The sequence below is a fragment of the Ambystoma mexicanum genome, chromosome 2p (genome assembly GCF_040938575.1).
Source record: "Ambystoma mexicanum isolate Mex_15411 chromosome 2p, UKY_AmexF1_1, whole genome shotgun sequence".
In the NCBI taxonomy this organism is placed as follows: domain Eukaryota; kingdom Metazoa; phylum Chordata; class Amphibia; order Caudata; family Ambystomatidae; genus Ambystoma; species Ambystoma mexicanum.
In genome coordinates, this window is record NC_090923.1 from 150,868,939 (window position 1) to 151,356,525 (window position 487,587).

At 44.8% G+C, this 487,587-nt stretch overlaps 1 protein-coding gene across 1 annotated transcript; it reads left to right on the plus strand.

Moving 5' to 3' along the window:
• Nucleotides 1–223,156: 223,156 nt before the first annotated feature.
• Nucleotides 223,157–483,668, plus strand: CFAP100 (cilia and flagella associated protein 100). Its single transcript, XM_069643397.1, has 16 exons — nt 223,157–223,284; nt 224,246–224,472; nt 264,510–264,596; nt 271,104–271,207; nt 284,531–284,708; nt 285,579–285,646; nt 308,715–308,878; nt 310,009–310,089; nt 341,700–341,890; nt 372,156–372,261; nt 386,524–386,590; nt 398,056–398,207; nt 403,325–403,460; nt 406,021–406,223; nt 460,291–460,384; nt 483,414–483,668. Exons 2-16 carry the CDS (start codon nt 224,406–224,408, stop codon nt 483,525–483,527), a joined length of 1,812 nt encoding a protein of 603 aa, XP_069499498.1. The 5' UTR covers nt 223,157–223,284; nt 224,246–224,405; the 3' UTR covers nt 483,528–483,668.
• Nucleotides 483,669–487,587: the final 3,919 nt, after the last annotated feature.

A 487,587-nucleotide genomic window follows, 5' to 3' on the forward strand; every position in this document is an offset into this window, starting at 1 on the left:
CTCTGCACATTTTTGGGCTGTATTGTCTGTTCTAGATCACATTCTGTTTGTCTTATATGCCCCATTAATTTTTCATGACTCACTGTTCTCAAGGTCTGTCTTTAATTTGCACACTTCCTGGCATAGGGCATCTTTTTCCTGATACAGGGCGCCAATCTGTTCAGTCAGGTTATCTCTCTGTTGTTTTATAGCGCCCAACTTCGGGTGTTCCTGGTCAAGCTCTGGTAGGGAATGGACCTCTTTAATGATTCACTTGCTATTCTCCACTTCTAATTGCTTGATCTGATTTTGGAAAGTGCACATATCGTCTAAGCAGGGTCTATTGTATGTCACTTGTTGACTCAATTTTAGTTGACTCTCTTTCAGGGAATCAACGCTTTCTTGGCACTCCTCTTTTAGTGTAGATAATTGGGACTCCTGCTCTGAATTATTTTGTTGCTGTACTGCCAACTCCTCCTTTAGTTGCTTGATGAGGTTTCCTAATTCTGACTCAGAATTTTGTCTCTCTCGCAATTTCCTGCCTTAACTCACTCTGTGTTTGATTTAAAAGCTCAGACTGAATTTTTTCACAGAGCTTACACTTTCCTGGTACCTTTCTTCCATAACTATCATATGGAAGTATATGTATACAGTGAGTTGGACCATTTTAATTTGGTCATTTATCTTTGACATTCTGTGTCATATAGAAGTCAGTCAGGGCTTGATGCAACAGGCCACTGTCTTGCCACACATCCATATTTATAGGGGTCACCTCAGGCTTCAAGTTTTTGTTCTGCCCATTCCCCTTTAATGAACAATTTGGATAGGAGGTGCTGTCTAGCCATATTAATTTCCACAGTGCTCATTTTAAAAAGTGTTATTCCTTTGGTTATCCTTGGTTATCTATAAAAGGGCAAATCTCAACCCCGCTACTGCATAGTTTATGGTTACAATATTTTATTATGAGATACAGCCTGATACCTAGGGTACACTTTTTTGGATGGCGGCTTTACAATGCAACCCAGCTTCTCAGCCACTAAAAGTAACAATACCTTCAAGGGGTTAGTCTGCTGTGTTGCACTGTCACAGTTGAAAACTTTTATCTCAATCCCGGCACAGGCCCCCACTTTGTCACGGTTTTATTACACGTCACACTCCAGCCAGGGACTCCTTCCCTGTCAATGAATGTGGCGTACAACAAAGCGCTTTTATTTCTAATAAACCGCAGGTACTTTTTCTTTAAGTAGGCCTCCAATCCATCTCGCACCCAACCTCCACAAGCACCCCATGTCACAATGGGCCAGGAATCAGGCCGGTGTTTATTTATTAACCTAAATCTATTCATCCTGAATATGCTGAAAATGGAGGTGTTAAGGCAAAATACACTTATATATATCGCATTCATCGATCTGGCTCACGCCTTTGATGGGGTGGATAGAGAGATGTTGTGGAAAAAAATGAAAGGAAAAGGATGTCCATCAAGCTTGGTTGCTGCAACAACAGCTCTCTATTCGGAGACTTCTGTACAAATTTGCCTTGATCAGAAGGGGCACACTACCCCCACAATACCAACGACTCGTGGTGTCAAACAGGGCTGTCCATCAGGAGCCACACTCTTCAACTTTTTTTAGATCGGATGTGAGTGAAGCTCTGGCTAATGTAAACTCTTTCCCTCCCAAGATCAATGAAGAACATACTAATATGATCTTATATGCAGACGACATCGCAATCTTGGACTTAACGCCAATTGGACTCCAGAAGAAGATCAATGCATTAAAGGTCTATATTGAAGAAACAAGCTGGAGATCAATGTACAGAAAACTGAGATCCTTTTATTAAAGAACTTACGAGGAGCCCATAACCAAAAGGCCCGTCAAAAACATCAATGGAAGCTGGGCAATGATGTACTTAAAGTTGTTTCTCAGGCAAAATATCTGGGGATCACAAAAAGTTCAAGCATTTGTGATGAACCTGGTCAAAAAGCTGGTGTCGAAATGCAATCAATTTGCTGCCCAAGCCTCAAAACTTAATATAAAATATGGAAAATTCCCCATGCTCCCAGTTGTTCGCTTTTATAGAAATAAAATAATACCAGCACTTACATATGGAGCTGAAACCCTGTTTGGAATCGACCAAGAGTTTTGGTCAAGATGCAAACACGTGATATGGCGAAGAATTCTTAATTTGCCCAAAGGCTTTCCAACTGCTTGTATGAGGTACGAGTTAAGTCTATAGTCCATGAACGTGACTGTTATATGGAACTCACTAACCCTCTACAGAAAATTTGTGGGAGATGATAATATTCAACAATTTGACATCCTAAAAGAAATGAAAGAGCATGCGATGGATGGCCTTTTGAATGTCTGGAAAGCCTCCTGTGAAATTATCTTAAATCAGCTAAACACTAATAAGCAATCTCTGGTGCAGAATCCAAATGCAGTTAAAAAAAGACTCCTAATATAAGACTGGAAGAATTACCGGACGGAAGCAAGGAAATTAAATGAACTCCCCAAGTATTTGACTAAATTCCCATGCAAAAAGAGGAGAAGAATTTTTATGAACTTCAGACTAAATGAATGGGAAACAAAAGAAATCTTGTACCAGAGAGGAGAGCGATGCGTGGAAGAACTCGCATGTCGCCTCTGTGATAGTTCTGATGACTCATTGAAACATCTGGTGCTATTCTGTCCTACCTTGAGAGATGAGAGAACGAGATGTATGGGCTAAGAGTTGGACAAATACTCTACGTATACCGCAGAAGAATGGTGGAGTGTCTTGCACATTGGTGAAAATAACAAATTAACATTTGCAATGACAGCATTTTTGGATGCGATAGCAAGAAGTTTGAGAACTCATGGTGAGGTCGGAACCCATGAGAAATGCACTTATTCTTAGGTGGCTTAATAGCCTCTAAATGCGCATATAATGACCTTGTCTGAAAGCCTCGCGCGTCACTCAAAACTCTTGATATGAGACCGAAAGTTACATTTTGCCAACCTTTCTTGAACAGGGAAATATATGTACAGATGAATAGGAAATGTTTTGTTGTGTAATTTTAAAAGTTTGTAATAAACTAAGAACAAATAAAAAAATAAAATATATATTTATTAATATATCATTTAATGCAAAAGGAAAATAAAACAATTTCACAGCCACAATGTTGTGGAATCACAAATGCACTAATCTCTACAAAACAATTAGGTCAAGATATCCTGTTACAATGCGCACAATCTTTAATGGCAACAAAGAAAAATAACTATTTTATAAAGCGATAACACCAACGGTGTAGCACTCCCCCTCCAACACCCACCCCCAAACATCAGCTAACTTGATTTATTAGAATAGAAGGCAGTGGCGAGGAGTAGGAATAGAGAGAGAAAATCAGATTTGGGGTAAAACCCACCACCCCAAGATTGGAAGCTAACAAATAAAGTGAAAACCCGTTTTTGGAGCAAAATGGCAGAATGGGATTTTGATTATTACGCACAACGGCTAGAGGACAGAATGGCAGGAAATGTGTGTTGCTTACACTTGAGGAGGTAGGGAAGCTTAGATAATACTAATCAGCACACCAGGGCAAACTGGAAATTAAATGGGAAAGTCAGTTTTGGGAGAAAGCAAAAGAAAAATACAGTGGCAAATGGAAATTTGTTTACACTGGGTTTACAATGACTGGCAGGTCAGGGAAGGGGTTCAGAATAGGAAAATCAGTTTTCAATGACAAGGACAGAGGCACATAATAGACTGATTGGTAGGCAAAGGGATTGCTCTCAATGGGACTACTGTTTGGGGTTTTAATAGGACAGATCCAAATAAGAATTTGTGTGGTGATGCACACAATACACGGACAAATTTGGGTTTTAGTTAATAGGAAACCAAATCTTTTGAGGCAACACTTCAAAGAATATAATAATTAAAGAAAGACACCATGGACACGGTGGTTAATTTTGAATTTGATCCATCTTGTACTGTGCATTTCAAAGGGGGATTTAATTGATTTACTTAAAAATAGGCTTAGGATTTACACAGACACTAAGAGGTTTAACAAATGGAATATGCTAACATACACAGGCTAAACACAGATTCTTCTATGGGAAGGTGACTAAATTAACATAAGAATGTGGGGTTTTCGATGGTGGAACTATTGGATGCAATGTTACAAAGGGAAGGGCTTATACAACTTAGGGCTGGGGTTATTTGCTACTTACACAGTAAGCCTTGGTTTGGGATTCTGAAAAGCCAGCTGAATCTCAGGATACCCTGGACAGTAAGGCAAGGGGTCTTATCACTGCACTCTCTAAGATGGTAAGGTACAGCTACCTTCTTTCAGTCCTTCTTCTCCTATCTCCCCAGATTTTTTCTGTGTCTGTCCTCTGACTTAGTATAGTCCCCTTATATAGCACAAATGAAATCACTCACTTTACAGTCTAGGGAGAGTACTATGTAATTACCCCTATCGCTCAGATAGGACAGTTTACCATTCCTCTCTCCGTCCCCTGGCACTATTGGTTTAAGAGCAGAGAGGGCCATCTGTCTGTTTGCATTTATTACTATTCTTTGTTCTCTAGGCACATTTTTGACAAAAACCAGTAATGTCTCATAACTTCAGAATTCTATTAGCCCCTGCTATATTCATAGGATAAGTGGCTCTAATTGGTCATTGGGAATTAGGTAAGCCAATCACCAACTCTGTATGTTGTAGCATGGCCCAGTGGCACATTTTTGTCCTTTTCACAAAAAGTATAACAGTTATACATCTGAAACTGATCAAGCATGTTCATAATTCCATTTTCCATCTTTCCACCAATTGTCATATTAGTCCCATTTTTAGATCCGCCACAAAACTTTTCTAACTGCCCATTTCAGTCTCCAAAGCCCTAGAAAAATGCACTTTATCTCTTTAAAACTGCTTGGAAATTACATAAATACATAGCATAAAACAATATTATTTCTCATTCTAATTGCTGCGAAAATCCCTAAAAATGAAATCAGTCCTTTAATGCCAATTGGGAGGATATGTCCCCCTCTGTGGGAGGGGTGCTTCATCCACCACAGCGGGTGACTGGAGATTTGTATGCCCCCTTTGAAGGCATCCGTTTGTTCTTGGTAGTGGGTGCATGAAGGAGCTCACACCTCCTAGTCAAGCCTTAGCTACACTTGCTTTCTTTGAAATACCTGAGCCCCTGTCTTCAGGTCTGGCAGAGCAGGGAATTATCACATTACATCACAGTAACATCACATTTGACTATGGAATGGTTCACTGGTAGGTGTGACTTGCAGTTGGAAAGCAGGGCTGTCAATTGTGAAGTTTCCTGCCTTAGCCCAAACAGTTTTTTCCAGTATTCTGTGCCTCTGCAAAGGTGACTGAAGTCTTGTGGGTGGAACCATAATGTACATTGGTTTATTCAACCCCCCCACAGCATATTTCCCTGACATTTCTGTCCGTGCATTGCTATCTTTTCACTGTGGCCTTTTAAAGACATTTTTCTTTTTCAAGCGTGTGCAAGCTGTTTTTTTCATCTACTGTTTGAAATCCTGTCTTGTATGTCACAGAATTCTTTAATTTCTCCTTTTTGTGCAAGTTTGCATTTGCTGTTGGTCCATTGACAATGAAGGGTAGGCCCCCTTCCACATCGTTCTCTGATTTGACATGAACAACAGAAAAACCCAAGCCGTTTTTCATTTGCAGTATTTCAAGGGCTGCAGTTCAAGTGAAATGGAAAGCAAAAGCCGTGTCTGGTTGTGGTGTTGAAATTCTTGCCCCTCATGTGAATTAAAACAACACCGTTTTTTTTGCTACAGTGTATAACTTCTTGTCATTCAAGTGAAATAAAAGCAGGGCAGGGCTGCTTTTGAATGTGTTGCATAACTTCTTGTCATTTAGGTGAAATAAAAGCAAGGCAGGGTCGTTTTTGGATGCAGTGCATAACTTCTTGTCATTTAAGAGAAATAAAAGTAACGCAGAGCCATTTTTGGGTTACAGTGTTCAACTGCTTGCCACTCATGTGACAGGGAAAGCAAAGCACGGCCGTTTTTGGTGGCAGTGTTTAAATGCAGTTTTTCCGGTGAAAGGGATTTCTGCTTAGGGCCTTTAAATTCACCCCATATACTGGTGCCCCACAAGACAAGTCAATCCAAAGTGATCACACACAGTGCAAGACTCCCAGCCAAACAACACACAAGCAACAGCTAATGCCCTTCACTTACTTCATAGGGTACCCACCTGCCTTGCATATAATGCAACCCATCGGGAGACACTTCGCCTAAATGCAATGACATGCATAGTAACAACAGAAAGAACATGCACATCCATGACAACACATGAATGGATCCTGAAAATATGTAGCAAACACCCACTGCAGAAGCACCACAGGGTGCAAGAGGGTGACAGGACATAGAATGTGATCTGCCCATGAGTGCAGCGTAGCACAACAGAGAGAGGGAGAGAGAGTGACAGTTAGAGGGAAGGCCAAGTTAAACACACATCAAGGAGTACACTGCCTGGATTGGAGATGGCAAATGACATGCACTAAACCACAGTAGGTGCAGGCATAGATGAGTTGACTGTGTGAGGTAACACACTGGCATGAGTACTACTTAAAAAGCCATCCTGGCATGGTAGCATGCAAAGCACATAAGGAAACTTCCACATGTAGCAAACATGGGGAACAATGACGCATGCTCAACATGCAAGACAGTGCTCATGCTTACCCACTGACTGCGCCGTCATGGTGTGAAACATGCATCACCTTCACCAGGAACGGTGTCTTCAACTTAGTGACAGGAGGGTCAGTGTCTGGTGAAGGGCATGGGGAGCATAGACTTCAAAGGGTGCACTGTGTCTCCCGTTGGAGAGCAGTCACAGCCACATTACGGATTACTGAAATAACATGGGAGAAGACATTACAACAGGCATAGTGAAGTACTATTCACACATCACACATGTGCAAGGATACACTGAACCCATTGTTACCTGCACATGCCATCTTGCGCACCACCATGCAAACATGCAAGTTGAACTCACTATGCATGCTTGCATGTCCACCACTGCAAATGTCATTGCCTTGAGGAAAATCAAGGAAAAAAATAAATCAACAAAAGATAATTTAACCTGGAAAGGGCAACTCAAAAAATGACATGCCAACATCCGGGCCTGGGTTCTACAAAATGAACACAAAATTAAATAAAACAATAAAAAAATGTCAATCATGGACCGGGGGTGGTTCTACCCAGGAGGAGGGAGGGGCAGGGTGCAAAAGAAAGTATCCCCTCCATGGTCTCACGGACCGCACGGCTGCGATGGACCGAGAGGCATGTCTGTGCTGACACCCCCATCCAATGTTTAATTTGAAGGTTGAAGTGGTGCTGGAGGCTCACCATGCTGCGCTCTGGCCTGGTCCTCAGTGTAAGCTGCCATGTGTGACACTGATGAATTCACCAGCAGACTGAGGGCTTGGAGGTCACTATGCACAACCTCACGGGTTGCACAGACTTCCCCCGAGATTGTCTGCCTCAATGCCAACATCTCATGGCAGAACAGTCTTCTGGTGACTGCATGTTCCTCACGGAATGCAGCCCTGTGGGCCAACAACTCATGCCTCAGGGCTTCCCTTTGTGCCCGAACCTCTGCAAGCAGGGATGCCTGCAGACACTACAGATCTGCCCATCGGCCCTTGATGTTGGCCTCTATGCACAACCTGTGGGAGAGGATGTGGGCCGCATGACCTGCAACTGTTGCTCCACCTGTGTTGGGGGGGATCATGGACGTGTCCAATCTATTCATGCCCTCAGCCAAACTCTCAAAGGCAGCACCCTGTCGGTGTGTGGAATGCAACATCTGCTGCTACCACTCTGTCTGTCCAGCATGCACACATCCCCCACGTGTGCAGGGCCCACGCCTGCCTGATGCAAGGCAGTATGGCCCTTGCTGTGATGCCCTTGTGCTTTGCTGCAGGACTGCAACACTTCCTTGGACAACGTCCCAGGACCAGAATCCAATATTGGAGGGTGCCCTGGCAGCCGTAACCACCACAGATGGGCGTGCCACCACTGACGGCCTTGTGAAGGCACCTGACCCCCTGAAGACTCATTGGCCCCAACTGCTCCACCCATTGGTGCACTCACGTATGCCAGCATTGACTGCACATCTGGTTCAGCAGCAGAGCCAGTTGAGTCCAAAGAGTCAGAAGTGCCTGCTGCACGGCTCAATATGGCCTCTAGCACCAGTGAGTTCTCCCGGCCTGCCACAGGTTGTGCAGCACTGGTGGTCTGAAGCACCACAGACTCTTCTTCATCCTCCTCCTCTGCATCTGGTGCATTCTCACCAGCACATGGACAGAAAAATACATGTGGAATCATGTGTAACATGTCTACAGTAAACATGTGTATTACATTGCTGTCATGCAACAAAATGTAGAGCATGTCGCCATAAGAAATACAGCATCCACACACAATGGATAACAAGCTATCTGCGCATGGCATATGAAGACTGGCAACAAAAGTCCCTGATCAGGGCCATGCTGCCAGTGAACACATTGCCAACCAACAGGGTCATTGAGAAACACATTGTGGCCCATGGTTCCGTAAACTGTTGACTGATACCAATAACATGGGCATGGACATGTGGCTCTGTGACATGCAATTGCATCACATGGCAACAGGCAGTCACCCATATCCACATCCAAGTCCCGCATCCATCACATGCCACACCCATGTTGTCTTGGTACAGGGACTGTACACAATGGGAACATGCCGTAAATCTTGGGAAAAGGAAACAGTCCTGGTGATGTATGGCTGTAAGAGTACCACCTAGGCAAGGTCTGTGAAGTGGAGAGAGTAAGTCAATGGAGTTGTAGATATGAACAAGTTACAGTGACCCACAAGAGGGAGAGGGGCATGGACCCTTGGAGTGTGGGCTGAGTATGGGAGGGTGCCAGAGACCAGGTCTCACAATGATTTGCCTCAGGAGTCATTGCTATTGGGGCAGCTAGGATGTGCGCAGTCTGGATATATGCACTGTCACTCAGGGCATTCCATAAGGCGTGTTGGGTTTCATCTTGGATGTTCTATGTAGCATGGAAGTACATGTGTGAAAAGCGATTTCATACCCTGCAGGGCATGAAGTGTAACTTGGATTTCGGACACATGCACATGTCTAGCAGAGCAGAGTCACTCACATCAAGGATGCAGCAAACAACTGTGCACGTTGTGATATCTTGTCACAGATGTTGGGGGTATGCTAGCAGGGGATGAGTACTGTCACATGGACATGTTCAACTGATGTACAAGACATGGTTTGTATTCACTCTTGTTTACACGGGACATGAGTCAGGACACCACATGACCCAGGGCGGTCATTCCAGTGCAGCCAGATGTGCACCACAATTATACATCTTGGTGACGCTTTACTTCACGTATTCAGGATGCATAATGTTGGGCACTCACTGGACGTGTCCTCATAATTTTCCAGGCCTCCCACGCCTTGCACCTGCTCCAGTAGAATGAATTGGCTCATAGCCTCTTCATGCTCGGTCAGCTCCTCCTCTTCTGGTGACGCCCCTCCAGTTGTCAGAGCAGAGGCTAAGTTGGCACCCAGCTTGGACTTGGTGCGATGAGTCAGATAATTCCAGCGCTTCACTACCTGTGCAGCAGTGCGCTTCTCAAACCCTAAGGCGTTGATCTCATCCATGACATGCTGCCAATGCACCATATGCGTGCTCCACGGATGCTGGCACATGTCACAGTGGTTTATTGGTCATGTAGTCCAAGAGGATCTTGAGTTCTTCATCATGGAAGTTCTTCTTCCTCAACGTGCCAGTGTCCTGTGCTGTGTCATGGGGTTGAGCTTGTTCCTGCTGTGCAGGCTTTGAGTTCTTGCCACAAGGTGTTGGTGCCACCCCTGTGTGGCTGGGACCACTATGGGGTCCATAGGTCAGACCTCAAGTGGCCTGGGGCATGGCATTATCCCCTGGGGCGGGGGCTGCTTCTTCCACAGCACGTCCCTTACCCTTTTGGGCTGGTACAGCTGCTTCCACAGCACGTCCTTTACCCTTTTGGGCTGGGACAGCTGCTTCCACAGCACATCCTTTAACCATTGGGGCTTGGACAGGTGTTTCCACAGCACGTCCTGGAACCCTTGGGCTGGGAGAGCTGCTTCCACAGCACGTCCCGGAATCCTTGGGGTTGGGACAGCTGCTTCCACGGCAAGTTCCCTGACCCCGGCCCCGTCCGCCCCCTTTACTTCTTGGGGCCTTTCCACTCATGTTCCAGGTGTAACGGAAATATGGAAGGCACACCAAGTAATTGTACTGGGCAATTTGAGTGAGGGGGTGGTCTATGTCCTGGAAGACGCAGTTCTGTGGTCCAGCAAGGCTCAAATGTACCACAGGCCCCTCAAGATAAAAATAATTGCATGCGCAATACCAGGATAGCTTCCAAAATAAGAAAAAAGCGGTATGCGATACGCAGTGGCTCCCAGCAATGCTAAAAATGCGTTTGTGAACTCTGGAAAGCTACCAGAAAGGTAAGAATAGTGGAACACAATACACACGGGCACACAGAGTTGGAAAACATGCATACATGACTTACCGTTAGCCTTGCAAAAATAGATACACGTAGGTGCAGAGGCAAATCCCCCACCAAAATACGAAGTTTGTACGGTCCCTGAAGTGAACGGATTGCGTGGCACCACAAAATACGCAGTACTCCACTCGTCCATCTCCTCCCCTTCGCACATACATTCGGAGTTGCTTCTACATGAACTAATGTATCCCCAAATGTGGCGGCGTGCTCAACGCCGGCTCGCTGCACATGTCACGTACGTTTTTCGCTGAGGGCCTTTCCTCTGATTTCACGTGTCCACGCTAGTCTCATTTATTACATGCAAAGTCCCTTCAATCTGTTCACGGCTGCCATCATTGCGAGACACGGAAGACCCACCCTCCTGTGTCTGTGCCATTTTACCTGCCTCCACCTGCCCCGTGTTGCCTCCAACTTTGCCATCTGCTGCTGCCTGTACAGTGTGTGTGTCTGCTGGCCACCTGCACTGCTTTTGGTGTGCCTGCTGACCAGCCATTGTCTGTGCTCCTGTCTTTGTTAGGCCCTGTGACCAACTCAGCTGCTTCGTTGGACTCCCACCGTGCAATTACATACCCCTCTCCCCCGTTCCACATCCCAGCTCCAGGACCACATTGCCCACCTGCCCACCTACACCTGCCTCAGGGGTTGCCATGTCAGCACCATCATCCTCAGACCATAGCGGCAACCCCATGGCAGCGAGGCATAGGGCTATCAACTTCAGTGCCAGGGAAGTTGACATCCTGGTGGCAAAGGTCCTGGGGTATTATGATGCCCTCTTCAACCCTGTTATGCAATGTGGCAAGGAAGGAAATCAGCAGATCTGGGACGGAGCATGGATACCATCAACGTGGAGGGGGTGGCAGCCTGCTCCTTCAAGACCTTGCACAAGCGCTGGGAGGATCTTAAATCCAGGATACTCAGCAAGGTCATGCGATTCATCCAGGCCGGTCCTACCATGGAGGGGTAGCGTGTATGAAGATGCTGGATGTCAGTGATCCACATGCGGGGCCTGGAGAGGTTTTACCCAGTGCTGCACACACAGGTCTGCGAATTACGCCAACATCTGAAGTCGACTGGTGAGTAGCCATGTGGTGCACTGCTCTATGGCGCATGTGTGTTGTGCATGTACCAGCATGTTGGCAGTAACCCCCTTAGGCTTGGAACAAGTATGCTTCTGAGACAGATGCTTGCATTCATTCCCCAGACATTGCTCTCCATGTGAACATTGAGACATCTTTGGATTTAAAATGTGCTCTTACTTGCATTGTGAGTTGTAGTGCTGTCTTGCAGACCATACACATGCAATGTTACTTGTGTCTGCGATGTTCCAGGATGGTAAGTGTGCCAGTGGAGGTAGTGTTGCCCACATCATGCGCATGCATGATGCTCATGTATATGTGCCCAAAATGTAAAGGTGTGACTGTGCATCACTCACGCCCGGATGAAACACATGCATTTAGATGTCTGGCTTAGTCACATTGAGGCATTGAGTTCACGGGACTCTGATGTGATTGGTCATGGCACTGTTTGGTCCCTTTGAGTTGATGTGTGCACATGACATGTATACGTACTTGTTGCCATGGCATGCTCACATGTCTTTGCAATTGATGCATGTGTGTATAGCATACGCAATAGATTGGTTGTGACAGTGGCATGTAGTTTGATGTGATCGTGTGGAGTGATGGCCAGACAGGTGTCTGCATGGATGTGGATTGCATGTCCATGTGTGTGGGTGTGGAGGTTTATGGTTGTTCCGTTGAGAAGTCCTGTTCCTGTGAATGTTGGTGATACCACTCTGGCTTTGGTGCAGTACACTAATGTTGGTGTTCTGTTTCTCCTTTTCCACAGTTGCATCTGATGAAGAGGGCAGAATCAGTGCTGTGGAGCATGGATGCAGGGATGCCTCCACCAGGCAGAGGTGCAGGCCGCAGCCACACACCCATGACAGCTCATCTTCAGGGTGCGATGCGACTGAGACAGCACCAGTGACTTCGGGCATGGCTGCTAGGGGTCAGTCCAAGAAGGTGGAGGTCGGAGTGCACTCCTTAGCAGCGGTGGGGCCAGGTGATGCCACACAGCGGCCATCCATGGCGTAAGACACGCCAGAGTCATCCAGGTTGACGGGGGGAGGTGTAGGAGGTGGCCATTGCAGCCCAGTCCATGGGGTCAGGTGGGAGAGTTGAGGTGGGCGTGCATACTGCAGTCCTGTCCCATGGACATGAGCTTTGCAGGCCACTGTGGAGGTGCCTGTGAAGAGTCCTGTCCCTGGGCCATCGAATGCAGCAGTGTGCGCCTGCCGGGATACCTGCACCCAGACCCATCCCCCGGTGTCGGTTGGTGTGTCCACCCAGACCGACACCCTCTTGCCATCTGATGTAACACTTGAATAACCCGCTCTTGTCCAAATAGGGCTGTCGGGTTGATGAGGCAGAAAAGTGTAATTATTAATGATATGCAGGCTACTGATGTGCAGGCAACTCGTTGTCTGATTGCACATCATTTCAGTGAGCTATACCGCCTCGTGACCTGGCATGCAACATGCATGTTCTGTAGTGTACTCCCAATGCCGACCGGCCATCAGGAGGATAGGCAATGGAGGGACAGCAAGCACCTATGAGCAGTGCAGGTGCCGTACGCCCCCGGGGATCGTCATCAGCTCAGAGGGCGTACCAACGGAGCAGCCACCGCGCACTGGGCCAGCAGGTGTCAATGAGGAGGAGGCGATCCTTGGCAGGGCAGACCGCCCAAAGTAGGCAGGTGGGAAGAGTGAGGCAGGGCACACACATGGACATTCAGCACGGATTATCCTCCGTGTTTGAGCGTTATAAAAAGCAGATAATGGCAGACAGGCAGTGGGAACAAGATGCAGGAGTAGTGATAGCCAGAGCTGGGATTGCGCAGTAATCTGTAAAAACAAGATTTTCATGCAGTGGGATTTCCTGCGTTTCCTGCGTTGTGCCAGGAGGCAGGCTGACATCCTGAAGGCCACTTGCAGGGAAGCGCAAATGAAACAGGTATGGATGCTGGGCAACCTGTAAGGCCTCCAGGCAAGAACGGAGGCGCACCTGAGGGGGAGGGGACATGGCGTGGGACCCAGCCCTGGGGGAAAGGCTGATTGTGATTGTTGAGGAGGACTAGCCCACTTCCTTTGTAAATAGTTATTTAGATGTAGGTTTTGTTTTTCATTTATTATTTTCCCCCGCACTTAGCAGACTTTCCTTCCCAGTTTTTCATGTATATATTTAGGTAGGCGTAGTGTTTTTATTTCTTTTCTTATTTTCCCCTGGACTGCTTTGACCTTCATTCCCCCCTTTTACTTGTAAATATTTATGTGCACTACATATTTTATTTTGTTATATTCCACGCTTCATGCATTTCATATGTGTCGGCAACTTTAATAGTTCACTTTTCTGCAAGTTCATCTATCCATTGCAAGTCATGTGTGTTGTTGCTGTGATGGTTGTGGCTGCAACGATGCACACGTGCCTGACATGTGGGAGTGTGTCCATCAGACAGCTGGGTCTGCACTGTATGTTTTCATTTGCTTTTATCTGCGCAGCATCACTATGTATTTGCCATTAGTGTGGTTGGGGTGGAGGGAGGTGAGCTCACTGTGGAGATGTTCAATCGTCCTATTAATGGCACTTTTGTTTTCATTGCTGTGTTAAACCCATGTCATGCAGACACGCCCACCAGCATGTGCAGTCACACACTGCCTTCTCTCATGTGTTGCTCCACCTCGGGCACTGGAATGCAGTAGTGAGCCATGTTTGTTCTTACTGAGTGGCAGCACAATTCTCCAGTCTCTGTGACTCATGCACTCTCCGACTGCCCTCCCATCACCCATGCATGGCCCTGTCATGATATTGTTCCCTGTCGGGTAGTTTTACACCCCTTCCACCAGGTCATTGCTGCTCAGGCGGTGACGCGCCTGGCCATTGTTTGTGTATATTTCATATGTATTAGTAGGTTTATTTCTGTTGTGGGCACACATTCAGTTAGTGTGCCTTGATGCCTTTGCAATGTGCCATGGCCAACATGCACATGCACCTGCCATTGAACTTTTTTTATTTTTTTTTATTTTGTCACAATTTACACAGTTTACACAATTAACATATTTCTGCCTAGACTTCTAATTAACGCTCTGACATACATCATGATGATATGAACTGGAAATATGCGATTCAGAAGGATCTAGCAAAATGTTGTCCATAAAATGTATAACTCTGCATGTCAGTTGCTGATTTACACCTGAAATCAAGTAACTCCACCATTCCTCCATATTGTCATTCTTGGGCGCATATTGACCAATGTGTAACGTGCGTAAGGTAGAGATTGCTGTACAACTAGTCACCAGATGTTTCAAGGACTCCGCCGCGTGATTGCAAAAGCGGCATAGATTATCTGTTGTATTGCTGTCTCGCTTCAGGATCAATGTCTCTTTGGTTTTATAGAGGTTCAATCGCATTCTGATGAACTGATCTTAATGGTAATGGGAGGGAAATTTACACAGATATTTTGGAAGACACCGATTTCGTTGACAATCCAATTCCATCGAAGAATCTGTTTTTTTGCGATTTGTGGCATGTGTAATACTTGTTCTAAAGGTATGTCTGCTTCTTTTAGTATCTTTAATAACTTATTTTCAAGGTTCTAAGGAGATCATTCAAGATGTTCATTGGTTTCACTCTTAGAATCTCATAAGGTTTCACTGTGGGATCAATTCGCATCTTATGCAGAATCATTATAGATTTCCATAGGATTGCACCGTATAATGAATCAATACTTAACTCATGGCGGATGGCAATTATTGATACATTTTGAGGGAGCTTCAACGCTTTCCGCCAAGGCTTTGCTTCTAATAGGTCCCAAAATTGTGCATTGATGTTCCATCCATCCTACTTCACTGCCAAATGTTATTGCGGGGACCACTTTTTGCATATAGAATGCTAATACTGGAGACAGTGTGAATTTCCCGAACTTGGCATGGAGCCTGGCTCCTTGTAAGGCAAACATCTGAATTCTTGACAGCAGGTCTTGCTTCCAGCTCCATTCCCGTATTGAGGTATTAAAGATGACTCCTAGATAACGTATTCTGTCAGTTTGTTGCAGGGGTTCATTATTCACCTTCCAGATGAAGTTCTTGGATCACAGTTGTGGTTTTCGACCAAAAGATATTGGGCCTCATTACAAGTACTCCGGTCCGGAATTAACACTGCCGGTAAAACCATACCGGCACCGTTTCCATGTCCGCCCAATCATGACCCGCGGCCCTGGTAATAGCACCACCCTCAACCGCCACCGTGGAAATAGGGGTCCCGTTAAGTCAGTCTGCACGAAAACCCCTCCGTTACCCTCAACACGAAACACCGTGAGCATCACAACTAGCGCGGACACGTAAATACCGGCAAAAAAATGGCGTAAATACCGTGATCACGGTGGCGGAACCGCCGCCACCGCGAACATGGCGTTATACACTGCCTGCTGAACTGAATCAGGGCACAGGTGCACCAAATCAGCCCAGCTGGACCTAGCAGGCCACTGGGAGCCTACAAAAGGGCCACACCCAGCCCAATACAACACAGAACCATGCAGGCAGCAGGTCTAGTAGCACTGGGACTGGGCCTACTCAACCAACGGGCAGCACTGCACATGGTGGCAGTAATGGCGCAGAGGAGGAGGCGTAGGCGGAGGAGGCGCAGGCGGCAACCAGCCAACCCTGCAGCTATGGCAAACCCCATTGCCCAGCCAGCCCCACCCTGCCGCCAGCCAGCAATACCACGCATCAGGGCCTCATCCTGGAACCTCACCCCAGGACAGATCCACACACTATACCGGCTGGACCGTGCAACAATCCTGCACATCACCGCCATGATTGAGGACAACATCAGCAGCCAAATTGACACCCCCACCGCCACCCCCCCCCTCTTGAAGGTTGTCTCAGTACTGCATTTCCTTGGCACTGGCACCTATCAACACACGGTTGGTGAGCTGCACGGCATATCACAACCCTGTTTCTCAAAAATCCTGGTACAGGTACTGGATGCCCTGTTGCGCCATGTGTCGGAACACATAGCCCTAACCCGCACCCTCCCCGAGGTCATTGCTACCAAGTTGGCCTTCCATGCCATAGCAGGCATACCAAATTGCATAGGCGCAGTTGACTGCACCCACGTTGAGCTGACAGTACAACGTGCAATTGAGGCGGTGTTCCGCAATAGGAAACAGTATCACTCTTTGAATGTCCAGATGGTTTGTGATGCCATGCAACTGATTACACACTGCTGCGCACGTTTCCCAGGCTCATCACATGACTCAATGGTACTGCGGAATTCCACGTTGCCACGGTACATGGAACGCTATGCCGGACAAAGCACATGGCTATTGGGTGAGTGCAGCTGACGATGCTACAACCCTGTCGAAGTGGTGTGTGTGTGTCCAGGCCAATGAGCATTGTGAGTGTGCCGCTGTAACCGCACATGCATCACCCCCCTTCCATCTACCAAATACACAGCGGATGCCAAACATCATGAAGGAAGACATGACAGGGCACCACAATGTGCCCGTGCACACGCTGGCACAGCCAATCCTGTCACTGTCCCATGAACCTTGTGCCACTGCAGACACCCACCCTCAATTGAAACACTGCCTCAAAAGGCACGAGAGGCGTGTAAATGAGACAACGTGTATTTACTACTTCCGTACAGTGGAGTCACTCTGCCATGTGTGGAGAGCACTGCACTGTGACATGCACACAATCAAATGTCACCCGCAGGGCACAGTAAACATGCAAGTTAATGTGTAGGCCCATATCCAGTTAGCGACATACATCGTGATGCCCAAAACATACCTCCATACACTGCATGGTACATATGCATGAATGAATGATGATACAAGAATGCACAGCAGCAGATGAGGACATGATGCCACAAACACTGACATGTTCCCCCATCTACATCCCATGTAGGTGATGCGGGATATGCACTCACGCCATGGATGATGACACCTGTACGGAGACCAAGGAACAGGCATGAAGAGGCATACAATAGGGCACACATCCGCACACGTGGAATGATTGAGAGGACATTTGGACTGCTGAAGGCCCATTTCCGCTGTCTGAGCAGATCTGGCGGATGACTGCTGTACAGCCCAGTGAAGACGGGTATAATCACGCTCGTATGTGCCATGCTGCACAATATATGCCTGCGCAGGAACATCCCAATGCCACCAGACGCAGATGAGGAAGATGGGGATGGGGATGTGGATGGGGATGGGGATGGAGATGGGGATGGGGATGGAGATGGGGATGGGATGGCACCGCCTCTCCCTGGGGGTCCACATGATGGCCAGAGAGCACGGGATGCCCTGATCCGCATTTACTTTTGAGTCACAGCACATTCACACAAATGCACGAACATGGTGACGACAATGAATTAATAGTTGCCCTGCAAAATAAATGATCAATGTCCACACATGTATGTCTTGATTCGAAATGGTGAAGTATTGATGTAATAACAACAGGGAAGGAGGTGCATTGGTTAGGGAAGCTGTACACCCGGGGCCACCCACCACCCAAACGTGCCCACCCCCACCCAGGCCCCATTGTTCAAACCCCCAAAACTACCTACCCCACCACCCAAACATGCCCACCCCCACCCAGGCCCCATTGTTCAAACCCCCAAAACTATCTACCCCACCACCCAAACGTGCCCACCCCCACCCAGGCCCCATTGTTCAAACCCCCAAAACTACCTACCCCACCACCCAAACGTGCCCACCCCTCTCACACCCTTGTAGTCCACATGTGTCCTGCACTGCCTCACTCACATGCCATCACTTCCGTGTGCGCTTCTGTGCCTGTGCAACCTTGCCCGAGGGACCCGTTAGCCTACTCGAGTGCCTCCTTGGACTGGCAGTAGTGGAGCTGGATGGGGTGGTTGTGTTTGATTGCGCAGAATCTGGGATTGAGGGCATCCGTGCCAGATTTGCCTGTTGGCCAACCAACATGGCCTCTACAAGCCTGGAGGTGTGGTCGTTGCCCTCCCGCACATGGCGTGCAAGGGTTACGATAGTGCTCGCAAAGCGTCCGATGGACCTCGACAGGCGACGCACTGAGGCGCTGTAGCTCTCCCTCTGCAGCCTGGATTCCTCTAGCTGCCTCTCCACCAGCTGGGTGAGGGTAGCCTGCTGGTCCTCCATCCGCTGCATGCGGGCATTCAGTTCGGCCATGGATGGGGTGGGCGACCTCATGGGACTCCCCAGTGATGTGGGGCTTAACTCCAGCTCATGGAAGGAGCCCAGGTCTTCCAATGTGGGCATCTCCCCCTGTGGCCCCGTTTCCGAGTGCTCTTGCGGGGCACTGTTATCACTGCAGGCCGCCCCTCTGCAGTGCTGCTGCCTTCGGTGTTGTGTTGGGTGGCCATGATAGGTTCCCGTGGCACCTGTCTAGACTCAGGCAGTGTGGAGACGGTGGGGATGTCGGTGGTGGTGGTGGGCGGCACATCTGTAGTGGCTGGTAATGTGGCCAGAGGTGCAGAACTGCCGGCAGCATCCTCCTGTGTGGTGGCGGTGACTTGTGTACTTGCCGGTGCAGATTGGCTGGCCTGTTGTGCAGTATCACTGTCACTTGAAACGGCTGTGGGGACACAAAGGGTATGCAATTAGTGTTGTTGTGGTGGCAGATGGGTGCCTCACATGCGTCATTAAGATTGTACATTGAATAGTGTTAGTCACATGCATCTGATTGCTGGTGTATGCATTCTGTGATATTGGTTGCCATACGGATCATGATGGGTCCTTTGGCCCACACATGCACTGCCTGGGGTGGGGGGTTGTTAATGGGTCCTTTGGCCCACACATGCACTGCCTGGGGGGGGGGGGGGGGGGTTGTTAATGGGTCCTTTGGCCCAGTACTCACAACTGCATATTTTCATGTGGCATTCATGTTTGGGCACTTACCGGCATCTGCAGGTGGGCTCACTCCTGCCTCAGCCTCCCCGATCCCATGGATTCCCTCTAGGTGGAGGACGCTGCTGCAAAGCTCCTCCCATGCTTGCAGCCTCAGTGGGGAAGGGGGTCCTCCGCCTGTCCCACTGCTGCGTTGGAGGTGCGTGGAAATGAGGTTGCGTACCCTCAGCCTCAGGTCGTCCCACCGCTTGTGGCAGTCCTTCACGCTCCTCGCTGTCACGCCCACAGCGGTGCACTTGCGTGCAGCTTCGGCCCACACCTCCTTCCTCCACTGCTGTGTGGCATGCCGTTTGTTGGCGCTGAATAGCATCTCCGCATTGTCCACAATGTGCTCCACCAAGACGGTTAGCTCCGCCTCGCTGAGCAGGAATCCTGGCAGACATGCTGGTGGTCCCTTTTGGCTTCTCAGAGTTAGGATTGTGCTTGTGCTGACTCTGGATGGCAATGGATTGTGCTTTTATATGATGGCCGCCTCTCTGTTTCCTGTTTTGGCGATCATGGTATTTCCGGTTCCGTGTCCGTGGCGGTGGAGGCGGACTCGGGTTTTGCGCCATTTGTGGCTGCGTTATTTCCATTTCCGTGGGGTTTTCCGTGACGGCGGTAACAACGTTTCTGAGTCCGTGTTGTGCGCGCGACCGACAGCGTGTAATCGGACGGTTTTTCCGCAACCTTGCGGACACGGAAACGTTTTTACCGCCGTCACGGATTTTGCACGGTCCCGGACTGGCAGGTTGTAATGAGGCCCACTATCTTAGATTTTTGTACGTTTATTTCTAGATCGTTTTCCAACAGGTAGCATTGTAGGGCTGTGAGTAATCTTTGTAGGCCTATTTGTATTGTGTGATGTCGTCAGCATAGATCATCCAACTAATTTGCTCGCCATTGACTTTTGGAGGAAAGGTCCTAGGTAGCGTCAAGGCCTTAGGTAGATCTGAAATGAAGAGTTTAAACAGTCTGTATTTCTTCAGTAAGGTCTCCTTGTTTATTTAGCCTGTCTCTTATCAAAGTGTTTGAATATAGTGCCATTATTGGCTGCAGTATGTTATCCGGACATCCCCAGGCCGTCAGTTTATTCCATATAGTCTGCCTATTAATACAATCAAAGGCCTGTTTTAGGTCGATAAACGCAAGAAATAGTTGCTTGCGTTGGCAGAGACCACTCAGATAGAATATAAGGTGAGGGTCCTCTCGGATCACTCGCCCCTGGTTCTCGGGTGGCAATACTGCCCCCCGAGGGCTCGGATTCCGACGTGGCGCCTCCGAGCAGAGGCGCTCAAAGACCCAGTTTTTAGAGAAGATATAAGAGAAGTGATTACTAACTATTTCGAGTTGAATACCGGTAGTGTTGAGTCGGCGGGTACATTGCGGGAAGCCTTTAAGGTAGTGATGCGAGGGGTGGCCATTGCTAAATCAAAGGGCCTGCAGGGTGGAGTCATGGCGGACCTACAAAGAGCAGAAGAGGATCTGGAAAGAGCATTATAAAGTGGAAGTGTAGACATGGAGCTAGTACTTAAACTACAGCAGGAGTGCGCGGAACACTGGGAAAAACTCTGCAACCTCAATTACAAAAAGTATATAGAGAGACAGCATGCGGGAGGGGACAAAACAGGACGGCTTTTAGCGGGGCTATACAAGAGTGATACCCCCAGACCCCTGATCAGAACGATAACGGGGGAAGATGGTGAGGTAGCGGACACCCAAGAAGGAGTCAACAAGGAGTTTGCAGATTATTACAAGGTGCTATGCGAGGATAAGGAGGGAAGCAGCCACGAAGAGATAGCTGAAACACTAGAAGATATGGGACTGCCCAAGATAAGTGAAGAGGAAAGAGAGGAACTAGATGCACCAATCACTTTGGAGGAGTTAAAAGAAGTGGTGAGGCAGTTACCTACTAGTAAGACCCCGGGGGCAGATGGGTTCCCTAGTGAATTTTATAAAGTATATGGAGAAGAAGTGCTCCCCCCAATGTTAGAAATGCTTAATGATGCATTTGAGGTAGGGCAGCTGCCGGAATCGCTTAGAGAGGCGATCATAATATCGCTTCCCAGACCCAACAAACCGGGGCATAACTGTGGTTCCTATAGACCTTTGTCGATGCTGAACCAGGACAGTAAGATATTGACAGCTGTCCTGGCAAACAGATTGCGAAGAGTAATTAGCAAATTAATACACCCAGACCAAACTGGCTATGTCCCGAATAGGAACATAACTCATAACCACAGGCGGCTCCACCGGGTGGTCGAATGGGGTGGAAGGACTGAAGGCGAGATGGCGATTGTGTCTCTTGACGCAGTTAAAACTTTCAACTCGGTCAAGTGGCCATGGCTGTTGGCGGCTCTGGGAGGGTACGGAATGGGGCCTGGTTACATTAGGCGGGTGGAGATGCCTTATAGCGAGACGCTAGCCAGAGTTCGGACAGGATCAGTGATATCTGAGAGATGGCAACTGAGTAGAGGCACCAGGCAGGGGTCCCCTTGGTCCCCGATGCTTTACATTCTAGCCCTGGAGCCTCTGGCAATATACCTCAGGCAACAATATGATACGATAGGAATTGAGATAGGGGGGGAACGACACTTGATATCCTTGTATGCAGATGATCTGTTATTATACTTGAAATACCTGGAAGAAAATCTTCAGTATATCCTGGAAGTGATGGAGAGGTATGCGGGGCTGTCTGGGAAAGCGGTGAATCCTCAAAAATCTAGCATTTTCCCGCTGGGTAGCTATAGGGGAACCCCTGAGGGAAGATTACCGGTGCTACAAATACCATGGGCGGTTGGTACTTTCCGTTACCTTGGAATAGACGTGCACCACACGGCAGAAGAGGAACATAGGTATAACACTGAGGTAGCGATTGAGAAAATCAGGAAATGCATGTGGTTCTGGGAGAAGCTGCCGCTAGCAATGATGGGAAGGGGGGCAATGCCTAAAATGGTGGTCCTGCCTAGGCTTTTACATTATTTTAGTAATATTCCATACATGATATCCAAGAAGTTTTTTGTTAAATTGAACAGTATGTGGAGGGACTTCCTGTGGCATGGTACCCGAAACAGAGTGGCGCTATGGAAGTTGCAGATCTTCTATGAAAAGGGGGGGATCAAGCTGCCTAATTTCGAGGTCTATTATGTAGCGAGCCAGCTACAATATGTGGCCAAATGGCTCTCTGAGGAAGTGAGCCCTGAATTGAGGTTGTTTGGGCATGATTGTACCTCGTTTTACTTAAGGGAAATTATTTGGCTGCCTGAGTCTGAAATGAATGTGCGCCCTGGGATGATGTTGCTTGGGTGGAAAATGTGGCGCCGAGCATGCCGGATGATGGAGGACCCATGCCCATGCTCCCCGCAGGTACCACTGGTTGCATTGGCAGGGGGAGATAATCAGTTGAGGATGATTGTCAGGACCTACTAGGAATCGGTGGGGTTGGTAATGTTAGGGGACATTTGGCAAGAGGGGACCATTAAGGATTTCGAAGAACTTGGGAAAGAGGCAGGATTACACACGGGCCAATATGTTACGTATCATAGAATGGTATGGAAAATTCGGAAAACGTGGCCTGAAACAGTGCTGGCGGAAGAACCAGATGCTATCATTGGGGCAATATATGACATATCGGAAGGGGGGCACAAGATTTCTAGGCTGTATGAGATGATGATGACTAAGGTGGGAAAGGAGTTGACACAATTGAGACTAGATTGGGAAGCGGAAGTAGGAGCCCCGATAGAGGATGGGATGTGGGAACGTGCCCTTGGATACCACAAGAAGGTGTCAAGAAATGCTAGACTAAAACAAATACAGTTGTATATAACGCATAGAGCATACATGACTCCCTTGAGGATATCTAAGTTTAAAAATGCTGGGCGACAGGCGTGTCTCAAATGCGACAAAGAAAACGCTGATATGACACACATGTTTTGGTCATGCCCAGTAATTGAGCGTTTCTGGAGTGAGGTGGCACGAAAACTAGCGGAGAAAGAGGTAACGATCACCATAAACACGGCTTGGTCCTGCTTGCTGGGAGGGTTCCCCAGATCACGGAAACTTAAACATGTTGGGAAGTTGAAAGATTTGGCATATGTGCTTGCCAAACGAAGGATTGCCATGGGATGGAAGACGTGTCACAAGCCGCGGGTGGAGGTGTGGTGGAAGGAGTAGCAAAAATGGGCAGAGGCTGAAATGATGGTATGGCAAGAGGCGAGCAGCATAAGGGGGGAGGAGGAAGCGGGTACCCTGATGGCATGGAAGTTACTAATAGCAGAACTGTTCGGAACAATATCGGATCTGACAGAATCCAAGGGGAGTGAGACCCTGCCGCGGGCAGCAGATACGGAACGCGAGGAATAAGAGGCTCATAAAGGGGGATGGGAGAGGGGAAGCAGTGACCAGGATTAACGGGTGAATAATGGAACTGTTGTAAACTGCACTGCGTATTTGTTTGTATTGTTGTTTGGTTTCAAAATTAATAAAAAATGTATTTAAAAAAAAAGAAATAGTTGCTTGCTATTTTTCAGAGCTTCTAGTTTGGTTATGTTGAGCAGCGTCATGTTTAGCTTAACTCCTACTCCTTTCGTGAATCCTGTTTGACGATTATCTGTCACAGCTGCGACTTCAGCCCATCTTGCCAGTTTTTCTTGCAAAACTGTCGCAAACACTTTCCCCATGGTATCAAGAAGGGCGATCGGACGAATGTTTGCAGGATCGTCTCGATCGCCCTTCTTGAATATCGGTACAATCACTGCTTTTTTCCATGACTCAGGAAGTGATTTTGACCTTGTAATCTGATCAAACAATAACTTGATGAAAGAAGCCCATTGCAATTTATTCTGTTTGAGTGTCATATTTGAAATGCCATCAGGGCCTGGAGCTCGTGAGTTTTTAAATTTTTGGATGGCCTTTTCTATGGTGTCTTGGTTTCTATTACGGCCCAACTCGATGTTGACTGATGGTAAGATGGCATTTCTCTGGGTACTTTGGACGCGAAGACAGTCGAAAAGTGTTTGACCCAGTTTGCTGCATTTACTCCATTTGACATGGAAAAAGTTTGCTTTAGATGCCCATTATTTATTATTTCCCATATATGTCGACTGTCCTTTAACATGATCAATCGTAGCATTTTTTCAGCTTGATCTTGATCCTTAATCATGTTGAATGACTTGAGCCAGTTTCGATAACGGTGGCGTCGTTTTTTTGCCAGTTCTCTATGGTTTTTGGTTTTCTTAAAAATCGGAGATCACTAGATAGTTGTTTTTTTGGTTTCTGCTACAGTCGTGCTGTGGGGACATTTTGGTGCCAATATCACCATTTTATTGCCAGCAGTTCTTATTTTGAATTGATGCAGTAAAGGTTCGTAGTTCACTCCGAGACCGTTGTCATTGCTGCAAGCCATTTTAGATGTCAAATTTGTTATTTGGTTTGCATTTATTCGAAGTCTGTTATTTCTGTTGTTGATGGCCAAGGTAGAGTTGTATCCTACAAGATTGTCTTTGTTAGGCCACCACCAGGATAACAGTAATTGATCATGATCACTTTTCAGTGTTTTTACTGTTGTTATTTTGACGATTTTGATTAGCAAATTTCTCAAGGCCCAGATGTAATCAAGTGTCTTTGTAATGTCGCCTCTGATACAACTGTTAAGATGGATTTCTGAATTCGGACCTGGAGGGACAGAGGTTCAGAAGGCCAGCCTAGTTTCTTGGTACAGGGTAACCTCTGGACAAGCCAGACCAATCAGGGTAGCGATGGCGGCGGTCAAGTCTCAAGAGGGGTGAGGATGACGGAAAGACCTCAATGAGCATATAAAGCAAGGACACTTACAAGTTACTCCAGACAGGTGTTATATTAAAAATATAGACACATTTATTACAAGGCCTTTGTAACATCGACCATAGCAAAGAATCACAATAATGCTAAAGGAAACCAACACATCACAATCAATACAATATATATACAAGACCGAGGGGTCTAAGGAGTTAGGAGCACGTAATATGTCAACCACCTAGATGGGGAGGAAAACAGGCAGTGCAAGTAATCATTAGACCCAGTTCGACATCTGAAATACACCTAACTAGGAGGAAGTCCAAGCCCTACGAAGAGAGGAGCCTTATGCTCAAAAGTACCTGCACGTGCTGGTGCCAATGGACAAAAGAGGGCCTCTTCAAGGATATCAGGCAGTTCAGAAAGGTGAATGAAGCGATGCCGAACAAGTCCCCACTACTCAAGCAAGGCCTCCACTTGTGGGCAGAGGCAGGGTGAGAGTGTGGGATAGAGTAGCTATTTCGCAACAGTGGTAGAAAAGAAATGGGCTCCTGCACAAGGGGCCACCGGTTGGGGTATGGACTACTCACCGGTCCCCGACGCAGGCAGACCCAGACTTCTCCAGTTCAGTTCACGTTGCTGGCAGGTTCAGCTGCGATGATCAGGACGTCTGAACACCGTGTAGATTCTGTGTAGCAGGATGCAGGGTAGAGGGTGTCCCAAATGCAGCGGACGTGCACAGGTTGTTACCACAGCAGGGCAACCGCATTTACTCTGGTCCGGGCGCACTTGTCTCACTGCAGACCTGGGAATGCCAAGTGTACGAAATTCGGTGTGAGGATGCCGTGGACGCAGAGCAAACAGTAAACCAAGTTTCGAGGGCTTTCCCGAAATGGCGGCGGTGACAGAGCCTCATCTGCAGGTGGGATTCCCTGGCATGATACAACCAGTTATCTAGACATCGACATCGACACACTAACCCTTCAGTGTCTGTCCAGCCCTGATGAATGTGGCCCTTGCACAGTTCATAATAAGTCCAGTGAGAGTTTCTAGGGCCTTTGGAATGACTAGAGACCCAGGAGCATGGTAATGTAAGTTACGGTGCACTCTTGCTTCATGTTGTACAAAAGCTGCAACATGAGGAAAGGACTAAGGGAAACGAAGGGCCTCATTACACGGACGGCGGTGGACTAAGGTGCTATTAGAACCTTGGTCCATGCCGGTAAAATACCGGCACCGCCTTGGAGGAAAGGGGAATTACCACCCTATTCCAAAGTTGGTGGGGCGGTAATTCCCCCTTCCCCCATTGTCCTGCCCCATTCCCATTTTTGCCCCATAGGGCATAATGGGAATGGGGAAGGCGCTAATTACGGTGCCGCAAATTGCGGTACCGTAATTAGCACCCTGGTCCCTTTGCGGGTTGGTTTTTAACGCCTGCAAAAACCAGGCGTTAAAGTCTCCAACCCGCAAAGGGACCTCGTAGTAAGGCGGTAAGGGTTAACGGTCACCGGTACCATTAACGGTGACCGTTAACCCTTGCCGCTGTCCGTGTAATGAGGCCCGAAGTCTCCCAGTACTGACTGTTTTAAGGGCATGTCAGTTTCCCTATAAGAATTGAGCGAAAGCCCAGAGGAGTGCGGCGGAAGGCTGCGCTTCTCTGGCAAAGTATAGATCAGGGTGTAAAACAACAGCAAAAAGTTTGGGGTTGCCACATGGAGGGAAAATTATGCAATTATGAAATCTTTCCTAACAACAACCATTCAGCATTTCGCATTGTTGTAAGGCCATCTCTTCTAACCAACATTGTCCACGGTTTATCTGATTCTATGACTGATGGTAATCTCTTACAGTGATCAATTCATTTGCTTCATTAAACCATGAAAAGTTTAGGTCACCACATATTATGATAAATGGATCTTCAAATATCAATAATACATTATTATTTTGATTGGTTACTGGTGAGATAAATTTGTTTTGTGGGATCATTGCTGGTTTCCAATACAGGTTTATAATTATTAACGTTTTGGATTTGATAAGTTCAAGTTACTTTGTTCTAATATAGAAACTTATGTAAATAGGTTTGGATTAGAGGAACTTATCACTTTCCAGTTGTTATTGTGCTTAATCATGTTGATTAAGCCTGAGTATGGTCGCCCAAATAGATTTTTCCTTGCAACATTTTGGTAAATTGAGTAACCGTCGCGCGTTGGAATTGTTCGCAGCCATGTCTCTTGCAGGCAAATTATGAAGTGATCATTGTTTATCGGCAAGTCATCTTGATGCAAATGGTTGAATCCTCAGGTATTCCAAGACGTCAACAGGTGAGCAACCTTGAATCTTTCCTTTTAATACTAATTGTGACTTTGATGATCTTCCTTGTGTCGAGCGTGTTGAGAGTTTGACTGTTTTTGGTGCTGTTTTTCGGTTCCAAAATTCTTGTTGTTGTTCATGTAGGGTGTGTGTGGGCTGCTATCGCTGATCAGCTACTTGTGTTGACGAGGAGAGGAAATTACTGACGGGCCTATTGGTCAGTACTCGCCCTCGAAAACTAGTAATACAAGATAGCTGCACCATGCGAGGACAGAGTGCAGGATTCATATACTCCAGCAGGATTCAATAATCAGGACTCAGTAAATTGGCAAAGGGAAGTCCATTTAATGATACATACATCAGTTTATGGAAATCAGCAGCATCCCAAACACCTGCCTTACCCCGACTTCCTCGAACATTAGTCAAACAGCCTCTTTTATGGGCAAAATTCGTCATCATTGACGTCTAATTCTACAAAAAATCATCAAGCAAAACAATTGGTTGGGAAAGGTAACTTAAGTATAGGTGCTATATCTGTATATGGAAATAACGAAAGTGGATTGGATAACTCTTATCGGGTGGGCTTCTACGCCCATCCCTCTACAACACACGTGATTGACGTCACTACAAGTACGACGTCTCATTGGTTACAGTGTCTACAGGAGCCTAGATTACATGGTCCCTTGTGATTGGGCAAGTTACACCCCTGAACATAAATCTCCATTTTAATTAGCAGCATGCAGAGTAGACACCCAGGTGCCTAGTGTCCCAAGATCCACCCTTCCTCCCTTCCATCAATCAGTGTTTTAGGGCTATGTGTCAATTAGTTGGCTGGGTATGGCCTCAGATCTGTAGTCTCTTATCAGGAAAGGTTATGGCACCCTCTGGTTCTGGATGAGATCAGGCGGTGGTACATCTTCGCGCCTGTCTGGTAACATGTTGGTTCACCGTGAATCTGCTTCAGTTTCCAACCTTTTGTGCAGTTAATTCTGTGTGCGCTTGGCCACCTGCATGGGCCTCTCTTATCTTGACCTTCACGGGCGGGCTGGTATTCTCTGTAGTTGGAGTCTCGTGAGCTCATGTTCACCTCCCCTTCTCTGGTTGACCTCAATCTCCCCAGCATAAGCCTCTCTTTGTTGAGATTCGATTCTGCTCCTTCTCTGGTCTTTGCTGGGTTTCTAAACTCGGCCTGTCAGGCCTTTGGCCGCCTGGGTACATTTCTGCTTTCACAAAATGGAGTCGCACGTGTACATTGTGCAGTATTGAGGTAGATATATGGTTGGTGCTTGCCGCTCTCTCTCTTCTACTAGGCATCGCAAGCAGTATCGATTTCTAAGCCTCTTGCATTTCAAGCTTATTTACACACATTCAGCAGGGCGATTGCTTCCATCTTGCCTTATAGCACCATTCTCTTACGTTTTAACAGTGATTCTCCCCTGCATCCATTATCATTATCCTTGCAGTTACTAGTACTGGCATTCGTGCTTTCAGTAGCCAAGTCTGTTTGTTCTCGGGGCTGCGCGGGCCCTTGGTTTAGTTTCATTGGCCTTCCATTAAGGCTTTAGGGGTCTCCTCGTGGACCGTGTGCAGGTATTCCTCCTTTCGCATCAGTGGCTGGTATGGCTGTCTGATAGGGTATCGTGCTGCCCAGGGTTGTCGCGTTGTGGCTGCTTCAACCGGTATTGATCTCCTTACGTACAAGGGACAGAGTCCCAGTGCGGCTCTCTGTTGGTTCATTTGCTCCTCATACGTCACGTACCACGGCGAGTACCTTACTGGCAACTCGCAATGGGTGGCAGGGGTGCAGGTCAGATCTGGGACCTCCTCTACACTCCCCCCTCTGGTCGGTTCATCGACCACTCCTACTTCCTCCTTCATGTTCAGTTTCTTTGATTCCTCAGCTTCTTGCTCATCGTCTCCTGGGTTTACTCAAGAAGCCGTGAAAGTATGCAATTTTGGTGTCCATATCTTTATCACCACTTTCAAGCTTCCTGCTGTTCTCACATGCTCATCTTTGTTCCAGGTCATCAACTGGCATTGTCCATTTGGACTGCAGTAAATCCATTTGCCTTTGTACCTTCTTCGTTTCTTGGGATAAGTGAATTTTGTTCCTTCTGGTGCAAATTCACTGGCCTTCGCAAAGTCCTTTATCTCCTCATCTATCAGGTCTCTTGGCTTCCAGCCTGGCTCGACATCGACCATAATTTTCATCCCAGTGGCCTTCTTTGCTGTTTTCTGGCACTGTGTGATGATTATCTGGATAACACAGACTCCTAGCAGCACCATTGCTAGCAAAGCTCCTAGGAACTTGAATATAGCTGCCATCCATTGTGGGACCCATGAGAATAGGTTCCCAAACCAGCTATCGTTGTCCACTTCATCTGTCTCATCGGTCATCTGGTTTTTCAGGGTAGTTACAGGTCTATGGCCTCTGTGAGGGTTCCATTTTCTTCGTCGTGGGATGGTATAAATGTGAAACATGATTCTCCAATTTTTGCGCAAACACCTCCATCCATTGCAGTGATCATGTCAAGCACATATCTGTTCTGGAGTGTCATCAAGTTGACTGCCCTCAGTTCTTCCTTAATTGTGTTGAACCCTTTTATGGTGGTATTTATGGTCTGCAGTAACTCCCATCTCATTATCTGCAACCGCTTGGTATTTGCACCAACCTGGATGTGCGGCAAAAGTATTGTTGTAAATACGGATGAAGTTAGGCTAAACAGCCTGTGTTCGTGGGGAATGGCATAAAATGTGTCCTCTGATTTGACATTAGTTCCACAGACCACCTTTCCTCAGGTGAGCGTCTGCTTTCAGGAATTTTTTTGGATCACTAGTGCAGGAACGTGGATGTTTACCAGTGTGCATATGCCTCCCCAGTACCTCGGTAGTCTTATGTAGGCCTTGGATCCACATGCCCAATAGTGGCCCATCAAGACTGCAGTCCCTTGCAACATCCCTGGGGCTTCGTATATTCGCCCGCAGTTTTGATTCACCCCCATTTTCCTTGTGCCATTACTTCTAAAGCACAGTTTCAGGTTTTCCAACGGTACTATTTGCAGGGGGCCCCCTCTGTCTTCGACCCACGTTAACCGCTTTACCAATTTTGGCCAGAGTGGTTTACATAGTCTTTGAGAGTTTTCTATGGCTTCTTGGGAGGCTCCAAGGACCATCCAAGCTCGGCAGATTATAACTCCTTCTTCCCAAACGTCGGGGGGAAACAACTGATGCCCAGATCTGCATTTGGCCTGGGTTCTTCCATATTTGCGCTTCTTCTGCCGTTTTCCCTTGGACGTTCAGTCTTGAGTTTATTTCCCAGCTTATTCCTGATCCTTCGACGTCAGGGTTCTCATATCTAATCACATGATTCTTGGTGTGTGCCCTGTTTCTTGTTTTGATGTCCTGGACATATCCGTCTTCATCAGGGTAGTCTTTTTCGTTGGCCCATATCAACGAGGCGTCTCTCCCCATGAATTGTCCTCTGGTGTTACACATTGTCCCATGTGACATGCAGTGTGCTATGGGGACATCTATTTCTACAGCCACAAAGGTTTTGGACTTACCCATGCTGTAAGGCAGGAGTGCACAGACGAAACATTCTCCTTCTGATTGCCTTCGTCCAACTTCATGTGCTGGTACCATATGTTGTTTCCAAGATGGGCCGTGCTGTCCAAGTAATCGTTTAATTCGTTATCGGTTTCATATGGACTTCTCTTGATCCTTAGCGTTTTTCTGTGGTTGTCTATCACTATGTCTCTGAATGCGTCTGTACCGCTCTTTCGTTCAGGCAGACTCTCTGGCGTTATCCTAGGAGGGGCAGGTTTCATTTCCTGCCCTTTAGTAATAGGGGGAGGTTTTGCTCTTCTTTTCCTTCCCTCCTGCATTCTTTTGTAGACCTCCTCCCACCGCATGTTATTTATCATCCTTCCAACACGTGGCTGTGTCGTGGGCTCGGTAGTTACTTCTGGCGTTGGAGCTGGCGTGCTCGCTATCACAGTTGTGATGGTTGTCTTGCTCAGCTCCTCCTGTAGCTTCTTTGCTCTAAGTATGAGTGGAAACACATACTCAACTACCGCATGTGTTTTCTCAGTGAGTTCTTTCGTTGCTTCCTCTGTTCTATTGAGTGATTTTGCTATTTCACTTCGGTTCGGTTTCTCACGTTGCTCCCTGCTTTCTGGAGCTGCTTGTTCCACAGGTGACTTCTCTCTTTCTGTTAGTTTGGCCTGCGGTTTCATAGCCATTGACACTTGCCCTTGTTCGTGTGCACTCAGTGTATGGGTGCGTGCCGTGGACAATGCTATGCTATCTTTCATTCGGTGGTGACCCTGTCTCCAGCCTTTCTCACCATTCATTATTTCAAGTGTATATGTGTTACTGCTAATTACATTCAACTGTAAATTGTTTGCTTTATCATCAGTTTTACTTGGAACAGGGATGACAATATAAGGTCTGGGTGCTTTTGTGGGACCCAGACGTTCATTACCTGGTGGATGCACAGACATTGGGACGCTTCGTGCACCAATAAAAAATGCAGTTCTAATAGTTAATGATAAAAATACTACAATAATCACAATGCATATACATATGACGGCCTTGAAAGACAGTTTGCAGAATCTCCTTCCAGGGAACCGTGGGCGCATTCCACTGGTGGCACGACTAAGTTTCTGTTTTGGGCCCCCATTTCAAATACGGCCACAGTCAATAGTTTATTTTTCTTCTTATTCTGTTTTCGTCGTTCAAAGTTCAATAAACACTAAAGGGATAAGTGCAGTTCAATGTCCCCCCTCTTATGAGTGCTGGTGATGATAGTCTCTGAGTATGGAGTACAGTTCCTTTACTAGACTATGGAAAAAGGTTAGACTATTGTTTTTCAACACATCATAATTATCCTGTATTTGTATGGCCAGCGTATGCCCAGGGCACTCTTCCAACTCGCCTTGGCCCTGGGGACATACAGGACCTTGTTTGCTGTGACACCATGAAAGGATGGATTCGCTACAAATCATGAAAGATAACATTTTCAAAAAATTAAAATTAAAATAAAAATAGAAGTGAACATATGAGAAGGTAGGACAAAAATAAGAAAAAGGTTGAAAAAAGTAAACACGGCGGTGTAGTTTGTGTCTCTGTTCCTTTCACTTGGTCTTTCGAGGTCAATTTGTTGAACAGTCTCTCTCTCCCCCATTTACTCCACTACGGAATGATGATGCAAAAAATAGAAAAAATAAGAAAAATAGGAAAAGAAGTTCAAGGTGTCGTTGTCCTTGTTTCCGCCTTTTCGATCCATTCTACGTTGGAAGCATAAAGAACTGTGTCTTTGTTTCCTTGCTCTGTCCCCGGCTGGGGAATGATGGAAAGTTTTATCTTGGATCGCCCCCTTCTAAGGCTCTTCTTAGCAGTGGATGTCCATTATTGCTTCTTAGTTGTGATGCAATAGCCCTCAGGAGCCGATTCAATTGGGTATTTTTTGCTGGATCATTAAGAAAAGTGGGCACATCAATGTTGTGGGGTCTGCCCACTAGTTCTGGAAAGTTTTCAATGAGATGAAAGAAAACACGAAACGCATACCGACTGTCTTCGGGTGTTAATGACATTTGCTCCGACGCTTTGGCTCTTAGGTCACAGGCCTTTCATGCAGTGTGATCAGTTTTTGCCTCCTCGATCTGTTCCTCGTCGAATAGTCTCATAGGAATCTCCTTAGGAATTCTCGCTGGAAGTTGGACAGTTCCACTTGGAGTATAATCCCATGGAGAAGAGTCTTCATGTGTGAGAAATTGACTGGATCTCTAAGGAAGGTAGCAACATCGACATCAGCAGGCCTTCCCACCATTTCTGGATAGTCTGTGACTAGCTTAATCAGGACGTTCTGGGCTAGCTGCGTGTCAGCAGGGGAAAGAGACATTTGCTTTGTTTTGCTGGGCCCCGATCACAAGTCTTTTTGTTGTCGCGAACAGGTCTTGCACTTTCCTGCTGCGTGGTCTGCTACCACATTGTTCAGTTTACTCCATATTTGATTCAGGATGTGATTATTTCGGGGATCTCTGATGAAAGTCAAGGTATCTGTGGTTCTCCCGACAAGTTCTGGGCACTCCTTAACGATTTGAAAGTATAAGATGTAGGTAACTTCGTCAATAACTGCTTGAGGCAGGAGCCTTAGTCTTTTGTTCACTGTGTTCGGGCAACTCGGAGAAGACCTCTGCGATGACAGTCAGTAGTTGCCTGAATATCTTCTTATTTTCTGGATCCTGAATATATTCTGTGACACTTGTTTCTCTCCCTATGAGTGACGGATAGGACAGTACTACTAGCTGAAAATAGGTGAGCACATCCCACTTGAGACTTCTACTGGGGTGAACCATATGTCTGTGAACAGAGTCTTGATACTGGATGCTTCAGGATACCAGTTTTAGTTTACAAGAGTGTCCTGTTTTTACAGTTTATCAGAGTCTGAGAGTTTGTGTTCAATGCTTTGCGGCTCAACGTGATCAAGCTATCAGTGTCACTGCAGGTTCAGAGTGTGCAACTTTTTCCTTTACCCTGCGAGTTCAGCTGCACTTTGCGTTCATTTGAAGGTCTTGTACCTCATTCAGTGCCTGGAGGAGAAGTTCAGTGTACAGCCACAATTTTCACAGTGAGCTCCTTAGTTTGTGTTTTCTGCTCGTGCGTCTTTCTTCCTTGCCATAGACCTTGTCTGCACGTGCTGTGGTCCTTCCCCAGTAGTAGGTGTGCTCTCTCCTATATCGTTCAGGAAGATCCAGGCTCTTCTGCCTTTGAGCTTGACAGCTGACGGGGTGCAGTCCTCTACGATGAACCATGATACCGGGCCATTAAACCTCGGCTCGTCCCATCTCTTTCTCGCAAAGTTCTTTACCAGAACTCTGTCTCCAGGGAAGACAAGTGGTGCGCCAAGGCTGAGAGCTGCACCTGCATCAGCACTATCTGCAGTGGTTCGTGCTGTGCTGTCCCTTTCCCGCCGTCGCTGTAGCTGGCCTGCAATGACAGTGGCACTTGTTGTGAGACAATCCAGATAGGCTTTCATCTCCTCTCCTAGAACCTCCCTAGTTGACTGGGAATCACATCTAGCTCTGTCTCGGGGGTTAAGGGGAGTTCTCATTCTTCTCCCAGTAATTATTTTGTGTGGCGTAAGATGATGGTCGGAGCCTGGTTGGTTCTGAAGCGCATACAATGCCAGTAGTAGGCAGTGCATCTATCCCTTTCTTAATGTGAGCTTCAACTTGGCTATCCTTTCCTTATGCAAGCCGTTGATCCGTTCACATATCCCGTTTCCCTCTGGGTGATACGCCGATGAGAATGTGTGCTTTATACCAAGCAACAAGCTAATCAGTTCGAACACTGTGTTCACGAAATGAGGCCCATTGTCTCATCTCATAACCTCACACAAAACCCCCACCTAGGGAAAACCTCCCTCACCAGGAATTTGGCAGCACAGGCAGCGTCAGGGTGTGTACAGGGGCCTGCTTCTACCCATCTGGAAAAGGGACACACCACCACAAGTAAATACCTGCACCCATTACACACCTGAATCATATCGACATAATCAATATGTAGCTGCTGGAAAGGTCCATTTGGTCTGGGGATGAATCCTCTCACTACTTTTAATGTGTGCCCAGAAGTGAATTGCTGACAGACAATGCAGTTTACCACAAAGAATGCAACATGCTCAGCTAAATTCGGTATAAACCAGTCTTCCGCGAGCGTTGCAGCAAGATTTTCTTTTGACATATGAATGGGGTAGTGAAGCTGTTCTAGCGCTACTTTTAGAAGGGCGACAGGCATTACTGGTTTCCCAGTGCTGTCTTGCCTCCACAATCCGTCAGAGGAGTTTAAAGAACCCCCTTAACACTTCCATAAATGTTTCCCATCCTGAGGTGCCTCCCCCTGGAGCTCCATTAATTGAGACTGCCCCATATTGCTATAGGCTTCTGGAGTGGCTTGTGCTACCATCATTTGTTCATGGGTACGTGCCACCTCCATGTCCATGATTGTTTCAGTTTTGGATGCCATACGTTTGGCTTCTGTGTCCGCTTCATGATTTCCACGTGACACAAAATCTGTCCCTTTGGTTTGAGCGGCGCATTTTACGACCGCTTTGCCCACTGGGAGCTGTAGTGCTTTTATCAGCCTGTCCAACAAGACTGCGTGTTGCACTGGCGTGCTGTCTGCTCGGAGGTAGCCCCACTTTTCCAGCGCGCTAATCCTGCGTGCACTGTTGACGTCACATAGGCGGAGTCGCTGTACACTGTTACTTCCTGGTCTGCATGGTTCTCAATAGTGAGTATCAGTGCCAGTAGCTCTGCAGCCTGCGCCGAATAATGAGATGGTATTCGTGCACTGACAAGTACTTGGAACTCTCCATTCGCCATGTGTTTCACTACGGCCACGCCTGTATACCTTTGTCCGTCTTCTTGGTCGATTCTAGAAGACCCGTCAATAAAGACGATCTCTCCACTTGGCAGGGCATTTTCCTTGACCCTGGGGATCTCATCATAGTATTCTTCATAGTTCGCACAGTCATGCACAGGTTCTCCCTCTGTGACTGGCTCAGCAATAAACATAGCAGGATTCACCGTTTTGCTCTCTGAGAAGTCAGCGTGCCCTTTGGCTTCTCTAGTATGGTGAATAGCGAGTGTTCAACATATAATGTCATGGAACACCCCATCACAATTGATGATGCCTTCTCAATGGCGAACGCGGCAGCAGCTAGATTTTGTTCGCATGGGAAGTGGCCCTTCACAACCGGGACCAGACTCCCTCAGTAATAGGCTAGGGGTTTTAGCCCAGTGAGGTTTGCTGCGCTAGCACTGCCGTCATAAAATTGCCATTAGTATGAGGAAACAGATAGAATTCCTCAGCATAGTTAGGAATCCCAAGGACTGGGGCCTTACAAATTGCCACCTTGAGTTCTGTAAACCCTTTCTCCATCGCTTCATTCCATTCAATTTCTTCTCTCGTCGCCTGGGCCTTTTTAAGGGCCAGCAACAAGGGCTTGGTATACGAGCTGTAGTCAAAGATCCATGCTCTGACATAGTTGCACAGGCCTAGGAAGCTTTGCATTTGCTTTACTGTGCGCGGCTTGGCCATGTTCATGATAGCCTCAGCCCTTTCTGGGGTTACCTTTTTCCCCTCATGTGAGATCAGTTGCGCTATGTACAGCACCTCCTGTTGGCGGTATTGCAACTTGTCCTTGTCCACTTTGTTGCCCTTCTCAGCCAATATAGTCAATAGCTGGACATAGTCATGTCGGCATTGCTCTTCAGTGATGCTGCAGATTAGAATGTCCTCTACATACTGCAAAACAACACTGTCCACTGCAATATTGCTTAGGTCAATTTGCAGGACTCTGTTCAAAATAGATGGAGACTCGCAATACCCCTGTGGCAACCTTGTACTTTTCAGGCGCATTTGCCTAAAGGTAAATGACGTAAGGTCTTGTGAGTCACGGTGTAGTGGGATCGAGAAAAATGCATTTTTCAAATTGATCACCGTGAAGTATTTTGCCTCAGTGGGTATGTTGCACAAAATTGTGGATGGATTCGGGACTAGAGGGCACTCGGCTTCGACTATGTCATTTAGGGCTCGTAAATCCTGGATTAAACGCCAGGACCCTCCCTTTGATTTCTTGACAGGATAAATAACTGTGTTGCAAGGTGATTCTGACGTCACTAAGATGCCCTGCTCCATCATGGCAGAGATTGTCTTTGCAATCCCTTCATCCACTTCTCTGGACATGGGATATTGCCGTGCCTGCGGCAGGATTGCTCCTGGTTTCAATTTAATTTTTACTTCACCAGCCCCTTTCAGGAGACCTACGTCATAGGGCCCTGTAGTCCATACCTTGGCCAGCACCAGGGCCATGTCGTTATCAAATTATTCTGGACGTACTAATGCTAACATCATCCTCTGTGGTACCTTCCGCCTGATCATTTTGACCCAAAATATGAGACTCACTTCCACCCCCGTCTCTTCTAGGTCATGGTGTTCTTCGAACAGATCGTCATCGGTGACATCATTCACTCGATACCCTTCTTCTGTGACAATCGCACACCAGGGTCTGTCCTCATCGTCACATCCCTCAACCAATACCACTTATTCTCGCACTGCGGCAGATTGTATCATTAAGGGAAATACTTGTCCCTCCTCATCGTGCATGGGTATTCTTGGCCTGAATAGAAACTCATCCGGAGTTCTCATAGTTTTGTCTGCGAGGCCTGGCAACCTATCTGTCCATCTGGCATAGTTGGACTGCCCATTGGTGCGCTCTGGATACCACCTTGAACATTTTGAAAACCTCCTTGGTTACCTCTAAAGCCTCCCTGATTGCTCTGCCATCCTCTTCCTCTGAATCCCCTTCCTCTCGAGTAATAGCCCGCGTTACCCTGATTGGTCTGCGGCGGGTTCGTTGCATGTTGTGCACTTGATTCGGTTGGGCTTGTTAGCATGGCTCCCTCGAGAGCATACTTTCAGAGCTTCCTTTGCACTAGCTTTGCCTCCTCTCCCTTATGTGTTGCCTCTTTCTTCCGATTCTTTTCTTGCAACAATCTACAGTAATGGGCAATCGTCAACTGGATTTCGTCCCATGGTTTAGCTTCTACTCCTACCAATTTATTTAGCTGTTTTTGCACCGGGTCTGGTAACCCTTGGCACAATATATGGTAGAATACAGGGATAGATTTTGTCCAAGACTCATGCGTTTCGAGCACCCACGCGTCTTGAAAATTCTAGATATAAAGCAAAGGATCCTCTGACTCCTTCATTTTTGGAGTCATTATAGCTCCCATATCAGGTGTGTCTGGATATTACGTACGCAGCGCTTTCCACACTGCTGCTCTACAGTTGTTAAATGGCGCTCCGTCATGAGAGGTGTTAGTCATGGTTACCCTGGGGTATCCTGCTCTTTTCCACACATTGTCTGCTCTTTCACCAAGTATAGCAATTAGAAGACCTTTAATGTGCCCTATGGCTAGAGTGACGCCCCTGTCATTTTCTCTAGCGCATGTATCCACTTTCCAGCTCCCGAGGTCAGCATTGGAAGCTTATTTTTAAGATTCTCTCGGTCCATGTGTGGCCATGCAATATATTGCGGTCTTGCTCCCCCCTTTTCTAACAGTGGGAATTGGAAGGCGCAATCTTCCTTTTCCTTCTCTATCCCTCCTCGGTCTCTTGCCTGGGTGGCATTCCCGCCTTGCCTTCTACCTGGCAATGCCCTTAGCCTATCTGTATAGGCAGGTACCGACGCCCCCTCTGACCGTGGGGTGTCTCTTCATGTCGGCTGGACTGTCCAGCGGACTTCGGTGTCCTATCTATGGACCCGCTTGCATCTGACCATCGTATCTCTCGGTTCCCTGGGTGCTCTTTTTCGCACCACCTCCCTTCGTCATACGCCACTTCCAACCGCTTCTCCATCGGAGTCTGACTCTGAATACTCCCAGTTTACACAGCTTCTGGCATCAACTTCATTCTGCCCAACTTCTAGTCTATCTAGGGAACGTCCCCTACTCCCACTACTTTGGGTGACATCCTCAATGTGATATAGCTGAGTGCTCTCTAACCGCTCATCTTCCCTTCCCTCTTGGGAGATTCGTTCCAGTCCCATCTCATCATATATTTTATCAATCGCTTCCCTGATGCTTCTGGTGTTGAAGTCATCATCAACAATTGTCCCACTTGTACCTGGTACCGCATCGCTTGCAGGGAAGAACTCTTCTATGTCTTCCGAGTCTACAACAGGATTGGGTTTTTTCACTTCCCGTTGTAAATATTCTAAATCTCGCGCCCTTTGCCTGCGTTTACGTTCTGCTTCCTCATCCATTTCTCTTCGCTTCTTCGCTTCCTTTCTAGCCTTATCAACTTCCCTCATCCGTTCATCTCTACGTTCCTTTGTCCTTCTACTTTCCTCGTCTTCTCACTTTTTTACCTTTCTTTCGTGCACTCTCTTCTCTTCCTCTAACCTAAGCATGTTCTGCCTGTACTTTTCATAGGCTGCATATTGCGTGCGACTGAGCGGTACACCTTGCTCTTCGCGATATAGTTGTTCTTGCTTCAACCTATCCTTCTTTCTTGCCCTTTCGTTTCTTATGTCCACTTCTTTTTCCCTTCCCTTTCTTTGCGCCTCATCAGACAGTTCACTCGGCCTTGCACCATCACCTCCTTTTCCATCTAACTTCAACAGTATCTGCCCTCCCATCCATTCGTCCTTTGTACATGTTAACTCATTGGTTCCTTTCCGCTTCTTTCCCTCTCTCTCTCTATCTAGTGGTGCACTCCTTTGTGCCTGGTCCTTCCTTTCCTCACCTCGCCTCTCTTTTCCCCATGGGACTGTGGAGGCCGAGTCAATTTCCTGTTCCTTCTCTTTTGTCTCATTACTGCTACACGCAGGTGACTCATATGCAGAGTTGCTATAACCTGTGGATGCCTTGAGCTCGCTTAGTGGGTAAAGACCCTCCGACTTACTTCCCTCAACAACTGGTTCCGGTGGGGCAGGTGGCGGGGTAGGCGTCTCACCCGCCTCCGTACATACATTTAATATCCAGTCTGCGGGGGGTTCTTCTTCTTTTGCTTGTTCAAACATTTTCCAAAGCTCGAGAACAGCAAGGCGTTTATCGAGCTTCTTCCCACTATATGTGGCATGTAGGAAGGTGGTCATTTGCTGTAAAACAGCCTTTGACAATTACCCATTTTGGGGCCACGGCATAAACATTTTATTTGCGGTGCCCTTTACCCACACCTGGCTATATTTCTTCAATTTTGTTGCATGCTTTGGCAACTGCTTGCATAAGTGTGCAAGCGGGGTAACTTCCTCCATTCTTAGTTTCGTCCCCAACAATATACACACCGTTTTTAACTTTTTACTACTATGAGCGAGCACCACATATGCAAGCTCCAATCCAACTTTTCCGCCAAGCACTACACCAACAGTTTTGCTCAACACTTCTCAATTCAGTGGCGATACCCTCTCAATTACGGAATCGCATAAAACCAAATGCATTACAATTAATCATCAGTACAACAATTTCACATTTGACATATAAAGGACATAAGAGGACATATAGGACAGACGCTTGACAGACTAGACAGACGCCAGCTGGTCATACGTATACTTGCCTTCTAATTGTTACCCCCGTCGTGGGATTTGAACTAACCCCTTTATGACGTATTTAAACGGCATTGTAGCCTAAAGTCCCCACTCTGTGGGCTCTGGGTTCAAGTTCCTTCTGACCACTCTTTAAAGCGCAGGAACAAGGCGAATTTTACAGTTTTCTCTCGGGTGCCCCCCCCGGTATTCCTTACAGTTTTTATCTCGGGTGCCCCCCAGCATTCCTTACAGTTTTTTTTCTTGGGTGCCTCCCCGGTATTCCTTACAGTTTTTTTCTCGGGTGCCCCCCGGTATTCCTTACAATTTTTTTCTCGGGTGTCCCCCCGGTATTTTTCCCAATTGCTTCAGGTGCCCGGGTTTTTACCCTCTATATATCTACAGTCTTTCCTACTTTTAACTGCATTAATCTTCTCCACCACCCTCCGTTACCAGTCCCCTTCTTATAAGGCATTTGCCAAGGTAACGAGTTTCGTTGTTTTCACTCACCGATTGCCTCTTTTCCTCTCTGGAACTTCAGGATCACCGCCCCTTCCTCTTCCTGCTTTTACGGTTTTCGTCCGATTCGCTGCCCGTGGGAATGAGAAGGGTTATGCTTGGAAAGACGGGTTCCTTCAGACCCACTGCAGATTTTTTTGGGAATGATTACACTATCATTGTCCACGGGGAGCTTCTCAGCCTACTCAGCCGGAATAGCGAAAGGACTCGTGATGTAACCGAAGGCCCAGAGTTACTTTGTGCCGTCGGTCTAAAGGTGTCTTATACTATATCAATCGATGATCGATAATCGATGGCCAAAACCATCCTCTGCTACCAAGTGTTGACGAGTACGAGTATTTTCCAGGTTCCATTTTTGGAGTTTGATGTTTGTCTGGTCGCTGACTTTTTAGCTGTGTATTTTTCTTTTAACAATTGTCCTTTTGTTTGTCTTGGGTTTAGTTTTGAGGATATCTGGGGGCTCGTATACCTGACATCTTTTCTTGGTGGCGGAACTTGCTTTTTGCTGTGTCAGCTCTCTTCAGTATTCGATCTCTCAGGTTTGTTTGATGCCACTTCTTTAGAACATTATTTTGGTAATGTTTGTTGGAGTTACAAACGTTCGGTCTGTTTTTCCTGTGGGCCTTGTTATTTGCCTGTTGAATTTTCAATTTCCACCACAATTTCTTCATCTTCTTCTATGGAGTAAGTTGAAAATTTGCATAAGTCAATCAAGGCATCAGAGTTTGAAGCTTCTGGATCTTCAACTTCAAGTCTCTGTCTTTTATTGGGGTTTGGGATCACTTGGGACACAGGTGGCTCAATTTGTAATTGAGCTGGCTTGGTGGATATTTTCCTTGCTTTATCATTGCGATCAAATAGCCCAATCTTCGGCGGAGTTGTAAGATTCCTAATAAACTTTTTTGCATTACTTGTTCGGGCTCTTTTTACCACTGGTTTTCGGTTTGTTTTTGGGGTGGCTCACTGTGTTTGGCTTTTTCAGAAGATTTTGGATCAGCTAACTTTGATATCGATAGAGCAGCTCCAGTGAAGATTCCAAATAAGGCTTTATTTGATGTCATCTGATTTTCTTGCTTCAACGTGCCGGGTTTGACGTTTTCATTTCCAACGGAAATTGCGGTTTTCTGGACGTCGTTGCATGGCTTCATCTTAGTTGAGTCGGTGCCAGCTCCAGCATTCTCAGCAGAGGTTCCGCCAATCACACTTGCGTGTTCCTCTGAGACACGCGACTTCAACGGGACTTAATTTCCTTCATTTGGTGTTGCGGTTTCTTTGATGTTATGATCGATACCGTCTGGCAAGATTTTGCTGTCATCTTATTAGCCAAAAAAGGCAAATCATTCGTTGACAAGTTCGTTTTCACCACATCTCTTTGACAATTGCATACATAAGAGTTGCATGTTAGTCGTGTAGGTACATTGTGTCTAAGCAACTTGGTGCATTCGATCACTGCTTCAATTAAGTCGGTCTTTTCACAGGCTTCACGCTTTGTTAACTCATGTATTCGGGATTGCCATTGTCTGGATGTTTCGGTTTCATAATCTAGTCTATGCATGAGGTTTTCAGAGAACTGTTCTAAAGTCAACAGCTTGTTGTTGATCGTTACCAGAAGTAAGTTTTGGTCTTGAATTGAGTCATTTATTGTCTCATAGAGCTTCATGAAATGTAATAAGGCAATTGAGGTTGCTGCAAGTATGTTGTTGTGAATCTGCACACTCGCGGCTGTTGACAAATTTCCCTTCATATTTTTGCCTCTTTTTCCATTTGTCTTGTCGACAACAATGTTTGCTGTATTGCTGTTTTGATGATGTGTTTCCATTCACGTGAACTTCTGATGTCGTATTTAGAGGGCTTCGCTTTGTTTCAACTTCAGAATCCACTTGTGGTTTAGTTACTTGCGGTCTGAGGTTTGTGTATACTGAGGTTTGACCCTGCGGTTGCTCTCTAACCGGACATTGGGACATAAGTTCTCTTAGAGGTGGACAATTTAGTCGGGCTGTTCTCTCTTTGGTCCGTGGAGTATTGGCGTATTTCTGAGTGTAGCTGGCTTCTAAACGTTCGTGCATCCATAAGAAATCGGCTTTTAGCCGCTCAGTCAGTCGTGCTTCACATTCAGCTATATCAATTACAGCTGTACTTTTCAATTGTGAAGATAAAGTTTGTGTAGAGGTCACTATTGTTGCATTGTTTCCACTTGTTAACCGCTTCGTTGTATTTTTGGTTGTTTCGCATAGCCCTACGAACTCTGCGTCGTTTGGGTTATTATTTAGGAGTGAGTTTTGGAAATTTGGGCTTCGGTGCTCCAGTGAGCTGAGGCGGTACTCGCAATCCCTCTCCCGCGCTCCTCCAGTGTTCCGTAAGGCGTTTAATCCAATGTTAATTGCGTCATTAGCCGCATTCAAGCGATGCGGTTTGCTTTGCATCGGGGTCGAGTGTCTGACTTCTGCAATGTGATGATTAGTAGTTAGCTCCTTGGCATTGCTCTCATTCGGTGCAATATCTTGGACTCGGTTCTCGGAGACAGGACGCACACAAGGGTGCAGGGTACACCGATTAATGATTCTGCCTCAAACGGCAAGTGCAGTTTCAACAGATCTCGATCAGTAATTTCCGTAATATCGAAATCAAAGGGTGTTTCCTGAGCATCGACGTAGGCTGAGGAGGGAGGAGGGCCTTGAGGGAGCAGCGTGTCTACAGGCGAGACGGCGCTGTTCACATCGCTGTATGTCTCATCACTTATCACGTTTATGGTGCGGCTTGCTGGAACAGTGTTACTACGCCTTTCTTCGTGCTGGTTCGAAATTGATGACGCTAGGGAGGCTAACGAAGGAACCTGATAATCATTGTCAACAAGGTCTGTCTTTAAATTGTCAGTATCAATGTCAGCATCATTGTTAGACAAATGTATGCTTTCCTCCAGCGTTAAGTCGTTTTGGTTTTCAAGTCTTTGCCATTGTTGCAATAATTTGTGGCGTGTTTGAGGGCCCTGCGAGCAATGTAGGCCCCCCGACGCTTCATGGTGGGGAGTAATGCCGCTTCCTGTCCGCTTCCTGACGCGGACTGAAGCAGACTGAACTCTGCCATGAACTTGCCATTGAATTCACTTGTCACATGTGTATGGGGTGGGCTGGTCAAGGTCTTGAGGGGTGTGTCAGCAGATTCTCCAGTCCTGGATGGATCTCCGGTGCCTCCTGTTGAATGTGTTTGCAGTGGACATATTGGTGTTCCACTTCATGGTGCTGGCAGAGCACGGAGGTTCAAGTAAACTGCAGACATGCATTGCACTGGTATTGTGGGAGACTGTCAGGGGGCTGCCTGGGGGTGTCACGGGTGATGGGGGCTGTGAGGTGGTGCCTAGTCTGGAGTGGGCTGCTTGGAGAGGTGTCACAGGTGAGGGGGCTGGGTGGTGGTGTCCAGTCTGGAGCGGGCTACCTGGGGGGGTGTCACAGATGAGGGGGTGGTGGGGGGGTGGTGGCCAGTCTGGAGGGGGCTGCCTGGGGGGTGTCACAGGCAAGAGGGTAGGGAGTGGTGTCCAGTCTGGAGGGGGCTGCCTGCAGGGATATCACAGGTGAGAGGGCAGGGGGTGATGTCCAGTGTGGAGCGGTCTACCTGGGGGGTCCAGTCTGGAGAGGGCAGCCTGGGGGAGTGTCACAGGTGAGGGGGGCAGGGGGTGGTGTCCAGTCTGGAGAGGGCTGCAAGAGGGGTGTCCAGTCTGGAGGGGGCTGCTTGGGGGATGTCACAGGTGAGGGGGGCTAGGGGGTGGTGTCCTGTCTGGAGGGGTCTACCTTGGGGGGTTTCCAGTCTGGAGGGGGCTGCCTGGGGGGTGTCCAGCCTGGAGGAGGCTACCTGGGGGTGTCCAGTGTGGAGGGTGCTGCCTGGTGAGTCTCACAAGTGAGGGGTGCTGGGGGTGGTGTCCAGTCTTGAGGGGGCTGTCTGGGGGGGTGTCACAGGTGAGGGGGGCTGGGGGTGGTGTCCAGTCTGGAGGGGGCTGTCTGGAGAGGTGTCCAGTCTGGGAGGGCTAACTGGGGGGGTTTCACAGGTAAGGGGGTTAGGGGGTAGTGTCCAGTCTGGAGGGGGCTGCCTTGGGGGTGTCCAATCTGGAGAGACCTGTCTGGGGGGGTGTCACAGGTGAGGGGGGTTAGAGGGTGGTGTCCAGTCTGGAGGGGACTGCCTGGGGGTGTGTCCAGTCTGGAGGGGGCTGCCTGGTGGTGTCCAGTCTGGAGGGGGATGCCTGGGGGTGTGTCACAGGTGAGGGGGGGCTGGGAGGTGGTGTCCAGTCTAAAGGAGGCTGCCTGTAAGAGTTTTCACAGGTAATGGAGTTGGGGGGAGGGTCCAGTCTGGAAGTGGCTGTCTGGGGGTGTCCAGTATGGAGGGGGCTGCAGGTGAGGGGAGCTGAAGGGTGGTGTCCAGTCTGGAGGGGACTGCCTGGGGGTGTGTCCAGTCTGGAGGGGGCTGCATGGGGGTGTTCAGTCTTGAGGGGGCTGTCTGCAGGGTGTCACAGGTGAGGGGGTTGGGGGTGGTGTCCAGTCTGGAGAGGGCTGCCTGGGAGATGTTTAGTCTGGAGGGTGCTGCCTGGGGGAGTTTCACACGTAAGGGAGTTGTGGGGTGGTGTCCAGTCTGGAGGGGGCTGCCTTCCTTGGGGGTGTCCAGTCTGGATGGACCTGCCTCGGGGGGTGTCACAGGTGAGGTGGGCTGAGGGGTGGTGGCCAGTCTGGAGGGGTCTGCCTGGAAGTGTGTCCAGTCTGGAGGGGAATGCCTGGGGGGGTGTTGCAGGTGAGGGGGCTGGGAGGTGGTGTCCAGTCTGGAGGGGGCTGCCTGGAGGGTTTTCACAGGTAAGGGAGTTTGGGGAAGTTCCAGTCTGGAGGAGGCTGCCTGGGGGTGTCCAGTCTGGAGGGGGCAGCATGGGGGGTGTCCAGTCTGGAGGGGGCTGCCTGGGGGTGTATTCCAGAGGAGGGGGGCTGAAGGGTGGTGTCCCGTCTGGAGGGGTCTGAATGGAGGGTGTCCACCCTGAGGCGTGCTTCCTGGGGGTGTGTCACAGGTGGGGGGGGGCTGAAGGGTGGTGTCCAGTCTGGTGGGGTCTGTCTGGGTGTGTGTCCAGTCTGGAGGGAGCTGCCTGGGGATGTGTCACAGGTGCGGGGGGGTCTGGGGGTGGTGTCAAGTCTGGAGGGGGCTGCCTGGGGGGTGTCACAGGTGAGGGGGCTGTCAGGTGGTTTGAACTCTGGATGGGTCTGCCTGGGGGGTGTCCAGATGTCCAGTTGGAAGGGGGCTGCCTGTGGGATGTCCAGTCTGGAAGGCCTGCATTTTTTCGTTGGGGTGCAGCCTGGGCTTGCGAGGTGAGGTGCACGATTTTGCTGGGGTGCAGTCTGGCTTTGCGAGGGAGGACCTGTGTTTTCACAGGTGTGCAGCCTGGGCTTGTAAGGGAGGGCCTGCGTTTTCGGTGGGGTGCAGCCTGAGCTTGCGACGTGAGGTGCGCGATTTCGCTGAGGTGCAGTCTGGGTTTGCGAGGGAGGGCCCGCTTTTTCACTGTGGTACAGCCTTGGCTTGCGAGGTGAGGCGCGTGATTTCGCAGGGTTGCAGCATAGGTTTGCGGGGAGGGCGCGCCTTCTCGCAGGGGTACTGAATGGTGTTTCAGGGGTGGACGCAGAAGCTTGCACCTTATTTGGCCTTTAGCTTGCTTTTTGGTGTGTGTGGGGGCGTGTTGTGGGCATTCCTGCGCAGCTTGTTTTTACTTGCGCGATGGCTAGTAATGCGCCTTTGAATCCATGAATATGCGGGGAGCGCAATTTCTCATCTACGTCACAGCTCGCACAGGGTCCTTCTCGGAGCGTGCCCCTTGCGCCATTTATGTGTCCGATTCCATGAATCAGGCCCTATATAGCAGCCAGTCAAATTCATTGATATGGGATTGAGGGAGGGCAAATGCAACAATCAAGCAATTCTAGGTGGCCACATTAGGAGGCACTAACAGAGGAGCACCATTGTTCGGGAGCCTTTTTTATGTAGTGTGAATGTGATCACTTATAAGGACACTAATGTGTTCAGTTAAGTCTTAGTGAGATTGCATATTTTACTCAAGACTACACTCTTTGGTAAAACAGTATATTCGAGTTCAAATGCCAATTAATGATGGGAAAGGAAAGGTAGTGCCACCTCAATTGGCAAAACTGTATCGCTATTTATGTGTAACATATGATGAAACATCCAATACGCTGATATAAAAGCAAAGGATTATGGAAAGAAAAAAAAAAACAGAATGCCAGAGAAAATAGGGTAGCAGGAGACTGTGCTACCCTATTTTATGGCACATTCCCACTCAAAAACACTTTTGTAAATCAGGCCCTATGTTGCAACTATGCTAAAGCTTATACAATATTAACAACTAAAAACGCAGTGGTTGAAAACTGCCATAGCCCATTTAGCATAGAGGCCTTTAATGCACATGTCGAAAGACAAAAAGGACGCCGTAAATATAGACTGAGAAATACATGTGAGAGACACTAATTATACTAATTATAGCCTGAGAATTGTAGTATAAACTGTGACCTCATAAGGAATTATTTCTGAGGCACAACACAGGGACTAACTAAAAAACATGTTTGCTATATCCATAGTGGTCTAGTGATCCCTGTAAAGATCTAACGTGAGTTTGCAAAATGGAAGGAACAACATTGTTGCTCACACCTACAGCCCAAACCGCTGGACAGATTTGCACCAAACTTGCGTGAGGAACAACGGTTTAGTCCCGAAATCGTGCTTTTTGCAAATTTGTTGTAAATCCTTCTGGTAGATATGTTTACATGGACAAGAAGTAGGCAAAACATTATCTGTGATATCTGCATCCGGTCCGCAGACTCACTTCCTGATTCGGTGTCCGCGGATGCCTATGGGCCAATCACGACATTGCGTGACGCTTGCGGACATCGTATGAGTCCACTGATTGGTCAATTAAAGATGTGAGGTGCATCAAAACCTCTGTAGAGGACCCCACGTTTGACACTCAAACTGTGCCCATAGTCCACGAACATTGCAGTAAAAACCTATTATAAAACACAACATTACACTTGCAAAACTAATTAAACAATCTTTTTGGGAGGTGAGGGTCGAAGAGGATGTGATGGGATATGGCCATAAAGAACCAGAAATCTAATGTTTTTTCTTACACAAAGTTCACAAACATCTCAGAAGTTCAAGGATATTACTCGGACATTCGCGAACTTCAGAAAAAAAGTTTGCGTATATCCTTGCATATTTCTGCATTATAGGGTCGGTGAAAAGCAGTTTTTGGATGTCTTATAACTTTGTTGACATTCACTGAAAATGCATGGAATTTTGAAATATCTTAGACCCAACTTCGAATGGTTTTGCAGAGTTTGGTGCTGTTTTTCCAAGAGGAGGCAAAGTTAGAGGGGCGGGTGGGCAATATTTGAACGACTTGTACATTTGATACCATTGTATGAATTTGCGTACAAGTTTGCAAAAAGATTTTAGACCTAACCTTGAATATTTTTGCAACGTTTGGTGGGATTTTGTAAGGAGGAGGCAAAATTACAAGGGGGGAGGATCTGCTAGGAAAGATTTAATTCATGTGCAATGTCCCCTCCATTTATGGACCACCGAAACATTTTGCTTTTGTTTGGCTAGCCTAACCTGACTTTTTCCAGTGGAACCCAGCCTTGCTCACTTGTTATGGGGAATTTGACACATCCTTCAGACTGTCAGTACTGCGTTTCCCTTCGTCTTTGACTATATTACCTTTTCTTCGTAACTTTTTAGCAGTGCACAATGTACCTTCCAGTACCATGCGCTGGGGTCCCTTTTTGTTTTATGGCCCTAGACACCATCAAATTATGTTTTGGTGATTGTACGAGTGTGCCTGTTTTAGTTCTTTTTACTGAGTTAAACTCTGTTTACCACGTTTGGCTCAAGACTGTGGCCAGGTCCGAAAATGGCAGAGCCACAAACTTTTTTGTTCTGTCTCATGGCCATTTTGTCCCTTGCCTTCACCCAGGTCGAGCTACCCGTGTTTTCCTTATTTGGGCATGCAGCCTCCCACGAAAACCGATCTCTTTTGTGGGCTTCTGCTTGTCATGTATGTGTGCCCAAGAAAAGGGCTGGGACTGTCTAGTTCTAATCCACACTACTGGTGCCAGGATATATGGTGTGCCTGAATGACTGAGAGCACCATGGCCCGTGATTGGTCCACGTCTGGGATGCCTTTAAGAGAGCAGATCTTCTATCGGAAGTCCTCAATTTTGGCGCAAAGCTAATCTTGCATAAAGAAGGGTCTCTGCAGCCATAGCAGGTCAATCACCTGTGTTCTAACCAAACTACAGAAGGAGCTAAGTCTCCTGCATGAAGGAACAGACTTGTAAGACCACCAGAGATGCTTTGGAAGGTTTTGGCACCCTTCACCCTCTGCTGTCCCATTGGACCCCTGCTTTCTTCTTCGATCAAGAAGGCCTGCCAAGGCGCTTTGACCCTTTAGAGTAGTGGTAACAACTACCCTCAGTGCCCCCTGCTAACCCAGCGAACAAGCCCCTTTGGAAGTGTTCCTGGGCCATCCAGTGAACTTTCCAGATCTACCTCAGGGTACTTGGGACATTTTTTGTTTGTGGTCCCATGAATTCTCCCACCAAACTTCACAGGCCTAGCTTCTCTGGGTCCTGATTTAGGATAGTGCATAACGCTGCCTCCCTCCACGATTCCTGCATCACTACATGGTGGTGACGGTCGCTATAGTTCCCATGCTGTTCTGCTCTCTTGTGCCCTGAAGCCAGCTGTACCAGATTTTCTTCATACCTCCTTCAGAAGCTGAGAATAGACAACTGTCCTGTCACGGATGATCGATCTTACCCGCAGACGCTGAGAGTCGGAGTGCCACGAAACTGCAGGACTGAAACCTGCTAACGACCTCGACTAAACTGGCGAAGGTTGGTCTGGACTGTGCTGAGGGTCGGTGAGTACTTGGATAACTTACCAGTGGCCCGCTGGCACAGCCGATCGTTTTTACACACGAGTATCCCTTAAAGGTATTCAAACTTGGCAGGGTTAGCCTGGGTTAGCCTGCACTCCCTTGCTATTCCCCCCTTTTGAACACTGCTTTGCCACCAAGGGCAGGGCCTACTCAAATAGTGGGAACCAATTCCTCATCTCCTCCCCTTCCTGACTTGCTACAGCCCTTAGAATAAGACCCACTTTTTGTTTATCTGTGTTATTATGCACAACTGTACTGTTGAGCACTAGGCTTCCCACTTCTTAGGGTTGGACTCAAAAGTTAGGGAACTAGCTCTGAAGAATTACCTCATGCCATGTGTGTGTTAACCTAACCCTCTCTTCACAGTTTGTGGTTGTGTCTCATCCCTAAATTGCATTAGGAAATGTATTGTATATATATTTGTGTAAAGTAAGTATTTGCGGCCACCCACTAAACTGCTAAAACTCAGAACATCCTGACTTCTCTCTCTTCCTCCCCTTCTCCTGCTCCACCGCCCTCCTACCTCCCCTGGCTCTTCCTCCTCCCTCTTCCTCTTTCTCATCCTTCCCTACTATCACACCGGAAGAGATCACTAGAGTAGTCTGCTCTATGAAGGTCTCATCCAAACAGGTCTCTCCCTGTTCTTCCAGAACTATAAAGGCTAACATCTATTCCCTAGCTCCAGCACTCACTGATTTCTGAGACCACTCTCTTGCCATTCTATTCTTATAAAGCAGCTCCATCGCACCCTTGGCATCTCTGGCCGGGGGCTGCACTGGTTGACCACCTTTCTCACTGACCGTTCTTCCCAGTTGATCCTGGTTCCCTTTTCCTCCTCAAACACTATTTCTACCAGTAGTGTTCCCCAGGGCTCTATCCTATCACCCTGGCTCTTTAACATCTATCTCGATCCTCTTGCCCACCTGATCTCTACCTTTTCCCCAAACTTCCAGTGGTATGCAGATGCCACTCAAGTCTTCTTCATACTTCCTGCCACCTCTCTTCCTACTTCCTCTGTTATTCCTGCTTTTCTGCTATCCAATCATGGGGTACCGCCAATGATCTCTATCTCAATGCAAGCAAAACAGAGATCCTTCCCACAAGGACACCTGTCCCCCGCTGCCTCATTCACTCTGGCCGCACTCTATGGACCCTCTCCTTCCTCTGAAGCTAGAAACCTTGGTGTCATCTTTGACACCTCTCTCTCTCTTTTATTCCTCACATCTTGGACCTTGCCAAGAAGGCCATTTCCAACGTCACCTCCTTAGAGGCATTATCTCTTTCCTCACCTTTCCCCAGAAGCTCAATGTCTCCAGAACTCTGGTTCTCTCCAGGCTGGACTACTGCAACAGCCTCTTCCTTAATCTGCCTTCCTCCTCTCTCCGCTCCCACCAACTAATCCATAATAGGGCTGCAAGACTTATCATTGGCCTCAAGCACATGGACTGTATCTCTCCAGCCCTAAAATCTCTCCACTGGCTCCCGGTTGCTGCAAGGATCAAATTTAAATCCCTCTGCATCATCCACAAGGCTGTCTGGGGCCAGGGACCACGCTATCTGCAACTCACTATCACTAAATGCTCTCCTTCCAGATATCTCTGATCGTCTGGCTCCAACTCTCTGCTGGTCAAGCACTTCTCTAAGCAGAGAGCTGGTGGTCATCCCCTTTCCTCAGCTGGCTCCCTGCTTTAAAACAGCTTCCCTCTCTCTCTCCATCTTGATCTGGATCTCCTCAAGTTCCACAATCATCTCAAGACTTTAATTTCCTCCTCTTCCTTCCCTCTCCCCCTCCAGTGCTAGTCCATCTCAGTCACTGAGATTGGTGACCTAGGCAATCAAGAGTCTAATTGGGTCCTGTGACTATTAGTAAGGTGTAGAGGTGCACCCAATTTCGTTAGGTTTTTTTTACCAATTACTAACCAGGTTAGGTAATTAAGTAATTAAACTTGCAGGTGCTCCTTGTTAAATCCATGCTACCAGATATAGACAGTGAGAAAGAAGTAGGCACCTTGAGAGAACGAGGCACAAACAAGGGCAAACACTTCAACTAACAAGTTATATAAATTCTCAGATATTCAACATATAACTTTGTTTTTCATTAAAAGTATTTATATATACGATGACATATAGTAATTAACACAAAATAAATCCTTTTTCTTATACCACATTGGTTATTCAATAATTTTTCAAAATGCATAGCGATTCGTAACAGTACTCTTTGATGAACAAATCTCATAGTAATATTCAAAAGAAATGAATTCTCTTATCTATACATTTGATGTTTCAATAATATTCATATTTTAAGCAACAAAAATCCTGATATCTTTATAGGAGTTATACAAGGTTGTGAGGACTAGACGTCCACCTATTCGCTACCATGCGTTTCGGGCTCATTATCCCTTCTTCAGGTATAGATATCTGGAAAGCTTTAATTCTGTAGATTTAAGAGATAAATAATGTTTTAATGAAAGAAGTCTAGAAATATTCAATTACATCTTTGGAAAGGACTGATGGGTAGTTCTGCACTAACCTGTGAATGGGCCTGTCTACTGGCGTCGCCCTTCAATCTTCTAGTCAATTACAATCTCTGTGAATAGAAGAACTGATGTTAGATGTTGCATAAAACATGGTCTGCTGTGGGACACGTCGCTAAAAAAGCGCTGTGTCTCACTAGGAAGCCCCCACTACTCAAATAATCTCTTTCTGTGGCTATCTTTATTAATGCATGTCAACTCACCTAGCGTTTGCTGTGTGAGTCGAGTACGAGTAGGCTGGAGTATCCCTGGTGGCTTGAATGAGTCCCACGGGTCACTAGATGTGCTTTGGGATTTGCTGCAATGATATTAATTCAGACTGTTTTAGAGATTTACCGTGATTCTTGGGTAGTATAACCATAGTAACTTCAATGGTTTGAACAATATATTTTGTAACATACCTCTCAGTGTAGGTTTTGGTCACACAAATATCATGATTATCGTAGATCGTGTTGCTGTACTGTTGTTCTAATTCTTATGGGGATCCTAGGTTTGATAGTATGTTCATCTTTCAGGTAGAGAGCCTGTGATTGATAAACCAAATGCTTGAGTCAATGATCGAGCGGATGATATGGTTTCTCAATTTATGATGTCAACGTAAATATATTGTTCATAAGTCTCAGAGGCATCAAATCTTACCTCTAGTGGTATACGTACACCAGCATTCCTGGTGTTAGGGTTGGCCACTGTATTCCTCATTTCTTGGTGATGCAGCGTTTCTGCGAGTGCCTTATCTAGTGGTTTGTCTAGTACTGTATCTAGTGGTTTGTCTAGTAAGCTAAATCTCTCAATCTGACTGCTTTGAAGCTACGACTCGTAGGACCCCTTACTATTTTGATGTGAGAAATCAATAATACTATTTGTATTAAAGAGTTATTACTTACAGAAGTCGTGATGTGATCGCCTCTCATACAGCTCCTCTGTGTGATTGGGTCCTGGCCTTCCGCCCAATCGTCCACTGCACCCGACCCCCTCTGCATTTGCCTTCGGGCCCTTACTGGCCTGCTGTGTTCCGAAGGTCGGAGCTGTTACTTGAGTGGCAGCTGACCTCCCTGTCACCAGGTGATTTCTGCCTTGCACTTACCTGTTGCCTCTGCAATGCGCACTGTGGCACTTCCTCCCAATTCCCCTGGGGCACCCCTCTAGCACTTAACCCCTTACCCTCTCGCCTCTCTCCCTCTCACACTTGCACGCTCCAAATATCACAAGGTGTAGTAGGACTGCTGTTGTCATTTGCTTTTTCATTGTCATTCCCTTCACTGTTTGGTGTTTACTCCCTTGATCCTTTCCCTTTTGCCTTGTGACGCTTTGAAACACTAATCCAGATGTATAAGCACCTTATAAAAGAACAGAAAAATAAAATAAATAAATCTGATTTGACTCGTGGTCCTTTAACAGAGGTGGGCCGTGACTGCCCTCCCCCCCACATCCGGTATTGATTACAGGCAGCTTGCAGAAATTCTGCAAGGGGAGTGAAATGTACGACTATGTGAGGGAGGGGCAGTTCAGTAATCTGTGTGTTGATCCATTTTTTAGGGTAATCCCTTTTACATGCTAGTCTAATAAATCCATTTTGGAGGCAGACTCTAGCAAGTGCAGCCTTTAATAAATCACATGTGGGGTAATTAAAGGGCCCAACCAACTATGGTGTGCAAGCACCAAGCACCCCAGTATTCAAGCCCGTGTAAGACTCTGAAACACAGCCGTTCTCCAGATGTGTCATGGTGCTGATGTTCCGGAAATGCCTATGTTGATATTTTTTTTTCAGTACTTTGTAAGAATACGTACAGTCCTAAGAAAGCGTGTTATTTAATGTAGTACAGGTCTATCTTTCTTTGGACATTATTTCAAAAATCCATGACAAACCTGTGGTCTTTCCCAGGATTTGAGTGTTACTGCAAAATTATTTTCCCAAACCCTGCTTATCCTCTGTCGGTTTGGCTTGTGTCCAGTCTACATGCCCATAACCTGCTATTCCCTGTGTCGGCCTCCTGCTCCAACTGACACGCAATGTAACAGAGTCTCCCTTCCACCGCTCACCTCCCTCTTTTCACCCTCCTTCACCTGTCTTTGCTCTGTATATGCAGAGGAGAGCCCTGCACATTCCCCTCTCTTCTGAGACCTCACTACTACTTCTGCCCTCCTACTCCCTTCAGCAATTCACCCGCATGCCTTATCTGACCCAGGACTGGCACATACTTTACCCGCATGCTGCTACCATACTTCTGTAAGCACGCTCTCTTGGTGCTGCACTCTGCATGCACCAAAATTGACCACTTCTCATTCTGGGCAAAAGTGGCCTGCTGAGAAAATGCAGGCCGGATGGTGTAGCACAGCATTTAGTCACTTAGCACTGATAATACTCGACCTCTCCACTGTGCTCGACACAGTCAGCCACAAAATCCACATCAAGAGATTGGAAGAAATTGGGTTAATCGATATGTCGCTGCTCTGGATCAAATCTTTCTTATCTGAAAGAACAGAAACAGTATGGATAAAACCATTCAAATCCGCACCGTGGGACACCATCTGTGGAGCACCACAAAGATTCTCCCTATGCCCACTGCTCTTCAACATCTTTATGACTCCACCAATCAACCTCATCAAAAGGCATGGCTTCACCTCCTACAATTACGCAGATGACACCCAAATCATCTACAAAATCCAAGATGTGCAAGAGGAGAACACAACGCTGTCTCAAAGAACTCTATGAATGGATGAACACAAACAGCCTCAAAATCAACCCGGGCAAGACAGAAATCATGATTATATCCAAAAACCAGGGAAGCAACCAATACATCTCATGACCCACAGAACAAGGAACAGCACCCACGCCATCAAAATAGTAAAAATAGTTTTAAAAAACTTGGAATCCTAATGGAAAACGAGCTTAGCCTAGAGCCCAAAGTAAACGCAATAATCAAGAAAGGCTTCTTCCACCTGCACACAATCAAAAATATTCGACCAATTCTCTCCTTCAGGCACAAAACACTGGCCATCATCTCCATCATCATGTCCAGGATAGACTACGCCAACAGCATATATCGTGGAATGCCGGATTATCTACTGAAGAAACTGCAACGTATCCCCCTGGAAGCCCCAGGAACCTAAACCATACACAAGGGAATAACCTGGTGTATCAGCATTCTCTTGAATAGCCGATAAAATGCGGAACTCCCGAGAGAAATACGAAACATGAAGGACCAGCAAAAAATTCAGAAAACTCCTAAAAACCTGGCTCTTCAACTCAGAACCAGACAAAAACAAATAAGCAACACTCACACCCCACAGAATGAACACACAAGTGGTAAAACGGGGGACTAGCCCACACCACGACAAAGTGCAAGGAAGTAGAGAGATCTCCGAATGGGAGGGAGACCTGGGTGCAACCGTTCCAATAGAGGGCCTGACCAGAAAACGGAAAGTGATAGGATCATCCTAAATTGAACATCCAGAGGGCATTAGTATTGAAGGGAACGAGTGGTGACTGCACAGATAAACCACAAGGACGAGGGAGCTCCAAGCAACAGGGAAGAAATGCCCCCCCGCCAATGGGCCCAGGGAAGCAATGGTGGCTACACACCAGGATATGCCAGTGCAAAAAGCGATGTAGACATCCTTTACTCAAAACACGGTAGGTGGAGACATCACCACTAAACAGCTGTGCTAACAACCAACAATGGCATAGACTATCAGAGGGAGACCCCTTAGCACACCACAATGCATGACACTGGCAGGGACATGTGCCACAGGTGGCCAAAACTGCGGGGGTACGATAAAGCACCACCACTAACCAACCCCACTAAAAAAACATCCCTCTGCTCACACCTTTCAAACTGTAAACAAAACACAACCATACGTATACAGCACAACAAACGGCATGCACTTCACTAAACCGCAACAACGAAACACACCACACGTAGCCTGGCACAACAGCACATAACAGCTACCGATGGAAGAATCACGGTGTAAACCGAACTGAAGCTGCCAACAGCACATCACAGCTGTCTTGCGCTTTTTTCCCACTCAGTCCTACTAACTTATGTTACCCTTCTTGCTTTTCAGATCCCCCAGAGCACCAGGAGACCACTCAAGCAGTGATAGTGTGTGGTCCAAATACCCTTTAACATAACATAGCATGTAGTGGTCGTTCTGCAATCTTTCATTGCAAGGTGATGCTCATGCCCCATGATACGGCGTGGAAGTCCTGATGGGGGAAACGTCCAGTGGGAGGCTCGGGGGAATACATGAGCAGTGTAATTGGCTAGGCGGCCGAAGACAGCCGAGCAGGTGCTTGCCAGTGCTGCGTACCTCAGTTCGGGATCACTGAATTCCATAAAATGGAGAGAAGCCTAGGATAGTTGGTCCACTCCATAAAAGTATTACTCAGAAACGTTATTTACATAATAAATAAAGAAGAGAGATGGAGCAGGTTAAGGCAATTGGTCAATGCCTGAAAACAATGCTCAGAGACCTAAATTATGGGAAATAAACAGAGAATAATAAACTATAAGACTCTAGGTACGTGCTTTTGGGCTCATCAAGGTCAGGAAGAGGGATGCCCTTCCTCGCCAGCATTTTCTTTACTTCCCAGATCCATGTCAGTGGGACCAGTCATAATTGTATTTCCACATTATTACCAGATCTATGAATGTGGGACCTGTCCAATTTGGTGGCTGCCACCTTCTCTTGTGTGTTGTCGCAGCCCTCTGTCTGACCCGTGCTGCCATTGGCCCACGGCTCCAAGACAATGTTGTCTGTAATTTCTCACTCCATGTTGATCTTTGTTCCTTTCTTTAATATCCATGGGTGCCCCTGCACCAGGTGCGCACTACTTATTTTTCTTATATTTATAACTGCAGTGTGGGTAGGGTGGTAAAGGAATTTTGTCTTTGGGTGCCGTTGTGGTCATTGTTGTATGGACCCCTGTAGAGTCATGCGCACAGAGAGCCTCAAGCCCCCCATCCCCGGCCCCACAGGTGACACTAGGCAAACTGCTCTCTGACCGGTCTCTGCACGTGCTCTGGGGTACCACATGACACGCCCTGTTGGGGAGAACTCCCAGGTATGCTAGAGCGATGCTCAGAGTCTGTGGACTTGGAGGACCCTACACCCTCTCCAGGACAAATAGAGGATTCAGTCAACGGCAAGTACAAACTTTGGTTTATTGCAAATAAAACCAAGAGGGATCAGTACAAGCACACATGAAGATTCCAGCACAGCTCGACGCTCTGCATTGCCCCTTTACAAGTTGGCTGCCTTCTCAGGCACAACCACAATCCTAAGCATGCACCTTCTGCGCACCGCCAATTGTTCACCTCGTCTGCTAATCCAAGTTTCCAATGCTACCTCCTCACCGACTCATGCTCTCTGTGTCCTATGCAAAAACCTATGGGTGACGTCACCACTTTACTAACTGCATAGTGTTAAGAAATCAAATAACACGCGCACAATGCTACAACCCGTTTCTCCCAAAATGTACAAAACCCCAACACAAACCCCACAGCTGTCATCCTGCCACCAGGCAGAGTATACCAATATTCTATTGTGATCGAACTGTACCCGCTGCATCACCTTGCGTGCAAAATGTCTCACTTCAGGAGCCTTAATCAGTCGACACATCTTCCGCAATATAGGCCAGCTTTTCTTGCAAAACCTTACAGGAATAACGTGATTTCTGACCCGAGCTAAAACGCCAAACCCACAGGAAATCCACTATTTGCATAACTCCCTTCATCCGTGTCCTTGAGTCAATAGTCTAGGTTATACACCAGAACCGTTTACCTCTAAACTCAAATATGCCCCACCCAGCAATAATGACGTGTACCTCCGCTCCTGTCCCTACTAAGTATGACAATGCTAGACAATACTTTGACAATACTCGACGATAAATAATACTCCACAATACTCAATACACTCCCTCACACCCAAAGTTATGGTGTAACTGGGTCAATACTTACACTATGTGGTCTGCTAGGGCTGCTTGACTGCCGTTTCCCCAGAGACTGCCACTTCCCCGTCCTGACCTGTCTGGACTCCTCGCTGACATCGGGCAGGATATTTCCCAAGCTGGCTCATGACGCCCTCTCCACCGGTACACGTTCCCCGTCTTTCTCAAAATATGCAATGAAGCTGCAGCCTCTCAGGTTCTGCATGGAGCAGACGACTTTGTGCCGGGCTGACGCAGCAAACCATCCTTTGCTACCAACTTGTTGGGGAAAACTCCCAGGTATGCCAGAGCGATGCAAGGAGTCCGCGGACTTGGAGGGCCCAACACCCTCCCCAGGACAAATGGGGGACTCAGTCAACGGCAAGAACAAACTGCAGTTTAAAGCAAATAAAATAAACTGGCATACTGCAGAGTGACCAGCCTGCCAAGGTCTGCGGGCCTGCTGACCACTGGCCCTATGTTGCAGGCATTCTGTTCATACCACCTCACTTGTATTTCGTGATACTAGACTAACCATATGAATTATTTTCTGATAAAAAAAGTTGTAATTCCAAAATGGACAGTCTGGTACGCTCCTATTGTATTCTTTCAAAATACTGCTATGAAAATGTGGGAAGGGGACAAATAGCACCAATGAGTGTTCATGTCTGCTTTGCATTAAATCACAGAGCATTTCAGAAATATAACAGTGATCTCTATATTTTATGAACATGACTTTGATAAAAGGGTTGTATGTGTGAATCTCTAAATACAGAACAGACACATGGCTTGGTGTTCACATAGCTGTTCACAACACTCATCCTAACATTAAAGTGGGTGTAACCATGAACCATACATACTTATTCGAACAGCTTACATTTTTCGATGTGAGATTGAAATAGCAGCAACATCAGCTACTCAAATGGGGTACAGGGGCTCTTTTGCTTCTTGCTTCTGGAGAATTTTAGAGGACCAGAGGCTGGGTCTCAGTGTGAGCATGCCCAACCCCCAATACAAAAACATCTTTAGGGAAATATATCTATAGACAGGAAAGGATACCCTAAAAGAGACACCCAATAAACAATGCACAAAAAGAATATACAGAAAGGATTGTACCTCTTACAAACTTTAGCCTCACCAGTAATAAGCTGATGAAGCACTTTAAACAAAAACAGATTCTAACGTAAGGTTAAGGGTTCACAGTTCCTCAGCCACTACCACCTCACCATTATGCAGGCCTCAGGGGATATTTCTGCAAAAAAAGCAGGCCATGCTTTATCTAACAGAACTGGTATTAGCATCTTGTATTAGTGCTGGCCTTCAGCTAGTGAAAATCAAGGCATGGCAGTCTAGAAAGGGGCTTCGGCCTAGTGGATGTACAATTTGAGGCAACTTCTTTGCTTTATTTATTTAAGTGTGGGCACAATATGGCACGCTCGTCAGAGCCACGTACACAAGGCATTCCAGTGTGCTATTGTATGGACATGGGACATATCAGATAAAAACAGGCATATGTACTGTTACATAGAGGATCACCATATAGACGCCATTAACCAACAGGGTGGTGACTTGTGCAGCGCACAAATCATTGCTGGACACATATCATTGCACTGATTTGCTATGGACTACTGCATGGTGACACATAATGAACCCTGCTTTTCATATCAAGGTGCCAAGTCACATTGAGGTGCCATCTGGTGTGCGCTAGGCAGAGGTTGGCTTGCAATGAAAATGAAAAGACCTTTGAAGCTGAGTGGAGGCATTTAGTCCCAAAGCAGCCACTAGAATACTGAAAGCAAGAAAATGACAGTTAACGTTCTCTGGCATGTGCCATATGTAAATAAAAATATACCAAATAAACATTTTGGTGTGTCAAATCCAAAGAACATAGTTGAAAAACGTTTGTGTGTGTCACGTTAATTCTCTTGGAAGAATGCGTAGGTTTGATCAGCTAACTAATGCTTTGTCCTGCACTTCAGAATAAAAATGTCCCATGTTCGGTTCTTAACTCTGAAATGTTAAGAAATGTTAAGCAGATACTGAATAATAACAATGGCTTGTTAAATGAGCCATCACTTATCAATTGCCCCCACTTGAAAGGATGTCAACACAAAGCTGGAAAAGCTGGCCATCTCTCAGCTTAACCTTCATTCAGATTCTGTTGGTTGTCTCCAAGACCATCAGTCTCGCTTCAGAGCTGCCAGAAGTACGGAAACTGCTCTCCCGAATATCTGTGAAGACCTGCTCTCCAACCTTGATTCCAACACCCCCTGTGTCCTCATCTTACTTGATCTCCCTTCTGCCTTTGATATGGTCAACCATGCCATCCTGCTCAACCGTCTCTGTGATAACCTGGGTATCACTGATCGGGCCCTGGCTTGGCTGACTGCTTTCCTCTCCGATCTACCATCCCAGGTCCAAATGGGGTCCTTCCTATCATCTATCTTCCTCTCTAATGTGGGGCTTTCTGGGGCCTGGGTCCAAAATACCTGCAGGTATCCCTCCGCAAATACATCCCCTCTCAAGCTCTTGGTCCTCTACCTCTAACTCCCTCCGGGTCAATCGTTTTTCAAAGAAACGAGCTGGGAGTAGATCTCTATCTTCGGCTGGGGCCTCCCTCTGGAACAGCCTCCCTGCCAATCTAAAACTTGAGGTGAACCATCACCGGTTCCGGAAGAACCTCAAGACCTTCCTCTTTGCTTCCGCCTTCGCTCCCCCTCTCCCCTACTGATCTGCTCTCTCTTGGCACTGTGCACCTGGCCACCCTCTCTCCCCTTGGTCCAGGTACCTGCCCACCCTGCCAACCTCCTGCACTGCCCCCTGACCACTCCTTGCACTGGGGACTGTATCTGTACCCTTACAGTCTCCCCATTTTTCTTCTTTTTCTGCACTTTACAGACTTACCCAGTCTGCTGCCGTAAACATAGCACTTGCCACTTGCTGGCTGCACTATCACTGTTTATTGCCCCCATTTTCGATTTATTTTTATTTATTATTATTTATCTGCTCTCGTCTGGGCCGCACTTTCCACTCTCCCCCTTCCATGCACTTTTTCCCTATTCCCATTCCCATGCACTTGCGCATTCTCAATGTCACTGGGCCTAGTAAGATCATTGTTGTTGTTCCCCTCCCTTGCCTAGTCGCGCTCTGAAACAGTTGTGTGCGAGCGCGATACAAATAAAATATATCATAAAAAGTGCAGGGCAGAGGGTGTGTGTCTTCAGAGCATCTCAGAGCCTGGTTCAGAAAATGCATTCCTTTGTTTTTAACAAAGGGATGCTAAATGTTTTCTCCAGAGTGCTGCCCTGTCCCCAGAACCAAGGGCTTGCCCGCTGACACACACTGATCTGCATTGCAGCCACATTTTCGCACACACATGCTTCAACAAGCAAGTGGCATCTTCTGAAATCAGTCTGCTCGTTGACGCACAGGTTGCTTGTGCGTGTGATAACTTGCCTTCAGAACAGGATATCCTGACGCCAAGTCACCACATGCACGAGCAACCAACGTTTCAATCAGCAGACACTTTCAGAAGCCTCAGCATGGGAAATTGAATACAGAAACAGCCAAAACCACACATAGTTGCTGCAGCTGTCCAAACTGTTATGTATGTTCTGCAATGTACAGACATGTTTTTTCTTAGGGGGAGTAGTGTGACCAGTCAAAACTGCAAAGTCCATTATTCACTCAAAAAGGTTTCTTACGGAATCACTATAAGACATGTTTTACATTTAAAATTGGGAACAGTCTTGTATTCCCATAATGCTTTTTGCTTTTATGCAAATCTCCAGGATAGGGGTCTATGAAGTGTACTATGATACTGTATTGTGTAACCTGGCCTGAGGCCTCGCCCCTCGGCCTTGCACCCTCCAAGGGTGAGAGGGTTCCCCCAGTACATTTCTTTCCATTTCCAGCACTGGGAATACTGGCATGTATAGGTGTATGAGCAAGGTCCTGTATTGGCACAATCTTTTTTTTATTTTTATTTTTGATTGTTGGTTTGGTCAAGAAATTAATCTGACATTTCAACATAAATATACAAAAGGTAAAAACATTCTCATAAAATTAGGTTATATTTGCCTATACAATTACATTTAAATCAATTACATTTGACCTAATAAAAATATATCAAGCAAAATTAACCATTTTGTTACCAAAATCAGATTCCTCAATATTAACATTGACTTTGATCTTCAATTGATTTAAATAATTCACAACTGCATATCTCACACGCGTAGAATTCCCGGTATGCATTATTAGCCATAATTCATCAGGAAATAACAAATGATCAGCATCAAACAATTGCTTAAAATGAAAGATCCGTAGCGATAACAAGGCTTTACATTCAACCATCAGATGTTTCATGGTTTCAATCATTTGATTACAAAATCCGACATTCAATGTTGTCTTCAGAAATGTTTCCCCATTTATACATTATTTCTTTTGTTGGCCATATATTCAATCTGAATCTCATTAAATCAGAACGATGGGTCTGATTGGGTGATTGTTGTAAATATTTTTCCAACTTGACCATATGCTTTAAGTGCAAACGGATTCCGATTGAATTTTTGTATTTTCATACATGCAACTCTTGTCTTGATCCAATCGGATCTCCATAGCTTGATTTTGGCTTTATTTGGATTTTCTATTAGTAGCGATTGTGTTATATTTGCACCTGTCAAGATTTTCCTAGCAAAAGCACGCCACCTCATAGCAAACGATTCTTCAGATGTTAGTAAATAATTGGCACAATCAGTAGGAAAACGTTTTTATACTGGCAAATAGCAGGCAAAAACATTATGAAAATGCATTGAAAATTCTCCTGTGCATTGTTGGTGACTTCTCATCAATGGCTTGTAAACAATGTTGGTTTTTACTTAATATGTCACAGAAAGTGTACTGCAAAATGCACAATTTTAACCCATTATTTAAAAGAAATTCTCAGAGGGAAATCCCTGGCCCGAACTTCCTTTGATTGGTTCGGGCTCCCTCGCTATGCTTGATCGCTCCTTCTTGTTCGGCCGGGGGCAGCAGAAACCGCTTTCCCTTTGCAAGCGCCCCTTAGGGTGGGCCCTACCACATTAGGTCCAAGTCCCACTTGTTAGACAATCCTGTCTACGCCTCTGCTTCTCACAGGAGGCTCCGGAGTGTGAATGATGGAGTGAGGAGAAGTGGCCAGTCCAGATGTACATTGTGGTCCTGTGCTATGTGGAAAGTTCATTGTGTCAAAACCCAGCAGCCCATGCTGATGCAATGTGATGTCCAGCCGCCATTGTTAAGCATTGAAAGTGGAATGCATGATATAGTCCGGGATGCTGCTCGGAATATATGACTGGTCAGGTTGTTTTCCCTCAGTTAGGCAGGAGATGGTTAGGCAAGCAATTACAAGGGGGGGGGAGCACATGTGTGGCTCTGATTATTTATTTGGTGAGCTATCGTATTGTGAAAGCTATAAGCAGGTTTGGGGCTGTTGTACCCAGTCAATTAAAAGGATATGGAAATCACCATAGGCATGGAACACATTAGTGAGCAAACGAGCCCCATCTAAGGTGGAAGGAAGTCCAATTCACCTTTTACTAGATTTCACAGTTTAAAATGGAATGTATTCTTCCAATAGTTACAGTGTTTTATAAAATAGACAGCAGAAGCTTCCGAAATGAGTTGGGAATGATTGCATAAGAACTCATGGTATAGACCTGCCGCGCCCTGAGTACCAGACACAGTATGCAATGGGTTCTGAACGTACTCCGGGTACATACATAAATGCCTGGTCGCGTTACTTGATGCAGCATAAGCATTTGCCCATCTCCATATGCACCACAAAAGTCAGGCCACTGGAACTCATTGACAGAAAGGTTGTGTCAGCTTCTCTTGCGCCAGCACAGGGCATGCCATTACCCAACTGCTTGACGGCTCCATGTACTGTACATTGCCCCAGTGTTGCGCAGTCCCTGGCGCAATGGACTAGAAACCCTGAACGCAGCCCAATAGCTGGTAACTGTTTAACTGGCCTCATGGCTGGATTCCGCAGACTCACCTTTCCTCTTTCCAAACTGTTGGCAAAGAGACGATAGCCAACCTACTGGCGTTCCTTCACTTTCTCTTTTTTTGCCACTTCTGTCTTGTTTAGTTTGCGATGGCGCCACCTATAAGCCGAAACTATTGCATTAGAGTACAGATAGGTAGAAATGGCATATGAGGAGGGGGACACGGCTTGCATGTGTTGTTTGTTTATGTGCCCACCCATTGGCTGCCCATGGCCATTCTTATTCCAATGACCATTGTCCAACTCTTTCCATACCCTCGCCACCTAAAGCACCTCCTCATGGGAACTCTTTGAGCTCACTTTAATCAAGCTCTGCCATCAAACATTACACCTGAAGCAGTCTTCTGAGATTTAATGACTTAATTTGAGCTGTAAACCTACTATGAGTGTAATGGAAATTGGAGCTGTAAACTCACTACTGGTGTAATAAAAATGTCTTAACCAAATCTGCCTTCAGCCTCTCGATTTATAAGCACTTTGCATGTCATTCACTGAAGTCCTGTTCAAAACAAGCACTGGCAAATCCAACAGTTGTGTACATTAGGCATTAGCCAGGCACTGCTATTAAATGCCTAGGCACTCGCACAATTAAGCACTTGCTACAATCAATGGCCACACTGCGGCAGTGCCTGGCAAGTGCTTTTCCCATGCCTACACAAAATTGTTGGCATTGCCAATGCTTGTTTTAAAGTATTGTCTCATTCATTTCCTAGGCTACCTTTCAAAGCTGCAGCAGTGCTCAGAGGTCTCTGCATCAAAGCCAGATCCCCACTGTCAGTTAGAATGACCCAATACTTAGATACCAGGGCACTAGTTAATATGTGCAGGTCTATTGTTTACTTTCCTACTGCCCTCGTAAACTGCCTAATTTTGGGAAGACGTCTCACGTTAGGCCGTTCTGGCTGCCAGTGTACACTCTAGTGCCCCGCGCATTCATGTGCCTCATTCACCCGACAGGGGTTCTTTCAGCGGCTGCAGACAGCGTTAGCTGCCTCACAACCTTCAAAGGATACTTTGTTTCAATGCATACCTCTGGCGCGGCACATCCCCTATCTGGCCTTCGATTAAAGAGGCACTGCCTCTTCAAATGCATACCACCATAGTGAGCCTTCAAAATCTCTTCACTCAAGTTATTGCTATTTATTAGAGAGTGTATGTCTGCTGTATGCATGTGCATTGTGTAAGGCAGAGGTCTGCAGCCTTACTGGCGAGGTACTCTGGGAGTCGTAGTCCAAAATATCTGGAGAGCTGCAGGTTGTAGATCCCTGGTGTAAAGGCTGGGCTGCCAGCCATTAACCACACCCTCATGCAGAAATCCTTCAATTTCAAGTATTATCTTATCACAAGACAGGGATACACCATAGCTTCCTGCAGAAGACACCCCTGGGACCCTGCTGCTTTCATGGCATCCACTCAAGAGCTATATCAATTTTGCCAGAATGCTGGACTACACCATGACCTTAAACGTTGCAGAAAGTGCGCTCCTACGGGAATAATAATCATATTCCTTAACAAATAGACAACTCCTGCGATGCAATGGGTTGCAACCCTAGCTCTCAGTGACTAAGCTAACAGAACAACAAGCTGCATTTCAAATGCCACTTTTTTAAATAACCACGTGATTGTGGGATGGATATTGCTGCAGCAACTCTGCGTGCAGAATCATTAAACTATCTTCATGCAGCATTTGTGAGATGCTGCATTAGTTAAATATGTCATGGGCTCGTTCAAGATTGTTTGCCGGTCCTCTCATTGCAGGAAAGTTTTAATTTGAGCTTGTTGGGTGAATTTCTGTGCAAGAAGCATGTACCACCAGATTTGTTAAGCTTAGCGACCAGGTACACTGGTGTGCAACTTGTGACTGTTTTGTTGATGATACATGCAGCCTTGAACAGTATCCTGGCTGGATGGGATGCAAGTGTAGTTCGTCGTTCTAGGTCAAAAGGCCTTTAAAAAGAAAAAACAGATTGAAAAAACAAAAGATTTAGAAAGACTGTTCTGAGAACGCGCAGAGTGGTCTTTCTAAATAGGAACTGTCACGCATAGGGGCTGACAGCCGGAATGAGATGGGCAGGAAAAGACGAGTTACAGGTAAGTGTGTGATGTGTGATTGCATGCGTGTGTGTGTGTATGAAAGGGGACAGTGTTTGTGGTGGGAAGTGTGGTGGCCCGCCTCCGGTCACCGGGGCGGGCCACAGACGATGTCGGAACGCCGACCAAAGGCTCAGACGCTGCGGGCACACAACGTACAAAGGGCAGGGATCACCCTGCCGAGACCGGATCACTGGCTCCAGCAGTCACAACCGGGAGCACCCAGCTTAGGCCAGCCGTGGCGTGGGGGCACCCAGACCACAGCTGGCAGCCTAGGCCACGAGCATGTGGCAAGGCCTCCAACCAATAACTCAACACAGACACGAGTTGCTGCTTCCTGGGGCTCTGCTGCACTGCATTGTGCGTGCCAGCAGAGCCCCTTTTATTACAGAGGCGTCATGACGAGGTCATGACGCTCTCTGACAAAAAGAGCTAGACCAACGCACAACACGAAGGGGCATTGGGAATCAGTGTGTCTGCTTGTGTGTTTTTCTGAGTGTTTTGGTATGTAAGGGGCTGCTGGGGAAAAGGAGTGTTCTAATATGAGGCAGGATGGGGTGGGGGAGAGGTTGTAGGAGGATTTGGGGGTGAAACCCCAATTTTTTGTTTTGTTTACTGTTTCATTGGTTTTAAAAGAAAATCAAGAACAGGTACATGTTACGAGGTCTTATTAAATTAAAACCTTTAACATTACAACTCATCATCATCCTCCCGTTAACAATCAAGTTCTAAGTGATAAGAGGATCTCAAACTCCCTTCACCCATTCCCTTCGCTGACAACAGAAATTCCAGCATTTTCATTGTGGCAGTTACCATTCCATTTTGCTCACCTATAAATAACCATTTCCACCATTCTATAGGGCTCAAAGTGGTCATTTCTCCCATATGGCCATCCACAAAAAAAAGTTCTAATTTGGACTAGTGATTTGCACACCATTATCAAATGCATTGGACACTCCACCATTTCAGGTTGTTTACAAAATCCACACCATGGATTTAGGACCCCGGGCTGCTTCCGCCTCTACTTGACTTCTCTTGTATCCAAGATGTTTAAACAGCATCTTAGAAGGAGGTCACAGATCTTCGGGGAGGGACATTTCTGCAGGTAATTAGGGAGCATATTCATACCCTTTCCATCTTCAATCAACAAACGAACAAGCGTATCTTTCCCACAACGTTCTCTAGTATCAATCCAGTCCCAAGCTTTTCTTCACCCTACAGGGATTTGTCATTAGCTCTTCAATCACAATATCCCTCCCCTTCAAAATGTTCTCTACTTTCTCTTTCCAGCAACCCAGGTATTGATCACAGATCTCAAGATCCCCTTTCAGTAATTGAAAAGGGCAAGTAACAGGAGTTTCAGTGCAAACCCCAATTTCAAAGGGCAGATGGAGAGGTATTCAAGTGTTTTGAATGTTAAAGGCTGCTCAAAATCAACCGAAAGAAATCAGTCTTTTTTTGGTGCAGCCTTTAATATTCGAAATAAAGACATAGAATCATTTGTGCAGGATATAAGGAGGCGTGCTTGAGTGTGGTGGGCTGCTTTTATGGGAGCCAGGTGAGCAGCTGGGAGCTCCATCAGGAGGGCATTCACCAATCAATATGCAATACCACAAGGGCCTGCACTACGGTCCGGAATTCCTGCAGCAGGGTGAAGGGTTTGATTTTGCGAAGTGTGGAGATATGGAGCCAAGTCGTTTGGGACTTCTTGTTAACGCCTTTCTGGAATGAAAGGCTGCTGTCGATTGTGAAGCAGAAGGACCTTTCTGAATCCAAGAGCATTGGGTCAAATACTTCTAGGTGCATATCATTGCATATATTTCTAGGACTAGGACATTTCATAAGTAGTTGACGGGTTAATGTATCAGCAATCGTATAGGCATGACAGAGAAGCAAGCGCGGCTAAAAGGACAAAATAATTGCTGCGACGAAATCTGAACATGGTGAAATCAGCATGACTCATAATAACAGTTATTCATAATGTGTCAACAACAGAATGGCACGTTTACTGTTGCATGACAGGGGAGGGCAGGACAGCCGGAATTTGTGAAAATACAAAGCCCTTGAAATTTACAGACATCCTGGCGGAGATAACATGGGCTGTTTTATTTAATTAAGAAAAAAAAGGCGATATTTTTGTCCTCTCCTCCCCTCTACATACACATGTCATCATGCCGCCAGTTCACAGAGAGTGTGACGGTATGTTAACCGATAAGCATATGTCCTTTTCACTGCAGTAGTATGATATTCAAGCATGATCAGGTCTTACAATTTCTGCGATGTTTTATGAGTGGGACCTTAGACAGAGAGTTACCCAATCAGTAGGGTGGGACATATATATACTATATGTAGCTTAGCAATTAGGATCAATGAGCGGTGGAGATAGGTTTTTATAGCTCAGTTATTATGATGTCATCAGGTTAACTCATTTGCATTATATAAACTGTGTTTTCTGTTCAAACCTTGAGAAGGATTTGAGAGAGAGAGCTTTGCTGTTGATCTTGTTTTCTCCCCATTTTTGCATACTTCCAATAAAGCTGGGTTACCTTGCATTTGGCATACCACCATCCACTCTGTGTTGTCTCTTTATTGGCAAATACCAGGTAAAAGGCTATACTGCTTCTGGGCCTCTGATTTTCACTTTCAATCAGTTTTGCCTTATTAGAAGGCTCATGGACAAAGTTCATGTACCCCTTGAGTTGAGCTCAGACTTTTTCGATTTACGTTCGGAGAGTCAGGTGGTGTTTGCACCCAGTTGAGCCCTTCTTTCTTCAGAAACGTAGCCACTGTGAAGTGCTTATTGTCGTTCTCCTGGACCACCTGAAATGTGTGGGTGTCCTCAGGGATCTGTTGTATACAGCAGGAGTCATGACATTATAATAATTTCATTGAAAAAAGTAATGTTTATAACCCCCTCAAAAATAAACTCTGACGCTAGCCCTTTCTTGAGATGACGCCCCAAACATACATTTTTACAGGGTACTTTGCACATGGCTTACTGGAGTAATGTCCTTTCCTCATGAATGCCATTGAGCTAAATAGTCCATAAAAAGGATGTCCTTGAAGTCTTCCTTGTCTCCTTCAAGGCCTTAATATGGGCCTTAATATGGGCAACCCACTTTTGTTTGTTGACCTCGTGGATCACTTTGATGAATGTAATAGTATAAACAGAATTGACCCTTATTGCTGTAAAAATGAATACATCAAAATTAAAAAAACACTCGTTCTATTTGCAATAAGACTAATTCTGTTCTAGATCACGTTTTCTGTCTAAATCTCTAATTTCTTGTGTTATTAAGACATGGTTGTTTCCTCTTAATACTGCCTCAGTTGCTACTCTCTCTACTTCTCTCTCCTGTTTCTCTCATTCTTATTGTGTGGCAGGCTAATGAAAGGATGTGGGACGGGCATCTTGTATAATTCTTCTTGTACTCTCTTTCCTCAGCATTCTGATCTATTACTTTTTCCCACATCTGAGTATCTCCTTTGCTCTTTCAAATCGACCCACTTTTTAAATGTTCCTGTTATTTACCATCCCCAAGGCCTATTTCTTCTTATTGTAACAACATTGAGGCTTTGCTTAGTCACCTCCTTTCTCTCAATACCCCTTTCTTTCTTCAGGGAGATCTTTCTTCCATTCATAAATCGTCTCTCTTTCTTTCATTAATCGATTCGTATCACTTATATCAAGTCCCTACACCTCCCTCGGATAGTTCTGGCTCTTCTCTAGACTAAATAGTTTCCTTTTTATCTTCATTCTCCCCTCTCCAATCTACTCCAGCCTATTTCACAGACCATTCTCTTCTTTCAAGCACTGCCTCTTTTTCTGTTTCAGGCTTTCCCTCTCCATCATTGGGTACATTTCTGCACCTTGACCTTTGAGCATTTAATTCTTCTTCTTTTATCTCTTCGCTCTCATCCATGTTGCCTTCAATCTCTGATTTTTCTATTCTCTGCGCAGATACTGCAGTGTCCTCATTTTCTTCTGCTCTCTTAAATGCCTTAAATCACCTTTATCTTTGAACTCCCTTTTCCCCTACTCGGGGCCTCCTTAACGGTGGCTAACTCCCTATATTTGTCCTCTACATCATACACTCTGGCATATGGAGAGGCTGGCTTAAATCAAAATATCTTTCTGACTTATCAGAATATCAATACACTCCAGATATGACACCTTACTGCTGCACTCAAAAATGCCAGTACTATTCTGATTGTCTTTTAAAATATTCAGCCCGTCAACACCAGCTTTTCCGAGAATGTACTCATCTTCTCTCTCCTTCTGTGTCTGACCCATCAGAATCTTATGTCCTTACTACCACTGGCTTTGCTACCTACTTTACCTCAAAAGTGTCTAATCTTTGTGAGAAGGGGTGAGAAAAATCTTCGCTCTCAAAACGAATGGTGCAGAATCTCTGGATTTCGCTTCCGCCCGATCCGCGACATCAGCATTACATTTCCAATGCCACTGAAATTTCACCCGGTTTTGTGCAGTTTCGCAAAGAGTGTAGTGTTTCTCCCCATGTTCGTTTTGTGACGCGCAACAAGAAACTTCCCTGGGGTCTTTTCTTTTTATTTGTGCTAGTTTTGGGCAGCAACTCAGGAAACATGGTTTTTTGATTCGTGATCGGTATGCGCAGCAGGTCTTTTATCGATCTGTGCTAGGTTCGAGATACGAGAAACTTTGTGCAGGTCTTTTTTTGATTCATACTAGTTTCGTGCAGCGGCACGAGTAACTCCAGGTGGGTCTTTTTCAATACGTGTGAGTTTCATACAGTAGCACGAGAAACTCCACAAAAATTATTTGTTCAAAATCGTGGCAGGTTTGCGCAGCGGCATGTGAAACTTTGACATTTTTTCAAACCACGCTAGGTGCGCACGTGCAGTGACACGAGAAATGTAGCACATTTTTTTCAAAACTTGTTAAGTTCATGCAGTGGCATGAGAAACGTTGCACAGCATTTTTGTTTGATTCATGGTAGGTTCATATATAGCGGCACAAGATACTTTGTGCTGTTCTTTTTGATTTGTGTTAGCTTTGCACAGTGGCCCAAGGAACTTCGTGCAGCTTTTTGTTCGATTCTTATTAGGTTTACTCATTTTAAAAGTGCTTTCTGTGGAGAAGAACGTTCGTTTTTGCGCACCTGCCCAATCCTGCATTGCGAGCTGACAAGGGGCTCTTGCAGGGGAGTGAACGCTGTTTGTTGGAGGCGGGCCTTCCACTCGGCACGTGACCATCACGTGACTTGCCTCAGTGGTAAAGTGCACTGCCAGCCGCCCGAGCGGCGTGTGTTTTCTCATTTTAAAAGTGCTTTCTGTGGAGAAGAACGTTCGTTTTGGCGCACCTGCCCAATCCTGCATTGAGAGCTGACAAGGGGCTCTTGCAGGGGACTGAACGCTGTTTGTTGGAGGCGGGCCTTCCACTCGGCACGTGACCCATCACGTGACTTGCCTCAGTGTTAAAGTGCACTGCCAGCCACCCTTGCGGCGTTAAACCCAGCGGGGTAAAGGCCGCTAGCTGTGCTGTTGTGCGGCTGTTAGGCGCTGGTGACACTATACCGGTTTGGAGACTGTGGAGGCTTAATCTCTTTGATCCACTCCGGATACCAACATTTCACGTGTCCAATGGTATAAAGTTGAACTTTCTTTTTATCACAGGTAACTAAGTTATATGCCATTCTGATTTTGAAGAGTCAAGCTTATCTTTTCCATTTTCTGCTTACTTTCTGACTCCAAGGGACCGAAACTATGTATAATCTAACCGCAGGAATGCCATCTGTGATGGACAAGACTTTGTTTGACAATAATTCTTGCAGAACACCAACTGGTGCACTTGCAAATCATTCTTTGAATACTCCGATTATCGATCTGGTACCCAAATCTAGTGATAAGCCTAAAAGCCTTACACGAACTTAAAAAAAAAACATAACTTTAACACAAATCAAAAAAACACTGGTTTCAAATCATGACATTTTTACGAGAAGATTACGCGTGTCTCTAATCACAGTGATAACTCGACTTTAATATCTAAACTTACTGAACTCATTATTTCTCAAACACCCATTGTTGTGACACAGGAAGTAGCAGTGTCATCTTGTGCTTCCAATATTTCGAAACTAGGCATTACTATCTCTGATTCTACTATACTCACTATTGCACAGTCCCCTCAAAAAATGAAAAAAATGTCCACAACCTTTCCCAGTGGTAATAGAGGAATCCTTGACTGAAAATGCAATATCTAGTAATGAAATAGCTTTGAGTGATTCGATAATGGGTATAGAGAATGTTGAAATAATAGAAGTGGTGTCAGAGGAGGTCCCGTTACTAGATACATCAGTCCATGTAGATGGCTGTGAATTAGAAAGCTCGAGAGCATCAATCCAGACAGATTATAATCTACCTGGCTCTTTGGATTCAACAAGACATGGTGAGGATATATCCTTCTTACAACCAACACCGCGCAGATGTCAATCCACGAGGAAACCTCGTGAACATTCGGCTAATCCTGCTCTGATGGAGATTACCCTTGGAGCCATAAACACTACTATATCTAGTTTGTTTAAACTGTACGAGTCCTTAGATTGTAAAATCACTAGTCTTGCCTCTAAGCTAGATTTAATTGGAAATTACTTGAAACTTAGCTCTCACTTTGTCCCTAATACATTGACACTGGTAAAGATCATGCAAGGATTGTCCAGTTTAGAGACCTTCTGTTTGTCCAACCAAACTGATGAAACTCATGTTGGCTCAAGTATTGCACAGAGACTCCGAGCATTAGAGTCTCTTCGCAACCCACCCATCATGACAGACTCAGTTTTGCCTGCATTTACCCATATCATTCGTCCTGTAGAAAGTGCAGAGATCACCGCCAAAAGAAAAAATGATTCTTGGATAAGTGTCGATTCTCCTGAGAGAAACATCATCCAAGCCCAGTGGGGTGCTAAAACTGACAATAGAACTACACAAAAAACATAAAGTTTCTTTAAGAAACACAAATGCTTTACCTAAGCCCAATGCACAGCAAGAAAATGTCTCTGTAGTGAATCAGACAAATTCTGATTGCTTTATACCAGCGTCAATAGAGACATTTCGAGAACCTTTAACCAATAATGTCCACAGTCCCTTCAACCCAAACAGTACATTTTAGCAACAAACTGACTAATATCCCATTTAAAGATGCAAAAACGACAAACCCTAAGTCTTCCACAGGCTCTATAGTTGGTGGCTGCTCTGGGCCTAGGGCCATTCAAACTTCTAAAAACACTGACACTCAGAAAACAATCTCAAAAGTTCATGTGGGTGACAAAAGAGATTGTAATGCTCTGAGATTTAAAACTTATCATACTTTGATTTTGAAATGCCGTGATGGTGATTTCCCTAAATACGATCTATGTCGTGCTAGTGTGCTAAATATTTTTGGTGATGTTGAAGGATTGGAAGCAATTGCTTCGAGTGATATAGATCAAATTGAATTTCTTTGTGATAGGAATTTGTCTGTTGTTCGTTTATGGGTTAAATCAGGAGTAGTACGTAATCTATTATGGAATGCAAGAATGGAACTCTTTGATATGGGGTTTTTATTGGCTCAAGATCCGGCCCGACGGAACCATCTTAAGCCTGATAATGTAGAGATGCTTACAACTCCTGCAGTAGAGCCAGTTTGTGTATGTCATTTTTGTGTCAATGAAACCAGCCACAACTCAATATCATTACCAATGCATAACACTCATTCATAACCACGAACGAGAGTCATAAGTATTGAAATTTCACTTGCCAGTTGGAATACACGAGGTTCTTCTCATCTCCAGTGGACCAAAAATGATCACTTGAATAACTATGATATCGTAGTTTTGCAGGAAACATGGATGTTACATGCTCCCATATGGGACGACCATGATCTGGTCCTACTACCTGCGGAATTCTCTGGTAAAGGAAGACCAACCTCTGCCCTGCTAGTGGCAGTGAAATCTAGTAGAGGTTTTGGAATCTCGGCATGGAAATCTCCAAATAAGTTTATTCAGTTAGTCAGAATCACCATTGGCTCTGAAATATACGCCCTGATTAATCTTTATCGAAATCCAGTGGGTATTCTCGAAGAAATATTCTACAATACTCTGTCGAGTCTTTTTGAAATAATTGCTAGAGACAAAGAGATCTCTGGACTCTTGGTAATGGGTGATTTGAATCTCTCATGCCTTGGAACTAACAAAAAGAGTACAAATTCTAATAGTCAGAGATGGTTGCTATTTATGAATGAGCTTAATCTATGGATAGTGAATGGTGCTATTATTGGCGATATTCCTCCAATGAACACTTGGGAGAGAGGAAAATCCAAATCCACTATTGATTATATTTTTTTGAGTAATAATATTTTTATGAATACTACTAAATTTGCAGTTGTTAAACAGGTACAAAGTGACCATCATTTATTATCCCTCGGTTGGTCCATTGAAAATCAAATTGTGCCGACCACCAAACAATGGTATAGACAAACTCTTGTGGTCAACAATGGTAGAAATCGTTTTAGCTGGTCCTATGATAAACTATCAGCCTTAAACATTGCTATTTTGAACAGCCATGGAACGAACAATGTTGAATCATATGTTGATGTCTTAAATACTTTTAAGAATATTCACTTGGCGAAACATAAGACCTCTGTGATTCACACCCATGAATTTGACTTAGCACTTCATGCCCGCAAAAAGGCACATAGAAAAGAGATTAGAAGCCTCCGTAAACTACCCATGGCTGATCAAATAAAAGCTATTAAATCAGCTAACTGTCATTATCGTAATTGGGTTCAATCTAGGAAGGCTGCTCTTTTTCAAAGTGATAGTTAGAAATTTTTGACAGCGTGTTACAAAAAAAATTCTGCCCAGGTATGGAAATTACTAAACATTTGTAAGGCTGGTTCTCAAATGAGTTATCAAATTAATGCTGTGACAGAAGCACAATGGATTAATAATTTTACTAAACTGTATGCTGACAGTAAAATGTGCAATTACACTCACAATACGAGCATGGCTGTAAGGTGGCGTTTGGAGTGCTCTGTAGCAATAGTTGAGGACTTTATAAAAAAATCATCCTCCTCAAGGGCAGCAGGCCCAGATGGCCTTTCGAATTACATGTTTAAACAAAATGTAAATGAGTGGGCAAATATTCTAAATAATACCTTTCAATACATCATACAAAACAAAACCATTCCTAATTCATGGCGTTCATCTATAATTGTACCAATATATAAAAAGGGTGACCGTAAGGACCCCAAAAGCTATCGGCCGATAGCATTGCTAGATGCGCCAGGGAAAATCTTTTCAAGGATGGTTTTAAGGGAATTCAATGAATGGACAGACAATGCTGGACTCCGTGATCCTGCCCAAACCGGGTTTGTCGCGGGTTTGGGGACTGTGGTAAATCTTACCACCTTGAATGCCATCAGACATCAAGCCCAAACTAAGAGATTTCCACTTTATTTTGCATTTGTGGACTTACACTCCGCATTTGATTCTGTTTCTAGACCAAAACTTATGGCTAAACTAATTCATGCTGATTGTCCTCCAACCTTGATTGATATTATTTTTTTGCTTCTCTCCCAGACAAAGGTATTCATCAGATTAAATATGGAAGGGCTACTTTCCAGAGCTGTTGTTACAAATAGAGGCTTAAAACAAGGATGCATTTTGGCATCAGCATTGTTTAACTTCTTTATTAATGATGTGCAATGGATTTTCCCCAAGCTCGTAGCTGATGCTCCAAAATTAAATGGTGTGAAAATTAATGCTTTATGGTATGCAGACGATCTTGTTTTGGTATCAAAGACCCCAAGTGGATTAAATAATTTGTTAAATTCACTATGTTCATATTTTTGAGACAATGATTTAGTTGTTAATAGTACCAAGACCCAAATTGTTACATATGTACCCACGGGCATGCGAAGAAAGAGAATGATCTGGCGAATAGAAAATATTGCTTTACAAATAGTTCCAAATTACATTTATTTGAGTCTCATTTTTGATGGCCGTCCCTCCGACCATTCGCAACTACGTAAAATTGAACAAAAGCTATCTAGTGCCTTATACCAAACCAGAATAGTCCTTTACAAGTATGGCAAATTTACATTAAAACCCGCTATTATTTACTGGAGTCAGAACGTAGTTGCTACCTTATTATATGGTCTTGAGACATATTGTACAATTCCAATGACTTTTCTGAATTCATTAGAAACAAAATTTTGGCGTGTCATTTTACACTTACCACAATGTATTCCAGGAGTGCTTATTCGCTACGAACTTGGGTTAATCTCATTAACTGCAATGTATAACTGGCGTCTATGTGCCTTGTTACGGAAGTGTTTGATGTCTTTATGCAACAATACCACATTAGCTATAGGTACCAGCTATTTACTTAAAACCTCTGAAAGCTTTCCGAGACAGTGGTTAAATAACATCTTCTCTGTCATGCTTCATGCTGATATTTCTCTTGAGACCCTCCTATTTAATCCAGACCGGGCTAAATAAAAAATGTATCTGATGGATTGGATTGATACGAGGGATAGATGTCTCCAATATAAGGACTTTGATGCCTCAGTATTCAGTCCTAAATGCTATAGAGAAATGGCTTCCTACTTAAATCTAGCACCATCAGCTGCATCAAGATATGCCATATTACGTTTCCGATTTAATATCTGGCCTACCCGCGAAATCAAAGCCAGAAGGAAACTGATACCTTTTGATGAGAGATGGTGTCATTTTTGTAATGATAATAGTGTTGTTGAGACGCTGAAACATGTAATTATTGACTGTCCGGCACTTACAAATGTAAGGAGGATTTATTTTTCAAAACATCTAGCGTATTTTGCACAGATGAACCCTGAACACTCCTGGATAGCATTGGCCGCCTCTAAATCAATGAGTATTAATCTAGCCACCATTAATTTTTTGACAGCTTTGAAAATGGAATGAATGGCATTTTATTGACCTGCACAGATGCACCTTAAATTAACTTAAAATTAAAAATTGTAATTGTATATGTAAAAATTGTCTTTTATTAATTTTCTCTTGTAAAATTGAATGATTGATAAAATTGTATTGATTGAAAAAAGTTGATTAAATTCAACTATATTCAATAAATAAATAATAATTAGGTTTACTCAGTGGCTCGTGAAACTTCATGACGCTCTTTTTGATTCATATCAGGTGTGCACAGCGGCACACAAAACTTCACTTGGCTGTTTTCGATGCGCAGGGGCCTTGGAACAACGGATTTCGGTGAGATCAATCGAAATCCTTCCAATTTCACCACCGCGGCAGGCAGAATGGGATTTCACATTGTCGCCCGGCCGTATTCATGAGTTCTGTTCTCAGGATCTTTCTTGACCTCCTAGTGCACCCAATCATCTACCCAGACCTATTTTCTTTTCTTTTACCCAGGTTACTGACACTGAAACTGCTTTGTTTGTTCCCAGTGTTACACCCTATGTCAGCTCTATCTGACCCTCTCCCTTCTTCTCTTATTCCCCTCCTTTCCATCTCTTATTTCTTATCTACACTCCTCTTTAATTCTTCTTTATCCTCAGTGGTATTCTCTCTTGCTTTCTACACACTACTATTATACCTATCCTAAAGAAACCCTAAAGAAACCTTCACTAAATCCCTTAATCTTACCTAATTTCTTATCTAATTTCTGGCCTGCTTTCTTTATGCCGTTAAATTCTAAAATCCTTGATCAAATGTTCAGGTCACTTCCTTTCTGAATCAACACTCTCTTCTTCCTCCTGCTCTTCAGTGCGGTTGTCATCCCTTTAATTCGACAATGATGGCTTTGCTTTCTGTCACTGATTCTCTTCTCTCTGCTCGTTATGACAAACAATCATCTCCAAGTGTCCATTTAGAATTATCTGCAGCTTTTGACATAGTGGATCACACTATTCTTTACTCTCACCTTTTCTCTATAGGTCTTACAGGCTCTGCTCATGACTGGTTTCTTTCATATGTCTCTAGCCACCCCTATTCTGTCTCCTGGGCTGGCAACACATCGCCTTCTCACTCACTTTGTTATGGTGCCCCTTAGGGCTCTATTCTAGGGCCTCTTCACTCCATACTATAAACAATTCCTTTCTCGTTTATTATCTCCTTAAATTATTTCTCTTTCTTTCATTTTTGTCATTTTCGGAATCCCTGCATTCAATTCTTTTTGCTTGTCTATACGCCATCGAATCCGGGATGTCAGTCAACTTCTTACAATTAAATGCATCCAAAACTGAGATTTTATTTTTCCCATTTGTTTAATCTTCGTAAGGCCCGTTTTTTCTCTCACTTTTAATGCTACCATTTCTACTATTCCTCTATTTTGCTCAGATTGCCTGGTTCTCATCTTGCCCCTCTACAATCTATTTTTAGACTTTCCTGTTGTCAGTTGAATCCAATAAACACTGGAAAAACAGTCGTGCCTTGGTGGGAGCATGGATAGGTGAAGTTGGGGGTGAGGGAGAAGAGGTGGCTGACGAGGGAGCTTGACATACAATAGGAGAAGGGCCCTAGTGCCCCCCTGTATGCATGTTTGCTTTCTCCCATTGCGTCCTCTCCTGTTCCCTGACCTTATTAAAAAACACTGCACATTCTGTTGCATCATTTTTTTGTGAACAAAATAAAAAATCTGTATGCGTCAGTGGTCAGGGGTTATGTTGGGGAATTGCAGACAAATTTGAAAACACTTTTGGCCTAATTAACAGAAGCATTTTATAATGGCAAAACTCCATTGGATAACGCTCTGTCCCCTCCCTCGAGCGTATGGTTTGTCATTGAGGCTATTAACATATATGTAGTGTTAGAATAAGGCGCATGTATACAAACAATAGGTGTGCCCCAGTGTGCAGGGGTGGGCGGGGGCAATATGAACATTAAATACAAGGAACCTCAGAAAGGAACCCACGCACAAGACAGTCCTAAATTCTGTCAATGATTTTATGGTTGAATCTCCATCTTATTTATAAGGCATATGCTTTCAAGGAAAGTCACAGGAACAACAGAGCCAAAGAAAAAAACCTAAGGAGTACATGAAAATAGATTTATTATACAAAGAAACATATTCTTTAACGTATTTCAAAAATGTTTTTTACAAGTTTTTAAAAAAAACAACATAACAAAAGATGAAAAGGAGACATACAACAAAGCATATGTACATTATGATTTCAACAAATAATTGTAATAGAAAATAATGCAATGAGACAATTAGTAAAAAGAACAGAGAAAACCACAAAAAGGCAGTTATGCCTGTTGGGTTTTAAACAGGGTGTGTAAAACATTACCCTGGTTAGTACAGAATTGAATTATTCATAATCAACTAATGACATGTAGTTATTTTGCCATATCATTGACTGCCAGAATAAGGCGCATACAGGCACTGCAAAATCTTCCGTCAAATTTTTCAGTGTTTTCAAACTGATTTCAATATATTTGCAAACTAGGGCCCCCAGCAACGTCCTTTGTTAAACAGGCCCTCACACAATTCTGTACACAAAATTGCCTACATCGTTTTTAGGGAAGTGTCTGACATGTTTTGCCGGCTTTCTCAGTAGAAGCATGTTGGCTTCCTATTATGAGAGACTGTTCCTTCAATAACCTGTCCATTCAGAACATTCAATATCCCATTATATTCCTACTCCAAATTATGTATGTTAATAAAAGCATATATTTCTTTTACACTGGAAAAACTCTGCTGCGCTCCATTATTTTTCCCCAAAAATATATAATCTGGCAATCTGGATTCAGAGCGCAACATGGCACAGAGACTGCCATGCTTGACCTGAAATCGAACCTCTTACCATCATTGATCAAGGCCATAAGGGCCTTCTTATCTTGTTGGACTTCTCTGCTGCTTTTGACCTGGTCGGCCACGATCTCCTGGCAACCAGGTTAGAATCCTTGGTAGGATGTTCCAGGACAGCAACGCAGTGGGTGGCCTCCTTCCTGGACCTCTGTGCTGAAAGTGTTGCCATAGATGAAGCTTGCTCCTCACCCACATTAGTTTCTTGCGGGGTACCACAGGGTTCCTCCCTATCACCCACTTTATTTAACATGTACATCTTGCCACAGATAACAATTTTTTATAACCTGGGTCACACCAAGCAAGAGGTGCAGAGCCAGGAAGACAAAGTGGCAGACCACGGACCCTTTAAGTCCTAAATACGCGCCACAACAAGAGATCACGGATAGTGCCACACACGACAAGCAATCCTCAAAGGTACAGTGCCAAAAGAAAGGAGACAACAGCCTCCGGATTTCCAAACCAGCATACCAGACGTTTAGTCCCCAGACTCTGCCATACAGAAACGGCAAAAGGTGAAACCTTAACCTCAGGGACCCAAGCATATAACTGCGCACCCCCCAAATAACTACCGAAGAGCAAATAGAAAGACTATATTGGGAAATCTCCTGGGCAAGAGGCCCCCCATACAAGAGCTGCTATTGCCCCGGCTCTGAACTATTACCAACTCCAAGGCTTTCTGGACCACATGAGCGTAAAAGAGAAATTAGCCTCATTCGCCTACGCATCTTTACCCCCTGGAACCAGCGAACTCAATATGGCAAACACAGATTCGACAGCGAGTGAATTAGCTGCCACCAAAGGGGACATTGCAGCCTTGCTGGGAGAAATAAAGAACTTAGGAGCGAACATCGCATGTAAAATAGACAAAATCAAAAATCGCCTGGACAGCATGGAAGAAAGGCTGGAAGGAGTGGAGAGCAACCAAGCCTCCATAGACACACTGGAGGCACAGCTCGACCTGCGGATGATGGAACTAGAGAAGAGGGAAGAGGACTTTAAACTAAAGCTCGATGACTTGGAAAACCATGAAAGACGAAACAATATACGCATGTTTGGGATCCCGGAACGAGAAGGGGAGACGGAAGGTGACCTGAGAAACACTGTACATGACATCATCAAACTCCTGGTCGCTGAAGACGCCATTGGTGAACCCAAAACTGAAAGAATACACAGGGCCGGAGGCCCCCCGGGCGGGCCAAGATCTGTATTAGCACGATTCCACCGCTTCCAAGATAAGACCAGAGTCCTTGAGAGGAAAAGAAACTGCGATGGAATCACGATCGGAGGTGCTCAGATCTCAATAAATCAAGACTTATCATCAATGACTCTTGCACTCCGGAGAATGTGCGGATCCTTAACGTAGCACCTGAAAGAAAAGAATATCACGTACGGATGGGGGTACCCCTTCTCCCTCTCCTTCGAATACAAGGGCAACAAAATAAGGCTGAACTCGGATAGGGAAATTAAAACGTGCATATCCGACCTACTTGGACCCCGCTCAGAAGACGACAACCGAGAAGGGCCACAACGAGATGACAGAGGATGGCGCCTAAAGGGTCCCAGGACAAGACGCGTGAAGGGTTCGAGGAAATTCCGAAAAGGTAACACCTGTTCGGCGCATGGGAGGTGTAGCCTACTCCTATTGCGCGTAGCCTACTCCTATTGCGCCTGCTCCCTAAATGCTGCAAGGACCTTTGCTCACTGCCTGACGGACCCATACTACTATGGTAAACCCAGGGGCTTTTTTTTCCTTACATATCATAACAGGGGAACCATCAATTTGACATTTTGACATTGGTTACCTGCAAGCTTATGCTAATCTTTGCCCACTGTGCCTTGTGCAACTTAGTCACTGCCTATGCTTATCTATGCCCACTGTGCCTTGTGCAACTTAGTCATTGCCTATGCTTATCTATGCCCACTGTGCCCTGTGCAACTTAGTCATTGCCTATGCTTATCTATGCCCACTGTGCCCTGTGCAACTTAGTCATTGCCTATGCTTATCTATGCCCACTGTGCCCTGTGCAACTTAGTCATTGCCTATGCTTATCTATGCCCACTGTGCCCTGTGCAATTTAGTCATTGCCTATGCTTATCTATGCCCACTGTGCCCTGTGCAACTTAGTCATTGCCTATGCTTATCTATGGCCACTGTGCCCTGTGCAACTTAGTCATTGCCTATGTTAATCTATGCCCACTGTGCCCGGTGTATCCAGCTCCACATCATGAGTATCACACCTTGCAGCCTGCTATTGTACCTATCTGCAATTATCTTCCACCATAGAGAGGACAGTAGCCTCCCTACTATGCTCACAAGACCCCTAAATTCCACCATCACCACCGTCTCTACTGACACCAGTATGGAACACCCGGATCTGAATCCCCTATCCGAGTTTCCCAGCAACCCATGTAGTCTACTCTGTCGAAACTCTAGGCTCAGAGCTAGACTCTCGAAACTTTATGAGCCTCTGACCAGAACCCTACCTCCTAACAACAAAAGATCCAATACCCAGAAGGCCAACACCAACGTCCCCCCAAAAAACAGGAGACTTCCTCCCACTACCCAGACCAAAACTGTACCACCTCATCCGTCATACCACCTACTCAAAGGAGGACTAATAAATGCAAGATCCCTGATAGCACATGCCACAGATATCTGTGATCTGATAGTGCTCGACAATCTGGACTTCATCGCCATCACCGAGTCCTGGCTGCACAACGCAGCAGGACCCCTACTCTCCTTAGCCATCCCAGAAGACTTTACTATATTCAGGCAAGATAGAACCAACACGCGCGGCGGTGGCATTGCCATCATCGCAAAGACCAGCTTAGATATGAGAATCTCACCTACAATAGCAGCTGACTCATGTGAATCACTTACTATCAAACTTCCACTAGCTAGCTCCCAAACTTTGACGATCCACCTCATCTACAGACCACCTGGTCCCTTAGGGACCTTCGAGGAGGATCTACATAATTCACTCTCCAACAACCTTAAAACCTCTTCACAACTACTTGTCCTAGGGGACTTCAATCTGGGCTTCAACGACCCTTCAGATAAAAATGCCACCATCATTGCCAATTCCCTCTCAAATCTGGGCATGACGCAAAAACTCTTGAACCTACACATAATAAGGGAAGAATCCTTGATTGGCTAGTAGACTACAATTGCACTGCCAATATCAAAGCTATTATCCCTCAACCTTGGACAGACCACTTCTTCCTGTCATTTGAACTATCTACCTCCAGACCACCTTCACCAGCCTCCATCATGGCCCCGCCTTGCCCAACAAGAAACAAAAAGAGCATCACCAGAGACAAAGTGATCCCGGCCATTCTACCTACACTTAACGGATTAGCAGATCATCTAGACCCAGAAATACTAGTCAACGAGTATAACAAAATTATGCTAACTACCCTCGACAACATCGCACCCTTGAAACTCAGAAAAAGTAAACCCAAATCTCACCTAAATAAATGGTTTACCCCCGAAGTAAAGGATTTGCGACTACTTAAGAGGAGCTGCGAAACAGCTTGGAGGCTCACCCCTTCAGTAGACCATAAAATGAAACTAACAGAAATCTCCTCCCAATATAAAAAAGAAATCCATCTAGCCAAACAGAACTCCTTTAATAAGCGGATCTCCAACGCCAATTCAAACATGAGGGAACTATTCACCATCCTCAAAGAACTAGAGTCACCCATCCCCATTCCGGATACTTGCACCAAAGACAAAACTTGGTGCTCCAACATTCAGCTAGCCTTATCCAATAAAATCTCCCTACTCCAAACGAAAATAACCAAAAAGAAAGCCTCCCTTACTCATCATCCCAAGACTAACAACCTCATTACAGACCCTACCCCAAAGACCCAGGACACAGCCACACGGTTCATGTTTTCCAAAACATCGATTCTCGAGGTGGAGAAAGTCATCCTCTCTCTTAAGCCGTCTAACTGCCAGGGCGATTCTTGCCCTGCCCAGCTTATAAAAGACGCAGCTAGAGATCTCTCCCCGTTTATTGCCAAACTCGTCAACTCCTCATTCACGTCCGGCACGGTACCCACCAATTTAAAACAATCCTGGGTACTACCATTGCTCAAAAAGCAAACGCTAGACCCTCTTATACCCACAAACTACCGCCCCATTACAACAGTCCCCTTCCTGCTCAAAATCCTGGATAAAATCGCCTACAATCAAATCCAAAGTTTCCGGGAACAACATAAACTTTTAGGAGAGCGCCAATCAGGATTCCGTCCACAACATGGTACAGAGACTGCCCTTATCGACCTAAAGGTACAAATAGATGAAATAAGAGATAAAGGTAAAATGGCTCTACTCTTGCTGCTGGACCTCTCGGCGGCATTCGACCTTGTAGACCATGGAGTACTTTGTAGCCATTTAGACTCAGCCGCACATTTTTCCAAGGAGGCCATATCTTGGATTGAATCCTTCCTCAGTGATAGGACCATGAGGGTGTTCTCCCCTTCGGCAGCGCCGGACCCAATCCCCATCCGATGTGGAGTCCCTCAGGGCTCATGCGTCTCCCCGACTCTCTACAACATATTCACTAAGCCCCTTTTTGATGATCTGGACCATCTTGGTATCACCTACAGCAACTATGCAGATGATACCCAGATTCTTCTCCCACTTTCCGGGGACTACAACAAGGATTTGGCCTTGGTGAATAGGGTGTATATCATCGTCCAGGCATGGATGGCAACCCATGGTCTATGCCTGAACGATGACAAAACAGAGTTGCTCATCCTAGGGACACATTCTAACATACAGAAACTCAGTCAGGACTATACCTCATTTGAAATTGACGGGAACATTATCAAGGTTTCCAAAGATGTGAAGACACTTGGCTTCTATCTGGATGCCACCCTCTCTTTTGACAAGCAGGTGAAGTCATTGGCATCTGCCACCGCCTACACATGCAAGCTCATTAGAGCAGGCAAGCATTTTCTCTCCGATAACAACTGCCTTATCCTAGCGAGAGCATTAATCCTTTCGAGGCTTGATTATTGTAATGCCCTCTACATCGGAGCAAATAAATCCATTACCCACCGACTTCAAATTCTTCAAAACAATGCCCTACGAGCCGCCCTTGGTGTACCTAAAAGATCACATATTTCAAACATCAGGCGTCAAAACAACTGGTTGTCCTCCCAAAACAAAATCCACCTTAAAGTAGCATCCCTGGTTCATAAAGCCCTGAACAATGCAGCACCAAGCTATCTCCGCAATAAACTCACAAAAAGACATCACTCGCGCCCAGCCAGAACTGCAAATGCCAACAGCCTCATCATTCCGAGATTCAGGTTATCTAAGGCGGGGGGTAGTAGCTTCCCGGTGCAAGCAGCTCAATTATGGAACTCATTGCCTAATCCTCTACGCGAGGCACAGCCCTTCCCTAAATTCCGAAATAACTACATCAATCTGCTAAGGACTGCCAATGAATAGCCTATTGGCGCCCACTTATCCTTCACCCCACCCTAGAACATACATTTCATCATGATCTTATGGTCCCACCCACTTTGCCATCTGACCGATGAGCTTTCGCCCACACAGTACCTGTACATAGACTGTCTTGATCATATTTTGTATCTATTCTGCATGTAAACCGCAACTGCTGCCTTACTGTGATATTTTGCATTCTATATTAGTATTTTGTATTTGTACAGTGTATGTATCCCATGACCCCACCCTGCAACCTAAGCTTCGCATTTTCTGTACTGCTGCGCCCGGCTACCTTCGGGTCTGGTGCGCATTATAAGTGAATAAAACAAACAAACAAACAAACAAACATCCCTGGAGGCACCCAGCTAACCACCCACAAATTTTGGTAAAATGACATCTGTTTCAATGTGAAAGAGAGAGACTTGAGTGGACAAAAATAGGGGTGTGGAGGGAAGGGGAGAGAAAGGAAAAAGGAAAAAGGAAAATGAAAGAGGGGGAAAAAAAAGAAGAAAGAAAAAGGAACATTTCCTTCGTGCCTGATAATAAGGTCAAGATATAAACATGGGGGAGGGGCATAGGGGGCTCAATTGAAATTGAGATGATATACCAAGCAAGGGGACATGAAGTAACGGTCTCCATAGGTGGTTCGATGCTGGACCAAAGTTACCACTCGGGTTCAATCAAACGCCATCAACTCAGGAAGGGAGGGGAGGAGGAGGGAAGGGGAATAGAAACTTGGAAAAGGTTGTAGCAACATCTGAATTAAACCGAAATATCAAAAGTAATGTGGGACTTGGAGAGCGAATAACTGGCTGGTCACTAAATATGAGCAACTTCCCAATAAAAACCACCAATGGCATCGCCCGATGAACTGAAAGCGAGGGACTTTCTCAGAGTAGGGACCATAAATGTGAAGGGCCTGAACTCACCAACCAAGAGGTCACTGGTGTCTAGAGAATTTCGAAGATCTAACATCGCCATCCTTCTCCTCCAGGAGACAAAGTTTGCAAAGGGAGAAGAACGAAGTATCCTTGGAATGCGGGGAGGGCTTGAATTCTGGGGCTCTGGTCCACTCAGGAGGGGAGGTGTCGGAATCTTACTCAAAAAGGGAATTAAATTTGAAGTGGATAAAACATGGTCTGATGTGGGAGGACGTGCTCTCCTGATAACGGGGAAAATTGCGAAAGTAAAGGTAACAATTGCCACTGTATACTCACCCAACACCGGACAAGCCAAATTCCTTGAAAAAACGATCCCTAAAATAATGTTGGAAGCCTCAGGTCATATTATCCTGGGAGGCGACTTTAACCAGTGGGCAGACCCGACTAAAGACTGGAAACCAGGTAACCCCGAAACGAGAAGCCAGTATAAGGGTGACCACACTGAACTGTTAGATATAATGGATATATACGAAATGAAAGACGTGTGGAGAATTTTACACCCCAACGATAGAGGATACACTTTCTACACAAACCCCCGCAACACACTCACACGTATTGACTATGTATTTCTTACAGGCGATCTCACAAACACTGCACAACACTCAGATATCATCCCGATAACATGGTCAGACCATGACATGGTCCTCGTGGACATTAACTGGGTGAATCTACCTGTTATGGGAGGGAAATGGCGATGTAATGAGAGCCTCTGGAAAGATGCAATTTTCAAAACTGTAATGGAGACTGAAATTAGCGAGTACTTTAAAGTGAACGATAATGGGGAAGTATCTAAACAAACGATCTGGGAGGCCGGGAAGGCCACATGGAGAGGCATCCTAATACGAGAAGGGTCCTCCAAGAAAAGGGAGCGAAAAACACAGACTAAGAACCAAAATATGCCAATTAGAGGGAGAGATAACATAGGACCCTGAGGTAGATCTCGATAAAATGAATACAGCGCAACAAAAAAGGGAGGAATTCCGATTGTTGGAGCATGAACAAGTAGTACGTAAACTACGATTCCTTAAACAGAAATTTTATGAAATGGGTGACAAGGCCGATGCACTATTAGCCACCAGACTTAGAGAACAAAGAGCAGAGCGCAAGGTACAAGAAATAATAGAGGCCGACTCCTCTTCGACTCACACTACTCGCACCATCCCAGAGTGTTTTGCCAATTTCTATGAGACCTTATACACCTCAGAAATAACTACCGGCCAATTAGACACTAACTCCCACTTATCCCCAATCAATATGCCCATGATAACGTACGCAGAAGCCGAGCTGCTCGACTCTTCAATTGTTGAACAGGAAGTCCAAGATGCAATCAAAAGGTTAACCCTGGGCAAATCTCCAGGGGAAGATGGCTGCACTGCCGGCTTCTATAAAACCTTTAACAAGCAATTAACTCCTTTCCTCGCAGAATTATTTAACGAGATAATAGAGACAGGGGAAGCACCAGACTCCTTCAAAAGAGCATTGATAACGGTGATCCCCAAGGATTGGAGAAACCCTAAACACTGTGGATCATACCGCCCTATCTCCCTTCTCAATCTTGATGTCAAAATCGACGCGAGGGTGTTAACTGCAAGATTGGAAACATTAATTCCCCACCTAATACACCCTGACCAAGTTGGGTTTATAATGGGGAGGCAAGGGGCGGACACTATGCGCAAAACACTACACCTCGTTCACGCAGCACACCCCCTCCCCGGCGACCCTGCCCTTTTATCAATAGACGCAGAGAAGGCCTTCGATAGAGTTGAGTGGGAATTCCTAGGAGCGGTCCTGCAGAAGGTCGGAATAGGCCCGAGATTTAGAAATGGAATACAGGCAATATACACATCCCCCAAGGAGTCGATATTCGTGAATGGAGAATACTCCAGATGGTTCGAATTGAAACGAGGGACTCGACAGGGATGCCCCCTTTCTGCAATACTCTTTGCGCTCTCCTTAGAACCCATAGCACAAAAAATGAGAACTGACCCTAAGGTAGAGGGAATGCGACTAGAGGCAACGGAATATAAAGTAGCACTCTATGCAGACGATATTCTACTACACATAACTAAGCCTTCAGAATCCATCCCCCACACCCCCAAACTACTAGAAGAATATGGGCAATTCTCCGGGTTCAAAGTGAATAGGACTAAATCGATACTGTTCCCCCTCCAGGGATCCGTAGAAGAAAATAAAACCAGATTCCTTCCACTAGGCCTTAAGATTGAACATTCCACACTGCAATACTTGGGCATACAGATCACCAAAACCCTGACTGACTTATATGAAGCCAATTTCCCTCCCCTTCTTCAGTGATTCACAGCTGATCTAAATAAATGGAACAAACTCACAATTTCCTGGTTAGGGCAAATTAATGCTGTTAAAATGGTATGCCTCCCCTGATTCCTGTACCCCTTCCAAATGTTACCAGTGGAGATACCAAAGGGTTCTTTAATGAGGCTAAAAAGATCATGGTAAGATTTCTCTGGCAGGGGAAGATAGCGAGAATCCCATACAACACATTAACACTTCCCAAGGACAAAGGAGGAGTGGGGCTCACCGATCTACGAACTTACTACAAAGCCACGCAGCTACGCATTCTAATCCCACATCTCTGAGATCGTAAAAACCTCAAATGGGTGCAAATGGACAACCACTATCTATCTCCAGCTACGCTATCAGATTGGCTATGGACCCCACATAAAAGGTTACAACGGAGAATCAAAGGCCACCCAATATTGAGCACCATGTGGAGTATATAGCGAACAGGCAAAGAAATGCGTAGAATCACTGTCTGGCCATCCCCGCTCAGCCATGTATGGTCCCCTGGCATAAACGATCACATTCCCAACGTAGGAAGGTTACAATCATGGTATGAGGGGGGTCTGGAAAGGGTGGGGCAGTTGCAGAGAAAGACTTGTTCATCCCTCTTCCAGTACTAACTGAGGCCCTAGGAATAGGCACACTATCCACATTCCAGTACAATCAACTAAAAGGCGTTCTAACGAAACCTGAATGGAAGGACAAACTTAAAAGAGACCTTACCCCATTCGAAAAACTCTTAGACTCTAAATCCAAAATGAAAGGCCTCATATCCGCAATGTATCAAGAATTAATAGCGGCAGGAGATGGATCCATTGACCCTCTGAGGAATAGATGGGAAAAAGACATTGGGGAAGAGATACACCCTGACGAGTGGGAAATAATGTGAAGAGTGGCATCCAAAACGTCCATATCCAGTCAATACAAACTTCATGCCATCAAATTTTTACACAGGTGGCAATATGACCCACTCACACTCTCCAAAAGGTACCAAACAATGAACCCAAGATGCTGGAGAAAATGTGGAGAAATAGCCAATTACTGGCACATGTGGTGGAGTTGCCCGCGCATAAGGGTGTTCTGGGATGAGGTCCTGGGTTGGATCAAAGAAATAGATGGTATACAAAGAGTCGCCGACCCCTATTTGATTCTATTTGGGCTAGAAAGAAATGGAGATGACTGGATCAGAATTAAAGGACTGACCCCCCAACTATTACTGGCGGCTCGGGCCCTACTGGTGATCAAATGGAAATCCGCAATTGTTCCGGGGAAAAACGAATGGATCAATATAGCTTCAAATATCTAAACAATGGAAACGATTACAGCCTCCCTACATGACAAAGCCGCACAATGTGAAACTTTATGGATGGACTTCAAAAATAAATACCTTGCACCAACCTCCGATTCCCAATTTGATGAGCCCTCAGGGACCTGATGCAAGATGCAAGGAACAATAGATGATCACGGAAGAAAACTCAGATCTAGTAACGAGGAAGCAACCAAACAGTAGAACTATGTCCATCATGTTTTCTTATTTCCCACGCTACTACAACATTTGTATGATGTTTGCTAAACCAAGGGGGGTGAGTGGGGTGGGCTGGGGCAAAGTTTTTTTTCTTGTTATCACATGCTCTGCTTCTGTTATTTAACCATGAGCTAACAATGGTGTATTATATAATGTGAAATTTTCTGTTAAAAACCAATAAAAATCAACAAAACAAAAGAACCCCAAGTTCTAAGGTAATGCCCTCCTGCTTCGTTAGCATTATTTCCTCGTAATCAAACAAAGTACGGACATCACTCAGCCATTCATCCACAACCAGCTTTTTCCTTGACTTCCAAACGTTTATTATTTGTTTAGCCACTACCACTAATACCCTGTTTATCCATCCTGTTCTCACACAGACCATGTCCCCACTCTCTCGATTTTTGTTCTTTTTCTCTTTTGGCACACAGGATACATTCCCTCCCTCTCTCTATTACTTCTTTCTCTCTTTTTCGTTCGCGGCTAAGAATCATGCTCATCCAGCCAGGCTCCAACAGATCCGATTCCCCACTCCTGCGACCCTATCCTGTGCCCCACCCACATCTGATCAGCTTGCCTCATACATCAGCCGAACGGAGAAGATAGCTATTGTGGGCAAGAGAGCCACCAAGGTGGTAAAATAGCTCAGTGGGTTGCTGATGCGTTCTGCTTGTGGTCTGCAGGTTGTAGGTTCTAACCCTAACAAGGCCAACTCAGCCTTTCATCCTTCCAATGTCGATAAATGAGTAATAACTTCGGTTGGGTGATATTTTATGGAAATACGTTCTATGTAAAGTGCTTTGGCGAAAGCGCTATGACACACATCATTATCACCCACTAGTACCAGGTTTCGCTGGCAAGGGTTCACCAACGAAGACCTTAAAGTCGTGGTGGAGAGTGTAGTCAACGATGCACCATCCATCACAGGTCCCGGGCTCCACAAGGTTTTGGCCCACCAGCGCAATAGAATCTGGGAATCCATATGCACCCTGGAGAATGCCATTGCTCCCACCCGATGCACCCTGACCCATGGTGCTGAGCCAGAGTTAGTTGGGTGGACGCACATGTCCAGAGGTGCTGGCAGGACCTACAGAGCATGCCTGGACCCAGGAGACAGTGCAGTCCCCCCAGAGCTGCGGATATGGGAAAAATAAGCCATGACAGTGATTGACCTCAGTGACCTTGAGGTAATCAGAAGAGTTGAGTCTGGGGCCAAAGGTAAGCATACAGTATGAATGCAATTGTACATATGCAGACCTATGTAATGTGAATGTCAGTTGGAAATTCCCAAATAATAATTGCAAAATGGCTCTGTGGCGTACTGTGGCCCATTCCTGCAGTCACATGGATGAGGAATGACATGGACCATCATGCTGTGCTGACCTGCATCTCGGTGTCATATAACCCATCTTAATTACTCTACTGAGTCAGCATACATTTAGCACCTTCTAATTGTTAGGGATAATGCATAGAAATACTATAGCAAGTGGTGCCATCTCTGACATACAAAACAGATCACAAAATAGAAGAATGAAGACAGTTGACATGTTCAAATGACATAAATAAATGCAGAAGACGTAATGGGCGTTGCCATGTTTGCAGCATAGAATGATATCCAAAAAACAAACATTTGTGTCACTCGTGAGACATATCCTTCATCCATGGAACAGGTCAATGAACAAGGTCAAGCGCATGAAAGTACTTCCCATCACACCTCCAAGATGAGTTGGTCAGTCACAGGAATGGCAGGCCTTCATGGCACTCTGAATCTGCCATGCAGATGCACTATATAAACATATTGCCATGTGCAAGAGTGAGGCAGATGATGATACATGGAATCAGACAACTTCTACTAAGGGACAACATGCCATCTGCGGTGCAGGTACACAAGCACAGTAAAAGGCCCGCCCCCTCATATGCAAGCATGCATGCATGCCTCAAAACTCTTGCGCCAAACAACATACAAATGAAGTCACCACAGGTCCCTCAAACCAAGAGTGTGCATTCCATGGAGGGGTCGGTGCTGTTCCCAGGCGCACGGCATAGCTGCCCCTCGGTTGCATTACTCAGATGCCATGCCCAATGAAGTTATGAACATGTCAAAATAGGGCTCTACAAGTCTGCCCACTGCTCCATGCCACATAATTGGTCCCAGAGTGCACAGCTAGGAATGCCCATGTAACCTGCTGACCACCACCTGGTGACTATGGCTGTTGCATTGCTTGCTAATCCATTATTGCACCCCCAACATGCACATCTGGTGGCCTGAGCAATATTCAGACACATTTTACTTCTGGGGTAGGATGGGCACAATGATGTTGCATTGCTTGCTAACCCATTATTGCACCCTCAACATGCACATCTCGCCTGAGCAATATTCAGACACATGTCACTTCTGGGGTAGGATGCACACAAAGATGTTGCATTGCTTGCTAACCCATTATTGCACCCCCAACATGCACATCTGGGGGCCTGAGCAATATTCAGACACATTTTACTTCTGGGGTAGGAGGAGCACAATGATGTTGCATTGCTTGCTAACCCATTATTGCACCCTCAACATGCACATCTGGCCTGAGCAATATTCAGACACATGTCACTTCTGGGGTAGGATGCACACAAAGATGTTGCATTGCTTGCTAATCTATTATTGCACCCTCAACATACACATCTGGGGGCCTGAGCAATATTCAGACACATTTTACTTCTGGGGTAGGAGGAGCACAATGATGTTGCATTGCTTGCTAACCCATTATTGCACCCTCAACATGCACATCCCGCCTGAGCAATATTCAGACACATGTCACTTCTGGGGTAGGATGCACACAAAGATGTTGCATTGCTTGCTAACCCATTATTGCACCCTCAACATGCACATCTGGGGGCCTGAGCAATATTCAGACACATTTTACTTCTGGGGTAGGAGGAGCACAATGATGTTGCATTGCTTGCTAACCCATTGTTGCACCCTCAACATGCACATCTGGCCTGAGCAATATTCAGACACATGCCACTTCTGGGGTAGGATGAGCACAATGATGTTGCATTGCTTGCTAATCTATTATTGCACCCTCAACATGCACATCTGGCCTGAGCAATATTCAGACACATGTCACTTCTGGGGTAGGATGAGCACAATGATGTTGCATTGCTTGCTAATCTATTATTGCACCCTCAACATGCACATCTGGCCTGAGCAATATTCAGACACATGTCACTTCTGGGGTAGGATGAGCACAATGATGGTGCATTGCTTGCTAACCCATTATTGCACCCCCAACACGCACATCCCGCCTGAGCAATATTCAGACACATATTATTTCTGGGGTAGGAGGAGCACAACGATGTTGCATTGCTTGCTAACCCATTATTGCACCCTCAACATGCACATCTGGCCTGAGCAATATTCAGACACATGTCACTTCTGGGGTAGGATGCACACAAAGATGTTGCATTGCTTGCTAATCTATTATTGCACCCTCAACATGCACATCTGGCCTGAGCAATATTCAGACACATTTTACTTCTGGGGTAGGATGAGCACAATGATGTTGCATTGCTTGCTAACCCATTATTGCACCCTCAACATGCACATCTGGCCTGAGCAATATTCAGATACATGTCACTTCTGGGGTAGGATGAGCACAATGATGTTGCATTGCTTGCTAACCCATTATTGCACCCCCAACATGCACATCCCGCCTGAGCAATATTCAGACACATTTTACTTCTGGGGTAGGAGGAGCACAACGATGTTGCATTGCTTGCTAACCCATTATTGCACCCTCAACATGCACATCTGGCCTGAGCAATATTCAGACACATGTCACTTCTGGGGTAGGATGCACACAAAGATGTTGCATTGCTTGCTAATCTATTATTGCACCCTCAACATGCACATCTGCGGGCCTGAGCATTATTCAGACACATTTTACTTCTGGGGTAGGATGAGCACAATGATGTTGCATTGCTTGCTAACCCATTATTGCACCCTCAACATGCACATCTGGCCTGAGCAATATTCAGACACATGTCACTTCTGGGGTAGGATGAGCACAATGATGTTGCATTGCTTGCTAATCCATTATTGCACCCCCAACATGCACATCCCGCCTGAGCAATATTCAGACACATTTTACTTCTGGGGTAGGAGGAGCACAACGATGTTGCATTGCTTGCTAACCCATTATTGCACCCTCAACATGCACATCTGGCCTGAGCAATATTCAGACACATGTCACTTCTGGGGTAGGATGCACACAAAGATGTTGCATTGCTTGCTAATCTATTATTGCACCCTCAACATGCACATCTGGGGGCCTGAGCAATATTCAGACACATTTTACTTCTGGGGTAGGATGAGCACAATGATGTTGCATTGCTTGCTAACCCATTATTGCACCCTCAACATGCACATCTGGCCTGAGCAATATTCAGACACATGTCACTTCTGGGGTAGGATGAGCACAATGATGTTGCATTGCTTGCTAATCCATTATTGCACCCCCAACATGCACATCCCGCCTGAGCAATATTCAGACACATGTCACTTCTGAGGTAGGTTGAACACAAAGATGACACAATAAATACTAATAAGAAGACAACATGCCATGAGCTTAAATGGTCACATGCACAATAAGAAAACAATACTTTAACAATCTGTGTTTCACATTCCTACTGCAAATATGACACCCATCTGTCCATAAAAGGAACAGGTTTCTAGCAGATGCTTTGCCACAATTAACTGTAGCCTGGACTCGTGACCGGATGCCTTGCACAGCAACAGCAAACATGTACAGTGTGAATGAGATGATTACCCTGCAACGACATACTCCACTGATACATACCCCCTCTGTGATTGGGACGCCTGATTCACAGCAGTCAACAAGCAGCAGCTTGCCATTGTCCAGCCATCAGCATGTCTGCAGATATTCCTCACAATCCACTCAACTCTATTGCCTTTACCAAAATAACACCCTGATCGATGCAACAGAGCCTCAAGCGGGTGGGGGTGAGTGGGGAAGGGGAAATGCACCCCACGGGCAAAGCTGAAACATGCCTACAGAAACACATGGGGGGGAGGAAGAATAACACATCAGTATCATTCCCAACATGCCATGCCATCAGGTAGACATGTACAGGGTCATGTGAAAACGAGTGAGATGCCCAGACAACAAACCTAAGAGGCCAGCAGTTCTCTGTTATAGCCATTCATCACGTGCAATGACACTACATAGCTACAGTGCCAGGAAAACATACATATCAACTGTTCCTTCTCACCATCTTCTGACAATGGTTGGTTTTTCAATCCAACACATAATGTTGATGTAAAGTCCATGTTGAACACATAACAAATCGCACATGGGACTAACTGCCCCGCACAATATCATCAAATAGAACATTTCCACAGGTGCATATATGCATATGAGGACGCAAAGAGGGTGCAAGTTACTCAGAGATGTATGTGTCAGAACCCCCTGATTATCCAAAGGACAGTAGTTCACCATCTGGAAGCAGCATGGAGCCCAAGCACACATCCAGCAAAAGGAAGCAGCTTGACAGTCACAGTGTCCAGCACACCCACCGGCGAGTACCATCTGCAGAAGGCTATGTCACCGTGGCCCAACCAGTGACATACTGGCGGCAATGTAGGTCACCACCACTCCCTTGAAGTCCTCAAAACCTCTGACACATACATAGCAAAATGCACCTCCTCCAGGGACAGAGCCATCACCCTCCCTATTCCTCCATCCGTAGCTGTATCAGCAGCAGCCTGTGCTATGGCAAGGAAGATGCCTGACTGACCAATGAGCAGGCTGCTGCTGATGAGCTGTAGCTGTAGTTCCATCAGCAGCAGCCTGTGATGTCCTACTGGTCCAGGAGATGACCTACAGGATAGATAGCAGGCCTCCAGGTTCAGCCAATCTGCATGCTGCTTGCACTTCCTAGGCTCCTGGCGCATAGCAATGCAGGATTGTGGAGGCCAACCTATGGCATGCCCAGTCACAAATTGCATTGGCTGGGCTGATGGCCCACCAGGAGCATCCCCTTGCCCACATGCCGGAGTATGTGGGGACAGAATCATCCCTCACCTCAACCTCCACCCTAGCTTCCTCACCTTCCACCTCTGCACAGCAGTCTCCTACCCATCACAGGCTAGCACACCTTCCACAATCGGTATAATAGGTATGATCGCAGACCCAGAAACAAAGAAACTGGGTGCCCAAGTGAACACACATTATTATTATTTTGGTATTTATTGAGCGTGGACCTAGCTTCGGGAAGTAACTGACCCCTTTTCAGAGGTAACAACAGAACAGATATACAGCAGGCGGTAGGATGCAGAGGGGTAGAGAGGAGGGGTACAGCTGTAGAGGATGACAGGAAGGAGACGGCCAACGGCGTCTAGCAAGCCAGGTTGTGCGGGTGGCGATGTGATGGTTTAGGTGTTTAGGACGAGAGACTCCTTGAAGAGGTGGGTCTTGAGTTATTTTCTGAATTGTGGGAGTGTGGGGCGAGTCTGATACTGATGAGGAGGAGGTTCCATAGTCTTGTGGCGTGGTACAATCCCAGCCAATTACTGTTTGTTTGTTTACCTCTTGTTCCCTGGTAGGCTTTTATTGGAAGAAGTTGCCCAAAGGACTGTATCACCAATTAGGCCCTGGAGCCTCCCCATCATGGCTATGGCCACCAACACATGGATCACGTTCAACCCTCTCCTCCTTTCAGGTGGGCACATTCCAGAGATTGGAAATGGTGTGCAGCGTGGTGTACACACCCACAATGTGGCAGAACTTCTCCGGATGGTACATGAAGCCCCCACTTGTCCCCTTGAGGCACATGAAGCAGTTCTTCAGTAGGCCAAATGCCTTCTCAACGGTGCACCAGGTACAGTTGTGGGCAGCACGTACCGTTGCTGTCTGGGGTTAGTAGCGTTTCGTAGCACTGTCATCAGGCATGTACACATGAGGTATGCGTCATCTCCCGTGGGACACAAGGTACAGTATAGTCAGCATAATTCAGTTGCCCCTTGCACAAAGCCACATATAGCTAGCATGATTGTTCATGTTTAAATGCTGTGTCGATCACCACTTTAACAGGTCTGTGGTACATATGTGGTACGTATTGTCGGACAGTTTTGGCCACAGACATTGACATCAGTTGGTTGTCATACAGGGGACAGGCAAACTCAGCACATGTCTTCAGTTTGAGATATTGCATGTAGTTTTTAACATTTAAAGAGGTGGAGCATAGCAGAGTGTGACCAGCCAACATTGCCTATGCTGTACTGTTCTTTTTCAGAATTTTCTTTGTCGTTATGTATACAACGCATGCAAATCAAGCTTTGCTGGTGATGTTATACCACCGGCTCTATACAGTAGCGGTGGTATATGTCTGGTGATTATCACAGCTTTTTACGATATATTTTGTGCATAGTCGTTGTGACGTGTACACACAAAGTGGAGGAGGACGGAATGGTGCTGCTATTCACACCGTTGGGTGCCCTTCCTCCACCTCGTGTCAGCATGGACCTGGGCCACCACAAAGAATAGAGGCATTGTTTCTATACACATAGCATGGAAGCCTCTGTCTCTCCCTCTTCTTGTTGGATACCAGCTCACACAATGCATTGACACTTACATTATTATGGAGCACAATGTGTTACACCTGAATATTTTTTGTGGCCTGGCATGGGAATTGCTAATGGACGTTGTCTTGGCCAATGCAGGGTATATAACTAGGGACGTGCATGGGATAGCTGGGCCCGGATCACATGGAATGAACTACTACAGGGTTCAGGGCTAGAATGTAGTGTGGAATTGGAAATGGCATGTGTGCATTCCCTACTCTGACCATCTCTGTTACATCGATCATTCGTCTACATGCTTCAATTACACAGTGTGCTGTTTGATACAGCCTTTGGCACTGCTCACAGTGTGATGCCACACAGACTGCCCATATGTGGCAGGATGGGCATTCAGAGGACACACTGTACATGACACATGTCCATGCAGGTGGCAGTCAGACATGTGGGCTAGTGATCTCCTTAGGATACTGAGGTTTTCTTAGGTACTGGTGTGCACTAGCTGTCCAGTGGCATGTTTCTGGTTTGCCAGACCATGTGGTTTGGGGATGGTCTATCCTGCTTGCATGTCTCCTACATACCCCTGGTTACCAGACATGCGTGCATGTTGCATTGCATCAGCGATAACCATTTCCTGTAGACAAGGATGTTTGTCCCTTGGAGATTTAGTGCATTCCTTGCACATCTCTTGGTGGAAATTGGGGCCTCATTATCAGTTTGCCCGTCTGGAATTAAAGTGCTGGTAATTCCGATTACTGGCATGTTTCCGGACCGGCAAACTACAGGTTTGATGGTGGGGGACCTGATTTACCTCCAACTAAGAGCTAGAGGTAAATTAGGTACCCCAATGGCAAATAACAGCCTGTGTTACCGGCACTGGTACAACTGGTGCCGGTAATACTGGCAATGCACCATAAATGGGGATTTACCTACCTTTGCTGGAACCTGTAATATGCCAGTAATTCTGGCATATCAGGCGCTGGTAATGGTAGGTCCGCTTGCAGGTTTCCCACCGGAATTAGTGGCGGGATACTGGCAAACCTATGATGAGGGCCATTATATTTGTATTACTGCACGTGGGCACCATACTGCAGTTGTCCCTGGCATGCATATGCATTGTACATTCATTGGGCCTCATTACGAGATGGGCGCAAATGGATTACCTGCACCGGTAAGGACACTGGTGCCAGTAATCCCTTTGAGCCCTATTCCGAGTTCCCTTAGCGGGTCTCTTCTTTAACGCCTGGTCTGACCAGGTGTTAAGGACGTGACCCGTTGAGGGACTTTAGAGCTAATAACGGTACCGCAATTTGCGGTACCGTTATTAGCTACTTCCCCATTCCCATTGAGCCCTATGGGGGCTCAAGTGGGAATGGGGAATGGTTTGGTGAATGGGGACTTACCGGTCCCGCCAAGGTCGGACTGGACCGGTAAGTCCCCCTTTCACCAAACCGGAGTCGGTACTGGTATGGGAGGCAGTCATGGCACAAATAGCGTCATGACTACCTCCATACTCGGAATGAGGGCCATTAAATACATGGTTGTGTTCTAATAACCTTGGGTCATAGATGTTGGCATCACTCCATCCTGTCAGGCCCACAATAAACCCTGGAAATTGCTCTTCACTGTTCACTGGCTGACTAAGCTAAGCCTTAAATGTTCCTACAGCAACATTTTCTATCTTCTGGTGCTACTTTCACAATGAGCAATGGTGGTCCCTCTCCTCATGGCCCCACCCCTTATGGAACAAGACTGTGATGGTGCTCCCTCGCATCTGTTCCTGTCCTTCCTCTCCCTATTCCTTCAGTGTTGAAGGCCTTTATGCCACCCGCAACCCCAGGTCTGCCGCCCATTGCCTCCCCAAACTCTCACACAGGGGCTGCTGACCCCTCTTTTGGCTCTACAGACTACTCCTTCCTCCCTGATTTCTTGGTTTGTGACATGGCATCTTGTAAGCATATGGTTATCTGAGTGGGTTGTGTCCGGATTTTAGACCCAACTACAACTCCTTGCTTCCACATTATACATTCGCACTATCCTTCTTCTTGTATTGGTATTGAATAGTGAAAAGCAAGCACCTATCCCCTGGCAGGTCAGTCTTTGTGTTTGTGCAAATTGCCTTAGGGATTAGTAGCTCACTAATGATAATGCCTGCCACAGCACCTATCCACTGGTTCTCTTATCATGATGACCCTCTCATCTACTTCTAAAACCAGGATGGCCTCTTCACATAGTCAGGATGTCGATGTGGCCTTGTCTGCCACATTGACGAAGCCTTCAAAGTGAAATTGCAGGCCAGCAAGCACAAGGGAATTTTGGTAGCCTGTCCATCGCTTTCCGCCCATGAGAGCTGTCCCTATGGGTACATGTGATGTTTGGTCCCAAGGTACGTTTCTGTAATCCACATGTTCTCCTATGAGTCAAACAGGGATATGTGTGCCCAGTGGGTATGGTGGGATGGTGTTAGGCTAGCTGAAGTGTAGCAGTATGATGGCGTGCACTGAGTGCTGGGGGTTGTTCATTTACTTACCCATCAGCCATGCCTTGCTTTCTCCCTCCATGATGCTTGGCAGTTTGCTCTGGACCAGGATTATGGAATAATAGGTGGATCCCGGAAACCTGCCACACACATGTTTAAAATTGCCTTACAGGCGATCTGCACATTTTGGAATGTTGCATGCATGTGTTTCTGTAGACCTCCTCAGTTGCCCTGGGTTAGTAGAAGGGAAACATGTGTGCAGTCAATGGCACCCACTCCACTGGGGAAGCCTGCAAGGTATTAAAATGAGACCTGGTGTGGTTGAGGGCTCCTTGGTCGGGGGTAGGGAGACATGTGGTGGTTAATTTCATTCAGGACTTGTGTGAGGATGTGGAAGAAGCAAGGCTAAGTAATGGTATGCACCTGGGAGTGTTCTACAAGGTGTCTGTGACACAAATTGAGAACCGTCAACAGCAGCAGCAGTGGGCGATAGCCACTGCAGTCTGCCAGTCAGGCTGTACATAGCACTCCATGTCTGCCAGGAGGCAGTAGGTGTTCTGCATATTCAGGCGGTATGTGATAAGAACCTGCTGATCTTTGAGTGGTGGGACAGCCTGGGCATGTACATCCTTGGAGTGAAGGACTTGCAGGCTCCCCTACCCCTCCTCCTGGCCTGGCCCTGCTGTGGGGGTGGCTGGGGTATGACCCGATGTACTGCCTGAGGGGTGGGCTAGGTTACAGGCTGATGGGGATGACTCTGGGCTGGCTGGATTAGCGACTGATGGGCTTCCTGAGTGGGGGGTCGGGGCATAGCCTCATGAGGTACCTCTTGTGGTTGTGGGTGTCCGTTAGGTGCCTCTGCCAGTGGTGTGTGTAGCAAGGTCCTGCTCTCTCCGTTTTACTACAAACATGTTTTTATTTCATTCTTAAATGTGCTATTCATTCCCTTTTATTTAAGGTTTTTCACCTGTGTAGCCTTATGTTTTCAATTGGCAGGGCCTGGCAATGTGATTCAGGCCACTTCTTTTGAGGGCCACTTTTCTCCTTTAATTTGCACCTGCTCTGGAGCATATGTGTGCAACTTGAACGAGTAAAGTTGGGTGCAAACTTGGATGAAAGCCCATTCCATTATGGAAAGAGGCATAATTATGCAATGTACTTATGAGGCGTTATTATGAGGCGTACACCCAAGCCGATGTTTACACCTTGTGTTTATGCCATTTTTGAGGCATAAGGCTATGCAGTTTTGCACCTTCTACTATTATCGGGCAGAGCGTAAAAGCGATGCATGACTTGGTTTCACATCACTCTTTTATTTGTTTACATGTATTTGCTTATTTATGGTCATTTGTAATGCGCGTATACAGCCAATGGTGTTTCAAAGCGCAAAAAGAAAAACAGGGGTGCGCATAAGAGGAAAATAAATATTCCTACTAGACCTTGAGACATTCGGAACGTGCAAATGCTAAAACAAGAATACATCAAGATTAATAAAGTGGGGGAACAAGGGTGAGCGGAACAAACAGAAAACATTCCTACTAGGCCAAGGGACATTCGGTACGTGCAATTGCTGAACAAGAAAGCATTGGAAAGGGGGATTGGGGAAGTGCAAGTACAAGGAGGTAGTGATGTATTCAATGTCTCACCTCAAGATGCAGAGGGCTACATAATATGCAGGTTCAATTGGTAAATACACATGAAGCCAGACAAACAAATATGACAAGTAGGTATGGGTGAGTGCCAACTAGGAAAGCCTGGCTTCATGGCATAAGGGACTGCATCAGACATGCAGACAAGCAATAATACAAGTTGGTATGGGTGAGTGCAGACTGGGAAAGACTCACCTCATGGCAAGTGGGGCTACATCAGACATGCAGACAAGCAATAATACAAGTTGGTAAGGGTGAGTGCAGCCTGGGAAAGACTTGCCTCATGGCATGAGGGGCTGCATCAGACATGCAGAAAAGCAATAACACAAGTTGGTAAGGGTGAGTGCAGATTGGGAATGCCTCGCCTCATGGCATGAACGGCTACATCAAACAAGCAATAATACGAGTTGGTATGGGTGAGTGCAGACTGGAAAAGGCTGGCCTCATGGTATGCGGGGCTACATCAGACATGCAAACAAGCAATAACACAAGTTGGTAAGGGTGAGTGCAGACTGAAAAAGCCTTGCCTCATGGCATGAGGGGCTACATCAGACATGCAGACAAGCAATAATACAAGATGGTATGGGTGAGTGCAGACTGAAAAAGCCTTGCCTCATGGCATGAGGGGCTACATCAGACATGCAGACAAGCAATAATACAAGTTGGTATGGGTGAGTGCAGACTGGGAAAGACTCACCTCATGGCAAGTGGGGCCACATCAGGCATGCAGACAAGCAATTATACAAGTTGGTAAGGGTGAGTACAGCCTGGGAAAGACTTGCCTCATGGCATGAGGGGCTGCATCAGACATGCAGAAAAGCAATAACACAAGTTGGTAAGGGTGAGTGCAGATTGGGAATGCCTCGCCTCATGGCATGAACGGCTACATCAAACAAGCAATAATACGAGTTGGTATGGGTGAGTGCAGACTGGAAAAGGCTGGCCTCATGGTATGAGGGGCTACATCAGACATGCAAACAAGCAATAACACAAGTTGGTAAGGGTGAGTGCAGATTGAGAATGCCTCGCCTGACGGCATGAGGGGCTACATCAGACATGCAGACAAGCAATAATACAAGATGGTAAGGGTCAGTGCAGACTGGGAATGCCTCACCTCATGGCATGAGGGGCTAAGTCCGACATGCAGACAGGCAATAATACAAGTTGGTATGGGTGAGTGCAGACTGGAAAAGCCTGGCCTCATGGCATGAGGGGCTACCTCAGACATGGAGACAAGCAATAACACAAGATGGTAAGGGAGAGTGCAGACTGGAAAAGCCTGGCCTCATGGCATGAGGGGCTACCTCAGACATGGAGACAAGCAATAACACAAGATGGTAAGGGAGAGTGCAGACTGGGAATGCCTCGCCTCTTGGCATGAAGGTCTACATCAGACATGCAGACAGGCAATAATACAAGTTGGTATGGGTGAGTGCAGACTGGAAAAGCCTGGCCTCATGGCATGAGGGGCTACATCAGACATGCAGACAGGCAATAATACAAGTTGGTATGGGTGAGTGCAGACTGAAAAAGCCTGGCCTCATGGTATGAGGAGCTACCTCAGACATGGAGACCAGCAATAACACAAGTTGGTATGGGTGAGTGCAGGCTGGGAAAGCCTCACCTCCTGTCATGAGGGGCTACAGCAAGCATGCACACAGCTGTGAGATAGCAAGTGAGGGTCACAATAAGAAAGATAGAGGGCAGCATATGCCTGAGTGAAGACTCAAGAGCGGAAGTTACATGCAAGTAGGAGGCGAGGCAGCACAACATTAGAAATGATTAGAGTCAAAGATTGCGGCAGGAAGGACATTGTAGAGTGGGCTCGTGTGAGAAGAGGTAGGCAAAAAAGATGATGTTTGCCACGGGCTCCGAAAAACACTGGATGGGCCGGGTGGAGTAGAAGCGCCACAGAGCTGGTGCGGAGCAAGGCGCCGGGGCAGGCGCCCGTCATATGCAGCAGCATCAGTGAACGCGGCGGCCAAGACTCAGCAAGAGGACAGGAGGGAGTTCGTAAGAGGCGTGCGGCGTGACAACCAAGACGCAGTTCTGGGAGGTCCACGTGCAGCTGGAGCAGTGCTGGGAAGCACCCAGCGAGGTGTGCCCGACGTGAAGGAGGAATCCAGTGGCTGGTGGTATGCGCGTGAACGTCGAGGCGGAAGAGCAGCGAAAAAGAATGGCAGGGCACTTACAAAGTTACCCACAATGTGTAGCTAACATTTCCATTTCACAGAGACAACAAGAGCAGGAGAATTTTACATGTTCTGCCTCAGGCCTCCATCCCTCAAAGGTGCAGCATTTAAAGACATCCATACATAGACACATTGAGCCGAAGAACAACCCACTTGCCAGCTTAAAGTTAGTGTTATCAAGAGTTCTAACTCAGCCATCATTTTGTGTCACTTTAACCCTGAACGATACCCCTGGTATTGGATCGTAGCTTGCTAGAATATTTTTAAAGATGAAAATGAAAAGAAATATCAACGATAATACTGTGCTGTACTATATATGGAATGGAGTGAAACCCTACTGTACAGTGTATACTACAGTAAACTTGCCCAGCCACATATGCATGTCCTGTTATGGATGGAAAATGGCACTCTTATCTGTGTTGCATGACAGCTCTGCAAAGCACAATATACTTTACTGTCTGTCACAGCTAATACATAGGGGTTCTTGTTCGCTTCTGGCGCCACACCGTGGACAGAGTGGAGGGGTGCATGCCTTTTCGGTCTGTGATAGTAAAATAGAAGTAAATCAGCAGAGCACACGCGATAACAGTTCATGGCAAGGTGACCACAACATATCGGCCACAATTACAAATGTCAATGACAGCAACGAGATGAGACACAAAGTTCAATGTCCTATTTTTCATAGGATCAGAATGTATGTCAAGTGGTGTTAATTTTGGTACCTGAATTAGAGGAAATTAAATACAAGCTTATTAGTAGTCCGCGTGACCACTGGAAGGCCATGAGGGAAGCGCTCAGACGTGCAAAGATGCTGCTGAGCAGAGCATCCGTGAGAGAATGAACGATTGCTCAGTTTTCTATTAAAAAATGGAAAATGAAATTTGAAAGAGGCATTTTTCTTGCTCTGTATTGTTATTCTTATAGCTTTAGCATCGTCTTCAGAGGTCTTGTAAACCATCAAACCTCCCCCATTAGCTTCCGTACGGCATGGCGAAATGAGATGGGGACGAACACCCAGCCAAACATCCCTGCAATCCCTTCCCCTGATATGGGGGACAGTAGTCCATTTTAATCTCAATGGGAAGCCTCTCTTATCTTAACAGCATTTATAGAGCGCAAGGTACGCTCGAAGGCATCTTGGTGCTAGCTGAGTCAGGAGGGCAAGCAGAGAAAACTGAAATATATAAGATTTAAGAGCAGAGGAGTTGCTGGGGGTGGGTTCTGGGGGCTCTAGCCCCGGGTCTTTTGGCGGTATCCCCGGATAGAAGTTCAGGGGCTACAACCAAAAGGCTATAGCTAACCCCGAATCCTGCCAGTCCCGACATTAGCTTAGCCCCAGATCTTTTCCAGACCAAGCAACACCCCTGTTTAAGAGAACTCCTGAACGACAGACAATCAATCATCAACTGGGAAAGCTCTGCCGGTGGCATGATGGGCAGGAGGGAGAGAGTTCCACAATGAGGCGGCGTCCAGAGAGAAAGCCAGACCTCGAATCTGAGTCAGTTTCAATCGTGGAACCTCAACCAGACAAGCCGCAGCCGACCGTAAGCCTCCGCAAGGAACATACAATCTGAACTTCGCCTGTAGATAGGCAGCCCATGAACTAAGCAAAGTGTTTTAAACTCGTTGCGCTTCACGACTGGAAGCCGATGCAAGATGCGCAGCACTGGAGAAAAATGGGCGTAGCGAGGAGTGGAGGTAGCCACTCGAGCGGCTGAATTCTGCAAGATTTGCAGGCGCCGGATCAAATAGACTGCCTGCTCAAAAAATAAAAAATTACAGCAGTCTAAAGCAGACGCTACCAAAGAAGAAACCACAAGTGCACGCAGGTGAGAGGATAGAAAAGGAAAAACCTTACGCAGAACATTGAGTTTAAGATGCCCCGTCTGACAAACCACACCAATCTGGGCTGCCATAGAGAGGGTATTACCCAAATTGACCATTTACAATTGACCTTTTGCACAATTGACCTAATTATAGTGGTCCTATTTGACCTTTTGCACAATTGACCTTTATATTATTTTAGTTATTCTATATATGTATTGGGCTGGTTTTGGATTATAAATAATATAAGGGGATTGGTTGGGGGGTCGCAAGGGGTTTCCCCCACATATATGTCCTAATTGACCTTCTAAATTAGGTCCATTCTCCCGAGGTCAATTCTCCCAAGGTCAATTGTGAAAAGGTCAATTAGTATACAACCATAGAGAGAGATGACATGATTTTAGTCCACAGATCCTTAATCACAGGGACAGAGGTAGGGCAAGGACCCAGCGTAGAGGGCAGAAAAGAGGAGATCAAAGAGCGGCAGCAGCACAAGAACCCACCACCAGTACCTCCGTCTGTCCCCCATTCAGCTTAGGCAATTTGTTACACATCCATTCCGCCACGGCTGTGTAAAACTACTATGGACACAGTCGTGTGTACTACCTCAACCTCAGGTTTTTTGCTGCCAGTTTTGATTACATTTACAGTATTCGCTGTTTCTGTGATTGGAAGGGCCGGTTGCTTTCCCCCATGTTCCTCATTTGCCACATCCACTTCTACCAAGAAGCCAAACATTTTCGACTTTCAGCTTCGTTACTCCTTGGTACTGAGTATGTTCCAGTAGCCGCTACCCAATAATGCGTGTGCCATTTAGTAGGCATCGTTCACCCAAGACTAATGGACTGTAGCTTCTCTAACTAACCTGAGAGCATAAAACACCGTCTTTGCTCCTGCGGTGCAGCGCCAGTGGTTTTCCACTAGCTTCTTCCAATGCTTGCATGCAGAGAGCATGCATCGACTTTATGATTTCGGCCCTTTTGCTTTCTGTCATCAGCAGTACGCTGGTCAGTTGTCTCTGCTTCCCAGTACTCAACCAGCATGGTCGGCCTTGGATGTTTAGTCCACCAGGACTGTCAAACCGTGGTTAAAGCAGATATTCACATAGTTGAACATGCATGTCTGGGGGTTGTCTAAATAGCTTGTGTTTAAATAGGTTTGTCCAAACAGTGCCCCTACCTAAATCAACATCTAACTCCACCAGCAGGGGAATACATGTATATTATTATATGCAGGAGATAGATTCAAAATGTGAACTAATTATCTCATCAACCAAACTCAAGGACCCTGATTACCCGGCACACTAAGTCCTGAAAAAATAGACTGCATGCGTTGATACATTAAAAACTCATAGTGTACATTTATTCAAAAATATATCAAATGTTAAAACACATATTGACCCAAAAACAAAACACAGTGGATACAAAAAATAATACATCAAAAGTTCATCTAAAACAACCCATCACAATTAAACAGACACAAATGACAATACACTACTACATTCAACATTCTAAATGTGTCATGAAATGATTCCTGACATGTTTCTGTTTTTCAAATTCCTCAAAGGGTGAACATTCTTCAGGGGAAAGTCTGTAAAAACTGTAGACTGCTTCAACACTGTGTTAGGGGGCTCTTTTCAAGCATCACAAAAATGGATGCCAATACACCTTCACTGGAAATTCCCTCAATGGCATTTTCTTAATAGACGCTTCACCACATGTACCAATTCCTGGATACATATGCTTTTCACAAAGGCACAACAAGTTGCTGCAGTGTTCTAATGTAGCAGCTTTTCATGTGCCTGGATGGGGATACACGAATCAAGATTTAATAGGTTCCAAAGGTTTCGACACCTCGCTCAGTCTAGCGTCTGGTAAGTATAGACAACACCGCGAGCGAACTGCACGCCAAACAGAGAAGCTAATATAATGATATGGGTGTCTAAATAGCGCATGCTACTATAACAGGTCTGCCTGCATTTCTAACATTGTTTTGTTTGCAAGTATTAGTGTTGGGAGCCCCCTAAGGCAGCATGGCTGTAGTATACCTACGTCTGGCGTTTGGGAAGCATGGAAGGGTGGTGATACGGAGCTCTCTGCTCGTTGCTCTATTTGTGCAGCTGGATTTCTCATTACTTGGTCCTCACTTGTCTCATCTCAAACGTCTGGCCATGCATCTACATATGCACTGGGAGTTGGGGGGGGGCTGTGCTGGAGTTGTTCACCAAGATACATATTGCAGCCCTGTTGTTCTTTGCATATCTGTGTTATTTATACAGAGAAGGCTCAGGGAACGGTCACCTATATATCTACGTCAAGGTATCGAAATGCGTGGATCGGACGGTCTATCATTTATAGGAACTGACCTTAGAAATGCATAATTTCTTTTAAAAAAGGAAAACGCTTTTTTTGAAGGCCGCTTTGGGTGTTTGAACACAGCAACCGTTTCCATGTATTAAAATCGCGGCAAAAATTGCCGTTGTAATAAAATATCGCCATGGTTTTTGTGGCGCAATCCATGTAAAACATGCGGGGAAACACCTCCGCAACCTCTGGACCCATTATACCATTTAAGGGGAGCAGGGGACACCCCCGCCCCCCTTAAATGGTATAATGGGACACACTTTCACCAGGTCAAACCACAGCATTTTTGCCGCAATTTGTTTTTACCTCGACATTTTTGCTGCGGTTTTATTACCTGATACCCAGCAACCATAGTTGTCCACTTTCCTAGTACTAAGCTAAAAGGGGGGTGCTGGAGGGGGTTCATTTCACGTTTAAGCATCATTTATTTCCTTCGTACCACATGAGGGTTTAGATTTGTAAATGCAACCTACAGATTCGGTCCTATCCTGGGCTTGTTAACCTTGGTCTTTTTGATAGCTTTTGCCAAATGCTTGCCCATCCAACTATGGGCCTTTGTGCTGGACGGCCTATGAATGAGCTGCATCTGGGCACAATGGGTGACCACTCCTGGGTGATGTTTTAGCCTTTAGCTGCAGAGACCCATTGATTGGTGGGGATGTGGCCTATTTTGTCTTGGGGAGATATAAAGTGGGAAACCAAGGCTCAGAATGCCCAGTCCTTCACTATTCAGGGGGTGGGTAGATTACACATGTACCTTCAGCACCTATAGAGAATGATGGGCCATTGAAGTTGGCAAATGCCTCACATGTGATGTTTCAGGTGGCTCCAGAATCTTACAGAGTGCTCCGATCAAAGCGTTATACTGTCACATATTGCAAGAACACTAGAACTACTATCAAAGGACGGTTAGTCCTGGCCAAAGGGCATCTCACAAGGAAGGGCAGATATGCCCCATCCTGCAGGAAAGCAGCCCCTAGAACTCTCTTCCTGCACTCAACCTGGTTTTGAGTGACCAATTGGCCTTCAGGAAGTCCCCATCCATTAACTACATCTTTGTCTCTCTTCAGTGCCAAGTTACCTTAGAATAGTGCTATTCAAACATTCTTATTCTGAGACCCCACTTCAGTAAAAATGTTGTTATGAATCCCCTTCCCCCCTTTTGGAAGAGTCCCCCACTCTGGACATCCTTTTGCTACCCTAAGGGGACCAGCCCCACAATTTGAAGACCACTGCCTTGGGATTAACCATTCCTTTTGCAAATATTAAATACATTAAATAAATACATTTTTTATTTTTTTATTTATATTTTTTATTTAAGCATTTAGTATATACAAATACAAACTTTTTGCTTACTCTTTGTATGTCCTTTCACCAGCCCCCGTAAGCCAAGCAAGTGGTTCTCCTTCTTTTTCAATGTGTTTACTGTTTAGTCTTTAGTAGGTCCAGTGCGTAAAATGGCTTGGCTATGGGTGGATATCAAATCCGTTTTTCCATTGTCAGTCGCTGTTGTACGTTTTTTCAGCATCATTTCTAAGAAGATTCCCAGAGCCTTGATTGCTCTTTGGTTTGGGTCTTCATAAAAGGCTTTCCACCATAATTCAGAGTCCAAAACACAAAGTGATAGTAAAATTTTACTCAAAATGTTTCCTCTTTCTTCTTCTAGTTTTCGACAAACCATTAGTAGGTGTCTTAATGGTTCTTCTTGTTGATGATGGAGACGGCAGACGTTGTCCTTTGCCAAGCCATATTTCATCAGGTTTTGCTTTGTTCTCAAGATGTTTAATTTAAAGCTCAATATTAAGTCTCTATGCTTAGGATTGGTGCTTTTCTCCAGATGTTTAGGCTAAATGTGTTCTTGCATGCTATTTTTAGAAGCCCTATGTCAGGGTGCACTGCTGCCACAAAAATGATTGTTTAATTGAACTGCAGCCTCTCCCTGCGGCTGCTTTTGGCCACAGGTTCTCTTCCTGAGAGTGAGAAGGAGTCACGTATGAGCTTCCTTTCCAAGTAAAAGACAGGCTATGTGCATTACCCCTACCTTAACACCCCTGTTTTGTTCCAGGCCATCTTTGTGCTTTTTCGAGATGGAGTGGATTGTCATGTCCTCCGTACATGACCGCTCCACTAAGTGCAAACATAGCGCGTCATCGCCATGCAATGCACACATTTGTTTTCGAAATTAGCTCTTAATCTTCACCTTCATGTTCATCTTCATTAGAACCTCGGGAATGGATTGGTTGTTTGATGTTCTGGCATGGGGCGTTTGAGGTCAGGCCTTGGTCCTTGGGGATATGGAAGTGGTGGGGCCCGGGCACTGAAGTTCAGGTCATGGGCGAGGATCATGGTCCGATGAGGGCAGTGCAGGTCCTCTTCCGCTCCTCCTTCCTAAAGCATGGATCAGGCTGAAACATGGTAGCAGTGGGAAACATGAAAAGTTGGGGGGGGTCCTGCCATGGCCTCTTTAGGCAGAGGATGGGCCTTCCTGTTCCCTGGATAGTGTGAGGATTCAAAGAGTTTTGCTGACAAGGTGTTGCCACTGGGGAATTGAGGGCTGCTGCACCTTTTGGCTCAGGGCAATCCTTTCTTTTTGCCATGGTCCCAGATCACCACTGAAGTTCTGAAGATTGCTGGGGTGGTACAGCGGGTTAGTTGCTGCACAGGACTGCTCCACCTGGCCTGGGCTGATACTACCTGTCAGTTGCTGGTGTCTTCATCAGTGAAGGATTCATGATCAATCTCCAGGCAGGTGCCATCCCAAAGACATTAAAGGGGAAGTTTGCTCCAAAATTGGATTGGCCCAATCGATCGGGCATGTATTTTTGAGCATACATCAATCGATTGAAAAAAAATGTCCAAGGCATCTTACCTTCATTTTTCTCACATTTCCACATGCGAAAACTCCAGGTCGGGTACTGCCATCTTGTGCTAATCTTATCCATTGATCCATTGCCCTAAATTCAAGTGCCCTCGCGGCAGTAATTCAGATCATCCGCCCCTAAAGCTGACATCACTAGTCACAATTATATTCTCCACCTATTCTAACGTTTGTTGGGAGTGTAGCCAAGTGAACCCTTCCATCACCTATACCACCTAAGCTATAACAGTACCTAATGCAGAACCAGGAACATAAACACACACATCTACACACAATGCAAATTTTTTGTTTCTTTTCAAACAACAGAGTAAAGTATATTTTGAAGAAAACAGCAATAGTCGGGAATGTAACAAATACTTTTATTTTTGATATAACGCTCAAAATAAAAGATTATGTTTCCGAAAACATTGATGATAGCTTTTGCCAATAGAAAGTTATAGCTAGGAAACATCGCATGCTTCTCATTTTTTTGATCAGCGTCAACTGTGAGGGGTCCAAAAGGCAGAATGGACACAAAGGTATAGTTTTCTCAGTATTTGACATTTTATTAAATAAAAAGTTGTAGGATGAATGCCTGCCATTCCCTAACCTAACAAGGATGTCCCTATCTAGAAGACTCATGCAAAATAGAAAGGACCTAGTGTCCAAACAATATCTGGCCGTCACACTAATATATAAAACACAATGATACAAGGAAGAGTTGGCGATTTTCAATTCAACAAAACAATATACCAGTTTGAACTTTAAGGTTTCGAAAAGTACTCCTTGTGACCAGCATCAGGCTTCCTTCTCTGGACCTATTCAGGAATACCTTAAGCAAAATTCTGATTCTACAAAGCTCTGTTCAATGTAGCATACAAAAAGTATTCTCCATCTACCACGTCCTTCCACTTTGTAAAGTAAATGTTTCCTTCACAAATGTTGATTCACAATCCCAAAACAACTGTTGGTTCGCAACTCCACAAACAACGGTTGCTTTCTACAGTATCCTTTTTAGTGCGGTTAATGTCTCTCTCCCAAACACAAGTTCATAAACCAAAATTGTTGGTTTTTTCAGAGTGCCAAACAATTATCAGCATATAAGATTTTCTTCAAACCATACCATTTTGTCAGGATTGCACAGCAACTACTGTTGATGAGGCATAGTTTGTCAAAAGTCAGATAGTGTTAAGATCTTTCCAACACACCTTTTCACCAAATATACACTTCTTCAAGTGATCTTCTTTCCTGGTATTCTTGCCTGCCAAGACTAACTACTATGGTCCCTTTCCTGGTGTACTTGCCTGCCAGGAAGAAAGCTCCTACAACTACAATGACTTTTAGTGGCAATGCTTGTTCCAAGGTTCCCCACACCAGTATTTCCTGTGAGGAGGACTGAACAGTGGCTGCGTCTTCTTATATTTTCGTGATTCTTGGCAATATGGATTCCATTTTCCCCAAACTGGAAACTCAAGATAGGATATTTGTTCTCAAATAGTTTCTTTTCTACTTCTTGGTAGCCTTTTGGCTGCTGGAAATATGAGTTAAAATGTCCCCTTGTTGGTGTCCCATATAAAGAGAGTTGCACACTTGTTGCCTCTTTATGGTTTCTTCACAGCCGTTTGGCTGTTAGCAATGATGTTAGAGGGTTCCCCCAAATGGTATCCCACATATGCCGCAAAGGAAACTTATGTAATAAAATATTGGTTGAAATATGCCCAAAAAATCTTTCATCGTGTTACCTTTGCACACATTACTTCAATAGATTGAGTGATCATTTAGAAGACATACGTATAGAGGTCAATTGAGTACATAGGAACATACAGAAATATGTCAACATGCACTACTCACCTGTGTCAGCATGTGCTGAAATTCAGTTGGATCTGCCTAGGGAAGTAATGATTTTTTTCCAACATCTGGTTGGTTGAAAGATTTAGAGCTTGTCAAAATTACAAAGATACTTCAAAAGAAGTAATCGGTCGCACATTCTGAATGTTTCAAGACCTTTTAAGAATGTATTGTTTTTGTTGTATACCTTTCCCCCTCTCCCTATGCTAGCCTGTCTTGATATGCCTTGAAACACCATTTGTGCTGTACAGTGCGCATTACAAATAAACAAGAACATATAAATAATTGCAAAGGAGTCTGGGGCGATGCCTTTTAGTGTACTTTGATGGTTTGTACATACCTTCTGGCAAGTGCACGCTGCAGAAACAGAATTGATTTTTCATCATGTCATCCAAGACATCCCTGTCTCTGCTTTCAATCTCGGACACTGGAAATCCACAGTTCAACAGCCATGCTCTCATTAAATTGAAATCCTTTGGAAATAAATGCACCACTGTACCATGAGTTTGGACATGGCTGATATTAGGGCAACCAAGAACGATACATGAAGGCCTTGTTTGATTGTCAAGAAGACCTGTTAAAAAAATAGAAACAAATATTACAATGATTTCAGTATCACAGTGAGAAAATCAACCATCATATAGCTTTGATAGTACATTTTTTTGGGATTTAAAACAATGCCTTGTAACGGGGTCTAACCATCACAGCAATGAAATTAGTCAAAAATCATGGTCTACCAGAAGCAGAAACATATTACTCGTACATTGAACAAACTTTGAGCCACCTAAAGGAAACATGCGTTTAAAACATGGATTACAGAACATTACATTTGGAAACAATACTTTGTAATGTTATGTGCTAATTCCAGTGATACAAAGTACATAGAATGGTTGCTAATGGTGAAGCATTTGCGACAAATTAAAATGAGAATATGGTTTACATTGAATATAAAGCAATAGAGAGCTGAAAACGATGACACTCCAGAAAATAACAGTTAACTAATCCTTAATACGAAGAACAGATGAGCCAATTCAGCAAGCAAGGTAAAAAATGGTTATAGGACGATAACGCTTCTAGATTGCAGAGATGTTTTCTTGGTAACTTTCAAGGTGTTCATAAAGGCTTGGAAAAGAGGGTGTATATGTGTTTGTCTGACGTGTTCATTCGCACCCACCCAGCCTCTATGTTATGTTTGACATCCTCATTCCCACCAGAGCAGCCCCCTTTCGATAGCACAGCCACAGGTGCGCACTGCCATTGATACCGGAGGGGAGATGGATGTGGATGAGGGGAGCATAATAGGCTCGCAACATAGACAAAGAACACATACAATGTTGATTGCTGGGACGTGGCATTGAAAGGGGAGTCTGGAGACAGCAGTACTGGGGTGACCATGCAGAACCCTTTGAGATGTACATGGTATTCGGCACATTGTTTGTACCCTCCCAGTCAGCCCCCTTGCCAATGTACGGTCGCAGGTATGAACTGCCATTTATACCGGTTGGGGAATGGATGTGGATGAGGGGAGCATAATAGGCCTGCAACATAGTCAAAGGACACATACAAATGTTAATTTCTGGGACGTGGCCTTCAAAGGATAGCCTGGAGACAGCGGGTCTGGGTTGGCCATGTTGTCACGATTTATTGGGAAGTGACTCTCAACTTGGGGCAGCCAGGTGCCGCACAACAAAGCTCTTTGCAGATTCAGCTTTAGTGAGTCCTCCGACCTATATCGTATACTTCAGCAAATACCCTCTTTATCACAAATGAGCTAGGAACCAGGCTGGTGTGTAGTACAAATATATATTTATTTAAGGTTTGACAAGGAATAATAGAACCGTCACCAAAACATCAACCACCAACGGCATGGCACTAACAGTTAACATTTAGGGATGGGCAGTCATCACTTTACATCAGATTTCTTGACATTGCACCCATGGAACAATATAATTCACACAGTGATTGCTTAATTTATTATCAAGCTCTTTCCTGCCATCAACTCCCACCCCCAGGCATCTGTTATATATGACCCCTTATTTTGAAGGCGAGGTACACGGAGTGGGAATACAGTAGGAACATCATTTTGGCTTTTTATTAGAAAGGCAGGGTTAGGGAAATGAACTTTCTGGGAAAAATGATTTTTCAACACAATGCAAGGCATTGGGGATTCTGGTTCAAAAATAAATGGGAATAACTGAGAAATTAAATTTTGCACCACTCAAACAAGGGAAATGTAATGGTTTGTGATTCTGGTTTGAGTATAAATTGGAATAAGTGGGGAATTTCATTTTACACACTCTCAATTCAATTTAAAGGAAGAGTTTTAGGTTTACCTCTTAAGGATACCCCCATCTGTACCAAAATCAGGCGGTTGAGAAAACTAGTCACCCAAGTTCTTATTGTCTATACTAGCTCTAACACACTGGGCATGAGCTTTGTTAGTTTCGAACTCTAACAACACACATCCTGTTATTTGTCTATATGGGAATTCACTGATTTAACTTGTATTAAATGTGCTAATGGTCTACTCAGTTTCACCCTCCACAATTTAATGGAAAGGATTAAGGCAGGCGGTTCCCAACACAATTCAATTTAAATAGACAGGGTGGCTTTCTATGGGGGAATTAATGTGAGTTATATTTAATAAAATGAGCCACGGGTCTCCCAAGTTCTACCCCACCTATCCGCTATGCGAGATGGAGATTAAGGCTGGCAGATACTCCCCACACTTTTGTTGGCCTTTGGATTAATCTACTTACATGGGAGGCCTTGGTTATGGGGCATCCAGGGAGATAGCAGGGTTCCTCTGAGGACAGCACAGATCATGTCAAAGGCTTTGGTCTAGGATAGTCCCCAGCACCCAGCCCTGCTCTTGCTCCTCAAATGGCAGACCCAGCTAGCGTCTAGATTTCCCAGTCTCTGTCTCCCATGCAAGGTTTAACCCCTTTCCAGGTAACCAGCTTTTCTCCAGGCAAAGTTTACCCTGATGGCCTTGGCAGCTCTCCTTGCCTCTCTGCTAGTTGTCCCTCGCAGAAGAGTCCAGAAGTAGCCTACCTCCACGAATAGAGTGGAAAAGACAAGTAAAAAAAGTCCCTCTCATATAGAAAACTCATCTTTTATAGAGCTGGTGACACTCAATTATTATCATAATTCCCAAGATACGGATTGGCTAGCCCTCTCCCTCCACCTTCCCCCAAAATCAACACTGCCTACTGATAGGAAAATAAGTTGGGAGGTGTGGAGAAAGAATAATCATCCCAAAATGACAAGTGGGTTTAACTTTTCAGTGTTCCTAAAAATCTCACAATGTGCCAGGACCTTAATTTTTCAGATACTGCAGTCACATATATGTTACACAGCCACATTAGTGGCTGTGTAGTTATGGTTAAGTTGCTGTTTCCATAGGAAGAGCACTTTTTGGGCGGCCTATAACTCCACTCGCCCTGGACGAATCCTCTCCAAACTTTGGAAAAAAGTATATGGGCCACTCTGAATTTTTGTGCAAAGTTTGGTGATGTTTGATCCAGGGGGGGGAGTTATAGGGGGGTCCCAAAACGTCTTTTTTCCCATAGACTGAATGGGGGAAAACCTTTGCGCACAGGGGAAACCGCTGGACGGATTTTCACCAAATTTGCGGGAGGTACAGGGGCTTGGTCCAGAAAGCGTGCTTTTGTAAATTTGATGATCTTACCTGCAGTACTTTTCTTTGAAATGACCAAAAAGTATGTCTCAAAAAATTAGTGATATCTATGTCCGCTCCGCGGTCACACTTCCCTGTTCGCTCCACGGACAAGATACCGATTGGCTAAGGGGCTGGCGTCATGACCGCGGACACATGACGTCTCTGCCGATTGGCTGCAGCGAGACGTGTTCTGCGTCAGATTGTTTGGATGCGCCTGACATCTTGGATCCGCCGACAGCGGAGCGACAACCAGCAGCAACATGCTATTTCAAAAACTCTTTTGCTGTGTCATAGTGCTTTGGGAAAGGTTCAGACAGTAAGACATGGGTGATATGGTGTGGTAGTGCATCACGCAGGTGGCTGTGGGGAGGGGCTGCAGTCATGGGTGCATGCCCGAAGTCCATGCCCCCAAGAGCATATTTGTCCATAGTGTAGTTATACACCCCAATAGATGTCATATGGTGTGATAGTAGTGGCTAGGACGTAGAGTATTTCAACAAAGTAATAAGCAGTGCCATTGTAAGCACCCATGGATTTTATATACTGTATACCCATACATTGAAAAATCTATGGCCTCACACTCAAGTCTGTAGCCTTTGGCTACTAAGTACTGCGGCATATCACAGTTATAGGTACACTCGTACTATGCAACATCATTCAGATGGTTGTGGGGAGGATGTAGTGTATTGGGAGCATGGCCGAAGTAAAATTATTATTTAACATTGTTTCATTGAATTTAAAAAAGCTTGCAAGAGTTGGCATTAAGGCCATACAATTGACATTTTTGTACGCTAATTTTTCCATAACATCAGTCGCACAGGCATTATCACCATAAAGTGCATGAATGTGCCGGTTTTTCAATACTGCTTGTGCTTCTTGTGATAGTACACCAACTCTAATACTTTTTAAGATGTTGGCATAAGTGAGATCTGCAGATTGCCGCATGTTTTCTGTTAATTCTCTGTATTGGAAATGTTGCCAAAGGTTGACATTTCCTATGCTGCTAACAGTTTTACGGCACAGTTTGTATCCTAGGGTTTTAAAAATAGGTTCCCCTTTCACTGGTGTCAATTGCAGAAGATCTCCGAAAACGATAACGTGTTTCCCTGCAAAGAGTTCTTCGTAGTTACTTTTAAGTACTTCTTGCAATCTGAGGTGAATCAAAGCCAACATTAGGTTGGAGACCATGCTCACTTCATCTATTAGTAGCATTTTCATGTGTTTTAATACTCTGCGTAGTTCCATTGCAGCTTCTGCAGAAAGTTTGTAATAGACTAATCTATTTTGATGCTCTACTGGAAGGAGTAGTAATCGGTGTAAAGTGACACCGCCTATGTTGTAGGCAGCTAAACCTGTGGGGGCTGTTACAACAGCTGACAGTTTGTTGTTTGTCAATTGTTGAAGGAACTTGCTGATGATTTTGATTAGGAATGTTTTTCCTGATCCAGCTTCACCACTGACGTACACCAGTATAGGTTTGTAATTTTGGCAGCTACATTCTTTATTTTTGTGTTGTACACCATGCACAATTTGTTTTGTTGCGTCCTCAAAAATGGTAAGCTGATCTTTGTTAAGTTTCGCTTGTTGTACACTTAAGTCTTCTGTATCTTCTTGATTCTGATACATGGTGTTTTCTACTTCTGCCATAGCGACCTCTGCCTCATTTGCTATTAGTGGTTGTCCTGATGGTTCTTGACTTCCTGTTACAGAAGGTTGACTACTGTCGGAAGAGTCCTTATCTAATTGGGCCTGAAGTTCTTCTTCCTGTTGCTGCTCATTGTGTAACATTGTTTTGTACTGCGTAAAGTTCACATCGGTGATAACGCTTTCATTTGCTTTGAAAGCATCTTCATAGCAGTCATAGTTATCTAGTATGTCTTCCTCTTTTCTCCATGGTTTAAAAGGTTGGAGTAGAGACATGTAATATAGTTCTTTCTGTTGAGGAGTTTTTAATGACAATTTTACATGATTAATTAAGCTTTGTTTGGTAAGTTTCACTAAGCTGCCTTCACAATCGGTCACTCTATATCTAAGTTTGCTTTCATCGGTTTTATATTATTTTTGTATGCAAAGTTTTGAGCTATGTGGTATTGACATATGCTTTCCAAAGTGCTACTCCTGTTCGGATAGTATGTGTCCAGTAAATTGTTTTTTAAAATGTCTTGGCTGTTGGGATCCTTTCTGGCAATTGTTTCTATGTCCTCATATGATTTCAGAACTCTTTTTCTAGATTTAGCAGGACCAAGACTTAGCTATACTATATTGTCTGATTTTCCATACAAAGCGGTACTGGTTAAACAATCTGCTGCTTCATAGGTGCCACATTCTCTATGAGAGAGCATTTTTATGCCTAGGCTGCACAATTTCTATGATAGTGTTTTGTCTGATGCTAGGTCATCCCAGAGGTCTTGAAGCTCTGTTTTTTCTGCTTTTGTAAAGTAGGCTGTAACATATCGTGCAACAGCAGTAGAATTGTCTGCAATGTACTGCACATCCATGTTTGCATTCCATAAGAGGGCAATGATTGCATTGTAATCATTGATATATTTTGATTCTTCTGTTCTTTTAATGTACTGCGTGTTCTTAGGTGATTTACCTTTAACACTATGTCGAACTGAAGACATGAAGTTGTTTACTTCACCTGTTTCTGTAACTGGCCTAGGGAAACCAAAGTGGCACTTGGTGTAGTATTTACCTTTGTTTTTGTATTGGCAACGACAATATTTGCCACATTTGTGTCTTTGAAATTGTAAAATCTGCCCATGCAGCTCACTATGTGTCTGTTGTGAAGGGATTTCACAAGTGACATATTTTTGGATGAACTGCAAAACAGTGGCGTCACTGTCATGACCAAATTTAGGTGCACCTTTCGATCCATAAAAGCATGTGAATATGTGGTGCGCCTCTCGCTTGATATTCTTTTCTCCAAAAGAAGTGTTCCACTTCTCCAAGGGGAGGAACAGTTTTATTACAAATAAAGTGTAGCATGGCAATGAAACGATGATGGAAATATTGTGACACATTAACTGGATCTAGAGAGCAAAGTTCTCCAGGTGTTAATATATCTATGTTGTTTTTGTTGCTGTTTGCTATGCATAGGAACTCATGTAAATCTTCCCATGCATATTCTGCACAACTTAGTGTAACAAACCAAGTCGGTGGTCCAAGGTTTCTCATCATACAACGCACGTCTCTGTGCCGTCGGAACCAGTATTCTTTTGTACCACGCATGTTTGCAAACAAATTTGTTATACTTGATTGTAAAACCTCATCTTTTTCCTGTACTTTTTGTATGAACTGCGTAGCTGACATATTTTGAAAGTGAGTTCCAGATTTCAAAATGTGTGCAACTCCGTAACATAGCGTTGCTAATTCACTTTCATAGAGTAGGTGGAATATGTATTCCACATTTTGTCTAAATCTGGGATCTTGCGAATACATTCGCAATGAGCGGTATTCTGATGCCCCAATCTGAGTGGCTCTATCATCGTACCTTCCACCTTTGCCAGTAGCAAAAAGCAGTGGAAAAGCATGTGCTTCTATACTTTTTTTCATATACTCATTGGTGAAACTTTGGTCTTTCGCATTTGGTAAGTTTCTAGTGCATCATCTATGCTTCCATTGGAATGCAATGGATGAATTGTGTACTGGTCCAAAAGAGTGGATACTGCAGCAGGATCCAGAAGTTCGAATTTTCTATTTTCTGATGGCTCTTGAATTATTTCAGTTGTTTCCCTTAAGCTTTCTTCAATATTTATTTCCTTGTAGTACTCATTATTATCTTTTAGATATTGCAATGGTTCTCTAACTTTATGTAAGTCCACCAGTTGTTGCCAAATTTCTTTGTCTTTTGTTGGTACACCATTTACCAAGACTATTAAAGAATACTCTATTGAACGTTGCACTCCTAGAGTGTTTACATTTTCTGTTAGATCTAATGGCAAATAAACTACTTTGCCATGAATGCCTTTCCCCAATTCAGAGGGAGGTAATTTTGCTGTTTTTGGATGAAGGCGTATAATTGCTTGAAATGGGTGAACTGTTTGAATTATTGAGTTGTTGCAGGATTTTTGGTAATGGGAACAATTCCAAATTATTTGTAATAGCACGTGAAGGAGTGTGGTTGTTGTCCAATTTTGTAGTACAGTAACTGCAACATATAAGGCATTCAGTTACTTCATATTTGTTTTCTGCTAAAAGGTAGAGAGCTAATTCAAACCATTTGGAATCTTCATTGTCTTCTATTTTGTATGCTATGTCTATATTTTTTGTGTTCCTTTTGTAAAACGTTCTGCGGCAACACACATGCACACATGGTTTGGTACTTCAGCCGATGCCCTTTTAAATTTTAGTATTTATTTTCTGTATGTGTGTGATAGAAGGTTGCTATGTGCAGAATTGTTGCTACTCTGTTCTAAAACTATTGCATTTTGTAAGTGGCTTTCGCTTCCAAAATACTTTCTCTGGATACGGTCAATTTCTTCTTGTAGGTATTTGGGTGTACCATGCAGAAGAGTGTTATTTAAATTGCCTAATTGTGAACCTGGACTTTTTGCATAGTATATTTTATTCATTAGATTTCTTACATTTGAATTATGTATTGATATCCTTTTCATATCATGGTCCCGGGAGGATAGCACAGCGGCAGCGTGCGCGTCTTGGAGGCAGGACGACACGAAGCAACAACAGGTTCGATCCCCGGGTCCGCGCTTAAAAACCTCTGGGTGTTTAAGCGTATTATAAATACGCAACTAAGACAAAAAAAAAAAACACAATTACGCAACTAAGAAAAAACAAACAATCCCTGTAACAGCGCCTCGATGCCTGCGGGCTGTGTGAGCGCTTTATAAATGTTAAATAAATGGAAGGTGCTTTTGCAAATGGGTCCAGAAGTGCAGGCTAATGAATGTCCTTGTAGTCCTGTGTATTTGCACACTGGACAGATATCCATATTTTGCAGCACTTTAATTTTCATTTTGTCTTTACCTTTTACATACTGATTGAGGAACTGACGTAAAGATTTGAAACATTTATTTGGAATGGCACACATTGATGTGCACGGCCATTTGTATACTGGACGGTCTGGTTCTGTCGAATCGAGAGGTAATTCTGAGTTTTCAGGGGATACTTTTCAAAGCAGTCTTTCTTGTTCCATGATGGTACTATTGATTTTTTCATACCCTCGTCCACTGCTATGGATGACAATTGTGTTTGTTTGATTTTGTTTGTATGCTTCTTCATTAAAATATGGTTCTGTGGTTGTCGTGTGACTCCATTCACCTCCACAAATATTTAAGAAATTATTTTTGTTCACATTCCATTTATTGATGAGTTTGTTTTGTAGCTTGGTACTTAGTTTTGTTAGTGGTTTCATCCTATATAACACTAATATAAACAACTTACTTTTGAGAAGGATTGCACTGTCCACGAGAGCTTGTAGGATTAATTTTCTACGGTAGGTTTTAAGGGTTGAGGATGATTTCGGACCTCTTCTTATTAGATTCTGAAGGACTCTGTCGTGAAACATTTTTCCTAAAATACTTTTTTTACTATGGGTTCTTGTTACTATATCAGGATTATTAGGAGCATAGCTAGCTGCACTAGTAGCCGATTGTTTGCCAAGATTTTTGTGTTTTGTGACACATTTTGATGGAGGAGGTAAAGTTTCTGTAGTTGAAGCTTCCATTGTTTTGCTAAACAACTGTATTAGCTGTTTGCCATTCCGTTTACTATTAATGTTTTGTGACACATTTTGATGGAGGAGGTAAAGTTTCTGTAGTTGAAGCTTCCATTGTTTTGCTAAACAACTGTATTAGCTGTTTTGTGCCAACGTTCTCTACAAACTCTAGTACAGATACATTGCTTAGATTGGACACTTTTCTTTTTATTTGCTCTACTTCTGCGTTCCTTTCTATGGAATTGCTTTTTGGTGTCTGTTGAAAAGAAGAAGGCATGCTTTGGTCTGTTGTACAATGTATGTGTGTTGTGTGCATGCGTGCATGAGTTTGATGGGGAAGCTGTTTGTCGTGGTGTGTAAATGTGAATTGGACTCTTACAATGATTTGGGAAGGCTATTTTTCTGTTTATATAGTACTACAATGTGCTTCAAATGACAATACAGATGACGAGAAGCATTAATAGTAAACGGAATGGCATAAAATGGCATAAGTACTAGCATTCTAATGATTCTGTATGTTATTTGAGTTCCAAACACACAGGGATTTGTGAGCCATTCTGCCTGTTATTCTTTGTTTAACAAATGGGGATTTGTGAGTAGAATGGTGCAGAAATCAATGTTTGCTTTGGTGCCCAAAGTAAACAAATAACCCACACAGCCTCTTTGAGGAATAGGAGAGAAGGGTGGGTTGACAACACCTAGTTGGTTGGTGGTGCTGGCAAGGGGGTTGGTACCCCTTAGCTACTACACAAATCAGTCCGAAGATGTTTTTGTGTGTGCAGGCATATTTATTATGGATACATTGGTTGAAGGTGCATGCAGAAAGTTGCCGTCTATCTACAGATCTTGGATTTACTCATGTGGAAGTGCACTGGCATGGCGTGCATGGAATGAGATGGCTGGACTTAGTACCTCTCTGTGTTACTTTACTGACAGAGCGTCATCCTAATTTACTTATCATTAATTGCGGAGGAAACAGTTTAGACCACGTCTCTGGAATTTCTTTGCAATTTGCAATGAAGGAAGGACTTGCGCAGGTCATGGACATGTTCCCCAATTGCCACATAGTTTTTTGCCCGTATTGCACAAAGACAAATATGGCTGCGTTCTCGTCTTCTGCATTTGGTCCACAAATGGAGAAAGCGAGACGCAATGTGAATAAGCTGTTTGTGCTTTTCTAAGAGATGTTGGCATGTCCTCATTCCACAATGAAAACATTTTGTTTCGGAGCTCTTTCATTTTTCGCCGAGATGGCATCCATCTCACATATGCTGGCAACCAAATTTTTCTTCACAATGTACAAAATGCATTACGCCCTTTTTTGGAATCACACTAACCTATTTGCCATTCCATTTTTCCCAATGTACAGTTTTTGAAACACACACAACACCACCAAGGGCTCTTTTCAGAGCCACCACTTACTCGCAGCGTAAAGTCCATTGGTTTTACTCTGCGTGCACCCTCCATTTTTGTGTCCTAGGACTGTCCGCAGACTTTTTTCAAAAATGCACGGGCGCCTCCAACAGTCACTAGTTCTATCGTTAAACTGAGAAAGGCGGCTCTGAAAAGAGCCATTTTTAAAAAATTGTAATTTTTTTCCACTTTCCTGCTTTTGGGCACATGACACACTAGGAGAGGAGGGCAAAGGAGGGTAAGGAAGGGGCACCAACCAAGGGGAAAAGAAGGGGCAGGTGGAGAGAGAAAGCTATAGGGTGAGCTTTACTTGGGTAGGAAGCAGTTATTCTGATGCTCCGTGACCGTAGCCTCAAAAGCATTTAGAAAACTCTCCCCTCTACAGAGTACTGCGTCACAATACATACACACTATTGTTACCTTTGAAAGATAAGGGTCAATAGCATTTCGAATGGCTTGTGAGGCAGCTGGAGGGAGGCGCTCTCCCACAGGAGTGTCTCTTGTGGTGAGAGGATCGGACACGGAGGATGCTGTGGAGGAACTTAATCTACTATGTTCTTCACATGGCACCACCTTGCGAATGTCTGCACTGTGGAACAAAATTAGGTGGTGCTTCATGGTTGTAGTACCAAAGCTGTACACACCAGGTCTCCCACGACTCAGCACCAACTGGCACTGGTTAACACCTGACCCGGTTCGCACGTGCTTTTGGTACGTTCCCACAAACGGAAAACAACGCCACACCCGCGACTCCCGGCGAGTGCTTGTAGTGCACAGTTCCTCCACCTCATTCTCTTCTACCTCCTCTTCCTCGATCTCTACATCCTCACCCGTATATCCCTCTGCAGGCCCTTGTGGAGGTGGTGGTGGTGGAGGGTTTGGGGGTGTTGCTGAGGCTAATGAAGCGACAGTAGCCATGGATGCCATAACAATTAGTTTCCTATTGGTTGCAACAGCAGTAAAGGCAGCACAACTCAATCTGCTATAGCCATAAGTACAATGAAGATGCGCACGGGGGTGTGGCCATTTATAGGGGTGGAGGGGTGCGCCTCATGACCATCTTGATCACTCAAAAGCGTTCCAAAAATTTTAAACAATACTGTCAAGGATGGCACTCTATTAAGAGTGGCACAGAACACCCAGGAAGGATTTGGGTGGTCATGCCAAAGTAAAGTGGACAGATAAGTACACACAGCTGAAAGAAAAGAGAGCGAAGAGTAGGCAAGTGTAGTAAGGAAAAAGGTATAGAATGGATTCCCTCTTGGGGTGTATGCAGATATAGGAAAAGAGTATTCCACGAACCTTAGGAAAACTCTAGCCTTCTGCACAGTTTGCTATAACAGAGGCCCACGCTGTTTGCTCATGGCTTGGAACAACAGCTATGGGTGTCTGTAACGTAGAAACTAGACAAGGGAAGGGGCAGAGGTTGCCTGACGGAAACCAACAGACAAGCTCTGTACAAGGGGTCTACAAACAGTACAAGAGAAGACACTAACAGATAAATCCAGGGAAAAGGAAGTCGAATAGCAAACTAGCAGAAGGATAATGAAAAGAAAGCCGTATACAGGATTGGATAGGGAGAAAGAACTGAGGGTTGAAAACAAGGAAGAAAGCAAGGGAGCAGCAGTCAGGAAACAGAGGAACTGTAATAACTGAAAGTAAATAATGAAGGTAAACTGATGTGGATAGCAGACGGTAGGGTACAAGGTAGAAAGCTCAGAAAAGCAGGGAAGCAATGGGCAAGCGGAGTGAAGCAGGCTGCACGGCAAGGAGCCCAGAAGGGCCGGGCAGCAAGGTGTGAGCCCAGAGGAGTAGGGCCGCTGAGTGTAGAAGGGTGTAGGAGGACTGTAGAAGGCTGCTAGACTGGAAGCCCAGCGGACGAAGACTGTAGGTTGAAGGCAGTGGAGCGTGATCTGCTGAAAGGCAGGAGCCTGGGAGGCAATGGCGGAAGGTAGCAGCGCAGCATGATCGGCTGCTTGGCTGGAGCCTGGAAGGCAAGGACGGAAGGTAGCAGTGCAGCGTGATCGGCTGCAAGGCTGGACCCTGGAAGGCAAGGACGGAAGGTAGCAGAGGAGCGTGATCGGCTGCAAGGCTGGATCCTGGAAGGCAAGGACGGAAGGTAGCAGCGGAGCGTGATCGGCTGCTTGGCTGGAGCCTGGAAGGGAAGGACGAAAGGTAGCAGCGCAGCGTGATCGGCTGCAAGGCTGGACCCTGGAAGGCAATGGCGGAAGGTAGAAGCGGAGCGTGATCAGCTGCAAGGCTGAATCCTGGATGGCAATGGCGGAAGGTAGCAGCGGAGCGTGATCGGCTGCAAGGCTGGATCCTGGAAGGCAATGGCGGAAGGTAGCAGCGGAGCGTGATCGGCTGCAAGGCTGACTCCTGGAAGGCAAGGACGGAAGGTAGCAGCACAGCGTGATCGGCTGCTATGCAGAGGAACCGCATACAAAGATACCAAGCTCGAAGCAAAAAGGTGCTGGAAGGACTCTTAATGCAAGAGACTGAGCCCCTGCAGGCAGCAGCTTTTATACTGCCCAGCCCAGCACAGAGGCAGGCTAATTGGTCGCACCTGGCTAAGCACACCTGCAGACAATCGGCCCCCTCCCTCTCTGTTCCTGAGCTGGTGGAAGCAGAGCAAATCCCTAGGGCTTCTGGGGATTGTAGTTCCGATGATGATCAATAGGAATAGCCAGGAATAGATGGTTATAGCCAAGTGCATTGTGGTTATTGAAGTTTGTTGGAAGAAATAGAAAAGTACCAAAGGCTCGAAAATGGAAAATAAGGTCCATAATGATCGCCGATGTATGCACCCATGGCGCAGGCATGACAAATACATCCACCGGTACACCTATTGTATGGGGCATGTGAAATGGTTATTTTACACTGTGAAATAACTTCCCTTGTGTGTATAAGTTCTTTTGTAATGTCGCGGAAGCACACAAACAGCGCAAATTAGTCCACAAACTCAGCGTGGGTGCGGTCACATGATGACATCCTGAACACATCCACGAGGGAAATGGGTGCCCATTGGACAGCAAATGTACACTAACAAATGTACACATGCACGCAACTTTCCGACGGACAGTGTTCGGGTCCTCAAACTAACTACAAGTGCGCCACAAGTGAGACAGACAGTTAGGGACAGGCGCAATGTTTGTTGTACTTATGGGTGTACTGTGCATGTGCATACATCATCTGCTGACTGCATGGACAGGTGACTGTCCTTAGGAGCCTCCATTTTGTTTGCCAACGAACATGCCGCTCACCACGTTTGTTCTACTGACGGTTCCATCTTGGCTGCGGACGATACGGACAGGTGTACTGTCCTTAAGACACGCCCATTTTGCTCATTTACAGAAATCCTGGACACCTGGTGTGCTCTACAAACGTTCTATCTTGTTTGTAAGCAGTACAGAGAGGTATAATACCATTAGGGCACCCGTTTGTTTATTTACGCACACCTTGCACAGATGGTGCGTTCTAAGATCAGTTCCATCTTGGTTGATATTGGTACGGGTAAGTGTGTTGTCATTAGAACATTCCTATTCTATTGCTTAAGCGTAGCTTGAACAGGCGCGCTGTACGCGAACATTTTAAGTCTTTTTTATAAAAAAAAATGTTCCTCCACCTCTGCAACAACAACAAATATACAACAACTTTCCAAAAACTCACACACACTTCAGTCGAGAGAAATACAGGGGGAAGCAGATACTGACACGAATATAGGGGAATTAGGATTCAACACGGGCTGGTTATGAGGGGATGATTTGTGAGGGGAAGAAGGGATGGATGTTTCATCAAAACATCTATGTTCTTCTGGAAGGTTTGGGGATCGTTCACTAGGGAATGGAGAAGGGGGGCAGGTACAGGTGGAACAGTGATAACGTACTTTCCCTATCACAAAGTCCTCCACAAATTACCTTAAACTTTTAAAATTGTCATTCAGTGTCTCCAATTTCAGTTCAATCCTTTTCAGCATGTCTTCCTCTGTGTCGTTTATGGCCCTTTCTTCATTTCTTCCCTGCTCCATTGAAAATAAATATACATATGTTAAATGCCTATAAAATACTGATCATTATTTTGCTTATGCAGAGCAGTGTGTACCATTATTGTCGCTGTCTTCGGACATTTCCCCAAGCGGAAAATTCTCCTCCAACCACTCCAAAGTACTGGCCATTTCTGTGTCAAAACACCAGAAAGAAATTATTTTTTCTGCCCCACATACCAAAAAAAGTACACTCACATATAAGAAAAATGAAATTCCCTTACTATTTCGTTGTACTTTCCCTTCGTTGTAGTGCGTGCGTCTGCTGTCGGTCCTGGCTGCAGAGTTTCTGTACGGTACTTCCGTTGGAGGCATACCATTTTTTGATTATGTTATAATCCAATTCATTCTACATGGTCATTAAAGGCATGGTTTTAATTTCACACGTTTAGGTTTCCCTACTTCTTATTGGTACTTGTAATGTCTATATGTGTCCTTTTTCCTAGGTGCACATTTTTAGTGTAAGACAATGGTAACATTTCAGGTACCCCCTGCCTGTTTGGCCACTGTTGGCCTTCTCCGCGCCCGTCCACAAACAGGTGCTCAGTCCGTGCCTTTCAAATATCAATATCAATATATATACATGTAACATATGTTCTATGTTACATGTATATAAAGTAAGTAAATTATACTATATATCTTCCACGATCACATCATGATAATGTATATTCAACAAAAAAACGTTATTACCATGATCTTATGATTAAGTTCCGCTTCAAAAAAACTGTGAACTGCAGCAGTCAAAAAACTTTGTTAAAGGGATGTTATGGTTACGTTGCCCTAGTAAAAACCATTAAAATTCACAACAAAAAAAAACTTTGTTGAGGGGACGTTATGGTTAAGTTAACCTACCAAAAACCTGTCCACTTCACTAAAAAAACCTTTCTAACGTCCCATTATGGTTCAAAGTACAACCGAAAAACCCCTGAAATTCGTTAGTTATGGTAGGCTAAGCACCCATTCCTGCCATCAACCCCTGTGCACTGCTAACTCTACCACCCAGGACATGAAAGATGCCATCACAAATGTCATTGATGACATCACTGACGACATCACATGTTTAGCCCCTTTCTTTTTCTTCACTGCCACATACAGATATGTATATTCAGTGAAACAACTTTGTTAAAGGGACGTTATACTTCACAGTAAAACCGAAAAACACTTGCCATTCCCTAAATATGATACGCTAAACAACCATAACTCGCGCCACCTACGTGCATTGCTAAAACTAACACCCAGAACATCAAGGATGACATCAAAAATGTCATTGATGACATCACTGATGACACAAATGTCTAGCTGCCTCGATTTTTGGTCACTGACGTATTTCAGGGGTTTTTCGGTTGTAATTTGAACCATAATGGGACGTTAGAAAGGTTTTTTTTAGTGAAGTGGACAGGTTTTTGGTAGGGCAACTTAACCATATCATCCCCTCAACAAAGTTTTTTTACAGTGATATATATATATTTGAGTTCTTTATTTTATGGCGAGTTGGGAAATACTAATCCTATTTTGGCATGCCCTTCCTGGGAGGAGCTATTGTTTTTTTCAATTTGCTCCTGAGCCGAAATAGTTAAAAATCTGACCAGTCAAGATTCAAACCTTGAGTTCACAATTTAATACCACACCAACATTCCATTTCCTTAGAATTGTGAGAAGGCCAGAATCATACTTTTCTTCATAACTCAAATTGTATACATTACACCGAATTCATATTTACATGGTACCGACAGGCTTCCTATCCCCTTTAATATGAGACCAGGATGAGCTCACTGGGACACACAATTCTGTTTTAATTAAAGAAAAGGTGTCCCAATGTTAATCTATGGCACAGCGCCACATGGGAGTTCATGGTTTTATATGTAGCCCACACCTTGTTTTGTATTTCTTTTATTTCTGTTCTGTGACCTGACATGAACATCTATCAGCAGGGCCTGTTTCTATAGTGTTTGAGTGAAGCAGGAGATCCCGAGCATGCCCTCTGTCCCGGAAGACCCTTCAACCAAAGGAAGAATCCGTGGCAATATGGCCATCACTCATACAAACTTGCACCCATTCCCACTGCTCACATGATGGACAGTTATCATGAGAGATACCCACCCAGCAGACCTTATAACCCAGCAGTAGTGCAAATTCTGCACAGAGTAAATGAAGAGACGCAAGAGGGAGCTGGAGACAGTTACATGGACAGACTCGACTGAACTGTACAGCAAGACATCAAGCCACTCGTCGTTAGAAAGCCATGACGACCTAGCCACGTTAGACATGAAGCACACGTGCCATCCGCACACCTTGGACACTCACACATATTCAATTACATGAAGAATACTGGTATACAGTTCTATAGTTAGAAGATGGTGACATATACATACTGTCTGCACTTTTATTATTTTGCCATTAGGCCTGCTACAGCACTACAGTAACGCAAGAAACGAGAAGAGTCTATGTAGAGTTTATGTATATTCTTGTTGATGTTCATGAGCAAATAACACCATAGTGTGGCAAGACCACCCAAGAGACCTGCCAGCCATAGCGCACTAACCTATAGACTATTTAGAAGACGTGTATAGTAGAAGGCAGACCATGGCTCAATAAATCTAGCAGGCGTGATTGGCCTAGAAAAGGAACCCAAGCCTCACAGAATCATGCATAGCAGGCTGCTGTGGCTGCAGTGAAGCCACCACCAAGGTCGCAATGTTGCAACTGACATTCTTCACTCTGAACTTAAGTAACACCGCCCACAGGAGAAGCGAGCTCTCCAACAAAATGCAGAATAATTTGGAAGTTCCTGGGCTCACACTACGTTCTCCACGCACGTGACCAGGCCGATGTGAGGGGCTGCCAACATTACGGCCTGAGAAGAGCAACCTGTCCCGCCGTCCAGACAATATATGCAACAATATTATTACAGTCACATTACCATACTGCGTTGGGAACCAGACCGCACTCATTATGGCTATGGGCTACAGACCGCCATGATGCTGATACATAGTTGCACCTTGCTGATACATAACTACACAAGGCACTATTTACAGGTGTTTCACGGCTGGGAACAGAGTTAGTCCTAGGCTCGGGGGCTTCTGGCTCATCCAATCATAGCTAAGGACCCTTGGGGTGGACAGTGGGGATCACCAACCAGTCACGGGGGTTACTCACTGTAGCAACTTTGCAGCAACAACTTTTGGGTGATGGTTAAATTTACCACCTGACACTACACAGGCCAATACCATAGCACCTCTATACATCTCCATATGGGACCTACCACGCAACAGCCTATCCTGAGTTAGGATAGGTTTTTGAGATGGTTCCTGAAGATGACGCCAATCATGATGTCAGATGCTAACAAAACTGGCCTGCGAGCAAGGGTCCGTTGAGAGCTTCATGGATGCCATTCCATGTATGTGATCCCTGTGGCGTGTTTGTTATACTAAACTGCAGTACTCCTTGCCTCTTGTGTGGACCTGGCGTTTTTGATTAGGACTAAGGGAAGGAGTTAGGCCTTCCACAGAAGGCCAAAGGACTTAGGGAAGAACTCAAAACTATAGAGATAGGTAAAGTGGCTCAGACCCTGCAGTATTTGAAACAAAAGTACTACGAAAAGGGAGATAAGGCAGACATCCTCTTGGCGGCCCGACTCCGGGCGCAGAGGGCGGAGAGATGGGTAGACACGATAGAGAGAATAGACAGCACTCTCGTAGATGCGACAGTATCCTCCCCGGAAGGAATCCAAGAGGTGTTTGCCTCCTTCTACGAAGATTTATACACCAGTGAGCCCACCCCACCCAGGGAGTGTAGACGCCTATCTTGAAGAGACGGGTCTCCCGGCTCTGTCTTCCACTGAAGCAGAAGCCCTTGACTCCACTGGAGAGGAAGTTTCAAACGCTATCAAACGTCTTAAGACAGGGAAGGCGCCAGGGGACGATGGTTTCACGCCCAGCTTTTTTATAATGTTCTCCAGGATTCTTACCCCCTTTTTGGTGACTCTCTTCAATGATATTTTCAAGACGGCCGGGCACCCGCATCTTTCGCACAGGTCCTTCTAACGGTCATCCCAAAAGAAGCTAGGGACCCAAAACACTGCGGATCATACCGTCCCATCTCGCTCCTCAACATAGACACCAAAATATATGTGAGAATCATAGCGGCTAGATTAGAAACACACTTACCGAGGTTAATACATCAAGACCAAGTCGGCTTTGTGATGCGGAGACAGGGAGCAGACACAATGGGGAAAACACTACATCTGATAAGTGAAGCACAGGGGGGGGGGTGATCCAACTCTCATGTCTTTAGATGCTGAGAAGGCATTCTACAGGGTGGCCTGGGATTTCCTGGAGAGGGTTTTGGTCTGGATAGGCCTGGGACCAAGGCTACGTCGTGCCATCAAGGCAATATACTCCTCTCCAGTGACCTCCATGGCAGTGAACGCTGGCTAATCAAGATGGTTTACATTGGAGAGAGGGACTAGGCTGCCCCCTATCTGCAATACTTTTTGTCCTGTCCGTTGAACCACTGGCACAAAAGCTGAGGCTCGATAAAAGGTTGGAGGGAATTAGAGTGAGGAAACAAGAATATAAACTGAGCCTGTACGCTGATGATATTCTACTACACATAACCAACCCTCTGAGCTCCATCCCGGCAGCAATAGAAATAATTGAGGCCAATTTCAATTGGCAGGTCCAAAGATCAACACAGGGAAAATGGTCCTCCTACCGATCGATAAGAGCAGGGATCCTGAAGCAGAGGGATTTGCACCCCTAGGGATGAAGGTCAGCCTTACTACACTGCAATACCCTGGCATCAATGTTACCCGAGAGCTGGGTGACCTATATGAAGCCAATTTTCCCCCGTTATCTCTCACTATACAAAAAGACATTGAGAGGTGCTCTAGACTCACCATTTCCTGGATGGGCCACCTGAACATCATCAAGATGGTAATTCTGCCAAAGTTGCTTTATTTATTTCAGATACTCCCCATCAGATTACCCAAAGAATACTTCATCGCCTCTAAGAAAACCCTCCTCGCTTTCCTATGGCAAAATAAGATGCCCAGGGTTCCCAGAACTTTGCTCCACCTCCGAAAAGACAATGGAGGGGTGGGTCTCCCAGAGTTAGAGCTACATTATAGGGCAGCCCAATTATGAGTGCTAGTCCCGCACCTCAGACAGCAGGCAGACCTCCATTGGGTAGGGTTAGATAATTATCACGTCCGCCCATTCACCGTAGGAGAATGGCTCTGGGTGCCTGGACCCCAATTACGAAACAGTATTAAGAATCACCCTATACTTGCGACTATTTGGGCTATGTGGAAACCAGGTAAAGGGATGAAAGGGATCACGACATGGCCCCCCCTTTCGGACATCTATGGGTACCGGGGATTCGGGACGCCATCCCGGATCCAGGTAGTTTCCAATCATGGTACGAAGCAGGGCTCGAAAGGGCAGGCCAATTATGGAGAAGTAAGGCATTCATCACCATCCAGGAGCTCGAGGAAGCTCTGGGTTCGGGCCCGCTCTCAGTGTTTCAATACTTGAAGCTAAAAGGTGTCATGACTCGAGAGGCCTGAAAAGAGGCATTACAGAAGGACCTCACCCCGTTCGAAAATATTCTTGACACCTGCACGGGCTCCAAAGGTCTTATAAGTGCAATGTACACAGCACTAGGAGAGGTCGATATGACCCCCTCAGTCGAACTGAGGAACAAATGGGAAGCAGACCTCGGAAGGCACCTCTCCCAAAGGATGTGGCTCCAGATATGTAGAAGGACCTTCGAAAACCTCTATCTCTTGTTAGTACAAACTGCATGGTGTTAAACTATTGAATAGATGGCAGTATAACCCAATCAGATTGGCCAGGATGTACCAAGACATAAGCCCATACTGCTGGTGGGGTTGTGGCCAGAAGGGAGACTATTGGCATATGTGGTGGGATTGTAGGGCGGTCCGAGCTTACTGGGATGAAGTGCTCAGTTGTATTAAAGAGCCGGATGGGGAGGAGAGGGAGAAACAGCCGCTCATGATCCTATTTGGCTTGGTTGAGATGGAGAGGGGGTAGTTAAGGTGCCCAAAATGATACATGGGCTCTTGCTGGCCGCATGGGCCTGTCTCACAACGGTGTGGAAAAGGGCAAGCCTACCTACAAAAGCTAAATGGATTACTGTCTCCAGAAATATATTTAGAATGGACAAATTGACCGCTGCCCTTCATGGAGACCGCACCTCCATCGACAACGAATGGTCTGATTCCAAGCCAAGTATATCATATGAAGAAATGTGTGTTCGATGATCTGTTGAGCTGTCGAGAATGCCCGTGAAGAGTTATGATGTACAAAGATGTGCCGCTGGCTAATTCTCACTAAGCACGAAAACTCTACTGCCAGACTTTGGGAAATAATGATGTTGCCTGCAGTAATACGGGAAGGGGGTGGGGGATCTGAGGATACTGTTATTTGAAGTGCTAAATGCAACATGTCTTTTCACATGGCTGATATCGGGTGTTACGGTTTCAACCTATTTCTACTTCATGTCAAGTTTCATTATTATGTTTGGATTGAAAATTGAAACATCCCTTTTGAAAATCAATAAAACTGAATAAAAAAAATAAAGAAATGGACTGAGCTGGCAGTAGCTTAGATCCTGGGGACTGATTTATTTCATCAGTTGAGTGGATCCTAATTCCGTCATTCTTTATCTCTGGCCGTTGCTCCTGCAGCTGTCTCTTTTTGTATGGCACGGAATGCCTTAAATAAATCAAAATTACAGATATCTCAGTCAAAGGATATCTCAATGAAAAGACCATCAAAGCCTTGATAGCCCACACATATTACAGAGTTCTGCATAATCTGGCTAACGTGTGTACAAACAGATAGTATCTCTCCGATCACCATATACAGGTCCCAAATGGCCTGTGACTCTTTCAGCTTTCTGCAGCACATGATGGTTGTGTGGCATAGTGAATAGTCTAAATCCAGTCGAATTGCTGGGTAAAATAATGTGGATTGTTGTGTTTGGGTCAGACACCAACACCAACGCAGTGCGACTAAAGCACATCTGTTCTAATATCTATTGTACTAGTGCGTCCCTCAGGGTTCCTGCATTTCACCCACCGAGTACAACATCTACACTAAACCCCTGTTTGACCACTTCGACAACCTTGGGATCCTCTATACAAACTATGCAGATGATTCTGCTAACACTAACTGGTAACCACGCCACTGATTCCGCAAACATAAATCAAGTCTACAGCATCATTCAGGCCTCGATGGAGGAAAAACATCTCTGCCTAAATAATGACAAAACCGAACTCCTCATAGTAGGCTCTCCGTACTGTCTTAAACAGCTAGACCCCACCTTTACATACTTCTGCATTGACGGAAACCCCACCAGCGTCTCAAGCCATGTGAAAACACGGGGTGTTCACTTAGATACAGAATTATTTATGCACAAACATGTCAAGGCCCTCGCCTCCTCAGCGGCCTACACCACTAGACTCATCAATCTCAGCAGAAAATTCCTATGCACTGGTATTGCCTCAGCCTCGCCAGAGCCATTATAGGCAGTAAATTGGACTACTGCAATGCCATCCTTGCAAGCCCCTCTTCTAAAAATGTGGTTAAACTTCAGCTGACCCAAAACAATGCCCTCTGGTCTGTCTGGGACCTCAAGCACCGGGACTACATCTCTCATGCCAGGCGTGATGCTCACTGGTTGCCAATCAAAGCACATATTGATTTCACAATTCTCTTCCTAACACACAGATGCATCCACAATACGGCACCCTCCTTGCTCACCACCCAAAGCATCTCCAAATGAGCCAAACTCTCCAGCATACTTTCCTCATCCACTTTGTCATTAGCCATCCCCATATTCTCGAGAAAAAGAGCTGGCCGCACTTGCTTCACGGTCATTTCCCCTACCCTGTGGAGTGCCCTACTCCTCCACATCCAAGAGCAGGCATCCTAACTCATCTTCAGAAAGCTGCTAAAAACCTGGCTGTTTGACAAATACTACTAACCTGAAATCTGGGTAAACCCCCTACCTGACTCTCTGCAGCATTTACAATCATGCTTATGTACCTTATTTCTCTATTGTTCTGTTTCCTAAGTTTACCAGCGCTGTGATACTTACAGATTTGGGCACAGCCAATAAATGCAATAAATAAATAAATAAACTGTATATCCCTGGAACATAGCCCTGGTTCTGCACAAGGCCAGATGTGCCAGACACCCTCCCTCTTCTGCTTGCATCTCTTGTGGCAAGAATTGCTTTGGCATTCCTGTAAGGTGTGCAATCAGTGAACACACGTAGTAGTTATCATTGGTGCTCCTCCGTCCCACTTTCTTCTTTTCCCAAGAACGTAAGTTTCCTGGGGCCAGACCGACTCCTTCTCCAAACCGTGTTTAATAATTCCATTGTGTTAGCCACACTTCTCTTAGTGTGTATTTCCCTCTCACCGCCAGCTGAGGGCTCAATTTATCCTTATGTGCTAAATACCAGAAAAGAAGACAGAAAACAAAGATGCAGAGCAGTATAATACTTTTTACTTATCCACCTTGTGCCCTTTTTCTGCGATTTGTGACAAAATGTGTAGTGAGTTTTTTCTACACTCTTCTTCTGTCTCACTGCATATTAGCAGGTCATCTACATATTGAATCACTGTGCTTGATGTTTGCACGTTGCATAGATCCATTTGTATTATTCTATTCTATTGAAGACGCTGGGCGATTCACAATACCTCTGGGGCAAACAAGTATGTTCAAATCTGATTCTGCGATGTGTGAAGGTGGTCAGGTATCTTGAATCTGTGTGCAAGGGCATAGAGGAAATGGCAGTTTTTAAGTTAATGACTGTGACGTATTTTGCCTTTGCTGGTATATTACACAATATTGTGGCATGGTTTGGAACTATGAGAAATTCTGATTCTACCACTTCGTTTAGGGGACCAAACTCTGAATAAAATGCCACGATACTCCTTTTGATTTCTTTATTGGATAGATTGCCATGATGCAGGTGGAGGTTGATGCATGAATTATGCCTTGCTGTCATAATGTGTGCAGAATGGAATATATCCCCTTTTCTACTTCTCTGGTCAATGGGTATTGTTTTGCCCGCCCCTGGTTTCAGTTTTATTTTTACTGTCCAAACACCATTGTTTTCCCCTTTAAGTCCTCCTTCTGGCACTGTGGTCTGAATAGGAGTTCTGAAGCCAGTCAGAACACCTTCCCCTGTATTCCCAGGACCCATCCTAGCAGAACTTCGACACTGTACAGGAACATACTGTGATATACTGGCTATGCTCGCAAGGTTCTTTACGCGTGTGCTGCCAAGAAACCTCCTTTTCATGCAAACTACATGCTTGTTTAGTATAACTACTACCGCTGAGAGAAAAAGCACTCTTGTGTTCTTTAATTTGGCTTCTGCAGCTTGTTGTCTCATTCAGTGACAAAGACTTCACTTCCCAGAATTCATTGCTGCATATTTATCCCTACGTCAGGCGCTTCAGCGCCGGTGCTTCAGGGACTAGCTAGTCTTTGCCTGTCCTGGCTGACCATCGCTGCGTCCTGGCTCCTAACAGGTGTGTTTGACCATGTAACCCTTTCTTGTTGGTGAAATATTGCACAACTGCCTATCAAGTCACCTTCAAGCCAGACCGATGTCTGCATTAACTGACAATGTTATTTACCATACTACCTCCATAAGTGACACGCTCAATTCTAGCCCACTGAATTGCTGGTTTTGAATACCAGATCCCTCGTGAAGCACATCTTGGAAGTAGCAGATTATATCAGGGAAGAGAATATTGATATATGCGCCGTGACTGAGTCATGTCTCCATCCCGCAGCTGGCCCATCCCTATTAATGGCAATACCAGAGGGTTACACCATTCTGAAGGAAGTTCGCCAAGGTGGCAAAGGGGGAAGGGTGGCAGTCATTTATCGGAGTGACCTATTCATAAGATAAACTTGATGGAAATACCACACTGTGAAGTTCTACTAATCAAATTAGAGCTGAATCCTAACTTTACCTTAAACATGTATATTCTGTATTGTCCACCCACCCTGATGCCAGATTGTGTTTCAAACCTCTGTGGTTTGATTTCTTCCACGCTTAAACCTAAATCTAAAGTGGTTCTGATTGGATATTTCAACCTAGGCCGCTTAGACCCTCTAGACTCATTAACTAAAAATACTGTGTGGCATTGGAAAATCTAGGCTTTATCCAACATGCGCACTTTCCCACTCACCTTTGTGGCAGAATTCTTGACTGGGTGGTGTCACAGGAAACTGACTTTGATCAAATTGAAGTCACAGGACTGATCATTGCCTTATCAGACTTGAAATACCCGTGGCCTGCACTATCAAGAGAAACAGAAGAACGCAAGAAAGTGTTGTGCCGTAATACAATACAATACACTGCAATACACTATACTAATACAAATCTGTAGCTGACTTGTCATCGGCTTACAATGAAATGATGATGATGAATGCTGTGGAGAGCTTAGCGCCCCAGAAACTAAGACGACAGAGGCCCACTCCCTCAAAAAGCTGGTTCTCTCCTGAAATTCACAAACTGAAACATAAGAAAACGAAGGCCTTTAGGAAATGGTAAGTGACGTTAACCTATGTGGACAAATCCCTCTACAGCCAGGCTGCTAGCGAGTATAAAAAGGCCATCTGCAAGGCAAAGAAATGCTCCTATAAGAATAGGATCAAAATGGCAGATTCAGATACAAAGGACTTTTTTTAAAATTTCTAAAAGAAGTCGAAAACCCATACCTTATTAACATCTCAGTGGTGAAAGATACTGATTGGGGCTCCCAGATTGAGAAGACCATGTCTAGTAAGATATGTTTGATCAAGAGAACATTGAAGCTAGACGGGCTGATATGGACCCTCCTTCTCCTATTGCAGCACCTTGGCAACAGATGTCCTGCGTTCATCTTTAAGTTTAAGGAGATAACCAAAGTAGAGGTTTTGAAACTTCTAGAAAGGATAAAACCCACGAATTGTAAGGGCGATAGTTTCTCTGCAAAAATAGTACGAGTATGTGCCATGTTTCTTGCCCCTTTTATTACAAAGTTTGTTAATGCCTCATTTGCTGAAAGGCTAGTCCCAAGGGACATCAAACAAGCGTGAATACCTCCACTCTTAAAGATGCCCTCCTTGGACCCAGGGGTGGCAAATAACTATCACCCGATTACAAACTCCCCGTTTCTCATAAAGATCCTGGATAAGATGGCACATGAACAGATCCAGGCTTTTATGAGTAGGTATTGCCTACTAAGTCCCAAGCAATCAGGTTTCTGGTGCTTTCGTAGTACGGAATCCACACTACTGGATCTTAAAACCAATTTTCTACTACAAATGGAGAAAGGCAAAGGTTCCTGCTTGTCACCTACGCTCTTTAGCTTATTCATGTTGACTTTGTTTGATCAACTGGTTAGGGAAAGCACTTGCTATGCCAACTATGCTGATGACACTCAGTGTATTTTCCCACTTACTGGGAATTACATCAAAGACACTGAGGTCATCAATGCAACCTACAACAAAATCCAATGTTGGATGCTGCACAATCGCCTGGCTTTGAATAACTCGAAAACTGAGATTAGCATCCTAGGCACTTCTCCTAAACTGTGTCAATTTGGCCAAGCCTATTCTTGCATACAAATTGCTGACAGTGTGTTGTCCACCCTTAGGAAAGTGAAGACCTTGGGAGTCACCTTTGATCAACAGCTATCTATGAGAGCTCACATCAGTGGTCTAGTGTCAAACTGCTCATACTACATAAAGCTATTGGCTCAATTGAGACCTTACCTTGCAATGCCCAGCTGTCCCGCCTTAGCTAGAGCAATTACCGGCAGTCGGCTGGACTATTGTGATAGTATCCTACTAGGCTTCGGTAAGGGGGAGATCAACTGACTGAAATTGTTCAGAATAACGCAGTCAGGGCAGTTCCCGGCCTGTGTAAAACTGATCATGTGTCAGCTACTAGGCGATCACTACACTGGCTTCCAATAGCAAAGAGGATTATTTTTCAGACCTTGTGCATTGCGCACTCCTGTCTTCATGGTAAAAGTCCTATTTACTTGACAGCTCATCTTAAAAGGGTCCCTAACAGATGCAGTTTAAGGTCGAACAACACCGGCCTACTGCACTCACCAAAGGCAAAGATGTCTCTAGTGGAAAAAGGATGCATCCCATTCACAAACCCTCGCCTTGGAATACCATGCCTCCTGATCTGAGACTTTGCCCATCTCATCAGCTTCAAGGGGACTCAGAAAACTACTCTCTTCGAATAAACTCTTGATCCAATTATTTTCGTCTCTTCTCTGTCTCCAGTGATGCTTTTTTGGGTTCCCTGAATCTCTGTTTTTTTGTTGTTTGTCTGTTTAAGTGCTCATATGCCTCCGGGCTCTCGTCCAGAGCTTTACAAATAGATTAAATAAATAAATAAATAAATAAATAAATAAATAAATAAATAAATAGAAGAGCTGCTACCCAGGCACAGTAAATGCTGGGCGTGGAGCACACCGCCCCTTTCTCTGTGAATTATGTAGTTGCATTCAATTTGCTGAGCAAATCTCTCCCCATTATGTTGATGGGTGTGTTTTTGAGTATAGTAAGGGAGCTACGAGATGTTGCATCCCTATAGTTAATGGTAAATATTTTGTTAGTGGAACAGCGACCACCCTCCCAGAAAAGCCCTGCATATTCATGACTTTGTTAGATAGTGGGAATCCTCTCACTCTAATGCAGGATTTGGTTGCTCTTGTATCTTTGAGGAATGAGAACTCTCTGGGTCCTATTTTCACTGTCACCTTGGGTTCCTCTTCTGGGTCGTCAGTTACTGCTAGGACTGGACACACTCATACTTTCTCTGAGCCCCCCTATTGCTGTGTGTTGTTCGGCAGGAAGGGAAAGGTTTTCCCTCCTACCACGCTGACTCCTGTGAAGTGGGGCCTCACATTTTGCCCTAGCACCACTGTGGATCCCCCTGGTACTGTGGGTGGCTTGGTCACCGCTGGGACCTGTGAGAAACATGATAGTGTTTTCCCACCTATTACCCCGGGATCCTCTATTCAGGTGGCCAGGGAAGGGCCATCACCTTTGGACCACAACTCTGGGGATGAACATTCGAGGGAGGATCACCTCAGTAGAGGGTTGTAAGGAAAGCATGGTATCAAGAATAGACACACACATGTGATCACAGTTCAAGGGTGTTTATTAAACTGTATAGGTAGGTTGGAAAACACCTAATCTAAACCTAAATCTAAGATGGGAGCAAGATAATGCCATGAAATATTAGTACGGCAGTCCTTGTGGCTTCTTGCAAATAAGAAGGGCCTATTCAAAGAAAAACCTATTGCCAAATACAAAAAGAGTGTGGGATAGGGTTTCACAAGAAAGAAAGAAGTGTTCAGAAATGATAAGTCAGGATGTGTTAGCCGGGGGTCTCACTTCCCCACGATTTGAGCACGGGACAACGCGGGAGTCCTGAGCAAAACACACGCCCGAACTTTCCCAGCACGAGATAACGGTTCCGGTTCACGTATCAGGACCTTCAGTGGTTAAGTCTCTTTTCTACAAAAAGTCTCCTGTCCACCAAGGCCTGATGTGTTTCAAACATAACAAACAAAAGAAGTTCTGTTTCACATATACGTTGGGTGATGGTTTCACCCTTGGGTCCCCTTCTTCCGGGGTCAGACGCACAAACAGTTCTTATCGATATCAGGATCTTCAGAGGTTAGCTTTAGTTTTTCTTACGGCCTGAGATGTTCAACACAACAAATAAAAAGTTCCTCTTGGTTTTCGCTTGAGGTAGTGTTTCTTCACTCCTGTGTCCCCCTCTTCCGGGCGTAGACCCCTCTCAACACAACCTCCCTCCTATCATGTTCACTATGGCTTATAGTCAAAATAGCTTCTTATTGCATTCACTTGTTCTTGGGGTAATGGCTTCTCACCTCTGGATCTCCCTCTTCTGGGCTCAGACCCTTTTCCAACATTTACCTCCCTTCGTCGGGCTCACTCTGGCTTTTGCAAAGATATGTTCTCCTTGGCTTTTACAACTCTTAATGTCTTTTTAAACAGTTCCCCATGGACATCCCTTTGCTGGGTTCACTTTTGTCAACACAGTGCTTCTTGGGATTTTAGACTTAGCCCCTCTTTATTGGCATCCATTTGTCGGGTTGACTCTTGCCATTTCACAATTCCCTTTTACTTTCTTCGGATGCAGGATTCACTTCCCTTGCATTCGCAGTTGTCGGTCACAGACTTTTGACTGTACAGGGATTTTGCAAGACCCCCGTATGACCACTTTGACCTATCTTCGTGGCTCCCCTAGGGCCTTCTGGTATCAGTAGTTTCTTTCTGACACGGGATCAACAAGAGACTTTCAAGTCAGCACCCACGTGGTGCCGGACCCCTCTGCAGCTGGTCTTCCCTCTTAACAATTTACAGTTCTTTGAACTTTCCTCAATGTGCCACTTTGTGAGTTTCATTCAATGCAGTACATCTTCTTTATCAGTTCCTCTTCGACTCACCGGCTGTGATGAACCACTTGGCTTTTCACTCTATCTGGAGTCAAGGCCGGTACCATGGTAGCAGGCGTCTCCCTCTGTCCTGCTAATCAGCACAGACACGCTCCATGTACCATTGACATCTGCTGCAACACGCTCAGGCTATTGTTTGCGGTCTTATGTTTCCTTCTGCTGGTCTGCGTCGGAAAGGGCAAAGTCGCTTCTCTCCTTGTCGCCCCTTCGATACTCGTCGCCTTTCTTCTCCTCTTGAAGTACTGTGCTTGGATAACTCTCTCGTCGTGCAGTCAACCTTGCTAGTCTTGTGCTCTGGTGTGCTGGCTTTTAGCCTTGTGGGGAAGGGAAAGAGCCATCAGGTGTGTATGATTCTGGCCAATTGCCTGAATTTGCCTGTCCATTGTATTGGGACATGTCAGGTAAACGGCTCTGGTGTTAGTCCGTTGTCATTCGTTGTGTGTGAAAGTGTTTGTGTGAAGAAAGAGGGGGCCAGTGTTTCGGAATACCCCATGTGGTAGTATGGGGAAAAGGTGTTGCAAGAAGGGGGATACCGCGTCTCACCCATCTGTGTCCCACTTTCACTCTCTGAGGACCCCCATCCAGGTGATCCTCCCTCACTGGTCCACACCGAGGAACTGGATCCAATAGCGAGGGCCATGTGCTGGCCACTTGGATGACAGACCCCCAGGTTTCTCACATACCATACCCCCATGCGAGGTGGATATGCTTGTTCTTTGCCTAGGTCCTACATTGTTATGTGATATGATATGATATGGTATTTATAATGTGCCTACACACAAGTGTTTCAAGGCAAAATGGGGCAAGGGAGGGGGAACAGAAGGAAGACAGAGACAACCATCTTACTAGGCCAGGTGACATTGAGATCACACAAGTGCAGGGGAGGGCAGAGGGGAAAAGTGTGAGGGAGGGGGATTGCTGTGTAGTACATGGGATCAACAGGAGAAATAAATAAAAACCAATAAATAAAAGGTGCGGCCAGCTTGTGGCAAGTGCAAGGGTAAGTGCAGACATCAAGTGTCGGGTGCTGGTAGAGGACTGTAGGAAAACAGTCCCTGAGTGCAAGGGTTGCCAGGGGGGAAGTATAGGTGTGCAACTTTGTGGGGAGGGGACCTGGGCCCGAGATCAGAGGGTAGCCAGCTGACCAGTGCAGTTTCAGTTTCAGCCAGTAGTTCAGCAGGAGAGGAGGAGAGAAAGCAGAAGCAAAGAGGAAGGTCTTGAGGTGTTTCTGGAACCGGAGATGGTTCTCTTCAAGTTTCAGAGAGGCAGGGAGGCTGTTCCAGAGGGAGGCCCCAGCCGATGAAAGAGATCTTCCACCAACGCGTTGCTTGGAGAAGCTACTGACCATGAAGGAGTGGGAGGCAGATGAGCGAAGAGGTCGAGAAGGAAGATATTTACGAAAAGAGAGGTGAAGGTATTGAGGCCCCAGCCCCAGAAGGCCTTGTGAACAATGCAGAGGCTTTTGAACTTAATCCTGGCAGCCACTGGGAGCTAGTGGAGAGATTTCAGTCCTGGAGAGATACGATCCCTAGGTTTAAGGCCAAGGTCACGTCTTGCAGTCCTGTTTTGGATGAGTTGCAGTGGGTGGAGCGTAGATGCTGGCAGATTTAGAAAGAGGCTGTTGCAGTAGTCCAGTCTAGAGAGAACCAGAGCTCTGGAAACAGTGAGCTTCTGGGGGAAGGAGAGGACAGGAAGAATACCTCTGAGGAGGTGCAGTTGGTAGTGTAACTTCTTAGAGATGTCAGAGATGTGAGGAGAGAAGGAAAGTGTAGAGTTGAAGATGACCTTGAAGATGAGGTTTTTTGCCTCACAAGTGGGAGCATGAAGAGGGCCAAGAGAGGCCGGCCAAAGAGTGACAGGAAAGGAGGGAGTAGGTGTGCTGATGAGGAGAATCTCAGTCCTACTGGCATTAAGGCAGAGATTATTGACAGCACACCACTCCTGGATAGCAGACAGACAGTCAGAAATGAGAGAAGGAGAAGAGGTGGCAGAATGGAGCCTGAAAAAGAGTTGAGTGTCATCCGCATAGCACTGAAAGTTAGGTCACAGAGTGGCAATGCAGTGGGCAAGAAGTGCCAGGTATTGGTTGAACAGCCAGGGAGAGAGGTTAGACCCCTCAGGAACACCACAGGTAGAGACAGAGATCGAGTAGCGGAAGGACCCAAGTTGGACCTGCGAAGGTCGATCAGAGGGGAAAGAGGTCAGCCAAGCCAGGGCCTGATCGGTGATACTCAGGTTATCACGGAGATGGTTGAGCAGGATGGTATGGTTGACCGTGTCAAAGGCAGAAGTGAGATCAAGTAAGATGAGGACACAGGTGGTATTGGAATCGAGGTTTGAGAGCAGGTCTTCACGGATGTTCAAGAGAGCAGTTTCTGTGCTTCTGGCAGCTCTGAAGCCAGACTGATAGTCATGGGGACAACCAACAGATTCAGTGAGAAGATTAAGCTGGGACGTGGCCAGCTTTTCCAAGAGTTTGCCCAGGAAAGGAGTTCCTGAAAGAGAACAGGAACGAGAGCTGTCCATGAATTCTTGCACATTCCACTGATTTCTTTGGATTGTTATAGGTAGAGGTGGAGTGGTTGTACTGGTCTCTTTGCAATAACCTATGAATTGGGACTTAGTGTCTATGGTGGGTTTTGTAGGCTCACATTTTCCCAATTCCATATGGGAGAGTTTTGGGAGTAATGGTTTGCCTGCCAAGAACTCTGTGATAGAAAATCCCCACAAGGAGGAGGAGTCTCTTGTAAAAGAGTAGAAAATCTGGGGAAGTCCCTCCCTAGAATAATTTCTTCTGGGAGTCCTGGAATGATGGCTGATAGTACATCACATGACTCACCCCGGATTTAAATGCATACAGTAATCTTAGGTACAATTTGTTGTCTCTCTGTACACGTAAGTCTGACTAGGGCTGCGTCATCTATGTCTTTTTATTGAAACCAAATCTGCTCGTATAGCTGTTTGTTTACTCGCTGTCTCAATTAAGGCCCATCCTTGTCTCCGGTTTAACCAGGTATTTTCAACCAGGTATTTTCATAGGAAAGATTGGTAGTAGTCTGACATAAACAGATGCCAAAGGTCTCTAGTTCTTCTTCGGGCTCTTCCAATTCTTTGCCCTTTAAACATCTTATTTCCATAGATTCCCCCTTTACATTCATTGGGCAGGTTCTAACTAAGTGTCCTGTTTCTCTACAGGAAAACAGACTGCAGGAGGCGGTTTGCCTCCTTTTGCTTCCTCTCTTCTATATTCATCTTTAGTTTTTTAAGTCGCTCTTCCTGATCTCCATTTTCTCTCGTATCAAGCCTTTCTTACTTCAGAGCGACACCCCTGGTTCATCTATTCCCTGAGTTGAAGGTCAGTGGACACGTTTATGATCCTTCCATTCTTCCCAACGATGGACCGAGTGGAAATGTTTAGCTGCATCTGAATGGTTTTGTGCAGTTTCTATAGCTATGACTAGGATAGGTCTACTAAGTTGTAGAACTGCTTTCTGTAAAAAAGGGGGTAACGAGTTAGTAAATTGTTCCAAAGGTAGAATTTCTGTCAGTTCTTCTAATGATTTGTCACTAATCCAGAGGGCCACTGTGCTTTTCACATGGTCACCCATTTCTAAGTGGGTTTTCACTTGGTTCAATCTAATGGCCCTCAATTACTGCAGATAGAAATTGCAGGTTTGCCACACTCTTTTTGAGCAGTCCTTCTTTGATGGATTGAAAGGTGGCTCCTTGGGCAAGATTGAGTAGCTGACAGGAGGTTTAATATTCACCTTTGAAGATAGGGCCTAAATAGCATCTTTTAAGGTTCTGTTCTCATCCCAGTTGTTCAGCTAGGCATTCAAAGTTTAGGAAAACGTTTCCTAAATCTTTGCCTTCAAGATAGGATTGGAGCACCCCTTGTGGTAGCAAGCGTCTTGCTTGTAGTTCAATTAACTTAGCTAGACTTTCTTGAAGACTAATCTCAGCCTGCATCTTATGGGCGGCTAACTGTGCGATAACATTGGATAAATCGGCCATTTCTTTCGGCGGTGTAAGATTTCCTCCTGTAGATGGTTCTGAAACAGAAAGTAAACAACTTTCAATTCAGTTGGATAAAGTCTCGAATTTGTCTGACTCTTCCGACTCAGAGTCATTTGAAGTAATGGGCTGCGGTGGATTTATCCCTAAAGCTGAGAGTCCCCCAATGGATAGGGATTGTGTACCAAAAAAAAAGGTTTGGAAGGAGGTGGATTCAGGGCACTAGGTCGAATCAAGGAAAAGACCGGTCCAACTTATTATCCAGGTCTACGGTTGTATATCGTAATGAGAGAGAGGAAGGGTATCTAGCAAGACTTGGGTCTGAAAAAACAGATCCTATTGACCAGGTGGGATACCCAATTTAGAGAACAGCACCTTTTTCGGTGTGGATATGTAGTCAGAATCAAGGAGATCGACTATCTTACTTTCCCCTACTAGGGGTACCACAATTATTAGCACAGGTTTCAATTTTTATCAGTTGAATCACATCCCACCCTGACACCATATGTAAGGAAAGCATGTTATTAAGAATAGACAGACATAACTGATCACAGTTCAAAGGTGTTTATTAAACAGTATAGGTAGGTTGGAAAAACACCGAATCTAAACCTAAATCTAAGATGGGAGCAAGCTACTACAATCAAATAATAAGGCAGTCCTTGTGGCGTCCTGTCAAATAAAAAGGGCCTATTCTAAGAAAAACCTATTGCCAATCCGTACGTTAAATACAAAAAGAGTGTGGGATAGGGTTTCACAAGAAAGAAAGAAGTGTTCACAAATGTTAAGTCAGGATGTGTTATTCGGGGGTCTCCCTCCCCGCATTTTGAGCACGGGACAAGGGGGTAGTCCTGAGCACAGCACACTCTCATGCTTTCCCAGCACGAGATAACAGTATCAGAACCTTTCGTGGTTAAGTCTCTTTTCTACAAAAAAGTCTCTTGCCCCCTAAGGACCTGATCGGTTTCAAAAATAACAAACAAAAAAAGTTCTGTTTCAAATGTACATTAGGTGACCATTTACCCTCTGGGTCCCCCTCTTTAGGGTCTGACCTACAAACAGTTCTTATTAATATCAGGAGGTTAGCTTTCTTGCTTCCTACGTCCGGAGATGTTCAACACAAAAAATAAAAAGCTCCTCTCGGATTTCACTTAAGGTGGTGTTTCTTTACTGCTGGGTCCCCCTCTTCCGGGCACAGACCCCTCTCAACACAGCCTCCCTCCCATCGGGTTCACTCTGGTTTATAGTCAAATTATCTTCTTATTGCATTCATTCTTTGTTGGGGTGATGGCTTCTCACCTCTGGATCTCTCTCTTTCCGGGCTCAGACCCGTTTCCAATGTTTGCCTCCACTCGTCGGGCTCACTGTGGCTTTTGCAAATATATATTCTCCTTGGCTTTTACAAATCTTAATGTCTTTTTAAACAGTTCCTCATGGACATACCTCAGCCGGGTTCACTTTTGTCAACACACTGTTTCTTGGGACTTTAGACTTAGCATGGCTCCATCAGGATCACTCTTCCCATTTCACAATTCCATTTTACTTTCTTCTGATGCGGGATTCACTTCCCTTGCGTTCTCAATTGTCTGTCAAAGACTTTTGACTGTACATGGATTTTGCAAGACCCCTGTATGACCACTTTGACATATCTTTGCGGCTCCCGTAGGGCCTTCTCCTATCAGTAGTTTGCCTGACCCTTGTGGTGGGACGTGTCAGGTAAACAGCTCTGGTGTTAGGCCTTTGTCTTTCATGTGTGCAAATGTGTTCGTGTGAAGAAAGGGGGGGCAGTGTTTCGGAATATCCGATGTGGTAGAATGAGGAAAAGGTGTTGCAAAAGGGGGACAGCGCTACTCACCGGTCGGTGTCCCACACTAGTCCACCCACAGGAACTGGATCCAGTAGCGATGGCCGTGTCCTGGCCACCTGGATGACAGACCCCAGGACTAGTCAGGGAGACGCCTTCAGGTTTCTCACAGGGTCACAGGGGATTGGGAGGAGAATACCCAAGGGTCGGACATGATATTCCCCCTTTTCCCATTTCACCTCAAAACACTTTCCTTCCGCTTTGATAGGGTATTTCCAAACCCATTCCATCTCCCGCTCCCCATTTCCAACTAATACTGGGACAAGGAAGAGGCAACCGGGAGTAGTAAAGATTTCCTGTAAGAACAACATGGGGAGTGTAAGGGAAACCAGCTATAGACAAAACTCAAACTGTCCCACTGATAGAGTCAGGCAGAGTCAGGCATTTACTAATTATCACTCACACCTGATACCATTTGACTGTTTTCACAACTATAAAATGTGTCGTCTTTTTCCAAAGAGTTAGCGAGCAGGGGATGTTGTCTGGACCAGAGAGGCCAAGGAGTAGAGAGCAGCAGGAGCTGAAGTCTGGAGGAGAACAGCATGCTAAAACACTGGCCAAGTGTTTGTAAGGGGCTGCAGCATGGCTAGAGAGCCGTGTCTTGAAGGAGCTGGAGGGAGACACCCTGCGTCCTGCTGTTGGCGGTCGGAAAAGTGATTGTTCCCTTGGGACTTGTGCCTGTCCCAAGGGCGTCTGAGGGACAAACAGGTGGTGAGACCCTGACCTCAGCGAGAGAGAAACTCAGGAGCGTGCGGTTGACTGGAGCGGACGGGAGAAAGACACAGTTGGTAAAGCACCACAGAGAGGAAAAGCGAGAGAAAGCTTGTAGAGCGCAAGGAGCAGAAAAGTGAAATGAAAAATGAGAAAGACAGAAAGCGCAAAATATAAATAAGGAAAGCAACAGTCGGTAGCGGCGTAGACAGAATATCAAAACATTAAGAAGGTGCACGTGTGCACAAGAAAGCACGAAAGTTGCAAGTCTGCACGAGAAAGAAGTAAAGGTTACAAAGGAGAAGAAGAAGACGTGCAGGAAGCACCTGAAGGTGAAAGGTTAAAAGAAAGGAAGAGCAATGAATAAAGAGAGGGGTTAAAGATCAGAGTGCTCACGCTTAGGAGGAGCAAAGAACCTGGCATTTTCGAAAGTCTCTAATTCTTCCCCCTCAATGGATTATGTGTGAAAGAACTGTATATGCAAGAAAGGAACATCCTGACAAGCTGAACTTGTGTTTAAAACTGAAAGGGGCCTAAGGTTGGGCAAGGGAACTATGAGAGACCCCAGCTAAACTTGTGTTTGAATCCAGGAGGGGCCTAAGCTTGGGGAAGGGAACCATAAGAGGCCTGACAAAATGTAATACTTATTGTTTTTTTGATGCTAAAACAGTTAAAGTTTGGGGAAGGGAACCCTGAAAAGCTTGAAGAGGAACTGTGTATATTTATTTTGTTTACGTTTGGAACTTGGAAGAGTTAAAGTTTGGGGAAGGGAATTCCAAGGAACATAAGACATTGGAAGTGTTTGAGACTACTGCAAAAACTGTGGAGAAGGAACTCTTTTTTGGGAAACTGACCAACCTACTCCTGGTGAGAAGACCACCTTAAACCAAACTTGGTTTCCTATTTTCTGTTGAACCACCATAGTTTTCTTTTAAGAGACTTCCTAACACATTTTGTCAAAGAGTGAGGGCAAGCATAGATTTAGACAGAGATGGATATTTTTTTACGCTGACCTGGTATCCACAGGGACGCCACCCAGCCGGGTTACTCGCTGGTATGCTTCTCAGCTTTGCCCTGATGTGGTCTGTGGGGAAGGTTCTGCCTTGTGGTAGAGTTAGGCATGCTCTCCATCCTGCCTTCTTTGCAGGGGCGCGTTGTCTTTCATGGGTGTGTGCGGTCAAGTTACTTCACTGACGCAGGCCCATTTGATATTGTTCAGGTAGGTCTTATTGCTGTTCTTTAGTTTTGTTGCTATCCTGCATGCCTTTCTTTGTTTAAAATGTCTCTTTTTTCTCCCTTAGGTATGCGGAGCTTCAGCGCGGCGAACTGGCTTGGTGGAGCCCCCGCTGGTAAATGATGGCGCATTAAGAATGCTATGATGCGGTAAGTAAGCGCTATGCGCAGCACTGCGAAGTCTTGCCTTTGCTAACCTGTGTTTTCTTTCCTTATAGGTCGCGGTGTTCTTCAGCACGAGTGGAATGTCCGGAGTGGTGCCAGCCGAGAGGCAACCAGCCAGGTTAGCCTTTTGAGCAGTTCGTAATTTGCAAATGTCTCTACTGCTTTCTTTAATGTTGCCTCTATCTTCCTCTTTCAGGTCATTCTGTCCGGGAGGCGTGCAGATTCGAGGAAGCTGTTCTCAGTAGCTGCGAGTGGCTAAAGGTGAAGACTGCAGGTAAGAAGCTGCTAATAATGATGTTCCTTTTGTCTCCTTGCAGGTTCTGCTTCTCCGAGGTTCGAGGGAATAGCTGGACACGGTGAGCATCACGTTGGAAGCTGCAAAGTAACGCGAAGCGTGTTGTCTTGCTCGGGTGTGGTTTAAATAGCCCCAACAAAATAGTCCAGATAAAGTAGTCCCTAGGCTATCACATCCAAAACACTAGACCGCATAGCTTGGTTCATTGGAACCAAGCTATGTGGATGCCTCCATGTTGGCTGACAACACACTAAGTAGTTCCTAAGCACATGTTTTTCATGGTGTATGAGCTTGGCGCCATAGGCACCAGGAGTGGCCCCAAGAGAGTTTTGGAAGAGGATGCCAGGCTCTAGAGGCCCGAGTCCTGACTCCACCTGGCCAATGGGTTTGCCAGAGGTGGTTTTGGGTGAGGGTCGTGACATATTTACTTTGGACTTTCAGACGGCTCTTAGCGACATCCCTTTACTGTTAGAGCCAGTTAGGCATTACACCAAAACAGGAACCTTAGTAAATAAAATTTTTGGAACTAACATCTTTGAGACTGTGTCTCTCTTGATGCCATGCCTGTCTCACAGACCATTGCCCCGCTGTCAGTTGTTACTCCTTGGGGCTGCACTCACTCCTGCTGTGCTTGTATCTGCACTGGAGGACTCTGTATCTGCTGCCATTGGAGCCCTTGCTGTTGCGCTATTTGGTTTGCCTGACCCTGTGCCTGTTGCAGAAACTGACAAATGCGTGCTATCTATCCCAGGTTCTGACATATGTAGCATGATCTGAAGACCCTGTAACCTGTTCCTCGATACTCCCCTCTTCCTATCGGTGAAAACCCTCTTCCCATAGGGAAATATCCCTTATGCACGCAGTTCCGCTGTGATAGTATTCCCGATTGTGGCCCATACTGTGGCTGCATGTACCCTCCTTGTTGCAGTGCCTTTCCTAAGGGGAACCCTTTCTGCGGTGCTGGTGCCACAGCAGCAGCATCTGGCACTAACAGTGCACCTTCCATAGTGTATTTAGCCAGCTTATTTTGCACTCATTTTGCACAGAAGGTAGTCCCCATACCCCTCAAACTGAATGTAGATAACTTGTCGGGTTGATCAATAATTCCAGTATTGCAAGAATTAGAATTATAGTACTTAAAATGCCAAAACAAGCACATTGTAGGGCGACATGCATTTTTAGTGTCAGAATGCCTTGAGCAGCAGAGGGCATGTTAGATAGCATACATTTATTATAGATACCAAAATTCTAGGCTTGAAACTGAACTGGAGCTAAGTTCTGCATCACAGGATTCATTTTAAAGGTCAAGAACGTCAAACACAAATATATAATTAGTTTTTATGCCAATTGATGTCATAGGGGCCTGTGAGTGCCAGTTAAGCCAGCAACTCACAGGCACAGGAGGGTGTGCCTTTAATTATAAAGACCAATAGAAATAGCCTGTGTATTATTTATTAAATTAAACCAGCTTTGTAACAGTATATAAGCGGGCTGAATTCAGAGCTCAATTGATTATTGTTGGTGTTCCTGATTGTTGCTGTTTGCTGAGAAGAATAAAAGATGTCTTTTGAAATCCAGCCTGAGTCGCTGCCTGCTTGCCGGCTTGGTCCCCAGCCTGTCTTCCCTGAACCAGAAGCGCCCGAGCCCCAGAGAGGGCGCTGAGTCCATCTCGACACATGCACCTTCAGATGGGACCCTGAGATGAGGACTGATGATAGGATCTTCTCTCCAGGGTCACAGACCCAGCCATAAGGTATGCGCTGGCAGGGCTGGGAGAGGAGATCCCTGGTAAGGATGGGGGTAATCTGCAGTGTGCCCATGTCTCATTGCTAGGAGGGGGCTCTCAGAATTCACAGCTTAACAGGGCAGAGGGCTTAGGGCATGTTGGCGCCGATGGATTGGGGGCTATTTTTGGGAGGTCTTTTAGAAAAACTATTTAATTATTAAATTAATTATTTTTGGGGCCTTTTAGAAAATGTTATTTACTTATTTTTTTAGGGTTCTTTTTGAGGAGTAATTAGAAAATGTTTTTAATTACTTTGGATAATCAATGGTTTAAAGTGTAATATATTAGTTTAGAAAAGTAACAGGGGTTGGGGTAATTAACTTGAGATGATGAGCGTCAAGTTAGTAAGTGAATAACTCGAGACGATGAGCGTCTAGTTATTAAGTAATTGACTTGAGATGAGGAACATCAAGCAATTAAGAACTGTGAGACGAGGAGCGTCAAAGTTAGTTTAAGCACATAATCTTGTGTCATTGGGATGTTAGATGGGTTTGTATCCAGAGTCCCAAAAGTGGATGACGTAGGCCACGGACGATTTAAAGATCATCTAAAGGGAACAACTCACACTGCGTCAGAGATTTTTTTAATTAGGGGCAAGGATAGCCATGAGGAGAATTGGCAGAGAGTGTAGGCAATGATTTAGATGGCCTGCCAGTCTGTCATGTTTGTCTATATGTATTGTGTGTTATGTGTTATGTATTGTATGTGTTTTTATGATGAAGAGTCAAGAAAATATATGATTATTTATTTGAGGGAAAATTGGAACTAATCCAGAAAAATAAAGTGATCATAGATGGAGAAAAGTGAGTTAGGGATGAGAATGCACCAACATGCATGCTTTAGATTATGATAAAACAAATATTAGTCCAGATAATGGAGAAAAAGTTAGAAAATGCAGTCATTGTTTAACCTATGTAGCAGCCCGATGATGGCAGATATGGGGTTAATATGTATATTCATGGATAGTACACAGTCCTAGCTACTCAAATAACTTTATACAACAAAGAAACTGCACTTGTTTTCATGCAAACGAAGCCAAGATAAAGTTTGACAGCAAATGACAAATGTTAACTTGGGGTTTTTACAGCCAGGGTTGTAAATCAGCCAAGTACATTCCTTTCTTGCTTAGGGGAACACAGCCAATGCGACAGTATATGCCTTGAAAATAACCTTGCAGAAATAGACATGTTTTCTTAAACTGGAATGCTTAGTTTGGCAGCCAGCCAAGAGAACATGTGCAGTAGATAAATGTTTGAAGCTTGCTCTGAACAGAGCTACGGTGTCCCGCTCAAAGGCTACGAGATAGGATGATACATTTCAGAGGCTTATTCACAGGAATAGTTTCCAGTTTGCGTGAAAGAAATGGCAATAAATAATGATGAAACAAACATATGTTGAGGAAAGCCCTTCTCTTTGAATTGAAAGGTGCGAAGCAACTTAACCCCATAGTGGTGGGTATTTTGCCAAAGTTGGTGTTTCAAACTGGGGAGGGTTACATGGTTGAGATTTTGTTTTTTGGATTATATTGCTTTTGTGGTTAAAAGCTGTCCACGGCTGTGGCATTATGTGCAGGCTAGAGAAAGCTTCAATGAGACATTGTTAAAAAAAATTGCAGAAGCTGTTCCTTAGTGTAAAAAGGTTGGCTATGTGATTCTGATGGTGTGGCAATGAATGCTTTTTTGATGGGTGCACGTTGAGAGTGCCCCTTAAGTTGTTGATTTTATATATGGCAAAACAGCTGTCTTTTATGGAGAAGAGAAAGAGGCATTTATTCTTTTGATAAAATAGCTTTCAGTGTGTTATGAAAAGAGAAAGAAAGACAGGTTTCCAAATAACAGCGCATGGGGAGTGCTTTAGGTAATCAAAAATGATGACAATGCTGAGCGAGATAGCATTGAAAAGGGATCATGAGGTGCAATGCATGCGAATTTAAACATTTACATCAAATAAATTCAGAGTGCATTGGAAAGATGCCAAGTAAGGGAACAATGTTTTCTTCACCATACATCATGGCTGTGAAATATGGAGACATTCAGAGACTATTTTTAAAATAAATGTGTCAAGAGCAGCTGAGATTCAAAAATGAAATTTTGATTGCAAATTTCAGTAAAAACAGGCTAATACATGGGTGGATGTTATTGAACTAGGCACAGCGAATATCTATGGGAAATGACAAAAATGAAGAAGTAAAAATGCTGTTTTGAAAGAAATTGGAATGGGAATTTTTGTATTTAGCAAAGCAGCGAGCATTGCGTGAAGTGCTCGCAAGGCACACTGAGATGAGAAAGCACGCATACTTGCAAGAACACACATGTGCATACGTGATTTTATGGAAGTGCAAGCGATCAATGAACTATAGACAAAGTATTTAAAAAACATACACACTCTTGCACGCATGTATCCACACACACAAACACAGGATGTTTTTGTTTTACAGTTAGAAGAAGAGCTGACATGGAGAATAGCTTGTCCTTTTTGAAAAAATAGAAAGGGCAGAGATTTGCGTGTTTATATTTAGAAATACTGTGATTCTTTGTCAATGCGAAAATCGAGAGTGGGAAAAGTAATTCACTGCAGTTCATGTTAGAGGTTGTTTGGAGAAAACATAAAGACGTTTTTTGGGAAGCGAGTGGGAGTGGAAGGCAAAAGTCATGAGACAAGAATGCAGCGACTATCGCGTATTTTTGTATAGACTGTATAGACTGCAGCCAAAGAAAAGATAGCAAGGGAAGTCAAGCTGGATCAAAGAGAAAATGTTAAAATACATGCCGTATGAAGGGCAATGCTAACCGGTAAAGAGTTGGGAATGTAGCAAGCAGTGGGTGTGCCATGAGCGAATAATTAAACGCCAGATGGGTCAAGGAAGGAATGGATTCATGCCATACGATAAAGCAATGACCTAAAGACGAAGGTTTTTTTTTTAAAAAAAAGGAATCAAACCTTTTTTTCAGAATATGTTGAGTGATAAACAAGACATGACAAGGAAGGCAAATAAGAGAAGCACCTCATGCATGCTGGAGATGTTGCATAAAAAGGCACACCGTGCACATATAAAAGCCAAGGATATGCAGATTGGACAAATCTCAAAAGAGAGGCCTGTTCTGCCTCAAGCATTAGAGCATTGTCTTTGGACAGGCTGACATTACACAGAGACTAGAAAGGTGATAGCCGCACGAGTTAGGGACAAGATATGTCAGGCCAAAAAGGGTAAACCTTTCAAGGGGAGCAGGGCACTGGTGCATGCGATCCCGAGGGGAGGGGTGTTAGACAGACAAAGAAGTGACAGGTTCGGATTTGGACCTATCTAAACTTCGGATGCACCAGAGCCTCTGGTGTGGCCAGACCGGCCTAAAAGATGCTCTTTTAGTAAAGAGGGGGGAAAGCACACCCCCTAATATATAGCTCACAAATTAATGAAGGGTTTGCCCAGGATCAGACATTAAATCAGACATAAGCGCTGAGAGTGCAACAGGCACAGCAGCCTGGAACGGTGCAAAACAGACTCACTGCAGAGGCATAGTGCAGTGAGCCCCTATGCAGATTCAGTGACATGCAAATATAAGATAAATATTGACACCAAGGATTGAAGGTGCTAGTATGGAAGAAAGAAATCCTTTTACAGGAACAGGAATATGCATGCACCCACAGTAGGGCAGCTCGCAGGGCAACTTGATATGTTCAGAATTATTAGAGACAAAAGGCCCCAAAAGGTGTCAAAAATCAATATGGCAGGGGAGAAGAAAAATCATTGTTTTATTAATGGATACTGGGACTGCGTGTCTATGCAATGAAGGCAGAAAGGTGTTGAATGATTATCAGAAGATAAAGGGTTCTTTTGAAACTACAACTGGGGTATTTTTGTTGATGGGTTATCAGTCTCTGAAGGAGAGTGTGTTATGGCAGATCTTTGGTATGTTAGTGGCAGGCACTTGTCAAAGATTTAAGAGGGGAGTAGATGACATGGTTTCACGTGATGATTTTTCATGAGGATCAAGGGATAGTGTGTTCCACTTTTTGGAATGTGCCATGTGAATGTGGGTGAAGTAGTGTGCACAGGCAAGAGGCCTTGTGAGGTGTTTCTGGTGAAACCAGAGGTTTTGGTATTATAAAATGAGCATAGTGCTACACATGGCTGTGTGGCCTAGTGGAGAAAAGAGATGAGAATATTTCATGAATTCAGTTTCAGATCACGGATACCTGTGGATAAAGAGGGGGGACAGAGAACCCCCATAAAATTAGAAACAGCCATGGTATAAGAAAAAATGGCAAATGATCAAGGGAATGGACAAAGAGGGCGGCCCATGGAGAACAGTAATGGTTCTCATGAAACGATCTAGGTTGATTGACTTCACTGATGATGACCTATCTAGATAAGGCTTAACAAAGGATGAAATGGTGTTTCTTTGAGAGCATCACACACTAAAAAAGAGAAAAGGGAATGATTTTATTGCATGTGCAATAATGTAGCAGCATTCAGTATAATTGTAGGCAGGTTTGGAGAGAGAGACAAATGTTTTGGTGGACTAGGGGCCCTTATTGCATGGGTCCAGAAAAATGAATAGGGGAAGATGAAAGATACATTTTTGACCTTAAACAGTATATGAATAAGGAGCTCAGTTCAAAAACATTGATGTCAATTAGGTTAAATAAATAAATAAAAGTGAAGGAATGGGAAAATGAATGAAGAAATGATTGGATGAATGAATGAATGGATATTAAAGTAATAAAAAGCATAAAATATGAAAAAATCAAAATTTGAAAAAATAAACAGCACCAATTAAAGTTGCTGGCCATAGCTGAAAAAAGTTGTGTATTTAAAAAAAAGGGAACTGATTAATAGAGGACCTAAGGAGTATGATGGGCCAAGATCATTGTTATTATTTAAGATCATTGTGTATAGAACTGATCCAAAGAACATATGAGGGTAAGTAAAACAATATTATTTGAATGTATATAATGGTTTTGGTTTATATTTTATAGATGAAGATCATGGACCTTTTTTGAACACGGGAGGAATGTCTGCATGGCCTTAAATAGGGGAAGAGACATTATACCACGACAAAGGTACTAGTGAATAGGTAGAGAAGAAGGAGGTGAGTACTGGTTCACACCACACTGTTGATCATTATTAAAAGTAAGCACACCCAGGTGAGTACAGAAAGAAAAACAACAGTTAGGGATACAGTGTTTCAATTATGTAGCCTTTTTCCCCGAGATAGGTGCAAACAGGTGTGAGCATAGTGTAGCATATAGATGCAAGCATTGTCAAATAAAAGGTGGGTGAACTTTTTGAATTTTGATAATTAGCAAGATGCCAAAAAAGGTAGATTTGGCAGAAGTATAGGAAATGGTTAGAATAGGCAACACAATGTGTTTTCTTATGTTAAAACTTATAGGCACTTAGTATAAACAGTGCCAGATTCCAGAAAAACAGGGGTGGCTAGATAAGTGTAGGGCAAGTAGCACCAGCAGCCGATAAGGTAGTGTGCGACACGCAACAAAATGTCTATTGTGTCTCAAACAGGGTGAAAACACAGCACAGAAAGGAAATGACCGCGGTCCTATGCGATCGAAAGGAAGATGGAGAAGGAAAGAAGAAGAACTTTCAGCTAAGCAGAAGAAGAACATTCAGCCAAGCGGAAGAAAAATGTTCAGCAAAGCAGAAAAAAGTAGAGTACAGGCCTGAGTGTGACTGAAGTGTGGAAAGTTGTTCTTTAATGTGTACCAACGACCCACAAGAAAGGCTAGCCTGTAGAAAGAGTACTAAGAATACTATAAGAAATTATTTTAGTAAACATCTTTTATAGAAAGGAGGGAGCAACGGTTTATGTTAGGAAGAAACCTAACCCCCTTGCCAGTCCCTGAATGACTTTTGCCTCTATTTCGGTTTTCTGCAGAAAGTAAGATCCTGTGCCTGCATGGTCCTCTCCAGCTACAGATGCGCCAAGGAGACAGAAAGAGAGCAGAACACGAAGATACGTTCCATGATGTTTTAATGTTTTTTTTATTTGTTATGTTGATTGTTGTTTATTATTTTTCAAATCCCTAGTCTGAGAGTGTCGACTTAAAGGAAAAAACATGTCCTCTGAAAGGATATATATTTTGTGATAAAAAAGAAAACCCATAGAAAAGAAGGGCAAATACTAGACACAGGTGAAAGTGTTTATTATAAACAAACCAGGTCCCCGCAACCAGACAACGTACATATGAGAAAAAAGAAACATGTATAATAGAGAAAAAAAAAATAGTTTGTTTGGGAGGCAGGGATGTTTGACAGACACACAATAGTAGGTTTTTTAAGGGTTGGGTTGAGAGGAAAAGTATTGATGATAGAGACATACTTATTTTTCAAAGGAAACTCATTTGCTTTTTCATTACAGGTGGACAGAAGAAATGAAGTATACATCAGGAGATTGATGGCACTTGACCCTATAAGCAGAGAGAACAGGCGAGAGAACCAGCCAAAATGCCCATTCACCGTTTTCCAGAGACAACTCCCATATCCTTAGATCCCCCAAGAAGTGCTTGAATGCTCCCATGCTTAAAATTGTTCTTTATAACTATACAAGTATTTTGTCATAAAAAAAAGACATTAAAAAACAAAGAAAGAAAAACAATGAAAGGGCTGGCCTTTGTAATAAAGGGCCCAGAGACTTGCAACCCACGTAAAAGGACAAATTCAACTGGACAAAGACGGTCCATGGATACCGAACCAAGATGAGTCGGATGTAAGATGTGGCAATAAAATAGGAATAAATAAGAAAAGGAAAGAAACTTGAGTAAATGTGCAAGGAAAATGTTATGTATTGGGAGTAAGGGAAAAGAAATGTGGAGTATAAGCCAAATGTGAACAAATGTGAGAAAATGGGATGGTGTGTTTTCTCAAAGTAAAACCGTCTCTTGATTCTCATAGTGGCTGTAAATGACCTGATGTATAATTAGTGTCAAATTAAACTGGGTAATGGAGGTGGTACTCAGATAAAAGTGGACGACAGTGTTCTTTTGCGATACATACATATTTAGATTGGGAAAATATAACATGTTAGTACTGATGTTGTAGAAATGTTTTAAGATACCTCCCATAGTGAAATAAATTGTCTCACAGAAAAGGGTGATTAGGGTAGAGATGTATAGGTACACTGAAAAGTGAGGTGAGTGAACATTAGGTGTAGTGGTATGTATTGAGTAAGCGACTAAATACAATCCAATCAGAGGAGTGGACAGAAGGTAGAACCCAAACCCCTCAAACTGAATGTAGATAACTTGCCGGGTTGATCAATAATTCCAGTATTGCGAAAATTAGAATTATAGTGCTCAAAAGGCTACAACAAGCACATTGTAGTGACATACATTTTTAGGGTCAGAATGCCAGGAGCAGCAGAGGGCATGTTAGATAGCATACATTTATTATAGATACCAAAATTCTAAGCTTGAAACTGAATAGGAGCTAATTGTTCTGATCAAAAATAGATCGGGCAACCATTTTGTAATAACCAGGATTGGTTAAGACAAAGGCGGATCCTAAGATGATTTCTAGAAATACAAAATGGTAGAATTTCACAAAGTCATGATGATGTAAATGAATAATATTTTATAAACAGTTCATTGAAAGTTCAGTAGACGAGAACATACTGTCTGGATTTCTTGGCAGTAATTTTGACATTGACGAGCCAGGGGTAGCCATGTAGTGATTCTAGGAAAGGTAGCAATTAGTACAGACAGCTGGTCAGCTAGCAACAGTTGTTGGGTTCATGGGCAGTGCACACAGCTGATGCCCATACTTGGACTCCGTTGACAAGAAGACATGGTGCTGCCTGCCCAAATTACCTTGAGGTTGACGTCAAAGATGTACTTTCTCCAAGCATCAAAGGATTCATTTTAAAGGTCAAGAACATCACACACAAATATAATTGGGTTGTATGCCAATTGATTTCATAGGGGTCTGTGAGTGGCAGTTAAACCAGCAACTCACCGGCACAGGAGGGTTTGTCTTTAATTAAAAAGACCAATAGAAATAGTTGTGTATTATTTATTACATTAAGCCAGCTTTGAAACAGTGTATAAGGGGACTGAATTCAAAGCTCAATTGTTTATTTTTGGTGTTCCTGATGTATGCTGTCTGTTGTCTCCTGGTTTGCTGAGAAGAATAAAAGATGTATTTTGAAATCCAGCCTGAGTCTTTGCCTGCTTGCCTGCTTGCCTGCTTGGTCTGCAGTCTGTCTTCCCTGATCCAGAAGCATCTGAGCCCAAGAGAGGGTGCTGAGCCCATCTCGACAATTTGTTTTCTGCCTTCACAGCATTCTCTGTTGCCTGCCTCTCGCTTTCCTGCTTCCGTTTACAATAGTGTATTATTGTGGCTTGTATTTCGGGCCAGCTTTTACCATCTATGCCCACTATCTTGTCTAAGGATGCCTGTACTTCTGTTGTCAATCCTTTCACTAATATGTGATTTTACAATGGTTTACATTCGTCCGAGGACTTTGGTCTCTTGGGTCCATAAATACTGAACACTCTTTATATATTCAGCCTGGTCGGCTTCGCCTTTCATTTTGTAAGTCATCACTGTCCCCAGGTCATAGCTGTCTGGATACATGCTTCTTAGAACTTCCCAAACATATGTTTGACAATTGTTAATTGGAACTTCATCATGAGCATTGGTGCTCAATGTCACTCCTTTGTAGCCCGCCTGATTCCAAATTTTGTCTGCTTGTGCTCCTTTGTTTGCAGCAAACAAACTTTTCATATCCCCTATGGCCAGCGTCACACCTGCTGTCTCTTTCTCTAGTGGCTGCATCCATTTAGTGGCCCCGCCACGAGACAAGGTAAACTACATATTAGGTTATCCCAGTCTATTGTTTGCCTTCTGTAATAACAGCAACAACCATGTTTTTGGTCCTGCCCCTCCTTCCCTAACAACTTGTGTTATCCCATTTTTACCAACCCCATCCTTCTGCGTAAGGAGGTGGACCAATCCCTACTGCATCTGTCTCTGTCCTGTGGTTTCCGCTCCTTTCTTCCCCTTCTCCTTAGTTTGTCGGGTGTCCATTTGTCACTGTCCCGTCACTCCATTTGTCCCCTATTAACCATTCTTCCGACACTGTGTCTTCCTCATCCACCTCGTCATCTTTTACTGTTTCCTCTTCTCTGTGCTCCCCATCTAATTTGAATTTTATCCTTCCCGATACCCATTCCCCCTTGTCTTTCCTCCTCACACACCCTTTGATCACACGTTCTGCTTTACTGAAAAACACACCCACTTGCTGGCGGGTGTTCTTTTTTGATGTCTGCTAGATATCTTTTTTCGCCCTGCATATGCATCACTTCTCTTTGTCCCTCCTTCTCTTTTTCCCTAGCGCTTTTCCCTGATCTCCCTTAGATGTTTCCCGTCGCGGGTTTGTGTACCCTGCAGCCAGTCGCAAAGTGGGATATAACCCATAGGGTGGGGACGGTAAACTCTGTCCGTCCCCTCCCACTGTGGCATCTTCTTTCTTTAATTTGTCCTCTTTAGTCTCTTCGTGTAGTTTCCAGACACCCAATATATTCTGCTGCTTTTTAGTTTAGAGCCTTTATATTTTGTTAACAGGTATGAGAATGTATTCTCTATTATTTTACTGTCAAACGTCCCCTCTCCTCTCACCACTGGAAGTTGTATTTTAATGTTATCGCGAAACTGGGGCAGTCTGTGGCACAGATGGTCTAAGGGGCTGTCCATATACGCCATTATTTCCTTTTTTTTTATTCCACTGCCCTATTTTTCCCCATTGTTCTGTTCCCCCAGCTCTTTCCCCCATCTTTATTCTCAAGCACACCCTTCAATGTTCACTCTGGCCCTCTCCACAGGCCCAACCAACCAGTCTACTCATTCACACTGGCCTTCTCCACAGGCCCGACCACTGACTCAATGTTAGTATTTCACAGCCCTCTCCACAGGCTCACACTCCCACTGCTAATAATGCGAAAAGCCTATTTTACACGAGATACCTCTGGGTGCTGATTCATCCACCACAAACCCTCACCATTCAATAGCGCTATCTACCACATGCTTGTCCCTCTCTACAACAAAAAACCAACACAACTTTTACCCCAATGATGCAACTATACAATCTCCTGCACTACGCGCCACTCCTGTCTAACAGAGTTCACCACGCACCCCTCCTGCACTCTCTATCGCGTGGTATCCTCTCATATCTACACTACACTACTCTGGCCGATCTTCCACACTTCTCTCGAAGATGCGTCCTATACACCATAAAAACAATCTATCCCTCCCCCTTCTGCTAGCATACACCTATTGTGCAGCGTGTTCTTACAAAGGTAATACTCATATCCTGGATACTCTCGAGTCCCCTCGGCACCGAGTCTGCACCATGGGCTCGCCCTTCCAATAAAAAGTGGAATGGCTCTCCGGACCTGGCAGATCTCCATGAACAATGAGTCTGCTGGGCCCCCTCAGTGATGCGCTGTGAACAGGTCTGCATTCGCCAGGCCCTGGCCCCCACGGAGGGCGGCCTGGATACCCTCAGTGGTCCCGGGAGGACTGACATGTCTCGCTGTGGCCTCTCAAAATGTAGTCAGTGGACTGCTAATTAGTGCAAAATAAAAACCATGTACTAGAAAAATGGAGCACAAACCGGGCAAGAAGCAATGCTGTTTATTTCAGCCAAGTGAGCACAAATCAAACAGACCAGCAGATTAGCTCTGATCGAGAGGTTGAAGGGACAATGAACAGTAGATTTATAACAAGAAATACAATAGTCGGAAGTCAGGAAAAACGCTTGCAAGTTAGAGGATTCATTTTTTCTGTGCTTCCCAGGGATTTGATTGGTTTGCAATCTCCTCCTTCTCTTCAATAGTTACATTTATTACTGAAGGCGTCACTAGAGCAAACAGTTCAATAGTTTCCCATAACCTCACCTCCCCATGTGGTACCACATATTATACAAAACCCGCCCTGGAAAGTCTTGTTTATTAATGAAGCAACATTTGTGCTGACTGCCAAAACTTTAATATACTGCCATTGGTCAGCACCATTGCAACGAGACACAAGACACCCTGCAGCTGGTGGGAAAGGGAACATTCACACAATACCAGTTAGATAATGACCTTCGCGGACTCTGTGGTGGATACTTTGAGGCCTGGCCCCCTCGCCACAGTTTAGGAGGAACGTACCGTCTGACTGGTCCTCCCAGGAACGCCACTCCGTCCAGTGTTCCTTTCCCACTGTCGCTTGCAGATGGGCCTCGGCGGTCATGTGCCTGGCACAGGGGAACAGTGCCACCCTCCATACTAACGTGAAGAGTGGCTTGTTTGGATGTCCACCCTGCAGTTACCTCACCCAGTTAGGGTTGTCTTACTTTCTATATGACGAGTACATTGAGCCTCCTCCCCCCTTTGCACATCCCTGTCATTGTGGTCACGTGTTTTAGATTGGAAAGTTCCCCGATCCAGCCCACTCCGAGGAATTTCCCACTACGTGTGATTGTGATTGTGCTATTTTTGTCCGTACCCTCCTTTAGCTAATAATAGAGAAATGTGTTGACCAAGTTTACATCCAATGTACGTTACCCCCTACCATTCCCGGGGAAGTCTATTATACAGTGTGTCCGTGACTCAGAGTGTCTGTGTAAATCCCCATGTGGCCAGCCCCACCATGCACAAACAAGGGGGGTTCTGGGAGTTTCTCTAATACCGGCCTATATCCCGGGTTAGCGTCTCAACCAGAGTCTTTAGCTCACCATCCTTTCACAGAAGATCAATGTCCACTACATATCTGTCTTTGTCCTGCTCAAGGGCAGTCCAGCACCGAAATGCAGGGCAATTCTCTTCTGAACAAGAGTACCAACAGCAACCCCAAACATTTCTTTTAGCCTGTTTGGGCCTCATCAATGAAGTCGAGCTGTGCCTCTCTAAGAACAGTGAGCAAGGGTTCTACATCTGGATTACCCTAGTGACTTAGGGTGAAAACCCAATGCTACTTAATATGCACAAACAAGGGGGTTTGGGAGTTTCTCTACTTGCGGACTATATCCTGGTTAGTGTCCCAACAAGAATCTTTAGCTCATCATCCTTTCACAGAAGAGAAATGTCCACTACATATCAGTCTTTGTCCAGCCCAAGGGCCGTCCAGCACCAAAATGCATGACAATTCTCTTCTAAAAAAGAGTACCAACAGCAACCCCAGACACGTGTTTCCACCTGGGTGGGCCTTGTTGTTACGCTATCCTGGTCTCTGCGGAGACGTTGGGGCATGGTTGCAGCCCTCCCAGGAATTAGATAACCTCCGTCAGGCCTCTCTCTCTGCAGATAAGCTGTGAGTGGCGGCAATTGGTGACACTGCTCCTGCGTGGATATGAGAGAAAATGAGGGCGCTGATATGTGACTATTGTACCTCTCAAACTCTACTCCCCAAGGTGTGGTTTCTGTGGGCATGTACCGGCCCATAAAGCTCACCTGTTAATTATTGATGATAAGCTCTCCGTCCTGCTACTTCTGGCAAGGGGCGCTTGTCGATTGGACCTAGTTCCGTCACTGGTCCCTGGTAAGTAATAGTTCATCCAGCTGCGACTATGCTTCTTCTGGTTGGTAGTAAGTGTCTCTCAATGCCTCTTATATCTTTCCCTTTCTGTTTTCTCTTTGTCTTCCAATAGGTAGAAATGCGGCCCAAAAGCAGCTGTGGGGTGCGGGACGTGGCCAGGTGGAAGGTGGATGAATCCGTAATGTCCGACAGCAGATAAGTGATGATTTAAGGAAAAGCGCAAGGTTTGGTGGTAGCGCGACCTTAAACTGAATGGGCCTCATTACGAGTTTGGAGGTAGCCATGCTGTTTTTTAGCGGCATGGCTACCCACAAACTCGGGTCCGGGTCCCGAAAAATGGGAATTACCAGGTAATTGTGACCTTTGTGGGCCCAGTAACTCCCATTCGCGGGACCCGGACCCGGTACGTCCCAATTCCCATTTGAGCCCCCACTTTGCACAACACTTCTGCCATAAGAATGTAGCTATTTCACGACAAATATTCGTAACTGTAGCTACGCACATAACTGAATATCCTCTTACACACACCTTCCAGCTTATTTCCCTAGTGCACCTCTCTCCACCCATACACATGCCAATTAGAAATGGGTAGCTAGGAGGGAGTCAGCCAAGCTCTCAACCCTTTAATTTCCATTATGCACACGCACATACTATCACCCCCTAACTTTCCCATACTTCGTACTTCAGTCCCTCCGATAACTTTCAACCTACAGCACGTTGGGACCATACACATGATAAAAGGTGCTATACAAATGAAAACAACGGGATCTGTGTGAGAAACAACTAGGTCCAGCCTAGGAGCCCCAGATCATGCTCCTATCCTCTAGAACAGAGACAAGTGCAGTCCCAACTCCGCAGAGGAGGCGAACACATGGCTACGCTTGTCTGCCGTGACATTATCAACGTCCTTTATATGCACCCCTAAGGGATTCCAAGTGAGTCTCCGCTGACATCCCCAGACCTTTGGCCAAGTCCCCGAGAAGACTGAGAGCCCCTTTGAAAATTCATGTATGGAACCGCTGACGTATTGTCTGTCTGTAAAAGCACAGACCACCTTTGCACCTTGTTGGAAAAGTGCACCAGGGCTCTGGCAACCTCTGCCAGCTCCTTCCAGTTGGAGTAATGGGATCTCACAGTCGGAGTCCACAACTCTTGGTAACCGAGTGTATTGCATGCGTGAAAATGAGCTGAAAAGAAACTTGCCACCGGTGCGTGGCCATTTTGGACATTCCCTTCCAAACAGCAATGAAAGTCTAGATTGCTGTGAGATCAGTTGGAAGGCATACATGAATTCTGCAGTGGTTGCAAGATGATATTATGAAGCAGATGAAGATGAGCTCACTATGAAGGATAGTTGTTGCATTGTTTGCTCAAGGATGAACCAAGAAGGGTGTTGGAGATGTCCAGGTACATTGATAAGGGGTGATGGGAACGAGCGCGCGGGAGACAAACTGGGTTTTTCCACTACTGACTGGATTTTTCCACTCTTGGCTTCCCATGCTTTCTGTCTGTCCTTTGGCCAAGGATGATTAGCAACCTAAGAGGGGTGGGTATTTTGGACCCCATAAGAGGAGAGGTATCCTGATGGTAGACTGAGAATTGAACCCAGGGTGATGAAGTTTCGCTGAGAGGGAGGACGCTCCGCTCCAGACCCCGTTAGTATGCGTGATCTCTCTGCCTACCTGCCTTGGGACTAGGTTGCGCTGGTGTGGCTGAGATAAAGTTCTCTTCTGCAACTACACTTACAGTGATGTAAAATCTCTGTAACTGTCCTTATATGTGTGTTTCTGTATAACCACGTATATGTCTGCATGTATTCTTTAGGTTATGTACAGTTTTTATAATGTGTGAATAAAGGGCCTGTAAAGAGCCAATTATATTCCCAATATCACAGAGTGACAGAATGCAAAGCACCCTCACTTTGCGTCACATGAAGAGACATTTGCCTGGCGTGTCATGGGAGGAGCCTCAATGAGCACACATCACCTGAACAGATAACCTCATAAACACACGAGTGAACCTCCCATGTGTGAAGGACATAACATGACATACAACCAAATTGTTACGCAGAATTATATGCAGTACCCTTTGGGAACACCACACACAACTAAGACTACAAGTGACAGTACAAATTCACCTTTGGTACAAGCCTGTACTACACGGTAAAAGTGGTAGCGATGGCTGAGCAGCCAGACTTATCTCAAGAGCAAGTGAGCAGTAACAATAGTTACACAAAGGACATAATTTACTATAATTTAAACAAACACTGACTCAAGGTTTCTGAGTAAAGGAATATACATTTATTTACACATCAGTTATATAACATCTCACTAAAGTAAAGCAGTCTAAAAATCACACTCTTAATACACCACACCATTCCCAATACATTCCAGACAAGTTAAGCTCACAAAATGAAGTGGGTGCAAAATGGCACTCCAGAAATTTAAAAGGGAGGGAAAGACAAAGTTAGGCAGAAATTGAATAGCACCAACAATTCAGTAAGCAGGGCAATCTAGAAAGAGGAACTACAGTGATAGAATCAAATCAAAAAGGCTTAGGGCCAAAGTCAATAGGACAAAGGTGTTTTCCTCAAGATCACACAGTTCAGGGTAGTTCGGGGTTATGTCTTTCGCAAGAGTTACGGACGAAGTTGGTCGGCAGAAAAGTTAGGTTAAAGAGTAGAGAAGGACAAGCCCATGGATTGGAGAAAGATTTCACACACTTTCACTGCGGCTGAACGAAACGAACAACCGGATTTGAACAGTACCTTTTAATGGAGAAGAAGCTGTAGCTGAGGTGGACGTTCCTGGTAGTTCCTGCAGGCTCACTGTTCCTGACGCGACTGTCGGACTGACACGAAGTAGGAAGGCTGGAGGGTCCTGCACTACCCAGGGAAGAAACCAGCAGCAGAGCAAAGCAATGAATGAAAGGTGCCCTCCTTAAAACCCAGGCAGGGTCCGACCTTCCTGGCTATCCGGCCCACTGTAACTCTGTACAGCAAATTTGACCAGAGGAGGGAGTCCTGGCTTGCAGTTTGGGTGAACTGGTTGGTCCCACTAGCTCAGGGGAAGAAGATTCCTAGAGGATCTTCTCTGTTGTTGGAGTTCGAGGATTTGGACGTGCAGCAGAGCTTCACCAGGCGGTTCAGTGGTGGTAGGGGTCCTCTTCCGTCAGCTCCTCTTCAGTTCTTGCATTCCAGTGGTGACTCTGCCTTTCCTGACCCAGAGACCTGCTTTTTATGCAGTTTCCCCCCATTCACACAGCCTGGCTGTCAATCACACAGCAGGGTGGCTGTCCCGCCGGGACAATCACCACAGCCAATCATTTCAGAGTGTGACATGGGTCTCCAAGGAGACCCTGTGCAGGGAGTCCTAAACCCCTCCCTCACATCCTGTCCGCCCCCCAGACCTCCAGATGCCTAAGGAGGGCAAAAAGACGGTGAACAAAGGAACTAAACCTGGTTTGGCGCACAGAGTAAAACACGAGAAAGACTTTTACAAAAAGAAATGCTGAATAAACCCAGCCGGAACCATAATAAAACATATATGGTCTAGCGGGTTTAAGTTCGAGGCTACCAAGATAGCCTAAAACTGTCACGATCCATGCCCCTGACCCCCTCAGGTATAACAGCCCCCTGGCAGCAGTGGGGCTAAAGCCCTTCACACTGGCCCCAAGGGCCTTAAAACTCCATCAGAAACATAAATGGAGTCAGTCCTGGCACATTTGGCGCCAGGCTCATTATCAGGAATAAAGCAATACCAGTTTTGGACCTTAATCCAACATGGAGGCCTATTACACAGCTCAGTTCTTTAGAACCAAGCCATGCGGTCTAGTGTTTTGGGTGTGGCTGGGACTGGAAATGCTTGGCCTGGAACTACTTTACCTGGGCTATTTAAACCACACCCAAACAGCAGAACACGCTTCGTGTTATTCTGCACACCTGCAGCGTAATGCTCACCATGTCCAGCTCCTGCTCATCTGCTTCTCCGGTGGCCCGATCCTGAAGCCCTAGATCTGGATTTCATTAATAACCTGGAAGAACAATAACAGCATTAGCAAGCAATAACACTTACCTGTGAAGTAACCAGTCTTGAATCCATCCTGCACTTCGCTTACCTCGCCCATCCCCGGAGTTCGCCGCAACCTACAAAGGTAAAGAAACAAGGGCAGCATTAATAACAATTCTTAACTGGGCAAGCAGCGAGTCCTGGCAGCACCCTGCTCTTCTCTTACCTCGCCTATCTCCGGGTTTCACCGTAACCTGCAAGGGAGAAGGAACAAGGTCAGCATTAACAAAGCACTTACCTGGGAAAGCAGCGCTTCGATCGCTCATCACTCCTGAACATCACCGCAACCTGTACAAAGAAGGGAAGAGAACACAGGTTAGCAATTAACACCAGTAAACAGTGCAGCGCTCCGCGCATCAATAACTCACCATGGTTTTCGCCATCGGCGCGGCAACTCGGAGATCGCAACCATCCAGTGAAAACAAAAAGAGACATTGTTAGGGAACATCGTAGTGGAGCAAGACGCTGAGAAGACAGAGAAAACGGAGGGAAAGAAAGAGACAGAATAAAGACAGAGAAGACATTATAACTCACCTGGAAGACAGCAAGCAGAGTCCGAGTCACAGCCGGTCTGGACCCAACATAGGGGCACAGGGACTAGTGAAGCAACTAGGTCCATGGAACACCCGCACCAACCACGCGCCCCTGCACAGAGACGCAGGACGGAGAGTTCAATGCACAAAAATCTAAGATGAGCAATAACCCCAAGGGAGGGGATTTGGACCAGAGGGAGGTGGGAGTCCACCCATCACAGAACCAGTATCTTAAACCTCCATTCTCCTGTTATAGGCACTACCCAATGTCTGGCACATAACCAAGCACAGAGGGGTCCAGGATAGCGCTTAGACCTCCATCCAGTATCGTGTGGTGCCCCCGTAGATACCAGATGAGCGTAACAAAAACAATACCAAGATTATTTAAGATAACCGCGGTAGGAAAAATAGGGTAGTTACCACTGCCACCAGCCAAGTCTTGATGAAAAGGTAGCAAAACAATGCTCCAAGAGCAACAGACAAAAAGGGATAAGTATTCACGCTTTCCAGTACTCTATGTAAGATAGGGCCTACTGGGTCTGTGGTTTTACAGAGGCTAATAAAGTTAATGGTAACTTTATATGTTCTGGGAGACAGTAGTCAGTCCCAGAAAATGGAGTCTGAGTTGGGACATCTAAAAGACAACCCTGTGTTACTGCACAAAAGGTGCTGTCTAAAACACAGTAGAAAGATGATGCCTGTGAAGTAGGTAAGCCTCCACAGTCTATAAACACAAAAATGTTAAACACACACAGCAAAACACATATAAGAGTGGGAAAAAAGGCTCACACTCTTACCAGGTGAAAAAAATAAATCCTAGAATCCAGCAAAGCTGCTGAGGGACTCAGTGGGTAAGGGAAATTAGCCATTCTGGAGAATTCTGCCTAACACAAATGACCTGTCATTCTGAATGCACATGTACACAAGTGTCCAAAGGGCCAAAGAGTCCCTGGAGGGGGATGAGAGTAAAGACAGACACAAGAAACTTGTTAGGGAAGGTGACATTGAGACGGCGCCAGTCCATGGGGCGTGGTGATTGATGAAATGTGGCCTGTTCAGCACATGTGAAGGACATCATAACAAATACACCCAAAAAGACAACAAAGAAAGTCTGTCCAGCCGGTGTCAATTCCAAGCCTAAGTGCAGTCATGAGGTGCAAAATGCCTGTTGGTGTCTGCTGGCATACATAAAAACAGTCTAAGGATTGGGCATGCCGAGGAACCAGTGCAGATCTGCAAATGGCGTGCGAGGGGACCTTTTGCCAAGTTCACACGGTAGCGCACTGACCATAGCAGATGCACACAGCTCACTCCAACATGCTCGTCTCCCAACCCCCTGCAAGTCTCCTCGAGGATATCAGCCCGCCTCTCTGCCCGATGCAGTGAAATCTCCGCCCAGGCCATGGTGAGTCTTGCCTCCCGCGCCCGCTGCTGCTCTGCCCCGATCTGCTGCCCAAAACGCTCCAACAGGGAAGACATCCTTTGGGTAAGGTCCATGTTTGCCTCCTGCCTGAAGGCCAACACCTGCCTCCCTGAGTTGCCATGCCCCGAGCCTGCCGCCTCCTACTCCAAGCCTGCTGCTGCTGTATAGCCTGGTACCTGCTCCTTAAGGCCAGCCTCTGGGATGATGTTAACCCCCAGGGCTGTCGTGCACGTGCCCTGCCTCTTGGTGCCTGCTCTCCCTCCATTGCCACAGCTCGTGTCGACAGCTGGATCTGTATGGTGACCACCTCGGATGATCCAACTTCGGCTCCCGACTCTGGCAGGGATGTGATCTCTCTTCAAACTGGCCGCTGGGGTTGAGACAGGTACACAGGGGGCCCTGGTGGTATCTGGACCGGAAGGCGGCAGGGAGGATGGCTGGCGTACAGAGGAGGAAGACGAGGAGGGGGCTGAAGAAGTGGCCAGCCCACGCACCCAATTCGAGACCAGGAAATGTTCTAGCCAGTTCATGAGACGCACAACCTCATCGTGATGATGTGCAAGCGCCCGATTGGAAGCCTGCACATCATCATGAATGGTACCTGAACGTCTCATGACACCAGCTAGCAATGGCTCCACCCGGTGCCGAATGGCGACATCCGCAGGTATTGGTGTTTTTGTTTGTGTGGAAACACCTGCCACCTGCGGATGGGTCCAGCCTGGGGCATGCCCGCAGGTGCATACTGGCACAGTCCCAGGGGCAGGAATAGGCACAGACACCTCCACAGCCACCTGTACTGCCTCCTGCCCCGGAGTCTGGACAGCACCAGTCACACCCACCTCATCACCCCCTCCAGGCCCCATGGACTGGGCTGATGCAGCCTCCTCCTCCCCCATCAACCTGAATGCCTCCCCACCGTCTTCCACATTGGATTGCCCCTGTGCAATCTCACCTGTCCCTCCCACTGCCAAGGAGTCCACGACCACCTTGGCCCTCTTGGACCTCCCTTCAGCAGCTGTGTCCATTGTCTCTGACGCGGCATCACTCTCCCTGGGCCTTGCGTCTGTGCCTGGTGGAGACATCCCTGCTGCCTTGCTCCACAGCACCTTCTCCGCCCGCTTCTTCCAATGTCGCTGTGGATAGGGAGACATAGAAAAAAAGACATCAGGCTACTGTACATGTGTGTGTATGACGCAAAACATATGCACATGAATTGCACTGGCAAAGGCCACAAGCATCATCACCCTCCACAACACACTGGTACGTGCAATTAACACACAAGCACATACATGACTGTCCTTCACAACAGTCAATCACATCCTTGGACAAGGCACTGTCAGCATCTACAAATTGTGCATGCCCCCCACATGCATAATGAGACATACACATGTCATTCACACACATCACCTGACAGTGCTGAGGCAGGGCATGGAGCCATCACATCAGAGTCCATTCAATGTCAATTTACCAGCAAGAGTCAAGTACACATTCAAATGTTCCAGTAACATCGATCCAGGAGTGTTGGCCAGTCACACACTCACTTTTCAGACACATGCAGATGTACACCATGCATGTCCATGATGTACTGCACTGCCCACTCCCACTTCCAACCCCAGGTCTCACCTTCACCGTGCCTATTCACTCGTGTGATGTCAATGTGACCTGGCTTCATGGGATGGCGGGTGTCTGGCTTCACTCTATTCCACCACCCTTGCATCGTAGCACCTTGTGACACTTGTGTGTATTGAGTTTGTGAATTACATGTCATGTCATGTCATGTCACATCCATTGTACATGGCTCTGGGACAGTAGTCAGCAAAATAATAATAATAATAATAATTAGGCTTTTATATAGCGCTACAAACCCTCAGGTATCCGAGCGCTGCTTATTATTACCCACGGTGTGTGGTGCTCATTTATCGACCTCGGAAGGATGAAAGGCTGAGTTTGGCCCCGCCGGGATTCGAACCTGCGTTAACAGGCTCTGCACGGGTGTCACAGCGAGCGCTCTACTCGCTGTGCCACTTCTCATGCAGTTTAACAGTTCATGCATGGCTATGCTATGTGGCACATGTGTATTTGCATCAGCGATGTTGGTGACTGAGCTATGCCAATCAGGTGATCGTGTGTGAAGCAGGTGCTATGCACCATGCACTATATGTGGCATTTAGCCCTTCTACACACATCCATGGCTACTTTCATGCTACCTTACACTTGCATTGACACTGCGTACGAGCAGGAGTTTGTGACATAGAAAGTTAATGTGTTGCATGACGACATTGTGATGCCTATATGTGTGGGCTATGCTATTTACATGGGTCTTTATGTATTTTCCGGTCAATGTACAAGTGATGAGGCACTGGATGCAGAAGAGGTGGTGGAGGAGGAAGAGGATACTGATCCGCAAACAGGCACCAGTGGAGGACGTGGTGTGGCAGCCCATGATGAGCCACTGGTGCTATAGTCCATCACGGGCCTGACTCAGTATGAATCTGCCTCTGACGATACCTATGGCTCTGGTTGTGAACCAGATTTTGAATCCTATGTGCTGTCACAAGTGAGTGCATCGAGTGTGGGTGCTGTTGCATCCCAAACATCTGAAGCGGGGATGACCCCTCACAGGGCCGGTCAGTGTGGGTACATCCGTCTGTGGTGGTTACGGTTGCAGAGTCATGCTCCACAGTATTGACTCCTGGTCCTGGGCCAGCTGATCAAGGGAGGGATGCAGTCCTGCAGTCACAGACAGCGCCTTCACATCAAGGGCCTTGTTCCCTTGGCCCAGGTAGGCGTGGGTCAGCAAACACGGTGGCCGTGTGTTAGCTGGCAATACTGTGTGGGAACAGTCCATGTATGCTGCTGCACAACAACAGGGGGCTTCATATGAGATGTTGGCTCAAGGCATGGATAGGGATAGGGTGGCCAATTCCATGATCCCCCCAGAAAGATAGGTGGAGCACCAGCAGCAGCCACTGCAGTCCACATGCCGCTCACACAGGCTGAACATGGTGGCCAGCAACAGGAACCGATGGGCAGAACTGAGGGTTCTGCGTGCATCCATGGCTGCAGAGGGTCAGGAACACCCTGAGGTTAGAGTATAGGTCCCTCAGAACTACACTGGCTGCACTTGAGGCAGCCAGCAGCAGACGGTCTGAAAAGCAGATGCAACAGTTGACTCATGCCATCACAGAGGAACTCCGTGCATCCTGTTAGGTGTTGCATGGGGACCTCCGAGCCATCGTGTTGCAGATGCAATCATATCAGTCCCGCATGGCCATTGCCATGGAGGACCAAGCCAGGGCTATGCGTGGTGATCCTACATTACCACTACCACAGTCTGATGTTACACCAGAGGGTGTCGACAGCAACGACAGGTCTCCTAATCCATACTAGCCGTGAGGCCCATGAACCCATGGAGTCTTTTTTTGTTCTTCTCAACATCCATGCATGTGGGTGTTGACGTGCACCCTGCACCGCCCCCCTCCTGGGCCATTCCCCTGCCACCTGTTCCCCATGGGCATTTTTGATTTTTTTAAACTTGTTTTTTGTCTATTGTGAATTGAGGTGACAGTGTGTTGCTTTGTGTGGCAGCCGAGGGCATCCACTGTAGATTCCAGTTGGACCCATGCAGGCTTGTCTCGTGTTGGTACACTCCTTGTTTGTGCCTTAGGGTCCGGACACATATGCCACTCCTGCTTCCCCTTTCCATGGGCTTGCAAGGAGTGCAGTGTGTAAATGTAACTTACACAGAGGCATTGGGCTTCCATTATATATGTAGGCAGTCTCAAGTCCGACCTGTGGATACACCCCTAGTGGGATTCATGATTGTTTATCCAGTGCATGGTTAGCATGCCTTTTTGTTTGGACATTGAGATCCATCCTTTGGTCATGTTCCATCTTCATGTATTAGCTTGACCATCTCCATTATTGTTTGCCTACCGGCTGTATGCGCTTTCCTGCCCCCTTTAGTCAGGAGAGCCACACAAAAAATACAAGGGGCCATGTGCAAGTTACAACACATCGAGGCACTTGTGCAATTATGATTGGTCACTGTCAGACAGATTCACTCTTAGGTCATGTATTTCTGGTATGTTGCACTGGCCAATTGATGTTCATATGTACATTGTTGTTTTGATGTGTGAGAGTGATTTATTTCTAAACTTGTGCCATGAATTCCATGAATATGTGTTGTTAGCGCGCGTGTGGGCGTTGCAAGTATTTTACTGTGGTACTTACAACGTAACGCCCACATTTACGCTGATTGTTCCCCATTCCACCTGTTCCGCACCCTTTTTTGGTGACTGCGCAAGATGGTATGTGCCTTTGCTGGGTTACTCGTGCAAGGCATTCGTGGTGTCGCAGTGACATGTTGGACCCGCAGGGATTCAGCGCAGGTCTTGGGTAAACCCTGTGCATTGTGTCCAATGAACTGAAAAAATGGGCGCTTGCGCACGATTTGCACGTAAGCGCCCCTTTTTCGGCACTATTTAATTCCATGAATCGGGCCCCCGAATGTTTGGCTGATTTTACCACAACAGTGATAGATGTCCTCAAGTCATTGTTCCCAAGGAGATAGTAACCAACAATGGAGTCCAGTTGACCTCCACTGAGATGGGAAGATGTATGAGGGACAATAACATAAGGCAAATTATAACAGCCCTGTGTCATCCGCAAGCCAATGGGCGAGTGAAAAGAATGGATAGATTTATAAAGGGGACAATTCAGCAGGCAACAGCATCAGTTATGGTTTCACACAAGACAGTGAAGGAGGCAGTGGCCGTTAAAAGACTCACTCCCAATGGAACCACCACAGCGTCACCCTTCCACATGCTGAGAGGCAAAAGAGCTGCATCTATGTTAGTGCCCCAATGGATGTCCTGAGTGAGGGAAGATTACACGATAAACATCGAAGAGGTGGTGTGGATGATTAGGAAAAGAAAAGACCACATTAAACTGTGACAATCACAGGGCAATGCAAAGGACTGAGGTAGAAGAAGGAGATCTGGTAACGATCAGACTACATTACAAGGACCGAGTGACATGGTCCCACTACAGTCAACCCATCAAGGTCATGGTTAAAGGCACACATCATGTGTGTACTGAAGATGAGAAAAAGGTGGAATTCAGAGAGAGTAGCTGTGTTTGTAAAGGGCACTGCAGTGACGAGCAGTTCATCGTCTCGCCCCCAAGCAGTCAAAGGAAGAAGGCCACCAATGGAGAAAAGAGCAGTGAAAGGAGTGAACAGGGGACGGTCGGTAAACCAAGCGAAAGAGATGTTGAGTTGAGTGCTATCACGGGAGACCAAGTGGAGCCAGGTGCCAAGACACTCACTAGAAGCAGTGTTGGGATGGGGATGAGAGTGAAGACAGACACAAGAAACTTGTTAGGGCAGGTGACATTGAGATGGTGTCAGTGCATGGGGCGTGGTGATTGATGAAATGTGGTTGCAGAGGTGCCAATTGAGCACATGTGAAGGACATCAGAACAAATACACCCAAAAAGAAAACAAAGAAAGTCTATCCTGCCGGTGTCAATTCCAAGCCTAGGGCATCCACTGTAGATTCCAGCTGGACCCATGCAGGCTTGTCTCATGTTGGTACACTCCTTGTTTGTGCCTTAGGGTCCAGACACATATGCCACTCCTGCTTCCCGTTTCCATGGGCTTGCAAGGAGTGCAGTGTGTAAAAGTAACTTACACAGAGGCATTGGGCTTCCATTATATCTGTGGGCAGTCTCATGTCCGACCTGTGGATACACCCATAGTGGGATTCATGATTGTTTGCCCAGTGCATGGTTAGCATCCCTTTTTGTTTGGACATTGAGATCCAGCCTTTGTTCATGTTCCATCCTCATGTATTAGCTTGACTATCTCCATTATTGTTTGCCTTCCGGCTGTATGCGCTTCCCTGCCCCCTTTAGTCAGCAGAGCCTCTCAAAAAATACAAGGGGGCCATGTGCAAGTTACGACACTTTGGGGCACCTGTGCAATTATGATTGGTCACTGTCAGACAGATTCACTCTTGGGTCATGTGTTTCTGGTATGTTGCACTGGCCAATTGATGCTCATGTGTACATTGTTGTTTTGATGTGTGAGAGTGATTTATTTCTGAACTTGTTACAGTGATCGTCAAGCACTTTGTGACAGTAGTGGTAGGTGTTGGCCATTTTTTTCTCAGTTTTGACATTGCATGACTTGGTATGTGTGTTAACCAGATGACATGCAGTGTGGGAGGGTTTAGGTGACATACCAGCATTTAGATATGTACTTTGGCATGGTGTTAGTGGCATACTCCATATTCCATGTTTACCTTTTGTTCACACCAGATTGGGTTGTTTTAAGGTCTAAGGGATCCACACAATGACACATTCTCTGGGTGGTCAAGTTGGGACAGATGATTGTCCCTTTGTCATCATCGATTGTCACCTGGCTGTGTGCATTCCACAGAGGTTGGATTTTAGGTGAAAAATTGTGCCACAAGCTGGGTAGGGGCAGCCTCGCCACGTGCCCTTTCCCAGGGGCAGCCGCCTTGAATGTGGTTGGGGATGTGGGGGCACCACCACATCCCCTGGTACACCATGCCATGTTGCAACGTTGTGCAGGACACATGCTGCCACAATCATCCTGCACACTTCTGGTGGTGCATATAGTAGCTCACCACCAGAGTGTCAAGTGAGTGGAAGCGTGACCTTAAAACTCCGAATGTGCTCTCCACTATGGCCCTAGTTGCAATATGGACTGCGTTATATCTTACCTGGGGTGGTGTGGTGGGGTTCCGTATTGGCGTCATCGTGTAGGTGCTCAGAGGGTGGGCACTATCCCCTGTGGAGGTGAGATGGTTTGTCAGTGGTGTGGTTTTGTCTGTGTGAGACATGCATGCATTTGCAGGGCCATTTGTACTCAACAATGAACCATGTGTTGCCATGCCTCCCAGCTTCCAGTGCCCGGTGTAGGGGTGACATTCTTAATATGAAAGTATCATAGGTGGACCCTGGATAGTTGGCGTATACAGAGGTAATGATTCCCTTGGCATCACATACAACCTGCACGTTGATGGAATGCCAGTGCTTGCGATTGCGATAGATGTGCTCTGTGGCCCTAGGTGGACGTAGGGCCACATGGGTGCAATCGATGGCACAAAGTACCTTAGGGACGTGCGCCACTCCGTAAAAGTCCTGGACCCCGGCCTGCCTTTCTGCGGGTGTTCTGGGCATGTATATGTGCCTGCGGACTGAGGGGCGTGCAGTCATGATTGCCAACACCTGGTGTAGGCAGCGTGACTGCGTGGGCTGTGAAATGTCCCAAACTATGGCAGTTGTCTGCTGAAATGACCCCATGGCCAAAAATTGCAGAACATATAGCACCTTTTCCAAGGAGCTCAGTGCTTGGGAGCACAGGGTGGGTGATGTGAGGTCATCTTCCCACTGCGGGACCAGGTCTAATATGATATGAGGTGGAAACCTATACCTGCCATAGACCTGGTCATCAGGCATCCCAAAAAGGCTGGTTCTGGGTAATAAAATGTGTGCCCTGGCTATCCTCCTCCTCATGCGGTGTCCCATGATCACTGCTGAGAAAAACGGTACATTCATCGTAGCTGTATACGCGCATTGGTTTTTTGCACGCCCTTTTTATGCATTGTTTTTGTGTGCGGTGACGCTTACGCCAGCTTTCGCGTGGCGGAGGTGTTTCCGGATTTGCGTGTCTTTTTCCGCACCAGTGAGCCCTGTTCAATACCATGAATATGTGTTGTTAGCGCGCGTGTGGGCGTTGCAAGTATTTTACTTCCCACGTAACGCCCACATATACGCTGGTTGTTCCCATTCCACGTGTTCCGCACCCTTTTTTGGTGACTAAGCAAGACGGTGTGCGCCTTCGCAGGGATACTCGTGCAAGGCATTGTGGTGTCGCAGTGACGTGTTGGACCCGCAGGGTTTCAGCGCAAGTCTTGGGTAAGCCCCGCGCATTGTGTTCCATGAACTGAAAAAACGGGTGTTAACGCGCGTTTTGCACATAAGTGCCCCTTTTTCGGCCCTATTTAATTCAATGAATCGGGCCCTGAATGTTTGCCATTGGCTGCCAGGCCCAGAGCAGCATCCTCAGATCAGTGCTTTGAAGCTGGGCGTAATGGGCCGATTAATTTTGATTGATGATGACATGCTGCTGAGTGAAACAGACACTATCTGCCCTGCCTCCTGGGGTCAGTGTCAGAGCATCCATGTGACAGTGCCATGTGCGAACAGACACAAGCACCGATTTTCCATTGTATTTTAATGCAGTCATTTAGGCACATCACCATTTTCCACCATGTAGTCAGTTTTTAGTGTTTCAAAAGGCAGTGTTAATAAACATTCCTTGGGGTCAAGTATATTTGTAGTTCATTACGTGTGAGGTGCATGAGCCTCTCATCCACAGAAAGGGACAGGTTGACAGGCAATAACATATGTATTGGCGAGAAGCTTTTACTGGAACAGTGCGCATATTAGCTTTTGCATACCCGCTTCTGCTCACAGGCAAGCAGGTCCTTCCTTGCTTATCACAAGCTTTGAGGCTGACACAATGACGTGGATATGTAAACACGTACCTCGGGTACGTTGGTTTACAATTTTTAAACACATGCATGTTTTAACTTCTTTCCCACGCATACGTGTGCCCTAAGATGTGGCCTCTGCCCCGTAGTATGGTAACAGGTTATGAGCCCCTGACGTCACTCATTTTTGATGCCATAAAACAGGGCCCCCTAAATGGAACTGCAAACTTCGAGGAATCTTAGCACGGGTGGCTCTTTGTTATTTATATAAGTGGTGGATTTTCTTCTCTGAGTGTTTCTTAGAGACACTGGGCCTAATTCACAGAATGTTTTCCAATGGGGTTTTGCCATTATAAAACACTTCTGTAAATTAGGCCCACCTTTTAGTTATGTGAGATATAACACTGTTTTTCCACACATAGGTTCTTGCAACATATCAGACATAACCACATGTTAAAACTCTCGGGATGATGGTAGAGGCCTCAGTGGGCGCAGAGGTACAGGTAAGATACCTGCAGAAAAACAACACCTACTATCTACGACTTATGAGAGCAATAAGACCCTTCATTAATGAAGTCAATGCTGCAACTATCGCTAGGGCCATCATCCTGTCGCGACTTGACTATGGCAATGCTCTCCTGCTAGGGGCTACAAAAAGGGAGATTCAAAAGTGCCAAGTCATACAAAATGACGCAGTTCGCATAGTCAAAAACATAAATAATAGAGAACATGTGTCCACAGGGAGAAGAGCATTACACTGGCTAAGAGTGGAGGAAAGAGTCAGGTTCAAGGCTATGACTATAGTTCACAGATGCCTATATGGAGAGGCCCCTAGCTATTTCAAAAAACATTTCTCTTTCTATGCTCCTGGAAGATGTCTAAGATCAGCCGACAGGGGCACGCTGAACAGACCTGGGGCTAAATCCGTATTTTGGCAAGGCAAATCCTTCCCGGCGAAAGCAGTAGACCTCTGGAACAAGCTGCCGATGGCATTACGGCTTGAAGCTAATTATCAGAGCTTTAGGAAATCGCTTAAAACCTCATTGTTTCAATGAGCACTAGAGCTCCGCTTCCTTAAGTTTCCTACTTATCTTAATGAGGTGTTCCGTGTTTTCTGATTTTCTCGGTTTCCCGCGCCCTGATGCCCGCTGGCTACCGGCGCGTAATAAGTACGCACATAACATAACATAACATAACATAACGTTTTTTTTCTCCAATGTTTTTTTGCCACCTCGTTTTAAGAGGTATTTTTGGGCATGCATCTTAGAAATATACCATTATGACACTGGGAATGTTGGGATCACTAGTGGTGTAATAACGGTGTTGACACATGGTACACAGGCATTTTTGATCACAGCGTAGCCAATTAGGTTACTAGTACAGCTGATGATATTTAGACACTCACTATTGCATCCATTATGTTTTCGTTCACACTTATCTTTTAGATGTTATGATGTCAAATACCCATGTTACGTCATAGTTAATAGGGGTTTACTGTTTTTCAAGATGGATGTTTGACACATCACCGTCAATTCAATCTCTGTGAATGAGTTACCTTTAAAGGAGAGTTCCGGGACTTTTTTTTTATTGTCCCTACGGTTCGGCCATGTGTTTTTAAGCATAACTCGGTAGATCGTAGAAAACTTTCCTATGGACCTTACCCGACTTTTCGTCCATTAACGCACTCGAAATCAGCCGCCATTTTATGATAATCCTATCATTTCCCCCCATCGCCCTGGCTCACCTGCTTTTGCGGCACTAAATCAAATCCCCCGCCCCTGAAACAGACTTTATCAAAACATTCATATTCCCGCCTCTATCCGTGACGTGACTGTGCTGCGTAGGCAAACGCGCCCAGGCGTCTTCTACGCGACTCCACACAGAACCCGGAAATCAACACAAATCAGCTCACAACACAGCGCGCCACAATTCGGAATATGAAACTGTACTTTTAAATCAAACCGCAAGATTGTAAATTTGGTAAAGTACATTTATTTGACATCAAATGTTTAGAGAATATTCAGCGATTTTCATTTTTATTTGCTCACGTTCCAAAAAGTTCGTTTTGAGGCACGCGATGTTCCTTTGCTGTACACAGGGTCTTAGATCATCTCACAATACAGCGCCACAATTCGGAATATGAAACTGTGGTTTAAAAGCAAACTGCAAGATTGTACATTTGGCAAAGTACATTTATTGGACATCAAATTTTTAGAGAATATTCAGCGATTTGCATTTTTCTTTGCTCTCGATCCAAAATAGTTCGTCTTGAGGCAAGCGATGTTCGTGTGCAGTACACAGGGTGTTGGTTTACGATAAAATAAGCTCTTCGGTCGCACTGATAATCGCATGGCTGTTCCAACAACGAGGCACTAGGCCACCACAACGGTCTGTATGTTGCATCTAGCCGTTAGTACCGCGTAAGGGCATACTTGTACTTGGCGATCGTCCCACAAAATGGTCAGGGTGCTAACGTTGTTGACGCGGAGAAGCAATTGGCGATTATAGAAGCCATCCGCCGGTGTCTGGTACTCGTGACACAGACAATAATGGATGAAGTACCTGTTTGAAAAACATAAAAAATGAAATTAGTCTCACCATCAGATCTTTATTAAAATTATTCATTTTATATATTAGGTCGGGAAATTATTTCATAGCTAGGACAGTGCAACTGGGTTTTATACGTCAAGGGGGGGCTATAGGATACTGAGACAGTCCCCCAGTGCAGGGGTTGACAGGGAGTGCAGGTGGAGAGTGGAAGGGCCCAGGACCGAGATCGCAGACAGTGGACCAGTTGTAGCAGGGGAGAGGGAGAGAGAAAGCAGAAGCAAAGAGGAAGGTTTTGAGGTGCTTCCGTAAAAGGAGACGGTTCTAGTGCGCGGTAAGCTACTGTATAGTAATTAAATTGCAGTATAAACTCATCTAAAGAGTTACTTACATTATATTTGCATTTTCCATTGTGTCTGTGCGTAGGGCAGCCCCGAAATACCACTCCTTCTATGCCGACGTTATTTCTTCTAATGAACGAACATGAAATGGCTTTCGTTTCTGAAATTATATTCATTATCGTTTCTTACGTGGTCCCGGCCTGTCAAGGTCAAATACAATAGAACCTTATACTGAGTCGTGGGCCATTCTGGCACCCGAGAAAAAATCAAAGCAGCTGACCTTCACTTTGAACGAGCACACATTCCTAGTTAGCTACATTCAGTGTAAGGCCATCTCACAGGACTTGAAATTTACACTCCATCTTTGCATTTTGTCTGCGTGCTTTGCAGCCCCACAGAACCATAAATACATTCTATATTTTTTGAAAAATGTTTTATATTACTGTTTGGTTTAATTTAATGCGCAAATGAACAAGGTTGGATAGACACATTGCATGTACACTGAGCAATCAATTTTATTTACACAATACATAGCTACACATATTCAATGGGCCTGCGACATGAGGAGACTCCAGAGCAAAGTCACAGGTGACACCCGGGTGGTTCGCACAACTGCACAGTGAAGGGAGGGGCAACGGTGGAGAGACACATTGCATGTACACTGAGCAATCACTTTTATTTACACATTACATAGATACACATATTCAATGGGCCTGCAACATGAGGAGACTCGAGAGAACAGACAATCAAATTACAATCATTTAAACCGTGATGTGTATTTCTCAATGAGCTCTTCTTTAGGTGGACATGGAACACAGGCAATGTTGGGTGGCAATGCAGTTGTCCCCTGCACAGTTTCGTTCACAACTCCATTTATGTGCCTATCTAGGACGTCAACAATAAGTCTTTCAATAAACTCATATTGCATATCCTCAAACACTGGTTTGATCACCCATTGTTTACTTCTTTTAGTGAAGGACTTATTGTAGCGAAGCGTCCCTAAAGTTCCGGTCGTCCTACTTTGTTGACGGCCAACATTATGGTTATGTGTCAAGACCGCTAGAAGAGTCCGATTTATCATGCCCTCCATGCCAAATGCAATCGTTTTGGCCTGTACTTTAGGCACATATTGTGGAACACCTCCAAATCTCCTGTGTGGCAGAATTCCGTGAGTCCCCTCAAAGCTTTTGTTATAGTTTTATCAAATACAATCTTTTCAATGGCTTTGTGAGTGGGTGATGAAGGAATCAACCACTTCTTCTTCCGTGCCTCCTCTGTGGACAAATGGCCATGTTCACAATTGTGGAAATGTTGGTTCGTGTTCCATCGGTGAACGTTTGTACAGTGTGGCATTACTGACCGCCATTTTTCCAGTAGAATTTCCAACGACCCTCCACATGTTTTTGAGCTCCACCAAAGATGGTTGCTGATTGACTTGGACCACTGTGAAATACCTTGCAATTCTTTTTTTTTACCTGCAGCCGACAATTTTTTATTGATTGTTTTTGCAAGATGCCAAACGTCAAATTGGTGATTTATATTTTTGTACTGTTCTCTCATTGTCTTGGCAATTGAAACGTGTCTGTCCGTGGCTATCAGGTCGATCACCATTCCCCGCGATTGTAGTTCTTGCAATGATGCTACAAAGCCAACTTTCTCCATGGCCACTGAGGATGTACTTTGTGACACCTGCACGACCACCGAACTCACAATTTTCTTACTTTCCATGTCCTGAAAGTGGTAGGTGCAGTACTTGGCTGAAAATCCTGGGCTGTCGCACTGTCCATCACCGGCTAGCCTGAACCGTTTGCCCGCGAATGTACTATCAATAGACATTTTTTCCATTCTCCAAGCTTCGCTAATGGCTGGAAATAGATAATCGGTTTGGTATTTGTAGAACTGAGTTTTCGCAATGAAATGGATTCCCACAAACTGAAAGAAAGACTCTAATTTTTTAAAACTTGAACCACTAAAAAGTGCAGCCGCTGCACAAAGTAGATTGCCTGCTGGCAGTTGTCCCAGCATAGGTTGTGCAGACCATGTGAAAGGATGATATTTTGTACAGGTGGCATGTATTTTAAGGTTAGTGCCTCGAATTGCACGAGTCACATTAATCAATGGCTCCCCACATACTTCCCCACCAACCGAATGCCCACATTTCATCCGAATAATAATATCAATCAAACAACTATCGAATACAATGAATTTGGCCTCTTTCCTTATACTGTCACTCTGCATCCCAGCTGGTTCGGCCTGTAACGTTGAGGACATGTCACTCACATGAAAGGTAGAATCTCTGATATCGTCTTCCGCTATGTTCAGTGATATTGATGGTGTTTCATTGTCGTCCACTTCATTCTCTTCCATTGCAACATCTGTTCCTTCTCCGGCGATGGGTGAATAAAACAATTTCTTCAACTTTCTCGCGGTCTTAGTTTTTGCGGGTGTGGATTCTGTGAATTGATCTCCGACTGCATCCGAACTACCAGGAGGACATTCACTATCAATGGCTGGTGGTGGTATAGCTCCGTTGTCAATCACTTCATATTCTTCCCATTGGCACGATGCATCTCCAGTCTCAAGTCCCTGCCAAAAGGTTTGACAAGCAACATCTCTCGTTCGCTTCACTGTCTGTGTAGATCTAGTTCGTACACCCACTCGCAACTAGAGGACAGATTGGAAAAGGGATGTTCAGTTTAAACACAACTTACAGTATTGAACTATTAACAGTGAAAAACAACATAATATAGTGACCAGGACACTAACCTTCTTTTGCTTTCTTTTCTTTGAAACTTTCTTGCCTCGAACTTCAACATCAGGACGCTGTTGCTCCGACTCGTGTGTGCATGTCTCCACTTCCTCTTGCGCTGCAACGACTATGTTTTCCTGATAAGCACATCCATCACGCACTGACGCTCCATCGACTCCCTGAAACATAGAACTTTCATTAGTATGTATAATAATATCGAAAACACAAAATGTACTTGGGGACCAATACCCACGTACATCTCAATAGCAAAACACGAATGAACGCTTTGTGTAGAACATTCAAACGACAATTATTCACGCATTGTTGATCTAGTTAGATGGAACTGTCAAGATCCATACCTCGGGCTCCTCATAGACTTCCATTGATGATATTATTGAAGATGATGCTTCAGTGACTCCCTGAAACACAGTAATTGCATTAGTATGGTTTTCTATTTTGATAAAAAGAACAGAAACTTTGTGCAGGCGTGAACGGCTCATCTAAATAGACCTGCACAAATGATCAGTTGTCTAAAATAAATAATGGATATGTAAATATGATTCGATTTGCTCGATCGTTGGAAGTGTCACCACCCAGAGATCTGCATCAACTACTAGGGGTGATGTTCTTGTAGAAGAAGCTCCGTCATCTCCCTGAAACATAGTACTTGCGTTAATAAAGAAGGAAGTATAGCGGATGTAATCACGTCATATGATTTCGCTTGATTGAACTGTCAGTATCCATACCTCGAAATGCATAAGAACATCAAGGGACGATGTAACTGCGGTGCACACTTCTGCAAGCTGTTGCGCCGACCCGTAACTGCACGCTCCCCCTTCTTCTTGGACTAATGCTCCATCGACTCCCTGAAACATAGGACTTTCATTAGTAATGAACACAATATTGAAAAAAGAAGACACATAGGAGGGCGACGACAGAAGGACATATCAATGGCTAAAAACGAAAGAAACATTGTGTGTAACAATCACGCTACAAGAATGCAAGATCTGATGATCTCCATCGATGGAACTGTCCTGAAACGTACCTCGAGCATCTGAGTGACATCAACGGTAGTCGTCAATACGTTGGACTCCTCAACATCTCCCTGAAAGACAGTACTTGCATTATTTTGGATAACAATAATTATAACTGAAAACAAAGACTAGAGGACGAGTACAAGGGTGTACCATTAGGTAAAATAATTACACGATAAATTAAAACTATTGATTTACATGCCTAAAACAAGTCAGTGGCAGAATAGCCAAGTAAGATTACCCGATAGGCGCTTGAAGTGGCTGATGACTGCAATAACGACACGGATGGAGAATCTTCCGCCTTCATATTGAGTGGATACATAAATGGGGAAATTATTGTTAGCTAATGTTACACACTACCGCAAGGCCGAGAGATAAATACATAAACTTGACTCACCAGTGGAGGGATGTGGACGAATAGAGTGGGAATAGCGGTTGCGAGCAATTTTCGCCTCGCTCGCGGTGTGTTCTTCTTTATTAGCAATGATGTGGAGTACATGTCTGATCTAAAGTGCCTGCTGCAGATGCGGTATCGATCACCCCTCTTGTCCGCAAAGACTTCTAGGACTCTACTTTCAAGCTCAGACGGTGGATATCCGCAATATCGGACCCATTCTCTTATCTGATCTATTGTCTTAGGGAAAACATGCATTATAATACCTTCAGATTTATTATGGGTCTTCGAAGGGCAACCGCCAATGGAACAGGCAGGCATTGTGGAAAGTTCTGAAAAGTAAAGATCAACATTTCTCTATGAATACCAATGTGTTAAAAAATTAAATGACACATAAAAGGTTCAACGCAAGGTTCGTTTTGGTTCTTGGAACTATACACGTTATTCACATGCGGATAAGTATTTGAATAACTTTAAAAAAATTGAAAAATAATTTGACTAAACTCAGAACATGTGACTAGTTACTTGCATGTACTGTCTTGAACGAAAAGAAATTGCACGCAAAATGATTATGGTACATGGCCTTACCTTGACGAACAAACAGTTAGATGCAGGGATCAGAGTAGTTTCTTGTCGTAGAACAGGGAGCAGTTCACAGGTTGCAAACTGACGAGTTTGCTCGAAGTGGTCACGGAAGTTCACAGAGACGAAGAGCAGATAACCAGCACCTTCACAGGTTGACTAGCAAAGCGCAAAGAAGTTCTCATTAGAAATATGAAGTGGGTTATAAAGAATTCGAAACAGGGGTGTGTTTGTGAATGAATGACGTGTATATGTCGTGGCATTATGCGGTTTGCAGGGGGCCGTCCAGCGTGAGGGGGGATGCTTGGCAGGAGACACGGGGTCTGGAGGTAGACATGGGAACAACAACCCATGCTCTATGGACCACTTTGAAGTGTACATGGTCTTTGGCACCTCTTGGCCTTTATCGCTCCCTGACAGCTCCACTTGCCAGCGCAAGTACCCCGGTGCGAACTGCCTTTGATAGGGCGGGCGGGGGGGTGGATTGGGGCGGTGGTCGTGCAGACAAGACACAGGAAGACTCGTGAATGGAGACACACTTATGTGGATTGCAGGGGGCCGTCCAGCGTGAGGGGGGATGCTTGGCAGGAGACACGGGGTCTGGAGGTAGACATGGGAACAACAACCCATGCTCTATGGACCACTTTGAAGTGTACATGGTCTTTGGCACCTCTTGGCCTTTATCGCTCCCTGACAGCTCCACTTGCCAGCGCAAGTACCCCGGTGCGAACTGCCTTTGATAGGGCGGGCGGGGGGGTGGATTGGGGCGGTGGTCGTGCAGACAAGACACAGGAAGACTCGTGAATGGAGACACACTTATGTGGATTGCAGGGGGCCGTCCAGCGTGAGGGGGGATGCTTGGCAGGAGACACGGGGTCTGGAGGTAGACATGGGAACAACAACCCATGCTCTATGGACCACTTTGAAGTGTACATGGTCTTTGGCACCTCTTGGCCTTTATCGCTCCCTGACAGCTCCACTTGCCAGCGCAAGTACCCCGGTGCGAAATGCCTTTGATAGGGCGGGCGGGGGGGTGGATTGGGGCGGTGGTCGTGCAGACAAGACTCGTTTGCCGCAGGGCCTCACCAAGGAGAGGCCATCTAACTGCATGTAAGAGGCAGGCTGCAGGATCTAATACTTGGAAGGCAGGGGGGTGAGTTTATAAATACCTCACCCTCCCAGGAGAATATATGGGTGCAGTTCACCCTGGAGACCCTGGATGCCTAGGCAGTTAGTCAGCAGCAGGCTGGCCTGTGGTGGCAAGGCGGCACGGGCCAGAGGGGGTCATCTCTGTACCCGGTGCCCAAAAGGATGATTTATTATGATCAACCAAATTGATTATTTACCTATAACCATGTTTTGTATCAATAAAATCCAACGGCCTTTTATTGCCAACGCTTGAACAAAGTGGTGTGGTAAGTATTTTTGGGGGAGGAGGCAAGGCCGGGAGGCTTGATGCCAACCCGCAAAATAACATATGTATGTCTGCTGCATATGGGTTCAACGGTTATGTGGATTGAAGGTGGGCGGCCATTTTGAGGGAGGATGCTGGCCGGAGACATGTGGTGTGACAAGACAAGGCACAGGAAGACTATTCAATGGAGACACACTAGATTCATTTAAAAAATCAAAACAACCATTGTTAAAATATATGTTGGGTTTTATTTTAGATCTTAATTTCAATTGAACATAAATAATAAACATTACACATTGTAAAGTTCGGGTTGCAGCACATCCAGGGAAAATCCGCGGTATTGTCCACTGTCGCTGGGGAAATGTTGTCTAATGGCAAGTACCGCACAGGCAGGTATTACTCTCCGAACGCGGTGTCCGAGCCTCCCGTGAAGCCACCAAGTGAAGCAACGATAGGCCACCAGCCTGTACCACCTGTGAAAATGAAAGATGCAAACTGTATTAAAATGACAAAATTTTCTTATCACTGTCGATTCAGGTAAAAAATGTCATTCTGCTTTGAAAAAAATTCTATCTAGAAAATGCACAATATGGAACCAGTTTACATGCATTCGAATGATATGTAGATGTAATTTTATATGTGGGAGACGACCATGACATAGTAGTGGCATCACTGACATCACAACCAGAGTATACTTACTCGTTACTCGGATTACGCGGACGAACAGTGCCGCGAAGTTCGTGCATAAGCACCATCATCATCCTCAACACGGTCCGTGAGAGGCAGGCTTCCCTGAACTCTGGCAGCTCGGTGATGCATTGCGGACTTGGCTCGCCTTCTGAAATGTAGGCCAAGCACCCGGAATTTTCACGGCAGCAGCAGTTCTCCTCCTCAGTTGGCATTAGCTCGCACCGATTGCACGTGCACCAGGTGGAGACGCCGTCCATGCGACATGGTCCAGGCTCTTCATCCGTTGACTGGTCCTCCCAACTGCCGTCCGAATCCCCATCGTTTTCGCGTGCTTGCCTTTCCAGTAGTTCTTCCTCGGTGTACTCGGGCTCGTACATATACGGCATTATTGTAGCCATTGTGTGGTAAAGAAAGTAAAATAATTTACAGAGATGGTACAGGTGTTCACAAGGCCTAGAAGCGGCGAAGGTAGCTGACCAGAGCACAGAAACGAGTCACAGAATACTCAAAGTAACACAGAGAGAGGAATGGAATCGAAAATCTGCTGCTGTGTGTTGTGAAACGGTGTGTTTATACTTATTGAGGAAAGAGGCGTCCTGCCATTTCCATGGCGACACTTCATTAGCTGAGGCGCAGCGATTGTTGACACGAAACGTGCTTTGGCGTTGGGAAATGGGCGGTACGCGTCTGCTGATGTCAGGCTCAGGGGCGGGGGATTTGATTTAGTGCCGCAAAAGCAGGTGAGCCAGGGCGATGGGGGGAAATGATAGGATTATCATAAAATGGCGGCTGATTTCGAGTGCGTTAATGGACAAAAAGTCGGGTAAGGTCCATAGGAAAGTTTTCTACGATCTACCGAGTTATGCTTAAAAACACATGGCCGAACCGTAGGGACAATAAAAAAAAAAATCCCGGAACTCTCCTTTAATGACGTAGATATCTGTGAATGAGTTACCTTTAATGACGTAGATATTATTAATTTCCTTATACATGAGCCAAAAGATGAGGACATATATGACTTATACTAACAACTGTTTTTTTTTCTTTTTTCTTTTTGTTTCTTTTTTCTCTTTGGATGTGAGATCATTTACTGTGTTTGTTCAGAGCTCCCCGGGGCTCTGTCTCTCATTGCAGAATAGTGAACTTCCCAGCGTCTGTGCTGTATACACACAGCTGCAAACCTATGTTCTCTGAGGCAGGTACACTTGTTACTATTTTAAATATTTGATGTGTCAAGGACAGCATCAGGACCTTTCAACCTTGTCATTTGAAAGGGGTCATGAACCTCAGGGAGACCTCCAGCAACTGCCCATGATTAAAGTCAGCAGTTATAACACAGCAATATATTTCTCTCTCATTGCTTTTTTTCTGGGGCTTGCCTTACAAGCTGCATTTGTGGGAGCCCTTGCGGCCGTCACTTCCTTTGGGATATACAGAAGTGTTATCACACCGCTTCCTTCACAGCAGGCACTTGCTAACATAGAAGGCTTTATAGCTTTTCAGTGGGTATTTCCTGTTTCAGCTCCATGCTGGTTGCCCGTCTCGTGATAATCGGCAGCTATTAACCCCCAGTTCTATTTCTTTGTCTCCCTTGTAATGTATGCACCTCACAGATGCCTCTGACTGTTTTCCACTCTATGCAAGGGCATTACCCAACCATTATGTTGAACTTTCCTGTGATCTCTTCAAGGCCATGTGCCATTAGAGGTCAGTTCCTGTGACATCATAAGGTCAAAGTTCACATTACATCATTTCCTGTGATATCATGCCCTGTCATTTTTTCATTGGGTCAAATTGATGTGACATCAATTCCTGTGATGTCATCATTATGCTGATTACTATTTTTGAAACTTTAAGATTCCTACAGCTTTTTGTTCACACAACGTTGGCATGTATGGAGTGAGGGAAGATGACACGATAAACATGGAAGAGGTGGTTTGGATGATTAAGAAAAGTAAAGACCACATTAAAGAGTGGCATGACAATCACAGGGCAATGCAAAGGACTGACGTAGAAGAAGGAGATCTGGTAAAGATCCGACTACATTACAAGGACCGAGTGACATGGTCCCACTACAGTCAACCCATCAATGTCATGGTTAAAGGCACACATCATGTGTGTACTGAAGATGAGAAAAAGGTGGAATTTAGAGAGAGTAGTTGTGTTTGTAAAGGGCACTGCAGTGACGAGCAGTTCATCGTCTCTCCCATAACTCTCAACCTTTCATGGCCCCTGGGCAGCTGAAAACACTGATTTTGTATTTCTTGGGTGAAAGCCCTTTGATTCATATGGGCGTGGAGGGAGTTTGGCGGGTGAGAGAGCTGCCTAAGTGGAGGGTGACACCCGCCAAAAGCGTGTTAGTTGAGAGGTATGTACTCGTAATGAGGCCTACACATTTTAAAGCACCACTATCATGCCCAAAATTATTACAAAAAATATTAGGGGGCTTTTACTTGGTGGCATACAGAGTATCAGGTGTCCTTGGTCTGGGTAGCTTATAGCGATTATCAAGTAAGTTTCAAAAGTCAAATATCAAATGGAGTGTGGTATGTGCTGTTGCAGTAGGTATGAAAATACACCGGGTGAGACTGGCGAGAACCTCATAATCCAGGCTTTTTTATTGACTATTATTTTAATTGAGGATTGTAAAAAGGACATTTTAGTCCAATGACCATTAGCAATTATTACTGACCTTGGTAATGCTGACTTCATTTTCTATGCAATGCCGCAAGCCTTTTTTGATAGTGGGCTGACGGCAGGCACTTTTTTCTTACCTGGCTTTGTTTTCCTGAAGTAATCCTCACCTCCACGTCTTTGACGGAATTCAAAGGCGGCAGCAGTGGCGCAGAGTCCTACACAGTTCGGTGGATCCGAGGCTGCAGGCACTGCCACTCCGACCGAAACGTCAGGTCTGTCAGGCAAAAAAGCTTGCAGCAGGACGCACGTCGCATGTAATGAGAAACAAAACTTTCCTGTGCACTGGCTCATTAAACATGCCTGCTCCCAGAGCCAGCGGCACGCATGTTCAGTGCTACTGAGTCTCGTGAGTTGGGGGAAGGCGGGTGAAACCAAGGAGCTGGTGGGTGGGCGGGTGTGTGGATGCTTTTGGCGGGTGTCACCCGCCAAAAGCAGGTGAGTTAAGAGCTATGGTCTCGCCCCCAAGCAGTCAAAGGAAGAAGGCCACCAATGGAGAAAAGAGCAGTGAAAGGAGTGAACAGGGGACGGTCTGTAAACCAAGCGAAAGAGATGTTGAGTCGAGTGCTATCACGGGAGACCAAGTGGAGCCAGGTGACAAGACACTCACTAGAAGCAGTGTTGGGTGTGGGGTAGAACAACCACCCACTGTGGTGAGCAAGGCTCACCGCCCACAGTGCGTAAGAAGAAAACTGTTAAAATATGATGATTTTGTGATGGAGTAGGACATCACGCTTCCCAAGAAAAAAGGTTGTGTGGAGCGCGAGTCTCATCAGTGCAGCCCAGGCCGAGTTCTCGCAGGATTATGCCTAGGCACAGGCATGAGGCACAGCGTGGCAGGAGAGAGAGAACGGAGCCTCAAGGAGAGCAGTCGCACCATTTGAACCTGTGGGGTCCATTGATATCAAGTTTCCCACATGGAAGACAGTGTTCTTGGTGGCCATTACCTCAGCAAGGAGGCTGGGTGAAATTGGAGCGTTGTTTTGCACAGCTCCGTTCCTGCAAGTTCTCTCAGACCCCTGGGTTCTCAGAAATGATCCTAAAGTCATTTGTAAGTTACACCAGGAGGCACATGCAGTGCCAATTCAGGACATCTGCAGGTGCGGCCACCTGCGCCAACCCGAATACGTTCACCAGTCACTATCGCCTCCATTTGCACATGCAAGGGTCTTCCTCCTTTTGGGTGTGGGTGTTGAGTGGTACTACAGCTACTCAGGGATGGTTTGCTGTGGTGTTTGGGAATAAAGTTGGTGATGGAGTGTTGCAACTGCACTCTGGTTGGTCTATGTTTTTGTGTTCATGGATCTATTTTTCACGGCTCTTTAGTATGTCACACAAGTACTGGGACGAAGAAGAGGAATGCGGAGGTAATAACCTGGTTAATTACTGGTAATCGTCATAACTCCTAGTCCTATTCTTCGTCGTCACAGTACTTACAACCCTCCTCACACGACCCAGTGCCCTGCCACGTGAAAAAAAAATAACGGATTTCTTTTTGGGCGGAGGAGAGCCCATAGAAGTGAATTGGCATATACGGGGCCTGGCGGGTGAGTCAGCTGCTTGCAAGCCGGGTGACACCCACAGAAGGCGTTGAGGTGAGATCCATGTGTGTTAGGAGGTTTTGAAACTAACATGTTGTGGGGGTTGGAGGAGTATTACACTCTCTGGGTTGGGGTGGAAAAGGCATGGGTGTTAGTAAAAAAATGTAATGGGTTCCTGAGATGGAGGTCGGGACATCACAATTAAGTACTGTGACGAGGAAGAGCAAGTAATGGAAGATTACCGGTAAGCAACCGGGTCAATTATGACCTTTGCTTACAATGTTTTTAAACAACTGAATGTGAAAACGTGTATTGCTTTCTATGGCCCGTGTAAAACTTCTAACATTGCAATTATAAACTATATGCCAAAGGGGCCCGCAAAGTAAACCATGAAGCAATGCGTATAACTTTCACAGGAGAGCAACATAAACGTGGCGGTCCCGACAGAGGGAATGTTCCAGGAAATCATGTCTAATCAATTTAGTAGCATGACGGCCATCTTTAAATGGATATATTGCCATTGTTTCAAACAGAAATGTGGCAAATATTGACATCATTTTCTGATTAAAATAATAATTGACAGGGATTAATGAATAATTGTGCAGGTGTATCAAATAAAAATAAATGATAATCATTTTTAATCAAAATACTAAATTATCTATTCTGATTACAAAAATACGTTCAGAAATATCTTTTGCTTCTTAGAGTGCAAGGATGCTCGGATTTAGTGAAAGATGTCACACTGCACACATAACCACCATTGTGTATGTAAGAGGTCGGGATCCGCGTCTGTCAAACAACAGGGAACACAATCTCGCGTGAGTCGCACCTCAGCAAGTTTGGGACATTCTGTTGCCGGGGCAACGTTTACTGTAGTTCCCACAGTAATACAAACAACCCGTCATGAGATGTACGGCAAGCAATGCGGAACAAAAGAGTTGTACTTGCGAACAGGTCACATGCTGCATCTCGTTAGCAACAACTGTAACCAATGCAAACACAGCATCAGAGTAGGACCTTGGAACTCTCAGCCTTGCGATTACCAGGGTAGATTGGACTATACGGGTCAATGTGAGTTGCGCATTTTAACGGTATTTATTTTTGTGCATGAACAATATTAGTATTTTCAATACTGCATGTTACACACCATGTTAGTGAAATGATCCCATTCATTTATAGTAAAATATCCATTATCTATCATCTTTTTGTAGTGTGCTGCAAGTTGGGTTAAATTCTCCCCAGCTAACTTCAGAGAACCCATAAAAATGCTGGTTTTAACTGACAGCAACCTGATAGTTCAGAACTAAACACGAACGTTATAATTAATTTCCCCTAATTTTAAAGGCGAAGGTTGCATTTTTCTCGGCACAATATTGCGACAACCGTGCAAAAGTGCTGGAATTAACGTTGTGCTGGATTTCGCACAGTTTAGATTTTTTAAATAGTAGAACGAGTCCAATGTCACAATATGCCATTTTGGATCAGCGTGCATACAAAGCTTAGCCCCCTTTTTACCACAATCCATCATCTTTAACAATTTCTCAAACCCTACTATGATTTAAGAGGCAGCATTTCATCACTAAAAAGTCACTGATTCTGTAGTAGATGTCATGTAATTAATGCATGAGTTATCAACTAACAATAGCACCAATGTTGTATATTATAAAGAATGTTTAAGCATCTGGAGAGGATGGGAGGAGTTTCTATAGCTGACTTGTATCCTTCGTGCAGCAGTAATCCTGCAATGATGTAGGAACTCATGTCACCAGGAATAGCCATCTACATTTTTCCGAATTTTCTGATGTGCATAGAGTGTCCCTGATTTCAGTGCACGTGCGAAAACCGAGCGCAATCCGTGCCAAATTATGGAGGCATGATTACTGCAGGGACTTCATTTGTGATCTGCTCCTGTGAGAATTGCGGTGATAACCCTGGAATTCGTGACATTTGTCGCCAGCATCTGCTTGGACTGATCCGAGCCTTAACTGAATGAAGAAGCTGCTTAATCGTGTTCCTTCCCAAAGGTCTATAATCATATGGGATAGTCTTTATTTACTGCATAGTGGATTCATTTAATGGAGTAGAGCTGGCATATAGGTTGTCCCACCAGAAAACATAGAAGCAGCCGTCCGGATAAGGTGCATATCAGGCCTTTTACGCACAGAAATCTTGTCAATACAGCCCTTTTCATTCTTCCTTGCGTACTGTTAGGACAGTTTTTCTGAAGTCCAACTAAGGGCTTAGTAAAACCATTCAACTGAAGCAGTACAAGACTCCCCTCTTAGTATAAGGCTGTACCATCTGAGTTCATGGTAGCCTAGACAGAGCAGCCATGCTTATTTTAGGAGGGAGAGAGGGCTGTAGAATTAGTAAAAATGAAATTGTAATACAAATGGTCCAAAGAAATACCTGAAACACTATGTAGGTAAAAATAAATGATTTATTTAAATACAAGTAGTCCCAGATACATCTAGGTGTAAATAAGTACTATCACACCTTATATCTAATCACAATCATAAAAACACAACACTATCCTTGAAGGTACACAGACCAAAGTATAAATCTTATTTGGAACACCTAACAGTAGTTCTAGGGAAGGCAAAGCTTTTCATACACATTCAGTCTAGGTCACACCTATTCTTGGGAAGTAAAAAGCAATGGTTACTCTCACAATTACTTTAAGTAATGCAAGGGCAGTAGACCCTACCAGTTGTACAGTGAATCTCGGTATAAATCACATAATCATTCAACTGGACAATGTATGTTTTGTGAATAGTGGAACACTTATTCAAGGTACAGAAAAAACATATAACTAGTTTTGTGATAACACATAGTTATACTAGGTGAATAAAACCTAAGGATGTAATATTCATTTACAGGTGCTTTTGAGATAAGTGAAGCAAAGATTGAGATAAGCAGTAACTCTTATAACTTATATTTTGGATGGCACATAGATAACTCAAGGTAAGTAAAAACCATATACTTTTTTAAATCTCACAATGGAGTCCAGGTCAGAGCTTTCCCAGCAATACAAGTAACTTATGTATGACTTATGAGGGACAGTTAGAACCAAAGACTCCTCTTGTGTCTGTCTACAACAGCACAGGGAAAGCAAAACCCAATGTTACACTTTACTGAATGACTCAAAGTTATTCTAGGTAGGTAATACCGAAGGCAGGCCTATTCTGGACAGGCTAACAGCAAGTCAGGGGAAGCAAGACCCAGTTGGGGGACACGCATACAATTATCCTAACAGGAATAATCTGGTGACATCAACAGCATTACCTTTGGGAAGAGGCACAACCAAATCACAGGAGAGTAATATACCTTCACATCTACTTTCTATTTGAATTGCAAAATGCTTTCTAAGGAAAGAAAAGATGTTAACCATACTTTTGGACAGGCTAGCATCAAGTCAGGGGAAGCAAGACCCAGTTGGGGGACACTCAAACAATTATCCTAGCAGGAATAAACTGGTGATGCCAATAGTTGGGGGACACTCGTACAATTATCCGAACAGTAATAATCTGGTGAAACCAACAATTACTTTTGAATAGAGGAATCCTAGCAGGAATAAACTGGTGATGCCAATAGTTGGGGGACACTCGTACAATTATCCGAACAGTAATAATCTGGTGAAACCAACAATTACTTTTGAATAGAGGCACAACCTAATCGCAGGTGAGTAATATACCTTCACATCTACTTTCTGTTATAATAGCAAAACAATTTCTAAAGAAAGAAAATATGTTAACCATACTTTTGAGACTAGTACATCACACATCCAAGATAAGTAAGAACTTTTGTAAATGTTCACTCTTAGCGTTACAGTTATCAACTAACTCTTTTTCATGTAAGTAACTTTTAAACACAAAATATGTTCAAAGTGAACAGACGTTTTCCCTGATTACGGGTTTGCCATAAGCATGCTAGAGCGAGGTATGAGGCATCTCTTTGCCTGCCCACCAACATACCACGGAAGGTGGAAACAGTGGGGGGGTGCCTGTGGTCTGCTGATTTCAAGCAATCCTTTCTCTGAACCAACGTTCTTGCCTCCCATAACTCTTACTATGCATGCTATGGTAATGAGTGTAATTCCCAGATGTTCCCCTTTCGGTTATCTGGAAATACACATATCCTTGTTTCATTGCACAGGGGGTACAATGTATCTGTTTGAGAGATAGCAAAAAGAGAGTGAGAGCGATAGGAGTGTAAGGTTGCAGGTTCTTTTCCTTGCCTAAGATCTCCCACGATCTAACCCTAAACACGTAAATTACCCACAGACCGCCGCCCATGCCTTGCATTAATACTAATCGAACCATGACTATGCTTTCCTATTTGGCCCTATCTTACACTCCCACATCAGCAGCTAACCAGACCTAAAGTCCTGCAGTGTATCACATCTTGAGTTCTCCCCATCAGATGACATACTTCGAATTTTCTTTGCAGTTCGGCGCTCAGGAACCATATACTTCTGACTTGCAACCATCAATACCACAGATTTTGCATCTGCCTCTTCAGCTATCCCACCAATGACCGCCACCTTCTTTTCAGACAGAGCTATGACCAGCAAGGCCAAAAAAGGTGGCAGAAGGGGGTATGCAGGGCCACTATAAACTACATTACATACGTGGAATGAAAAACATTTCCCCTGAAGTCATATATATTACACATTGTTGGACTGCGGCCACAAATTTGTGACAATAAAACACAAGATCTAGTGACTGCATGCTGGGCCTTAATATAGATTGTATGCTTAGAGGACATTGAGATGCCATTGCATGATGATATGATGTAAAATTGCTTCAGGGTAAGCCTGTGATGTGCAGGATTGCAGTGAGGTGTGTGGTGGGCTATGGAAGTTCTTTCTGATGGATGAGGGACTGAACACACTTTGTGCCTATGTGCATGGCCTTGCACGTTAGTATCGTGGATGCACTTTCAGTGAATGGCTGGTGATGGAGGCTGAGTCTACTTCACAGTCACTACTTGACACAATGGCTCCCTAGACGTGGCTTACCTAGCAATTCTACTCCCTCAGTCCCAACTAAGAAAGTTATGAAGTGACAGTTGCAGATGTGAATAACACCTTATGTCACCTCTGCTCAGGAGATCCTTTCAGACCAGTGGCCTGAGCGTCACTTTCCCCAAAGAGGACCAACTTCTTGGTTCTACGTGATTTCATCGAAATAATTACCTACGTGGTAATTACTTCATCGTAGGTAAACTGGTGTTTTTTTTTCCTTTTAATGGTGTTCCCCCATTCCTTTTATCCCACACCCCTCTGTTACCCGACCTCACTACATATAGTGTCGAGAGGATAGCTCAGCAACGTGCTCGCCTTGGAAGCAAACTGACATGGAGCAACACAGGTTCGATCCCTGGGTCCGAGCTTAGAAACCTCTGGGTATGAAGCGCGTTATATATAACCTATCACATCATATCATAGCTGCTTATTTCACCCACACAATGTAACTGACAACGAAGTAGCCTACTACGTAGTAACGTGAAGTAGCTTACTCCGTAGTAACTTGATTCGATGAGCGAGTATGTACTCTAGTCCTCCCTGATGTGATAAAAATGCGTCTTTGTATATTTCTTAAAACGAAAACATAATTTCACTTGATGCAAAATGTGGCACTCAGTAATGGCCAACTTGTCTTGAGGCTGCGCTTTTCACAACAAAGGATCATCTTTAGAAACTACTGGACCCCCTCCAGATTGCACCACTTTGTTCAGGCATGATGTATCTGCTGCAGGAATTGTGGGAAAGGGGATGAAACACTGACGCATATGCTGTAGATGTGTCCCAATTGTCCCTGTTATGGGATAGGGTGTGTGAGAGGATCATTGCCGGCTCCAGGTCTGCCAGTGCCCCATGAGATTTGTGAGCCTCCCACCCTGAAAACCACAAATGCATAACAGCAGGGGTCCCAGTTCTGGTGTTCGACTGATACTAGAACAAGTATCAGCCGAACAATAGAACTGAGCCTCCTGCTTTTCTTGTAAAGTGTGTTTAAGGGCACCTTGCCTCCAGCTCAGTGTCATGTAAACAGCGCCTATTAAAGAATCAAGCTGTGATTCTTTAATAGGCGCTGAGGTGGAGACAAGGTGCCCTGTATTTGCTACACCTTGAGCCAGTGCTGGAGAGGATCAACTGTGTATTGCACAGTGCACTTTCCATAAACCACGAATTATAACTATCACATTCTCAGAAAGAAGTAAGGCTTTCTCCTGCAGGGGGGATGTGGTTGCACAGGGCTTTAAAACTGTAAAGACCGAGGCCCTGAGGTCAGAGGAGTCTACATGAAAACCAATGGTGGACATATGGTTGGATGCAATGTCTCCCAATCGAAGCCTGCGAAATTGCAAAATAGATTTTCATTTCTAGAGGATTAAAAAAGGGGTTCATTTTTGGCCACTTACTGGTTTAATGTATATGTTTTAGATATGCTGACCTGCTGGCCGCTGTGGTTATAGGCAGGAATTATCTATTTCTATTGGGGAAACTTAAAGTGGTATGCCCAGCATATGCTGGTGATAAAGTACTCATTGATCAGACACATGTAGGGCTGGAGCTTAGCCTTGAGGGCATTGGATCCAATACCAAAGAAAACTATTTGACCAGAAATGTGACCATGAATTTAGGTGTGATAACAATTTAACTGATCTGTAAATCTGGGCATTTCCAGTGTGCTCATTGATATTGTCTGCCTGGCCGCCTGGTGTGATTCTACTGTTGCATATAGTGCTTACCCTCTCCTGTGGTATCCTCTGGCTCCCTCCACCCCCTCCTCCTCCTCTTCTTCTTCCCCTCATGGCTGTCTCCGTTTCCTCTACCTTTTCTAACTGCTTCTCCATCTCACACCTTCCGTCTCTCACTAAGTCTGGAAGGAAGAAACTCAAAAAAGCATTCCTGAGTTCCAACCCTGGTCTGCCCATCGCAGACACATACATCAATGTCTCTCTCTTTGCCGTTCCTTCTTCTAACCAGTGGACCCCCATATGGTCTCTGTCCTCTGCCCTTTCTCCTCCTCTCCCATTACTGGCAGCACCAGAAGGGAAGTACTCTTGGTGCACTTCCCAACTTCCAAATGCACCATTAGTGTCTATCATAATGGCATTTTCATGGCCTAGGGCTCTCAACCCAACCTCCACCTTCTTGACAGGCACCTTCCTCCTCTTTTCAACTTCCCTCCCCATTCATGCCCAGTGGTGACCCCCACCCCACCCTTGTGCCCCCCTCGCAAATCTTTTAAAGGCGACAACCAGCTTCACTTGGACACCCTCAACTCTAACTTTATGATTTGATATAGCATTTATTTATATTTTGCCATCAAACATGCTTCTGACATCTCTCACCTCCTTGAAGACCCTGACCTTGACGTCCGAGCTCTCACTGAGACGTTGTTCAAGGCCAGCTCAGTCACTGCTTTTGGCACTCTTCTCCCTGAGGCTACAATGTCGTGTCCAATCCCAGACCCCCAAGGGCTGGTGGTGGAGTGGCTATGATCTTCCCTGAGTGGGTTCCTGCCTCCATCATCCCCATTAAAACCTATTCATCCTTTGAAAGCCTAGTCTGCAGGCGGTCTGTCTCACCTACGTTCTCTCTTACTCTCGCTACTATCTACAGAACCCCGGCCTGTACTCTAATAATGGGCCGACCTGTCCTCCTTTTTTGCCTCTTCCCCAAACCTATCTTCCTTGAAGACTTCAACATCCATCCCAACTCTCACAATGGGGCCATTGTTCTCTTCCGCAAGCTTTGTGACACTCTTTCCCTCTCTTTCCTTCCTGCTGGCCCAACCCACTGGACCAGACACACCCTTGATGCTCTCATCCCAACAGACATCTCTCTCTCCCTCTCTAACCCCCTAATTTCCCCTCTCTCCTGGCCTGACCACTTTCTCCTCTCTTATCACCTTAACCTTCCAGGTCCCTTGACGCCTCCACCTGCACTTAGTCTCCTTCTCTGTCATTCGACTGATGAAGCGTATGTCAGTTGCTGAATTTGCCTCTTCCTTCATCCCTCCTCCACCCCCTCATTAGACTCCCCCTCTGTTCTTGCTAACCTTCACCTCTCTAGCTCTAACATTTTGGACATCCTTGCCCCTGTCATGAGCATCCGCATGAAGCCTGCTTCCAAATGCAACTCTTAATATGATTCCGATTTGGGCGCTTTGTGCAAAGCTGCAGAGCGGAAGTAGCTGGCATCTAGCACATCCTCTGATAAACTGGCCTGCAGCCTACTCCAAAGGCAAAACCACCGCTCTACCTGCTCCAAAAAGAGGGCTCATGTCCAAGCCTGTATCTCTGGAGCCACCACCAACACAGCTGAACTCTTTAAAATCTGCAAGGAACTTGCCAAACCTACTGCAGTCTCCTCTTCCCCTCCCCATCCCGGACCCTCTGCACTGCACTGGCCGCCCATTTCTCCTCTAGAACGTTGGACATCCTGTCCTCTCTGTCATTTACATCCCCTCTCCTCCCCTTTACGCCCCTCTACCTCCATACTCTCCACTTTCTCTCCCATTGCGCTAGATGGCACCTCTAGTGTCGTCCGTCCTATGAAAGTCTCCACTTAATAGGTGCCCCCCTGCTCCTCCAGAACCATCAAAGACAACATTGCCTCTCTTACTCTAGTCTTGGCTGACCTCTGCAACCACTAATTTACCACCAGCTCCTTGCAACAATCCCTCAAGCACTCTCTTCTGTAACCTCTCCTAAAAAAACAAACGTCTGCTGACCCTTCTTGCCCGGCTAACTATTGCCCTATCCCTATCACCTCTTTCTTGGGCGAACTCATGGAGAAGCTGGTCATCCCCCAACTGACCTTCCATACCAAAATGGTTGGCTGCCTCCACGATCCCAAGTCTGGTTTTAGGGCTGCGGGAGGCATGGAAACTGCTCTCCTGAACATCTGTGAAGACCTACTCTCCAGACTGGATTCCAACTCTCCCTCTGTTCTGATCCTCCACAATCTCTCTTCTGCCTTAGACACAGTCAACCACTCCATCCTCATAAACTGCCTCCATGTTACCCTAGGCATCACAGACACAGCACTTGCGTGGCTGACCTCCTTCCTTTCTAACTGACCCTCCCAAAGGTCTCGGGAGGATATCTCAGGGGCAACACGCTCATCTTGGAAGCAAGATGACGCGGAGCAACAGGTTCGATCGTCGGGTCCACTCGTAGAAACCTCTGGGTTTCAAGCATGTTATAAATAACCAATTACAAGTGCAAATTGGTCCTTTTCTCTCCTCCACCTCACTCTCTACCTGTGGCGTCCCTCATGGCTCCATTATATCTCCATGGATCGTCAACATCTACCTCATCACTCTGGCCTACCATATCTCTACTTTCGCACCTCCTTTGCAGTGTTATGCAGATGACACACCGCCCTCCTTCAAGCTGCCATCCTCTACCTCCTCCTCCTCCCCCCTCATACCTGACTGTCTGACTGCCATTCAGGCATGGTGCTCTGCCAATGATCTCTGTCGTAATGCCAGGAAGAAAGAGATCCTACTCATTGGGATGCCTGCTCTTTGTTTCTCCTTGTCTCTCTGCCCTGACTCCTTGGGTTCCATCCCCTCACCCACCTGTGTGGAAAAAAAACCTTGGAATCATATTTTGCTAAGAAGTCCTACTTCCAGCTCCACCTTCTCAGGGGCATTCTACCTTTCCTCACCTTCCCCCAGAATCTCAACTTCTTCAGAGCCCTGGTTCTCTCTAGGCTTGACTACTGCAACAGCCTCTTCCTCAATCTGCCTCTTTCCTCCCTTCACCCCCGCCAACTAATCCAGAATAGGACTGCAAGACCTATCCTTGGCCTCAAGCCTAGGCACTGCATCTCTCCAACCCTAAAAACTCCCCACTGGCTCCCGGTGACTGCAAGGATGAAATTGAAGACCCGCTGCATCATCCACAAGGCCGCCTGGTGCCGGGGACCTGTCTTACATCCAGCATGCCCTCCCTAAATGCCTCCTGGCCAGAGTCCTTTTGGTCTTCTGGCTGCAACTCTCTGTGGGTCACATGCTTCTCCAAACAGAGAGTGGGAGGTAGATCCCTTTCCATGTCTGGCTCCTCCATCTGTAAGTCCCGGGAGGAAAGCTCAGAGGCAGCGTGCTCGACTTGGAAACAAGATGACACGGAGCAACACAGGTTCGATCCCTGGGTCCGCGCTTAGAAACCTCTGGGTATTAAGCGCGCTATAAATAAACTATCGTATCGTATGTGGAACGCCCCACCCCCCTTCAACTGGAGCCGGTTCTTCTAAAGTTGCGGAAACTTGTCAACACTTTCCTTTTCTCCTCTTCCTTCCCTTTCCCCCTCCCTTGCTAACTCTCCCTCTGCCGCTCTGACTTGGTACTGGTCCATTCAGCGTTCATACAGGGGTCAGACCAACCCCCATCAGTCCCTCCTCCACTCTATTTGTAGCACTTGCCCTCAGGCTCCCTTTCCCGGACTAGCCTAACTTGGTCCACCCTGCCCACCGCACTCATCCTCCCTCTTTTTCCCTGGAACTTGCCACCTTGGCCCGCCTAGCACTTGCCTGCCCCCATCCCTAGGGGCACCCCACACCTGCACTTCTCCCTCTGCCCCCACACTCCCTGTACTAACCACCTTCTCAAGCACTTGCACGGTAGGATTGTTCCAAGGCCAATATAACCATTTATTTTGTTCTACACCCATGATTCCCTTGTCCATCCCCCTGCACCTCCTTCTTGTCTTGTGGCGCCTGGAAACACTTGTGCATAGGCGCCATACAAATGTCAAATAAAACACATAAAATAAAAAACAGTGGATTGGAAGTCATCAGATGTACAAAGAAAAACAGTTGAAAGCTGCCCAATGAACGTATGGAGGAAGTAAGCCAACGAGTTTATTTAGACTCTATGGGCCTCATTACACGGTAGGCGGTGAGCCATGGCGCTATTAGCGCCATGTCTCATGCCGGTGTAATATCGGCACCGCCTTGGCGGAAAGGGGATTTACCGCCCCATTCCAAGGTTGGAGGGGCGGTAAATCCCCCTTCCACCATTGCCCTTCCCCATTCCCATTTCTGCCCCATAGGGCTCTATGGGAATGGGGAAGGCGCTAATTATGGCACCGCAATTTTCCTTACCGCCATCCGTGTAATGAGGCCCTATGATTCTCTCCGCCGAAAACATCAGCAGTATGGAGCTTTCTGTCTTGCTCACATTGTGAGCAGGACATGCTCAGCTGAGTGCAGATCTGAAGTGGAGGTTGATTTCCCTTTATATAAACTTTTAAAACGTCGATGAGTCTTCAATATATGCAAATATTAGTCAAATATAAAATCTTCCCCATGATAACGGCATATATAAAGCAATTAGAGTCGATGGCAGGTCTTGGCTTAGATGTCAGCATTGATAAGATTCACTTTATTTAAAAAAGAAAAATCAGTCGTTTTACTGGATTAAATCACGACAGGTTCTTTTCTCACGGTTTATGAAGTATGCGTGGATTTTCCCGCAGAAGGGAGCCGAACATTCTTATATAAAAGTATTTCCGTTGAAGTGGCAGCGGGCCACATATTTACATATGAAATTGTATACATATGGAACAGGTAAGCCCACGATAGGAGTGCTCGATGGGCCAGCTGGCTCTGCTGGGATAGGTCAGTAGAGAAATCATAAAGATACCTATGTACAGAATGTGTCCCAGCCAGGCAGTTTAGGCAGAGGTTGTTTGGGCGCTTTGTGCATCATGATTGAATGATAAACACAGGGGCTTTTTGGCATGTTATGTTAATGGGCCAACACGTGTCTCTGGTTTTATTGAGTGTTTCACTTGTTTGCTAGAAGCTCATTAGATAGAAGATCTTGCGATACAGGCAAACACTTACCTTTTGTATTTTATTATTTGTACTTTATTTGATTTATGTTTAATTTTTTTGTTTGTTATTTGGATCTGTCTGGGTAGTGTTTTTAAACTGTAATTATATTTTTCATTTTAAGAGTGTTTAATAAATCATAGCATGAATAATACAAAAAAAGAAATGCAATCCCAACACAAACACAACCATGTTGGCGGCAATGATATCTGGGAATCTTCTAAGGACCTATATGTATAACAAGTAACCAGGTCTAAAGCTGGCGTTGGCCTCTGCGATTGTGAGCCTTGTGTTTGGGCAGATGCCCGCCCCATCCCTTGTCCCCCAAGTCCTACCCCTGGTCCTTGTTGTGTGTCTAGCCCCCACCCTGTCATCTTGTTTAATGGGGATTAGTGATAACCGTGTGTGTGAATACTTACTGACACCAAGAGGGTCATTGTCCTATCTCAATAGTCTCAAAACCTACACTGGATGGTGTATGACCCTCTTACCCCCTCCCACGTAAATATTTATGAAAATAAAAATATTGTTCATAATAAGAAGGAATGGAAACTAGGTTTGTACTCCCTTGGACATGCTTTTACTCCATTACTTCTTATCTGGAGCTCTACGTCACATCATTGGGGATGGGGGCCATGTTTACAGAGTCACCACCTTTGTCCAATGTTTGTGGCAGGTTTTCAATGTTAAGAGAAAAATAAGTGGGCACCACCGGGTAAATGTTATTATTATTTGTCGTCTTCAGTTCGTATTTGTATTTCAAATTATAGCAAAGAGACATCTAAACACTTGTGGGAGCAGGCTGAGAAGGGTCTGGAGTCACCCTGACCCAAGAAAACAAGTGAGGCAATAGACTAGATGAGAAACCTAGTCACACAACCGCTCTCCGTTTGTACCCAGTCTGGGTAATTATATTCGAACAAACAGTTCCAAATAACATTAGTTTGGTTCTTCTTAATTTCAGAATAGTTCATAGAAAAAATAATAAGTTCCAAGTCTTTGTTTATGTAATATATATTCTTTTATCAAAAAAATCAAAAGAATGATCACTAATCAAATCTTAGTGAGGGCGCAGCTGACATGTTACTTTATAATAGTAGACTTCAAGTGCCAATGCATTTCGGAGTATAAAGCTCCTTCATCAGGGCAAGTCTATACTTATAGGAAACAATAACATCATCGAAAAATGCATACAATATACATAAAGCAAGAAATACATGATGATATGTAATGGTGGCATAATGATAATAAAGCGCATAGAAGAATAATGGTTACATACCCCAATGGAAGAATTCGAGTCAAGGTGTAATATGTAAAAACAGAGAAAATGAAGTAAATAGAAATTAGTGTGGATTCGCGTTTACAATCATACAATTAATGTCATGGGCTCATAGGTAGAAGAAAATTACCTCACTTAAAGAATGGAGTCAGGCGCGTTAAAACTGGAAAGAAACAGTATCAAACGTATGTTCTCGCAAAGAACACGATCGGATGCTGGAGGGAATCCAGTGTGCGATCTGTAAAAGCGAAATCTGCTTCAGTGGGTGCGGTTGTAAAAGAGTAGGTACACGGAGTGTAATAAGCCACAACCGAAGCGGTTACCTGAGTTCAAAGAATAGTGTCAGCGGTGGACGCAGCGAGCCGAGGTGCATCGCTGATTGAAAGCGTTGCTAGGGAAACGGTAAGTGAAATAGGCACGTGACCGCAACCCGCTGGGCGAACCCGCGCGATGCGTGATGTGATTCAAATGGCAGCATACTGACGTTGGGGGCAACAAAGGTGGAAGAAAAACCATTACGGGGGCAGCAAGGGCTGAGGCATGAATATTAAAAACGAAAAAATAAAAATAAAAATAAAAATAAAAATGTGCATAACATAGACATAGAAAAAATACTCATCATGTGTAAACATCTTCATTATGAGTCAAACATAACCTATATAAGGCAAGTGTAATCAAATTCCATCATATTCAAAAATGTTATACAGAACTGAAAAAAACGTAATGTATCAAGACTAATAGATGTATAAAATAATGAGCATTCAGACAGCATAAACAATGTATACGACCGATCCGCAGGTGGTGGTGCCAGGTGGTACCACCTTGGGTCCCAGTCGAATGACCAGGAGAAGCAGACCGCTTGGGGCGAATCATAATATTTGTAAAATGAAACAAGCAAATAAAACAAAAATGATAACCATGTGTATCTATGCTTATTGGCTAGTTGTGTTAGAACCTATATCATGTTTAAAAAAGAAGAGACACATCAAAACAAATGCATTTCAATGGTAACAGATTGACTGAAAGTTGAAGCATTAAAGATAGCAATGATAGTTAATCTCATCATTAAGACCATTGGGTTGCAAACTCCCAAGTTTGTCAATCCAAAAAGTTTCTCTCTGGTTGAGGCGAAGACTCATATCTTCATGTGGATTAATCTTGGTTAGTACTTCCAAAATCAGGAACCTGATTTGTGCCAAACCATGTCGCTTCTCACTCCAATGTCTGGCCACTGCAGAATTAGGATTTGAATTCCGGATGCACGAGCGGTGCTCATTCCATCGTATTTTAGCAGCTCTCGTGGATTGGCCGACATAATATTTACCACATGGGCACTTAATACCATATATTATGTTCACACTGTCACAAGTGCCGAAAGACTTCAGAGGAATCTTGTTGCCTGTGCGGGGATGGTTCACAACATTTCCTTTGATCACCATGTTGCAGTTAGCACAGTGTAGGCAGGGATATGTGCCCGTCCGTTGAGTGCTAGGTTCTTTTAAAGGAGGTCTAGTATGAACAAGTTCATCACGGAGATTCCTACTTCTTTGATAGGCGAATACTGGTGTTTGATCAAATAGTTTCTGAACTCTCACATCATCCTTAAAAATACCCCAGTGTTTTTTAATGGAATTCTTGATTTTATTGCTTTGAATCGAATATTTTGAAACATAGACCGGAGATTTAAGTTCTCTTTTGGATTTGGTGATATTGGTCAATAAGGTCTCGCGACTGAGGGCATTCACTTTCTCAGATGCTAAAAGTACCTCTGCCTGCTTATAACCCCGTGCCAGGAATTTATCCTTCATTTCGATTTGTTGGGCTAGGCACTCTTCAGGGTCACTCACAATCTTTTTGACTCTCAAGAGTTGACTGTATGGAAGATTTCTCAAGAGGCTGGGCTGGTGAAAGCTGAGACGGTGTAGCAAATTGTTACGATCAGTGGTTTTGCGGAACAGAGTTGTGCTGTAACCGCTGTTTCCCTTCTTTATTAAGACATCAAGGAATGTGATCCTGTCTTTAGATATCTCACTCGTGAACTGGATACGCGGATCAATGCTATTGAGGTATTCAAAGAAATCGGTAAATGTGGATTCGGTTCCTGTCCAGATTCCAAAAATGTCATCGATGTACCGTGACCATAAGTGAATATTGCTGTTCCATTCTTGATTCTTCAAAATGTGTTCTGTTTCAAATTTATACATGAAACAATTTGCATATGATGGTGCCATGGTGGCGCCCATCGATGTACCCGATGTTTGGTAACCACCAGGGAGACACAACACACTTCTTGCAAAAACTTAATAGCTCGATTTTCCATTGCGAACATTTGATGTTTACCATTGATGTTAAGAGCCTATATACATCCATACCGCATGATCTAGGCATTGAATCTGTTGAATGGCTTTTACTGGAAACACCCGAGGTCCGGGCTCAGAAAGAATTCATCATCGTTCTTCTTCAATTCATTGCAGAAAATTCATATTTTCAATATCATAATAGGTTTTTTCTTCAAACATCGGGTACATCGATGGGCGCCACCATGGCACCATCATATGCAAATTGTTTCATGTATAAATTTGAAACAGAACACATTTTGAAGAATCAAGAATGGAACAGCAATATTCACTTATGGTCACGGTACATCGATGACATTTTTGGAATCTGGACAGGAACCGAATCCACATTTACCGATTTCTTTGAATACCTCAATAGCATTGATCCGCGTATCCAGTTCACGAGTGAGATATCTAAAGACAGGATCACATTCCTTGATGTCTTAATAAAGAAGGGAAACAGCGGTTACAGCACAACTCTGTTCCGCAAAACCACTGATCGTAACAATTTGCTACACTGTCTCAGCTTTCACCAGCCCAGCCTCTTGAGAAATCTTCCATACAGTCCACTCTTGAGAGTCAAAAAGATTGTGAGTGACCCTGAAGAGTGCCTAGCCCAACAAATCGAAATGAAGGATAAATTCCTGGCACGGGGTTATAAGCAGGCAGAGGTACTTTTAGCATCTGAGAAAGTGAATGCCCTCAGTCGCGAGACCTTATTGACCAATATCACCAAATCCAAAAGAGAACTTAAATCTCCGGTCTATGTTTCAAAATATTCGATTCAAAGCAATAAAATCAAGAATTCCATTAAAAAACACTGGGGTATTTTTAAGGATGATGTGAGAGTTCAGAAACTATTTGATCAAACACCAGTATTCGCCTATCAAAGAAGTAGGAATCTCCGTGATGAACTTGTTCATACTAGACCTCCTTTAAAAGAACCTAGCACTCAACGGACGGGCACATATCCCTGCCTACACTGTGCTAACTGCAACATGGTGATCAAAGGAAATGTTGTGAACCATCCCCGCACAGGCAACAAGATTCCTCTGAAGTCTTTCGGCACTTGTGACAGTGTGAACATAATATATGGTATTAAGTGCCCATGTGGTAAATATTATGTCGGCCAATCCACGAGAGCTGCTAAAATACGATGGAATGAGCACCGCTCGTGCATCCGGAATTCAAATCCTAATTCTGCAGTGGCCAGACATTGGAGTGAGAAGCGACATGGTTTGGCACAAATCAGGTTCCTGATTTTGGAAGTACTAACCAAGATTAATCCACATGAAGATATGAGTCTTCGCCTCAACCAGAGAGAAACTTTTTGGATTGACAAACTTGGGAGTTTGCAACCCAATGGTCTTAATGATGAGATTAACTATCATTGCTATCTTTAATGCTTCAACTTTCAGTCAATCTGTTACCATTGAAATGCATTTGTTTTGATGTGTCTCTTCTTTTTTAAACATGATATAGGTTCTAACACAACTAGCCAATAAGCATAGATACACATGGTTATCATTTTTGTTTTATTTGCTTGTTTCATTTTACAAATATTATGATTCGCCCCAAGCGGTCTGCTTCTCCTGGTCATTCGACTGGGACCCAAGGTGGTACCACCTGGCACCACCACCTGCGGATCGGTCGTATACATTGTTTATGCTGTCTGAATGCTCATTATTTTATACATCTATTAGTCTTGATACATTACGTTTTTTTCAGTTCTGTATAACATTTTTGAATATGATGGAATTTGATTACACTTGCCTTATATAGGTTATGTTTGACTCATAATGAAGATGTTTACACATGATGAGTATTTTTTCTATGTCTATGTTATGCACATTTTTATTTTTATTTTTATTTTTTCGTTTTTAATATTCATGCCTCAGCCCTTGCTGCCCCTGTAATGGTTTTTCTTGCACCTTTGTTGCCCCCAACGTCAGTATGCTGCCATTTGAATCACATCACGCATCGCGCGGGTTCGCCCAGCGGGTTGCGGTCACGTGCCTATTTCACTTACCGTTTCCCTAGCAACGCTTTCAATCAGCGATGCACCTCGGCTCGCTGCGTCCACCGCTGACACTATTCTTTGAACTCAGGTAACCGCTTCGGTTGTGGCTTCTTACACTCCGTGTACCTACTCTTTTACAACCGCACCCACTGAAGCAGATTTCGCTTTTACAGATCGCACACTGGATTCCCTCCAGCATCCGATCGTGTTCTTTGCGAGAACATACGTTTGATACTGTTTCTTTCCAGTTTTAACGCGCCTGACTCCATTCTTTAAGTGAGGTAATTTTCTTCTACCTATGAGCCCATGACATTAATTGTATGATTGTAAACGCGAATCCACACTAATTTCTATTTACTTAATTTTCTCTGTTTTTACATATTACACCTTGACTCAAATTCTTCCATTGGGGTATGTAACCATTATTCTTCTATGCGCTTTATTATCATTATGCCACCATTACATATCATCATGTATTTCTTGCTTTATGTATATTATATGCATTTTTCGATGATGTTATTGTTTCCTATAAGTATAGACTTGCCCTGATGAAGGAGCTTTATACTCCGAAATGCATTGGCACTTGAAGTCTACTATTATAAAGTAACATGTCAGCTGCGCCCTCACTAAGATTTGATTAGTGATCATTCTTTTGATTTTTTTGATAAAAGAATATATATTACATAAACAAAGACTTGGAACTTATTATTTTTTCTATGAACAATTCTGAAATTAAGAAGAACCAAACTAATGTTATTTGGAACTGTTTGTTCGAATATAATTACCCAGACTGGGTACAAACGGAGAGCGGTTGTGTGACTAGGTTTCTCATCTAGTCTATTGCCTCACAGGTTTTCAATGTTATCCAGAAAATAAAGCATTAGTTAGTTTTACAATTCCTTTGATGATTGCCCTTTCAAATATCCGCAATAAGTCATGGATTCATTTATCCAACATTTCATTTCTAGTTCTGCCTCTTTTCATAGGCATAGGGGCATCTCTTTTTGCATGCGCTTCTTTGAGGTTTCATCTTTTGTCTTGTACTCGGCTTTCCTACTAATTTAAGTATGGTTTACGAGGATGAAGCCAAATCAGAGACCCATTTGTAAGCATCTTCCTTCTGCAGTGCTCATCATCCTTGACATTTAGCTGGAATATTTAAGGTGTAGAGCAAAAAACAGGGCTCACTGCAAAAAAGGTACTTTGTCCCTGACCACTGCCAGAAGCATGCTACGCTTGTGTTTTAAGATGGTGAGTGGTTAGTACCATCAAATATGTCTCAATTACTGTATTCAATTATTCATCTCTATTCCACTGGTTCTGACCGATGCAAGTCAAAAAGCATTCAATAGTAAAAATTATTTGCTTTTTGTGAAAGCAATATGATCATGATGTATTAGTTATATAGCGCTTTTACATAATAACTTTTCCAGGGAACCTATTTACATCCAACATCAGCCAACTCGGAAGGATGAAGGGCTGAGTTAATCTTGCCGGAATTCGAACCGGAGACCTGTAGGTCACACACAGATCATAGCAGCGAGCGCTCAACCCGCTTGGTTATTTTACCAGCATAAAATAAGGGTCTCCTTCTGCCAGTGTGCAAGCCAGAAACCTATACCTGCAAATTTTTCGGATACAAGTTAGCAGGTGCTTCAAAATATATAAGATGCAATTCTTTTGGAAACAAAGTAAGTAATGGCACAATGTCCGACTGGTTCAGCGACCTACAGAAACTGAATATTTGTGAACGCAAGTTACTTAAGAAATTGGTATTATTACCCCAAAGGGTTCCATCATCGTTGATTTATCTGGAATTTGACACAACGCCTGTGGGCTCCCAGGCGGCATATACTCCTGTCATGTATTAGTTAAGATTATGGAGGTAAACAAATATACTGTGATGCCTTACTCTATCTCATGAGTTTGAATGGTGGCAGAAGCTCCAAGTGGGTCAGCCACGTAAAGCATAGTCTTATTGCTTTGAATTTAAGAAATGTGTGGGATGACCCCATGGAACAATCAAGCTCTGTGGTCAGAAGCATTAAGGCAGGCGTAAAACAAAGAGCACAGGGTCAACCTGTGGCACAAGCAATGACTTTGAAATTAGGCCCTGAATATGGCAAGTCAAAATAGCTTGATGACCCCAAGATGTATCTTGATATCATAAATCCAGCATATCAGAGATGCCTATATATGCGCTTCAGATTGGGTATGTTACCGATTGCCACCTTTGTCTACTCCTGGAAGGAATTGGGTCAGATGTGTTCCTGATGTGTGGGGAAGCAAGATAAACTCTGTTACACTTTTTGCTGATTTTACATAAAACCAAGAATCTCAGACGTAGGTATTTGAGACCCGTCCTGAATGCAGCTGGGATCTGCCACCTGTGTGAGGCAGTGTTGTACTTGGCCAGCCCCAAAGTCTTTGTGTCGTATATGCAACAGCACAATATATTCACAGGGCCTGGATGCAAAGATTGTGAGGGTTGGATCAGAACTGTGGATGATGAGTTTATTCTTGAAGGCTGCGAGCAATGCTCTCCTTCTCATTTTTAAACCCCACAGTCGTTTATCTCAAATAGGTTTGTGGTTCCAAATTGTATCAAATGTTAAATGCATGAATTGATCGTAATTTATATGCTGCCTCATTCTGATGTTATCATTGCTGCAAACTGCTAGTTGGATCACTCTTAACTGGAATTGTGGTGCAAAATTTCTTTTACATGATGCCAGATTTATGAGTTGTTTACATTTCACAATGTTATCTTTTAAATCATTACGATTTTACTGATTATATTGTTGCTTTGATGGTTTTTATACCGAAATAAAGCTGTATTGACTTGATATTACAATTCACCCCTTCATGTGGCACTTTTCTACAAATTTGTGGCTGCAACTGTGGCAGTCACTCTAAATGAGGAGAGCACTCAGTATAATTTAATCATTCAAATCATATATTTAAAATATACCTTTACTTGATAACTTATCTGTTTGAGTGTCTATATATTCACTTAAAGACGTTAGTTAAGGGGCAGTTAAGTAGTGCAGATTTAATGCACCAAAACCCTTGAAATTCAGCAGATGTGGGAAGTCGCAACCAGCATAACTTGATGCCCTCCCGTTAATGTACCGATTATGCCATTTTGTATGTATTTGTGAATCCCTTCTATTATGTATGTGCTCATGGGCTTTGCAACGGGAACATGCCGAGTCAAGAAGGTCATGACTTCTTCCCACATCTGCTGAAATTCAAGGTTGTTGTTGTGTTAAATCTGCACTACATAACTGCACCTTAACTAAGGGTTTTTCAGTGAATTTCAAGGATTTTGTTAGACCATAGTATTTTTACAGGCCACTAGCCATGGCCAGTGGCTACGACAGAAGATGTTCCCCCAATACGTTTCTTTTGGACCCATTAGGTCAGCCCTGGCCATTGAACACAGTCTTGGATTTGCCCACTGTATCATTTAAAACAGTACTTTTTTCCCGCTCAATAACCATTGCCTTAGCCCATGACCATTGGCTCCGGTCCCCAGCCGTGGCCACTTGTTGACTCCATAGCTTTCTTCCAGTCCCACTAGCCATGGCCTTCGGTCGTGGCCACTCTGCATATTGCTCCAATAGGTTTCCTAAACGGGCCACTTGCCATGGCCAATGGCCCCAGCTGTCAGCCGTGGCCACACCACTAGGTTTCTTTTGGGAGCACTAGCAAATGCTTTTGGCCATGGCCAGTGCTACATCCTTTTGCCGTGGTCCCTTGACATGTTGCCTTAATATGGTTTGTCGTGGTCCACTAGCCATGACCATCGGCCATGCCCACTTTCCAAATTGCACCTTTCGTTTCCTTAAAGTAACCCAGTAGCCATAGTCTTTAGCCACACCCATTACCCGCCCACCTCACTGTAGCTGTAACATTCCACTTCCTTTTTTGTATTAATGTTATTTTATTAGCTCTCTTTTAAAAAAAAGTTACCCCATAAACGCGGTTAGTATAACCCTGATAATCGTAATGTACTACAAATCACCCCGGTTATTCATGTGACGCACTTGCATTCCAGAACCTGTTTTCTACTATAACCGAAAATAACCCGGTTTGAGAAAACATTGAAGCTTTGAACCTGGTCCCCAGCCCCCCTTCGATCCCCCAATTTCACATGGTGTCTGCTTTCTCCTCCTTACCATTAGCCTGATGCCATTTCCTGTGTTTTCCTCCTGCAAATGGAATTTTAACTCCTGAGTGAGTAGGGCATTTTTCTCACTCGTTCATGTGTTTTTCCCCTGATTTCGATTTTATGTTTTCATTGTTTTTGGAGTCTAACAAACTCCATATGCATCAGCTTTTTGTATGGTGACACACAGCACCTTCAGTGCAGTGTCCCTGAGAAATCCTTTAGATTTATCTTAATCTAAAATTCCCAACGAGTCTTCCTGCAGGAGCAGACGCTAATCCTCCAGACCCCCTAATCTGGTTTCCTCAGCAGTTTGACCTTAATACAACTACTGAATTGACCACGTAGGGGGGAAAGTTGAAGTTGATAAAACAACAAACGATCAGGTCTCCTTCTACCATCTTCAGCACCACAGACCACACTGTCTCTACTGGATAACCTGCATGTGGTTTAATATAGTACATTTCTAAACTCTCTCCTGAAATTATTTCCATCTTTAATCCCAACCTTCCCTGACTACCTCCGCCCCAAGCTTGGAGGCTATTAGGGTTGGAATTGATGATACTTTCTGCAGATGACTCGGGTTCCTTTGTTTTCTTACTTGACACTCTTGCATTGAAGTTATACAGTTCTAAAGTTCATAGTCCTCTGAATAACCAATTTCAAAACAAAGGTCTTTATACACTTTTTCTTGAACCTTTTCACCTTTCTTTTTTTCTTATGTTATATTTTCTTTTTCTGAAAAGTCTTTTAATTGTAACCCAAAAAACGTGAGCTAAACTACAATTCTAAATTGAATTGATCTCTTCTCATCGGCGGTGTAACATGAGTTGAACATTTTCATCTGACAGGTGCTTTCTGATTACGAGCATTCAATCGTTTAAAACTGCGAAGTGCTGTAGTTTGCTTGATTTGCCTTTACAGCACCTTTTGAAAATCTCATGCCGTCCATTTCGAAACTACGCAGTGCCACACAGTGAAACTGACTTGGCTTTATTTGGATTCGATCCTCAGAAAGGGTCGGCTGCTACGCATTCACTTCAGAACATTCGGGTCAGGGCCAGAGCTCTAAGGAAATATGAACCCAGCCGATTACCACGAGACGCACGACATGTCACAAGGTCGCTTACTCAAATTTGAGCAGAGCTTGATTCGCACTCGCAAATAAGACCTTTTTACAAACGGTCTTACAAATAAACATCACTAACTATTTACACGAAGGAGCAGGCACCCGCAACACGACTCACAGGTCTTCTGCTGACTTTTATTCCGTTACATCCTAACTTCTTCAGGTGACGTGCACTACACGGCAGGCGGCTCTCTAGCTGATCTCTGTTTACATGGATAATTTCACTGGCTCTGTTTCAGCTTAAAGCACACTACGCGACTCGCAACCCTGCTGATCTTTTTAATACATGGAATTTGAATACAGAACAATTCTCACATTCACTTAGGCATTTATCACTACAATCCTTCTTCACTCTGATTATATTCTCATTCTTTCACTGAACTTCCTTTTCTTTAACTACACACAGATTACTGATACGAAATATATTGAAAACTTGCCAGGCACTTATCTTTACAAGCCTCTTCCTCTGACTTTAGATTCTTGAGTTACTGGACTGCTGATGACTTCTTAAATTCTTCTGTTCTTGGGAGCTTCCTAAATATGAGTCCTCTCTGTAATCTGGCTTGAATGAAAGGCAGTTGAGAACCCCTCTCAAGGTTCCAAACTACTTCACCACTCACACAGCCAATCACTGATGTCCTGCAGACTGTCTATCTTGGATTGGAACAAAATCAGATGTCTGACAATACAGTTAAGGAAGAAATCCACAGCAGAGTCTAAATACCCAATTCACCAAAAACCCGGTACCTTGTGCCAAAACCCTACCCTCCTAGACACTGACCTGGGTAAGGGGAACCTGATACTTAAGGTTTAAATACCTTTTCTTGGGTGAACTACAGTTCCCAAGAATAGTAAAGTGAAATTGACTTTACTTACCTTTTCTCTTTGTAGGTCCAGCACACACTATTTTATGTGGAGTGCTGCGGGGGATGGGGGGGTTTACCTAGTAGCTCCTTATACTTTCTCATGTAAACATTTTTGTTACCCTCATTACTTTAAATGGCTGGTGGCAGTGGTTTACTTGTTCCTACCATTGTGCTTTTCTACCGCAGACCGAACCCTCAGCTGCAGTACAACAACCATGGGAGTCCATTATGTCAAAATGGCCCGTCTTCTTTTTTTGCCATTTTCTGTTTGTGAGGCATTTCTTGGCTTTTATTCTGCGTGTTGAGGCGGATTTGAGCCCTTTGTGTGATTTGCTTCAGCCCTGAAGTCCTCCCCTGGCTCCAGTGTGTCTAGAAGGGCAGGAAGTGAAGGATGTCCTTTAACTCTAGGTGTGCCTGCATGAAACCAGTCCTGATTGACCATAGGTTGCAGCAGAGTCGACCACTGGAAGAAACATCAAATGAAGAAACTGTGAAGAAAAACCTGCTGCAACCTCCTGGACCTTGAATTGACTGGTGAAGCCCTGCTACCTTTTTCACCTCGACAGAGAAGCTCTGAAGGAACGACTTCTCCCCTTGGATTAGTGGGACCAACTAACCCCAAGACAAACTCCACTTTGGCGTAATCCCCGGCTTGCTGTGCCTCACCGTTGCTGCAGAAGCCCAATGCCAGGGGTCGAATGTCCACAGTCGAGTGCAACACTGGCGTGGAACGACACTATCTAAAAGCTCCAGGAGCCTCCTAAGGACCCTCCAGAAGCAGGAAATCCCAACCCAGAGTCCCCTCACCAGAGTCCAGGACTGAGGGAGCAAGGAAAGTCCAACCAGAGATTTATTCTGTATCATTGCTGCTTGCGAAGCGCTGAAACTGCAATGTGCCACTGAATCAAACAGAGCGGGTAGCTACCGACGACCTTCCAGAGTACTGCCACAGCAGCCCTCCTGTCATCCTCCCTCTTGTACCCACTACTGAGGTTCAGGAACCAGTGTCTGCTTGACTGTAGCAAGACAGAATCCAGCTGGACCACATTTTCTTCTAATCAGAGGTACTGTTTGGGCTTGGGGGTACTTAACTTCTTGTCTTAAGTCTGGCTGTCTCACTTGAGATTTGCACTTGCTTAACTTTCCGAGTTGTTTTCAACTCCCCTTTGCACAGGCCTAACAGCTTGTGTGTCTTCAGTGATTTCCTTTGAACTTTCTGACTTTGTGAAAGACTTTCATCCAAGAAGTGCATCAGTACTATAGACTTTGCCCAAATGACTTTGGCTGTCCTGGCTCCCTAAAGGCACTCTTCTAAATCCCTTACTTTGGTACTGCTTGTCCCTCCTTAGGTTGTAGCTTGTTGAGTAATTGTTTGTTTTGGTCTTAGTTGAGTATTTATAACGCGCTTAAACACCCAGAGGTTTCTAAGCACGGACCCGGGCATCGAACCTGTGTTGCTTCGTGTCGTCTTGCTTCCAAGGCGTGCACGTTGCCACTGAGCTATCCTCTTAACACAGTATTGCATTTGTTATCCTAAAGAACGCATTCTGCCTATTTTCTAATGATTACCTGCATTCCTACAGTAATGTTTTATAAATCAACTGTTGCCCAATAATTTAAATACTTTTTAAGAACCCTGCAGTAGGTGCATTAAAATTGAATTAAAGGATGACTGTGTATATATATATATATATATATATATTTATATATATATATATATATATATATATCTTACGGAAGGTTATCTGTTTAGATTTCTAGTACAAAACTAGTCTTATTTATTTGTTTATATCTACCTAATTTTTGTCCTTTTATAAAAGGGGTGTGTTATCATCTAACATAGTGTGTGAACATTACATTGTGGGGAGCTTGGGGATACACTGTACCTAAGAACCACCAGCCTGCATCACCTCCCTTGAGTCTCAGCCTGGCTGTTCTCCCAACGTTACCAATGGAGAGCCTTGGCTGGGGTGCTCGGTGCCTCTACCACACCTATAATGGGCAGAAGTACAGATACCCATTCCAGTCTTTAGAATGACATTTTGCATTTCTTGCATCTCTGTTTATTAAAAGTGTTTCCAGGTGTATTTGCTTAGATCACTATTCCACTTGCCCAGAGGTCTCTTTCGGAGCAAAATCATTTGTGTTTCAAATTGAGCAAGAGTGTGGGAGCCCCTCTATTGCCAACATGCCTAAAATGTGGTTATAGACTCTCCCAAGTGGGCACCTTCCCAAAGAACGGGTTATTTGGCTCTGTTCATTCTCAGTAGAGGGGCTCCCAGATCTTTTTGTTCACAATTGATTTTCAAGCCTATTCTCCCCACTTTCAACCTGGGGACTGTCCTGGTGTTTTGTGCCTGAAGGCTGCTCAGTGCTCTACAAAGAGCAGGTTGTTACGTAAACTGAGATGTTTTTTCCAAAGCTTTCTGCTGTCACCCTAATGCCACATGTTAATCTAACTAGACAACAGCAGAAAAGGGAAGTGTTTGGAAAGGGGGGAACTGGCAGGGAGAGGATGAGAAGGTGGAGAAGGAAAAACAGCATGGAGATGACAGATTTGGAGGTAGACAAGTACAGAGAGGGGAGGATGAAAATGTTCACCCCTTTGCTAAAGAAAACAACATTGAGAGTTCACACCTCACCTAAGAGCAATGAAAAGAAAGAAAACAAACGGGAAACTGGAACAAGAATGCAGGAAATACTACAATCAGCAAATCTCATACCCCAGACAGAAAGGACAATACAATGCTGAAATTCTCAAAAGCAAAACTATACTACACCAAATGTATCACAAATTCAAGCAACACCTAGCTACAGATGTACAGCATCACCAACAAAATAAGAAACCTAACAGCCTGCAACAATATACCCATGTTCTCCCAGAAACTGTATGATCACTTTAAGAAATAAATCATAAACATCCAGCAAGATATCAAGAGTATGCCATAGAACACCAACAACACCCCTAACCAGCCAACTCCGGAACCAACCACTAGACCCAACTACCTCTCACCAATTTCATCAGAAAATTTCACCAGCCTAGTGAATCAAAGTAACAGCAGGTCCATCAGCAGACCCTTGCCCACTAGACATGTACAAGACCATTCTGACTGAAAAATCACCTGCAGAATACCTCTGGAACATTTTAGCCATTCACTGGCAACAAAAGATGTACCTCGAAGCTTCAAAATGGCATACATTAAACTACTCCTGAAAGACCCCCTCATTAAACAGAGAACACTTAACCAACTACTGACTGATATCACACATCCCCTTCCCTGCAAAACCCATAAAAATGATGTATACAGACAAATCCCGGAACATGTAATTAGTAATTGCATACTAGACCAGTCACAAGTTTGCTTCAGATGCTTGAGAGAGATGAAAAACATCACTACGATCCATCTGGGGTGACCTAAAAATGAACACCTACTCTAACATCACCTCAGCCCTAATAATACTAGACCTAGCCGCAGCCTTCCAGACAGTCGACCACGAAACACTCACCAAAAGACTCTGGGAAATAGCAATCAGCACCATGGTTCTAGTATGGTTAAAGTCCTTCCTAGCAGAAAGAACAGAAACAACCTACCCAACCCCTTTCAATTCAGCACCACACACTACAACCTGCAGAGTTCCACAAGGAATATCACCCTCATCACTGCATTTCAACATCTACATCATGCCCCACTCATCAAAGGACATTGACTCACCTGCTACAACTATGCAGAAGACACGCAAATCATCTACAAAATCAACGCTGCTGTAGAACCAGACCAAACCCATGTCAACCACCTCACAGATATAAACGAATGAATGAGCACCAACAGCCTTAAACGGAAACCCAGACAAACCGTCATACCAACATCACACTCCATGGCCTACTGAAAGGGGAAACTGACCGGAAGCCTCCAAGTAGTCATAAAACCTCAGAATATTAATGGACATCGACTTAATACTGAGACCACAAGTCAACAGAGTAGAAAAGCATTCTTCTTCCAACCACGCACAATCAAGCAGATACTGCCTTTTCTCACCTTCCCAAACAGAACCCTTGCCGTAATCTCCCTCATCAAGAATAAACTATGCAAACAGCATCTATCTTGTAATGTGGTACTACCTCACCAAAAAACTACAGCAAATACAAAATGCAGCTGCAAGACTACTCCACAGACTGACTGAGGAGGAACACACCACACCAGCACTCAGAACCCGACACTGGCTACCAGTCAAAAGAAGAATTTTCTTCAAAACAATCTGTATAACCCACAGAGCAGTCCATGGCCAAGGAGTGGTATTCATACAGGAACAATCCTACATCTACAAACCAAACCAAACATGAAGGTCCAGTAATGATATTCGCCTTGAACCAAAATAATACTCAAAGTTTGATTTACATGCTCCTGCAATGCGGAAAAACTTTGGAACTCACACCCCAAGGAAATAGGAACAACTGAAGAACATCTAAAATTCAGAAGATTACAAAAAATATTGCTCTTCAACTCACTGAGCTAAACAGGAAATACCATCAAAGAGAAACAGCCAACCACAATGAAAGAAGAGATACCTAAAACTAAAAACAAACAAAAAACAGATTTCCCCAATTAAATAAAGCATATGAATGCAAACCACCATAAAAGGATATGAACCCAGCCAAACCAACATAACCCATGCAGAGAAAACCATAGACCGCTCCCATCAGTAACCTCACTAAAACGTTCTAGTCTCCTACAAATGCACCCTCAACCACCGAACTAAGCACACACATACCTCTACCACACCACAAACCTGGAATCCCCACACACTGCACATATTCTGCAACATATTCTCCAACTTGATCGGACATAATACAGAAATCTAAATCACAAACATGCAAACAACCTCATACACACTCGCACACTAAAACAACACCCAACCAACAGCAACTAAAAGCAAACCATACACACAGTGACGTTTGTTTTCTGAACTGAAGCTACTAACGCAACCAAGCTCTCTTGCTCTCTCCCTGTCCATCCCACTAACTAACCCTCCAGACCATGAAAATGCCAGTGGTGTGCTGTAACAATCAAAGTAACAAAACATAACATCAGGAAGAGAATGGATTTGGAGGATAGCAAGCAGAGAGAGAAGATGGAGGTAGGAGGCAAAATTAGTGATAGGACTAAGCTGGAGGGTGGAATAGGAGGCGGAAGGAGAATCATGTACTTTGGGGAGGAACAAGGCAAGTGGCTGAAGGAGACCCTCAGAGACAGAGACAGGAAGAGGTTGGAGACAGTATGGGGTCAGCAGTGACAAGACAATGGACAAAGGTTTCCATAGTAGCATAAGAGCAGTGGGAAAGCTAAAAGGACCAAGGGCACAAAGGGGTGCAGAGAAACAAGGGAGCACGAGCCAGATAAGTAGGAAATCTTGTTAACCTGGACGAATTGGCTGGCCAGCCAACAGCCTAAAAGACCATGAGAGGAATAAAGCAATCCTAATCCAGATCTGACAGGATGGTAAATCCCACTAAAAGAAATAGAAGCCTAATCCAAGGGTTTTATTGAGATCTCAGACTGGGGATTTCACTGAACCATAACACCAGCCAACCACCCTTGTCTGGGAGGGTGAGAACCCATTTTACTGCATCCTGAAATCTATATCAGAAAGATGGGGAAGAAATCAGCTATCATCTCGATGCAGGGTGACCAATGCTTAGGAGGGGCAATGTCCACTAGCGACTTTTACAAGAGGGTCCAGTTTCCTAAGGGACGTTAATTAAAACTGTTGTTGAAAAAACATCAACAAATACTTGACACGTTAGCAAATGCATTGTTTGTCCATGAAACAGTAAAGTTGAAGGTCAAGCTATAATGAAAATTGCAAGACAAAAAACAGCCCATTTCCTAACCCAAACACAAATAGCAACGTTGGGGAGCAAGTACTTACAAAAGATTGTTAGAAAACCAGCAGGATTTCCTTATATGTTTATGATATGAACATTTAGAGTTTTCACACACTTGATCCTCCACTTGGGGAATATTTTTTAATAGAAGTGAGTGTTCACACAAATACCACATGGGCCACGGATAAACAGTATACATGCAAACACTAAGGGGCTGATTCATAGAATTATTTGCGCCAAAAACGGGGATTTGTGCGCATTTCTGCCCGCAAATCCCCATTTGTTAAACAGGGATTTGCGGACAGAATGGCGCACATATCCCCGTTTTTCGGCACAAATAATTCCATGAATCAGCCCGTAAATATGTGTACATTGTATGATTCAGTTTTGTTCTGTAAGGTTTCTGATTGTTGTGGCACTTCAGTAAATAAGATGCACTAGTTCAGAAAGCAGATTACATTTGCAATGTCATAATTTATTGTCACCAATAGCATTCAGCTGTTTCATAAAATCACAGTTGTGCAGAGGTTTTTATGTGGCATGATTTACGTAATTTCCATTTTCTCCCATTACAGGTAGCTTCAGTATCCAGCGCAAAGTATACGTTTCTGGTGGAACAAACTCTCAACAAATTCTCCTCCTGTTGCACTAAGCCTCAGCCTACGAATTACAAAAATCACTGGATTTTAGGCACTTGGAATACCAACAAGTGTGTGGTAAAATATTCCCAGCAGAATGTCTTCCATGTCGATGGTGCGATCAACGGCATCCCCTGAGACGTCGAGATCCGGGATGGTTTCAAGTAATACTTATTTCATTCATTACCAATTGGTAGAACTTTGCATTACACAAACACACAGAGTAGGTCGAAATACCTTTAAAATTAAGATGTATGTATGAAGTTATGAAATGCTTGGTAATTACCTATAATTTCACAATTATTGAGTGTAATTTTTGTTGTTGTTTTTTTATTGTTGCATTTATGGTTTACAGCAAACCTTACACAACATAGAAAAGTTACAAATCTGACTTCAATCCATACAAAAAAGCATAACATCATACCTTAGCATTCAAGTGATCTAAAGTAATATTCAGAAAATTATTCAGAGCTAAAATTAATGAAACATTAGTCCCCCACATTAACCTACATCAAAACAAATTCATAAATGTATCAGAATTGTCACCACGTTTTCCCTTAAAATAGGACGACCTAGTAGTAACAAAAAACGGACATGCAATGACCACATGTTTTAGGGTTTCTGTTGTATCAGCTTCCTGCAAAATCTGCAGTATAGGAGATTGTCACTCAAAAGCGAATCTTTCCAATGCTTTGTTCTTTCCCTTGAGTGGTACTGGTTTAGCCTGAATCGCATATAATTAGCACAAGACTTGTTGCATGGAAAACATTGCAAATACTGTGGAATACACTCTCTTGCATGAATGAACTGTGAGTATTCCTTATATCATAAGTGTAATATTATAGACCTAACTAAAGGCTCAGTTGAGTCCTTGTTTTTTAGCTGGCATTTTCAGATTAGATGCTTCTGGGCGAGGGGGTCTTCTCGGCAATCATTATCTGAGATCATTACCAGAACTTGTTCTGATTTTTCTTCAGCATCTTTCAAATTTTGTCTACAGAACAACCTTTTCCTCTTTGGGGCCAGTACACAAAGGCACAAAGTATACTAGTATTTGGGCCCTACAGAAATCCTGACAATACAATCAACAATGCATGCCTTCACTCAAATGAAGAGATATCGGCGATGTATGAAACATCATGACCAAGGAGACATTAGCGCCATGATATATGATACTTATAACGCGCTTCATACCCAGAGGTTTCTAACGGCAGACCCAGGGATCGAACCTGTGTTGCTCCATGTTGTCTTCCTTCCAAGGCGAGCCCGTTGCCCCTGAGCTATCATCCCGAGACGGTCACATGGGAAGAATGTAATGAATTGTTGAACAACTCTCCGAGGACAATACATGAAGGAAATCTAATCCTGAATATATATCGCCACATCAGGATCCTAGAGCTTATTTCTATGTGTTCCTTCTTAGTTGTGGCATGACGATGATGATGATACTGCATGAGTTGTATGCAGAACTTCACATCCGCTGCCAGGGGGGGTTCACAAGGCAGTGGGTGGCATTCACATTTTTGGAATAGCACTATGCATATGTGTGCATTAACCAAGACCGCTTCAGTGTGGGGGGGAAATGGCATACCCTGATCCTGTGCAAATGGGAGCCATATCTGTGTGCATGCATGCATAGGCAAGAGATATTCCTCAGAAAATGATGTCCATAAGTTGAAGTCTCACAAGCATTCAGTGCAGTTCATGCAGTGTTCCCCATCTACTTCTCCATGGTAACTCATGTAGAAGGGCACTAACTAACCATAATTGACGTGTGAACATTTACAGGGATCCCAGATATATAAATAATAAAAGACACAGCTGCAGACAAGTATGATTTAAACAATATAGAGGCCATGCTTAGAACACACACACTTGCAAAAGCCACGTCAAAGTGACCAGTACCTACATCTGAGCCACTTTGATCAGTTAAGGGAACATGCATTAACGTTTTAACACAACGGCCAATGCCCATCTCATCGCAAAGGTTGTGCCAATGTACCTAGATGCCGGGGTGGACCGGCTACTAAACCGATGTGGCATTCGTCTGCAGGGCCACCAACCTCAGAGGCTCCCAGGCCTCTCTCCTGTTTAAGGTCTACCTCCCAGCGTGTGATCAGTAGCCTGCCCCTTTCCTCTGAAGTTGTGGATCTCTTCAAAAGAGGCAAAACAAGTACAAATCGGACATTAGCAGAACTAAAGAACCGGTGATGCTTAATGGAGCGGTCACCTGCGCCAACACGGACCATGCTCCATTGCCGGACACATAGCCCACTGGGTTAAGTGCAATCCGTTCTGGACATTTTTACCATGACCCGTGCACTCTGCTGTCGGATTCAGAGCAAAATGTTTTAGCAAGAACATCCATCTTTGTACTGCTGACACATACGTACAAGCAATGGGTGAAGAAGACTTATTATTTTGTGGTAGTGCTTATGAGGTCAGGGGCGTTCACAAGGGTTTATATTGACGTAAAAGATGAACATTTTCAAACCGGCCAGGATGCAATGGATTCCCTCTTTGTACATCTTCAAAACTACAGCAGACCTCCAGCAGAGTGAAGGGCAACCATCTATGACAGTAGCCTGCATGGACATTCCGTCCCTCTGTCTCCACTGTTGTGCTGCTGAGTTTCATGAGGATCGGTCTTCAAAGGCCCATCCTCATAATGACATGATCAAGGTAAGCATTGGTGGTCAAAGACAAGAAATGTGATGCATGATCGCAGCACATTGGGGGGTGGTCAGGATGGACATTGCATCTTTCACACGTTTGCTGGGGTCACTACTGAATGGTACCTCTCCTAAAAAAGGCCGGCCTAGATCCTAAAGACGCCACCAACTTTCGACCAATTACAAACACCTTATTTCCTTTGAAATTGGTTGATAAAGTTGCCACAATCCACCTCCAACTTTATATCGAAAATACAAACAGGTTACACGAAAGACAATCTGGTTTCCGTCATTTTCACGGCACAGAAAGTGCTTTGGTGGATCTCCAAACCCATATGCTGTCTTTAGTGGAAAGGAGCAGACCAGGACTGCTAATACTACTAGATCTTAGCGCTGCCTTCCATCTCCTGGACCATAAGATTCTACTAAATAGGCTGCTGGATACGGGTGGCTTGGCCGCCGAGACGATAAATTGGGATAGGTCCTTTTTGCAGGGCAGAAGATCTAGGGTACACTGGGGAGACGCATTCTCTGAGGTAGAAACTATTTTGTGTGGTGTCCCTCAGGGAGCATGCTTATCACGGCTGCTCTTCATTATTTACATTGTTCCCCTCTGCAGAGAACTGGAAAAGCTGGGCTTTTTCTTTACCAATTATGCAGACGATTTCCAGCTGTCTATGGAGCTGTCAGGAGACTACCTGGAGGATCAGTATAAATTAAACGAAGTCTATAGAGTGATAAAAAATTGGATGACCTCAAACTGGTTATGTCTGAACAGAGGCAAAACAGAACCTATGATTTATGGGTCCAAAAAATCTAGAGAGGCATTAGCTCCCACCTTTGCGAGCTTTATGGTTGAGGACAGCCATATCAAAGTGGTCGATAAGGTAAAAACTCTGGGTGCATACCTAGAGGCCTCCTTGGATGCAGGAGCCCAGGTAGATGCTATCGAAAAAAAACACCCGATATCATCTGCGAGTACTGAGACAAGTTGCCCCTCTAATTTCCAAAGAAAATTGAGTTAAGTTAGTAAGGGCAGCGATTTTGCCTCGTTCAGACTACTGCAACGCCCTATTAGGGGGTGCTAGCAGAGAAGACGTCCTTAGACTGCAGAAAATTCAAAATACTTACGTGCGGATAATCTATGGCATGAAAAGGCATGAACCTACCTCTATGGCTAGAAGAGAACTACACTGGCTGCCGATACTGGCCAGAATTACTTTTTAAAGTACTGACTATGTGCCATAAATGCATCTATGGGACGGCCCCTACTTACCTAAGGAACAGGATAACCATATACCAGCCTACAAAAAATCTCCGCTCTACCTCCACCTGGCTTTTACAGGTGGAAAGGACTAAGAGAGCCCGTGGAAATGGACGCTCCTTTCCAGTGATTGCGTCTAAGGCATGGAAAAACGTACCGTCGGGCCTTAGAGAGGAAAGTAACCTCTTATCTCTCCAAAAACGTTTGAAAACGACACTCTTCATCTAAGTCTCGGCTCAACCTCATTGAACCTTTTTCTGCTTGTGTAGGAGCACTTAGATGCCTGAGGGCTTTGGCGCTTTATAAATGACATAACATAACATAACAAGTCAAGCGTGGAGACAGGGGCTGACGCGGATACCACCTGTTTTGGTGACGGAAGTGGCAGTGTGTGTCATGCTGGTGACTGCTTTTCCGGTGCACTATCCATGAGTGCATGCTTTTCCCTGAGACTCTCCTGATGCAAGGGGGAGACTGACTGTTGTGTCCCTCATCGCATGGGACTAAGCTCTTCTAAATGAACGGGAGAAATGTGAGGTAGGGAGAGTAGGTAATAGGGTGGTGAATGGACGCTGAATGCAAGAGCACTGTAAGAACAAAAGCAGAGCATTCCGACTTGAACTAAAGAGATACAAATGGAAAAACAACACAAAAGAAAACTGCACCACGCCTGCACAATTACCAGCAGGAAACACTTGCGAAACATCATCAAGCATTGGTTCGTTATAGATGATACAGCTTCTGCCTTTGGTTTAACTACCAATGCAGCATCACCAATCATTCTTTCCATTGGATATACCGGACACAAGGAGAGCAGCGAATCAGCCCACATGGTCTAACCATCTGCGGGGGAGCTCTTGCCTTAGATCGTGGTTGCAGCCTTGGTCCTGCATGATCCCCTAGCATCCGGGTCCCACTGTAAAACCCTACTCATATGCTTGGAATTTCTAAAGGGAAATAGAGTTGTGCACACCAACAGACTTTAGGGTGGCTTCCAGACACGACATGAATGAAGGCATTTGCATGGATTCCATAGGAATCTACTGAAATTCACAACTGCAGCAAAATCAGGTGCTAGCGTCAATGCATTTCTGTTTGACAGACAATACGATTGGTCATGGTGGGACCTAAATTTCAATCCATGACCCACTTTATAAATCTCTCGGATCTCTCATGATCCTCAACTATCATTAGGTTTCTATATTGAAATCGGTAAGAGGAATTTATCGAGTGCTGACCAAGCTTCAAGAAGCAACATAGAGCTGTGCGTGGAGTAGAAAGCATCAAGTAAATTATTAATTGAGTAGGTGATTCTAGGGATATTTCGTTTACAGGAATTAAATTTAGATTAATGTTATTTATTAAGTGAATAGTTACCTTTCACCCCCAGAGGCACCTTCACACTTGACAGGCTAACAGGAGGACCTACTTCATGAGCATGTTTAGGCACATTAAGAAGCAATTTATTCTGGAGAGATGTTGGTTTTCAGAAGCGTACAATGATTCTCTTCTATGTTGTAACTCACACAAGGATACTGTGCCAGTAAATCAATAAGGATGCAGAGACAGTGGCAGGTCTTATTTCCTTTAATTATGGTAATTAACTGCCTTAACTATGGCAGTAACCCCGCCTCTCAATGTGCACATCTGCGCTCAACAAAGAGAGGACAGATCCTCTTGCCGTGAATTATGGGCATAAACGGAGGACACTACCTCTGCCCCCCCTACTGAACTGAGAAGGTCCTCTTTCAGCTAATCTCTTCTATCCATCTGATGGGTCTTCAAATGGTTCTTTTGGATGGACTGCTAGTGACCTGAGTGTGATCGTCTCTCTCACTATCACTGTTGTCCGTGGCTATATCGTTGCCCATAAAATCCGAGCAGCTGTCTGAACAGTCATCAGACGGGTCAATCTCTTCACTTTGTTGGGTTGCTTCTTTTCCCATTCATTTGAAGACCGAAGAATTTCTGGTGATGGTGCCATTTGGACTTGCTGCTGTTAACATGGATCCGTTGATGTGGGTGACTGTCATGGGTTGTGGGTTGAATGCAGGCATTTCCTTTGACCCTTGTGTTTGACGCACCAGTACTTGGTCACATATGTGCACCTCTGCCTCTTTCTCTTTTCTCCTCATGTCCGCATACACTTTAATTCTTTCTTTGCTTTCTTTGTCTTTTTCTCTTGCCTTCAGTTCTGCATTTGCGGACACCTCGCTGGTGGGCAGATGTGGGATGTTCGTTCTTACAATTCTGGCAAACATGAGTTCAGAGGGGCACGCTCCTGTGGAGCTGTGAGGAGTGTTTCGATAATCTCTGAAGAGAGTGCAGATGGCTTGCATAAATGAGCCATTCATAATAGAGCACACTTGTAGAGTGCGCTTTAGGTTTGCCATAAATCGCTTTACAGTGCCATTTGCTTCTGGCCATAAGGGAGTAATTTTCCTGTGCTGGAAACCAAGGCGTTCAGCAAACATTCTGAAGTCATGTCCACTAAATGGTGTGGTTGGGATGCCGTAGTCTGCACATTTCTTGTCCAATGCAGGGATGACGGCATGCGCCGCTGTGGGATGCATTAAGTGTATGTCGGGAAATCTGGCCATTTCATCCATACCGACTAAGACATACTTGCCATTGGACAGATGTCCAAACATATCGATTGCCACTTCAGTCCACACTTGAGGTGGCATCACTGTCATTTTTAGAGGTTCTGGAAATGTGCGTGGTGCAACAGCTTTGCATGTTGTGCAGTTTCCTTGGATCGTCTCAACTTTTGCATCCATATGGGGAATCCACCCTTTTGTCAGCAGTTGTCGTTTGGTGGACACAATTCCTCTGTCTGGCATGTGCCATGTTGATCACTCTGTCGTATAGTGTATCTGGAATGATGATTTCATCCTCTTTTAGCAGCAGGCCTTCTGGAGATAAACATAATGTATGTTTGAGAAGATGATCTGTTTGGAGTAGTTTCCTTTCCCTCTAAAAGATAGCTTTCTCTTCCTGTGTCGATTGATGCCATCTCCCAGAGGACACACTCTTTTTGACGGTTGTGAGCACTTAGTCTTGGCGCATGGTGTCGAGGATTTCAGGGATTGTGAGGGACTCGGGCAGTGCGTTGCTGAGAATGTAATTGATGTATTGGTCCATTTACGGGATTGCGATTCCTCTTGTGTGGAAAGGGGATAACTTGATAGGAAATCTGCTGGGTTGTTGTCTTTCCCAGGACAATGTAATGTTGTAAACGGATATTCTTGCAGGCAAAGTCCCCATCGTGCAATGCGGGGTAGCATTTTGGCTATTGATTTCCCATAGGTGGTTGCGAGGGCCTGATGATCTTTGATGATCATGAATTTACACCCGTAGAGGAACAAATGGTAGTGCCCAGATGCCCAGGCCACCTCTAGACTTTCCTTTTCAGGCTGGAAATATGCACACTCCGTATGAGACAGACTGCGGCTTGCATAGCTACAATACGACGTGATGTTGAGGATGGAGAGCCAGGTTTGAATTGGGCAACAATCACTCCCAAGTAAACTGGGCTTGCATCCGTGGGTTAGCTCCATTTCAAGATCTGGATCATAGTAGGCCATGCATGAGGCCGATGCGATCCATCGTTTGTTTTCTTGGAAGGCATCCTCACACTCGTTTGACCATATGAAATCTTGTTCCTTTTCCTGTGAGATGCCATAGTGGTGTGCTGACAGACGCGAAGTCCTGTATGTATAGTTTACATTAGCTGGCCATGCCTAAGAATGACCAGACTGCTGATGTTGTTCGAAGCGTGGGTGCCTCAATGAGCACTTGAACTTTGTTGGGATCTGGTTGTAGTCCTTTGTGCGAAAAAATATGTCCAAAGAACTTAAGCGTTGTCTTTCTCAGTTCACACTTGTCAACATTTAAAGTCAGGTTGGCTTCTTTAAATGCCATGCATACTCGACGCAGTGCATTGTCATGAGCTTCTTGAGTTGCTCGGAACACTAGAATATAGACGCTGTAATTAAGACATTGCGGGATGTGCTTGATTATCTGATGCATTTCATGTTGGAAGATTTCCACGGAGTACATCCCAAAGCTTACTCACTTGTAGCGAAATAGGCCTAGATGTGTAGAGAACGTGGTTATATAGCGGGACTCTGGGTGTAGTTCGAGCTGATGGTAGACATTGTTGAGGTCTAATTTTGAAAAGACTTTTGCTCCATGTCGCAAGTGCATCATGTCGGTCATTATTGGGGACACATGCCTCTCTCTCAAATGCTGTGTTGGGTACCCTCATGTCTACGCAGGTGCAAATGCTATTCCTGCTCTTTTTTTAGGATTGGAACAATGGGTGACACCCTGGGTGTGCGCTCAGTGCCATGTTCTATAATGTCTTGATTTAGGAGTGAATGTAACTAGTCCTCTACTTGCTTTTGAATGTTTAGCGGAATTCCTGTATAGTGTTGGGCAATGGGTATAACATCCGGGTTGATGTGTCATTTGATTTGTTTTCCTTTAAGTCAGCCTAATCCTTTTTCGAGGGTTGGAAACATTTTGATCATCATCTCTTTTGGGCTAGTTGTATAGGTCGTCCTGCTTTGGTATGATGTTTACCAGTCCCAACTGCTTGGCAGATTTGAAGCCTTTGACTACGTATATCATTATTTTTGCTGTTTTGTCCTTGTATAATCATGTGGCTTTGAACATGCCTTTGCATTGTAGTGGGCGTGTTTGTGTCATATGGATATATGTCAATGTTAGCCGGTTTCAGCTCTCTTACATTTCATTAACTACTTTCACAGTTGCTCCTGTGTCGATCAGGAATTCCTGGGGGCTGCCATTCAATTGTAATAATAATATTGGGCTGAATTCCGTTGCAGTCGTGTTGCCTATTGCATGTACGTAGCCTCGCCTGTGGTCACCTCTGGTACGTGAGGTGTCTGAGGCATTCTGTCTTCTTGGTGATGCCTCTATGTATCGCACCTTGTGCTTGGTCGATCTTCTCTTTGCGTCCTCGGGCGAGCGCCCTATTTTCTGTACCGCTGATGTCTCGATCAATGTGGGGATTCCCGCCTTCTGATGGTTGACTGTCAACTTCTGCTCGCGGGAGATCTTGTCTGTCTCCAGTGAGAGCTGTCTCTTGTTGGTGGGCCTTTGGAAATATTTTACGTTCTTGCATACCGACTCAAAATGATTCTCTCCTTTATCGCAATTGTGACCGACTGCTTGGCATGGTCTGATCTTTCCTCTTTTCCCTCTCATCCACTCAGACCTGGCAAAGAGGTGCTGTGGATGATGTCTGCGTGATTTTGATGTTTCCTAGGGATTCAGTCTGCATGGAAAGCACCATGTCTGCCCTGGCTAGTTGTAATATTTCCTCTAGAGAGCTAGTTCTCTGCAAAAACTTCTTGTGAAATTCGGCTGATTCACAGCCAGCAGCTATTTGTGATTTGAGTGCCTCTTCTGTTGAATAATCTTCAAATATATTGCACAATATTTCGTTATTTTGCGGAGTCTCATGATGACATTGTCTAGCGTTTCACCTTTTTCTTACATGGAAGTGTGGAAAATGTGCCCTTCATAATCCATGTTTCGCAGAGGTGCAAAATAGTTGTTCTGAGAGTCAAAGATGCCCTGAAAAGTGATGGTTCCATTCTCTGGGATTTCAAAGATGTCATGCACTACCCGGCCTAGCAAGTGCATTAAAATTCCTCTGAGGCAGTGTTCCTCCCTCGCCCCTGTTGCATCAATGTATATGTGCAGTTCGTGAAGCCATCTGTTCCATCTGGGCACTAACCTGCTAGTTTCTGTGATGTCAAAAGGCGAGACTGCCTGTAGTTGCAGGGACTCATGACCTCTGTCATGCTGTGCAGGGACGGGAGGGGGGAGAGAAGCCTGTGCCGATGAACTACTAACAGCCTCATCTTCTGACATGGTGCTGGCTTGTTGAGACAAAATAATGGGCTCACAGAAGGACACCTGCCTTCTTGCATATCCGCCTGGGGCAGTTGTTACAGTGCAGGCTGTAGCAACGCTGCGGTCTGTGTATCGAGTTAATTATCCAGGGGTGAAAACCCACAGCTGCATGCATTAAAATGCGTCTGGATCTTATTTGAAGCTGTGCACTGGAGCATGGGGGGCACATGTGTCCCCTTCCGGCTGTCCAACGTGGGCCGAATTTACTCCTCACACCTCAACAGGCTGTAAGTCTCATGTGAGCACCGCCGAGCACTGTGCTGTAGGGTGACTGAAAATCACAGAAATTACATCGAATTATGAAATGCAGCGGTCCGTGGCACACACACAGTCTAGGACCTTGTCGCCATTATTGTAACTCACACAAGAATAATGTGCCAGTAAATCAGTAAAGACGTGGAGATAGTGGCAGGTCACATCTCCTTAAATGACTGCAATTAAAGGAGAGTTCCGGGACTTTTTTTTTATTGTCCCTACGGTTCGGCCATGTGTTTTTAAGCATAACTCGGTCGATCGTAGAAAACTTTCCTATGGACCTTACCCGACTTTTCGTCCATTAACGCACTCGAAATCAGCCGCCATTTTCTGATAATCCTATCACTTGCCGCATCGCCCTGGCTCACCTGCTTTTGCGGCACTAAATCAAATCCCCCGCCCCTGAAACAGACTTTATCAAAACATTCATATTCCCCGCCTCTATCCGTGACGTGACTGTGCTGCGTAGGCAAACGCGCCCAGGCGTCTTCTACGCGACTCCACACAGAACCCGGAAATCAACACAGATCAGCTCACACAACACAGCGCGCCACAATTCGCAATATGAAACTGTACTTTTAAATCAAACCGCAAGATTGTAAATTTGGTAAAGTACATTTATTTGACATCAAATGTTTAGAGAATATTCAGCATTTTCTTTTTTATTTGCTCACGTTCCAAAAAGTTCGTTTTGAGGCACGCGATGTTCCTTTGCTGTACACAGGGTCTTAGATCATCTCACAATACAGCGCCACAATTCGGAATATGAAACTGTGGTTTAAAAGCAAACTGCAAGATTGTACATTTAGCAAAGTACATTTATTGGACATCAAATGTTTAGAGAATATTCAGCGATTTTCATTTTTATTTGCTCTCGATCCAAAATAGTTCGTCTTGAGGCAAGCGATGTTCGTGTGCAGTAAACAGGGTGTTGGTTTACGATAAAATAAGCTCTTCGGTCGCACTGATAATCGCATGGCTGTTCCAACAACGAGGCACTAGGCCACCACAACGGTCTGTATGTTGCATCTAGCCGTTAGTACCGCGTAAGGGCATACTTGTACTTGGCGATCGTCCCATAAAATGGTCAGGGTGGTAACGTTGTTCACGCGGAGAAGCAACTGGCGGTTAAAAAAGCCGTCCGCCGGTGTCTGGTACTCGTGACACATGCAGTAATGCATGATGTACCTGTTTGAAAAACATAAACAATGAAATTAGTCTCACCATCAGATCTTTATTAAAATTATTCATTTTATATATTCGGTCGGGAAATTATTTCATAGCTAGGACAGTGCAACTGGGTTTTAAACGTCAAGGGGGGGCTGTAGGATACTGAGACAGTCCCTCAGTGCAGGGGTTGACAGGGAGTGCAGGTGGAGAGTGGAAGGGCCCAGGACCGAGATCGCAGACAGTGGACCAGTTGTAGCAGGGGAGAGGGAGAGAGAAAGCAGAAGCAAAGGTTTTGAGGTGCTTCCGTAAAAGTAGACGGTTCTCCCCAAGATAGTGCGCGGTACAAAACAATATGCCACATAGAACGAACAAGTACAACTTAACCCGTCTTTAAAGCTACTGTATAGTAATTAAATTGCGGTATAAACTCATCTAAAGAGTTACTTACATTATATTTGCATTTTCCATTGTGTCTGTGCGTAGGGCAGCCCCGAAATACCACTCCTTCTATGCCGACGTTATTTCTTCTAATGAACGAACATGAAATGACTTTCGTTTCTGAAATTATATTCATTATCGTTTCTTACGTGGTCCCGGCCTGTCAAGGTCAAAATACAATAGAACCTTATATTGAGTCGTGGGCCATTCTGGCACCCGCGAAAAAATCAAAGCAGCTGACCTTCACTTTGAACGAGCACACATTCCTAGTTAGCTACATTCAGTGTAAGGCATTCTCACAGGACTTGAAATTTACACTCCATCTTTGCATTTTGTCTGCGTGCTTTGCAGCCCCACAGAACCATAAATACGGAGACATTCTATATTTTTTGAAAAATGATTTATATTACTGTTTGGTTTAATTTAATGCGCAAATGAACAAGGTTGGATAGATACACATATTCAATGGGCCTGCGACATGAGGAGACTCGAGAGAACAGACAATCAAATTACAATCATTTAAACCGTGATGTGTATTTCTCAATGAGTTCTTCTTTAGGTGGACATGGAACAGAGGCAATGTTGGGTGGCAATGCAGTTGTCCCCTGCACCGGTTCGTTCACAACTCCATTTATGTGCCTATCTAGGACGTCAACAATAAGTTTCTCAATAAACTCATATTGCATATCCTCAAATACTGGTTTGATCACCCATTGTTTACTTCTTTTAGTGAAGGCCTTATTGTAGCGAAGCGTCCCTAAAGTTCCGGTTGTCCTACTTTGTTGACGGCCAACATTATGGTTATGTGCCAAGACCGCTAAAAGAGTCCGATTTATCATGCCCTCCATGCCAAAATGCAATCGTTTTGGCCTGTACTTGAGGCACATATTGTGGAACACCTCCAAATCTCCTGTGTGGCAGAATTCCATGAGTCCCTTCAAAGCTTTTGTTATAGTTTTATCAAATACAATCTTTTCAATGGCTTTGTGAGTGGGTGATGAAGGAATCAACCACTTCTTCTTCCGTGCCTCCTCTGTGGACAAATGGCCATGTTCACAATTGTGGAAATGTTGGTTCGTGTTCCATCGGTGAACGTTTGTACAGTGTGGCATTACTGACCGCCATTTTTCCAGTAGAATTTCCAACGACCCTCCACATGTTTTTGAGCTCCACCAAAGATGGTTGCTGATTGACTTGGACCACTGTGAAATACCTTGCAATTCTTTTTTTTTACCTGCAGCCGACAAATTTTTATTGATTGATTTTGCAAGATGCCAAACGTCAAATTGGTGATTTATATTTTTGTACTGTTCTCTCATTGTCTTGGCAATTGAAACGTGTCTGTCCGTGGCTATCGGGTCGATCACCATTCCCCGCGATTGTAGTTCTTGCAATGATGCTACAAAGCCAACTTTCTCCATTGCCACTGAGGATGTACTGTCCTGAAAGTGGTAGGTGCAGTACTTGGCTGAAAATCCTGGGCTGTCGCACTGTCCATCACCGGCTAGCCTGAACCGTTTGCCCGCGAATGTACTATCAATAGACATTTTTTCCATTCTCCAAGCTTCACTAATGGCTGGAAATAGATAATCGGTTTGGTATTTGTAGAACTGAGTTTTCGCAATGAAATGGATTCCCACAAACTGAAAGAAAGACTCTAATTTTTTAAAACTTGAACCACTAAAAAGTGCAGCCGCTGCACAAAGTAGATTGCCTGCTGGCAGTTGTCCCAGCATAGGTTGTGCAGACCATGTGAAAGGATGATATTTTGTACAGGTGGCATGTATTTTAAGGTTAGTGCCTCGAATTGCACGAGTCACATTAATCAATGGCTCCCCACATACTTCCCCACCTACCAAATGCCCACATTTAATCCGAATAATAATATCAATCAAACAACTATCGAATACAATGAGTTTGGCCTCTTTCCTTATACTGTCACTCTGCATCCCAGCTGGTTCGGCCTGTAACGTTGAGGACATGTCACTCACATGAAAGGTAGAATCTCTGATATCGTCTTCCGCTATGTTCAGTGATATTGATGGTGTTTCATTGTCGTCTACTTCATTCTCTTCCATTGCAACATCTGTTCCTTCTCCGGCGATGGGTGAATAAAACAATTTCTTCAACTTTCTCGCGGTCTTAGTTTTTGCGGGTGTGGATTCTGTGAATTGATCTCCGACTGCATCCGAACTACCAGGAGGACATTCACTATCAATGGCTGGTGGTGGTATAGCTCCGTTGTCAATCACTTCATATTCTTCCCATTGGCACGATGCTTCTCCAGTCTCAAGTCCCTGCCAAAAGGTTTGACAAGCAACATCTCTCGTTCGCTTCACTGTCTGTGTAGATCTAGTTCGTACACCCACTCGCAACTAGAGGACAGATTGGAAAAGGGGTGTTCAGTTTAAACACAACTTACAGTATTGAACTATTAACAGTGAAAAACAACATAATATAGTGACCAGGACACTAACCTTCTTTTGCTTTCTTTTCTTTGAAACTTTCTTGCCTCGAACTTCAACATCAGGACGCTGTTGCTCCGACTCGTGTGTGCATGTCTCCACTTCCTCTTGCGCTGCAACGACTATGTTTTCCTGATAAGCACATCCATCACGCACTGACGCTCCATGGACTCCCTGAAACATAGAACTTTCATTAGTATGTATAATAATATCGAAAACACAAAATGTACTTGGGGACCAATACCCACGTACATCTCAATAGCAAAACACGAATGAACGCTTTGTGTAGAACATTCAAACGACAATTATTCACGCATTGTTGATCTAGTTAGATGGAACTGTCAAGATCCATACCTCGGGCTCCTCATAGACTTCCATTGATGATATTATTGAAGATGATGCTTCAGTGACTCCCTGAAACACAGTAATTGCATTAGTATGGTTTTCTATTTTGATAAAAAGAACAGAAAGTTTGTGCAGGCGTGAACGGCTCATCTAAATAGACCTGCACAAATGATCAGTTGTCTAAAATAAATAATGGATATCTAAATATGATTCGATTTGCTCGATCGTTGGAAGTGTCACCACCCAGAAATCTGCATCAACTACTAGGGGTGATGTTCTTGTAGAAGAAGCTCCGTCATCTCCCTGAAACATAGTACTTGCGTTAATAAAGAAGGAAGTATAGCGGATGTAATCACGTCATATGATTTCGCTTCATCGAACTGTCAGTATCCATACCTCGAAATGCATAAGAACATCAAGGGACGATGTAACTGCGGTGCACACTTCTGCAAGCTGTTGCGCCGACCCGTAACTGCACGCTCCCCCTTCTTCTTGGACTAATGCTCCATCGACTCCCTGAAACATAGGACTTTCATTAGTAATGAACACAATATTGAAAAAAGAAGACACATAGGAGGGCGACGACAGAAGGACATATCAATGGCTAAAAACGAAAGAAACATTGTGTGTAACAATCACGCTACAAGAATGCAAGATCTGATGATCTCCATCGATGGAACTGTCCTGAAACGTACCTCGAGCATCTGAGTGACATCAACGGTAGTCGTCAATACGTTGGACTCCTCAGCATCTCCCTGAAAGACAGTACTTGAATTATTTTGGATAACAATAATTATAACTGAAAACAAAGACTAGAGGACGAGTACAAGGGTGTACCATTAGGTAAAATAATTACACGATAAATTAAAACTATTGATTTACATGCCTAAAACAAGTCAGTGGCAGAATAGCCAAGTAAGATTACCCGATAGGCGCTTGAAGTGGCTGATGACTGCAATAACGACACGGATGGAGAATCTTCCGCCTTCATATTGAGTGGATACATAAATGGGGAAATTATTGTTAGCTAATGCTACACACTACCGCAAGGCCGAGAGATAAATACGTAAACTTGACTCACCAGTGGAGGGATGTGGACGAATAGAGTGGGAATAGCGGTTGAGAGCAATTTTCGCCTCGCTCGCGGTGTGTTCTTCTTTATTAGCAATGATGTGGAGTACATGTCAGAGGTAAAGTGCCTGCTGCAGATGCGGTATCGATCACCCCTCTTGTCCGCAAAGACTTCTAGGACTCTACTTTCAAGCTCAGAGGGTGGATTTCCGCAATATCGGACCCATTCTCTTATCTGATCTATTGTCTTAGGGAAAACATGCATTATAGTACCTTCAGATTTATTATGGGTCTTCGAAGGGCAACCGCCAATGGAACAGGCAGGCATTGTGGAAAGTTCTGAAAAGTAAAGATCAACAATTCTCTATGAATACCAATGTGTTAAAAAATTAAATGACACATAAAAGGTTCAATGCAAGGTATGTTTTGGTTCTTGGAACTATACACGTTATTCACATGCGGATAAGTATTTGAATAACTTTAAAAAAATAGAAAAATAATTTGACTAAACTCAGAACATCTGACTAGTTCCTTGCATGTACTGTCTTGAACGAAAAGAAATTGGACGCAAAATGAGTATGGTACATGGCCTTACCTTGACGAGCAAACAGTTAGATGCAGGGATCAGAGTAGTTTCTTGTCGTTCACAGGTTGCAAACTGACGAGTTTCCTCGAAGTGGTCACGGAAGTTCACAGAGACGAAGAGCAGATAACCAGCACCTTCACGGGTTGACTAGCAAAGTGCAAAGAAGTTCTCATTAGAAATATGAAGTGGGTTATAAAGAATTCGAAACAGGGGTGTGTTTGTGAATGAATGACGTGTATATGTCGTGGCATTATGCGGTTTGCAGGGGGCCGTCCAGCGTGAGGGGGGATGCTTGGCAGGAGACACGGGGTCTGGCGGTAGACATGGGAACAACAACCCATGCTCTATAGACCACTTTGAAGTGTACATGGTCTTTGGCACCTCTTGGCCTTTATCGCTCCCTGACAGCTCCACTTGCCAGCACAAGTACCCCGGTGCGAACTGCCTTTGATAGGGCGTGGGGTGGATTGGGGCGGTGGTCGTGCAGACAAGACACAGGAAGACTCGTGAATGGAGACACACTTATGTGGATTGCAGGGGGCCGTCCAGCGTGAGGGGGGATGCTTGGCAGGAGACACGGGGTCTGGCGGTAGACATGGGAACAACAACCCATGCTCTATAGACCACTTTGAAGTGTACATGGTCTTTGGCACCTCTTGGCCTTTATCGCTCCCTGACAGCTCCACTTGCCAGCACAAGTACCCCGGTGCGAACTGCCTTTGATAGGGCGGGGGGTGGATTGGGGCGGTGGTCGTGCAGACAAGACACAGGAAGACTCGTGAATGGAGACACACTTATGTGGATTGCAGGGGGCCGTCCAGCGTGAGGGGGGATGCTTGGCAGGAGACACGGGGTCTGGCGGTAGACATGGGAACAACAACCCATGCTCTATAGACCACTTTGAAGTGTACATGGTCTTTGGCACCTCTTGGCCTTTATCGCTCCCTGACAGCTCCACTTGGCAGCACAAGTACCCCGGTGCGAACTGCCTTTGATAGGGCGGGGGGTGGATTGGGGCGGTGGTCGTGCAGACAAGACACAGGAAGACTCGTGAATGGAGACACACTTATGTGGATTGCAGGGGGCCGTCCAGCGTGAGGGGGGATGCTTGGCAGGAGACACGGGGTCTGGCGGTAGACATGGGAACAACAACCCATGCTCTATAGACCACTTTGAAGTGTACATGGTCTTTGGCACCTCTTGGCCTTTATCGCTCCCTGACAGCTCCACTTGGCAGCACAAGTACCCCGGTGCGAACTGCCTTTGATAGGGCGGGGGGTGGATTGGGGCGGTGGTCGTGCAGACAAGACTCGTTTGCCGCAGGGCCTCACCAAGGAGAGGCCATCTAACTGCATGTAAGAGGCAGGCTGCAGGATCTAGTACATGGAAGGCAGGGGGGTGAGTTTATAAATACCTCACCCTCCCAGGAGAATATATGGGTGCAGTTCACCCTGGAGACCCTGGATGCCTAGGCAGTTAGTCAGCAGCAGGCTGGCCTGTGGTGGCAAGGCGGCACGGGCCAGAGGGGGTCATCTCTGTACCCGGTGCCCAAAAGGATTATTTATTATGATCAACCATATTGATTATTTACCTATAACCATGTTTTGTATCAATAAAATCCAACGGCCTTCCTTTTATTGCCAACGCTTGAACAAAGTGGTGTGGTAAGTATTTTTGGGGTCGGAGGCAAGGCCGGGAGGCTTGATGCCAACCCGCAAAATAACATATGTATGTCTGCTGCATATGGGTTCAACGGTTATGTGGATTGAAGGTGGGCGGCCAGCGTGAGGGAGGATGCTGGCCGGAGACATGTGGTGTGACAAGACAAGGCACAGGAAGACTATTCAATGGAGACACACTAGATTCATTTAAAAAATCAAAACAACCATTGTTAAAATATATGTTGGGTTTTATTTTAGATCTTAATTTCAATTGAACATAAATAATAAACATTACACATTGTAAAGTTGCGGTTGCAGCACATCCAGGGAAAATCCGCGGTATTGTCCACTGTCGCTGGGGAAATGTTGTCTAATGGCAAGTACCGCACAGGCAGGTATTACTCTCCGAACGCGGTGTCCGAGCCTCCCGTGAAGCCACCAAGTGAAGCAACGATAGGCCACCAGCCTGTACCACCTGTGAAAATGAAAGATGCAAACTGTATTAAAATGACAACTTTCTTATCACTGTCGATTCAGGTAAAAAATGTCATTCTGCTTTGAAAAAAATTCTATCTAGAAAATGCACAACATGGAACCAATTTACATGCATTCGAATGATGAGACGACCATGAAATAGTAGTGGCATCACTGACATCACAACCAGAGTATACTTACTCGTTACTCGGATTACGCGGACGAACAGTGCCGCAAAGTTCGTGCATAAGCACCATCATCATCCTCAACACTGTCCGTGAGAGGCAGGCTTCCCTGAACTCTGGCAGCTCGGTGATGCATTGCGGACTTGGCTCGCCTTCCGAAATGTAGGCCAAGCACCCGGAATTTTCACGGCAGCAGCAGTTCTCCTCCTCAGTTGGCATTAGCTTGCACCGATTGCACGTGCACCAGGTGGAGACGCCGTCCATGCGACATGGTCCAGGCTCTTCATCCGTTGACTGGTCCTCCCAACTGCCGTCAGAATCCCCATCGTTTTCGCGTGCTTGCCTTTCCAGTAGTTCTTCCTCGGTGTACTCGGGCTCGTACATATACGGCATTATTGTAGCCATTGTGTGGTAAAGAAAGTAAAATAATTTATAGCGGTGGTACTGGTATCTGTTCACACGGGCTACAATCAACGAAGGTAGCTGACCAGAGCACAGAAACGAGTCACAGAATACTCAAAGTAACACACAGAGAGTAATGGAATCGAAAATCTGCTGCTGTGTGTTGTGAAACGGTGTGTTTATACTTATTGAGGAAAGAGGCGTCCTGCCATTTCCATGGCGACAGTTCATTAGCTGAGGCGCAGCGATTGTTGACACGAAACGTGCTTCGGCGTTGGGAAATGGGCGGTACGCGTCTGCTGATGTCAGGCTCAGGGGCGGGGGATTTGATTTAGTGCCGCAAAAGCAGATGAGCCAGGGCGATGCGGCAAGTGATAGGATTATCAGAAAATGGCGGCTGATTTCGAGTGCGTTAATGGACGAAAAGTCGGGTAAGGTCCATAGGAAAGTTTTCTACGATCGACCGAGTTATGCTTAAAAACACATGGCCGAACCGTAGGGACAATAAAAAAAAAGTCCCGGAACTCTCCTTTAACTGCCTTAACTTTGGCGGTAACCCTGCCTACCAAAGTGCACGTCTGCGCTCAACATCAAGAGAGGACAGATCCTCTCACTGTGAATCATGGGCATAAATAGAGGGCACTACAGCAAAGAACCTGAGAGTGGGACAGATTGTGCTGAAAAGGATCAGCCATCCCAACTTTATAGTCCTGTTCTAGAGAAAATTAACAAGATTCATCGAATGGGGCGAACAATTGGGAGAATTTATTTTAATTGTTGGTGCGAAAGTTGGGGCTTCTCATAAAAAATGCGTTGAGTACATAGCACAAAAAATCTTAAACAGGATGTGTTCCATATAACGGGGTCAAAGCAGTTGCCACAATGATGAGGAGATGTGGGATTTTCTGCATAACTTAAAAAGAACTCTAGCAAGGAGATTGTCAATTATTTGCAGTTTGAAAGGGATATTGAGGTAGGCCCAAGTAAATACAATCACAGACCTCTATGCAGCAACTGCTAGTTGGATCAGGAGGATAAGCACCATAAGCATCTATTCCTCCTTCTTCACCCCCCACCCCAGAGACGTCTTTATGGGAGGGCAAAAGGGGCACTTGCCCAGGTCCCCCCACCTTGGAGGGGGGCCCAAAAAGGCTGCCTGATCTAAAGAAGTAAGATTACATTGTTAACCAGTCTTAAATATCACACATCAGGATATTTTATGGGGCGCTGCTGAGTCCTTAAACCCATTGCCTTTCTGTTTCGACAAGTGCATTCTGCCTTGATCAATTCATCATGTGTTGCTTTCTGTGTTCACTGTGGTATACAAAGTTTGTGTGTTCCTTACAGCACAACTCTGTAGCATTCTTTCCTTCCTGTGGTAATTAAGTTGATCATGTGCAATAGGCAAAAGTGAAATGCATATTGATAAATTGAGTGCGACAATGGTTCAGAGGTTAGCTTGCTGTGTGAAGCACCCATTGCAGAGATATGTGTTCATATGCAAAATTAGAATATCATATTCCAGCAAGGCTGGTTGAGCTTTTCCTATGTCTGAAGTTTATAAACCTGCCTGCCTATGTACTTGGTTTTGCAGAACAAAATCTGCTGGTATCAGCAACGTACCTGTACCAGATAGGGAATGCTATAAAAACTAACATGGAGTCTAGAAATTGGTTTGTTCAGATGAGTTGTTGTAGAACCTAGACAATCGCCTCCAACGATGGCATAAACTGGTAGTCCAAGAGCGTTCATGCTTGTATCCTGGCTTTGCCAGCAGACGATACAGTGATCCTGGTCAAATCATCTAATATATCTTACATTACTTTGCTGCCTTCTGTGAGGTTTGCCTTCTTACATGCTTCTGGCATCGTTTAGCCCATTACTTGATCTTTCTTCTTATGTAGACCATTTGAGGGGAAGGGGTGGTAGACAGAAGAGATCGGGCCAGATGTTGCATGCTTTAGGCAAGCATATTTCATTGTCTGCTTGTTTGACACAAAAAACGGTTGGCTTTTTGGTAAAAGTCAAAGGTTTTTATGCACGTTTATAAATGAAAATGTCACAACCCATTGTTTTGGAAGTATTTAAAGCTTTAAAATATAAAAGACAAACCCAGATTACATGTGTTAAATCACATCAATTGGTATGCTGGTACTTATATACTTCCCTTGATGATGGAGAGAATGAAGCTAGAACCATTTCCATTTTGCATAGAACCCTTCTATAATATTTTGTTAAAAATGGTCATGTATGGTAATGTGATTTGTGTACATTCCAAGTCCGTTTTTATAAAAGGAGAATATTTTAGTTAATGGTAAGAACTGGAAAAGAAAGTGTTCAAATACAAAAATTGCAGTGTTGGCACAAATCCCAGCTTCACCCCTTCAGCCCTTAACCAATGTGTGATCCTGGGCATCTCATTTAATCTTATGTTGCCAGTCCCTAAACCTTTCAAAATTGTCAGCCCTTTAGAGTGATTTCTTTTTCATGGTATGATCTTCATAAAAGACTTATTCATGGTTTCACTGGCTATAGGGTTGCTTCCACTTTAATAGTGAGCATATTTATATTGCACACCACAGGCATTTGTTCCTTTGATATCTAATGGCAACACTATTTGAAAACCATATCCCACTTCTAATCTCAATCTGTCTAGATAAAGACACCTTTCTGGTAGCTTCTAATCTGCCTCCACTATCCATGCTACGGTATGTGTAGCATTCTCCTTCCTTCCAATTGGTCTTCTCTGTCCATGCATGAGCACTTTTGCATTCTTTGAGTCAGCTATTGTGAATTCTCTGTCTATTATGGGTGACATGTACCTTTTACATATGGTCCTGCATTAATAATACAGACTGCACAGCTTCCTGGATGTTATTGATAACAATGATCCTGTATGCACTAGAGCAGTAACCTATTCGTTGACTCCTAATGTTGGTCTTCAAATGCTACTTGTTTATCATTCTGATTAGAGCAAGAATGAAGAAGGTAAGGGGACGTAAAGGGAGTAAACCTGCTTATTATGCTGCGAGACAGCATATCAACCTATAGTTATTGTTATTGTTATTTTGCATTTATATAGCGCCTTATATACCATTGGTATGGTCTGAAGGCGCTGGTAGGTTGAACGCCCTTGGGAACCGAAGTTCATATCAGTAGAGAGAGAGAAGAGAGAGTCAAAAAGGTGCGTGTGAGCACCAGGTATGTGTACAGCTCGTGCAGTATCAGTGTAATAGCTGCTTTCTAGCGGTAGGTGTGGTGGTTGAGAGGTCAGGAGTATGTGTTCGTTCTGGCAGGTTTAATCCAGATCGGATGTGGCTGCGTTAGGCCTGAGGAGAACTCCTTGCTGGGGGGTGTGTAACCAGCAGTGATTATGATGTGGAGTGAGCAGCGAATGTTGATATGAGAACAGTTATACCGAATGGTGTCATAGTATCTCTGTGTTCTAGTTGAGTGGGGATGTAAGGAGAGAGTCAGCGTGTTGGTGAGATATGATGGGTTTCATGCCTTTTCAGAGACTTCTAATTCACAGGGAGGCTATTGGGGACACTTCTAAATTCAACTTCATAGAGAGGCTATTGGGCACATTTCTAAATTCAACATTTCACAGCTATTGGGTGCACTTCTGAATTCAACTTTCTAAATGTACTTCTAAATTCAACTTTCCATAGGTTGTGAGCGCAACGGGTGGGGGTGGAGGGTGCGATCATTATTCTTGATCCCTTAATTTGTTTGGTTTGGTGGAGGGGGGCCCCAAAGATGTCCGTGCCCAGGGCCCCAAAAGTGCTAAAGATGGACCTGCCCCACCCTAACACCTTTTCCCCTTTCACCTTTCTCTCTCCCCCTCTAATACCCCTAACATAGTTCTCCTTATCTTCCCCTGTCTCTCATAAGTTCTCCTCTCTTCCTACTACTCACTTTATTCCCTACTCTTTCTCTCTCTTCCTTCCTTCCCCACCCCCTCCTCTCTTCTTCATCTTCATATGCAAATTGTTCTACATACTGTTTTTTCTGGTTTGATTTATGTATATTATTATTGCTTCTACTCTTTATGTTCGATGTATTCTTGTTGTTACAATGCAAAGTGCCTTGGATTAAGGTGCTATTTAAAAATAATAAATACAAAAATATGGGAAAAGAGCCAAATATCATGGTTGCAACTGTTTTCCGGCTCTCCCGCACCGATGCAGGGTTTGCGTTACGCCAGATGAGGCACTCGATCAGTCCCAAAATGGCAGTAACGCAACGCCAGCATTATGACATCACAGCGCTTATGTCCATGCTCCACCGTGACGCTGGCAGCCGCTCCTCCATAATTGGAGCTTCAGAGCGTGTCTCGGCATGTGACACCGCTCCAAACTTGCTCCTGTCTTCGTTGTTGCTGTTCGCCCTACTCATCTCTTGTGCACGGATGCTCCTGCTTCTTCCTTCTTTTTCATTGTCTGCTCCTCCCTCCTGCCTTCCTATGCTGGTTCCCTGCTGCTGGCTGTTCTAGCTTTTTTCCCTACTGCTCCTGCTCCTTGCCACCTTTCCTCTAGTAGATCCAGCTTCCTGTATTGCAGCCATCAGTCTTCTGCTGCTGTTCCAGTCTTCGTTGCTGCAGCCCTGATCTACAGAACACCACAACCCTTCACCTGTAGAACACTGCTATTAGACTGTCTAGGGGTGTTTGCCAGTTGGCCTTTTCCCCAGGGAACTGTCGCCTAGGTCACCTGGACAGTATACAGTGACAATAACAAATTACATTAATAACGAACCCTAAATAGCAAAAACATATCAAATTCTTTGGTAGAAGTATATGTGGGGGGTGGGGTAAGGGATTAAAACGGAGTGTGGGGGTTTGGGGTGGGCTAATAACACTAGGGAAACTGTAGGCTTGGTGGTGGGGGGTACCCCAAATTGAAAAACAAAAAAAAGATATTTTTTCGTTAGTGTTAATTCGTTAAATAAGTTTTCGTTATTAGTGAATTAGTTATTATTACTTCGTTGTTTGTTGTACTTCCAAATAAGTTTGTAATGTTATGGCTTCCCACCACTTCAGGCTTGCCGGTAGACTACTGTCTCCTGTAGTGTCAGCCAATACTTTGTCTTGATCAAAAAGGACTGATGCTCACCCCGATTCACTACAGTAGGTGCTAGAAGGAGACAGAATTTGGAATAGTGTCTGAAGCAAAATGTTCGATGTGTTGGTTATTCCTTTGAAATTTATTACTACTGTATATAGTTCAAAAGTGTTTATTGAAGCATTTTTAAAAGGAATGCAAAAAAGAAAGTGTTTTATCATGGCTCTCCAAATATGGGAAATTGCAAGGTTACAGTTACTTAGTTCATTCGTAAGAAGAGAGCACCAGCAATCAATCTTTCTTGAACATTTTCTCAAATGTGCTGAAACCATTAGTGACTGAAACATGCTGCACAAAAAACGAACATCACTTGGAAAATCCCCAGCTGATGCGGACCAAAATTGATATCAAGAGCTTCTGAAACACAACAAACAGCAGCATGACTTGCCGACCAGAGGCAAAGAGCAACATTCTCCTGGACAAATGAGATGCCAGAGCAAAATGAAATAAGACTTGCCGACATGAGGACAAGAGCAGCATCCTCCAGGACACATGAGACACCATTCGATCAGGACAGTAGTATATATATATATATATATATATATTTACCAAAGCCCTAGTAATGCACAGCAAGGACCAACAATGTACATACAACTGCAGAGCCCACTGTGGTACCAGGGAAATCTCTGTGACAAAGGTCACGCCACCGCACACAAGTAATATATATCAATATTGACAATTAACAAAGCGGTATGTGCATAAAAGAAGAAAGTCTTTAATGTAAATTCTGCTGGTCCATATTCATTCCAAGAGGCCAAATTAAAATTTCCAGATGGCTTGCATAAATGAGCCATTCGTAATAGAGCACACTTGTAGAGTGCGCTTTAGGTTTGCCATAAATCGCTTTACAGTGCCATTTGCTTGTGGCCATAAGGGAGTAATTTTCCTGTGCTGGAAACCAAGGCGTTCAGCAAACATTCTGAAGTCATGTCCACTAAATGGTGTGGTTGGGATGCCGTAGTCTGCACATTTCTTGTCCAATTCAGGGATGACGGCATGCGCCGCCGTGGAACGCATTGTGTATGTCGGGAAATCTGGCCATTTCATCCATACCGACTAAGACGTACTTGCCATTGGACAGATGTCCAAACATATCGATTGCCACTTCAGTCCACACTTGAGGTGGGATCACTGTCATTTTTAGAGGTTCTAGAAATGTGCGTGGTGCAACAGCTTTGCATGTTGTGCAGTTTCCTTGGATCTTCTCAACTTTTGCATCCATATGGGGAAACCACCCTTTTGTCTGCAGTTGCCGTTTGGTGGACACAATTCCTCTATGTCTGGCATGTGCCATGTTGATCACTCTGTCATATAGTGTATCTGGAATGATGATTTCATCCTCTTTTAGCAGCAGGCCTTCTGGAGATAGACATAATGTATGTTTGAGAAGATGATCTGTTTGGAGTAGTTTCCTTTCCCTCTAAAAGACAGCTTTCTCTTCCTGTGTCGATTGATGCCATCTCCCAGAGGACACACTCTTTTTGACGGTTGTGAGCACTTAGTCTTGGCGCATGGTGTCGAGGATTTCAGGGATTGTGAGGGACTTGGACAGTGCGTTGCTGAGAATGTAATTGATGTATTGGTCCATTTACGGGACTGCGATTCCTCTTGTGTGGAAAGGGGATAACTTGATAGGAAATCTGCTGGGTTGTTGTCTTTCCCAGGACAATGCAATGTTGTAAACGGATATTCTTGCAGGCAAAGTCCCCATCGTGCAATGCGGGGTAGCATTTTGGCTATTGATTTCCCATAGGTGGTTGCGAGGGCCTGATGATCTTTGATGATCATGAATTTACACCCGTAGAGGGACAAATGGTAGTGCTCACATGCCCAGGCCACCTCTAGACTTTCCTTTTCAGGCTGGAAATATGCACACTCCGTATGAGACAGACTGCGGCTTGCATAGCTACAATGATGGAGAGCCAGGTTTGAATTGGGCAACAATCACTCCCAAGTAAACTGGGCTTTAATCCGTGGGTTAGCTCCGTTTCAAGATCTGGATCATAGTAGGCCATGCATGAGGCCGATGCGATCCATCGTTTGTTTTCTTGGAAGGCATCCTCACATTCGTTTGACCATATGAAATCTTGTTCCTTTTCCTGTGAGATGCCATGGTGGTGTGCTGACGGACGCGAAGTCCTGTATGTATAGTTTACATTAGCTGGCCATGCCTAATGACCAGACTGCTGATGTTGTTCGAAGCGTGGGTGCCTCAATGAGCACTTGAACTTTGTTGGGATCTGGTTGTAGTCCTTTGTGCGAAAAAATATGTCCAAAGAACTTAAGCGTTGTCTTTCTCAGTTCACACTTGTCAACATTTAAAGTCAGGTTGGCTTCTTTAAATGCCATGCATACTCGACGCAGTGCATTGTCATGAGCTTCTTGAGTTGTTCCGAACACTAGAATATAGACGCTGTAATTAAGACATTGCGGGATGTGCTTGATTATCTGATGCATTTCATGATGGAAGATTTCCACGGAGTACACCCCAAAGCTTAGTCACTTGTAGCGAAATAGGCCTAGATGTGTAGAGAACGTGGTTATATAGCGGGACTCTGGGTGTAGTTCGAGCTGATGGTAGACATTGTTGAGGTCTAATTTCGAAAATACTTTTGCTCCATGTCGCAAGTGCATCATGTCAGTCATTATTGGGGACACATGCCTCTCTCTCAAATGCTGTGCTGGGTGCCCTCATGTCTACACAGGTGCAAATGCTATTCCTGCTCTTTCTTTAGGATTGGAACAATGGGTGACACCCTGGGTGTGCGCTCAGTGCCATGTTCTATAATGTCTTGATTTAGGAGTGAATGTAACTAGTCCTCTACTTGCTTTTGAATGTTTAGCGGAATTCCTGTATAGTGTTGGGCAATGGGTATAACATCCGGGTTGATGTGTCATTTGATTTGTTTTCCTTTAAGTCAGCCTAATCCTTTTTCGAGGGTTGGAAACATTTTGATCATCATCTCTTTTGGGCTAGTTGTATAGGTCGTCCTGCTTTGGTATGATGTTTACCAGTCCCAACTGTTTGGCAGATTTGAAGCCTTTGACTACATATATCATTATTTTTGCTGTTTTGTCCTTGTATGATCATGTGGCTTTAAACATGCCTTTGCATTGTAGTGGGCGTGTTTGTGTCATATGAATATATGTCAATGTCAGCCGGTTTCAGCTCTCTTACATTTGACCCTTGGTATGTTTCTTCATTAACTACTTTCATAGTTGCTCCTGTGTCGATCAGAAATTCCTGGGGGCTGCCATTCAATTGTAATAATAATATTGGGCTGAATTCTGTTGCAGTCGTGTTGCCTATTGCATGTACGTAGCCTCGCCTGTGGTCACCTCTGGTACGTGAGGTGTCTGAGGCATTCTGTCATCTTGGTGATGTCTCTATGTATCGCACCTTGTGCTTGGTCGATCTTCTCTTTGCGTCGTCGGGCGAGCGCCCTATTTTCTGTACCGCTGATGCCTCGATCAATGTGGGGATTCCTGCCTTCTGATGGTTGACTGTCAACTTCTGCTCGCGGGAGATCTTGTCTGTCTCCAGTGAGAGCTTTCTCTTGTTGGTGGGCCTTTGGAAATATTTTACGTTCTTGCATACCGACTGAAAATGATTCTCTCCTTTATTGCAATTGTGACCGACTGCTTGGCATGGTCTGATCTTTCCTCTTTTCCCTCTCATCCACTCAGACCTGGCAAAGAGGTGCTGTGGATGATGTCTGCGTGATTTTGATGTTTCCTAGGGATTCAGTCTGCATGGAAAGCACCATGTCTGCCCTGGCTAGTTGTAATATTTCCTCTAGAGAGCTAGGTCTCTGCAAGAACTTCTTGTGAAATTCGGCTGATTCACAGCCAGCAGCTAGTTGTGATTTGAGTGCCTCTGCTGTTGAATAATCTTCAAATATATTGCACAAAATTTCTTTATTTTGCGGAGTCTCATGATGACATTGTCTAGCGTTTCACCTTTTTCTTACATGGAAGTGTGGAAAATGTGCCCTTCATAATCCATGTTTCGCAGAGGTGCAAAATAGTTGTTCTGAGAGTCAAAGATGCCCTGAAAAATGATGGTTCCATTCTCTGGGATTTCAAAGATGTCATGCACTACCCGGCCTAGCGAGTGCATTAAAATTCCTCTGAGGCAGTGTTCCTCCCTCGCCCCTGTTGCATCAATGTATATGTGCAGTTCGTGAAGCCATCTGTTCCATCTGGGCACTAACCTGCTAGTTTCTGTGATGTCAAAAGGCTAGACTGCCTGTAGTTGCAGGGAGTCATGACCTCTGTCATGCTGTGCAGGGACGGGGGGGGGGGGGAGAAGCCTGTGCCGATGAACTACTAACAGCCTCATCTTCTGACATGGTGCTGGCTTGTTGAGACAAAATAATGGGCTCACAGAAAGACACCTGCCTTCCTGCCTTCTTGCAGATCCGCCTGGGGCAGTTGTTACAGTGCAGGCTGTAGCAACGCTGCGGTCTGTGTATCGAGTTAATTATCCAGGGGTGAAAACCCACAGCTGCATGCATTAAAATGCGTCTGGATCTTATTTGAAGCTGTGCACTGGAGCATGGGGGGCACATGTGTTCCCTTCCGGCTGTCCAACGTGGGCCGAATTTACTCCTCACACCTCAACAGGCTGTAAGTCTCATGTGAGCACCGCCGAGCACTGTGCTGTAGGGTGACTGAAAATCACAGAAATTACATCGAATTATGAAATGCAGCGGTCCGTGGCACACACACAGTCTAGGACCTTGTCGCCATTATTGTAACTCACACAAGGATAATGTGCCAGTAAATCAGTAAAGACGTGGAGATAGTGGCAGGTCACATCTCCTTAAATGACTGCAATTAACTGCCTTAACTTTGGCGGTAACCCTGCCTACCAAAGTGCACGTCTGCGCTCAACATCAAGAGAGGACAGATCCTCTCACTGTGAATCATGGGCATAAATAGAGGGCACTACAGCAAAGAACCTGAGAGTGGGACAGATTGTGCTGAAAAGGATCAGCCATCCCAACTTTATAGTCCTGTTCTAGAGAAAATTAACAAGATTCATCGAATGGGGCGAACAATTGGGAGAATTTATTTTAATTGTTGGTGCGAAAGTTGGGGCTTCTCATAAAAAATGCGTTGAGTACATAGCACAAAAAATCTTAAACAGGATGTGTTCCATATAACGGGGTCAAAGCAGTTGCCACAATGATGAGGAGATGTGGGATTTTCTGCATAACTTAAAAAGAACTCTAGCAAGGAGATTGTCAATTATTTGCAGTTTGAAAGGGATATTGAGGTAGGCCCAAGTAAATACAATCACAGACCTCTATGCAGCAACTGCTAGTTGGATCAGGAGGATAAGCACCATAAGCATCTATTCCTCCTTCTTCACCCCCCACCCCAGAGACGTCTTTATGGGAGGGCAAAAGGGGCACTTGCCCAGGTCCCCCCACCTTGGAGGGGGGCCCCAAAAAGGCTGCCTGATCTGAAGAAGTAAGATTACATTGTTAACCAGTCTTAAATATCACACATCAGGATATTTTATGGGGCGCTGCTGAGTCCTTAAACCCATTGCCTTTCTGTTTCGACAAGTGCATTCTGCCTTGATCAATTCATCATGTTTGCTTTCTGTGTTCACTGTGGTATACATAGTTTGTGTGTTCCTTACAGCACAACTCTGTAGCATTCTTTCCTTCCTCTGGGAATTATGTTGATCATGTGCAATAGGCAAAAGTGAAATGCATATTGATAAATTGAGTGGGACAATGGTTCAGAGGTTAGCTCGGTGTGTGAAGCACCCATTGCAGAGATATGTGTTCATATGCAAAATTAGAATATCATATTCCAGCAAGGCTGGTTGAGCTTTTCCTATGTCTGAAGTTTATAAACCTGCCTGCCTATGTACTTGGTTTTGCAGAACAAAATCTGCTGGTATCAGCAACGTACCTGTACCAGATAGGGAATGCTATAAAAACTAACATGGAGTCTAGAAATTGGTTTGTTCAGATGAGTTGTTGTAGAACCTAGACAATCGCCTCCAACGATGGCATAAACTGGTAGTCCAAGAGCGTTCATGCTTGTATCCTGGCTTTGCCAGCAGACGATACAGTGATCCTGGTCAAATCATCTAATATATCTTACATTACTTTGCTGCCTTCTCTGATGTTTGCCTTCTTACATGCTACTGGCATCGTTTAGCCCATTACTTGATCTTTCTTCTTATGTAGACCATTTGAGGGGAAGGGGTGGTAGACAGAAGAGATCGGGCCAGATGTTGCAGGCTTTAGGCAAGCATATTTCATTGTCTGCTTGTTTGACACAAAAAACGGTTGGCTTTTTGGTAAAAGTCAAAGGTTTTTATGCACGTTTATAAATGAAAATGTCACAACCCATTGTTTTGGAAGTATTTAAAGCTTTAAAATATAAAAGACAAACCCAGATTTCATGTGTTAAATCACATCAATTGGTATGCTGGTACTTATATACTTCCCTTGATGATGGAGAGAATGAAGCTAGAACCATTTCCATTTTGCATAGAACCCTTCTATAATATTTTGTTAAAAATGGTCATGTATGGTAATGTGATTTGTGTACATTCCAAGTCCGTTTTTATAAAAGGAGATTATTTTAGTTAATGGTAAGAACTGGAAAAGAAAGTGTTCAAATACAGAAATTGCAGTGTTGGCACAAATCCCAGCTTCACCCCTTCAGCCCTTAACCAATGTGTGATCCTGGGCATCTCATTTAATCTTATGTTGCCAGTCCCTAAACCTTTCAAAATTGTCAGCCCTTTAGAGTGATTTCCTTCTCATGGTATGATCTTCATAAAAGACTTATTCATGGTTTCACTGGCTATAGGGTTGCTTCCACTTTAATAGTGAGCATATTTATATTGCACACCACAGGCATTTGTTCCTTTGATATCTAGTGGCAACGCTATTTGAAAACCATATCCCACTTCTAATCTCAATCTGTCTAGATAAAGACACCTTTCTGGTAGCTTCTAATCTGCCTCCACTATCCATGCTACGGTATGTGTAGCATTCTCCTTCCTTCCAATTGGTCTTCTCTGTCCATGCATGAGCACTTTTGCATTCTTTGAGGCAGCTATTGTGAATTCTCTGTCTATTATGGGTGACATGTACCTTTTACATATGGTCCTGCATTAATAATACAGACTGCACAACTTCCTGGATGTTATTGATAACAATGATCCTGTATGCACTAGAGCAGTAACCTATTCGTTGACTGCTAATGTTGGTCTTCAAATGCTACTTGTTTATCATTCTGATTAGATCAAGAATGAAGAAGGTAAGGGGACGTAAAGGGAGTAAACCTGCTTATTATGCTGCGAGACAGCATATCAACCTATAGGTTGTGAGCGCAACGGGTGGGGGTGGAGGGTGCGATCATTATTCTTGATCCCTTAATTTGTTTGGTTTGGTGGAGGGGGCCCCAAAGATGTCCGTGCCCAGGGCCCCAAAAGTGCTAAAGATGGCCCTGCCCCACCCTAACACCTTTTCCCCTTTCACCTTTCTCTCTCCCCCTCTAATACCCCTGTCATAGTTCTCCTTATCTTCCCCTGTCTCTCCTAAGTTCTCCTCTCTTCCTACTAGTCACTTTATTCCCTACTCTTTCTCTTCCTTTCTTCCCCACTCCCTCCTCTCTTCTTCATCTTCATATGCAAATTGTTCTACATACTGTTTTTTCTGGTTTGATTTATGTATATTATTATTGCTTCTACTCTTTATGTTCGATGTATTCTTGTTGTTACAATGCAAAGTGCCTTGGATTAAGGTACTATTTAAAAATAATAAATACAAAAATATGGGAAAAGAGCCAAATATCATGGTTGCAACTGTTTTCCGGCTCTCCCGCACCGATGCAGGGTTTGCGTTACGCCAGATGAGGCACTCGATCAGTCCCAAAATGGCAGTAACGCAACGCCAGCATTATGACATCACAGCGCTTATGTCCATGCTCCACCGTGACGCTGGCAGCCGCTCCTCCATAATTGGAGCTTCAGAGCGTGTCTCGGCATGTGACACCGCTCCAAACTTGCTCCTGTCTTTGTTGTTGCTGTTCGCCCTACTCATCTCTTGTGCACGGATGCTCCTGCTTCTTCCTTCTTTTTCATTGTCTGCTCCTCCCTCCTGCCTTCCTATGCTGGTTCCCTGCTGCTGGCTGTTCTAGCTTTTTCCCCTACTGCTCCTGCTCCTTGCCCCCTTTCCTCTAGTAGATCCAGCTTCCTGTATTGCAGCCATCAGTCTTCTGCTGCTGTTCCAGTCTTCGTTGCTGCAGCCCTGATCTACAGACCACCACAACCCTTCACCTGTAGAACACTGCAATTACACTGTCTAGGGGTGTTTGCCAGTTGGCCTTTTCCCCGGGAAACTGTCGCCTAGGTCACCTAGATGGTATACAGTGACAATAACAAATTACTTTAATAACGAACCCTAAATAACGAAAACATATCAAATTCTTTGGTAGAAGTATATGTGGGGGGTGGGGTAAGGGAATAAAACGGAGTGTGGGGCTTTGGGGTGGGGTAATAACACTGGGGAAACTGTAGACTTTGTGGTGGGGGGGTACCCCAAATTGAAAAACAAAAAAAACAATATTTTTTCGTTAGTGTTAATTCGTTAAATAAGTTTTCGTTATTAGTGAATTACTTATTATCACTTCGTTGTTTGTTGTACTTCCAAATAAGTTTGTAATGTTATGGCTTCCCACCACTTCAGGCTTGCCTGTAGACTACTGTCTCCTGTAGTGTCAGCCAATACTTTGTCTTGATCAAAAAGGACTGATGCTCACCCCGATTCACTACAGTAGGTGCTAGAAGGAGACAGAATTTGGATAAGTGTCTGAAGCAAAATGTTCGATGTGTTGGTTATTCCTTTGAAATTTATGACTACTGTATACAGTTCAAAAGTGTTTATTGAAGCATTTTTAAAAGGAATGCAAAAAAGAAAGTGTTTTATCATGGCTCTCCAAATATGGGAAATTGCAAGGTTACAGTTACTTAGTTCATTCATAAGAAGAGAGCACCAGCAATCAATCTTTCTTGAACATTTTCTCAAATGTGCTGAAAACCATTAGTGACTGAAACATGCTGCACAAAAAACGAACATCACTTGGAAAATCTCCAGCTGATGCGAAGCAAAAATTGATATCAAGAGCTTCTGAAACACAACAAACAGCAGCAGGACTTGCCGACCAGAGGCAAAGAGCAACTTTCTCCTGGGCAAATGAGATGCCAGAGCAAAATGAAGTAAGACTTGCCGACATGAGGACAAGAGAAACATCCTCTAGGGCACAGCACATGAGACACCTGAGCAAACTGAAGCAAGACTTGCCGACAGGACAAGAGCAACATCCTCCAGGACACATGAGACACCATTCGATCAGAACAGTAGTATATATATATATATATATATATATACATATATATATATATATAATACATGGACGCGGTAGCGTCCATGTAGTTATGGTTAAGTTGGTGTTTCCGTAGGAAGAGCACTTTTTGGGTGGCTTATAACTTCACTCCCTCTGGACGAATCCTCACCAAACTTTACAAAAAAAGTATATGGCCCAGTCTGAATTTATTTGCAATGTTTGGAGAGGTTTGGTCCGGGGAGGCAAAGTTATAGGGGGGGCTCCCAAACTTTTGTTTTTTCCTATAGACATAATGGGAAAAAACTTTGTGCACGGCTACAGCCCGAACCCCTGGACGGATTTTCACCAAATTTGCGGCAGGAGCGGTGGCTTGGTCCAAAAGCGTGCTTTTGCAAATTTGATGTAAATCCGTCCAGTAGTTTTTTTAAGAATGACCAAAATGTAAGGCAAACAAATTGGTGATATCTGTGTTCGCTTCACGGACGGACTTCCCTGTTCACTCCGCGGACAGCGCCCCGATGGGCCCATGGGCTTGCGTCATATCCGCGGACATGCGACGTGTTCGCTGATTGGACGGCGTGGGGCGCGTCAGATTTTCTGTGGCGCCCGCCATCTTGTATTCGCCGTCGACCGCGTACAGCGCAGTGAAACTTGGATTAAAAATTGTATTAAGTGGAGTGTGTTGGTGTGTAAGAGTGTTTGGGGAGGGTGGGGGAGTATGAGATAGGTTCAATGTTTTGTTTTTTATGTGCTATACGCGTTTGTTGTGTTCGATTTGTCAGCGGAGAACACGGCTGTTCTGACATTTTGTAAATAAACTAAATGGTGGGGTGTTCAGAGGATGGAGTATGTGTCCTTTATGTTCGCAAGGAAGGTAAAATTGAGCTAAAAACACTCGCGGTGTATTTAAATGTTCGTAAATACACAAACTGGGGGTGTCCTGAGGACGCTGTCCGTATCGTAATCTGTCAAGTTGAATGTGTTCTAAGAACACTTGCGGTGTTCCGAAATGGTTGCAATTACACAAAATGGGTGTTCTGAGAGCGTTGTTTGTATTGTTCGTTGTCAGGTTGAAAGTGTTCTACGAACCCTCCTTTTGTCCGCTGATAGTACAATTTCCTATGGGCCTCACCCGACTTTTTGTCCACTAAAGAAACGATAAATCAGGCTGGTGTGCGCCGACATTATGTGATAATCCTATGACTGGCGCTATTGACCTGGCTGACTTGCTTTTGCGACACTAAATCATATCTCCCGCCCCTAAGCCTGACATTATGAAAGCATTCATATTCCCCGCCTCTCTCCGTGACGTTACAGGGTGCGTCATCAAACGCGCCCAGTCGTCTCCAGTCCTATGCGATTTTACACAGAACCCGGAAGACAACACACATTATGTCACAACACAGCGCGCCACAATTCGGAATATGAAACTGTGATTTAAAAGCAAACAGCAAGAGTGTAAATTTTGTAAAGTACATTTATTTGACATGAAATGTTTAGAGAATATTCAGCGATTTGCATTTGTCTTTGTTGTCGATCCGCAAAAGTTCATGTTGAGCCACGCGATGTTCCTTTGCGGTACAGAGGGTGTTAGATCAGCTTAGTTCGCCACAATTCAGAATATGAAACTGTGGTTTAAAAGTAAACAGCAGGATTGTACATTTGGTAAAGTACATTTATTTCACATTAAATGTTTAGTGAATATTCAGCGATTTGCAATTGTCTCTGCTGTCGATCAGCAAAAGTTTATTTTGAGCCACGCGCTGTTCCTTTGCGGTAGATAGGCTGTTGGTTTATGTTAAAAGCAGTAAATGGTCGCACTGATAATCGAAAGGTTGCTCCAACAACGAGGCATTAGACCACCATAATGGTTGGTATGTTGCTTCTAGCCACTAGTACTGCGTAAGGGCATATTGGTCCTTGGCGATTGTCCCATAAAATGGTGAGGGTCATGAAGTTGCTTACATGGAGCTGCACCTGGCAGTTGAAAAATCCATCCGCTGGAGTCTGAAAATCGTAACATTGGCAAAATGGGGCAACATACCTGTTTTAAAAAACATAAATTAGTCTCACCAGCCGATCTTTATTAAAAATATTCATTTTATTTATTAGGGCGTGAAACTATTTGCTAGCGAAGATAGTGCAACGGAGTATGTTAATAATAAAATAATAATATTTTCGCATTTACATAGCGCTAAGAACCGTCAGCTATCTCAGCGCTGCTTATTATTACCCACGGTGTGTGGGGCTCATTTATCGACCACGCAAGGATGAAAGGCTGAGTTTGGCCGTGCCGGGATTCGAACCTGCGTTAGCAAGCTGTGCACGGATGTCAAAGCGAGCGCTCTACTCGCTGTGCCACTTGACCGGCTACAGTGAAGTGGCACAGCGAGTAGAGTGCTTGACCGGCTACAGACCGGTTAAATTATTTCTATTAACCCACCCTGTGTCGTCTGCCTTTTTCAGAGCCCTCTAAATGACAGGGGATCAATTCGGCGGTGATAGTGCGCGGTAGAAAACAATATGCCACATTGAACGAACAAGTACAACTTGACCGGGCTTTAATGTCACGCTATTGTTATTATATTCCGGTATAAAATAATCTAAAGGGTTACTTACATTATAATTGCCTTTTCCATTGTCCAAGTGTAGTGCAGTCCCAAAATACGACTCCGCGTGTGCCAGCGATCTTTCTCAAAGTGATATAACATACAAAAGTGGCTTCGTTTCAGAAATTTCATCTTCATCGTGTCTTACGTTTTACTACACTTCTTCAGTCTTTCAGCACAATCTCTGTCTGTCAAGGTAAAAAAAAAATAGAACCTTATACTGGGAGTCGCGGGCCTCTCCGGGCCGCGAGAAAAAAATTGAAGCAGCTGACCTTCACTGTGAACGAGCATAAATGCTTACTTTTGCAACATTCTGTGTAAAGCCATCTGTGAGAACTTGCTGTTTACACTACATCTTTGTATATTGTTTGCGTGCTAATAAAAAAAGTTTGTTTAAGGGACGTTATGGTTCCAAGTAAAGCTGAAAAACCCCTGAAATTCGCCAGTTATGGTAAGCTAAGCAAAAATAACTCGCGCCACCACCGTGCATTGCTAAGACTAACACCCAGGACATCAAAGATGACATCGCAAATGTCATTGATGACATCACTGATGACATCACATGTGCATTTACTTTTCACGAAAAAAGTGTCAAGGATCATTGCAATAAATATCATACCGTAATTAGTGCTTTGAACGATGCATTGATATAAATAGCATTGTATTATGGGGTTCTATCTAGTATATTGAGCTACTAATGGAGAAACATAGAATTGTGTGCAACATACAAGATGAAAGTATAATATTTGTAATGTTAATATGTTGAATAATGAAATGATAATTGTCCTGAAATGTTCGAAAATAAACAAAATGGGGGTGTTCTGAGGACGTTCTTCGTATTGTGTGACTGCTTAGCTGTATGCAATGAGGGAATGGCACAGAGAGTAAAGTGGAAATGGTAGAAGGGGTGTCGAAGAGTTACGCGGTCCGCGGACACCGCGGCTGTCCGTGGACAGGGCGTGCTACATCCGGGGTTTTCCAGCAAATCCATCATGGAAAGAAGACTGTACGGATTAGCCAATCAGATGTCGAGGTTGTGGATTTGTGTTGAAAGAGACTGTGTGTGGTGAAGATGGCAGAAGTAGAGAAAGTCAGGTTGTTGGTGCTTGGAGATATGTTTGTGCATGGTTTACAACAGTACGCTCGATGCAGGCATGTTGAAAAGAACTTTGATGTGAAAGGAGTGGAGGTGGTGTGGAGCACTGTGCCTGATTGCAATATACAGGGAATTGTACAAGTTTGTGAGGATATGGCCACGATGAACAGTCCGCATGTGGTAGTTTTGCACTATGGTGCTTTCCATTTGGGCAACGTCAGTGCCCCTACTTTGTTGGCTGATTTGGAACACTTGGTTCAAGCCGTAATGAAGATCCTTCCAAATGCGAAAATAATTTTTTCTGGATTACTACCTAGGGCAATATGGGACAATAGTTCAGTTTTTTGTCCTCAGCAAAACATTGCTGGGTGTGTCCTCAACCGAGGCATGTGTGCCTTCATGCTTAGAGCTGGTATGTTCTTCTGTAATAATGAGAATATTGATGCCAGTAATACTGTTTATTTTAAAGAAGATGGCATCTCTTTATCTTTTACGGGAAATGCCTTTCTATTTTGGAATGTAAGGGTTGCTTTGGAGAAGGTTATGTGAAGATTTTAGGAGTAAAGTAAGAAAAAAAAACAAGAAAAAAAAATACAAAATAACAGGTGTCTGTCAAGCATCTGTAAACCAACAAAAACGGCTCTTTTCAGAGCCAACTTCAAAGGGGAAATGGGGCACACTATTTAAATTTACATTTACCACGCTCATATTCTCGATATGTCCGCGGACATGGCGGTAGTCCGCTGACATCAAAATCATTACGTGGGGGTTCAGTATGTTCTATGTTACATGCATATGAAGTCAGGGATATTATGGTTAAGTTGCGCTACGAGAAACCTATGAAATTCAGTGAAAAACTTTGTTAAAGGGACGTTATGGTTAAGTTGCACTACGAAAAACCTATGAAATTCAGTAAAAAAACATTGTTAAAGGGACGTTATGGTTCAAAGTAAAACCGAAAAACCCCTGAAATTCGGCAGTTATGGTAAGATAAGCAACCATAACCTGCGCCACCATGCACTGCTCTGCTAAAACTAACACCCAGGACATCAAAGATGACATCACAAATGTCATTGATGACATCACTGATGACATCAGATGTCTGGCTCTCCCTTTTTTCCCTTTACTGACATATCTAGGCCACATAGTTTTCTTCAGTAACAGTCAGGAAGTAAAAATTGAAAAGGTACTATATTTGTAGACTTAGGGTCAAGTCACATCATATGAAACATATACATAGCGGAAGACACAGGCTTGAAAGAGAGCAATCCTTTCTGTGCATGAAGATAATCATTAGGGTTATCAGCACTTTCTCATAGTTTTATTTTTATTACTCTACCTTCCCTGTTTATGCTCATATTTGTATACATTGTACTCACTCTCCTTTCCTTTGGGTGCAGTCACATCATGTGATACACATACATATGGTAAGTAGCAGATTTGAAACAGAGCCATAGTTTCTCTGCATAAAGACAATCAGTTAGGTTATGAACACGTTCTGCTACTACTTCTGCTTTTTTGTTTACTTCACTGTCCCTGTATATACTCATATTTGTATGTGTTGTTGTCGCTTTGTGTTTTGTCTGTAATAATTATGTATTAAGTGGGTTTTATTATCTACTTATTATGTTTCACAGTACTCAAAACTCTAATAAGAAAGCAGTTATCATTTCACTATTCTACATGACAAGATTATGAATATTGAACCTTCATCATGTATGCTGCACACACTGCCTATGTTTCTGCATGAGTAGCTTAGTATACTGTATAGAACTTCATAACAGAATGCTATTTATATAAATGCATTGCTTAATGCACTAATTAGCTCATGATATTTATCCCAATGATCCTTGACAGTTTTTGGTCAGCATTATAAGAATCCCTTGTACAGAGTTTTCATGAAAAGTAAATGCACATGTGATGTCATCAATGACATTTGTGATGTTATCTTTGATGTCCTGGGTGTTAGTGTTAGCAGTGCACTGTGGCGCGAGTTATGGTTGCTTATCTTACCATAACTGCCGAATTTCAGGGGTTTTTCGGTTTTACTTTGAACCATAACGTCCCTTTAACAACGTTTTTCGTTTTTTTACTGAATTTCATAAGTTTTTCGTAGTGCAACTTAACTATAACGTCCCTTTAACAAAGTTTTTTCACTGAATAAAAATATATATATATTTACCAAAGCCCTAGTAATGCACAGCAAGGACCGACAATGTACATACAACTGCAGGGCCCACTGTGGTACCAGGGAAATCCCTGTGCCAAAGGTCACTCCACCGCACACAAATAATATATATCAATATTGAAAATTAACAAAGCGGTATGTGCATAAAAGAAGAAAGTCTTTAATGTAACTTCTGCTGGTCCATATTCATTCCAAAAGGACAAATTAAAATGTCCAATGCATTTCGAATCTGAGATCCATCAAAACCTTTTTCTTTTTTAATGTGCGTTGTGGTACACCACGTAACACAGCCAGCAAGAGACATACAATTAACTCATTCCAGATAGGCACAAAGGGGCATTTTCCCACATTGCAGTTTTATATCTTGAACAAAGGGTCCATCATAACATGTAAACCAATGTTGTACATGGTTGTTGCAATGGGACAGATTTTTCCTTGATGATTGCTCTCAGATCCGAAATGAATGTCTGTTCATCAAATGTGTCTTCACATTGAGGAACCTTAATGTTAGGTATTTCCTCCGTCTAGGTGAGACAGGACGAAGGCTTGGATGGGTGCTCTGAAGTTGTATTTGTTACATAACCTTAGAGTGGATGTATGTAAAAAATATATCTAAATGAGTAGAGAGAAGTTATATTTCTTTAATACGTTGTAGTAATTTCATGGGACAAGTAGTGTGATGGAGGCACGTGATGTGTGCTTCTGATATAACTAAGTGCTGTATGTTGCTTAAGACATTGAAATACTGACATTGCCCTGAGACTGCGTTCCTATCTTGGTTCTGTTTCCACTAGTTTGTTTTACTGCGGTTTGTAAGGCGCATCCTCTCACTGTAATGAACTGTGTTTGTACTTCTTTTACCAGGAGCCAGGACATCACCACGCCCATCAGCAACAAGATCTGTACTGAACTCTGCAAAATCTGGAGCCGAAACAAAATCTGTAGTGTCAGGTACAGTGCCATCATTTTCAAATTTTATGTCTTCTCATGTCATATTTCTCCAGGGAAGTCTTTATCCTTGTAATAAACTACACAGGGGTGTCATTTTGTTAAACATGATGATTGCATTCAAGGGGCCACCAAAGTTAGCACATTAATGCTGTTGGGTCACCTGCATGCAATTTTCCACTTTTATAAAAAAAGAGTAGAAAACCAAATGCAAATGCCAACTGCAAATTACGCTTTGCAGACAATGTTTACAATGGAATTCGCCTACATTTCCTAGGTGCCAATTACAGGCGGATTTCATATGAATCCATTCACTCAACATCTGCATTCAAATCGTATACTGGATTAAAACCAGGAGGTATATACAGTGCGGTGGAATGCACGTTGGACATGTTATACCTATGTTGTGCCCACACACCTCCTCCAAATGCATAGAAACACCCCTGCAGTGTTAAAGCGAGGCATACACACAGTACTCCTTGCTTTTCCACCATACCTTTGCATCTTGTAAGATGGCCCCCATAGGTTTGTGATTAGCAGTACATCCCCAACTCAATTGTAATCTTACACAAAAAGCAAGTTTCAATGCAGATAGCCATATCCCACAGCCCTCAGGTGGATTTTATACTGTACAGCAGTGTCTCTGGCTCCTAATACTTTATTGCACACCTTCTCCATTGCTGAACTCAAGAGAATGCTGATGTTTTCCAATGGTTTCATAGTCCCTAATTTAAATGTTGTTCTTCTCTTTTTGTTTGTGCTGGTCATAAGAGAGGCAGCAGGAAGACTGACTCCATAATTTACTCGAGGGGGGGCGTGAAATTGACCAATGGCCACTTCCATAAAATAGTCTGGTTTATTTGCATTTTGGTTATGGGAGGCCTTAGCGAGTCGATCAATACCCCGATGTTGCTGCGGATTGCTTTGTAATCCCCGGACTTTAGCCAGTCTGGTGAGCAAGCTGTTAAAATAAGTATCCCTTACCAGATGTAGTAGTTGGGTCTTTGTGCGGTCACTTTTTCACAACGAGCTCCAACCTTCTCAAAGCTCATGCGATGGGACCTCCGCTATCCCTAACACTTGGGGAACATGGCATGATTAGTACTGTGGTGAAGAACATTTCTTATACATGTAATTTTCCTATGCTAAGCGCCAACTCCTTATCCGAGTCTTATTGTGCTCCTGCCCGGGGTCACCAGACATTAGTCTGCTGGGAAGAATAGACTGAGCAAGGGTGAAGTAAGAGGGAGAGGAAAGTAGAAACAGAATTTGCAGACACAGAAAGGGAGTTAGGCAAGTCTTAAAACGTGTATTATTATGCATACATGTTCATCCATATATAATGGACAATCTTTTAGAAGGAGGTGATGTAGGAGAGTGTGAGTTGGGCTAAGGCAGTTTTGGAGTATTATAAAACAGATCTTGTGAAATGTTAGGTGTGTGAGGGGCTAGAGAGGATGCTCAGGAACTCCAGGTGTATATGTAGGCTTGAAATACCTGCTGTGTCTATTTAGGGTACTGTGGGAACATTCCTGAAGAATAATTCTTTGGCTGCCAAGCCAACGTACAAGGTGACCTAATCCAAGAGTGGGACATGTGACAGGTGAATGATATTGGTAACAAAAAGCAAGCGAATAGTTTGGACAGAATTCATAAAGTAAAAATATTGTCTTTGACCCCAGATGAAAAGTAAATATGTTTGTATAGCGCTTAATTCCACAGTAAGGCTACCTCACAGCACTGGGAGGGACTCTTTCAGTTTGAAAGCCAATAATGTAAGCACCAACATTCCCAACACGCAGCAATGAAAGGTGTCTCGGCCCCGAACAGTCAGTTTGACAGTAGGGATAAATGGGTGACACTGAAGCCACTTTGAGGTTAGGGTGTTTTTAGTAGGCTGTTTCCCTGCTCAGAATACAGCCCTGATGCTGCTGCCTGAGCAGTCATTAGCCCCTGCCAACAAACCTTTCAGGATTCCCGGAATGTCGCTATGATTCAGCAATTGCTGGCCTCCTCTGGAAATAATCTGAATATAAACCACCCCTATCCAATCCCTTCCCTAAACTGAAGTCTCCTACTTAGGTTAATAGGTAGGTTGCACTAGGGAGAATCCCAGATAGACTATCAACATTTGGGAGGCATTTGTTAAATTGTTCATGAATTATGCTTTGAAGTGCATTCATTTCTTTCTGTGCTTCTTGTACAGGCAAGTATCACATGTGGTGAATAGGTGCCGCTGTGCAGTCTGGCAAAAGTAATGCACGGCTAAATGTGTTTGTCCTGGAACAAAACAGTGGAGAGCAACACAGGTTTAAATCCAGGCTCTGCGCTTAGAGACTGGTCTCCGGTATTATGCGTGTAATAAAAGGCTCCTCTGCCAAATCAGACCATTCCTAAACATCAAGAATAGTGCTACCATAGACAGAGCTACGATTCAGTCTCGCTTGGATTATGGCAATGCATTAATGCTTGGCGCCAGTAACAACTGCCTGAAACAATGCCAGATCATTCAAAATAATGCCGTCAGGTCCATCGTAAACAAATCCAAGCGCGAACACATCACCAAGGACAGAAACGATCTTCATTGGCTGGCAGTGAAGGAACGGATCCTGTTTAAATCACTGACCTTAACCCACCGATGTCTCTACGGGACGGCGCCAGCATATTTAAGAAGAAAATTCAGCTGGTATGAGCCGAGTCGCTGCTTAAAATCCACCAAACAAGGACTTATCAACCCCAGTCTCCCAGGCAAAGCCACCGGCCTTGGTCGAGCATTCCCTAACCTGGCGATCTCTAATTGGAATAAACTGCCTTGCAGCCTTAGATTGGAAAGCAATATCCAACTCTTCAGGAAGCAATTGAAGACCTTTCTCTACAAATAACTAGGCTTCTACTACATCACATCGGGTCGCTACTTTTGCTTCCCCTCTCCTTTCTTTTGTGTTGTCCCGTGAATCTCTGGTCCCGGAGTCTTTTCGTCGCGCCCTGATGCTTGCGAGCTTCGGCGCGTAATAAATAAATAAATAAAATAAAAGGATAGTTAATAGAATAACCTGATCTAGAAGGGTGGGACTGCTCTAATGCTAAAAAATAGTCACACATTCAAAACATTATCAACACCAAATCTTTGGCTTGATTTAGCAACATTGAAAACATTCTCTGCTTCCTTCATGCTGTACCATACGCAAGTTAAAACACACTGAGGTCCTTCCCCTTTCGTAAATTACCCAGTTCTCCCTTGCTGTGGCCCACCACCTTGTAGTAAGGTGGGGTATTACTTTGGGCAGGCTCATCTGCCCATATCCCAAAACTGGACAAATCCCTGTTGCTATCACAAGACCTCTGTTCAGTCCTTGGAATGTCCGAAAAGGTGCGTGATGATCTTGAGCACTTGCCGGGTGGATTGACTATGTAATAGTAGAGATCCTACACAGATAGAAGCATTAATCCTTCTTTATATAGCAGTCATCTTCAACGTGTGGCTCGCCATATGTTTTGGACTGTGACAGGATCCCTCACAATTGACTACTGTACTCTTTAAGACTGATGGAAGCTGTAGCGGAGAATATCTGGAGAGACAAAGGCTGCAGATCCCTGCTTCATAGTCAGATCCAAAAGGATGCCCAAAAGGAAGAATAAAGCTTAGTATTTCTCTGGGTTTCCTTCCCTTTTCCAATATTTGCTTGATGCCTGTTATTGGCCAGTTATACTATTGACATAAAAGAAGGATATGAGAGAATTCATGCCTTGTGTTGTATAATATTTGCATTGCGGTAGGCAGTTGCTCCATGCCCTGGCATGGCAAAAAGGCGTAGCTGTGGGTGGCCATCTGCATGGAATATTTCTGGTCATTGCAGTTTGCTGATTTCAGTAATCCAGTTGTTTTTCTACTCGCGATCCAGAAGGACTTGTTTTGCTTTTTTCAGACTTTGATTTGAAGGTGCAGGTACCTAGTTAGGCCTGTTCCCATGCCGCCTGGACACTCAAGGCCAGTCCTGCCACTTCATTGCTATGACTCCTTGCGGTATTGGGATTTATCCCAATCTATAAACTCTCACCTATGGATTTGTCCCCCAAATTCCTTGTGGCTCCTGCTGCTTTGTTGGATATTTTGCTTGGCTCCTTCTGGATTTGCGCGGTATACGCTAAATCCAGTGCCAAAGCTGCAGATGGAAAACCTGGAGGGCGACAGAGAATTTGCTTCCTGATCCTGTGCATGCATAATCTAAACTCCATGATCCAGCACTGTATGTCCATACTTGGCGTTTAGAGCCTGTCATGCCGTGTCAGCGTCTCTTTAGATACAGCTTCTGTTTCTTGAACAGTGGTGTCAGTATGTGTTTCTGTATCTTAATTGTGATTTAAGGGAACTTTGATATGACTTCCAGAAGGAATATCACCTCCAAACTGTAACTTGGGTGATCTTATTTTAAATGATGCCTTATAAATACCATCACTTTGCATATGTTCGTATATATAGGAGTAGTTTGTTGTCATAGCCCAACTTATCCTCCGCATCCAGAAGGCTTTGTTAAGGCAGTGGGTTGCCAGCCAGCACCAGTAATTAATCAGTCAATAGGGGCATTTCAGTTGCATATTTCTGTGCATGCACAATGTCAATAGGCCTTAGTCATGATTTGATTATAGACGTCATCAATGTATAGGCAAACACGGCTGGTGCCAGCAGGCACCCTTTCCTATGGGCCTCTGTCATGTACTTTTTCTTGAAGACCCCATTGTATTCAGTGAAGCCGTATCACGGTAGAGGAATTGGATCAGCTAGAGTAATTTAAGATTGATATGTTTGATTTCCAATCTTTCGCATAATCTTCCTCATGGACAAGATCAAACACAGACACTAAAAGTGTGCATACATCACCACAAGGCATATAGTGTTGCTCTCTTGTTGCTATTTTCGTATGTAGTACATGCCTCTAGTATGCTAGTAACATTCTTCAATTGAGATGTCGGCAGTGTCTGCTGTGATTTAAACTACCAAATATCCTGTGTGTGTCGATTGTCAATGCCTAGTAAAGATAATTTCTTTGAGAGCAAAAATTATGGTGATTTGGCATGTCTACATTTTAGTTTGGGATATTAGGTGGCACTGAAAGCGCTGCCTGTAGCAAAATCTATTGTCATGGGACTTGAAGATAGAAGATAGAAGATAGAAGATAGAAGAGAGATGAGATATGCGGATGGATACACAGCCTGTGGCTGATGTTGGGTTAGTAACCTACCTATTCACCACCTGTTGCCCTCCACATCTATTTGATCACTCCCACCTACTACCTGCACCTCCCTGTACAAAACACATCCCTCTGGAGTCACTGACTCTATCTCTGTGCTTTCTGAGCAGCCTACCAAAAGATAATTGCTTAATTGCAGTGAAAAGCCAGCTAAACCTCCTCCTGATGTGATAAAGCTGTTTTGACCAAGTGTGCCTTTCACCACTTGATTTATAATCAGTAAGTGTGTCCTTGCATCACTTCCTTCCACTAAATGCCTGTTCAAATAAGTATTGGCAACATTTAGGTTTTTCTGTAAGCATGTAATCTTTATTTTCCAGGCACTATAATAATGGTCGTATCTGGCAATAAGATGGCATCTGGAGAAGGGGGCTAGTTCCATGGCATATTAGCACCCGTGGCAGGGTGTGCAGCCAATCATGTTCCACAGATCGCGGCTGAAGCCTGTATTGTCAGCCCGTGTTCCACGGAAACTGAGGGCTGACGACACCCCACCCCCCGCCCCGCTGCTGGCTGCCATCCACCCCCGCAGCAGCTTCCCTTTTCCAGCCGCCATGGTCATAGAAGAGGAACTTCATACGGAGTCCTGCCTTCTATTCGCATGGTGGCCATTTTGGTTACCATTTTGGTTAAGTATTTTCATTCATTCAACAGGACATGCGTGGCATGTCGTTGAATGAATGAAAACACTTTTTTTTAGTATCCGACATTACCGCTTTGATAACCCAGGGTGCTAATAGTGTTAAACAGGGGGATCGGGTATCGGTATCTGCCCGGTGCCCTTGCTTTGCTCAGGCCGATAACTTGGGCTGCCAGGCAGGTAGAATCCCCCACCCCCATTCCAACCCTTGGAACGGGGATTAACGCTATATTCACGCAGTGCCTGACAAATGCTTATCTGATGCCTGTACAGGAGCCAACACAGGTGACTTTGCAAATGCCTATTAATATTTCTATTTATACACATGTTCACATAAACCTAGGTGGAACATATCCCATTGCTCATTGTTTGCATTGTTCTAAGTATATAAATCACATTACTGCTGTTAGCATTTCTCTGAAACGTTTGTGAATTACAGGTTTCCATCTCTGCATAGGAACACTCAAAACAATGTGATTTAACTTATCATTTACAGTGATCGATAGGATTTCTAAATGGCACTCATTTTGACTCTGTGGGGTGATTTAATCTTCAGCGGATAGTTTAGGTGTGAAGGGTTCTTACAGGCAATATTAATTATGTTTCTTGGACATCTTACAGCCCGCACAGATGACAGTCGTCGACTGGATCCAAACCCCTTCAAGATTCCGCCTGACAGTCAATTGTTTTTACTTCGAGACAAAGAAAGAGAGAAAAAGAAGGCTGTACGTATTAAGTGGCTTTTGCGTTCAAAATATTCAATTCAGTGTAATGGTATATTGTATGGGCTGGTGATGCTGCCCGGAGTGACGCAGCGACCTTTAAAGCTTGCGTGAGAATGGCTTTGCTAAACTGGCTTCTTAGAAATGCATTGCAGTGGCCAGGATTTCCCTTGGCTGCTGATGCACAGAACAGAACTATCAATCATCTTCGATTCTCTGTTTTGGTACCTCCTCTCTATACTAGGCACTCCCTTTAAGTGATGGACGGTCTAACTCAATAGGGGTGATATGGGTTGGCCAGCACAGAAAGAAGCATGATGGAAGGAAAGCACGTCTGTGATGAGCCACTGCCTTCCCCTGGAGAATCATCGGATGCAGAGAGTTTTCGATAACTCATAAAATGACTCATACCCAAAGGTCCTGGCTCAAAAGGATTACTTTAAGTGTTTCAAAAACACTTGCCTGAAAAGGTATACAAATACTTCACTTTTCAACGGTTCAAATAAACTAGTAAGTTGGAACTTTTAGAAGCAGTACTGCCACAAATAATACTAATGGTACTACTGGTTTTATTAGTAAAATTATAAATAGCACTCTTATTAAATATATTACTATTGCCCGTAGCATGACTGCTACGAGCATTACAACTATGAATACGTTTGCCACCAATAGTCTAACCAACCCATGTTAGGAATACTACCCTTAGCAATAGAAGTCTTGTCATGGCTACTATTGGCCTTGTTATAAGGTTGCCGGTCGGGGAACTACGGTACCGGTAAGCATGCCAGTACCGTAGTTCCCGGACCGGCAAACTCTGAGTTCTGCTTGCGGTTGCCATTGCGGTCGCCAGGTCTGACCTGGCGGCCGTACTGGCACCCTCGAGCAGAGCATGTCAGATGCACCGATACCGTTGATAACAGTACCGGTGCATCCGGCTTCCCCATTCAGCCCTATGGGGCTCAAATGGGAATGGGGAAGAATATTTTCCGGTGCCCAGGAAAGGGCAATTACTGGGTCCGGCAAGGCCGTAATGACCCGGTAATTGCCCATTCCTGGGCGCCGGAAAAAAATTAGATACCTGCGGCGGCCGTGCCTGTATCACAGGCACAGCTACCGCCAGCCTAATAATGAGGCCCAGTACTTTATTAATAGCGGAGTGATAGCACTAGCAATATTATTAGCAGTAATGTTGCTACTCGTACATGTAGTACTACTAAAAGTAGAAATAGCACTTCTGCCATCACTGCTCGTGGCACTTCTATCAGCACTGCTACAGTCGATATTGCTATAATGCTAGTAGGTTTACTACTACTATCACTATAACTGTTAATGTTACTACTACCACTATCTGGCACTACTACGGTTTCGTCTACTACAAATCATACCATTTGAACAACTATTTCCAGTACTGGTAATACTAGGTTTACTTGGCGTACCTCTCTGAATATTAGCAACACTACTACTAGATTTGCTCCTGCTACTATTACAATATTTGTAAGATAATTATTGGCTTTTAACCAAGGTATTTCAGTCCTTAAAAGCATACGAATGAGTACTATTGAGGTAAGTCTTTTGCAACATTGAAAAGGGTAACTTTGGGCTGAGTATTGTTTTACTGTGAATCCCTTTGAAGTCCTGCTGAGAATAGCATACCTGGTGGAGGTGGAAGTTACAGTGCTGCGATACTGTGTCAAACACAGTTCTTAAAAAGTTGGCTCGAACTATTGAATAAGGACGTCTTTCCGGAGTTCCATGACATTTAAATGAATATTATTCCATGAACCAAACAGAATCTGACTCTGGCACTTTTGGCTGCTACCGATAATGATTTCATACCCACTGCCTGTACACTAGCATCTCCTGCCTAGTCATTTAGGCAAGGACACTGTTTTTTTTAACATTTTGAAAGCAACTCTGCTGTCCCTACTGAACTTGATCGAACAATTTACAGTATTAATAATTCATCATTGCCTTTTGGTTCAGATGCATAATTTGGGTGGCAGGAAATATATATTGAAAATGCTTTTAGGTTGGAAAAGCGTTGGAGGCGGACAGTGCGGCTTGATGTAGTAAGCAATAGATAATAGGTGCTTTCCCCTAATCCTCGAATACAGGAGGAGGCTGAGACGAGAGGAACTCCGTAGCTCCCAAGCTGAAATCCTGAATCCCGAAGCCTCTTTTGCCCACCTTGCGCCCAGCAGAGCTGAGTTGACTTCTGCGTGACAGGGGGTTGGAGGACAGGGAGCTGGGAGCCAGGGACGCAATGCTTTGATGTGGCGGCAAGCGGACACGGGTGCTCTGTGTAGCTTTGTACAGCATTTTGCAGCCCGAGCAGACATATCCGCCATATCTGTATATTTATTAACATCAAACCCACCCTTTTACCCTATCCCTTTGCCGTTGGCCCTCAGTCACTCACGCTGAGCCACTGTGTCGCGACGAGTCCAGACCGCACCCTGCATTTAGACTCTGTATCAGTGGTGGGAGGAAGAACAGGAAAAGGGGATAAAGTTGCTGGTGCAATTGCTGGAGTAACTGCTTGTGTAACCGCGGACTGGGAGGTCTAAGTGTAGCTTGTGCTTGAGGGCCTCAGACCAGGTAAGGCATGGCCTGTTTGCCTGCCTGGGAAGAACTTGAAGAAATCACATATTTCCTCTGTGCTCTTGCTTTGCCAAATGGTTCACATCGGCTGCACTGACAAACGCAAATGAGCATGTATACTTTAAGGAGTGGGGTAAAGCATTCTTATACAGCAAAATCGACGTCCATAGGCAGGGAAGCTGATCAGACTACTTGCATAATTCAAACAACTGTTTCCCCCTCCCTGTTCCTAAGATGTTGCTGCCTCTGTCTGATACAGGGATTATGCAACTTACTTGTCTAAACACAAATAACAACATGAACGTGTCTTGTCCTGATTCTCTGCAGTCAGTTGGTTTGCCTAAAGAGTCTTGCCAAAATGCCTTGCCAGATTTACAAGTCATTCAAGATCCTAACCTAGATGCTTTGCAGATGTCTTTCTCCTCAGGAATCCATCCAACGGCAGGACAAAACTCATCCCAATCCCTTTCCCTGTTTGCTTCAGAGCCCACGGACCACAAAAGATTGACCTCATCATATCTATCTTTATGGGAATTATCACACGATCAAGATGGACTGATAAATATGCATACATCCATTCAAGATTGCTCTAACACACCGGGCTCCGCTCTTCATGCTCTAAACGTTACCTTGTCACAGATGGCAAATTCCTTCAACTTAATTGTGGAAGAATTCCGTGAACACTGTGCCCTCCTAACTGTAATGTTGTCAACATTTGCATTTTTGGAGGGTTTCATCTACAGGGGTGTACAGAGCAATGGAGAAAAAATTGGTGATTTAGGTCAACCTGCGTTTGAGCAGGGGGAAGAGGGACCAGCGACAAACATCTCCCCTGGTCTGAGTCCACAAAGACCAAAAATAGATGCAGCTACTAAAACCACCCAGAACCATAGGATAGATATGGAAAAAAAATGTGGAGGAACATAAAATGCTTCATGAATCTCTGAAAACTTAGAAAACCAAAAATCAAAAGCACCCTCCAAGACGAGGGCGAAGCGGCTCACGCAGCTTCATGAGAAATCTGTGGAGAAGCCAGAGCCTCCCCCCTACAATTGGAGAAGAGGGCTTGTGTGAAAATCCCCAAAATTGGAAACCCAAAAGTAAGTCTCGAAATGAACCTGTGAGCACCCCCAGAAAGGCAAACAAGAAATCTAAACAGCAGGTGAAGAAATCAGCGGGAGGCCAAAGGGCCTGCTAGATACATTTCTAAAATCCATACCAAAACCACCTGGAGACCCAGACCAACCCATTATGGGAGTATATTCCGTCATGGAGAGTGTGGGAGAACCAGCAGATTTGAGTTTGGCATGTGTAGGGATGAAGTTTTTTCAACCTCTGCATTGGTAAATGTTTTGATCTTGGCAGAAAGTCAAAGGCTCTCAGTGGAAGGCTTCAAAACCGCCATCCATATTCAAATCACGAGGTTTGGGGCCAAAATTACCTCTCCAAAGAAGCCCTGAAATAGTGACCTTGATGGAAGAAGAGACCTCCCCCACTAATTGAAGGGGTGCCAAAGTTTAAGACATGGATGACGGTAGGCCATGCCTCAGTTCGGGCATGGATGTCTGTTTAGAAAAATGACGAGATCTAGAGAATCAGCATTTTCTTACACTAGAAGAGAGAAGTAAAAAAGTGTTGGTGATCCTAAACGCTATTTAAAACCGAGATGAATCTTCCTCAAAAAGGTCTGATGTGCTCGGGCCAGTCGCCACGAGGGATTGGGCATTAGCAGTCAAGTCAGCTCGACCAGCCGAATGCCAGAACTATCTAGACAAGGGAAACCAACTCTGTATTGAAATTAAACAACCTATGGAAGATCCTCGCCCACATGCATGCTCCCAGGTAAATTATAACGTTAATCACCCAGAAGGAAAAAACAAATATATGAATAAAGAAGAGAGGAGTAGGCGGTTTTTGTCAGAAGAACATACTTTGACCTTAATTGAAGTATTTCCAAACAGAGACTCTCTCTTGCTAGACCATCCACAAATGTTAGCCATATTTCGAGGGACACCAAATTTGAGACTTCTCTGCTCTGGGGACATAGCTCTCATGGAATTTCCGATGAAGGGCAGATTGAGCCTGGCCAAACTTCACTTCTCCTCTTGAATGATCAGGGCACTTGTCCTGTCAGAATTGGCATCCTTCCTATCTTTGGGGTATGATGTGGTGCAGTTTGTAACAGACTCAAAGCTGGCACCAAACGAGAGCCCAACATCTCAGTTCCCACCCTCTTGAGTCCCACTGTCCTCCCAAGAACCCTTTGTCTGTTGTTATAAATACCCAAGAACAGGCAAGGTGTAGAATCATTGAGACTAATTTAGCAAAATCTCTGATAAACTATGACTGGACAATGGTCCTGTCGGCATTGCATAGAGGGGACAAATATCATAATTCCAGCGGATGATCATTACCCATCAGTTTGGCATCATGGAACTGTAGAGGCCATACACTTTTAGAGACATAGGGCCTCATTACACGGTATGCGGTAACCATGGCTCTATTAGCGCCATGGTTGCCGCCAGTATTTTACCATGCCCGCCTTGGTGGATGGCGGAATTACCGCCCTACTCCAAGGTGAGCTGGGGCGGTAATTCCCCATTCACCAAGGCACTTCCCCATTCCCATTTCTGCCCCCATAGGGCTCAATGGGAATGGGGAAGGAGCTAATTACGGTACCGCAAATTGCGGTACAGTAATTAGCACCAAGGTCCCTTTGCGGGCCCGTTCCTTAACGGCTGCTAAAACCAGCCGTTGAGGTTGGTTCCTGCAAAGTGACCTCGTAGTAAGGCGCTAAGGGTTTACTGGTACCGTTGCCCTTACCAGTACCGGTAAACCCTTACCGCATTCCGTGTAATGAGGCCCATACTGTTTTATTGCCTAAATGTGCCTTTTTATGCCTGCAAGAGACATGATTAATGTTTGTTTATCAATAGATGAATATCTAGTCCTGACAGTCGACGCAATCCAGGGTGTGCGTGACCGCCCATCTGGTGGGCTGCTGTATGCTTTGAAGAATAGTTTGGGGTTAAAAATGTCTACTGTAGAAACAGATAGGAGAGATAGTAAAGGTATAGAGTGAACAGGGAATATTGCAAACCCTCTGTTATGTTTGTAATTTATATTACAATCCGAAATCTGTTAAGATTGATCCATTTTTAGAAATATTGGCTGCTCTAGTGCCACAAATCTTAGAGAAAGAGGACACAGAAATAATAGTAGTGGGAGATTTCAATAGCGAATGCTTAGATTCTAAATGTACCAACACAAAAACGGATATAGGAAGAGGGGGAGGCTGGTAAAGTCAGAAATGCAGCCCTGGGATTTGCTATTAGTAAATGGAAATTTGAAGGATGATAATCCACCAGGTTTTACCTGGTCAAATTGTGCTTCGAAATCCACATTGGGTTACATATTTATGTTTGAATCCCTATGGCTGAAATGTGATACCTTAAAGGTGACTCCACTCAAATCCAGCGATCACCATATGCTTATTTTGACTATGAAAACAACTCTAAACACCATAAAAAGCATAAACTCCCAGGTGACAGTGGACGTAAAACCAACCAACCATATACTGTTTTGGAAACCAGCCATATCGCACCAATTTAATAATCAGATTTTGTATTGGGGATCAAACGAAGAGAGAGATCGTCTAAACCCTGCTACATATGACAGGGTGATGAAACTGGCCTTGGGTAATATATATAAACCAAGTGGGAGAAATGGCGGGCCTGGTAAAAAGAACTAAACATGTATAGATCAGTATGATGTATTACTGGCTGCGAAAAAGAGGGAATTAAACAATGCTTTGAGAATGCTGAGGAAACATCCCTCTGAGTATGAATCTGGAGCACAAACCTTCCTTAAGACTGTAAAAACTGGACCAGAGGTCATCGGTTCTTGCTCTTCATAAACAAATTGGAGGCAATGCTATATTCAATAATTCATAAAAACTCAGCTTCTTTTTGGAGACTGATCAAGGATCCCTCACACCAGTCAGCTCTTCAAAGCCAGCCCATATCATCGTTGGTGTAGAAGAATCATTTTGGCAAGCTCTACCGCTCACACGTGGGGGCGGAGGAAACGCCTGCGTTAAATAGAAATTGGTCAAAAGATGCTAAACCATATGTATGGACTATAAAAAGACCCACTATGAAAAGAAAGGCCTTTAATTCTCCAGGCCCAGTTGGACTGGCAAACCCAACTTTTAAGTCGGACCCAAATCTTTGACCAGCTTACTTATATGTCCTTTTCTGTGAAATTGTAGAGGCAAATCGTCTGCCCCAATCATGGAGAAAAAAAAAAAATTGTAATCCACAAGAAGGGAGAATTATCGCCCTATCTCTCTTCTTGATGCATCCACTTATTCTAGATAAATTGCAAACGTGGGCAAATGTGAAGAATGTCATTGACAAATTCCAATCCGGTTTTCAGCAAGGAATGAGTAACTCACATAATTGTTTTGTGATTAATCTCTTGCAAACTCAGACCAAACAAGGAAAAAGGCTGCTGTATTGTGCTTTTCACAGGCATTTGATAGAGTAAATAGGAAACGCCTATGGGCTAAACTTAGGGAGTTGGAATGCCCGATAGCCTTGGTTGACAAATTGATTGCGTTACATACTAACGCCAAGCTGATGGTGCGCCTTGACCAAGATGGAAATTATACAGGGTGGGTGAGCAGTCGCTGTGGGCTGCGTCACGGCTGTGTGTTAGACCCCGTGGTGTATAGCTTATATACCAGCAATCTAGGCAAATCGCTACATTTTTTTTGAAACCTCCCTCCAAAGCTAGGAAATTTGCATATAAATAATTTGGCCTCTGCCAACGACATTGTGCTGTTCGATTTAACACCCATAGGTCTTCAAAGGGCATTAATAGTGATTAATGCATATTTTGTAGCACTGGACCTGCAATTAAGTGTAAAAAAATCTAAAGTCCTAGTTCTAAATTACAGTAAGAAAACCAAGCCCAGATTTAGGTGGTCAGTAGCCAAAAAACAACTGTAAGTCGTCCAATCATTTAAATATTTAGGCGTAGAAATTTACTCTAAGAGCTCGATCCAGAACGATTATGAGCGGCTAACGAAAAAAGTTATGCTGTATACTACCGAAACACTAGTATTTGATAGGAAGTTTGGGAGGATTCAGCTATTCCCATTATCAAATACTACAATCAGAATGTGGCCCACGATTGCTGTATGGAGCGGAGTCGGGTCTGTTAGCGAACACTTGGGATAAAGTAGAACCATCGGTATGGAAGGGGCGACTTCCACTCCCTAAGGGGATGCCTATGTCAGTCATCAGGCATGAGTACGCCTTGTATCCCTGCAAGCATAGACTGAAGGAAACGACTGTAATTATTGAGGTCCCTCCTGTTTCCACCCAAGAACTGTATACTAGCAGAACTACAGATTGTTTATTTTGTTGTGCCTCGAGAGTTATGTTAGAATGGTTTCAGAACTGTTTGAAACTACTAAGCAACTATGTTTTAAACCTAGATAAGCTGGCAGCGGTGCATGTAAATAAAAAGAAAATCATTTTTGAACTCCACTGGTTCAGAAATAGAGAGTCAGCTCTGACTTACCATCTATTTAATAATCTAAAATATGAAACAAGAGCATATAACGACATGCCTTTCTATCTAAAAAAAATCCCTCAAGGAAGCATCTCTGCGAAATAATATGCTTCAAACTAAATGTACTCCTCAAGGGGGAAGTCACAGGAGCAAGAAAAGGTATTGAGCGATCTCTGAGAGTATGTAGATATTTCTCCCAATATTTGAAACAAGTCGCCATCTCTTAGTGGAATGGTCTGCTTTGGTCGAATTTCGTTTTAACGATTATCAGCGTTTTGTGCAAGATGTAGATTTGAATTAATACAGAATGGTTAAATAGCGGTGCATTGGCATTTGACATGACAACCTTAAGATTCTTGGAATTTGGACTATGTGATAGAAAATGAAAGCTGTCCTTCTGCTTCCTTTTATCCTTTTTATATCCTATGAGTCGAATTGAAATGTAATAGAATTAACTAAGTCATTTGATGAATTGTAGGTTTGAAATGTTTTTACTGCTTTAGATTCCCTAAATGTTAAGTTGTGAACCATATTCAATTTTGATTAATGTATGTATTGCAATGTATTTTTATTATTTGACTTTTTGTAGAGGTTTATTTTTGACCAAATGCAAATAAATAAGTTGAGGGAAGGAGATTGCAAGGAATCAATACAAGGGAGCGGGTAGCTAACAATGGGGGAGGGGAGGATGGGCAATATGGCAGCAATGGAGCGATCTACAAGCAACGAGGAGAGGAAACCGGGGGGAGCAAATTGGCCAGTCTAGGAGAGCAGTGGAGGGTGGGTTAACCTAGGTGTTCAGGTGTATCCGTTCCTTATATTAGGGAGAGGGTATTGAGCTCCTTCTTGAACTGTAGAAGCAAGGGTCGAGTCTGATGTTGATGGGGAGGATGTTCCAGAGTCTTGTGGCATAGACAGAGAAGGCCTTTCTTCTGTTTTTTTCCTTCTGGGTTTTTCCTTCTTGTAATGGCACAGTTTAAGTCTACACATTTCCTTACTTCTGGTGGGTCGTACGTCTCCAGAGAAGTCGAGTTTCTCAGTGATGTAGCTTGGGGACTTCAGGGTGACTGCTGAGTAGATAACGCAGCAGGATTTGAAGATGCGACAGGCTTGCAGCAGGAGCCAGTGAAGTTCACTGGGGGTCAGGGTGATGTGGTCGAATTTGCAGTCGTTTGATGAGTCATGCTGCAGCATGCATGACTCATCTCATGGATACCAGCGTAGTCACTATGCATGAGCTAGGACCAAGTATGCATTTAAAGGTGATTCTTTCAAAATAAGCATGATGCATAGGGATCAAAGAGGTGGAGAGGTGAGCAGGAAAAAAACATTTATTTTGTTGTTTGTCAAAATCATGTGGCTGGATGGGAGAAGATTAATGAAATTGTCAGAGAACCAGGTTTCAGAATGGCCTAGAAAGACAATCTCATATTCTTCTATACATGCTGTCAATATTAGCAGCATGTTTTACGGCCAAACAGTAAGTCTGGGATCCTTTGGATTTGGTGGTTTGGGGAGTTCATTTGTAGTGGGCAGTAGGTCCTAGGCACAACTCCAGTCTCAACTTCACATCCTCAGTGTATGTCTTTCCTTCAATAGCCTCTTTTGTCAATCTCTCCAGCCAGCTCTTAATGGGCTCCTCCTCCTAACTCCATCAATTCCTGATTGAGCCTTTTGGTTTTTGTAGGACTTTGGCCTTTCTTCCAGCCTTCCTCTGGTGTAATGGCCTCAGGTGTGGTAGGAAGGATTTGCATTTGCCACCAGGCTCTACCTCTGGAGATGATTTACAGCCCTGATGTGGGACCTGGGATTGCTCATCTCTCCCTCTGGGTGGTACTCATTCTGCCTACCCCAATCACAGGCCCTGCCTTCCAGCCTCTCTCTGGGTTAAGGAACAAAGGTTTTCAGGCTTGGTATTGGGAACCTGGGAGTCATAGTTCTCTGGGCCTGTGTCGGTCGCTAGCCTCTAAAGGACTGCAGCTTCAAAGACCATAACCACTACCTTAGAGTTCCTAACTCCCTCTTCCTCTTTATGTCACTGGCATAAGGACAGGCTGATGGGTTAATCTTTAAGAATGGCTTCCAGTTCTGAGGTGGGACCTGGTGCAGATTAGTCCCTCCTTCTGGGTGGCCCTCTCTCTGGTCGTCACACTCTGGCCTTTCCAGGATGTGTTCAACCAACCGGTTCTCAAATATTTGAGTATTAGGGTCTTGCATGAGGACTACTATATGATTCCCTATCCTAGCTTAGGTCCCCTCTTTTTAAGTAGCTGTAGGATGGGTTTCTGCACCCATCAAATGGGTACCTCAATGTTCTCGAATGGGCAGAAGAATCTATGGCTACCCTGTGACGACCCCCGGCTTTCAATAAGTGGCATTGAGAGAATATCCATGGAATACTCCTCATGACCAGCATCCTGTTGCTTGTGGTAGAGCCCTGTCCCATACACCAACACAATCAGGCAAGGGACTCTACATTAGTCACAAAATATACATTCTTATCAAATTATGAGAAAATAAAATTACAACCCGCTTATCATGTTTGTAGGTCTACACTTCTCATAGTAAATAGATATTGCACCTCCATGGGTTTATTTAGATGAAATGTCACAATGAGTATATATTCCAAAGCTGCAGCACAAGCTGCCAAAATGACTAAGGGCAGGTCGATTTATCTCGGGATATTCAGTGGTTTGGGTTTCTTCATTTAAACAACTGACCTAGAATCATTGTTCTTTGCTTTTGTATCACTGTGGTATGTCATCTTGGTTTGACCATGGCAATGCACTAAATACAAAGCAGCCTTAAGTACTGATCATAGAAGCTAAAGCTGGTACAGGAATGCTGTTCGAATGTTGCCACATGTGTTGTGCTTTGAGTATGTTGCCTCCAATCTGTGCAGTCTGCACAGGTTACCAGTGGATCTCCCGTGAAGTGCACATAGGCCTTAGTAGCCAGAGCATTGCAGGTATAAGCACCACTCTATCTGGTGTCTCTTGTGGTACAGAAAAAAGACACATTTGTTTGGCCAATTTTGTGTGGCCATAAAATGCAGAATTTTTACTATTTTGCCTGCCTCCCTCTTCCCCCAAACGCTCCTAGAGACCTAACCCCCACATGCCCCCACGCTCAACTTCCCCCGCGCTGGCCCGACAACCTAGAAATCGAGGGAGGGTTTACCCCCAAGACCACATCTGCTCTCCCGCCACACCCTTCCTCACCCAGAACATTCCCCTTCAACCCACACCAGACACACTGACACACACACACTCACACTTACCACTCCCCCGCACCCTCCACTCCCTGCACAAACATACCCCTCGTCCCCCGCAGATAGACAGACACACGCCCACAAAACTTATCTGGGACGCATGTGACTTTGCTCATCTACCCAGTCGTGCCTGTCAGTCCCTCTGAGGACTTGTGTGTGTTGAGGGGCATGGCGGTTCAATTTAGGAAGACTGCTCCGACTTTTGTTTTTGAGATTTAAATTCAGATTTTCTTCTCTCCACACCCGTTGGGATCCGGTCTCCAAGCTTTGGAATTCTCTGCCTTTTGCTTAAAGATGAACACCAAATCTATACTTCTACTGCATGCACTCATTTTATCCAGCTGATATTTCCCTCTTCGAAGACGTTGTAAATATAATTCATACACATTTAGCAGTTATGTTGTACACTGTGTTTTGTTGTCACATAAGTGTTTTTCTAACACTTTAAACATTCAAAGAAGAAATGCATTTAAATGACTGTGAATGGTTTTGATGCTGGATCTACATCACTCCCTTATAGGCTCAAATGTAATGCTCTGCTTGTATTTTAAATCTTTCTTGTATAAACCATTGTATATTTATTTTGAAAAAATAGTTTGCTGAGGATACCTATCCAAAATTGAAACAAATAATTTGGAAGAATTAGCTCTGTACCTGCAATCTGTACAAGGTCCCATTTTACCAATACTGCAGAGGCTTAAACTAACCCCACTAATCCCTACGGATTTGTCTTATCTGTTGTTCACTACTATGGTAACAACTACAGACTTAACACTTCGGGGGGGAAAAGGAAAGTGGACAAAATAACAAACTCTGTCCTAAGGTAACGACCTCTGGGTAATTGTAACTCCTGGCCTCCACCTATAATAAAACGATGAAAAATATAGTAGGCATTATAGAAGCACTAACCCTTTACTCATTCCTACTACTTCATCATACATTCCACTCCCTTATCCCTTTACCTGGTTGTCTTCTCTAACAGCTAGAAGGTGAATCAGCAGAACATGGTTGCCTTTTTTTTCAAGCATCTAGTTTAGTCTTCAAAATTTCCAATCCTTTTAGCGTCCAGAAAATGTGCACTAATTCAGTACATATACTTCGTCTTCTTCCTTAACTTTCAAAATTCACCACACTTCCTCGCTTAAAAATGGTTTGTATTGCTCTCTGTAAGATCCTTAGATCGCTTTATTAATTCCTGTATTCCCTGTGCTTCTACGCTGTAAATTGTTTGCATTTGGACTCTGGAATTTCCTCTGGTTACTGTGCTTCTCACACTGTTATTGTAACTGGTTATTTATAACGTGCTTAATACCCAAAGGTTTCTAAGCACGGACCCGGGGATCGAACCTGTGTTGCATCACGTCTTTCTTCCAAAGCGAGCACGTTGCCCCTGAGCTATCCTCCCAAGACAAATCTTTGTTCTTATTTGGCAGTGTTAACACTTCTTCTGATGAGACTTTACTGCTTTCAATGAACCTTATGCTAGCATTAGTAAATGTATACACAACTACTAACCAAACTATTTACAAAATGTTGTCTGTAGTTAAAATTGGCTGCTGTACTGTATGTGAATTTCTTGCCTCTTCAATGATTCCTCTCCTTGAAGATTCTCTGGTTACTTTTCTTATTTCCCTGCACAGCCCCCAAAAACTGTGACCTACCCAAGTAACGTTCAGGATGGAAGGCAGTGTAGAATGTTCCTCAAAATTCTAAAGTACCTCATCAAACCCTTTGTCCAATCAATTCTGTGACAAATCTCCACCATCTTGCAAAGGGACTGTTCTGCCTCCCTGTTGAGGTTTAGTTAAGGAAAATATGCACCATTACCAACCCTTAACCAGAAAAATTATTCTTGAATGCTCTGCATCACATAGGAGCGTGAACTCCAGAAGACGTTGAAGGTCCACGAGAAGATGACTTATGCCACAAAGACGAATGCCAAAATGGCAGGATTGCGCAAGGAGATTGAGGCGGAAAGCAAAGGTGATATTCCACCTGAGAAAACAATGGCTGTACAAGAGAGTCCATCCTGGAAATTAACAATCACTAAAGGTAAAATACTAGCAGCTCAGACTAAATTTAATAAACATCCTTTCTATCAGGAAGTGAGGAGGGGGGGGGTCAACTTATTGACTGCTTATATGCTTGGTCCTGGATTCTATCAATGGTGTTGATATTCCTATATATTAATGACTCATTTTAACTAACTAGTTTTGTGCACTGTACCAAAAATCAATGAGATGTAGTATCTAGGTGCCATCACAAAGGTATACATTATTCTAGCCCTAGTTGACTCACATTTATCTGAAAACGAATGTTGTTTCAGAAGCATTTTTATAAAGGCTGTACAATCTTTTTAAATGTGTGAATCTATTTACATAAAAATACTTTAAAAAAAGAGAGACAAGGTACTTACAATGGTAGTGTATGTTAAAATTCTTGTAAAGCACAGAATCGCTGTAACCGGCATTTATGAAACAGTAAAGTGTACAAATGGTGGGAATGACAATGTTAAGGTGCATGAAATCAGTCCAAAGGTAACCAACTGTAAATCCTACAAACAATTGGAATGTTAATGTACACACACTCAGTCTAATTGAAGTATTTCCAAAACATGTTTGAATAGGAATTGGGATAGCATAATGTGGGACAATTATTGCCATGGTAATATTGTTCGTGGAAATGGCTTTGTAGGGGAGTATTTTCCCATCAATCAATTAGAAGACGAGTTATACTTAGATAGTAAATGAGAAACTGAGCTAAGGAGAGGACAAGGAGAGGGTCATACGCAAGTCATTTATCAATATATAGCAATTTCTGAAATCACAGAATCTAGGACTAAGTTTTGTTTCCTTAAACTGAGCTGCTTGGGGCAAGAACTCCTCATGCACCTCCTTGTAAACATGTGTTGTTTTCTTTCAGACAATTATGTGGAGAAGGAGAGCATCAAGGACTACGTCAACAAGAAGAGAGAAATGTTCCACTTGCAGGTACTGTACCTTCACTATTTTGTTCTGAAATGGGACTAATTAGTAGTTATTGAATGTTAACACAATTAATAGTTGATCATACAATGCCTTCTGGGAAAGCTCAAAATATCTCAAAGATATTCATCCAGATATTTAAGCGTCCTCCAGCTCAGGTCTGGGAACCCTAATCTCTTAGGTCCTAAACATTTACATCAGCTCTGCAAATTTGTTTTCCCATTAAATTGTCTGTTTTCAAATGTTACATTTCCTGTGCTCATCCTCACCGTACACATTCTAAAAAATACTTGAAACAAGGAAAACATATCACATGGATAAATAGGGAGGGGGCAGTGCCCATAATGGTCAGCTAGTACTTGTGCTCCTCTTGCTGTGGTGTGAATGGGAATAGCCACCTATCCTAGTCATCTTCAGGAACCAAACGTCATGTGAGAGTGCCTGAAGAAACAACATCCACTGCGTACTCATGGACCCACGCTTGAAAATCCAGGTGGCAATGGTGAACATCCTGGCCTATGGAATCTGCAAGATGGCTGCTTTCCACTCTTGTGGCAGGTCCGGCAGCGGGGTGAGCTTCCTCCCCTGCTGAACAACTCCTGAGGTCGGGAGTCCTGAATATGTGACCTGCTGAGCAAGCTACCATCCTTGGTAGAAGGAGATCTGAGAAAGACCCCAATAGTGGGGCATGCCAGCGGCACCATTTCTGCTCCCTGGGTGTGAAGCGTGCAGAGCGGCTGCAAACTCACCTGTGGGGGCATTGGTGGTTGCAAAGCTGATTGTGGCGGAGCTGGGAGTCATTTCTCTACCTGAATGGAAGCCCGGCTACTCTGCTCTATGCTCTTCTGTTCAGTGAGAAGCATTCATGGGGCTAGTTCCATGCAGGGACATTTATCTACTACTGGAGACCTGGAAGCCCTGGGAGGCTATGCTTTTGGGGTTTGCATGCACATTTGAGCAGCCACAAATTCTCTATTCTATGGCTACCCTTTACAAAGTACCATCTAGCATCGTTTGACATTTCAGCATCCCACCAAAGCAGTCCAGACATAAGAACACAGCATGCGCTAGGAAGAGGCCTGTGCTGCAGAGGAAGGGGATGTGGATTTGGTCCAAGCACATACTGACAAGTCCACTTTAATTATCTGGAAATGAATGTGTGTCATAATTATTTCTCCGATAACTCCTCCTTTGTGACAGTGGGATCATTGTTCTTGTATGCATGCAACAAGTGGAGTGTTGATCTCCCTCTCTGTGACATTTGGTCTGGCCAGGTGCAATCTAAATGGTCTAGTTTCCACGGCTATCTGTTTCCCCCTCATGGACTGACCACTTTCTGTGTACAGCGAGAAAATTGGAATTCCTAGTACTCTTCTCTGGTTTACCAAAGTGGTGGCTTGCTCTCAATGTGATTGACTCAGCACACGTAAATTTCAACATGTAAGTCCACGTAAGATAGCTACCTCCGTGCGGTCACAAGAAAGGCAACATCTGAAATATGGAAACAAATAATAGGATATATTTCCTCTAGACCTCAGAAATAATTTTAAAAAAGAAACTTGAGATTGTCCCCTTTGTCTCTGAGAAAGAAAGACCTCTGAGTGCCTTTCCTCCTCAAAGGAATATCATCATGACAATGAAGGAAGAAATATAAAACTACTGTGGGTTTGGGCAGGGCCCAGACTGGTCCGAAGTAAGAAGCGAGCAAGCTAAATGATTGTATGGAGGAACATTAATAATCCGTGTAAACTATTAAAAATGGTCTTTAAAACACACTAACAAAACTAGATTACACAAATCAAGCCATGTTTGTCATGGACTGAACTGGATCAAAGAAATGTTTAAATCCACTTTTCTAGACATAATTTAATAGTAAACTGACTTTTGATAAGGTGAAGCGGTCAGACCGCAGTGCAGGGGGATGTTTACCTTGCCCGGAGATGTCATAAAGGAGAATGGACAAACTCAGGAAAGAGCACATCAAGTTACAGGTGGACATTTCCCTTTGACTTCTCTTCGCCAGTGAGAAAAACAAGTTTGCTGCACTAGCCAGGAAGAGGTGGCATCCCACTGTGTAGACTTGCAAGCACCTGCCGAAGTACAGAAATCTGACAAAGTGTAGCAGGAAATCCCAACTTATTGGAGAGGTCTGCAGAGAGAGAACACTGGCAGTGCACTAGCCTCTTCTCAGGCAATCACCTGAGGCAGCCAGTCTTCTTTGTAACTGTATTCCCTATTCTCTGGTTTGCTGATTTGCTGCTACCTAATACTTTGTGATCGAGTCTCTGTTTTATATAATTTTGGAAGAAGTTAAGGGCCAGATTGAAATGAAAAATGCAGGATATTTAGACTGTCGATTATATTGGGTAATATTTAGACTGTCACCTATATTGGGTAATGGTAGATAAATACCTTGTGGGGGTCTCCTTTTTGGGCTGTCCTGATACACTGGCACACAGGGAGGGGAGCATTGTTGCATCAGAGCAATGCATTTGATTTGGGGGTACTGTCTGTTATTTGACTCACGCTCTCCTGACATACCATGCAATGTATTCGGGCCTGGGGATACTGTAACATACTCCCAGTTGGGGCCCACTTTCTGGGTTTTTTCTGACTTAGTCGTTTGGTCTCTTGTTTGGTTGTTGGGGGTAGGTGGGTGGAAGCATATGTAGGATGTGGTTAATGGATCTGAAATACCCTAAAAGCCAAGCTGGTCATATTTAATACTAGGGGATAGAACTTCCCTAATAAGATGTTTCAACTCTTGCACTTGCTCCTAGAGAAATAAGCAGATGTATTCTGGCTGCAAGAGACAAACCTCCAGAAGCTGGACACTTGCAGGTTGCAGTTTAGGCATTTTCCCATGCAATTCCTCAAGGCAACTAAGGAAAAAGAGAGAGGTGTAGGTATGTTATTGAGCCACCATGTAGGTTTCACATCCCTTAACACAAATATGGACAAGGGAGGTGATATTTATTTCCCTCTGGAGAACTTAATGGTAGTGTTGCCACAAATGCCTGGGTATAGATGCTGAATGAAAGACAAAACTCCTCAGTTGGCCATATGTTGAGTGGCCTGACCTCCATTGCAGCAGGGGTTCTCATGTTGGCAGGTAACCCTAAACTTAACTGCTGACGTCATCTGGGACACCATGAATGGAGCCTTTTGGGACTGTTGAAGAAAGCCAATCTACAAGATGCTTGGAGACGACTACATACAGGGTTACAGGATTGCACTTTCTTTTCACATTATCAAAGGCTGCTTTCTCAGATTGAATATATTTTTATAGACTCCAATCGTAATCATATGCTACAAGAAGCCGACATAGGGGTTATCATCCTCTCTGAATATGCCCTGGTTTTCTGCCTATTGCACATAGAGAAATTCAAGATGAACACGCCTGTCAGATAATGTCCTCTTTACAGAAGGGCGATTGGCTCAACGTGGTGGGCCTTCAGGATGCTTATAGGCATATTCTGATTTGGAGTCCGTATCGGAAATACCTATGTTTTTCTGTGGAGGAGGAGCATTTCCAGTTCCGAGAGCTCCCGTTTGGCCTCAGCTCGGCACCATGTGTCTACGAAGATGATGTTGGTTATCGCAGCTCATCTTCGGCTTCAAAGTGTATCCGTATTTGGAGGATTGGCTGCTGCGTAGTCCTTGTCCTCAATCAGCCTTGAGCAACCTTCAGTCTCTCCTCCAGCTCCTGTACCATGTTGGGCTGTCAGTGAACTGGTGGAAATCCTCCATGACGGTCTCTCAGGACCTGATTTTCCTGGGTTTTCGTTGGAACACGATCGACTGCAGAGTATATCTGACCGGGGACAGAATGGCGGATCAGTTGGCCACGTGTCAAGTGTCTGGTGGTTCCAGAGGCTTCTGGGCCTCATGGCCTTGTGTGCGCTGGCTCTTCCGCTTGCTTGTCTCAAGATGAGGCAAACACAGATGACTCTTCAGAGTTCTTGGCGCCAAGCAGTGGACCGAGACTCCATAATGATTCCTTTTATTATATGATATAGCATTTATAATGTGCCTATACACAAGTGTTTCAAGGCGCGATACTGTTCCATCTTTCATGAAAGCAGACCTTATGTGGCGGCCGTCTCTCAGCAATCTGTCGGTGGGCGCGGCCTTTCAGGACCCCGGCCCGCTAGTGATAATCACAACGGACTCTTCCCTTCTGGGGTGGAGTGCGATGTTTGAACTTCTTTGGTTTCCGATCTCTGGTCACTGCAGGACAAACTCCTTCATATAAATCACTTGGAGCTCCTGGCGATCTTCCTGGCGCTCAAAGCTTCCCAGCCTGTCATTGTCAACAAAGTAGTCCCGATCTGCACGGACAACGTGGTGTCCATGTTTTATATCAACAAGCAAGGGGGCACCAAGTCCCCTCCTCTTGTGAATCTTGCCATTCAGATGTGGGAATGGGCGGTTCAGCATGGCATCTGGCTGGTGGCAGTGCACACCCCTAGTCAGCTGAATGTTACTGCGGATGCCCTCAGTCGGCGTACAATGGTCAGCTACGAGTGGGAGCTGAACTCGGAGGTCCTCTCGCAAATCTTCCAGTGTTGGGGCACTCCAGAAGTGGACCTATTTGCAACGACATCAAACAGGAAACTTCCCCTGTATGCCTCCAGGAACGGGCTGGGAGCCTCCTCTCTGGGAGATGCCCTTGAAATTCCCTGGCACAACATGAGGGCCTATGCTTTCCCGCCTCTGCCTCTGATTCATCGGACACTTTGCACGCTGTGGGGTGCGTTGAGCTGTTCTCTTCTGCTCATAGCACTGTGGTGGCCGGCCAGGTTTTGGTTTTCAGAGCTTCAGCATCTGTTGGTGTGTGCACCGATCAGGCTTCCATTGGCATGCTACCTGAGTTCAGATCGTTAGAACACCTCAACTTGTCCGCTGATAACATGGGCATTATTCAGGTGGCCAGGAAGCCCTCGACGAGTTCCCAATACAGAAGCAAATGGCTTTGGTTCTGCCACTGGTGCTTAGCCAGACAGCTGGACCCCAGATGGGCTTTAATCGAGGCAGCGCTGTCCTTAGTCTCTCATCTAGCAGAATGGGGCTTTCATGTCTTGTCATGCAGGACTTATCTTTCGGCAGTTGTCGCATATCTATCCACGGACCAGTGCTCTTTTTCACTGTCAAATCCAGTGGTTAAAAGGCACTTTGTGGGTATCATGCGTCTTTACACTCCTGTTTGCAAACTGCAGCCGGAGTGGGATCTGAACATAGTCCTTACAACCTTGTGCCATAAGCCCTTTGAGCCAATGGCTACTGTAAACCTTAAGCACCTTTTGTGAAAAGTGTCCTTCTTGGTCGCTGTGACTTCAGCAAGACGTGTGAGTGAGCTCCAGGCCTGTCGGTGGAGCATCCCTTCCTGGTTTGTCATAAGGATAAGGTTGTCCTGAGGACGAATCCTTCTTTCCTTCCAAAAGTGGTCTCTGATTTTCATCTGAATCAGTCAGTCTCTCTGCCTGTCTTTTTTCCAGATCCAGCCTTAGAGGCTGAGAGGGTTTTGCATTGCCTGGATGTTAGAAGAGCTCTTAAGTTCCATCTGGACAAAACATCTGAAATTAGGAGCTCTTCTCAGCTCCTGGTGACCTTTGGTAACCCGCAGAGTAAACCGGCTTCCAAAGCGACTATCTCCAAATGTATTGCTGCCTGTATTATGGAGTCTTATGCTGTTCAAGGTCTTCAACCTCCAAAAGGGGTTTGCGCATACCTGGTACGGGTCAAGGCATCTGCTGTTGCCTTTCAAAAGTATGTCCCCTAGGAGACCATCGAGAAAGCGACTACCTGGGCCTCCCCATCGGCCTTTTGTAAACACTACTGTTTGGATCTGAGCTCCAGGTCTGATGCTCAGTTTGGCCAGGCTGTGCTTAAAAACATTTTCCAGTAAGGAGTTTTCCATCCACCCGTAATTCCTGTGAGGAGTGCTTTGGAATCTCCCATAAGACTACTCTTAGTCCATAGTCCCCTGTCCTCAATACACCCACCAGCCGTCCCCTCTAATAAGGTTCCTCTATTATTGCTTAAAGGTCTCTGACCTGGCAATAGAAAAGGACTGATGGTCGATGCGCTGGCCAGAGCTAAGGAGGGCTGAGGTACGGCCGTGTACGGTACCCCGCGTAAAAAGAAGACACATTTTTGAAAACTTTTATGCTTTTTACACAGTGCTCCGGTCCCTTGCCACAGGATGCAGGAATGTCCCATAAGTATGGAGGAAAGGGGACTATGGACTAGGAGTAAGGTGGTCACTACGGTGAGTAACCTTATAAAAATCACCAGGCAGGTCATCCGCCCACTATATAAAATGTTGCAATCTGAATTTACGAGTGTCACAGAAAATAGGCACACAGCCTCCTTATGAGATGGCCAGTGCGGCACAAAATGGCAGGAATGCAGTGGTAACAGAGTTACCACTGCATTACCGCCGCATTACTGCACGGCCCAACTATGGTTTTTGCAGTGTGGTGAAGCGAAACCTCCAGCAAAATGCTGGAGGTAATTCTGCAATCATACTGCCAGAAAACTGGGATTCCAGTGGAATTACCACCAGGAGTAATTCTGCCGAATCCCTGTGGAGTCCTATAGGGACTTTCAACCCCACGAATACCCCATTTTTTTCTGATTACTGTGGTAATGCACCAATGCTTGAAAATTAAAAAGGTTTTTTTGATCCTCGTTATCACTCTGTGTACCTCTCCTCACATTTAGGTCTCCTTACACTCCCAGCCTTTTTGTAAATCCCTCCTGCGTTATTGGCTTCTGTACTGGGTATTAAGCATGTTATAAATAGCCTATCATATCATACTTCCTAAATCTTCATAGTCTGAGTGATGATCCACTTGAGAGTTCTCGAGTCATCAAAATCACAGACTGAACTGAGTCACTATGTATTTTGGAAGGGCATGAAAGAATGGATTTTTGAAATCTAGGCTTTTGGTATGGACACACTGAGAAATCTGGGCAAATGCATTCTTGAGCTCTAGTCCCACAGCACACATTAAGTAGGAGGCTGCCATGTGGGATTCATGGAGCTTTCTGTACACTGACAAATATTTCAAAATGGCTGCCTTTATAAGAGGACCATTTGCAATGATTGTGGTTATTCAACCCAGCAAAACTAGAAAACTCCAAAGAAAACATTCATTTTATGGTGTCTTGGTCATTCTTCAATTAAAATGATGCCATCCTCTGTTCGTACAATTCCATATGTACCCAAATATAATATTTAGCATTTTTATGGTAAGAGGTCATAAACCTTTTTAGGCTTTAATCTGTTTGATTGGGTCTTTCAGAAATTGGGATTGTAGTTTTCATTTTCTATGTCTCCTTACTTAGATCCCGTTTCTCAAATTATATGTATGTTACATGTGCATTCTTGACACTCTCAGCACAACTTCTACACATAGCGGAAATTCATTTAAATGGTGTTTCATATTATTGATAGTTGCCAATCAGCTTTTCTCTGATAGCAATATTTGATTTTGATATCAGAGAAAATCATATAGAAACTTTGGAATAGTTGTGTATAAAAAGAACATTTAAAAACCCTGGCCAATGATCAGCAATGTAATTATGGAATTTTATTGTGTTTTTGAGAATTTAAAATCTCCTAATAGATTTAGAAACAAGTGGAATTAGTTGATTAATGTTATGATTGCATGTGTGTATTGCATTTTAGTGAGTTATGAACAAGTACTTGTGTTGGATCCAGTGGAGTCATCACTGAACCCCAGCCTAGGATCTGCTCCCATGTGTCGAGGGGAAGACAGCCGCTACCTGACCCTGACCCTGGGGGAGGTTTCATGAGGGAGGATCACATGGGAGGCGACAGCTACCGGGGAGATGTCATTACTTCACTGGACGAGACGCAGTATCTCCCCCTTTCCCATAAGGAAGACAGCTTATACTCAAGACACTTTTCTATGCAGAAGACCCTCTGATGCCCCAGACCCCCGTGGCATACTGTCAGAGATGTGGTCCTACTGGTGGGAGAAGTGAACCTTCTTCCTATTATCTTTATGGCCAAAAACACAACCATGACACTAACCCACACTGCTCCAATATAACACCTTTTTCTTCTAAAGTTCATTATTGTAAAATCAGTAACCAGAACTATTCCAGTTCCATGTGTTTAAAAACATATAGGAACTTCAACTCCGAGAATTCTCCAAGTACTGGGACACGAAGATGCAGATGTTTGAACAATGTAACAAGAATTTAAGTCACAATGAGGAGTGAAGTTGTTTTTGTAAAATACCTGTGCGCTTCACAAGCACTGTTCAGAGGCAGGGAAGGAGAATATGTTGGCTCCTGTTTGAGGGCTTATGAACAGTATGTACCAGTGTGGCAGAGCAGAGGTGGCCACCATGGGAGAGACACCGAAGCAGAGACTACAGTGCTGTGGAGAAGCTTGGTGCTGTAAGGAAGGTCCTGGGCGCTCCGTGAGTTGAGAAGCTGGAGTTCTCCATTTCGGATCCCAAAGAGAAGCAGACGTACCATCGCGTAGCCAAGAAGGAGGCCGGAAGAATGTCTACAGCATCCAGATTGGAAAGCGGGTGAAAGCAGCACACCGCAGAATCGCGAAGCTGACTGGAGATGCTGGAAGCAGCCAGTGTGTCTACCCGAAGCTATTTGGGACCCCGGGGCGTTCTGGCAACCGTGCCAACAGCGATTTGAACATTGTAGCGCTGAGGATATGGTTTATTTGAATACCAGAAAGCAGAAAGACAAACCCCAATGAACTGTGAATATCTGAAATGTAAATGTGGTGCCAAACATAAAGGGACATTACCGCATTATATATTTATATCAACCCAAGGGCAATACCTACAATATGATGAAACAGAAAAGCATATGAGAATTCTGGGTAAACCAAAGAAACCAGGCGAATTAAATATATAAGAGAAATCCTGACAAGAAACACAGCAAGCAATTGATATAAATATAAATACCTGACAGGGGAGTAAACCAGGCAAGTGAAACTCATAAATAAGAACCTGGCAGGTGAGTATACCAGGCAAGTGACGTTGCAGAAATAAACCTGGCAGGAGAATACACCAGGTCATTTGCAAGCCCCATGAAATGTTAAAGGAAAGATTGGCATCTGTTTGTTGAATCCTGGAAAGTATGATCTTAAAGAAAGACATTGCTATCCAGACCACAGAGAAATGTGCATTAAGGAAAGGCTGTTAAAGACTTAGTTGCCTAAACAGGAATCCAAACAAGATACTAAATAAATCTTTACACAAGTGACTATTCTTCTTACAATTGAGAATCCAGGTGAAGGGATCACCTTCGGGAAACAAGGGCTCCTGCCCTGGAGAACATTTGTGTTGGAATTATACTTAGTTTAGTTGTGAACACTTTTTGGCTAGCTGAAGATATTTTCCCTTACACATTGTCATTTGTGTATAGTGTAAGTCAGGATAGGGCACTTTTGACACAAGGACATTTTTTCATTTGTTGACATCCTGACTCGGACAGATCCTTAGTTTGTGGTTTATAGGCAGAGAAATTCCTCTTTAGCATAGGGATAGATGCATGTTTCCAACCCTTTTCTTTTAATAAATATCTGCTTGGGAAAACTTGTGTCCGGCTCTCATTTCTGACCCTTTGCATTGGCCAGTTCATATTTTAGTAAAAATGCTATTGGAGGATGTTTAATCAGTCAACAAATAGTTTGGTGGAATTGTCCACGCACCCCAAATCAGGCGCACACAATTTTCATTTATTAAAGTTCTTTTTATGAACACAATTTTTCACAGAACATCTGTTTGTTTATTAATAAAATAGAATTAAATGAATCAATTCGAATATCAACAAGTTATGCATCTATGAAATTCAAATAATTGTAGTTGTGATGATTAAGAAAAATCAATACACTGGTTGCATCACTTTCCTATGCTACATTTATTTGAATAGACTTTTGTGACTCACATCTTTTGTGACTCATACATCATCATATGTACATTTCATCCATCGTGAGCATATATCCACCATGCTTTGAACAGTGTATGAGGGCTTAGAGTAAAATTGTCATTTTATAGGAAATCAGATTAAATTGGAATAGTCCTACCTATCAACATCTCTCTAATCCTTAGTCATTAAAAAATAAATATCCCCCACTTAATGGACCTTTCAGAATTGCAAACAGTGTTTTAGAAAACTTAATTGCAAGACAAGCTACATAATATTCCCGCACGTGAATCACTCTCAAACTGAAAATGTATGTTTTCTAGATTTCATTCAGTGGTGTTTCTATTGCACTGCTTTGTAAAAGTGTACATTTCTTATTTTCAATGGGCAACTTAAAGATGGAAAATGAGTAGCAGTTAATAACAATTTCCCCCTTTTGCTTAGGCAAATCAGCAGCAGTAACAGGACTCTCCTTTGTGATGCAACCCATAATTGACTTCAATTACTTTACCCTTCGAGGATTGTGCAAAGTCAAATAACATTGAGCTCCTACTCTGCACTTTGCCATTGCACAGAGAAAGAGATGGAAATCTCCCAATACACACACCATTTGGGGCTATTCTATCAAATCTAAAGTTTCCAGAAGCATTTAGAAATCTGAAATAAGTCCCAATTTCCCAGCATGTGTAAAGTCCAATCATATAGCCCCACATCTCAGTACTTACTAATGACAAGAGCTGGGGTCTAATTATTTCTCTTTGGAGTGTTTTCCCCTCTGATTTATCTTTCCCCTTGACAGTATACTTCCATAAGAATGTATTTTGGCTGTCTCCCAGACAGGTGACCACCCTCTGAAGGACTGGTTCAACTCTTCCCTCTAAGAGCAGGTGGGCATCAGTCAACAGGCTGGGATCAGCTTCACTCCTTGGGCATGTCTGTTGTCTCATCTACTGAAGAATAGCTGGATCTTATGGATCTTAAACTAAATGTAGGCCTCTCTTACAGTGTGCTGCTGATAATCCAAATATTGGTCCGAAGGAAAACAATCTTTTTCTTTCTCCTCTCTGGACTGATTTGGGCATATAAATGAACAGGGCAGTCTAATAGGAGTGACTTCTAAACCCAGTTTCCCTCCCATTTCATATGATGTATTTTGGAGATTTATACATTAAACAATTGTAGTTTTGTGCTTACTAATAATTTTTGTTTAATAATTTCCCAAATATTGCATGGCATATCCAGTTCCTCTGCCCGGTAACATAACATCTGGCATCAGTGCTGTTTGGAGCTTAGGACTGGGAAATGGATGACCCAGAGAGACCTGGTTGTCATGGTAAATGTCATTGCAATCCAGTTGCTCAGTTATTTAGTGTCCCACCTCTCCTACCCCTTGAGTGATTATAGCCACTTACTGTCCCATGCAAGACATCCAGTCTCCAAAGGTGCAACGTTTCCTTTGGAAGATGGGGGTTTGATTGAGAGGGGATCCCTACTGACCCCTTCCCAGACCAAATACATTTTATTTAAGGGACTTTAGTCTAAGCTCAGAGACAGACAGAAGCAATGGTGAGAATGTGTTTTTATTGCAAGGCCTAGCTGAGAACCTACTGCAGGCAAAGCCATGAACATTTTATAGTCGAGCTTCAAAGGCCTCCCCCACATCCTCCATATCCTCAGTATCCTGCAGATTGTTGGGGGATGTTTGCACCTTGCCTTCTGGGCCCAAAGTTGATGCTTGATTCAGAAATGCAGCCTTTAAAAGGCATTTTGTTTTCCATGATGCAAATGCCACCTTAAACAGCGTTAAATAACATTTCTTTGCAGTCACGTTCGTATCATTTTTTTTTCCATTTTAATAAATGTTTGTAGATACTGTTTTGGTAACTTGAAGTATTTATTTTGTGCCACTGTCAGCTGTCAAATTGTAATATCTTAGTACATGAACATGCATTTAGTTAACACCTTTATATGTCATTGTGGGACAGTGATGTAATAGAAGAGGGAATATAGAATGTGGAACCCAGGAGAATGGATGCTGATCTGAGTGAACTGAGAGAGGAACTGTTAGCTGTGGTGGAGCCTGTGGTTTTATCTATGGTTCTTAAATAAACCAATTTATCTACAATACTGTGTGAGCCAATACTTCAGTGGCGATGCGGATGGGATCTTATTTGGCTTAGAACAGCAAACCCACCGAGTAGCTGTTCATTCACACTGGATTTACCACTACCTGCAAGCCAGGTAAGATTGGTCACCAATTGGAATAAACTGAACTCCAGGAAAACCACAATTGAATAGATTGTGAAGTCAAAAGACTGAAGAGCAGAAACTATCACACTACCTGTGTGAAGGATCAAGTACAGAACATAATTCATGAAGGCCAGGAGTCTATAATCACAAATGCCACTTTAAAAAAAAATAGAAAATGCCAAGAATGTTTACTTGGATATATAACTGTCTTCAATAGACCAACGCTTGCTCAGCAGTACAATCCGGTGAGAATTTTATCTATATTCAAATTGGGATAATAGAACTAATTTGGAACATGAGCAGATGTATGATTGTAATTTAACACTTGCATATATAATATAATAATATTTGAGCAACGTGTTTCTAGTTGTTTTTAAAGCTGATTGGGCTTCCAAAGTGCACGGAGCAAATCATAAAGAATACAAGTGCCATATTAAGGAACATCTAACTTTGAGCAACGAGTTGCTAGTTATTTTAAAAAGTGATTGGGCTTCCAAATTGTACGGAAAAATTAATAAAGAAACAAAAACACTATTGCAACAATTGTTACACTTCCATCACCATCATATTATCAATTATATCATTACAGTCAGCCACATAACAAAATAACAAGAAAGAGAAAAAGCAAATATATTGGGAACATCACATCTGTTCCACTAATAGAGGCAACATTTAATTGCACGAATATAAAGGATCAAGAAGGACCATGCATCTCACATAATATTAACTGATATACTATATACAGATTTTTCTCAAACCTCATTTAAACAATTGTTATCAGCAACTTCTGCCAGTCATGCAAGACATATCGCCTCCTAATTACTTTTTAGACACCAAAGATGAACCTCCTGTGCCATGGAAACAGTGGAAGAAGCGTTTTGATCATTATGTGTTAGCAGCGCATGGTCTCAATTTCTCCAGTGAGAGGAAGAGATGTCTGCTTATTCATTGTTTGGGAAACTATGGTCAGGAACAGTGTGAGAACCTGCCTGCACTATCTGATCAGGCGTCTGTGGGGTTGACGGACTATGATAAGTGTATAAAAATGCTTGATTTTATGAAAAGTCCATTAGTGTCATTCTTGAAAGATACCATTTCGGGAAGTGAAAACAAGAAAATGGAGAAACAGTAGAACAATTCATCACTGCATGACGCGGTTTAGCCACTACATGTGATTTTAGATCAAATGTGTTAGAGCGCCTCCATGAACAGTTTATGTTGGAATGTGAGGTCAGTAAAGTAAGAGATGCCTTATGGGCCAAAGGCAATTCTTCATTGGATGAAGTTCTCAGGATTGCAAAGGAAGTGGAACATACAAACAGATGTGTAAAGGAAGTACTGCATACACAAGAAGTCAACAGTAAAACTACTAGAAAGAAACAAACTAACAAGAAAGATCAAGTATATGAAAAAAGGGCCAAAATTCAAGGAAAGAAGAGATGAAAAAAGGGATCTGAACGATCATAAGAGGAAATGTTTAGATGTGGCGCATATATCATATAGCTAGCAGTGTTAAGTGTCCAGCGTTAAAAGAAATGTGCAAACGGTGTAATAGGAAAGGACACTTTACGAATTGTTGCAAAACCAAAGCAGAAAACATTGAATGTGTTGATGAGTTATGTGATGATTTTGAAGAATGTACCTTTATGATTGAGAATTCAGACATCAATATAGTGGAAGATTGTGATGCAGATTTAGAAAAACCTATGACTGACATACAGATTTGCAATTCAGTTGTTAAGATAGTTGAAAAGTTAACCCTTGGGTCACAGACTGCACCGAGACACTTGGAGTTAACACACAGGTTTACTGGATATGCAGGTTCACATGGACAGTAGGTAGGTAACCAGGCATCAGGTAAGTTACATGTGGGTCAAGATCTTATGTAGGTTAAGATATTATTCAGGGAGACATCCACCGGTCCCTCATTGCTTCAGCCCCAACTGACACTTGATAGAATCTTAAAGTTTCTTACAACTAAACATTCCATATTCAAATTAACTTGCATGCATACACACTCACAAGAAAGGGAGAGCCAAGGAGAGACAGGTGTGGAACACAACACACCTCCCCCCTTATATAACGAGGAACAAAACAGAGAAAAGCACAAAGAAGCTCCAAACACAAACACCATAATAATCCTTCCAAAGCCCTACTGCCAAGCGACAATGCTCCAAGAAATCAGCTTTCTTCCCTCTGTCCTTTCCACAGCTAATGTATAGCCCACCACACCAAAACAACACAACAGTTCCATAGGTGGCCTACCACAGAACTCAATTCAGGGAACCAGCCCACCTTCAAGCACAAACCCAAAACAAACCCAAAACAAACAAAACACAGACCTAAATCCATCCTGCTTCATCCACAATCAACAAATAGTGTCACAACACTAAAACAGGGTTGAAACCCCCACTAATAGCCTGAAGCACTTACAGCACGACTCCACCACACCAATTGGCAGCAACCAAAAATAATGGGCATCTGCATCCCGCAAACAATTGGCACTACATATACGGGCATCCACATCCCGCTAACCAATTGGCAACAAAACCGGGCGTCCACATCCTGCTAAACCAATTGGCAACAAAACCGGGCATCCACATCCCGCTAAGCAATTTGCACAAAACCCTGGGCATCCACATCCCACTCCAATTGGCACAAACTGGGCATCCACATCCCTATAAACAATTGGCAACACAACCGGGCATCCACATCCCGCTTAGCAATTTGCACAAAACCCTGGGCATCCACATCCCACTCCAATTGGCACGAAACCGGGCATCCACATCCCTTTAACCAATTGGCAACAAAGCCGGGCATCCACATCCCGCTAAGCAATTTGCACAAAACCGGACATCCACATCCCGCTAACAATTGGCACAACAATTTCTGCGCAACAATTTGCACCATTCATGCACAATCACATGCTACAAACCACTTTCACTCACACCCACATTCTACAACACATCAGTTAGGAAATTTGGGCAATAAAATATAATAGCAAGTGTTAAGCACGACATTTGAGTTCAATCATTAAAGCTAGAAAAGTCCTTCATGTCTTTTACCTGTGGAAAAATGTAAGGTTAAAAGAAAACAGTGCAAAGAAGACATATTCAATTGCAGTTTTGAAATACATGGTCCCAGAACTCTCCATAAACACACATTTTGGCCACTTACTAACCACAAGATATGTCACTAACACATTGCCACCAAGTTTGGCCAAAACACATAATTACTAATTTAAGCACTGTACATGCAACCTATTTTTCACCGTTTGGGAACCAACCACCGTTAAAAAGTACATCCGATGCTGCCAAATAACTTCAAACCTATCCTTTCAAAATGCAACATCAAATTTATAAAAACTTATGCTACAACTCACACGTTTAAGATCTTATAGTCTGGCCACAAAATTCAATAAATAATCTTGCCACACATCACACGTTCAAGCTTTCATCATCTGGGCATATAAGCAGTTAATACTCTTTCTGATAGCAAGAAAGTTCCCTGAAAAAACTCAAAATATCAGGGTCAAGCTCTTCTAATACAATGATAGCATTGTCCACTTTCCAGTCAATGCGAGCTTCTTCCTGCAACTCAGCTTCCGCACTCGTTCCGAAACCGAAATGAGAATTTATTTCCATATGGCCTTCGCCACCCACACAGTCAGCAACTGTTTGTTCAGTACAAAAATCATCTCTACGCTCTTCCACAGCCTGTTTTACTTTTTTGAAACGAGGTTCGTAGGTCATCTTTACCTCCCTTTGTACTGGATTCACATTAGACAAAGTCTTATCCTGCTTCAAACTCTCCTCAGCAGATCTTTTCTTTCCGAGCTGCGCAGCAATGGAACGTTCCAAGCAAGGAACCTCCATCGCGTCACGTGACATGCTTGCCACGCCCCCTGCGGCCGTTGTACTCCTCATCGACGTAATCACTTCACAATACGCCAGGCACCCAGTAACACCTTTCTTTGGTCGGCACACACACCCAGATGACTCCTCTTGTGCGCTAAATACCTGCAATCACTGGTAGAGTTTAAACTTTACACGTTGCTTTAATCATACAACGTAAGTCACTTTTCAAATCTCTTGCCAATACTTTGAAACTGGTGCGGCTCCGTACACAGGCGACTTTTGCTTCTGTGATGACAGCTCTTATAACGAATGTGCCGCTATACAAACCCCGCTTGCCCTAAGAGGATGACCATCTTATCTCGGGACAGCCGCACCCCTTACCCTAAGGGGATGACCCTCTTATCTTGGGACGGCTGCCCTCCTGGACCCGGTGGATGTCTCCCTGCTCGCCGCCAACCTTACTGGGGCAGGCGCTTTCCTTACCACAGCCCTCAGGGCTGCTTTGCCCAACGCCAATAGTGCTGCGCTCGCAGTCCACCTTGTACCTCTCCTCACCTCTGCATACTATTCCTGTGTTCTGATGCCATCTGTAAACAGTGCAGCTCCACCTGCACTTGTGGCTGTACAGCTACGGAGCAGCAAAAGTCCACACTTGAGGCCCGGGGCACTTCAGATCCTCGTCGCCATTGAAAAGATTAACCCTTGGGTCACAGACTGCATCGAGACACTTGGAGTTAACACACAGGTTTACTGGATACGCAGGTTCACATGGACAGTAGGTAGGTAAACGGGCATCAGGTAAGTTACATGTGGGTCAAGATCTTATGTAGGTTAAGATATTATTCAGGGAGACATCCACTGGTCCCTCATTGCTTCAGCTCCAGTCCCAACTGACACTTGATAGAATCTTAAAGATTCTTACAACTAAACATTCCATATTCAAATTAGCTTGCATATATAGACACTCACAGAAAAGGGAGAGCCAAGGAGAGACAGGTGTGGAACACAATAGTCATTGACTCTGGTGCCAAGTATACATTCTTACCAAGAATAATATTTGATAGACATTTCAAAGATAGTATTGGATTAACAGATATTGATGTGACGCCGGTTACCTATGGGGGTAAACAAATTGAATTAGAAGTCTGGTTTTGGTCGACCCTGAAATTTAAGGACAGAACAGCAAAGGGAAAAGTATACGTGTCAAAAAGGGGTCTTCATCCTTTGTTGAGCTGGTCTCATCAGAGGAGATTAAAAATAAGACCAGATCCCACTGCAGATGAAATGAAATGGTGTATTCTATAGATCAAGAGGTACCATTTGAACATCTTGAACATCATCCAGTTTTCAGGGAAGAACTGGGAAGTTTAAGACAATTTTAGACCTGAAATAAGAATGAAATGCAATGCTATTCCTGTTGCACATAAATTAAGACCAGTGCCAATGGCAATCAGGAGTGCCCTAAAAGAGGATCTGGAAAAGATGGTAGAGCAAGGTATTATTGAGATAGTTGAATCTTCTGAATGGGTGTTGCCTCTGGTTGTAGTCCATAAACCTAAACTTAGGCTTTGTATTGATCTTAGGTTAGTAAATAAATTCATAGTTCCTGATAGACATCCTTTGCTAAATATAGCAGAAATGTTGGGTTCAATTAGGGATCCAAAGGTCATGAGCACGCTTCACCTCAAGTCTCCGCATCAACAAATTGTGTTGCACCCTAAGTCTAAGAAGGTAACAGCTTTTATTACAAGTGAAGGTTTGTTTCATTGTAGGAGAATGCCCTTTGGGTTAATCTCTGCAGCTGCAGTGTTTCAACGTATAATGTACAATTTATTCCACCATATGGAAGGTGTCCTATGCTTTCAGGATGATGTTTTAGTTTATGGGAAAGACAAAAAGGAACATGATGATTGTACAAAGAGTTAAAACATTTTTTCGAGAAGCTGGTCTTAAGGTCAGTAAGGAGAAATGCAAATTGAACAGATCACAGATACAGTATTTGGGACATGAAATTTCTGAGACAGGCATAAAGCCCAAACAAGATTTGGTTAATACTATTGTAGGTTTTCCCAGTCCAGACACAAAAGATAAAGTCATATCATTTTTAGAAATGGCAGAATATTATGCCAAATTTATTCCAGACTTAGCTAGAAAGAGTTTCAATATGAGGAAGTTAGCAAAAAAGAATGTAAAGTTTGTATGGGATGAAGAATGTGAGTTGGAATTCAAAAAGATCAAGAAGGATCTCAATGCTGCACCCACTTTGAAGTCTTTCAATCCCAATAAAGGTAGCATTCTCACCACTTATGTGAGCAATCAAGGTTTAGGTGCAGTATTATCACATGTTGAAGGGGGAAGTGAACATCCCATTTGTTTTGCTTCCAGAGTACTCAAACCGGCAGAATGCAGTTATTCTACAATAGAAAAGGAGTCACCAGCTATAAAATGGTCCATTGAAAAATTTAGATCCTTTTTGTGGGGCACCAAATGTGTGGTGCGGACAGATCACAAACCGCTAAAAGAAATTTTAACAATCAAAGGTTTAGATAAATTGTCGGCCAGGATTAGGAAATGGGTCACACATTTGCAGGAATACAATTGGGATGTTGAATATCTTCCAGGAGTTAAAAATAAGATTGTTTATCTAGGTTAACAAATTATGTAGACTCTGATGCATGTGATAATGATGATGAAGAAGTACTTAACGTGACTCAAGAAGTGGTATCTGAAGATGAGTGGGAAAAGGCAATGGAATCAGATGAAGTTTTATGCAAATTGAAAAAATGCATTTGTGAGGGAGTCAACAGTAGTGCAGCCAGGAAAGGGTATTTACCGGAAGCGGTCAGACAAATGCATGATGAATTACATATGAATGACAAATTGTTTCCACACACAAGTGTGAGATGTAAAATTATGGAGATAGCACACGCAGGGCATCAGGGTATGACAAAAACGAAACAGTTGGTAAAACAAGACTATTGGTGGCCTGGCATGGACATTGAAGTAGAAAGAACAACCAGAGAGTGCTGTGCATGTGATGATTCTGCAAAAGGATTCATTACTAGGCAGGAGCCCATGACATTAATGTCTGTACCTACCATACCATGGGAGAGGGTGGGTCTGGACATTGTGGGACCAGTAAGGAGCAACGGTAACTTGAAATATTGCATTGTTTTGATTGATATGCTTTCCAGGTGGGTGGAAGTGAAATGGGTAATACATATCTGCTCCAGAGATATCATTATATTTTTAAATGACATATTCAAGAGAGAAGGCTATCCCACTACCATAATTACGGATAATGGGGTACAATTGATATCACAAAAAATGACACATTTTTTAAAAGAAAATGGGGTTGAGCACAAATCCAGTTTCATTTATCATCCACAAAGAAATGGAATTGTGGAAAGGTTCAATAAGGTAATCAAAAATAGTTTTAGTTGTGCCTTGAAGGATAAAACAGATTGGAAGAAAGCTGTGGAAGACACTATCGTTGCACACAGATTCACACCTCATACTACTACAGGGATATCCCCGTTTGAGATGCTGAAAGGTAGAAAGCCCAATACAAGCATTTTTCCACCATGGTTGGGCAGAGCGTGCAAAAAGGAGCCTGATTTCAAGGAGATTGAAAGGAAGATTATGAATAAGCAATTAGCCAACGAGGAACGCTATGATGTGAGAAAAGCGGTGAAAGTTTGTGAAGTGACGGTAGGTGATTTAGTGAGAATAAAACTGCCTTCCATGGGTAATTTAGTGGAATGGTCACCTGTGACCAATATTGTGGAAAGATTCCATGGAGCAGTGAAAGTTTCAGATGGAAGGGTCTGGAATGTAAACAAAGTGTGCAAGTGTTCAAAGGAAAAAAGGAGTGTGGGTAATGTTAGTAAAAGTTGTGTGGGGAAATTCTATAAAGGAAAGTGAGAAAAGTGGCAAAACAAGTTGTGGTGATGAACACAATACACACTCTAAACGGGTCAGCAGGAGACCTGTGTATTTGCAAGACTATGTGAAGTAGGAGTGTAATTCATGATTGTATCAATACTGTTATTGTATGTAAACCTACATTGAAATAGGAAGAGTGTAAAGTAATTTTATGTTGATTCTATGTTTTATTGTTCATTAATTGAAGCGTTAAAAAAAAGAAAGTTGTGTAAGAAAGGGAGGTCTGTAATATCTTAGTACATGAACATGCAATTTAGTTAACACCTTGATATGTAATTGTGGGACAGTGATGTAATAGAAGAGAGAATATAGAACGTGGAACCCAGGAGAAAGGATGCTGATCTGAGTGAACTGAGAGAGGAACTGTTAGCTGTGGTGGAGCCGGTGGGTTTATCTATGGATCTTAAACCAATTTATCTACAATACTGTATGAGCCAATACTTCAGAAATATATTCTGATTGCCAATGAGCTGCTAACATTGCACATTTGTACAGGCTGCAGATTGCATGATTGCTTTTAAACTGGCACATTTATTTCTCTGCATACTTTTCTTCTGTATGGATTTCTGTACACTATCAATGCACATACATATCTGTACTGTGGTTTACTGCATAAGTCTTGGTGACAACCTTTTGGTTCTCTTTTCTTTAAATAATGTGCCTCCTCACATTTCCAAAGCCATCTAGGGATACCCACACAGAGGGATTGCCGTAAGTCCCCTCCAAGCACTTTATCTAAAGAATGTAAGGATTAGTGTGACATGTTTTCAGTTATTCACCTAGCATTGTGCCTCACCAGACAACCCATCCAAACCGATCCAATGACCCTATGTGTCTCATGGGGGACAAACTCCTTACTCTTTGGTGTTCCAGGTTCACTAAATTGCTCCTGGAATCAGCCCATCCAAATTCGATGCCATCCAGAAGCTCAGCGATAAGCTAGTGTACTTCTGGCCTAAAGCTCAGAAGGCCCAAGAAACTCTAGGAACCATACTGTAATTAGATGATTTATTTAATCATGTTATTCCTTTGCATTGGTTAAAATAAAAGTTAGAATGAACACCATTCACAAGTTTAAATACCTTAACATACAAACAGTCAAAGAGAATTAAAAGAATAACCTTTGGCTAATTCATCTTATCAAAATGGAGTACCCCTCCTATATACAAGGAACAATATTCTACCATCTCTGCTCACTGCAATAGATAGATACACTATTTATGTATCTGACTACCACCTGTGTGAGGGAAACCTGGTCCACTGAAAACAAGCGTATCAAAAAATCAGTAGATGATAAAGCCACTTTATTATGAACAAATCTTTAAAAACAAAAGTTTTCTTTTATCCTGAAAATTTGGACAATATAGTCGTAGATGCTTCAAGGTCTCTGTTTATGAAGGTGACTGGCAAGTCCTACACGTTCATTCCATTAGGTTATGTTTGGCATGTATCCCTAGGACCTCTTGGGTAGGGAGTAAATTAAGTCTTAATCAAAGAACTTGCCATGTCACATTTAGAAATTTACATAACTAAGGCGGGATCAGCCCAGGACATTTCTCCTCAAGGGCGAAATCAACATAGAGTTCATAACCCAAAATACTTACACGACACCTCCACGTACTGCTCGTGAAGTGTTTTCCATAAACTGTCACCCGAAGAACTGCATTTCTTAGCTCCTAGGGTAACAGGATATTTATTGATACCTATATTCATGTGCCGGTAGGTCCATGAGCCCTACTGGCCGTGGCCAACTGGGCAAGCCTAATGGGGAACTGCACCAAAAGTGTTACGTCAAAACAGCCGGCGTCATAAGCAGAAAACTGATAAATCAATGCAATGTTTGGGCTCACGCTGATCAACAATTAAATTGTTGAAACAATTTGTCTTTGAACTAAATTAATTCCAATGAAAATAATACACACAGCCATTATAAACCCACTCTACACATGGAATTACCCGACTTTTTAGCTCATGTACCAGCAAGATGTTATTTTGCTTTTTTCTGACCTTAAAAACACGAAAAGGTGTTTGGCACGCAGAGACTCTATGGCCAGATTACAGATATTTTGCACCGGTGGAAGTGCAAAGAAGCATGGTATTAGCACTAGAGCAAAGTTTGCCCAATTTCTAAAACAATAGAACATATTAGAAAACTATTGCACCATGACAAGTGCAGTTTACCAGTGTAATAATTGCCCTTGTACAAAAAAGATACATTTTCACTGCATTATTGCAAAGTTTGTCCTAGTGCTAATAAGGAATGGTAATAGCACTAGGGTAAACCTTTCCCTAGTGAACAAACTCATTGAAAATGTGTTTTTATTGCACTATTGCAATTGTTGCTCTCGTGCTTATACCATCCTAAGCGGCACTTGTCATGGTGTAATAGTGTTCTAATATGTCCCAGTGTTTTCAAAAATAGGATAAACTTTGCCCTAGTGCTGAAACAGTGCAATTTCTGCACTTGCACTGGTGCAAAGTTTCTGTAATCTGGCCCCATGTTGCTGCAACGTCCGCCAAAAAGTGATGGCATTGCTACAATAGTTGTGTTTGTTGCATATGTTTATTGGGTTACTGCCCTCAGGCTGTTCTTCTCCCATAACTCTAGTGCTGTCTAAAGCTATCCCACTTTGGATTAACAAAGGGGGAAAAAGGCAGTGCAATAGTAGGGTGGTAGAGCAGGTGTAGGCGGTAAGACAGTGGCGTGGTATGACAGGTCAAAGGGATAACTGATGCAGAGTCATATTTCCCATATAACTGTCTAGTAGTAGAGCTAGGGAGGAAGCTGGAGAAGGAGAAATCCATGCTAAACAATTTTCAATCAATTACTTTTAAATGTTTATATAACAGTTCCCAAGCAGTGATGAGCATGTCTCTTCTTCAAGCAGTTAATGTATGCTCTAAGCATTGAGTAAACTGCCTAGAAAATGTCAAATTGTTCATGGAATCTCACTGTCTGGTTATGGCTTGGAAAATGGCTGAGTAAGGTGTTTCGGAAACAGTGTGCTTGCTGATTCAGCGCTTAAGAAAGGCCTTTCATTTTGACCAGGACAGGCTCACTTTTAACCACATTGGTGACTTCCTTCCAGTATGCCCTCTCCGTGAAGCGAGATGAAATGCACAAGCTGGAGTCCCTGGCAGCCAGCGAAGAATACAAGCTGGAGAAGGCCGAGCAGTTCCTTGAAGAAGATGCCGCTAAATTTGATGAGTTTCTGAAAGAGAACGATCGCAACTCCGTCCAAGCTCTCAAAATGTAAGTCATTGGAAGACTTTGCGTGGTGGGTCAGGGAGAGTTGTGCTGGATTTGCTTTACTTGGCACTAGGTAGAGAACACGTGGGCACATCTGCCGATGATCCTTGATGTCCATGCCAGAGTATGGCATGGTTTTCGACCACTTCTCAAGTCTGCCAATCCATTGAGTTCTGTAGCACTGGTACATATGGAAACACTAAATAAAGGGATGTGTGAAAGCCTGGTAATTCAAGTTCTACCAAGTTCATCCAATCTGCCTACATCTCTAGCTGCCATTGATGGACATAGAGTATAATGCAAATTTTCTAAGACTGTGTCTATATCAGGCCTTTCAACACTCACCTACTGTTCATGTACGGCCACTTCATTTGATCCAGGGACTCGACTCCATTTTAAAGCATAGCATATTTTCTGCCAGCCCTTTGCACTACTTCACGCCAACTGCTAGTGTCTTTCCTGCCCCAGCTTGCTGCATTTGCTCCACTCCTGCTGAGGGGGTCTGTTTTTATCAGACAAAAACATTGCACCATAGGCTGTTGAATAAAGCGCACCTGCAGACTAGTGATCAATCGCACGGCCACATATCTATGGTGCAAGCTGTCCTTCCACTTCCCCAGTAAGTACACATTCAGGTGAGTAAATGTTTGCAGCTTTCTTTCCATTTGGGGAGGAGCCACTGTAACTCCAAGATACTGATAAATTTTTTCATAGAGTTCAAATGGGAAATGTCTATGTAAACACTGATGGGTTCACACATATGTGCCTGGTCTATTTCTAGGCACTATCCTTTTCTCCTTATTTCCCCTTTTTTCAATTTTCATATAGCTAATCTACTTAAGTATCGCTTCTCCCACCTCCCCCTTTCTTTTGTTTTCGCCCTCTGTCATTGCATCTTCCTCCTTTTATATTGATAAGCTCTTCTCATCCTTTTCCTTAATTCTCTTCCTCTCTGATTGCCCACTCCCTTCTCCAATGCCACCTCTTCCCCCATTCTCTCTCTTACCTGTAAACATACTCCCCATCGCCATAAACGGAGCTCATCTCCTTGTGTATACTGAGAATGTTCGCCCAGTGTCTTTTATGTGTGCAGTCTATGTGCACTGATGTTTGCATTCCCTTTGTGTCTCTAGTGCTGACAAGGAAACAAAGTTAAAGATGGAGAAAGTAGCAGAAATCAAGCGCTTAACTGCACAAATGGTGACACTAAAAAGGTAAAGTACTGTCTTAATCACAAACTGATAACATTCAATGCATATATTGGGCATGTAATAAAGTACACATTGGTGAGTTGGCCCCTCTATCAGATGTACCAGATCCTTTATACTATGTGATGAATTCACTTCTGCCTCTATAGGGAGGCATCCTCCAACCTCCCCCACACACCTGCCATGCTAACTCCTCATTGTAATATCCTACTGTCTGGCCTCTCATTTCTACTCCTGGGCCAAAGAGGTAAGACGCACTTGCATATCTGTATATTACATCCTCAACTCCATTTTTGTCTCTGCAGGTTAAATGCTTTGTGGTTGTGTTGCAGCTCACACATGCTTGTGCTAATTGTAACAACTTTATTCAGTATTCCGTAAAACTTTAAGCATTTTGCAGCATCAGGTCTATTATCACCCACTGAATAATTATGAGCTGGACATGAGATGGAACCATACCTAAAATTATAGTAGTTAATTGCAAAATCTCATTTCCTTCCCAGCTACAGTAGTTTTGGCCTGCCCTCCAAATTCCTGCCACTTTTCTCTAAATACACACTCTAACTGATCCCATTTGGTTTGACTGAGATCAGTGTGACTGCATCCTTCTGAAAAAAATGGAAGTCACTTTTCATACATTCACATTTATCTGCAGATTTATTTATTTATTTATTTATTTTAATTGCATTCAAATTGAAACAATTTTTTTAGCAAAACAACGAAAATCCCAATGTAGATACATCTGAGAAAACACACAGGAGATTCCTCCCCAAACTTTAAAAAGCATCTTACATTTATCCCTTACAGTATTTCATTTAAGAATTTAACTATTGCAATTACAAATTTAATCTTTCGTCCTTCCATCAAAGTTCTCCACCAAACTTCCAAGTCGAGAATCCAAAACCCAGACAGTAGAGAGCCAAATTCAACTGTTTGTGCCTAGTTGAGAGCCAGGCAGAAAATTATGAGGTGTTTCAGATTTTCTACCTCAGAGTCATCTTTACAGTAGCTACGTTTGTTCCCCTGTAAGAGACCACAATTGCCCGTATCTCATTCGTAGGGAGAAGGTACAGGCGAGTTCTCAATTGATGTCTGAAATTCCAGTAGGGGGAACTGCTTTAGATGGGTACATACTGTGTTTAGTTTTCGAGGCTCTGAAGGCAGATGGGCGACAGATTAATAACTAGCAACTGCCTCCAAGGGGGGCGGGACCCAACACCTATTTCCAGAATATGCATTCCCGCTGTGACCATACAGACTGAGGGATGTTTGGCATAGCCTCTGCTCTGTATATGTCATGGCTGGAACCACTTTTGATTTGTAGAATAGGAGTAGCGGTCCTTGGAGAACAGCCATCCTGCTGTGTGAGTGACAGCTAGGCTGTGAATGAATGGGAGAAACCTGCATAAAAGGCAAGGTCTTTTGCTTGGAAGGCAGAGTCGACCACTGGTCGAAGGAATCCTAAGAAAAACTTGGAAGAGACGCCTGCTGCAACTCCTGGACCATTGGTTTGCCTGGTGAAGCCCTGCTGCAGAGCTGAAGCTCTGAATTTGCCTCGACTAGAAAAGCCCTGTGAAGGACGACTTCTCCCCTTGGGTAGGTGGGACCAATTGACCCCAAGACGAACTCATCTGGACATCCTCTGGGAGCTGGCTGTACTTCCACTGCTGCTGCAGAAACTGATTGCCAGGGAGAGGAACACCAGTATCGAGTGTCTCGTCTTTAAATCGGACCCGAGCTACAGGAAGATCATCCGGACTCCCATAAAGCAGGACTGACCGAGCCTGAGCCACCTCAACAGATTGCTGGACCCCAGATGCGAGGAAAGTCCATAAGGTATCTGAGAACTGCGGTGGTGCTATTTGCGAGAAGATGAAACCCCAAAGTGCCGCTGATCTGAAGTTTGCCCATTGCTGCCGCTGACCTTCAAACTGTAGTGCAGGAGTCCCCAGATGTCCTCCCTCTTGTCTCCACCGCTGAGGCCCAGGAACAACAGGATCTGCCATACTACAACTGGAACAGAAGCCAGCTGGAACCAATTTCTTCAGACCCAAGGTACTGTAAACTAAGGGGTACTTACCTCTTGTCGTGTAGCCTTACTAGCTCTTAGTTGAGACGTGCCTTGGTTGCCTTTTTCAGAGTTGCTTGCAGCTTTGCCCCACACAAGCCTCCCAGCGGGTGGCCCAACAGTGATTTCATTTTCTATAAAGACTTCTAAAACATTGTGCAAGACTTTTTACTTACCTACAAGAAGTGCTTCAGCTCACCCAGACTTTTTCTCAATTACCATTGGCTGTCCTAGCTCCTTGAAAGACTCTTCTAACCTCTGACTTTGTGCTTTAATTATCCCTCAACAAAAGTCACACATTCTATAACTTGTGCAGCTGGGAACGGGTTAATTTACTTTACATTGGGGTGGGGGGGTTCAAAAGTGCTTACCTGCTTAAGAATATTTGTTAACCATTGGTTTATTCCCTGATCTTTTCCTTTTGACACTAACCTCAGTATTGCTCTAAATGGACCAATGATATATCAATGTCCACAGTGTCCTAGTTATTTAAGTCACCTCAGGGTTTAGGAAGGTGTGTGGCATCCAAAATGGGTATCTACTGATTTAAAGAAACTGAGAGTGTGTATTTTGAAGTATATTTTTGTGTTATATATATTTGCTCCCTTCTAAAGGAGGCTTATTCAACTGACTGTTTAATCAGGAAACCTTGAGAGTCAGTGTTTATTTGTATACCTGTCACTGTGAATCTCTATGCTATAACCCTACGGCTCACATTGACCCCTCTTGAGTTAAGCCTGGCTGCTCAGTCACTCTGCCAACTTGTGTAGTACATGCTTATACCAAAGGTGGTGTTAACTTTTGCAAAGAGGACAAGGCTGGTGCAGTCTCCCACAGGGTACTGTATACAATCTTCCCTAACAATGCGCATGCAATAAGCGGGGTAGCTGGCTGCCCCCTCCCTTTGGGGCAAAGGATCTTCTGACACGTTGGACTCTCATGTCTGTCAAGAAAAAGTTTAAAAGAGCCGGGGCCAATTGGGCACCCCTGTTTGACACCCTTCAAAGTGGTTATTTTGTTGGCTAGAAGGCGGGATTTGTTCAACTGCACTCTTATTGTTGTGTTGAGGTGTATTGCCTTTACGGGGCCTATTAAGGCTGCATGGCAGTTTTTGGCTTCAGGTTTTGCCCATAATTTGCAACGGTCGAGCTGATCGAATGCCTGGACCAGGTCCACAAATACCATAAAGATCTTTGGCTTGCTATTACCTGTGTTGCCCTTCGATAGGTTGAGAGGTAGTATGTTGACTGAAGTCCCAACTCCTTTAAAAAAACCTGTTTGAAAGGGGTTGTTGCAGCTTACTTGTGTGCACTGGCTGGGGAAATGTCCAGGATTATCGTGCCGTAAAGTTTCCCAATTACGTCTAGGAGGGCGATAGGTCAGTAGTTTTTGGGGTTTTCCCACTTTCCTTTTTTAAAGATTGGGACAACTATCGCCCTCCTCCATGAACTAGGGATTTGATGGGTTTTAGTAGCTTGAATAAGCAAGGTGTATATAAAGCTAGCCCATTCTTTGGGATGTTCTTTCAACATATAGTTGGTCAGATCGACCCGGCCCAGGCGCTCTCGAGCTGTTAAGCCTTCAAATGTGTTTTTCAATATCGCTGATGTCACTAGAAAAACCCCAACGCTCGATCCCCTGATCAGGGAAACCGATTAAGATGTTGTTTGGTTCCACGGCATAACGTTTTTCAAAATGGTTGGTCAAGCCCGCTGAGCTTATTGGGTTGGTCTGTTCATCGGTGGACACAGTCCGCTCTGATTTGATCAGTGTACAGAAAACCCTCAGATCTCTGCCTGCCAACGCCCTGAGCATTTTTTCGAGTCATTCTGATACATGAGCCGTCTGATGGAAAGCAGCCAATTTTTATATCTTCTCTTTTCTATAAGGGCGGTTTCTTGGTCCTTAGGTGAAGCAGTTTTTCCTGCCGCCCTAGCTAGACTCCTGACTTCTTTTCTTCGCGCCACCATTTCTGCGTTTAATACGTGTAGGTGCTTTGCCAACGGTTCGGTTTTCTTCATGCATTTGATGGAGTATTGTTTCAAGAGTTGGGTGTATTCTGAGGTGGGGCCTGCTGTTTCGAAATACAGCAAATGTTTCTTTATACCGTTGTTGGATCATTTCAGACAAGACCCAACATTACAAACGACAACTGCCGTGGGCCTCCTTTCCTGAGTGTTGGGTCTAGAGGCCATCCATTCGAAAAGTAACAAGTGGTGGTCACTGTTGGTTGTTTTGACCACTTGAAACGATGTCACCAAGGGAAGGAAGTTGTTGGAATCGAAGATATAATCGATCACAAAGGAGCGTTCCATGCTCTCCGAAGTCGGCTGTGGGGGTATGTCACCTCTGATGTTACCATTCAGCATGTGCATGTATTTAGAAACCATCAAGGAACTCCACATGGCACCTCTAGTGAGCCGGGAGTCCTCAAGGGACATGACTCGACCGTGCGACTTGCCGATTAATCCTGGTGTATTTAAGTCATCACATATGACAACGTATTTAGTCTGTTGCTTTATATACGCGTCATTGATCAATTCAGCAATCTGATCTATAAAGACCTTGTTCAAGGCAAGCACGGGATTCCAATGAACGTTGATTATAACCAGGTTGACTAGTTTTTCTGCACTCTGAGACTGATCTGGGATCTCCCAACCAATCAGGAGTTATTGCAACATAAGGCTCGAAGAGACAGTCTCTATTGAATTTAATGAGCTGCCGGGTTTGACAGCTGTTAGGAGACAATCAGATGATGCCCTTTTCTTCCTTTAGTGGCTGGGCTCAATGAAATTTCAAAGCCGTCGAGCATGGGGATCTTTTTCAACCAACTTTCTTGTAGTCAAAGCAGATCGTAGTCACCCAAGTTTATTCCAGTGGGTTTAGTCAGATGGATAAAGCCTCGGGTGATCCAAGAGGCCAGTTTTAAATGGCTGATCCTCAGGGAAACTTTTCACTGTATGTGTAGTCCAAGGCATCGGGCTTGAATTCGGCTGAATGGCTAGAGTTTATCTTGGAGTGACAGTGCTCTCGGCAACCATGACCATTCCAATGTTTTACTACTTGTCGGTTGTAAAGCTGGAGGCGCTTTAGTGCAACCTACTTGGTGAGATGGTGACTCGGGTTGAATTGTGACGTTCAACCTAGGCTCCAAGCCGACCGGCACCCTACTTATTGATAGTGGGTCAAGATAACTTGCGACTGGGTTTACACTCTGTGCTTCTCCTACAGTTTTTCTTTTTCCTGTGGTTGCAGCAGTAGAGTTATTCTTTTGCATGGCCGATTGTGATGGTTGCGCAGGCTCAAGCTCTGAGACCTCTAAGGGGGTCAAATCGAAGACCATCATCAAAAGTCCTTCCGCCGCTTCAATCGAAGTGTTTGTTACGACTGAAGATGTAATGTAAATGTTGATCGAGTGTCCGGCGCTCGTCACCAAACTCAATGATCTTCAGGTCCGCAGCTGTCAGTTGCCTCAAGTTCGGGTCTGCGGTTGAGAATGAGGTTGTCGTCCCTGTCAAGTATTCTCTCTAATTTGAGAGAACATAAGTTCAGATTTTGATTTCCCGCCCTCCTGGATCCAGTGGGATGTTGATGTCTAATATTTGTCCATCCCGCCTTATATCTCCATGGCTTCTTTCCTGCTCTTATTCTCTTGTGGGAGAGGCGGTGGTTGTGGCGGTCGGGCTGGGTAGGTACGTGCTCGAACACTTCCAATTTCCGTTAAGACCCCCTTAAAAGTCGGTGCCTGGCAGACGTTGGAACCAGAGTGAAAATTTCCACCTACATTTCTAGACCAGGTTTGCTGCGGGGCAGATGTTTAGGGTCTGTTTCCCCTTTATGGTGTTGGTTGGCAGTCAGCCTTCTCCTTTTCTCTGACATTGTTAAAAATGGAGGTGTAAAAGGGACCCCAGTCGGTGAACCTGGGGAGAGAGGCACCCCTGCCAATGTTGTAGAGGATCCTACTGACACCGTCGCCGCTGGTTGGCTACCGAATGTGTCATCCATCGAGTAAGTGGAAAGATCCAATAAAATTTGGAGAGATGGACTCATTATCTTCGAGGTGGATTCACATGCGGGCGGTTCTTCAGAGACGGCAACAGATGCCCCACAAGTGGCAACTCTCTGAGAGCATCTGGCTTTGGATCAGACTTTCCTTGGGGCCGGTGTGGGCACTCCTCTCATGATGTTCTGTTGTTGTCAGGGGGGTAACTTAGTTCTTGGCTGATGAGTGTCCGTACATGGCTTTTTTCAATCGACTCATTCCTGCTACTCCCACTAGTCCTCTTCTACGCAAAAATTGAAAATGCCAGGCTTTCTGTGATGCCACAATATTCTTCCATCACTAAAATATTTTGCAGTACTTGGTCCGGGCAAAAGGCTGGTTAGTATTTGTCCTGTTCGTGTTTAGCAGCAACTGTTCTTTAGTCAAGTTAGTCTTGACAAATGGAGAGAAGTTAAACGGGGTACCCGGTTTACCCATTAGGCTGGTTTCCTTTGACCTACCAGTGAATTCTTAGGGTTGTTTTCCACGGTACCGAAGTCCCTCCAGTATTTCGGTATCCGATAAATCCCCCTGTGCCAGATCGCTTGTTGATGTGGCAATCTTTGTCTCGAACATCGAGGGCACTCTGGAGCTAGAGTAGGTGCCTCGCATGAGCAGTTTCCGATAAGAGCGAGAGAGCGCGGCTTGTTTGCAGGTTTTGTCGTTTCTCAGATGGACATGTTCATTTTTCCAGTGAACCTAGAGGGTGCAAAATGTGAGAGTTGCTACACGTTCTTTGTAAAGGCATACGTTTTTTGTATGTAATCCCTACGCTCTCGTCACCCGTTTGTACGGTGACGTGCCCCTCTGTACAACCGCTGTCTACAGTTGAAAAGTTGTCCTTCTTGAGAGGCACTGCGTCCATTTTCAGGCAGCAAACTACCTTGCACAAGTCAATTGTGGTATTACCCAGTGGGGCAAGAGATGTCAAAATCGAAACTACACCATCTGCTGAGGGTTGTCCCCCGTGTGGAATGAACATTCCAACGTTAAGTCCTGAGCGGTCTGCGTCACTACAGGGGGGGAGGCACATCCCCCCCGTGGCAGAGACAGGAGGAACGTCCTGTGAGCCAACCACTACGCCAGTTTTGACATCCCCTGCCTCCCCTCCAGCCCTCCACTCAAGTCTGAAGCAATGTATATATCGAGGTTCAGAGGTCTTGTTAGTCGGGCTACATGGGGGTAAGACTGGCAGTGGCTCTATTTGGATCTGCCGCTTTACCCCAGAGACACTCTCATGTGGATCGTACTGTTCGTTTGGTCTAGGGGGTGCGCCTCGTGGTCCCAGAAAGAGGGTTGGTTGGAAAAGCCCTCGATTGAAGTGAGTCCATGAGTAAAGTCAAAGGGGAGCCCTTACCTCTGGGTGGACTGTCCAACATCGATAAAGAAGTTGTGGCTGGACTCTCAGAAGCTGGCATTTCTTTTAAAGTGTGGGTTGTCCGACCACTGGACGGCGAGTTGCAACACGGGTAAAAGCCTGTAAAATTGGGGAAGAAAGCAGCGCAATATTCAAAGTTGTGGTTTTGCTTGTAATCTTACCGGCAAAAGACTCCTGATTCTCTGTTTGATGGGGGAGTGACGACTTTAAAGTTCCTGTTGGTATCGTCAATGCTGGTTCACTTTCTTTCCGGCTTTTTGCACTCCTCAGGATCCTGCATTCTTCCATTGGCCCCCTGGCCCACAGGTCACCAGACACTCGACCACACTCCACTATGCTACGCTCTTCGAGGTGATGATGAAGACAGGCGTGTGCAGGAGGAGCGGGGGGTCTGTATAAGAAATGAATGAAAGACTTCACAGGTCTCAGTCAACGCAACAGGTAGGCAGCAATCAGGCAGCAAATCCAGCACACCAGACGCTCAACCTCACTATCTGCTAATGTTAATGCTCTGGTTGTCGTCATTTGTAAATCACATTGGGACACTACTTTATTCATCTCTCTTCCCAAACCTTAGATGCCTTTAATTACTTTATTAAATTTCATATTCCTTTATTTTTTTTAATGTATTTATTGTGCATATGCGTAATCAATACCTTTACACAAATCACTAACGCATCAAATACAAACATTTCACCTATAAACATATACAATTCATCAAATCTTCTAAAACCCTACTAGAATACACATACAACATTTTATGTATACATTACCTAAAAATAGTTCAATAATAACCATAATACATACATAATATAAAACATCTTTCTAAACCCTATCAATCATTTTTTTAAATTCTTTCCAGACTTGATAAGCAACTGCAGCAACAATTAAGGGGGAACCAGAATAAATGTGTGCCCCAGAATAATCATAAACAATGCTCTCTATTCTCTCTACAAACTACTATATCTCTTTATATAATTCAAATGTAATATCTCACATTCAGTCAACACATCTCGCACAGTTTCTATTTCACTTTTGCAAAGTCTACATAATCTAGGAGAACGTGGCGTGTTAACCCATGCTCCAAGATTGTCCTTGGTTGGAAGAGCATTAAAACGAAGTTGCATTATAAAGACAGTAAATTGTCGATTTTGAGTAGTAAGCACATACCTGAAAGAATTAGGCTAATAAAGCATCTGCCTTACATACTCTTGATACTTCTTTTTCACAGACATCGAATCATCTCACTGCTATACCACACTATTGCTTTATTTTGTAACTCTTTAAATACTAAAGCAACATTAATTGGTGTATTTATAAACAATTCTATAGGTCTATGAAAACAATCTATTTTAGCAATAGATTCATCATAGGCTCCAGACACAATTCTATTTAGTTTTCCAAATAAACCCAGCAAGGAAGAGCCCATCACCATCCATGGTAACCATGTTAAGATAAAAACGAGCTCCTAGCTACCGTCTTCAAGCTTAAAATAGATGTGATACCTAATGTACAACACAGTGCCTCAACAGGGACAGAATTTGGAAAACCCAAAGCAAGTCTTCCACCAAGGAGTTTCATCCAGGAAATGTATTTGTCTAAAATGACGTACATGGTGCAGTTGATAAAATCTAGACAAGTCTATGCAATATTTGCAGAATATGCCCAAATGATCGGAGTAGAGTGTCAGTGGCAGAGTGACTGCTCAAGATCGATAACCTAGTATGAATTAGTGTTGTGCTTGTAGCCCACTTTTTAAAATGGATATATTTCTTTTGGTTTTCCATTGCTCTTCGCTTGGCATATTGCTACAGGCCAAAATGAATTTTAGCATTATATAATGTGACGCGGTCCCCGGCCTGATGATGTGGCCGCCGTGGGGGTACAGTACCATCTTAAATCGCATGATGCTGCGCACCCTCTGCGGCACAGGCACGATTCCCTAACCGTCTCCTCCATTCCAACTGTCTGCCCAAGAGATAGTACAGCAGAGATTCAATAGCCCATTTAACTCCTTCTCAATGGTGGCATATGCCTGCTCATGACTGATGAAGAGGACGGGCCACCCTACGTCATCCTTTTTCTGGAACAGCACTGCTCCAATCTCTACCCCTGAAGCATCAATATGGAGAAAGAAAGGTGCAGTGTAGTCAAGACATTGTAGGACAGCATAATCGGCCAAGGCCATCTTTCTGAACTGCTTCTTCCAGGTTCCCTGTAGTTTTTGACCCTCTTGCAGCCATGCTTGACCGATCCGTCAGTGTTGCTCCTACGGTTGAAAAATGAGGAATGAATCTTCTGTAGTATCCTACAAACCACAGAACATCTCTGATGTGCCTGGCATTGATGAGGAAACAGCAATTTGTGGATTACATCGAATTTATCCTGATGAGGCCAGATGGTCCCCTGGCCAATGTAATACCCCAGATGCTTGGTACGCGAGAATGCCACCAAAGTCTTCTTTGGGTTGATGTGGAGTCCAGCCTGGTGTAGGGCCACAAAAACGGCACACAGAATTTGTAGGTGAGCCGTCAAGGAAGTACTATACACAATTATGTCATCAAGGTAGGCTCACATATATTGTTAGTGCCCTCTTAGGATGTAATTCATGGCATAACATCCTTTCATCGACGGTCAGAATTTTGATGGGTTTTTAAGGGTATTCTTTACAGAAAAAACTCATCGAAATATATGGGGGGCTGGGAAAGTGTATTTAAGGGATGGGGGGTCGGGAATAGTTAACAAACAATAGGGGATGGAGAGCTTGGGGGGGAATCCCCCCTAAAATAAAAAAGTTAATTTAAATGAGTTTCTTCGGTAAAATACTCATTAAAAACCCATCGAACTTCCGACTGTCAATTAAATGACATAGAACCGGAATTCATTAGATGCTGGAAGGTTGCCGGGGCTCCATGGAAACCAAAGGGCATCACTGTGAATTGTATAATCCCGTCAGTGTGGCAAAAGCATTTTTCTCCGTATCAACATGGCAGAGAGGAATCTGCTAATAGCCCTTTGGGAGATCAGCGGTTGTGATGTATGAAGCCTTTCCTAACCTATCAAATAGGTCCTCAATTCGAGGCATCGGATATGCGTCAAACTACGAGACTTCATTCAGTTTCCGGAAGTCCATGCAGAATCTGATGCTGCCATCTGGTTTCAGCACTAAGACAATGGGGGAACACTACTGAGTATGAGGGGGCTCTATTACTCATATTTTCAACATTGACTGTATTTCCTGATTTACGACTTGAATTCAAGCCTTTGGGATCTTGTAGGATCTTCACCTCACTGTGGTTCCCAGTGTGGTGTTTATTTCCTGGTAACCCTGCATGGTCCATCCAGTAAGGACAAGAAGATCTGCTTGAACCCCTGCATGAGTTGGTATAATTCCTTACTTTCCTCCTTTCGGAGCTCGGGATTAATACGTAATGCCCCCACTCGGTAACGGTCCCTTCCAAAATCCATCTCAGAGGAGGTGTGTAGTTTAGTGCTGATAAGTGCTATGGTAGGAGTTTGCACTACCCACTTCTTGAGGATATTCACATGGTAAGTTTGTACCCAGAACATTCGGTCCTCCTGCCGTATAGGTGACAGGTCCAAGTACTTGGTCTATCGTATTAGGACCCCCGCCAAGCCGCCAACATCTTGTTTTCGGATGTCGGAATTAGGACCAACTCTTTATTTCCCACCTAGAAGCTCTTCCGCCATGCCCCTTTGTTATACTGTGTTTCCTGAAGGCTCTGTGCTTGCTGGAGATGAGAGCGAGCCACCGACCAAAGTTTTTCCACTCTTTCAGCCAACTTATGTGCATAGTCTATGATGGAAATATCGTGCTGATGTTGCTCTTTCCACTCTTCCTTTTAAATATTGAGAAGGTTTTGCACTTGCCTCCTGAACAACAGTCCCAAGCGTGCAAATCCGGTGGAGGACTGTGGCATATTCCGAAGAGTCATAAGGATCCATGGAATTAACCAATCCCAATCCTTGTCTGATGGATTCATGGCTTTCCTCTGCATCTATTTGATGGTCTGGTTATATCGTCCTACCAACCCATCTGTTTGAGGATGATTCAGGGAAGTTTTAAGATGTTCGATGTGAAGAATCTGACACACCTGTTTGAGAATAGTCAACATAAAATGAGCCCCTCGATCGGTCAAGAGTTCTTTGGGAATTCCCACACGGCAATGAACGGCATTAACACGTCACATATTTGCTGCATGGTGATGCTCCTTAGAGGAAACGCTTTGGGGTATCTGGTGGCATAGTCCACTATTACCAATAGATATTTGTATCTTCGACTAGTGGAGTCCAGGGGCCCCATGATATCCATCCCAATCCGATGGAGAGATTCTAATATCAGGGGCATTGTCTGTAGAGGAGCTTTCTAGATTCTAGCTGTTCTTCTTTTGGCATTTGCCGCTCTGTTTACAGAAGCGTGCAGTCTGTCCATATATTCCTGGCCCGAAAAAACGGGTCAACATTTTCGGAATAGTCTTCTCAGACCCTAGGTGGCCCTCTCATAATTGCACATGAGACACTTCCAGAATGATGGATCGGACTTTAGAGGGGATCAGTAACTGCTTCAGTGATTTTCCATCAGTTTGAGCTACCACTCAGTAGTACAGCCCTTTCTCCTTGGTAAAATAAGGTCCTTGGCCTTTCCTCTTGTCTTGTGTGGATTCTCTGGCATTCTATAAAGTCGGATCCAGCTCCTGGGCTAGTGAGTAGTTGTGTGTCCAACTTCCAATCGACAGTAACCGGCATCATGACCCTCTCCTTCTATTGTTTCTGCATTTCCCTTTTCTCAAGACAACTTCTTTTGGATCAAACGGGTTGTCCTTCCAGGACTTCTCCATGGAAGGGGGCGTTGTCCAACCACCTCTCTTCTATCCGCTGTATGATATTGGGCATCACTGGGACATCTGACCCTACCACCAGGGCTTCAGTGAGCACATGTAGTATGGCTGCTTTGATCCTCAATTGTTCCCCAGCAAATTACACCTTGATATCCTTAGTAGGATAGGTCTTCACATCCCCATGCAAACACCTGATTGGAAATCCTCCTCCCCCTAGTTCCATTCCACCTACCAGCTATGAACTGACTGCTGTCTGCAGGCTTCCGGAGTCCACCATAGCCCGGGTAGGTATGCCATCCACTTTTGCCTCACATGTATAGGGGTATGCTGACCTCTGGGGAAGGGGTTGTTCCATGGGATAGCCTCCACCCTTTGGCACGTTAAAAAGACCTATCTCCATAGACACATCCGGGCAATATGCCCCCAATAGCCACACTCATAACATTGCAGACCCCGAAGGCATACTCCTACATCCCTTCCCCTTTCCTCCATACTGTATGGGCGTCCCTCGCTAGGGACGGGAAACGGAACCTTTTCACCAGAAAAAATCATCTTCCCCTTTAAATTTAGATGCGCGCTGGAATGCGGCCCTGGGAGCATGCACTCTCCTGACTCCACTCCCAAGTCCTCTTTTCCGCGTCAACTGGAACGGACCGCTTTCACCAGCGCTCCTGGGTTAGGCTTCATAGTAATTTCACGTGCTCGTCCCCAGAAAAAGTTATTCTGTTTCTTCTCTTCCAATTGTCAGGTACTGCTCTGTCCTCTGGTGCCATGCTACTCCCCGGTGCATGTCGACGACGGCGGGTTTCAGCAGGTGTCCAGCCTGCGAGGGTCCCTTCCATACACCCGACCCTCATGCACTCTTCCTCTGGTGAATGGGCCCAGACCACGGCTCGGAGGGCTGTACCGCATGTGTCGCCTTGACCCCGTACGCTCTGATGAATCGGTTGGCCAAGTCGAGAGAGCTCTTCGAAAGGTCACCTCCAGAGGACCTCAAAGCATACATGAGAAGGAAGACCAGGCCCATGGTAGTTGCTATGTTTTCCTCTGCACTCCATGAGGATGACTCCTTCCCCTGGAAGCTCCCAAGCGGGAGGGACCACCCAGGTCCTAAAACCAGCAAGAAGACCGAGGCTACACCAGCTAGGGGTCGCAAGATCCTACCGGTCGTACTGTTGATGGGCCGCAAGGCTCTATTACCGGGCCCCGACCTGAGGGGCTTTGCCCTAGTAACGGACCCATGTCCAAGGGGGCACCTGTACGCAGCACTACCTGCACCATGGCCGAGGGCACTCCGCCTCCCAGGTCTCGGCCTGAGGTGCAGGGAAGTCCCAGCCTTAGCTATTCAGCGTGCAGGCGGAGACTGGACCCGGCTCAGCAATCACCACGCCTCAGGCACATAGCAGTGAGCAAGACAAAATGGCCACCGGGCAGACAAAATGGCGGCTCACCCGGCCCCTTTCCCACTTGGAGATCAGGCAGGGAAGCGCTCATCCAGATGGGATTGGGCAATGCCTGTTACCTGGTCCACGTCCTATCCCTCTACTTCGCAGGGAAAGTATGCATCCCCCGGTTTGGTGAGACATGGATCGCCCAGGACACTGAAGCCTCAAGGTCCGGCCCCTATGCCCTCAGGTGCCACTACATTGCCAGGTTCCCCATTAGCTTGCGAGCATAGGTTATTCGAGAAGTTCCTCACCCTCATAAGATCACCACCGATGGATACCATCCTCTGGGACGTAATTGGGGACATGCTCCCTCTGGTACGGACCCAAGCTCCCACTGGGATCCAGGTCTTGGGTCCAGCTCAGCCCCTGGCTCCCATGCCCGCTCCAATCACAGCAGCTAAGTCCCCAGCTTAGCCCCCAGCACTTCCAGTCAGCACGTCACAGCTGCCTGCGCCCAGCACTCCTCCTGCACTCCCAGATCGGCATGACACACCGGCAGACACTAGGAGGAAGATCCGGACACACAATCATCCACTAAAGCATTCCATGAGAGGCTGGCGGGTCTGGCAGAGTACCTAGGCATCCCTCAGCCGGAGGCAGGGGTCCTGGCCGAAGTGCTTACACTTCGTCCTCTCACAAGAACTGGCATCCCTCTCCAGAAGGACATGGAATCCCTATTCAAAAAGGGCTGGGTCAAGCCACACTCTACCAATAATCGCCTGGATGCCAAATACAGGCAGACAGAGGGGGATTCCCTCTCATTGTCGATTCACCCCCAGCCACATTCCTATGTTATAGCAGCGGCATCTCTATATTCCAAACCGCAGGTTTCCTCAGCTGCATCCGCTTCTGCGCTCTTGGGCAAAGAGGAAAAGCTTTTGGAGTTGTTTGGAAAAAAGATCTACTCAAATGCCACGCTCCACCTGTGTCAGGCCAACGCTGACGCCATATTGGCGGCTGTTAATCAAAAGTTGTGGCGGTGGAGATCGCAGGCTTCCTTTCAGAGCTCCCTTCCCACAGCCAGACTCGGTTCAAGGCAGGGTTGGCGGTGGCCAAAATTGTGGCCCAGAATATAATGGAACCTACAGTGGCCCACATTGACTCCTCAGGCAGAACCATATGTATCACCACTGACATGAAGAGAACGGCTTGGCTCAAGGCAACAAAAAACGCATCCTCAACATGCCTTTTGAGGGGGTGACTTGTTCCACTCGACACCAGACAAACTAGACATGTAAAAGAATAGCTCCCAGACAGCTAAATCCTTGTCTATCTTAACAAAATACACACCCAAGACCTATAGCCAGGCTCACCAGCGCTCGGTCAGGCCTTTGGAGGCTTTAGGGATTCCAGGAGAGACACTGGAGGCAACCTGACAGGTCTCCGAGCCAACACAGGCGCAAGCAGCACAAGGCAGCTAACAAGGTTTTTTTTATCCAGTACTGCTCCTCAGCACCAGCCTCAAAGGGAAAGAAATTGTGACAGGTCCATCTGGATACATGAGCCTCCGGTGGGGGGCAGGCTTTCCCTTCACATACACTCTTGGCGGATAATGTTCGCGGACCCGTGGATCCTCTCGGTAGTGTCCACAGGCTTCCAGCTACCAATTCCTCCATTCCCTCCTCCCCCCCCATCCTGTAAATTGGGACAGCAACTCTGTTGGCGAAAATCTGCTTGCTCTTAGTGAGCCAGGCGGTGGAGGAAGTCCCAGCTTCTCAGTGAGCCAGGGGCTTCTATTCCCGGATATTAACCAAATACAAAAAGACCAGGCTGGTCTGGTCTGAGAGTTGTGTTGGGCCTTTCTTCCTAGAACCTTTCCCTTCCCCTCCAAAGGTTCAAGGTGGTTACCCCAGCCTTCATTGTGGAGACTTTGTGTGGGGGAGACTGGATGTGTTCCCAGGATTTGATGGATGCTTACCTGCACGACCCAATTTGGGAACCCCATTGGTACTTCCTGCGGTTCAGGATCATGGGTTTTCACTTTCAATACAGAGTTCTACCCTTTGGACTCAACTCGGCCTGAGGGTCTCTACAAGGCTAATGAACGCAATGGCGGCTCTACTCAGGGCACAAGGCCACCACATTTATCCATACCTCGACGACTGGCTAGTCAGGGCGGCGTCGCCGGAGGCAGTGTGTCACACGGCCTGCACTCTCATTCATACCCTATACTGAGATTTTCTATCAATCTTAAAAAGTCACAGCTAATGCCCACTCAGACCACCCTGACATTTCTAGGTCTTATATAGGATACAAGGACCTGGAGGAACTTTCCCTCAACGGACAAGATCACAGCAATCAAAAAGCCACAAGGCATTTCCTCAGCAGAGCATTAACCTCAGCCTGGTGGTACCAGTACCTGCTGGGAATAATGGTGGCATGTCTCCTCACTGTGCCGCATACGAGACACAAGATGAGGAGGCTGCAGCTTCATTTCTCAGCTTCTTGGAATCAGAAGAAGGGCTCTCGGGTGGAGCCAGTCAGCATGCCACAGCATCTGCACCAGGACCTGGTCTGATGGGGTGCAGACACCACCCTGCTGGTAGGCAGGCCATTCCAGCAGCTTTTACCACAGATCATCATGACCACCGACTCGTCCCTAGAGGGATGGGAGGCCACCCTGGACAACCACAGCATCTATGCAATCTGGTCTCATCAGGAGCAGCTACAGCACATCAACACAGACTTTCAGGACACCCTCATCCTCTCATTGTCTGACAACATCAAAAAGACATCCCAAGTCATACGCTTGGGCGATCTAAACCTAGGGCCCAATGACCCCAAGGACCCCCACGCCAAATCCCTCAAGAAAGCCCTATCCACCTTGGGCTTCTCGCAAACTATCTCCGAACCTACCCACGTCAAAGGGCGCACACTCGATTGGATCAGCCATCATAACTCTTCCATCCATATCACCGCCAACACTCCCATCCCATGGTCCACCATCACTATATTTAATTCAGGCCCATCTCCCCCTGTCCAGCAGCCTTCGCAAGAAGCTCACGCCAATTGACAGCTGAAAACATAGCACCGTTTCTTCTTGTCCCTGCTCTGCAGGCCCCATTTTCCAAAAACCCATAAACCATAGCTAACACCTTTAAAGAGATTGTCACCCAAGCATTTGACGCCATTGCTCCACTCGCCCTAAAAAAAGCCAAAAAAGCCAAACATTCTAACACATGGTTCTCAAAAGAACTGCTTGACCAACGTTCTCAAAAGAGGCTTGCCCTCTCCGCATGGAAAGCCAACCCCTCTGAAGCCACCAGTAGCGCCTTCAAAGCCATTTCCATATCATACAAAGCCAACATCACCCTAGCCAAAGCCGCAACCTTCAATTCAAGGATCAATGAAGCCAAATCAGGGTCCAAAGAAATCTTCACCATCTTTAGGGAGCTGGAAAAACCATCCACTCCTCCTCCCTCTCTCCTCAAGGACGAAAGCTGGTGCTGGTGTAACAGTATTGAATTTGCCATGCTAGACAAGCTCAATTCTCTTCAAACTAAAATTTGTGGCAATCAAAAAGCTCTTCACCGCCTCATAGCCTCATAGCCAACATGCACAGGAAAACGCCTAAGCCCTCCCCACTGTTTGACTTTAAAGATATGACGGAGCTGGAAGTTTTCGCCCTGCTCAAATCCATCAAACCCTCTAACTGCAAGGGAGATGCCTGTCCAGCCCAACTCATCAAAGACTCGGCATACATCCTAGCACCCTTCTTAACCGCATTCATCAACTCATCCTTCCAGGCTGGCCACGTTGCAACTGGACTTAAGGAAGCATGGGTACGCCAACTCCTTAAAAAACCGTCCTTGGACCCAACGGTCCCCAGGAACTATAGGCCCATTACAACCGTCCCATTCTTACTCAAAATCCTGGACAAAGTAGCCTACCTGCAAGTCCAAAAATTCCTGGAAGATAACCACCTCCTCGGCCTGCGGCAATCTGGCTTCCGCCCACAACATGGCACCAAAACAGCTCTCCTAGACTTAAAGAATCAAATGGACTATCTGATAGACACAGGCAAACCTGCTCTCCTTCTGCTCCTGGACATATCCGCAGCCTTTGACTTGGTGGATCACAACACTCTGTGCTACCATCTAGAAACTGAGGCTAACTTCTCCCCTAAAGCGTGTGACTGGATAACCTCCTTTCTCCAAGAGAGGGCCATGAAAGTCTTCTCTGACCCAGCCTGTGCCACCCACAGCCACATCAAATGTGATGTTCCAAAGGGCGTCTGTATCGCGCCCACACCTTACAACCTCTTCACGAGGCCTTTGTTCAGCATCCTTGACTCCTTGTGCATATTGTATACCAATTATGCAGATGACACACAGGTGCTTACCCCACTCACTGGGCACTATGAAGCTGATATGAGCAGGCTCACCACCGTTTACTCCACTTTCCAATCCTGGATGGCAGACAATTGGCTCTGCCTCAACAGTGAAAAAACTGAACTTCTGCTCATAGGGTCACCCACCCCCCTGGGCAACCTCGATGAACAGTACATATCCTTTACCATTGATAATATTTCCATCAAGGGCTCTAACAATGTTAAGACAATTGGAGTCTACTTGGACTCAGATCTGACCATGGATAGACAGGTTAATGCCATCGTCTCCTCGTCAGCCTATTATTCTAAAGTTCTCAACGCAGCCAGACCCTTCCTATCGCACCAGAATTGCCTCACTATTACCAGGGCAATAATTGGATCGAGGCTGGATTATTGCAATGCCCTTCTTGTAGGGACCTCCTGCAAAAATCTGGCCAAACTCCAGCTGGTTCAAAACAACGCCATCAGGGCAGCCACAGGAACCTCAAGAAAAGACCACATTTCTGGAGAAGGCAGGCCCACTGGCTCCCGGTCAAAGAGAGAATTGTCTTCAAAACCCTTGCCCTCACTCACAAATGCCTCCATGAACTTGCACCCCCGTACTTGGCTCAAAGAATCACCAAGCGCACCGCCACAAGACCTCTGAGGAAGGGCTATTCCAACATGATTGTCACGACTAAACTCGAAAAGTCTGCGCTGGGGGCTCCAGTTTTCCTACACTGGCCGCCACCCACTGGAACGCACTACCCACCCACCTAAGAATGATCGAGTCCCACTAAGAATTTTGCAAAGCTATCAAAACCAAGCTTTTTGTCTGAAAGTAAAATGTCAATTATGTAAAATGACGTCATTGTATTATTCATCTGTATGTAACTCTGATCATATCTGTATTTCATACAGTCTGTATTTGTATCCAAGAGACCTTTGGTCGCCCGTTAACTTGTGAATCAAAACTTCCTACAAAATTCTTGTAACAGCGCCTTGATGTCGCCGGGCTGCAAGTGCCTATATACATATAAATAAATAAACTGGCTCGAGATGATGGCCATCTGGCTTGTGCGGAAGGCCTTCCTTCCCATGATCAGCAGCAAATCGTTCTGCATACAAACAGACAGCTCCACCTGCATGTATAACATGAACAAGCAGGGCGATACCAGGTCCTTGCCTCTCTGCAGGCTTTTGATAGTCATTTGGGAGTGGGCACTATAGAACAATATTCACTTGTCAGCGGTCCACCTTCCGGGGGAATCCAACCTGTAGGCGGACTGGCTCAGCAGGCTGGGGATGGACAATTACAAGTGGCAGTTGAATGAAGAAGTCCTCCAGGGGATCTTCAGCAGGTGGGGCTACTCTCAGGTAGACCTCTTCGCCACCAGTGCCAACAGGAGATTCCCACAGTTTGCCTCGTGACTGGGGTAGGGCAGGGGCTCGTTAGGCGACACATTACAGATCCCATGGACCAGCATGAATGCGTATGCTTCCCCCGCCCCCAACTCCTCTGGTTCACAAAGTCATCTTGGAACTCCTACGTCTGTCAGATGAGCCCCCGGTACATCTGGCGTTGGGCCCACTTACTATCCCAACAGTGGGGGCACAGTGGTTCTCGCTGCTCCACGGAAGATATCCCTCGCAGCTTGGTTTCAAAACAGTTGGCCCTGAAGCATCTGCACCTGTCACGAGATAACCTGGCTATCATACAAGGGGCTAGAAGCAGCTCCACCAGGAGTCAATACAGGAGCAAGTGGACCAGGTTTTTGTCACTAGGCAGAAACAAAGAAGATTGATCCACTAACATGCTCGCTGGACGATGTTCTATATTTCTCAGGCAGCGCATCTGGCTCATTCAGGTGTGCAGGTAGACACATGCCATACGTATCTGGTGTCCATAGGGGCCTACAAGAACTCTGGTGACGATATCTTCTCATCCTCCAATCCAGTGGTTAAGAGACACCTGGCTGGTCTAACCAGGTTATATCCATCTGTCTGATGTCCACACCCAGTCTGGGACCTGAATGTGATGCTTGTCGCCCTGGCGCACAATCCATTTCAGCACATGACGTCTGCAGATATCAGGCTGGTTACCATTAAGACAGCCCTGCTGGTGGGCCTTACATCGGCATGCCGTATCAGCAAAATTCAGGCCCTGGTGGCTTCAGAGCCCTATACAACATTTCACAGTGACAAGGTGGTGCTTAGAACACACCATGTCTTTCTTCCTATGGTTGTCTCCTCCTTTCAACTAAATGAAGAGATAGTACTCCCGACGTTCTTTGCAGACCCAAAGTATGAGGCTCAGAAGGTATTGCACTGTCTGGATGTCAGGCATGCTCCAAGATTTTATCTGGACAGGACTAAGAGCTTCTGTAAATTGGATGCTTTGTTCATCACATTTGGAGGATCAAAGCCAGGCTATCAAGCATCCAAGGCTTCCATAGCAAGGTGGATGGTTATGGCCATCAAGGAGCCGTACAAGGGGCAGCACAAGCCTTTGCTAGCAAACATGCACACCCACGCCATCAGAGCCAAGGCCACGGCGGTAGCTATCCAAAAACACGTCACATGGTAGACTATCAGCAATGCGGCTATGTGGGCTACCTTCTCTGCCTTTTGCAAGCACTACTGCTTGGATGCCAGCACCAAGTCGTACGCAGCATTTGGCCAGGCAGTTTAGAAAAGCTTGTTTCCTTAAGAGAGGCAACTCTCCTCCCTGGGGCTGCATTCAGTTGTAATTGCCCATACGGTATGGAGGCAAGGGGACGAGACGTAGGAGTAATTCTAAGTTACTCACTCTAGTGACTAACGTACTCCTAGTCGGTAGTCCCCTTTCCTCCATATGTCCCACCATTCTCACCTCTAACAAAACCTGTGTCAGTAGGCAATCTTAATATTGTCGAAGTGTCAAAAGGGACTGAGGTGTTGCGCCACTGGGTGGAGTCAGGGGAGCACATGCTCACAGGGCCGCGCCCCTGCAAGCATCTAAATTTAATGGGAAAGATGATTTTCTTCTGGTGAAAAAGGGTCCGTTTCCCATTCCTAGGGAGGGACGCCCATACAGTATGGAGGAAAGTGGACTATGGACTAGGAGTACATTAGTCACTACAGTGAGTCATTTATAAGTTAGCATAATGATCCTGCTGGGTAGTCCTCCATCACCTTCAGGCTTTTGGTCACCACTGGTCCCCGTCCTAGTCCGCGTTGGGCGGTGGATGCCATTCCAAGGATTTTATTAGACTGACCATAGAACATCATTCTTCCCTGACCTGCTTTTTGGTAGGTCGAGGCAATGTTGACGGCCTCTGCCAAGCTAGGCCGATGGTGTTGCTTCACCCATCACTGCACGGGCAAAGGTAAGGCTTCCACAAATTGTTCTAAGACAATTCTTTTCGCCATTTCATTGGTGATGGTGGTCGTTGTCTGGAGCTATTTGTCAGCTAACTCCTTCGCCCATAGAATAACTGCGTCTCATGCGTTAGTAATCCTCTCTCCCGGAACTATACCTGGTATGTTTCCTCATCGTGGCCAAGTCCCTCCAAGACTACTTAATTCATATCAACATAATTGGTGTGCCCTGTGGGATTAGTAGCCTGATAGGTGCTCCGCATTTCCCCCCGTCATCAGGGGAGCAATATAGTGACTCCATCTGTCTTGGGACCAATGGGCGTTCTTTGCCACCCATTCAAAATTAACAAAGAAAAATGCCAAGTCTTCTCCTGGTATATATTTTTGCAAGACTATGGTGGGTACCTGGCACAGTCTCCTCGCGTTAGTGGCATCCAATAACTTTTTGTAGGGCCTTTTGAAAGGTTTGTCGGTCAGCATGAGCCTATTGATTCTGTAGCTGCAGCGCCTGCTGCAGTTGTCGTTGGCCTTCCATCAGGGCTTTTAGAATGGCCTCCATGGCGTTCTCTCTCAGATCCCACCTCTCACACCACTTTTCAACCTCAACCTGGGGGGACGGGTCCTTATATAAATAACACAACGGATGACGTAGATCTAGTTGAGGGTGTTTTCATTTAGCAGAAAACATCTTTCACCAAAACAAGACTGTGGTCTCCTCAAGGACTGTTATTAACCTATCATGTTCTTCCTGAGACAGTCTGCTTGCTGTTCCCAGCACGCCTGTATGCTACAAGGGTCTGGGCTGGTGCTCCTCCATGGGCAGCATTCCGCTATGTCGTCCAACCCCCTGCTGGTAGTCTTTTAGGATTTCCTTTTCCCCAGGAAGATCCTAGATTCCCAAAGTTAACCAGCCTTAACTTGTGCTATTCTCCCTCGTGGGCGGCGGTCTGCGTTTCTTTACCAAAAATCCCCACACTAGTCAGACTCCCACCTAACAGTTCTGTATTATTTTTCAAGTCGGAATATTGGTATACATGAAGTCTGCAGGTGGCATTCCTCAAGCCAAGCTGCCCGCTGTGAATTGTTCTCTGTTTTCTATCATGCCATTGATTCAGTGCATGACTGTTATCCCACTCCACCTGCTTTCTTCAGAGCTGTGGCTGCACCTGCTCCTCTGCCCCTGCCTGGTCTACTGTCTTTGCTCTTGTGCTAATAAGCCCAAACAAATGCCTCCTCTCCGTCAGCAGCCCCCTCAACCTCCTCCTTTACTGCTTCCACGTAAGTCCCCTTTTGATATCCCCCACCCGCCGCCGCACAGAAGGGAAAAAAAACAACACAGCTCATTAGCCACATATAGCCTTTCAGCTGCCCTCCCTTTACCGTTGCTGCGGCCACCTGTTCACACCACCTCCCTCTCCTCCATCCTGACCCAGCCTTCCTTCGCTGTGCTCCCTGTCTCCCCTAGTGTTGTCTGTCTCCGCTCCAATCTTGCAGAATGGTGAGCCTCCTGGTACCCTGGAGTTAGGGGTCCTGGAGTTAGAGGTTGTCGACTCCTGACAGGGACTTGGCGAGAATCTCCCTTATTTGATGTGTATTATTTTCATTCTGGGAATGAGATTTTCTACTTGTGCCGGTAGAAGGGTCAGTGTAGTAGTCTTGCTTTCTCTTCTTTTGCTTTGCAAGGGGATACCTAAGTACATGAAGCAATTGGTAGTTTCAATCATTGTTTTTTATAATTACCGTTCATGGCCTGTCTTCCTCATACCTTTTGAGAATGCCATGGTCTTGGTCTTATTTTTCTTTATAACTAAATCATTTGCTACTGCATAGTCATGCAAGGCATCTAACATCCTCTGCAATTCCAGTTGGGTATCGTCCCTGATTACCAATTAATCTGCATAAAACAGCCAGTTCAAACGTAGTGGACCCATAGCTACCGCATCTATAGCATCACCCAGGTTCAAAATGTACATATTGAATAGGCAGGAAGCTAACGCGCAACTCTATGTAAGTCCCTTCTTCGTAGGAACTGGTTAAGTTACATTTCATATCCAAACAAACCTGAATATAGGTGTCAGCCTGGTGGTATACTGGTATACTAAATGTCTTAACAGACTGGGAGGGATGCCCTGTTTTGACAGATGGGACTACAGTCGACCTCGATTGACTACTTCAAAGAATGAAGAAAATTCAATGATGCTTAAGTATATACTTGGCAAAAATAGTCCTGCTTCTTTATGCTGGAGGATATTAAGAATTGTGGCATTTAAGTTAGTCACCATAATTTTGTGAAAGCCAGATTGAATATTACTAATCCGTACCCTCTGAGTTGCTCATTTTTCAACACTCAGAGAAGAATTTGGATTCCACATCTAGCAATGTGATCAGGCGATAATTTGATGGATCGAGACAATTGTGTTTTTTATATATTGGCCCCATACACCGGTTTCCAGGAGTCTGTGTTCCTACAGAGATGGACCACATTAGTAAATAGTGTAAGTAATATGGAGGATCACAAAGCGGGGAATTCTTTTAGAGTACAATTAGAGGCAATTTGTCCCTCGTTCACAAGAAATACAGGCTATGTTAATCAGAAGCAGAATCTAATCATAATCAAACAGCAATTCCCATTGAATTTGCTCCAGGGATGCAGCCACTTCTGTGCACTGACCCCCAGCATAGAGATTCTCAAAGTACTTACCCCACGACTCCTGGGAAACTGGATTAATTTGTAATTCTATTTGGTCCCTCTTCATGATGTTAATTTGGGACCAGAAGACCTGCGGTGCTGCATTATATGATTTTTAAATTTCTGATTACATTGTCGGGCAAGCATGCTTTTGGTTGAAAGGTCTTCTTTCAAGTTCTAATCATTCTAAGTTCTCTTATCTGATCCTTTTTCATGTTTAAGTACTTTGCGTCAAAAACATGAAGATGCTCCACGCTCCTGTTTTTAGGATTTATATGTAAGTAGGAGAGCTTCTCTTTCAAGAAGGCATTTACAGTGAGAGCAGATAGAAGTCAATTGCTCTCATCCAATGTCAAACCCAACAATTCATCCCTTACAGAGGCATTAAATCTGAAGGCATTTTTGCAATTCCAGGATATACAATTACCGGGCCATGTTAAAAGATAAATCAATGGGGCCTCCTTTATGAGAGGTGTCTATGACCATACCAAAACCTGCCAATAAATGTTATGATCATTACACTCTGAATCTATTGAATACGTTGGCACTCACACATATTTAATCAATATTTGAGGAGGGGGGACCATTTTCCAACATGGGCACTCTCTCCAAATCCCCCAGAACATTTACATTAAATTGTATTAACTTTATTTTTTTAAAAAGGACTCCCGCAACAGGCCCCTACTCTCTTTGGTCCGAGTAACTCCATCAAAAAAGGGCAACTCCTCTATGCCCAAGCAGGGAATATGTGCATTAATATCGCCTGCCAGCAACAGGGCACCCTTGTGTACACAATCCCTCCGTTCCTCCCAAAATGGCATATTTTTATGGTCACTATAAATGTTCGATTAGATTGTCCAAAGGAGATGAGGCCACATGAACAGTGCATCTGATGGACAAAAAGTCCTCAAAGTCCCCCATGTTCTGCTCACATTAAAATGTTAGTTATTACTTGTGATGGAGAGGCAGTGGAGTTTCCCCCTTACTTCATGGAGGGTCACCGCCCTCAGAAATGTACAGGAAGATTTCCTTTAAGGGTTTTCCCCTCTTCTGATTTTTCAATTTTCTTTCTCTGCATTCCCCGCAGTCTTTTCAGGGTTCGGGGGCAGGAGGAGGAAGAGAAGACTTCTCATTGATTGTTCACATATCTTCAATCGATTCACCTTGGGAACTAATAGTAACAATTTTCATAGGCGGCGTGCCTTGTGGCAAGGAAGGAGATCGTAACAGGTTGGTTCTACTATGGAGAAGTCTTGGGTCAACAAGGACCCCAAAGATCACAGCCAAAAACGAAGGAATCCCAAGTTCTCCTGTATTATGAGTAGACTTGCCTTGTGTTGTGTGACTTTTATTTTTTTATTTTTTGTTTTTTTATAACGTGCTAAATACCAATACGAGTTTGGTTTCTAAGCACAGATCTGGGATTCGAACCTCTGTTGCTCTGCATGGTCTTGTTTCCAAGCCCAACACATTGCCCCTGTGCTATGCTCCGTTCACTTCAACCATAATGTTATCATAAAGATTAAATATAGAGGCGAGTACTAGACTCAGCATTGAGATGGATGTTGGGCCCAGGTTGCTGTTCTCTGCCAGGTTTGCAGAAGCTAAGGAACTCCTTCTAGTTTCTGAGGGAGAAGAGATTGAGTGCTGGTTTGTATTGAGTCCCCCAAGCATTTGTTAAGGATTGGAGGAGTGCTAGCGATTGAAAAAACAGATTCCTTAGTAAGGGCCGCAGCCCCCCTGCCTTCTGTCATCCTGAAAAGTTGATGGAGAATCATTGACTTCAATGGGGAAGATCTCTTGCTGGACTATAGCCGAAGAAATTGCTGCATTTTGAATTGTTAAGACAGTGTTTGTGGCTACGCAACCTCTGCACATGAGCCAAGTCCCACCACTATACTGAGAAATTTCTCTATTGCTCTGGGACATTGTGAAGGCAGTTTGGCAGATGCAGTGATTGAGAGGTTGGTGTTCATAATCCCGATGCCACCCGGCTGAGCTACCCTCCCCAGACAAGATGAGTGATTTTACTTCTTAACTGATAATTGGGAATCAAGGAAAGTCAAAGGATGATACCCCTAAAAGTATAATAATTTTGGCCTGTATGGTTAAGCACTGATTTAATACACAACGCCAGGGTACTCAAAGCTACCTATTGGCAATGCGCCTTTCATTGCATGGACTGCCCAGATGGCACTTGTCCATGGCACTCCACTCACAGTGCTCTGTGCCACACCAGGCTCCTTAATGGTGCTTGTGCGTCCGCCAAATCCTCACTGCATCACACAGCCATCAATGAGATGGTCCACCCAGACTGCACTCGTCCACAGCACTCCACACCACACTAGAGAGCTTAATGGTGCTTGTACACCTTCTAAATAGATGATTCATCACAGCAGCAAACAGCAGTCAATGAGGGTGTCAGCCCAGCCTGCACTCGTCCACAGCACTCCACTGTTAGGAAAAATTCTCAAAAATGTTCTAATTCCCTTGACCTTAGAGACCTCCAGCAAATTTGCTGGATTTTGGGGACTTGATTTTTTTACCTGGCGAGAGTGTGGCCCTTTTTCCCCCTCTCTCATGTGTTTTGAAATGTGTTTTACTCTTGTGTGTTCTTTAGTTATGGAGTTTTAGACAACTCTATAGGCATAATCTTTTCATGTGTGTCACACAGTACCCTCAGTGCAGTGGCACAGGGAAAACTTTTCAGGCTTTCCCAAGGTTAAACTACCTTCTCTGGGATAAACTACAGTTTCCCAGAGAAAGTAAAGTGAAATTGACTTTACTAGTCTTTTCAAATTCCTAGATCCAGCACACGCTATCTTACAATAGAGTGCTGCAGGTGTTACGTAGTATCCCCTATGTCTAGATATTCATGTAGCAGTCAAATGCTACCCTTTCCTCATGAAATGGCTGGTGGCAGTGGTTTTACAACAAACTACCATGATTTTTCCCGACCGCGAACACCGGTAGCGTTAAATCGCAGGAGCCATGTTTTTCAAGATGGCGTCTGAGCCCCCTTTGTTTAAACAGATCCTGGTCTTCTTTTTTCGCCATTTCTTTATGGAAAGGTCCTTCTAGAGTTTTGCTCTGCGTGCCAAACCAGGTTTGGTTCCTTTGTTCATTCGCCTTTGGCGGGCTTCAGGACTGAATACCGCCTTTGGCGCCCGAGTGTCTGGGGGGGCCAGGAAGTGAGGGAGGTGCCCGAAACTCCCTGTGCTTAGTCTCCTAGGAGACCCAAATGCACTCTGGTACGATTGGCTGGCTGACTGTCCGGCAAGGACAGCCAGCCTGCTGGGTGAGTGACAGCTAGGCTGGAATGAATGGGAGAGAAGTGAATAAAGTCGAGTCTCTTGGCTTGGAAAGCAGAGTCAACCACTTGAACGAAAGAACCGAAGACGAGCTTGAAGAGGACGGCTGCCGCAACTCCTGGACTGTTGGTTTGCCCGGTCAAGCCCTGCTGCAGGACCGAATCGCTAAGTTCATCTCGACAGAGAAGCCCTGCAAGGACGACTTCTCCCTTTGAGTTGGTGGGACCAATCAACTCAACAATAAAGCCACCTGGATACCATTCTTGGAGCTGGTTGTATTTTCCTCAGAGTGCTGCAGGAAACAGAATAACCAGGGAGAGGGACACCAGTTTGTGTGCTTTACTACAGCTACCGGAATTGAGGATTTGCCAAGTGCCAGCTTTGACCAGTCCCAGCACAGTGCAGGAGTCCCCCAACGTCCCCCCTCTTGTCCCCACGACTGAAGCTCAGGAACAGCGAGATCTGCAGGAACTGCCACGAACAGAAGTCTTCAGCTGCATCTTGTTCTTCATTTGTAAGGTACTGTGAACCGAGACTGAGAGTACTTACCTCTCGAAGTGAAAGTACGTGAAACTTTCACAAATAGCAGGCCTAATCAGCTAGTGACCCATCATATAATTCTTCGCTTTACAAACTACTTCTGAGAACTTCTACAGAGACTTTACCGTTTACTTACCAGAACCGTTTTATCCTATCCAAGACTTTAAACCCATTGACTTTGGCCTAGCCTATTGAATTGAATTGACTCTTCTGGTGAACTCAAAGTATCTGCATTGTCTAAGAAATTGTAATCCTTTTATGTTCTGAACCTATTCCTTTTTACTCCTTCAAAGTATTCTGAATACCATTTTGCTCCTCCTTCAAAGTTGTTTGAATGCCTCAGAAAACTAACGAATATAGTACTGAAGTTTATTTGTGTGTCATATTTTACTGCCTCCTTCTAGTGAATGTTTTATAACTGACTGTTAAATAAATTAATAAGTGTTTAACCAAGAAATCTTGTGTTTAATAGTTTTTTTGGAAACCTTTGATTGTAGACCTCTGTGTAACATCATTACAGCTCATCATTGCTACTCTTCAGCATCATCTACAACCCTTCTCACACCTCCTCTACTTTCTTCTACAAAATTGCAACGGTGGCTCGCCTCAACCTCTCTTGTCTTCTCTAAACCAGGCTACTGTGCCACCATCCTTTTTGGTCTCCCCAACTATGCTTTCTGTCCTCTTTACAAAATAATTAACTTTGCTACCTGGACTCTCTTTGAACTCCCTCACATCACACCACCTTCCTCTTACCGTCACCAGCATGGATGGCTGACAAAGTAAAACAGGGCCAGATTTAAATTTCTTTTCCTGGTTCACAAATGTATCCATGGTAAGGCACCACTGTACTTATCTTCCTGTATCCAACTCTACAAGCCATCTCGTAATATCTGTGCTGCCTCCTTCACTGCCCTTGTGGCACCTCACCCTCTCTGTGCTTCCTCTTGCTTCCTCTCTTTCTCTCATCTTGCTCCACTTGCATGGAATTCTCTTCCCCCGGACATCCAGGAAACAGTCCACTCTGATTTGTTCAAAGCCAAATTGATAGCCTCACTCCTCGCCTTTGAGTTACTGTCATGATGCCTACCCCCGGGCATCCAGACCAAGTTCAGCAACCCCGGAAGCAGGCATCATGTTACCCAGAGAAAGCCCAGCAACCCTTGCTAGGGGCTATATGGGTACAGTCCTGGCATCTATGGCGCCAGGCTCATATGGGGGAACAGTCCTGGCGCCATAGACGCCAGGTTCATATGTTAAAACTTACCTGACCATGCTGCAAGAGATCCAAGCCCATGTGAGGCTTGGAAGGAACTACTTTACCTAGGGACTATTTTGTTAATCGGGTGTGGTTGTTGAGGAATACTTACCTGGGACTACTTTGGAGGCTATTTAAACCACGCCCGAAGGGGAGCACACGCTTCGCGTTATTCTGCATCCTGCAGCGTAACGCTCACCATGCCTGCAGTCAGCATCCAGCCTCGTGCCACATCCGCCTCGAGTCCAGAACGCCTAGAAACAAGGGGAAAGAAGAAGAAAGGTTAGAACAAGAACATTGGGTTTCTTACCTGATTCCGGATTCATCGCACCTTTGAACAAGAAAAATACTTTATTTAAACACGTCGCATCACCAGCAGCAGCGCTGCGCCATACTCACCGTTCCTCGCAGCATCTCTACGGTCCGGCGCTGCCTCCATCATTATGTTGCCGCATTCCAGCACCTAAGGGGGACAAGAAAACAACAAGGTGAGCCGAGGGGAAACAAACAAGGACAATCTCTTGCCACCATATACTTACCTGATTTTACCGCTGGAGGTAATATTCACCAGCACGCCAAATCTTCTTACGCCGCACCTGTAAGGAAAGAGAAAGCAGCAAGTTAAACTTTGGCATCATTCAACGGTCAGCACAGACTCTTACCTGAACGCTTTAGCTGCCACAGAACTATCTTCTTTTGGGTCTAAACTGCAAGATAAACAAAGGAATTGGACAAGAGTGATTATTCAGACATTTATGAACTCTTAAGAACTATATATTTACGTTCCTTCGCCAGGAGTTTTGGAGCCAAGATTTGTCTAGAACTCTTCCAATATCCTCAGGCCAGTGAAGTAACTGGCCATCAATGCGCCCCTGCGTTCCTCGCAGGATGGAGAGCTCATCATTCAAAACTATAAGGTGAGCTTTGTGAACGGGAATATCAGAGGTGATAAATGGGGACACAGTGAGGGGCTATTACTCAGATCCACGGGTGGCTAATTCCCTTTCTCTGCCTTTAGGAGACTACTTCTACTGGTCAAGCAGACGAAGCTAGGTGGGCCAGTCCAGTCAGTCATCTCTGCACTACGCATCACGTTGGTGGAGACCATGGCTATCCAGTTCCGCCCGACAACCCTGTGGGAACCAGGTGAGCATAACAGTTACCCTCCTAACCTACCTCGGAATATCACTCGAACTCACCCCATTGTAAGAAGGTCACTGCTTCTTGTCAAATCTGATATCTTATCTATTGTATGTTGTTTTGCAATCAAAAGAACATTGTTCTTCCCTGTATAAAATAAATAAAGTGAACTAAATAAGTCCTAATTTTATCAATTTATTGAGGAACTGGTGTAAAAGCTAATGTGCGTAAAGGAAGACATTTTCAGAGTTTAAATACATATGAATTCAAATAAAGTTTAAAACATGCATGAAGAATATTATTAATATAATACATACCAAGAAACATTACAATGAATAATTAAATAATACATAAGTACATTGAAAAAAGTAATTTATTTTGTTAGAGAAATGGTGTTTAATTAAATGATTTTCTGTTTATATGTGTATTTTTCTTAAATGTATATATTTTCGTAGTGTGGCTTTTCTGCGGCTAATTGTATATCATAATTGTTGAAATACACATTCTGTACGCCTGGAAGATGATTTTGAAGTCTTATTGTTGTATGCATAAGGCAACAACTCCATCTAGTGGTGATATAGTTATAGTACACATTTTGTTGGCCTGGAAGATGATTTTGTAGTCTTATTGTTGGTGACAAACTCCCTCTAATGATAACAGGCAAAGTGGGCAGGACTGCTTCGACAAACATACATCCAGCCTTTTATTATATAGAAGAATCAGAGTTCCTATTGCATCCTTTCTGGGGGATCACTGCTCAATATACAACAGCAGCTGGAATCATTCAATTGTCTTTTGGCTTCATGGATATAATCATCATGATTCATCATGCCCACATTCCCACCCTTCTAGTGTTTAATTACTATAATCTTATTCACCTTTATGTGCATTCAATATATCACGCTCTTCGATGTTCAAATTGTTAATTTGATTTTGGTGCTGATTTGTTCTTATCGTCTTTGGATTTGTTATAACTAGCAGGGTCATTACAAGTTTGGTGGTCTGGAAAAAAGGGCCGGTATTTCCGTATAACAGCACTTTTCCGGACCGCCAAACTACAAGGTTGCCGGTGTGGGTCACTGATTTACCTCCAGAAAGAGCTGTTGATGTAAGGAGCTATTTCAGTAGGCAAGATTGATCAAAAGAGTTGCATCATGCTTTTTGCCACTTTGCTGCAGACGTTTTATTTCAACTTAACAAGCCTTTCTCCACAGTGAAATACTTAGGTGTGAGGAGGTTCTGAAGGAGTATACGATGTACAAAGAATTCCTCTTTAGACTGTCACCGAAGGAGTGGCAGGAAGAGATTAAAAGGAAGAAGCAAGAGGTACGAGCCACCAAAAAGGCTGCACTGGAGAAGGATAAAGTGGCTTTGGAACCCAAAGTGCATTCCCCAACACCTAAACGTAAGCCTTTTAATTTGTAGCAATATTAATATGGAGTGATATTGAACTGTCATCTTTCAATGTGTACTCAATTATTTTAATTTGGAACCCTGCACCATGGTTGCCACTGTTCCCATTCTTGGTCCAAATTCTACAATAAGCAAGAACGCTTGCCCAATTTCCATATAGTGGTCCTGTGAAGTTGAAAAACACCTAAATGAACAGGAGCAACAGGAGGGCCTTTCTCTGATATATTTGCCTTTATAGGGGGTAATGGCAACGCACTACTCTCAGGAGTCCCAGATACGATGTTGGCCGCTCTGAAAGCCATCTAGCACGCTGCAGTATTCCTCTTCACAGAACATTCAACCACAATGCCCACTTCCTCAAGGAACCACACTGGCTACCCACTGGCTTCAAGCATGCATCATGTTCAAGACAGCCTGCCTCAGCTACAAAGCCTCAGCCGTCACCAGAAACCTCTCCGTGCCCCATGCCTTGTCTCCATCCCTTGGTGATGGTGAGTGAGGCTACTGCTAGGAATGCTTAGTCATACCTAGGTTTCCCAGAAGAGTACATTAAGGCTCTGGCACACAGTGGCAACATGTCTTGGTCCTTATGCGTGCAAACAAACCTACCTGTAGTTCGTCCTTTGACCATATGGCATAGGCGTATAAAGCTAATTCTGCCTGCTCCAATCAAGAATACTACTTGCGAACATGCGTTTCTTATGTGTCACATATAATCTTTACCAAAAATGAAATGCCCCTATTGGGAAAACCTACTGAAATCCCCTAATTGGACAAAGAAGTCAAAATACCCTGTTGTATGGGAGGGTGCCAACTCAGGTGGGTTGCATTTGCATATCAGGCTTGTCCTAGATACAATGACAGCGCAGTGTCTCCCTAGGTCAGGGGTCAGAAAACTGCAGCTCTCCGGATGTTTAGGACCATACTCCCATTGATCTTTCTGGCTATGGAGGAGGAGAGTTTTAGTCCGAAACATCTGGGGAGCCAAAGGTTTCAGACCACAGCTTTAGGCACAGAAAACAAGCGTCCATGTCTGCAAAACCCTAGGCAATTCCAATTTGCCCAGAAATTGTGAGAACCCGTCAATGAAAAGGAACAAGGCCAAATAACCTCTATTATTGGATAATGCACTCTACATTTGTATATTCGTCTGGTTCCGTCTACGAGGACACTCTAGCACGAAATAACATGCAATTTTCCGCATTTAATGGGCTATTCATTTCTTTGATGATCATTTTTCATGAGGTATAAAAAGCCAAATTTCCACCCAGTGTAGGTGTTTATTTTTAACACAAGCTCACATTTTGTCAAGTAATCTATTTTTAGAACTAAGAACGATTAAAAAGTTCACTTAGCCAAACAAAGGTTAATGTTATTTTAATTCGAAATGCATTTTTTTTTTCCGCAGCATTTAAACCAGTCTATGCAATATTCACTACACTTCCTCAGATCGAATTTCAGACATGGAACTTTCTTGGCCTATTTAAAAATAAAAATAAAACAGAAACAAATACTGCTGTCCCACATTCATTTTATGTGATTCTTTGTCCTGAAATCATAGCTGAAACTATGTTTTAAAGCATTCAGGTTTTCTTTGTGGCATTGACGCTCGCGCCGGCAGCGCGTGAAGAGGCATCTAGGTTGCGCACCAGGTTACAATGTTCTTGATATGCTCGTGGATTGTTCTGGGGGAAAATATTTGAAAATGTCATACTTGAAAATCATCTTTTTGGCGTTTTTTAGAACTGGCTTTGTGATATTTCTTGTTCCCAATCATTGACTGTTTGGAATGATTTTGGATCCTTGTTTTGCTTGTTTCTTTGCATTTCGGAAGAATGTTCTTATTCTAACTTCATGGAGATCAAAGGTTGGATTTGCATCTGATACTGTGTCCTATGCCTTATGCTCCCATCTTATTGTTTAGCCCATCCTCACACACATCGATCTATCACTACACGCGTATTCAGTAATCCTTTGGGCCGTATTACACTTATGAGTGTATTCATCCTAAACGTCCTCAAACTTTTGTCTGCCCTAAAGGAGTCATCCATCCTACAAAATGGTGTGTTCATCCCTTCAGCACAAAACCCATTCATCTATCCCCATATGCAGTGTTCGGCAAGATTGTATGAAGTACCCTTTGGGTGCACTACACCAACCCTGACCTCCTGGCAATAGGAACCCAAGCTGTGGTATAAGTCTGTACTACACAGATTGGTAGTGTGGACGAATAGCTAGGCTTATCTCAAGAGGGGTCAATGTGAGCTGTAGGGGAGTTACACAGAGGTTCACAGTGACAAGTAATCAAGTAAACATTTACGCACAGTGTTTCTTGATAAACAATTATTCATTTATTTACCAGTCAGTTAATGTAAGCCTTCTTCAGAAGGGAGCACTGCAAAACACCACACAAATATACTTCAAAATAAAACACTCTGTTAGTTTCTAAATCAGCAAATACCCTTTTGGGATGGCATACAGCAGGACCTACACCCACAGGTGACTTCAATAGCTAGGGTGCTGTTGACATTAATATATCACTGTTAGCATTTAGAATCAGTTAAGAGTAAGTCAAAGGAAAAGTTTATTGGAAAAGAGACCACAAATATTCTTAATCAGGAAAATACTTTCAGATCCCTCAATAAGAGTCATTCAGAAGAATGGGCTAAGCCACCAAAGTCAATGGGCCTCATTACGACCCAGGCGGTAAGTTACCGCCTGGGCCGTGACTTTACCACCATGGCGTAAACTTTGTTTACGCCATGGTGGTTGGCGGACTTACCGCCCCATTCCGAGGTCGGCGGGGCGGTAAGTCCCCAATCCCCATTTACCCTTCCCCATTCCCATTTTTGCCCCATAGGGCATAATGGGAGTGGGGAAGGCGTTAATTACGCCACCGTAAATTACGGTGGCGTAATTAACTCCATGGTCCCTTAGCGCCATGGATTTTAACACCTGCTAAAAGCAGGTGTTAAAAGCGCCATGGCGCTAAGGGACCTCGTAGTTGGCGGTAAGGGGTCGGCGCAGCTAACGCTGGCGTTAACCCCTTACCGCCAGGGTCGTAATGAGTCCCAATGAGCAAAACTCTATATGAGCTGAATCACTTCCTTGCAGGTAAGTAAGAAAAGTCTTTGCACAATGTTTTAGAAGTCTTTGAAGAAAAATAATAATCAATGTAGGGCCACAAGCTGTTAGACTTGTGAGTAGTAGAAGATGCAAACAACAACTTTACAGTAAGAGGTGAGTTCTCTCAAACCTTTACAGTAACTTTTGAATTGAAAAATAGTGCAGCAGATGACTTCTGTTCCTGAGCTGCTCTGCAGGTCTCAATGTTCCTGGGCCTCAGTCGTGGGGACAAGAGGGAGGACGTTGGGGGACTCCTGCACTGCAGTTGGACGGTCAACGCTTGCAACCAGCAATCTTCTGAACACGTGGCTGTTCGGTGTTTCAGCTCTGCGCGTATACCGCAAATAGCACCACCGCGGTTTCCGGCAATTGAGATGGACTTTTCTTGCTTCTCGGGTCCCGCACTCTGTTACGGGGGCTCATGCTCGGTCAGTCCTGCTTTCTGGGAGTCCGGAGGATCTTCCTGCAGCTCTTGGCCAACTTAAAAGCAACACACACAATCTGGTGTTCCTCTCCCTGGCGTTTCGGTTTCCAGCAGCAACTCTGTGGAAATTCAACCAGCTCCGAGAGAATGTCCAGGTGGCTTACTTAGGAGTTGATTGTTCCCACCAACTGAAGGGGAGAAGTCGTCCTTGTAGGAGCTTCTCTGTTGATGCGAGCTTGGAGTTTCAGCACAGCAGCAGGGCTTCACCGGGCAAACCAATGGTCCAGGAGTTGCAGCAGGTGTCCTCTTCAAGTTCTTCTTTGGTTCCTTCGTCCAGTGGTCGACTCTGCATTCCAAGCCAAAAGACTCGCCTTTTATAAAGTTCTCTTTCATTCCAGCCTAGCTGTCAGTCACCCAGCAGGGTGGCTGTCCTTGCCGGACAGTCAGCCGGCCAATCACCACAGAGTGCATTTGGGTCTCCTAGGAGACTAAACACAGGTAGTTTCGGGCACCTCCCTCACTTCCTGCCCACCCCAGATACCCTGGAGCCAAATGCGGGCTTCACTTGTGAATCCTGCTAAAAACAAAATGAACAAAGGGACCAAACCTGGTTCAGCGCGCAGAGTACATTTCAAGAAGGACCTTTCCACAAAAAAATGGCAATAAATGAAGACCCGGGCCATTTTAACAAAAATGGCACCCATGGGTGCTTTACCGTGGCTGCAAACGCAGCCTGCAGTAAAATCCCATAATGGTAGTAAAAAGTAAACCACTGCCACCAGCCATTCAGTGAGGAAAGAGTCGCATAAAATTGTTGTTACATGAGAAGCTAGACAAAGGGGATACTAAGTTTGTTTGTTTGTTTATTTATTTGATAAGGCGCTCCGAACCCTTAGGTAACTGGGTGCAACATAGATAAGTGTACTCCAAGCTTAGTTACAAAGATACAATGATGATACAACAATGATAGCCAAACTAGTCACCATGTGCAGGTTATAGAGGTGCAAAGGTGCTAGGGGTCACAGTAGTTACACTAGAAAGAAGGTAGATACAGTGAAGACTTGATTATATGTTATTCTTATTTAGCAATTTGAGAGAGGTAAGAGTATTGCTAAGTGGTAAGTAACCCCTCCAGCACTCTATAGTAAGATAGTGTGTGCTGGGTCTAGAAAGTTAAAAGGTAAGTAAAGTAAATTTCACTTGACTGCGCTGGGAAACAGTAGTTTATCCCAGAGAAGGTATTTAAACCTTGGGGAAATCTGGAAGACGTCCCTGTGTCACTGCACTGAAGGTGCTGTGTGACACAATGTAAAAGATGATGCCTAAGGAGTTTGTCAGACTCCACAACCAAAAGAAACATAGAGTTAAAAAATCATAGTAAAATACATGAGAGAGTGGGAAAAAGGGTCTCACTCTCTCCAGGTTAAAAAAATCAAATCCTCAGAATCCAGCAAAGTTGCTGGGAGTCTCTAAGGTAGAGGGAAGTGGCACATTTCTGAGAATTCTCCCTAACACGCACCCATTCACACCTCTTCCCTCATACATATTCATTCATCCACCCCCCCCCGCACGCTCGTCCTACTCTGTCTGATTTCCCCCCTACATATGCCCCCGACTGCTATGGTATGCGGCTAAGTGAAATGTTTTCAATACAAAATAGCCAAAAGATTTTGGCATAGTCAATGCTTATTTAAAAATGCAAGTGCGTTTCTGATTGTGTATGTAGAGTGATTGAACTGAGTTGGACAATTTTGTGTGATTGTAGGGGATGGTAAAGCGGTACTTGGAGGTATTTTTTAAAAAAGTGGTGCAAGGTGGGACTATGCCAGTTCAAGTTGCGGGGAGTGTTTGTTTGCAATGTTTGTTTCTTTCTTATTTGTAGTTAAGCAAGAGGTGGCCTAGAATGCAGAATAGGAGGGCAGGGAGTGTGGGTGGTGGGAACAAGTGGAGCAGGACTCCTCACAACTTGAGCTGGAAGGCACTGGCTGTTGTGTTTGGTGTTATGCACACACCCATTGGAATTTATCTGACTGTAAGGACGTATCCAAGGAAAGCGAGCCTTGCGCTGTGCCACTGGTAGGGATGGGGGAAATGGCTGAAGATTGTAAAGCCATTTATGAAGATTATATTTCAGCATTTCTCCTGTGACCCACACAAGCAGCTAAAGAAAGACTGTCCAACCTGACCTACCAAAGTTCTTACTGACTCCAATGCACTCTGTGATTATACATCTATACATTCCCTGATTATTAAAAGCGCATCTTGAAGTGAAAACCATGAATACACCAGAAAAGATTACTGCAAAAACAACATCATAAATATTTACAAATATACACGTTTGTACATGTGCATATTTGGTTTCATTGACAAAGCTCCCAATGTGAACAAAAGACTTGTGACCTTACTGATAGACTCCTCCACCACATGCAGAGACAGTGCTCTGACTAGCAAGTAATGCATGCACTGGTAGATATGTGTAATGCCTGGGACAGTGCTCTGACTAGCAAGTAATGCATGTACTGGTAGATATGTGTAATGCCTGGGACAGTGCTCTGACTAGCAAGTAATGCATGTACTGGTAGATATGTGTAATGCCTGGGACAGTGCTCTGACTAGCAAGTAATGCATGTACTGGTAGATATTTGTAATGCCTGGGACAGTGCTCTGACTAGCAAGTAATGCATGTACTGGTAGATATGTGTAATGCCTGGGACAGTGCTCTGACTAGCAAGTAATGCATGTACTGGTAGATATTTGTAATGCCTGGGACAGTGCTCTGACTAGCAAGTAATGCATGTACTGGTAGATATTTGTAATGCCTGGGACAGTGCTCTGACTAGCAGGTAATGCATGTACTGGTAGATATGTGTAATGCCTGGGACAGTGCTCTGACTAGCAAGTAATGCATGTACTGGTAGATATGTGTAATGCCTGGGACAGTGCTCTGACTAGCAGGTAACGCATGTACTGGTATATATGTGTAATGCCTGGGACAGTGCTCTGACTAGCAAGTAACGCATGTACTGTTAGATATGTGTAATACCTGGGACAGTGCGCTGACTAGCAAGTAATGCATGTACTGTTAGGTATGTGTAATACCTGGGACAGTGCTCTGACTAGCAAGTAATGCATGTACTGGTAGATATGTGTAATGCCTGGGACAGTGCGCTGACTAGCAAGTAATGCATGTACTGGTAGATATGTGTAATGCCTGGGACAGTGCTCTGACTAGCAAGTAATGCATGTACTGGTAGTAGATATGTGTAATACCTGTCGTGGCCCTGGCATAAATGGAAGACTCTAGATCATGTGAAAGGTCACAGTTAGGTTTTTTGCCCTGCCAATCCTCCAAAGGACCTTGATCTTCAATTTCTCACCTTTCCGGCATCACCTTCTTGGTGGATAAACAATTGCTCACAGACTCTCGCAGGGTCGGGCAAGGAAATTGCATTATTGATTGGATTGGGGATTTCCAACACTCTCCTCCTGGGTGACCTCAGGCCTACCTCATCAACCGGGCTCAAGATGTGTGCTCCTCCACCAGGGCCATCTTAAGCACTTTTGGGGTCCAGGGCAAAGATTCCTTTGGGGCCCCCCTATACCGAACCAAACGAATGAGTGAATCCAGAATATCTGGTCACGCCCCGCTCATCCAGATCATAACACCTTTCTTGATATGCTGCCTTGCAGTGATCAAAATAGGCATGGGCACTCCCCTTCAGTACCCTTACCCTCTTCATTCTTACTGTAATCAGAATATTGAACAAGTAGCATTTCAAGGCCAACAGTAGCAGTCCATAACTTGTGGTCTAGCATCAGTGGGAACCACGAGGAAGGTTTACCGGTCCTAGCATAAATGCAGGGCGCAGGAAAAAGGTGCACATAATCCAGAATAGACAGAGGACTAATCAGCTGTCTCGCTGAAATCATAAATGCTCAATGAGGGATATAGGAGACCAATTGAAAGCAAGGAGAAATAAAGCTTCCCATAACAGAGCATAGATAGTGGATGATGATTAGAAGCTACCGGGAAAGCAAAACAATAGCCAGTGAACCCATGAGTGAGGCTTTTTTGAAGATCATACTTTGATAATGAATTTACTCTGAAGGTTGACAATTTTTAAAGGTTTAGGGACTGGCAATTATGACAGGTTAGGCAATACCAGATTACATGAGAGGCCCAGGATCACACCGGTTGAGAAGTGAAGCTGGGATTTGTGCCCACTCGGCAAGTTACCACTTTCCTTTCCAGTTCTGGAACATTGAACTTAAATAATCCCATTTTACAGAACTGATTTGGGAAGTACACAAATCACATAACCCAATATGTCAAATTTTAAATACAAACATTTATAAGCATATCATGCAATATGGGAAGAAGTCTAGCTTTACTGTCTCCGTCATCAAGGGGAATGAGTAAGTACCAGCATACTTATTGATGTGAGCTTGAAAGATTTTCATCTGGGTTTTAATTTCGTGTTTTGAAGCTTTAGATACGTACAAAAAGACTGCTGTAATTGTTATTTATAAATATGCAGAACAACCTTTGAATTGTACAAAGGGAAAAACGTTTTTTGTGTCAATTGGACAAACCTTAAAATATGCTTGCCAGAGGCCTGTGATATCTGGTCACTGTCTTCCGAGTAGAACCATTTCCACTCAAATGGCCTACATAAAAAGAAGATCAGGTAATGGTCTAAACAATGCCACCAGCACGCAAGAAGGCAAACCTTTCCACAGAATACATCACAGTAGTGTGAGTGATACAAGATTTGCCCAGGATCACTGTGTCGTCTGGTGGCAAAACCAGGATACAAGCATGAACGCTTTAGTGCCACTGTCTTAAGTTTGGCTTCCTAATAACCTTTCAGTGTAACACTTATGCTCCGCATTAGAGGTGGCTGCCTAGGGTTTACAACTCTATATCTGAACACTCCAATTTTTAGACCTTCACTACACTGAGGCTATATTTTACAGCAGCCACTATCTGATGCAGGCGCATTGCTGATAATAGCACCTGTTGAGCTACAAAACAAAGTACATAGACATGCAGGTTTATTAACTTCAGACATAGGAAAGACTGGGCCAACCTTGCTGTAATTTGGTATTTACAAATCTTGCATATAATCAGAGATTTCTGCAATGAGTGCTTAATACACTGAGCTATCTTCTGATCCATCGCAGCACTTATATTTATTAGTATACATTTCAACTTTGGTTAATGCATATGATCAATATGTTCCCCAAGAATGCTACAATAGTTGTGTCGTAGTAAACGCAGAAACAATGTTTGCTACAGTGAAGACAGAAAGCATTACATGATGAATTGATCAGGGCAACATGTACTTGTCAACAACAAAGAGGCAATAGTTTGTCTTTAGAACCTAAGCAGCATGCCAAAAACAGCATACCATAAAATATCCTGACAGGTGCTATTAACTTCGGTAAACAATGTGATCTGCCTTCTTAAGATCATACAGCATTGTGGGGCCCCCTCCAAGGTGGGGGCCCGGTGTAAGTGCCCCTTTTTCCCTCCCATAAAGACATCTGTCTTCCACCAACCTAGGAACCCTGTGAGGGCCCCTGGTTTTAAAGGTGAACCACCAGCTGTTCCTTCTTTACCTTCCCCACCTCACTTCCAATTCTTCTCTCCATTTCCTCCCCTCCACTATCGCTCTTCTTCTCGTCCTTGTTCCTCCTTCCCTTTACCGCCTCCACTTGCTCCTCTTATTCTCTTCTCCACTGTCTCACCTGTTTTTTTCTCTGCAAATTCTGCTCATCTCTGCTCTTTCCTTTCCTCCTCGTCGCTATACTCTCTTCTCTCTTTCTCCTCTCCTCTCTGCCCTCTCATTCATGGTATTGCTGTATAGCCTTAATCTAACCTGCTCCTGCTCTTCCACATTCAACACCTAACTCCCACATCTCCCCTTTGCAACAGCAATCTTCTAATAAAGCACCACATTGTGAGGTTCAAGTCAGTTAATTGCCTAACTACGCCCAGCACTGTGAGTGGTGTGAGTGTAGCTTTTGATTGGGAATGGCCTTGCTGAACTACCAATTCCTGAGCTGTCCAGTTACCTCATCCAGGACCTTCATCACGGAACAGGTGACGGTTACCAGACCCCATGGTCACCATAGTCCCTTCCTCTATCCTCACCCTTTGGTAGGTATTGGTATGTGTGACGGAGAATGGCAAATGCAAGGTATTGTTAGTATGCTTGCACTGCTTTGTTACAGAAATGGTGGGTCAGGTTGAGTGTGCAAGTTAGACCTACAGCCTGTGTTCCACAAGACTTCCTGTTTTTCAACTCATAAATGGATACGTTTGCTCCAGCAGCAGCCAAGCAGATGAGATTGTGCCAGGCCAGGAGCGTTGGAGAAGCTGGCAATGATGACTTGAATCCTGGTGGTGGATCCCCAGAGGGAGAGGGGATAAGAGCAAGAGCAGGAAGAGGAGAGAGAGGGAGATGAGAGATCAGGAGAGCAATTGGAAGAATGCAGAATCCCTGTTGCATGGAGTAGGTATGTGACTAATGAACACAGTGACTGAGGACCTTCCCTTTATGAATCCCATGATACCCTCTCTGCTAGGTGCAGGGCAGGATCCTCCATTAATGTCTTCCCTATCGCTGTATCAGGATCAGAAGAAATTGGAGCACCGTGGGGGTCTAAGGACAATGGCAGGAGGAGAAAATGCAGAATTTAGACAGCATTTACTTTCCAGGTCAGTCACATGTCTGCCTTAGCATGAACCCCTTTATTTAGATTTAAGACAGATATTCAAATACCTTGAGTCTTAATCATTTTATAAGGCCAGTTCTGCCTTGCCTCTAAATTGGTGCCCGCTCCTAACCATAACCGAGTTTAGCAATAACGCACCCAATAAGGGTTTTAATTCAAGTGGTGGTTTCCTTCCAAGTAAAGGAGTCGTCTGGTAAACATTTGCTAAACTGGTGTAGAGTCAAGATTAGCCTGGACACTGTGCTTTATCTATCCATAGTGAACTTAGGATGAAACCCATTGGACTCCTTTGAATGAAAATGACACAGATCAACCTCAGCAGCTTGAAGAAAGCAATCTGCTAAGAGATAAAAAGGGAAAATAAACACTGCTTGTGGGCCACTACATTCATGAACCAGGGGGTCCATTGTGGCTACTCTCCAGTCCTGGAGAAAAAGGATCATCCATTCTCAGACACAGGGCGGAGTCCTCCATCTGTAGAATGTTTTCTGTTTGGCGGCTGTGCCTCCTGAGTAGTAGAGATTTGCAAATATTCAGTGATTTTGTCACTGCCCGCTTTTGAAGCAGACTGGGCAAATAGCTGAATGACTATCTATGAGTTGACCCACTTTGTGGTAAGAGCTGACGTGCCCTAATTGCTGATCACTACAAAAGACTGAGAATCCAAAGCATCCTCTGTTGATTATTTCAGATCTTCACCTGTGGAACACGGGCAGAGGAATTTAGTGATTCCAATGACCACAAACCTGGGATTATTAATGTTGAAATAGTCGATGAGAAAAGATGTTTTCTTGCAGAGTGGATGCAGATTCTAGACTTAAAGTAAGAGAGCGAGTGGGGAGGAGGGAAGAGAAAGTACGACTTCCGTGAAGATGAGACTGGGTGGATACAGTGAATCGAGAGAGACAAATAGAGTGCCATTTGTGGACAGGATGTAAGGAGAAGGGGTCGCTTGTCCTCATAAGTACTAATTGTACTCCAGTATCTCCTGCCAGAGCATGTTGCTTTACAAATACAGGACTTCATTTGTGTTTGACTGGAGAAAGTTGAGGTAGGACATTTGGTAGATCATCTTTCCCAAATAATTTATAATCTAGTTTTTTAAAAATCAATTTAAGTAGAGGCTCATGCTGAAGCATTGTTCTCCAGCAGAGCCGCCATACCACAAAGACACTTAAGTGGATTATGCTGCCTTGTAGTGTGTCATCTCACTATACCCTGTTTTTGTCTCTAGCATCTTATCCACCACTGACAAAGAATGCTACTATTCCCCAATATCAAATGCGGCCTTCGCCATATCTGGTGTAGGAGGTGTCTCCAATCTCTCTTGCCGGGACAAAAAGGACTGTGGAAAAAAGCGGACTCCAAGGGAAATGCGCCGGATAATCGGGCCGCTTTCACTGCATCACATTTTTGTTACTTTGGTGGACACTTTAGCCCTGGACAATTCCTCCATATCCGGGTTCATATTCTTACATGACTCAAGAGAATGAAGGTTCTGCCACCTCCAAAGGTGTTGCGGTTGTTGCCAAGGGCGATGGCAGTTTGGCATCAGGGCCGAGACTTCCCCGTAGTCGAGTTGGATCTACTGGAGCAGCGGAGTAGGGAGAGGATGATCTCACAGGGAATAGTTGTGAGTTCTTTGGCCATACCCTTGTAGAGGCCCTCAAAGAGATCCAAGTAAACGCCAAACACCATGTGATAGGAGCTGCATAGACACTTGTTGCACCCTCACCCATTTGCTCACACAAGATATTTTGAACACAGGCCGAGGTGGCATACACAGCTACCTCTCTTAATGAATAGTGTGCTTCTCTATCAGACTCGGTCATCAGAAAACTCAACTATCATTTTGTCACAGAGATATCCGTGACTACTCCCTGATGCCACCAAATTGCACCTGTAACAGACTCAGAGATATGGGGAGCGGCCCAATGGAGGGACAGCTTCCTTGGAAGGGACGTGGAGGGGGAAAGCATATGGCTGAAAAAATACAGCTAGAAGACATCTATCGGATCAGAGTTCTGGTATCACATCAAAGAGAACACTGTGACAAGATGAACAACAGAACAATTTGAAGTGGGAATGGAGAAAATTGCAACACACCTTTATTCCAGCCTGCTGTTTTTTTATACAGCCAGAGAAACACATTGGGAAGGAAACATGCAATCATCATGATAGTTTAGGGAGCGTAAGCTCTAATGTCACTACCATGGACCCTATGGACCCGATGCTCACTCCCACCAAGCTGCCCCAATGCCTCATTCTGCAATGATGACTCTAGGCATTACCGTCTCCTGTGATGGGCTGGCATTCGGGATGCTGGAAATGAATATGGGGATGGGAAACTACACTCCCCATCTAGGAGCAAACCGTGGATCTGTCAGAGGAAGCTGGTCCATGTTAACAGATAGTTCCGTGCCCTGATCTCTAGGGGTCGGAACCATCACCCTGCTCATTCTTCTCTAACTGACAGGAGAAGGGGGATCTTCTTGGGCTCTAAGGGCCTGGTCCTGGACCTACATCACTCATAATTATGACCAAATCCACTTTGGCGATCCCATACTTGCCCCAACAGCAATCGGCATGTTCTTTGGCCTAGTGCTTTTTAGTTCTGGAAATAGAGGGATGTCGGAGCTCTTGCACCAGTATGTAGAGTACCCATGACGTGCTGTAGATAGTTGAGATGTATGAGATGTGGCATGATTAACTTTTGTCACATGGACATGAAGGTGCACCACTCAACATTCCATAGGGAATGTAGCAGCTAAAGCACTGTGGGATATGTTTTGCCAGTACATAGTACTGAACTAACTGTGTCAAAGTAGAAGGAATTGGTGCATATATTACATTATGTATAAACATTTTCAAAGACCACATTGTTTTGGCCTGAATTTAGGGTGACCCTTATTTTGCTTTCATTTCACGTTCTTTCTACACTCACTCTGAGACACAGACCCACACTTGGTTTAAACTTCTTTATTTCGTTCCTCTCCGTCAGGTAAGATTTTAACTTTAGAGGTAAATCTACCTCGAGAACTTTTTTCTTTGCTTGTGGATTATTTGTCCATATACCTCAGTGAGTGAGAACCTTTTTCCACACTCAAAGATCCTTTTGCTCTTTTTTATGGGTGTCATTTTTAAGACTCTCCGTAGTGTCCTTTTAGTTTGATCCTCTTTGACAACTTTTGGCATATACCTTTTTATTGTTATAGGGTTGCCCTTTGAGCTCCCCGTTTCCTTTATCTGTCTAACCTTGTGAGAACTACAGCTCCCAATGCAAGAAAGGATATTTCTATCCCTTCTACATTTTGTTAGGTGACACCTGCCCCACCTTATGTGGAGTGCTGGGGAGATGCAACGTATCCCCTTTCTCAATAGCACTGTAACATTCTGTTACAGGGACAAGCCTACCTTAAATGGCTGGTGGCAGTGAACCTTTTTACAAATTTGGTGCACTTTTACCACATGGCTGTTTTCACAGCTATGGTAAAGGCACCCATAGGTGCCCATTTTACCAAAATGGCCAATGTCTTATTTTTTCGGCAATTTTGCGCTTTTTGTCCCTTCTTGGTATTTCCCCTGCCCTCCACGGGCAAGCCCGCCCAGTCTCCAGAGGGTCTGCGAAGGCAGAAAGCGAGGGAGGAGTCCAAAACTCCACAGGCTTTTGTGTTCCAGCCTGCCTGCGAGAATACAGTTCAAACTGGGAGGCTGGCTGTCCTGAAAGGACTGCCAACCCCTTCAAGTTTGAATGTTGCACTTCTGTGTGATTGGCTGGGTTCTTGCATAAAAGTCTCATGCTGGCAGCTGAAGTAGTAGCCGACCACTGGACCTGAATCCGAAGAGGAAGATGAAGAAAACACGGCTGAGGCAATTTCCAGTGACCAGAGAGCCTGCTGTGTAACCGGAGCCTGCTGTTACCCTTCCTTCCAAGCAACATGGGGGTCCCGAAAAAAGGACAATGACCCAGAACCTGGCGAGATCCACTAGACTCAAGGAGATCTGCATTTTGAACCATTCCACGTCATGCTGCAACGTTGCACTGCTGCAATACCCCAATACCCTAGGAACTCAAACCATTGTGCAGTGCATGGTCTTCCGAATTCTGAATCGAGCTGAAACTTTGGTGGAATCCTGCTGGACCTACAGAGACGTAATTGCAGTCCTTGAAGTTCCCTCACCAGAGTGCTGGACCAGATAAGCTATGCAAATCCAATCAGCGATATTCAGTCGTCTTCTGCTCCTGAGAAGGGCACCAAAACGACAGAGCTGCATCCAACCACAAGGAAACTCTTGCCTGGAGCCTTCCCCATTGATCCTTGCTGCAAAATCCCTTCCAAGGGTCCTGTCTTCTGTCTTCATGACAAAGGAATCCATTGAATGGGTTTTTGGCTGCAGATTCTGAATCCTCCCCTGCTGCAACTATTTTTCCATGCTGAGGTACTATATTGGCTTCGGTATTTACTCACCTGAAGCCTGTGTGATTTCTGTAAAGCTTTTGGGGTGTTTTCCATGATTGGGAGTCGTCTGATCCAGTTCGCCCAGGCCCACTGCTGGAATCCTTCTAGGTTATCTTCTTTGAAGTCTCTGGACCCTAACTAACTCTAAAGTGAACAACCTACTTGTTTGAACAGTCTTCCACAGGAACTCTTACTTTTCCTGCAACTGAACCCTATCTCACCCTGCCTACAGCTGGCCCCTAGACCACCAGGCTCCCTCTTCTGTCTCTGAGTGAACTCATGCAATAGAATAGGGAAGGACTGGATATGAAAAGGATTCTACCTTGAAAAGTATAACAAGTGTTTAAAAGTGTACTTACTTGTAAATGAGTTGGTTGGTAACTGTAACTCTGAGAGTGAGCAGTTACAAAAGTTCTTACTTACCTTGAATGTGTGTTGTGCCATTCTGAAAAGTATATGAAAGGTTATTGCACTCACCTGTGAATTGGTTGTTCCTCTTCCCAAAAGTAATGCTGCTGGCTTCACTTAACTTCTTCCTAAATATTAGTGTGTAAGTTCACCAGCTGGGCCTTGCTTCCCCTGACCTGCCGTATAGTTTTTCTAAACTAAGTCTGGCTTGGGTTTTGCCTATCTGGAATAACATTGAGTCATTTTTAAGATGTTCTGTATTGTACACCGATCTTTCTACAATGCTACATGAGAAAGAAACTGGTTAGGTATTGTCCTGCAAGAAGTCTTCGCTCTGAATCACAGGCGCTTCTGAAGATTCCTAGGTTTCGCTGTAAGTGTCTGGGTGGCTGCTCTTTTTCAGTATTGTCCCCAGTCTGTGGAACGCCCTTCCGCTACACTTGAGAGTTCAGACTGAATACTTTCCTTTTAGGAAATCACTTAAGACTCATCTTTTTAGCTCTCCTTCTGTCTTTTAGTCTTGAGGCTCTGTTTCCATAAAACTGCTCTCTTCTACCTAGCGCCTAGATACCTTTGGGCTATAGTTTGCGCTTTACTAATCCTAATAATAGTAAAAGTGTAACATTGGGTTTTGCTTTCCTTGGTCTGTTTTATACAGATTCTAAAGCAGTCTTAGATGTATACCTACCTTTAAATTGCTGATAGCTCCTTTAAAAAGTATATGGGTTTTACTTACCTTGGTCTGCCTTGGGCCATCCTAAAATAAGTTATAAATGTGTTGCTTACCTTAGTCTGTGTCCCACTGACCTGAAAGGCAACTTTAAAAGTATATTACCAAATTAGGTTTTACCTGCCTAGAATAGCAGTGTGCCTTTCTTTTTTTCTTTTTTTTAATACTTTATTTATTCAGGTTCACATTCGTGACAACATACAACTAGTGCATTTCAATATTTAACATTGACAGATAGATAGACCATCTGACAACCAGCAGGGTCCACACATTCTGTAGATGGTAAAGTCCCTCCTATACATTGCTGTGCTGGAGATTCGGCTGAGAGATCTACTATGCTGTATCCAAACCCACCGGCAGGCCTCCCATCTTATTCTCAGCCGTTCCTTCCTCCCCTAAGTACCCCACACATGCCCAAAGTGCTCCGCAGGGATAACATACCCCGTACTGGATCCCAAAAATCTACAGGCCTAGAGTTCATCGGTAGTGTCCTGCAATATTCCTGTTCCATATCGCAACACTAAGCCAAGTCCTTTAGCCATTTCAACAGCGCTGGAGCCACCGGGCTCGCCCAGAGCATTAATAAACAATGTTTCGCTAGCAACATACAAATGGAAAGTAATTTCCTTCCGCCCCTTGGAGCGTCTGGTAGCCACCAAAAGATGCAACACATCATATTCACTGGGACTACACAGTTAATCATACCCCCCATGACTTCAGTGACCTGTTGCCAAAAGGAGCGTAAGTATGGGAAACTCCACAAAACATGAATAAAGTCTCCATTGGCCCATTTACACCTGGGACATCTCCCATCATATGTACTATCAAACTTTGACTGAACCACATGGGACAAGTACACTCGGTGTAGAATTTTAAGTTGTATGAGTTTAAATCTAGAGCAGATTGCTGCTTTCTTAGTGTGTGTGCACATATTTTTCCATCTGACATCTCCCAGTTCCTCCCCTATGTCAACTTCCCATTTCTGCCTGCTAGCCAGTCCTTCTCTGGGGACCAAACTCACGGCCATGCTATAAATCACAGCAACTATCCTCCTTGAGTTCCAAGAATTTGCCAAGAATCTGAAAAGGGGAACTGCTTGAGGCTCCTCCAGGAATAATGCAGACCATGCCCTGAACGCCTCTCTGTCTGTGAAATTGGAACGCCAACCCAAATGTATCCCCATATTTGCCTTGACTTGGACCCATGTAACAAACTTCCCTTCAGGGTAGAAATCCACCAGCGTTCGCATCCCATGTTGAAACCTCTTCCAAGTTTGAAGGAGATTGCAAAATGTGGTAAACTAGGGCTTTTCTCCCCTCGCAGGATTTTCAAACTTAGGTGGCCTCTCCACTGGGTACCTGATATGCATTACTGTGTTCACTGTGTTCTGAATCTGTGGTAAACTAGGGCTTGCTGCTCTCTTCCTGCCCGCTCGTGCTTGTCCCACCACCCGACCCCACTCCCCCCTATCCCATGGTGCTCTCTATCTCACCTATCTTTTCTAACTGCTTCTCCATTGACTATCCTGCTCTTCTCACTAAATCTGGTAGGTAAAAGTTTAAAAAGGACATCCTGGTCTCCAACCCAGGCCTCCCTATCGCTGAAACCTACACCAGTGCCTCCTCTAAGGAAACTCTCACTGACATCCTCTTTTTCGTGCCTTCACCTGACCTATGGACCCTTCATATGGTCTCTGTGCTCTCTCCTTTCTCCTCTTCTCCCATTAATGGTGGCACCCGCTGGGAGGTCCTCTTGGCCTCCTTCCACTCCTCTAAGGCCATCATTAATGTCTACGCTAATGGGACCGTCTTGGTCCAAGGCCCTCAGGCCAACCTTCACCTCTTTGATAGACGCTTCCCGAGCCTCATCAACTTCCTTTCCTCTCCTGCTGTCCCCCCTCCTCTGTCCTCGGCTACCTTGCCTCTTCCTTCCCTCCCATGCTCCTCCTTCTCCTCCGCAGGGCGTACCTCTGATCTGTACCCCTCCCTTGAAGTCCTTCAAAGATGGCAACCTTCTCCACATTGCCACTCTTAACTTTCGCTCTGCTGTCAAACATTCTTCTGATATCTGCCGCCTTCTTGAGGAACTGGACCTTGACGTACTCGGTCTCACTGAGACATGGTTCACGGCCAGCTCTGTCACCAGCTTTGACACACTCCTACCTGACGGCTACAAGATCCTCTCCGTGCCCATGCCCAAACATGCTGGGGGGGGGGGGTGGCCCTTATCTTCCCTGAGTGGATTCCTGCCACTGCTATTCCCACGCAGACCTACTCCTCTTTTGAATGTCTTGTCTGCCGACTCTCTCTCTCTCCTAGCCATTCCCTTACCGTGGCTACTATCTATCGGCCACCTGGTCAAATTTCCTCCTTCCTCTCCGAGTGGGCGCACCTCTCCTCCTCACTCCTGTCCTCAACCACTCAACTCCTCTTTCTTGGAGACTTCAACATCCACCTGGATGCCTCCTGTCCCACCTCTGGACTCTTTCGCGACCTCTGCGACTCTCTCTCACTCTCTATTCTCCCGTCTGGGCCAACCCATTCTGCTGGGCACACTCTTGATGCCCTGATCTCTTCTGACCTTCCCCTCTCTGTCCCTCTCTCCACTCCTCTCTCCTGGAGTGATCACTTTCTCCTCTCCTCCCACCTCACCCTCCCTACCCCACAGGCAAAGCCACCCTCATCACTGCCATCTTCCTTCTCGGTCATCTGACCCATGAAGCGTGTGTCAGTTGAGGCTTTCGCTGCCACCTTCTCGCCCCCTCTTCCACCCTCGGCTAACTCCCACCCTGACACAGCCCTCTCCACTCTCTACTCTGCTATATCTGATACTCTTGATATCCTTGCCCCTGTTATGAGAAACCGCCTGAAGCCCAAAGCCAAATGTAACTCCTGGTATGACTCGGATCTCGTCACCCTTAAACGCTTGTGCAGGGTGGCAGAGAGGAAATGGCGTGCTTCATGTTCATCCTCTGACAAACTAGCCTGTCGCCTGCTCCACAGGCAATACCGGCTCTCCGTTCTCACCAAGAAGAGAGCCCTTATCCAAGCCCGCATCACTGCAGCATCTAACAATTCGGCTGAACTATTTAAAATCTGCAAGGAGCTGGCCAACCCTGCTACAGTCTCTACCTCTCCTGTCCCCTCCCAGGCTCTCTGTACGGCACTGGCCTCTCACTTCATTAAAAAAAACTCAGGACATCCTGTCCTCACTCTCCTCCCATCACCTCCCCCCTCTATTCCCTGCCCATCCTCTGGCCCTTCTGCAGCCACCCCTCCTCTCTCCTTCTATGCCTTTCCCCTTTTTTCTGCTGATGAGGTTTCGAGACAAGTCCGATGAAAGTCTCGTCAACACAGGTCCGCCCCTGCTCCTCCAAAACTATTAAGGACCACATCGACTCCTTGGCTCCTGCCATTGCTGACTTCTGCAATCACTCCTTCGCCTCTGGAGTCTTCCCATCCCCTCTCAAGCACTCCCTTGTGACCCCCTTCTTAAGAAACCCTCTTCCGACCCGTCCTGCCCAGCTAACTATCGCCCTATCTCTATCACTCCTTTCCTGGGCAAGCTCCTTTAGAAACTTGCCATCTCCCAGCTTAATCTCCATGCTGAATCTGTTGGTAGACTTCATGACCATCAGTCTGGCTTCAGAGCTGCCAGAAGCACGGAAACTGCTCTCCTGAACATCCGTGAGGACCTGCTCTCGAACCTTGACTCTAACATTCCATGTGTTCTCATTTTGCTTGATCTCTCTTCTGCCTTTGATACTGTCAACCATACCATCCTGCTCAACTGTCTCCGTGATAACCTGGGTATCACTGGTCAGGCTCTGGCCTGGCTGACCTCTTTCCTCTCAAATCGACCCTCCCAGGTCCAACTGGGGGGTCTTTCCTGTCTGACATCTTTTTCTCTACCTGTGGTGTCCCCCAGGGCTCTAACCTCTCTCCCTGGCTGTTCAACCAGTATCTGGCACTTCTCGCCCACCGCATCGCTGCTCTCTGCCCCAACTTTCAGTGCTATGCGGATGATACCCAGCTCATTTTCAGGCTAACCTCGGCCTCCTCTTCTCCTTCCCTCATCTCTGACTGTCTTTCTGCTATCCAGGAATGGTGTGCCGCCAATGTCCTCTGCCTTAATGCCAGTAAGCCTGAGATTCTACTCATCGGCACACCCACTCCCTCCTTCCCTGCAGCTCTCTGGCCGGCCTCTCTTGGCCCTCTTCCTGCTCCTACCTGCAAGGCAAAAAAACTCGGGGTCATCTTCGACTCCACACTCTCCTTCTCTCCTCACATTTCTGACGTTTCTAAGAAGTCACACTACCAGCTGCACCTCCTCAGAGGTATCCTTCCTTTCCTCTCCTTCCCCCAGAAGCTCACTGTCTCCAGCGCCCTGGGTCTCTCGAAGCTGGACTACTGTAACAGCCTCTATCTAAATCTGCCTGCCTCTACTCTCCGCCCTCTGCAACTCATCCAGAACATGACTGCGAGACTTGTCCTTGGCCTCAAGCCCAGGGACCGTATCTCTCCAGGACTGAAATCGCTACACTGGCTCCCTGTGGCTGCAAGGATTAAGTTCAAAACCCTTTGCATTGTCCACAAGGCCTTCTGGGGCCTGGGGCCAAATTACCTTCAACTCTCCCTTCTTAAATATCTTCCTTCTCGAGCACTTCGCTCTTCCGCCTCCAACTCCCTCCGGGTCAGCCGCTTCTCCAAGCAACGAGTTGGGGGGAGATCTCTCTCCGCAGCTGGGGCCTCCCTCTGGAACAGCCTTCCTGCCTCCCTGAAACTTGAGGAGAACCATCTCCGGTTCCGGAAACACCTCAAAACCTTCCTCTTTGCTTCTGCTTTCTCTCTCCCTCTCCCCTGCTAAATCACTGAAACTGTACTGAATCAGCAACTGGGCCACTCACCAATCTCGGTCCTTGGCCCAGCCACTCTCCCCTGCACTGCCTTCCTGGCAACCCCTGCACTGCGGGACTGTCTCTGTATCCCTACAGCCCCCCTTCCCAGCACTTGTCTGCACTTATCTTGCACTTGCCACTAGCTGGCCCTTATTATTTATCTTGTTCATTACTAACCCTTGTACTGCACTTTCCCCTCTCCCTTTCCCCCTTGCACTTTTCCCGTCCCCCCCTACCCATGCACTTGCGCGATCTGAATGACACCTGGCCTAGTAGGATCGTTGTCTGTCTCCCCTTGTTCCCCCCTCCCTGCCTCGTCGCGCCTTGAAACACTTGTGTATAGGCGCGTTACAAATGCCATATCATATCATATCAAGGCCTCAGAGATTCTTCCAAATAGCACTCCTTGTGGTCAACCCTGAGTACAATACTCGCACACAGGACATATAATAAGGGATCACCCCAATCTTCTCCAAAACGCTGGAGGTATTCCCATGCCACTGAGTCAAATGCCTTTTCCATGTCTAGCATTGCCCAATTGCCTGAACTGAAGGTTCTAGTTGTGCTAGCACCCCAAATACTCTTCACGGGTTAAAAGCTGTGCCCCTGCCCGGAATAAACCCTGCTTGGTCTAAGTGTATTATAGAAGGGAGAAATGGTAGCAGTCGTTCAGCCAATATCTTGGAATCAAATGTTGTGTCCACGTTGATCAAGGAAATCGTCCTGCATGATGCACAGTCTAGCAGATCTTTATCAGGTTTCAAAATCAGTGTTATAATCCCCTTGCTCATCATGCGGAGTAAGTTCCACGCTTTCTCATCACGTCAGCAATACATACACCTTAGCAAAACAAAAAGGTGATGGCTGGAAGGTTTTGAATGAATCATAACCACAGGCATAGCTCTGGGCAACCCTCCAGACCATTGTTTTTCAGCCTGCCAAGCCATTACAGAAGGGAAAAACCATATGCAAATCAGGCTTGGTCCTACATGTTGGGAATGCTTGTGGTTTCGTGCAGAAGGGATGTGACCTAGCAGTTCGAGCTGGACTGCCCCTTTTAGGGTTGGCACCAAGCCAGATTTGCATATGGTCTTTCCCCTTCTGTAATGGCCTGGCAGGCAAAGAACTATGGGCTGGAGGGTTGCCCAGAGCAATGCCAGAGGTTAAGATTCATTCTAAACCTTCCAGCTATCACCTCTTTGTTTTAGCAATACATACACCGCCACCCCAGGTCCAAACTCCTTAAAAAATTCAGAGGTGATTCCATCCGACCACAGGCCTTGGCCAATGGGAGATCCCTGATAGCACCCATAATATCACCAACAGTAATCGCAGCATACAGTGCCTCTACTGCTGAAGCACTAAGAACCATCAGGGTGGCATCTCCCACAAACTCACAAAACATATCCGGGCACATGCCAGGCCTACAAATTCCTATAGAAGTCTCGGAATTCCACCAAAATACTTCCCGGGTCCAACACTAGAGAGCAGTTCACCCAACAAATGTCCGGTATATCCACCTGGCCTTTAGCGCCTTTCAGCATCCTTGCCAGTATCTACCCGGTCTACCCCTCCTCCCCATATCTATGCGCCAACTGCGGGGCTGCCAGAAATCATACCTCGGTCTGCCTCCAATCCAATTGATTTAAGGCAGTGCCAGCCTCTGCTAGGGAGGAGGCTGAGCTACTCCCCCTATTCTTGACCTCTGCAAGAGTAGTTCATGCACACCCCATATGCTACAGACTGCCTTCAAAACACTATTGAAATGCAGCAACCCCTCAAGTTGACCTTGAACGCCTCCCAATGACTGCAAGCTGATGTTACTGAACCCTCATTTATCACAAATTACGATTAAATAATGTCCTGCACTCCACTGCGATATACTATGTGCAGGAGAGCATGGCCCTTAAACCGCCAGTGCGGTCGCACGATACACATTCCAGCCAGGCGGAACTGCATCACCAACGGGGAGTGATCGGAGAGGGTTCTTGGATGGAAGCATAGTACAAGATGAACTACTGCTGGTCAGGGCCGCAATGGTTAATATATAGTCTATGCGCGTGCTCATGTCATGAACAGAGGAGTAGAAGGAATATTCACGTTCTCCCGGGTGTAGTGTCCTCCATATATCTACTATCCCCAGGTCTTCCATTCTGCCTTGGATCGCCCAGGTGACTGCTGACTCCGACCTCACACACACTGAGGATCTATCCAGTCCTATGTGTAGGACTGCATTCAGACCCCCAGCCACAACCAGCTGTGTATGCGCATATTTCCTGCACCTCACCCATAAGGCCATGTAGAAACCAGGGTCCTCCATATTTGTTTTGGACACATTAACCAGTGTAATGAGCCACGTAGCCTACACCGCTGTAACTAGAACATACCTCCCCTCAGGGTCGCATTCCTTCTCTAAGAGCTTAAATCCGAGCGATTTGTGAATAAGAATCATAACGCCTCGTGTGTAGGAGGAAAAGGATGTATACAATTTGGCAAGATCTTGCAACGCCGCTGTTCAGCCCTCCTGTCAAGTGCATCTCTTGGAGAAATAAAATGTTGTCCCTGTGACGCTCACCATATGCCACCACTTTGCGCATTTTTGCATGATTGTTAAGGCCCTGCACATTCCAACTAAGTAAAGGGCAAGTATCAGAGCCCTTGGCTCCAGCCATTGTTCCCATGGGCAAGACTATTTGTTCTCCCCAGCCTGATCCGATTTGGAGGATCTGAAAGCACCACAGATGACCCCCCCCCCAGTGTTCAGAACACCCAAAAAAACATTATATGCACTCAGCATTGACTTTATGCCACATGTGAACCTGTTTTCCATTAACATCCCCAACCTGGATCCCCATCACCCTGACATTATTGCGACATGAACGCTCCTCCAAATCGTTGTTCTTATGTCTTATTTCCTTCACCACCTTATGCAGGTCACGAACAGCAGCCGCGTCCTCGCCGCTTGTATCTTAAAGCACTCCCACTCTGTGCTCAGCCTCCCAGAGTCGACCACTCTCTTTCTCTATTTTCTCCTGCATTCTATCCATTTAGTATTCCATGCCATCCAGCTTGGTATTCACAGCCGCGAAACGGTTCTTCGTTTCGGCAAGCAACAGGCTCAAATTGGAGGGCTGCCACCCAACATTCTCGGGGGGAATGTATACCTAACTTGGGGACCACCTCACTCTCTCCTCCAGCCGGTCTTGGCACAGCCATGGTGCCCTTGTGCAGTGCCAGCCCTTCCTTTTGTGTGATTTGCAGGTGACCCTACTTTTTACCACCCTTTGCCATTCATTGACTGTACTTCACCACAGCTTCCTTCTGGGCCTTTCAGCAGTGGTCAGCCCCGGGATGTCCAATAGCCGCTGACCACTGCCAGAGCTGCGCCGGCAGATCCTGTGCATAGTGCCAGCTGATCAGGCACTGCTTTGTTGTTCAAGCGGACCAAGCCATCCTGTCCGAGAGAGGCTACAGTGGCTTCTGTGCTCCCTCTCTCAGAGACTCTGTAGACACCCAAGCCAGCCACTTACCACTCTTAGCATTAGCGTGAATAAAGACCATTGCTCTGTAGCAGCTGGGTCGTCTCCAAAAAAGATTCACCACCCGGGACTGCACCGGGCTCTTAGCTCACTGAAGGGGAATGTCTGCCTTTTAATTTATCGTCCCAGGTATCCACCAACAGGTCCAGGGTCGCATACATGCACCATGGCTCTGCGACACCAGTCCTCACCAAACGCTGTGTCTCCTTTTGACCAATGCGAACACCCCATTGGTCACCAGGCTACCCTGCTGCGCTTCAAATCCCCCCTCTGGAGTCCTCAATCACTCTCTCTGCACAGCACCCTGCAGCACCTCTCCACTCCTTCACAACTTGTGCAGTGGGGGAGGGGTGGAGGCTCCCACAGCAGTCAGTCCGGTCTACCCTCTGGCATCCACGCACTCCCCAGCCGGGGATGGCTAATTCCACTCCATGTAATTGGCAAGGCACACTGCCTCAGTCTCACGCAATCAGCACTTTAGCTCGGGGCGGCGGCAGGGGAGCCACAGGCCAGGCCTCTGGGTCCGCCTCCTGCACCGTATCCCCATCAGCGCCACAGCAGAGCTCCTCCCCCCAGAGCAGCAGCCACTCAGGACTGCCCTGGGTGGTATCAGGATGCCGGCTCCCCCTGGTACGGCTCTCTCCTCCGCGACTGTAAAACCCTCATCTCCCTGCAGGGACGCGGGGTGGTGCAAGCACTTGCTGGTCTGTCCCTCAGTGCCACGGGCAGCTCCCGGCTTCCCACCACAGTTCTGGGGTCGCCAGTGTCTCACGCCATCCCTCAGCACTTAGGAAGGCTCATATCAGGGCCAAGGAATATGCAGGCCTCCTCCTCCTGGATGCTAGCAACAGAGCTCCGAAAGCGGCGGCCATCATGGTCGCTGCCTCTCGAGCGCCCCCGCAGTGTGCCATTCTTAAAAATTGTTCTTTAGGTGTAGCTGACCTTGGTCTGCCTGGTGCAATCCTAAATGAGTGTAAAGAGTTCTCGTTTACCTTAGTCTGTGTTCCAATGAGCTGAAAAGCAACTGTAATTGTATATTACACCAAAAGATCTTACTCACCTAGTACAACTGTGTGTTATCCTCAATGTGGTTATAGGTTTATACTGTTCCTTGAATGAGTGTTCCTCTAGTCAGAAAAGTATACTCGCAGGTTGGTTTACTAAGTGATTCCTTAACTGAGTGTCAATGCACAACTGCTAGGGTCTACTAGCCTTGTAATACTGAAACTAATCAGAGAGTAACTTATGGTTTTACTCCCGATGAATAGGTGTGTCATATACTAAATATGTTTGATATGGTCTGACTTGCCTAGAAATACTGTTAGTTTTCTGAAAAAGGTTCATTATATTAGTATTATTATACTTGTTCTTTTATAACGCGCTTAATACCAGTGAGAGGCTTCTAAGTGCAAGATCGAGATTCAAACATGTGTTGAGCTGCGTTGTCTTGCTTCCAAGAGGAACGCATTGCCCCTGCGCCATCCTTCCTCCTCTATACCTTTGTTTAAGGTACCTTAAAGCATTGTGTTGTGTTTTTATAATGTGTTTATGATTCTATCACCAAGTTCTTACCCCCCCAAACATTTATCTTGGCCTAACTTGTATTTATCATAAACCTTTTTAGAATACTTCTGGTTGTCAGTGTTTCTGTTGAACTCTTGGTATATAACAAGTTCTTTGTACCTTCCTACAGCCCTCTTTCCCTCCTAAAATAAGCCTGGCTCCTCTGTCTATGCTACCATCTACTCAGTAGGTACAGCCTTATACTAAGAGTGTAGTCTTCTACTCTCTCAGTTGAATGCTTTTACTAAGCCCTTACTTGGACTTCAGAAAAACTGTCCTAACACTCTCCTCAACTGGCCCTCCTTTTTCCCTCCAGTCTTTCCAGAGCCACTTCTATTAAGGAAGTATGTTCTTAAGGTCACCCCAAAGTATTAGGATACAACACGTTCCTCCCACTTATCACCAAACGGCACACACAGCATGTTCTCACATTCCCTTCCGTTCGCAGAGAATCTTATTTGTAGTGCCACCTATCTTTGTCTCCTCTCTCTGCTTCTGGCAATTGGTTGTGCTCGCTGTAGTATCCATCTGGTTGTTCATATTGCCATTCAAGCTCATTTTGGTGTGCCTCTTCCACTGCTTGGATCATTCCGCATTTTCGGGTGGGGTGTTTGTTGCCGGGTGGAGCACCCCTTCACTGCACACCACTTGGAGGGGGTTTCCTCACCCGCATTGTCGCTTATAACCAGGTACTGCCCCCTATCTGGGACTGAAAACCCACACCTGTAACACATGCATTTTCCTAGATCCTGTTGGGGTGCATATTGCTGTTGTGTTCTGTCCTTGCTATATTGTTTGCCTATCGCTCCATCATATTTGGCTTGTATATTGGCAATCTTCGCACCCTCTTTTGGCTTTTCAGTTTCTGTGACTTGTATTTCGAACCTTCAGCAGATGCGTACTAACATTTGTATTTCTTCGAGTGACAGAGATTATTTTAAAAGGTGCTTGTGAAGCACCGACAATGAGCAGCCCTCTGTTATCCTCAGCTGTATCGCTTCGTCGTCTGAGAACTTGGCGAACCATTAGTGTGCTATCTTCGTTTGTGGTCCAAAGGCAGCAGCTGACTACATTTGTTGAAAGTGTACCTTTCAAAATTCCTGTTCAGCCGCCATGGAAAGGAAGAAGGTACTACCTGTAGTTTCCTTCTCCCCAATCCATGGTGCCCATCATTTTGGTAGTTTTTCTCGAGTTGAGAAACGGTTAACGCGCCGTTTCTCAACTTGAGAAAAATACACTATTAGTTCCCTGTTACAATGTGTCAGGGTCTAATAGCAATATAACCCTCAGAGGGGTTAATTGTCAGTCAGGTAATGCCCTGGGCCTTTCGTTAAAGCTCTTGCTTCGCTCAGGCTTGTAACTGACACCCTAACCGGGAACGACCCCCCCCTCCTTGGGTTATATTGCTTAAATATTTCTTTAAGTGTATGGCAGAAGATGGATAGCAGCATGTTCTGGAATTATGACAAGGCTGGCGATGCAAAGAAGAGGAAAGCAGCAAAGGAACAAGAGGAAGGGGGGATGCAGAAAAAAACAGTGTAGTTGGAGAAAATTCTGATCAATTGAGGTACATGAAGAAATATTTCTAAAATGGATGAGTTGTCAATTTTATTTTATGCATATTTAATTTTATGAATTTGTAAGGTGTAACCTATTGTGGTGAGGCTTCGAGGTGCCTGGGAATATGAATGGTGTGAGGATATTGTCAGTTGACTCCCTGATCGAAGAGCCATCTTTTAAAGCTAAGAACAAATTTGAAAAGGTTTGTACTGCCCCAAAAAGGTTGGGGGACAAGCCGTATAGAAAAACACCTCTTACCACTTACTGCAAACCTTTTACCCTCCGCGTAGAGGGAACAAACATTTTGTTGGAAGCTTAAATGTTTTTGGGGAAGAGAGAGAACAAGATATTGTGGGTCTTTACATGCATTTTTTTGTGGACCAGCACCAAAAACTTGAATTTCTTTTTCCTTGATTTGTTGTTATTGGAATATTGGGCGAAAGTGGTCTTGTTGATTGACCTCAGCAGTTAGTCTTGCTGCTGAAACATGTAGGCTTTGTAGCAGAGTAAATCTAGTTTCTTCCATTAACGGGTTAAAGTAGACTTGTTTAGGGGTTAGGACTGGGGTTGCAGTGCATATACTGGGGACGACTTTTCCTGCTGTGAGTCTCTGGAACATGTTACCAAGGCAGATAAAACTAGCTCTCTCCATCCTACACTTCAGAAAGGACATAAAGATTCTACTCTTCCAAAAATACATCGCCCATTAGTGGTTGCTCCACTGAGCTCTTCCTCCACCTCCGAAGTTCTCTCCTTCCCTGCTGCCTCCATTATAATTCCAGCTCCTCTGCTTCCCCTGAACCATACTAGTAACCCCTGGGTATATCCCCTATTCACAGCGCACCTTTGTGTGCCAGGGAGATGGAAGGTTTTATATTTTGTAGACGTTTCAGGGAGAAGAGAGAAGAAAGAAAAGATTTGTGAGGCATCTATTGATGCTTTCAGGTCCACCCAGGGCGATACATGAGAATTATTGATGTGTGGCTTTAGATTTAACGATCCAAAGAATGTCCACAAAGTCATGGTTTACTTCTTGTTGAGTGAAATAACCCTGTGAAGGTTAGTTCATCATGTAGATAAGGTGGTTGCTGAAGACAACAGATTTCAAAGGTTGTACAAAGAATCTTAAATAAAATATTCCCATCCCATGGTAAGCAAAGCAAATTGATGAGATGATTGGTGATGTATTTTCTGGCTCCTGTTATAAGCCTTATCACACTGTTCAGAGCTTCTCTGATCGGAGTCACAGCTAGTGGTACAGCATTAACCCAATTGAGAGATCCAAGACGTGTACAGTGTTTTGGATGTCAGGAGATCCTATGGAAGAGTTGATCTTTCCTTGTAGGTGCAATTGATAAATGGCTTCGTTTAGTAAGTTCATTATTTGATCTTTACATGTAAATGTTTTCGATAGTGAAGCCTAGGGATTTGGCTTACTGAAGGATTTTGGGAGAAAATCTCAATGGTTCTGTTATGTTTAGTCAATTTTGGGTGTTTTTGTTTGAATAGGAAAGAGCAGGGCATCTTTCTTTCTAAAGTTCAATTTTAGGATAACGCAGCTGCAATCAATGATTCTAATTGGAAATCATTTAGAATTTGACACATTAACGATAAGCCATATAGACAATCTCCAGAGGTTACTGCATAGCAAATGAATGCCATGGGTTCAAGAAGTGGCTAATGATGCTCTAGGGGATACTCCATTTTCCATGTCCAGGGGTCACATTACACACCTGGCGGCTAACCTGGCCACCAGAGATTATTGGCACCTCTATGCTCCCTCCATAGGTGATTCTCTCACTGTAGACCACTACACTGTCCACTTGGTCTACTGAGAATGATTACAAGTCTTTGTCAGTAACTCTTTGCTGTTGTGGAGGCAAGAACTCTCTAGACCCCTGAACTGGGTCAGGAAATAAAAAGGTCGCACAGCTGAGCCTTTATGTGAATAATGGCATTGGTATTTTTTCTGGAGAATCAGCTCACTCACTGAATTGCAGCAATCAACCTTCATTAGAGTACCACTTCTGATACATTGGAACTTGTATCAAAGGTGTGGTCTGAAACAACATAGAAATCCCAAACGAAGAGCTGTTGCAACTTTAGGCATTTTTGTTAAAACATTGTTCGTCCTCTAAAGAAGCACTGACCATGAAGAACCCGCATTCTAGAAAATGGAGATTCTCATCAAAGGATGTGTTGCTACTTATGAATATTAAAGACTATAGAGATATTAGGAACGACAAGCAGGAGATTAGCTTTGACCCGGTCGACCCATGCAAGAGAACTGTGGCATCCTACCATTATCACAGAACCACGTGTTCACGTTTAAGTTTGATGTTACTAAACTACTCATTGATCCTATGTATCTTTTTGCATTCTAAAGGGAATACTTACCTACCTTGTAAATGCTGTTTCCATACTTACCAGTAAGAACTATAGTAAATTATATTTTTACTAAGTCAGTGTGGCCATTCTTTTTATTCCAAGTAACAGTGTTCACCTATTTTGTGTTACCTCACATACCCACCTTAGAGTTGTACCTTGCCTTTTTGACCATAGTGACCCTATGGGAGTCAAGGACGCGTATGAGAAACCAAGGTCTGCGAGGGACCTCCCCATACACTAAACCGAGTCTTCAGAGAGATTCCTTCCAATGATTGTTTCATTGCTGCTGTGTCTGCTTACAATTGCTTTATTCTTGTGTCTATTGGAAAGTGGTGCTTCATAGACAATCAACTGTTTTCTTCATTTGAGGAGTTTAATGTCGAAAAGGACTTGCTTTGACAATTGCATAATTTTTGTTCAGGATTGTACAGGCAACCGTCCAACCTACAGATGCAGATCCCGGATTCTCTCAAAGAAAGCAGAACAACCTCAATGCCAAATGTGAAGAGTCCAAACGCCACGAAGACGTAAGTGTCAAATGATATGACTGCAACCGCATGACTGATCGCTCAGAAGGCCATGTGTAGTGGGTGTGTGAGAGAGTGGAAGCAATTTAATGCAGATGATCTGTAAATACAGGAGAGAACAGGGGGAAGTTGGTATCTTAGAACTATGGGTAGATCTTTCTTTCAATGTATACCTTTAAGGAATGTAGTAGGGCATTAATAATGTAGCTTAATGTAATTGTCCCCAGACCCGGTCAGTAATTAATTATTGGCCCTCAAGTGACTTGTAGGCCAGAGATGCAGATGAGTAATAAGGGCCAGATTCATGGAATTTTTTGCACTGTTGAAAAGTGACTTTTGCACTGTTGAAAAGTGACTTTTGCACTGCTGAAAAGTGACTTTGCACTACCAACACAAACCCTGATTAATGGAACTCTGCAAAGAAGGGGGGAGGGGGAACATGGGATATCATACGAAAAACAGCAACAAGAAAAAAGAGACGGTTATATTGGCCTTGTGACAATTTTACTGTGCAAGTGTTTGGGGAAAAGTGCCATGGGGGTGGGAGGTAGAGGGAGAAGTGCAAAAGTGGTGGGACCCCCACGGGGGAGGGAGTGAGTGCTGTACAGGCCAAGGCTGTTAGTGCCATAGGAGAGAAGGGGGGGAGGCTAAGTGCAGTGGGCAGGCAGACTGGGTAGGGATAGTCCGGGAAAGGGAGACCTAGGCAAGTGCTGATGAAGGATGCTGGGAAAAACTGGTAGGGGGGTGGTTTGGTCCCTGTATGACTCAGAAGGGACCAGGCCCCAGTCACAGCAGCAGGTGGAGAGTTTAGCAAGGGAAGGGAGTTGGGAGGAAGAGGAGAAAGGGAAGGTCTTGAGAGGTTTCCAGAACTTAAGAAGATACGGCTCAAGTCTGATGGGGAGAGAGAAGCTGATCCAGAGGGAGGCGCCAGCTGAGGAGAGGGAAGTACCTCCCACTCTCTGCTTGTAGAAACGTCAGACCTGTAGAGAGTTGGAGCCAGAGGACAGAAGGATTCTGGCTGGGCGGTATTTAGGGATGGAAAGCTGGATGTAGAGAGGTCCCAGGCCCCAGAAAGCCTTGTGAATGATGCAGAGAGTTTTGAATTTGATTCTTGCAGTCACCAGGAGCCAGTGGAGAGATTTTGGGGCTGGAGAGATGCGGTCCCTGGGCAGAATCCCTATTCTGGATTAGTTGGAGGCGGCGAAGGGTGGAAAGAGGAAAGAGGAAGGTTGAGGAAGAGGCTGTTGCAGTAATCAAGTTTAGAGAGATCCGGGGCTCTGCAGACATTGAGCTTCTGGGGAAGGTTAGGAAGGGTACAGTGTCCCTAAGGAGATGCAGCTGTAAGGTGGACCTCTTGGCAAGCTCATAGATGTGTGGAGAGAAGGGGAGAGTGGAGTCAAAGATGATCCCAAGGTTTTTTGCCTCACAAGTTGTTGAGGGGAGGTGACCCAAGGAGTCTGGCCAGAGAGTGAGGGGGAAGCTGCCAACAGGCGTCCCAATGAGAGGGAGCTCAGTCTTGCTGGCATTGAGGCAGAGATCATTGGCAGAGCACCATGCCTGAATAGCAGTCAGGCAGTCAGGCAGTCAGGTATAAGGCAGGAAGAGGAGGAGGTAGGGGAAAGCATTCGAAAAGGGACATCTCCTAAAAAAAACACCATAATATGTGGTGTTCCTCAGGGCTCATGTCTGTCCCCCTTACTCTTTAACATCTTTTCAAAGCTCCGGGGTGACATGCTTCTAACAGTTAAAGAGGTGTTTGGCGCAATTCAAAAATGGATGGCGACAAACTCCTTAGCTTTAAATGAAGAAAAAATGCAAATACTAATAGTTGGAACCCCTCAAAAGCTAAAAAAAAAACGAGATGATCGGTATAAAAGTTTCAAAATGAATAATAATAACATCCTGGTATCAGATCATGTAAAAACTCTTGGGGTGTTTCTTTGACCCCCATTTATCATTCAAGATGCACACCTCATATTTAAAATTGGCATGTGCATTCTACTCAAACCTACTGTGGCAAGTTCACCCTTATTTGACAGAACAAAACATAGCTATGATTGCCGGGGCTGTTGTAAATTCAAAACTAGAGTATTGCAACAGCCTACTGATGTGTACTGCAAACCATACAGAATAGAGCTGTCCGGCCCGTATTTGGCATAAGTCGACGCTCTAAGATCTCATCAGCCAGGAGAAAGTTACACTGGCTTCCCGTTGAACAGAGTTTTACATTTAAAGGTGCAGTTCTGGAATTCAAATGCTTATCAGGAAATGCACCAAATTATTTTGTTGGTAAGATAAAAAAGCCCTGATTAGAAGAAACCTTTGTTCTAACAGAAATCAAGCATTGCATGAGCCACGACAGATTCTAAAAAGAGTTGGTGGAACCAATTTCAACTTCTGGGCACCCACAATCTGGAACTCCCTCCCTCCCCCTGACCTTAAGAACAGTGCGTCTATCACTATTTTCAAAAAACAACTGAAGACCTGGCTGTTCGACGGAGGGACAGCATAGCCATCCTAACACCAATTTCCTTCTAGAACATTAGAACCCTGCTGCGTCTATGTTTCATGTATTTTGTCACCGTCCATGTGAGCGCCCTGAGGCCTGCGGGCAAACGGCACTATACAAACATAAATATAGATAGATAGAGATGTGTGTAATCTGTGTAACACTGGAAGTGAGGAAAGTAGGTGGAGATCAGGTGTGCTAAAGAAATAAGGTAGATGTTGAAACCTCATGGCGATATAATAGAGCCCTGAGGGATGCCACAAGTAGAGAGTGAGTTGGAAGACAGAAACCGAACCCATTTGAACTTGGGAGGGTCTGTTAGAGAGGAAAGTTGTAAGCCACGCCAGTGCCCTGTCCGTGATGCCAAGGGTATCACAGAGACGGTTTATAAGGATGGAGTGGTTGACCGTGTCAAAGGCAGAGACGAGATCGAGGAGGATCATCACAGATGGAGAGTTTGAGTCCAGATTGGAGAGTAGGTCTTCACGGGTATACAGGAGGGCGGTTTCAGTGCCTCTGTCATGGAGGCAGCCAGCCATTTCGGTGTGGAGGGCCAGTTGGGGGATGACCAGCTTCTGCATGAGTTTGCCCAAGAAAGGGGTGATAGATATAGGTCACTAGTTAGCCAGGCAAGAGGGGTCAGCAGATGTTTTTTTAGGAGAAGGTGCACAAGGGAGTGCTTCAGAGGTTGAGGGAAAGAGCCTGGGGCAAAAGAGTGGTGGCAGAGGTCAGCCATGGCAGGGTCAAGAATGTCTATGTTGTCCTTGATGGTTGTGGAGGAGCAGGGGAGCACCTGTTTAGAGGGGACTTTCATAGAGTGAACAACTCTAGCGATCTCATCTGGTGCAATGGGTGAGAGGGAGGAGAGTATGGGGGTGAGGGGGAATCAGAAGAGGTGGAAGGAGGAGGGGTTTGGGAAGAGGAAGCAGATGACCGAAAGGACAGGATGTCAGTTTTGGAGCAAAAGTGTGAGGCCTATGCAGAGCATGAGGCCTGGGGGGGAGAGTAGAGGAGAGGAGAAGAGGAGACAGTGGTAGGATGGGTGGGTTGTTTGTAGATTTTAAATAGTTCAGCCTTGTTGTTTGTGGTTATAGAGATGTGAGCTAGGACATGAGCTCTTTTTTTTGGAGCAGATGAGGAGTCGGTATTGCCTCTGGAGTAGGCGGCAGGCCAGTTTGTCAGGGGATGAGCTAGATGTCTGCCACTTTCTCTCTGCCACTTTGCATTTTTGTTTCAAAGTGCCAAGTCAGAGTCATATCAAGAGGTGCATTTGGTGGCAGGCTTCATGCAAATTCTCATGACCGAGGCAAGGATGTCCAGGGCATTGGTGATGGGGAGATGGAGACTAGTTAGGACAGAGTCAAGGGGAGAATCCAAAGAAGGGGACAGGGATGAAAGAGGAAGCAAAAGCAGCAACTGACACACGCTTCATCTTTCGCATGACGGTGAAGGAGATTGGCAGTGTGGGAGAAGGAGGCTTCCGACAGGCGAGGTGTGAGAAACCAGAGGCATTTCTCCCAGGCTATTCCCAGGGATCCTTTGTTCAGGTAGCCAGGAGAGGGCCATCACTCTTGAATCCCAACCCTAGGGGCGGACGAGCGAGGGAGGATCCCCTGGGGCAGGCGATCCCTGGGGTCTATGGGAGACATGCCCTCGGGCAAGACATGGTATTCCTCCCGTTCCGATACACCCCTACCTGACATCCCCTCACTTGTCATGGGATATTGTCATACTCCAGTACCTTTCTGTAAGGAAAAGGAAAAAGCGACCAGGCAAAGTAAACCCCAATAGAAAATCCATTCACCCATCACAATACATTTACTCAACTGATCCTGATGAAAACCTACATCGTTTTTCCATGGTTTACAGGAAAACCTACAACTCACACAATCCCTACTTCCATTCTAGAAGTCCAGCTACTGGGACGAAGAAGAGGCAGATGGTAGCCATGAGGATTACCCATAGCAATCAATGAGCAATGGATTCCTATCGGAAGTCTCCATGTTGTCCCGATAATGGGGTGGGGAGAGTCAGGCAGAGAGGGACAACTACTCATACCTGACTCCAATCAACTCTTTCAAAGAGGCTAAAAGGTCAGACACACAGACACACTCTGAGTGAGCTGCGGATGCTGTAGGAAGCAGAGAAGATAGGAGGAAGGAGCCAGAGCATAAGCAACCCTGGAAGCTTGGAGTGGGAAAGACTGCCAGGACACTGGCACCAGAGAGGCTGCAGTGTGGTGGGGAACCTGTACATCCAGAAGGCTAACCAAGGGGCAGTTGAGGCTTCTTGGTCGTGCCCAATCCAGAACTACTCCCCTGGGTCAGACTCAAAGACAGAGGCTCTTGAGGGGCAGGTTGTGAGACCCTGACCTCAGGAGAAATCCCATTTGAACACTGATGCACTATGGGATTTGAATCCAAAAACATTTATTTTGAGAACAGTCAAAGAGCAGTCTGAGCCTGACTGAGGGAGACCCGTGAGGAGTCAAAAGCGAGGCGGTGCACGAGAGAAAGCTGTACTTCCAGGGCAGAGACAAAGGAGGCGAAGGAGAGTGAGAGACCAGGGGGCTGAATCCAGGAGGCTGGAGAGTGAAAGCACCTTAGTTGAGAGACCGCTAACGCCTAGAAGCCAAGGGGGCTATACAGGCCGGCCCAGCAGAGAAGGAGAAAGACGGCATACAGTGCTATAAGGTTACCAACGGACCCTCCCGGTTGAACAGCTGAGTTGGGTAGGCGCTGAGGCTGAAAGGGTAACAGTCTTCAACTCCAACATCAAACAGACACGATAAAAGGAAACTCCTGAACCCAGCCAGCGTGTTAATTGAAAAGGCGAAAGTTCAGTCTGTGGTTGGGAGTGCTTGCAACATTGAATCAAAGAATGAAGGTTGTGTGCAAATGGATAAGACGCGAGAGAGAGTCCATTGTTGAAGCTAAAAGTCAAGAATAGTAAGTTTCAGAGTGGTCTGACCAAATGGAATGTGCCTTATCAAAAGCCTCTGAGAAATGTTGTGAAATTGAAGTTAACTTTGCTTTATGAAAAATACAAGTACCAAAAGGTATTGCATTTAATAAATTGTGAATCGAAGTGGCCCTGCGACGGGTCAAGCAAGTTCCCACGCATAGTCGAAAGTCTTCAATTTTTGATGCAGAGAGGGGGGGACTCGAAACCAACGGAGGGAAGTCCAATAACAAGGTAAAGAAAGCTCAGTGAAGGGAACCCTGGAAGTGAACTGAAGAAGGTTTGAGCCCGATCGAGGGGAACCTTTAATTGAAGAACAAACATTTAATAAGAAACTGTAATGTTTGTTGTGTCGCATCAGGCCCTCTGAAATAAGGGACTTTGGCACAGAAGGCCCTGATGCTGAGGTTTTGAACTGCATCCTCGTGCTAGAGAAGCCAGAGCATGTGGTAAGCTCGAGTGTGCCGCCTGGTCCTGTGCTCAAAACGTGGGGAACGGAAGCTAATGGCTCAAATATCCTGACAAATCATTTCTTGAACACTTTTTTCTTTTGCATAACCTTGTTTCCCACACTATTTGTATTTAGAACTAAGGATTGGCAATAGGTTTTTTAGTATACGCTCTTTTATTTTGACAAGACTCTACTAGCACTGTGTTATTATTATTTGATAGTCGTAGCTTGCTCCCATCTTTAGATATAGGATTAGATGAGCATTTTTCAAACCCTTTATGACGTTCAATAAACACCCTTGAACTGTGATCACTTGTGTCTGTTGTCTTACTGTTGATACCATGTTTCCTTACAGAGGTCAAGGAAGGAGGAGAGGAGAGAGTGGTCAGACCAGGTTAGAGGGGCAGTGAGGGGGTTGGAGAGAGGAATGTCTGAAGAGATGAGAGCATCCAAAGTGTGCCCTGGGGAGTAGGTCGAGCCAGAGGGAAGGATAGTGAGGGAGAGTTGCAGAGGTCATGGAATAGAGAGGTGCCCGCATCAGGAGAGTCGAGATTAATGTTTTTTTTTATTTATTTTTTTTTATTTGTTTTGGCTTAAGCCTTTACAAAAAGGGAAAACAATACAAAACAATTTGCATTAAGTACAAAAAAGACAAAACTTGTGTTAAAATTTCTTACTGTCCACCAACCCTGCCAAATTTTTCTAGTCCTGTAAGTTCCATGCTTAGGTACATTTATCCTTTGGATCGTTGTGTTAGATTGTCAGACCACTTTCTATTAGCACCTGGGTTGCTGCAAACGTAAGTGCAGCATTTTTTCCTGAGATAATTCTGTCCCAGAGGAAGTCTGTAACTATGTCTTCCTCCCTCCGTACCAGATCTCTAAAGAATCTTAGTCGCTGAGGCCAGGTGCCTTCACAATCCATTAGGATATGCTTGAACGTTTGTTTGGCAGGGTTTGAGCAGATTGAGCATAATTTTATTGCCATCTGCCCTTGATTACGTTTTACCAGAACAGCCCCACAGTGGACGAGGTTCAGTCTCATTCTGAGGAAGTCTGAACGCAATTTTCTATTTGGAGATTTCAGTAGATAACATGAGAGAGATCCAAGTTTCTTTTCTCCCTTCAAAAATATGTTTTGAGTTGGGTCCTCTCTTACTTTCTCCACTGTTTCAATCCAGTCCCGTTCTTCTAGTCTGCATTTTACTTTAAGTGGATTTAGAGCCAGAGTCTCTTCATTTAGATCCAGTTTCTTTAGCATTTCCAACGTTTTCCTTTCCAGCGAAATGAGAATAGTGGATTTTTTCAATAGTACTTTGTGTTTGAGGTCTCCATACAACGTCGAGTCCTTGCTTAGTGTTATTTCCCTGAACAGTGAAGTGAGCTTCCAGTCGGCCATACAGTTTAGAGATTTTAGGCCTAGTTCAAATCTTAGGCTTTTTAAGGATGCACAATTTGGGAGACCCAAAACTCTTTTCCAGAGGCGACCCTCGTAGTTGTCCCAGTTTATGAACCAAAGATCTGGTTTTGCTTCTAGTCCGTATAGAACAACTGGAACCACTTTGGCGAGATAGAACTTTACCAGAGGCAAAATGGAGAACTTACAAAATTTGTAATTTAACTTAATCATCTGTGATGTGAATTGTGTTATTTTAGCTAACACTTCATTTTCTACTTTGTATGTTGCTGGATGGGCATAGATGTTATATCCCAGATATTTTATGGTTTCTACTGTTTTAATCCGTTCTCCTCCCATGTTCCAGTTTATGTATTTTACTTTTGACAATGAGTGTTTGAAAATCAAAATGTTTGATTTAGATGGATTAACTGTCAATTTGTTTAGTCCTACATATTCATTCAGTTTGTCAAGTAGGTGTTGTAGCCCAATTGGTGTTCTGTCGAGGAGAACTATGTCATCCGCATACGCCAACCAGCAGATTTTCCTCCCATTTAGTGTTGGGCTTATCAAGGCAGACGTTTCTAGAAAATGGCCCATATCTGCCAGGAACAAGTTGAAGAACAGAGGCGCCCCCAAACACCCTTGTCTTACACCTCTATTAACTTCAACTAGTCTAGACAGATGACCCATTGCATTGAGCCGTATTCTTAGGTTGGTGTTTTTATGAAGTTCCACTAAAATTGATAGAAGAGATTCTGGCATTCCCCAGTTCCGGAGTTTGTCCCACAATAGGACTCGTTCAACCTGATCGAAAGCTTTAGACAGATCTATCCAGGCTCCGTACAGCATTTGTTTTTTCCCCCCTCTCTTTTGCTCATTCAAGATGTTTAGAATCAGGCCATTAATAGATGTTGAGTGGCCTTTGCGGAATCCTGTTTGAAAGCGTGATAGAATATTAAAATCTTCGACCCATTTCGAGACATGAGACAGTAATAGTCTCATGAAGACTTTGCTTTCAATGTCCAGCAATGCTATCGGTCTATAGTTCATTGGTATACGTCGATCCCCGGATTTAAAGAAAGGTACTATAAGGGCCGTTTTCCAGGATGCTGGAAAGGTTCGTTGCTTTAGTATTTCTTTAAAGAGAGCGGATAATAACTTTGACCACAATGTTGGTTCGCTTTTCAGTGCCTGATAGGTCAAGCCGTTTAGACCCGATGCTTTAGATGATGAAGAACTGGCTATAATTTCCCGTATGTCTTCTTCACAGAAATTAAGTTGCCAATGGATATCTGGTTTGGGTCTAAATTCGCGGGTGTCGTCGCTCTTATATGTCTCTGTCAGGTAGCTCACCCAGCCATCTTCTGAAACTAGGTTACATAATGATTGTGCGTGCGCCCCTTCGAACTGGTTCATTACTTCCCAGAAGTTCTTGCTGTTTTTTTCTCTGAGTGTTTTAAGTATGTGCTCGCCATCTGTTTGTATCCGAAGAGCATTATGTGAGATCGACCATGATTTGTAATTGGCTTTTTGGGTTCTTATTTCAGTTTTCATATCCTCCACTGAAAGTCCTGCCTTTTTGATGTCTCTTAATGTTTTCCTATGCTCTTTTTCTTCTTTGTGTGGATTCGTCAAAGGCGTGCAGGTGTTTCTGTTTGGCTTCTCCCGCTAAGTATTTGGGTGCTAGAGTTGCCCATAGGAAGTTGCTAAATCGATGTGGATCGCATTGTGATTTCCATATGTGTTCAGGAATCCTTTTGAGTTTTCCATTTAAATTAGTTCCCCCATCTTTATATTTTACGACTCTAAGTTTTCCTTTCTTCCCCTCAAGCAACTGTAGTTCTCGTTCAGCTTCTGTTGTTAGAATATTTTCGAGTGACAACTCCAGTCTACTGTGGTCACTGCCAGACTCCTGTTTTATTTTTAATGTATAGGGCGAAGCATGCAGAGTTTTTGAAACAAAGATATAGTCTAAGGCTGAGGATGAGTTCCCTCTTCTCCAGGTTATATATGGTTCTTTTACACCCTCCTGTAAGCCCACTACCATATGGAGGTCCCATTGTTCCATAAAATCCTGCCATTGTTTTCCCAGAGTAATTTTCCTATGTGTTACTCGATCTCGGTCTCCTTTTAGGGGATGTATGCAATTCGTGTTGAAGTCTCCAGCTACCACGATCTTACTAGAAACTAGAGTTGTTTTTAGTAGTTCGAATAGAGATGCTAAGTTCTCTAGAAAACAGTCTAGTTTCGATGTTGCAGGGTTCCAGTAAATGTTTACAAAGACCCAAGTTGTGGTGGTTTCTTGTATAGATACTTCAGCTCTGCATGCCTGAATGCCCTGGGGATTATTCCATATTTCCTTTACATTTTTAAAGACTTGGTTTTTTAGTGCTATTAGTAAGCCTCCTGAGGGCCGGCCCAGTGTTTTTTGTACGGCTGACAAACAATGAACCATATACCCTTCGATGTTTAGCGGATTAACCAACCAGGTTTCTTGTAAAAGAATCGCATTCCCCTGATTGAATAAGTATGACCTTGTTTCTTTGCCTCTGATGACACTAGAGCCTCTTGTGTTCCAACTAAAGATGTTAACATGGTTCTTTCTAAAGTCGTTGTGTGCCCAAGCCCAACTTCTTCAGAACTTCTGACAGTATGTCTGGTAGGAGCATAAGGGTGTTTTCTTTTATTTTGAGATCTTTTTCTAAACTACCTTGCTTTGTGAGGATTGCCTCATTTTGATATATTGTTTCTTTGTTTGGGCGTGGGAGAATGCAGTGTTTGGCCATAATGTTGTTTTTCTTATCATTGCATGAAACTTCCAGTCCATAGGATTCCAACTCAATTGAGTTTCGCAAGATATCATTTCTTGCGTTCGCTGAAGTCATAATGAGTTCAACCAGGAATGGATCACTTGACAACGGGAATTTCACGCTTTCAATGTCGTTGGATTTTAAAGAGTGGAGGTCTCCTATTTTTTGTATTATGTTCAGAATCACTCCCCGGTTTAAAGATTTATAGTGGCCGTGGTTTGAGCGCAATCTCAACCAAATCCTTTCATTGGCATTTCCCACTGATGTGTTTTCAGTTGGTTTATCGCATATTTCGGAGAGTGAGTGGATACCTGCAGCATTCTCCTCACGATGCATCTGGGTATCAAGTTTGACGAATTTCCCTTCTCCGTTTTTGATTTGGTTGTCATTTATTTCAGGTGTGTTTTTCCCCAGCATGTTTGCTGGAACAGTTACACCTGGAAGGGTTGTGCTTGGGTCCTTGAAAGCCAACGGCTTCTTTGTTAGAAAGATGTGGGCAATTTTCCTGTTTTCCTGTTGATTTGTGGCAGTGACATTCCCACAAGTTCTTTTTACTACAGACTGCCTTTTTTTTGTGTGAAAATTGGGGCCCATTTGACTGCTTTGGCTATGTTCTCTTTTTGAGGTTGAGCGACTAGGTTTTTTTTTCTTGTTGTTTCCTCTAGATTTATCTGTTTTTCCAGATCCTTTCCAATCTCTATGTTTTTAGATTAATGTTGAAGTCCCCAAGGAAGAAAAGTTTGGGGGAGGAGGAAAGATGAGAGGAGGAGTGGTCTGCATATTCTGAGAGGAAACGGGAGGAAGGACTAGTGAGTCTGTAGATGGTAGTGAGAGTAATAGAGAAAGAAGGGGAGATAGACAGCCTGCAGACTAGACTTTCAAAGGAAGAGTAGGATTAAGTGGGGATGATGGCGACAGGAACCCACTCGGGGAATATTAGAGCCATTCCACCACCAGATTGAGAGGGTCTGGGATTGGATGTGATCTTGTAGCCATCAGGAAGAAGAGTGTCAAAGGCAGTGATGGAGCTGGCCTTGATCCAAGTCTCAGTAAGGGTGGGGATGTCAAGGTCTTCAAGAATGCGACAGATGTCAGAGGAGTGTTTAATGGCAGAACGAGACTTTACTGTAGCTAAGAGAAGCTGGTGACAACCTTTGAAAGATTTGGGCAGGGGGAACAGGGGTGTGGTGCATCCCCTGGGGAGGAGGGCATAGGAGGGTGAGGGGAGAAAGGCGCGGGTGGGAAGTTGAAGAGGGAAAGAAGACGCCTGTCCAGAAGGAGAAGGTTTGGCTGAGAGCCCCGAGCCATGATAGTGCCATTGTGATGGACATTAATGGTGCATTTGGATGATGAGAAGTGAGCCAAGAGCACTTTCCATCTAGTGTCGCCAGTAATGGGTGAGGAGGAGAAAGGGGAAAGGACAGCGACCATATGAGTGGTCCATGAGTTAATTGAAGGAACAGTAAAGAGAATGTCAGTGATAGTTTGTCTGGAAGAAGCATTAATCTAGGTGTCTGCGATGGGCAGACCAGGGTTGGATCTTAGGAGTCCCTTTTTTAGTTTCTTCCTTCCAGAGTTTGTGAGAGAGGGAGGGTAGGAGATGGAGAAACAGTTATAGAAAATAGGGGAGACTGAGAGCACCATGGGGGAGAGGTCAGAGGAGACAGGGAGAGGGTCAGAGTCACTATGCAGCGATAGAATCGCACCAAGCAGGCAGAAAACAGTAGGTGTGATGCAGGTTCTAAGATGTGTAGAAATAAATACAGGAATTATAAATGTATCTAACAAAATAAAATGAGTTTCAAATATAGCACTCTAAACACACATAACGAAAATGGCTCCCCAGTTGTAAGGACACCTAAATTCGATTTATGCTAGTAGGCACACTAAGCACGCAAAACAAAAAAGGCTGCACAGTTGTAAGGTACACTCTGAAAACCTTTTTGGCTAGACAGGCTCTTGGAGGCATGAGAAACAAGGTGATGATGTTGAATGGTGCTATACAGAAGTAAATAGAAAGGTAGTGTGGAAAGTAGCATGCCACAGTATCTGCGGGGATAGTGTCATGGAAAGGAGGAGAGAGCATGCCTCATGGTTGCTTACCATGACAGGTGGAAACTCGTTGGAAGTCCTTTAGGGCAGAGAGGTCCAGCAGGAGATTATAGGGAGATGTGCCCCATTCTCTGGCAGGCTCAGATGGGGGCCTTAGTAGTGGGCCTTCATAGCCTTTCCCCTCCAAAATAAACATAGTCATACAGTGATGCTTGCCAAGTAGGAGACTCCTAATTGACAGTGCTAATAAATTATAGACACAGAAATGTAACCCTACAATGGCCTATTGTGGAGATATAATCCAATTTACTCAAACACAAAGTTGAGCATGTCAAACGAAGTCAATAAAGTGATGAGAGAAAAGCTACACTCTACACAACCTGCAGCCTCCCCAACACCACTTCAACTGCAGCCCTTTATCGTATCAAAGGTTCAAACAGAAGCAGTGACTATGAATATTAACGCTGAAGACAAGACTCCTCCTAGTTTCAATGTAGCGTTAACATCCGCGTTCACAGGTGGGCTTGAACGTTAACAGTTATAGAGCCGAGTTAGCATTGGCCAGAGCAAAGCGAGGACCTCAGGAAGGACTGTCACTAAGGTTTGCATGTTGCTTGGAGTAACAAAACAAAAGAAACGTTTCTTTTCATGATGGGGTACTTGCAGGTGGAGAGGGGGGCCTTGTGGGTGGAGGAGGCAGTCTTATGGTGCGTCCGGAGCTGCGGGGATATGATTGGAGGGAGCTGATTGGCTGCCTCCCCCTGCGTTTGGTACTAATGATTGTAAGCAAAATATCGGAATAGTGTCATAATCAAAGGCACTGGCCCTTTAAACTAGGATGGGCCAGCACAGGGCAAGCATCCCAAAGTGACACCCCCCTTTCGGTTAATGATCTTATTCTCAGCATTTCATCAGAGTACGGATAGGCAAAACATGTGGTGATCCAAGATGAAAAAGTAAAACACCATAGTGCACACCTGTGCCTGCGTGGAAACACAGGATTATGCGGTGCAGGGTGTGGTGCAGCATGCTGATTGCCACGGGCTGTGCATCCCTTTCACTATGCAACATTGACAAAGATGGCAAACGCAAGGTGTCATGATAAAATGTGCTGCTTGTGGTGGCAGCACCTTCGGAGGCATGTCTGATGATGTGGTGTGGCTATCCCTGGTACCTCCAAAAATAATTTTTGTGGTAAGTGGGCCACTGCCTTACCCTCCCCAACCTATTACTGTGGTATATTTTCCCCTTTTATTTGGAGACTGGCCAGATCATGTAAGACAAATGAATTATAGGCACTTGATTAGGGTTATAGAAAGTGCAGAAAATAATGGCCCTCTCACTTACTCAAGGTCCTCATTTGTGGCATTGAACATGCAGGGATTGCGTCCTTGTTCGATCCCAGCCAGACGTGGTCCATTGTAGGCTAGTCCATGTCGTCACAGTCATGTCCTTGCTCGGGGAGGGACCATCACCCCTTTGTCACAGGGGTTTTTACCTGTGGTTAATTCCCGAAAGGAATTGGGTATGGGGATCCAAATACAATATTGACATGGCAATACTTCTCACCTTACTTTTGGAAGTTGGGAGCCTACAAGTACATTCTCCAGCCAGACTGAACTGAAGAGCTCTCAGGCTAGCAAAAATAATGTGCTGTGGTCTGAGATAGGGAGGAAGAGGATCAGTGATGAGTCATTGGAAATCATATCCCGCACTCCATTTTTGTTTGGTTGCCTCCTGTTCATTTTTCAAGCCACGTGGGCCATCGTCATTTCTTAGAAAGCCATTTGTTTCCTACAGGCGTTCATTCAGCCCAGCCTGGTGTTAAAATAAATGTGTTGTACAATATTTTTAAAAAAGAGCCATGCTTGTTTACTGGAAAGACTTGTTGTGTGGGAAGAAGCACACCATTTCAGGTGAAGGGTCTGTTCCATGGCACCCTAACTAGTATGCTGGTAAATGCTCTGACATAAGTGGGGGTTGGATTAGCTTGATCTTAGGGTGTACATTTGTCTGAAACTTTTCTTATCTGGGGCTCATGCCATGATAGTCTATTTGAAACATTGATTCTGCATTTCTAGGAGCATTTCGCCCCTAGTGGTTGAAGAGGAAAGTACGGATGGATCAGTGTCTTCAGACAATGATGAGGTAAGCAACCCTTGACCTGCTCCATCATGTTCCCATTGTGATGTTATTTGTAGCTTGTAAAGTGCCCATACACTGTGTGCTGCACTGCCTTTTAACAGTGAACCTGCATAGCCTTGACACAACCTCATTAGCTTAGCAAAGTGTAATATATTCCTAATCTTTTCTGCTGACAAACTATAGATATTCTGGAATTTGGCAGCAGATAAGATTCATTGTCAGTTGATGCCTTCTGTTTCCGGTATACATCTCTCTGCTGGTACCTTGCCATGCCATTGGTCCTTTCTAAATTGACAATGACTTGCCTCTGGGCACCAAAAGGTGGTGGCAGCTGCAGTAGGACCCACCACAATGTTTGACTTCTGCTGCTGCTGACCGGCATACAATCATGGCTTCTTACTGGGGGGGCAGGGGGCTCTTCCTTCGCTGGCATCTCTACTTCCTCTCTTTGTACTGCGTGCTATATGTTCCTTGTCTGACTCCCTCCTTGGGGCCTACTTTGGGGGCGGGGGGCGTTGGGCTGGCATGAGATGCTACTTACGCATGCCGCCTCATCTGTGTCCCATCAGCACACATCCATGTGGCCTCAACTATACAAGTCTCTTCCCACATCACAACGTGTCCTGTTACGGGGCAAGTTGCACCCTCTCAATATGGTAGTGCGCTTTCACTGCCATACAGCAACTGAGGGGCTGGCGACCACACGATCCATATGCACCCACTCAGCTGTCTGTGCCCACTCCCAGCGGTCCACGCCTCCATCTTCAGCGCACTGGTGCACAATGTAAAGAGAGCAAGAACTGATCAAACAATTTAAAAAGACTGTGAATACACAAACAAAAACCACAACTATGTTTAAGGAGCAGCATCTAAAACGCACACTTTGGAACAATTCTCTTACCGCTGCTCTCCATTAATGGACTACCGCGGCTACATATTAAACCGGCTTGTGCATCCTCTGATTCAGTGATAACCACTCCTCATCATCCAGGCGTCACCTGGGGAGGCCTGGCACTCAAGTGCACGGTGATCCACCTCACCAGTTGCGCTGTGTCACCCTCCAGCATATTCATCTGCCGTCGAAGTTCCTATAATAATGCCCTTAGGTTCCCCAGAGCTGAAACAGGAGTTCCTCATCTATCTTTAAGTTGAGACGGAGATCATCTCACCTCCAGCAGGAAGAGAGCCATGCTAATAGTGTCTGGGATTCGAAACTCAAGATGTCTGCCAGCATTTACCCCCAACTCCAGTCTTTCCCGGCGTGGTGCCCCTTGGATATTTGAGGAAACTATTACAAAGGTAGTCGGCAGTCCTGGTGAGTATCATCAACCTCTTCATTTTAAATATACATGTGATCCATGTATAGCGTGAGCAGCCCCAGCCTGTTGCTTCCGCATGCAAGCTACTGCCCCAACAGCCCTTTTACAAATCATAACCTTCTTCTCCTTTGGAGTTCCAGCACCTTACTGGAACCTTACCTGTGACTCCAGAACCTGATGTAATGGGTTCCAATTAGATATATGTACTTAGCTTCTGCAGCTATGAAGCAATATATACACATTGGCCACGTAGAACAGAAACCATTGCAAGCTTGGATACATATTCTCTCCCGAAATTAACACCGCCATGCAGAGACACTTGCTTTACACCAGAGTGTAGTTTGCAGGAGAGACAATCGTACAGCATGTGGCTGCCCATTGTGTACTTGCAACAACTCGTACATTTGATGCATTCCTGGAGTTTAAGAGTGTGCGCCATTTAAGAGTATGCGCCCGGTTGCCCCTGGGCCTGTTTTTTTGCGCTTCATTAATAAAAATCAAATCAAATCAAATTAGGGATTAATTTATGGTCCAAAACAACAATGACAATATATGGTTACACCTCTGATCCCAGCCTTTATGAGGCCATCCCCCTGGCAAAAAGGATGGAACAATCCATGGCTGGCAGCAGTGCCAGGAGTATAGACAAAGCAATGGCATTAAAGGATAATGCAGTTTTTGTGATGAACTGACACCTCAAGGTGACCATCAAGGCTGAGGCTAGTAGCGGCGAATGACAAATGCTTCAGGTGCGGAAGTGTTTCCCACAACTCCACTTACAAGAAGTGTCCAGAATGGAGGTGCAGTCCTTCATAAATCATTTTTCACGTGTGTGTTAGTAGGCCAAATGACGTCAGACTGTAGGGAAGCCCGATGTCACTACATTGGGCAATTCAGAAGCAACGCCGCTGCAATGTGAAGACGACTTTACAGAGAGATAAATGGACATGGTTCTAGTCTTATGTGGACTTGAACATTTGGAAGGTCACCCCAAACCTCTTCACCATTATCCATATCCAAATATTTCATGATATACTACACCAGGAGATCAGCACACAGGCAACGATGACCATCACTCCGACTGCTTATTCTGTATACCTAATAAAACATTTGATATGTTCCCAAGCTCTCATGCATTATAAGCATTGGTTGGTACACGTTTGCAGCTGCTGCAAAATTCCCTATCTTGAGCCGAATACATCGAGCAACATTCCATATCACACAGAGTCCGGATGCAGCTCAACAGTTGTTGATGATCGGGCAGCCAAATTTAAAATGTACAGCAGATCCACCAGAATCAACAAAAGACGGCATGCTTCCAGATGCACACACAGACCTACATATCTTCACCAGCTATTATCCCACTGTGTTCATCAGTGCATTGGGCAAACTGAAGGGCTTTCACCACAAGCAAGTCTTGGATCCCAGAATGCAACTAATCAACCACTTGTTCCACAAGTCTACAAGACAAACTGGAAACCTTTCTACAGTAAAAGAGAGATTCCTGTCGCGATTGAGGAAGTGGAAGCAGCAGAATGGGGTCACCCCTATCTGGCATGCAAGGGTTCTGAAGGAGCAGTAAGCCTGAGCCGGAACATCACAATAGACATGGACCACCTTTCCAATTTTACTGAAATGTTAAGTAAGAGCAATGTTGCCACAATATTTTCCACCCTCGACATGAGGTCGACCAATCAGTAAAGTGAATTTAACAGTTGGCTCCAAGAAACTAACTGCCTTCATCACTCTGTTTGGACATTCCAAGCATGGTGTCCGCTGCCTCAGTCTTGATGGGCAGTTTGTTTAAAGTCATTAAAGAAGTTGTTTATTTTCAAGATGACCTCATCTACACAAGCACCATGCAGAAACACATGGGTAAGGGGCTGAGCATTGTGTTAATTGTTTCTGGGCTAATCTGTAACAATGTAAAAGTTGCATCTGCCGCCTCAGAGGCCATTGTTTGATTTACAGCTTGCCACCTCGCGGCCTCGGGAGTCTGTGTTCCCTCTCCCCTCCTCCTGTTCCTTCTCCTGTGTCGGCCCTTGGCCCGCCCCCTCCCTGATTGGGCACTGGCCTGCTGTGTGTTTCTGGTTTAGGTAGTCTCCTCCCGTAGCGCTCGGCACAGCTCATACTGGCGCACATAGTAAGAGGCTGAGCGTTGTGCTCATTGTTTCTGGGATAATCTGTAACACTGTACAAGTTGCATCTGCCCCCTCAGAGGCCATTGGTTGATGTATAGCTTGCCACCTCGCAGCCACTGCAGTCTGTGTTCCCTCTCCCCACCTCGTTCCTCCTCTGTTGTCGTCCCTCTGCCCGCCCCCCTCCCTGATTGGGCACTAGACTATTTATTATACCTTTGTGCCCAGGGCAGCCCCTCGGCCCGCTGCAACCCCTCTGGTGAAGGACCCAAGGCTAAGGACAGCTCCAGTGGATGCAGCTCCAGATGGTGTCTGCCGGTGTCCGCCAGGGAAGCAAGCAGCCTGCAGCTATCACACCTGTTACGATCATTGAGGTAGGGGCTCAGTGTGGGAGCACTCACTGCACCCCACTAAACTGACCCAACACCTTAAAGTAGGTCCCTGCTTCTCTCATTCCTACACAGGCCTTAGAATGCCTGGTCTGCAGGCTCTCCATCTCTCCTGGCCTCTCTCTGACTGTGGACACCATCTACAGGCCACATGGCCAGGTTGCCCTCTTCCCCTCGGAGTGGGCTGACCTCCCCTTCTCTTGACTCTACCTCTCAACTTCTCCTCTGAGACCTAAACATCCACCTGGATGCTTCTAATCCCTGCCCTGGGCTCTTCCGCAACCTCTTCAACACACGCTCTCTCTCCATTTTACCCTCTGGTCCGGCACACTCTGCCAGACACACCTTGGATGTTCTCATCTCCTCAGACATCCTCCTCTCTAACCCTCTCACCACTCCTCTCTCTTGGACTGACCGCTTCCTGATTTCCTCTCATCTGAAGTTCTTTTTCCCTCAGGCTAAGCCCACCCCAGCACTGCCAACTACCTTCTCAGTCATTCGGCCCATGAAGCATGTGTCAGTGGATGCCTGTGCATCTACTTTCTCTGCTCTTCTTACTCCTGTGGCTGACTCACATTCTGACACAGCCCTCTCTAATCTGCATCTTGCTATCTCAAACACTCTGGAAATCCTTGCCCCTGCTTTGAGAATCCATCTGAAGCCTACCTCGAAGTTCAACTCTTGGTATGATGCTGACCTCTCTGCCCTGAAACGCAAGTGTAGGGTGGTTGAGAGGAAGTGCAAGGCCTCGAGCATTTCCTCTGACAAACTGGCCTGCTGACTGCTCCAAAGACAATACAGAATCTCTGTCCTGCCCAAGCCCGCATATCTGTGGACTCTAACTACATGGCTGAACTCTTTAAAATCTGCACAGAGCTGGACAAGCCTTCTGCAGTCTCCACATCTCCGGTTTCCTCCCAGGCCCTCTGTGTCGCCCTGACTTCTCACTTCACCACTAAAACACAGGACATCCTGTCCTCTCTCTCCTCCTCCTCACCCTCCCTCGGCCCCCCTCTGGCCGCCTCTCCCTCTCCTCCTCCTTTCTCCTCTTTCTCTCCTACAACACCTGACGACGTCACTAGAGAAGTCCGATCTATGAAAGTGTAGTCAAAAAAGGTGATCCCCTGCTCCTCCAGAACCATCAAGAACCACATTGACACCCTCGCTCCAGCCTTGGCCGATTTCTGCAATCACTCTTTCGCCACTGGACCTTTCCCCTCTCTCCTCCAGCACTCCCTTGTGCAACTCCTTCTTAACAAGCCTTTAGCCAATCATACCTACCAGGCTAACTACCGCCCGATCTCTATCACTCCTTTCCTGCGGAAATTCCTGTAAAATCTGGCCATCTCCCAGCTTACTTTCCACACTAAATCTGCTGGTTGCCTCCACGACCATCAGTCTGGCTTCAGAGCTGTTAGAGGCACGGAAACTGCTCTCCTGAACACCCGTGAATATCTGCCCTCTAATCTTGATTCCAGCATTCCTTTGGTTCTCATCCTTCTTGATCTTTCCTCTGCTTTCAACATGATCAACCACACTATTCCGATCAATCGACTCCGCGAGAACCTGGACATCGCAGATCATGCACGGTAGTCGTTGACTCCTTCCTTCTAGACAGACTCTACCAGGTCCAACATGGGTAATTTCTCTCCACTACCTCTCTCCACATGTGGTTTTCCACAGGGCTCTAACGCTCTCACCCTGGCTCTTCAATGTCTACTTTCCCCATTTGGCCCACCTGATCGCTACCTTCTCCTCTAACTTTCAGTGTTATGCAGATGACATTCTTTCAGGCTCCCCACAGCCTCCTCTCCTCTCTCGCTCATTCCTGACAGTCTTTCCACGATTCAGGATTGATGCGCCTCCAACGATTTCTGCCTTAATGCCAGTAATACTGAAATCCTTCTCATTGGGACTCTCGCTGCCGCTTTCCCGCTCTCACCCTGACCGCCCTCCATTGGTCCTCTTCCTTCGCCTTCCTGTGAAGCAAAGAACCTGGGTGTCATCTTTGACTCCACTCTCTCCTTCTCTCCTCACATCACAGACCTTGCCAAGTAGGCCCACTACTAGCTTCATCTCCTCTCAGGTATTCTTCCTTTCTTCACTTTCCCCCAGAATCTCACAGTCTCCAGAGCCCTGGTTCTCTCTAGGCTGGACTACTGCAACAGCCTCTTTCTCAATCTGCCTTCCTCTACTCTCCGCCCTCTTCAACTCATCAAGAACAGAACTACGAGACCTATCCTTGGCCTTCAGACAGGGACCGTGTCTCTCCAGCCCTGAAATCTCTACACTGGGTCCAGGTGGCTGCAAGGATCAAGTTCAAGACCCTCTGCATAGTCCACAAAGTTTTCTGGGGCCCGGGGCCCGCATTACATCAAACTCTCTCTTCCAAAATGCCTTCTTTTCCGAGCCCTTCGCTCAGCTACCTCCAACTCTCTAAGGGTCAGATGCTTTCCAGGCAGAGAGTAGGGGGGAGGGATCTCTACAGGTGCTACCTTCTGGAATGGTCCCACTGCCCCTCTCAAACATGAGCTGGACCACCTGAAGTTCCGGAAGCAGCTTAAGACCTTCCTTTTCTCCTCTGATTTCTCTCTCTCTCTCTCTCTCTCTCCCCTGCTGACCTACCTGTCTGCTGCACTGACTGGTTTACTGGCTACCCTCAGAGCCTCGTTGGGTACCAGGCTCCTCCTTGATCAGTCTCCACTGCACTGCCCCTGTCTCTACCACGCACTTAGTGGCTGTAATTGTAACCTCTATAGTCCCCGGCCTCCTTGCGCTTAGCCAGAGCCACACTGTCCTGGCTGCACTTACTCAGAGAAATTGCTGCAGTGATTGCTCTTCCCACCTCCCATTCACAGCTACTTTCCCCTCTCCCTTCCCCCTGCACTTTGCGCTGTTGCACTTGCACGATCTGAATGACACAAGACCTAGTAAGATAGCCTATCTTGTCCTCCCTCTGTCTTCCAATGCTTTATATTGTCACACCTTGAAAGACATGTGTATAGGCGCGTTATAAATTACATATCAGATCATATCATGGATGGTCTCCATCATACCGTTACATCATGAGTGAACATGAACTGACCAGTAAGTGCCAACTTTTTGTACCAGAAGTCGACTATCTTGGGCACACACACTCCCCGCCCAAGTGATCCATCCCAAAGGCAATCTCTTGAAGGCCATCTCGAATGCACCAGTGCCTTTGACAAAGGAAAAGCTGATCTCATTGTTAGGTCTCTGTCAATTCTATGCGACATTTGCCAGAGGTTTTGCCCCCACTGTAAAAACCTCTGTACAAGTAGATGATGAAATGCGTGCACTTCAATTGGGAATAACAACACGCCTTCCAGGGGGCAAAATGGCTTATTGTGCAGGTCCCCATTCTAACGAAGGGAGGGCGCCATCCTCACTGTTGATGCCAACAAGAAGAACATGGGGCTATCTCAAGAGAGAATGCACCGTACCCTTTGCCTCCAAGGCCCTGCACCCACCAGAAAATAACTGTGCAGTGATAGGAAGAGAGGTGTTGGCCTGTATTCTGGCAGTGCAGCACTTCTGGCAGTATCTTTGAGGTGCGCCTTTCGTGCTTTGGACATGCCACAAGCCATTGCTGCAAGCAGTCTGCACTGCCTGCAACTCTGTAGTGCTTCGCAGGCTGGCCTGATTCTTTGCACATCTGCAGGAATACAATTATGTCATAGAAGAGAAACCTGGGAGGCAAAAATGCTGCCGACTATGTATCCAGGTTTCCCCTTACGGAAGATGCAGAGAAGCTGAAGGACACTCACTGTGATGCTTTAGTTATGGATGACGAAGTGGAGGTTTTAGCCAATGGCTGTGTCACCAAGGAAGTGTGGTGTCTTGCTGAAAGCAAGGAGGATGTGTTGCAAAGTATATGACACTCTGTGCGAGTAGCCTGACCCCATGCCACAGGCCTTGATCCCAGTTTTCTCCCGAGTCACAAGATGGAGGAAGAACCATCCATGTGAAATACTGTGCCCTGCATGGCTGACCAGATTGCACTGCCCGGATGAATCAGATAGCTAACTGCTACACGCAGCACGACTTGGTGTTACAATCCGAAAGAGGGTGCTTTGCAGGGATTGTGACGCTGACGCGTGTTACAAGGCAAGCATCCCTCACCCCTGTCACTGTGCCTCAGAGCAGATGGTGTCCCTTAGCAATTGCACTAGTAGTCAATAACTGGTTCCTTCTGGTAAAGGCTCATCCGTGTTTGCCAGTATTCTGGCGGTAAATCCACCAGAATACCAGCAAATGGAATTAGCGATACCGCCACTTGGTGAGGTGGTATTAACACTATAGTTATTACCTCCGCTGGTAATACCACCTGATTACAAGTGGCGGTTTCCCAGTGTGAATCCCCATTTAAGGCAGTCCATAGGACTGCATTGCAGAGTTCTGCTGGTATTCCGGTGATTTGTGGAGGTAAAAGTTTATCGAAAAAAACTCGACTTTTTATTTTTTCATTTTTTCATTTTTTTTCATTTTTGGGTGCCCCGCATCTCCGTGTCCCCTACGATTTTTATCTATTCCCGACCGCCCCTATAATTTTCAATGAGTTTTTTCGTAAAAAATATTTTCGAAAAAATGTCCATTGATGTAGGAACGTTATTCGTGCCCCACACACCCTGATGGCTACTTAATGAGTGGAATACTAATGTGAACGCTCCCATCGACATGCAGAAACTGCGGGACAATTGTGATGACAGCAGGGAACACGTGTGCCAGACTAACAACATTTCCAGTGCCACAGGAGAACCCATCTTCAGGGTGGGTGATTGGGAACAACGTTGTTACATCGCCAATATATTTTTCGAAGAGTTTTTTGCAGAACATTTGTCAACAAAAAAACTAATCGAAAAATATAAATGGTGGGGAATAGGGAGTAAATCGTAGGAGAAGGGAGGACCTGGAGCGGTTGGGAGGGGGGGGGGGGATTCCCTCCCACCCTCCCACCCTCCCCCGCAAATATTGAAAACGATGAGTTATTGGCGAAAAAAAAGATTTCGGCAAAAATCTAATTAAAAAATAAAACGATGATCTAACAACATAGAAACAGGTGATTGGGTCAAACTCCAATAGCCCTGCTACGAACATGAAGCTGTATCTAAGGACAAGTTCACTTATTGTCAATCTCCTTTTCCCAAATGGCTCTTTTTTTTTTACATTTTCAACATAAACATGCTACATGCCATTTAACCATGGTGCGAGTGCATACATACATTGCATTATTCATTTGAAACATCTGTATGCTTTTGTGGCACTGGACTTAATATGACCTTGCTCTGAGTAATGGTGCTCATAGGGTGCAAGACCTAATATATTTGTGATCTCGGGAAGGGCCTCATGAATAATTTCCCAGTGCGCCATTTCAGGGAGGGACCCCTTGCATCCATTCCTTTTCCTGCTTGCCCTGGTCCCCATCGGGTCCACCCGTTCTACTTCATGCTGCAAAATTGCAGAATCCCCCATTTCAAGGTGAATGAGAATGAAAGGAATGTGTGCCCTTATGCGCCGCTGTCAGGGTCCTAGGATTCAATATTATACATTCATGAAACAGAGTCTAAAAGTGAAAAATCAAACCAGACGAAATCGACTTTACTCTTTCCTGTTACTCTGTTTTGTAAAAACCCGCAAATTACACTTTGTAGACAGCATTGACAATGGATTCCTATGGAATCCACCTGCTTTTATCAGGTGCTGAAGACAGGCGGATTTTATTGAAACACAGTAGTTTAAAACCTGCATGAAAATGTCAGTAGGCGCTAAATATCGGGGCTCATGTTAACCCATGTGTAGGGTAAGATACATGCGTAACATACATGCCTCCATGAAACAGAATATCCATTGTTGCCTCCCCATTCTCTCAACCATACAAATGCGAGAAGATTTTCACCAGCGTGATATTTTTATGCTGGTGAAAACCCAATGGATTTCTGTGGAATCCACCTGCTTTTTACACCAGCAAAAAAAACAGGTGATTCCATAGGAATCCATTGTAAATGCAGCAAATGACAAATGTTTCAATGAAGGGACCTGTTCACACCTAAGTGCAAACGGAGGCAGTGCCATCTGTAATTTATAGGAACTTAAAAAAAGAGCCCATACTCTTTAAAGTAGGAAATGGAATGCACGGTGGAAATGTTAATTATGTTTTATGCTTCTTCTCTGCCTCCAAATGGCACAGTAATGCCCTGTAGTGTAAAAGTAAAGGATACATTGCTACTACCTTACTTGTCTGCCTTACATGAGCGCTCCACAGATTTTAAAATGACCCTGGTGGCGGTCATTTTATAATGGATGGAACTGTAAAGGAAAGTGTCAAATGAAGGCTTAATGCTTTTAAAGCTTAATTTACCACTCGAGCTTATTTTTTATTGTGGCACAAAGTGGCGTTAACATCTTCGCTATGCTTTCCTCCTCCGTCTTGAAAGTACACCTCTTTTGTATGCTTGCATGAGATTTTCAGACTGGTGGAAAATGAGTTGATTTCTTTGGAATCCATCTTCATGTAGCACCTGGTTTGCTATTGCCATCTGCAAAGCATAACTTGCAGGAAGCATTTACGTTTTTAGCAAAACAGAGACTAAAAATCAAGTGTAAAGGCGATTTCCCTTGGTTTTACTCTTCGCTTCTACACTTGGCCTTGTGAAGGTTTACAGCCTCACTTTAAATGCAGTGGCATATAAAATAATTTGTTAACTTAAGGCATGGTGCATTTACGTCTCCATTTAATGTGCCGCCTTATTTTACAGCACTGACGAGAGGGCAGAGGGGCACGGAGCGGAGATAAGATCTCTACCGTACTCGCCTCCTCCATCTTGTGAGGCTGCATCGTTGAACGCCTGCATTATATTTTCATGCAGGCTTGCATCCTATGGAATCCGTCTCTGTTTTGCACCTGGTCAAGACGGTATTGTACCAAAACATTTCAGCCCATTAGTATGCGGTAGATTTCACCAGATCTTTTTCTGCGCATTTCATCGCAATATAGAGGGGGATGGGGTGGTTTTAGGTATTGATAAGGTGAGGGGATGTGGGGACGTGACTTAGGGGTTCTCCCCCCACATTCATTTGTGATGAAATGTGCAAAAAGAATTCAGAAAAATCGTATTCGCAGTAATGCCATGTTATCTCGTAGATCCGTCAAGACCAGGTGGATTCAAGGAATCCATTGTAAACACAGCCTGCAAAGCGTATTTGCAGGAGACCTTTAGGTAGAGATGGAGTGGAAAAATAAAACCGTAAAAGCGGGGTTGCCTCCCTTTTACTCCTTCCTTGCCCACTTTGCCTCGTGGACATTTAAAATTGCATGCAAGGGACCCAACCCTACGTGAGTGCTAACGTCGGTGGACCCCTGAATGCAATTGACATATTTGGGTAAAATGCCCCTCCCTTGGCCCCCCAGTTGCATTACTAATAATATGAACGGCAACTTTTCCATAGCTTAGGAGCAGTAACATGCTGGGAACCTCTGGTTGCATTGTGTGATGGGCACTTGTCTCCAAAAAAATGAAGTAGGCGGGCAGTGTGCTGTGTAATATTGTGGCTGGTTTGTTTCCTTGAGTCGTTCTCTGTGCTCCTGTCTCCCTCCGGCACAGGATCCTCCGCTGTACTTCACAGATTCACGCCAACTGCTCGATATTTTCACGGAGCTGGAGCAGCAGAACCTCTCGCTCATCCAGAACTCTCAAGACACAGAGGAAGCGCTGGAGGAGATCAAGCAAGAGACTGCCAAGACACAAGCTAAAATGTGAGTGCACGCGCTCGATGCTTCTTTGTTCCTTTGACATTGTTGTAGTAGCTAGGGCATAGATGAAATGTCAACCTTGAAGGTAACCCCAAGATCGGGAAGTACATCCCTATCAAAAGTTATGTTCTGTGGTTTTCTGTAGCTCTGCTGCTACCATTCCCATGGTCGCTTGGCACTAGAAATATGAAGGGTACAGTATGGCAGTGGAACCATCAGTTAAAACATTTTCAAACCTTGTTTCAAACCACTCTTTGGAGGGAAAAAAATAAACAGACTCTGGGGAGGTGTGACAAAGTCAAATGTGTCCAGCTGGATGGATACAAGTGTGAGATCTGAGCAATGCTCACAATTTCTGCATACTTAAAGGAATGGTTGGCTCAAAAAATTTTATTGCAAAAAAAGATGGGCAATAATAAAAAAAATCGATTGGCACGTTTTACAATTTTGAGAAAATGAACCACATGGGGGCATCCATTTTGTGAAATGGATGCCGCCGCTGTGCTTGCTTTGAATTTTGCGGCACTAATGAAGGAAAAGCCAGCCAGCTGTAGTAAACAAAAGCTACCGCTGGGTGGCTTTTCCTTCATTGGTGCTGGGACTCGGAGGACGCTCAGGATGGAGACCGGAGACTACAGGCAGAAAAGCTGCAGCTGCATCTCGGTAAGTGCTATTTTTTTAATAAAAATAAACAGTAGCTGCGTTTTTTTTTCTAAGTTTTCCAGGCTGGAGGAGCCCGAGAAACTTGAAAAGGAAAACCCAGGGGAGCACCGGAGACCCAAAGTGAAAGCCAAGGCAGCAGAAACACAACGTGGTTGTGTTTCCATGCCGCAGTGTTTCTGCTTAAAGCTGTTTTCCCATTTGGGGCTCTCGGGCTCCCCACGGGGCGCCCGAAAGCTCCAAATGGGAAAACAGCTTTAGGCAGAAACACAACGCGATTGTGTTTGAAAACGCTGCGGTTTTTCTTTCCAAGTTTCTCAGGCTCCTCCGAGCCGGAGCAGCCTGAGAAACTTGGAAAGAAAAACCGCAGCGTTTTCAAACACAATAACGTTGTATTTATGTTTGCGGTAGCTTCAAAAGCTACCGCAAACATAAATACAATGCTTTTAAAGCTGCAGTTTTATTTCTAAGTTTTCCGGGCTCCTCCAGCCAAAAACACAGCTAGTGCTAATTTAAAAAAAAAAATAGCACTTACCGAGATGCAGCTGCAGCTTTTCTGCCTGTAGTCTCTGGTCTGCGTCCTCCGAGTCCCGCACCAATGAAGGAAAAGCCACCCAGTTGTAGCTTTTGTTTACTACAGCTGGCAGGCTTTTCCTTCATTGGTGGCGCAAAAGCAAGCACATACGGGCATCCATTTCACAAAATGGATGCCCCCATGTGCTTCCTTTTTTAAATTTTGAGCTTCATTTTCTCAAAATTTTACATAGGGACTTAAAAAAAAAAGTGCCAATCGATTATTTTTATTATTGCCCATCTTATTTTGCAATAAAAGTTTTTGTGCAAACCATTCCTTTAACTCACACAAAAACCCACACAACCACCTCTCGCACAGCAAATCGCACGCACTTCACCACACTGCAAGAACAAACAAACAACACATAAGCCGCACCAACAGCACACGAGGACTGACATCGATCTGATATTCACACCCAAGCTCAGCGCACAGTGAAAACCGAACTGCAGCTGCCAACAGGACACCACTTCTCTGACTATCCTACTCCCTCCTCACCCGGCTAACCCGGCCCACCTTCTCGTTTACACATCCGCCTGAGCGCCTGGGGTCCAATTCAGGTGGTGAAGGTGTGCGGTACATATACCTTTAACATTAACAATACTGCCGTTCCCCATGATGCTGACCCCAGAGGGTGTACATGGGATCTCCCAGGGCTCGACCACCCTCCCCCGTCTGCTGACCAGCCCACATAATCACACAAAGAGAAGTTCAATGCAAGAGAGACAAGTCCTGAAATCTATTGGGAAAAGGATTGGTCCATAAGCCTTGAGCTTGACCTCCTGCTGATGTATATACTTAACGAGAAAGCGCACATCACAGAGGAGACAGCTGGGGTAATCGTGTTCTCACCAGTAGTTTTCAGCAGCAGGACCTTGGCGGGCAAGCAGCTTTAGAGCAGAGACATTAGAAAATAAGGCTTTGGGGGATCAAGAGAGCCAAGGGTGAGAATGTTGAACCCTTGGCAGAATTGGTGAGCCACCCTGACAGGGACGCCTGATTCTTTGACGGTAGCCTCCGCTTTATGAAGTGAGCCGCGGAGGCACATGTCTGCATAAAGTAATCCGAACAGGATTCAGAACAAATGTTCAGGGCCCAATCTGAAGAAACCAAACCAATGTCTTCCACTACCAATATGGTCCAGTGTTGCTGGTTAAAGCCTTATTGCCCCAGTTCTCTCTAGGCCACTGGTATCAAAGTGTGTGGGGACCGCACCGTACCAAGGAAGTTCTGTAGACGGTCATCAAAGCAGAGAGGTGGTGTGTAGGAGAGGCTGGAGTTGTGAAAAATCAAGAAAGAAGGCAGACATGCAAGGAAAAGGAAAAGGAGGAGGGAAAGGACGAGGAGAAATGGAGTGGGTAAAATGAGGCTAGATTTGGAGGAGGGAGAGGTCGTGCCAGGGGAAAAAAGAAAAAGGAGTGAAGGGGAGGTTGGTGCTGAGGGAGGGAGAGAGAGAGAGAGAGAGAGGAAGGAAAAAGTAGAGGTAACATCAGTAAGGCGGTAGAGAATAAGTTAGAAGGAGTCTAGGCAAGGCAGCCCAGAGTTTGTGTGGGAAGGGGAGAGCCCTTGCCCACAACGTTCTAGGGGTTAGTTATGTCTCAGATCTTGACGAACGCTAAATTGAGAGCAGAGTGGAAGTGAAAAGTGAAGCATACTCAACAGGGGGAAGATACTGTAACCACTAAGGGATCAACAGACACATGAAAGCCAAGGACCCCAGGTTAAGCGTGTTTATTAAATAAAAACAAATGCTACGGTATTCAGTAGGACTGGTTAAAGAGGGCGGGTAACTGAAATAGGACAACCAGGCTCTGCTAGCTTGTAGTCAAAGGGAACCATTACGACCTTGCCGGTATCCTGGTGGTAAATCCGCCAGGATACCGGCAAATGGTGATACTGTTTCCGGCATTCGGTACGGTGGAATTACTGCTGGATTCCGAGAGCCGACGTGACGGTGTCAATCCCCATTCCTGGAGTCCTATAGGACTCCATGTGGGGATTTAACAGTATTACCGGCACCGATAATAGCTAGGCCATAGATGAAATGGCAATCTTGAATGTAACACAAAGATTACGACGTACATCCCTATTATAAGTTATGTTCTTGTGTTTTGTTTAGTGCTGCTGCCACCATTTCCATGGTTGCTTGGTACTAAAATACGCAAGGTACAATATGGTAGTGGCACTGCTGTTTGAAAACCTTTTTAAATATTATTTCAAACCTCTCTGTGGTGGGAAAAAAACAGACTATGGGAGGTGTGACAAAGTCACATGAGTCTAGCTGTGTTTGATGGTGCCGGTGATACAGGCTAATTTTGCCAGTAGGGTGTCGAAATTACATCAAGGTACTAGCTGGAGGTAATTCATCCACCCCACCAGCAAACTTGTAGCTGACCGGTGCAGCAACATGCCAGTATGCGTTAATACCGGCACATTCTTACCGCACCGGCCAACTTATAATGAGGCCCAAAAGAATCACGCACCTCCTTTGGGTTTTTATCTGAGCACTTATTTATTGGCTCTTTAGGTAAGAATGTCAGGATTCTGTTGTGTTTGAGTTGGGAAGTTGCTCTCGCCAACATTGGTGTTCAGACGTGTGCAATTTGAGCACCCAAGGCTCTGGTGAACCTTTGGCAAGACATTGAACATGAATAGCATTATTTCGGACACTTCCAGGGAAAAACAATGTACAATGAAAAGATATACACATTTAGATACAAAGCATCCAGAACAAAAAAACAATAATTGGACAGATGTCCTGAATTCGTAAGACAGGCCAAAGCTGCCATAGCCACTAGAAGAATTGAAAGCTCAGTGGGCCATTTGCATAAGAGCGCAACAGGGTTTCACAATGCTATTCATGTACAAGTGACTGCACGAGGAATTTTAATTTCCTCACTAGTTTATTATATTCTTTCGCGGTGGTCTGACTCACAAGTGCGGTGAGGTCCGAGTCCCTTTTTGAAATGCATAAATTTTTTGGCTAGAATTGCATCTTGGAGCTTTGCCTTGAAAAAGACCTGTGGAGGTCGAAACACGTGTTGGCATATAACTCTGACTCTTGAACATGGACATGATTAAATTATGAAAGATAACGTTGTGAATGTTATTAGTGACTCTCATTAGGGTTTTTCTTCATTTACTAAACTTAATTTCTCATCGCAAGCTATCTATTTTGTGGTGCTAGCAGCGCATTTATTTGGTGAAACAATTACTGTTTTTCTTTCATATGTAGTAGGTTTTGAGGTGCCTACTTGTTTCACCATAGTGCAGCAGCTAGTTGTATCACAATACCAAGCAGTGCTCATGTGATTTACTTGCTCAAGCGCTTCCATTCCCTAGCACACCTTAACTACACTGGTAACGAAATAGCTTGAATCAGAGCATGGTCAGAACTTAACATGCTTTCCTCCCCTTGCCTTCTCTCTCTGCTCTCCACATCTCCAGTGTCACATTTCCCACAATGAGATTTGGCTTTTTGTTTCAAGTCCTTTCACTGTCTCACATGGACCTTCATTTGTTTAGGGCTTAGACATTGGCTAGAATTTGAATAATTCATAAGTGCCTCCACCCCCACTCGCCACTGATCCCTGGTCTAGTTAAGCGATAAGACGCCTTGAGGTCATTTCCTCCTGCTATTTAAATTTCACAGTGATGTTGAAGTCACTTCAATAGCATTCGACACGTGCAAAGCATTGTCAATTTCTGCTCCCAGGTGCAACATTGAAAAGTATTTAGAGTCCATGCAAGGTGTTACAGTGGGACGTGCTCATCATTTGAATGACGGAATCCAACTTAATTACCCAAGTATCCCCCCGGGGTTTACCCTTCATGTCCGTATAGAGCTAGTTTAAGTAATTAACTCATGCATTGTGTGTTTTTCTCTTAGGGAACTGGAATCCCAGCAGCTAAAAGACCAAATCAAGCGCCTGAAAGAGGCCATCGCAAGAGAAGAGGAGAAAGCGAAGGAAATTCAAATTAAGTCTCAAGTCTTTTTTTCCGGACAGCACGAAGTAGAAGACCAGGTATGACGGTGTCACTGAACACTCCGTAATCCTGGCGTAAGCAACCTGACAGTTATTTTTAATAACATTTTGCATCTAATCTAAGAAACTAGTTGAAATTAAGTTTACTTCAAAGAAATTGAAAAAAATACACTGGAAAAGTGTGCGGGGAACCTCTTTTCATGTTAATTTTTTAAACCACACCATAGGCTTCACTATAAGTTTGGCGGTCCGGAAATAAGGAGGCCGGTCGCAACAGACCGTCGCCCTTTCCGGTCCGTCAAATTACAACACTGCAGGTAGGAGCCACGGTTCTCCCAGCAGGCCTGACCCATCGGGTTGTCAGGCCCCTCCCAGCATGGTTGTCACTGAAGCCCCTGCACGATTAGCTATGGTGCCTTTCAGTATCCCCATTCCCATGGAGTCCTATGCGACTCCATGGGACTGGGGATTTACCTTTTCCGCTGCCTGCCATAATATCACGGTGGCACCGGAAAGTCAGGCGGCAGAAACGGTATTACGGGGTTGACGTTAACCCTCTGCCTTCTGGCTGGTTTTACCAGCAACCCCGCAATGAGGGATCATATGTTGCTCGTGTCTTCCTTGCTCCTGTGTCGTTTTGTTGCAGAATGCAAGTTAGGCCTATCTTTCTCTCACGGTTTCGGATTGGCATTTTGCTACTTTTACTCAGTTTGTGAGAAGGGGGCGTGGTTTTCCATAGGAGCTTTTTTCACTCCGAGCATAACGTGAATGAAATGTGTAAAAGCCTTCCGTTGGGCTTTACACCTTTCATCCACGCCACTCCACATATTCATTCATTTGTATGGTGGACAGGAGGAGCGAAAGGTAACTTTTGTTTCCTCCGCCTTACATCCCCTCTGCCATACAAATGCCCCAGCATTTTGTCTCCATCCATAAAGCTGCCAGAATCCATAGGGATCCATCGAAAATGCTGGTAGATCTGCCAGAATACCGGAAAATGGAATGGCCATTATCGGCACTTGGTCTGCCAGAATTGCCGGCATATTACAAGTGTCGATAAGGGCCATACATCCCCATTCCATGGAGTCCTGTAGTACTCCATGGGGAATTTTGCTGCAATTACCGACCATGCCGGTAATAGACCCCGTTTTTTGCCAGTAGAGGTCATATTTAATCCTTAAACCCTAACAGCAAAGTTGTAGTTGCCAGTCCAGTAAAAGTTCTGGTAAACCTTATTACCGTGTACAGACAAACTCTGAATAAGGCTGTATTCTCCTCCCCATGTATTCTCCTCCCCATCTCCAGGTGTGGTTGTCTCGTATTTGTTGCGCTGTCTCTCGGTCTCCCCAGCCATTCAAAGGGACCTTTGACTTCTCCCACAGAAGACATCGACAAAAAAATCATGTCATGCTGTATTCTCGGCTTCACACATCCTCAACACCCTCCTAAGTGGCTAACCCACCCTCACTATCACCCTTTAAGAATATATGATATGATATGGCATTTATAACATCAAGTCCTCTCTTGTTTCATGCCCAGGAAATTTGCAAGCCTCTTCTCATGCTCCTCTCAGTAGTTTAGATTGATATTAAGTAAGCGCCATATTTTACAGTTGTCTCTTAACTTCTTTAATCTTGTTTAGGAATCGGAAGACTGGTTCATACGTGTTTGTCAGTTTATTTTTAAATTTATGTCTGGGCTTTGATGAACCTGGGTGCACAGCGTTAGCCTGATTATTTTTCTGAATATCAGTTTTACTTTAACATTTTTTTCCATAATGCAGACATTATTTCTGACGTTTGGAAAGCCTTGAAAATACCTCTTTTCTCATTTGGTATAAAAGAAATGAGAATCCTAAATTTGTCTTTTTTGCTTTTTTTATACTTTTCTTTGAAATTCACCTTTTTGCCAAGTTAATTGCAAACTTTTTTCAAGTTATTTTTCTACAAGAAAAAGGGTATTCAATTTGCCGACCAAGGGCCTCATTCCGAGATTGGAGGTAGCCATGGCGCTATTTGCGCCATGGCTGCCTCCAATACCGGGTCCGGCACCGGTCTAGTTCAATGGGGACTTACCGGTAAATCCCCATTGAACCAACCATTCCCCATTCCCATTTAAGCCCCCATAGGGCTCAATGGGAATGGGGAGGGCACTAATAACGGGCTCGTGTATAGCAGGCCCGTTAATAGCGCCCTGGTCCCTTAGCGGGACCCGTAAAGGACATGTGGTCAGACCACACGTCCTTTACGGATCCCGCTAAGGGACCTCGGAATTGAGCGGTAAGGGATTACCGGCACCGGTCTCCTTAACCGTGCCCAGTATCCCTTACCCCCCACCTGAGAATGACCCCCCAAGTCTCCCTTAATTCTGCTTTTCAGTGTTGATCTTAGAGTGACCTTCCACTGCAACTTTTAGGCACATTTTCTAGAACTCTGCACAAGCACCGTTTCGCCGTTTGTGCCTGATCTTGCTGCTTCATTACTGGCTATGGGGTAGCACCATGTTAGCCATGTTACTTACATCTGAGTCTATTGGCTGTCACCAAGCTAGGGCAGTAAAGGCTGACTTTCTAATGAATCGTTGTTATTCCTTCCTGTAGGACAAGATGCTGGAAGCGTTGAACACAAAGGTGACACAGGTGTACCACACATGCATAGGAGATAGCCAGGCCAGTTTAAGCACCCTTCAGATGCTGGCAATTATCGAGAACCAACTCTTGGACTTGTTAGATAACATGGAGAAGGTTCCACCGGAAAAGATGGAGTTGGCAGAGAAAGCCAAAGAAAAAGAAAGAAGGCTGAGGTAAGTCCAAATGCAGCATGAATGGCACTCAATTCATTCCTTCCCACGCTGCTACAAATCTCCCAGTATCATGATTGTCATATGCCCTAAACAACTATAGATTCTAACTTGCCTGCACTTTTTGTCTGCCCCGACCCTCACTTTGCACCCTTAATCTGATTTCTAGACTTTTTTTTCTTTTCCAATTGGTCAGCTCGTGCAAGCAGATCAAGGTCATGTGACCTCTGCCTTCCCTACCACAATATCACTGATTATCCTTCCCACTTATTTCCTCCACCCAGCTCTTAACTCTTAGATCCCCAGGCAACTCTTGCCCAGACATCCAAAGCAAAGGTCAGCAAAGACCAGAGTAATTCCATTTGGTCCTGTTAGGACCTGGTAAGCACAGGCCAGCGGTATGTGCATCACACCATATGCAAACATCTTCCAATCCCAGTCTTCATCCACACAAGCAAACAACCAGTACACCCCCACTTTCATACACCTCCAACCCACAGGGTGTTGTCCACATTCCTTTCATCACCACCCACACTCCACCGGTTTGGGTTGATTACATTGAATCTAATTGATCGAAGAAGAATTGGTAGAATACATTTTTTTTGATAGGTCGATTTTGCCACACATATATGTGGGGGGAGACCTCCACGCAACTCCCTCGTAACTCCTGTGCAATAATTATTACCCTAAACCCACCTCCCCACATATATATGTGGCACAATTTGACCAAAGAATTGCGACCGATTTTCCTTTGATCAATTCGGCCACGCAGTAATGTACCAATCCCTACTCCACCTCCAAAACAGATATATAACCTCATGCCCACTCCAAAGTATGGCATGCAGAAGAAATTGCAGACACATGATACACCCTCCACATCAAGAATGCAAGAATGCCCTAGCCAGGACACCCTTGATACTGCCAGGAGATCTGCCGCCACAGATGCACTGAGGCAATAGAACTGGCTGCCTACTGGTGCATGTGTAAAATTCTAGATGCTATCTGAAACGAGCAGCATTCCTTTCGAAAATATACATCTGCTAGGACACTGTTCCTGTGACCAGAACCTTCTGAATACTAAAACTCGAGCTTTAAATTGGAGCATAAGCTTGTTTACATTCCACGACTCCACCATATTGGACTTGATGCCTGGATCATTTGGGACGGAAGAACATCATATAATGGATATATAATGTTCAGGAAGCATTTAAAGACCCTTCCTTACATGGTGTCTGCAGGTCTTAATAATAGTAAATCCCTCTTTCCAGCATCAGTTGTTTAGTGCCATGATGCCATTAGGAGTGTATCACAGTCCACCCACCAAACACATCCTGGATGTCCTCATGCGCACATGCTACACATCCTACACCAACACCACAAGAGGGTAAGGAGCTTCCGGCATCCACTACAGAAGTCCTCTTGTAGGAAATACACTCATCCCAACATAAGCAATGCACGCAGGAGCTTTGTATGTCCATCCGGAACTCGTTCTCAATTCCATGCATGCAGCAGGACTAACAAAAGAGTGCATGGCAGATGTTCAAGCTCTCGCATAGAACGTGATCCATGGCTTAATGAATATTCTGCAACAACCAGGGAAAATGCAGAGAACATTCACACTTATCATGAGGGCAATGAAAGCAGAACAATGAATCCGAACATTAACTGGGAAGTCAGAGCATCCGAAACGAGGGGTCTCCATGGCACTGCCACCTTGTCTGATCCCAACATGGGCGACAGTACCCGGGGTATGCATATGAGTATGGATAAAAACCTATAACGCACACAGTCACCAAAGGCATCATGCCACTGAATGAGGAAGTGGCATGCTAAGGAAACCCTAACCTTGTTTTAGGTAGGGTTTTAAGGACTGTCAGCCTTTTGTCAGCTCAGACCATGGGACAATAACACAGTCCAAGCCTCATTATTGAATCATCCACAACTGTTAATATACCTAGCGACCAGACACATGGGGAAGAGGTGAAACAGTTCGGAGAGAGCCCATCATGAACCTAGATACTAAGAGAAAAAGGGACCCAGCAGCCAGAGCTGTACTCCTATAGCACACTTGTAAAAATAGGCTCAAGCTTCGTAACTTGAAGAATGCTAGGGCGTTTCTTTTCCAGTGGTCGAATGATGTGTTAGTGGGAGAAGGAATGGAAGAAGAACTAGAGGAACGTATATTGGCCAAGCAAAATAGGCTAGTTGGTACCAAAATTACATAAGAGGCAGTGGCTAAACCAAGTGAACCACACTAGAAATCCAGATATGGATTGAAGTGGGAGAATCTTACCCTATAAGTCAGCAGTAAAAGGATGTTTAGGGCATACACACAATATGAGAGTATTTTTTAGCAAATTAAAGTGCATTTGTATTCTGAAACAGTTCTCTCTTTGCAATCCATACCTCTTTGCAACTAGACATTCATGCAAATGAGACAATGCAATTTTACGTTAAAGCGCCTTATTATATCAGGCAATTATAAAATTAGAGATCCTTTCATACCACTGATCTGAACATATCCATGGAACAATGTAGATGGGAAAAGGAGGGCAGTCTCCCTTTCCTATTTTGTTGAGTATTTTACTCCCTATCTTTTTAGGTTGAGAGCAGTTAACTATTTTTAGGGGGTAATGGTGGCTGGTTTAGGGGTTGTAGGGCACAGCCACGCCATAAAAAAGGACTGGTTAAAAGGACAGGCTTTAATCAAGAGCCTGCTAGAAAGCAGCGCCCAGTGGGTGGGAGGATCCAAGACATAACTGAGAAGTTGGAGAACAGAAGCTTGGGTTTCAGGCACAGTCAAAGGCAGCTGCAAAGGAAACAACCACACTAAAGAAGCTTGCAAGCACTGATGTACGAAGGCAGCGGGTGGGAAGGATGGAACTACCTGGTAGGACCCCTAAAGCTAGGGGAATTCATATGCAAACATACAGAAAATAACCCCAAGGGTAAGAGGAGTAAGTTACGGGGATTGCCCCAGTATCCATTACATGGCATCCCAGCAGCCATGGTGCAAAGGCAAAGACCAAGAAGTGTGCTGAGAAACTTAAATATCCCTGAAACTGTGTGTAAACTGAAGGACACCGTCCTGGGTGTGGGTGCCCCTGGAGTTTGGGAGTTGGCTCAGGGAACGGACATTGCACTTTAGATACCGGCCTCATCCCACGTTCGGTGGTAACCTACTGGTTCTACCGACTGGGTGCCACGGAACTCGAAACACTGTTCCACCACCTGATATCCTGGTGCCACGGGGACATACAAGTCCCGGCGACCCGGGCTATCGGGCAGCTGAAAGTGTTAGTCCCCATTCCCGTTAAGTCCGATAGGACTCTACTTGAATCGGGACACGGAAGCACCGGCACATTGTAAAGGTGCTGGTGCTTCTGTGAAAACCATGCCTGCAGGGGCCTGTGCCCTTGACAAGTCAGACCTGCTGAGCAACGGCCCCTGTACCTCGGAGTCTGATATTCCGGAAAGGGTGCTGGTACGTTGCTACCGACACCCTTATTTGCGCACCACTAGGACCGTAATGAGGCCCCATATAATTTAAACGTAGACCTTCACTGGTATTCTTTTATAACTACCACTTCCCACTTCCAACAGATAAAATCCTGCTCAAAGTAGCCTCACTAACACACACATGCCTCAACCACGCTGCCCCCGCTACTTAGTCGATAGAATAAGTAAACACACCTCCAACAGACCTACTAGAACCTCCAACACTAATCTTCTCACAGTTCCCAGATTCAAACGCACCAAAATGGGTGGCAACAGCTTCCAGGTGAAAGCAGCACAACACTGGAACTCCTTACCACCTTCTCTAAGAACACCCCAAACCTACACACACTTTAGACGTAACTTCATACACTGGATAAAGAACGACGACAGCTAATTCCTTTCATCCCACCTCACCGCTCCCTACCTGTAAATATGTATGTTTGTAAATCCTTAAACTTTTGACTTTTTCATGACTTCTTCAATCATCTATTATCCATTGTATTTACTGCATTGTATCCATAAAACCATTGTAATTACTATACTGCAGGGGCGTTGCTAGGGGGGGCAAGGGGGCTATAGCCCCTGATCTTTTGGTTGTAGCCCGGGATAGAATCTCAGGAGCTTCACCCAAAAGACTAGCTAGCCCCCAGTCCCGACAGTTACAACATCAGCTTAGCCCCTGGTCTTTTCCAGACCTAGCAACTCCCCTGCTGTACTGCATTGTAACATGTAACCATACTGCGAATAACCTTGTTGCTCCTGCGCCCTCATATCCTCGGGTCTGGTGCGCAATACAAATGAATAAACTAAACTAAACTGTTATTTTAGAATTTCCCCTTTTGAGTGTGTTACCTAGCCAAAGGGTGTTTCGTCCACCCTCCACCCTAAAAATGGCAAAAATAAAGTTGTTGCAATATCCCCACATTTATATTATGTATTTATTTATTTATTACATTTATATAGCCCACCTAACCCTCAAGCATCTGGGCGATAAAGTTAAGAATATGGTTACATTAGAGGTGCTTAGTTGTTGGTTATACCATTTGCAGTACATACATTTACAAAGTGATACAATACAGTTGAACGCTACTGTTACAGTATGGGTATAGTCATGATGCAGAAAGATCGAGTCGTAATCATTTGACGACGCAGATGTAAATTACCTTGCAGAGAGGCCGATGTAGGACTTCTTGGAGTAGGGGAGATAGTTTTTGAGATCCTGGTCGAACAGCCAGTTTTTCTATTTTTTGCGAAAAGACCATAGGGTGGGGTCAGTCCTTAGTTCCGTGGGCTTGGCATCCAGTAGTTGGCTACAACAACCGGGAAGCTAGATCCCCCTGCTTTTTGCCTTTTGTATCTGTGTGTGGTCAGTTGTGCTAGGTAAGCTGAGCGGGCTGGTGTAACTGGTTCCGATTTGGAGATCAGGTTAGACAAATAGCGAGGATCCGCGTTTGAGAGACATTTGTGTGAGGGAGAGTATTAAACGTTTTGAGGTCTCTAATTGGATGTGGAAGATATGTGTTCTGATTTAGGAATCTTGAGTGCCACTCTGATTGCATTATTTTGAACAATTTGGAGCTTCTTGATGTTTTTTGTTGAAGTGCCTGCAAATATGGCATTGCAATAGTCTATCCTGGAGAGGATCAGGTCTTTAGCCAGGGTGATGCAATTCTCCACCGTGAGGTAGGATCTGCAGGCAGTAATGAGTTTGGTGGTGTAAGATGAAGCCGAGGTGATGGCGTTGAGAGAGTGAGTGATGGATCAAGGTACACCCCCAACGTCTTGACTTGTTTAGCTACTGTAATGCAATTGCCATCTATGTCGAAGGTTTGGTAGGATGATGGGAAGCTCTTAAGTTTGGAAGGTCTATCTATAATCAAGATCTCTGTCTTATCGTCATTAGGACAGAGCTCATTTAGGGCCATCGAAGCTTGAATGGCTAGGTAGATAGCATTAAGTGCTTTGGAACTGGTGTCATAGTCATCTGTGATGGGGATTAGAATTTGGGTATCATCAGCATAATTTGTATATGTGACACCCAAGTTGTCTAGTCTATCATAGTGTGGTTTTGTGAAGGCATTGTACATCGTGGTGGATAGGCAGGATGTTAGGGAGAATTCTCATTTATGGCTAATTTCCCACACCTAGTGAGTCCCCCAGCAGCTTTGCTGGACTTCTGGAGTTTATTTTTTTCCACCTGTTCAGAGTGAGAGCATTCCCCCCACTCCTACCTGTGTTTTGCTATGTGTTTCCATCTGTTTTTGTGATTGTGGACTCTGAAGTACACCACCTCAGTAGCCCCCTTCTTTGTGTGTGTCACACCGCACCTTCAGTGCCGTGGCACAGGGTTGTCTTTGAGACTTCCCCGACTCCATTTCTGAGGTGACTACTGTCCCCCAGAAAATGGTAAATTTACCATTAACTTTACTTGGTCAATCTACCACCGATCCAGTACACCCCATCTTCCATGGAGTACTGGAAAGGGTTAACTCGTATCACTTTTTATCTGTACCTCCTAGAGCATTGTTTCACTCTTTTAACATTTAGACTTGGCTGGTGGCAGTGGTATCTACCCTAACTTTTCTACCGCGATTATATTAAATAAACGTGGTACTGTTCTTGGCTATTATATTAGCCTCGAACATAAACCCGCTTGACCAAATCATCTTTCTTTTGGCTCTGGTTGGGTTTATTCGCCATTTCTTTTTATTAAAGTCCTTCTTGTGTTTTACTTTGCGTGGCAAACTAGGTTTGCCTTCTTTGTTCACTGTCTTTTGGCGAGCTTCTGCCCAGAAGCTCGCCTCAAGGCGCCTGGGTGTCTAGGTGGGCTGAATTTGAGGGAGGGGTGTAGTCACCCCCTGCACAGGGTATTCTAGGAAACCCAAGTCGCACTTTGTCATGATTGGCCAGGGTAGTTGTCCGGGCTGGACAACCCCCCTGCTGGCTGATTGACAGCCAGACTGCATGAATGGGGGTTTTTCGCATAAAAAGCAGGTTTCTTGGGCTAAAAGTCAGAGAGTCGCCACTGGAACTACAAGGAACCGAAGAGAAGCTGAGAGAATGACGGCTGCTGCAACTACCCCATCCCGGTGAAGCCCTGCTGCAGTCCTGAGCTATCTGCCCCTCAACGACTCAGAGAAGATCCAGTCCGGAGTCTTCTTCCCTTGTGCTTGGTGGGGATAACCAGCTCATCTTCTACAGCCAGAGGATCCTCTTCCATGGTAGAAATCGCTGCACACTGCTGTAGTGGTCCGGATAGCCACCTAAAGAGCCTCTCCTGTTTTTAAGGAGCGCACCTTTTATTCCATGTCGCTGCTGCCGGCCTCATCCCTGTGTGGTGCAGACCCCCTTCAGACGTCCTCCTTCTCGACGAAGCTCCAGGAATCGTGGGTCTGCGGGAAACCAACAGGAACAACTGCCAGGGCACCAGCTGCACCATTCGAACAAGGTACTGTGTTCTGTTGAGGAAACTGGGTGAATCCCTTTTTTTTCATTTCCGAGGCTTGACCTTGTCTTCCCTCCTTCTAATACCTTTTGCTTCCGAACATTGACAATATGGAAGTACTTTTGGCTCAGTTGAATCGTGAACTGTTAGACCGTGTGATCTTAGGCAACTGGCCCCGGTGTCTTTCGACCCTGGCTCCGGCCATTTGACTTTTGAACTCCTGTCTCTGAGTGTTTCTTGATTCTGCCTGCCTAACCAAAATATTGCCTGTGATTTTTTGCCTCCAACTCCCTCTGGGTATCTCAGGTGCTAAGTGTGTTTTTGCCCCGGTAGCATTTCATGTCACGGATACGCGTTTGTTTAGTAGACCGAACTGTCAAAAAGTGATCACAATCGTATCCGCGGTAACGTGTTTTTGCGCCTAACACCGGTTCATGCCAACACAGGGTACTTACCTTGAGACTTACTGTACAAAGTGAATTGGTTTGTTGTAGTATATTTAACGTGTGGTTTTTATTGAAGTTTAATAGAAGTGTTGTGTTTATAACGAATGGTTTAAAAATAAATGTACTTATGTTTTTCTACCTGAAACCTATTGTGGTCCCTTTGTGTAATCTCTGCTACTGCTCATATACTCCTGAGATAAGCCTGGCTGCTACGCCACTGCTACCACTATGACATAGTAGTACAGGCTTGTACCAAAGGTAAAACATGTATCACCACCTATAGTCTTAATTTTGTGTAGTGGTCCCTAAGGGCACTGCACAGGATTCTGCCTAACACAGGATCCCTAAGGCACTCTGCAAGTGACCGTGGTGGGCATGCGGCTGCCGTGGATGAGAAGACTCTCATGGATCGGTTTGATAAGAACGATTCAATCCAGTTGATAGCGTCGTTAGAGAAGTGGGCATCGCTAGCTAGGCGACGGCATAGGATCTTGTGATTTACTAGATCAAATGCTGTTGAGATGTCCAATAGGAGCAGGATGGCTAGATCCCCCCTGTCTCTAATCTGGTCCATTTGGGTTTTTAGGTTAACCAAGGCTGTTTCTGTGCCATGACCTGGGCGGAAGCCAGATTGTCGGAGGCCCAAGAGGTTGTGGGTTTCGAGGTATTTTGGGATTTGCACATATGCTACCCTGTCTAGTATTTTTTTAAGGAATGGTACCGTTGTGATAGGCACATTGGGATCTAAGGTTGGTTTTTTCAAAAGTGGAAATACCCAGGCTTCCTTTAGGTTGTCTGGTACTATGTTGGAGGGCGAAGGAGTTGTTTATAAGTGAGATGATGAAGGGAGCCAAGTTGTCTGCACAGTCTTTGATTAGCGTGGCAGGGCTGATGTCCCCTTGGCACCGCAAAGGTTTAAGGCCTTTTATGATTTTTATAGTCTCTTCTGTGGTAATGGGTAGGAATTGAAACTTGGGGAACTTGGGGAACAGTTTCAGTGGTTTGTGTTCAATTGTAGGTTGAGCTAACGTAGTCATTTTCTGTTTTTTTGTATAGATTTTTAGTTGGAGGGAGGACATTTTATCATTGAGGGCTTTTTGAATATTTTCACACCAGACTTGGTCCTTAATGCAAAGGTCTGTAGTCTGAGAAGGGGTTTATAATTCTCGCAGGACTGAAAAAACCTCTTTGGTATCTGAATTGGCATTTTCTATACGCGAGTTATAGGCATTACTCTTTGCTTGCATAGGGGCTTCTCTGTATTCAGAGGCTAATGTGGCAAATTGTTGTTGGTTATGGCCGATGTTTTTTTTTTCACAATTACTTTCTACATTCCTTTTTTTTTATTTCGTAAGTCTTTAAGTTCTGGGGTGAACCAGTGGTTGACATGTGACTTAGGTTTGGCTTTGCGCTTGCCCAGAGGTGCTACATTGTTGATCGCAGCTTCCACAGTTTGATTGTAGGTAGCTACTAAGGAGGAGGGATCAGCAGTATTCTCTGTGTGTGTGGTGATCTGTGTGAGCAGTGGCAACATGTTGACAGGCGTGATGTTGCGATGGTTGCCACTCAGTGTTGCAGGTGCAATGAGTGTGGGACTGCCGACTTGTGTATCTGTGTTAATAGTGAAAAGTATTGTGTTATGGTCTGACCACGGGCAAGGATCTTTGTTGGTAATGAACGTGGTGCTGTTATGACCAGCAAGCCAGTCGAGTAACCAGCCTTTAGTATGAGTAGGGCCTGCATAGCGTAAGGCTAAGCCCTGCATCTCAGTGGTGTTGGCTAAGGTAGTGGCTTGAGTGTCAGAGCTGTCTTTAAGTCCTAAATTGAAATCTCCCAGGATGAGGACTTTGGATGTAGGTTTTAGGTCAGTGGCCAGAAGGGCGGCTATGTCTTTGTCAAATGATGAGGTAGGGCCTGGAGGTCTGTATATAATATGTAGGGTTAGCGAGGTAGAGGCAAAGATGGTAACTTTAGTGGACAATAGCTCTCCCGATGGGAAGAGTGAGTTGGGAATTTCTTGTATGTTGATGTTTGTTTTAGATGTAAAGGCAATGCCACCTCCTTTTGCAGTGGTTCTATCCCTTCTGATGATAGAGTAACGGTCCGGTTGGGCAAGGGCCAGGGCTGGGTCAGCTGCAGGTTTCAGCAAAGTTTCTGTTATAGCAGCGAAGTGTAGGTCGTTCGTTGTAATGACATCAGCTATATCCAAGGCATGTGCAGGGATATATCTGGCGTTGAAGCACATGTGTTCTGAGCTTTGTGGTATCCACCTATGACATGAATTACAGTATGGTTGAATAATAAAATAATGGCGCTCCTAATCTATAAGGATATGCTGTTTTGTGATTCATTGAGCCATTATACCTTAAGAAAGTTATTTAATGGACGCCATCTTGGAATGGTACTGATTTCATTGCTCATTTCCTTGTGCGTGACAACGTTGAAATGCGGCGTGTAATGGTACATTTGATAGAATTGTTCACTTCATATCATTGTGGAGTTTGAGCTCTTGCATATTAGTGCTTTTGCAAAATAGTTTAACAGCTGTCTGGGAAGGGACACGTGTACACTGCATCAACTTCCCTGTGCTGAAGAGAATGCCTTTCTTTGTGCATTTGCAGCTTGACTAAAGCAGTATTTTCATAGGCCCTATTGGGGTTGCCAGCCAATATGTTGTGTATGCTCGGTGATATTTCTTTTCAGTGTGCATTGGCCTACTGCTTGACAACTTTGAGCTGCAGCATGTAACACGTCATTATAGAGAATTCATCAGTGCAGGGAATTGTTTTTGCTTTGGAGCCTCAGGTGTGACAGCTTTGTGCTGAAGTAGTTAATGATAACTTATACTATATTATACTACACTGATCTCTGCATTATATTATGTGTTCAGTGCGTAAATGTGGGCGTCTGTTGACCGGGGACTGAGTGTGTTTGCTGTAGTTAGAGGTGTAACCTTGTGGGGTTCAAGGTTTTTGGAGAAGGTTTATTTCGTGTTTTTTTTAAAAGCAAAAAACTGTGTGGGTGCTTGTTTCCACTTTGTGTGGGTTAAGTTAGGTGGAAACACATTGAGGGTTAGTCAAATGGTGAGGAGTGTTCCTAGGATTTCAGTAGCGCATTCAAATGACTGTTCCTGCTGTTGGTTGCTTAAGGTGAGAGGCGTTTGCTTTTAGTGGTTAAAGCATTGTTGGGGTGTTGATATTCTGGAAGACCTGGAAGGCGTTCTCTTATGGTTTTGATGATGCTTTGGTGTGATGTCTTGGGGTGCGTATTTTCCTTGGTAGCACATTCCAGTGTTTGGCCGCCACAGTGGAAAAGGTGAAGCCATCACGTCTTTCTGAGAACATTCTCGCAGTGTGACTTTTCTTTGTGCATGATATCTTCGAGCTGGGTTGTAATGTAATGATACAATATTGTGAATAGATCTCTGCATTAAATACGAATATTCTCACTTAAGGTAATTTTATAATAAATGGTAATTCCATGCAGGGGTCCACAAATATTAACACGTGCATGCTGTTGGATCTCCTGCATGCGATCCTAAACATGTGCAAGGTTGAGGGATAATGAAAGAGTAAAACCTGAAAAAATGTAAACCCCACCTTAAATGCTAATGGATGTCTATGGAAACCTCCTGGTTTTGACCAGGTGCAAAAACAAGGTGTATTCCATAGGAAGCTATTTGTTTCACAGTGGCATGAGCATGTCATGCAGGTGTGAAAGAAGCCAAATTGACCATATGGAGGAGGTCTACTCAGAGGAATTCTTATCTCCGCTCCCCTACTCTGGCTTGTCACTGCATTACAATAGGGCACAGAGGTAAATCGAGGCATAAAGACATTACTTCTTTATTTTAATCTCCGTGTTACCACTCCGCCCCATTTAAAATGTGCCTGAAAGTGTTTTTGTAAGATTGGGCATTTGTTTCACAAATTAACTTTTGTTAAAACTGTTTATTACGTATTTTAGTACCTTGTTCTGTCAAAGGTCTTTCTCAAAGTAGAATGAATTGGTGTGTGATAGAGAGAGAGAGAGAGAGAGAGAGAGAGAGAGAGAGACAGCGCGTGTTTACCACTATTTCTGAAAATGTTGATTTGTCTGTTAACTACTGACTACATTAATTATCACAAGACTCTCCATCTACTGAACTCTCTCTGCTCAGTCCTTTGCCAGCCTTCCTGTGTGAAACTATTGCAAGAAACACTCAGAGCCCAATAATCGAAACAGGGCTCATGATTATGCAAATGAGACCTGCTAGATTTCTGGAGCATGCGGTGATGGTGAGGGAAACAAAAGCACAAATAAGGGTGCATTGCAAACAGCGTAGCAAGGTGTCAGGCAGTATGAAGTGCAATTATTGTGAACTGACTTCAATTGCAAATCTATAATAACAAGCATGTCCACAGCCACTAGGTCTGACTTTTCATACAATGAGGGTACGCCTGTTTTTATCCAGTGAAATCTTTATAATAAAAAATACCCTGTTCATTTAGAAAGCTAGACCTGGTGGCTTCGCCAATGCAGTTGTTTCTTGGAAGCTGAATTGACGAGAGGAGGGATGACTTTATGTTGTGACTGGGGCGGGGTTCTGACATTCCTGACTTAGGTGCTGAGGTCTCTGATTGTAAAATACCTGATATACATACACCACGAAATTCAAAACATTTTGTCACAGGGAACCAGTGTACCACATTTGGGCCTAACTCATGAGACTTTTAGCGTGGTGCAAAGTGACTTTGCGCTGGTGCAAAGTGACTTTGCACTGCGAACAAACACCCTGATGCACAGAGCGGTGTAAAGTGTATTTTTGCAGTACAAAGTGACTTTGCACTGACTTTGCACTGGTTCAAAGTCACTTTGCACTGCAAAAATACATTTTGCACCGCTCTGTGAATCAGGCAGTTGGCAGTGCAAAGTCACTTTGCACCAGTGCAAAGTCACTTTTCACCACGCTAAACTTTCCATGAATCAGGCCCTTAGTGTGGGAGAGATATGATCTCTGCATCTGAGATGGAGCAGGCCCTGCAGTGCCACATTCTGTACCCCTCTGGAAATGTTTGATATTTGGGTGACCTGGTGAGGCTAGGGCCGCACATTTCAATTAGGTGATAAACAGCCCGGACTGGGCAGATAGCTAAGGTGCAAAAGAAAGCAATAAGGTGGGGAAATAGCAAATAGCAAAAATGTACCCAAACGTTTTGAGTTGGAATAAGACTGTCTTCACTACAGCAACCACTTGGAATGCCATGATAAAATCAGTGTCAAAGAGCCACCTAAGGGGTTTCACAGAGGTTACTGGCTGAGGACAGTTCCTTAACCAATGAGGCCACGGGTTCTAAGTCTGGAATGCGGGTTGAGCTCCAACAGCCACAATTACAGTTTCCAGTGGGACCACCATACTGTTCCTATTCATCGGTTCATCCTTGTTGGGAGGGTAATTAGTAAGATTGTGCACTCAGTCATATACGACCCGCAGTACAGCTTGAATAACAGCTGTGTTTTACTGGCATAGTTTTGCACAATCACTCAAAGGTGGAAGATCATTACAGTAAGGGAGCAGAAGGGAATTGAACTAGCCTTCAACATGGGGGGGGGGGGGCAGGGAAGAGCTCTGAGGGCCTCCACAAGTGGAAGAAGGAATGTGAGAATGTTATACTGGTGTCGTGATCAGCTGGTGACAATATGAAAGGAAATTATGTAATCTATTGCATGCCTTGACCTTGATTCCCAGTATCCCGGAGACAGAAAGGAGAAGCGAGTGACTATGTTAAGTCAGGCGACAGGTCTAATAATCACTGCTCTGTCACATTGGTCACCCAGGATAGAAATACCACAGATTCCGTACAGGATACCATGTGGAAAACTGCCTGAACCAGACACAGGGGATTATTGGATTCACTGTATAATTTTTAGTGATGCACCATAAACCCCTCCAATTTCTGCGCGGTGTATGGCAGGGCAGTTATTGGTCAGAGGTTGTACAAGTCCAATGCAACTGCTTGTGGCCTATAGAGTAATGATCTGACACAGGCACTTGAATTGCAGAGAGCATTTTAAGAAGGATTTTAGTTTTGTGGGTAAGGCAGGATGAGTAGTGGTTTTATGAATTGTTGGTGGGCATACATCGCAATTGAACAATTACTAGTATTCACTAGTGTCCATCCAATATCACTCATGTCATGTGGTGAAGGAGGCCTGTGGCCTGCAAGTTGCTATTCTTGCCTCATAAAGGCCGACTTTGAGACATTAGTGGAATAATTCTGGTTATGAACATATTTATTCCTGAAATAAAGTGATATTATTTAAAAGTTACTGAAAAGGGTAAATTGAAAAGGTGCTTGAAAATCGAATTGAGGTGTGCTTCAAAATCTTTGCCTCCACCTATTTGTGCTGCATTTTAGTGCCTTGCTTGGAAATCGAATATTGGTGTGCTTTAAAGGAGGAGGAGATTAGAAGTCAGGAGAGAAGAGGTAAAGTCAGCCCATTTCAAGAGGAAGAGAAAGACTGAGCCATGGGGGTTGTAGCTAGTGGCAAGAGTGAGAGAGAGCGACAGTAGGAGAGACACCAAATTTGCAGACAAGGCTTTCAAAGGAGGAGTTCTCACTTGATCTCTGCCTTCACTCCTCATTTCGTTTGTAACGCAGATGACGCACAACTCTTCTTCAAGCTCCCCTCAACCTCTTCTTCCTCCTCTATCATCCATGACTGCCTGTCTGACATTCAGTATTGGTGCACCTCCACTGATCTGTCTTAATGCCAGTAAAACTAAGATGCTTCCTATCGGGACACCTGTTCTCCGTTTCCCTCTTGCACTCTGGTCCCCCTCTATGGGCTCTCATCCCTCTCCTTCTGCTGAAGCCAGAACCCTCAGGGTCATCTTCGACCCTGAGGTTTTGATATTTCACTTTTTCACTCCTCTCTCTCTCCTTTACTCCTCACATCTTGAACCTTGCCAAGAAGGCCCACTTTCAACTTCACCTCCTCAGCGGCATTCTCCCTTTCCTCTCCTTCCCCCAGAAGCTCAATGTCTCTAGAGCTCTGGCCCTCACCAGGCTAGATTACTGCAACAGCCTCTTCCTCAACCTGCCCCTTTCTTCCCTCTGCCCTCTTCAACTAATCCAGAACAAGGCTCTGAGACTTATCCTGAGCCTGAAGCCCAGGGACCGTATCTCTGCAGCTCTAAAAGCTCTGCACTGGCTCCCGGGTTTCTGCAAGGTTCAAATTCAAGACCCTTTGCATCATCCTCGAGGCTCTGGGCCTGAGGCTATGCTATCTGCAGCTCCCTCTTACTAAATATTCTCCTTCCCGATCCCTTCATTCTTCTCGCTCCAACTCTCTGCTGATCAAACGTTTCTCCAAGAAGAGAGCTGGGGGCAGATCTCTCTCCTCCACAGGCTCCCTCTTCTAGAACAGTCTACCTCTCTTTCTGTCTTGAACCGGACCACCTCAAGTTCCTTAAACAACTCAAAAACTTTCTTTTCTCCTCCTCCTTCTCTCCATCCCTCCCATGCTAACCATCCCCATTGTCACTGAGACTGGCGACCTGGCCCCTCAAGAGTCCAATAGGGTCCTGGCCATCTGCCCAGTCGCCACCAGCACCCTACCCCCTGCACTGCCCTCTGGGGCCACACGCGCCTGTCTGGCGGCTTGCTTCCGCCGTGCTTTTATCGTTGGGCAGTTGACTTCCCTCTACTTCGCTCTTCACTTGGGACGTCCCTTGCACTTACCTGTTTCCCCCTAACAGACACCTCATGCACTTCCCCACCCCCTCTGTTCTTTCACTGCACTTGCACGTTCCGAATGGCACAAAGTCTAGTTGGACTGCTCTTCATTTTGATTATTTATTAATTTTCATTTCCATTGTTTATTTACTCCCTTGTTCCTTTCCCTTTTGCTTTGTGGCGCTTTGAAACACTGTCTTGTTGTATAGGTACTTTATAAATATCCAATAAATAAAATAAATACAAAATATCATTTTGTGTCTAGTTAGTTTGCGAAATTCATCAATGCTTTGATAGAATACTCTTTGTCGTCCATCAGTCGAGACAACATTGATTGATTTAAAATTTGTAAAGCACATATCCCAAAGGAACCATAGAGCAAGTTGCATCTAGTCGCAGGTTTTACTATATAGAGTGAAAGAACACAATGTGGCAGCTACTCAATTTACACAAATAGGTAAATTTTAAGCTGTTTCCTGAACACATCCAAGGATTCAATTTTCTGCAGGTGAAGTGGAAGAGAGCTCCAGGCCTGGGCACCTGCCATTGAAAATCTTCTGTCCCCCCCAACGAGCAGATTTAGATGGGGGGGATTACTAGGAGGTCTTGATTCATAGACCGTATTGATCGTGTGGGATTGTATGTCTTGATATTTTAGATTAAGTATGGTGGTGCTAGACCAAGCATACATCTAAAATCGAGGCACAATAGCTTAAACTGAATCCGCTGGTGGACCTGCAACCAATGAAGATTTCTACGGAACTTGGAGACTGAGAAAATCATAGGAACTGCCGAGTTTTGGGCTACAGCAAGGGCAACCTACCCGGAGCCCATTGCAGTAGTCCAACCTAGAATTAACAAGGGTGCCTACCACTGTCGATCGCTCACCTCTGGGAGGAAAGGAAGAAGGGGTTTAAGCATCTTCAGTTGGAAATAGACTGATTTTATAATTTGATTGATGTGAATATTACACCCCAAATTTGATTGCCAAATGCAGCCCAGAGTCCGTATACTTGTAAACAATTCCAAACAGTGAGGGACATGTGACTGTAGGGAAAAAAGTTTCCAATTTATATTTCGATCCAAAGACAATTATCTCCGTCTTGGTTGGATTCAAGTGGAGCTTATTCTGAAGCATCCACAATCGGATTTTCTCTGCACACTTCAGAATATGCTGAACTGCCTCCACTGGTTGCCTTAAAGTAACATAAATCTGAATAAGAGTGATACTGAAGATCAAACTGAGTAAAATGTTTTAGCAGAGAGAAGATATAGAGATTAAACAATACAGGCGACAGAGATGAGCCCTGTGGCACTCCACAAGGAATTGTCAACATTTCAGAAAGAAAAAGACCTCACGTCGCTTGTCGAGTTCGATTAGTTATACATAAATCGAACCATCTAAAAGCTTTTTCGGAGACCTGTGCTAGGGAAGTTAATCTGGCGCTGAGTATCATGAAATCCACAGTATCGAAAGCTGCCGACAACTCGAGCATGACAAGCATACTGTTGCCCCCATTGTCTGCATTTTCGAGTAGGTCATCCCAAACCTTAAGTAGTGAAGTCTCTATCCCAGGAGCTGGCCTCAAGCCAGACTGATACCTATCTAAAGCATTGTTAGCTTCTAGATGGTCCAGGAGTCGCATAGTTACACCTTTATCAAGGATTTTTATTGGCCATAGTAACCCTGCAATTGGGCGATAGTTCGCAAGAACTTTATGGTCCAGCGTGGATTTCTTTCAACAATGGTGTAAAATATGACTTCTTTAGTTCCTCTGGCACATAGCCTTGATCAAGAGATATATTTACAAACATCGGAATAGGTTCACTCAGTGCCTGTGCATGCTGTTTGGCTAAATATGCTGGGATAGGGTCTCGCGTGAGGTTGGTGGGTTTGAGAAGACAGAGAAGTTTCTCAATAATTTCCTTACCCACTGGTGAAAAATTTAACTTTAAGGGAGAGGGCTTTCTCCCAGTTGAAAGCGGAGTTGAGATCAACTAAGCATCGATATTCACTCTAATCTGATCGATTTTGTTTAAAGAAGAAACTGTAAAATGTATTAGCCATCTTCTGACTGTGAGACAGACATGTATTTATACAGTCAGGATTCAATAAGTTCCTAATAGCCATAAAATGTTTTTTAGGCCTATTTACTGTCAAATTAATTTGTTTCTGTAGGTTTTGTGCTTTTTGCCTGACGGATCTCATATTTCTACAATTTTACAGCTGATTTAGCTGTTATGTGATCTTCAGCGGCTCTGGTCATGCGCCATTTCTTGTCCATTTTCCGGTATTGGCTTTGACAGTGCTTCAGTTTATCCCTAAACCTCTGGTTCCCTTTCCTAGTGGTTAATGTGTTTGTTTTTGTGTTTTTGCAGGTGCAGTAGTTTCACAGTTTGCTTGTAATTGTCTCATCAAACTAGTGTAACCCTCTACACCCCCTATTATGTCATATGTCGTGGGCATATGAATCATCGGGTCGGCATCAGAAATACAGTCCATATCTTTTTTCGCACGTCGAGATTCTGAGATGAACATTTTTCTACGTGCATGTTCCATTGTTTCGCTTTCTGAATGATGCCCCTGTATTGTTTAGCATATTTTAAACCAGTCTGATGTTAATTTCCTGGAGATGGTTGTCACGCCATTTTCATTCTAAGCGTTCTAGGCATTTATTCACAGTTTTCTCTACAGGAGAATGGCATATTTGGGGTGTTCTTTACTATCATTTTGCAGCAGGCAAATGAAATGAAGGCCATCTGCGCCCCAACAGATGCACTGAACATTACTTCTATGTTTTGTGCAAGGCAAACAATATGAGGAAGATGAAGAAAGAGTATTGATGAAGTTCTTGTGTGAATGCTATTTTCACCCTCTTGTCCTAATCATTCATTTATCGATAACCAATGTATCAAGTAATCTTGTAGAATACTTGTGTAATGTGCCCTGCGTATTGAGGTGTGCGTGCCACCTTCCTTAGCACATGGCGGAAGTGAGTCTGGCAAGCGCCCTCTGACTCCTATGGACGGAGGGATACATTAGTGAGAAGGCAGTGGACAGGCTGAGGTGCCAGATCGCAAGCTGCTGTGTGCCCTGGACATGGATTTATAAGTACGTAAAGGGTATGGGAAGTGTTAGAAGTGTACCAAAAAAAGTAGTGGAGCTGCGACCTCGGCACAGGCAGGGTAGGTGGGAGCATAATACAACATGTGGAAAGACATTGGGGCCTGGGCGGATTGACAGCCAAGTGGGGAACATAAGGTGGTGCCCCTGTATTGTTTTATTTTTCTCCATCGGTCAGTCAGAGCATTTATATGTTGTCAAGACTTGCTGATTGCAACTCCAATAAAACCTACACCTAACATCTACCTGAACAAATGCCACTTTAACAGGAGCCTGGAACTAGAAAAAGCTTGGGTTTTCATGAATAGAATTTGTTAATGTATTCCTAATCCTGAGTATCAAGATTGAAAGTCTTATTCCCTCTGCTCTGGAAGATAGTTTTAGGTATGAATATTCTATGATCCTCCAGAAGCCACAGATTCTATCCTGGGATACAATCCTATAAGGTGGGCAGCAGCAGCAACCCCGCGGATGCATTTAAGAAAGGATGCACAGAATGTTAAGCTGGACTCTCTAATGGAAGCCACAGCCACAGCTTGGAACGGATCGCTTTTCCTACGTCCAGTAATCAATTTAGCAACCTGCAGTCTGCAAATAAGCTTCTCTGAAGTAATGCCGGGCGATTACTCGACTAGTAACTAAGGCCCCTATTACAACTTTACACATGTCCAGGGACATGAATGATAAATCCTGCATAGCCACCATATATTAAAATTGTATCCCTTGCCAATGGCATGGGCCTTTAGAAACTATATGGTCTTAAAATGTAGTCTGAGATAAAAACCTGACAAGTTTTCCAAAAATCACGGGGAGTGTCAGGAGAGAATCCATTTAGTGCTAGCAGGACCGCCTCCATCTTCCCCTGGCTAAGATGAAGCAGCTAGGATCCATCCAGGCCAGGTCATTTAGGGTTCATAAATGTACAGTCAGATTTCAGTTTAGCTGCAACTGCTATTAAAAGGTACAGTTGCAGGGTTTGCATGCAGTTGATGCTTCAAACCTCTCCCACTACAACACATTATGTGAAACAGGTAGGGCTTGGACAAGCCAGGGACGAGGGCCTGATTTAAGGTTGAGTTAAGCTTCAACTCGATCTTTGAGCCAATGTGCGCTGAGAACCAACTCCAGACCCGACCTTGACTTGCTTGTTCACCTCGAATTAAACTACACACAAAAAACCTTTTGCTCCGTCAGATCTACGGAGAGAACAACCAGAATTCCAAGCTGTAAGGAGCCGGAGGAGTGGACATTTGTTACAAATCATTGCAACTTATACTACTGTTCAATATTATCTCTGTGGAAGGACATATATGCATCCAGTCAACTCTACACTGTAGTGCCCAAGTGAAAGTAAAAACAAAGCCTGTTCTCCCTGACCTTTTGGGTAAATCATGAAATGGGGTGGTTTGCAGGTAGCGCTGTTTCACAAAAAAGCCAAAAAAAGCAGCTGGCGACTTTCATGAGCTTCATTGGCAGTTCTCAATAGGTTCTTTGTTTTTCCCCTGGAGTAATGTAGGCAGTTAGAGTTCTTTTGTTCCTGGATAGCTAGCCCATTAAGCACCCAAATGGAGTCATACTTCCTGCAGGTGGGATAAAACACAGGACCACAATATGTTCCTTTGAAGTAAACTTGCTGAGAGACTATCCTTGTAAAAACGACTACACACCCGTGACTGCACCGACATACCCTATGTCCGCATTCACTTTTAAGTGTGAGGTCTTGCAGAACATGATTTTGGAGCTGTTTTGGATGATGTTATGTGGGACAAGTGGTCAGTGTTATTTGAGACTAGTAACATTGGTGTGCTTTAAAATGTTCATATAGATTTTTTCCTTTGTATGTATATTACCTATGTGGAACAGAAGAGAAAACACTTCTGCCAATTAAGTGGGTTCATCCCCTGGGGTTAGGTGTACATATGTGGAGATGATCCAGAGGTCTTTCTCCCACCCGTCTGGCATCTCTGCCTTTCGTCCCTAAGCAGTCAACAAAACTAGTATTAGTTGGTTAATAGTTACATTTTATTTACAATTCTGTGACGCTGCTAACACTCACTGTGATTAAGTGAAGTTTATACTTGCCCCAGGTAGCCTCTTAACTCCAGTAGTTCTCTCTAAATTGCATGCGGGAATCCATGGAGATGGTTGGTTGGAATTTGCTCCCTTCTTTGATCACACATTGAGAGAGTCCGATTACTCGCCAACAATAATCCCGCTTTTGCCACATGTATGCTGCTCTGGGTGGCTCCCTTATGGCCGCCTGGCGCTACAAAAATGCCCCAAACTGTTCTGTTGATGTTTTGCCACTGCATACCACTGCCGGACCCCAGGGTCCGTGCTACCACTGCCGCAGGCGGGGCCCCATGCGTGGAGATTTTGTTGTGGAGTATGAGAAGCCAGGACAGCAGGTATTGCCCTTTTTGTGGTGGTGCAACTGGATCCCCTGTCTCAACTGTGGCTTGGCTCAACTCATGAAGTCTCTGACTCCCTCACATCGATGCCCTTCCTTGACCTTCACACACAAGACCATGGCAGTTATCTAACTGGTACAATCAAGACTCAAGGATATCAGCATCTACCTTGGACACCCAGACTACTTGCTCAACTGACTACAAAGAGTCCAAAATGCGGCATGCTAGATTATTCCATAAACTAAATTCAAACAAGCACAGCTCCCTAGCACTTTGCACACTTAACTGGGTCCAAAAAAATAAAAAGGAGGCACTTCAAAACACTATGCATCGCTCACCACTCCTATAGTATCAGGGGCCCATAATTCATCACAAGGAAATTCCCTTACTACATACTATCAAAAACTCTGCAATCCAGCAACAATATACTAGTAACACTGCCAAACCAAAGTCATAAACAGCATTGAAGAGTTTATTTTTCACTTCTGACATCCAAAACTCTGGAACTCCTTACCGAACATCTTTTTGATAGACATTCTCCATCCACCTCATCCAGACTCCCCCCTCACCCCACCTTCTCCTGATCACCTTCTTCCATTATAACCACCTCCCAAATCCTTAACTATCACCTCCTGGTTCATTCTCCTGCTCGTGGCTTCAACCGCATCCAGTTCTCTGCTTCAGTCCTTTCATCACACTTCAAATTCCTGTCATTGCAAGCCACAACCTGCTTTACAACCCACATTAACTGAATTTGGGGCAGCATTTTTGAAGTTTAGTAAACCCTCCTCCTGCTCTGGCCCCTGTGCAAGGGTCTGAAGCATTCATTCACAGATATTAGATTGCCACGATTGGCTAGGACTACTAGCCCCACTTTGACCCATTTGAGGTTGAGGTGGCGGACCACACATATATCATGCCAAATGGCCATCTTGGATTTCTCCTGAGTCCTTAAAGGGCTTGCAAGGACTGTGTGGGACTGGACATCCCTAAGTCATCATTGTGAACAGGTAATTCTCGTGTTAAGGGAGTGTAGGATATGATATGGTATGGCATGTCTAACGCGCCTATACACAAGTGTTTAAAGGCGCAACGACGCAAGGAAGGGGGATCAGAGGGAGGACAGAGACAACAATCTTACTAGGCTAAGTGACATGAGATTGCGCAAGTGCAGGGAGCAGAAAGGGGATAAGTGCCAGGGGAAAGGGGAGGGGGCAGTTCTGTACATGGGATCAAGACAATAACAAGAAGTGCGGCCAGCAGGTACAAGGGTAAGTGCAGACAGCAGGTGTCCAAACACGCAGGTACGGAGACTGTAGGGTTACAGATACCGACCCAAGTGCAAAGGTTGCCGAGAGGCAGTGCGGGTGTGCAACTGGGCGGGCAGGGACCTGGGCCCGAAATCACAGTGTAGCCAGGTGACCAGTGCAGTATCAGACAGGAAACCAGCAGGGGAGAGGAAGAGACAAGGCAGAAGCAAAGAGGAAGGTCTTGCACGGTGCTTGTAGAACCAGAGATGGTTCTCCTCAAGTTTCAGAGAGGCAGCGGGGCCCCAGCCGAAGAAAGAGATCTACCACCAACTCGTTGCTTGGCGAAGAGACTGACCCTGAGGGAGTTGGAGCACGAGGAGCGAAGAGCTTGAGTAGGAAGGTATTTACGAAGAGAGAGTTGGAGGTATTGAGGACCCAGGCTCCAGAAGGCCTTGTGGAAAATGCAGAGGGTCTTGAACTTAATCCTTGTAGCCACTGGGAGCCAATGCAGAGATTTCAGTGCTGGAGAGATACGATCCCTGGGCTTGAGGCCAAGGACAAACCTAGAGAGAAGCAGAGCTCTAGAGACAGTGAGCCTCTGGTGAAGGAGAGGAAAGGAAGAATACCTCTGAGGAGGTGCAGTTGGTAGTGTGGCTTCTTAAAGGCATCAGAGACGTGAGGGGAAAAGGAGAGTGTGGAGTCAAAGATGGCCCTGAGATTCTTAGCCTCACAGGTGGGAGCAGGAAGAGGGCCAGGGGAGGCCAGTCATAGAGTGACTGGAAAGGAGGGTGCATGTGTGCACATGAGGAGAATCTCTGTTTTATTGGCATAAGGCAGGGATTGTTGACAGCACACCACTCCTGGATAGCAGACAGACAGTCAGAGATGAGAGAAGGAAAAAAGGTGGTAGAGGGGAGCCTAAAAAACAAGCTCAGTGTCATCCGCATAGCTCTGAAAGTTGGAGCAGAGAGCGGCAGTGCGGTGGGCAAAATGTCCCAGGTATTGGTTGAACAGCCAGGGAGAGAGGTTAGACCCCTGGGGAACACCACAGGTAGAGAATGAGAGAGATAGAGTAAAGGAAGGACCCAACTTGGACCTGGGAGGGTTGATCAAAGAGGAACGAGGTCAGCCAGGCCAGGGCCTGATCGGTGATTCCCAGGTTATCACAGAGACAATTGAGCAGGATGGCATGGTTGACCGTGTCAAAGGCAGAAGACAGATTGAGTAAAATGAGGACAGAGGGGAGATTAGAATCAAGGTTAGAGAGCAGGTCTCTACGGATGTTCAACAGAGCAGTCTCCATGCTTCTGGCTGCTCTGAAGCCAGACTGATGGTCATGGTGACAACCAACAGATTCAGTGTGAAGATTAAGCTGGGAGATGGCCAGCTTTTCCAGGAGTTTGCCCAGGAAAGGAGTGATGGCTATCGGCCAATAGTTAGCCGTCCATGAGGGGGCAGCTGAGGGTAGCTTGAGAAGAGGGTGCACAAGAGAGAGCTCCAGTGGTGAAGGAGTGGCTGCAGAAGTCAGCCAGGGCAGGAGCAAGGGTGTCAATGTGGTCCTTTATGGTTTTGGAAGAACAGGGAAGAACCTGTTTTGACAAGACTTTCATAGATCGGACTTGTCTAGAAACCTCATCAGGGGAGAACAGAGGAAAGGAAATGAAAGAGGCAGGAGAGGTGGCCCCAGGGGGGCCGGAGGTAGAGGATAGAGTAGAGTGAGGAGGAGGAGAGGACGAAAGGGAGGACAGGATGTCCAGGGTTTTAGAGATGAAATGAGAAGCGAGGGCCATGCCGAGGGCCTGGTAGGGGGCAGGAGAGGCAGAGACTGCAGCAGGATTGGCCAAATCCTTGCATATTTAAAGGGTTTGGCCAAGTTGTTAGATGCCGCAGAGACTCGCGCTTGGATGTGGGCTCTCTTCTTAGTGCGGACAGAGATGCAGACATTCATTTATTCTATTTTGGGCTCTCCTATGAAGTGGGTAGAGACCTGGTAGGTTTTTGTGTCTGAAATCTTTGCAGACTTTACAGAGAACCAGGTCATGGACCACCATAATCACACATGGTCTACAAATCTTCTCATTATGGTTTCAATATGTTCTGTATCCCACCTTGGGATCCCGGATCAACAGAAAGGGAGTCATAAGGTCCCTCATTTTAGAAGGGGTTTGATGGGTTTAGTGTAACTGTCCCCTGCAGATGACTGGTAGTAAGGAAAGTTGATGAGGGGGTGCCAACCCCAGCCTCATATTCCACTACCTCAGCAAGGCCTCCGCCTCCCTGAGTGACCACCATGGCTGACTCCAGATTCAGGCAGGGGAATTTATGACTTATCTCCCCCCTCCTCCTCTAGACCCCCTGCTTGGGTCATCAGTAGGAAACATGCTGAGATAGTGTATGTTGGCCTGCAGGTGGGCTTCTTAAAGGCTTACTGAAATGGTGTCTGGCTGTAGGGCCAGGAACCAACCCATGTCCCTTTTATTAGTGGGTTTCTCAGTACTCTTCAACTACTGTAGTTGGATAAACTTCAACCGCTCCAGTTGATCTATCAGGAGCTGAGTTGTGGCCAAGAACTTTCGTATGAAATGTCTGTAATAGCCAGAAAGGCCCAGGAAAGCACAGTTCCTGATTGATTTATGGAATGGCAATGTCCTGGATGCTTATTACTTTTACAGCTTGGGAATGTACATATTCTTCCTCAACCAGTAAGCCTAGATATTTGACTGATGATAAAGCTATGTGGAGCGTGTCTGGGCTACCAGTTAGCCCACCTTCCATAGGCTTCATTTGGCCAGGAGTGTGTGCACGCTTTAGGAGGTCTGTCCAGTTTTTACTGTAAACCACAATAACATTGAGGTATGCCCTGAGAAATATTGGTGGGGCTGAAACACCACATCCATCACTCTCTGAAAGGTGTCAGGTGTGCTGTGTTGGCTGAAATATTCTTCCAGGGCCAACAGGATTTGTCAGTAGCCTTTCATGAGATCAGGGCTCGAGGCATACCTCACTTGCTGAATATGTTTGATCATCTTGACTGTCTTCAGAGGCATTGAACTTCGAGATCTTATTTACTTTAAGAAAATCAAATCAGAAACCCCAGATTACATTGCAGTACAGTGGCCGATGACCAGTGACTCTCTGAGGGCTTGATGTCAGCGAGCTCAAAAATCTTCTCAACCTCTTCCACCACGTTTTGGTGTGCCTGTCGTCTACAGTAAGGTTGAAGCCCACTGGTTTCCACCGGACCTTTAACTAGTTCACTTGATAGACATGGCTTGTGATCTGTCAATCCCTTTTTTCACTCTAAAGTGATGAATCATTTTTAGTTCCCCATCGTGTCTCGCAGGGGTCAATTCGTTCTCCCTTGTTGTTCAATTTAAATATGAGCCGTTGGGGAATCTAACAGCAAAATATGGAATTGATATTCATCTTTATGGCAATGACGTTCGGGTATATTTCAGGATTTCATCTGAACATGATTTGCAACTACTACGTAGTTAACAGAGATTGAATCTTGGATATCTTAGCATTTTGTAAAGCTAAAGCCTGCAAAGGAGAAGTGTCTTTTATTCTCCAAATCTTCAAATCAAGCACTACTTTTGAGCTTGTTAATTAATTCTAGGATAATTGGGTCCTCCACATAACTTGCCTCTTACAATTATAATTGTTCTTTTATAACGCACTAGAAACCGTGAGACTGGGATTCATATCTGTGTTGCTATGTTTTGTCTTGCTTCCAAGACAACAATGTTGCCCCTCAGCTATCTTCCCTTCACACAAATCGTTAGGCTTTTATATTATGTTGGTAGAATCCTCCAATATTGAACATTTTGCATTAAGAGCTGCGAAAAATGATGTTGTGGTTAATCATTTCACAACCTTAGTTCAATATTTAAATTGCAAATCCCTAAATTTCCTTGGGTCCTTTAAAGCTGTAAATCATGCAGCTGTACGTCTCGTCTCGGGAGTCAAAAAATGTGATTGCATTGCTGTGATACTGCACTCCCTGTATTGATTACCTCTGGAAACTAGGATCATTTATAAATTGCTATGTATAACCTACAAAGCGATCCATCGTCAGACCCACTGGTATTTAACATTTCAGGAGGGTCGAGAGGTCTCCGTAATCGAGACTCTTTCCCACTTGCATCTGTCCCGAGGGTGGGTATTGTGTAGCGGGCTCACTCCCTAGCCTCACAATGAAAGGCTCCCCTCTGGGGAGTAGTGACGAATTCCAGTAATTTGTCAGTTATTATACCCTTTCCTTTAGGGCACCTGTATAAACATGAAAGTCTGCTTTTTATTTCTCTGCCCTGAGTTCAAGGTGAAGTGAAACCCACAACAGGCCCAATACCATCTCCCACCCCAAAATATGGGACAGTCTCATTCAAGCAACATTTACCTTGGAGGACAATGGCACGGCTGGAGGCATCCACACTTTTGGACTTAGATTGTCAGGATAGCATGCTGTCCATTTCAAGGTCCTGTCTGTTACCCCTGCTGATTTTCTTAATCTTGTAAAAATGATTTTGTGATGAGCATTATCATATTCAGCTTATATTTCCAGGAGTACCATAGCTGCTTGCTGACCCTCAACAAGGTGGATGAGAAGCTCTTCTCTGATGATTGCTAGGGCCGATTATCTTCCTCTGTCAGGTCTCAAACCTGATTGGTGATCATCCAAGAGTGGTTAACGTCTAAATACTCTTGCAATTATTATGTTTTTTTCACTTTCATAACAATATTTATATTTAATATATAATATATAATATTTAAAACAGCTGTAGATTCTGACCAACGATGAACCAAACAAGTTTAACTGCAAAATAACTGCAAAATATACAACAGGATCAGCAATTACACCAAATGCCATAAACTACTGCACTATTGAAATTGGTTCCTCTTAATAGCGAATCTTCTCAAGTCTAACACATTTTTCTTTAAACCATGAAGTCAAAATGTACCATGTTGGTACAGTGTTTGATAAGAAATTGGATGAGCAGCCTCCAAGTTACGATTCAGCCTAACTGCAAAGTTAAGATACACATTTAATTGGTCCGTTTTACACACAATGCTTTTTCCAGACAAAAAGCAGTAGCCGCCAATCAAAATTCAAGAATGTTAACTCTAGACATCTACTTGGAGCACCTTTTACTCGTGACCCACACCCTTCTAAAAGGAAGAATTAGGGATGCTAACCTTAACTACACATGCTACAGGTCAAAGCAGAGGGCAGACTGATGAATAACAATCATTATGTTACTGCCATCTCTATGATTCTGCTGGTATAAATGGAGGTTGCACAATGGTCTCATAGATCTCCAAGGATACTATGGTCCCTTGTTGGTTGGCTGAACAGTGGAGAAATTGTAGTTTTTTAGTGTATGGGGGACTAAGTCCTCAATTTGCAGTATTGGTGTTCTAGGAAAGCAAAAGGTCTTCACATTGTTGTCTGAATGTCTTAAGGATATTGTGATGATGTTTGAATTGGAGGGTTTGGCTTATTTAAAGTCACCATGATTCATTTGGCAAAGTAAGCCTTTTATTGCCCTTTTGACGGCCTTAACATAACCTCTTTTGTGCCTTTTGAAGAGGGCTTGGTCGAATTCAAACTCGTAACTTCGCCACTTTTTTTTCAGATTGTGTTTTGTTCTTTAGTTCAGCCAACTCGTCAGTATACCATTTGTTATTGCGTTTGGCCACTATAGTGTTGTGGTTGAGGTTTTCGGGAGAGTTCAGTGGGTTCCATAATATAATCCGACTCCTAGCCACAGATGTGTGTTTATGATCGTAGCGATACATACGTACTACGTTACATTTTCTGACTTGAATGTGATCTGTTTCCAAAGGATGCAGAGGAGTTAACATAACATGCATGTTTACCTGCTGCAGTGTGATAGGGTCCAACTTGGGTCCTTCCTCTCTGCTATCTTTTTCTCTACCTGTGGTGTCCCCTAGGGGTCTAACCTCTCTCCCTTGCTGTTCAACCAATATCTGCCACTCCTTGCCCACCGCATCACCGCTCTCTGCCCCAACTTTCAGTGGTATGCGGATGACACCCCGCTCATTTTCGGGCTACCCTCGGCCTCCTCCCCTCCTTCCCTCATCTCGGACTGTTAGTCTGCTATCCATGAGTGGTGTGCCCCCAATGACCTCTGCCTTAATGCCAGTAAGACTGAGATTCACCTCATCGGCACACTCTCTCCCTCCTTCCCTGTAGCTCTCTGGATGGCCTCTCTTGGCCCTCTTCCGGATCCCACCTGCAAGGCTAAAAACCTCAGGGTCATCTTCAACTCCACACTCTCCTTCTCCCCTCACATCTCCGACGTCTCTAAGAAGTCACACTACCAGCTGCACCTCCTCAGAGGTATTCTCCCTTTCCTCTCCTTCCCCAAGAAGCTCACTGTCTCCAGAGCTATGGTTCTTTCTAGGCTGGACTACTGCAATAGCCTCTTTCTAAATCTGCCTGCTTCTACTCTCCGCCCTCTGCAACTTATCCAGAACAGGACTGCTAGACTTGTCCTTGGCCTCAAGCCTAGGGATCGTATCTCTCCAGGACTGGAATCTCTACACTGGTTCCCAGTGGCTGCGAGGATTAAGTTCAAAACCCTTTGCATTGTCCACAAGGCCTTCTGTGGCCTGGGGCCTCAATACCTTCAACTCTCTCTTCCTAAATATCTTCCTTCTCGAGCTCTTCACTCATCCGCTTCCAACTCCCTCAGGTTAAGTGGCTTCTCCAAGCAACAAGTTGGTGGTAGATCTCTTTCCTTGGCTGGTGCCTCCCTCTGGAACCCCAAGATCCCTGCCGCCCTTAAACTTGAGGAGAACCATCTCCAGTTCTCGAAGCACCTCAAAACCTTTCTCTTTGCTTCTGCTTTTTCTCCTCCTCTCCTCTGCTGACCTCCATCTGTAACTGGAACTGCACTGCCTACCTGGACACCCTCTGATCTCGGGGCCAGGTCCCGCCACCGCCATTGTCACACACCTGCACTTCCCATCCGGCAACCCCCGCACTTGGGGATTGTTCTGTATCCCTACAGTCCCCTTACCAGCCCTTGACATTTGATGTCTGCACTTACCCATGCACTTGCCACATGCTGGCCGTTACCTGTTGCGCGATCTGAATGACACCTGGCCTGGTAGGATCAGTGTCTGTCCTCCCTCTGTTCCCCTCCCTTGCCTCGTCGCGCCTTGAAACACTTGTGTATAGGCGCGTTATAAATGCCATATCATATCATATTATATAATACTCTGGCCAGATCTGAGTTTTTAATGTAGACTAGTGTTGACGAGGAGAGGAAATTACTGACGGGCCCATTGGTCAATACTCACCCTCGAAAACTAGTAATACATGATAGCTGCACCATGTGAGGACAGAGTGCAGGATTCACATACAAAAAAATCATCATGCAGTATAATTGGTTGGGAAAGGTAACTTAAGTATAGGTGCTATATCTGTATATGGAAATAACGCAAGTGGATTGGATAACTCTTATCAGGTGGGCGTCTACGCCCTTCCCTCTACAACACACGTGATTGACGTCACTACATGTACGACGTCTCATTGGTTACAGTGTCTATAGGACCCTAGATTACATGGTCCCTTGTGATTGGGCAAGTTACACCCCTAAACATAAATCTCCATTTTAATTAGCAGCATGCAGGGTAGACACCCAGGTGCCTAGTGTCCCAAGATTCACCCTTCCTCCCTTCCATCAATCAGTGTTTTAGGGCTATGTGTCAATTAGTTGGCTGGGTATGGCCTCGGATCTGTAGTCTCTTATCAGGAAAAGTTATGGCACCCTCGGGTTCTGGATGACATCACGTGCTGGTCCATCGTGAATCTGCTTCAGTTTCCAACCTTTTGTGCATTTTAATTCTGTGTGCGCTTGGCCATCTGCATGATCTTGACCTTCACGGGCGGCTGGTATTCTCTGTAGTTGGAGTCTCGTGGGCTCATGCTCACCTCCCCTTCTCTGGTTGACCTCGATTTCCCCAGCATAAGCCTCTCTTTGGTGAGTTTCGATTCTGCTTTTTTCTGGTCTTTGCTGGGTTTCTAAACTCGGCCTGTCAGGCCTTTGGCCGCCTGGGTACGTTTCTGCTTTCACAAAATGGAGTCGCACGTATACATTGTGCTGTGTTGAGGTAGATATATGGTTGATGCTTGCCGCTCTATTCTTCTACTAAGATTGCAGGCAGTATCGATTTCTTCGCATATTGCATTTCAAGTTTATTTAAACACATTCAAAAGGGCGGTTGCTTCCATCTTGTCTCATGGCACCACTCTCTTATGTTTTAACAGTGTCTCTCCCCTGCATCCATTATCATTATCCTTGCAGTTACTAGTACTGGCATACGTGCTTTCAGTAGCCAAGTCTGTTTGTTCTCGGGGCTGCTCGGGCCCTTGGTTTGTTTTCATTGGCCTTCCATTAAGGCTTTAGGGGTCTCTACCGTGTGCAGGTATTCCTCACTTCGCATCAGTGGCTGGTAAGGCTGTCTGATAGGGTACCATGCTGCTTAGGGTAGTCGTGTTATGGCTGCTTCAACTGGTATTGATCTCCTTATGTACACGGGGCAGAGCCCCAGCGCGGCTCTCTGTTGGTTCATTTGCTCCTCATATGTCACGAACCTCAGCGAGTACCTTACTGGCAACTCGCAATGGGGGGCAGGGGTGCAGGTCATATCTGGGACTTCCTCTACACTAGGATCAGAGGGTTCTATATTGAAAGAAAATACCAGGTCCAGTGGGAGACCTGCTTTGTAGTTGGTCTGGTTACTGCCAGAGAAGCTCAAGACCTGCATTCATTCGAGAAGATCAGCCTCTTGGTCATAGTCATTCTATAGACTAAAGCCTGCAATTAACAGGATTTACTGGTCTGAGGTTTGTAAGAATAGCACATGGTAGAGGGACACCTGCATGAAAGAGGTGGCATTGCATGCTGGTTGGTATATCAGTGCACTAATAAAAGAGCTGGCAGTTTTGATGATGAAACCAAATACAACATATTCAAAGGAGGAACAGTGGATGTTAGATATTTCTCAGCAAGCGAGCGAGATGAGCATGAGGTGTAGGCTTGTACAGCACTTCTTCTGCTCCTATTTTCACTATTCTTGAAAATGATGTTGTATCCTGGATTGAGCAAATTGATAAACGAGGTTGTACAGTTGTCACTGAACCAAATTTAAGTTGAGCCAACTATGTGATATTTATTTTTATTTTGTTAATATTATTTTGGGTTTTGTTTAGCGTGTACTCAGCTTTGGGAAGTAAGGGGGCACTGTACATCTGTAAGGGTATACATTTGATTGTTACACAGGAATATTCAATGCAACATAGCATATATTAACAGCATACCATTTAGGGTACTATGGAGTAGTTAACATGTATACGTAGTGGGGAATATGTAACAATGCTGAGACACTGTAAGGGGGTAGAACATGTGGGTGGGTTGTAAAGTGTAGATCTCAGGGGGGATACTTGCCTTGGAGTGGGTCATGTTTCTTAGATGGTGTGCAGAAAGTGCTCCTTAAAGGGTAGGGTCTGTATTTCTTTTCTTGATTATTTTAGGATGGGAGAGAGCCTGATGTTGATGAGCATGAGGTTCTACATTCTTAGTAAGTATATTGAGAATGTTTATTTCTTGGTTTCTTTATTTTTGCCTTTCTGCGGATCCATTCTAGCCAGGTCCTAACTTCTGGTAATGCATTAACTAGCAGAGATAGTGATTTTGGCTTCCAGGTAGAAGGAAGCATACATGGTGACAGCCGTGTACATGATGCATCTGGCTTTGAAGATAATACATTCTAGAGACTCAGCACACAGTGTCAGTTGAAGGGAAAAGTCTTTGAGAGTCTTCTCAGACAGCCAAGTGTAGGTGTGGGAGTGTTTAGTGTTATTGTTGAGGAGGAATTAATTCTCTCTTGGTGGGGCTCAGTTTGAGTTGGGTCTGGGCAAGGTTGGTCTTGAGTTGGTTGATCATGTCAAAGATCTCACATTTGGAAACAACATTAGATATCTAATATGGCTTCAAATATTCTACAAACACATCATTACACATTGATGTCTGCAAAAGTATACAATCCATCTGAATTTACATCAATTAATTCTAATCCTTTGTTTCCACATTTGACAAGTCGTGCGGTGTCAAATCATCACAAAGTCCTCGAAGTCCCAAAGTAATTTCTTAAGCTACAAAGCCAAGAATTCACGTCTTAAAATCACAATTCTATCTTTACACGAGTTGAACATTACACAGACTACTTGTATTCTCCTGCTCCTATCCCAACATTTTATTTACATTTAAATGGACCTAACCTTTATCCGAGGGTGGAAGACAAATGTATACAACCCTAAAAAGTCCTTGATTGAGCAAACGTGGATAGAGATGGCGTGGGCGTTAAATAGGCTATGCAGTGCAGTTTACATGATGAAATCAGAATGCAACGCACAACTCCTGACAGCAAAAAATCCTTCTTTGTTCAAACATATAAGTGAATATCCACGTCGGGTGATTTGGTTACGATGCACCACAATATATACGTAATGATCCTACGGTACAGCGTACCATTTAAAGTGCAACTAATGTAATTCCCAATGTAAAGTACATGCTTTGTCATAACAGTTCTGATTACATTTCTGTCATTTGGAGAGGTCATAGGGAAACAGCACAGGAATGTGTACAATGGTTAAACACACATAATAGCTACCAGCGATTTACCAATTTGATGAGTAACAATGAGGTTAATTTTCTAGATATTACCATTTATCATGACGATGGCATCCTGTTGGTGAACACCTCTAACTACAGATAAGAATGCAGTTCAATTAAGTATGTTTTTTATTAAATTCTGAGTTCTCCATTAACCATTAAGCAACAACCACACATTCAATAAGCACAGAAAAACCACAAAATGAAAAGATTTAAGATTGTGCGCTGTGCAGAAAGAGCTCCTGATATAAAGTAAATAAACTATACAAAAAAGAAGGGTCATTACAATTAATTTTTAAAAATTCCTTACATAAATCAGAGTAACATGTACAAAAAAATAGAAAAGTGCCCAAATTCTCAACCACTCCACCATTACAATGAAAATTCCTGTCCATCACGGACTTGACCCACACCCTCTTGTCTTTTAGGGGAAGCAAGTTGAATTTGAACATCAGCACCAAACTCCTACATTCATCCGATTTAATAGCACATATTCCACGAGATGGAGTGATGCGTAGTGCCACATCAAGGGAATGCGAGGGGAGTGCACTTACTGCCCTCAGACTGCTCCCGGTCCCTCCTTAGTGCTCTGTGTTTCACATGGTCTCCAAATAAGACAGGGAGGAATAGTAAAAGGGAACCATGTTTGAAATTCCCCAGCTATCTAGTAATTTTTGTCCCTCCCTATGCCATACATATTTAGTGAATACAAGGAACCCCTCAATTTCCCCCACCACCTACTTCAAATTAGAGTTTTTCTAGCGCTCAAGCAAACTTTCATGAAATAACAAGCAAATCTAATTTGCACCAAATTCACAATGCTGGAGATACCTAATTTTAACCGCAACGCACAGTTGGGGGCTCTTTGGTGGAGTCCTACTGATTATTTCAGAGTTCTATTTTGAATCGTCTCCACAGCAGAAAAATTGCAATAGCCCCAGATCTCCCTCCCATATAAGAACAGCATGTGTGTAGCCTTATAAGAGCTGAGGCATTTGTCCAACTTTCGACCAGCAACAAGTGGTCAAATCTGAGCAGTCCCCTACTCAACCACCTCGATTTGTATACCGTTGAGTGCCCATGATGATTGGTTTTGCTCTTTTCCAAAGCTGAAGACATTAGTCTTAGTCTTAGTCTTGTTCAATTGCAACCCATGAGCAGAAAAATACTCCTCGGTATAGAAAAGTCTGCATTGCAGTCCCCCTGGAGTCAGATCGAGTAAAGCTGTATCATCAGCATACATGATTGCACCAATAGGGGTGCTGTGCAATGAGGAGGGGTTAACACTAGATCCAAGAGCCCCATTGTTAAAATCAGAGAGACATAAAGTAAATAATAGCAGGACTAGAGCACATATCTGCCTTACCCCTTAATTTGTTTGAAACATTTCCAACAACCTTTCCACAAACGAGAGCCTCACTGATGCATGTGTATCCTTATAACAAAATTGTAATAAGTTCAAGAGCCTATCGCAATCTTTAGTGCAGCTAAATCTCCCCATAGCTTATGCTTTGAGATTGAGTCAAAGGCCATTTCTAAATCAATAAAAGCCACATAACTTCCCACCTCAAATTGCGCAATATTTGTTTATCAAGGTATTAAGCAACAAACTGTGATCAATAGTAAATCCTTCTTGGGCCGGTCTTAAATTCAGGGAAGGGGCCCTATCCGCTAATCTAGATAACAGCCATTGGATGTTTCTAAGGCTGTGTGATCAGCATTGAAGAATACTCCCTGAAAATCAGAGATCCAATCATCTAGTAAGATGTTGGATTGAACTACTCCAATTGGTCCCACTGCTCACGTCAGAGTCCTGGTTCAATGCTCCTATCCTTTTTTATATTCAAAATTAGACTTGTCCTCGTCCTACACTCCCTATCATACCATGGTACCTCACTTGATCGATTAGACTGTGGCCATTTTTGGCTATTATTGTTGTATTCACAATGAGATGGATATTTTCTATAAGCGTGTCATAAGACAGTACCACTGATAGTTCTACCGGGGCTACAACTAAAGTATGGTCTGTAAGACTTTCAATAGTAGAAGAGTGCAAAGTCCCTTCAAATTCCTCCATGTCTTGTCTTTTTAGCGGTCTAGTACACTCACTCTGTGCTAGGAGTTCTGATACAGAGTTGGTCATATGAGAATAGTTCACCTTCAATGTCAATGGGAAGTGGTCACTTCTTCATTACACTAGTCACCATGCCAAACATATTAAAGAAAATGTACAATTTGGCCAGTTTTTGTGAATCAAGAGAAAAAGCAGTACCCCGGAATCATTTGTAGTAGAAGCTGATTTACTATCAACAAAACTTCAGAATAGAGGGTATACCTCTAAACTGATTAGATTATAGTCAAAGAGGGCTCACAATAACAATAGAGAAACACTTATGGAATATAACTCAAAAGAAAGTTGAGGACAAATAGATTTTTAACTTGTCGTATAAAATAAAGTCCACCATTAATAAGTATTGAAGAAATGTTTCCCCAACAAAAACTCCTATGTTAGTTTTTAAAAAAAAGTGTCCGCTTACGTGATCTGATGATGAAAAATGGGTTTATAGTGATAATTTCGAATACCAAAATGTCGAAAGTCATAATTTCAAAAAAATAATATCGAAAAAAAAATATCAAATTTCTTTTTCACTACGTTTTTTATTCAAAAAGGGGGGGTTCCCTCGCAACCCCTGCCTTTTATTTTTTTTATTTATTTTGTTTTTACCTTTTATTTTACTCGCAAAACCCCCAAAAAAATATATAAATAAAAAATTAAGAATTCAATATTTTTTTTTTACATTATTTTTTCGACATTATTGTCTTTTGGCATATTTTTTTCGCTAAATTATGACTGACTACCTGAAAAATGATAGAAAAATAAGATCGTCTCTGATCACAAGTGTGACCTTGATGTGGGGTAAAGATCCGGTCAAGGGACATTTTCTGTGCAGCAGTTGCACATTATGCAAGCATATATCAATGACCAACGGTTTCCGAAGAATTGGGTGAATGTAGAGCATACAAACTGCAATAGCACCGTTGTTGTTTACATGATTACATGCCCATGTGGCCTTCATTACTTAGATAAGACCAATAGAAAATGTAAAACCAGAATCATTGAACATCGAGGTTGCTTTAAAAATCTAATGGAACAGACTCCATTAAAATAACATTACATTACTCATTCACATGCTTTTACGGATAACCAATCGGTTATTTTGCAAAAAATCAAGGGTTTCAATCAGGATGTTATTAATAAGAAGTTCATGAATTTTGAATGTGGAGTGGCATAATGCGACTTAAGTATTGAGGATCAGCTAAAACACATTGAGCAGTAACTTTCCATGAAACCCACCCGGTGGACTAGGCAACTACTGCGATTATGTCGTTTTGACGTATGCTATGAGCCATATCAAATTTTATGCCAGCCCTCTCCCGACTCGCCCTTGAAATAAACCTCTGGATAGGTTTTGTTTTAATTAGACCTCAAGGATGTTCTAATCCATCAGCAGCTTTTGAGTGAAATTCTAACAGTTATGAAAAAGCACGCACTTTACATTGGGAATTACATTTTCTGCACTTTAAATGGTATGCTGTACTATATGATCATTACGTATATAATGTGGTGCATCGTAACCAACACTCCTGACATGGTTGTTCACATATACCTTTGAACAAAGGATGTTTTGCCATCAAGAGTTGTAACATTACGTTCTGATGTCATTGCATTTACACTGTACCGCCTAGCATATTTAACGCCTGTGACATCTCTATCCTTGTTTGCTCACTCAAGGAAATTGTAGGATTGTATCAATTTGTCTTCCACCATCAGCTAGAGGTTGAAACGTAAAGAAACTGTTGGGATAGGAGCGTGAGCATACAAGTAGTATGTATAATGTTCAACTCATTTAGGGAGGGAATAGTGATTTCAATATGGACATTTTCATGCTTTGTAGCTTAAGAAATTACATTGGGACGACAAGGAAATTTGTGTTTATTTGACACCACTTGACAAAAGTGAAAAACAGACAGAGGATGAGAATTAATTGTGGTAAATTCAGAGGGATTGTGTACTTTTGAAGATATCATTTTGGTATGATGCGTTTGTAGAATCTTTGAAGCCATATGGGCTATCTAAAAATGTTTCCATATGTGGGAACTTTGACATGATGAATAATTGTGCTTTACTTTCTAGGTTGTTTATAGGATGCATGATGGATAACTACTAGGACATTTTTGCTAATCCTACATTCTTATAGTTTAGAGTTCAAAGTCTGGTGTTTTGTTCTCTACCTAGGCCGTCCCAGGACTTGAAGGGTGTGTGTCTTTGCTGTGTGCTGAAGAGCATTGGCTGGGCCAAAAGTATCTTTGTCCTAAGTAGATCAGATGTTCCAGACACTTGGGGTATGGAGGATGCAAATGGGGCTTCCTGTCTTCACGGGAGAGGAGTTTAGGTGGCAAAGAAACTCTCCATTGGCTCCTAGCTCATCTGTAAGTAGGCAACTTGCCAGCATGGCCCATCTTATTTCTACTAAGATTCACATTCTCATAACTGAGTCATATCTCATTAATTAATCTATACATTTAGTTCTTCTTTCTTATCCTCAATTCCAAAGCAATGTGCAAGAAGACTTAAGCACCCTTAATCCTTAGCTACAGATTGCTATCCAACCAAGTGTTTATATCAGTTTTGATTGGCTTTCTAGGTATCATTTTGACTCGTATTGCCGTATCCTAGAGTGAGGGAATCTTGGCCATTTCAGAGATTTCCATTTACATCTGCGAGTGGTTCAAATTCTCCAACCTACTCAGATGAAATAGGACAGGACATTCTGGGACAGAGCACATGGCAGTGAAAGCATGTATATTTAAAAGTGCCTTCAGGCAACGGGCTCCCATCCTGCCTTACACCAAAATTACCTATTTTGCATGATTGTGGTTTCTGGGGCTTATGGATGGGCTTAGAATCAAATGCTTGGCATAGGCCATCATCTAGTGGTAGGTGCAGAGCATTGCATGACTTGTTTTCGAAGTTCAACAAGGGACTTCGACTGGGCATGTTTGTAATACTATCCCTAGTGTGACGGGTACTGTATGCATGGTCCTTCATGCCTCGAGTTCCCTCCGATTGTTTTTTTCCACCATCGCGGTCTGTCGCTCGTTGCAGAGTTTCTTGGCTAACACCATTATTATTGTATGAAAGTTAACTTAAACGTATTCGTTAGTTGTCGTTCGACAACTTTCGATGAACTTTAACTATTTCAAAAGCTTCCAGGGGACGTTCTTCACTTTATCTGAACGACTCTCTAGTTTCGTCCTACACCAGGCTTTGGCCTGTTACAGTAGTAAGAGTAGTGGTCATCTCATACTTTCAGACATTTTATAGAATGTCTCTTCACTCCCTTCCTATAGACATTGTATGTCATGCTGCCTTTTTTTAAACATCATGGAGAATACTCCTTTTAAATTCTGCCCATCTTGGTATCAGTGGAAAGACACGCATCATGTGTGCTACCATTGCCTTCCAAGAGACCACTCTCAAAAGAGTTGTTAGTCCTGTAAATTGTTTAAACCAAAAGAATTAAAGGATCAACGTACTAAACGTTGGGCGGCCTACGCAATGTAGGCCGAGGCTTACGACGATGCACAACAGGTGCAGAAGAGTCTGACGAAAAGCAAGGCATCTCCAGCACACAAAGTAACAGCAAAGGCATTATGGGGTTTGCCGAATCCTGCATGCCAGTCCCTGTATCTCCTAAGCAGGCCAGTGGTCCGCGATGGAGACCACACTCTGTGACAAAGGCACACATAAGCACTTCCATGCTAAAAACACAACCACTACCCATTTGTTGACTAAAATGTTGAAACATGACATGTGGTATCAGATTAAAGCATCACCGCTGATTCTGCTTTGAAATGTCCTTTATCCTCTGGGCTCTCGTCTTCACATTCACTGCAAGACAAACAGAAGTTGAATGATAAAAAATAATACTACTGCGCAGAAAAGACATTTGCGTGTCGTAACAAAACTCTTAGACACACTCTGACGGTACGCTGAAACACATTCAATACAACCAAGTTTCTGCACTCTTAGAAGGAAGGCTGAAACACACAGAGTATACATCAGCCTCATCTCCTTTGTCTGAAGCCTTACTGTCACATCACACCTAACAAGCTGAAGGTGATCATACAGCTCTTGATTTTTGTAAAGCTCCGAGCAGTGAGTATTGGACCAAAGAAAGTTTGAAAATAACATGGATAAGATTTCATGTTTAGTAAACTTCCTTCAAAAGAACCTTTTGAAGAAAATATTTTTTAATCAAGGGGAGGGGAAACCTCCCAGTAATCTCAAATGGTACAATCATCTGACCAACACAAACCAATCATTTCTTTAACTGGGAATGATAAAGACCAACATGGTCAAGCAGGTCAACAGATAGGTGATCTTGGTGATCAAGGCGATGATCAGGGTGGTCATAGTTGCACTGATGTTGATCAAGGTCAGTTTGATGACCAATATACACAGGATCAGCATGAAGATGATGATCCTGACATTTATGTGCTACCATCTCCTGAGGACCAGGATCAGCCTAACGCTGATTGCCGACACATGACCAGATTCAATATAATGATCTGCTTATTAAAGCAGCTGATCATTTTAAAATCAAGACTCAGCAAGTACTAAAAGACACAGACTTTGTCAATGACATCTTAGGGGAGAAAAAGTCTGTTGGACAGTTTATTCCTCTATTGCAATCAGTTACTAAATGGATTCAGCCTTCTTTGAGTACACCCTCTCTAACCAGGGCAGTTAATCCCTGTATCGAGAAGACTTTTAAACCTGTGCCTACTGACCCTCTCTATATTAGGAGACCATTGAAGCCTGACGGCCTATTTGTCACAACTACAAGAAAAAGAGTGGATACTCCGATAGCATCGGCAGAAGCACCACCCAAAAAAGAATGCAAAATATGATATGCTCTAGGCAGGAAGGCATCTACTTCACTTCAGATACGCTTTGCTAACAATACCACTTTATTAGCCAGCTACTAGAGGTAACTATAGGACAGCGTCAATGACCAAGTTGATACTGTTCCTGAACCCTTACGGTGACAAATTAATAAGACAGTAGCTGAGGGAAAACAAGTTGCCAAATTAATAATTAAAATAACTTGGATGCAGCAGACAATGCTGATTACATTGGTGAAGGTACCCTTTTGAAGTGTCAATCTTGATTGTGGCAGTCGGGTTTCAAACTACAGACTCAAGCAACACTGCTAAATATGCCCATTGAACCCAATGTCTTATTTGGTAAAGCAGTGGAAGATGCTCTTAAAAATTCTAAGGAAGAGCATGAGACCCTTAAAACTCTGTGGCAAATCTCTAATAAACCCTATATTCAATGTGGCATCTTCAACACACAACACTCCTTTCGAGTGGAATACCTACGTACATCATAGGCAGGGTATAGTAAGGGACCTTCAACGCCTTGGTAGTCTTCCCAAACTCAATCATCCTATTATCCATCCACTTCAAAGATACTACAGAAGGGGAAAGGCAGGGGCAGAGCTGCAGCCGCTAGAGGCTGATCAACCCCTAAGCAATGACACACCCATTCAGGTTTTAACCCATGTCTCCCTGTAGGGGATCGCATTTCACTATTCACCCATGCACATGAGGGGAATCGCATCAGACCAGTGGATTCTGTTGACTGTGTCTAAGGGTTACTGCATTGGGTTGTATCTAACAAGATACAGGAAGATGCACATTCTACAAGCAGAGATCGAATCTCTTGTACAGAAAAACACAATAGAGCTGGTTCGACCTCACAAGGTAAACAAGGGTATTTATTCAGTGTACTTCCTGTTTCCAAAAAAGGATTTAACTATGCATCCTGTGTTAGACCTGCATCCAGCCAACACATATGTCATACCACAAATGTTTGATATAACAACTCTTGAAGAGGTAATCCCGCTCCTAAAAGAGGGAGGTTACATAGCAATATTGGATATGAAAGATGTATACTTTCATATTTCAGTGATGCCAATGAGTGCACAGAAAGTACTTACACTTCCAGATAGGAAACACTCACTACCAGTTCAAAGTGCTCCCTTTTGGCATTTCATCAGTGCCAAGGGTCTTCACCAAAGTACTGGCAGTAGTGGCGGCACACTTCTGATGGCAATCCATCCCAGTGTACCCTTATCTAGATGACTGGCTCATAACAGGAGAGACACATAGATGTGTCAACAGCACACACAAGCCACAATCAACCTTTTGTTCCATTTGGGGTTCTCAATCAACAAGAAAACATCCAGTCTCGCCCCCAGCCAAGTAAAACAATTCCTGGGAGCATTGATACAAATAAAGGGGGATTAGTTTTCCCCTACAACAAAAGAGTACAAAACATGCTGTTTCAAATACCTCATTATCAGATAACTGTGCACAAGGCAATGCACCTTCTCAGGTTGATGGCATCATGCATATACCTTGTCACACACGCACGTCTATGAATGCGCTCAGTGCAAAAGTGGTTAGCAAAACAATGGTCTCAAGCAGTCGGTCAATGGGATGATCTAGTGGTCATTTCACAGTCCCTATTACAAGCACAACAGTGGTGGTCAAAAGAAAATATGTTGAAGGGAAAACCCTTTTGCAATCCAGCATTTCAGACCCTTCTTAAAATAGACGCCTCACTCTCAGGATGGGGAGCACATTGTCTCAACCAAACTTCTCACGGCGTGTGGACACAAGCGATAGAAAAAGAATGCATCAACCTACTATAGTTGCAGTCTTCAAAGCACTTTCAGGTTATCTCACAAGATTTGGAACTAGTCTCTCTGCCACAACATATTCCTCCTCTCGCAACATGTTCCATAGGAACACAACTCTCTGGCAGATAACTTAAGCACACGTTTACAAGTGCCCATAGAGCACAAGTGGTAAAAACACGCAGACATTTTACACGCCATCTTCACATAATGGGGGCAACCAAACATAGATCTCTATGCAACACAAGTGAACGCACAATTCCCAAACTACGCATCCATGTATCCCCAAACAGGGTTGAAGGGGAACGCTCTGTGGATGAATTGGTCAGGGAGATTTGCCTACACTTTTCCCCAATACCACGTCTGAACAAATTAATCCGCAAGATGCACCAGGAACAAGTCACTCTTATCCTGATTGCACCAATGTGGGCACGAAAGCTTAACTATCATGCTATTCCAATATCAAGTGACAACATGCCATGCATGCCCACAAACAGTGAACTTGGCAGCTTGGCTCCTAAAGTTATGGGCATTTAAACCTGAAAATAAAATGTATGGTCATCTTAAGGGAAGTGCGTAAGCCCAACACAAGACACTGCTATTTCAACAAGTGTAACCACGTTGTCATTTGGTGCAAAACACGCAACATCAACCCCATTGCCTGCTCACCTTCACATATAATACTCAGTCTGCTTTACCTCTTGGAATCAGGATTAGTCTGTAATTCCATATGAGTTCCTTTAGCAGCTCTCTCAGCATACACCACCTCTCAAACCAAAGTTCCATGGTGGAAGATACTAGTAGTTAAGGCATTTATGAAAGGGGTTAAAAGACTATAACCCCAAATTTCAAATCCAACTCATGGATGGGACTTAAATTTTGTATTTTCTAAACTCATGAGTCCTCCTTTTGAGCCAACGCATAAACCAATATTAAACATCTCACTAACAAGACTGATATTGTAGTCATCATTAAATCGATAATAAGGGTCTGCAAACCCTCTCAGTACAAGATCCTTTTGTTATTATTAATAAAGACAAAGTGGTTCTTAGAACACACCCACCTTTTTCACTGAAATGTATATCAAAGTTCCATGTTAAACAATCCAGAGAACTTCCGGACTTCTTCCAGAACCCAACTAATTGGGTTGTACAGTACTACCTAAACAAGACAAAGCCACTAAGGAAAACAGATCAGTTCTTTGTTTCTATAGCCACAGGTAGAGAAAGGAATCTTGTCTCTAAAACAGCTATTTCTAAATGGATTGTCAAATGCATCCCAATGTGTAATTCTCTGGCAATGAATTTCACACCCTGAGCACACTCTACTTGAGGCACAGGGACTACTGCTGGTCTTTATTGCAAATGTACCTTTACATGCCATTTGCAAAGCTGAAACTTGGAGTTCAAATCACACCTGCCCACAACATTACTGCTTAAATGCACATTCAAGGAGTGAGTCACAGGTGGGTCAGGCGATGTTAAAGCATCTGTTTGCTGCTGTACCTTCCAACAACCAACCACTTTCTTCAGATACTGCTTGCTAGTCTATGCAAAGCATGTGATTATAAGCAGATCCCCAAGCCTCAGTAGGCATACATTACTTACCGTAATCATATTTCTAATGCTTGTAACTGCTTAGATTCACATGCGCCCACCCTTTCATCCCACTTGGAATTGACGGTACATAGACGTTTAGGGAGGCAGATGTACATGTTATTTATAGAGGCCACCTCTTTCCCCCGTCATATTGGAAGAACAACAAAAAAACACTGTGCATGATACCACCATCATCTCAATACCACATCGAAGGTATGAAAGATGTTCTTCACTCAGACAACAGTATCAAATGTATCCCCAAGCTGATGCGGCAAACATGAGTCTTCAGCCACCAGAAGAACTATAAGTGAAGTGTGACATGTCTGAAGTGAATTGTACCTAATATAGGTGATATACCTCAACCCCAGAAATTGATCCCTCCACATGGTCAATCTATCTCTTCGGTCTGGGGTAGATCTAATTATGTATGTAAGAAGAGAGATAGCATTCATTTATAACAACTCTCTCATAATTGGTGACAGGTCCCTCTTATCTCCCACTGCAAGTCCTGAAAAAATTGACCCAGTAAACCTTAACAAAATGTATCAATTCAAATTATTTTGTCAATATGACTGTCATGATCTCTGCTTCCAAAAGGTCAGGGTTTTCCCAACTCCCTTGGAAGCAGATCCATAACCCAGGTTCCGAGTGCCAACCAGTCCCAATTGGGACCTTTTGGACCCAGTCCTGGGGCCAGTGGCACCAGGCTCATAAATATGCCCAGTCCCAGCGCTGGAAGCGCCGGGCTCATAATGCTTGGGTGGACTTACCTTCAGCAGACCATGCTGCTTACTTGCCTGCCAGTTGAGCCTCTGATCCTCTTCTGTTTGGAACTACTTTTCCTGTTGGGTGGGGCTGGAGCCACTCCCTAGATTCAGAACACTGGAACTCTTCTGGAAGGCAGGAACTCTTTTCTTACCAGGAACTCTTTTCTTACTTAGGCGTGGCTGTGGAAGGAGACACCTAAGCACTACAGGAGGCTATTTAAACCACACCCGGTGGATGAATCTTGCTTTGCGTTATTCTGCAACCTCTGCAGCAGAACGCTCATCGTGTCTTCTGCATCCGGTCCTGGGCCTAAGGAAAAAGGCTTACCATCCTGAATCCAGTCTTCAGCAACACCTATAAAGACAAGAAAGAACAGGTTAGCTTTCCGGCATCTGAAAGGCAAAGGCTTACCATCCTGAATCCAGTCTTCAGCAACACCTATAAAGACAAGAAAGAACAGGTTAGCATTCCGGCATCTGAAAGGCAAAGGCTTACCTACTCTTCGTGCGCTCCGGAGGTCTTCACACTGCATTCCGGCATCTGAAAGACAAAAGTTTACCAACTCTTCGCACGCTCCGGAGGCCTTCGGCACTGCATCCCGCATCTGAAAGACAAAACAAGGTGCGTTTAAAGACATTGGGGAACTTTAATACTCACGTGCCATTACTCCTTTCCACATCTAATCCAGTGGGTATTCCGGCACCCTGCAGCCGCTCCGAACTCGTACCTGCAAAATAAAAAGACAGTTAGAGCGCATAGTGAAGCAGGCAACAAGCGCTTACTTACGTGCTTCCAGGCGCTTCTATTCATCACACGGGTTCCATCTTCAACTCACTTCAGCCCGTCATCCGCCATCGCCGGAACCCTGCAAAACAAGAGACATCATTACTAAAGACTTTAAAGACATTTGAATGACTCGAAACTTACCGTTCGTGCAGTAAACGACGGACAGCAGTCCTCTGAAGTCAAGAGGCCTGCGCTACCTATCCAGTGAAGAAACTGATTACAGCACCCTGCCCCGAGGCAGATGGAGAGCTCGGCATTCACTTACCTAAGACATCTTACTCTACACGTCAGGCATACAGTGCACAGAGGTCCAGCCCAAAGAGCCAACCGGGTGCTACACATCACCTTTGAAGATACGGTAGTCGCCCAGTCAAGACCGGCGCCTCTGCGAGAATCAGGTGAGCGTTACAGAACGCAAAGCCTACCGCAAAACTCTCGCCCAGGCGCTATGGAAACCTCGGATACTGACCCCCTAGCCCGGTTACTTGGGGAACTAAGGGCAGAAGTGCATGCAGCTCGTCAGGAAACGAATGCTCTAAGAAGGAAACTAATCATTTCCAAGGAGAGAACAGACAATCTTGCTAGACAAGTGCTACAGTCACAAGCCGGACAGACCCCGTTACCCGCATCAGGGGCAAATCTTCCTTCAACATCCTCTATGAATCCAGTGCAGATCAACCTACCTGGGAATGTACCTCTGGCTCCGCCCGAACGATTTTCTGGTGACCCAAAGAGGTTTGCAGTATTTATCAATCAGTGCCGGTTGCACTTCTTATGCCGGCCAGCAGCCTTTCCAACTGATCAAGCAAAAGTAGCTTTTGTACTTTCGTACCTTAGTGGCAATGCGGCAGACTGGTCGATCCCTCTAGTTAATCAAGATGATCTGGTTCTCCATGATTTTCAAGCCTTTCAGCTTAGTATGGAAAAACTGTTCGCAAGACATTCACAGGGGCAGGCCTTGGACAATGAGCTTCTTTCGTTGCGACAGGGTAATCAAGACCTTTTGGCTTATATTGCATCTTTCAATAGACTAATAGTGGAAACTCAATGGCCTGAGGACAAAAGGATTACGCTGTTTTATAGAGGTCTACGTGGAGAGCTCAAAGACGTTTTAGCCCAAGTAGTGAATCCCCCACAAGACTGTTCGGATTATATAGACTTGGTCGTTCAAATAGATCACAGGCTGCAGAACAGGAAGGCCGATCGTTCCAAGTTTGATGCTCGAGTATTTTCCAAACCGCCAACTCCTTCCAAAGGAGTAGACTCCGGGGAACCCATGCAAATAGGGGGTCTGAAAGGTCCTCTAACACAAAGGGAGCGGGAAAGGAGGAAACAGTTGCAATTATGCCTATATTGCGGAAACTCAGGGCACTTTCTTCGAGACTGTCCGGTGAAACCTGCCAAGAAGGCAGTAGGAGCTGCAGTTACCAAAGTTACAAACTCTGAGCAGGGAAACGACCTCGCCCGACAAGAATAGAGGTCCTCTTGCCGAGCGTGAAAACCAGTTCCGTGACCTCGCATTTCGTGATACCTATGGTCCTCATTAGCCCTGATAATCCGGATCGATTACATGCAATTGAAGCTTACGTCGACAGCGGTGCCATCGGCAATTATGTGGATCATGAAATGGTTTTGAGGATGAATCTAACTCTTTGTCCCAAGGCTGTAAAGGACGTCATTACTACGGTGGATGGTACGGAGATAGCCTCCGGGCCAGTAACGCATACCACTCAAGAGGTGACGCTAGTAAGTCAAGATGGACACCATGAGAAGATCGTGTTCGATGTGATCAAGGCCCCTCAGTTTCAGATTATTCTAGGAATACCTTGGTTAGAGAAACACAATCCTCTGATCGATTGGCGAGCAAGAACGGTCCAGTTTCCAGAATGTGTCTCTACTTGTCACCCTCCACCTGGTGTTGCACTGGCCGCAATTTCTTCAGAGACTCCCCAGTTACCTCCCGAATACCTAGAATACCAAGATGTTTTCCGGAAGGATCAGGCTAACTCTCTACCTCCTCATAGGTCTTATGACTGCCAGATAGACCTGATACCTGGATCTACTCCTCCTTGTAGTAGAATTTATGCCCTCACCGAGCCTGAGAACCTTCACCTTCGACAATACCTGGATCAATACCTGGCAAATGGGTTTATTCGTCCTTCCAAGTCCCCTGCTTCTTCAGCTTTGTTCTTCGTTCCAAAAAAGGAAGGAGACCTTAGAACTTGTATCGATTATCGCTCCCTGAACCAGATCACCGTTAAGAATAGATATCCGTTACCTTTGATCCCTGAACTCCTGGACCAAGTCAGAAAAGCATGCATATATACAAAGCTGGATCTTAGAGGAGCTTACCACTTGGTACGAGTAAAAGAGGGCGATGAATGGAAGACGGCCTTCCGCACCAAGTATGGGCTATTTGAATATCAGGTCATGCCCTTCGGACTTTGCAATGCCCCGGCCGCCTTTCAATATTTTATGAACGATGTCCTCAGAGAGCTCATAGATGTATGTGTTGTTGTTTACATTGACGACATCCTCGTTTATTCTTCATCGGAATCTGAACATCGGAAACACGTGAAAATGGTCCTCGAAAGATTGCGTCAACACAAACTTTTCGCTAAGTTGGAAAAATGTGTTTTCAACGTGACTGAAGTTGAATTCTTGGGATTCATATTATCACCTGGCGGAGTGCGTATGGATTCAAAGAAGGTCGATGCAGTTCTCAAATGGCCATCACCATCCTCCGTAAAAGGTGTGCAAAGCATGTTAGGCTTCGCTAACTTTTACCGCAGGTTTATCCCCGAATTCTCTCGAATAGTCCAGCCCATCACTGCCTTGTTAAAGAAAAACAAACGTTTTGAATGGTCTACCGAGGCGGAACAAGCTTTCCAGGATTTGAAGACTAAATTTATCTCTGCACCAATCTTAAAACACCCTCGCCCCGAACTCCCCTACATCGTGGAAACTGATGCTTCAAGCCTTGCCATGGGGGCAGTTCTATCACAAAAGGACCCGGTAACCAATCAGTTGCATCCCGTGGCATTTTGGTCCCGCAAATTCTCGCCTCCTGAAATCAATTACATTCTCGCCTCCTGAAATCAATTACACGATTACTGACAAGGAACTTCTGGCTATCAAGTCTGCCTTTAAGGCTTGGCGGCATTATCTGCTGGGGGCCCGACACACCGTTACTGTGATTACGGATCACCGAAACCTGCAATATTTGAAGACCGCAAAAGCCCAATCCTCTAGACAACTCCGTTGGGCATTATTCTTTGCCGAGTTTGACTTCATAATTACCTATCGACCTGGTACAAAGAACGGTAAAGCCGATGCCCTTTCTCGGATGGGAGTGGAAGAACACTTGGTCAACCCTAAACCTGTACCAATCATTCCCGAACAAAGAATTCTGGGTGTAATCGCCACAGAATCCATAGAGAAAGTTAAGGATAAAGCCAGGCAACTTGTAACTACAGCAGACATACAGAATTGGCATCTGCAGGGAAAGGACTTTGCAGTAAAGGACAACTTATTGTATTTCCAAGAACGATTATACCTACCCAGCACAGATTTACAGAAAAAAGTAATCTCTTGTTATCACGACTCTTTAATGGAAGGTCATCCCGGTATAGCCAAGACCTCAGAAAAGATCAAGCGCTACTTCTGGTGGCCGTCTTGGAAAAAAGATATCAGAGACTTTATAATGTCCTGTGGAGTATGCGCCCAAAACAAGAGTCAAAAGGAAAGACCAGCAGGCCTCTTACGCCCTATTGACATCCCACCTCGCCCTTGGCATACGCTTTCTATGGACTTCATCACTGATCTACCTCCATGCTCCGGATACAATACGATTCTAGTAATCGTGGACTTATTCTCCAAGATGGCGCATTTCATTCCGCTCAAAGGCTTGCCAACAGCAGCAACTCTGGCCCGAGAATTTCTCGAAAACATCGTCCGACTGCACGGTTTTCCTTCGGTTCTAATTTCGGATCGAGGTAGTCAATTTATTTCTCATATTTGGCGAAGTTGCTGTCGGTCGGCTCAAATTGATGTGAGACTATCGACCAGTCACCACCCTCAGACCGACGGACAAACCGAGAGGACCAATCAAACTCTGGAACAGTATTTACGCTGCATGCTGCAACAAACTGAAAAAACTTGGAAAGATATCCTTTGGATAGCCGAGTATGCCTACAATAACTCTGTCCATTCGGGAACTGGGAAAACCCTGTTTTTTCTTTTGTACGGCAGTCACCCTCAAACCTCGGAGTTGGATCCCCTCCAAGATCTTGAAACACCAGCAGTAGACTACCTGCATTCTACAATCACCCAAGCCTTTAAGGAAGCTGTTTCTCACCTTCAAAGGGCTAAAGAACAATACAAGAAAGGAGCAGATCAACATCGGAAGGAAGCCCCTCACTATCAAGTAGGGGATCAAGTCTGGTTATCCACCAAATATCTATCTCTAAAAGGGCCACGCACATTCAACCCAAGATACCTTGGTCCCTATTCCATCACTACCATAGTAAACCCAGTAGCGGTCAAGTTGGACTTGCCCCCGCACATGAAGATACATCCGGTCTTCCACGTCTCTCTATTAAAACCTGTGCAACCTCAAACCCGACTAACCAAATCTCCAAAACCTATCCTAGTGGATGGAGAACTCGAGTTTGAAGTCAAAAGCATTCTGGACTCCAAGATCTCCAAATCTAAACTATTCTACCTAATTGACTGGAAAGGCTACGGCCCCCAAGAGAGATCCTGGGAACCTGCTGAATATGTCCACGCTCCTCGCCTAATCAAAAGATTTCACCGAACATTTCCTGACAAGCCAAAACCCCCGGAGAAGCCCGGTTTGGGAGGGGCCTTGAGGGGGGGTACTGTCATGATCTCTGCTTCCAAAAGGTCAGGGTTTTCCCAACTCCCTTGGAAGCAGATCCATAACCCAGGTTCCAATTGGGACCTTTTGGACCCAGTCCTGGCGCCAGTGGCACCAGGCTCATAAATATGCCCAGTCCCAGCGCTGGAAGCGCCGGGCTCATAATGCTTGGGTGGACTTACCTTCAGCAGACCATGCTGCTTACTTGCCTGCCAGTTGAGCCTCTGATCCTCTTCTGTTTGGAACTACTTTTCCTGTTGGGTGGGGCTGGAGCCACTCCCTAGATTCAGAACACTGGAACTCTTCTGGAAGGCAGGAACTCTTTTCTTACCAGGAACTCTTTTCTTACTTAGGCGTGGCTGTGGAAGGAGACACCTAAGCACTACAGGAGGCTATTTAAACCACACCCGGTGGATGAATCTTGCTTTGCGTTATTCTGCAACCTCTGCAGCAGAACGCTCATCGTGTCTTCTGCATCCGGTCCTGGGCCTAAGGAAAAAGGCTTACCATCCTGAATCCAGTCTTCAGCAACACCTATAAAGACAAGAAAGAACAGGTTAGCTTTCCGGCATCTGAAAGGCAAAGGCTTACCATCCTGAATCCAGTCTTCAGCAACACCTATAAAGATAAGAAAGAACAGGTTAGCATTCCGGCATCTGAAAGGCAAAGGCTTACCTACTCTTCGTGCGCTCCGGAGGTCTTCACACTGCATTCCGGCATCTGAAAGACAAAAGTTTACCAACTCTTCGCACGCTCCGGAGGCCTTCGGCGCTGCATCCCGCATCTGAAAGACAAAACAAGGTGCGTTTAAAGACATTGGGGAACTTTAATACTCACGTGCCATTACTCCTTTCCACATCTAATCCAGTGGGTATTCCGGCACCCTGCAGCCGCTCCGAACTCGTACCTGCAAAATAAAAAGACAGTTAGAGCGCATAGTGAAGCAGGCAACAAGCGCTTACTTACGTGCTTCCAGGCGCTTCTATTCATCACACGGGTTCCATCTTCAACTCACTTCAGCCCGTCATCCGCCATCGCCGGAACCCTGCAAAACAAGAGACATCATTACTAAAGACTTTAAAGACATTTGAATGACTCGAAACTTACCGTTCGTGCAGTAAACGACGGACAGCAGTCCTCTGAAGTCAAGAGGCCTGCGCTACCTATCCAGTGAAGAAACTGGTTACAGCACCCTGCCCCGAGGCAGATGGAGAGCTCGGCATTCACTTACCTAAGACATCTTACTCTACACGTCAGGCATACAGTGCACAGAGGTCCAGCCCAAAGAGCCAACCGGGTGCTACACATCACCTTTGAAGATACGGTAGTCGCCCAGTCAAGACCGGCGCCTCTGCGAGAATCAGGTGAGCGTTACAATGACACATCATAATAATAAAAACTATACACCCAACGAAACACAAAGCTTCACATATACATATACACTAAATCACACATCAATAATCATACCTCAACAATACGCAATTCATCAGACACAATTTTACAAAAATGGCAACTCAATCAAAATAATATGTCCTTGTTTCAAAATCCCAACATGTTTCTGTTCATCGCACCACATTGGTAGAACATTCATCAGGGGATGTCCTTTCGCAATTATTTATGTTGTTTCTAACACTTTGTGCTGTGGGTGACTCCCACATAAAACACTTGTAGTCGTATAAAATGCACTAAAAAGAAAGATAAAAAGAAAGAATACCATATCACCAGTTTGACTATTAATGCTATTATTGCACCTATGCCCACCATAACATCTATCACAATAGTATCATAGTGTTCGTCTGTGTAAACACAAAGAACAACAAGTTTACATCCAAAAAAGTACCTGCTAATTACACATAACACTTCTTCCACAATGTAGAGTTATTTCCACAATTCCAACACTCATAGTTGCTCTTAAATACCACACAGGATCTTCTGTCAACAGAAACAGCAACATCAACATGTGAACAATCAAGCTCCTGTTTAATCCCCCGATAATCATGCATATTAGTATAAAAACGACACCGTCACTGAACACCGTCCAAAAACACAATTCCTACCTTTGCAAGGATTGTACAACACATTTGCTTTATCCGTCTAATTCTTGAAGACGCATTCAGGTATTTCTTATGTAAAGTTGTTGTTCTGTGTGTTTACACAGGCGAACACTATGATACTATAGTGACAGGTGTTATGGTGGGCATAGATGCAATCCAGCGCTCCTGTCAAGTAGAGGGAGACTGTTAAATACTGACAAGAAATGTTGTACTTTGAGATGGAGAACCCAGAGCCCTGAGCCCTGTTGAATACTGGAGAACAGTTGTTGAAGCTTGGTGAACTTTGTGAACAAATATGTTTTAAACTTGGAGAGAAGCGCTTTGACCTTCATGAATTAGTGCTTTAAAGCTTAGGGAAGGGATCCCTGAGAAACCTTTATGAACTTTGTGAACTAGTATGCTTTGAACTTGGAGAAGGGAGCCAGAGAACAACTTGAGAATTCAATGTTTTGCATTTGACTTTTCAACACTATTTCTGTTGAGCAAGAAGGTCCCTACACTGTGTTTAGTTAGAAGCAAGGGCAAGAATAAGTTCTGACACAGCCAAACTTTTGTTTTGGACTTACTGACTTTCTTTAGTTGCATCAGTTGAGGGAAATACCAAATTAGAGAACGGGCAAGCTAGGCCTTACACCATCCTAACCTTAAATAAAGAGGTTTACTGTTTAGAACTTAAACCTTGTTGTCTGTGTCATCTCTTGATACCATGCCTGTCTCACAATACGCAGAAATACAAGGTTGATAAGACAACTTAGAAGCTTGCTAACGTAGGAAATATAATGTGGGAAATACAACGTGAGTTAAGCAGCCATTTTGAGAAAATGGATGTCAATATCGTATAATAGTAAGCGAGAAGCCTAGTGGAGAAAGAGAAAGGCTGCAGAGCAGACAGGTGCTGGAATACAGATTTGAGCAAGAACAAATTATATTTGTTTGGCTCCGAATCTAGGATGCTGCAGCAAGAAGCAACTTCAAGGCACGAAAGGAGTTAAAGAGGATAAACCATGTACCTAATACATATTTCGCTTAGATTAAGTAAAGGAGTGAACATTTGTGAGTGCCAAATATTGTAGAATCAAAGATGCAGAAAGCGCATGCATGACTGAGAAACCATGTCTCCAGAGGCCAAGGAGAGTAATAGCACCCCTTATAATTGAATCAAATAGCACTTAATAGAAGGGCAAAATGGAAAAAAAATCATGGTCTCCTCACACGTGATTCGGGACTGGAAAACAAGGCCCATCCATAAAATAAATCCACAATGTAACTTCACTCCCTTTAAAGTTCTAAGGAAGAGAACAGTCAGCAAGGTCAACTACAGAGAAGAACCATTGGTTTAGGGCCTAACTGTTGAGAGATGGTCGGGTAATTAGCTAAGGAGGGCAGTTGTCTGACGTTGTTCCCTAGCACTTCTGTTTTTGTTGCTTACGTGCTGCTAATAAGATGAATTACCAAGGTTGGACGACAACCAATCGTAAGGGCCTTTGTATTGGTGGACTATACATTGTCGCAGAAGCCTATCCGCTGCTGGTATTATGCTATTATCAGTATTTTATGCAGTTAGAGGTTGTTCAAGGCGTGCCTACCAGATAAGGGGTAGTCAATGATAATACTGATGCTCGTATAGACTATAGATATATATGTTCCCTTAACGAATCCCTCTGCCGGATAGGTTTTTATTGTTTGATACGTAGGATGACATCATAGCTGATGTAAATTGAGGTATAAAGCCTTTTGCATAATGGAAATGTGCTTAGAGTTTGTGAGCTACAATCTGTTTGTTCGCCAGGTTCCCCTACTTTATAGAACTGATAATAAAGTACTATTTTGCCATATTCTTTGATTCAGTTCGGTTATTTGGGCCTGAGATCATTTATTTGGTAATCCAATTCAGTATTTGGAACACCCCAGGTGCTATTGCGCAGACGTATTACACGTTTCCTTTACTTTCCTGTACTCACACATACATATCATGTCCCTCATGTCAGAAACAAAACAATCTGAGGGACCTCGATGCATGAAGGACCATGGGTACAGTACACACCACCCTAGGGATATTATTACAAACATGCCCAGTTGATGTCCCTTTTCGAACTTCGAAACTCTGCACCTACCACTAGATGTCAGCCTACGCAAAGTATGTGAACCTAAGCAGATACACGCATCAGAAATAAGATTACGGTGGGTAATGTATTCTATATTACAGCTGGTTTGAGTTTCATATATCGAGGCAAGAATCTGAAATGAATTAGAGCAGTTTGAGTTGGTGTGATATAGGAAACAAAATGATGGGACTCACTGGAGAGGGCTTCTTCGTGACTATTTATAAATCCTGACCATAACTCCATAGAGCAGGGGTCTGCAAACTTGGGCACTCCAGATATGTTGGACTACAATTCCCATCAGCCCTAGCCAGCATGGACATGGTGAGTTATCATAAAAGTTGTAGTACAAACAATCTGGAGAGCCGCAGATTGCACACCTCTACCATAGAGCATCTTATGGCTGTGTAGCACTCTCATTCATGCAGTAATTCGACTTATAAACATAGTCTATTTTCATGCAGGTTGAGTCTATATTCCAGATTTGTTGAACATGTAATTCATTTCAAATCAGGGTGCGGGAGGAGAAGATGAAGCAACAGAGGATGCACCAGGAGGAGAGGTTACGTCGTGCCCTAGAAAGAGCCCAATCAGATCCTAAGAAAACGGTGAGTATAATTATTAGCATTGTATACGACCTGCATGTATATGTTCTGATCAAAACCCAGAATGGGGTTCAGGTGAGAACATACAGGATGCTTGCTATGACAAGCCTGCTTCCTAGATAAGTGCAGGACCACTGATACATTACTGTCAGAGCTACTACTCATCCCCCAAATATTTCAGTAATGATCGGAGCCAGTTTGATTATTTCCGTGAATCCATTTCGATATTGACTCCCAAAGTCATATGTGAATGTAGAATGCAGGATACAATTCTAGAAGCAAATCAGATCAATCATTCAACAACTCATCCGTTGTCTTCCGATATGAGAAGGACTATTTTCCAAGCCTGAAGAATTTGTCAAGTTTTCAATTTCTTTTGTCGAGCAGATGGTACAGTATGCCCAGTGACATTTTAATGGACAGGAGCCATAGTTCAGAAGGAGGTTATCTAAAGTTGCACACTGCACACGGGTGTATGTAGGGGATTCATGTAGTGAAGACCTAGCTAACCATTGTTCCATCATCGGATGTACGATACCTGTGGCAAAACAAATAGACACTGGGAGTTTATTTTGATGCAGAGCTATCAATGAAATCTCATGTCTCCCACCTCTGTTCACCCTGCTCCAATGTTACCAGACTGCTTAATCAGTTATCAGCCATATCTGTTCCTGGAAAATAGAGACTTTCACGCTACTGCTTTAGTCAATGCAAGGTTGGACTATTGTAACAGGCTCTTTATAGGAACCTCTTGGGCTAACATCCAAGCCATTCAGACTGTGCAAAGTGGGGAAGTAAGGGTTGTCCACGGCTCAGCTAAAAATGATCATGTGACATCTTCTAGACGTGACCTGCATTAGCTCCCGGTCGAACATAGGATTTCACATAATGATGTAATTCACATACAAATTCTATTCTTTAAAGGCACCTCAATATCTGATGAACAGTTTGTCTACAGCGCAATCCACAAGAAGTCTGCACTCCAATGTCAATCAAAAACCTGCACAGCCTCGTTACAAGTGCGAAAGATTTGGCGGCACAATCTTTGATGTCTGTACCCATAGGGCATGGAATGTGAATGTTACCCTCTTTGCTCTCTTTTAAGAGAGCCACTAAAGCTATGCTCTTTAACATGAGTATTGGTTTGTTACACAACCTCCACACTTTACTTATTCTCTCCTGGCTTTATTGTATGTGTGCCTGTCTTCTGTTAGATGTGCGCCCTGAGGACCATGGGCATGCAGGACGTTGGAAGAAATAAATAATAATAATAATAATAGCATGCAACAGGTGCTGTAAAAAAGTGGTGCATACAGTGGTAGGAAGAGGTGAAGAATGCATAATGTAAATGGACAGGAAGCTTCAGTGATCTAGCGGTCTGCCTGCATAAGATTGAGTCCATATCTAAGCAGAATGTCAGGGTGCAGTAGCCAATTGCTATGGTGACAATCTACAAGGCAGGAGATCATGGAAGTACCAGAGCTTTGCATTGAAGGGCCTTTGGCCGTGATGGTGGGTTCTGTATAATATTAAGGTAGAGGGTAATGATACTGAAGTTGTTACAGGTAAGGCAAGTGTAGGGTCTATCGTGGCTTTGCATATGTTCAGACATTACAGTAGGTTCTACAAGCAATCATTTGTCAATGGTGTGGGGGAGAAGAGTTAAAGGACGAGTTAGAAGGCCAATGATTTAGTAGACAGGTTAATATCGTATTGCAATATACAAGGTTCGCAGACATTAGCCATTTGTAGACTAAAGTATTAATCAACTTAGAAAGTGAACAAAGACACCAGAGAAGTCACCTCCAGGGATCAGCGGCCAGCTGACATTTCAGAGACACCATGGAACTTTACCAGCATTCTAGATTCCACCTGTTGAGTAATCACATTTCTAGCACCTATTACTACATTAGCCCATTTATAAGATTAAACATTTAACCATGATTGAGCTTTTTTGTGTAAGTAGCCGTGTCACTGCACCCTATGTTTTGCCATTTGCTAGCTCAACAGTGACATGATACTCCTAGAAATCTGGTTGAGTTGGCTTCTGTCCTCTGAGGGATGACAAGCTGCAAACTAGATTTGAATTTACTTCAAATAACACCTTAAATAAACCAAATAAATTGTATCAGATTATACACTAGCACTCGTAATTATGTTATTAGTAACACAGACTTTCTTCTCTATTTAGTAAGCTCTCTTATCCAAGGATATAAATTCTCCCCTGCTTACATTTTCTTATTTGTTTTCTTACATAATAAAACCTGTAAACCTGTAAACATTCCCACATTCGCCCCTCCCCCCTTCCTGGTGCAGCAGTCCATTTGCTATATTCTCAGCCATATGATCAAAGCAGGTCCAAAATCCTTATTTGTGCGGACACCATTGTATCATATAGTCACTCTGCAAGTAAGATAGCACCTGTCCCCAATCTTTCCTAAAGACCTCTTGCTGCCCCCGTAATTTGTACGTCACTCCCTCTAGGGCGACAAAGTTCCACGCTTTCTGGAGACATTAGTATATTGTGGTTGCAGACTTCTCTTTCCACTGTTGAGCTATTGCCAACCACGCTGCTATCAGCAGTCATAAATCCTCTTTTTTTGTGACCCTGTGGGTTCCCCTGGTTCCCACATTCCACACATCCATACTTTATCCTTTATCATCGCCCCCATTTGTTTCCGTTTCTCGTTCCAAAAATGTTGTAATATTGGGCATTCCCACCAGGTATGCCTCCAATATCCCCTTGTGTCACAGCCGTTCCAACATTTCTCCAAGGAGGATGGGAACATTGCCTGGAGCCTTTTGGGTGTGTAGTGCCATTGGGGAAGTATTTTTGACACATTTCCCTCAACTGTATGGATCTTGTTCGGTTTGGGATGATACCCCATATGTATTCCCACTGTGGACTTGTTATATGTTCCCCTAATGTCTTTTCCCATCGCTTCATATAGTTCCACTGGATGACTTCCTCCTGGATTTTCAAGTATCTATCTATGTTCGAGAATAGTTTCCTCGACCATGTATCTGTTGTTCTATAGGTCTCAAAAGGATTCAGCTGTCTAGTGGCTGCCTCCCTAATTATAGGTGTTATCAACAAGCACTTCAGTTGGTTGTATTTGCACCTTTCCTGTTCCGTTAGCCCCAGGACCTGCTTGCATTCCTCAAATGTTCTAATGGTGTTCCCCTGATATATGTCTCCAATTGTTCTGCATCCAGCCTCCTCCCATTTGTTATATGCTTGTGGTTCCATCCCTGGTTGAAACTCAGGGTTCCCGAAAATTGGGTGGAATGGGGAGGGGTTCACCGTTAATGCACCTCTCTTAACCGCCATATCCCATGTCTGGATTCCCATCCCTAACACTTCACTTATTTTAACCTTTTGCTGTCTATGCTGTCGCCACAGTATCCCTGAGAGCTGGGAACCCGCTCCCACCCTATCCTGTCTCGCCAATATACTCTGTGGCATATCTGATAACCATTCCTTCATTATCCTTAACTGAGCTGCCTCAGAGTATCTGCGAAACTGTGGAAACACCAGGCCTTCATTGTTTCTTGATGCCGTTAGGGTAGGCATCGGCACCATAGGTGTCTTGCTTTTCCATATGTATGCCGTTGCCATGTTGTTCAAGGATCTAAAAACGGTCTTTGGGATTCTAATGGACATAGCCTGAAAATGCTATGCCAATTTCAAGAGTATCATCATTTTAACTGCTACCATTCGCCCCCACCACATCGTAGTTAGGGGATTCCATTTTGTGATCTCTCGTTTAATTTTCTCCAATAGTTGTGGATAGTTCGCCCCATACATTTGGGTGAGCGAGGTCGTCAATGTGACTCCAAAGTATTTTATCCCTCCTCCCGCCTTCTTTTTTAACTGTATTTCTTGTGACAATCTATCCAGGGTGTCCAGTTCCGTTGTTAGGTTCAGTCTTTCTGACTTTTCTATTAATTTTTAATCCCGATATTATCCCAAACTCATCCAATTCTTTCATGAGCGCTGATAGTGAATATTACGGGGTAGATGGTGTAGATAGGGCCACTAACATGTCATCTGCAAATGCTACTATTTGATGTTCATTTCCTGCCATTGCTATACCCTTCACTTGATCTGCTGCTCAGATTCATGCCAGCAGTGGCTCTAAATAGATTGCATACAACAAAGGCGAAAAATGGCCCACTTGCTTTGTACCCCTTCCCAAAATCACTTGTTTAAAAATTGTCCCATTTACTGCAACCCGGATTGCTGGGGACTGATAGTTCGCACTCACCCTTTGAATAAAGCCTGTCCCAAATCCCATATGTTCCATTGTTCTATATAATTGAGGCCACTCTACCCTATCAAAAGCTTTTTCTGCGTCCAATGACACAAGAATTGCCGGCATCCGATGATTTTCTGTCTTTTCTATAAGGTGACACACCCTTTGCGTATTAGCCAGTGTTTGCTTTGTCGGTATGAATCCCTACTGATCCTGGTTGATCAGTGTCCGAAATAATTGTGTCATTCTGTCGCCCAGTATCTTTGTCTATAATTTGGCATCTAAATTGATCAACGTAATTGGGCGGTAAGAACCTGGGAACAGCGGGTCCTTAGCCTGCTTCGCAAACACTAACAATTTTGCCTCATTCATCGTCTGGGTTATTGCCCCTCTCGCTTTAAATGTGTTAAATAATTCCGTCAGTCTGGGTATTAATATATCCTGGTACATTTTATAGAAGCAGTCGGGTATCCATCCAGTCCCGGTGCTTTATTTTTTGGTAGGTTTATGTTTGCGTTTCTCACCTCCTCCTCCCTTATATCCCCCTCCAAATTTGCTCTATCTTCCTCCCAAATCCTGCAAAGGCTCAACTTGTCGAAATACTCCTCTCACCTATCCATTGGTGTATCATCTGACGTATATAGTGTCTGATATTATTACCTCAATATCTCTCCTAGATCCTTATCTAGTTAGAAGCTTGTCTGCCTTATTAGCCTGTATATAGTATCTGTGTTTTGTATACAGTAGGGATCTTTCTGCCAGTTTACTCCATAATAACCCCAATTGCCCCTGTATTTGTTGCAATGCCAGACGTATTCTCTTTGTCAGGTTCTGTATCATTACCCCTAGTATCATCTTCAGTTTTCCCTCAAATTCCTCCTTCCACCTGCATATTTGTTTGTCCCTCTCTGCTTTTAGGGCTATTAGTAAAAATCTGTAAAAATAAGCTAGGGATCCAGGGGGCACTCGTCAGTGCCAGGTCTCTCCCGGCACATGCCCTAGAGATTGCGGACCTCATTACGACAAATAATCTTCACTTCATTATGATCATCGAATCATGCCTCCATGCTGCATCGGGCTCCACCATCGCGCTAGCTATATCAGATAGCTACACAATCTTAAGAACTGATAGACCCACCGCCAAAGGAGGGGGGGTAGCTATCATCGTCAAAAACACTGTTAACATCAGAGAAATTCCAAACTCCATGTTCCCCTCTGGAGAACTACTCTCATTCAAATTGGCTCCATCACTGACAGCCTCTCTCAACATTCACCTGATTTACAAAGCGCCTGGCCCAATGCACTCATTTGAGGATGACATAGCTCAACTGTTGTCTACAAATACTAAACCGAGTTACCAAACCCTCCTCATGGGCAACCTCAACGTAGGTTTTAATGATCCAAAAGATAACAATGCCATAGCCTTGGCTAATACCATCTTGCACTAGGCTTTACGCACCGGATCAAGAATACTACACCCATCAAGAGTCGGATTCTTGACTGGATAGTTGACCTCAATTGCAGCACTGTCATAACCTCTAACGCCCAATGCCCATGGCCGGACCACCATATCATCATCTTCAATATCCTCCAGAACTCAGGGTCTATCAATCTCCCACCAGTAGCACCAGACACCTTATCTAGAAACAAACATAACATCACAGCAACAAATATCTTACCATTACTGCACCCTATCCTGGCACACGTCAATACAGAAACAAACAATCCTTCTGTCATGGTAGATCTTTACAACCAGGCAGTCCTCTCTGCCATTGACATTATAGCTCCTCTCTCCATGCGTAAAGCTAAGCCAGTAGCCCATATCAATTCATGGTGCTCACGACACTAAAAACTCTGCGTAACGCAAAGAGAATGGCTGAGACCATATGGAAAAAATCACCTACTGAATTAAACAAAGTAACATTTGCTGGGACGCCCAAAAACTACAAACAGGCTGTCATCCAGATGAAAAAAAGTTCTAATTACAATGAGAGAATAATAAATGCGAAATCAGAAACAAAGGAACTCTTCACCATCCTGAGTGATCAGAAGTCTGTAACAAAGATGCCAACTGGAGCACCAGTATCCAGCAAGCATTGTCTGACAAAATATCACAGGCCTTCAATTTGAATTCACATCAGTCACCAAGTCTTAAGTCCTACAAATTATCACTAGTTTCAAACCCTCTAGATGCCAAGGTGACCCATGTCCGGCAGCAGTCATCAAAGACTGTGCGACCGACATAACTCCCTTCCTCACGAGGCTTATCAATGCTTCTTTCGAAAATGGCACTGTCCAAGCCAACCTGGAAAATGTGTGGGTACTCCCCTTACTAAATAAACTGTCGCTCAACCCGAACATTACCACTAACTACCCCCCCATCACAACAGTGCCTTAATTACTGTAAATACTATATAGAGCAGCTTATCTCCAGATCCAAAAATACTTGGAAGCTAACAAACTCCTAGGCCTTCAACAATCTGGTTTCTGCCCCAGACATGGACGGAAACAGCACTACTGGATTTGAAAATTCAAATGGATGAGCTCAAAGACAAAGGTAAATTAGCTTTGCTCCTCCTACTTGACCACTCCGGAGCATTTGATCTGGTCAATCATAGCATACTTTGTAAACATCTAGCCTCAGCGGCACGCTTCTCACCGAATTTCATTCAATGGATTCAGTCCTTCCTGACAGACAGAACGATGAGAGTTTTCTCACCTACTGTAGCAGCACAGCCTAGCCCGGTCACCTGTGGTGTACCACAAGGCTCCTGTGTCTCTCCAACACTCTATAACATATTTACAAAACCCTTATTTGACCGCCTGGATGACTTGGGTGTCACCTACATGAACTATGCAGATGACACCCAAATCCTCATCCCTATCTCTGAATTACATGACATTGACTCAGCCTCTCTGTGTCATATACCAAACTATCCAAACTTTGATGGCACACCATGGTTTATGTTTGAACTACGAAAATACGGAAATCCTCCTCTTAGTGTCTCTACTCCGCATTAAGAACCTGCATGAAGCCTTTAAGGTCTTCAATATCAACGGTAACATTATAAAGGTGTCTAAAGCAGGAAAAACCCTTGAGTTCTACCTAGACTCAGCACTCACACTAACTAGGCAAGTCAACGACACAGCTTCAGTAGCAGCCTATACTTCCAAATTGATCAATGCCTGCAGACCATTTCTGTCCTCTGACAGCTGCATTACCCTCTCTAGAGCACTCCTCCTGTCCAGACTGGACTACTGTATTGCCCTCTATGCAGGCACCAACAATCACAACATCAAAAAACTACAGGTGATACAAAACAATGCCCTCAGAACAGCTCTAAACATACCAGCACACGCCCAAACCTCCGCGTTAAGAAGGAATACTCGCTGGCTTCCTGTACAAGAGCGTATATCCTTCAGAACTTTCACCATCGCACACAAATGCCTACACAAATCAGCTCCCACTTACTTGGCAGACAAGGTCTCTGGAACACAATCGAACAGACACATGCGATCTGCACACATTACCTAATATAAAAGTCTGACCCTCACCAAAAGACCTAAAACACACACCACGAAAAGTTCTAACTACCAAAAGTTCTAACTTTTTGTGGTATGTGTTTATGTGTTTTGGTGGGGCACTGACTTGGGGCCTGTTGCCCGGAAGTGAGCGGGGGTTGCGAGGGACAACCCCCAAGCCCACTGCCAAATAAAAAAAAAGCAGAGGGCTGCGGGGGTATCCCCCGCAATACCCCGCTCACTGTACTTTACAGTATAGTGAGCAGGGGTTGTGGGGGGGGACCCTGCAGCTACCTGTAAACAAAAAAAAAAGGACCCTGCGGCGCCAGTTCCCGACCACGGAAGTGAAAGGGAACTGGTGCTGCAGGGGCACAGCGTGAAGAAAAGGTAAGTAGGGTTTGGTTATGTAGGGGGTGTGGGTGGGGATGGATGTGTTGAGGGTGTGGGGTTTGTAGTGAATGTGTCGTGGGTGGGGTGTCGGTATGTAGTGGTTTGCAGTGTATGTTCGCATGGGAAATGTACGAATCTTTTGAGGTGCGTACATTTCTCATGCAAACTTCAGTGACGGAAAAATCATGCAGATCCATACTAGCCATTGTCAAGAACAGCGCCCGGATACCTGAGGGTTTGGTGCGCTTTACAAATTGCAAAAATAAATAAAGTTCCCCTTGTCACAGACTTAAATACATTCCAAACCATTTCTGGTGGTGTGTCTCTGGTGTCATTATTGAAATATTGTTGTTTATTGTCCCCTTTTGTATGGGCTATTACTGGGTCCTTTAGCAGTTCACTGGGGAATCTCCATTTCCATAGTCCCCCACCTATGATACCCAGTGTGAAAGTTTCCCACACCGGGGCGTGATCTGATAGGGAGATGGAGTACACTTCTACGTCCTCTGTCTTGCCCACTAGTCCCTTCAAAACCCAGATGTAATTGATCCTCGATTGGGAAGTGTGTACATGCGAGTAATTCATGTACCCCGGCTGTTGTCCTCTCACTCCTCTCCATACATCGTGATCGTGTAGTGCCAGCATTCCCATTTTTCTTTTAAGTGCTTGGGATGCCCCCGAATGTGCCTGCATACTCCTATCTATCTATCTTGGGATCCCAAGCCATGTCAAAATCTCCCGCCATTATAATTTCCCCTGTAGCAAATCGAGTCTTGAGAGGACCCCCTCAGGAAGCCAACCTGTCCCATATTGGGTGCGTATGTCGAAGCCAACGTTAGCGTGCAGTTCTCCAGTATAAGATTTGGATACATGTATTTACCCCTCCTTATCCGCCAGGGATCCAGCCACTCGTCCTCCTCCCTTATCACTTATCGCTATCAACACTCCTGCCTCTTTCTCCCCTGCATTAGCTTGATATATCTGAGTATACCTTCTCATTTTCAGTTGACCCTTGTCTGCCCTCCTTATGGGTGTCTCTTGATACATCAGTATATCACCCTTAATCTCCCGCACATGTTCCACCTTTTTCCTTTTGACTGGGGTTTTCAGGCCCCTTACATTATATGTGAGTACTTTCAAGGTTTTCATTCTTTTGGACTACTAGTTCCTGCTTATTCCCCCCTCTGACACCTGCATCTGCACCATTGATTCCTCCCCTCCCTGATCCCCTCCCTTAACCCTATCCCCTCACCCCTACTTTTAACGCAAACTCCCAACTCCCCTCTTCTTCTCCCCACACCACTCCCGTCTCCTCCTGAGGAGGGACCAGGTTCCTATATCTGCCCGGCCACATGTCAGCCATCCTGGCCCTCAATCATACCCAGAGTATTAGTCATGGAGATTCCTAAACACCACTCGAGATTCCAATTGCTCCCATCAACCTCCACCCAGGCTGTTATCTATTTCTAATCGTGTGTATATCTCTAGCTTCTCCTCCCATCTACTTACTCATTCATCTGCATATTGTCCTTGTTTCCTTGTCCTGTGTGAGCTGCCGTATCCTGGGATTCTGATGTCTTGCGTTCCCCACCACCTTTTTTTGGGACTGTTTTCCATCGTCCCTACTGTCTGCAACCTTTCTTACTACCACGTGGTCCTCCTTGTTCACCATTTTCTTCCTTCTGTAGATTAAGGATCTGTTCACGTTCCTCGCATGTAGTAAACCTATGTTGACGTCCTTCATATGTGAACCATAATCCAAAAGGAAATGTCCATTTGTATCTGGTCTGATGTATGATTAGAAATCTCACCACTGGGCCCATTCCTCTTCTTTTTTGAAGGATTGTCTGCGCTAGATCCTGGTACAGCTGAATATATTCCCCATTAATCTGTAATTGTCCTGCTGTTCTTGTGTTTATTAAAATCTGTTCTTTCTGTGCATATGATGTTACTGCCACCAAGACATCTCATGGATGTGATCCTGGACTCATCGCTCTCTTGGGGCCCACCCTGTGGTATCTATCCAGCTGTACCTCCATCTCTTGGTCCTCTGTTAGTACTTCTGCGAATAGTTGCTGGACCGTGCTCTTTAAGTCTTTACCTTCTACTGATCTGGGAAGATTTTTAATGCAGACATTTGATCTCCTTGAATGATTTTCCAAGTCCTCACATTGAAGTTCTAAATTGTTTGCAAGGTGGGACAAGTGCTCAACCACTTCATCCGTTTTCTGTCCTCTTCAATATGCTGGACCACTTTCTCCAAGGTATCCGTCCTTTCCTCCAACTTTGGCACGTCAAGTCTTACTTCATGGACCGTCTGCTTCATATCCTCCTTTAGTGTTTCAAACTGTGTGTGGAGGGAGGCCAGGAATTGTTCTTGAAATTCCTTAAAACATCCTTGCACGTCCTCATTGCAGAGTGCCATGGCACCCTTTCTCTGTCTTCCTGTATCTGTGCTGGTATGTTCGGGAGAGCTTCCTCACTCCTTTTTGAGTGTCCCCCATCCGAGCTCCACAGTTGTTTTTTGCTGACTTGATCTGGGGGGTTTGCTAGGTCACACCCACCCCTTACTCTCTATCTTGGGACATATGGACTCCTCCTGTGAATAGCTTTTCTCTTCTCCACTCACCTGTTCCTGTCTGGTGTCTTTAATGGAGCTACTTGCCCAGTTGTCTCTGTTTTTCCCCTTGTCCCTTCTTGTGTGGTTTTTTCCCCTGCTGTTGCCTAAGTGGGTGTTGTGTCCCACTGTTCCTCCTCCCTCTAACTGGTGCCAATCCTGTCCCTCCTGCAGGGTTCCAAACATGCTGTAATCTAAGGTGAGGGGGGCTCTTTTCATGTTGCCCCTACCCCCCTACCTTTATGGGAAAGTGTTTCCTTGGTGGTCAGCCTGTCCCGTTGAGGCCTGTGTTCACGTACCGCTTGCACCTCTTTCCTAGTCGTAAAGCTGTTCCGCACCATTATCCTCTCTGTCCGTTGTTCACCCACCGTGCCATTCACACTTCCTTCTCTGTTCTCGCCGTGGTGAGTCCCGCTTCCTCCGTCTTCGCACTGGCAGCCTCCTTCCCTGCCCTGTGCTCGCTGGTATGTCTCTCCTTCTTTGTCTCTGCATGAGCAACTTCCTTCCCTGCCCGACACTGCTCAGGAAGCCCGCAGAGAACCGTTAGGTTCAACGCTTTCCGTACTCGCCTGCTTCAGTACAGCCTTCTACTTCCATCTGTCCCGTCTCCACGACGCCCGGCCTGATGGGTTGAGCTTCGGTGTTTCAATGTTTTCACCATTAATGGGGTTGTTATGCAGTCGCTCCGGTGCCAAGTCATCTAGAATTCCCGATGCCTGACACACAATTAGGTTCTTTATTGTCTGCTCCTTACTCGGCCCGGTGTGGAGAGAGGCTTACACCCATCTTCTTCTACCGGCCGCCTTCTTGGGGAACAACGTCCTTTCATTGCAGTACGTTTTTTTCACAGGGTTTTTTACCGCAATTATTTTAACGAAACAACCTATTGAAATATTTTTGGCGGGGGGTAGAAAAGTATACATATGGGATGTGGGTGTTTGGGAATAGATCATAACTGAAAGGCAATGGGGGGGTTGGTGGAACCCCCCCAAAAAAAAGTAAAAATCAATTTGATGGGATTTTTCGTTAATAAATTTGTGGTTAAAATAAAAACAGCGAAAAAACATCCTGCGATGAAATGACATGGAACCCTTCTTGGATCTCCCCCTGCTTACATTTCTTATGACCACACAATTTCAAAATGATGTATTGTATTAACCATCCCTTTTGAATTTTGCTATTATCTCTTTGCAAACAGTTCTTTCATTTAACAGTTCTAGCATCTAGTGGGAACTTCTTCAGGGCTATATACTCATAGGGCCTGATTCATGGAAAAGTGTGCTTTCATCCCGCAAAGGAGAGCCATCTGGAAATGGAAGCCTTTGAGAGAGCCTTCCCCTGGTTGACAGGTCCAAAGTTCACAAAGTTCACTTCAGCGCTCTAGCCACATCCAGCGAGTGCAAAGTCCTTTCTGCCGGCGACGAAGGCGAAGGGAAGAAAACAGGCAACACCAAGGGTTCGTTGAGGTGGAAGTCCGACGGCACCTTGGGCATGAAGGAGGGGTGCGTCCTGAGCACTACCCTCGTGTCGTGAAAAGTCAAGTACGGGGGCTTGCAGGAGAGGGCCTGGATCTCTCCCACCCGTCGTGCGGAGGTGATGGCCACAAGAAACGCTGTTTTCCACGACAAGAACTTCAACTGAGCTGAGTGCAGAGGCTGGAACGGAGGTCCCATGAGCTTGGTCAGCACCACGTTGAGCTCCCACGCCGGGGCCGGAGGCTTCACCGGCGGGAACGATCTGAACAGTCCCTTCATGAATTCTTTCACCAGACGATGAGACCACAAAGACGTCCGTCCCATGGTTCTGGTGTATCGGGAGATCGCAGCAAGATGAATCTTGATGGAAGCGTGCGCCAGTCCAGCCTTGGCCCGCGTCAGTAGGTACGGCAGTACTTGAGGAGCTGTAATCCATAGAGGGTTAATCTTCTGTGCGTGGCACCAGACAGAGAACCTCTTCCATTTGTGTCCGTAGCATTTAAGAGTTGAGGACGCCCTGGCCTTTGCAAGAACCCCTCTGCAGTCGGCCGGTATGTCGTAACCTCCAAACTCTAACGCTGCAGGAGCCAGGCCTGCAAGTTCAGCGACTTCGGGTCGTGATGGAGGATGGCGCCTCCTTCCCAGGAGAGAAGATCCGCGTCCACTGGCAGCTTGATTGACGGGGACGCTGAGAAGTCCAGAAGGTCCGGGAACCATATCTGCCTCAGCCACGCCGGTGCGACGAGGATCATCCTGCACTGTGACCTCTTGAGCTAGTTGATGAGCCGGACCAGCAACGGCAATGGAGGGAAAGCGTATAGGAACAGGCCCTCCCACGGGGACGAGAAAGCATCGCCCATGCTCCTCGGCTGGGGAAACCTGCTGGCGAACCTCTGGCACTTGGAGTTCGTCGCCGTCGCGAACAGATCGATCTGGGGTGTGCCCCACCGTCGGAAGAGGCGGTCCACTAGATCCTGCCGTAGTTCCCACTCGTGGCACGAGCGCAGCTCTCTGCTGAGCGAGTCGGCGATGGTGTTTTTTATTCCTGCCAGATGAAAAAGCACCAGAAACATCCCTTGGGCGACGGCCCAATGCCACAGATCCTGCGCCTCCTTGGACAGGGCTGGGGATCTGGTACCGCCCTGCTTCCTGATGTAGAACATGGTGGTGGTGTTGTCAGTGAAGATCCTCACCACCTTGCCCTTGAGGGACGGAAGAAAGGACCTGAGGGCCCAAAACACTGCACGGAGCTCCAGGACGTTGATATGGAGGGACTCTCGCGTGCAGCTTTTCGGTGAGCGCTCTCCACCCTTCCAGGGAGGCATCCGTGGTCACTGTCTTCTGGTGGCCCATGGTCTGGAAGTCCATGCCCGCCGTCAGATGCGCGCGGGTGCCCCACCACCGGATCGCTCGTCGGAAGCTCTCGTCGAGTGTGATCCTGTCCTTGAAGCTGCCCGTCGTCTGGATCCAGCGAGCGTCCAGGAACTCCTGTAACGGGCGCATCCGAAGCCTGCACAGGCGGATGAGATAAATGCAAGGAGACATCATTCCGAGGAGGGATTTGATGGACCTCACCCTGGCCGCGTCCGCAACCAGCATCCACTGCACCTTGCCCAAGATGGCCCTCGTCCTTTCCTCCGACGGCGAGGCCAGAAGCGCCACTGTGTCGAGTTTCGCTCCCAGAAACAGTGTGTCTTGCGCGGGCACCAGGTGGGACTTGGCGTAGTTTATGGAGAATCCCAGGTCCGTGAGTAGTTGGACGGTCCTCGCCGTGTGCTCTGCGGCGAGCTCCCTTGTCTTTGCTCGGATGAGCCAGTCGTCCAGGTAGGGGTAGACGTGGATCCCCTCCAGGCGCAGCTGCGCTGCCACCGGTGCGAGGCACTTGGTGAACACCCTGGGTGCCGACCTCAATCCGAAGGGAAGGGCTCTGAACTGGTAGTGACGCCCTTGGACCACGAATCTGAGAAACTTTCAGTGTCCCTTTAGGATGGGGATATGGAAGTAAGCATCCTCCAAATCCAATGACGACAGGAAATCGCCCTCCTCCAGCTGACCCAGGAGGTGCTGGAGGATGACCATCCGGAACTTCTGTGCCTTGATGAATTTGTTCAGTCGTCGTAGGTCCAGGATGGGACGCCATCCTCCTGTCTTCTTCTTCATGAGGAAGTATCTTGAATAAACTCCGGAGCCCCGAAGCCTCTTTGGGACGAGCTCGATGGCGCCTTTCTTGAGCATCGACTTTACCTCCAAGAGAAGTTGAGGGACGTGATGTTCCTTCCTGGCCACGGGGGGGACGCGCGCCACTCCTTTAGAAACTGGAGCGCGTGACCCTGGGCCAGGGCGTCCAGCACCCAACGGTCGTTGGAGATGGACTCCCACACGCTGACGAAGTTTGTCAGCCGGCCTCCCACCGGGATGCTTCAGTGGGGGCCCGACCCCACGGCCGGTTTAGTCCTGCTTCGACGAGGCTTTGCAGCCTTGTCCTCCCTAGCGACGACGGCGGGGTCCGCCCGACTTGCCTCGTCCCCTGTAGGCTTCCTGTGACGACGAACGGGCCACTTGACGGTAGGTTGAATATCCGCCGCTGGAACCTTTGGAGGCACCCTGCTTGCCTCCGGTGCTCCGAAAGGGCGGCCGTCGTTGCTGGAGAACACCAAGAGCCTGGGCCGTCTCTGTGTCTGTCTTGATGGCTTGTAGGGAATCGTCCACTGTTTTCCCAAACAGGTTGCTCCCGTTGAACGGCATGTCCAAAAACGTCCTGCCGGAAGTCAGTTGCCTTGAGCCATCCACGCCGTCTAAGGCACACGCTATTGCCCAACTGGCGAAATCCAGTGTCAGCGATGTCCGTCGCTATCGTAATGGCGTGGTCCGACGCAACTTCTCCTTCCTGCAAGATCTCTAGGGCCTCCGCCCTCTTGTCGTCCGGTAGGAAGTCCAGCAGGGGGGCGATCTTGTACCACAACTCCCTGTCGTAGCGGGCTACGATAGCCAAGGCGTTGGCAGCCTTAATCGTCGTCGCTGCCGATGAGATGACTCTGCGTCCCATCGTGTCCAATTTCTTTCCCTCGCCGTCCAAGGGGGAGGTTGACGTAGAGGCTGAAGCCCCCCCCGCTTTCTTCCTGGCCGCCGCGGAGACGACCGAGTCCGGGGTCGGCTGTGCCCGAAGGCACAAGGGGGCCGCGTCCGGGACCCGGTACTTCTTCTCGTACGATCCCTTCTCGCAGGAGTTGTGGATGGGTTCTTGAGGAGGGCGAGACCCTCATCCCAGATATCGTCCAGTAGAGGTACAGCGAGGACCGTCTTCCTCTTGGTCTCGCGCCGTTGATAAAGGAAACCTTCCTTCTTCTTCTCTTCCGGGCAGAGCTGGAAAAGCTCGGATGCCCTGGCGATCATGGCATGAAACGATCCAATCTCGTCGGGCGGGGAAGCCCGGGGAGGAGGTGACGACGGAAGATTCTCATCGTAAACCTCGTCGTCTGTACCCGTCGCGACCGTGTCCGTCCCCGTATCAATCCCCACAGGTTGTGGACGGGGAGGAGGGCTGAGCAGGGCGCGATGGTTGAAAAGGAGGTGGAGGATGAATCCTTCTTCTCTTAGGAGGAGGGCTCCCAGAAGGGCCTGGCTCCGGGTCCCCCGTCGGGAGCGGTCCTCCGTTGGTGGTAACGGCAATCTCGTCCTTATCTCTGAAAATAAGGACTGTATAGCCAACAAAATGGCCGCTGAGTTGTCTTGCGGCACTGGTTGAGGGGATTCCGACGGGCGGTCAGGAGCCTCGTCGGCACCCTCGGCGTTCTCGTCGTCTCCTACGTCGGGGTCCCTGGTCTTCTTCCACGCCAATGTCGTAGCTTAAGACTTCGATCAGCTCCTCTTCAGAGGTTGAGGCCGAATCCACGATGACCTCCTGCCCCCCCTTTTTCTTCTCCGTCGGAGGTTTCACAGGAGTCCTGTCGATGGGCTTGAAAGAGGACTCCCTCCGCGGTGGCAGGGAGACTCTGGGCCCCGAAGTCGCATCCACTGGTCTAGCCTCGACAGGCTGAGCCAGGGCCGCCGCAACTGTCTCGATAGAGGCCTTGGCAGGGTGGATCAAGGCTTTCACCACCTTAGGTGCGCTCACCGCCTTCTCCTTGGGGGGAGGGTCACCGCCTCGCTCCCCCTCCAATGGGGCCTTCGAGCTCGACCGTGGTCTCTCCAGGAGCTTTGCCGGTTGCTCGGTCTTCCTCTTACCCGAGCCAGAGCGTTGGCTCGTGGTTGATGACGCCGGGGAGGATGCGCCCTGCCTGGCAACCGTAGAGCCCGACCGTTCGGCGCGCCCGGTGCCAGTGGACTCGTGGTGCTTGGCCTTCTGTTGGGCCCCCGTCGCCGGGGCACCCTCAAAGGTCTTAGAAGACCGCTCGGGCAACTTCTTCTTTTTCTCGCCTGACGGGCTCTTCCCTTCCAGCCAGTTGGTGAGACGCAGATGGCGGTCCTTCATGGTCCGCTCCGACATATTGCCGCAAAACGCACAGTCCTTCTCCACATGCGTCTTGTCCTCATGCAGGCAGTAGAGGCAAAGGGAATGTTCGTCCTCCTTAAAGACATTCTGGAGCTGGCATCCAGGGCAGACCCTGAACAGCTTTCCGGGCGTCGAGCTTCCCTTCTCCTGGGCCATGACCTCCAAAAGCGTGGCTCGACGAAATCTTCACCCTTGAGGGGCGTAGAGGAATCCGACACGGGTCCCCGTTGATCGGATAAAGAAACGGTGGAGCTTGAGGCTCTTTTGACCGAAAAAAGAGAATTTTCCTATGAAAAAAGCGCTAAAACGCACTAAAGCTCGAGAGCAATAGCACGAGGATCCCAACACTTGAACACTTGGCTGCCAGAGGCGGGGAAGAGGGAGATGGCAGTCATTGGCTGTGGTCAGTATGACGCAGAGATCAGTGATTGGTTACTACTACGAAAGACAGATCAGAAACGAAACCGATACTGATTTTTCTTTACCGAAGATTCCCAGCCTGACGACGGGGAATATTCATGAGCATGTGAATCCATGCCAGACCCATGCTGGAGAACAACAGTTACAGGTAAGTAACTTGTTCCATATGTGTGCAGATCTACCCAATGCACAGGCTGCGAGAGGAACACCCATGACACGCCCACACGCAAAGCCATACCAGCCATGGAGAGGGACCTTTGCACATACCTCCAACGCGAAATCAATGCACCCGGATTGCCTGCCTGTGAAACCCACAACCAAGTTCTATCGGAACCCCAATTGCATGCATGCACCTCTATATTAGACATGTGATCTTACCTTTGCACGGCAAATCCCACGCACAAGTGCCTTTACGCCTGCCTTTGGGTGGCGGATTGAATGAGGGTTTTGCGTGGCCTGTTCCCTGCCGAGAGGTTGCATGGTTGGATCCATGAATACTTATCGTTCTGCGCAATTGTGGGCCTGCGAGGGACTGCCTGCGGGGAGTCCCGCATAACGCCCACAATTTTCTGTGTCCTTCCCCATATTCAGAGATCCGCCCCCTTCCAAGCCCTCTGCACATGCCACACCCATGCACTGTGTGGTGTCTCGCGCAAGGCACTCAGCTGCTCGCAGAATTGATCCGGGCCGGTGTGAAATCCACACAAGTCCTGGGAGAGTCCCGCGCAATCGATTCCATGAATCAACGAACAGAGATTTGCGCGCAGAATGGTACACAAATCCACAATTTTCAACGCAAATGATTCCATGAATCAGGGGCATAGTGTGTATATATCTATCATGCCTTATCCGATGTATCCACAAAAAAGAAATTGTATCCTTGAAAACATCACAAAAGACAAAATAGAAAATTGGTCAATATTTTACACTCATAATGGATGTAAACAATCTTCAGTCAACTTCATTATCGTCTTATATCTAAATATCATTTACATTCAACTATCGCAAGGCTATTTTGCAATTAATCTGAAATGTTTACTTTTATAGTCTTCATTGCTCAATATACTATTCATAAAATGTTTTAAATAACATACTTGGTGTCTCCTAAACAAATGTTAGTTCATACATAAATGTTTCTATTTGAGATCTTTGCATATTTTAATATTGTGTATTTTGTCAACAACACTGATTAAAATACATAATGTCTCATACATGAATATTTGGATTTCATTACAGGCTTTGTTCGAAATCTTTCCCCAATTTTGTAATGTTTCCTATTGAGAGAAACAATAACGGTGGATCATAAGTTACCTTGAATCATTTTTATTATTACTAATTATACGTTAGTATTAATATTCCATTCTGTGAGTGATTCTGTTTTTTGTTCTGTTTCACGTTTCGTCTAAAAACTAAAACACAGATATTGGCAGTAACACTACTTTACTGTTTGATAATATTTCCAAAAGAATGAAATTAGGGTGAGTTTTGCTTACGGATTTTGAATCTGAGCATAGGTATTTTGGCACTGGTATGCTCTACTAATCTTTTTGTATTTCCTATTTTCTGTAAATTATTAGGCACCCCTCATTAGGTTATTATTTTTGGAACTAGCTTCCTCTCTGTTAGGCAAGATTGTATGCAGTACCATGTGGGAGACTGCACCAGCCCTGTCCTCTTAGCAATAGTTAACACAACCTTTGGTATAACCATGTACTACACAAGTTGGTAGAGTGACTGTGCAGCCAGGCTTATCTCAAGAGGGGTCACTGTGAGCTGTAGGGTTATCACACAGAGATTCACAGTGACAAGTATCCAAATAAACACTTACTCTCAAGGTTACTTGATTAAACAATTATGTATTCATTTAACAGCCTTCTTTAGAACGGAGCAACATATGTAACACAATAATATACTTCAACACTACACACTCTCAGTTTCGATAAATCAGTAGATACCCATTTGGGATGACACACAGATGCTTCCTACACCCTAAGGTGACTTAAATAAAAAGGACACTGGACATTGATATATCACTGGCACATTTAAGGCAATACAGAGGTTAGTGTTGAAAGAAAATGATAAGGGAATAACACAATGGTTAACAAATATTCTTCAGCAGGGAAGGACTTTTTGAACCGTCCAATGCAAAGAAAATGAACCCTTTCCCAGCTACACAAGTTATCTAATGTGTGACTTTTGTTTAGTTAAATCACAAAGTCAGAGGTAAGAAGAGTCTTTCATGGAGCCAAGACAGCCAGTGTCAGTTGAGCAAAAGTCTAGCTGTCCTGAAGCACTTACTGCAGGTAGGTAAATGTCTTGCACAATGTTTTAGAATTCTTTGTAGAAAATGAAATCACTGTAGGGCCACAAGCTGGGAGGCGTGTGAGGGGCAAAGCTGGAGGCAACTCTGCAAAAGAAACCAAGACAAGTCTCAGCTGAGAGCTAGCAAGGCTACACAACAAGAGGTAAGCAACCCCTTAGTTTTACAGTACCTTTGGTTTGAAGAAATTGGTTCCAGCTGGCTTCTGTTCCAGTTGTATTATGGCAGATCCTGTTGTTCCTGGGCCTCAGTCGTGGGAACAAGAGGGAAGACGTCTAGGGACTCCTGCACTACGAATTGAAGGTCGGCGGCAGCAATGGGGAATCTTCAGATCAGCAGCACTTCGTGGTTTCAGCTTCTCGTAATAGCACCCAGCGGTTCTCGGATACCTTATGGACTTTCCTCGCATATGGGGTCCAGCACTCCGTTGAGGTGGCTCGGGCTCGGTTAGTCCGGCTTCATGGGAGGGTCCGACTTGAAGACGACACACTCTACTCTGGTGTTCCTCTCCCTGGCAATCGGTTCTTGCAGCTGCAATGGAAGTACAGCCAGCTCTGACAGGATTTCCAGATGAGTACGTCTTGGGGTCGATTCGTCCGACCAACCCAAGGGGAGAGGTCATCCTTTACAGGGCTTCTCTAGTCGAGGCGAATTCAGAGCTTCAGCAATGCTGCAGGGCTTCACCCGGAAAACCAACTGTCCAGGAGTTGCAGCAAGCATCTCTTCCAAGTTCTTCTTCTGATTCCTTCGTCCAGTGGTCGACTCTGCATTCCAAGCCAAAAGCCTTGCCTTTTATGCCGGTTTCTCCCATTTATTTGCAGCCTAGCTGTCACTCACACAGCAGGGTGTCTGTCCTCCAAGGACAACCAGCCAATCACCTTTAGGTGCATTCCTATATCCATGGGGATTAACCACAGGGAGTTTTGGGCACCTCCCTCACTTCCTGCCTGCCAGACACGCTGGAGCCAGAGTCGGGCTTCACCAGTGAATTGCGCCAAAGACAAAATGAATAAAGGGACCAAACATGGTTTGGCATGCAGAGTGAATCTCAGGAAGGACCTTTCCAACAGGATATTGCAAAAAAAAAAAAAGAAGACCAGGGCCATTTTGAAAAATATTTGCCCCATCGCTGCTTTACAGCAGCTGCAATTGCAGCCCCTGGTAAAAACACACAATGGTAGACAAATGTAAACCACTGCTACCAGCCATTAATTGTAAAAAGGGTAACATAAAAAGGTTGCATGAGAAACTAGGCAAAGGTGATACTAAGTAACCCATCCAGCACCCTATTGTAAGATAGGGTGTGCTGGGTCTTGAAAGTTCTAATGTAAGGGAAGTCAGTTTCACTTTTCTGCTCTGGGAAACAGTAGTTTTACCAAAAGAAGGTATTTAAACCTTTGGGAAATCTGGAAACTTCCCTGTGCCACTGCACTGAAGGTGCTGTGTGTCACAATGTAAAAAGATGATGCCTACGGAGTTTGTCAGACTCCAAAACCAAAAGAAACAGTGTTGAAATTAATGAAAAATACATGAGAGAGTGGGAAAAAGGTCTCACTCTCTCCAAGTTAGAAATTACAAGTCCTAAAGTCCAGCAAGTTGCTGGAGGTCTCTAAGGTAGAAGGGAATTAGCATATTTCTGAGAATCTTCCCTAACACTCTGCTAAATGCTGGTTTGTAATTCCATCTGTATATAGTCCCAGAAATTGCTGACTTGATTCTATGTCTTTGTGCGGCATGATAACCATATGTGGTCGGCATACTCGTAAATTGCTATTGCCATCTTAGTAATGCAATTTATTTGGAGTCATGAATATGGAAGAGGGACTGATTATAGCTCGACTATCATTCTTGTTCACTACCTTCTTGTATGACCTCTGTTACTGATTGTAACTGGGACCTACAATACCCTATTTTAACGTTTAGCAGAATAAGCACTTCCTGCGTAATAAAAATTATGTTATAGTTAATGGGAGCTCCCTGTTGGCGGGAAAGGAAGATACAATTATCTTTCTTGGTTTGTGGATAAATCGGACAATGGCCCTTATGATAAAAATACACACTGTCATAATAATGCCCTGAAGAAGCTCTAATATGTCATACATTCATGCAGGACATATTAAATGAAACGCATGTCGGCAGGAGATAATGACAAAAACTGGTATGGGCCTCATTACGACCCTGGCAGAACGGGTTAAACGGTGCCGTAAAAGGCTGCGGCGCCGTTCAACCCGTTCCGCCACATTACGAGGTCCCCTTGCGGGACACGTTAAGCACACCTGGGAAAACCAGGCGTGCATACCGGGTCCCGCGAGGGGAAGAGGGAGCAACAACGGGCCATCTCGTAATGGCCCGTTGTTTACTCCCTCTCCCGTTCCCATTCAGCCCTTTGGGGGCTGAAATGGGAATGGGGATGAACCGTGTCCATGTCCTCCAGTGAGGAATTACTGGGCCATCCGAACTCGGAATGGTCCGGTAAGTCCTCACTCCGAGGACACGGACACAGATGCGGTTTTGCCAGCAGCCATACCGCAAATTGCGGCATGGCTACCGGTATAACTTGTAATGAGGGCCAATGTGTTAACCAAAACTTTGAACTTTTGTGGCCATTAGAAATGTAACCAAAGAAGGCATTTATATCCTTGGATAGAGGGAACTTCATTAATAGAGTAGAAAGTCTGTGTTACTAATAACATAATTCTGAGTGTTAGTGTATAATATAATAAAATCTATTGGATTTAAATTAAGGAGCACTAAGTGTTATTACAATTTAATTTATTTGGTTTTTGTGTTGCTACAAATAGGCCCTAAAAGGTATTGAACTGAAAATCCCCACTTGCAGCACTGGCGTCGCAACAAAATCATGTCAAATGTTTTACCACCTAACAAGTTGAATAACAAGAGTGCCATAGAGATTCCAGTGGTACCTGTTTTTGTGTTGTGGTACTTTTTGAGCTGCTGTTTTTCAGCTGGGTTTGTAAGGTCTAATTCCTATCCATGAAATGGGTCTTAATAGGAGATTTGTTTAGATTTTTATGGAAGATGAGGAGAGATGGGGCATGTAACAAATCTGTGGTCACAGTGTTGTAGAGTTACACATTTAAGGTACAACTCCTTCCTTCTTTAGAAGGAAGGAGTCTTCCAGACAAAGCTTCTCTTTGCATCATGGAGCACATGTGCCTCTGAGAGATGATGAAGGTGCTACCAAACATTTGGGGAAATTCCAGTGTGTGGCTCTGGAGCTAAGGCAGACAGTCTTCTTTCCTGGTTTTTAGGATCAGAAGATACAGCAACCTCGACTCAACTCCTCATGCCTCACGCCTCATTCAAATTCCCTTCCATTTTTATTTTTGCAACACACACTACATGGCTGACAACTGTTTAATAAAAAGTACTCCTATCCATAATGCCTGTGGGATATTTATGCTTGTGCAATGTATTTTCATGACAAAGATTTTTCATTAACAATGAACATTTCTACAAGCTGCTGCGAGGGCTAGTGCTGCTGTAGGATGATTTTAATGCTGTGTTCATTTCTTCCAGACTGGGAGGAGGCTGATGGGCCGCTCTGATCCACCTGCTGCTAAACAGAAGGAAGACAAGGATCAGGACAAGATTGATAAAGAAAAAGAAGAGATGCTTTTCTTTTTCAGTTAGTGTGGTAGATCACGATATCTGCCGATGCTCTAATCATGTTAAAGGATAACTGTTGGAAATTGACTTAGGAAATTATAATAATGTGGACTTAATTATGCAATTTGAGAGCCGGATAATATGAACTTAATACTTCACTTTTGAAGAATGGAAGCCATTTCGTACGCTGTTTTTACCAATGATCATGAAACATCTGCAGGATATTATGTGATCCCTAATCAGGCCAGATCTGCCCTAGGAAAAAAATCTCCCTTGACTTTATTTAAGATGACCGCACAATGGCTCAGTTTGAAAGAAGTACTGCAAGTTGCTATACTGAAGTAATATCTGTGCTGTTAGTTCCTCAGCCCCCTTCACGGTATGTCCTTTCTTTTAATCACTGTAGGAAAGGGTACCTAGCATTAGCAGCGCCCTAAGCATGCAAATTCCCACCCACACTCAGAACCTGCTACCTACACATGCCTACTTCACATTTCACTCCTTAGTTCTCTTTCTGTGTCGTTAAAGAAGATGTAATTTTGCAGACTTGAAAGACTTGGGTTGCATCAAAGAATCTGGCTAAAAGACTACTTGCACAAATTGCTACGGTGAGGAACATTTTTGTTTCTTTTGCATCCGGCCCTCTTTCTTCATACTCATGGGAATATTCTCTAGTAGGAGCACTCTTTGGGTGCAGGAAGAGTGCGGACAGCCAATGCACCATTCAAAATGCCTAAAAACCTTCTAAAGCATAATCAGACCAAAGTGGCCATCAGTACATTAGGTTAACAGAAATCATAGGACATAGCCCAAGTGGCTGCTTTGCAGACAACATTATACGGGTATGTCTTTGAAAACCCAATGATGGTACCTCATACCTAATCACATGGCGTCCTTATGAGGAAGCAATGGTCTCAAGTGAAATAGCCTCAATAATGCATCTTACAATTCATTACTCCGTGGAGGCAATGTTACCAGGAATAGGACCAACTAAAGTAAATGTAATCCTCATGATATGATATGATATTTTATTTATATCGCGCCCTTACAGAAGTGTTTCAAGGCGCGCCGATGCAAGGGAGGGATACAAGACAGGACAAACCAATGATCTTCCTAGGCCCAGTGACATTGAGAACACCCAAGTGCAGGTGAGGGGGATTGCCACCAATATTCTTATTGAGATTAAATCAGGTAATATGCTATTAACAAAGTCCATATGGAACACTGTAGATGTTTCCTTGTGCGCATGCAGTTGCCAATAAGAAGGTGGCCTTTCATGTTAACAGTTGAATGTCACCAGCGTCTATGCCCCTGATAGGTCTATGCCCCAAATCATAGAGAACTATGTTGCTGTCCCAGTCCTGGAGAGACCGCTCGCTATGTAATGTTTTCTGACTGGCGGGAGTATGTGTGGGAGCCCATCAGATTTCCCTTCATTTTCAAACGAAAACATTCTTGTTTACGTCTTACTGCTGGACACAGGAATCGATAAAAAGGCCTAGCAAGAGTGAACATGTATACCACAGTAGGATGAAGAGAAACATGTGGAACAACAAGGTTGACTGCACTAGAAAAAACATTAGTTTCCCCTTCTAAAATCCATAAGCAAAAGTGGAATCACTTGCTCCAGAATTGTTTTCCGGTGAGAATTGTCAGATTCAGCTATTAAAATGAAATTTTGCCAATTCTGGTTCAAATCTCAATGAAGTAAGTGCTTACGGAAGAGGTACTCGGTGCCTCGGTGATTCTCTGGGTGATAGAGAGGGCAGTGACCGGCCGAATGCATTAGCAGGCCTTCCCTGACTGGAATGGAGTTAGCTGAGCTCTTCATCAAAGTAATCAGGTCCAAAGTCGATCTATGAAATACCTGTTAGATAAGTAGGAATTACATACCCTTTGGGATCTCCAGAGAGGGAAATGATGTAGCCCATTGTACCTGCTTCCACAGAAGGTGAACAGTTACGGGTACTATGTCCACCACCCTGCATGTTCACATAGAGCATTGCATTCTGGTTGACAATATATACAAGCACGTATTACAGGTTGTTTTTCAGGTGCATTTGTTGACTACCTATGATCCACCGTCCAATGTGGATGGAAGAGAAGGCTGTTACAAAGCCTTAGACCCTGGATGTAAGCCTGAATAGCAAATGTGTCATTGCTCTTATCAGGCGCTTTTGAATATCGGCAAAATCAAGATTTATGAAGAGTCTCAAAATGGTGGGCCGTGCATTATCCTAAGTATAGAAACATGTCCTACAGCTTCTGAATATGACATTATTTCTAATTTGATCACCACAATGATTTGTGGAATGTTATCCTGAATACGGATGGAAGACCTCTATATTGTCTGATGGGCAAAATGTGTCTGTCATTCCATAAGACTGATTGGAGAACTTTTCTTTTGTAGCTTAACGCTTCCGTGCCTTTTGCATTGACTATGAGAAATAACTTTGGGTACCATCACTCACTCCCATCTTGTGATTCAACCAACGAGAAATACCCAGAGTGTATCAGGGATGTGAGCATCTCTGGCACATCTGGCAGGCGTAGGGAAAGTGCAGGTTGTTTCCCTTCCAACCCTCCACTCCCTGTGTGGTGGAGCCAATAGGCAGTGCCTCATCCCAACTTCAGTGGGAAGCTCATTACTAGCATCATAAAGATGCTCAGCAGGTGCACATACAATGAGCCGTGGATACCGAGATAGGTGGATGCTCCCTCAGCCCTTCAGTTTTATAGTAACCACTACAAAGGGTGTGGAAAACCCAGACACCTGCTGATCTGGGCTATCTTGGGAGCCTGGGGTGGTTTCATTAGGCAGTTAAAGCCCTGGTGGGAGTGGAGGTGCTTTCACTCTTTCAGAAATGGAAGCCTGTGTTCTGGCAGGTCTGTCGGTGTTATTCCAGAGAATTGCTGGTTGACATCGAATAGATGTTGCAACTTCCTGAGTCTAAATGGACACAGACATCTTTCACACACCAACTACTCCTACATTCCTGATATTCAAACAGCAAACATTTGAGGACATTTCTGTGGGTAAGAACCTCTAGAATGGGGTTTGCATCTCTGCACCTGGAAATCCTTAAGTCACGATGTCAGAAACACCAATCTCATCAAGCATAACTCTCACATCCACCTCCCCTTAGTGACCTATTGGCTTCTTGCAGCCCGGGGCCTGAAACTGAAAAATCGGGGCAGTGGAAAATAGCCACATGGGTATGAATGGAGGGGCTGTTGTGCATGAGTACTCATTTTTCTCTCGTTTTATTCATAAATGAGATGTTTATTTGTTCCGACTTTCACGTTGCATTTGTGATCTAAATGATAAGCGAATAGAGGAGGAGTGAAGCATGCATGTATGTCAGCTGATATATGACCTTTGGCGGTCTACCACATCTTTTCGCTTTCATATGCCATATTTTAGGAGGAAAGCATCTTACCCAAGTATAGCCGGAGATACCCTCACGGGTTAAATGGGTTTCTGAGGCTCATCCCACAAAAGAAAGTGTGGCCCTTAAAGTATGTGAGCGTCCACATGTTAAATCAGTTTGTCCCCCTTACGTCAAAGGTCTACCTTTCTTGCAAGCTATTTAATAGGTGCTTAAATTTGCAATCCAAGTTGGTAGCTATTCCAAGAGTATTGTGATGCCCCATTTGTTTGGACCAAGATTTAATGAAATAATAAAATCATGGTTGTATTGGCTGATATATAGACGATGCTGATGCCTAGGCTGTGCTCACCTTTATTAGTGTCCAAATCTTTGTGGTATGATTTCATAAGTCGGTATCTGTGTTGTCATTACATTAACTCACACCTGCAAGAATGAAGAACTATTGCATCAATAACTAATGAATGTGGAAATCCAATGTACTAATGTAAAAATGTAATAATGCATTCATTTAAATCATTGTCAACACATAATAGTTTCTTTATGTAGGTAAATACCCACCTGCTGCAAAAAGAAAGCTACATGCCAACTCATTGCCTCCCTTTGAATTTAGCTTTTTTTTTAATGAATGTAAACGTTTCCTGTTACATTGGAGTGGGCAGTTTTATTACAACATTGTTCTTCAGTTGAAAAGC

Coding starts and splice junctions, on each gene's coding strand:
- CFAP100 (XM_069643397.1), top strand. CDS start 224,406: ATGTCTTCCATGTCGATGGTGCGATCAACGGCATCCCCTGAGACGTCG. Junction 285,647..308,714: donor GAGAAATGTTCCACTTGCAG/GTACTGTACCTT, acceptor ACTTCCTTCCAG/TATGCCCTCTCCGTGAAGCG. Junction 310,090..341,699: donor CAAATGGTGACACTAAAAAG/GTAAAGTACTGT, acceptor CTTTCTCCACAG/TGAAATACTTAGGTGTGAGG.